The 501491-nt window shown below is 40.0% G+C and overlaps 6 protein-coding genes across 10 annotated transcripts; 4 read left to right on the top strand and 2 right to left on the bottom strand.

Annotated features, from left to right (window-relative positions):
• Nucleotides 1–17430: 17430 nt before the first annotated feature.
• Nucleotides 17431–40731, bottom strand: SOCS7 (suppressor of cytokine signaling 7). Of its 2 annotated transcripts, XM_032236741.1 has the most exons (10): nucleotides 39502–40731; nucleotides 35099–35163; nucleotides 32122–32226; nucleotides 29692–29796; nucleotides 29399–29529; nucleotides 28607–28775; nucleotides 28244–28372; nucleotides 25202–25337; nucleotides 23964–24120; nucleotides 17431–23054 (listed from the first exon to the last, which is right to left on the bottom strand). In XM_032236741.1, exons 1-9 carry the CDS (start codon nucleotides 40593–40595, stop codon nucleotides 24000–24002), a joined length of 2055 nt encoding a protein of 684 aa, XP_032092632.1. In that variant the 5' UTR covers nucleotides 40596–40731; the 3' UTR covers nucleotides 17431–23054; nucleotides 23964–23999. The 2 variants fall into 2 exon arrangements, with proteins under 2 accessions (XP_032092632.1, XP_032092631.1); XM_032236740.1 differs by having other exon boundaries at nucleotides 17431–24120.
• A 9530-nt stretch (nucleotides 40732–50261) lies between these two features.
• Nucleotides 50262–98424, top strand: GPR179 (G protein-coupled receptor 179). The gene is made up of 11 exons (XM_032235935.1): nucleotides 50262–51139; nucleotides 59271–59379; nucleotides 66154–66277; nucleotides 73500–73711; nucleotides 73878–73946; nucleotides 75372–75481; nucleotides 76150–76388; nucleotides 77288–77426; nucleotides 81901–82006; nucleotides 85505–85651; nucleotides 93973–98424. The coding sequence occupies exons 1-11, from the start codon at nucleotides 50262–50264 to the stop codon at nucleotides 98422–98424; spliced, it is 6585 nt and encodes a 2194-aa protein (XP_032091826.1).
• A 10808-nt stretch (nucleotides 98425–109232) lies between these two features.
• MRPL45 (mitochondrial ribosomal protein L45) lies at nucleotides 109233–124411 on the bottom strand. The gene is given in 9 exon segments (XM_032238031.1): nucleotides 109233–109959; nucleotides 113086–113259; nucleotides 113356–113505; nucleotides 114841–114889; nucleotides 115910–116007; nucleotides 120086–120207; nucleotides 122555–122608; nucleotides 122611–122746; nucleotides 124333–124411. Coding segments are annotated over 9 exon segments (861 nt in total). The 5' UTR covers nucleotides 124366–124411; the 3' UTR covers nucleotides 109233–109914.
• A 13738-nt stretch (nucleotides 124412–138149) lies between these two features.
• Nucleotides 138150–256190, top strand: NPEPPS (aminopeptidase puromycin sensitive). Of its 2 annotated transcripts, XM_032236744.1 has the most exons (25): nucleotides 138150–138357; nucleotides 139631–139637; nucleotides 162424–162500; nucleotides 171150–171218; nucleotides 177872–177881; nucleotides 180690–180811; nucleotides 181072–181179; nucleotides 183926–184126; nucleotides 187028–187124; nucleotides 187228–187261; nucleotides 196484–196598; nucleotides 204582–204746; nucleotides 204961–205065; nucleotides 212761–212821; nucleotides 214362–214471; nucleotides 219978–220041; nucleotides 223408–223547; nucleotides 225905–226039; nucleotides 227717–227936; nucleotides 235648–235790; nucleotides 236199–236255; nucleotides 237680–237787; nucleotides 240824–240979; nucleotides 241064–241111; nucleotides 249685–256190. In XM_032236744.1, the coding sequence occupies exons 1-25, from the start codon at nucleotides 138235–138237 to the stop codon at nucleotides 249835–249837; spliced, it is 2628 nt and encodes an 875-aa protein (XP_032092635.1). In that variant the 5' UTR covers nucleotides 138150–138234; the 3' UTR covers nucleotides 249838–256190. The 2 variants fall into 2 exon arrangements, with proteins under 2 accessions (XP_032092635.1, XP_032092634.1); XM_032236743.1 differs by lacking the exons at nucleotides 138150–138357; nucleotides 139631–139637; nucleotides 162424–162500; nucleotides 171150–171218; nucleotides 177872–177881 and having other exon boundaries at nucleotides 179801–180811; nucleotides 227717–227930.
• A 2846-nt stretch (nucleotides 256191–259036) lies between these two features.
• On the top strand, nucleotides 259037–301824 carry KPNB1 (karyopherin subunit beta 1). The gene is made up of 22 exons (XM_032234980.1): nucleotides 259037–259549; nucleotides 261026–261084; nucleotides 265399–265581; nucleotides 265875–266075; nucleotides 266826–266978; nucleotides 271124–271183; nucleotides 272192–272281; nucleotides 272645–272755; nucleotides 275086–275187; nucleotides 276272–276496; nucleotides 280570–280761; nucleotides 281435–281565; nucleotides 288609–288756; nucleotides 289252–289323; nucleotides 289924–290068; nucleotides 291984–292066; nucleotides 293730–293837; nucleotides 294473–294616; nucleotides 295073–295178; nucleotides 296367–296481; nucleotides 298174–298335; nucleotides 298714–301824. Coding segments are annotated over exons 1-22 (2631 nt in total). The 5' UTR covers nucleotides 259037–259509; the 3' UTR covers nucleotides 298715–301824.
• Nucleotides 301825–312456: 10632 nt separating this feature from the next.
• TBKBP1 (TBK1 binding protein 1) lies at nucleotides 312457–387403 on the top strand. 3 transcript variants are annotated; one of them, XM_032237532.1, is made up of 10 exons: nucleotides 312457–312922; nucleotides 327237–327517; nucleotides 330378–330500; nucleotides 340824–340928; nucleotides 349424–349565; nucleotides 352028–352224; nucleotides 355447–355508; nucleotides 380921–381036; nucleotides 381863–382584; nucleotides 384804–387403. In XM_032237532.1, the coding sequence occupies exons 2-10, from the start codon at nucleotides 327296–327298 to the stop codon at nucleotides 384930–384932; spliced, it is 1818 nt and encodes a 605-aa protein (XP_032093423.1). In that variant the 5' UTR covers nucleotides 312457–312922; nucleotides 327237–327295; the 3' UTR covers nucleotides 384933–387403. The 3 variants fall into 3 exon arrangements, with proteins under 3 accessions (XP_032093423.1, XP_032093422.1, XP_032093425.1); XM_032237531.1 differs by having other exon boundaries at nucleotides 327241–327517; XM_032237534.1 differs by having other exon boundaries at nucleotides 327241–327517; nucleotides 381863–382278.
• The last annotated feature ends 114088 nt before the right edge of the window (nucleotides 387404–501491 follow it).

The following is a 501491-nucleotide window of genomic DNA, read 5'->3' on the forward strand; positions in this document are numbered from 1 at the left end:
CAGCAGCAACACGGCTGGGACTCAGCTTGGACTGGCAAGCCTGCAAGTTGGAGGCTGGTGTGGTTGCTACCTTAGACCCACAATAGCACACACAGAGAACCCCACTGGCCCATGCCAGGGCTGGCAAGATAGGTGTGCCCGCACCCCCCCACCTGCCACCTGACTGGGGAGGGGGGAGGTTTTGTTGCACGGTGCCTGCAAGCCCAAAGCCCCACGTGCCTTCTCCGCCAGGGTGGGCATTGGGCAGCGGGTGTCCCTCTCTCTCTCTGAAGTGGGGAGGGCTGGGTTGGCACCAGCGGAGCTAGAGACAGCTCCTCCACCCCCACCTTCCCTTGCCCAGCGTCCCTCCCCCAATCGGTGCTTGGCTGCTCCGCGTCACCGCTTTGACAGGCGGGCACTGAGACGGGCGCAGGGTGGCAATGGGTGCAGCAACCTGGGCACCTCCTCTTGCTCGCCTTCCTCCGCGCCTCCCGCACGCCCAGGCAGGGGAGGGGGCTGGATCCGATCTCTCCCCGCCCCGCCGCTCCGATGGTAAGTGGGGAGACCCCCTGAAGGGGAAGAGGGTGGGGCTCCCTCCCCTCCTCCGACGTTGGCGCTGCCTCGGCTGTGGGTCTCAAGCGCAGGTGAGGGAGACGCATTTGCAACCAGGCACCCGCGCTCCACTGCTGGGACAGGGGAAATGGAGGACCGCTCGCCCCAAACCTTTCCCCTTGCCAGGCAAGGAGGCTGCAGGAAGGTCGCCTAGTGGCCGGACTGGACACGCAGCCGGAGAAGGGCCAGAGCAGCCGCCAGTGCCAGCGGGGCGACGCGGGTGGTGGGAAGGCGGCTGTCCAGCCTGCTCTTCCCGGCGGCGGCTGCTCCTGTTCCTCCCTCCCTTCACGCGGCCTCCTGCCTCTCTCCTGACCAGAGCAGCGCCGCGCCCTGCCAAGAGCCACCGCCGGGCAGCTTCATGTGTGTAAGTAACTCCGGCGGTGGGAATCGGGAGGCTTCAGGTGGGTGGCGGCGCTTCTTGGGCGGCCTTCGCAAGGGAAGCGCCGCCGCCCATTGAAGCCTCCCAATTCCCACCGCCGGACTTACTCATGTGAAGCTGCCCAGCGGTGGCTCTTGGCAGGGTGTGGCGCTGCTCTGGCCAGGAGAGAGGCAGGAGGCTGCATGAAGGGAGGGAGCAGCAGGAGCAGCCGCCGCCGGGAAGAGCAGGCTGGATGGCCGCCTTCCCACCATGCGCATCGCCCCACTGGCACCGGCGGCTGCGCTGCCCACCCAGAGCCTCCCACAGGAGACCGTGGCGGCGGCAGCTGTTTCACCTTGCACAGAGAACTTCCACTTGGTCCTGGAGCTTCTGCCGCCTGTGGCAGCGCCTATGCTGCGGTGATTCGTGGCGTGGTCGCTTCCCATTGCAGCACGGGGGCCGCCACAGGCGGCAGAAGCTCCGGGACTGAGTGGAAGTTCTCTGCGCGAGGTGAAACAGTGGTGGCGGCGGCTGCTTCACCTCGCGCAGAGAACTTCCACTCGGTCCTGGAGCTTCTGCCGCCCGTGGCGGCCCCTGTGCTGCAGTGGGAAGCGACCACGCCTCGTGGACTCACGGCGTGGTCACTTCCCATCGCAGCACAGGGGCCGCCATGGGCAGCAGAAGCTCCGGGACCGAGTGGAAGTTCTCTGCGCGAGGTGAAACAGCGGCGGCGGCTGCTTCACCTTGCGCAGAGAACTTCCACTCAGTCCTGGAGCTTCTGCCGCCCATGGCATCCCCTGTGCTGCGGTGGGAAGCGACCACGCCTCATGGACTCGCGGCGTGGTCGCTTCCCATCGCAGCACAGGGGACGCCATGGGCGGCAGAAGCTCCGGGACCGAGTGGAAGTTCTCTGCGCAAGGTGAAACTCCGCAAAGGGGGAGAAGGAGGAGAGGACGGCTGTCTCCTCCCCCCAGCGCCTCCCAATTCCCACCGGTACTCACCAGTTAAGCTAAGCAGCAAACAAAAGACGAAATGAAATGGAGACTCGCGCCGGCATGCTAAGCTAAGCGGACTTCAGCCAATCAGCGAGCTGGCTGGGATGGAAAATTTTAAGCATGCCGCGTGCTTAAAATTTTCCATCCCAGCCAGCTCACTGATTGGCTGGAGTCCAGGCCAATCAGTGAGTGGTAGGCTGGGCTGGCTTAGATTTTTAGTGTAGATAGAACGGAACGAGCCAGCGAGCTAGCAGCTGATGGGCGGGGGAGCGAGCGAGCTGTGAGCGCCAAAATAAAGCGGGGGGTTTTAAGAACGGCCCGGGACATGGGACGGCCTGGGACGTGGGAAAAATTATGGGAAGGCGTGCCTGTCCCACCAAATGTGGGACGTCCGGTCACCCTAGCTAATCCTATCATGTGCTGAGGGCCATGTCTTAATCCCATCACCTTGGAGCTGAAGGTGGGGGCAGGGAGCTGCAGAGATCTGCTTTGTCTTTAAAACGTGTTTCTCCTTTTCTCATCCAGGGAAACATAATATTTTGCATTTTTAATATTTCCTAGAATATTTCATTTTTCTAGGAGAGAGGTGGATGCTAACTTCCTACAGTCTTAGCCCAAGAAATAATAAGAGTTGCAAAAGGCAAAATACACTTGATTGGATTTGTCTGCATCACACACTGCCTGTTAGAAATGTTTTAAATGAAGCACTCATAAATATCTTTTCCCCCATTAGTAGCTGATGATAATCTCCAGAATTCTTAAGAAATCTCTGGGAGCAGCAAAGTTGCTATTTACCTGTCTTGCAGCCTGCATAATATGATGTCATCTGCAGGATCTCTACCATCTATCCACAGAATGATGCCAGCTATCTGTGCTTTCCTTATTTTTGTATACAATGCACATTAAGGGTAGAAATCGGTGGATTTTCCCAGCTTTGTTTCCTTCCCTTTGAACCCAGTGCCACCAGCCAGCAGGGGTAAAAAAAAAAAAACCCACACCCACTCTCTTTAAAGTGAGCTAGGAGGAATGGACAAGAGGTAAGTTTTGACAGATGGCCAGGCCAGGCTGTTAAAATTTGCTCCTTGTAGCAAAGTTTTGCGTAGTGAATTCAAAGTGAGTCTATTTGCTGACAGGAGAGTCTTTTTTTATCCATGCATTCATTGCTATTCCAGCAGAGTGAGAATTAGCTCAGAGAGCAATAAAAAGAGAAAGTCTGATAAGAAAGATTCAGGCTCTTCCATTGCCCAGTGAAATGTCCCTCTACGTTAGTGCCCAGGGACAGGGGGGAATGGACTATGTTTAAAATAGTCTAAGAGTAGAGATCACAGGACTATGACACTAACCAAATGTTTTTGAGGAAGCACCTTACACCAAGGCAATTGGGATTTCCCCTCTCCCCTTCCTAGGGGAAATCTATACTTTAACATCAAAACAACTAACAGTATGTTTGTAGAAGAAGAGACAGAGCCTGGGCACGGAGTAAAGAAAGAAATTAGTCTGGAGCCCAGTGGTGAGATTCAAATTTTTTTACTACAAGTTCTGTGGCCATGTCTTGGTGGATGTGGCTTGGTTTGGTAGGAGTGGCTTGGTTTGGTGGGCATGCTTGGTGGGTGTGCCAGGGGAAGGATACTGCAAAATCCCCATTCCCTCCTCACTCCACTAACCTGCTTTCCAGTTCTGTTCTTCTGATCAGGGCAACAAAAGAAGATCAGCTGAGAGGCAGCGGAGGCAGGCCAGCCTATTTGCTGGTTCTCCGAACTACTCAAAATTTCCACTACTGGTTCTCCAGAACCTGTCAGAACTGGCTGAATACCACCTCTGCTAGAGTCCTTATGTTCCCACAAGCCATCCAGAGTCCCTTGAATTCCACTAGCTATTATCTAAAACCAGTTTAGTGCTGACCATCAGACTAGATTCTTGTGCATAGCCATTAGCAATAAATCAGTTTAACTGGAACAAAAGTGTATCTTAGGGACAGACTGAGGAAGAAGAAAGGCAACATCATGAGAATGGCACAAAAGGAGAGGTTGCTGGGACATTTTCATTCCACGACTACAGTACTTGCAAATGGGGAAAGGCTCAATGATCCATACTTTCATTTCATTAATTCAAATATGCATGGCAGACGATAATAAAAAATAATGCATTCTCATTAATTCAACCAACCATAGTTTAATACAATGTTCAAACCCAGCCAGAGAGAGGATTAGCTATCATCACTGAGTGTTTTCATTTTGCAAATGCAACAACAATCAGAACAAAATAACACTATATTTTGGAATAGGACGGGACTATTTCCTTTGCAAGGAGAAAGGCTAAGAAGTGCTTTAAATCATTCCCTATTTATTCTTTCCTATTGGTGCAGAGGTTCTCTGTATTGTTGAGTAACTAGCAGCTGGTTCCACAGGTCAAACACTGAGTAAATAGAGATCAATTCTGTTAGCTTTAATCTGTCTTTCTTTTAGTTTTTAACCTGCCAATCTTTTTAAAGGTTAAAATTCAGTTCAGAGACAAATGGGGCAGTTTTACTCTTATTGCTGCTACCTGGATAATTTGGTTTGCTCGAAGACAATGCAAACAAGAGCACTAAACTCTTTCAGATGAAAAAAAAATTAAAGGAAAGTTTTCCTAATCCTCTTTATAGTTTCTTTTATCAGTTACATACCATTTAGATTTTCAAAACAGAGCTATCCAATATAAAAAGGGAATCCTTTATTTGGTTCAGTTCAATTATCAACCAGCCAAAATACAGTACTTGCCAAGAATGTGAAAAAAATACAAATTAGGGAGGAACTTGGTTGCGAACATGCATGAAGAAAAGGCTGCAGCAATTATTAATTTGTGGCTTATTTTGTGATTCTATGGGCACTTTGGATTTCCTCTAAAAAGAAAGCTAATAAAGTATCGGGATTTTTTGTGCTGAATCAATCTTGACTCCTGGTTGAGTACCTGGACAAATCCCTGCAATTTTCTTGGCTAAATTTCAGGTTTGCCATTGCCTACTTTTTAGTATTTCTAGGGTTGACAGAGAGAGACTGGCCTAAGATCACCGAGCTGGCCTCATGTCTAAAGTGGGATTAGATCTTATAGCAGTGATGGGATACAACCGGTACATCCTGGTACAAACGTACCGATGCCTGCTGGGAGCACCAGATACCATTCCGGTACGGTGCTCCGGAGGGCCCACCTACCCTCCTTACCTGTATTTGAGCTGATCGGGGCTTACGCACACGGAACATACAGCACCTGCGCAATGCTCTGCCAAGCAGCTGGAGTGTTGCGAGCGGTAAGTATGCATGTGCACGCTGTGCACATGCTGCACACATGCATGTGGTAGACACCAGCCCCGTTGCACCAGGATCTGGAACTCACCACTGCCTCATAGTCTGGTTTCTAGTCTTTTATATAATATTTTTTTATTTGACATTTTCCAAACATTTAAATCACAATTACACTTTTACAGCTTTCTGTTATCGGTATTTCTTTTTTCTGATTTTGGGTTTTCCATTTTCCATTCTATTATTTTATACTTATTCTTCTTTGTTTACTTTCTCATTTTTACAATATATACATCAATATACAATATTTCCATCTCTATTGCTTTCTAAGTATATGCCATCTCTTTTCATTGTGTTTGCTATGTGTTCCTTATGCATTGATTTTACATCTCTTTTCAAGCCAGTTATACCACCTGTTCCATATTTTGTAGTACTCTTTTTCCTCTCTATCTCTTCGTTCCATCCAGTGGTAGGTTTCAAAATTTTTTAGAACTTCTTCTATAGATGTGCCCTGCTTTGTGGGAGTGGTTTGCTGGCCATGTGACCGGGTGGGAGTGGCTTGACAGCCATGTGACTGGGTGGGCGTGGCCAACTTGTAAAATGTGGTGAAACTCACTTAACAACGCTCTTGCTTAGCAACCAAAATGTTGGCTCAGAAACTGGCATTTGAAGCACGCAAGTCTTAAAGCTGTCAATTTACAAGACCCTTGTACCCCTAACCCTTTAGAAAAAAAACGCCAGGGGTATTCAAACTTGACAGCTTTAAGATTTGTGGACTTCAACTCCCAGAATTCCTCCTGTCACTCTTCATCTTGATGATGTGCAGATAGGCAGGGGGAGGGAGCTGGAACCGGTTCTAAACGGCACTGTAGATTTGTGGAACCTCTTCTATGGAAGAGGTTAGAACTGGCAGGAACCCACCCCTGGTTTGTCCATTTCTGAGCATTCTAACACCTTTTTCATGATTTCTGCATTTGATGAAATGGTTTTTAGTTTCCAACCATAGGCATATGAAATTCTGGCAGCAATGATTATATGCAGCATAAAATATTGGATATCCTTACTAATATTTTTTTATTATTCCTAGGAGAAACAGCTCAGGGTTCATGTCAATATTTTGTTCTATTATTTCTTCTAATCATTTTTGAATTTTGGTCCAGAATTATTTGGCTTTTGGATATGTCCACTACATATGATAGGAAGTCCCCTGTTGGTGGTTACATTTCCAACAGTTTGGAGATCTATTTGAGAGCATTTTGGCCAATCTCACAGGGGTAAATGCCACCTATAAAACATTTTATAAATGTTTTCCTTATAGGATGCTAACATTGTCAATTTATAATTCCCACCCCCCCATACTTTTTCCAAGTGCTCCAATTCAATATTATACCCAAAATTTCTAGCCCAAATTATCATTTTTCCTTCACGGTTTCCTCCTCCATTTTGAATTTTAAGAGACAATTGTATGTTTTTGTAATCATTTTTTTCTTCTGTTCCTGTTATTATTTTGTTCCCATTCTTGTTGTTCGTTTTGAAATCGGTACTGTTCCAAGTCCTTTTTGTATCTTGTTTGAATTTGTAAGTACAGCTACTAGTTTAATTCAATTCCCTGTAATTTAACTCCTGATTTGTTTTAAGTTTTCTAGTCTTAATCACTACATCAAATTCTTACTACATCACACTTCGATTTAATAAAGTTCCTTTCAATGAAATACTTACAGGATACAGTTTGAAGAAATGAGGCTGTATGTATGATGAGTCTAAACTGGACATTACAGGAATATTGATTAACTCACTGTTAAAAAAATATGCCAGTCCACTAGAAGAAACTAGAAGATGTCACAAGCAGAGAAAAGGTATGTTGTAGAGGAAATAGCTGTAGAAGAAAATAGGTATAATTGATTCAAAAAGCAATGCAATGCACAGAGTATTATAATAAAATTAGTCCCCCATATGATGTGGGAAGAAAGAAATAGACATTTTAGACATTTTTTTTTTTTAGACATTTTATTAAGACTTATAGGCCACCCTTCTCCCTGAGGGGACTCAGGGCGGCTTACAATCACAAGGGAAGGGTGTGCAGTAACAAGAGACAAACAATAAGTGACCAAAATAAAATGGTAAACCACAACATGCATTCAACAGTCAACACTCGGGCGGGTAAGTTGGAAACCTATCCCCAGGCCTGCTGGGAGAGCCAGGTCTTGAGGGCTGTGCGGAAGGTCTGGATGGTGGTGAGGGTACGAATCTCAACGGGGAGATCGTTCCACAGGGTCGGAGCTGCAACAGAAAAGGCTCTCCTCCGTGTAGTCGCCAGTCGACATTGACTGGCGGATGGAATCCGGAGGAGGCCCAGCCTGTGCGATCTAATCGGTCGGAGGGAGGTAATCGGCAGAAGGCGGTCTCTCAAGTATCCAGATCCACTACCATGGAGTGCTTTAAAGGTGGTCATCAGTACCCTGAAGCGCACCCGGAGACCGACAGGTAGCCAGCGCAGCTCGCGGAGGATGGGTGTAATGTGGGCGAACCGCGGTGCGCCCACTATCACTCGCGCGGCTGCATTCTGGACTAACTGCAGTCGCCGGATGCTCTTCAAGGGCAACCCCATGTAGAGCCCATTGCAGTATTCCAGCCTAGAGATCACAAGGGCTCGAGTGACTGTTGCGAGAGCCTCCCGGTTCAGGTAGGGCCGTAACTGACGGACCAGGCGAACCTGGGCAAATGTCCCCCTGGTCACAGCCGACAGCTGATGGTCGAGAGTCAGCTGTGAATCCAGGAGGACTCCTAAGTTACGGACCCTGTCTGAGGGGTATAAAATTTGACCCCCCCAGCCTGAGTGTTGGAATCATTGGGAGGGAAGCACAACAGCCACTTGGTCTTGTCCGGGTTGAGTACCAGTTTGTTAGCGCTCATCCAGCTCTTAACGGCCTCAAGGCCCTGGTTCATCACGTCCACCGCTTCATTGAGTTGGCACGGGGCGGACAAATACAATTGTGTATCGTCCGCGTATTGGTGGTATTTTATCCCGTGCCTCCGAATGATCTCGCCCAGCGGTTTCATGTATATGTTAAATAGTAGGGGGGATAAGACCGAACCCTGCGGCACCCCATATGTTAGGGGCCTCAGGGACGATCTCTGCCCCCCGACCAACACCGACTGCGACCTGTCCGAGAGGTAAGAGGAGAACCACTGCAAAACAGTGCCTCCCACCCCCACCTCCCGCAGTCGTCGCAGAAGGATACCATGGTCGATGGTATCAAAAGCCGCTGAGAGGTCAAGGAGAACCAGGATGGACCCATGGCCTCCATCTCTGGCCCTCCAGAGATCATCGGTCAATGCGACCAAAGCGGTTTCTGTGCTGTAACCAGGTCTGAAGCCGGACTGGAAGGGGTCAAGCTTCCTCCAAGGCCCGTTGAAGCTGGAAGGCCACCACCTTCTCAACAACCTTCCCGATAAAGGGGAGGTTGGAGACAGGACGATAGTTGTTTAAAATGGCTGGATCCAAGGATGGTTTCTTCAGGAGGGGTCTCACCACCGCCGTTTTAAGTGCGGCGGGGAAGTGCCCCTCCCGAAGGGAGGCGGTCACGACCGCCTGGATCCAGCCATGTGTCACCTCCCTGCTGTTGGCAACCAGCCAGGAGGGACACGGGTCCAGAATACAGGTGGAGGCACTTACAGCTCGAATGGCCTTGTCCACATCCCCGGAGGCAACATCCTGGAACTCAACCCAGAGATGGTTTGCCAAGTAATTCCCCTGTGTCTCGGCTGGATCTACTGCGGTGGAGTCCAAGTCCGACCGAAACCGAGCAACTTTGTCCGCCAAGAACTGGGCATAGTCCTCAGCCCTACCCTGCAAGGGATCTCCCACATCCCTCTTATTAAGGAGGGAGCGGGTGATCCTAAACAGGGCGGCTGGGCGTGACTCGGTGGACGCAACCAAGGCGGAGATATGCGTTCTTTTGGCAGCTCTTAGTGCCCGGATGTAATCCTTGGTGCAGGTGGTCAGAAGTGCTCGGTTCGCCTCGGACTTATCGGACCTCCACAGGTGCTCTAGGCGTCTCCTCCGGCGCTTCTTCTCCCGGAGTTCCTCGGTGAACCATGGAGGTCTCCGGGATCCACTGGCCCGGAGGGGCCGTAGTGGCGCAATCCGGTCAAGAGACTCCGATGCCGCCGAATGCCAGGCGGCAACCAGAGCCTCCGCCGAACTGTGGGCGAGAGTGTCAGGAATTACCCCAAGCTCCGTCTGGAACCTCAAAGGGTCCATAAGTCGCCTGGGGCGGAACCACCTGGTCGGTTCCTCCTCCCTACGGTGGGGGTTTGGCCTCCGGAAGTCAAGCCTCAGTAGGCAGTGGTCTGACCACGACAGGGGTATGATCTCATTACCCCTCAGACCAAGATCACACATCCACTGCTCCGAGAGGAATACGAAGTCGAGCATGTGACCCGCTGTATGGGTTGGGCCCCGAATTACCTGGGTCAAGCCCATGGCTGTCATGGAAGCCATGAACTCCTGCGCCCCGTCAGAGCGTTCACCGAGCGATGGCAAGTTAAAGTCCCCCAGAACTATAAGCCTGGGGAGCTCAACTGCCAGCTCGGCTACTGACTCGAGGAGCGAGGGGAGGGAAGCTGCAACGCAGTTGGGAGGCAGGTACGTTAGCAGCAAACCCACTTGACCCTTGAGGTCCAACTTTATCAGCAGGGACTCACACCCGACAAGCTCCGGAGCAGGGACCCTACGAGGTAACAGAGACTCCCGGATAACAATAGCCACACCGCCACCCCTTCCCTGGGCTCTCGGCTGATGAAGCACCTGAAATCCCTCTGGGCACATCTCTACAAGGGGGACTCCTCCTTCTGTGCCCAGCCAGGTTTCAGTAATACATGCCAGGTCTGCCCTCTCGTCAATAATTAAGTCCCGGACGAGAGGAGCCTTGTGAATAACAGACCTGGCATTTAGCAACAGCAGCCTGAGACCAGGGTCCTGGCTACTCGCGCCATCTGGTCTTGGAGTGGGACTCATAGGGCCGGAAGGAGGGATCTCTGTAATGTAGCGAACCCTCCTTCCCCGGTAATGGCTAGCCCTAAAGTCCCCGCCATATCTGCCCCTCCCTGTCATGACCGCAATGCTCCGACCCACTCCCGTAGCCATGGTCCCCCCAACCACCCCGGTACCCCCCGCCTTCCCCAGCAGGTCCTCCGAATCAAGCATACTGAAACACTCACACAACCAGTCCCCACATAATTATTAAAATACACAAATACAGCAGTAATAACAATAAAAGTGGGTCACACACACACTCGCATACAATCCCATATACTCAGCATACCTATTTAAAATTAAGATTTAGAGGTAGAGAAAGGAAGAAGGGAAAGGGAAGAGAAGGGGATTTGTTAAGAAAGGAGGAAGAAAGGAAAAAGTTATAAAATGCGCGAAAGTTCTATTAAAATTGCGAGTTCCGGGGGAGGTCAAATAGTTCTCCACAGATGGCTTCACAGTCAGCAATAATGATGTTAAAACCGAGACAGTAGTGATGTTAAGAACGAAGGCTAAGCCACGGGGAAAGGCAGGGAGGAGGGGAGGGCGTCTGTAAGAGTTGTGATGATGGCAGTCATAGTCAGTCCCATAGATTGGGCAATCTCTACAGGCACCCAATCCCAATCCACGTCCTCTAAAGTAATGTCGGTTTGTTTGTCGGTTTGAGGAGGAAACCGGAAGTTCAGCCAGCTGGGCACTGTTAGTTAAAAAATGCTGCGGGGATTCAATGAGGACGCCCAGTGCCGCCATCATCTGTCCACCCGCAGTCTCAACGATAGCCCAGCCCAAGGGTCTTCTTTCTGGGGGTAAAACCACCCCAGGGAGTTCCCAAAATCTCACCGTCAGAGGCAGGCAAAGCAAAAAGATGAAACAGGCACTAAAATGGCCAGGGAACGCTGCTACTGTTCTCAGAATAAAACCTGCCTCCTCGGTATCAAACGGCCAGAGTAGTACCAAAATCACCGGAGCCTCCGAAACTACTGGAATCACCACGGTCTGCACAGCACAGGGGCGGTCTCCCCAAGACCTCGTCTTTGCCGTCCTCGCCGCTAGTAGATAGGGCAGGGAGATGGGATAGGCGACAAAGCCTCCGAGGAGCGCCGTCGCTGTTATCCGGCTGGAATTCTTTCCCTCGTTGTCAAACAGCCGGAACAGCCGGAAAAGCTGGAAAAACACGGAAACTGCCAGAGTCGCTGGAGTCGGCGTCGTCCAGGGTCGTCCCAAAGTGGCAACCCCTACCGCTGGCTGGTCTTCCTGGGCTGGCTGGTCTTCCTGGGTCCCCAGAGTCTTAAGCATCCCGGGCAAACCTTCTTTCTCCAGTTTAAAATTGCTGCCGGAGATTTTTTTAGGCATTTTCGTCGGAGAAGCTCACGACGAGAAAAGCCTCGCAGCCATCTTGGTTCTCGCAATAAATAAATTTAGTATTCCCACAGATAAAAAATAATAGTATTTAGATAACTGATCATATGCAAAGCAACCACAGTCAGAAACATGTATGAATCGACACATACACACCTATACATACAGTATATTCAACCCTATTTTGAAAAAAACAGATTTTCAGTCACATGACCAACCTAATAATCCATGTTTTATACTCCTAATATGTAAATCAAGCACTCAGAAAATTGTACAATGGATAGTAGCAACATTTAGAGTGGGACCAATGTAGCAATAAATGAAAATAATAAATCTGGGGTTTTGTGTGTGTAACTAACAAAGCCTTAGTTAGGAAAGAAAGCAAGTTTCCTCACCTTCTCTTCCATTTCTGCTAGAAGCCAATAGCAAAAATATTGATTACTAGATTATCATTGGTGTCTAAAACGTAGCCTTGTTGTTCCATTAGTGATACAATCACACTGAGGCAACAGCAAGAATCACAAAAAATAAATGTTTCTCTACATGCAACTCAGTTCCTTAATCTCCTCTCCAATGCTCCAGGCTGCCTATCAACTTTCTAACTAGGCCTAAATTTCAGACCTAAAAGCTAACTCTAATCTTAGAACCTACATATTTTTCTGAGCTTCTCACCCCGGCCTCCCAAAACCTAAAGACAGATTTATTACCTACCCAATTGAAATGTTTCTCAATATTCCACAACTATTGTACCCTTTAAGGAATTCAAGGGATTGTTCCAACATAAGTATAATAGAATATTGACAACTAACATGCATTTTAAAATTCAGATTGGGGAAATGCTAGAGGTGGATATTCTCATCCACCTAGCTGACCTTCCTTGGTAATAAAGAAATTCATATGGAAATATTTGATTTTCTTTAAAAACATGCCATTAACATTTATTATACTAATAGTGTAATAGGGCGCTGGCAAGTCAACTGAAACCTCTGCAGTATTAAAACATGGACACAAGATGGCATAATAATACAATAGTAATGTGTTCAGTTCAGCCTTAGGTTTCTTAACTGTTGTAGAAAGCATCACTTCACTGATTCCTTTACACAGATTTTCTGTAATTTGAAGAAAAATTCTTCCATGTTTACAGAGTGACTGAATATCTCCCACATTTTGTCCAGCTTATTTACACTCAGGATTTTTAAAAATTGAAGTCCAAAGTTAATGGAATTAGTTGAAGCTATTCAATAAGAAAACCAAATCTGCATAGGCTGTCACGTAACTGAATAATGTGTTCATTTTATATAAAAACATTGTAGAAATTCTGTTTTGTGTTCCTTTGCTTCCCCATACCAGATTTGCCAAATGGAGGAATAACTTTGTCCCATTTTTTCAAAAAAGCTTAAAAATGCAGAAGTTCAACTAGTTTTTTTTTTCAAATGATAAGAGAGAGATTTAATTTGAAGACAAAGAATGATGACAGATATAAAGCAAATATACTGTGTTACCTGGTTCCTGTGTTAACACAACAAACACTGGTTTAGCCAGTTTGTTTGTTAAACTTCAATGTTGCCCACCTTTGCCAACAAGCTTACAATCGTTCTGTAAAATACTATATAAAACATGAAACATAAAGCATGCAAAATGAAGACCATAAATTTAAAATTCAATAAAATTCTAATTGACCAAGATGGAGAGGAAGGGAGCAAAGGTCTGTCTAATCCATTAATCACTTTCAAGATGCCACCCCCACCTCATTCGGGGTGCCAGGCCAGTTGGCAGGTATTCAATCCATTCCAGAGGGCCAAAAGAGTAGATTTTGATCCCTCTTCAAGGAGCACAATGTTCCAGACTAGAGGATGTAGACCATGGTAGAAAAGGCTCTTTTCCTGGAGTTGCCAGCAGGAATTCCTTGACTAACAAGGTCCACAGCAAACCCTGCATGTGCTCCATGCGCGTGCGCATTTGCACTTTAAAAGGTCTGTGCATGCGCACACCATTAAAAAGATTAAAGAAGATTGTTCTGCGCATGTGCAGAAGAGGAAAATAAAGATGGCAGCACTCAGGATAGAACCGGCATGGTCATCTGTCCAGCTGAGTTAATACCTGTTCTGCCGAACCGGTCCAAATTGATAGGAACCCACCTCTGCATGGAAGGCTTTAAACATGACAGTCAACACCTTAAATTCACCCAGTAACAAACTGGCAACCAGGGCAGCTCACAGAACAGTGGTGTAACACGGATCACCTTAGGGGCCCCAAGAACTGCCCACATAATTGCATTCTGTACCAGTGGAAGCTGCCCGAATGCCCCATGTAAAATGTGTTACAATGGTCCAAACATGAGATCATCAGGGCTTGAGTGAGTTGATGCAGGGGCTCCCAGTCTAGGAAAGGCCACAAGTGGCACCAAATATGTTGTTGCTCAGAGACTCTCCTAGCCACCACCTGCCTCATGCTCATCGAGCAGGAGTCACAAGGCCAGTAAAACCTCACGTTGGGCACTGGGTCTGTCTGATGTAGTGCAACCCCATCTAGAATTAAAGATGATACAGTCTCAGAACAAGGAGCACCATGCACTTGAAGCCACTAGGTCTTACCAGGATTCAGTCTGTTGTCTCCCATCCAGACCCCCACAGGCTCCACGCTCCACAAAGGGGCAATCAAGGCATAACTCAATAATCCAGAACTTAAATGTAAATTGAAGTATGATCAGGGTATTGATGGCACCTCATCCCATGGTGGCAGATGATCTCACCCAGGGCTTCATATAAATGTTAAAAAGGAGTGGAGAAATTACTGAGCCCTACAAAATGCCAGAAAAGAGCAGCTGTGGACTGGATGAAACAGATTCAGCTGTGCACTGAATGAAACAGATCTTGGAGAAAAGCAGCAAACCAACTCAAAAAGTGTGATACCCAGTTGCAAGATGAAGAAATGTAACACAAATAAGGGATTGATTATAGATAGGTTGTTTAAATCATACAATGCTATCCTGGCAAGAAAACTAGGCTTGTTATTAGAACACTAGAAGAATAAGTAATTCAGCAAGATTCACTTTTTGAAGTTGCTTCCTTTATTGTTAGTCTTTGGCTTTCCAAAAAATTATCTTATAGTAATTTTGTTTTTGGATGGGCAAAAAGAAAACCAATAAAAACCACTTGCCAAAATTGTATATATGTATCTCAGTATTAGGTTTTGTATTGTATATAGCATATACAAGTTTTATACAAGTTTTGTTTTGTTCTACAGCAATATAATTGTATATTATTTTCCAGAGGGAAAACAGAGAAAAGTTATTCACAATAGATTTATCTCCCTCAATGAAAGAGGTGTTATTCTATTGCTTTTCTGCTAGTACAGCCACTCTCTACAATTTATGACGGGTCATTGTTCTTCCTTAGAAATGCTAAAATCAGCTTTTATTGATTGAACTTCTGGCTAAGTACTGCTGAGATGGTAAGCACTGATTTTCTGGACTCCAGGAAGCTTTTCTAGTCCATCCAGAGATTGAAGGTGGTACCTTTGTCTTTCAAAGTAGACTGGAATCCTAGCAATTCCTTCTTATGTAAAGTTGACTTGCTGGAAGTAGAATCCAAAAGAAGTCAAGACTATGGATGAAAAAAATACATGGAGAAACAGTGTGGAGGGGAAACGGTGATGAGTCTAAGCCTGGGGAAGGGTTCAACCTTGACAAGTTTTAAGACTTGTGAACCAACTCCCAGAATTCCCCAGCCATCAGAGAGAGAATTTAAGTTCAAAAGTCTTAAAAGTTGTTCAAGGCTAGACACCCATGGTCTAAATGATTATTCCTCATGTTCAGCTTATTTTACTACTTGGAAGCTCCAAAAATGTATGTTTTAAACCTTTAAAAATGTTTTCATGATGCATCTTTGGTATTATGTTTTTATATTTTTTGAACCATTTTTAGAACTAACCAAAACTTTGTTTTTCAAATGAATTGGTTTATGAAATTTTGAATTTCTAGATGGAGGATGGGAATTGGAAGATGCTTGAGAGGGAAATCCAGGCTTCTTTTTTATAGTACCAAAAAGTTAATTTAAAAGAGAGAATATTGCATAATAGAAATAACTATACTTAAAAGAAAAATAAATGCTCATTGGTGATTGGAGAATGTAATTCATTGCACTCACCTATTTAGCATATACAGATATGCTGTTTATTGAATTTGCTTGAGTTTTTAACAATTTCATAGATTCTAGATGTATAGATTATTTGTATATTTTGTCCATTAAAAAAAAAAAATCTCTGATTCCCTCATGTTTGATGTTAATGTCAACATTTGGTTTTAGCACTTTAAGGGATATGCTAATAGTAGATGTGGTAGTTCAGTGGCTAAGACGCTGAGATTGTCAATCAGAAAGGTTGGCAGTTTGGCGGTTCGAATCCCTACTGCTGTGTAACAGAGTGAGCTCCTGTTACTTGTCCCAGCTTCTGCCAACCTAGCAATTCAAAAGCACATAAAAATGCAAGTAGAAAAATAGGAACCACCTTTAGTAGAAGGTAACAGTGTTCCGTGTGCCTTTGGTCTTTACTCATGCCGGTCACATGATCACAGAGACGTTTTCGGACAGCACTGGATCTTCGGCTTTGAAACGGAGATGAGCATTGCGCACTAGAGTCAGAAACATATGTGCAAGAGGAACCTTTACCCTTATGTTTAGATAGGGTTAGAGCTACTAGTCTTAATTGGGGGGGGTCACTAAGAGATAGTTTCTAAATGAAACATGTGATCACAGCACTTATGAGAGCATTTCCCATTTGGTTGTTAAGCAAGTCGCCACTGGTCATTAAGGAAGTCATTACATGACAGAAACTTGTGGTTTTACTACTGCCTTCTCTGTTGACTTTGCTCATCGGAAGCTTGCTGTGAAGTACACAAATGGCAATCATGACATGGGCAACTATAACCATCATAAACACCTGCCAGTCGCAAAGTACTAAATGTTGATCACATGACTATAGAGATGGTGAACCATTGTAAACATGAGGATTGTCCAATTACATTCTCAGTACCATTATAACTTTGAACTGTTGCTAAACAGGGCAGGCATTAAGCAAGGTTTATCTGAAAATTCCAGAGGTGTAAGTCTCTGGAAAAAACTGGGATCCATGAATGTTCTCAGTGCCTGGAATCTAAGAGAATTTCTTAGCTGGCTGTCACAGCAAGCTGGTAGAAATTTTTCCAGATGCCCAAAAACTTCAGACGTCTTTGAGAAAATATGGCACACAACCATTACCTGCTCACATTACTACTGTCACAATATGAAGAGATGAAAGCACATGAGAGTTGGGTAAATTTCTACTCCATGTGCTTTACCTGAAGTTTTTTTTTCGTGTAAATGTGTTTTTATTTTCCATTTTCATTTTCGTACAGTCACATATATACTGTGCAGAACCGGGGCCATATAACATTAAAAAATAAACACAGCCATTCCTCTTGTCAATAATACCCCCAAAAAATAGAAACCCAATGTACCTCTTCGACCCTCCATACACCCATATGGAGGGTGTATGCTTTACCTGAAGTTTGACAGGCACAGCAATTACAGTATATCAGAATTGCTTTCAAAGTAGGAAGTAGGACACCTGGCCCCTCTCTCTGTGTTAGGTGAAGCTCTCACTGGTAGGAAAGCCATAGATAATGAAAGAGAATGCTGGGAATTGTAGCCCAGCAATGTCCAGATAGCCAAGAGGTTCTCTATTGCACCCAACGTATCAGGCTGCCATGTATTGTAATCAAATATCAATTGAGCTGCCAGAAATCTCTACTGCAAAAACAAGACAGAGCACATATGGAATAATTTAAGTGTTTTATTTCAAAATCCACTTCCCACCAACCTTGTGAAACAGACACCCATAGGCCAAAAGGAACAGGGAGGAAAAAATCAACCCACAATAGAATGAGATACAAACAGGGCAAAATTCTATCCCATGGTTGACAAAATTTACCCCAAAAGGAGGGGGGAAATTGAGGCAAAGTAGTTCAATACATCCATTTTCCAGACAGGACTCTGCAGCAGTTACAATGCTTCCAAATAAGGAACAAAAATGTGCCTATTGATACAATATATACAGACAAGATCAATCGGAACCCAGTCCACAAAACAGCCTCCCCCTTTCTTAAACATGTCTTAGAACACAGCAAAGTGCATTTGTTTTTATAAAGCATCTTTTTTTTTCTTTTCCCCAGACCCAAGTTTTTAAAATTGTCTTGCAAGTCTGGATTCCATTTATGTTATGCAATTCTGAAAATAAATTACAGCAATATTTTAATAAATTAAACACATGCATACAAAAAAGCAAATTGGATCAAAACAGAATCAGGAAACATCTTACAATGCAGTGAAATTGTACTTTGTGAAACAAACTTTGTTGGGAGTTATAAGCAAGATTTAGAGTCATACTAAACTTCAGAATGCATATACCACCAGCTTTTTGTATGTTGCTGCTGAGGCATACGCATTAAGTTTTGTGTTTTAAATCAGTTCACTGATTTGTGTTGGCAGTTTTATGAGCATTTTTATTTTAGGTCATAGGAAAGCTATAAGGATTGGTCCCTGTAATTGACATTATTGCATGACATGCTTTTGTATGAGTGTCATACAACCTTATTAACTATAATGTACCCTAATATCCATAGAGCCCAGAGACTATTTGTTTATTGTCTTCAAATAGAACAAATGACATAGAACTTTATTAGTGAATCTGCAACATTTCTACTCCATTTATTTATTAGATCAGCCCTCTCTAATCTGGTGCCTCTTAGAAGATTACTATCATCCCCAAATAGAATAATTTGAAATGGAATGAACTCCTCAAGCTGATCTAATCAGGGAAGGCTGATTTAGGTCCTGAATCACTTCCAAATGGAATTAGTAATCAATAGTTACCAGTTAAGAGGACTGATAAACCTGCGTCTTTGTATATTCCAATCATTTAATAAACTGTAACACCTGTTTCTATAAACAGGTGAATAACAATGGAGTACATTCATTGCAAATATGAAGCTAAATAAAGCAGTTTCAGTTTGAAGTCTGCAAAAAAAACAAAAACACTTGTAATCTAATTTCCACAAGTAGGCCCTTACTTCATTTCAATAAGGAAAGAAAATCATTTCATTGGCCAGAAACATAATATGGGGGGGGCAGTTGGGAGCTGGACTATCATTTATGGTTGAAACCATCACAGATTTATAAACAGGGATCACCCCTAATACTAACACCCCCATAATGTGGATTCTTTCCATTTCAGCTTAGCATCTTGGGGGGGGGGGGGAGCCAATAATATTTGTCAACCCTGGTTTATGGCTTGATATAATGCATGAATGGAGCCAGTTATGGCTTGCTCATCGAAGTATATAGTTAAAGGAAACATGGCTTAGTGCAATGTATGAACCAATGTACTGTTCAGCAGGCCGTTCATCATTCTTTCACCTTCCCATCCAGGAAACAAAACAGAAAGAGATCTGACAAGGCTATTTTAAAGGGACAAAAATCAAGAAGCACTTTTGAAGAACAGAAATATTTCAAGCTGGGTATTTAACTACATCTGCATTGTGCATTCTTATTCATACAAAAGACTACACCTCTCACCCAGGGCAAACAGTGTCACAATTTATTTTCACTCTGCATGATGCAGAGATCCATGAACCCCTTTTTAAGAACTCCTTTGGTAATGTAAAATTTAAAGAATGAAGGCAACTTGAATTAATTTATTTTTATCACTTTTCAGGGAAGGAATATTATTTGTGCCATGATTTGAAAAAGAAGAAAAAAAGTAAAGGACAGGAAAGGAAATAATCTGTTGAGAAAACCTTAAGTCCCACTTGAAAATAATATATTTGAGAAAAAAATATTCATAAAACTAGGTATGATTTCAAATGTCACCAATTCATTCTTGGTTAGTAGTCCCTCCACCTTTTGTATGACCATTGTACTGTTGTAGTATCATGTGTAACATCAGAAAATGCCCAAGCAAATATTCAAAGGCAGATAACCCAAAAGACTACAGTGCAGGATTTAATTCTCTTGGTGTTAACATTCATCCAGTCATTCACACCTTTCAAACAGAATGAAATTTAAATAGCTTCCATAGGGGAGGTATTTAAAAAAAAGAGACAAAGAAGGTTTTTTTTCCACAGAAAAACATTACACCAGACTTAACATGGATGTAACAATGGCCAAAGAAGGCCAAAATGGCCTTCTAGGAGTTATTTATACATGGTTGGCCTTTGCTACTCAGTAGTCATAACATAATCTCAGAGAAGTTCAGTTCAACAAAATGGCAGATAGTCAGCAACAGAAAGTGAGCGCCCATCATGGGTATGTGGTTTGTGCGTGTCTGCCAGATTTTAAGAAACATTTCCCCACCATCAAAGCAAATGCAGACTTTAGGACTTTGGGACTTTTGATCCAGCTCTTACCTGAACCAAACAGGAAGAAAAATAAATCTCCAAGTTCATCCACCACACATCAATATCTATGTCATTTTAAGCAAGAGGGAAACTTCGTTTACAATTAAGCTGTCACTATGGGAATAGCTCATCTGTTATCTGAAGAATCAGAAAGTTTTACGCGGGTAGCAGCAATATCTTAACTCTCTTTTGCTTATTTTCCCACAACTAAAATCCAGCTCCTTTAAACACTCCCTTGCAGTCATATATTCTAAGGCATGAGAATTCACAGAAATTTTCAGTATATTGTTACATTTGCAGTGTATCATTTCATTTGAAACTGTTCACCCAGGAAGAGGCTTTTGGGAAAATGAGAGGCCATCTTCCCGGTTTAAGACTCCATACTACCTGGAATTTTTTAACTTCAAGTAAAAAGTCTTTTCAAGTATGCTTTTCTTTGATGCTAATTTGATACAGTCCCAAAATCACTACAGGTAGTCCTTGACTTACGATCACAATGGAGGCCAAAATTTATTTTGATGAGACATTTGTTAAATGAGTTTTGCCTCATTTAATGACCTTTTTTGCCACTGTTTTTAAGTGAACCATCGCGGTTGGTAAGTTAGTTAACACGGATATTAAGTTAATCTGGCTTCCCCATTGATTTTGCTTGGCAAAAGGTTGCTAAAAGTAAATCACATGGCCTTGGGACACGGCAACCGTCGTAAGTATGAGTCAATTGCCAAGCATATGAATTTTGAACACACGGTCCTGAGGATGCTACAAAGGTCATAAAGGTGAAAAATGGTCAAGTGTTATAAATCAAGGACTACCTGTATAGCCATGTGTTCCAAAATGGAGGTGGAAGGAACAAGATGAATACATTTTCTTCCAGTGTACCAGAAGGATCTTCAAGAATGCAGCTTGTTCTATTACTTTAAGACATATCCAAAAGCTTCATAGGTTCACCTGTAGCAGAAGTATCATGGCTGCTGTGGGGCCCTATTGTGAGGCAATGAATATTCTGGAAAGCACTCCAATGGATCACGGCCTCTTCGATCGACCTATTTCATAATCTTAAAAATTGGGCAATAAGTAACAAAGCTTCTTTGGGTATAGGATGCAACTCAGTGGATGTAAGTCAGTAAACTTAGCAACAATTAAGAAAAGGTTCAGAACAAAATCAGGAAAAGAACAACTGAAGGGATAAAGAAGTGCAGCACAAATAATTATCAGAAACAAATTCTGGAATCTGTCTTGAAGCACAAATGTTCCGATGGGAGGAAGAGAGCTGTAACTTCCCCTAAAATCTGATTAATAGATACAATCATGCTCTTATTTTTCCAAGACTTAGTTCTAAATAACAACTTACTAGCTGTCGACTTTGAACTTTCTGCATATAAAGATTCTAAAGATTTGATGGCTACAAAACTCTATCATCTGCCCTAAGCAAGATGCAAAAACTTCAAATTTCAGGGAATAGAGGCTGAATCCAAGACAAATGAGTTCAAAATATGAAACAAGCTTTTCAACCTAACAACAATAAATAAATTATAATAAATTATTAAGTTACCACAGGTTTCAAAAATGTCAGCAAGAAATTTACACCAAATACCTTAAACTACCATATGCAAGAGACTTATCACATATAAAGAGGGCAATGTATTTTGTGGATGTTGCAAATATTTCTCAATAATGGAGAGATGGTTTGAATTTTGCTGGGGCAATTCTTTCTTCCAAAAAGTGATTTTTCTGGGCTTAGAGAAAAAGTGAGGATCATGAATTTCTACTCCTGACTTTTCATCTCAACCTCAAAGTAAGATATAGGATTAAGGTGCTTCAAAATTTACTGCCTCACATTAAGAAGATTTCAGAGGCCTTCCTTTTTTATTTGATTAAAAACCTTCCTTTTTTATTTGATAACTTATTTTCTGGCTCATCTAAGCCTCTTGCTATCTTGCCATCTTGGCTTTCCATTCTTGAGAAGGGCAAGAGGTTGACGCCCCATGTAACACCGGGACTGACTTCAGCTAATCATTTCTGCCTAAAGGGGATATACCAATGTTTTCACAACAGCTACAACAGTGTTGATGAATTCCAGTGTTAATATAGTGGAAAGAAAGGCAAAATAAAATAAGTGGGAGAGTTCTGTCCATTTTCAAAGGCTGATGGCCTCTGTAGTGGAAACCATCCACATTGCTACCCGTGTCCCATTTGCATTCAAACAGAAGGCAAAAGCAATTTTCCCCAATCTGGCTAATTTTCCATTGCTTAATCAAACTTATATTCTGGTACCTTCCCATCCCCCTTCCCCTCAACCCAAAATGCTATCCAACTTTTTTCAAAGTTGAGCAAGAAGTTGTATTTCGACTTACTCTTCTTTGCCTCCCTGTCCAAAACCACCCGAATTCTGGCCTCCCAGAATTCCAAAAGTGGAATGGAACAGGGAGTATATGCGAAATCCAACTTAGTGCAGGACCCACAATGCAATCCCATGACAGACAGGCATCCAGCTTCAGCTGACATACCTCCAGTAAAGAAAAGCTCCACCCTCCCAAAGCAACTATTTTATGCAGCTTGAACTCAATGCATCTTGAGTTCAGGCCCTTCTTACAAAAGCAGCATTCTTAAAGACACTGGAACCGGGAGCAGGTTTTGCTCATAAAATCTTGGAGATGGTGGCAATCTGACCCTCCACATCCCCGAATGCCAAAAGGTAAACAAAACGTTAAACTGGCTCACAATTTCCCATGTTGGAAAACATGGAAATAAAATTAAACACCCCAAAAATAGAAATTTGACAAGAAAAATAACATTCTTCATCCTTTCAGGAGCCTACAGTCCAGCTTCAGTGGATTCCAACTTCTTTTTGGAACCAGTTGGGGTCATGGTGCCCATTTCTGTGCACAGTTGTGCTTCTGTTCAAGCCTGGGACTCTTTTCCGGAGGCCCAAGACAGCCAGAAAGGAAACACCAGGAGTCTTTTCCAGTGCAACTTCCCCAGCTACAGGATACTGGTGACCCATTTCCTAATTTGGAGATGGGAAATAGAAAGATGGGTGGAAGGTAAAACCTCCCCCCCTCCATAAATTTAGACATAGTTAAGGACAAAAATGTATCATTTCTTTCTTTTTGCATATCCAAGATTGAATTACAATGTTAGATGTGGTCTGTACTTATAACAGGTACTTGCGGACTGGTTTTGAATTCTAATATTCACTTTGCTTTAAAATTCAAAATGCACATTCTAGCTCTTATTATTGTAAGCCTTTCAACATATCCAAAGTTACCAAGGGAAGCTTGCATTATACTGATTCAAGAAAAACTTTTGATAAGCAGATGAGTAGACTTCTGTTATGGAAAATGAGCAAATATAGGTTGTCCTCAAACAACAACCATTCGTTTAATGTCTGTTCGAAATTACAGTAGCATTCAAAAAAGTAATTTGCCACCAGTCCTCACACTTATAACAGTTGCTGCATCCCCACAGTCACGTGATCAAAATTTAAGTCCTTGGCAATTACCGTATATTTACTACGAGGACTAAAGCATCTGAGGTCGTATGATCGCTATTTGCGAACTTCCCAGCTGGCTTCCAACAAACAAAGTCAGTGGGAAGCTGAATTCACAGTGAATTCACTGCAGTGATTTGCTTAAGAAAGGTTGTAAAATCAGCATGACTCTCTTAACATCTCCCTTGTTTAGCAAGGGAAATTCTGGTCTCAATTATTAAGTCAGTTGTTAAGTCCAGGACTACCTAGGAATACAACTGTGTTTAACTACACATCTGAAACTATATATTGTTTTAATGTAGAGTATATGCAAAGCTTCCAGTACAGGATATGAAAGGACAATCAAACTAAAACTCTTTAAGATTCAGAGAGAGAGAGAGAAAAAGAGAGAAAACAGGAATCTTCTAATTTACAACACTATATTACCATCAGTGACAGCAGCATGATAGATAAGGACTCTCCCTACGTAGAGGAATCTGCTTCTTGTTTCTGTTTGGAAAACAGCTGGGCCTCCTTCAGTGAGAGGTACACTTCCTCTTGAGGGTCATAGTAGTAGAACTTGCGAATGTATGCGATCAGAGGCCTGGTCAGGGAAGCGGGAAGGAGATTCCAGTAAATTTTGGAGGTCCAAGAAAACAGAACGGACATTCCAAATAAATAGGCAGATGAATCTCTTTTTCTCTCTTTTAATTAGGGGGGGTCCGGAAAAATTGAGTTTGTAACATTCCCCAACGTCTACAGATTTGTGCAGAGATGTTTGAGTGTATGAAAATGGCCAAGAACAACTGCATTCTACATTTTAACATGAGAGTTTGCAAAAGTATAAGGAGATTTTAAAGGAAAGGGTTTTAAATCCTGAACGTTTTGGAGCTTGCAACATATACAGATGCCAGACCTCTTTAATTCCTGGTTCCCTTTCCTTGAGAAACTTATCATTTTTCTTTCTCCTGTTTCATTGGTGGTCATAACCTTTCTGAAGGTGTTTCAACCCTGGTGTGAAATTTCTAACAATGTTTCAGAGTGAAACAGCTTTCAAACAGCAAGGTCAAAACAGCCTGTTCCAACAGGAATTTTGAACAGGATTTTTGAAGACTTCTGTTTTATGTCAGTGGTGGGATTCAGCCAGTTAGGCCTATTCGGGAGAACGGGTTGGTAACTTTCTAAGTAGTTCAGAGAACTGATTGTTGGAATAAATCTCCTTTTGTTTTTTCCACTTTACAGGGATAATCCTGTAAGTAAGGCAGGAAGGAAACATTCTACTGTTTTTTCTAGCCTAGTCTTTATTGCTCTGCTTACAGAAACTGCCTCTCCAGTTAACCCTTATTACATTGTAACAGCTAAGGCGAAGCGCCCATCGACCTGAGTGACCTTGAGTTGGCCATGCCCACCCAGTCACATGACTACCGAGCCCCACCTACCCAGATAGTCATTAGGGCAGAGAACCGGTTGTTAAATTATTTGAATCCCACCACTGTTTTATGTATACGCCACCCCAGAACCTCTCCATTAAAACAAAGAAGCAACTATTGTATTTTTTTAATGTGGTGGCAAACTGACTGGCACTACTAATTTTACCGTGTGTTGGATAAAGCAGCTAATCCGATTGTTTACCCAATGAGATCTGAAAGGAGCACAAAACAAAAAAAAAAGGGGGGGGAACCTACTTGGGAAGTGGGAGTTCTGCAATGTGATCGATGCGGACCAGTTGCCTTATCCGGAACCGGCAGAGGTGCTGTAGCGACTTGACATTGCTGAACCTAGAGACTGGATAGAGAAGTTGGACAGGAGTTGGAGGGAGACCTGCAAATTAGAAAGAAAGAAAAAAAGCAGGACATAGAGGTTAGAAGAAAACAGCAACAACTGAGAAATAGTTTTTTCAGGATAAGGGAAAACAGCTGTTCTCTAAATTAATCACTGTACTGCCCAATGATGGAGACCTGACTCCATACAGCCTTATGTTGGGCCATTACTTATTGAGGGCTAGAATAAACAAGGCCAGAACTAAAAGGCTTAAGACCAGTAAATTCCATAACTATAGCAAGGCAAAGGTGCTTCTCCCACTGAGAAAAAGTCCATTATGCTATTTGGATGGGAGAGAGAAGTAAGATTTAAATATGAGTTACTATAATTAGGGCTTGAGTTTATTCAATTTGTATGCCTCCCATCTTAACAAGTGACTCTTAGCATTGAGAGCAGCAGCAGCAGCTTCTTCTTCTTCTTCTTCTTCTTCACCATCATCATCATCATCGATTTAATATTCAATTCGATTCACAGTCTGAGACTGGTAAAAACTTAACAGTTCAAGTTCTAACCAAGGACATAAGAGCTATTAAGATAACATATAAGTATATAGGCCGAGTAAAGTAGGGTGTTGGTTTTTTTGGTTTTTGCAAAGGCAGAATATTCAGGTGTAATAAGTTCAAAATTTCCATGTATCTAGGCAACCCCTTTGGATATTGCTCCAACTGCTCCTATTACTATTGGTATTATTTCTTCTTCCACAATCGCTCAACTTCAATTTACAGATTGTGGTATTTTGTTATTTTTTTCTAGCTGTTTCTCTTCAATTTGTGCATCACCTGGTATTGCAATATCAATGAATCAGACTTTTTTTCTTTTCCACAATAGTGATGTCAGGTGTATTGTGGGCCAGATGTCTGTCTGTTTGGATTTGAAAGTCCCACAAGATCTTGACCTGTTCATTTTCAAAAACTTTGTCAATTTGATGTTCCCAGTCATTTTTACTGTATTCGAATGCAAACTTCTGGAATAGCTTCCAATGTATGGTGGTTTTGACAACTTGGTTCATGACATTGTAGATAATCAATTTGTGGGATTTTGCTGCAGCCACTGATAAATAAGGCAACCCACTGTTCCATCTTTCTCATTACATAAGTGGCATTTGCTGTTGCTACTGACATGTTGTTGTTATTATTAGCATTAGCATTATGGTTTTCAAGTATAGACAGACCTTGACTTACAACCACAATGGAGAACAGATTGTATGTTGCTAAGTGAGAAATTTGTTAAGTGAGTTTTGTCCTATTTTTACAATCTTTCTTGCCACATTTATTAAGTGAATCACTCCAGTTGTCAAATTAGTAACTAGGTCCGTGATGGCAAATGTATGGTACGCGTGCCTGAAGTGGCACACGGAGCCATGTCACCTGGCATGTGCAGCGTCGCCTGTTCTTCTTCTGGATTTCTGGTGCGCATGTGTGCACAATGATCAGCTGGTCTTTGTGGGTACAGCAGTGCCAGAAACTGGAAGAGCTGGTCTTCCGTTTTCCAGCATGAGCATGCATGCCGGCCAGCTGATCGTCGCATGCACATGCGCGCCAGTAACAGGAAGACTAGCTGGCCAGCGTGCATATCGCACTGGAAACTGGAAGTTTCATTTTCTGGGGCGTGCATACGCCCTGGGAGCTACTCTTCTGGATGCCAAAAAGGTTTGCCTTCACTGAAGTAGGTTGTTTAATGCATTTGTCTTTCCGATTGATTTTGCTGGTCAGAAGGTTGCAAAAGATGGTCACATGACCTCAGGACACTGCAACCATCATAATAAATATGAACCAGTTCTCAAGCATCTGAATATAAATCACGTGGTCATGGGGATACTGCAACAGTCATAAGTGTGAAAAAGTCACCTTTTTCAGTGCCATTGTGACTTCCAATGTCACTAAATGAACTGTTTTGAGTCAAGGACTTAAGTGTAAAAAAATATTGTGACTCAGTGAATTTGACTTTTGCTCATTTCCCCTTGTACATTCAAGTTCTTTACAGATGTGAAACTTGCTTACTTGGTGCATCATTCTCTAACTGAATAATCTGAGCTGTGTATGATGCCAATTTTTATAGATGAATTAGAAGAACAACTTTTGGGTCAATGAATCATTCATAACTTCTGTGTCAAAAGTTGTAGATTAATTCACTGCTGCTTGGGGGAGGGACTTCCACTCAAGTGCAATGTAGCCAAATGCCAAGGAGAATGAAAGCTGTAAGCCAACAATTGAAGGGACAAAAGTGCTTCAACCTTGGCTTATATTTCAGCCTTTGAAGCAAGTGAAGAAGAATTACTGTACAATTCCATATTCCCAAATTATTTTAACCAGCAGACCAGCTGAAAATGTCCAATGGGAATGTATGGGAATGATAGATATCAAGCACTCTGAAGCACTTTTACTTTACAATTCGATTCCATCTACTTAATTGTTGCCTGGAATAATTTCTCCTGGAAACCAGTGCACTCTGACCAATTCCTGATGGATATTTCAGAATAACTTTTACTGTTTGGGACAGGGTGGGTTCCTACCGGTTCAGTCCGATTCAGCCGAACCGGTAGTGCGACCCAGGCCTGCCACACCTCCAAACTGGTTCTCTGGTCGGGCGTCATGTGTTTTTTCCCCTTTTTAAGGGGAATGTGCAGATCTATTTTTGGGCAACTGTGCATGCGCACAGAATGTGTGAGCAAAATTGCGCACGCACCGAACCAGCAGCAATGCTGGCAGTAACCCACCCCTGGTTGGGGGGGGGGGTATGTTCTTTTCCAACAAAGCTAAAAATAATTGCTGGCCATTCTATATCTTGATTAATAAATGCCACAAAAGATTATCTAAGAGTCAGCTCCAATACATACAAAGACAGACAGACAGACAGACAGACAGACAGACACACAGACACACAGACACACACACACACAAACTTGCCTGGCACTCTCGATCGCAGGAAATAAAGGAATTTTCCATTTTTGGAATGCATGATAGCACGTTTAATGAACTCCACCACAGACTGGCAACGGTCCTCGAACTTCGGATGGCACCAAAGACTAAAGGTTCCTGAGCCAAGAAGAAAGGTGCATTATGGTATGAGGTAGTATATGGGTTTGTAGAGACTGGCTTTGCACAAAGTTACTTAAATAAAAGATAACCACCAGACACAATACCAGCATTGAAAGATCCAGGTTTGGAAAATCACATTCCGCAACAATTCATTAAATGAATCTAGGCAAAACCTTCCCTTTCAAAATAAGTAGGAAGTCACCTTAATTTGGTGCCCAGTGCTCCACTCACCTCGGTAATGCTCCATTCTAGTATGATGGGTAATACCCTGTGATCGAAAGCTGAGGCTCAGAATGTAGCGAGGATCAGAGCTGTCGCGAACCAGGAACGATCCATCCGGCTTCCCTTTTAACTTCATCTCGGCATCTTCCCAGTTCATGGGGCCCCAGTACCATCCACACTGATTTAACAAAATATGATTCAGTAATTTATCTGATAATCTTATTCCAACACTTTAAAAAAAGATTCAAACATGGGAGCATATTTTTTAAAAGAATCAATTTTAGATGCTCAGAATGCTAAAATATAGCCTAATTATTCAATCTAAAACCTGTTGTTGACCTGCCAGAATTTCAAGCAAACAAGGCAACTGGCAATCCCTGACTTTAGAAGATTAACATTGTCCATTTCCTTCCAGATGACAAAAAAAAACCTAATAATCATCTTTGACATGTTGAAACACAGCTCATTCCTTTTTTCAGAGGAGATCTTTCTAATAAAGCAAGATTTATTGATCCAACATTGCCTGGGGTGCTCTCCTGTTCATCTACATTGAATATGCAAACTGACACTGTACTAAACAAAAACAAAAAAATAAACAGCAAAACCACAAGGCTATGTGTAGTTTATCCATTCGAACCAGTTTTCATCTTGCATACCAGTAGGGCATATACTGCAAATCCATTCAGTTGTCAATCCTTTTGGCTTTACCTCTTTGTGTTCAAAGAGATCAAGCATCATCGGGGGTGGGGGGAGGGAAGCAGCTTAAGCACTTTTAACTGAATAAATAAATAAAAGCTTTACTTTTTCCAACTCTCGTAAGCTAGCTGCAAAACTGCTTGAATCAGGCCGATAAAGGGGGCATTGAAGGTGCTGTGCAGATTGACTGTGTACCGCTTCGGATGCTCTGATTGGCAGTATCCGAGGAAATGCCTCTGGAAAAGGGAAAGAAAATGCATTTATTTTGACATTTCATGGAATTATTTTGTGTATTCTGTTCCGTGGATGCTGTCTTGAATCCCCAAATTCAGCAATTCAGTTTAAAAGCCCAGCAACTCAGAAATTCAGGAAGAATTGAAGAGCAAAGCTAAACTGACCAGTGGCATGTGGTGGAGGCGGTGGAGGCAGAGGAAAAGACTGGAGCGATGAAGATCCCATTGGATTCACTAAGACAGATGTAGGCAGTGTCCCACTGATATCGTCTAGGAAAAACAAAAAACAAAGCGGTTAAGCGGTCCAGGAGATATGAAAAGCAACAAAACAAAAGGCAAGTTTATAATAGGCTCTCTTTCTCTGAGCATCTGAACATTCATCTTTGCTGGCTTCAATATCAATAAAATTGTATGCATAGACAGAATTATGTAATAATTCCTAGTTGCCAGGGGTGGTTTTCACTTACCTTTCCTAACGGTTCACAAAATGTGCTCACATGCGCCCCGTCCGTGCATGCACTCTGCTCAAAAAACATCACTAAATAAAACTACATAGAGCCAGGGCCCACCTCTGATTTCTGCTACCGATTCAGGCGAACCGGTAGCGGAACTGGCTGAATACTACCTCTGCGATTAAATGCCGCCATTCAAAAAGATGTATTGTCAGTGCTGCTTCTACTTACATCTATCAACATATGCAGGATAAAAAATTATTCTGGATATTAGATTAGATTATGCATTGTATTTGTATTAATATAATATAACATAAGATAACATAACATAGCCTACCAGCTTAATATTTTTTAAAAAATGAATAATTCCAGTCCTACTGCTTCCACAACTCTGGGCAAACAAAATTTTATTGATGCTTCTAGTTATAAAATATTTTCTATTCCAATATAAGTAAATAATGTTCCCTGGGTGGCTTCAAATGCTCAGAGATGAAGGTTGTTAAAGACAGAAGCACAAGATTACAAATAATTCACTTTACATAACTTTACTGCAGCACTAACCACTATAAGACATAAATGAGTAGATCTTCTTACTGTCCACATTGGATTAACAAAAAAGACAGAGCAAATGTTAGAGGGAATCTGAGAAACCAAAGGGAGTACTGAGCCAAACATTCAGAAAAAGAAACAAAAAGAGTCCTTCGTGCCACATTTCCCATGGATAGCAGAAACAGAATTACGGAAAATATGCAAATTCACATGATTTATGGAGCTGAGGAATTTAGTTCTGAATATGGATTTGAGACTAGGAAAAAAGAAAACAGAATAGTTACACAGCTGAGAATATATAGAAGTTACTGTTTTGAAATAATTCCTTTTTAAAAAAAAAAAGGAGATGGCATAAAGAATTCCAAGGAAATCCTCTTAAGGGTAGTCCTTGTTTAGTGACTGCCTCATATAGCCCCATATGAAGTTATGACAGTAATGAAAAAGTAACTTTACAACTTCCATTTACAACTTTTTCAAGTTTGTAAAGCAAAAGAAAGATCATAAGCATGGTTGCAGTTTACATGTCGTATTTTACGCACCAGAGTATAAGACACACCAAGGTTTTGAAGAGGCAAATAAAAAAAATAGGTAAGTAGGTAGAGGGAGAGAGAGAGAAATACAATAGGTAGGTAGGGAAAGAGAGAGTAGGTAGGTAGGAAGGTAGATAGAGGGAGAGAGGGAGGAAGAGAGAGAGAGAGAGAGAGAGAGAGAAAGAAAGAAAGAAAGAAAGAAAGAAAGAAAGAAAGAAAGAAAGAAAGAAAGAAAGAAAGAAAGAAAGAAAGAAATACAGTAGATAGGTAGGGAGAGAGAGAGCATAGGTAGGTAGGTAGATGTTTCCAGGTGTATTTATCCATGTGCTGGAGAAGGAAATCGCTGACAACTGCAGCACCTAAGACTTGTTTCTGCTGGGACAGCACTTGATCAATGTAATTCTCATCAATCACTCTAACTAAAGAGCTTTCCAAAGGAAAACAAAAAATTTTTGTACTCTGCAAACCTCCCCAAAACGGCCCGTTTTTCGCAAAAACAGGCCTGGGTTTTTTTTCAAATAAAAGACATGAATAGCCTTGAGGGGGCCTTGCAGAGTGCTGGGGGGGGGGGGGGGAATGAGCAAAAGACAGTCTGTTTTTTGCAAAAATGGGCCCATTTTTTGTCAAAAAAAAATTGCATGCATATCCTTATGGAGCTTATAGAGTGCTGCTGGGGGCTGGGGGGGGCAAAAAACGGTCCATTGTTTGCTCATTTCTGCCCTCCCCAGTCCCCAGGAGCTCTCTGAAAGCCTTCATAAGGTTATGCATGGCCATTTTTGTGAAGGGGGGGGGCTTCAGGAGGCAAAAAATGCTGTATTCGATGTATAAGATGCACCCAGATTTTCAACCTCTTTTTGAGGAAAAAAAAGGTGCATTATAAGATGAAAAATATGGTAGTAACCGTAACTGAACCATCATTCCCAACTGTAGTCACTAAACAAAGGCTACCTGTATTCAAAAGTATTATTTCAAGGCTGAAGAAGATGGCCGTCGTCTTCTTTGGCTGAAAGATGCTAGTGGAAATACAGTTTGGAAAGAAAACAGATAAAGAAACAAGTAGTTACCCAGAAGGCTGAGGCTTCGCCGTGGAGGAGGAGGAGGTGTTGGAGGATGTGGGGACGTCAGGCCACGCTGAGAGATATCAACATCTACTAGCGATACTGTCTCACCTAGAGAGAGAGGTGGGGGGGAGAGAAAGAAAGAAAGAAAATGTGGTATTCAGCCAGTTCTCTCCGGTTCAGGTGAACTGGTAACAGCGGCTTCAGGAGACTCCACCCATCCGTAATGCACAAGCACTGTGCATACATAGAAGGTGGTGTGCATGTGCAGACAAGACGTGTGCGCTCACATTTGCGAACCAAATGTGTAGGGAAGGTAAGTGAATCCCACCTCTTTTAGAGCCTAACGCAAATGTAACTTCACCTAGCACATTTGAGGACTATTGCTCATGTCAGAAGCATACGTCTAATATCAGAGCAATCTCTGACTCCAGGCATGTCATGGTTGATTCCTAATTAAATTTGCTACAATGCAGACACATGGGCTACTCTTGAAAAGTGTTCCAAAACTATCACCAGTTAAACGAGTGGTGAACAGATGGCTTTCTGGACTATGTATTTCAGATGATATAAGAAGTGGATCATCTTTTCACAAACCTTTCCATATCAAACAAAATTATTGCTTAGAAGGAATATAAAACAGAGCCTTTCTCTGGTAAGAGAAATTCCCTATGAAATTCCCTTCCAAAGGAAAATAAGCTACTTTGATTTTGGACAGTCACATGTGTCATTTCATTTTTAAGGAATTTAACTGAAAACAAAAGATTTTAACTCAGCTGAACTCTTAAAAGATCGTTATCTTTTCGTATTCTTTGTCTCATGAAGCTATCTTGTGGGCCATTTTTAGAGCCAAAAGACATTATATAAGTAGGGTCACTTTCCTTGCTTATGAATAATTAAACTTAAGGATTTCGCTGACTTTCAGACTTGCTGAAACAATTTTTGCTAAATAGGTAGGTTGGTCGGTAGAGGGATAGAGAGAAAGAGAGAGAGAGAAATACAGTAGATAGGTAGGGAGAGAGAAAGAGAGAGAGTAGGTAGCTTGGTAGGTAGAGGGATAGAAAGAAAGAGCGAGAGAGACAAATAAGTAGATAGGTAGGGAGAGAGAGAGTAGGTAGGTAGGAAGGTAGAGGGGGAGAGAAATACAGTAGGGAGGGAGGGAGCGAGAGAGAGTAGGTGGGTAGGTAGATGTATCCAGGTGTATTTATCCATGTGCTGGAGAAGGAAATTGCTGACTATCTGCAGCACCTAAGACTTTGTTTCTGCTGGCACAGCACTTGATCAATGTAATTCTCATCAATCACTCTAACTAAAAAGCTTTCCGAAACGGAAAAGAAAAGTTTTTGCACTCTGCAAACCTCCCCAAAACGGTCCGTTTTTCACAAAAAAGGGCCTGTTCTTTTTCAAATAAAAGGCATGAATAGTCTTGGGAGGGCTAGTAGAGTGCTCCTGGGTGGGGTCAAAAGCGAGCAAAAAGCGGCCCATTTTTCGCAAAAACAGGGCCGTTTTTTGTCAAAAAAATGTATGCATAACCTTATGGAGGCTTATAGAGTGCTGCTGTGGGTTGGGGGGGGGAAACGACCCATTTTTGCTCATTTCTTCCCTCCCTAGCCCCTATGAGCTTTCTGAAAGCCTCCATAAGGGTATGCATGGCCATTTTGGTAAAAGCCAAAAAATTCCTGATGTAGATGAGGCACATCGTTCTCCTGCCTCCTCCTGTAGAGGGCGTTTTTTAGAGGCTTTTTAAACAGTTAAGCAGAGTCATCCATGGCGACTCTGGTAGCAACTAGCCCAGCCTGACTTCAGCTCTTGCCTTTTTCCTTTTACATTTTTTTTCTTTTCATGATGGCAGACAAGAGCAGAGTTGAAATTCTCTCTGAAACAGCTGGAAAAGGTACGTGTGGGTCAGAGGGAGGAGGAGGAATTCAAACTTAATCCTCCTGGTGCAACTTTGTCTGTGTGTATGTGTGTGTGTTTGTTTGTTTGTTTGAGAGTTTGAGTGAAGAGAGGGAAGGGGGTAGGAGAGGCAGGGAGGGCAGCCCGCCTTACCCAGCCGGAGGGGCATCACCTCCGGCTTCAGTCCAGCCTGCGGCGCTTGCTTTCTTTCGACCGCCTGTGTCCGTGGCAGCCTGCCAGCTCAGATGGGCGAAAGTCACTTTCTTTCACCTGCCTGCGTCTGCGGCAGCCCGCCAGCTCAGACGGGCTGCCGTGAGCACAGGCGGGCGATAGAAAGTGCTTTAGTCAGAGGGGAGAGGATTGCCTCACCAGCCATAAACCTCACCACACATCACTGCCTCAGACATATGCAAAACCTGAAGGAAAGAAAGACTCAAGAACAGCCATAGCTAAATGTGTAACAGACAGAAGGCAGATAGCTTCAAAATCTCAAAGCCAGGTCTTAATATTGTCCAGGTATATCAACATCTTATGACCTTTCAGCTAAATGCATCGAATTCTTGAGATATTTCAGAATGAAAACAACAAAATCCAGTGAGATTTGATCCATTTTTTAAAAACTGTTTTCTTGGGAAGATTAATGTGTGCTGTTTATGCAAAACTGTGTGACCAAGTAATGTCCTAGGATCTGGAATTATAGTATGCTCTCTGTATTCCAACTATGTCATCTATCAAGAAGGAAAAGACGCTTTTAAAATCTAGCGCGCATGCATGCCGGCACGATAATGCAAATGCGCCCCCATAAATGAACTTCGGGTTAGCCCGTTGGGGCTATTTTTTGCCTTCCTCAGACTCCAGAGACTTTCCTGAAGCCTGGGGAGGGCAAAAACGGCCTACCCGCTCCCCTGATAGCCCAAAAATCAGCTGGCCGGTGTGCGCATGTGTGCTGGAGCTAACAGCTCGCGTGCCAGCAGATACGGCTCCATGTGTCAGCTGTGGCACATGTGCCATAGGTTCGTGATCATGGCTATAGGGCTTCCTTCAATAACAGTGGAAGAGAAAGAGAAACACCAGGTTCAACACTTACCTGTGAAGAGGGGACCAAAAGCAACTGGAGAAAAGGCACTTTGTGTTCGCATCAGTCTTTGTTTTCTACAAAAATAGAGATAAGAGTCTATAAATAAAGATATGACTGCATTTACCTCTCTTTTTACCTGCATCCACAATAAGATCAATTACACCATAAATTCTTCACTTTATTTCCCCATACCTATAAAAAGAGTGAAGGAAATTAGTTCCAAAGGAGCAATTATTTGGACATCAGGCTGCCCATTTATTATTTCAATTTATATTCCATTTTTCTATTATCATGAAAGAGGGGAAAAACAATTAAAAAGTGAAAAACCTATACAGCAACTTTAAAAAACTCTCTATAATGCAGAGAGGGGACTGAGCATATGTACTGAGAAGTGGCTTTACTTTTTCTTTCTCTCTATATTTTTAAGTTCCCTCAAATGTCAAAAAAGCCAAGGCTAAATCACAAATGAATAACATCACACTGCTGAATTTCAACTCACATCTATGAAGGAGGATGGCAGCTATGCTTAAACAACATCATATCTATTAAACTTTTTAAGATAATTAAACCTAAGGCCAAATAATATTGCCCATTCTTCACGTCATCTGAGATATAGTACCACAACTAGAAAGAAAAAATAAATGCATTTTCCTAATATATACATCCAGTCCATTTCCATAGAAAACAAAGATTTTGGCAAGGAGGAGGGAGGGGACACATCTTTTGCCTTAGTAATTTTAATTATTAAGGGATGCTTCTTCACACAGTAGCTACCAATACAGTATTTCAGATAACACATTTTAAGAATTAATTCATTTTTTTGGCTTGCAAGTCCAAAATATACTAAGGTACGAACTAACCCCCACTAAATAATTACAGGGGGGGGGAAACAAGATAAACTTAAAATTTAGTACAAACACTAAATATTTTTGCTAGACTTTTATACGACTTGAGTGAATATGTGCACACACAGCCAAAAAGTGTCATGGGTGAACATAAATCATTCCATGACTTTCAGTTTAGCTAATCTGGAAGTCCAATTTCAGATAGAAGCATGGCTTTATTAATAGATGATTTCATAATAAATTAATTCTTTATTTAGCCAGTGCTTAAACTTCTATTAACACTAAGTCTTCTGAGTCAAAACTGTTAGCCCAAGATATTTTGCTATCTAAGAAAAAAGAGGAAATGGCATCTATGTCAAAAAGACACAACACCCAAAGTCAGTTTGCCTCTGCTCATCATATTACACACACACACACACACACACACACACACACACACACACACGGTGGGAGGGAGAAAGGGAGGAGGGAGAGAGAAAGAGAGAGAAATCAGAAAAAGGAAATAGAAGAAAAAGACACGAGGCTATAGCAGATTACTTTAATAGCTGCTTTATTTCCTTCCTCTATGTCCAGAAAGGAGAAGGGAGGCCTAATTACCGATCCAGATAACACCCCAGAATGAAATGAGCTAGGAAATAAATTATCTTAGTTTGAACCACAACCTAGGCAAAGTTCTAGATGTAGTAATCAGATAGTTTAGCATGTTCATAAATATGGTCATTGTATGAGGGCACTGAAACACGAGTGAGTACAATTCAGTGGTGCAATTCAGCCAGTTCTATCCGGTTTGGGCGAACCGGTAGCGGAGGCAGCGGGAGCTTCCACCCACCCCGCCTGGACATCATCACGTCCTGTTGTTGACGCTCTGCACATGCACGGAAGATCCTACGCATGTGCAGAGGTGGCACGTGTGAGCAAAGCGAATACATTTGCGAACCAGTAGCCAAATTAGTTGATTTCACCCTTCGTACAATTAAGAAAATAGCTTTTTTTGCAGTTTTTTTTAAAATTTACCAGGATTTTTTTTTAACCTATCCATGTTATTTATATGTCCTAGATTATACCAGGGTCAGCCCCTGTTACAATTCTTCAAACCAAGAATTGAAAGAGATCTCAGGTCACAGGAATGGACATATGGTCCCTTCAAAGTGAACTCAGGAACTCAGCAGCTCCACTTAGTCATTTCCCTCAATACAGAGAAGGGATTCTTTTAAGAGGTTCTGGCTTATAATTGTTGTCACCTCCAAACACTGGCAGTGCTGACTGGAGCAGAAGGGAGCTACCCAAATCCTCTGTTCCCCAATCTCTTCTGCCATAACTGGAAATAATTCTTCAAGAAGGACACCACTGTAGGTTTCTTGTGAGGTGCCTGATCATATATATTTAACACTGAATTATAAGGGACCGGCCTGAATGTGCATTAACCAGTCACTATAACCAAATTCTTGCACCTGAACATTTGTTTATGACAAATGTTGGGTCAAAGTATTTAGCATTAACGTGGGAGATGCAGGTTGAACCCTATTTCGAATCAGCGTAATTACAAATCAGATCAAATCAGGGCTAAACAAAGCAAAAACATTTTATTTAAGCATATTGCAGTCTCTGCTAACCTGGGTCCCTCCAAAAATGCAAAACTGTAAGTGCCAAAACACAAGAGAATGAAGAAAATGGCAGTCCAACGTATGTAGGAGCATAAAAATCAAAATGGAAAACTTTGTTGAAAAAAATCCAACTAATCCAAGTGAATACTGTCACTCTATGTATGTATCTTAATTTAGAGACAGGAAATTTAGTCAGCACCTTTCAAAATTCAATATCTTTTCCTATTGAACCACAAACTATCCCATCACCTTTCCCCCAAGCATGCTGAGCAATTCAGTTTGTGGCTAGTTTATAGTTTAAAGTGGTATGTGAACCTGTAAAGTGGACAGATTAAACTAACCAATACTATGTCACTAGGCAAAGTCAACCTATGAAAAAAAAATCCATATGAAATCCTGTAGAAATAGTAATAGGTTGTCTTAATCTATTGACATTTCAGAGCTGTGGAAGGCACCAGACATAGACTTAATGAGCACTTTTTCTGAATGAATGCTTTTTTTTTAAAGCAAGCCCAGAATCACAAATACTTTCAAAAATTACTAGAAATTGTCCCAGCCAACTTCATTCACTTCAGAGACATCTGCAGGAGGTAACAAATGACAAAAAATGCATGTTATAAACCACCTGACTTATGTATATCCCCCTCCCAGTGTAAAGGCTGATTTGCACTGTGACATTATGACATATGTTTCATTATCTTTTTACCACCCTGATTTGTAATGTACACATACTGCAATTTGCAAGAAAAAAAGTCCTCTAATCAGTCAGTCCCCAGTACTACAATTTTACTGCACTCACAATCCCACAGGCAGAGGTGGTAAAACAACCTTGGTTCGTATTCTTTTTTTAATATTAGGTTCTTCAAGGACAACATCTGTAAATAGTTGGGAAAGGTGGATCTACAATCCCACAGGCAGAGGTGGTAAAACAACCTTGGTTCCTATTCTTTTTTTAATATTAGGTTCTTCAAGGACAACATCTGTAAACAGTTGGGAAAGGTGGTTCTGACCATTTTCTAAGGATTAAGAACATGTAATCAAAGAACCAATTTGGTGTAAAGGTTAAGGCATCAGGCTAGAAACAGGGAGAGTTCTAGTCCTGCCTTAGGCACAGAGTGGATGACTTTGGGCCAACCACTTTATCTCAGCTCTACCAAGGAGGCAATGGCAAATCACTTGGCAAGAAAACTGTAAGGACTTGGTCCAGGCAAGTCTTCCAAGAACTGAACAGGATTGAACATTCTTCACCAGGAATGAAATTGGCATTCAGATGCAAAGTCATAACTATCCATTTTTCTATTTTATTTTATTTTATGTAAGGAAGTCAGATTTATAATGTTTTACTACTTTTCTTTACAACTGGGCAACAAAATTGTAAAAGCCATTTATGCTGATTAATAGCAATACTCCAAGATCCCAAGTAAATCCTCTATGGGCAATCTGAATCTTTTTTAACTTGAGATACCAAAGACTGAATATGGGACAAGGCAAAGCAGTGAGAAGTGATGGTAGAATATGGTCAGTGAATTCCTTCCAACAGCTTGACAATACATCACTAATACAATTGGATCTTTTCTATTTCAAACTCTGGACAAAAAACAGTCAATGGTGTAAAAAAATATAGAACCCTTGAGATACTTTCCCTTCAATATCTGCACTACTGAGGACTTGCCATGCTAGCTGGGACTACAGACCAAAAGATCTGGAAGCCTCAAAGTTCAAAGATTGAATTGGTTTTTGTTTTTTTTAAAGCATCAAACACTTCTCCAAGTATTTGACAATTCCACAACTGAAGCCAAAGGGAAGAGTGCTGGAGAATGCTTGCAAGGCAACAGTTTCCATACCCACTATGCCCACCCTAATGCCCCCTTTCATTCTGTCCCCTATCATATTGATGCAGCAGAACATCAGGGTGTTCAACTCCTTCCTTTAGCCATATTCTAGCGGTCCAGCGCTTCCTCACCTGCTCGAGTCCTGCTCCCGGTAGCCAGGTTGAGACACATCAGGGAGGCTTCCTGCTGTGCCCGAGGGGGCTGGGGCAGCAGCGGCTTGTAGAAGTTCCCTATCTCCGCTCCGACGAGCTCCAGCGGCTGCCCCGGCGTTGCAGGATGGCCCACTGCAGCTCTTGGTGCGGAAAAGGCGGCTGAGGCGAACCTTCAAGGAACCTTTCCTGGAGGGGGCCGAAGAGCTGGGACGGGGGGTAGCAACGGCAGGTGCCGGGCCTGCCGAAGGAGGAGCAGCAGCAGCAGCAGCTAGCACCGGGACGGCTGCAGCGGGCAACTGAACGCGGCTGCTCTCCGTGCTGGAGGGCTCGGCCTGCCCTGCAGCCGTCTCTTCCTCATCCTCCTCGTCAGGGCCCAGAGCTTCCAGCACCAGCAGGGCGTCGCTGGTCTCCTCCCCCGGGGGCAACAAGGACAGAGTGGGCGGCGGGGCCATCGCCGGCTGAGGCAAGAGGCTCATGCAGGAGCAATCGCCCGGAGGCTTGCCCAGCCCTCCCAGCACCGTCGGAGGTGCTTGGTGAAGTCCCAGAGCCGCCAGCTGTAACTCCAGGCCGGCTCCCGGAGGGAAAATGAAACCATCCGGCGTTCCGCTCCAGCATCGTCCCCCTCCCGGCTCGCCCTTCGGAGCATCTAGGAGAGCACAGCGATGCCTAGCGCACAGGAGCTCCGGCTGGGGTGGCTGAGGCAGTGGCGGCGGCGCCGGAGGCAGACAGCCGGCTGGGGACCCCGCCGAGGGCTCCCCAGTTTCTCCCGGGCGGAAGACCAGAAGCTGCGAGCCCCGCAACCCGCCCGCCCTGCCGCGATCTCGAGTTGCAATAGCGGCAGTCTCTCCAACACCTCTGCCCAGCCCCAAGCCAGCTGCAGCTGACTCTGGTCCGCCGTACCCCAGCAAGCGACTCAGCACCCGATAAGAGGCCGCTGCTGCTGCAACCGCCTCGCCGCCGTTGTCACCTCCTCTCCCACTGCCTCCTCCAGGCTCGGCGGCGGCTGCTGCTGCTGCTGCGGCCGCTCCTCCTCCGGCCCGTTGCATCGCGCTAAGGGAGGCGGTGCATTGCATGGAGCAAAAGACTAGGCGTCTTCAGCCAGCAACCTGGACTGGGAGGCCGACTGGTCCAGATCGGCTATCCAGCGCTCAAAGCTTTCCCTTCCACCTTGCTTGCTTAGGGGCCCGCCCGAGCAGGGGGTGTGCACGCCCTCCGACTTCCCTTTCCGCTGATGCGCAGATGATGCGAGCTCCAAGGCGGCCAACCCTCTCTGCACTGCGCGCACTCCTCCCACAGCCTTTCCCCCTAAAAGCCCGTCTCCTTCCCAGCTGTTCTTTTTCAGCGAAAGGGGCTCAGCCACGCCCCCTATCGCTTTCAGGTAGCATCTGCCTGAATCTTCCCGCTCTGCTCGCACCTGGGAAGAACCTTCCTGCCGTTCCTTTTTAACAAATCCGTTCCAAACTTTGGATGCTTACACATGGTTGGCCTTTCAGAAGGCAATGTGTTATCAGGGTTTCAGTTTTTTCCCTGCTTAAAAGTTGCTTTTAGAAACTGGAGGGGTACGAATGAAAAGCAAGCCTAACTATTCCATTTATGAAGAAGAATGAGCGGGAATATTACATTTGGCTGGAATACCCTTTTTGGAAGGTACACTAAAGCAAGGACTTAATAGCTCTCCAATAGCTATCCCACAGTTGAGGAGCTGTGCTGTCTTGGCTGGTTTTAATGTATGGTGTTAACATGTTCTTGAAATAAAGGACACGTTTAGAACATCTTTTACAGGGCCAGAGGCTGATATTCTGATCAATGTAATAAAGATTGAAATAAATATTGGCTCACCTGATAGGATGGTTGTTGTGGGAAAATAGAAGCAGTAAGAAGTATTGTATTAGATACATTCATCCTCTTGAATTATTGATTTTAAAAAATTAATAAAAGTGGATTATAAATAAGTAAAAATATATCTTCTGATTATATATTATTGTTCCTGTCCCAATGCAATTAAGAGACAGAAAATATCAAGTGGTCGTGTAATTATTTTTAGGAGTTCCCTTTCCTGCCTAATGCATAGATGTGGCTTAAAAATATACATTAAGACACAATGAGAAGAGTATGATCTGCAACCTTCCAGGGCAGAATTGGACAACTTGCCATGGGCAACTTGCCAGGGTCAACTAGCCATGGCCAACTCAACAATTTAATTCTATACAATAATTAAAACATTATTTTAATTTTTGTCATTCACATTTCATTTTGTCCCTCCTTTGGCATCCGTTAATGATTCTATTCCACCATTTCTTTGATATTAGTATAATTCTTGTCCTGCGGCAAGTTCGCCATGGTGAGCTGGCAGCAAGAAGTTGGCTGTGGCGAGTTGTTGTAGACCCTTCCTTAGATCTTGGATCACCCAGGACAGTTCTCAGAGTCATATGGAGTTGTGCAATCTATTATTTTAATAACATAGTGATAACTTCACATATCATCCATTCCGACCAAGAAATTATGCATCTAAATTCATAGCACACAAAAAGCCTTTTTAAATTCAGACCTAAACCTCAGAAAGTCACCGTGTATAGGAAGTACCTGAACTTCAGAGAAAAATAGTCTTTAGCACATTCATTTAGCTCCTACTATATATTTTAAAACCCAACAACATATGGTACAGTAAAATTCAGTAACTTCAAACATTTTCTTATGGACTATAAATGAAGATTGTTTCTAATTCTAATTTAAATCTAATTCAGCTAAACACACTTTTAACAGTAACAAATAGCAGGTATATATTTTCACTTAGAATAATGGCCATGATAGATAGAGAGAAAAGTTTAATGATTTCCTTCTGCCCTACTGTTCCTAAGGAAAATCCATTGACCACTAAGAACTGGAAGGAACATGTCCACCAGCAAATACAATTTTTCTCATCCAACCCACACAAGTCTCACCTGAATGACAATATATAATCCTTTAATATGTACATCAGTAGAAAAGTAGAAACAGAAATATCTAGTCTATATGGCATTCTCTTAAAGAATAGGCCATGGCTTAAAGATATTTTGCATTTCTAGCTTGCTCCTATTTTTTTAAGAGGCAAATGTATCTAGGAGGGTTCATCTAGTACAGGGCTGTCAAACTCCTGGCCCACGGGCTGGATGCGTCACATGCTGGTCACACCCATACCTGGTTTAGCGAAGAGTGGGTAAGTCCCAATATGTCATGTGATAATGTGAGTTTGACACCCCTGATCTAGTATATACTGCCAACATCCCCATCTGTATTAATTAGATAAGGCATTAAACCTACCTAATTGATTAGATTTCCAACATGCTATGCATGACCCTATATTTTTTTAAAAAGTTTGGAAGGTTCAGTTTGTAGAAGCACAATGCCATATCCAGTTTCCAGTTTGTAGAAGCACAATGCCATATCCAGTTTCTGGAATTTGTTTTTGAGAGTATATTACTCTGAACCTGATTTATCTATACTGCTTTAATACCATTATTCCAAGTTCAAATCAATTCTGAGTTTTACAAATAAAGATCATGATTTGGTTTATGTATTGTACTAAACCATGATAAACCACAGTTCACCACAACAGTCTAAGCTAAAACCAAATAAATCATTGTATGGCTTAGCATAAAGCATAAACCAACCTAAAAGTAATGAGGTCAAAATACTTGGAGGATCACGTATACTCATAATTTCCAACAACTGCAATATAGTGAGAAGTTCCAGAGGATGGGAAAAAATAGCTTGGAGGAAAGAAAACAGTCTATGTCAAAATAAACTTAATGATGTTTTATTGCATTAAGTCTAATTTTGTGGATTCACATGATACATTGCACCATAGGATCTGTTCAGATAATACAGTAGACAAAAATACATAGTTGGCCAGCTTGTGATTAAATGCTTTAAAATGACTTAAAATTAAAATAAGATGTAACACTTGAAAATTATTTTGTGTTAATCCAGAAGATAGGAACTGAACCAATGGGATAAAATGAAAATAAAAAGAATTTCAACTAAATATTAGCAGGAAGTCCCAGAAGATATTTTCATAATGGAACAGATTGTTGGGAAGGTTGTGGACTCCTTCAAGGTTTTTAAATGGGCTGAATGGCCATCTGCTGGAGATTCTGTCATTATTTCACTATCCTTTCCATATTTTCCGAAAATAATTCAAGATGTAACTGTTGCTCCTTTACTAGTGATCGTTGACCTCAAAACCTACATTTTGACATGCATTTTAGGAACCAAGTTTCATGAAATAAATGCTAAAGTCAAATGATCAGTGGCCATTTTGCAAAATAGTTTGACAGATTAATCCTGGCATCCTGAGAAAAATAATCCCTTTCCCCTATTAGAATAAAGCTTAGTCTTTTATATGGTTGAAGTAGAAATAGACAAGAGTAATGACTTTTATACAAGTGTTTTTGCAAGGGCTAATTGGAATTGGAATGTTTCCCAAATAGATAATTCATTTATAGGGATGGGATAGAAAATAGGACCCAGCTGATAGCTGTATGAGGGTGTACCAGTAACTATTAGTTTTTTTTTATGATGTAACAGTGCCTCTGAAACCCCCTGGTGAATTAATCCTATGATGAGATAGAATTAATTTTTTTGTTTTCCAAAAAGTCTCCTCCACATACAGCTGGTTCTCGTTTAAGGATTACTCATTCAGTTATCTTTTGAACTTGCAACAATGCTGAGCCAGTGGTATCTATGATTGATCTTTGGGGTTCCAGCCACCACAGCATCCTGCAGTCACATAATTGTCCAATTCAAAATTAATGAGGAAGTTATCAGGAATTCGGAAACCATGGCCTTGGAAGCTATGAGGTCTTTGCTGAACAATTCTTGCAATCCTCACTTAATGACAACAACTAAGGCTGCAGGAACAGCAATTACAAATGGTCATGGGAGATTGTGACCCTGTTGCTTAGCGACAGCAATTTCAGTCCCAATTGCTGTTGTTAACCAAGGATTAGCAGTAATCCTTTTTATATAACAGTGCAACAACATTATATAAATAACTATAGGGGCAGCACTTTTCAACTAAATCTCTTTAGGAAGAAATTCAATATTATGTAATTATAAGATTTACTAACTGGACATATAATGTCATAGCTGGAACATTTTGTCTGACTAGACCAAGTAACTGACATTGTTTTCTGAGAGAGGCTGGCTTTCACTTATCATTCACCGAAAACCAGAAGATGGTTAAGTGAGTTTTGTCCTATTTTAGGATATTTCTTGTCACAGTTGTTAAGTGAATCATTGCAGCTGTTGAGTTAGTAACATGATTGTTAAATAAATCTGGCTTCTCCATTGACTTTGCCAATCAGAAGGTTGCAAAAGGTGATCACATGACTCTTGAACACTTCGATCATCATAAGTCCATGCCAGTTGACAAGCAAAGTCAATGGGGAAGCCACTTAACCATGTTACTAACTTAATAATTGCAATGGTTCACTTAACAACTGCGAGAAGAAGAAAAAATCATTAAATGGGTCAAAACCTCACTTAACAACCGTCTTGCTTATCAACTGAAATTTTGGGCTCAGCTGTCGTCGTACATCAAGGACTACTTCAATGTATTCGTTTATAGAGAAGAGATGGGATGTGGGAAGAGACCATTTGTTGCATTTTAAGAGAAGGTGGTAAGTTATTAAAATTGATTATACATGTGATGAAATTGGGAAGCCACTTTTAGTTTGTATTGTTCATAATTGCCCAGTTGCAATTATAACCTTTAATAAAATTTCTATAAAGTTTTATCAGAACGGAACTTTACATATTAATAAATATATATTTTATAGCAAGACAGACTAAAGCCAATGTATCACTTGGAAAAATGTCAGAATCATTTGCAACCTATCATTTAAAATGCTCAGGAAGATCTGACTCTGATTGGCTTCAATCCCATCTTTAAAAGTATGCAACCTGGAAAATCAACCCAACCAAAAATAATCCGCAGAAAAAAATACAATTTTGTACTCTGTCAAGCTGTTATAAGGATTACTCCAGTAATGCATAATAGATTGTGTGAACTTACTAATGTATTTGTTATTATACATTTTTCTTTCTAACACATTCATTCAAACACAAACCTAAGCATTTTAATATTTCTATCATAACACTTCCCTTTTGACTGGAATTCGACACTTAACAAGAAGCAATGGAATTTGCTAATGTAATTCTCATCCAAAGCACATATCAAGTGATAAGTGGTAGGTTGTGACAGTTCTTATGTGCACTGAAAACAGGAGTAATATGATGAGATGTGTGTACAAGTTTTTGTTTTGCAAATGGAAGCCAGAAGCCAGTAGCTTTTGGTAAACAGTGTAATACCTAGCATAATTATGATTAATCTTTCTATAATACCGTAGAAATGTAACTGCAGATGAGAAGGCAATAATCCTAGCCCACTAGTTCTGCAGCTGTCTCAGGTTAATGGGATGGATTTCACTAAATGCAATTCATTTTCCTAGATCAGAATGTTTGGATAAATCTGGAGATAAGCTTTAGGAGAAATATTGACGGTTAAACAGAAAAAGCGAAACTTTCAATTGCCTTAGAGATGATGCCTCTTGCCCTTACCTCTTTTTTCTATTAACCATTTTTACTACAAGTTAGAACTATAGCTGAACTACAGCGAAGCTGAAAGTTCAATATTTATTTAGTTATCAGAATTATATGGCTGCTCATATAACAGAAAGCAGCCTGAGCAGCCTACAACAATCCAATAAAGATAGAAATATAGAAATATATTTAAAAAATCATTATCTAAAGCCATTATACTGTAATTGTTAAACAGTATTAAAGACATTAAAAAAAAAACTAAGAAAAAAAAAACTGATAGGCAGATGAATATTAACAGTAAGGGAGACTCCTTACTAATTAATGTACTCCTTGGAGTTCCCAGGCCTGCTGGCATAACGAACTCTTGAGAGACCTTTGAAAGCTCAGGAGTGATCATCAGGTCCACCCACTTCATCCCTGAAGAGAGAAGATTTCATAGTGCAAGCAATCTGAACGAAAAGACCTGCCACCTAGGATGCTCCAAATGAAATTCCCTAAAGCCCATTCTATTGGATCTGGTGGGGAGGGCAGATGAAATTGGGAAGAGGCAGTTCCTCAAATAACTCAATTGCATGCCATGTGAACTTTAAAAGTCAACACCAGTACCTTGAATTGTACCCAGAAACTAATATGCAGTTCGCATAGGAAAAATGTAATGTGTATTCCATCTGAGACACACATAACTGAAGTTTTCACATACCCCTCACGGATAGCCCCATGTAAAGCACATTGTAATAGTCTAAGCAGGAGGCGACCAGGGCATGAGTCGCCTTGAATAGGGCCCTGGATCCTGGAAGAGGTGCACCAGTTGCAAAGTTTAAAATTGTGCAAAGATCCTCCTAGCCATGATTATCACCTACTCCTTGGGCAGAAAGCAAGATTCTAAAGGGCCCCCAAACTTAAAGCCACTAAGTTTCTTCAGAGTCTTGTTGAAGCTTGTTGATTCACATTCTCCATTCAAACTCTCACAGCCTCCAAGCACTGGGAAAGGACTTCCACAGCATTTACCGGGGAAGAGTAGTACAATTGGATATTATCAGCATACTGATGATACTTAACCCCATCTGACCAATGAGCTCACTCACAATTTCAGATGTTAAATAAAAGAGAGAAGAGCACCAAACTTTGAGGCATAAGATGGATTGAGGATGGAATCTCTCCTTCCCAATCACCACTGACTGGAATTAATCTCAGGAAAGGGAAGTGAGCCAGCATAACACTGTGCTATCCAACTGCAATCCTTTGAGTTGATCTAGAAGAATAACATACTTAAATTAACAGGTATATGTCTATTTTGGAAGTCTGGAAGCATTTGCCTCTGAGGTCTGTTATATAATACGATGTCTAATTTGTAGTTCTCCAAAATAGTATTCATTTAGGTGTACACAACACAGTAACAGCAGATCTTATTTAAAGAGCTATGCATGATGGGAAGTAACCTGGTGACATTTGTAGTCATTAACAGAGCTTTACAATTCACCATGTTATGTAATCACAGCCTATAAAATAAATAAACCTAGCAGCAATGTGGGGAATTCGAAAGAGCATTCTGGATCAAGACACATGCCCTTGTCATGCTCAATGAGATTTAAAATTTATTCTCTTTGTTACAGCCTTTTATTCATTCATTCATCCATTCATTGATTATGTGCCATCAAGTTAGTGTGGATTTTAGTGATCACACAGATAGATTTTTTTCCATTACAATCTGTCCCCGATCTGGCCCTTCAGATCTTCCAGTGGTTTACTCATTGCTGATATAACTGAGTCGATCCACCCTGCTGGTGGTCATTTTCTTCTAGTCTTTCCTTCCACCTTTCCCAGCGCTTCTTCAGAGAGCTAGATCTTTGCATAATCTGTCCAAAGTAGGCTAATTTCAGCCTGCTCGTTTGTGTTTCAAATTAAAAACATGGGGAGATTTGTTCAGTAATCCATTGTTAGTTTTCATGGCTGTCCAGGGTGTCCTTTGGAGTCGAGACCTATCAACATTCTTTCTATCCTGTTTTTTCAAAGTCCACTTTTCACTTCCATAGAGTATAACATGGAATTCCATTGGTTGCACTATTTTTTGTATGTTTAGACATATCACAGCTTCTGAATTATCTTTTCCAAGGCCTTCACAGCTGCTCTACTAATTGCTAGTCTCTGGGGTATTTCTTGACTGTTCCATATCTGAGCCATTTGCTTTGTGTTTCTCTGTTGCCACTCAGCGCTGCCAAATTCTTTGCCCTTAATCCTACTCTTATGATGTAGGCAGTGTTTGCTCATTTGTTTATTTGATTTACAACCTATCTTTCCATTTAAGCAAGGCCTCAAGGCAATCATTATTAATTAAAATGAAGAGTAGAAAAAATACCAAATTTGTAAAAATAAGTAAATAAGTGGATTAACTTTAAAAGCCTAGTGAAAGGAATGTAGTCTTTACAATTCTTCAAAATGCTGAGAGAATAAGATCACCGGTGCCTTGAGAAGTACATCACACCGAATGAAGAATGAGAAGGTCTCCCTTACCTGCCAGAAGTGACTTTCTGATACAGAGCAGCATCTTCAAAAGGACTTCTCAGGCAGATCTCAGTTGCTGCATAATTCATAACGGAAGAAGCAGTCCCTCAGATAGGCAGGATCTAAGCCATTTAGAACAACTTAGATTTTTTTTAAAGTTCAAAACTGCAGACTGCTATTGGTCTGATAAAAGTTGTCTTCTCTCATTGGTACCCAACTACTTATATATGACAACAGCCCCCAAAGTAGAGCCAGCAATGGTATTTGTGTTTTGATAGAGGTTAATTTACCAAAACAAGATGCTTGAATTGTAATCCAACAGCTATGTTGTGAATTACTATTATTTTATTTTTTTCAATTATTACATAAATTATTGAATAAAATAAAATAAATAACTCATCAATTATAGCAATTGCAACATGCCAATAAATATAGCTCTCAATTACATTCTTATATTCATATGAAAAACAGTAAAACAAAACAGTAATTCAAGATTGAACAAAAGTACAGTATAATTATATACTATGGAAAATTAACTATGTATATATACAGCGGTGGTCATTTTTATCGCTCTCTATATCTATATTTCTATTATCTGTCTGTCTATTGCTTTTGATGAGTCCCAAAGTGAATTGATCCAAAACTAAGCTGTGGTACTGGGAAGTCTCTGTAGGACTGAATTCTGATATAGACTGGTCTTAAACTGTTTGTATCACACTCCTTGGAATTGCTCTTTTCACTCTTCATTTTCTGTCTACATTCTTGAATTATTTCAGTATGTAGTTAACAATAGTCCTTGTTCCCCTTCTCTTCCTCCTGTTCTTTTCCACATTCCTTGTCCGTAAACAGTTAATTAAATTTAGCAGCATTATAGGAACATCAGTAGGCAGTAGGTGACCTTATAAATGAATATTGTGGTGTTAGTCAAGCTGATGAATGGAAGGGAAGAAAAATAAAGGAGGGGAAGGAGAGAAAGGGAAGAGAAGAGTGAGGTGGGAAGACAAATTTCCTGTTGCCATGGTACTCCATGCAGGATTTGGTTGCTTGTATTACTGTCAGATCCAGATTCCCTAATGGAAGTAAAGTGAGATAGAGATAGACTGAGAGACAGATTCTATTATCTTCCCATCTTTCTCTCCCTCCCTCCCTTTCCCTCTTTCTGGCCTGAAACAGGATGTTTCCATTTCAAGCATTAGCAAATAAGGCTGTTGACTGAGCTCTTAGCATGTTTGTGTATGTGGATGTGGATGTGGATCTGCAGAGATTTAAAATCCTATGCATATAATAGTAGTCAGGGAGGGAAAGGAGAGGGGGGAAGTGCCAGCAGCTGCTCATATTGTGGTGACGTCTGCTCCATCACCAGTCAGGGAGGGAAGATATAAGGGACAGCAAAAAAAAGAGGGTGGGAGACAATGAGAAACTCCTGCAAATTATAAAAGGAGGCAGGATATTCAGCAAATGTGACACTGTTCTCTGGGGACATTCATTTTACAGATTGACTGGCTCCTTCTTCGCTTCTCATGGCTTTATTCCTCTACTTTCTGATCATCTCGACATTTCCATCAAACACATCAGGAGTTCTCAAGAGGGCTTTTCCATGGTTGAAATGATTTCAACTGGATGACACAGGTATTTTCTCCACCTTTTGCTAAACCATGGAGACTTGTCGTCTTGGACTTCTTCTTTGGTGCTTCTATCTCAAACTCTTACAGGCAGCTGAAATCTTCCAACAACAACAGCAATCAGCTCCACTCAAAGCCAGGACACCAAAAACGAAGGAGTGGATGCCTTCATCTTCATCTTTTTTGGTCTCATCTTTCACTTGGGTGCCTACCCTTAATTTGAATAAGGCTGAACCTGAGGGATCGGAGCCAGCAATGGCCTTCCTGTACTCTGGAGATGCCCTGAGCCTCTCACAAGCCAACTGTACCCAGAGATTTGAAATGAGGGCTTTAGTGAAGGACTCTCGCCCTCCACCAGCCTTACATTCCTATCTACGCAGTGCTACTGACACCTTGACCCATGCAACCAATTTCCTCAATATGGTCTTTCAGACTAATGACATTCGGGAATCCAGTGTGAAAGAGGATGTAGAATGGTACCATGCCTTGGTGAGAAGTGTTATAGAAGGGGATTCTCAAGTTTACCGAGCCATATTGACTTTTGATGCTCATCCTTTGTCTTCCAAGCCCCAGTTGATACTTCAAGCCACGAAGGGGAATAATGAGATCTTACTTCAAGATCTTTCTGCCTTTTCAGAGAATCTAAGGAATCTAACTTGGGAAAATGAGTGGTACAATTTCTTTAGGTTACAACGGACTCCACCGCTTTATAAGAGAATTCTCAGCAATGACCTTAAGACGCTAGACACCCCCAAATGGAGCCAAGGGGATAGTTATGTGATGGATCAGGGCTATATCAAATGGTCTCCACCTTTCCTGGAATGTGAAGATGGAAAATTCTTGCCCACCTGGATGGTTACACTCTCCTCTTCGTTCTATGGCCTCAAACCCGACCTCAATCCAGAATTCAAGTGAGTGGAAGAGGATAGTGATAAGGGGTGAGATTTTGATCCAAACCACATAGGATACAGGAGATCCACCACTGGTTCTTCTCAAATTAGAATAATATAAACAGTTGTTAGGGAACTGGGGAGAGAAGAAGCTAGATGGAGAATGAGGAGATAAAAAGTTATCCAATACCTTTCTCAGTAGGACTGAAATTTGCTATTATCATCATGCATAGAAACTAAATACATTCATCACTATTTATTGCTAAAACGCATGTTCTATTGAGAAGCTCATCAGGATTTGCAAACAGCTGCTTACAAATATATTGCAAAGTTTAAAAAAATTAAACTCTATCTCAGAACCTACTATTAAAAGTAAGAATAGCAATAATAACATTAACATATATTTATCTAAGCATGTCTAAAGTACTTTGTTTACATGGTTAAATAACGATTGCTTGCCCTTTGGCTGGAATAGTTTAGGATAATCTCTAAAATAGAAAGGTTATTTTCAATTTTTCTAAGGGAGAAGTTGAGCTATGATGCCTTAATACCCAGTTGCAGTAACGAGTTGTACTTAAATATAATAAGAAAACATTGAGTGTACATTCAAAGGCAACTTTTAATTTATCAATATTCTGAGATAAATTCCTAACAAATGCTATCTTAATGTCTGGAATCTCAATCTATCCATCACACACTGATTACGAGGCTGGCCTGGAAGGAAGAGAAAATATCTATTCAGTTTTAGCATGTATTCTTTATTTTAAAGAATATCAAAAATTATACTGATATTAAATTTTGATATTAAATAAGTATGCTATTAAGTACTTTACAAGCTGGGGTCTTAATAACACCGTAGAACATAGCTGAAAAAAACAGAAGTCCTATCTAGAAGAAGACTGAATGGAAGAGAAATGGAATGGGTTGTAGTATACATCAGAAAAGATTTCAGAGGCTACTTATATCATTTCCTACCCACACACAAGGTACTATTATACATACATTTCTATTTACTTATATTCTATTGATAATTTGCAATTAACAAAGGGGAAAACATTTTCAGTATTTATATCACTTTCTTTACTGCTTACCTAGAAGAGATTTTAGGAGTAATAAGAAAAATTCTTTTTCACAAGTCTACTTTGTTATTACTTTATTATTCTTTACAAACCTGATCTCCTTAAATTCATAAATCTATAGATAAATCTATTTGCACACGGTTAATTTAATCCCATAGTTTACCAAACAACTACTTGACTGGATTTGAACTAAGGTAAGTTCACACAATAAACTTAAGTGATGTCTAGCATAGCTTGATTCACCAAAAGCAATTCTTTTTGATTATATATGGGGGAGGTCAAACTTAAAATGTCCCAAGTCCACAATCTCAATAGTAAATATCTTAAAAACCACCAATTCAGTTTGGGATTATAAGGGGCTGTCAAGGGATAGTAAAGATGATGTGCTGAGGAAACACACCCTATTGTCTACAGCATGTGCTACCTTTTAAGAAGAGTTTTTGTACAGATTAAGAAATTGATTCAGAATTAAAGGGGATATTCCAAAGCTACTTTAGGTTAAAAAATATGTGTTATATCTTTCACATAAATAAGAACTAAATTTCTTCTGATTCTGCCAATCTGCTGGAAACAGTCCAGAAAGGTTATTTAGAAGTCTAAGCAGATCTTATTTTGAAGGGTTGATTTTCATTACAGAATGCTACCATGGCCCATCTGATATAATCTCACAGCCTGTAGAACAGCATGAATGTCCCTACTTTGCAACTGATCCACTCAAGTCTACAATCACAATCTTAAGGGTTAGATATAGTTTAATTCTGGCACCAATCTTGCACTAACAACTAACAAACAGCTGCCAGTAGTTCAGCAAAGATAACTGCTAATGTCTTCTGTAAATATCTATTAAAAATAGTTTTCAGCTGGACACTTTAAATAATTGCAAATGGCTTGAATTACATCCATTTATTAATTTCTCCTAATATCCCAAAGTAGCTGCTTTTCAGATACTGTGGGGAAAACAGGTGTTGATTCCACTGAAGTGGCCTATGGTTGTTCTGAAGGAGAAACTACATTTGGATGAAAAATATTCTACGGTAGTGGCCAAAATTGTGGAAACCTTTTGGGAAAAGTATGCAGTATTTTTATGGTTCGATGGCTAATAACACTACTTTTTTTAAATCAGTACCATAAAATTATATATCAATGGAAAGATGTTTTAATTGAGAATGTAATGCAACAAAGTTTGTTCAATTATTCTATGAAAATTTATAGCCAGATAGAACAGCAATAAAACCCAGTTAATAGAAGCAATCATTCAATCTTGGTTTCACATTCTAACAGCTGCAGAACTAAAAGACTTGGTTCACTCTATGGGAAGACATTGTAAGGCCCTAATTCATGCTAAAGGTTACCCAACTAAATATTAACTGACAGAGTGATAATTTTTGTATATAACATTTTTGTATGGTGATAATTTTTGTATATTTTGTTTTTTCTATGTGTTTCACTTTCCTTCTTTATTACTGCTATTCTAATATCAAACCCTTCATAAACATTATTGCTTTACATTCTTGATTAAATTATCTTGCCATTGATGTGTAATTTTATGGTACTACTACAAAAGAAAGTGGTGTTATTAGCCATCAAACCTCAAAAATACTGTACACATTTCCTAAAAGGTTTCCACAATTTTGGCCACTACTATACATTCAGATCACATTGTCATGGTGAACTGCAGTTTATTCAATTAACTTTATTTTGTAGATCCAGAAAACATTCTGAATCATAGTGGCTGGATTAGGACAATGTAATCGTATCTGTACAATTCTACAAGATTTGGGCTGTAAAATCCATATGATCAATAGACAACACCAGAGACATTCAACATGTATGATACTTTGCTGTTTTCTAACATTCATGTGAATTTTTGCAACCCCCCAAGATATTAAAAAGCTGTATATGCTCCTTCTTATCAAATAATTCAAAACAGATAAGCTTATTAAAAGTACCATAGAATTTTTTTGGGAAAAGCTTGTTGTTCGTATGTGTATACTTCATTCTACCTATCATCATCTAGCTGTCTGTCTGTCTGTCTGTCTGTCTGTCTGTCTGTCTGTCTGTCTGTCTGTCTGTCTGTCTATCTATCTATCTATCTATCTATCGATCTATCGATCTATCATCTATCTCTGAAATACTGACTACTTAAATGTGACATATTAATTCATGTTGTAGGTTGCCTTATCATGTTTTTCAGATCCATGAGTCCCATAATCGTGATTTGTAGCTGTGACTCCTTTAGACTAGTTAATCTAATCATACTACGGCATGCCACATTCAAGGATAATAGATGGTTAAGCAGATATTATTCTTCCAGGAAAACAGAGAAGCTGAGCTATTATTTTCAATGAAATGTATGTAATCAGGTCTTGTTTTGAGAAACAGGGTCAGGAGAAAGTGTATTAACTCTCTGCCATCCTGCTCATGCTGAGCCTTTACAGACCGTGTTGTTTGTTCAATAAATAAATTGGGAAGTGCATAACTGCAATGACAGGAAATAAGGTGCTAGTGGGATGATTAATTTGGTCATCTATGGCAGTGGTCTCCAACCTTGGCAACTTTAAGACCTGTGGACTTCAACTCCCAGAGTTCTCTGGGAGTTGAAGTCCACAGGTCTTAAAGTTGCCAAGGTTGGAGACCACTGATCTATGGGATGATCAGCAGGTTAATCCTAGATTTAAAACAAGCATGAGTTAATATGTTAGACCTACTGCATTCTGGTGGTCATGTATGTAATTTACAAATTAGGAAAGGGTTGAAAAAATATCTACAAATGATACCAGCCCTGACCATCCCATGCCAAAAATAGGCAAATGCTAAAAAACTATTTCTTCTCTCACTTATCCCATGAATTTAAGAGTCCAGTAAAGCAGCAGATGGTGGGGAGACTATTTGGGAAATGATATTTTTTTTAAGATTCTTTATTCAGGATTGATCTTATAGTAACAAAATGAGGAGAGAGAATAAGGAAGGCAAACATCTCAGGAAATGGTATTCTGGATTTTATTTCTATCATTTCTCCTATGAGAAGGATTCCTGCTTTTCAAAAAAATGTTACTTTATTTTAAAATGTATTTTTAGTTTAAGATTATTGATGCAATCCTAATCAGTTTTGATAGGATTTGTATTTGGAAAGACAGGATGTAACAAAGCAACAATAATGCTACTAATAATGGAGTCATTATGAATTGTCTTCAGAAAAACATATTGGCTGCATTTTTATACATTTACCTATTGATAACAACTACGATTTATACAGTTACTCTAATGCAATTACATAGGTTTACATAACACAGCAAACCAGAGACATATGTCATGGACTGATCTATACAACATGCTGTGGGCTAAAATCTGTTTGCTCATTTTATGATTCAAAGGGGAGAATTTGTATTTCATATTGAATTACAAATTAAATGCAGGTAGGTCTTGGTGTACCATAATAATTCAATCTGAAATTGTTGTCACTAAGTGACACAGTCATAAAGGATGAAGTCACATGACTGCTTTTCTTAGTAAGGACTTTTTACATGACTCTGACTTTTGAATTCCTGCCAGCTTCCCCACTGACTTTGCTTGTGGGAAGCCAGCAGGGGGAAGTTGACAATTGCAATCATTTAACTGTGGCTTGCTGTGACATCATGTTTGTGAACTGCATGCTAAGCATCTTGATCACAATCACTTGACCGTGGGGATGCCACAATGGCCAGAACTTATTCAATGCTGTTGTAAATTTAAATAGTTGCTGAATGAGTGATCATAATCCAAGGACCCTCTGCAATGCATGTTAGCATAATTTGAATAAATTGAGTCTCTATAGTTAGATTGAAATTCATTACAACATATGATTTCCCCCCTCCCATATTGAATGAACTATAATTTTGGTAGCACAAATAAACATATCTTTATAGCCAGGGTGCTATGTAGGGTCAATGTGGTTTGCTAAGTTTTAACTTACATGTTTATTAAATTATGGCTATTATATCTTCAGGAATGAGACAGAGGCTCGTGTCGGGTAACTCTGTAACCAATTTATTTTAACACAACTTGTAACAGTAACAGGTAACAACCAGGCAGGGTGCTGGTTTAACAATGTAGCAACAGAAGGATGATCTGTGTAGAGAGAGAGGCAGAGAAGCAGCTCCAGCTGGACTGGAGTGTTCGTCTGCTCTGGTGCTGAACAACTGACAGTTTGAACGAGTCTGCCTTTTATAGTTCCTCAGACTCGCCCGGCAACTGACAGGCGCGTCTGATTGGCTAAGACACTATACAACAATGGCCATCTTTGTTGATGACTTTGGGAGGGTAACAGTTAAAAAAATAATGTAAACAATTAAATAAAACTACAAATAAAATAAAGTAGCCTAACAAACATCCGGATGCAGGTTATAAGAACTAAGAAACAGACATACCCATAGCATCAGGATCCAGGCTTGATGAAAAAACCAGATCTTCAAAAATGGGTGAAAAGCCAGCAGGAACAGGGCAAATCTGACCTTTTGGAATCATGTCTCATAGTTGTATGACAGAAAAGGCTCTTTCCTGAGTCCCACCAGAGATGGGATTCAGAGCACGTCTCTTCTGCTAAATCTAATAGGAAAGGTAAATCCAACTGGGGAGCGTGTCAGACCTGGAAGCCATCTTTTACCTTTGGGACCTCAGGCCTGCCACGTTTTCTACATTTCTGGGACTTCAGGCCTGCCACATTTTCTACTTATACAGAGTGTGGGTGATATATAGTCAAAATAACATTCCTTCTCAGAAAGTCAAGACCATCTTGCCCTGCAGCTGCGATGAGGTGACTGGGAGGTATCTCCAATTTCTGATGGTGCTGGATTGGATCATGTGATGGACTTATGCGTGCTGGGCAGGGACTTAAACTTTCTTTTGGGCAGGGAAAACCTGGAAACTTTCAGATTCAGGTTTTCCCAGAGGTGCCAAAATGACATCTCTAATAAAATGGAACTTTGAGGAAACTCAAGCCTGGGAGTCTTCTTTCATTGGAGTATTACTTGGAACCCTGACAGAGAGAGGTTTCCAGAAATAAGTTAATTTCAGATCATGAACAGCTTTAAAGTAATTACCAGCACCCTGTGTTGTACCCGGAAGCTTTCTAATAACCAGTGCAGTTCATGGAAAAAAATATCTCTTGTGCTGAGTAACAGATGCTTATGATTGCCCACACCACCACATTTTACTCCAGCTAAAACTTCCAAATCCTCTTCAAGGGCAGCCCTTCTGTAGAGCATGTAGCAGTAATTCAAACAAGAGGTGAGTAGGGCATGAGTGACTTTGAGCAGTGCCATCCAGTGCAGGAAAGGCACAATTGATACGCTGTCACCTGCCCTTCAACCAATATTTGTGATCCCAGAAGAACCCCAAATTGTGTACATGGTCTGTTGGGAGCAGTGCAATCCCATCCAAAACAACAGATGGAAAGTCCCCAGAATCAGGAGGTCTTAAAAGCCAAAACCACTTGATCATACTAGGATTGAACTGAAGTCTCTTGTTCCCCTTCCAGACTTCCGTGAGCATCTAGACACCAAGCCAGGATTCTACAGCATCACTCAGACACCACCTGTTAGAGATACATAAATAGGTTGAAGAGATACATAAATAGGTATCATCAACCTACTGATGAAATCTCACTTCATACTAACAGATGACTTCACCCAGCAGTTATATGTACATGTTAAAAAGGAGAGGAGGGAGCCTGGTCTCTGTAGCACCACAAATAATAGGGATAATGGTGTGGACATCTCCTCTGCTATCCACTACAGTGTGTCAACCTTAATGTAGGGCTCCGTATATTGTATTGAAGCAATCATTGTAGTTTTTAAGTAATAATTCATGGCTTAATGTAGTATATGGTGGCACAGTGGCTAGAATACAGTATTGAAGGCAAACTTCCCACAGCTTGGAGTTTGATCCTGATAGGGCTCAAGGTTGACTTAGCCTTCCATCCTTCTGAGGTTAGTAAAATGAGGGCCCAGATTGTTGGGAGCACTATGCTGACACTGTAAACTTCCCAGAGTGAAGAAATCACTGTGGGTAGTATATAAATATATACATTATTACTATTGTTATATGAACCCAGCCAATTATGATTTATGAACAATCCATAGTTAAATCATTGCTTGATATGAAATGTGATCCCAATCATAGACTTACCATAGATCATTTAATATACAAATTGGCCTTTGATGAGTTGCTGCTTTTTGAGATCATACAAGTTCATACAAATAACAGAACCAATTTGATTGAATATAAAATAATTGTCAAGACTCACAACAGCTTATTAAATCATCATTCAGGGTATACAAATTGCAGGGTTAATCTGTTAGAAAAACACATTATAACTTCACAACATACGAACCCATTAAACATCTTTGCATGATGCAAAAGGCCAGTGTGAAAGAATGCACTTACTATATTGTAGTGCCATTCTACTTTCTGTGGCTAGTTGCTCTTTAACTAAGAGTATCTTGTACTTTTGTGCTTTTACGTTCTGCTTTGCAGAAGATCTTATTCTTGTGTATCACTAAAGCTGCTGTACCCTGATATGATGCAAAGAAAGAATCTAAAGATAGGGAGAGAGCAAGGAAGGAAGCCAAGTTGCTAATATTGTCAACTTTTTCTGTGTCATAGTGGTTTTTTTCTCTAAAGAGTTGGAGCATGCTTACTTGGTGATCATGGGAATAACTGATGCAAATCCCAAATTACATAATCCAAGGGCTAGTGAAGCACCATTCCAAATTCTGTGTGTTAACTTCACTTTTCTAATTTAAAGCAGCAGGGTATTAAAGATGTACTGAATATATTTAGGGTCAATTCCATACTTCCCCATTCAGTAAATGTTTCAATCCCTTCTCTTTGTCTTCTCATATTTCTGCTACCTCCTCAGATAGGATATTATTTTGCTCATACACATGGATTGTTCATCAGAGCAATTCTTAATACATTTCAGCCAATGGCAATGTCATCTGCAGTGATTATATGGTTCCATATAATCAAGTATTAGAATTGTTGAATTTCTTCTTTCCCGATACATGCTAAAACCATCACCTTATCTGTTCCAGAGGGGTCATGAGGCTGGATGTTAAAATCCAAAATGTTGATATAAACCAGTGTGCCACTAACGGAGGATGGTTTGCAAACACACATCAGTGTGATCTCAACAGCACCCAGGTAAGGAGAGCTTTGGGGCTCTGCTCCCAGCTATACTATCATGTCAGACTGTGAACTGGAGGGTCTTCCCTATTATTGTGCCAATCCTCTGGAACCATTTTTCCATATATATATATATATATATATATATATATATATATATATATATATATATATATATACATATGGTGATGGAAAAAGTGTGTCTTCCAGATGTTACTGAACTACCCATTCCAGTTGCCCCAGGCAATGGCCATAAGATTGAGGGATGCCCAGTTTCATTTTAGCAGCATCTGTAGGACAGATGTTCCCCATCCCGTCTAATGTTCTTATTTAGAATTGTGTTGTAATAGAGATATGTATACTTTGAAAATAATTAAGAAAAAGGACTTTGAATTCCACATGTACACAAGACCATCACTTAACTGCTGGGCTTATATAGTGTATTGTTGCTGTTGCTGTTGCTGTTGTGGTTGTTGTTTTACAGGTAGTTATGGACATATGATGGTAATTGAGCCTAGCAATTACAGTCATAAGTCGTGATGATCATAAAGCAGGTCATCATGTGACTGTGGGATGTTGCAAACTTCCATAAATGCGGGGTGGTTGTTGAGCAATCAAAATACATTCCTATGATTGATGGGGTTTTACACTGTAATACAAGGTTGTAAGTAGCTTTTAGGCTAAATGGAGGGTCCAATTTAATGTTGAAGCATCTTAACTTGAGGAATATTTATATCTTTTTGTCTCTATCTATTCATGTGTACTATATATATACAACAAAGAAAACGGTGCAAGAAACAAAAAAACAGAATGAAAAATGTAAAGAAAAGTTATGATTTGCAATCTTTTTTTGCAATCTTTTTTTCAACAGATAGTTATAAATTTATAATCCTTCCTCCCTCTTAGATACTACACAAATCCTTTCAGCCTCTTACTTAATCTACATCTTCCTAAATCTTCAAGCCACAAATCACCATGTCATTTCTTTCTTCTTTCAACAAAAAATCTATACTACATAAGGTTTCCAGTCTTTCACAAAAAAATTTGTTGTGTTTTTTTCCCTCTGACTATACAGGTCAACTTTGCCATTTGTAAGAACTATGACATTTTCATAATCCATTCCTCCACTGTGGAGATTTCATTATTTTTCCATGGGCTTATGTGGTGCTTTCAAGAAGGAAGAATGATTTTTGGGCTTTCCTTCAACTCACTAAAAACAAACCCATCTTACAGAGACCATGACTGTTCCTACCCTCTTAGTTTACATCCTATAATATTTGAAACACTACACAGCTGGCTGCTATTTATTAAGTAGCCATGCCACTTCTCAAGTTTCGAAGGGAGTTTGAAAAAAATTGTAGTTGCTTTAAGAAATTCACTCATTAAGGTTAATCTGACTCTTAATAATTTAAACTATATGAATGTAATGATCAAATATGTAGAGTAGCCATCAAGAAGGTGCTTTCTTCAGAGTAGACAGGAGAGAATTAACTGAATTCATTAAAAAAAAGCAGAACAGTGTCTTAGTCCAGTCCATCTTAGTAACTTTAACGTGAGTCTTATGAAATCCACTTATGCTGGGTGGGGAATTCTGGGAGTCAGAAGTCCACACATCTTAAAAATTGCTGAAGTTGCACAACACTGCCTTACCTAAGGAATGTTTCTTGTCAAATTAACCCTAATTTTACATCTATAAAAGTGTTATATTTAGAGAAGTATAACTCCTTGCTGGTTCAGTAAATGCTGCCATCAAGAGAATTTGGGATTTCTGCACCATGGTTTACTTTACCTACAAGAAGGGCTTCTGCACCTCCCAAACACTGGAAAGAATGTATTTGTATTTATTAGTTTGTCAAACATGCACAAGATAGCAGATATAAATATAAACATAGACATGAACGAAAGAAATGAATACAAATAAATCGGGACATTAGGACAGGAATGGTAGGCACGCTGGTGCGTTTATGTACGCCCCATTTACAGACCTCTTAGGAATAGGGTTAAGATCCATGGTAGACAGTTTAAGGTTGAAGCTGTGGGGGTTTGAGGATGTTACAATGGAGTCAGGTAGAGCATTCCAGGCATTGACCACTTTGTTGCCAAAGTCATATTTTCTGCAATCGAGTTTGGAGTAGTTTACCTTGAGTTTGTATCAATTGTTTGCCCTTGTATTACTGAGGTTGAAGCTGAAGAAGTCATTTACAGGTAAGACGTTGTAGCTGACAATTTTGTGTACTATACTTATGTCAGACTGTAGGCAGTATAGTTCCAGATTGTCCAAGCCCAAAATTTCAAGTCTGGTGGCATAGGGAATTCTATTATGAATATTTGGAAAACAGCTGGCTCAGTTCAGCCATAGTTCTTTAATCTAAAACTGGAGGGGGAATGAGACCAATTTTTAGGACCAAATCCAAAACATGAATCCCAAACAACAAATCAGAAAATGAGGAAGGAGGTAGTGAGAAGGAAGAGACACCAAGGCATATAATAGGAGATTCAGGAATCAAACACAGGTTTGGTCATTAAGGGCTTCAGATGCTTATAAACTACTGCTCAATATGTGAGGGGGAACAAACAGGGAGAACATGAGATCCTAGTACGTGAATACAAGTATGATATTGTAGCTACTACTGAAATGTGGTGGGTTGGAATCCATGATTAGAACATACTGCTAAAAGGATATAAATTGTTCAAATTTATAAAAATGTATAAAATGAAACAATAAAAGAGGGAGAGGAGTTGTCTTTATGTAAAGAAGTAATAGATCTCTATAGAGAGAAATGGGTGGAAGTTTGTCCAAGGGAGATTCAACATAGAATCTCAACACAGCGCTCTATCACTGAAAAGATTTTTAAGAAAAGATTGGACAGTATAAGGACTTCTGCCTTGGGGGTTGGACTAGAAGACCTCCAAGGTTGTTTCTAGCCCTGTGAATCTATTATTCTGTGATTATTTACTTCGTCCAATTTGTCTGCTGAAGAAGAGAAAAATAGTAGAATTCTGATTACATTAAACTATCAGTATGCATTGCATATAATTTTCTTCCTGTAAAATCATTGGAAAAAAGAAAACTCTTGACCCAATATGGACTGTGGCTTAATATGTTTTCTGGTCCTTTAAGTATTCAGTATGTATTTAGTAGTAATGTTAGCTTTCCTTTTGGCTGTAGTTGCTTCTCAAGGGATTAGTATACTCAGCAGCATTAGTGATCCATTTAGGTTTTAGGAAAAGGGGATTTGGTCATCCAACATTTGGTTAGCGTAATGCTTAAATATTCAGCCATGGATGTCCAGAGAAGGAGGAGGGAATCGTGTTGAGCCAGCTGGAGAAATGAAGTAAATGAAGAGTGCTTTACACAAAACTCAAGGCACTTGCTCCTAATTTAATCCAATAAAATGAGATCAAATAAAGTACAGGGGAAGGGATAGAATCTCCATCTTGATCTTTTAAACATGCCACAGAGAAAAGACATAAGAAGGCATTTCAGAAGTCACGAGGGTTACCTTACTGTTTTGATTCTAACAGTCTCAGAATTTATTTTTATTGTGCAGAGCAAAATACCTCAATTCTAGGCACAAAATCATCAACTAATTCTAGATTCCTCTCAAAACTCATGTGTGTTATAAAGGTAGGCTGGTGTGATGAATATATATATATATTGAGGATACTATGGGAATGTGTGTGTGTGTGTGTGTGTGTATTCTATTTTAAATTGAGAATCTCTTGATTAAACTCTGTTTCCACTCCCACTGAAATATTGATGTACAAAATGGCTACTTACTATCACTAAAATGAAAAACAAAACAAAAACTGTCACCCCAAAAAAGAGAAAGAAGTATACTATTTTTCATGAACTAGCACATAAAAAGTGTACAGTTTGTGCCGGTAAGTCTGTGCGTGCACATCTCAGTAGTACAATATACTTTCCCACAGCATCGAATGCAAACAAATCATTAATCATTAATGCATTGTAATATCCGCTGACCAAATGCTAACAAGTTGGCAGTCAGGATCAAGATTCTTTACTACTCTCCTCACTGATATTTCTTTGCCACTATATTGGATTTAAATTGAAGAATCCTTCTAACTGAGGCCAACTCTTTGACACGCTCTGATAGTTTTTGAAAAAGGAGAGTATCTTCACAGGATGAAGTTCTATTTTTGCTAAGAATATTTGCAATATAGACAAGAAGACAACTTGGTACCAAGAGTGATGCAGTCTTTGGCCACAAGAGCATAACACACTTTCCTGTATCAATGATGAATTTGTTATGCAAACAGTGGGGTCACTGGGGTGACAACCAGAAAATCTGATTGTTACCAGTGGACATGCTGGTTAGGGTTTGTTACAATGGGCATGCTTGTTGTTGGTGTGAGGTTTGTCGGAACATCTATGTAGAATGTTGAAAGAAATCTAGAGGTTGAAATGTGCTCCAGGCAGGAGTTGGTGTTGAACACAAGGATAGAGTGGACACCATGAAGAAGTGCCAAGAAGGAGAATGCAGTCTACTCATTGTGTGGGGATGAACCTTTAAGCTGAATGATGTTTTGGGGTGGACATTGTCATCTTGGTCTGGCAGCAAAGAAGATACAATTTTTAAATTCTCAGTGGACTAGTAGAAGCTATTGGGGCTGATAATTGGAATGTGCTCTGGCAAGAAAGTAGTTGGTTGATTGTGTATCTCTCTGGCTGACTGGTTGGCAGGTTAGATTCTGGGCTAGGGGCAGCAGTGGGTGACAGGGGAGAGAAAAGGGAATGGCACCTAGTTTCTGATGGGCAGGGAAAGATTTGGTGGGAAACATGAGTTGGTTCACATCACAGAAGATAAACTTGATGCCTGAAACCAATTTTACCTTAAGTCACCAGTATTCACTTACAATGCCATGTTGTCAGATCCTCTGTGCCCCAGTCTCTGGATGCTGTTACTTAATGCCAGGTTGGTCTGTAACAAAGCAATCCTTATATATAATCTAATTCTGGATAAAATGGACAGCCTAGTGGTATAATTGAGAATTGATGCCAAAGGAGGGTATTTCATTCTCAGGGGTGTGCCCACCTGAGTTTTAAATGTAGCATCAATAATGAGCCTACAAAAAGTGGGGGCAGGTGGGATAGCCATTGTTATCTGAGAAGACTTAAAAGCCTTCAGAGGCCATGTGCTGCAATTAAGTGGATGTGGTATCCTCTGGCTGAAGTTGAGCTTTAGGGATCATTTAGATTTATGTTCCAATATTGGCTTCCCTGTTACAGAGCAACATTCTTGCCTTAATTACTAGAAGGTGGCTTTGGGATCTCCAAGGCCAATAGCGCATGGAGATTTGTGGCATTAAGTCTGGAGCAGTTCAGGAATTCAAAGTCACGTACTTCCCCAATTCATTGGCTGTAAAATTCAACCATTTTTGCAATAAGAAAGGTGATGTAGCCATAGCACATATATACCACTCCATAGTGCTTTACAGTACTCTCTAGACAGTTTACAAATGTCAGCACATTGTCCCCAACAATCTGGGTTCTCATTTTACTGATCTCGAAGGGTGGAAGGCTGAGTCAACCTTGAATCACTCAGGATCAAACTCCTGCCTATGGGCAGAGTTAGCCTGCAAATCCGCATTCTAATCACTGCGCCACCACAGTTAATGAAGTCTTGCTAACACTCTTCTGGTGCATGTGCTCCAGTCATTAAAGCTTCCTAAAGAAAGTATTGGAAATTCTGTAGTCCCAGATTGATGACTCTTGACACAGTTAATGTGATAATGTGGTGCTGGAACCCATAAGGAAATTTGACTGGATTATTGACTGACTAGCTTGAACATGTTGTGGAAATAAGACATATGAGAATGATTTCCTTCTACATTGGTTATTATCAGGGCCGAAATCTTACTCAAAGTCAAACAGGACATTCCTCAGTCACTTTCCTTGAAAAGAATAATTTTGGTTCAGTATCTGATTCTTCACCTCTTGCTGATACTCTTCACCATAATGACTCAATGCGCCAATGTACATTATTTCACCAAGGCTCTCTGTCAGAGCTACCTCTTCACATTCTTTTAAGCTCGTGCTTAAAGTTATCACTGATAATATTTAGACACTTTGTCCTCTGCCAATCTTTTTTGTTATTGTGAGTCTTTTCCAATGACTTTTGACTTCACATTACTTGTTTAAAATATTTAAGTTGTGGGTTTTTTAATAAGGTTTTCAGAGAGCAGCCAGGTCCTTGAGAAAGCTGTAAATATATTTCCTTGGAGTCTCTCCATTCAAAGGCAGACTTTGCTATGTGCAATACTATTACTGAATCATAATTTGTATAACTTCTCACAGCATATTATGACAAAAGTTTTCAAACTTTTGGTAAATAGGCTACTAAAACTATCAATTAAAAATTCTATGAATACCTTGATTGCAGTAGAGTTAAAGTTTTTTAAGCAGTGGCTAAAGAAGGAAGGAGGGAGGAGGGAGGGAGGGAGGGAGGAAGGAAGGAAGGAAGGAAGGAAGGAAGGAAGGACACATTTATCCCTAATCTCTCATGAAATCCAATCAAATTTTCCAGAAACCAAAGATTATGCAGAACACAGCTTCAAAAACTTCCCCTTATGATGCCAGAAAATTTTTTTTGGCAGCGGGAGGGATTCTGAGATTATAAATGAACAAGGAACAAGATTGGAAGAATATCAGCCAGGAGAACATAACCATTCAAACTATGAGCATTTTATAGAGCTTGTCTCTAATAAATTTACTTTCAGAGAGTCTGAAGGGGAGAAAGTGATTTTACAAGTGTGCATTTCTCTTTTCAGTGTATCCCACAGGAAAACCATGGATTTATCCTTGGAAAATATAGTTGTCTTTGCAAACCAGGTTACTATGGAGGACAGAGAACTGCCGCTTCCCATCTTTCTTCAATCAGTAAAGGCTGGACTGGTAAATAGAGACAAGTACAGCTTTTTGTAGTAATATAACAATTTGAGATACTGTTATAAGTTGTATAGGCCTAAATATATAGCATTTTGGAAAAATAAAATATTAATGTCTACCTAAGGTGACCACAATGTGAACAATTCTGTAGAAATGGCAGAATATAGAGAGGAAATGCGGTCCTAGTAAATAAAAATAAATATGTAGTTATACCAATTACATATACTTAGGAATTTTCCTGGAAAAAATGAATTTGGAAAGAACTTTAAGGGGAAAGGGATTGGTTTATTGTTTATGAGAGATATTTTGGAAAATATCTTGAGGTAAACAAAAATAATGAAAAAAACAGATATAGTAGTTTCCCAAATCCCAAATGTCATGAAAATGGGTATTTATTCTGAAATCCCTGTTTGATTAGAACTTAAAAATACAAGTTAGCTGCTCCAAAATCACTATTGTCCTTAGCAGCTAAGCTAATGACTTTCTAATATCTCTAAATGTTGAGATTTTAATATATAGATTACTCTGAGATTATATACCATATTGTAATTAGCAATTCTATGGGCCTTTTTTCACTGTTTCTCAGTCAATTTCCTATAATTACCTTATAGCAGTAGACTTATAGCAGTAGACTTATATACCGCTTCATAGGGCTTTCAGCCCTCTCTAAGCGGTTTACAGAGAGTCAGCATATTGCCCCCAACAATCCGGGTCCTCATTTTACCCACCTCAGAAGAATGGAAGGCTGAGTCAACCTTGAGCCGGTGAGATTTGAACCGCTGAACTGCTGATCTAGCAGTAGCCTGCAGTGCTGCATTTAACCACTGCGCCACCTCGGCTCTTATTTTCAGAGGTGGGATTCACCTGGTTTACAGTAGTTCAGAAGAACAAGGTGTTACCTTTTTGCGCAGTTCAGTGAACTGGTTGATCCCACCACTGGCTCGACCTACCCCACCCTGCCCTGCTCCTCCCAGGCGCTCCTTATCTCATCTCGCCCGTCTTGGCCAGTGCCTAGAGCCACGAGCACATCATACCTGCTGCTGCTCTCTGGCTCCCTTGCTCGCTTGTTTGCCTCAACCATGAAGCCCTGCAGGCCCACCCGCTTGCCTGCCATCGCTGTGGCCTACCATGTAGAGCCCGCAGTCCAGCTCTCTGCTTTCTATTGCTCCTCCTCATTCGCCTAGACTAGACTCGCCCAGCTGCCTTGGCCTGCTCCTTCCTGCTGTAGCAGCAGAAGCCTTGAGGCAGAAGTAAGTGTGGTGGGCGCCTCCTTGGGGAAGTGGGGCTGAGAACGGTGCTCATTTCCAAAGCCTCCCATTTCTCTCGGCCTCCCCCTCTACCGCTTCTATCAGCTTGCACCTCCTACTGCTTCTCTTGGCTTCCATTTCCTACCTCCGCCTTCTATTGCCTTTGTTGGTGCTTCGGTCGCTTAGGGAGACACTGGTCTGCCATGACTGCTGCTGCCACAGCTACTGCTCCTGTGGCTGCTGCCTCATGACCTGCCTTCTCACCCAACCTGGCATCTGCCCAAGCAACTGAGGTGCATGCAGCACCAACAAGGGCCAGAAGAAGTACCTGCAAGACCCAGCAAGGGATGAGGCGCCATAGTGCTTCCAAGATGTGTGACCTGCTCTTCAGGCTCAGAGCAGTAAGCTGTTTCTTTCTGCCGCAGTGCCTCCTGAATGCAGCTTACAGCTCCAAGTCCTAAGAGCAGATTGTACATCTCCTTGAGCGAGGCACCAACAAAGGATGGAAGTAGCTGCCTGCCATTTCCTGCTGCAGTCTTCTGGCAGCAAGAGACCCCGCAAGAGATGAGGCAGCCCAGAATTAAATTGAAACTCTTACAGGATTGCAATGAAAGAGGAGGATTCGGACTGCCCAACTGGGAAAGATACTATTAAATGGCAGCATTAACATGAGTAAAAAATTGGACAGGACTTAAAAATAGAAGCGTTGGAAGGACATGGTATGCAAATGGGGTGACATGCTTTCCTATGGGATGAAAAACATAAAGCTCACCAGTACTTCCAGAGGCTCCATTTAAGATGAGCTCTACTCGATGTGTGGTTAAGGCTTAAACAACAAAACTACATGAAAACCCCAAATTGGTTATCGACGTTGAAGATGTTCATGCATCCAAATTTTATTAATTTAGGGAAAGTAATGACTTATACGGAGATACTAAACAAAAAAGGTGAACTAAAATCTAGAAGAGAATTATATGAGGAAGGAATAGAACTGGAATGGTGGGCTTACTTACAAGTCCAATCTCGATACGTAAAAGACAAAAAAGAATGGGGTATTAAGAAAGAACCCATAGAATTAGACAAAATTTTACTAGGTGAAGGGGAGAAAATGATTAAAAAACTATCAATATCTATTGGATTATACAATGGTAGATCAGGTAAAGGACACCATGTTAGCATGGAGTAGGAACTTTGGTTACAACATAAATTTGGACAATTGGCAAGACTTATGGAAAAGAAACAGAAAGTTAACTTTAGCCACCTCCTATAAGGAAAACTTATACAAGATGTTCTACAGGTAGCACATCCCACCCACAAGATTAGCTAAAATTAACAAAAAACTATCGTCATGATGTTGGAAATGTAATGCCGCACTAGGGACCTTCTACCATACATGATGGAAGTGCACGAAAGCCAGGGTTTTTTGGCACCAGATAAAAAAGTATTTGGAAGAGATGCTAAATCAAAGGATGGAATTGAGGCCAAAATTATTTCTACTAGGAACCACAAAAGAAAAATATGGCAAAGGTGGACTATATTTAATGCTACATATTTTAATGGTGGCAAGACTACTTTTTGCACAAAAATGGAAAAATAAAGAGAGTCTCTCTGAACAAGAAATAATAAATAAGATACTGACATGCACAGAAATGGACAGACTGACTCTAGAGAGCAAAGACAAAGGTGAGACAGAATATCACGAAATCTGGGACAAATGGTACTGATGGTTAGAAATGAGAGGAAAAGGCAGGGCAGAAAAACACAGACAAGTTAAGAATTGGAAAATATGGTATCAAGAATGTGTGATAGGTAGAAATTGGATATGTATTTGTATGATTAGTAATTATATAAAAGAAAGGATCAACAGACAGGTAATCTGACTGACTGCATGCGTAATGGATATAAAATGAAATTGTTGTAAGATCTAATCACTATATGGAAACATTTATGCCAGAAATGTCACACTATGTCAGGGGGGCAAGGGGAGGGGTCAGTCAGCGCTTCGCTTGCCCACTAAGGCTCCGGCGACTGTCGCTTTGGTCCACCTGTACTGCCCCAACTTGCCATGAGTGATGTCAAGTTGGCTACACCCACTCAGTCACATGACACTCCCACCCAGCAACGCCTACCCAACTGAAGAACCAGTTGTTAAATTACTTGAATCCCACCATTGCTTAATTTCCTATTCTATCTTCAATGGTCATTGGAAGATACACTATATTGCCAAAAGTATTCGCTCACCCATCCAAATAATCAGAATCAGGTGTTCCAATCACTTCCATGGCCACAGGTGTATAAAATCAAGTACCTAGGCATGCAGACTGTTTTGACAAACATTTGTGAAAGAATGGGTCGCTCTCAGGAGCTCAGTGAATTCCAGCGTGGAACTGTGATAGGATGCCACCTGTGCAACAAATCCAGTCATGAAATTTCCTCGCTCCTAAATATTTGACAGTCAACTATCAGCTGTATTAAAAGAATGTGGAAGTGTTTGGGAACGACAGCAACTCAGCCACGAAGTGGTAGGCCATGTAAACTGATGGAGCAGGGTCAGCGGATGCTGAGACGCATAGTGTGAAGAGGCCGCCAACCTTCTGCAGAGTCAATTGCTACAGACCTCCAAACTTCATGTGGCCTTCAGATTAACTCAAGAACAGTGCGCGGAGAACTTCATGGAATGGGTTTCCATGGCCGAGCAACTGCATCCAAGCCATACATCACCAAGTGCAATGCAAAGTGTCGGATACAGTGGTGTAAAGCACGCTGCCACTGGACTCTAGAGCAGTGGAGACACGTTCTCTGGAGTGATGAATCGCGCTTCTCCATCTGGCAATCTGATGGACGGGTCTGAGTTTGGCGGTTGCCAGGAGAACGGTACTTGTCTGATTGCATTGTGCCAAGTGTAAAGTTTGGTGGAGGGGGGATTAGCTGGGCTTGGCCCCTTAGTTGCAGTGAAAGGAACTCTGAATGCTTCAGCATACCAAGACATTTTGGACAATTCCACGCTCCCAACTTTGTGGGAACAGTTTGGAGATGGCCCCTTCGTCTTCCAACATGATTGTGCACCAGTGCACAAAGCAAGGTCCATAAAGACATGGATGACAGAGTCTGGTGTGGATGAATTTGACTGGCCTGCACAGAGTCCTGACCTCAACCCAATAGACCACCTTTGGGATGAATTAGAGTGGAGACTAAGAGCCAAGCCTTCTCATCCAACATCAGTGTGTGACCTCACAAATGCGCTTCTGGAAGAATTGTCAACAATTCCCATAAACACACTCTTAAACCTTGTGGACAGCCTTCCCAGAAGAGTTGAAGCTGTTACAGCTGCAAAGGGTGGACCGACATCATATTGAACCCTATGGATTAGGAATGGGATGTCACTTACAGTAAATTCATATGCGAGTAAAGGCAGGTGAGCGAATACTTTTGGCAATATAGTGTACGTCCAATCTGTTATTAAATATATGTTCAGCAATCTTTCAAAAGACCAGTACATCTGACAACCAGTGATGTGCGGTGAGTTTTATGGCTGGTGAGGCAGTCCTCTCCCCCGACACCCCACTGACTAAAGCACTTTCTTTTGCCTGCCTGTGCTCATGACAGCCCGTTTGAGCTCTGCTGCGAGCACAGGCGGGCAAAAGAAAGTCTCTTTCGCCCACCTGAGCTGGCGGGCTGCCATGGACACAGGAGGGCGAAAGAAAGTCTCTTTTGCCTGCCTGAGCTGGCGGGCTGCCTCGGACACAGGCAGGCGAAAGAACGTGATTTTTGCCCACCTGAGCTGGCGGGCTGCTGTGGACACAGGCGGGTGAAAGAAAGTCTCTTTTGCTCACCTGTGCTGGCGGGCTGCCGCGGGCACAGACAGGCAAAAGAAAGAAAGCGCCGCAGGCTGGACTGAAGCTGGAGGCGATGCCCCTCCGGCCAGGTAAGGCGGGCTGCCCTCCCTGCCTCTCCTACCCCCTTTCCTCTCTTCACTCAAACAAACTCTCAAACAAACACACACACACACACACAGAGAGACAAAGTTGCACCAGGAGGATTAAGTTTGAATTCCTTCCCCTCCCTCCGACCCACACGTACTTTTTCCAGCTGTTTCAGAGAGATTTCAACTCTGCTCTTGCCTGCCATCATGAAAAGAAAAAAAATATAAAAGGAAAAAGGCAAGAGCTGAGGTCAGGCTGGGCTAGTTGCTGCCAGAGTCGCTTAACTGTTTAAAAAAGCCTCTAAAAAACGCCCTCTACAGGAGGAGGCAGGAGACCGACGTGCCTCATCTACGTCAGGAATTTTTCGGCTTTTAACTCTTGCTTAACTCTGCTCAAGTGATCATACAGTCAGAGTAGATGAGACATGTCATTCTCCTGCCTCCTCCTGTAGAGGGCACTTTTTAGAGGCTTTTTTAAACAGTTAAGCACTAAGCAGAGTCATCCACTGTGACTCTGGCAGCAACTAGCTCAGCCTTTTTCCTTTTACATTTTTTTTCTTTTCATGATGACAATGGTGAGGCTCTGCCTCCCCTGCCTCCCCTGACTGCACGTCCCTGCTGACAATATAGAAAAGGCTGCCAGTTAATTTAAAGTGGGAAAAATGTGTCTCTGGTTCAGTCCCAAATGAGCACACTACAGATTTTCTGCTTCTTCTGCTAATACATTCATTTGGGATAAAACCAGAGTAATATTTCTTTCAAAATTTTAATGGAAATAGCAATTTTATCTCTCAAGTTCAATGTGGCATACAGATTCTCAACTTACAACCATTGTTTAATGATCATTCAAAGTTACAACACCACTGAGAAATTGGCTTATGACCAATTTTGGCTTATGACATTTTCCACAGTCATGTAATCAAAATTCAGACTCTTGGCAATTGGCATATATTTATGACAGTTACAGCATCTCAGGGTTATGTGACACTTTTTGTGACCTTCCGACATGCAAAGGGAGTAGGGAAAGCAGATTCATTTTACAACTGTGTTACTAACTTAATAACTGCAATGATCCACTTAACAACTCTGCCAGAAAGGTTGCAAATGGGACAAAACTCACTTGACAACCATCTCACGCAGCAACAGAACCTTTGGGCCCAATTGTGTTCATAAACTGAGGATTACCTGTCGTCCAACAGAGGAGGTGTTGCCAACTATAATTATTTTCCAATTTGGGATATTTAAGAATTGGGTGAATGAAAACTTGCACATTTGGCCAGATTCTAGGTGCTGAATTAGAACTGTCATGCAGTTTTCTTTGTTCAGTTTATTTCTAACATATTCCTGACTTGAACATTGATCATGTTTGAGGGATCAAGGTCTACAAAAAATTATCCAGTGTTGCTGAATGTCACTACAAAGAGTATAAACTGAGTATTTGGTCCATTTTTTTGCACTTTCAAGGACAGGTTTTGGGATGAGCGTGGGAAATCCTTAAAAGACAAAACTTCAGGCCCAAAATATATGAATGGGATTTGGCCACTTTGCCATTGGATTTGGGCAATGTCGGAATTACTGGGGGACAATATGAATAGTATAGATTGCCTCTACTTGCTTTAAAAACTAAACAGTGTATGATATGGTTCTCTCCAGATAGGAATAGGAATATACAATAGGAATATACAATAGGAATATGGTAGTATACTCCATATCCTGCATATGGATGGTAGAGATTAATGAGAGTTTATCTTAATTTGTTTTGCTAAAAGATTTCCAAAATTCCATACATTTCTCTAAAACCAGGACAAGGAAGTATGTTTTTTCTTTTAAACTTAGAATGTAAAAAAATAAAAATAATATTTAAGGATGCATTAAGTTTTTGTATACGTATGTTTTGAACTGGACACCATTATATCTAAATGTAGATGTCTGCTCAAAACTTTTCAAATGTTATTCCTTCTCCTTAAATATGAATATAGAGGACCATTCAGGATGGTGATCAGTAATAGTTATCAACTATTATAACACATTGTTTTTCTACTCTTTTTCCCACTCTAAGGACAAAGTGCTTCCCAGTATGGAGCAGTGAATTCTGGGAATTTGCTGCAATGCCATCCCTGTCAGGAAGGATGCACCCCCTGTATTGATGGCAAACCATGTCTGATCCAGGAAGACTGGTCTCTACGGGCTATTGTTCTTGCTTTCCAAGCCTTCTGTATGCTGACAGTTTTCTTCAACATGTTAATTTCTTACCATTATAGGAAGAGCAAGGTACGGGCCACGGTGAGCAGTAGAACACAAACTGGGTTTATAAAATGGTTGCCCTGCTCTCTTACTTGCCATTACTTTTTGCAATAGTTGAAAATTTGCACTACTTTACAACCACCAACCTTGCTTTCAAAGCACCATCATTTCACATTCATTTCTCTTTTCCCAGAGGATTCGGGCTTCAGGAGTTATTCTTCTGGAGACAATACTCTTTGGCTCACTCCTGCTCTATTTTCCTGTGAGTATCTGAATTGGACCCAAAGGGGTTTAGTTATCAGGTACATGGATAGTAATGGGCCATCAAGAAAAAAGAATATGGCTTAGTTTACCATCTCAGTGTGAGTTACTCAGGGGTGGGCTTCAAAATTTTTAGCAAGGGGTTCTCTGCCCGGTTGCTGGGTGGATGTGCCCATGGTGGGTGTGTCCTAATCGGTCTTCTGAACCATGGGGGGGGGGTTGCCCGACCCAGGCTCCAGAGGCTTTCCTTGAGTCTCTGGGAGGGTGAAAACGGCCTCCCCAGGCTCCAAAGATCCTCTGGACACCAGAAACATTTCCGGCTTTCCCAAACTGTATGCCCGTTTTCGCCCTCCGCAAGCCTCTGCGGGTACCCTGCACCTACCTGCATCCAAAACAAGCTGCGTGGGGGCAGGGCGGCAGCCAGGATTTGGGGGTTCTCTGAACTGCACAGAATCTTAGTTAGAAGATTGCAAACCCCTAGCAACCCAGTCGTGGTTTACTATTGGGAAAGAAAACTAGTTTTCAGTGCCTTGGCTCACGGGAAGGAGAATGGAAAAGGTTGCACTGTCAACATACTGCTGTCCAAAGGAAGATATGAATTGTATGTTGGGCCAGCTGAGGCAAAAATGCGTGCTTGAAATGGCAGCCTCTGAGAGTAGAGGAAGAGTTTGATGAGAGACAAAGGGAAGCCCCATAACATTAGGCAGCATTTTGGAGCAGTCTGAAAAAAGATTGGGGAAACTACTTCACTTCTCAAACTATCTTTTTAGCATAGAGATGCAGGGTTGAGTGCCAGTTGGGTGTAATTGCTAAGGCAGTGAACTTGAAATTGGGAGATCATGAGTTCTAGTTCTGCCTTAGACATAAAGCCTACTGAGTGAACTTGTACCAACAAACAGTCTTAGCCCTAGGATGCAAATAATGGCAACCCCTTCGGAAAAATCTTGCAAGGAAAAGTGAAGGGACTAGTCCAGGAGGAAACAATGACTTGAATCACACACACACACACCCAAAAAAGTGGTGTAGGACCATGAAATATGCAAATATAGGCTGATGACTATAAACTATTAAAAATACAAATATTCATAAATGTTACATTTAGGGGGGAAAAGAGGCTAATTAGAATAATCTGCTTTGTGTGATAACCCTGAGACATCTGATTAATCAACAGCTCAAGGACAGAAAGCTAATTTGTGAGGCTTGATTCATATTTTGCTTTAGTTTATAGTTCAGTGCAAACACAAAGAACTGAATTTATTTAATCAATCATGGTCAATTAACCTAGCATATTGTAGCAAACCTAGCAGTTTGATTCAGACCCAAGACTACATTTAAGTTTTCCTTCCCTTTCTTTCCCCAATTCAACGCCCTTCTGAGAAAAGAAAGGTCCTACCCATCACTATGTTTGCCTTTCCTTCTCCTACAGGTCTTTATCTTGTACTTCAAGCCAAGTATCTTCCGCTGCATTGTCCTGCGATGGGTGCGCATGCTGGGTTTTGCCATTGTTTATGGAACAATCACTCTTAAACTGTATAGGTGAGACTTTTGCATGAAGTTGGGTGAAATAAAGGGATTGAACCTTGGACTTATTTTCTTAAGTCTGTGATTGGAATGAATACTGGCAGCTGAATCCCTCTTTTGTTCAATCCCTCTAAATCCAGTGATCCATTTAATCCAGTACACTGGCTCCACATTGGTTAGAGAAGTGCCAGAAAAACTTCTCAGATAAATTATATTATGCGCTTACCCTGATTTGATACCATTTGACTCTTTTTTTAACCATCTTTTCCAGGGCCTCCTGGGAACTGTAATTTCCTCTGAAGAGGAAATGATTAATTTAACTACAAATGTATATAAATCCCAACCAGGATCCATTTTTTTCTTGCAAACCTTCTGAATGAAGTCCAACATGATTAAATGTTAGTTTAATACAGCCTTTAAGCTTTTAATGTCAATCTATTATTTATTGGTGAAACAAGGAAAATAAAAATACTTTATTAACTGCTAACAATTAAAGCAAGCTTTTAGTAACTAAACTAGCAACTAGTAGCAATTAATTGCAGAAACTATTTAGAGATGTTTAATTGCATGGGTCCCCCAATTCCTTCATGTACTTGAACACTATACATAATTCTCATTTTGCAACGAAACAATGAGGATGGTTTTTCTTTAGATTAGGTCACTTTTATTTTTTTGTCCCACAGGGTATTAAAGATCTTTCTGTCTCACGCGGCTCAGCGTGTCCCTTATATGACCAGTGGGCGAGTGCTAAAGAAACTGGCATTGATTCTCCTGTTGGTCCTTTGGTTTTTGGCTGCATGGACAGTTGGGATGCTGGAGAATATTGAGAAAAATATACCACTGGTAGTCCGTTCACAGACTCCTAGGGGCCTCCAGTTTTACATCTGTGATCAAGATCGATGGGATTACATGATGGCTGTGGGTGAGGATCTCATACTTTGCCATGTGACAGGAAAGGAGAAAGATAAAGTTTTGATTACATGGTTGCAGCTGCCATCTGTTTATTCTATATAAATAATAATTAATCCTGGTTTTTGCTTTGTACAGCCTCTATTGCATATTTTTATTTTCTTCATGTTAGCGTTGGCCTTTTACTTTCCTAAAGTCATCACCCATTGATTTGGTATTTACTTCTGTTTCTCAGCATAAACACAGTGCCAAAAGTTATCATTAACATTGATGTCATTATTCTTTCCTAAATATCCTCTCAACCTTGAATAATTATTTTCTTCCATCTTTCCACATTTCTCCTATTTATTTATTTCCTCTCTTTTCCTTCCATCCTCCATAATGCCTGTTTTGTTTTCAATGTTTTGCTTCTATTATTTACTGCAGCAATAAATAGCAATATATATCTTCAGCTTTGAGTTGCCACTGAGATGATTATGAATAGTTATGCGACTGCAGGCACTAGCAGAAGAATAATTTGTTCATGCTTCAGTGACATAGCACTTCAATTCTAGTATATGAAATACCATATGATGAGTTAAATGGGAGTATTGTACCTCTGGATATGCAATCGAGTGTTCCTTCTTAGAATTTTGTCAACCTCCAACCATTTCAGGTCAGAAATGAGTCAATCAATGGAATGATGGGAAATGTTTTCCTACCAGATTTTGAATATGATCATCCATCCATCCATCCATCCATTATCTTCCTTTCTTCTTTCTTCTTTCTTTCTCTCTTTATTCATCTATGCATGCATCCATGCATCAATCCATCCACCTAATACATCATCTAGAGGCATGGGATAAGAATACAGAAAACTATGGGAAGAATAATGCCACATCTCTGCTTATCTTTGTATCTCTTGCTGTCTAGCTGAAATGCTATTCTTGTTTTGGGGAAGTTTTCTCTGCTATACTTCTCGAACAATCCCTTCTGCTTTCCATGAACCTCGCTACATGTGCATTGCTGTTCACAATGAGCTGATAACTTCTACCGCTTTTCATGTTATGAGGTAAGAGAAAAAGAGCTTTTTCAAAGGCTTTTTCAAAGGACCGGCTTAAGGCAATATTTTGAGATGCTGGCGTTACCTGACTCCCAGGAGCTATAAGAGTAAACACTGCCCACAAAAGTCCTTGATAAGTTGTGTCTACCAAAGTATAAACAGATGTCTCTAGCCGAGAACTACTGCAAGCTCCATCAGTAAACAGAGTGATAAAAGTATCTGTTTACATTGTAAGGCGTTGCATTTTTTATTATTGCAAATGAAGGCACTCTAAAGATATGTAAACAGCACGTTTAATAATATAATATGAGATAAATGTTAATACAAGTAGAAAGAAATATAGATAGCCCTTTGAAAAATATATTATAAACAAAGCAGAAGTTGCTGTGGAAAACCACATGAAAAACTTCTTTGATACCCAAAAAAAGTGACAATAACATCTGCTGTTGGATAAGAACATAGCATGTTTATCTGAGCACTTACCACAATAGTTTACTGTTACAAAGCTCACATGGAAATGCATAAAGGAAAGAACAAAATGGAGCAATAAAATACAACCAAAAGGATGCTAGAAATATTTAAGATTAAACTACTGAATTATTAAACTAGATTTGCAAAGAGGTAAAAACTTAATTAAAAATGAGGTATAAAATAAAATGTGTATGCATAAGTTATACTTTATTTTATGTGTTTTACATCTTTGCAAAGTGAGTTAATAATTCAGTAGCTCTGCAGTATACACATAGACACACACATTTTGTATACACATTTTGTTCGTTTCTAGTTATAGTGAAAATAATTATCTACTTTTACTATTGCTGCCCTAATGATACAAGGTCTGAAACAGAATTTGGTAGCATTAAAAGCAACTTGTTTTAATGCTTTGCAAGAAGAAATGAAAAGTAGAATTTGCCTTGAATGCCAGGATTCTTACTCAGAACTTTAGCTAAATATAGGTTACAAATATTGATTAGGGATGATTAGGAGATTGGAGACTAAAACATATTGAAGCAGTGATGGATTTATAATTTTTTTCCTACCTGTTTGCGTGCGCATAACACTTCTGTGCATGCGCAGAAGCTTCTGCAAATGTGCAGAAGCGTCTGAGCAGTTGGGTGGAGCCTCCCACTGCTGCTACTACCGGTTAGCCTGATCCAGGCCAAACTGGGAGCAACCCACCTCTGATATGAAGGAATTGGGTATTTCTCGTTTAGTGAAAAGAAGGACTAGGTGAGACATGGTCACACTATTGCATATCTAAGGGGCTGCCACAAAGAAGAGGGTGTCAGCCTATTTTCCAAAGCACCTGAAGGCAGAACAAGAAGGAATGAATGGAAACTAATCAAGGAGAGAGCCAACTATCAATCACAATAGTTAGAACAATTAATCACTGGGATGATTTGCCTCCAGAAGTTGTAGATGCTTCAACACTGGAGATTTTAAAGAAGAGATTGGACAACTCTCTAAAATGGTATATAGGATTTCCTGCCTGACCAGGGGTAGTGGTGGACTATAATATCTCCAAGGTCCTTTCCAACAATGTTATTCTGTTATTCTTTTTCTGTTATTGTCAATTATTCAAAAGCGGAGTAGCACATAGCCCACACTCACAAGAGCCACACAGGATGTCACCACCAAACATCCACGAAGAAAGCAGACAAAAACCCACACTGATGATGAGGCACGACCAAGGACCAGAAGCCAAACCGCAAGTGCAACATTAGCCACTTTAAACCCCTCCTATCCTTACATGAAACACAAACCGCCAACCAATCAGAACACAGCCAAGGTCCCACCCAATCAGCTCAAACCTCCACTGGCAGTTAAAAGGAAAAAACAGGCGAGATCTCACATTGCTCCTGGAAGCACAAAGCTGAGCAAACAAGTCTGAAGATGACGAATGAGACTTTGTCGAAACGTCGCCAAGACACTTCCAATTTTACGCGGGAGAAAACCCGAATAACCAAAGACCTACATACATATGTGCCTCATCATCAGTGTGGGGTTTTGTCTGCTTTCTTCGTGGATGTTTGGTGGTGACATTCTGTGTGGCTCTTGTGAGTGTGGGTCTGGTGTCAGTCCTCATGTTAGGGACTCGTTTGTCAATAAGGGCAGGCTGATGAGGCACAACCAAGAACCAGAAGCCAGACTGCAACTGCAACATTAGCCACTTTAAACCCCTCCTATCCTTACATGAAACACAAACTCCCAACCAATCAGAAACGTCGCCAAGACACTTCCAATTTTACGCGGGAGAAAACCTGAATAACCAAAGACCTACAACATATATATATGTTGTATTTGTGCTGATAAATAAATAAAGGGAGACTAGTATAGATCTATTTCAAACTATTTAGCTCTCATCAGCTAGCCATACCCTTACTGGGATTTGACCCTGGGCTATATTACATATTAGGCATGTCTTAGCTATTAGGCCACAGGCTCTGATCCATTATCAGCCAAGCCAGGGTGAAAGGTATCTATTTGATTTTACAACCCCCGGTATGCCCAAATATGGGAGGAAGATCACTACTTCCATTCTCTGTCCTTCGGCTCGTCACAAGAGACCATCCAGGCAGAAACCCAATATTTTTACTGTTGCCTTTTTGTTACATTTGTTGTATTTGTGCTGATAAATATATAAATATATATATTTATATATATATCTATAGTTCGATTCCCAGTAAGGGTATGGCTAGCTGATGAGAGCTAAATAGCTTGAAATAGATCTATACTAGTCTCCCTTTATTTATTTATCAGCACAAATACAACAAATACACACACACACACACACACACACACATACACACACACACATATATATATATATATATATATATATATATATATATATATATATATATATATATATATATATATATATATATATATGTTTTTTTTTTACAACCCCTGGTAAGCCCCAATTATGGGAGGAAGCTAACTGCTTCCATCAACTGTCAATCGGCTCGTCACAAGAGTCCATCACGACAGAAACCCAATATTTTTACTGTTGCCTTTGTTATATTTGTGTTTTTTTATTTGTGCTGTGTCTCCCTTTATTTATTTATCAGCACAAATAAAACACACACACACACACACACACACATGTATATATATATATATATATATACTTACTTACTTACTTACATACATACATACATACATACACACACACACACACACACACACACACACACACAGAAATTTTTAGAAACTCTTCTGTAGGTGTGGCCTGCAGAGTGGTTTGTTGGCCATGTGACTGGGTGGGCATGACCAACTTGTAAAATGTGGTGAAACTCACTTAACAACGCTCTTGCTTAGCAATCAAAATGTTGGCTCAGAAACTCTGGCATTTGAAGCACACAAGTCTTAAAGCTGTTAAGTTACAAAACCCTTGCACCCCTAACCCTTTAGAAGAAAAACCCCAGGGGTGTTCAAACTTGACAGCTTTAAGACTTATGGACTTCAACTTCAGAATTCCTCCTCTCGCTCTTCATCTTGATGATGTGTGGACGGGCGGGGGGAGGGAGCTGGAACCGGTTCTAAATGGCACTGTAGATTTGTGGAACCTCTTCTATAGAAGAGGTTAGAACTGGCAGGAACCCACCCCTGATAGATAGATAGATAGATAGATAGATAGATAGATAGATAGATAGATAGATAGATAGATAGATAGATAGATAGATATAAGAGAGAGAGAGAGGGAGGGGGAGGGAGGGAGGGAGGGAGGGAGGGAGAGAGAGAGAGAGAGAGAGAGAGAGAGAGAGAGAGAGAGAGAGAGAGAGAGAGAGAGAGAGAATATCAATTATTTGGAAAATAACAGGCCAGAGACATTTCCCAGTTTCCTAATTTATAACATGACCTTTCTATAGTTATAGTTTTCTATAAAACTTTCTTTTCAGTAGGCACACTATTAACCTCTTACCCTCCCCCAACTTTTCCAGTTCTTTCAGTTTTTAATTTGGCCAAGCTGATTTTTGAAAAAGGACAAAAAATAGATAAACTTTTTTTAAAAAATGCCGGTTGCCAAATTGGGTAAGCTTTTAGCGCATCTACCAAGGGAGGGGGAGGCATTGTAAAGATTGCAACAATCCTGCATGTGAAGCGCTTATCTAATGTGGTACAATTAAAACTTGAAAGAAAGGAGGCCCCAGTGGAAATCGAGAGATATGCCAGTCTGGACTTTATAGGTGGGAGGAAGCCTATGAAGTCAAACACTTAGGTCTATATCAGAGTTTCCCAGGGGAAAGCAGGCAAAATTTGGCTAGATTCCTATATTCAGTGGAGGAACATAAAGGAACATCTTGACCTAAGTCCCAGAGCTGCTTTTTGTTGTTCGTGCCTTACCTCTGAAGACTAAACATTAAATTGTTTCAAAACAAGCCCAAGAATTAAGCCTGATTTTACTTTTTTCCTAATTCTTCTAACCATTTTCTATCTCCAATGCATTTTACCATGCCATCTTCTTTATTTCTCTCTTCAGATTTTTAATGGTTCCTTCCCTGCATCCTGACTGGACGCTACTACTGTTTTTCATCCATACTCATGTCACTACCACAATGACACTTGCACTTATTTTCATACCAAAGGTAGGGTGAATCTTTACAAAAAGTAAGCAAAGAGGTTCTATTCTTTCTTCCCCAAAAATTGAATCAGAAATCATGTTTAAGATGTCATAACACTGTTCTGTTCATTTTCTGTTTTCTATTTCTCCTTGTATTAGAGAATGTAGTTTTCAGGAACAAAAATCTAAAAATTTTAAAAATGTATGGTATATTTGCTGCCCAAAGTTTTACATGTATGTGACAGGAGAATGGGCATTATTTATTTAGACGATTTCTTTGACCTCCCAATCTAGTGTGAACCAATCTCCCTCCAATAATATCAACAAAAACAAAGCAAAATTCAACATACCTATAGCATACAGTCAAGGGATCACTGATGCATGCTCTACCTCCTTAAGATGAGCTCAAATAATATTTATGGAATTGATCTTGGGAAAATGGGGCAAAACTCACTTAACAATGTCTTGCTTAGCAACAGAAATATTGAGCTCAAATGTGTCGTAAGTCAAGAATTACCTGTATTTTAGACTTTCAAAATTCTAATACTATAACTTTACAATAAAAGCAGTGTTAAGCCATGTAAGCTTGCAGAGTGTTAGTCTGCAAGGTCAATGCTTCTTGTCTGAATTACTTCCAAGAACTGTCATCTCATCTATCATCCTGGCAATTCTGGGAGAAAGCCAAGGTTTTAAAGACTACAGACCAATAAGATTGGGACTAATTGGATTTCTGGGGGAAATCATTCCCAAGTACAGAGATTCGGACAGGCTTGGACTCTGACTGGGTAGATTCGGGTGAGTCGACAGGGATGAATCTTGTGGAGACTATCTGGGATGAGTTTGACCCTGTGACCCCCCGAGAGCATGGACAGGATTATAGGGAGACTCAGTGCTGCAACTTGTGTGCTGGACCCGTGTCCCTCTTGGTTAGTTCCAGGCGATTATCAATGCTTCATTGAGAGAGGGGTTCTTTGAAGGAGGCAGTGGTGAGGCCCCTCCTTAAGAAGCCTTCCCTGGACCCAGCCTCTTTAGCCAACTATTGTCCAGTCTCCAACCTTCGCTTTGTAGCGAAGGTTGTCGAGAGTGTGGTAGTACGTCAACTTTCCCAGTACCTGGATGAAGCTGCCTACCTGGATCCGTTTCAGTCGGGTTTCAGGCCTAGGTACAGCACAGAGATGGCATTGGTCGCATTGGTTTATGATCTCTGGTGGGCCCGGGACAGGGGCTGCTCCTCTGTCCTGGTCCTATTAGACCTTTCGGTGGCTTTTGATACCATCGACCATGGTATCCAACTGCGACGACTAAGGGGGCTGGGAGGGAGTGGGCACCATTTTGCGGTGGTTCTCCTATCTGTTGGATCGGTTGCAGTTTGTGTTGACTGGAGGACAGAGATCGACCCCGAGGTGCCCCAGGAGTCAGTTCTCTCACCCCTCTTGTTCAACATATATATGAAACCGCTGGGCAAGATCATCCATGGTTTTGGGGTACGGTATCATCAATGTGCTGATGATACCCAACTTATCATCTCTACCCCAAACCACCCAAACAATGCCCTTGACATAATGTCCCGATGCCTGGAGGTTGTGCAGATCTGGATGGGGAGGAACAGGCTCAAGCTCAATCCCTCCAAGACTGAGTGGCTGTGGTTTCTGTCACCCCAATTTGTGCATCTTGTTCCATCTTTGATGAAAAGGGGAGAAACTTTATCCCACTCAGAGAGGACTCGCAATCTGGGAGTCCTCCTGGATACGCGGCTTAGTTTAGAAGAATACCTGACAGCCGTGACCAGGGGGGCCTTTTATCAGGTTCGCCTGATACGTCAGTTGCGCCCCTTTCTGGATCGGGATGCTCTGTGCACAGTCACTCATACCCTCATCCTTTCTCGCCTGGACTACTGCAATGCTCTCTACATGGGGCTGCCCTTGAAGAGCACCCAGAGGCTTCAGCTGGTCCAGAATGCAGCCGCGCGGGTTATCATGGGGATACCTAGGTGCTCCCATGTTGCACCCCTTTTAGGCGGCCTGCACTGATTGCCAGTGTGATTCAAGGTACTAATTATGACCTTTAAAGCGCTCCATGGCTTAGGCCCAGGGTACCTGCGAGACCACCTACTGCCACCAGTAGCCTCCCACCATCCAGTGCGATCCCACAGAGTTGGCCTCCTCAGGGTGCCATCAGCCAGACAGTGTCAGCTAGTGACCCCCAGGGGAGAGCTTTCTCTGTGGGAGCGCCTTCCCTCTGGAATCAGCTGCCCCCGGAGCTTCGCATAATCCCCAACCTCCAGTCCTTCCGACGTACCCTAAAAAGTTGGCTTTTCCAGGAAGCTGGCCTGGCCTGAATAGAATAAAATATAGGATTAATTTGGTTGTTAATTTTAATTTTTTTAAATTTTATTGTAAATATCAATTGGTTTTTTTGGGATACTTTATTTAATGTCCCTTTTAATTTTTGTAATATGTGTAATATTCTTTTATGTTGTACACTGCCCTGAGTCCTTGGGAGAAGGGCGACGTATAAATCCAATAAACCTAACCTAAACCTAGAGAAGGCATATGTCTCCCAAGTCACATCTGATAACATTGCTTCTAGAAAGAAACCTGGAACATATCCATCCTGTTAAGAGCATATAACTTGGCCAGAAATAATTCGAGATAGGCTTTTGTTATTACTAGTCCTTGACTTACAACAGTTCATTTAGTAACCATTCAAATTTTCAATGGCACTGAAAAAAGTGAGTTATGACTCACTTATAACCAATGCAGCACCCCCATGGTCCTGTGATCAAAATTTAGAAGTCTGGCTACTGACTCATATTTATGACTGTTGCAGCATCCTGGGGTTACATGATCAACTTTTGTGAACTTCTGACAAGCAAAGTCAATGGGGAAGCCAGAATCATTTAATAACCTGTTACTAATTTAACACCTGCAGTCATTCACTTGTGTCAAGAAAGGTCAAAAAATGGGGCAAAGTTCACTTAACGACTGTCCCGCTTAACAACAGAAATGGGCTCAATTGTGGCCATAGCTCAAGGGCTATTTGTATTCAGTAAGTCATTCAGCATAAAACTACCATTTAAATCTGGAAATGCAATATATAGACATAACAAATTATGTATTTCCAGCCAAAATGAGTACCAAAGATTTTAAAAAGATAAGAAACTGAACAAACGCATACCTCAAATTACCTCAACCTGCTGGAATTCAACAATTTTATTCCCAACCAACAGGGACAAAAAGCCCAGTGCTTGAAGAGTTTCAGACTCTTATAGACAGGATTCACACAAATATGCTGATCCATAATATAGTTTCTTGAGCTTGGTGTATGAAACCAGCCATTGTGACTTGTAGATCATGTTTTGTGACTTTTCATTACAGAGTTGCATCAAACATGAAGTAACAGAAATTGGCTTCAACTTTAAATCACTGTGCATTATAGACAGATCAGAGATCTCAAATTAACATTTTGCGTTATCTTTCCCTGAAGAAACTCAACATTTGCTGTTTCCTATTCTTCCAAACAGTTCCTGTATGCAGGCTCACCCTTGAGAGAAGAAATTGCTGCTGAGATGTATGAGGATGAATTGGATATTAGGCATTCAGGATCCTTCTTGAACAGCAGCATCACCTCGGCATGGAGTGAGCACAGCCTTGACCCCGATGACATTCGGGTGGGTGGAACACTCAGGACCTTCTTTTGACGCTAGCTATGCCAGAAACAGTGCAGAGTAAGAGTTCCCTTTTGTAGTCTTTCTCCTGAAGAAAATCAACATCCCCCCCCAAAAAAGGAGGGCATCCTTCACTGCCCCAAATAAATGCTAGTTGCAAAAGGGTGGGAAGGTCCAATAAGATTGAGCTTCTTGTTTCTCCTAGAAGGTTTGGTTATAGGCGGGAATAGAGGTGATGAGGAATGGGAAGGGGGAAAGTTGAATTCTTGCTAAACTGATGTAAACCATTTCCTTTCCTGGGACAGACAGTGAGCATTTAACCCTTTCTTTCAGGGCTAATTCCTGCTCTGAATCACATACAGTTTGAATGCTGTTGCTGATGTGAGCTACAAACTGCCAGAACTCAACTTCTCCATTGTCACATCCCCAAATCGGCTAAGCATCTTCTCAGTTTTGCATTTTGTAATTCTGCAAATTGTCATCCATATATTGATCAAACAATCAATGTATCATCCCAATTTAAGCAAATGCGGGTGGCTAACATGCCTAAAACAAGAACATACATATGAGAACAAGAGAAAAAACATATTCTTCCAAAAGGTCAGTGTAGTGGAGAGTTTGTCCCACAAGGCAAGCACCACAACAAAGAAGGAATAAGATACACACTGACCCTGTGGGATCTGGTGAAATGGATAGAAACGTGGAAACAGGCATTCCCCAAATATCCTGGCCTTTTCTATGTAGGGTTTATGGTTGATAGCCACCATTTACGTTGCACCTAGATTGTACTACTAGAAACTAGCGCATCCCACAAAATAGTGGTGAAATCTAAAAAATTTTCCTACCGGTTCTGTGGGCGTGGCTCGGTGAGGGTCATTTGAGTGGATGGGTGTGGCTATGTAGTCATGTGACTGGAGGGTTCAAAAGACAGAAACTTACTTTAACAATGTCCTGCTGGAGCAGGGGTTGGACTAGATGACTTCCAGGTGCCTTCCAGCTCTGGATTGGTGTGCTTTCAAGGTATCCTCTGAAACTACGTCTGGTGCCAGGTTTGTGGTTCTTCCTCCCTCTCCTTTTTCCCTCCCTCCCCCCCTTTTCTTTCTTTTTTCTTCTTTCCTTCCTTCCTTCCTTCCTTCTTTCTTTCTTTCTTTCTTTCTTTCTTTCTTTCTTTCTTTCTTTCTTTCTTTCTTTGTTTCTTTCCTTCTTCCCTCCTTCCTTTCTTTTTTTTGCAGCACCCCACACATCCCGTTTTTGGCCTAGCAGGCCTCAGGAAAGCCTTCTGGGACCAAAAACGAACCCCAAATACTAAAAAAAAAGTTTAAAAAAAAGATCTTACCATGGCACAGCACAGCTGCTGGTCAGAACTTTTAAAAACTTTGTTAAGCATTTTTTACGACCGGTTTGGGCGAACCAGCAGCATTTCACCCCTGCTGTAAAGGGATAGTATGTGGTCATACCAGCTATAGTTTCAAAATGCCTTTCAATGTAGCCACATGTACAATCCATTATAATAACCCAAAAGGGAAATGATTAAGGCATGAGAGAATCTCCCAGATTAGGAATGACAATTCCCATTGGAAGTTGGCTTTGTGCAAAGGCCTTCTTGCCAAAAGTGCCACGTACCTTTTGAGCAGAAGCCGAGTGTACCAACTCGGTCTAGGGGCATCCAAAGTGAACAAATGAAAACTGAACAGATTTGGGGGAAAGAAACTAAAATTCACAATCACTTAATCTTACTAGGTTTGAATTGGCCAGACTCTCATGGAACCCAGGCACCCAGAAGGAATCTCAGTATAGCATGACTTGAGCAGTCCAAGGCAGGCATACATAATTGAGTATTATTCTCATTCTGGACACTTAATCCCCTGCCAACTTTTGATCTACTTTGCAACTTCATGTAGAAGATATATTGATATAGGGACCGAGATGAAGCTGCATGTCTCACCTCATAGACATACACCAATTAAAGGAAGGAGAACCATCAAAGAAAAGCATCTCCACTTCCAACCCTTTAAGTCAGACCAGAAAGATATCCAAAGACACAAGGGAGATCAAGGAGGACCAATGTAGAAGGGCGACTGCCATCCCTGGTCGAGTAGAAATTATGCACAATTATATCAGATACTTGAACAAAGTTGCTCCATTACAGAAGACATCTGTTCCACTAATCTTTTTTTTCCTCAACCATGACTCTCCAGCTAGAAAAAGGTCATGTAGAAGCAGCAGTATAGAACAACCGTTGACTTACCTGAATGGTCCTTCTATGTGCGCTGCAAGGGGAATCCAAGCATGGGTTAACTTTGTCCATTAGCCTTGAGACTGAGATGCAAATTGCTGGCCACATCTCCTCTGCCTGGCCTGGTTCAGTTTTGCACGAAGGATCAGCCAGCTCGAGAGAAGCAAAATAATTCTAGAAGTCAAGGTAAGTCAGAATGTTATAGGAAAAAAGGAAGTCCAGGCCCAGAACAGCCAAAGCCGAGGGCGGGTTTGGATTCCCCTTGTAGCGCACATAGAAGGACCATTCAGGTAAGTCAACGGTCGTTCTCCTGTGCGCTGCTTGAGGAATCCAAGCATGGGACATACCAAGGCAATAGACTTCAGGGGCAGGAGCGAGGCTGGTCTGGTGTCGTAGCCGAAGAAGCTACCCTTTGCAGCACGCACCATCCAAAGGATGCGTCAGTCGAGGCATAAACGTCCACCTTGTAGTGATGGATAAAGGGTGATGGCAATGACCAGGTCGCTGCCCTGCAGATGTCTTCCATTGAGGCTTGCATTGCCCAGGCCGCCGTCATGGCCGCACTCCTGGTAGAATGGGGAGTGATGCGACTGGGAACAGGTCGGGACTGACAGTCATAGGCGAGGGCAATACATGTCTTCAACCAGCGGCCGATGGTATGCGATGATGCCTTTTGGCCCATGATGGCAGGTTGGAAAAACATGAACAGGGCCTCTGTCCTTCTGAACGATGCCGTGCATTGCACATAGCAGCAAAGTGAACAACGAATGTCGAGATGATGCCAACGCCGTTCTCGGGGGGTGAGATGGCTGTGGACAGAAATCAAGGAGAGTGATCTCTTGTGATCTGTGAAATCACAAGTTGACTTTTGGAAGAAAGGTTGGGTCCAAACTAGTACGACCCTGCTCAGATGGAAAATGCAGAGGTCATCCTGGACAGAGAGCGCCGCCAACTCAGACACACACCTGGCTGATATGATGGCTACTGAAAAGATAGTCTTAAGAGTCAGTAACCTGAGGGAAATGGTCCGAATAGGGTTGAATGGAGCCGCCGCAAGGGCAGAGTACTAGGGAGAGGTCCCAGGTGGGGTAGCAATGAACAATAGGCGGACCAAAGTTCGCCGCTCCCTTTAGGAAGGCCTGCACCCCCGGGTGTTGAGATAGGGGGTGGCCCTGTCCACCGCTGATCACGGTAGACAGAGCTGCAATTTGACGGTGGAGGATGTTAGATGTTAGCCCTTTGTACATGCCCATCTATAGGAAGACCAATACCTGCAGTATGGTTGCCCCGGTAGAGTCCGCACCTTTTGGTCGACACCATCTGCAGAAGGTGCACCAGGTAGCCTTGTAGATGCGGGTTGTTGACAGGTGGCGAGCTGCCTGGATCGTGGAGATGACCTTATCAGAGAAATGCTGCTGACTCATGTCGCCCGCTCACGTGCCACACGGCTAACTGTAATAGCTGTGGATTTGGGTGGACGAGGGCTCCTTGTGAGAGGGATATCCGGTTGTCCGGAATTCTCCATGGGCGTGAGATGAACAAATGGACGAGGTCTGCATACCAGGGGCGTCGTGGCCACATCGGTGTGACCAGCATCACCTCTGCCTGTTCCACCAGAATCTTCTGGATAACCAGCGGTACAATTGGCAGATGTGGAAAGACATAAAGGAGGTCCTCCAGCCAAGGGCTGCGGAGGGCATTGATGCCTTCTGCCCCTGGTGTAAAATCACGGCAGGTATGTATTGTCGGGTTGAGTGAATAGGTCCATCTGCGGCAGGACAGTTCTCAGAACAGTGCTGGGTGCAAGCACCACTCTGCCTGATCCACCATGGCCCTGCTAAACCAGTCTGCTTGGACATTCGCAGTGCCCGATATGTGTTCCACTCGGACTGACAACAGATGGTTTTCCACCCAGTGGTGCAGACATTCTGCTTCCATCATCAGGGATTTGGACCTCATGCCCCCTTAGTGGTTGACATGCGCCTTGGAGGCCACGTTGTCAGTGAGTATCAGTACATGGTTGGATGTAACCAGGTCTTGAAATTCTTGGCGGGCTAGGCGGATGGCCCATCACTCCAGCTAATTGATGCTGTTGCTCAGCTCCTGGACACTCTAACAACCTTGCGCCACTCAATCCAGGACATGGGCCCCCAACCCGAATTGCCTCACATCCATTGTAACTACAATCTGCTCTGGTTCCTTGAAGAGGCATCCCTTGAGGATGTGGGATGACATCCACCAACGGAGCAACAAGGACACCTTGGTTGGTAAGCGAACCCTGGCCTGAGAGTGACTGGTGTGAGTCATTTGGAATGGGAAGAGATACCACTGCAGTCGTCGTACACGGAACCTTGCCCAAGGAACAACATCTATGCAAAATATCTTCCCTAGAAGTTGGGACAATACCACGAGGGAAGGTGACCTCTGATTGAGGACTTGACTCACCAGGACCGCAGGCTCTGCTGTCTCTCCCTTGAGAGAGACACCACACAAGTCTCCGAATTGATGACAGTCCCGAGATGCAGAAGAGATGTGGTTGGATGCAGGTGGCTCTTTGGAAAGTTCAGTAAAAATCTGTGATCCTGCAGGGTGTCGATCATCAGCTGTAGGTCGCGGCAAGCCTGGGCCCGGGAAGACGATAAGACTAAGATGTCATCTAGATAACAATTGACTCTTATGGGAACTGACCTCAGCAAGGCTGCTAGCAGTTTGGTGAATGTCCGCGGGGCCAATGATAGGCTGAATGGTAAGGCGCAGTACTGGAAATGACGCCCCGCGAAGTGGAAGTGCAGAAACCTTCAATGGGCTGGATGTATTGGCACGTGTAAGTATGCCTCCTTGATGTCGATGGAGGTGAGGAGATTGCCTTGGTGAATGCTTGCCAGAATACTCTTGAGTGACTGCATTTTGAATTTTTGGTACTTTAGGTAGAAATTGAGCCGTTTCAAGTCTAGGATGGCCCAGGATGGTCTAGGATCCTCCCGAGGTCTTGGGAACTAGGAAGAATATGGAATAGAAGCCTAGACCCTCCTGTCCCCTTGGCACCTGTTCTATTGCTCTGATGAAAATGAGATGCTGGATTTCCGTGTCCATCAGGCACCGCTTTACCTGGCATCTGGGCACCAGGTATTTGATGAAACTGTCTCAGGGGAATGGCTAGGAACTCCAGAGTAGTTAGGCCTAACCTCACGGTCTGAAAAGCCCAGGTGTCTGAGGTTGTGGTTTCCCATTGGCGGACGAAGGTGGTTAAGCACCTGCCAATAGTGCCACCCTCTAGCGAGTCATTGGTACCTATGAAAAGATCGGTTGTTGGCGCCATGAAAGGGCCGCCGGGCCTGGGCCTGCTGTTGGTGCTGGTTTCTACCTCTGTCCCTAGTATTGGCTCTGTCCTGAAATCTGTCCTGGGACTGAGAAAAGGATCTATTCGATAGAGGGGTGTACGGGAGGGAGGAGTACCCTGACTCCCCAATACAAAAAGGCTGCCTTCAAGGATACGGTTGTTGCCTCCGATCCGTGCGCCTAGCAGTTGAAGGAAGTACCTTTCGCTTGTCCCTCGTTTCAATCAGTATAGGATCCAGCGCTGCTCCAAATAGGGAACCGCCCTTGAAGGGGGTGGAGCCAAGGAGCCATTTGGATCGTACATCTGCCTGCCAATGACGTAGCCATAACAGGCAACGAGACACTATGTTGGATGCCACAGCTCGGGACGCAGACTTGGCTGCCTTGAGCGTGGCATCCGAAGAGAAGTCTAAGGCCGCCACCAGTTTGACCACATCCTGATGAAGGTGCAAGTCCTCTCCTGTAGTTGTCTTAGCCAAACTAAGGAAGTTCTATTGAAGAACAAGGCCGCCGTAGCGGCACACAATATCCAGGCAGCCGCCTGGTGCGTTTTGCGAATAACGAGCTCCGCCTTGCGGTCCTCAGCCTTCAATCCCTCTGAAATCTTGGATGGAATGTGGGCCGGGGAAGCCAAGGCCGCTATCAGTGGATCTACAGTGGGAAACTGCAAAATGGTGTCCAATTCTGGAGTGGAAGCATAAAGCTTTCTACCACCATTGCTAGGGGGTGAGACTGTGGTGGGCTGGGACCATTGTTTTTTGATTATGTCCAGAAACAATTTGGGTGATGGAATAGCTTCTTGTTCTTGTACTTGTTCAACAAACAAGTGCTTCATGGGATCAAGGCCCACTTCAGTACTGGTCTGGGTGGCTGCTCCCCCCAAATTGGAGGTGGCCTTGGCTTCACAAAGTAGGAATTTAAATAGGGCTGGTCTGAAGAGGTCCCAAAAAGGAACTTTATCCTGAATCAGACCTTCATTATCTGATAACTCTAAATCCAAAATCTTACCTTCCTCCCCTAAAACATACCCCTCACTATAGATGGAAGGCAAGGGAGAAGGGGGATTAGCCTGAGAGGTGGCTAAATCTCTGGCAGAAATCAAATTCCTAGAGCGTTGATTCCTACGCTGTAATTCTGCATCCACTCCCCTAGATATGGCAGTGGCAATCACGTCCCTGAGCCCAGGGGAGAGGTCAAATTCTGAAGTATCCTCAGGTCTGCTGCCAGCAGCCATGGGAGTAAATCTGGCTAAGGCCCCTGAACGGGAGAGGGCCGTGCCTGGGCTGAGCTCAGAAGGATCAGACGAGCCCCGAAGGCTTGAGTCAGGTCCTACAGTTGTGAGATCTTGAGGGAGAGGGAGGTCTGGGGACCAACCTTGAATTCCAGTTAGACCGGAGGTAGAAGGCCCTTCAGGCAGCAGGATGGGAGGTGGCCTGGGGGTTGAGGGATCCCTAGACCCATTCTTGGTCTTACTGGTGCGCTTAGTGGCCCTGGCCGCAGAGGTGGTGCGATGGCAGCCCTGGTGGTGGTCCTACCCACTCTAGATGCCCCAGTGGCATCGGAGGACAACTGAGGAGAGGTGGAAGCCCCAGCGCTGCCCCCGGTAATAGAACGATCTGCCATGTAAGCTAGGTTGAAAGGGCTCAAGCTCACGTTCACTGAAATACCAAATGCCGATCACAATTGAAGCAGGAGGCCATGCGAGATCAAACTCGTGCTCCTGAAAAATGGTGGCAAACCGACCTCCGTGGAGCAATGAATCTGGTTATTTTACATCACTGCAGGCGGGAAAATGAAGCCACGCCCAGCCACACTGTTTGTCAGCTCGAAAAGGGCTCCAAAATGGCCCCCACGACCAACTACAGGGGTGGGAGATTCAAATCAGTGAGGTACAAAGGCTGCTGCCAGAATGGAAAACACCTGCCTCGTATCTTGCCAGCGACCGCAGCCGTGGCTTCCAGAGGCTCTCGAGGTCGAGGTAATACAGGGAGCCCAGCCATAGGGCGATGGGGGCATCCGGGCTCTGCGCATCACCAGGCAACCTCGGGGGAAGGAGGGGGGCAACAGACAGTGGCTAGAGTGGGCAGCATTGGTGGCGAACCAATCCCCAGCTGCGACAAGACAAAACGAAGGCGGCAAACCGACCTTCCCACAATGAACAATGGCACGCCCTCGCCTCCAATAAAGAGGTTTCCTGGCCCCGAAGGCTCCGGGAATGCTAAAATCCAATTGCCACTTTAAACGAAGAGAAAACAAACCTATTTGTAGAGATATTTACTGCTCCGTGAAAGGAGCTCAAGCTGGTGAAGGGAATTCAAGCTGAATAATAATAATGATGAATTTGTCTAGTAACCCAGAGAGAATAATTTTGTGTCTCTTTAGGTTGGACTGAGTTAAAAAAACTGAACCAGTCCAGTCAGAAGAGGCGTGGCCAGCAATTTGCATAACTCAGTCTCAAGGCTAATGGACAAAGTTAACCCATGCTTAGATTCCCCAAGCAGCACACAGGAGAAAGATGGATTCATGGCAGGAGTATTTCGCTTAATCCTGGAATAAAGAGCCATCCTAAGAGTACAGATAAAGCCATTAAAAAAGAAAATACTTTAGTAAACCCAATCAGGTTGCCATTTCATCCAGTGGACATAATTCATTATTATTATGCTTTTGACTGAAAAGCTGTTTATTTTTCTTCTATCTTGCTCCCTTGCCCTTTACTGTATTTTCTCCTCCCCTTCCACATAATATGTAGGATGAATTGAAAAAGCTTTATACCCAGCTACAATTTCACAAGACCAAGAAGATGACGGCCAACAACCCTCACCTTCAGAAGAAGAGAAGTTCAAAGAGGGGCTTAGGCCACACTTTGATGAGACGTATCACCGAGTTACCTGAATCTATGTCCCGCCAGTGTAGCAAAAAGGAAAAAATTGGGTCTGTCAGTGGAAGAAGACAAAGTCATTCTGGTTCCTATAAGCAAAGATGCTCGGATTCCAGAAACCTGAGCATGAAATTGAAGGAGGGCTTATCTCCCAAGCACAAAGTGGTCTTCCAAGCACAAGGTGGGATTTCACTGAAGAAATCTCATAGTACCTATGACCAACCGAGGGATGTTAAGGCAAACAGTGAACTAACTAGAGATGATAGTTGCAAAGAAACTCCTTTGTTGGATTCACGTATGAGGAAAAAGCTATCCAAGAAAGCCTCAGAGAAATCTGACAATGAGTCTGTTTTTTCAGCCACTCTGGTATACAAATCAGCTAGCGCTCATGATTTGTTGGCAGATAAGAAATCTCTGTATCCCAAGTATTACACTCTGCAGAAATCCCTTAGTGTTGCCAGCAGTGAAAAAGAAAACACCTCACTGTTAACTAGAACAGCCAATTTAGAAAATACCGATAAACCTGCTCAAGAGAAAGACATAAGTGCAGTAATGGAAGACACCATGCCAGAAAGTGAAAAGTCCAGGCACACTGAATTCAGTAATGTAGTCTCAGAAATTGAGGTGAAACAGCTGCAGAGAGAGGATACAGCAAAAGGAATTGAGAGACATTTTCCGGAAGGCAAAAGCATTATATGTCCATGGGAAGCTGAGACGGACCCATCACGACCACTAGAAAGCAGAGATAGGAAGGATGTAATACCCGCTCCTATCAGGAGCATCAGTATCAACATTCCTGATTTGCCTGAGAGAAGACCCCACACCATTAAGAAGGTACCACCTGAACCACCCATCAGGCAACAAAGTTTGATTCACAACATTGAAAGATGTGTAGCTCGGTGGGATGCTTACAATCAGAAGGAACATCCTTCTCAGTCTCCTGAAAAAGGACCCCCAAATATTCCAGTGTTAGTAAACACATATCTAACAGAAACAGAAGAGGGTTCTTCATTAAAACCTGACATGGAAAAGACTACGCAAGGAGAAGATAAGGTGCCATCTTCTTCTCGAGTGGAATTAACCAGGCTAGCCTCCTTTGCTGCCGACGTTTGCCCTTGGGAGGTTATGGAAATGCCCATTCCAAGCAAGAAAGACCTAGAGGTGAGCGATTCAGGTAATCAAAACAGCTCTCCTGAGAAACAATCACAAACTATCATTCCCAAAAGCTCCATAAAAAGCTTAGGTATAGCCATTAAAGCATTCAACCATTCAAAGTTAAAGGGAAGCATAAGTTCCAGAAAGAACAGTGAGAGCAGCGAAGCCAAAAATGAGAAAGACATCAGTGGAAAGCCCAAGTTGGCAGAAACAGCTTTAATCCCTGCTGAAAGATCATCAAGACAAGAAGTACCCTCTAGGAGTCCTGAATATAGCAGGGCAAAGCAAATCAGCAAACAAGCAACTATCTGCCCTTGGGATGAGGAAGAAGAAGCTTCTCCTAGCTCACATAAAAATAATTTAAATAGAAACCTTGAGTTATGCCCTTGGGAGATGAAGGAAGATATTGAGGATAGAGTGTGTAATCTACCAGCAACAGTTTCCAAAGGTGCTAAGGAGATCTCCCCTGACAGATTGGAAAAGACCAAGAACCAATGGGGATCTATGTGTCTCAGAGAGGGACTAGAGGATGAAAACAGAGAGAATAAAACTTCCGACCTCTTGTCATTGGTTTCAAAAACAGACAGGAAGGCTGAAATTTGTCCCTGGGAAATCAGTGAACCAAAACTAAAAATTGAAGTAAGTCCCCGGGAAAACAATGATCCCTCAACATCAGAAAGCAGGCTTAAAGGGAATGTAACTGAGGTTTCCAGAGATGAGAAAAAAGGAACTGGAGAAGAAGCATTTGTGAAAGAGAACAATCAGAATAGGGAATCTATTTGTCCATGGGAGAACATAGTCGGGGAAGATGTATTGATCAAGTCTACATCCAGGACCCTCAGTCTTTCCAAACTCACCTCAGGGAGTTCAGAAAGCCTGGAAAACCGAAAGACAACAGTTTGCCCCTGGGAAGCTGAAGGCACTGAAACTGCTAATAAAGCAGAAATCTGTCCCTGGGAAATGTTGGCGCCTTCCAATCAGGATACAGAAAGAGCAACCAAGAAGGCTGTAGCCATTGGATCTAAGTCTCCAGAAAAGGCACATAGCTCACAAGAGACAAGTAATCTTTGTGAAATCTTGAATGCTGGTCAATTGTCATCTGAGTCAAATGTTAAAGGCCTAAGCTCCCCCAGATCTGGCAGTGCAGAAAACATATTGGCAGAAGTATGTCCTTGGGAAAGTGTGGATAGTCCTAAGATTATTTTACAGAAAGAAACAAGTCCTTATAAAATGTTAGAAAAGGTAAGCAGTCTCCAGGAAGCTGTCTGCCCATGGGAGAGTGTTGATCCCAGTATACCTTCCAAAATCCCTTCAAATAACTTTGATAGCACAGAAAACTTAAAGGCAGAAGTCTGTCCTTGGGAAATGACCAAAGAAAATGTTTCCAAAGCAGATGAGGGCTGCAAAAGTACTTCTCCAGTGAGTTTCTCCAAAACAACTGCAAATCTGAGCAATTTACAGGAAGATGTCTGTCCATGGGATAGCAGAGAGCTTCAGCAACTTTCACCAAGATCTGGTGACCAAAGTCTGCCTCCGTACGATAGTGGCTTAAAGAAATCTGATAGTATTAAAAGTGTAAAGGTAGATGTTTGCCCATGGGAAACCTCAGAAGAGGTGAAGATATCTCCATGGACTGAAGCCATGCGCTCATTAAAAACAAAAAAGCAAGTCTCAGCTGTGCTTTGCAAAGAGAAGGAAGGCAATGCACTTAAAAGTCCAAGCTCCAATAAAGCTTGGAGAGAAGCAGCATTTAAAAAAATTAAGCTATCAAGAAGTAATCAAGGATCTATTTTTCCCTCAGGAAGTATGATCACTGAAGAACCAACTACAAAAAGCAGTCAAAATCCACATCTATTGCAAGTTAGTTCTAAAAATACTGGAAGTGTTGAGGGTGTGAAGGCAGAGATTTGTCCGTGGGATTTCCAGGAGCATCAGACAGATGCTAAGATTGAAGGACCACCAGATGAAAGTACCTTTAGAAAGGAGTCAGACCAGATTTTCAATTATAAAACAGATACAAAACCTTTAATAAGGCAGATAAAGAGACAAGAGGAAGTAAGCAGCCCACAAGAATCTATTTGTCCTTGGGAGAGCATGGCACAAAGAAGCAGCCAAAGCCCAACATTGGCCAAAGATGGTTCAATGAAATCAGAGAATGCTGAAAGAGCAGAGATATGTCCTTGGGAAGTTGAGGATGAGGAATCCAGTGGCAAGACTGATCTCATGGAAACAGAGCCTACATCTAGCAGTAATACAATAGTAACACAGGATATCAGTGGAGTTTCAAAATGCAATATGCTGACAAGCCCAAGCTTAAAGAAAGTCTGGATAGATATGTCAGCTAAAGTATTCAAGTCACATAGTCAGCAAGCTACAATTTCTTCCCAGAAAAATATTGACACACTCTCATTAACACCCAACAGTAAAAGCTTAGACCTGTCCATCAAACCTGACAATACTAAAAGCCTAAAAACAGAATTTGGGGAAATGCAGGCGGCTGGAGCTACTATGAAAGCTGAAGTATGTCCCTGGGAAGTTACTGAAGCTCCACTGGAGAAGGAGACCTCAAGGGAAGCTTCCAAAGAGAATGTGAAAACAGATTCAAGAAGCTCTGTTGAAACACAGGAAACTCTGGAGGAAAGTAGCAATTCTCTACAGTCTGATTTAAATGCTGCAGGCATCGAGGTAGCCAGCACTTCTTCAAAGACGTTTGTTGGTTCAGAAAATATGGAGACCTCCCTTCAAGAAGCCAAACAGTCAGAGACATTCAGTAAGAGAGAGATTTGTCCATGGGAAGCAGAAACAGAGGTACCAGCAAACACTGGGGAAATAACCCAAAGCGCGCACATGGCTGGGCACATGTCTTTGAGCCACAGTCTTCCAAGGGCACAGTCTGAAGGTACAAACAAGATCCTTTCATCAGGAAGCAGAGAGGACATTTTCATAGACAACACTTTCTCTTCGGAAGCAGAGAAAGATTCTACACTGACCAAAACTTACTCTGCAAAAAATGAAAAAGGCTCGGAAGCCTGCTTAGGAGAGACAGAAGAAGTCAGTTCTGTGCCTGCTGTGGTAGCCCAAAGCAAAACAGAGGAGAAACCAGAGGCTCAGGAAGCAGAAGATCCTAGCAAAATCACATCAAGTATCTGTCCTTGGGATTTCAATTGAACGGGCAAAAGTAAGATCGATGCTTTGAAAAAAGCTTTTTCTTGGATGCAAAATGGTTTAAAATAAACCCACCTTTTAGATTTTTAAAAAAGACATCTACTAGTTGCGGTAATAATGCTCACTATATATTGTTAAGGGGAATAATACTGCATACTTTGGATGATGAAGCTGTGGTAAGACAGGACTGTTTTTACCCCAAAAAGTTGTCTAATTCCACCTTTAGTTGCAGAATAGTGAAAGTTATCTGTGAAAACTTGCATTTTGTTTTGGAATACAAACATGTAATACACAGATCCCTTTGTGTATTCTTTCAGCCACTGCAAACCACCCACATCAAATATTTGTAAACCATACCACCTGAGTAACAATTCTATTCACAGTAAAAAGCATCCCCTGAGAATAGGCTTTAAACAAGGTTGAACTGGGGATCATTTGGCAAGGAGGTTTGCATATAGCAGTAGTTATGACATACATCACTGGATAATGGCAATAATCATAATTAAGGAGAATTATTATTTTGTTGTTACAAAATATTACCTATTGGTTTATTATTAACTTAAAAGACTTTTCACTAACCTTCTAAGATATGCTGGCTTTACAGGGTAGTTTACAAGTTTAATAAAATATAGAAATACAATTACAAAGAGGGAGTTTTTAAAAAGAATGATGATGTCATATCTGGAAACTGCATAGGAAGGAAGTTCCAAAGGCATGGGTCAGGGGTGGGCTTCCAAATTTTTACCAAGGGGTTCTCTGCCCGGTTGCTAGGTAGGTGTGGCCATGGTAGGCGTGGCCCAGTGGCCTCCTGCACCAAGCTGGGGGGGGGGGTTGCCCCACCCGGACTCTGGAGGCTTTCTTTGAGCCTTCCAGAGGGCAGAAACAGTCTCCCAGGCTCTGGAGGCCAGAAATGGGCCCGTTTCTGGCCTTCCTGAACTTCCGGTAGGACCATTTTTCGCCCTCCCTGAGCCTCTGCGCACATCCTGCACTTACCTACGTCCAAAACAGGCCATGTGGGGACTCCTTGGAGAGGCAGTGTGGGAAGTGGGCGGGGCCAGCCAGGAGAAGGATTTAGGGGTACTCTGAACTGTACAGAATCTTAGTTAGAGGTTCTCCTGAACCCCTGCGAACTCCAAGCAGCCCACCTCCGGCAAGGAACTATCACTGAAAAAAAGTGATAGCGATTAGGAAACGCTTAACCTTGTTCACTATTATGACAGAGAACAGAGCTTCCATTGCAGATCTCTCAGCCCCATTCAGTCTATTCCTCTAAGATGTTAAAGCTGTAAAAGATAAAACCAGCACCTTAAATCAGTCAAGAAACCTACAGCAAAGTTAACCAATTTAGAATAAATTGTAACATGACCCATGTACCACAGGTTTTCCACTTTAAGTAAAATCAACATTATTGAGGCAGTAGATACACTGGAATATTGACATGATATCTACGCATTCGCAAAAAAACTTCCAGGGGATGGCTGCCTGTTCCTAAAGTATCTGTTATTGCAGGAAGTTACAGTAACGAAATGGGAAAAAAGGGCTGAAGAGGGGGAGGGAGGGGAACTGGTGATACAAACTATCATTGCTCTCCAGTTTATTTGCCATTGCTAAATGAGTATGCCTACTGCATTGCAACTAACCAAATTATTTTTCAAAAGTATGGATGTTATGTGGGACTGAAAGACATTCTTTTTAACAAAATTTAAAATTTCGCTTTCTTGTAAACTTTCTTTTTAAAAAAAAGGAAGAGGCTGATACTTTGAAGCATGTAAGCTTCCAGTTTATTTATATAAGAAATTAAAGAAAACTCAAGCAGCCTGGAGTTTTTGTTGTTGGCTAAAATCTCCATTTCAAGCATGCTACGGTCCTTACCTGATGGGCCAAGCAGAGTTTCATTTGTATAGTATTTGCATGGGAGGCCAGGAAGAAGCCCCGGGGCTAGACATTGAAAATGGGGGAAAAAACCACAAAAACCTTTATTCTGAGAAACTATTTTCGTAATGTTTCCAAAAATCTTGCATGGTGGACAGTAGATGTCAAGCTCAAATAGAGGCTATTATTATTTTTACTTCTGGAGAAAATGCTTTCCAGGTTGGCATGCCTGCTATGAAATTCTGAGGACTGAATAAATATCCAGGAGCATATTTTATCATGTTAATTCAGTTCATGCTGAATATTGCTTAGAAAGCTACCCTATTCTGAAATCAGGTCATTGATCCAAGTATATGTATATGACTACACAACTGCTTCACAGTACCAGCAATTTAAAAGGTGGTGTCAGCCCTGCATGGTAGTCCAGACCAGGAAGCTAAAATCTTTTATAACTATATTTCTGGTTTAGACTCATTTTTTTATCAGATCGTTATCTAGACTCCAGCTCTTCTTCCTGTGTCTCAAGGTTATTCTCATAACTATTACAGTAGATTTCAAGTTGCTGAGGTTGAGAAACATTGATCTGTATAGCAATGCTTTTCAACCTTGGAAACTTTAAGATGTGCTGGTTGTGGAATTCTGGTAGTTGAAGTTCATACATTTTAAAGTTGCTAACGTTGAAAAAAAACTGGTCTACCGGTTAAACAAACCACAACTTTCAGGAACTCAAATACGTAACTTTCAAATTAAGAAGTCAAAGACTGAAAACAGTATAATTGCTATGTCACCAACTACAGGGAGGCTGCTATGCCTTAATTGATGCTATCTACATGAACTCAGAATATACTCGGTGCTTCACTACAGCTGTGTATTACAAATAATAAATAAATAATAATTGTTGCATTTTTATAAGGATTTTATCATGAGCTATTTTTTTCTGTGGCATTTGCATAGGAAAATGTCATTTGTTTCCTGCAAATCCAGCCATTTTGATTTGAAGAGCTTAGCTGCTGGCTTAATATGATCAGCAAACTCAATTTATTGCTGTTTATGTAATAGTTTGTGGTTAAACAAATTACAACTCTGTATATATTCCTTAATATTTAACAGAACCCCTGAGTGACAGGCCTAGTCCCTCTGCATAACACCATCCTGACTTTTGGCTAACCTTTGTTTCTTAATGAAACCTTATAGACTTTAATAAGAGCCATGTAACACATTAAATTGTTTCATGGCTAGGGAATTCATGAACCATCTTTAACCATCAGTTTTTCCAGCTATAACATGGGAGAAATGTGTTTTATAGAATTATTATAAAAATCATATAACTTCTATACAACTAGAAAGGCTTTTTGAACTATTGGAAGTATTATACAGCTTTTAATAATCTATTATTGGTATGATTAATATTTGAGAAATGATTTAATATAATTTATTGAATGAGTTTCAAACATCCCTACCATTGCTAATCCCACTAACCTCTTTTCTGCAATAAACCATCCCTAGATTATCTCATTCTTATTTGGTTTCCCAATTTGTCTATCAAAGCCCTTTCTCAACTATATTCATATATAAATATCTTATTGAAAAAGCCAGAAACTAAAAATCTAAGGAATGAGGTATAGTAAAGGAGATATTGGTTTGTTTTAATTTCTTTTTTAAAAGCTATCCTTGCCTTATGTCTCTGTGGATTTTATTAGAGACTTGGATGGGATGAAACCAATTAGGAATACACCGTAAGATATATTTATACTGGCACTCCTCAACTTATCACCACTGCAGTGGTGCAGTGATTAGAATGCAGTACTGCAGGCTACTTCTGCTGACTGCCAGCTGCTGGCAATTTGGCAGTTCAAATCTTATCAGGCTCAAGGTTGACTCAGCCTTCCATCCTACTGGAGTGGGTAAAATGAGGACCCAAATTGTTGGGGGCAATCGGTTGACTCTGTAAATCGCTTAGAGAAGGCTGTAAAAGCACTGTGAAGCGGTATATAAGTTTAAGTGCTATTGTTACCATATGTTGAGCAACCATTCAAAATTGCAACATGGATAAAAGTGACTTATGACTGGTCCATGCACTTGCCATTGCTTCGGCATCCTCATGGTCAGGTGATTGTTATTTGGGCACTTTGCAAATGTTGCACATTTACAACAGACAAGTCACAGTGTCCCATAGTCATCTGGTTGCCATTTGTGATCTTTCTAACTGACTTCTGACAAGCAAAGTCAATAGGGAAGTTGGCTGGGAAAGTCAGAAGTCACAGTCATGTGATGCTTGACAATACAGCAAAAAAGGTTGGAAAATTGGGTTTGGTCATGTGGTACCTTTCTTAATCATACTGCTTAATGACAAATTTTCCAGTACCTTTTGGGGTCATAAATTAAGGCCTCCCTGTAATAGGCAAATCAGAAATTGTTTCAAATTGTGGTTTCCTATCCTAAAATAAACTATGATTTATTCATTAAATCCAGGGTGTAAATTACAGTAGCCTTAAATGTATTATAAATCTTGTGTATAAATCCTATGCATACTGTATTATCCCAGATCTCATGTGAGCAATTTGCTTAAAGACACTGATATTTCTACCTTCTGAAAATTTTGTTTAAGTTGATATCTCCTGCCTAAACATTATTTTTTATAAAGCTTTTTAATGATGTCATCCAATCAATGACTTGGTCACCTGTGCTTTTCAACCACAAGATGGCATACTCTTGAGAATGTTTATTTGGCATTGTTGCAAACAATATTGGAAATTGGTATTTTTGAAAAACAAAAGCAATTTCCCCCTCCCCTCATGCTAAGGGCAGAAAATATACATTACACAATATTTTCTTTGACATTGTTGCAAGCAGCATTCAGAAATCTGATATTTTTGGAAGGCACAAACTAAAGCAACAATAGTAACAGAAACTTGTTAAAGGCAGGAAATATACATTATAAAATATTTTAAAACATAGTTCTTCATTATAATCTAAAGAAATAGACTAATAACTGTTCCCCGAAGGAGGGGAAAAGTATAAATAGTAGTAAATTGAAACAATAATTAAGTAGAGTTCAGCTAACACTAAAATAAATAAGGCTAGGAAAAGCCATGTTTTTCAAAAATGTCCTGTATACCTTTTGATACATGCAATGTCATATTGTGCAGTCCAACAATAAGATTATATAGATGTTCTTAAAGCTAAGCTATGAAGCAATTCAAAGATATCGCCCTTATTTCTATTATATTTATGTGATAAATATTGGCCCAGAGAGGACTATCTTTCAACAGTAGAGCACAAGGAGGGATGCCAAAGGTTGCAGATTCATGAAAGAGTTAACAGTGTACTTCAATTGATATGTTTTATTTTCTGAATTAACTTCTTAAGTTCCTCTTGATTAGAAGATGTGAACCCAAAGAAACAATGGATACTATTCATAAAGGAAAGATTAGGAAGCTATGAAGACCAGCCTTATCAACGTTACAGACCCAGATCCACGATTAAGAACCCTCACTGAGTTAAAGGATTGGAAGAAACTGCTTTTGAGATGTTGTTTCATTGCTCAGAGACTTCCTCCACAAACAGGCAACACACATGGCATTGGCTGCTTTATAATAAATCTGAGATTCCAAATTTCCCTTTTGAACCCTCGCTTCCTCTGAGTTGTCTGATGTACTTTTAGGAAGTGCTACTAATCTAGTATGTCAAATGTGAGGACTATATTGTCCCTGTACTATATTAAATATCAAAGAAAGTTATCTCCCTCTGTAGCAATGTAAATACAGTAATGATATATATTAAGAGAAAGTATATCTCATTTTTTATGTATATTTTTTTATTTTTTATTTTTAAAACAGACACAACACAAAGAATCCTCCTTCTTTACATACTGTAGAAAGTCTATCAGTTGGTTACCAAAGACTTTCGTGCATCTCTTCCACAGTCATCAACCATAATTCATATTAACATCCTAAACATCCATAATATTTAGTAACAAAAATTTCTAATCCTTCTTTCCAAATCACTGTTTAGTTTACATCCAATTTCCTTATGTTGTACCCATGCATTTATATATGCTTATCATTATCCCTCCTTTGTTTGACTGTATCTTTTATCATAACATTTTCCCCCTAATAATCAAAACTTAACTAAGTTTAACTTAGTTCTTTTTTTATTAACTTTTATATATAACAAAAAAAATCCTAATCTTCCTTTCATAGGTACCATTCAATATTCATATCCAAATATTACTTATCATAGCAATACATATGTATACAGTATCATTATCAATTATTTATTTAACTATATCTATTGTCACTAAATTTCACTGTTTAACTAGTTTTAGATTATACACTTTCATCTATCAACCTGTATTTTTCCAGTAGCAAAACAATCTCATGTCTTCTGCCATTTGTGGTATCCGTCCTCTAATCAGCTCCTTAATCAAATTTGTATGGACTCCTATTTGCAACTCATTGCTTAAGTCTCTCATGTAATTTCGATGCCCTTCTTCTGTTTCCTTGATCAGCTTATCTTTAATTGTCAGTGGTGTTTTCAATGAAGTTGCTAATAAAATTTCTCTTTTTAAATCTATAAATTCTTTTATTTTTTCCTCTTCTGTATCTTGCCATCTAGGATAGAATTCCCCTCCATTTAATTCCTCTTTCTGTATTCCACTCTTTCCATTTCCAGACATAAATCAATCACCATAGATATCAGCGGATTTAATTTCTTTGTGGTTATTTTTCTCTTTGATTTTTAGGACTCTAACCTCTACTTTTTCCACTTGATAAACATCTCCAACTTCATCATATTTTACTGTTAGATGCTCTAGATTTTCCAACTTCTTCTCTGTCCTCTCAAATGTGTTTGATAGTTTCTGAATTTCTAACAATATCTTTTGCAAACTTAAAGTTTCTTTCTGCTGTTGAGATTGTGTCATTATCTCCAGTTGACACACACTGCTGCTCTGGCTTGGAAGGTTTTTACAAGATTAAACATAAATTCACAATCAGGTCTTACTTCAAAGGAACATCTGTATGCTTTTCTTCTTATCACTCGCTATAGACAAAACAGTGAGCACCTTGAAGTGCCAAGCCAGAATAATCAGTAAAGAAAGTAAAAGTGTTTTGTTTCCAATACACAAACCTCCAGCCTCCGAGTAGCAGTGTTGTCTTTCCCTCTGTTGTTACAATTTTCTTTGTTGCCTTTTGTATCTTTTTTATTCCAAGTTTAAAAAAAGTAAAATTCTTGAATGAAATAGAGAAGAAAAAGGGAAAAACACACACAGTAATGAAGGAGAATTTTAGTCCATAGGTTGCAAATAATAATAATAATAAAATGGATAGAAGAAAACTTAATCCATTCATTTTAAAATCTTGCATAAATTCCATCCATGAAAGTAGCATTTAAAAAGTAAGATAACCCACTGTCCAAAACCATTCAAAGCTTAATTCTGCCGCTTATTTCTTCTGTTCTCAAATTTAAATTAACTAAGTTTTTTATAGGCAGTCTCTTTTAAAACGGTAAAAATTCCTCACCAGCTGAAAACACTTTCTCTTTCTGTATCCTTCCGTTTCGGAGCCACCCCAACTTCATCAGCCATGGGGCTGTGCTTTTGTCGCCAGCTAGAATAACTTCTCCTGAATCGATCAGGGACTTTGCGATGTTCCTGAGATCAGAAGGACATATTCTTCCCATTCTCTGCGGGACAGTTTAGGTCCATTTGGACCACCCAGCGGCAAAAGTACTGGCGGTGATCTCAGAGCATTAAGATTGCACGTCGTCTCTTCGGGACATTGGATCCTCCTCTTGTATATCTCGGTTTTTTACTTCCATTTTTTTCTGGGAAAACAACTGTAGCTCTCAGATTATGTTTTGAACATATCTGATATACTTCTTTGGGAAGCATGTTGTTGGCATGATCATGAAATGGGGCCTATGGGCTTAAATAATCACAAATCATCCTCTCAGAACATTCTTTCCTCTTTTGTTTGTATCTGAATAGTTTGCACTATATGCTGCCTACTGTGATTTCAATCAAGTTTATATATATATATATTATATTCATACAAATAACACCACACACACCACCACATACATACATACTACATATACACACACACACACATACATACATACATATAGTTACACTCAAAATTAAAGTGGAAGAAACCCGGGCCAACTGCAGCAGCATATGGTCTCACAAGGGGTCTGAGGATCTCATCTCGGTACCTAATGGCATCAGGCCACATGGAGGGCTGTGCAACCCCCTAAAGAAATGCCACCCCACACCATTACTGACCCACTGCCAAACCGATCATGCTGGAGGATGTTGCAAGCAGCAGAACGTTCTCCACGGCGTCTCCAGACCCTGTCACGTCTGCCACATGCTCAGTGTGAATCTGCTTTCATCTGTGAAGAGCACAGGGCACCAGTGGCAAATTTGACAATCTTGGTGTTCTCTGGCAAATGCCAAACATCCTGCACAGTGTTGGGCTGTAAGCACAAACCCCACCTGTGGACGTCAGGTCCTCATACCACTCTCATAGAGTCTGTTTCTGACCGTTTGAGTAGCCACATTCACATTTGTGGCCCGCTGGAGGTCATATTGCAGGGCTCTGGCAGTGCTTCTCCTGTCCCTCCTTGCACAAAGGCGGAGGTAACGGTCCTGATACTGGGCTATTGCCCTCCTATGGCTTCCTCGTCTCCTGATGTACTGGCCTGTCTCCTGGTAGCGCCTCCATGCTCTGGACACTATGCTGACAGACACAGCAAACCTTCTTGTCACAGCTCGCATTGATGTGCCATCCTGGATGAGCTGCACTACCTGAGCCACGTGTGTGGGTTATAGACTCTGTCTCATGCTACCACTAGAGTGAAAGCACCGCCACCATTCAAAAGTGAACAAACCATCAGCCAGAAGCAAAGGAACTGAGAAGTGATCTGTGGTCAGCACCTGCAGATCCACTCCTTTATTGGGGATGTCTTGCTAACTGCCTATGCTTTCCACCTGTTGTCTATTCTATGTTCACAACAGCATGTGAAATTGATTAGTGTTGCTACCTAAGTGGATAGTGTGATTGACTTGGAGTTACACACACACACACTGAAAACAGTATTTTTTGCCTCCTGAAACCCTGCCCCCTTCACCAAAATGGCCGTGCTTGCCTTTAAGAGGCTTTTACAGTACTCCTGGGGGCTGGGGAGGGCAGAAATGAGTGAAAAACGGGCTGTTTTTTGCTCAGTTCCCCCCCCCCTCCAGCCCCTAGGAGCACTCTATAAACCTCCTAAAAGCTATACTTGCCCTTTTTTTTTGACAAAAAGTGGCTGTTTTTTGGTCGTTTGGGGGGCACCCTCCAGGAACACTCTACAAACTTCATAAAGGCTATTCATGCCCTTTTTGGGAGGGGGGGGAATGGGTCTGTTTTTGCGAAAAATGGGCCGGTTTGGGTGGTCTACAGAGTACAAAAACCTTTTCTTAATTTGCCTCTTCAAAATCTTGGTGCATCTTATACTCCGATACGTCTTATACTCCGAAAAATACTGCACTCCATTGTTAAGTGAAGTGGAAATCACTTACTAAAATCTGGATGCTGGGCAGCCAGCATGTATTTATGATAGTCGCAGGATACTAGAATCTTGTGAGCATCATTTGTGACCTTCTCAGTTGACTTCTGGCAAGCAAAAAGGGAGAAGCCAAATTCACTTAACAGCTGCAGTGATTCACTTAACAACCATTGCAAAAACATGACTCTGAAGACTCTAACTTCAGCTTTCCTTTGCTTTACAAATGTGCAAAGGTTATAAATGCGAAATTTAGTCACAAAGTTACTTTTTCATCAACATTATAACTGCAAGTGATTATTGTACGAGGCAGTTATTAAACAAAGACTATGTGTAGTTCCTTCCTTTCATTACTGTTCCCAAGTTTCAAGTACAACTGGGAAGAAAATAACAAGTTCACTCTGCTCTGCGGATTCCCATAAGATTCTAGTAAAAAGCACCATATTTTCCCCCTTATTCTTGAATAAGAATGTTAATTTCCAATAAGGAATTACACTATTATTTTTTTAATTCTGTAACTGTAATTGGAGATGGTGGGTTCTTCTATTAGTAATAGTGTCTGTTATGCCAATCTTTGGTTTCACACTAAAGGCAAGACACTGCCAAAGCATTCTCTTGAGATTACCATATTTTTCAGAGTCTAAGATGCCCCGAAGTATAAGACGCACCTAGATTTTGGAGAGGAAAAGGGGGAGGGGGGGGTGAGGAAAATCTGCCTCTGCCTCCCAGCAATTTGCCTACTTGCAGCAAAGAGCACAGACAATATACCCTGTTTATGATGTTACATTTCAGACTATACTTGTACAGATGCTGTTAAAATTGATGTGACTTTCTGGAAATATATGTTATTCTCTGATATTTAAAAACAGATACAATAGCACTGGGGCTCTTCAAAACAAGCATTTATTTTTTTAAAGCTTCTTCATTTTGTTAAGTTATCTAGAACAATAATGAGGCAGTCTTTAAAAAATAAGTCTAATAATTTGAACATTATACAGACATTTATTCATTGACTTACCTCCTTGCAGCAAATAGCAAACAGCAAGTTTCAGTTTAGCCTGATTAGAAGGGGGGAAAATCTGCCTCTGCATCCCAGCAATTTCCCTCCTTGCAGCAAACAGCCTGTTTCACTTTCAATTTCAGCTGTTTCAGGATGCAGGGATTGCCTTTTGCCGCCTCAGCAATTTTTCTCTGTTTGCTGCAAGGAGGTAAATTGCTGGGAGACAGAAGCCAAAAGGTGAGGGTCGGTGGGTGGGCGGGCAGGGCTATATTCAATGTATAAGACGCACCCACATTTTCAACCTCTTTTTTTTTGGGGGGGGTGCATCTTATTTCCGAAAAATATGGTAAATTACTGCACATTCTTCTTATAAAAAGAAGCAACTATTAGATTGAGCTTTATTTCTTTTTTATTTTCACTTTTAAGAATTGAATTCTGTATGTCTCCCATCAAGCTGCTGAGTGATACAGAATTTTGGTACCTGCTAAACACAAATTTAATAAATGTTATTTGCAAAAAAGACTTTTTAGTACTTTGCCTACCACAGTTTATATAGGACTGAGTATGCAATCTTCAAACCTATTTAAAACTTTTAAAAACTTTATTCCAAACCATAATTTCTAAATCATCTACAAAGGATATAGATGATTTAAAAATGTAGAATATGAGATTACTAGCTACATAAGTACCATATTTTTTTTAATTCAAGAAACTGTCACTACCCTTACATCTATGAAATCAGAGAAAGCTCCTGACCCTGTGGATTTCAGTGGATTGTAAAATAAAAGTTGATTAGGTTTTTGTATCTTAAAATCTATTACTTTATTAATCAAAAAGTAACAATATACAACCAATATCGCAAAGTACACATCAATTATTCTAGCAAGGAAGACTGAAAAATGGAATAATATAGGGATTATACAGCTTGATATATACCTCATAATTTAACCAGAGGCATAACACATAAGAAGCTCGCCCAACATATCCAATTCTATCTTCCTGTTTTTTTTTTTTTTGGTCTTCTTATTTGTTGCATTAAATATGTGGATGTGGCACCTCTTGATGATTCTTCCTTAAGCTTCCGAAGGTGTCACGGTTGGTCCTGGGATCATAACAGTCTGGAAAATGTAAGGTTGGGGAAAAAGAAAACACAAATCAATGCCCCAATTGTCAAAAGGGTTCCACCACAAAACCGCGATGCCCTTATCCGCGCCGACATAAGTGCGGAGGCAAATCCGCGGCGTCCGAAGCGCTAAGAAAAAAACGACCCTACCGCCGCGACAACAGCGCGGTGACAGAAGGGCGTTCTACATGCTTCGTTCTTTGCCTCCAAAGGTAGCCCTCCTCCTCCAGCTGACAGCGGCAGCGGGCACTGGGCAAAGCGGGCTGCCCAGCAGCAGCAGCCCATGGGAAGGGTCCAACTCAGCCGTGGGGGGCAGCAGGAAGCAGAGGAGGGACGCGGCAGCGGCGGCGGCTGAGGCTCTCCCGGGCCGGCGAAGCGGGCTTGCCCGGCGGAGGCAGGCTGCCCTCTTCTTCCTCAACAACATCTCCTTGGACGGGCGGCCTCCGCCGCCAGCGCCTCCCCCGGAGGAAGAGGCAGGGCGGGCGGCTGAGGCTCTCCCGGGGCCGGCGAAGCGGGCTTGCCCGGTGGCGGCGGCCGCCCATCCAAGGAGATGTTGTTGAGGAAGAAGAGGGCGGCCTGCCTCTGCCGGGCAAGCCCGCTTCGCCGGCCCCAGGAGAGGCTCAGCCGTCGCCGCTGCTGCGTCCTCCGCCGCCGCCAGCGTCGGCAGCCCCACTCAGCCCCCCCCCGCAGGCTTCCTGCTGCCCCCGCGGCTGTGCTGGACCCTTCCCGTGGGCTGCTGCTGCTGGGCAGCCCACTTTGCCCCGTGCCCGCTACCGCTGTCAGCTGGAGGAGGAGGGCTACCTTTGGAGGGAAAGAACGAAGTATGTAGAACGCCCTTCTGTCGCCGCGCTGTTGTCCCCGCGGTGATGACGCGCGGTGATGACGGCGCGACTTTAGCGACGCGATTTAATCTCCGCTATTTTGCGTAGCGCGGTTTTGTCGTGCCACGGTCAAAAGTTCATTAACTATGAAATATAAAGTAAATTCACTGACTTCCCATTGCATAAGCTGTTTATTTTAAAAAACTGACTTAAGAAAACATAGAAGGATTAGACCTCAAAACTCTGGAAAAAAGTGGGAATGTTGGAACACATTGGTTGGATTGATACCATGTTTCTCTGAAAATACAACCTAACTCGAAAACAAGCCCTAACCTGATTTTCACACCTGGACCAAATATAAGCCCTACTCCTAATGTAAGCCCTACTTAGGAGCTTGTGCAGCCGGCCAGCCATTCTGTCTGGTTGCTGCCAACACGAGGCGAGAGGGTTGCCACAGCCACTAAGCAAGATGGTAGAGCATGATGAAATGAGGTGGTGTGGGTGGGTGGAGGAGGAAGCTTCTTTTCCTTGCTCGCTGCTGCAACAGAGCAGGAGGCTGAGAGATACACTAGTGCTATGACCACTAAGCAAGGTGGTGGGGAGATGGAGGACAAAGTGAAGCGGTGGGGAGATAGAGGATGATGCCCCAATAGTATCCTTGGCTGCCCAGCCTGAAGAACTCTGATACTGACAACGTTTGTGGGACAAAAAAAACCAAAAAGATCAATCAGACCTTCCAACTTCTTGAGGGGAAAAAAAAAAAGATTTCACAAAGTTGGAAGGTCTGATTGATCTTTTTTTCCACTGGTAGTCCCAGTCTTCTTTTGTTGCCTTGCCACACGGTGGAGAACGGAAGTCGAAAGGAGGTTAGTGAAAGGATGCTTTGGTGAAATGAGGAGAGCTGGGCAGGAGTTGATTTAGATTTAGATTTAGATTTATTTGTATGCCGCCCTTCTCCGGGAGGGACTCAGGGCGGCGAAGTTGGAAAACAGTTGACAAAGTAATCCCCCATGCAATTGGTAATGGAACGGGAGACACCCTGCTAGCCGCCGGCGGGTGAGATGCTCTAGTTGCCGCCACACTCTGCCAGCATCATGGCTCTGTGAGCCAGGCAGCCAAGAATACTATTGGGACTTCTTGTTTCAAAATGCCTCATTTTGTTCATCACTACCCTTACCGCCTCACTTAGTGGCTGTGGCACCAGTGAACCACTTTGTCCTCCACCCCCACCATCTCGCCTCACACCACCATCTCACCTCCTGCTCCGTTGCAGTCACAAAATAAACAAGATCTCCATGAAAATAAACCCTGGTGCTTAATTTGGCAACCAAATATATATATAAGACCAGGTCTTATTTTCGGGGGAAACACGCTATAATGCAATTTGTTTGGTTTTGAATTTGAATGATGATGTGCAATCCAAGCTGATCCTATCATTTATAAAATAGTTCATTCCCAATGACTGTGCTTCTTCAGCCAAGATTGTATGAATTACTTTTGACATTATTTAAACAGGAAACTAAGGTTTTAAGATTATGACTTATGTAAGGATTATATGAGCACAGGACAGGGCTACAGTGTGAACTCAAGCACACACCTCTGACTCTATAATAGTTTCCTCCAAACTACCACTCCTCATGCTCCTGCCAATGTCCACTGGTTATGCTAGATGAGAATGTGAGGATCTATAATCCTATGTCCCAAGAAAGCATGAAATTGACAGAAGTCCTGTAATGGGCTTATAATAATGCATGTACGTATTGAGAAAAATGCTAGCATATTACCATCAGTTTAGAACATACTTGTTTTTAAATTGAGCCACTTGCTGATTATTCAATAAACCATGGATAATTAATTGACAATAGCTCATTTCATACGATAAAACCAAACAAATCACATTATGATTTAGTAGGATATATGAATCAAAAAGCGAAAGTTAGAATATTTTGGACATGTGATGCGACACCCGGAAAAATACATCATATTTCACTTAATCCTCCAGGGACAGACTGAAGGCAAATGAGGTCCATACAGAACATAATGGCTTCAAAATCCAAGGAACAGGTTTGGACAAACCTCAGCAGCACTTTTTTCTGTAGCTGTTAATAAAAATAGAGTCACTAACATGATCGTCAATGTCAGATGATGGATATGGCACAAGAAGAAGAATATGAATCAAGATACTTTATTCTTTATTAGATAAAGATAGATGCCAAAACCATAACATTGCTCTGGTTTATGCATCAAAAAAATTAAGATACCTTTAGAAATAAATGCCATATCATAACCTAAACACATACCTTGATTAGAGGATCTTTTGGAGGCGCCCAGGATGGAACAATCTTGTCATGTAATCTCCACTGGCCAGTTTTGTGTAGCAAATGTTTTTCAAACACAGCATATTCCAGAATATCCTTTGGTATCTGTTCACTTCCATACATAAGCCTCCCAAACTGATCATAGATAGCTAAAATCTGTCAAAAAAGAATAAACCAACCCTGTGACATTAAGCAGTGATATGCAAAACACATTCTGATACCTCCAGAGCAGCAGTGATTGGAATTACATACCTGTCGAAGGTGAATTCGAACTGTCACTTGCCCATACAAAAGATCCTCGTTCAGCAGAGTTGGGCATCGCACCTGGACCACTCTAGGGGGCTCCAATGATTCCAGAAATCTCCATCGAATGGTCTTATGTTCATTTCCTTGTACCATTTCCTAGCAAATACAACATGTCTAAAATTTCAGCATGTTCAAATTAAGCAGATTAAGCATACTAATGCACGAGGATTAAAAATACTTATGAGCAGCTACAAGAATTTTGTTAAGGAAAATATTAAGAGAATAAAAATGGAAGTGACCAAAACAAAAAGAACACCCAAATCCCTATCTTTTAATAACTCAGAAATTTTCAACTGCAAAATATTGGGGTCAAGATTTAATGATTTGGTATAAAATATTTTTCCACTCCTGAAAGAAAGTAAAAAAGGCACAAAAACAATTGAAGAAAAAAATGGGGCAAATAAGCGAGACCATGTGAGAAAAAAGAAATGGGTGTAAAATACAAAGTCATGCTGTGAGCAACTGAAACTCATAGTACTATTTAGAACAGGGGTTCCCAACCCCCGGCCCCAGCCCATTACTGGTCCGTGGCCTATTTACAACTGGGCCCACATGAGCAGCAGGTCAGGGTGCACATGCACTTAGCTCAACTCTCATGCGCAGCCCAACTCACTAATTGAGCTATGTGTGCATATGCACTGGGCCACTGCTCACACTGTCCGGTTCTGCTCTCCCCCTCCCCAGTCAAGCTGGCAAGCTGCAAAGGTTGGGGACCGCTGGTTTAGACAAAATAGACTAGTTTAGTAATGGTTAACTTTTCAGCATCAAGTGCTAAAACTGGAATGTGTGCATGTGCACGCCGGAGCACCGGAACCCAGAAGAGCAGCTAACGACGGCAAACATACCCACAGAGAGGACTCTGCAGGCCACCTCTGGCACGCGTGCCATTGGTTCGCCATCACGGGGCTAATTTATTCACATTCAGAACTTTTTACATACAGCATTATCCGTGAAACCAATAGTTTGATATAATGTTTCCAAAGATGAAGTCTAAACTATACCTATAGACATTAGAAACAGAACAAAAAAAAGATTTAAAGGCAACCTTCTGGGGTCAGGCTGTTATAAGCCAAGCTGAGCCCTTAGGCAGTTTTCCCCAAACCTTGTAATGAGTTTTAGAGCCCATGTAGGTGCTAACAAACACTGTGCATTACTTCCTATTCCCTTTTAGATTTTTTTAAAATATAAAAATATGTTTTCTCCATACTTTAATTTTAAGTGCATACAAGGATGTCAAACTAGCAAAGCACATCAGGGGCTTGAAATGAAGGAGTCCACCAATGATGGTTAACTTTGCCTAGTGTGGCAGACTAACAACGCAGGAATATCACAGGGCAGTAGAGCAAGTATCTACTACAGAAAAAGCGTCATGACAGATCTTCTTAAAAGTCTTTTAAGCAATCACTTGCTGATATCATCACAGATTCTTACCGGGTAACAGTGTTCAGTCACTAGAGTGTGGAGTTTCTCCTCATTAAAACTGTAGGAATTTAGAAAAATAATACACGATCATGTTGCTTGTAAGTATCAACTCAATTAAGATACTATTCAGTTTGAAACACATCAGCATCATGCACATACAATGCTTGACAACTTCTAATATGTAGAGAGAATAATCCTATTATTATTCAGAAATAATCCTGAAGGAAGACCACTGTTAACAAAATTCAAGTTATGCTGTACTATGCAAGGCTGGAAAGAATAAAAACCACTCTGTGAATCAAGACAAAAGTACTGTATAGGAAAAGGAAGATACAATAGACAATTTCAAAACAGCTGATAAAAGAGTGTCAGAATGCACAAATATACTTCAAAAGAGGCTGAAAAACTGGGTGCGTCTTATACACTGAATACAGCATTTTTGGTCTCCCAAAACCCCACCCCCTTCACCAAAATGGCTGTGTTTAGCCTTTAGGAGGCTTCCAGAGTGCTCCTGGGGGCTGGGGAGGGCAAAAATGAGTGAAAAAGTGGCCTTTTTTACTCAATTTGCCTCCCCAGGAGAACTCTACAAGCCTCCTAAAGGATATGCATGCCCTTTTTTGACAAAAAAAGACTGTTTTTTGCTCATTTTGGGGGACTCCCACCCCCCAGAAGCACTCTACAAGCCTCCTAAAGGCTATTCATGCTCATTTTTGAAGAAAAAAAACAGGGCCAATTTTGCAAAAAAAAGGGCCATTTTTGTGAGGTCTGCAGAGTACAAAAACTTTTTTTTTTAATTTGCCTCTTCAAAATCATGGTACATCTTATACTCCGGTGCGTTTTATACTCCAAAACATATGATAATTCCAGGCATTTGAACCAGTTTCTATCAATCTATCCATCACAAAGCAACAAGCCAATTCTTTTACATTAAAAAAAAATCCCAGAGATAATTTTTGAAGTTCCTCTAAGTAAGGTAAATGAACTAATAGATGTTAACTATTATCAAACTAATGCACAATTTGTGGGAAGAGAGAGTAAACTGGTGCCTACAACTCAAACACATCCCTAGAAGTCTTACTTGGCCAGATTATTGTGTGCCTCAATATAGATTCCTTGGGCTTTCTCTGCAAAGGTTTTGATGCGGAAGTCAGGATCACTCGCCCTTATTTTCGGATTCTGTCAAGAAAAAAGTGGAAGGAGAAAGTAAACAACCAGTTTAAGAAAAAAAGTATCCATAAGATGAAGCTCATCAGACACAGGACCTACATGATCAGCAAAACAGGAGAACACTGTTCCTGCAATCATATTCATATTGATCATAATTTTTACACTGATCAATCTATGGAAGAATAATGGCCAATGAAATCATACCTCGTCAACATCTTGATGGGGAATTATGAGAAAAAAACCCAAACACTAATTTCTGAAGTTATCAATCAAACCTACTATTAATAAGACAACAGTATCTCTTTTATTATAGGACCACATACTTATCTAGGCTAAAATGCTGTTGGCTATTCATATATTTTTATAGTTCAGTATGCTGGACTCATCCTGGCTGTAGATTAATGCAGCAAACTAAAGGCCAGTTAATCCCAAGTATTTGGGCATTGGAGGATACAGCTGAAGTGAAACAATTCCATTCTAAATTTCCAAAGTTACCTAAGTCATATCTTTATTTGGAAACAAGTTACTGTATTTTCGGAGTATAAAATGCACCAAGGTTTTGAAAAGGCAATTTAAAAAAAAAAGTAGGTAGAGGGATAGAGAGGGAAATACAGTAGATATGTAGGGAGAGAGAGAGAGAGTAGGTAGGTAGGTAGGTAGGTAGATAGACAGAGAGAGATAAATACAGTAGGTAGGTAGGTAGGTGGGTGGGTAGGTAGGTAGGTAGGTAGAGAGGAGAGTAGATAGGTAGGTCATGAGAGAGAGAATATAGTAGGAAGGTAGGGAGAGAGAGAGAATTGGTAGGTAGGTAGGTGAGAGAGAGAGAAATACAGTAGATAGTAGGGAGAGAGAGAGTAGGTAGGTAGATAGAGGGATAGAGAGAGAGAGAGAGAAATTCAGTAGGAAGGTAGGGAGAGGGAAAGAGTAGGTAGGTAGGTAGGTAGGTAGGTAGGTAGGTAGGTAGGTAGGTAGGTAGGTAGATGGAGGGAGAGAGAGATAAATATAGTAGGTAGGTAGGGGGAGAGAGAGGGTAGGTAGGTAGAGAGAAATACAGTAGGTAGGTAGGGAGAGAGAGAGAGAGAAATGCAGTAGGTAGGTAGGGAGAAAGAGAGTAGGTAGGTAGGTAAGTAGGTAGATAAAGGGATAGAGAGAAATACAGTAGCTAAGTAGGTAGAGAGAGAGAGTAGGTAGGTAGGTAGGTAGGTAGGTAGGTAGGTCGTGAGAGAAATACTTTAGAAAGGTAGGGAGAGAGAGAATTGGTAGGTAGGTAGATAGAGGGGTAGAGAGAGAGAGAGAAATACAGTAGGTAGGTAGATAGAGGGATAGAGAGAGAAATACAATAGGTAGAGAAGGAGGGAGAGAGAGTAGGTAGGTAGGTAGATAGGTAGGTAGAGGGATAGAGAGAGAGAAATACAGTAGGTAGGTAGGTAGGGAGAGAGAGAGAGAGAGAGAAGGTAGGTAGGTAAGTAGGTAGGTAGGGGGATGGATAGAGAGAAATACAGTAGGTAGGTAGGGAGAGAGGGAGAGAGAGAGAGAGAGGGTAGGTAGGTAGGTAGGTAGGTAGAGGGATAGAGAGAGAGAAATACAGTAGGTAGATAGGGAGAGAGAGAGTAGGTAGGTAGGTAGAGAGATAGAGAGAAATACAGTAGGTAGGTAGGGAGAGAGAGAGTAGGTAGATAGAGGGATAGAGAGAGAAATACAGTAGGTAGGTAGGGAGAGAGAGAATAGGTAGGTAGGTAGGGAAGTAGGGAGGGAGGTAGATAGATAGAGGGAGAGAGAGAGAGTAGGTAGGTAGAGAGAAAGAGAGTAGGTAGGTAGGTAAGTAGGTAGAGGGATAGAGAGAGAGAAATACAGTAGGTAGGTAGGGAGAGAGAGAGAGAGTAGGTAGGTAGGTGGATGTTTCCAGGTGTATTTATCCATGTGCTGGATAAGGAAATCGCTGACAACCTGCAGTACCTAGGATTTGTTTCTGCTGGCACAGTACTTGATCGATGTAATTCTCATTAATTGCTGTAACTAAAAGGTTTCGGAAAGAAAAAAAGTTTTTGCACTCTGCAAACCTTCCCAAAATGGCACATTTTTTGCGAAAACAGGGCCGTTTTCTTTCAAATAAAAGGCATGAATAGCCTTTGGAGGGCTTGTAGAGTGCTTCTGGGGTTGGGGGGGGGAAAGAGCAAAAACGGCCCATTTTCCGCAAAAACGGCCCATTTTTCATCAAAAAAATTGCATGCATAGCCTTATGGAGGCTTATAGAGTGCTGCTGGAGGGGGGGGGGTAAACATTGGCCCATTGTTTGCTCATTGCTGCTCTCCCCAGCCCCTAGGAGCTGTCTAAGAGCCTCCATTAGGGTATGCACAGTCATTTTGGTGAAGAGGCGGGGCTTCGGGAGGCAAAAAAATGCTGCATAAGATGTATAAGACGCACCCAGATTTTCAGCCTTTTTTGAGGAAAAAGGGTGTGTCTTATACTCCAAAAATACGGTAATTAGCAAATAAAAATTGCATAATTCTTAGGAAAACACTATTAAATACAAAACCGTTTTGTTTAAATCAAAGCCTGAAAAAAGAAACCATGAATTCATGAAAGAACTTTCAGGAATATACTCACAGGAAAAAGTGTAAAACTGTCATCAGCTTCAAAAATTTGCAGAGTGATTAAGTCACTTCATGGAGAACTAACCAATCTTGATGTTTGAACCCAATAATGTCATACTGTGTTTCCCCGAAAATAGACCCAGTCTTATTTGGGGGGGGGGGGCTTGGAAATAAGCACTAGGGATTATTTTTTGTGATTTTATTTTTGTACAGGTGGTAGTGAATGTGAGGGCCAATGCGAGTTGGAGTGCAGCTACCACTGACCCCCGTCCTCTCCTTTCCACTTTCTGTTTGCCTGTGGCTGCAACAGGCCAAGCTCTTGGCATGCCCCGGTCTCTACCCTCCCTGCCTGCTGGCCCAGCTGGTGCCAGGACCCTTCTTGACTGCAGGGGGTGCCTTGCTGGCCACCAAACGGCTGCCCTTGCTGCTGCTGGCCTCGCAGGAGTTCTTCACTAGAACGATTTGCTCTATTCTCAAGCACCCCATAGGCGACCAAATACTTTCCATCCGGATGGAGAAATGATGGAGACTCAAAGCTTCGTCTGCTTGCAAAGGAGGTAATGTGAGCTCCGTTTCAAAGCATCCTCTTTGCAAGCAGATGAAGCTTTGTCTCTCTCTGGGTGAAAAGTGCGCAGCAGAGCTAGGTGGAGCAGAGGCGATCCCAACATGCTGCCCACTCCATCCCACTGTCTCTTGGGTTGCCTGCAGCTGCAACAAACAGCACTCGTGCAGGGGCATCAGGATCACCCGCCTCCCCTATCCCCTATACCTCTGTCTCTACCTGCTGCCGATGCCACCATGCAAGCCTCCTGCAAGCCTCCCTTGAATCAGGCAACTGTCGAGCACATCTGGATCGCTTGTCTTCGTCCTCCCGCCTCTGCCTCTATGCTTGGCCTTATCAGTATTTGTGCTGTGCCAAGGGACCATAGGGCTGCACCGACTGCTGGACACTGTCGGCCCCCACGCACTTGCCACCTCTCATGCTGGCCATGCCCATCCCCCAGGCTTATTTTCAGGGTAGGACTCATATTAGGCCAACCCCCCCAAAAAATCAGGCTAGGGCTTGTTGGGCCTTAGGATGGGCCTTATTTTGGGGGACAACACGGCATTAAAAATATACCAGGCTGGGAAAATATTTTACCAGATGCTGGGAAAACAGCAGAAATAAAACTACAAAGACAGAAGCATTTAAACTCATTTTCTGTAAATAAGATTTATACATAGGATAATATTCAGTCTTCAATTGCTTTTTCAGATGACCATATTCCAAAAGAATTACAGTGTAATAATGTACTCTTGTAAGTTAATATTTACTGCCTGGGTTTTTAGGAAATACAACAGAAAGTAAATCATTCTATAAGATCCACCGAAATGGTTGGAAGATAAGACGATCAAGACCATGGTGCAAACTGCAGTTGCTAAAAGGAAATTGTACACTAGCATTAAATGAAAAGATGCAATAGCTAGACTGGATGCCATAGATAGAATGATACATACGATGTGTAAGATTTTGCAGTATTCCTCAATTTCTCTGTCCTTTGCAACAGACCTTCCTTAGATAACATCGACATACGGGCATCTCCTTCTGGAGGAACGTAAGGTTCAAAGATCCCCCCTGGGTTGCCAAATAAGAAAAAAATATAATGAACAATTGTTTTTAAAACATGCTCCGCAATCAAATGTAAAACATTAATGTTAAAAAAATTGAGGTAAAATATTATTGCTTGGACTTTCCACCTCCCATCCCCATGTTAGTGAATTTAAAATTTCTTCCATAGAATTTGATCTTGTTAACATCCTACTGCTATAAAAAATGTGTATTGCTGAATGGCCTTGACTTACAGCTTCAATTACCTACCCTGTTTTCCTGAAAATAAGATCTCCCCGGATAATAAGCCCAATCGGCCTTTTAAGGGCATGCACTAAATAAGCCCTCCCCCAAAAATATTGCAACACAGCAGCAGCCATGCTCGTTACCTCCTGCACCTCAAAAATAAGCCCTCCCTGAAAATAATGCCAAGTGCTTATTTCGGGGATCAAAAGAAAATAAGACCTGTCTTATTTTGGAGAAACACGGTATTACTATTGTGGAAAAACTTTCTACTGACAATGTGGACAGTGGTTACAATACAAAAGTACTGCACTCTAACCACTGCACCACCGCAACTCATGAATAAATGTATTTGTGCAGAATGACAGAAAGAAGAAAGATGGTGCCAAAAAGTAAGACTATCTATTATTTTGTTTAATTTTTCCACCGGCCACTAAAGTCTCTTGGTAGTTTCCAATAAAAACAAATTTTCAAAGAAGATTTTAAAAGCAGTAAGAATAACATGTACAAAATGCAACCAGTAATAATAAGAATTTGAATCAATAATTAAAAGCTCAAGGACCCTTCTGGGTGTTAAGTTCATTAATTCTGCAGGGACCCATATTCATAACTAATTGGTTGGTCAGAGATAGTGGCCAGTCTACAGTTAATGAGAACTCTAGAGGAAATAGATTATGAAGACTCACTTCAGTCAGGTTTGGGGCCAAGATTTAGTACTGCAAGAGCCTTTATCGTGCTTGCAGATGATCTGTCATGGAGTAATGCATCTATTCTTGCACTCCTTGACCTCTCAGTGGCTTTGATATTGGTGACCATGGTATCCTTGTAAGCTAGAGATGGGGGCCTGGTTTCAGTCAGTGTTTGTTAGGGAGCAAAGATCACTCCATAGGTTCCTTCATAGAAAACATGTAAAGTGCTACATGTTTCCACCCTCTCTTCTAATTAATATGTATAGGTAGTCCTTTGGTTATGACAGCATTTGAGACTGGGACTACTGTCACTAAATGATGCAATCTTAGTAAAATGTCATGTGACTACATCATTTAGCAATGACAATCCCAACAGTGCTGATTGCCATCATAACCCCAAGATGCATAGATAGTGGGAAGCAGCAGGGATCCCAGGTAAGGAATATAGGGATGCTAGCCTCAACAGCTCTCAGAGAGTACTAACAACCAAATGGCTGAAAAGAAATACAGTCCTTCCATCCCTCCCCACCATCCTCGTGGCACGACATAACCGCGAACGTCAAAAGCACGCTGACAACACCGCGGCGCTAAAACTGCGATGTCAAAAGCGCGCCGACAACAGCGCGCCGACAAACAGCGCAACGACAGAAGCGCAATTTAACTTAAGGTAAGGTTTAGGGTTAGGTTTAGGGTAGGTTTAGGGTTAGGTTTTAGGGCTAGGTTAGGGTTATGTTACAGCGCGCTTCTGTCGGCACGCTGTTGTCGGCGCGCTGTTGTCGCGCGGTTTTGATGGTGCGGTTTTGTCACTGCGCTGTTAGTCACACGTGCTTTAGTCTACCGCGGTTTTGTGGTGGAACCCCCCATCCTATCAGCACCTATCCTTCCATCCTCCTGCTATCAAACTGATGAAGCTTGTTGAATGAGAAGTGAACCATTTTCTTCTTCCTCAATGAAAAATTTGTCCAGTTGCCTTTTGAAGAAAAAAACTCTTTTGAGACAACTATGACCTGGATGACTGAGAATCTCTCAAGACAGCATACTCCCCCCCCCACTTATGATTTATTACCTCAGTTTTGATAAGAAATGTTATTCTGTATTTTTATAGCTATCTTTATTTCTTCTGATCAGGATTTTTTTAATAGATAGAACAATCCATTCTGAATAGCTACAGCTCATTTCCAATCACATGCTATTACAGGGAGAATGACAATGGCTCAGAACTTGCTACATATCATCACTTGTTGCTGTAGTTAAATAACAGCTATGTGATTCGTTACAAAACCAATACCTACAATACATTTTTATATACAATGAGAAAGGATTAAGATATCCAGGACTGGAAAAAATGAGAAGCAACCAACTGATATCTATTTCGCTTTGGGATTCATAGAGATTAATCCTACTCCAATTCTTTCTACCAATAAATTATCAAAACTACTTACTTGTGCAGGTAATAGTGATATACTGTGATAGCTTATCTTCAGGCATCGCCATTTCTTAGCTTTTAAGTGTTTTTGCTGTTGGTCCAAAGAATCATAGATCCTAGAGGGAAGTTTAAGTCGTTTCTTGGTCCTTACTGGGATCACAAGAGAAGATGGAGCACAACGGGCAACATTCAGCAAACATGATACCCCCTTTCAATTAAAAAAAAGGCAGATATATTATACAAATAATTTTAATTACCGCCATTTATCTACTTCTCATCTTCCCAATCCAAATAACTACTGTAGCAATATGAGCACATTTGGAGGCATGTTAAACATACATATAAATTCAAATCTACAGAGGAAAAACATGTTCTTCTTACCTGTATTTCAAATAAAAAAAATATGTTTTGTTTGAATTGGAAACAGAAATACCTTCTGCAAATGATATTTCTTTTCAAAACAATCAAATGCATACATACTGTCTTTTCAAACGAAAAAGGCAATCTAGACATACAAAATCCCTTCAAACCAAAATATAAAGTATATAAGAACAGAAGATTGCCATATAATGGCCTTCAGAGATTGTTAAGAAAATATGACTAGTACTAAAAAACTGGTTGGCTCTACAGGTATCCTTTGCTAAAACAAATCATACCTGTGTCTAAAAGTTTGGATAGTCTGTACCAAAATGTTGAATAAACCCAAGTAATGACTGATTATTTGCTATCAAGTTGATGTCAACTCTTAGTGACAACATAGATTTTCTCCATGACTCACTATTGAAATTAGCTTAGAGTTCACTACACTGACCAAAACAGCCACAATTCTGGATATGGGTTTAAATTTAGGAGATTTTCCATTCAAATTACATGTTCTATCACTTTTCCTCTTGCACATACACATATGCAATGCTCACCCAGTATAAATTTTGCAAGCATGTTAAGTTCTGGCTGGCTGTCAGGATAACTGAGCCCACATTACCAGTATATGATGTCTACAGCAGCAACTTTATGTTTTAGCTAGTTTTGAAACTAATTTTTAGATTGTGCTTATGTTATAACCTTTGTCAACTATTTTTTATGAGAGTAGTATTTGTGAGATGGCAGCCATATAAATATTTTATCATATTTTCCCTTCCTTTCCTCAGAATTAATTCAACGGCTTATTTCAATGATTGAAGTAAAACTACTTAACATTTTGTAGTGCTCTGGATATGCAGACTATTGTTTTTCAAACTTCAAATTCATTCAATTCAACCTTTATTGCCAGAGTACAACATGTGTACAATGAGATTGGCTGAACCTCCCTTCGTGTAACCCCCCCCAACACAATAACAGTTAAATTCCCTGTACAATTAGTCCCCAACTCTTCAAATTAGAAAAAAAAATGTAATGTAACCACACCTATATTATGATTCAATTTCCCCTATTTTCGTAAATGACAAATGGATCGTTTTATCCATTTACAAGAAGAGGAGCTATTGGTGAAAAGCTTTACTTCTTACATATTAGCTTCTATCTACATAATTAAAAGTAGACAATCAGAAAATGATAAAACATAAAGCGGCTACTGTTGACCTCAGAAATCAACCAATTTCGTCGTATTATTTTGTACATACTATACTATACTAGAAAGCGCTCACAGTAAAATGAAAAAGACAAATACAGACATAAAAAGAGGCGCTCTAATAATTATGAAAAAGATACATTTCCATTTGTCCGAAAAAGACCCGCTACTAAAATTCACTACTAGCGAAATTCCCCTCCCAATTCAAAGTAAGGACATAAGTGCACCTTAACTATATTTAGTCGCATGGAAGCCGCCATATTGCGAGCGCCGCTTTGCACGACGGGATGGAGGAGGAATCTCGAATGGGACGAAATACAAAAGGGGCGGAGTCTGTCGTGGAACATTCCAGTTAGGATAATCTGATGGTCTGCAGCGCTCTGGCGTTTTAACTGATGCTCCGTCATTGAACAAGAATGATTTGGCGCAGTTAACGTTGCAAAGGCGAGGGCATAAGTTGTCTCCTAACCTCAGACCTGCACGAGCAAGCAAAACACCGCCTAAATATAAATATAATACATATATAAATATGACATGGATAATAGATTTGTTTTAAGCACTTTGTAACTTTTCCTAAATAAACAACTCTGTCATTCTGCTTGAATGCTTTTGCACAAAGGTGTATAAAACGAGTTAGTGTTGTATAAAATGTTATTGTTGCTTATGTGGAGATTGTATTTAGCATTTGCGGTGCCTAATAGTACTTGATTACCGAATCAATATACTCAGTCCTTTGAAAAGCAATATTTGTAAACTAAATAAATAATATTAATCGATGTATCTATGAATGTCATTTTTTGCAAGCTAAATTAGTTTTGCAGAAAGTGAAGGTAAGTGCATACAAACTAGGGTAGACCACTGAAAAAATCAGTTCACCATTGATGTAAGTCACTAAGTCTACAGAAAAACCTGAATTTAGTTAATTTATTAATAAGTGCTGTGTAGCATCCAAAGCTTAACAGATATTCTTTATGCTTTCTCCCTAGATGGATTAATCGTTCCAGCTAAAAATGGCAGTGGGTAAAATATTCCTGTTCACTGTAGAAAAACGACATAATTGTCTACATGCGCTGCAAACAGTTGTTGTCAAGAAATAGAAGGTGTTTGTTTCCCTATGTATTGCAAGCTAAAAATGACCACTGTTTTTAGATCTAGGTGCATAAATAGTAGACGCTTATTGGACTGAAGATGTTTATAAATATTTAAATAAACAGCTTCAAATAAGACCTCAAACATGGTTAAAGAATAACCCATGATTTGAGGGAAACAGATGATGGATATGTCAGCAGTATATTACAGAAGATTAATATTTCATTTGAACACCACACCTGTCAGAACAAAACAAATCACAAAATTGAGCACAGCATAAAGCTTCCATAGCATCATAAGCCTGAGCAAAATTTCCTGGAACTTGAAACATTTCATAAGCATTTATAATCACATGGGAACAATTTGGATTAGAGAGTAATACTGAAAAGAATGGACCCTGCCATTATTCTTGAATTTCTGAGCTCTGTGCTCTGTACCCAGTGAGCTACCAGTTTTTTATGGGCCAGATCATCAGACATGCAAGTAGCAAGTAGCAAGTAATATTGTTCTACCTCTACCCTATGAGCTCACTAACATTGTTAAATCCTATGTGGTTATTTTCTTGTGCTGCAAGATAGAAGAAATCTGAAGTAAAGTTGAAATCTTATTTTAAAAGTTGTCTGCTTTTAAGGAGCTTGTAATTATAATTTCTTGCTAAGCATATCATGCACTTAGCTTGATTGTATTGTGACAGACAAGTTATGAACTTGCTAAAGATCTACATTAATTTGAAGGATTAGAAGAGACATTCTGCACTGATCAATAGTACTTCCTATTGGAAAACAAGCAGTATTACTGGTAGTCTTTGACTTATAACCATTCATTTAGCGACTGTTCACATTTACAACGCACTGAAAAAAGTGACATGATATTTTTATGACCATCAGAAAAGGTAATCATATGACTTTGAATAAATATATTATTCTGTATCAGTTGATTAATTTTATTTAACTTCATTTTTATTTAATTTAAGATTATTTACACTTAAGTAAATTAATTTCCTTCTGGGCTGTACCTTGTTTCAAATATATTGAAGCCAAATATGATCTCAGTGTGGAAAACATTACACACCTTTGGCATAAGAAAAAAATGATCTTGGTCTCCCCTTTGCTCCTATTTGCTACGGACAAAATTTATATTAGAGTTATAAATCTGTGTCTAAATTGTACTATTTAAGACTAGATTAGGTTTCTACACAAACTCAAAAGAAAAATATAATCTGAGTATATATCCTGCCAGAATTTGGCTCTATTTTAATGAGTGTAGTCATCACCTCAGGCAGATAATTTAAACCGTGCTTAATTTTAATTAGCATAGTTTCCAATGCATCATCGTGCTGCCAGGGAAGAAGATTTTTTGGACATTTATATAACTTTTTCCTTCAGATACACTTGGTTTGCTTTGATTACTTGGATCATGTTATGTTCCAAGTAACATGTCCTGAGTGAAAGCAACTTCTTGCCTACCTCAAGTAGTAATATTCTTAAACCAATGTTCACGGGTTCCTTTTAATATGTACCTATATGGAAAGCCCTATGGCTATAGTTTATCTTTACGAATCATCAACCTGATGGCACATAACCAATATTATTATTTACACCAAGTTCTCTTGATTGGACATGGAGCAGGCCAAGTTATAGGAGAAGCTGCTATTACTACAGATGTTGGTGGAACAGAACAGGTGTATGACTTTCTACTAACACAGTCATGGATGAGAATGTTAATGCTGGTTCCCATGGAATGTCATTTTCTGAATTATGCCAGTATATTATGCAAAGAGCTATTATCAAATTAACTTTATCCCAACACGCACACCTAGAGCTGCAAATGTCAAAGTGAAACTCCTAACGAGATGTTGGCACACAAGAGTGAAACCACTATTGTACAATAGTCCTAATTCTGATGTACGGTAGTCCCTATTCTACTGATGACTGTTTCCCACAGTATCATAAATCAGTGATATAAATAAAACTAATAACTTCTCCATTTCTATTTTTCCCATTTTATTGTTTTAGAGATATTTGTTAGGATTTTAATGTTTTAATGCTGTAATCAGCATCATATTGTACAAGTTAGGCAACAAATAAACAAACTTTTGTCTTAACATGCATATTCTCTTTTGTATACATGAAAAGCAGATTTTTATAGGAAAATATGTGATTTCCCATCTCAGTTTGAAGTGGTATAATCCCATTACAGACTTGCCACGTCAGTCAGATAGGGTTTATAAATACTATTCTTTAACCTACTTTTTCTTAACCTTGCCAACATTAAGATGTGTGGACTTCAACTCCCAGAATTCCCTAGCCACTCTGGCCAAGATTGATAAGATTGTGAAACATTCTTTGACTTCCTGGTATTCTGTTCTATTGTATATCAAACTAGTTATAGACTTGTGAGAGCTGAATCTGATATAGGAACATATTACAAATGGGAACATTGCCTTACGGGCATCTGCAACATTTCTATGAAGTAGCATCATCATTATTCCACAAATTTAGAGATACAGAGTAAACAGGAAGAACATTACATCTGGTTTGGACAGGTGGATTGCACAATGATCCCATTTGACTAGGAATGATACAACACATTTTCCAAGTCTTGCTATTGTAATGGATTTGTGAAGTTGTCTCCTGGCATTGGTTGTACCCTGAGCAATAACGAAGGACAAGCCTGTTTATTTATTGTATAAATAAATAAACCTACTTATTTTGCTTTATTTATGAGGCAAAAATCTCAACAGTGATGTTTACTATGTCTGCATTTGGCAGCCGAAAGGTGCCAGTTCTATAATGTGTGAATAGTTAATGACGATGGAATTCAAGGTTATAGATTAGGGTAAGAAAAAGAATACAAAAAACATAGTCAACTACTTCTGAATTGCTGCCCAAAGCAAAACAAATCTCATATACAGTTGATCTGTCCATGAAGTCATCTGTGGTTAAACTGGACTCAGATATTTTTACTTTTTCCACAAATCACTGTAAGCCATAATATGTATTTTTGACTTTCCATTAATGTAAGGTAGTCCTCAACATACAACCACAACTTTCCCCAAAATTTATGTTTTTAAATGAGAAATTTGTTGTGAGTTTTGCCCCATTTTACAACTTTTCTTGCTATATTTGTTAAGTGAATCACTATAGTTGTTAAATTAGTTACATGGTTGTTAAGTAAATCTGGTTTCCCTATTGACCTTGCTTGTAAGAAGCTTGCGAAATGTGATTACATGACTTTGGGACACAGCAACAGTCATAATATGAACTAGTTGCTACCCATCTGAATTTTGATCACATTATTATGGGGATGTTGCAAAGGTTGTAACTGTGGACAGTCACTAAACCAACTATAGTAAGTCGAGGACTACCTGTATGTGCATTTATGTGATTTGTAACCACTGTTTATGGCTAAAGCCCATTCAAATACTGGCTAATCTAATAATGACTCATAGTTTAAGCTTTAGTGTAATGTGTGATTTTGGCGATCTTCTTTTTTCTTTGTATTTACTGCCTGGGGAGATATATACAAACCTTATTTGAGTACAATTATTTTGCAATCTGAATTGTTCTGCATTTATTCAATAAGTTTTTAAAATGTTTTGCTTTAAAATTTACTATCAATTAAATGTCCCAGACAATTTAAAAATGTTCTTTAACCCTGTGTGCAAATTTGCCTAGCTGTATACATTTTTAAAATTTCAAAATGTATGCAGTTCAGAAGGAACTATACATGCAGCTGCTCATAATGTTAGTTAGACACTTCAGAATGAAATATGTTAATATGTCTATCAAACCAGCTCTGTTTCTAATCCAGGAACAACTGTTAGTTCCTTGCATTAGTGCCTGAGTTTTGGCTTGGAGAGAACGCTTTAAAAATAGTAGAAATACTAATAGCTGCATTGATGTGTCAGATAAAGAATTTAGGGCAAGAATCAAAGCTGCTTTTAAGCAGGATGAGCAAGAAAGGACTTATGAACAGCAGGTTTAGTTTATTGGATATTGATGTATGGTAATGCATTTGCTATGATCACAAAAGAATAAACTCACAGCCTAGTTAAATAAAGAATGCTTCACTATATATAGATGTGTGCCCTTTATTGCAGCTTTTAAATTAGGTTTAGCATGTTATTTGGATTTAGAGTGTTGCCATTTGGATTTCTGCAAAGGAATTTGAGAACTAGGTTTATCAAAGTACTTATACTAATGCTATCATTTATTTATCAGTTTATGATAATATAGCACCTTAAGCTTGGTGGATTTGTTATAGTCTGCCATAGGATCAATTATTTATAATGATATTACATGGAATGATAGATATCAAATTATCTTTCTCATCAGTTTTCTTAACTTTCTACTCCCACTTACATGGAGGTGTCCATTTAACCCTTTGATTGTATGACACTAAAATAATAATCTACTATTTAATCACATAGTCATCATGAGTTATTTTTTCAAAATAAGTATTTCTTCTTGCCTGTTATATTTTCCTCTTCTGACTTCCTCTTTTTTCTAATTAAACTCAAGCTCCCTCAGCTATTGACCCATCTGATCTGCAAAAGTGGAAAAAGCTACAGGTGTTGACCAAGTTTTTCCAGAAACAATACAACTGAATCTAAACTGGTAGCACTGACATTAAACTTCCTTATTTATATCTACTGACCAAACCAGACCCTATATAAATGGACTGGAGTGTGTGAGACAATAATTATACTGGAAAATAAGAATAGAAATAAGATTTAATTATTTATAGACCATTTAGTCTAGGCATTGTGATCATTAAACTATATGCTTAGCATAAAAATATTGAACTTTAAATTGGATCCACACCATGAACATGATTAAAGAGTTAGCTTTAGGAAAGAGATCATGATTGTTCTGTACAATCTTATTCAGGAATATGTACAAAAATAAAATCTTCTTTTCTGACATTTCTGATTGTCAAGTTTGCTTTTGGTTCCATCTCCCAAAGAATTCTGTAGGGAAAACTTTGCAACACATCAATTGATAAGTGGCCCCTTTTTTCTGCTCCAGAAGTTGTTCACAAGCAATTTTCTACAAGTGAAGCATTTCTCAGTAGAGCTTTTCTTGGAAATCAGCTATACAGAGAGGATAATCAAGGATGCATCTTGGCTCAGTCGATACATCACCTTGACAACATCAACCCTTAACCAGATGTTCACAAACAGGCAGACCTCAGGATTCTTATCTTTTATATGATGTTGCTGTCCTTTGATCCGTAATTCCAACTGGGCTCAGAAACACAGTGAAATCTATCATCTTCTTCAGAAAGTACGATAGGTTCATACTATAAATTATGGCCTTTGAGAAAAGAAGCAAACAGAAAATCTGGATTATGGAGGGCAATAAAACAGCACATTTTCAAATTCCTAGGATTTTTTTTTTTTACAAACTGTAATAAGAGAATGGAAATGCATGTAATGATTATGCCTATGAGATCATTATGATCCTCTGCCATTTGAAAGCCAAAACATAACCCAGAATCTATACAGAGTGCAGGAATCTATTGCCTCATCCTAGCATTTTGATTTCTCAATAGCAGTCACCATTTTTTTCCACTGTCTCATGTGAAACTACCAGTGAACTGTGGTATGACTGCATATTTTAGCATCCTAAACTGCAAGCTCTCTCCCTTCCCCTCCCCATGTTCTCCCAATTTATCATTTTTCTGTGGCTTCTTCTGCAGCTATTTGTTTTTCTCCATTCTCCATTCTATTCCCATCTGTTTCTACAGTTCCTTCTGTTATTAGATTTGCTTTCCCAAGTGCCCTATCTACAATCATTGGTTTCTTAATGGTTGTTTTTCAGCAGCTTCACTACCACTGGCTCTCCCCTCCCTGCAATTGGCTCCTCTTTTTGCCTTTGCTTCTGGGTGAGCATTAGAATATGATTATCTCCAGGCCAGTTTCTAGAACATATTTGTGTTGTCTTCTGACAAGGACACAAGCATGAACATTAAACCCCATGGCATCCCTTCCTATTGTTATAGCTACTTCAAATAGTTCTCCCTTTTTCCACTCCACTGGTTCACTTGTCACTAAAGGAGTTTTGCTTCTGAACCCTTCTGCTATTATGTATTCTGTCCACCAATTCAGAACTTATAGAATCTTTGTCTAATATTATCCATTTGGGGGTGACTTACGTTTATAGGTTCTTTTTCACTCAGCTCATCATAAGATCCACATTAATGCCTCAGTTTATGCTTCTAAGTTTCTGTCAACATCCTACAACAAAACCTTCACATTTTCCCCCAAAAGGCTATTATTTATTCTTCATTTTCCTCTGGAAAATTTTGTGGAGTTTCTGGCATTTTAGAACATGCCCCCCCCCCTTTATATACAGCTATTTCAACCTGAATTGAATAAGCACTGGAGCTCTTTTATTTGCCTCAGATCTGCCAAATCAAAAGGAACTCTTCTTTTTACCAGTAACAATATATCAGTAACAATATATAGTAACTGTTCTAGTTACTTTGTCTTGCTTTTTTTTATTTCTATCTTATATTATCCCATCTAGCTCATTGTGAATTGAAAAGTAGATCCAATTGTACTAATTCTATAATTTTCTTTAAATTGTCTATTTGGCCTCATTTTTTAAAACAGTTGTACTAGTTGTGTACCTAGTTTGCTGCAGGAAAGATTTCTCAACTTTGGGGTACAAAGATCTAAATCTTTACTTTAAAAAAGCAGGTCTAGTGTGTAATTTTTGTAGCAAAAATGCATATGAAATAGCTTGTCCTTCAGAAAATTCTTTGTAGTTTTCCATTAATCTAGAGAAGTAAAAGAGAAGTTAAGTTGAATCTTAAATTTCAATATTTCCTTTTTTCCCCAGGTCAATATTGATATCTTCCCTTCCCTCAGTCTGTTTGGTCTCTTAAAATCTGTAAATATTCTATGTTTGGCTAGAATTTCATTTTTTTGTTCCTTTTTAAAACACTTTTTAAAGTTATATTTTCTGTAATGGTTTCTCATGCTGAATATTCTGTTCTTTTAAGGCAGTATTTGTCAAAAATATGGCTTTCTCTTCTGAATTCAGTATTTTAATTTATTTTTTCATGTATGAGTACAAATATTTCTTAACTTACCCATTCATTTAGCGACTGTTTGAAGTTACAATGGCATTGGGAAAAAAAGTGACTGTCCTCATCCTTACAATCCTTGCAGTATCCCCCCCCATCCTGGATCAAAATTTGAGTGAGTGTGATTAACATGTATTACAATGGTTGCCGCATCCTAGGGTCATATGATTTCCATTTGCGACCTTCCCAGATAGCTTCCATCAAGCAAAGTGAATGTGGGAAGCCAGATTTATTCAACAGCCACATGATTCATTTAACAAGTTTAGTGATTTGTTTAACAACAATGGCAAAAATATTGTAAAATTGGTTATGGCTCACTTAAGAAACAACATCTTGTTTAGCAATGGAAATTCTAGTCTCAATTGTGGTTGTAAGTTGAGGATGACCTGTTATCTTCTACCTCACTCCCTTATTTCACTGGTCTTTTAAAAAGCATTTTCTTAACTCAAACAATCTCCTTAGTTCCTCAAATACTTCCTCATGCCTTTTACTTTAGATGTTTCAATCATATCTGACTGTTACTACCCTATGTGATGAAACCAGGTTTTTTGGTCAATGTTTTCCAAGTTTATTTTGGGAATAAATATACCCCAAAACAGCAGTTCATAATATAGATGCTTTCTTCTCTCTTCTTTTTCTGGTAGCACAATATCTTAGACCTTAGGAAAGGGTTATTATGTTCTGCCTCTCATTTACTTAAAGCAGTGTTTTTCAATTTCAGCAGCTTTAAGATGTGTGGACTTCAATCCCCAAAATTCCTGTAATCAGCATGCTGGCTGGGGAATTAGGGAGTTGAAGTTCATGTATCTTAAAACTGAGAAATATTGACTTAAAGAATCAGTTATATACCACAAATTGAAAGTTTGTTCAACAATTACATTTTACAGGTAGTCCTTATTTAGTGACCACAATTGGGATTAGTAACTGGCTCATTAACCAAAACAGTTGCTAAGTGAAACTATGATTATGCTTACATACTACAGCTTTCCTTTGTTTTACACAGCTGTGAAAGTCATAAATGTGAGAATCACTTGCAAAGTTACTTTTTCATCGTCATAATTGCAAATATTCGTTAAAGGAGGACTATCTGTATGGAAGTGTAATAGGGAAAGTGGATTCTGTTTTAATGTACAGAATTCTTTACTTATCTACAATACTTTTTGACCAGTATATTAATGTACCTCATTATTTATTTAATACAACTCCCCCCCCTTTTTTACTTTGTCAACTGCTTCTCTCAGTACCCCCACTTCTCTTTGCTTTTTGCATGTCTTGCTTATAAGGAATTGTCCATTAAAGCCTTTACTTTCTTTTGTAGGATAACATTTCATCAGAGACTGAGGTGAAGACAAATGGGCACTCCTTAATTAACAGAGTAACTGAAGGCTGATCCTGCCCATTGTACAAAACCTGGTGATCTTTTTGGCCTTAGCTTTGAAAGAGAGAAGTTGCACTGGCACCATTAGAGTAACAGAAAGGAAGAAAACTGAAAAGGCATAAAGTATAGGGTAGATATAGCAGATGAGAGAAAAGATTAGGGGAATGGAAGAGAGGTAGGAAAAGGGGAACAATGAATAACAGCCTCACCACGCATTAGTGAATTTCAAAGTAACAAAGACTAATGTTGCAAAAGACTGGTAAATCTTTCTACATAAGCCTAACATTTTGGATACTGATTTTTCTTACATAGAAGACACACTAGAATTCAACCTTTGTGTTTGCTAACTCCAGCAGATTTTTGCTTCTTTGGCAGCCTTCTAGAATACCCAGCAGTTTCACTGTTTGAATTAACAGTTGAATCCCAAACTGGAGACATTCCAACATTTTTGTAGCTGTTAAAACAGAACTGCTTTTCTGCTGCTGCGGGTAGGGTCAAATTTGCTTTCTGGACTTTAAATCCCTGTTGGGTTTATGACACTCACAAGGTTTTTGACATGTTTCACAGCTGATCAACAGTGACAAATGGAAAGTACAAGGAAACAGCTTGTAGCATGAATCGGCATGCCATATGACTGACCTCAGAGGCAGGCAGCTGAACAGATATGTAGCAACACAGGTTAATGGGACATTTGAGAAATTCATTCTTTGTGAATTCCAGTGTGAACGACTTGACTGGTACCTCCCGGTTTAAAGGGGAGATTGGATTACACTTCTCTTCACATTGCATTTCCAAACTCAGAATAAATATCTGAATACAAATACATTTTAAAATGTATATTTGTGAGAAAATAGGTTCAAAGTACATTTCTAAATATTAATTTTGTGGATTTTCAAAACCAGCTGATTATATAGAAAGAAGATTGGATGGGTTGAATGACACATTCCACAAATTAAGTAGGCTCAATTTCTAAATAAAGGCAAAGACAAACTTGTTTATATTTCGAGCAATTATTTTAATTGCTTAAAGTACCTCTCTGAACATGTTATCAGCACTCACAGCCATCCACATGGAACATGCACCAGTAATGTCACTGCTGTTATCTGACTTTAAAGCATTTTATTTAATTGTACTAAGGATTACACTTGATTTTTCAGTTCTGAGATTGGTGGCACAGTGGTTATAATACAGCATTGCAAGCTAATTCTGCTGACTGCCAGCAGTTTTAGTATCACCAACTCAAGATTGACCTAGCCTTCCACCCATCCAAGCTGGGAAAATGAGGACCTAGATTGGTGGGGGCAATATGCTGATTATGTAAACCACTTAGAGAGGCCTGTAAAGCACTGTGAAGCAGTATATAAGTCTACGTGCTATTACTATTTCCAGGCAGTTTTTGGATTTGTAATTGCAGACAATGGTGGTGGTGATGGTATTAGGCTGGAGAATGCTGGATTAGGCCACCATTAATCTATTTTAATGTAAACAATATTGCATTCTTTGTTTCTTGTTGGAGGCTAAGTACTGAAAACATTGAGTTTCATACTTCTAAATATTTAATTTTGCTCTATAAAGGAGCTACTAGATTATGACTTTGATTTAGCTTTCAGTGTGTTCTACCACCTTTCTATTCTAATGGGACTTCAGACTTCCCACTCAGTGAATATTTTTATAGGCCAGCTTTTTGTTTCCTTACAGAGATAACATAACTTAATCCTTTTCCCAAATGAGAACTGAAGTATACCTGACAATTTACAATAAACTCATAAAAGCAACAAACAAATATTTTACAAGGGTACAAATACATTTATTGAAACACAAGAATTAACACTTAATTTTCAATTAAAACACTGGAACAGCAGCAATGAAAGCAAAACATTGTATAATAGTTATTAGTACAGCTTTTTGCTAAAAGAAGTATTTTACAGTATATTGTATTGTTTTTGATAATGCATATACTTGCAGTCTTATGCATATAAAAGTTCAGAACAAAATTAAGGGGTTGTAATACAAGTTATTATCTTAGGATGAAGAGTTCTATACTAAATAATGAAAATGCTTACATCTAAAAATGACTAGGAAGCATGCATAAGATTTCTAAAATAATTAAATTTAAAATGTGGCCAGATTTTGCACTATATACAAATTTAATGTGTTCTATCTTCCTATTCCATTTAGAAAACTTTATTTCACCTTTTTACTTACATTTTTACAGGAATATATCTATTTCAAATTTGCTTGATTCCTTTGCCAAACCAAATGTATTCCATCCACACAGAAAACTTCTGTGACAGTTCTAACTACTGTCACGCTGCGGCCAGAATATACAATAAAACAGTGGTGAGATATGACTGGTATGTCCTGGTATGGGCATACCAGTGCCTGCTGGGAGTACCAGGTACCGTTTCAGTATGGTGCTCCGGAGGGCCCACTCACCCGCTCATGCTCCTTACCTATATTTGAGCTGTTTGGGGCTTCTGCGCATGCACAAGGAGCATATGGTGCCTCCATATGCTCTCGCATATGCTCCACCAAGCAGCTGGAGAGTTCTGGAGGCATCCCGGAGTGTTGCATGGGTGCGCCACGTTCATGTGGTGGACCTCGGCCCTGTTGCACCATACCGGTTGCAACATGATCCGGAACCCACCACTGCAATAAAACTACATTTGCGTGGGAAGAGAAAGCATATACTGCCAAGCAAACTTGATTTCCACCAAATTGCAACATGTATCTTTCTTGAGATGTTGACAGTTCCCATTTTTTTGCAAATGCCAGACTTTTTTACTTTTATAATAGAAAGTACAAATTATAACAGAGTATCAATACAGTAATGCTAATTTATTTAAATTCACAAAATACATTCACCATAAATCCCATCTTGTGACGTATCCACAATCCATATACAATTGATTCCAGAAGGCACTACGAGTACCAAACAGCAAGAAGGTATGTCGCTTGGTGGAATAAGCCACTCCTGACCCTAACATTTTAATCTCAAATGTTGATGCCAAATGTAGAACTTGAAAAAGAATTTAGAATATTTCAAAACAATACAAAGCAAAAAGGAAAAAAATGCAACTAAAATTTCAAGGTGATAGCAACTCTAGTATGCCCTGCAAACTGAGCCCATGGGCTGTTCATGGGTAAGTTATGTAAACTCAGAAAAATTGAATTGAATAATGATTAACTATGAAAACAACCACCATTATCTTTCCACTTCTTTCCTCATTGTCACTAACCTGGCAGAATTGTGAATAAGTTCTTAAAGGTGTTCAATACAGTACTGTCATACTTTTGGGTTCAATTGTTTATATTGCTTCTAATCTTGGGAGGATTGTTATTCTTAAAGGCAGGCTATATATCCTTTAAATAAAAAAAGATATCCGTGTTTCAGTGGTAGGTAAGAAATCCTGATCTTAGCTGCACAGCTAAATAACAGAGACAAGGGAATCTCTCTTGGAGGCCATTTATTATTAATGTGGATTTAGTTAGGTTGGTTAGATCTAGAGATAAGCCACCTTTAGATATGGGCCACCTGTATTCCGCCCAATTCCCAAAATGCAAAACTAAATTCCGTACTAATGTCTTCGCAGGCTAATTGAAAAAAAAACAACGGAAAATACGTTTTGTGTTCCAGGTAGAGTGAACCACATACTAGCCAATCACATTTTAGCCTAGCATATATGCTGCGTAAACCCAGCTCGACGTATCCTGTGCACGCAGATAATTCTCTTTGCGTTCACGTGCCCGAAGTTCAGAACAGGAAGAGGCGCGAGAGCAACCTCTGACCTGCGCGTGTCACATTTCTTATTTTCATCCCGCCCGCCAAAGATGCAGCTGAGTAAACTCAAGCTGTCGCTGGGCTCCCCACCACACCGGGCAGCCTTTTCTTTTTTTCTTTTTAAAACCAGTGCGCATGCGCGAGCGAACAAACTCTCCTCCCTCCTCTTGTTTCACTTTGCTGTTGGTATCTTCCGAGTTCCTCCGCGTCGGCACCCGATAACGTTCAGCTCAAGCCTCCGCACAGATACACGCAAAACTCAAATGGCCCGGGGAGGTCTACTTCTTGCCCACCTGATCAGAGAGAGTGTCTCGGCCTCGCCGTGTCCTACTGCGCAGGCGCTAAAGCGCGTGCGTCACCCCGAGTAGTCCCTTCTTTTCGGATTTCCCCCCAGCAGGCTCGGGAGATCAAGGGGACGAAAGAGGTGGCGTGCGCACGCGCGTCGGGCGCTCTCCCTTTGGTGGCCATCTGGGGTAAGAGGGTGGCAGCGACAGCAGGACAGGCAGCGGGCTAGCGCGCGCTCACAGCCGCCCACTCGGCTTCTCACTCTCGGTTGGGCCAGGCGAGGCGCGCGCAGCCGCCGTCCTCTCTTCGCCTCCCTTTTCCCGTCTCTTCCTTCTGTCAGCGGGAGGTCGTCGCCTCCCCCTCGCTCCGTGCGCTCACTGGGCCTCCCCGTTCGCCTCAATCACCGCTGCCGCCTCCGCTGTTGCTGCTGCTGCTTCTTCCCCCTTTTCTTCTGATTTCTCCACCGTCTCGTCTTCCCGTGGCGCTGCTGCTGCTGCTGCGATGCCGGAAAAGCGGCCCTTCGAGCGGCTCCCGACCGAAGTGCGCCCCATCAATTATGGGCTGTGTCTCAAGCCCGACCTTATCGACTTCACCTTCGAGGGAAAACTCGAGGCCGCCGTGGAGGTAACGAGGGCTGAAGGAGGGAGAGGGGAAGAGTGGGGGGGGCAGAATGGGCGTGCCTGCGCATGTAAAGGCTATAGGTGACTGGAAGGGTGAGGGAAGCTTACCTTCTACCGTGTAGGGGAGAAGGGAGCAGGCCGGGAAGTGTGTGCTTGTGTGTGTGTGTGTATTGGGCAAAGGAGGGGACAGGGAAGATAGGAACGGGGGGGGCCATGTACAAAGAAAGTGTCTTTTAGGGCCTTGGGCTAGAAGGTAAGTTTGAACGTTGAAAATCCGGGGCCCTTTAGGCAGAAATGTGAGTGAAGAACGCTGTATGGGAGAGAGGTGGTGATGATTAATTCTTGACTGGGGGTTGGTGGTGGTGGTGGTATGTGACTGTGATGAGTACGAAAGGAGAAGTTTTGGGGTGAGCGAATAATGTATCCGTGAGGATCGGTGGTGTAAGTTATTGGTGGTACAGGGAAAGGGGGCACCACTTTCAAAAACGGGCAATGATCGAGGAGGAGGAGGGGGGTGGTGGCTGCAGTTCTGGGATCTTGCAATGTGTGTGCCTGTGCACGTATGGGGGTGGACCTTTCTGAAGGAGGAAGAATCCTGCCTGAAAGAAAAGGAACTTTTTAGGATCGTGTTTTGTATTTTGAAAACATTGCTCATGTTTGTAGGCTTGAATGGAGATGAATTAGATGTAAGATATTTTTGTAAAATGGGGACGGGAAAGTTTATATCAAGTTTGTGGTTGTGAATACTTGTCTTCAGCTAGTTGTCTGCTTATTGTAGATAGGAGACATTCTATTAAAAAGGCCTTGGGGATATGGGGGTTAAATGAACCAAAGGTAGATCACGTTTATTTTTTTTAAATAGTGTTTTAAAGATATCTGTGATATGCGTTTTATGGTGTATGATATTTGTGTACTCAATCAAATTTATACTACCGAGGTTATAAAGTTAAGTGTTCGGTGCCATCTCTGTATGCATGCATACAGAGCGTGCATCTATTCTCAATTATACCTCTTTTACTTAAGCACATGCATCCATATTTAGACTATGCAGTCTCACATTTCCCACCCCTGTCCTCTTGGCCTGACTATTGATTTCCCATTGCTCTTAGAAGTACAAGCAGCGCATCTAAATAAAATTGTTTGGCTTGAGGATGACTAGAGTCCTGGAAATCTGCATTCAATAGAAAATCAATGGCTGCAAAGTAGGGTAAATGAAAAGTATAGTTTCTTTCTGTTTAAGCAATTCTGCTCAATTAGTTGTTTTTCTGCTGATACAGATTCAGTGTTCTTGAATCAAGAAAAAACAGTAAGACTTTTTCTATTCTCTCAATAAACCACTGCAGATCGTTGGTGTCCTGCTTCCATTATTACCTGGTAATCCAACCATCTGATTAGCTGGCATGCTTGATAAAGAAAGAGTTTTGAACATCTAGTGCAGGGTGTCAAACTCGCGGCCCGGATATGTCACACACTGACCACGCCCAGTTTAGTGAAGGGGAAAAAGTCATGATATACGTCAGGTGACGACAACATGAATGCTGCTGGTTTGCACACCTGATCTAGTGGGAAATGAGCAATCAGTCAGCTGGCTGTTAGGAAAATGGGAGAGACTGCCATAATTTTCAGAGGTAAGGTTATTAGAAGAATGATATGATATAAAAGAATATGGTTTTCATCACAAATTTAATTTGTTCTTTTAAAAGTCCTATGCTTGGGATGAACTCTTTTCTATTGCCTTAGATTTGTAAATAAAATCCTTTGATTTAACATAATATAGAATGAGAGTTATTGGTTCCTACCAGGTTGTGACTGATTTATTACATAGGAAACAATTAGAATACCAAAACTCTTAAAAGATGACTTTCAGAAATTTCTCAAGAAATTGGAGGAATATTTTTCTTATTTTCACACGTTTTTGGATAACACCTAAAATATAATTAGGATAAGTGTGTAATTTGTGATAGCTTTCTGAATGCCTATTAAGCATGAGGGACAATGACTCTCCCTATTAAAAAAAAACCTTGATAAGATGAGAGTCAGTACTTTTCCTTTGAATTCATGCATTAATTTCCCATGTATCCCATAAATGGTATCAAATGGTTTTGGATATAAGTATTTGTTAAAATCCATTTTTACTTAAGGCAAGGATTAACAGACTATGAGTTTGGATTCTTCTGTGGAGTTGCAAACATTTTGGGCACCCATTGCATGTTTTAAAAGAAGACACATAAGGGAGAACACTATTAAATTTACTGTGGAATTGGTTCACTTTGTGAGTCTGAGTGTGGAAAAGATTGTTGTGTTAGAAAGTTTGAGAAATGCTGGAATTTAAAGATTACGATTTAAACTGATATGTGCATTTCTTATGGCCTTAACCTCCATAAAACCATTAGTTCTGTTTTTGTTAAGAAATTGTGCTAATTTATTTCAATATTTTAGAAATATGGTTTCATAAAATTTAAAAATACCTACCCTAAGATAGCTTTCATCTTATATAACATTTAACATTAATAGGATTCTTTAAAATATTTTGAGATTAAATTTATGCATCATACTATGCCATATTTCATGACAAAAAAGGAAGATAATCTTAAAGGAAAAGCAGAAAAAGAATATAAAAACTTGCATCCCTATGGATATCTTTAATGAAGCACAAAATCAGATCAAAGATAAAATAGAGAACAAACCAAATTATGTGTTACACACATATTGATCCATAATTACAACTGATATCTTAACAAGATGCCAGGATTTCAAACTGGGTTATTACCTTAAAACCATAATTAATTCAGAGGTCCTATTTGCACATTGTGCTGAATACAAACCAAACAAACTACATATAGTTTAATGCACAACAGACTAATCATGGTTTCCTGAATTAATCCAAATGCTGAATTAATCCAATTGCAATCCTTTATAATGCACTAGGCTATAAATTAACTTCATGGGCAGGAATATAGTCATACTATTCTACTCCAGACTACATATCATAACTATTTCATTCTACATGTCATAACTATTCAAAATGCTTCAATACTAGGAAATCTCTGATGACCGGGCAGTAAGAATTAGATGACTAAACGATAGCAGTATTCCAATATTTGAGGGGCTGCCACAAAGAAGAGGGGGTCAACTTATTTTCCAGAGCACCAGAAGGCAGGACAAGAAACAATGGATAGAAACTAATCCAGGAGAAAAGCAACCTGAAATTAAGAAGAAACTTCCTAACAGTAGTTATGGGTGCTTTATCACTGGAGGTTTTAAAAAGAGACTGGACAGTCACTTGTCTGAAATGGTATGATCTCCTGCTTGAGCAGGGGATTGACTAGATCACTAGAAGATCTCTTAGGTCCCTTCCAGCTGTATTCTGATTGATTGATTGGCTACAATGTCCTATTTGTTATCTGACACCTTTAAAACTTCTGATAGTTTCCCATTATTCACTATTGCTAAAAAATACAATAAAATATATTAAATTTGGCAAAAATTATCCAATGTACTGTGATACAGAATTAGTAATAGTTATTGCAGTTTTAAATATAATGCAATTTAATATGTGCAGAATTTCGTTTGGAGAAAATATGTTTTAAAGACATGTGAGTTAAACTTATTTGGAAAAGGGAAATCCATCTCGCAATAACATCCTGACATTTTTCATACATTAGGGAGGAAAAGGAAATATTTTGGCTATATTTTATTTTATGCCTTCAATTTTGAAGAGTTTGAAGAGAATTTTGGCATGTAAAGATTAATGCATGCTGTGAGATGACCAGTTCTATAAATACTATGAAATACTATTGTCGTTAATTTGGAAGCATGCATGGCATTCTTAGTTTATTGTGCACTCTTCCTTATAAATTAAGAGAAAAGAGTATATGCTTCAACTAAGAATGCCATGCATGCTTCCAAGTTAATTACAATTTGTATGTTAAAGACAGGGAGATAGGGAAAAATAGGTTTTCAAACTCAGTATCATAGTAAGGGAGCTCTTTTGTAAATGACAGTTAAATTGGGTTAGAGGTAAGATTAGAGTTTCCTATGCCTTGCTTTATATGTGTAACTTATCTTTAATACAGACATTCCTCGACTTACAACTGTTTATTTAGTGCATGTTCAAAGTTACAACAGAACTGAAAAAAGTCGCATGACTGTTTTGATGATTACAGCCATTGCAGCAACCCTATGGTCATATCACAATTGAGATGATGCTTGGCATCTGACTCATAAATGACGATTGCAGTGACATGGGGACATGCAATCTCCCCTTTTGAGACCTTCTAACGAGTCAATGGAGGAACCAGATTAACTTAAACATGTTACTAACTTAAGAACTGTAATGATCCACTTAGCAACTTGACAAGAAAGGTTGTAAAATGGGGTAAAACTTAACATTGGCAACAGAAATAACATGAAATCACTTGCTCGGCTTTGGGGAAAGCACTTTGCACATAAGCAGAAACACCATGAAAGTGCCGTGCACATGAGCAGAAACAAAATGAAAGCAGTCACCGGCTTTGGGGGAAAGTGAGTGCCAGGTGGCTGATTTCATGGTGTGTCTGCTCATGTGCAGTGTGCTTTCTCCCAAAGCTGGGTAGTGATTTCATGTTGTTTCTGCTCATGCTCAGAGTGCTTTCATGGTGTTTCTGGTCATCTGCTTGATGGGCAAGGATTTGAATGCAACTCAAGACAAGCCATTTTGGTTTTTTGAAAAGCTGTCATTCTATCCCATTTCTTCCAAAAGCTGTCCTTATTTTCCGGGCAAGACACTCTCAAAGATTAAGCAGTGTGATTAAGAAAACAACAACAAAATTGCAAATTGGCAGTGGTCCCTCCCTCCCCCTCATCCCCCATTACTTCTCACTCCATACTCCACTCCACTTCACAAAATGGGAAGCCCCCCAACCCCCTGACATACTGCCACAATCGAATTGGCCATTTGGCATTTGGGCTGGAGTCAAGTCACATAGGCAACGGTGGCGGAGGCAGCAAGCAAGAGATGTCAAAATGGGAAGGCCTACCAGGTGCTGCCGCTGGTCTGCCCTTTAATACGTTGTTCGCTTGTCCACCTGGCTCTCCATATGTTGCCTGCAGCAAGTTGTCCCCACAGCAAATTTCCAGTGTTGAGATATCCTGCAATGAGATGGTGGCAATGAGTTGTCAGAGGGGATTTGGCGATGTCAAGAAGGCCACCCCCAGTTGGCTGTGCCAAGTTAGCGCCATCGAATCATCCTAGACCCGCACGTTGGATATGTTCACTACCTTGAGTTTATTTATAAAAATATTAAAGATGGGATACAAATAACTAAAAAAAATCCTTAAAAATTTAACACTTATGAACAATATAAAACCTTACTAAACTGTAAGTTAAAAAGTCTTTATGCTTTTCAGGCTCATTCATAGGAGATAATAATAGTAGATTCCAGACAGTACCATAATAAGACTGCAAATAATTTGGCTGCGTTAAATATTAAAAGGAACTTAATTATATATCTGTACACTTCTGTGCGTTATGACGCTGTTCTTGCAGTGGTTTTGCATAATCCTAGTATATTAGGATAGTATTGTTTCATAATGATTGTAATTTTGCCTAGCTAGGAGCTTGTATCTAAAAAAACCCATCATCTATGTTTGCCACAGGATCTTACTTTGTATGTGTTAGATTTCAGGTTCTATAATTGTTTAATAGTACTTAAAATCAAACATATTTGGAGGGAGCTTGAGAACTGTTTCAAATCTGCATTAATCTCAGAATAAATCTTCAGGAGGAAAATGGAATTACAGGCAACCTTCCAAAAATTGTGGAAACTATTACCAAAGAATATTAGCAAATTCAAGATCTGAAATAATTAATCTAATTATTTTTTAAATAAAACTAAAATGAATGTGAAAATAGTTATTTCATATATAATATATGGTTTACAAGTTAAACCTTGATTTACAAACAGTATTGAATCTTTGAAGCAATAATGATTGGATGCTTCAGTCTTAATGAACCTGAAATGGATGTTTCAAACTTAGAAAACCTGAAATCAGGAATAATAAGAATAATTGCAGTTTTTCATACTGAAGCTGATATAAAATATTTTTCCACTTGCTAGTTAATGGAAGCCAATCATATAATGGACTTTGCTTGGGGAGATTGGACTATAAATATTTGCTGAACTGTGAAACACAGTTTGGTAAAATATTTTAACATGGCCCCTTACATGCAAGTTGTCTAAAGCTTCTTATAGGAACTGTGGAATATAAAGAATACTAAAGGCTGCCATTTGAGTTAAGCATGATTTATCAAAGTTGAAGAAGCAATTTCAGTTTTACTTTTAAAAATATTTTTTAAACTATTCACACTAATTTTAAATATCTTTAGCTATTTTTGTAGATATCAAACAACTATAGAACAATGTAAATCATTATTTTGAAAGCCAGCTGCTTTATATATCAGATGAAAAAAAGTAAAACTACATATTGGTGTAAAAGAGTTACTGGCACAGAATTATTTCTGGTAAAATTGTACTTGCTAGGATCAGGATATAGTAGTCCTTGAGCACCTCAATTGGGGGACCAGAATTTCAGTTGATAAGCAGTGTAATTAAGTATTCATGTGTCCTGACCCAATTTCACAACTATTTTTATCCTGTTGTTAAGTAATTACACGATTGTTAAGAAGTGAATCCAGCTTTCTGCCTTGTCTTTGATTACTGGAAGCTGGCAGGGAAGATCCCAAATCAAGATCATGTGACTGCAGGACACTGCAACCATTGTAAAATGCAAGCTGTTTGCCAAACACCTAAATCACAATCGTGACCATACGAGGTGGTGCAATGGTCATAATTTTGAGGACTAATTATAAATCACCTTTTTTTTCAGCACTGTAGTAATTTCAAACCATTAAAACAAGATAGTACTTGTAGTATAGGTAGTACTCGACTAACAACCAGGATTGAATGCAAGATTTCCATTGCTAAGCAAAACATTGTTAAATGAGTTTTGCCTCATTTTGACTTTTCTTGCTACAATTGTTAAGTGATTCATTGTGGTTGTTAAGTTAGGAACATGGTTGTAAAATGAATCTGGCTTCCTCATTGACTTTGCTGATCAGAAAGTCGTAAAAGGTGATCACGTGACTCTGCACACTGCAACCATCATAAATACAGGTCAGTTGACAAGCATCCAAATTTTGATCATATGACCATGGAGGTGCTGCAATGGTTGTAACTGAAAAATAGTCATAATCACTTTTTTCAGTGCTATTGTAATTTTTGAATGGTGACTAAATGAATAGCTGTTAATTGAGGACTGAGGACTGCCTGTACTATAGTCATGAGTCAACGAGTTGGAATAGCAATTGGAATGTATTTTAAGACCAAATGTATGAATTTTTGAGTTGCTTTTCTTGCTTCTATTAATGGCAATTTAGTGTTCATAACAATTCACAAGACGAACCTTTTTGTGCTGAGCAAATGATTTTAATTGAAAATGTACCAAGTTTATATACTTTCACTTTAATATTTCTTTTAATTGTCTTCATTTGTTTCATGTATGGATATTTATGTATGTATCATCAATGTAATTTATTCTTAGTAATGAATATGTCCAATTGTGCCTGCTAGCTACTTTCTTCTGCAGCTCTTTAATATCTTGTCAGTAGTTAGTTGACATTAGTTTTAGAATATTTTAAAGTTCTTTGCCAATGATCAATGTTTCCCATTAAGGAAAAAGGTATCTTTAAAAAATTGGTTCTTTTAGTTTGTTTTTGGTTGATGTGAATGAAATTTATTGATTAATGACTAATGCCTTAAACAAACTAGTGTTCATTAGCAAGAAACATAGGTTACAGGGAGGAATCAATAGGCATAATAAATGATAACTGTAAATGTACTTTCTACACTTTTGGATAGCTGTTAGATTAAAATCATTTCCTAATTAAGTGATACTATATACTTTAGCAGCATACTACATTGTTTAGTGATTTTTCCACCTTCGTAAATCAGTTTTAAGAATATTTTATACATCAGTAACAACAAATTAAGTGGAAAGCCAGAATGCTAAGTTTCTCATGTACGTATTTTTTATTTCTAAAAATAAATAAAGATTATACAATAACATTTTATTATGCAATAATAAATCTTGCATAATTTAATCTACAAGGCAATCAGCATCAGCGTCAGAGTTGGAAGGTCTTTGGAGGTCTTCTAATACAATCCCCTGCTCAAGCAGGAGCTCCTTTATTTTTCAGGCAAATGAATGTCCAGTGTCTTCTTAAAAGCCTCCAGTACTGGAGCACCCACAACTTCTGAAGACAAGCTTTCACTAGTTGATTGTTTTCACTGTGAGAAAATTTCTCCTTAATTCTGAGTTGCTTCTCTCCTTGGTTAGTTTCCATATATTGCTTCTTGTCTTGCTTTCTGATGCTTTGGAAAATGAGTTGATTCCTCAAATATTGGAAACTGATGTCATGTCATCCCTAGTCCTTCTTTCCACTAGATTAGACATAACCAATTTCTGCAACTATTCTTTGTATGTTTAACCCTGCACCCCACAATCTTCTTAATTGCTCTTCTCTGCATTTTTTCCAGAGTCTCTACATCTTTTGTATTGTGGTGACCAAAATTGGGTGTGGTATTCCAATGTGGTCTTATCAAGGATTTATAAGGCCTAATAAGGTTATTCTGAGAGAAATGGAATGAAATACTACAGAATTTGCCTTTAGCTTCATGGGAAAACTTTTGTTCCATATCAGTGTAGAAGAAAAATCATTCTTTAAATGAGAAAAGACTGCATTTTTCTATATTGAGATTATAGGTACAAGACACAACAATGATATACTTTTTTGTTTTTGAAGCAGACTGAGCTAATCTACAGTTGTAAAGTGTTATCCTTCAGAGGATCAGTTATTCAAAGAAAGTAAGTCAGACTTTTATTAAAAACACTGATAATTGAGCAGTTCTGGCTTTTGAAATTTCAGCTGTATCTATTTTGGTTTCAGCTGTTTGGGGCAGGACACCATGGTATTTTAGTTATTAATGCACAACCTGTCTAACTAAGTTACTATAGATTGCCTCTTAGATATCTGAATTTCAGGGATCAACAATGTTAACAATTAGCCAAACACAACTAAACAGTTCTTCAAATTTAAAAACAAGTTGTGTAGAAGAGATTCTGACAGACTATTAATTTTTTATGCACATGCTGAGTCATATTATTTTCCTGCAAAGAATTAACAGTTGTCCTGAGACAGGAAGGGTGTTGCTATATTATATTAACAGATTTATTACTTTTATAGTATAATCCATACTGATCAGTGAAAAAAATGTGGTTGCTTAGATAAGGCCTAAAGTATTGTAGCGGCTGTCATTCACTCTCAAAAGTAATTTGACAAAACTGTTTTTGATTTTATGTTCTTGAGTCAGAATGCAGATATATTTTATCTTTGTGTGAATAAATACAATTACATCATAGCAGTTTATATCTTTGACTGACTTTGACAGTTAAGTTCTACTGGGCAATGCATGGGATAAAATACTCATCTAATTGACTTTTTCCCTTTGGGGAATTTGTCTTTTTTACTAGGTTTCTGTCCACAAGAATCAGAAATATTGTGAAGAATGCTTTATGAATGAAGTTGTATGTGGAAAGAGCTTCAGTGATCATAACCAGTACTTTGAATTTGGTCTGGAAAAAATGGTTTAGGAAGGACGTTTTCAAACGAGTTATCTGGAACTATAGAGTTGCTTTAGGACTTAAATTGAGTTTTGTGGGTTAGGGTTAGGCAAAAAACAAAACAAACCCCTTGATGGTCTGCAAAGGTCTAGGGGGAATAAATCTTTCTCCTAGTAGGTGGAAACATCATCCAGGCATGGGTATGATTCTGTCAGGATCCAATCCAACTGGGTCTACAAGCATTAAAGACATGCCCACGAGAATCCTCCCACCCAGCTTAGACTCAGTCGATCCTTCGATTAGCTGTGTCTGTGTGTTTCTCCTTACTAAATAATTCAATTTTAAACTACATTTTAGCTAACACCTTCCAATTTTTTTCTAATTGGCTTTCTTTCAAAATTAACTCAATTGGCTCTGGTTTTCTTTCATTTGAAGCCTTCATAGCTTTCTGAGGGTTCTTGCCTCGTTCTTGCTTGGCTCCAGTCATCTTGAAGAACGCTTGCGGCTAGCCTACGAGGTTTTACCTCAGACTCTGCTAATTAGCTGATTGCTGCTGCTGCGCCGCCCAAAAAGCCACTCGTGGCAGCCGCACCACCAGGAGAATTTGTGATCCTCTTGATCTCACCACCTGAAGACTCTTCACAACATGGCAGCCAGCTCAAAGTCACTTGAGCACAGGGCACATTGCACGCTGCTGCTCTTCCTTGCCGCCCCAGCGTTTCTCCTTTCAGCCTCAAAATGCTTTTTCGGCTTAGATGTTTATTCTCTGAATCCAGAGCATCTGCCAGGCGGCAAATTCTATTTAGCGTTTAGCTGCCTTGTCAGTTCGCTACCTCAGCCCCCTCAGGGCCCTAACTACTCAGGTGGCCATTTTGTTTGAGCGGGAAGCCTGCAGTGGTCATTTTAGGCGCTCTCCTCAACTATGAGTAATGTCAACCAACGAGACCACACAGGGAGATAATCCACCTTCTCCGGTCATTATTTCTCCTCCAATCCCCTCTGAGCCCAGGAGCAAAAAGAGAACCACTGATACTCAGCCATATACAGCCAAGCCTGCTAAGATATTTCCACCTCAGGAGGCCCCAAGTGTAGCTACCCCTGTTCCGCCCATGACAAGGCCTCAGATTTTGATCTACGAAAGGCCTCTTCTAAGACCAAGCATTGCACTGCTCCTGTCTCTGCCCCACAGGTTCTCCTCAAACAATGATCAATCCTACTGAAGATCTCTCTACTGATACTGATGGGGATATTTCCACTCCTGCTTCTCCCTTAAACCCTGAGGATGGGATTGGGTTTCAAGGGGAGTATGATTCCGAAGGGGATGGTAGTGTCACCCTGGACATAGATGTGGGTTCTCCTTCCAGAACCATTGCTGTCAATCCTAATGACATGGCTGACAACATAGCAGCTGCCATTGAACGAGGCATTGCTGCAGACCTTCAACATCAGGGTTCTGCTACTGCCACCCCTCAGTGTTCTACTTCTAATAAATCAAACAAGGGCTGCTCTTCCTGTTCTCAAGGGGAGGCTTCTGGAAGTACTTCTCAGCCTTCTGCTGCTGTCCCCAGGAACAAGTAACCTGGGACTCTGATCTTTCGGATGATGAGAACTTGACTCTGGCTCCTTCGGTTTTAATGGGCCTATTCAACCTGCCTTGTTTCGCTCCCTCTTGTTCAAGGCCAAAAAGGTTTCTGGTATTCCGGCCTCGAAACCATCCTCATCTGCTGAGATTGACAAGTCTGACACCATAGAACCACTATTTTCAAGGTCTCCTGTTGAAAAGGATGTGGTTCCTTCCCCAAGCTGTTCTTGGAAGTAATTCAAAATCAGTGGGCATCTCGGGGGGCGGGACCTCTCCCTCCTACACTAACAAACAATTGTACAATGTCAGCCCTGAGCTCTCTTAAGCTGTTGGAAGTCCCTTCCAACGACCTGCCTGTGGTTTCTCTTTCATCGCCTAATGCAGCTTCTAGTGCTCCAGAGGACGCTCTCCATCCTGAGGACAGATGCTTTGAACAGTCATTAGTTAAGGGTCATCAGTCCGCTGCATGTGCAGTCTGGGTCACCTCTTCTTCTTTTTCAAAAGGGCAGCCCTCCGTTGGATGAAGCAGATGCAGGACAGAATTCCTCCTGCTGATTCCCGTTCTCATCAGGACATCAACAAGCTCAAAGCGGCAATGGAATACGCTGCGGATAACTCTCTGGATGCAGCTCATTTCTCATCCAAGTAGGGTTAGGATTAGGGTTAGGCTTCATCAGTCACAACAAGACGTCTTTTATGGTTGAAGCAATGGCAAGTGGAGGCCAGAGCAAAGTGGTGTTTGTCTTCTTCTCCTTTTTCTCCTGGTCTGCTCTTTGGTCCGCCTTTGGAACCTCTCAGTAGAGTCCAAGGACAAGCAAAAGTACTTCTTTCCCCCAGCCGCAAAACAGATTCTAAACCCTTTTCTTTTTTCCATAGGTTGTCCTTTCAAGAGACAGATGGGAGATTTGCCTACCCCTGTCCTCAACGTCAGGGTCCCCCGAGACAGGCCCTCCCTCTCAGGACAGATCCAACAGAAATTCCCAGCGTTTTCTCCTACAGGAAGCCCTTCAGGAGCGGCTCCAACTGTTCCTTCCCAAAGCAGAAGTAATTCTATCAGGGATCTCCCATTGGGGGCCATCTTTCAGCTTCACTGATCGTTGGGACAACATCACCAACGAGGCCTGGATCAGGTGTACCATCCAATTTGGCCTTGCTCTGGAGTTTCTCTCCAATCCTCCGCAGACTTTCGTACTATGTCCTGTTCTAGGGACATTACCAAAAGACATCTGGTTGAACTCACAATTGGCCATCTCCTCCAGACTCAGCCATTGAGGAGGTGCCCCCTGCCCTGCATGACCAGGGTTTTATTACCGTCTCTTTATAGTGCCTATGTTTTTGGGGGGTTGGAGGGCAATCCTCAATCTCAAATTTCTAAACAAATTTATAGTTTACAGGAAGTTTAAAATGCACTCTCTTCTATCCATCTTGGAGAGCATTTGGCATAATGACCTCCTCTCCTCGGTGGATCTCACAGAGGCACACCTCCATATTCCTATTCTCCCAGATCACAGGAAATTCCTCCGTTTCTCCTATGCGGGGAATCATTTTCAATACCGTGCCCTTCCATTTGTCTTGTCCTCTGCCCCAAAGGTCTTCACCAAAATCTTTGCTGCACTGGCTGCCCATTTTAGAACTATGCCGGTCAGAATTCTCTGTTACCTTGATGATATTTGTTGCTGTCCAGGTCCCCGCACAAAGCACTCAGAGATGTCCAGATCACTCTTCAGACCCTGGAAGAACATGGATTCCTGGTCAACTTGGAAAAGCCTACGACTTGCCTCACATATTTAGGGCAGTGATAGACATCTCCCTGGAGCAAGTCGTCTTATCACCAGAACGGAAGGTGAGCATTTGCGATCTAGTTTCATCCATCAGAGGCCGTCTGAAGATTCCTCTCATCCACCTGTCACAACTTTTGGGAAAAATGGTGTCCACCTTCAACATTGTTCTGTGGGCCAGTTCCACAGTTGCCACCTCCTGTGGTTTCTGCTACCATATCAGAAGGCAGACTGCAGTTGTTCGATGCACACAGTTCGTCTCACCTCAGAGGTAACGGTCCCTCCGCTGGTGGCTCTCCCCTGCCTTGGAACAGGGTTCTCTATTTCGTGATCCCCCATGCATCACTCTAACTACGGATACGAGTCTTCGCACACAGCAGAAGGTCTTTGGTCACGCTCTAACCAAAGGAACAGTATCAACTGGTTGGAGCTAAAAGCTGTTTTTCTGGGTCTTCAATTCGAACGTCTTGTGGCCAATGCGCACGTGCTTGTCCTTACAGACAATATCACCAACAAAGCGCACATAAACCGCAGAGGGGACAAGATCCCGACATCTTATACTTTGTCTTTCCAACTGGGGTCCTGGGCGAGAACCACTTATTGTCTATCCTGGCTGAACACATCTCAGGGGTCCAGAATTCTCAGGCAGACTATCTCAGCCGCATGCACATTGACCCGGCAGAGTGGACCTACATCGGCAAATCTTTCGACAATTGATGGTCAGGTACGGCCTTCCGTTCTCTACCTCTTCCCAGAGCAAAAATCAACTACCAAAGTATTTTGCGCGCTATGCGACACCAGGGCTGGAGGGCGTTGATGCTCTGAGTGCAGGTGGCCTCCAGGCCTTCTGTATGCCTTTACCCCGATACCCCTCATACAACGTGATACGGAAACTACTGATGGAGGAGGTGGAACTGATCCTGATCGCTCCTCACTGGCCCCGCAGATCCTGGTTTGCTGACCTCCTGAATCTGTCGGTAGCTCCTCCATGACAACTTCCCCAGTTTCCTCTCTGCTCCTTCATGGGTCGCTTCAACATCTCGACCTTCCCTGGTTACAACTAACCACCTGGAGATTGAGCGGAGCTCTAAGGACTGCCAATCTCTCCACTGAAGTTATTCACACAATTCAGCCTCCAGGCACTCCTCCACTAACCGCATTTATGATGCCACTTGGACACAGTTCTCTGTTTGGTGTCATGGAAAGGACATTGTTTCCTTACAGGCTTCTATCCCTAATATTCTCCAGTTTGTACACGAGGGCTAGATCTAGGACTCTCTCCAAACACCCTCTGTCGCCAGGTTGCGGCCCTGTCCTCTGTCCTGTCACTGGGTTCCATTCAGTCCATCTCTCATGACCCGCTTATCCGTCACTTTTTGAGAGGTGCTACAAACATCAAACCACCCACAATACATAGGTTCCCGACTTGGGATGTCTCTAAAGTCCTGGACGCTCTAACTCAGACTCCATTTGAGCCTTTACATTCTTCATCCTTATATGACTTAACTTTAAAAGTGGTTTTTCTTGTAGCCGTAACCTCGGCGAGGCATATTTCCAAGTTGGCGGCATTGTCCATCAGACAAGTTTTATGCATCTTTCATCCAGATAAGGTCATTCTTTGCCTTGATCCAGCCTTTGTACCTGAGGTAAATTCTGTATTCCACAGAGCCCAGGAACTGTGCTTCCCAACTTTGCCTCAACTATCTCACCGATTGGAATGTAAGTGGCATTACCTTGATGTGTGACGCACTCTGCGTGCTATTATAAAGAACTGCTGTTTTCAGACACTCTGAGGCTCTGTTCGTGAAATTTCAGCCAGGAGGTAAGAAAGGTTCCAAGGCCTCCTCTTCTGACATTGGTGGTTGGGGTACAAGCTACTATTTCTAGAGCCTACTCAACTCTCTGCCTGCTCCGTCCAATATCACGGCGACTCCACCCATAGCACAGCCACTTCTGCTGCTTGGTCATCTCAAACTTCATTAGAGGAAATCTGCTGGGCGGCCATATGGACTACTATATCTCTGTTCATCCGCCACTACAGGCTCGAAAGTATGCCTCAGTTGACGCTTCATTCGGCCGGCGCATGTTGCAGCAAGTGGTCTCTACTTAAGCTTCTTAAACTCTATTTAACTCCCTCCCAATGGGACAGATTGGTATGTCCCATGCCTGGATGATGTCTCCACCGTCCCAAGAAAGGGCGTATCAGGTAAGTAACCAATGCCCATTCCACAAAGGATTAAGGGAAAAAAAACCCTCTCTTCCACAAAGAAGTAAGACTTAGTCCCATGATGCCAAACCTATGGCATGCGTGCCAGAGGTGGCCCATAGAGCCCTCTCTGGGGGCACGTGCACCATCACCAGCTGCTCTTTGAGTTTCATCATGTGCATGCGTACCAGCCAGCTGCTCTCTTCTGGTTTCCGGCGCTCTGGCACGTGCCGCATATGGTGCGCATGCTCCAGTTTTGGCACTTTGTGTTGAAAAGGTTAGCTGTCACTGTCTTAGTTTGTTCCCTTGCTGTCTTCTGAAGAATTTTTTATTGTTTCCCTTAGTTCCTAAGTTGGCATTCAGAAACCCCCCTTTTGATCAGGTATTCCTATATATTTTTTGGGAAAAAACAGGTTCAAAGAATTTTTTTTAAAGAACAGGTTTGGTGGCCCAAACATTTGAAATTCTATTATTTTCCAGGGCGCTGCTCAGGAGAGTCCAAGCAAAGGTTAAATACAGCCAAACTGCCCAGAACTGAATTGAAACTTTAAGCCATGCCTCTGGTGCTGATTATCTTCAGTTTTTTTCAATTCAGCTAGCCCAGTGGACGCGCTTAGAGTTTCTCTTCATTTCTGTTACTTGCTTGGACTCTCTCTTCTCAGTAAGTGGATTTAATTTGTTGGTTTAGAGCAGGCTTGGAGAGCAAAAGTTTTCCTTAAATAAATCGGCCTTCTCTCCCTTCCAGTCCTCCCGGTGTCCTGGATCCCTTAGGCACCGCAGGGGAACACAGGCAGCTGTTGGGGGGGCGCATGGGTCGGAGTGCCGACACCAGCGCTGCCCCAGCAACCCTGCTGCAGTGGGATCCCCCGTGGAAAGCTCCGGAGGCCGTCGTCCGTGCTTTTTGAAGCCGGCGTTCGGCGCGGTTTCTCTGAGCGTTAACTTATTCAGCCGGCTAGTTAAAGCGCAGGCGCGGTGGGCAAAGGATCCGCCCGCCATTTTCTCCTGTTCTGCCGGTTTCGCTTTCGACTCCTCGCACATGCTGCAGCTGCCTGAAGCCTGACTCATTGTGGAGCTGCTCAGAGCTATTGTTGTCCGGCCTGGCTGGCAATTTATCTCCAAAGCCTTTCATTAGCAGCGGCGGAGCTTTGAGGCCCCCTGGGTCACAAATTGTTATTCCTGCGGGCATTGGGAGCTGAAATTGCTCGTGCTTAATCCTCAAATTGCCTTTGATCCTTCGCCTTTGTGTCTCTACAGTGAGCACTCTGGTCGACGGTGGCTGTTGTGAAGTGGTGAGTGGAATTGCCCCTTATTGAGTTCAGTGCCATGGCAGATCAGATTCCAGAGGAGCCTGGCCAATCAAGGGTCTCCTCCAAGCCTTTTCTAGGCAGGCAGTCGTGGCTGCCAGGGAGGCCATCAGGGTTCCAAGCCCTATTCCAGGCCTGGACCTAAACAGGGTTCGGGGTCTGATAAGGATGCCTTGCGCTGCCAGAAGGCCCTTGAAAAACACTTCTCCAAGGCCCAACAGCAGACCCAAACCTCTCAACTGGTGTCTCATGAGGAGCCCTCCTTGGGAGTTCCCCCTGCTCAAACCCATCCTATTCCAATAGTGATGTGGAAGACCAGGAATTTTCCCGCGCGGCTTCCTTGACCATGGGAGTTTCCCCAGTGTGTCTATGATAGACCAGGCTGACCTGTTTCATGCCCGTCGAACCTGGAGGAGGGGTCAGTTTTAGGGCCCGTGGCACCTCAGGATCTGCACCCCAGACCAGACCCCAGGGTACACCCTGTTGAAGATCGGGGGCCCGATCTCTCAGCGGAAATGCAGGAAGTCATTAACAGGGCCATTTCTCAAGGTATGAGGCAGGCATGCAGCAGAGGGGTAAACGCACTCGCAAGACCCGACATCTGCAGCCCTTTATGGTTCCCAGGGTGGCTTCAGTCTCACAAGAGCCTCAGTCTCCCCATTCTTCCATGGCTTCTGATGATTCAGAATGGGAGGAGGGGGGAATCTCTTACCCAGACAGGAGGCTGAGTTCTCCGGGGACGAGGGTGGTACCTCTGAGAAGCCTTCTCTTTCTGGCCTCTTTAAACTGGCCAATTTCAAAACCATTTTGGATAAGGCTAAGATAGCGACCCCTATGGGGTCCAAGCCCCCAGTTCAGGCACCCAGTGAACTGGATGATCTTTCCGGGGACCTCTTTGAGGAGCCTGTTTTGGCCCAGGTGATAGTACCTATCCCCAAGCTATTTCTTAATATGGTTCAGACATGGGTACAGCCTGCCACCATGGCTACCCTCAGTAGCAATGATAAGAAGTTGTATACAGTGGATGCCAGTCTGGAGGACTTGCTTAAGCTTCCTCCTATCGATCCTCCTGTGGTGGCCCTTACCTCGACTTCCATCCTCCCGCCTGATTTATTGAAAGGTCTCAAGGCAGAGGATAAGAAATCCGAGACCGCCTGTCATAAAGCACATCAGGTGACCGCTTGGGCAATTAAGACTTCAGCTTCCTTTCTCTCCAGGGCTTGCCCTCCTCTGGTTGAGGCAATTGTTAACTATGATTCTGGCCAGGGATACTAAGTTTTGGCAGGATATTAATAAGATCATGGCGGCCACAGAGTATACTGCCAATGCCACCCTGAGCGCGGCCAAGTTTTGCTTCGCGGGCTCTGGCATCCAATGTTGTTACCAGTGCCTCTTGTGGGCTTTGGCACTGGAACGTGGACATGCACTCCAAATTGAATCTTGGTCTCTGCCACCTTTAAATGGACAAGCTTTTCGGGGAGGTTCTAGACCTGGTCCTAGTAGAGAACAAGGGCAAGAATAAGTTGATGCCATCTGTCACTAAGAGGTCTGACAGGAAGGGCCCCTACTCCTACTGGAGGCAGCCCTTTCAGAATGCGGAACCGTCTACTAGCTCTGCTCCACCCCATCATCCATACTCCCAGCAGGTGGACCGGTCCCAGGACCGCCAATCCTTCGTGACAGGGGTCGGCAGCAGCACTACTCCAAACGTTCCTTTCGGGGGGGTCTGGTTCCCGTCCCTTCAGGAGATACAAATGACTATCACAGCTCAGCTCCCATAGGGGGTACGCTTTCAATTGTACAGCGCCCAGTGGGAGCAGACCACGTCGTATCAGTGGTTCCTGCAAACAATCAGACTAGGACTCACCCTGGAATTCCTCTCCCTTCCCCCCCCCCCGCCCACTTTATCAGGTGCCCAGTTTCGTCGTGGCCAGTAAAATGGAACAGGAGATCAGGCATTTCAGGGAAATCAGGGCCATAGAGCCAGTTCCACAGGCCAGGAGGGAACAGGGTTCTACTCAATCCTGTTCCTGGTTCCCAGAATTCAGGAGGGTGGAGGGGGAATCTTGGATCTAAAAAAGGCTAAATGATCACATCACTTACCGGAGGTTCAAGGTGCAGTCCCTGCAGTCCATTCTGGGATGCATCAGGCCGGGAGACATCTTCACCTCCATAGATCTCAAAGAGGCCTACCTCCACGTTCTATTTGCAAAGCCCACCGTCAATACCTCAGGTTTGCTTACAACCGACTGCCATTACCAGTATCGAGCCCTGCTGTTCGGGCCTGTCCTTGGCGCCCAGGACGTTTACAAAGATACGGCTATGGCGGCCTTCCTCAGATCCTGTCCAGTAAGACTACACTGCTACCTGGACAATGTCCTCATTCAATCATCATCGGCCCAACAGGCGCTTCTGGTTCTAAGACACCCATCCAGGTGGCTTCAAGCTCACGGATTTTCCATAAACACAGAAAAGAGTCATCAGCAGCTGATGACCAGGCTACATCTAGGTGCAGTCAATCGACACCATCGCCTGCCAAGTCTTCCTGTTGCCGGAGCGTGTGGCGAGCCTCAGGAGAAAGGGCGCACAAGTGCAGCAGCTTCCGCAGGCCAGGTTTTTCAGTTTTCGCAGCTCCTTGGCAAGATGATTCGTGCCTGTCCATCGTTCCTTGGGGGAGACTCCATTCCCGGCCTCTTCAGTGGCTCCTGCTCCCTTACCAGAGGGCCAACGAGAGCAGTTCGACGAGGCGTGTTCCAGTCTCTGCAGAGGTATATCGGTCCAATCAAGTGGTGGATGTCTCCGGCTCTGTCGAAGGGATCCTCGTTCAGGAGCCGCCACATCTCACCATCACGACGGATGCCAACCTGTTCTGTTGGGAGGGCCAATTTCCAGAACTAGCTGGCTCAGGGCAGGTGGTCCCCAACCGAGGGCCGCTCACGAGCATCAATTGGCTTGAGGCTGAGGGCAGTCAGGCTGGCCCTGCTTCACTTCCAGAGGAAGTGAAGCAAGGCCATCCGGGGACTTCACGTGAGAGTCTTGACAGATGCAGTGACAATCCGGGGACATCACGTGAGAGTCTTGACAGACAATGTCCGTGACGAAGGCGCATATAAAACGCCAGGGAGGCACAACGCTCCAGATCGTTGATGTTGGAGACCGACTTACTGGGTTGGTGGGGCGGAGAAGCATCTCCTCTCCGTTCAAGCGGAACACATTTCCGGCATGACCACCCCAGGCGGACTGGTTGAGCAGGGCCACCGTCGACCACGTTGGAGTGGCGCCTGCATCCTCATCTGGTCCAGCGATTGTCCCAGAGGTTCGGGGTGCCCGCAGGTAGACCTGTTCGCCACTGCGGCCAATTCGCATCTCCCCAGGTTCTTCACGAGGTTCCACGACCCGCATGCGGAAGGCGTCAATGCTCTACACTCCCCTTGGCCGAGGGCCTGCTCTACACATCCCTGCCGTTACCACCTTCTTCCCCAGGGTTATCAGGAGATCCTGTCGGAGGCAGCAGAGGTCCTGCTGGTGGCGACGTTTTGGCCCAGGAGAACCTGGTTCACAGGACCTGGTGAGTCTCTCCGTCGAGCCCCCTTGGTGGATTCCTCCACAGGAGATCTCTCAGCCAGGGAGCCTTCAATATCTGGAACCCTAGTGGCTTCAACTACAACGTCTGGCACTTGAAAGGGATCTCCTGAGCAGGGGCAAGCCTTTCAACCAAGGTGATCTGTACCATCAAAGAATTCTCGGCGTTCCTCCACGACCCGGATATACAGATGCTACCTGGAGGGCCTATCGTCGGCTGGTGTTCTGCCTGCAGCCTGTCAGCCTCATCGGCCTCGGTCCCTGTCATCCTGGGCTTCCTACAAGATGGCCTTGACAAAGGACTGTCGCCCAACACTCTTCGACATCAGGTAGCGGCTCTTTCCACCATTCTGGCTCCTGATGGGCTGGCCTCTCTCGGTCATCATCCTACATCCACAGTTTCCTCCAGGGGAGCTACCAACTTGAGCTCTCCGATGGTTCACAGATATCCAACTTGGGACCTTGCCATGGTCGTGCATGCTCTCACTGAACCTCCGTTTGAGCCTATCCGGACTATCAGCATGAAACTTTTATGTTTAAGACTACCTTTCTGATTGCTATCACTTCTGCTAGGCGGTCTGTGAGGACTTGTGTTTGTTTCAACAGGACAGGGTGATTCTTCGCCTAGACCCGTCGTTCATCCCTAAGATCAACTCTTAGTTTCACCAGGCTCAAGAGATAATTCTCCCTGATTTCTGCCGGCATCCCAGACATCCCAGGGGAAAATGAGGCACGAGCTGGATGTCCCCAGGGCACTTCGCAGGTACATCAAGCGATACGGCTAGTTTTCCGTTGTTCTGAATCACTCTTCATCTCCTTCCACCGTCTTCCCAGGGAAGGAGGTATGTTCTAACAATGGTGGGTGGCTTAGAGCCTGCATTGCCCTCGCTCATGCCTGCAGTCCAACTGGGGTGCCTATCGTATCACGCACATTCTACAAGGAGCACTGCCACCAGGACGGCCTGGGCGACCAGGATCCGATTGAGGAAATTTGCAGTGGTAGCCACTGGACTTGGTTATCTCCGTTTGTACAAAATACAAGTTGGCAGTTTGCTTTAGCGAAGGGGCCTTTGGGAGATGTGGCTTAAAGTTTCAATTCAGTTTCTGGGCAGTTTGCTGTATTAACCCTTGCTTGGACCTCCTTTGCAGTGCCCTGAAAACGACCCTTCAGGTAAGTCAATGGTCCATCAATACAAGTTTTAATTATGTGGAAATGTTGTGAGCTTTGTGTGCTATTTTTTAAAGATTTTAATTTCAAGTTGTTATGTTCATTTTATAGGGTTGAATAATCTGAGCCCCCAAGCTACATGCGAATTTCAGGCCTTTAGCTTCCTCTCTGAAACCGTTGCTGAAAACTATAATATCCAGCTGATTATATACCAAATCTATGTTTTATAAGTACTTCATTTTTTTTATTAATCATATTTATGTAATCACCCATCTAACCATTGTGACTTGGCTGATTTATAACAAAATTAAAAATAAAATATAGAAATAAATATTAACATTAGAAACTAAAAAATTACAAAAAGCATTAAAAAACAATAAAAGGTTGGGGAAAAGGGAAATATTGATTACTCAGGAGGCATATCAATATTTTGTATTAATGATCATTCAAAAATATGGTAATTAAAAAATTATTTCCATCGAGGAAGATGTGGCAGTCTTAGCTAGGAGTTGTGGCCTTTCCTAGATCAGGATTCCCTGTGCTCAGTTGTTCAGGTCCCTAGTCCTCTCATGGCTGGACTTTTGTAATATGCTCTACAATGGGCTACCCTTAAAGAGCATTCAGAAGCTACCGCTGGTACAGAGTGTGGCAGTACGGGCAGTTTTGGGCCTCCCAAGAATGATTCTTGTAACACTACTGTTCATGAGCTACATTGGTTACCAATCTGTTTCTGGGTGCAATTCAAGGTGTTGGTGATCACCTTTAAAGCACTTCATGGAATGTGTGTAGGTTACTCGAGAGACTATCTCTTCCCACTGGGATTGGCTCATACCACTTGTGCCAGCAGAGGAAGTATGTTGCAGGAGCCGAGGTGGCGCAGTGGTTAGGGTGCAGTACTGCAGGCCACTTCAGCTGACTGTTATCTGCAGTTCAGTGGTTCTAGCTTACTGGATCAAGGTTGACTCAGCCTTCCATCCTTCCAAGGTGGGTGAAATGAAGACCCAAACTGCGGGGGGCGATATGCTGACTCTGTAAACCGCTTAGAGAGAGCTGAAAGCCCTATGAAGCGGTATATAAGTCTAACTGCTATTGCTATTGCTATTCCAACTGGCGGGGTCCAGGAGAAGGACCTTCCCTGCTTTTGCTTCTGCCCTCTGGAACATCTTGCCCCTGATGTGAAATTGGCCACAATCCGACTGCCTTTTTGTAAGGGCCCTAAAGGCACTGCCAATTGGCTTAGAGCCCCAGTGGGGGAACATATATTAGAAGATATTATATAGAACATTTTTGTTCAACTTTTTTGCTTGCTTGGACCAAAATGCATTGAATGATGAGGAATTGTCTTACGCCACATATAAAACATATAGTATTGTTAATGTATATAAAAATTACATAATAATATTACACGTTACAATCTTGTGGGGCAGCCTTATTAGCTATACAGAACTTCATGTGACCTGTGGACATACCTGCTGTAGAATATCGTGAGAGATTACTCTAGCAAATTACTGAGCCCTGATAGTATCTGTCAAAAAGTTCTTAAAAGGCACCCAAATAGAAATTGCTTGATCTAACAAAAAAAATATGAAATTTGTGAAAAATTCAGTGAAAGATAATCACAGTTAGTAATGTGTTTTTCTGTTTTTGTGCATTTGCTTAAATATTTCACAATTAAGCAAAGTAGCATGAAAGCATGTACTGGATATTATTGAATGTTAGCTTTCCAGGCATAATATCCCTGGGCAGTTAAAGTATCTGAGTTTCCTATTTATTTCTGTTGTTGGATCAAATACTCACACATGTGACCCCAGGATTATAATGTGCATGTGTGAATAGATTTGTCCTTTGAAATTCAACCCATTTCCATGAATTTTCATCTGTTAATTGTAATGGTAGCTGATGACACTTTCTGTTTTTCTGACTGTCATAGATATGCCCCCTGTATTGTATGTGTACTTTATTTGTATTAAATAAAATTTAGTAAATATGTGCAGGATTGTTGGCATGGATAGAAAAAGAGGCACATATGGACAAGAAAGGGGGTAGATTAATTTGCTTTGATATATTAATAATATGCAAGAAATGCAATAAAGGAAATGACTGAAATTTTGCTTCAATTATTGTTCCCTATTTAAATTACACGGAATATTCCTCAAAATTCTTTCTTCTTCTTCTTCTGTGGTGCAGCTTTGTTGATGCCCAAGAAGTACTTGAATTTATACCATTGACATTTGGTGGCAAATTGCTGATTTTCAGTAAGAGTTTAAGAAGTGAAATAAGCCTCCAGACACTTGTATTAAACAACTTGAGGGAATTAATATGTTTGTTTTGAGTTAATATAGTCTCTCAACTTTCCCAAAACAAAAGAGTGAAACATGTTTCATTTGCTTTTGTAATGTTATTGCAGTTCCCAGGGTAGCCCTTGTGAGTCTAAAAGAAAAGAATGTAGACCCAGTCAAACAAAATTGGCCATTTTTCCCTGCTTGTATCTGCTGTAAGATACATGAGAGTACATTTGCTGTGTTAGATGTGTTAAGTAAGATAGTTACAGGGCCAACTGCTTATTCTGATATTGCAGCATTTGCAGTCCTCAGTTGTATGCTTCTAGTAGGATATATGTAATTATTACTGTATTATAAACGAGAAATACAGTAATATTAATTTTGAGCTTTCCCAGTGTATTAAAGGCACTAAGAAGGGTCAGCTGTTTTCCAAATTATTGTTGACCTTTTGTTTGCAGTATATATACATTAAAAGTAATAGAGATAAATTTTTCTCTTGTAGGTGAAGCAGGCCCCAATCAGATAGTGATGAATTGTGCTGACATTGATATTATTACAGCTTCATATGCACCAGAAGGAGATGAAGGTAGGATGGGATATAAATGCAGTTTTCTGCATTTTTAATCATCAGACATAATATTACTCTGATAAGAGTTTTAATTTGTAGAAAGTGTTTTCAGCTACATTTTGAATGCCAACTACATTTTGCTGCATTGTAGATATTAAAAATAAGACTATATAAACCTTTTAAATATATGATGATGTAATAAGATAAAAATCTATTAATAAAAAGAAAATACAATTTCTTCCATTTTAGGGAAAAAAAGGAATTTACCATTTTTATCCTGTAATTTGTCAGTCCTTCAATCACTCAGCTTTATTATACCTTGAGCTGTTTGGAACCAGGTCAAGGAAGTGGTAGGTGAGCACTTGTGCACATGCATCCCCACTTGCATGAGCAGTGGGCATATGAGCCTGTTGCACGCACAAATGGAACTGCATATGTGCACTTGCCCGCCACTTGTGCAGAACCCTCCCCTCTACCCTCTGCCGGCCCGCAAGCCAAAAAGGGAAACTATTATAAGTCATAGACCCACATTATATAAAAAGAAAATGCATTATATATTACAAAGTACAAGGTGTCATTATGTTAAATAAAGGGTATGTGATAGTTCTTTATCTATTTCCTATCAGCAACATATAAATTCTACAGGCTACCAACATACATTTTGCAACAGCAAAGTTATCTTGCGATCTTTATCCATTAAAAAAAAAACCTGCACATAGAATCTTTGTCCAACCTGGAAATAGCTAGTATTGGTAACTCATTGTGAGTAACCCAGTGAATATGACATTAATGCAGGATGTGATTTAGCACTCCTATCCTTACAAGGGCAAAATATGGGATTTTCAGCATATGGGATTTTGCAGTACTTACCCTCAACCAGTGGTGGGTTTCAAATTTTTTGGAACCGACTCGGTGGGTCTGGCCTGCTTTGTGGGAGTGGCTTGCCGCCATGTGACCAGGTGGGAGTGACTTGCCGGCCATGTGACCAGGTGGGAGTGGCCAATATGATGTCAGCTTTCCCAGTCAAGATAGAGGTATAAATTACACAGAAAAGAAGAGGCATCCATACACCAGAATTTAACTTCAAAGCAGTGGCAACACTTAAATTCATTAATAATGTTTGTCAGGGCTATACACTGTTTTTGAATATATAAGAATGTAAAGCCCACAACATCTACTTGTATTTTTTAAAGCAGCGGCACCTTTTTCCTGGATTCATGAAATATCTACTTTAAAAAGTTGTGGGTGGGGTACTATATTTACAGTCTGGTATTCTCTTCAGTACTTGTTTGGAACAGAATCCAAAGTACCATGCAGTCCTAGCATGTGTACTAAAGCTAGGCAAGTTATGTTACAGGGCTCTGAGCACTCCTCCAGAGATGTGATCAATGAAGCAGATGTTCCAAAGTACTCCCACAACTTTCCAATGCTTTGAAATCCCACCAAATGATTTATACAAGCCTATTTCATACTTTCTTCTATATGGCGATCAGGGTGGTTTTGCATATGGCTCACAGATGGTCTATTTTCCAAGTACTTAGAGGCCAAGAACTGCCTTTCCTAGATTGCAGCTTTAGCTTCCTTGAATGTTAACACACCTTCAGGCATTCAAATATAGACTAGCTCTGATCCTGGAACCATATTACATGCTTTATATATTAATATCATATTCAGTGTAATCATTATTGCTAAAAAACAGGCAGCAGTTAGAGTAGTTTGTAACAAAACAAGAAACAAGAAGTTGATTCTCCCACCCCCTATTTTAGCTTATTCTGTCTTATCTAATATTTTCCTGCAATTCTTCCATAATCCAGACTACTAAAAGAGTTCTACATAATGATACTTTTAAAATAAGTTTGATGTCCAACAGATTTCCTACTTATTAATATGAACAGGTTCTGGCCTGTTGCTTAAAAAATAATTCATAAATACTGTATATACTCGAGTATAAGCCTAGTTTTTCAGCCCACTTTTTGGCTGAAAAAAGCCGCCTCGGCTTATACTCGAGTCAGTGAAAAATTTGCCCGAAATGGAGAGAAAAAAGGGGCGGGGCCATGCCGCTGGGTGACACTCTGTGAATGGCCCAGTGCCCCTGTGAGTTTCCCCTCCCTCTGTGTCAGTTTGCCGCGCAGCGCGCACCGCACCATCCCCCTCCTCACGTTCTAATGTAATGCAGGGCTGTCTTACGATTCCCCTTCCCCCCCTCCTGCCGCCTCTGCAACGATGTCCCACCTCCTCCTTGTTATGGCAAGCAGCCACATAGCGATGTCCCACCTCCTCTGGTACAGTGATCCAATGATAGGAATCACTGTGCCGTGTGTCATAGGAGGCGGGACATCGCTCCCTGCGGCTGCACGGGACATCATCATCACAGCGGGACATCAGCATCATGAGGTGAGTGAAGTATTTCATTGAATACACCGCTAGTTTACTGTTTTTCTTTGAAATAAATATTCAAAAACATATTGGTATCTATTTTATTTTGAAATTTACCGGTAGCTGCTGCATTTCCCACCCTAGGCTTATACTCGAGTCAATAACTTTTCCAGTTTTTTGTGGTAAAATTAGGTGCCTCGGCTTATATCGGGTCGGCCTATACTCGAGTATATACGGTAATATCCCCAATAAAAAAAGAATAGTATGGTGAAGTACTGAAAAACTCCGCCAAATGGGAAAATCCAAAGAAAAAAATAGTGGACTTCCTGCTAAGACGTAACAATTTATATATAGTATGCACAATTATTTAGTTAAATTATTGCTGAACAATTTAGAATAGTTGCATCAAAGTTATTCTAAGATATTGCCACTACTACCCTACTTCTAGATGTTCACTATTCTCTCCCCCCCACACACCAAGATTTAAGGGCATGTGAACATTTTTGATGAAGTTGCATGATATGAAACCTCTCTCCTTTGAAATATGTTTGGTTTTAATTCTCCAATGAATCAAAAGAATGTTTCATGCTTGTTACACAGCATTTGTTTTAGCTTTCCATAGCTCTCCCCAAAACTAACCAAGGAAGATAAAACCACAGAAATCTAATAACTGTTGTGCACAGCTTTGCACTAAAGTTATCTCTATAGTAAGCCAAAAAATAATTTAAGATTATAATTAGCCCACCTGTTCCCCCATTAACATGCAAATGCATTTTCTTGTTCAGAGACTGCATGAGAGTTTTCCCAGTCCTTGCAAAATATCACACATCCACATAAAGGGACCAGCAACTCCTCTGTGAAGGAGGGCAGAGTTTGGCTTCTCTCTGCTATTAAAGGCTGCAGCAGGGAGAATCCCAACTTTTTTCCTCTCCCTCCATTCACAGAGGAACTGTGATTCCCTTATGCTCCCCTGGCCTACTCCCTCCCGGGGGACCCACCTGAAAGGGAAAGGCAGGCTGCTACAGCTTCACTGAGAAGGACATTTCTGAGAAGAGAAACTTCTCCGGTCCAGCTGCACCTGAGCTGGTGAGCGCCCGTGCGATTGGAGCAACCGCGTGGCTCACCTGCACTGGCTGTCTCCCTGGTGACGGATGGGCGGTTGCAGGCGCTCCACCAGCTTGGGTGCAGTGACTGGAGAAGTTGCGCGGCACGGGCAGGCAGTTCTAGGACACCTGCCCGCCAGTAAGGGACCTCCCCGGACAGCGTTTTTCTGAGCACGGGGAGACAGATGGCACAAACTCCTGCCTGTCTCCCCGTGCTCAGAAAAGCGATTCTGTTTAAGTCCTTTGCTGGCAGGCAGGTTCTAGGACACCTATCCACCAGTAAGGGACTTCCACGCACAGCGCTTTTCGGAGCACGGGGAGACGGATGGAGCAGGCATTCCAGAACTTCTGGGTCCACCAATGGAACCTCCTCTCACTGGATCGGTAAATTTCACCATCCGGTTCTCCCGATCCGGTGCGAACCGGCAGAAGGCCCACCACTGCCCTCAACCATTACTGATGGTAAAATAAGTAATAGTGCAAAGACTTTAAAATGTATTGTTATTAAATTGGATATAATGCTTGCTTAAAATAAAATTTGCTGTGCTCTCAGTTGAGGCGTATGTGAATTTTGCTATATTCACTTATTAATTTATATCAGAATTGTGATATAAGAGCTATCATTACCTGATGCTGATCATAACATATTAATAACAATTTTAAACCATTTAAGGATCAGGTTAAGAATTGAATAACCAAATTAACCAAAGTTTTTGTGCATTAGTTGAGCAGCAGTAGACATTTATTAATAAACAAGTACTATACTTCACAGAGATTACTTTGTTGATTGATTGGGGTTTTCTGAAGTTTGGAGGTCCTTTATTATCTAGTTAAATTTTAAGTTTAAGGTATTAAACGAATTGGAACTGGGATTTCATAAATCCAAAATTTTAATAGTTTATAATACTTATAAACTATAAATTATTTACTTATAATAGTTCATCTTATGAACTAGTGCATATATTAGCACTTTCTTTCTTCAGGAAAGCCTGTATCTAACAAATATTTTTAAAATTTCTAGGTTTTTTGTATTTTTTGTAGTTTTGTAAAATACGTGTTCAAGAATTAACTGGCTTACTAACTAACCAATGATAGTTTTCCCTCCATAGTCAGAATTCTTGTTCATGCAGGGAAAAAAGATGAAGATGATTGTTTATTACTAAGCAGTCTGAAATTGTTATTTTTGATGCTAGCAGCTTAAATCTTGAAGATGTCTGGGGACTTACAAGTATTGTAGGACATGTTCTTATCACTGGATAAGAACTAACTTCTTTTATTTGTTAACTGAATTATGATTTATTACAGGACTGTCAAATGAGAAAATTACTCTTCCAGCTATGGGAGGGATTTTTGAGATTTTAATAATAGTGCTGAAATGCTCATAATACTTAATGGAGGCCATTTAAAAAATGTAATATCATCTTTTAAACCTAGGAAGAATTTATTATAGACTAATTTATTAATTATGGACGTATTAGATTCTAGGGTAATACTTTTAAAATGCAGCTTAAAAATAGAATTCTGCAAAAGACATATCCTTCCTCCCCTTTCTCTTTCTTCATCCAATTTGTTGCCGGTTCTTATCTTATGTGTAAATTAGCACTCGCCTGTACTACTGTGTAGAAAGGTTCCTTGCAAGATGGTAATGCTGGTTATAAGACGGAAGTGTTGTTATTACTGCCATAGGTCAGTAATGTCAGAAGCATTACTATATGAAATACTATATGTATGCATCAGTATAAGAAGTACTATATGACATAAAATTTAAAGTATAAAATACAAGGTTAAATATGTGCAAATTAACGGATTCTTGGCCAGAAATTAGCAACATTATTGTGTTCTGTTGTGTTGCCATGAGGTCCTAAAGTGTACACTGATCAGGGCACAAAAGACAGATTTACATATGTGTTGTTGTCTGCATGTCACCACAACGCAAAGAGATAACTCCACTTCTTCAGAGTGGCTCTTGTTGCATCTGTACACAGTCTATTCATTGATTTTCATACTTCTCAACTTTTGTCAGACCCAGGTGCCACTCTTCTGTTGGTTCCATCCAGTGTTGTTTCCTTATAGTTTTCCATAGAAACACTCTGCTTTCAAATTTTTCAAAGTCTTCTGTCAACCCCTGCCCTCTCTCTCTCTACACCACACACACACACACACATACACACACACCACACACACACACACACCTCTGCTTCTCTATGAACAGCATGTGGAGCAATGCCAGCTAGGTGGTAGAACTTATCTAGCAGGGTAGGTTTAAGACGTATGGCATAATTCTGCTAGCTTCATTCAGAACAACTACTTTCCCAGTATTTGTTGATTTATACTATACTGGGCAGGTGTATTGGCCTGCCAGTAGCAAAGAGCTAGAGCTGTTGTCACCTAATGACTCTAGGTTGCCTCCCCCAGGTGGAATTTCCTGAGATGCTATTTTGTCCATGACTTTCAGTTTAGTGTTGCTACAGTGGTTCTTATATGTTCGGGCCCTGTCTAGAGTGACCCCTAAATATTTGTCTTTCTTTCTTCACCACTCACTGCATTGGGAGATTTGAAATTTCAGCCTTAGTTCCAAAGCAGTCAATTGCTGCTTGCTTGCTGGTCCTTGCCTCCAACTGATTGGGTGCAGAGACCAGAAGGAGGCAGAAAAGTAGGTAGAGATCTGCACTCCTCCTACCCCCACCCTTCATCACACAGTTGATAAGAGTTCTGGGAACAATAGTTGGAAATCATGGCCACAACTTTGTGGATACAATAGAACTAATGGTCCAATATTTGGACAAATTATTTAAGTTAGCCAATTTAAGATATTTGATTAAAATTGTTGCCCTGTAATGCACCAGTGTGCCCATCTGAAGGTGACAAACAGGAGAGTTTTAGTAGTATTAGATATATGTTACGAGCTCTTTAGAAAGAATAGAAAGGGAATTAATTGACTTGGAAATATCATTTTGATTGATTAATCATGTGCCATCAATTCATTTTTTTTACTTTTAGTGACTGTGGATAGATTTCTCCATGGAAATGTTATTTAAGCATTAAACATGGAAAGCAAACTTATCAAGTCAAAGAATGTATTCATTTTGTTAAAAGCTATATTGTCTGTTTGCATGGCATCACCCTTCCAGAACCTCCTTCTATAATTGAAGTTGTAGTTGTTCTTCAGGATTTCACTGTCCTGTTTTGTTGGTTATAATGGTTTTTATTTTACATTGCTTGTTGTTGATATTGGTAGTCACTTTGAGACTTGTTGAATTGAGTGGCATATAAATGGTAGAGAATAATCAAGAGACTGTGAGGGTTGATGGGGAACAATAGGCTTCAATTAAGCCCTGACAAGATTGAGAGGCTTTGGGTTTTGTAGTCCTCTGGTTCTAATCTAGGACTATATCCTGTTTGGTGCTGACGGAGTTGCACTGCCCCAGACACAATCTGGAGATTTTCCTTGACCCACAATTCTTGCTTGAGGAGCAATGACATTTGTGGCTAGGAGAACCTTTGGCCAACTTTGTATTGTATGCCAGTTGCACCCATTACTTCTTACTTTTGGTTGGATTATTGCAGTATCCTATACACAAGGCTGGCCTTGAAGAGTATCTGGAAACTTCAGCTGGTGCAAAATGAAATGAGCAAGCAGTTGTGTGTATTTCTGGTAGAACACACATTACACCTCTGCTAAATGGTACTGAATTATTTGAAGGACTGCCCATCCCATGCAATCTCACATTTGGCAAGAGGGCTTTTCTGCTGATGCCCATTTTATGGTATCTTCTCCCTAGAGGTGAATATTTCAGGCTCGAGGATCCTAGGAGACAGTGAACTCATGAAATAGCCCATTGCTTATCATTCTTCCCTCTATTAGTTTCTTTTCTGTTATAGCTCTGTTTTTAATCATTTTAATTGATTTAATAATTGTTATACAATAGTGATTGTTATTTATTTATTGTTATTTATTAAATTTAATGCTACCCATCTCACTATTGAGAATACATCTGAGCAGATTTATTTAGCTTTTACTGGATTGTTTTATGCTTCCCAGAGTCTCTTTTCATTAGATGGATGGCCATATACATTTGACAGACAGAGATATAGAACATCCAGTCATGGAAACCAAAACAATGTGTACCAACATTACTTTTATTTAAGCTTACAGTAGCAGAATCGTGCAAATCTGAAAACTCTCCTTGTTCTCTGTCTTCCCAGAGGTTTTCTTTACCCCCTTTTGTGGGATCAGGTCCTGTCTGATCATTCCCTGGCTATGGTCTTTTTCTCAGAGCCTATTACACCCTGGAAATTTTGACAGCAGTACAAAATAAATGGATGTTTCTGCAGTTTAATTTTCCTCTTTAAAGCTAAGCTTTTTATTTAGATGTTAGATTTTCATTGTCTGTAGAGTTATGACCACATTAATATTTATTCTGAAGAATTTTGGTTTATTATTGAATGCATTTTTGTATAATGTCTATTACTTTTATTTGTTCTTCCTGCATTATGGCAGCTAAAGTAACTGAGGTGAAAAGCCAAATGACTTGTTGCTATTTAATAAGACAGAAATTGAAAACTGCTTATAATTTGTGGCTTCAACTAGATCTGCTAACTAGACTTTGTAACTTAGATCTGCTAATTCAGATTATCCTATTAAGACTTTGCTTCCTCATTAGATCTTGGTTATGTCATCATTTCAGTTGGGAAAGGGATGACTCGAGCATCATAAAGTACCACAGGATTCTCTGAAATTTGACTTAATGTTACAAGCAACTATGACCAATGAAACTGTTTTCATATACTATGATACTAAGTAAACTTTGCTTAATTGTGTTTGTGTTGCAAACAAGTGTATACCCAAATCAGATAAATTAGCTTGAAACAGTGAGCTGTATAAATCAGATTATGTTTACTTTATTATATGCTTTGAAAATAAAATATTGTAGCTTATCTAGAAAAACAAGGTATAAACAAAATTAACTGATCCAGTCCAGTAGCCATGTTTTAGTCCCGGAAGATCCTATTGGAAGTAAGTCAATTAACATTAATTTCAATTAAAGTGAATTATAAATTATTCTTATGTTTCTACTATTGCATAATACTTTACTCTAGACCTGATGTGTATCAGTCGCCATATCAAGGAAGTGCTTATGACTGTTTAGATCTTATGCTTATGACTATTTAAATCTTTTTTTTTTCAGAATCCATGCCACAGGGTTCAACTATCAGAATGAAGATGAGAAAGTGACTCTTTCTTTCCCAGCATGCGTCAGAAGGTAAAATTGTGTAAAAGTTAAATGGGGCCCTTCTGAGGTGAAAGCATATACATTTGGTGCCAGAGCATAGTCCCCCCCCCCCTTTTTCCTTCATTACTTAGGGTGTGTTTTCAGGAGTTCATTCCATCTCTACAGTTCCAGATTATTTATATTTGAAAAAAAATTAAACTTTTTTGTTCAAATTCCTAAATATTCTGTCCTCACACAATTGTAATTCTTGTTTGTTGAAATCCAGTTACCAGGGTTCACCTAACACATTAAACTCTAAACTAAACATACAGTTGGCTTTGGATAAAACAGCAAGTTACAAGCTATCAAGCAGTTCCACTTTGTTACTGGAACCATCCTAAACTGAGCATAGAATATCCCACATTTAAATCTTATTTGGTAGTCATAATTATTAGCTAGCAAGTGTAAAATGCAGTATTGTACTAATAATGTATTATTAGTAAAACGGCATTAATTTAGGTCATTATTCCTAATGCTGACATTTGTTTGTCACATCTAGAGCAGACACTTTAGACTTTTTGAACTCAGAAGCACTCATGAGAATACCTAGCCCAAATATTATGACACATCACCATGTGTATGTATTTTTAACCACGCTATGTTGTAACATTTTTTAAAAAAATCTATGTTATCTTAGAATAATGTCCGCATATGCTAAAAGTATTTTATTATTTTCATAGCTAAATTTCTGTTTACACTGAATTTTTTACTGTTTCTCTGAAAATAAGACAGGGTCTTATTTTCTTTTGATCTCTGAATAAGCCTTGGCCTTATTTCAGGGAGGTCTTATTATTTTTGAGGTGCAGGAGGTGGCAAGCGTGGTCACCTGTTGGCTGCTGTTGTGTTGCAATATTTTCAGGGAGGGCTGATTTTAGCACATGCGCTCAAAAGTTCATTTGGGCTTATCCAGGGAGGTCTTATTTTCAGGGAAACATGTAGTAGTAACAATTGAAATTCAGTGTATCTATATAAAATGTTATAGAATTTTTGACATCTCTATATTTCAATACAGAATTTTCAAAGGATTAGTATTATTACTAATAGGTATTTATTTAATAAAGGCTAGAATGTTTTAGGTCATTCATTACCATTTGGGGAATGCAGTCTAAGAAGAAACTTATAACAGATAATAAGATAGCTTATACAAACTGCTTCATAATTTAGTATGGAGTCTATTTCTTAGAAATCTCTAAAATTATAAGCAAAGGTAAATGAGAAAATGAGGTGAAACCTTAATGGGAAGAAACAAAAAGATAATTAAAAATAATCAGGCCTGTCAGATCACTTGTTTGCACACATGAATCTATAATTGAGGATGAAAAAGAGAGAGAGTGAAGACAGTATGTTCCTCTCTAGGAATTATTACCCAGAGTTGAATTAAGTTGAGACTTCATTCCAGCATCAATCAAGATAAACAGCTAGAGCAGAGAAGAACAATTTATAGTTCTTTGGCAGCATAGCTTTTCCTCCTGAAAATACTAGTAAATTCAACAGTATTTATAAAAGAAGTGTAGTTTTCCATCATCTTGTTGAAAAAGCATGAAAGCTATAGCAATAATAATAATAGTTAATAGTTAATTGTTATAAACAGAAAAACAATAAAAACAAGGTATGTACAACCACATTCCATGTACCCCCCCAAAAATAGAACTTTATAAGTTCCTTAATCAAGGTCTGTGTGAGCAACCAATTTTTAAGAATCCTGAATATCACTGAAGTGGGAATTACATGGATATCTGAAGGGATATCATTCCAGAAGGCAGTTATCATGACAGAGAAGGCATGCTGCTTGGATTCTGATAAGTAGCATTGCTTGATTAAAGGGACATGAATTACATCAATTCTCCCGTGCGCTGCTTGGAGAATCTAAGCATGGGTTAAATTTAGTCTATCTGCCCTAGGACTGAGTAGATTTTTCTTTAACCATGCCTCTTGTGCCTCACTGAGGTCAGTTTAAAAACTCAGCCATCCCAGTCAGGACTAATTTTGAGGAACTCCTTAGTTCTGTGCAGATAGATTGGGACTCTCCAAACAGATCACAGTAGATTACCTTTTTATTTTGTATAGATTGTTTAATATAGGTTAGAATAGAGAGGAAAGAATAAAAAGTTTCTGTTTGTCTTTTAAATTGCTGAGATGGCTGTCGGGGCTCCGAACAGTGGCTGGTCACACGCAGCGGTAAGGAGTGGTGGAGGTGCTTGTCCGGCGGCTGCTGGCGAGTACGGGGGAGCTAAGAGGCTTCCTGACCATTCCCCAGCTGTCCAATCCCTCCTTGAGGCTCCGGGGGCTCGTTTGAAGCTCTGGTTGATCATGGCGGCTCTCCCTTTCTCCCGATGAGCGTGGTGGCCATTTTGGAGGTGCTTTTTTGCACGCTTTTTGCCGGCTAGAAACTGAGGTCCTGACTGACTTCGGAGAGCATCAGAAGGTGGTGGTGGCCATTTTATAATTCATTTCGTGCCTTATCGTCATCAGAAAGCCTCGGGGGCTGCTTCACTTCCAGATCGGAAACCCCTTTGGGGTGGTTCCAACAACCGCCAATTTAGACGCAGCAAATGACCATCAACGCGTCCCTCCCATAGGCGGCTGGCTACAACATTATTCCAACCAATGGGAGGAAATCACCATGGACACATGGGTCCTCAATATGATCAGGAGGGGTCTGGTCCTGGAATTTCTGTCATTTCCTCCGCAGACATTCAGCTGCTGCCCACTCCCCAGAAACCCCCTGAAACGGTCACTCATGCAGGCAGAGATTCATCACTTTCGCTAATAAGGGCCATGGAACCCGAACCAACGGACCAGGAAAATAAGGGATTCTATTCCATTCTTTCCTGGTCTCCAAGAGCTCAGAGGGATGGAGCGCCATTTTGGACCTGAAGCAGCTAAATCGGCATCAGGCCTACAAGTGCTTCAAGATGCAGTCACTCCAGTCCATCCTGGACTGCATAAGGCAGGGGGACCTGCTCACTTCCATAGACTTAAAAGAAGCTTACCCATCCACGTGCCCATCCATATGTTGCACATATTCTTGAGGTTCCATTACGACGGGTGGTATTACCACTAGAGGGTGCTTCCCTTTGGCCTCTCGTCCGCATCCAGGACCTTTGCAAAGCTTCTGGCAGGCGTGGCAGCTCACCTGCATCTGTCCAATATGTCTGGAATGTTACCTGGACGACATTATCATCCAGTTGCTGAGCTTCAACCAGGCCCTGCGAGATGTGCAAGTCATCATACGCACTCTGCAACAACACAAATTTCTCCGTATACCAGAAGAAAAAGTCATCTCGTGCCAACCACCTCAGAGTCCTGCACCTCGGCACCATCATAGACACAGTACCTTGCCAGGTGTTTCTCTCTCAAGACCATCTGCGCAACCTCAGGAGCAGAATCCGTCAGTGCCGGAGTGCCAAGTCAGTTCCGATTGTCAACTCTTGCAGCTTCTCGGCATCATGATTTCTTGCCTGAAGATAGTTCTCTGGGTGCGCCTTCATGCTGGGGAACTCCAGTGGTTTCTTCTACCTCTGCAGAGATCGAGAAACAGCAATTCTCCCAGACGAGTTCAGCTTCCCCAAAAGGTGTTCTGCTCGCTCAGGTGGTGGCAGTCCAGGGTGGTCGAGAGAGGGTGCCTGTTCAAGGAGACCGAGAGGATCATTATCACCTCAGACGCCAGCCTCTACAGCTGGGGGACGCATTGCCAAGCTCAACTGACACAGGGCAGATGGTCGCAGAGGGAGGCACCTCACAACATCAATTGGCTGGAGCTGACAGCAACCAGACTCGCCCTACGACGCTTTCAAGCACAGATAGTGGGTTGACATGTTCTGTTGCTGACAGACAGCATAGCAATAAAGGCCCATATAAACCGGCAGGGCGGCACCCACTCCACAGCGCTCATGACAGAGGCATAGTCTATAGGAAGGTGGGCAGAACGCCATCTAGCATCCATCAAAGTGGATTACATATCCAGGACAAGCAACATGAGAACAGACTGGCTGAGCCGAAAGACAATCAACAACTCCGAGTGGCACTTACACCCGGCTCTGTTCCAGCAGATAACTCAGAGGTTAGGTCAACCGCAGGTTGATCTATTTGCCACTCAAGTTAACACGTACCTATCACGGTTCTATTCACGTTACCACTTGTCCCAGGCGGAGGGGACAGACGCGCTGGGGTGCTAGTGGCCCTCAGGACTACTTTACACATTCCCACCCCTCCCGCTCATTCCGCAGGTAGTCGCCAAACTTCTAGTAGAAGAGGCGGAAATTCTACTGGTTGCCCCACATTGCCCGGGAGATCCTGATATGCGGACCTTGTCAGCCTCTCCATCCAGAAACCATGGAGAATCCCTCAAGATCAGATCTCCCTCAGCCAGGGGGCCATCAACCACCCAGATCCCCAGTTGCTCCAATTGGCCGTCTGGCCCTTGAGGGGTATCTCCTGAGGAAGCACAATATCTCTGACAAGGTCATCAAGACCATTCAAGTGTCCAGAAGACCATCTATGACTTGTATATAATGATGCAACTTGAGTTGCCTTCTCTGCCTGATGCAAAGAGCATGGTATTGAGGACATATCAGCCTCCATCCCTCAAATCCTGGATTTTCTTCAGGAGGGGGTTGGACAAAGGGTTGATGCCCAACACCCTCCGCCGCCAGGTTGCAGCCTTGTCCACCATCCTGGCTAGGGGCACTTCTCAATTCCTGAGTCAACACCCTCAGGTCAAGAGTTTTCTGAGTGCGCATCCAATATCCTCCCCAGATTGTACACAGATATCCTTCCTGGAATTTGCCATACATTCTGCGAGTCCTGACGAATACTCCTTTCTAACCCATTCGAACTGCCAGTCTTCGTCACTTGACTCTGAAACTCCCTTCCTAGTAGCAATTACTTCCGCTAGGAGGGTGTCAGAACTCGCAGCTCTTTCAGTCAGAGAGGACCTATGTATAATTCACAGTGATTGGGTAATTCTGCGGATCACTCGATCCCACCTTTATTCCAAAATCAACACTCACTCTCTTAGGGCACAGGAGGTGATATTACCCAACTTTTGCCTTCGCCTCAACATCCCAAGAAACAATCTTGGCACAAATTGGATGTTCGGCAAACTGTACGCAGATACATAAAAAGGACAAAGGAATTTCGGCGGTCCGAATCCTTCTTTGTCTCCTTTCAACCTCGATCGTTGGGCCGTAAGGTCTCTTCTTCTACTATTGGATGTTGGCTAAGGGCGTGTATCAAGATGGCCTATGAACATCAGGGCAGGTCCGTACCAGCCTACGTGATGGCATAGGAGCAATGCCATTACGCAGCTTGGTGACACAAGCTTCCATCCTTAATATATTCAGAGCGGCTATATGGGCATCCCCCACACCGTTCACCAGAAATTACAAAATTGACTCTTTTGCTTCAGCCTCAGCCTCCTTTGGAAGAGATGTATTGCAGAGAGTAGCCTCAACTACATACAATCTGGACAATAACTCTTTCCTCCTTGGGACAAAAATAGCTTGGGTATGTCCCATGCTTGGACTCTTTATGCAGCGTACAGGAGAATGACCTGTTGGCTTACCTGAATGGTTATTCTCTGGGCGCTGCGGGAGAGTCCAACTCCGCCCAGGGTTTATCAGAGTGTCCAGGCTACATCATGTTCGAGAGTATCAGGAATACGTCCTGCATTGGATAATACCTTCAGTTTTAACTGACCTCAATGAGGCACAGTAGGCATGGTTAAAGAAAAACCTACTCAGTCCTAGGGCAGATAGACTGAATTTAACCCATGCTTGGACTCTCCTGCAGCACCCAGAGAACGACCATTCAGGTAAGCCAACAGACATTTCCCTGAACTAATTAGGTAGTCAGAAACCATGGGAAGTAGGCCGTCCCTCAATCTGATACTATGGCATAAAAAACTTTACAACTGATAACCAGTACCTTACATTATACCTGGAACTTCACCAGTAATCAGAGCAGCTTGAGGAACAATGGCATCTCATTGATAATGCCCACACTTAACAGCATTACATTCTGGACCTGCTTGAGCGTCTTAAGTGGTCTTCAAGGCAAACCTGATATAGAATGCTTTGCAATAATCCAAACATAAGATGATTAGAGCATGAGTGACTGTCTAAGGGGTCTCCCAACCCAGGAATGAATGAAGCTGGTGCACCAGATGAAGCTGTGGAAAGACTTTATTTGCCACAGCTGCCACCTGTCCTTTAAGCAACACTGTGAGTCCAAGGCAATTACCAGATTACACACTCTAGAATGGGAGAGCATAATCTCATCCAAGATGGAAATTTTTCAGATCTGGGGCACACAAAATTTCCGATCCCCTTGATCTTGACAAGATTGAGTCTGAGCCTTTTCCATCCAGACCCACACAGCCTCCAGATAGGACATATTCCATTCAACTCTCCCAAAGAAAATTTATGTAGATGTTAAACAGGGTCCTCCCTCAGGCATCCCATAAAACAAGGGGCTTTATTCTCGACCTTAGAAAAGATGCAGCCAGATCAGTATAAGGAACATATTTATAATATTTACTTTATGGGAAACTGAATTTGAAGGATTAGGGGAAAAGAATAAGCAATATCATGAAAGCAATGACAAGAAATATTTCCAAGATTTTCCCAAATAAAGCTTCAAGTGGGTTTCAGAAATAAAAATTGTGATAGCTTGGGAAAAATTAAAAAATGTCTTAGGCAACAAGAAGGTTGTATGACAACTGAAGGCAAACTTTCAAATAAGACAAGGAGAAAGAACAAGGAAAAATACATCAGTTAAATCAACAATTGGGGTGTGAAAGAAAAGGAAATGAAACAAGAAAAATTTACAAAATAAGAATATTCAAAAATAATTGTGGTAATCTGGTAAATAACAAAAATAAAAGGATGTAGTGAAACAAGTTGCAAATGTTTCAATCCTTCTGTAACCCCTTTTAAAGAGAAAATATTCAAGAACCAACCTGTTAGAATCTGAAGTGTGACAAGCAATAGATCAGTTGTGAAATAGGAAATATTGTGTATACTAAAAGTTTGTTGAAATAGTTGCAGAAGAGGCAAGTGTCAACAATTATGGAACAAGACTGGTCTAAAGATTGGCGAATGTGTTCTTGTATGAGAAAAAAAGGCAGAATTTAAAAGGATATATAATTTAATAAAGTTACATTAATTCATGTAAGCAAAGTTTGATTAAGATCTTTAAAAAAAACAGAGTTATACATGAAGAGTCAAGTTAAATTAACCAGTAGGACATAAGAATAGATAAGTAATGTAAAATGGATAATGGAGAACACAAGAAAATACAAGGTTTACCTTTGCTTCATAAACAATAGCAGCATGTGAGAAAATCATTGTTTAGATAAATGATATAAAGTACATCAAGCTGATTTATAGAGATATAAGCCATTTGGCTTTTTAAGTACAGTACAGTGTGTTATCTTAGTAAAACAATTCCTATAGATTTGTCCTCAAGTATCAGCAGAATATGTTTTCTTTTTGGCATCAAGCATTTCCAATTTTTCTGTTATTGATTTATGGGAGATGCTTTCCTCTTGATTTATTGTTTTATTTCTTTTCCTTTTGGTTTATTGCTTAATACTTTTTGTTTTCTTGAAGATATAGATACTGTAGTCCCCAACTTACAACGAGGCAACCATTCAAATTATAGTAGCCATATCTTGGGTCTTTGGATGCCTGGTAACATGGCATTGTCCTGTAATCCCAGAACCACATTTAATGGCACTTTTGTTAAAAACTGATTTTAACAATCAGTTAAAATAAACATTGGCAATAAACAAACTGATTGGCAATCAGTTAAAATAAGCATTGGCAATAAACAAGCCCATAACTAGAAACAGAAAATGGACTTTTAGAAACTTTCTACAAGAGCTTCTTGCATGGCCAAATGGAAATCTTTGAGGAACCAGGCCCAAACATTAAATTAATCACATGTAGTATTCGTGGAATAGCATTTTAATGTTTTCTAAACACTTGAAGTGGCTTATATCTTCACTACCGTGTTTTCCCAAAAATACAACCTGTCCTGAAACTAAGACCTTGCCATATTTTCTGCGTGGGCAAAAATATAAGCCCCCTGAAAATAAGTCCCCTGGACAACCCCCCCTCCAGTCAGGCAGAGCACCGCTCACTGACCTAGCGGTATCTTGAAGGCACCAGGGGGAGAAAGGCGCTCACAGTTGCTTGCTGCCTTCGGGATACCGCTAGGTTGGGGAGTAGTGTTCTGCCTGGCCAGAGGGGGAAGTTGCCGGGCGGCTGCTCCCTTGCAAGCAGGCTCCTGAAGAGCCGGGCACAGCCTCAGGGGTGAAGCAGCCATGAGGTGACCACGCTCACGAGCAGCTGCCCGGCAAACTCCCTCTCCAGCCGGGCAGAGCGCCATTCACTGACCTAGGGGGTATCCCTAAGGCACCAAGCCACGTGGCGCTTTGCCTGCCCCCCAGCTCCCGCAGCCTGGCACATTTGGGATATCCCTTAGGTCAGTGCATGGAGCTCTGCCCTGCTGAAGAGGGTGGTTGCGTGAGCGCCTGTTCCACCCCCAGCTGGCATGCCTCCCAGCCTCACCATGCCCTGGCCCAGCTCTCCCTGCAGCACCAGGGCAGCACCGCCGCTTTCACCGCGGCGGCGGCACTCTGAGCATAACTTCTCCGGCTTCCAACTCTGGAACTCAGCTTCCGATTCTTCCAGCAGTGGCCGTTCTAGGAGTGCGCTCTATGGTTGTGGGCCCTATGGCAGTCTGTTTTTGATCTGATTCATTCCCATATTGGAGTTATGCTGGGTAATTACATAAGGTCAACCCTGTACCTTCATTCAACATTAGAGGCTAGACTTTTTGTTCCAGAAAGATGGAAGTCTTGAGTCACCTTATGATGACCAGATCCTTTCTCAGGTAAGAAGCTTTAACAAACTTCACTCGTCGGTATGAATTATCAAGAGCACAAGAAAACGGACTGCTTATTATCTGTGAATTTATATAACCCATCTTTCTTCTCTGCATGGTCTCATTTTTCTTTTAGGTATGTAATGTTGATCTTAAGAACTAATTACTGAGAGCTGTGTCTAGTCATATGGTAACCTGGTGAGCAGAATTCCCTCTAAGCTATATTGTGAGCTATAAATGACTCCAATTAGCAGTCTGTACAAGCATGTAACTTATGTGTGTGAATTGAATAGTTAAGTGCTCCAGGAATTATGTTTAAAATAACTAGCTTCTTTTCGTGGATCTCCCAAGACTCCTATCATTTACTCATATATTGTTCCTTTATTATCATTTTGTTTCTCTTTTGTGCACCTTTTATCAGTCTTCTATTATTCTTCAGAGACTCAGAATCTACATACTTTTGGAATCTGTTGTGTTCTTGTGCTAAAATATACTGGGTTTAGCATCTTTCTTTTCGGTAAGGATAATAATATCTCTGTATGCTTTTTTAAAAATAACACAGGGATGGGAACATTAAAGATAGATTTTGTTGGAGAATTGAATGACAAAATGAAAGGATTCTATCGAAGTAAATATATCACCCCTTCTGGAGATACTCGGTTTGCTGCTGTTACCCAATTTGAGGTAAGAATTCCTTTGATTTATAGTTTACTTATCCTATTAATATTAACTGGTTATATCAAATTGGTATTTTTAAAATTCTTTTCAGTTTCTTCATTTCTGCTTGTGACTCTTTTTTACCAATCATTTCCCAAAAATACGTTCATTCCCCCTTTTGATTGTGTGTGTATGTGCATTCTTTTGAATACTGAATAAGACAGTTCTTGAATCTGTCAGAATGCCTCAAATATTTTGACTTAATGCTGCTTTTTTCTTTCCTTCAGGCCACTGATGCTCGCAGGGCCTTCCCTTGCTGGGATGAGCCAGCTATCAAGGCAACTTTTGATATTTCATTGGTGGTTCCCAAAGACAGAGTAGCTCTGTCAAATATGGTAAGTAATTTAATAACCTTAAGTTATATTACAAAGTGGTTTGATAAACAGAAAAAGTTACTACAAGACATGGCCTAAATTTGGATTGCGTGGCTTTCTGCGGTGTGATAAAATTAAAATTAGTGTAGCTTTTTTTTAAAAAATCACTATTTTAGAAGTGCCATATTGAGAATATGGAATAAATATTAATTCAGATTGTGCTCCAAATGCCTTTATGTATTTCAATAGGCAAAGACAAAATGGTTAACCTATAGATATATGTTTCAATAAGAGCATGAAGAATATAAGATGAAATAAAGAGATCAATTGGATACGGAGCGATATAGTTTTCAATGGTTTTCATATGAAAAATTTGAGGTAGATAATAGCACAAGACATGATTTGAAATTGAACGGTGTACAAATGATGAACAGGTAATTGCTAAAATTTATAAACTTTTGATGAAATTTAAAATAGATATAATATACATTTAAAATAATGGGAAATTATGTGGCTGAAAGCATTAAATTTTACATTATGCCACAATTTAAAAGGGAACTTTTATAAAATTACTCACTGTTGCTATATAACTGCAGTTATTTAGAATATATAAGGATACTTCAAGTTCGTGTTGGAAATGTAGAAAATAATAAAGAATCATTTTATTAAGCTGGTGAATTAGAAAAAAAATTGGATTCAAATATATATAGTGATACAAACTATTTTAAAGATTAATATTTAGTTGAAATCAGAACTATTCTTGTTGGTACTCATGGATAGACAATTTTTAAAAAGTTATGGAAGACTGGTAACTGAAAAGAGACTGAAATACCCACAATGTAAGAATAGCTGATGACAGAATGAGCAGAGATGGCAAAATTGACTTGTTTGATTATAGAAAGTACAATAACTACATTTATTAGTGACTGGAAACCCCTTATGAACTTTTTGCTGAAAAAATAAACTTGTGATTTATGGGTTTGGGATCACAGTTGGGACAAGTTGTTGAGTGAAGCTGTCATTAAGTGACATGCGCATATAATTTTCAGGATGTTAAGCAGACAGAACAAAAGAGCTGCCTGCTTAAGCTCTCCTCTGTACATGGAAAGAAACTGTTCCAGTGCACAGTAGGAATGGAGCTAGTATCTTTGGGATCTGGACTTCATTAATCTACACAACCTTCTGTACATGGAAGAGAACTTCTCTACAGGCAGAGTGCAGATGAACTCTGACAGGGTGAGAAGCAGAGATCTTGAAGATCCCAACTCTGTTCCTGAAACCCAAAGGAATTCCCCCTCCCCACTAAGCACAGAGGGGAACTTCTTCAAAGGGCTACTGAAACAGAGTTCAGATATTCAGGATCTGAGGTTTGTTTCTGCAGCCTTCTAGAATAGTTTTCCTTCCCATAAAATGACAAGCAGTCATTTTACTCTTGAAGCATGTGGAGCTGAGATTCCTCCTGGCTGGCAGCCCTGCTTTCACCTTCAAAATTGCCTGCAGAAAGCTCTGCTTTTTGTCAGCAGTCACTTGCAACTTTCCCTGTATTTACCAGTAATTTTCTGGGAAAGCCAGCAGAGAAGTTTGAAAATGATGGTAACATGATTGTAGGGGCATTTAGCAACTGGTCATAAGCAACAGGTTGCCACACATACAGAACACAATCATTGACTGTGACCATGCAGGGGGAGGTAGGCAGTGTTTTACAATAGCAATATAACTTAGACAGTTCTTTACAGCCCTCTCTAAGCAGTTTATATAGTCAGGATATTGTCTCCAACAATCTGGGTCCTCATTTTACCGATCTCGGAAGAATGGAAGGCTGAGTCAACAATAGGAGAAACGCCCCGCAATCATGTGATCACCATTTTAAAAGTACCATTTTTGAGGCCATCATAGCTTTGATCAGTTGTTGAATGTATATTACAGGTGGCCCTCATCTTACAACCATTTGTTTAGTGACCATTCAAAGGTTACAGTGGCAGTGAAAAAAGTGATTTTCAACTCGTCCTTGTACTTATAATTAGAACATAATCCTCCACAGTTGTATGAACAAAATTTGGGTACTTGGCAACAAGCATGCATTTACAACATTTGCTATTATCATTTGCAACCTTCCTAGCCAGTATCTGGCAAGCAAAGTCATTGGGGAAACTGGATTTGCTTAATGACATGTGATTCACTTAAAAATTGAGTCCCCTCAGGGAAAAGGGCGGCCTACAAATGTTAATAATAAACATCTAAAAATTGTGGGAAGCTTTTAAAATTGGGCGGGACTCACTTAACTACCTCACTTAACAACAGAAAATCTAGTCTCAGTTATGGTCATAAATTGAGGATCACCTATATGAAAAGAAAGAGAATATGTTAGAGAAGATAGGTATGTTGCTTAGATAAATGATTCTGTAACTTCTGTTATAGATTGAAAACCATTCCTTTATAATTTTTTCTTTGCACATTATTCATTTACTGATTATGCTTCTTTCCTTATTTTTTATTTCAGGATTTGTACTTTTAGTCTTTAAAAAATCTTTAATAACACATATCCACTAATAAAAAAAATATTGTAAGTTTAAAAAGCCCAGAGGGACTGTATCCTAGAAGGAAATTGGAATTGAAGTGTGTAGTAGATGAATGCAAATGAGAGAGTTGAAATCATGTTATTGTAATTTGGCACTGAGAAATAGGCCAGAATGTATCACTTTCATTTTATAAAATTTAGTAATGCTTCACATTCAATATATTCAGCCTTTCATAATTTGTTGTACAGAACATTACTGACCGAATGCCCTATCCTGATGATGACAATTTGGTAGAAGTGAAATTTGCCCGTACTCCTGTGATGTCAACATATCTTGTTGCATTTGTGGTCGGAGAATATGACTTTGTTGAGACCAGGACCACTGATGGTATATTAATCCGTGTTTATACTCCTGTTGGCAAAGCAGAACAAGGAAAGTTTGCATTAGAGGTAAGAAAGACTTAAAGATCTGTATAATATCTAGCTCTATGGCAGTTCCTGGAAAACAGAACCAAAGTGTTAAAATTTTCATTTAATTTCATTTAATTTGCAAGTTCAAATGCATGTTTATATGTAAAATATAGGGAATTTTAACCATCTCAGACATTATTGTATACTAGAATATATACAGGTGAAACTCAAAAAATTAGAATATCGTGCAAAAGTTCATTTATTTCAGTAATGCAACTTAAAGGGTGAAACTAATATATGAGATAGACTCATTACATGCAAAGCAAGATAGTTCAAGTCGTGATTTGTCATAATTGTGATGATTATGACTTACAGCTCATGAAAACCCCAAATCCACCATCTCAGAAAATTAGAATATTACATGCAATCAATAAAACAAGGATTGTACATAGAACAATATCGGATCTCTGAAAAGTATAAGCATGCATATGTACTCAGTACTTGGTTTGGGCCCCTTTTGCAGCAATTACTGCCTCAATGCGATGGAAGCTATCAGTCTGTGGCACAGTTGAGGTATTATGGAAGACCAGGATGCTTCAATAGTGACCTTCAGCTCTTCTGCATTGTTCGGTCTCATGTCTCTCATTTTTGTCTTGGCAATGCCCCATAGATTCTCTATGGGGTTCAAGTCAGGTGAGTTTTCTGGCCAATCAAGCACAGTAATCCCACGATCACTGAACCAGGTTTTGGCACTTTTGGCAGTGTGGGCAGGTGCCAAGTCCTGCTGGAAAATGAAGTCAGCATCCCCATAAAGTTCGTCTGCAGAAGGAAGCATGAAGTGCTCCAAAATCTCCTGGTAGACGGCTGCGTTGACCCTAGACTTAATGAAGTACAGTGGACCAATACCAGCAGATGAGATGGCTCCTCAAATCAACACAGACTGTGGAAACTTCACACTGGACTTCAAGCATCTTGCAGTGTGTGCCTCTCCATTCTTCCTCCATACTCTGGGTCTTTGGTTTCCAAATGAGATGCGAAAGTTGCTCTCATCAGAAAAGAGGACTTTGGACCACTGAACAACAGACCAGGTCTGTTTTTCTTTAGCCCAGGTAAGACGCTTCTGACGTTTGTTGTTCAGGAGCGGCTTGACAAGAGGAATACGAAATTTGAAGCCCATGTTCAGGATCCGTCTATGTGTGGTGGCTCTTGAAGCACTGACTCCAGCCTCAGTCCACTCCTCGTGAAAGTCCCCAACACTTTTTAATGGCCTTTTCCTGACAGTCCTCTCCTGGTCATCCCTGCTGCTTGTGCACCTTTTTCTTCCACACTTTTCCCTTCCACGTAACTTTCTATTAATGTCCTTTGATACAGCACTTTGGGACATCCAACTTTTTTTGCAATTACCTTTTGTGGCTTTCCCTCATTGAGGGTGTCAATGATGGTTTTCTGCACAACTGTCAGGTCAGCAGTCTTTCCCATGATTGTGATTCCTACTGAAACAGACTGAGAGACCATTTAAAGGCTCAGGAAGCCTTTGCAGGTGATATGGCTTAATTAGCTGATTAGAGTGGGACACTTTAAGCCTAGAATATTGCATCTTTTCACAATATTTTAATTTTCCGAGATTGTGGATTTGAGGTTTTCCTGAACTGTGAGCCATAATCATCACAACTAAGACAAATCACGGCTTGAACTATCTTGCTTTGCATGTAATGAGTCTATCTCATATATTAGTTTCACCTTTTAAGTTGCATTACAGAAATAAATGAACTTTTGCACGATATTCTAATTTTTTGAGTTTTACCTGTAGATAGAATATATAGATAACATATAGTACTTTGAGCCATGAAGAATTGCTACCTTTGGTCTTTGATAGGGTGGCACTGCTCCAAGCAGACCCAGTATAAACTCTGGTTGTTCTCTTGGACTCAAGACTCGTACGAGAGGAGGAGGTGGCAGTCGTAGCCATGAGGGCATTTACACAACTATGAGTTGTGAGACACTTAATGCCCTTTCCTGGACCAACAGTCCCCACTCACAATCATTCATCCTCTAGTCACCTCCCGTCTTGACTATTTCAAAGCGCACTACTTAGGATTGCCCTCAAAAACCATCTGGAATCTCCAGTTGTTCAAAATGCAGCAGCCTGCATGATATTGTGCAGACCTCAGTGTACACGTATACATTTTCCAGGTGCAATTCAAGGTGCTGGTTGTCATCTTTAAAGCCTTTCATGGCTTGGCCCGGGTTATCTGAGGGACCATCTCTTGCTGGTCACATCCACTCAACCATTTGAGTGGATAGGCAAGGAAAGTTCTATCTCCAAGGAGGTACATCTTGCAATTCCCAGACTTTCGTCAGATCCTGAAGACTTGCTTTTGCCAGTGGGCCTGGTTTTGCCAGTATGAGTTGGAACCCATCAAATGTCTCATTTGACTGTGTATTATTGATGGGTAGGTGGGAAGTTATTGTTTTTAAAACAGACCAGATAAATAGGAAAATTCCATTATGTTTAATAGTGGGATAAGTTACAATTAATCAGAATGTAAGGTATATTTTGCCACAGAAATTAATCTCATAGAGGTCAGTTGTCATAATAAAATGATTCTTAGAACTCTTAAATTAAGGACTTCAGAGTTACAGATTTCATGGGCTTAAAAAGAAGTGGGATTTGGAAAACAATCTTCCAATGACATACAATATTAGGTAGTGAACTTCCTCTTATATTTTAAGTAAGAAACACCATAAAAATACATTTTGTGATGCCTTCTAATTTTGTAAATCTTGCATTTATGCTATCTTTATTAGTAGGAAATTTTAAAATGCATCAAGCTTTCTAGAAGTAAAGATTTGTATAGAATACCATTGTCTGTTCTAACAGATGGGCAATATACAGTCAAACATGCTTTGTTATAATTTTTAATCTTTTTATTTCTATAGGTTGCTGCTAAAACGTTGCCTTTTTATAAGGACTACTTCAATGTTCCTTATCCTCTCCCTAAAATTGATCTTATAGCTATTGCAGACTTTGCAGCAGGTAACATATATTTTTAAAGCCTGATCTTTCTTTACATTATAAAGTATTTCTGCAGACTGTTGTGTGTATCAATATCAATAAAACTTTGTATTTATTTTAAAAGGTGCCATGGAGAACTGGGGCCTTGTTACTTATAGGTATGATATTAAAATATTGTTTTCATATTCTTATGTTCATGTTTCCATTTTATTAATTATCCCAGATTTATCAAATAGATTGTAAAGGAATTAATTAGGTTTCATACTGATTAGCATGAAGTAACTTCTTTGAACTTGAACTGTGTTCTATCTTGGATAGTATGAACTTTCTATAAAAATATCTTCTTCAAAGAATAATTGCAGAAATAAAGAATCATAACTAACTTGCATTCATATTTTTTGCTACACCATAGTGCTACAACTATAAACATTAGAGTCAAGCACTTTCTTTGGTTTTTCCAGTAAGGTCATGAAAAGAAGCTAAGTGTTCGATTCCATTTTATTTAGTTTTCCTCCCTCCTTATTCTTGACCCCAGCTTATTCAATCTGTATATTATTCTACAATGAGTTCTTATGAGTTCTTATTTTTATACTTCATGACATTTGTTCAGGACTGTTGAAAATTCAGTACTAAACAAAGGTACTGGTGACCTGTGACTGAAGGTTCAGCCATTGCCGCTCTCCTGCAGTTATATGATTGCGATCTGGTGCTTAGCAACCCATTTGTATTTATAACCTGTTGGCAAATCTCCCATGATCAAGTGATCACCATTTGGAAACCCTGCTAATTTCCCCAGAAAGTTGGTGGAATTGAGGCACGTTTTTTTCTCCGTGCCAAAATTCAAGTAGGATTTTCAGATCCAGACAATAGAGTTTTTTTTTTTTTAGAGTTTTATTGGGATTTATATGCCGCCCTTTTCCCTGAGGGGACTCAGGGCGGCTTACAACCACAAGGGAGGGGGGTGCAGTGTCAAAAACAGAACAGTATGTGAACAAAGAAAAAATAGTAAAAACACAACTTTCATTCAGCAATCAAACACTCGGGCGGGTAAATTGGGAACCTATCCCCAGGCCTGCTGGGAGAGCCAGATCTTGAGGGCTGCACGGAAGGTCTGGATAGTGGTGAGGGTACGGATCTCAACGGGGAGGTCGTTCCACAGGGTCGGAGCTGCAACAGAAAAGGCTCTCCTCCGTGTGGTTGCCAGTCGGCATTGACTGGCAGATGGAATTCGGAGGAGGCCCAGTCTGTGCGATCTAATTGGTCGATTTAGGGAGGTAATCGGCAGAAGGCGGTCTCTCAAGTACCCAGATCCACTACCATGGAGTGCTTTAAAGATGGTCATCAGTACCCTGAAGCGCACCCGGAGACCAACAGGTAGCCAGTGCAGCTCACGGAGGACGGGTGTGACGTGGGCGAACCGCGGTGCGCCCACTATCACTCGCGCGGCTGCATTCTGGACTAGCTGTAGCCGCCGGATGCACTTCAAGGGCAACCCCATGTAGAGCCCATTGCAGTATTCCAGCCTAGAGATCACAAGGGCTCGAGTGACTGTTGTGAGAGCCTCCCGGTCTAGGTAGGGCCGCAACTGGCGGACCAGGCGAACCTGGGCAAATGCCCCCCTGGTCACAGCTGACAGCTGGTGGTCAAAAGTCAGCTGTGGGTCCAGGAGGACTCCTAAGTTGCGGACCCTATCTGAGGGGTATAAAATTTGACCCCCCAGCCTAAGCGTTGGTGTATTAGCCAAATTATTGGGAGGGAAGCACAACAGCCACTCGGTCTTGTCCGGGTTGAGTACCAGTTTGTTAGCACTCATCCAGTTCCTAACGGCCTCCAGACCCTGGTTCATCACGTCCACCGCTTCATTGAGTTGGCACGGGGCGGACAGATACAGTTGCGTATCGTCCGCATATTGGTGGTATTTTATCCCGTGCCTCCGAATGATCTCACCCAGCGGTTTCATGTATATGTTAAATAGTAGGGGGGATAAGACCGAACCCTGCGGCACCCCACATGTTAGGGGCCTCAGGGACGATCTCTGCCCCCCGACCAACACCGACTGCGACCTGTCCGAGAGGTAGGAGGAGAACCACCGTAAAACAGTGCCTCCCACTCCCACCTCCCGCAGACATCGCAGAAGGATACCATGGTCGATGGTATCGAAAGCCGCTGAGAGGTCAAGGAGAACCAGGATGGACGCATAGCCTCCATCTCTGGCCCTCCAGAGATCATCGGTCAATGCGACCAAAGCGGTTTCTGTGCTGTAACCAGGTCTGAAGCCGGACTGGAAGGGGTCAAGATAACTAGCTTCCTCCAAGGCCCGTTGAAGCTGGAAGGCCACCACCTTCTCAACAACCTTCCCGATAAAGGGGAGGTTGGAGACAGGACGAAAGTTGTTTAGAATGGCTGGATCTAAAGATGGTTTCTTCATGAGGGGTCTCACCACCGCCGTTTTAAGTACGGCGGGGAAGTGCCCCTCCCGAAGGGAGGCGGTCACAACCGCCTGGATCCAGCCATGTGTCACCTCCCTGCTGTTGGCAACCAGCCAGGAGGGACACGGGTCCAGAATACAAGTGGAGGCACTTACAGCTCGAATGGCCTTGTCCACATCCCCAGAGGCAACATCCTGGAACTCAACCCAGAGATGGTGTGGCAAGTGGTCCTCCTGTGTCTCGGCTGGATCTACTGCGGTGGAGTCCAAGTCCGATCGAAGCCGAGCTACTTTGTCCGCCAAGAATTGAGCATAGTCCTCAGCTCTACCCTGCAAGGGGTCTCCCGCATCCCTCCTATTGAGGAGGGAGCGGGTTATCCTAAACAGGGCGGCTGGGCGTGACTCGGCGGACGCAACCAAGGCAGAGATGTATGATCTTTTTGCAGTTCTTAGTGCTCGGACATAGTCCTTGGTGCAGGTAGTTAAAAGTGCTCGGTTCGACTCGGACTTATCGGACCTCCACAGGTGCTCTAGGCATCTCCTCCGGCGTTTCTTCTCCCGGAGCTCCTCGGTAAACCAAGGAGGCCTCCGGGATCCACTGACCCGGAGGGGCCGTAGTGGCGCAATCCGGTCAAGAGACTCCGACGCCGCCGAATACCAGGCGGCGGCCAGAGTCTCCGCCGAACTGTGGGCGAGAGTATCAGGAATAACCCCAAGCTCCGTCTGGAACCTCAACGGGTCCATAAGTCGCCTGGGGCGGAACCACCTGGTCGGTTCCTCCTCCCTACGGTGGGGGTTTGGCCTCCGGAAGTCAAGCCTCAGTAGGCAGTGGTCTGACCACGACAGGGGTATGATCTCATTACCCCTCAGACCAAGATCACACATCCACTGCTCCGAGAGGAATACGAGGTCGAGCATGTGACCCGCTGCATGGGTTGGGCCCCGAATTACTTGGGTCAAGCCCATGGCTGTCATGGAAGCCATGAACTCCTGCGCCCCATCAGAGCGTTCACCGAGCGATGGCAAATTGAAATCCCCCAGAACTATAAGCCTGGGGAACTCAACTGCCAGCTCGGCTACTGACTCGAGGAGCGAGGGGAGGGATGCTGCAACGCAGTTGGGAGGCAGGTACGTTAGCAGCAAACCCACTTGACCCTTGAGGTCCAACTTTATCAGCAGGGACTCACACCCGACAAGCTCCGGAGCAGGGACCCTACGAGGTAACAGAGACTCCCGGATTACAATAGCCACACCGCCACCCCTTCCCTGGGCTCTCGGCTGATGAAGGACCTGAAATCCCTCTGAGCACAGCTCTACAAGGGGGACTCCTCCTTCTGTGCCCAGCCAGGTTTCAGTAATACATGCCAGGTCTGCCCTCTCGTCGACAATTAAGTCCCGGACGAGGGGAGCTTTCTGAACAACAGACCTGGCATTTAGCGACAACAGCCTGAGACCAGGGTCCTGACTGCTCGCGCCATCTGGTCTTGGAGTGGGACTCAAAGGGCCGGAAGGAGGGATCTCTGTGATGTAGCGAACCCTCCTTCCCCGGTAATGGCCAGCCCTAAAGTCCCCGCCGTATCTGCCTCTCCCTGTCATGACCGCTATGCTCCGACCCACTCCCGTGGCCGTAGTCCCCCCAACCACCCCAGTACCCCCCGCCTTCCCTAGCAGGTCCTCCGAGCCAAGCATACTCAGACACTCACACAACCAGTCCCCACGTAATTATTAAAATACACAAATGCAACAATAATAACAATAAAAGTGGGTCACTCACACACTTACATACAATCCCATATACTCAACATACTAAAGATAGAAGGAAAAGGGAGAAAAAAAAGGAGGAAATAAGAAGAATAAAAGTAGCGCAAAATTGTTAAAGTGCGAGTTCAGGGAGAGCCAAATAGTTCTCAGCAGATGGCTCTGCAACAGACAGATTCTGGGAAAATCCAGAAAGTCCAGAGTAGTTGAAGGAAGCAGGGGGCTTTCTTGCATACTGCAAGTACCCCCGCTCATCTAATGGTGGCGCTCTCTGAGGCCAGAAGTCCAGGGTGGTATCAGGTAGCAGTGGCCGTGCCAGATGGAAATGCAGTCCAGAAGCCGCGCTCAAAAAAGAGTCAGATGTCGAACAGCAGAAGGCCCTGTAGAAGGCCCTGCAGCAGCAGCAACCAGGTGGGGGGGAGAGTTCGCCGAAAGGAGGGGCCAAGCCGAAGGGAGCGGGAGGAGGGGGTGCCCAGCCGAGCTGGAATGGCAGTAGATGTGAACAGCCTCCCATTCTCTCCCAGTACTGTTCCTGGCTGACCACCTTCTCCATGGGGCGATGGCTAGCCCGGCGTGAATCTCAATCCCTCACAAGGAGCAGCTGAAATGCCAAAGCCGAAAAAGAAAGAAACGTCACCCAGCAGCAGGGGGGGGGGAGGGCGAGGCTCTCTTAGCCAGCAATTAGAGAGGGCCAAAGCTCCCTCAGGCCAAGATTGTAGGTTGGCCTCGTTAAGAAACTTGCCTCTCCTTTCTGGGTTTGAAAATCCTCTTTGCCAAAATCCAAATAGGGTTTTCAGTTCCAAAGTGAATGAAGACTCACCTCTTCACTCTGGGTTTGCAGATTCTCTCCTTTCACTTTGAGTTGGAAAATCCTGCCTGGATTCATCATGGAGGATTTCCAGAGCAGCGAGGCAGGTTTCCATTTGCTTTTTTGATCTATGATAACACTTAAAACAAACTTAACACAACTGGGAATGCCAAGATTGCTGTCGCCTCACTTAACAACTACTTTGCTCAGCAACTGAGGTTTCAGTCCCCATTATGACCCCAGTGGTCATAAATTGAAGATTACAACTAGTCTAGAAATGTAAGTTAAGATTAGATCAGCATGCTCATGTATACATCATTTCTGAGTAATCTGTGGCTTGAGAATGAAGATTAATGTAACACATGAACATAATAACAGCATCTATTTACTAGCACCAAAGTCTGCTCCATGGTTTATTTTCAGTTAATGATTTTGTTTTCTTGCCTTTTCTGGGCAGATAGAACCTGGGACATGATATTCTCATATTAGCCTGAAACAAACCAAATCATAGCTGGCTTGAATGTATTTTGCTGTGTTTGCTGCTGAATCAGCCTTTACCATGGCATAGCAAACCAGCCTGCTATCTTTAGAGTTAATGATGATTTATTAACAGCCAGGCTATGGTTAGGTTCTAAGCTATGGTTAGAAATTCTGATTTCTTTTAATGAAACACAGTTTCTGTTGAGAATTTAGCAATTGTTACATATCAATCTTGCAAATCCGGTCAAAGCCCTTATTAATAATGGGCAGTCACATAAATGGTGTCCAAATTCAGAATTTGGCAAATACAGACCATTTCCACACATTTGTTCAGGTGCTTGATATTTCTTGAGTCCTTAAACTAGGGGAATACAGAAGAGCTTTTATTACATTGCAAGCCTCTTCCCAATTGTTCTGCTGGAGCATCAGTAATTGTGGGTTGGCTGCTACACAATGTCTTGGAATATATTCTTGTGTTGCCAGGCTTTGACAGAGATTTTCATTATGGAGAGTCTTGTTTTCAGTCTCCCTTTCTTTTTAGCTCTTACTCTTGGAAAATGTTAAATAAGTAAAACGAGTCAATTGACTGGATTTAGGTATTCCTGTAACACATTTACTATAAGTTATATTTAAGAAGAAGCCATCTCCTTCACTGTTGGACTCTGGGCAGTGTCCAATTAAACATAACTGATTAGTGATCTTAATGGAACCTAGTGAATGATATAGCCTGTTCTGAATTAATTTAATATTTTTGACTAGTTGATTAGGTCAATTAATTCCATTTTAATTTTTCTCCATTATATAATTCCTCTCATTGCTCTAGTTAAGTGTACAGATAATCCTTGATTTACAACCTCATTTGGGACCAGAATTTACAACAATGAGTGATGTGTTGTTAAGTGAGAGGTGCCTGATTTCATAACCTTTTTATTGCATAACCTTAATGATGTGATTTATTAAGTGAATCACATCATTAAGCAAATTTGAATTTCCTCATTGATTTTTCTTGTTGGAAGCCCTCTAGGACTATTGCAAATAGTGAACACATGACCCCAGGACACTGCAAATGTCATAAATACATGCCAGTTGCAAAGGGCCTAAATTTTGATTGCATGACCATTTGGCGTTGCAGCAATTATAAGTACATGGGCTGGACATAAGTTACTTTCTTCACTGCCACCATAAATTTAAATGGCTATTAAATGAATGGACATAAATTGGGGACTACCTGTATTGATGGAACAGAGACATTGTGTTTAGCTGGAGTAGGCAATCTTTTGTGAGAGGCCAAATCGATACAAATTGCTGAGGAGAAAAGGACGATCTTTGTTTTTCTGGGAAAGGGGGAAGTTTGAGGATTTTTTAAAACACTATTTGAACTTTATTTCAAAGCTTGCATCACAGTAAATACATGAAAACTACTACTAATTTATGGCAGTTTTGGTTAAAGTTTTAGGAGCTACATACAGTGAAATTGTGGTATTATAAGCTGATTTGTTGAATAAATCATAGTTGAGTAGATTATGCCAGTTTATTTACTGGATTACAAATTCTGGTAACAGAGCATAGGGTTTTGTTTGGGGTGTTTTGTTTTCTAACATTGGAGAAACTAAAAGGTCCATTTTAAGTGAAGCTTTCAGTCTTTTCATAGCAAGATCAAAGATGTAGGGGAGCACACGAGCATAAATTCAGTAAAATGTATTTATTGAATTGCATTATTAACAATAGTTAATGTATATATATATAGGATGCGAAGAAACATTTTCTTCCATAAGTTTTTTTAGAAATGAATTCATTTTTTCTTAATGAAAGTATGTACAGCTTTAAGTATACTCAGAGTTCTAGTTTCAAATCCTGATTAAATATAATTGTAATTAGTTTTAGGATGAATTCTGTCAAGATAAAATAGGAAAAAGAACACATTTAATCTTCCTTTATGCTGACTTTCTAGATAAGTCATTTTTAACTACAAGCAAATAATCTCAATTACTGTACTTTTGGGAATATAAAGTGCACTTTCCTGTCCTAAAAGTGGGTGAAAATTGTGGTGCATCTTATACATTGAATGTTGCTGAAGCCCCGCCCACCTGCTGCCCCCCCACCCTTCGGCTGTTTTCAGCCTCCACACGTTGTATTTTCAGCTTTCACACGCCCCATTTTAGACCTATTTCAGGCTGCAGGGATCGCCACAGCACATTGCTGCCGATCACTGCCTCCGTGTTTCACTTTTGGCCTCTGTGCGTCAAATTTTCAGCTGGTTCCAGGCGGCGGGGATCAGCGGCAGCAATCCCTACCGCCTGGAACTAGCAAAAAATGCAAAGTACGGAGGCCAAAAACAGGGTGTTGCGGAGGCCAAAAACTTGATGTGTGGAGACTGAAAACGCAACACGCAGAAGCTGAAAATGCAACATGTGGAGGTGGTGATGTGCAGCAATGTGTTGTGGCGATCACGGCAGCCTGGAGTGGGTCTAAAATGGAGCATGCGGGGCCACAAATGCGATGCGGCTATGTGCTGTGGCGATCCCCACAGCCTGGAACAGCTGATTGGTGGTATTCCGGGAGGCTGATCCAACTGCCAATCAGCTGCTCATGCTGAATCAGGCTGTGATAAGGTGCTGAATGTGACCAGACTGTTTGCTGCAAGGATGCTAGCCAGATGAATACCGATGGATATTGGTAGGCAGAGGCAGATTTTTTTCTTGTTTTCCTCCCCCAAAACTAATGTGCGTTTTCTACTCCAGAGCGTTTTCTACTCCCAAACGTTTATATTTTATATTTGTATATTTGTTATTTCTATTTTTTTTAAAAATGAATCTTTACAACACTAGAATATGCCATAATTATGTGGATTGTGCCTTTTCTCTGCAAGTAGTTACATTTTATAAAAGTGCATGAATTACACATAGAATTGTGTTTGGCTGCCTGCCCAGCACACTGCTTATTCACTTTTAAGACTGTTGGTAAGCCACATTTGTAGGAAATATTATGATATTTTACTACATCACCTTTACAAAAGAGTATGGTCTGCACTTTTCTGTATTGGTACATTGTGGTAATAATATCATGTTATTTTATTTATTAGTTCTAAAACAACAAAAACTTAAATCAAAAGCAAAATTCTTCTAATCTTAACTACAAAAATAACAACGTCAACATGCATATATATTTAATATTTAGCAGGTCAAATAATAAGGATCATGAGGATCACATTGTTAGGTTGGGATAAGAAAATTACATCAAGAAACTTAACATTTCAACTGAAAATGGATTAAAAAAATTGCAGCATTAATAGTATGGAATTTTCATGGAAATATATAACACTCCCTTTTATTCTTGATTTATGGCATTTTATAATGTGCTAAAATAAATGGCATTGTGGAGTTTTAATAGAAATAATTTGAAGTGAATTCTTAACATATTTGAAGAAATATTAGTTGCTTTATTATAATTAAAACTGGACTGGCCATGGACTATAATAAAGATCCTTGTGTTATAATTCAAATAATCATAGTAACCTATTATTTGCATAGAGGATATATTTACTCAATAAGAAGTTTTCTACCTGGTAATGTAATAGGCTAATTACTTTAGAGATATGTGTAGCTTCTTTTCAGTGTTCTGAAAAATGTATCTCCTTATTGCATCTTAGTAGATACGGAAGAACAATTTTATTGATTCTACAGGAGTTTTGTTAGCTTTTTCAAGAGGCATTTGGACTTTCTGGTTTTTCTTTTGAAGACTTTTCGCTTCTCGTCCAAGAAACTACTTCAACTGAAGAAAGGTCTTCAAAAGAATGACTGAGAATCTCCGTAGACATTTGGTTAGATGAGTTCTCTAACTTGATTAAGTTTTTAAATTTCATTTTTTTGATGTCACATTGTTACATTTCTGTTTTTTCCCATGCAGGGAAACTGCACTGCTGATTGATCCCAAAAACTCTTGTTCTTCCTCTCGCCAGTGGGTAGCCCTTGTTGTGGGCCATGAACTTGCTCACCAGTGGTTTGGAAACCTTGTGACTATGGTATTTAAGAAGTATATTTAAGTCACTTCAATTATAGCTAAATCCACGCCTATAGTCCTGAGTATCAGTATTGTTGGTGGCATCCTATATTTACTACTGACAACAAGCATATCGGCATTTGCATAATATTATATCATGTTATGTCAGCTGAGAAAAAGTGTGAAGATATGAAAACATTAGAGTAGATTAAATGGTGAATGTCATTCAGAGTGTCCCCAGTAAAATCAGGTTGAAATCTGAAGTCAGTATTAACTTGTCTGGCTATATCAACTTTAACGTGTATTTATTTTATATTCATGCTGGCTGCTATAGTAAGAGAGGGTGGAGGTTATACACCCCAGCTAAATCCAAGTATCCACGCAGGGTAATTTTCCATTTGTGACAGCTAATGCATCAGTAGAATAATCAATTGGAAAATTAATGCATCTGCTTTCTTTTAATAGATATACCTCTGTTTTTGCCCAAATTTACTACAGGTTTTGGATAAACTTTTACTTATTTTATACTTGGAGAGAGACTTTTTTTTTAAAAAAATGGGGGAAACTAGTATGGTGTACCTCAACCCATTTTTTCCCATTGTTCCATCAAGATAAAATTTTTCAAATAAATTTGCAGATTAATACAAATCAGTTTTTAATCCCATTTGTATATATGTTTCATAATTGAATTTTGGTTACTTGGAAGAGGGGAGCACGATGGCTCAGCAGTTAAAGATGCTGAGCTTATCAGCTGGAAAACAGCAGGCCAGGTTTGAGATCCAAGTGCTGTGCTACAGGTTGAGCTCTTGTTCCTGTTCACTTGGCAGTTTGAAAGCATGCAAATGCAAGTAGATTAAGAATGTTTAAATGTTTGAATGTTTAAATGTTTATTAACATTTGTAGGCCGCCCTTTTCCCTGAGGGGACTCAGGGCGGCTCACATAAAATCAGGAAGGGGGAATACAAACAATGACGTAGACACATATAATAAAAGTAATAAGCAACATTCATTCATCATTTGGGAGGGGCGGCTATCCTTGTCCCCAGGCCTGACGGGCTAGCCAGTTCTTAAGGGCTGTGCGGAAGGCCTGGACGGTGGTGAGGGTACGAATCTCCACGGGGAGCTCGTTCCAAAGGGTCGGGGCTACTACTGAGAAGGCCCTCCTCCTTGTAGTTGCCAGCCGGCACTGGCTGGCCGATGGAATACGGAGGAGGCCCAATCTATGAGATCTAATTGGTCGCAGGGAGGTAATTGGCAGAAGGCGGTCTCTCAAGTACCCAGATCCACTACCATGCAGGGCTTTATGGGTGACTAATAGCACCTTGAAGCGCATCCGGAGATCGACAGGTAGCCAGCGCAGCTCGCGGAGGATAGGTGTTATGTGGGTGAACCGAGGTGCACCCACAATCACTCGCGCGGCCGCGTTCTGCACTAGCTGAAGTCGCCGGATGCTCTTCAAGGGCAGCCCCATGTAGAGCACATTGCAGTATTCCAGCCTAGAGGTCACAAGGGCCCGAGTGACTGTTGTGAGAGCCTCCCGATTCAGGTAGGGTCGCAACTGGCGCACCAGGCGAACCTGGGCGAATGCCCCCCTGGTCACAGCCGTCAGGTGGTGGTCAAACGATAGCTGTGGATCCAGGAGGACTCCCAAGTTGCGAACCCTCTCTGAGGGGTATAAAATTTGACCCCCCAGCCTGAGTGATGGAATATTGGTCGAATCTTTGGGAGGGAAGCACAACAGCCACTCGGTCTTTTCTGGGTTGAGTACAAGCTTGTTAACCCTCATCCAGTCCATAACGGCCTCAAGGCCTCGGTTCATCACGTCTGCCGCTTCATTGAGTTGGCACGGGGCGGACAGATACAACTGGGTATCGTCCGCATATTGATGGTATCTGATCCCGTGCCTGCGGATGATCTCTCCCAGCGGGTTCATGTAGATGTTGAATAGTAGGGGGGATAAGACCGAGCCCTGAGGCACCCCATATGTTAGGGGCCTAGGGGACGATCTCTGCCCCCCCACTAACACCGACTGCGACCTGTCCGAGAGGTAGGAGGAGAACCACCGCAACACGGTGCCTCCCACTCCCACCTCCCGCAGTCGTCGCAGAAGGATACCATGGTCGATGGTATCGAAAGCCGCTGAGAGGTCAAGGAGGACCAGGATGGAGGAATGTCCTCCATCTCTGGCTCTCCAGAGATCATCGGTCAATGCGACCAAAGCGGTTTCTGTGCTGTAACCGGGTCTGAAGCCTGACTGGAAGGGGTCAAGATAGTTTGCTTCCTCCAAGGACCGTTGGAGCTGGAAGGCCACCACCTTCTCAACAACCTTCCCAAGGAAGGGAAGGTTGGAGACTGGGCGATAGTTATTAAGAACAGCTGGATCCAGAGATGGCTTCTTTAGGAGGGGTCTCACCACCGCCGCTTTCAGTGCGGCGGGGAAGTTCCCCTCCCGAAGAGAGGCGGTAACAACCGCCTGGATCCAGCCTCGTGTCACCTCACTGCTGTTAGTAACCAGCCATGAGGGACACGGGTCCAGTACGCAGGTGGAGGCACTTACAGCCCTCATGGCCTTGTCCACATCCCCGGGGGTAACATCTTGAAACTCAACCCAGAGATGGTCTACTTGATCCTCTTGTGCCTCGGCTGGAACTGCGGGGATGGAGTCCAAGTCCGACCGAAACCGAGCAATTTTGTCCGCTAAGAATTGGGCATAATCCTCAGCTCTGCCCTGCAAGGGTTCCCCCACTTCCCTTTTATTTAGTAGGGAGCGGGTTATCTTAAACAGGGCGGCTGGGTGAGACTCAGCGGACGCAACCAAGGTGGCTATGTGAGATCTTTTCGCTGCCCTAAGTGCCCTGGTGTATTCCTTGGTGCTGGTGGTTACCATTGCTCGGTTCGATTCGGACTTATCGGACCTCCATCGGTGCTCTAGGCATCTCCTCCGGCGCTTCATCTCCCGGAGTTCCTCGGTGAACCAAGGAGGTCTCCGGGATCCGCCGCCTCGGAGGGGCCGTAGTGGCGCAATCCGGTCGAGGGCCTCCGATGCTGCCGAGTGCCAAGCAGCAACCAGAGTCTCTACCGGACTGTGGGCGAAAGTATCAGGAATGACCCCAAGCTCCGTCTGGAACCTTAACGGTTCCATAAGTCGCCTGGGGCGGAACCACCTGGTCGGTTCCTCCTCCCTACAGTGGGGGTTTGGTCTCCGGAAGTCGAGCCTCAGTAGGCAGTGGTCTGACCACGACAGGGGTATGATGTCGTTACCCCTCAGACCAAGATCACAAATCCACTGCTCCGAGAGGAATACGAGGTCGAGCATGTGACCCGCCGAATGGGTTGGGCCCCGAATTACTTGGGTCAAGCCCATGGCTGTCATGGAAGCCATGAACTCCTGCGCCCCATCAGAGTTTTCACCGAGCGACGGCAAATTAAAGTCCCCCAGGACCATCAACCTAGGGAACTCAATTGCCAGCTCCGCTACCAACTCGAGGAGTGAGGGGAGGGCTGCTGCAACGCTGTTGGGAGGCAGGTACGTTAACAGCAGACCCACTTGACCCTTGAGGTCCAACTTTATCAGCAGAGACTCACACCCGACAAGCTCCGGAGCAGGGACCCTACGAGGAACTAACGACTCCCGGATAACAATGGCCACACCCCCACCCCTTCCCTGGGCTCTCGGCTGGTGTAGCACCTGAAATCCTTCTGGGCACAGCTCTACAAGGGGGACTCCTCCCTCTGGGCCCAGCCAGGTTTCAGTAATACATGCCAGGTCTGCCCTCTCGTCTAAAATTAAGTCCCGGACGAGAGGAGCTTTATGTACCACAGACCTGGCATTTAGCGACAGCAGCCTGAGTCCAGGGTCCTGATTACTTGCGCCATCTGGTCTCAGAGTGGGACTCATAGGGCCGGAAGGAGGGATCTCTGTAATGTAGCGAACCCTCCTTCCCCGGTAATGGCCTGCCCTAAAGTCCCCGCCGTATCTGCCCCTCCCTGTTACGACCGTAATACCCCGACCCTCTCCCGTGTCTCTGGTCCCCTCAACCACCCCCATGGCCCCCGCATCTCCCGGCAGGTCCTCCGAATCATACATACCCATGCACTCCCCCAAACAGTCCCCACGTAAGAGTTAAAACTCAAAAATTTACAACAATATAATAATAAAAAGTGGGACATTCATTCATCTCATACGTATCTCATGCATATCCCATACAAAGAAAGAAGAGAAAGATGAAAGAAAAGAAAGAAACTAAAGTAGTTGCGCAGTTGATTAAAATTTAAGGTGCGAGTTCAGATGGCAAAATTGGCTCTTAATGTTCAGAGTTAAAGTGGCTAGGGACCAATTATAATTCAGATGGAATATATGGGGGAGTGTCTTATAGCCCCTCTCTTCTTCTGCAAATTTGTTGGTCAAAAGGTCCTGCGGGGGTTCAGTGCGAACACACAATGCTGCCATCGTCTGTCCACCCGCAGCCCAGGTCCAAAGTTTTCCTTCTGGGGGTAAAACCACTCCAAGGAGTTCCCAAAGGCACACCACTAAAAATAAGTAGGGTAAAAAGATGGAACAGGCGTTGTAATTGCCAGGGGACACCGTCGCTGTTCTCCAGATGGAACTTGCTTCCTCAGTGTTAAATGGCCGAGGCAGACCGAGAACCACCGGAATCCCTAGAGCCAATGGGATCATCCAGGTCTGTAAAGTCCAAGGGTGGTCTCCCCCGTTCCTCGTCCCCACTGCAGGCAGACAGAGTAGGGAAGTGGGGCAGGCGATGAGGCCGCTAAAGAACGACGCCGCTGCCACCGAAGAGGTATCCCTTTGGTGGGAAAGTAACAACATTCTGTGTGCCTTACTATAATAACCATGCTGGCCATATTACCAGAGAAAATGCTTTTTGAGAACACTGGCTCCCTCGGCCATGAAACTGAGATAAGCACCACGCCCTAGAATTGGACACAACTAGACAGAGAAACCTTTACTTTTACCTTATCTGGAAAAGAGGGGTTAAGCAGAAAACTGATGCTTTATCCAACTTCTGTAGTGATCCACTCCTCATTGCTCATATAGGCTTTATTTCTATATTTATAAGGAGAAGTTTTATGGGAGGAAACTTAAGTTTATATCATTTATGATATTAAGATGAAGTAACTGATACAGGAGTGATTATAAACAACCAGCAAATTCTGGTAACTTATGAAGTCGATACTCATTGATGAATTTCAGGATGCTTTAGGATATTTATTTTGTACTTTTTAAGAGATTGAATGTTTTGTTTGAATTTCTCCCACAATCCCTTTGACACATACATGATTGGAAGTAGTAGATGTGACCTCTTTCCATGGCATCTGTTTCCATGGATTTTGCCTGCTGTGTGTTACTGATAAGGCCAACTTCCTTCTGCTATCACAGACCTTTCACTTAATAGCACTGTGGTCATTGTTGAAATGGAAAAATATTAACCCCAAACCATTTATTTTTAGCATTTGATTAGTATTAGGATATTGAAGAAACAGCTTTATGTGACTGTAAGATAATGCAATGTTTTGGAGTTAAAAGCAAAAAATAACTTGTAGTACATGGAAGGGCCCATATACAACCTATCTGCAATTCCTTAAATCAAATTTGTTGTTTCTTCGGATTTTGTTAGAGCAGTAGAATGCAGATACTTGTTCCTGGGGAACATACCATTCCAATATGCATGACCTCATACACTCCAGAATACTTTTTGTCAACTCACCACCACTACCCACCCTTACCAAATAAATTTTCTAACGTGAAAGGGGCCCTGGATAAAAATAATTTTTATAGTCCTGATTGTATCAAAGTGTTTATTTCTCAGAATGACTTCTCTTTTCCTATATATTTTGCTTGGTAACTGTTAGCACATAGATACCTGAGCAGGAAGAGCTGGTGTTATGTGCTAATATGAGATATTTACAGGCAGCACAGTCATGAGTTTATCAGTTACAGTTTCACTGTAGAGGAGATAATAGAAATGCTGGCAAAATAATTAAATCTATTCTGAATTCCAAACAAAACTCCATGATATTTCTTGATACGAGACACAGTGGCACAGGGATTAGAGTGCAGTACTGCAGGCTACTTTTGCTGACTGCCAGCTGCCTGCAATTTGGCAGTTTAAATTTCACCAGGCTAAAGGTTGACTCAGCCTTCTATCCTTCCGAGGTGAGTAAAATGAGGACCCAAATTGTTGGGGCTCTAAGCACTTAGAGAAGGCTGTAAAGTACTGTTAAGTGGTATATAAGTATAAGTGCTATTGCTATTGCTATTCCTACTATTTTTATGGAGTAATTTCTTGATGATAGTTTTAAGACAGTTGCTGCAACACTGAATTTCACATACTGTATTTTATATTATAATTTCCATAGATAATTCATGCAGTAGACAATTCATTTTTCATGGAAATGCTATGGGCACTCTCTCATATGGATCAGGGGCAAGATAAAACAAAGTCAGTGTGCTAACTTAGAAGGTGTGGGACTAACACTGATAATACCAAGTTCTAGCCTGCCTTCAGTCATGGAAGTACATGGGTGACTTTAGGCCATTTACTCTTTCTTAGCCAATCTCTGTTACCATAGAGAAAAGTCGAACAAATCCTGATTTGAGCTGTGAAATGAAAATTAGAATAAATTTAATGAATAAATGAAGGAAATGTCAGATTGTCAAGATACGACATAGTTAGCTGCAAGTGGGGAAGGGCCAATAATACTTCAAATATACTGAATGATACATATAACAAGGCAGCAAATTAGTACTAATTTTGGAGTATCTAAACTTGCGAGAAAAATATCAGTATTTTCCCTTTTCGCAATGTTTCTTAGTTGCATAATGACTGAAAGTAACTTTTTGAAGAATCGGAACTATCACGATTGCTTACATCCTAAAGGTCAAATTTGTTCAATATCTTTTAGGTATTAAAACATAACACATTTTACTCTTATTTATTGAATTTTATAGGAGACTGGATAATGTATTGCCCCCTTTAGAATTATTATATACTTTCCACAATTTTCCCATCTTTTTCTTAATCACTATGACCAGCTTCTCTATAAATCACTATGACAGCTTGCCCCTTTGACACAAGTTTTTATTTATCTTCCATTGTTGTGTAAGACTACTAACAGAAACTTTGGGAGTTTGATTTATCATACAGGTATGCATTTGCTTACCTTCTAATATAGCCTAAGTTTCTAAAATAATACACTGTATAAAAATAACTTTTTCTCTGTGATCAAGTTATAAAATATGATGACATTACTAGATTTCTAGAATTTTGTTAATGCTAGTGATGCTTTTTTCCATTAAACCCCGGAGTTTGGGATTCTCTGATAAAATCCAAACTACAATGAAAATTGTTGTTTATTTCTTATTGTGATTATTAGCCAGAAATATTTTTTATCCAATGGCAGTTTAGTAGTACTAACTTGTTTTATTTGTTGCAAATAAATGAATATGTAAGCTTTTTTTTATTAAGTTGCTTCTGAGCTGCTTCACCAGCTATTTTGGCTGGGGAATTCTGGCAGTTGTAAGTCTGTAATGCTTAAAGCTGCCAAGATTGGATACCTCTTGCCTAGAGTTATTACATTTCCAGAAAAGGTCCAAGTCCAATTCCTCTTGAATTCTGTTGACCCATGGTCAGTATTTAGTATTGTGGTGGTCGACCAGATTCTTATATATAGGCTTGAGCTTCTTGAACTTCTGAAGTAGAACTTAATGTGTGATCTTAATCCTTCATGCCTGACAGAAGATTGAGATAAAGCTTAGAAAGTTGCCATTTAAGAAAGATAATATTTATGCTTAGTATGTATTTTTCACTTTTGCAGATAGTGGAGATTTTTTCATACAGACTTCATTTCTGCTTAAAAAAATCTAGTTATTAGCCATTTATAAGATGTTATATCTTAGAGTCTGATAGCTAAACATTATATTGTGCTTTAAAATGCAGCCTAAAACTAAATTGTTACTAGGAATAATTTTCTTTCTTCTGTTCAGGAATGGTGGACTCACCTGTGGCTCAATGAGGGCTTTGCATCCTGGATTGAGTACCTTTGTGTAGACCATTGCTTTCCAGAATATGATATTTGGACTCAGTTTGTATCTGCTGATTACACAAGAGCTCAGGAGCTTGATGCGTTAGACAACAGCCATCCTATTGAAGTGAGTGCCACCTAAATTAGTGAAAGGTGGTGGTTTTTTTCTTGCATTTCTTCAAACAGAAATCTTCTGATAATTGAGGGGACAAAGCACAACAAATTAGCAAATTATTTGATATCTTAAACTAAGGGATTATATTGTAAACTCATTTGCTTAATATTTATTCAGTTGCGAGCCTTATATTTGTTGTATAACTTACTCCTTTTCTCGTATCTAGGTCAATGTAGGCCATCCATCTGAAGTGGATGAAATATTTGATGCAATTTCTTACAGCAAGGGAGCATCAGTAATTCGAATGCTACATGATTATATAGGGGATGAGGTAAATATATACACAAACACACACACAAACATAATAAAATTTAACTATGGATGTTTGTCTTGTGTGTAGTGAAGCTTCTTCAAACAGCAATTCAGGTTCTGGAAGTTACAAAGCAAAGTGTCAAGCTAAGGCCCCTTTTATTGATCTTTTTAGTAAGGTATAGGAAGCATTGATAAGTTGGTAGTTGTGTCCATCCCACACTCCTCCTTAATAGGGATGTAAAACTAGTCAGGTTTTGGCACATCTTCGTGAGTATGCCACATGTGCAACCAAAGTCCTGTTTTACTATAAGTATACTCATGCTATATACTGCAAGCTAGGATTTTTCATGAAGAGATTGCTTTCTAAAGCAATAAACTCTTTTGTCCATGTCTCTCAAATTAGAAGATGTATATTGTTTACTTATACCACAAAATAATTTCGACTTATGACAAGAATGGAGCCCAAAATTTATGTTGCTAAGTGAGACATTTGTTACATAATTTGCCCTATTTTATTTCCACAGTTGTTAAGTGAATCGCTGCAGTTAAGTTACTAATAGGGTTGTTAAGTGAATCTGATTTTCCCATTGATTGTCAGAAAGTTGCAAAAGGTGATCATATGATCATGAAACACCGCAACTGTCCTAAATATGAACCAATTTCCAAATGTCTGAATTTTGATCATCTGACCATGGAGATGCTGCAATAGTCATAAGTGTGAAAAACAGTCATAAGTCACTTTTTTCATTGCTTTTGTAACTTTGAACAGTCACTAAATGAACTTGTAAGTCAAGGACTGTCTGTAATATCTGTTATTTAGTTGCTATTTCTATGGATAAAGTATAATAATTTACAATTTAAATAGTATTCCATTCTATGTTATGAATATGGAGTTGAAATTCTATTCCACAGAAAAAATAAATGATATATTTACAATTATTGATATAGAAATGAAAACTAGAAACAAATACTAGATAATAGCCAAGAAGATGGCAACTACTAGTAGAAGAATAAAACCTATTCTTCAAAATAGGAAAAGTGTTTCTAATTGGAATTTAGATATGGCCTACTATATCAATTGACTGAGTTTTCATCAATATAGCTCAAACATTCTGAGAATTGTTTAACTACAACTTTAAAAAAATTGAACAATTAGGGTGTGCCATTTAATGGGATGAAAATTAATTTTTGCATTTTTTTCAGTGAGGTTAAAAAATGTTTTAACACCAAGAATTCAAATCTGTTGTTACTTTTAAAATTGCACTTTTAGCTTGGTATGGTAAAGCTACATCTGATCATATACTCCTCAAAAGTCATTAAGCTTATCTTCTCAAAATTATACTTGTACCACAAAAATTAAAGTTTTTTTCTGCATGAATCTTATCTAGCTTAGCAAAAATAATCCATGCAATCATAAAGCAACATCAGAAAATAATTATCTGAATTACAAAAATGTTTAAGCGAATTGCATGAAGTCTTGTTTTAATTTGTTCTTTGACATCAGCCACCGACTTGCTGCTTGGCTTCTGATATAACCCTCATGTTTACACTCTGCTTGTTGCTTCGGTGACCTGTTTCTCACAGCTCTCTATTGATTGGGCATGACAGGGCCACTGTAGTATTTGCATTGATTCATCAATTAACTTCCTTATTTTCTCTGTAGTCAGTTTACATGTCAAATGTGGCTCATATACACCTTCAGAACAGTCAATCAGCTCCATTTTCTTGAATGTACAAAAAAATCTCCCAGCGCGTCATTCTTTGCACTCCTCAAGTCAATGATCTTTTGTATACCAGTTCTCCTCTTTTGAATGTTATCTGAACACAAGAATGTCTGTATTATCATTTCACTGAAAGCGTACCATGCTGAGTGCTGAATGATCGGCAAAACAGCATCTACTACAGCATTCTTTTGCCAATGTGACTTGCTGCAGCTGGATCAATGCATAATGCGGGCCTTCAATCCAAGAATATTTTATTTTGATGTTGAACCAGCAATGGTAGTACACACCAATTATGTATTCCACTATCATTCTTAAGTTTTGGAGAGTTTTGTCTTTAAAGCCATGTTTTAGAACTCATATTCGACAAAGCATATTTGCAATTTGTCAACCAATGTGAATGGCTTATGGGCCCAATTTCCAGAAGAACAGATATGTGGGAAGTTCTCCTTATTGCCTATGAGAGCCAATATTTATATGCTTGATCAGTAGAGAGATCCTTTATAACACACTTGCTCAGTGAAATGGGAGCCTAAACAATTGAACTCTTGGTGAATGAAGGATCAGTGTTAAATTCTATTGAAGTGCCTAACATGTTGCAAATTTTACTTGCCCATTTGTTGTTAGAAAAAGTCTTGCCATCTAAATTTGTGATTAAGTGCCGTAAAGGTGACTCAATTCATGTGTAGTGCACACATCAATCAGATCAACCTCCGATCAAGCTTGAACTATACCCAGTGCATGGCACCACCTTCACAGCCAGCATTTGTAGAATCTCCTTCAATGACCTTCAAGCTTTTGTCAATATCTTTTCTTCATAAAATGCACCAGATTGTCTACTATCACTTGACAAGGTTTTCCTGTTTTTGAGCCTTTCTCTGGAGTGAAATGACAAAGATACCTTTGTCATTTCCAGATACCACCCAGCTCACTGGACACAGAATAATGTTCTAATTTGATGGTACTACAGAATTGCTGGTCTGAATTGTTTGCTTTCAGCATAACTTTAGTTACATCTATGTGGCCATCGAAGAAGATGCATTCTATTTTGCCTTTCTTACAGAGTTCATCAAATTCTTGAGCTAGGGACTTCATAATTTTTTTTCTGGGCTCTCTTGACTTTATTGTGGTCAACTATACTATATATATCTTGTCTTCTTTGGTGACCAAGCCAGCATCTATGAAGGCAGCTGTAATAATGGCAGCAGTGGCATGTAGACAAACACCTTATCTTCTGCTTTCCATAGCGACATTTGTTATTTCTAATCTATTGTATTCTGTTTTTTCTTTTGAAATAGAGGCATGTATGTTTGGTGTAAGGCCTCTTCATAACTTCCATCACATTCCTCTTCATCATCAGTCGTCTTTCCTTCATTTTTATCATAAGAGATAATTCATCAATATCAAAATGTCTGGAACACTTCTCTACTTATATTTAGCAAGCCTTTGTCTCTCATTGTGTTGCTGCTTTTGCCTTTTGCCTACTTGTTTCTGCTCAAGCACATCCGGCAAACCAGTCTAGTGCAAGAACCAATCTTGCCTCTCTGCTTTAATGAAAGCAAGTCCCTTCAATGTTATCTTTGTCTCCTTAGGGCAGGTAAGTTAGTGTGAGCTTCTTTTTTGCAGCCAGCAGGGTAGTTGAACAGAACAATTTAACATTTGTAGTTGAGGTTGTCAGTTTGTCAAGTTTCATAATGAAAGTCTCTTTGACACCTAGCTTTCCTACAAGAAATACGTTTATGGTTTAACCCCAGCTCTCCTGGGTCTTGTTCAAAATTGTCAGTCATGAATTTACAACAGGGATCAAAAAAGAACTGATTGCTTGTTTCCACTTTTCCAGTACTTTTCGTTCTATGTCTCTTGTAAGACTGGCTGCTGTGTGGTTTCTAGCATCATCACTACTTTGTTCTCTTAACAGTAGGCATATCTGAGAATGTCTCACAGTGTTGGGGAGTTCAGACAGCAACAAATCTCTGCCAGCCCCAATTAGGTTGCTCATGTGAGTGAAGGTTCCCAGTCTTCTTCTCTTTTAAAAAGCCATTACAGATCAGTTATCACACTCACAGGAAATGTTATTAACTGTTTCCTGTGGTATCCTGTGGACCAGCGGTATTAACATTCTCAGACAAAATAACGTTTCACAAAAAGAGAAAGACAGTTTAACCTGTGAAATGAAACAAACAAAATGGTAAAAAATGATATTGGTGTAGTTATTTAACAAACACATCTACATTATGTTAAAGTAACTAAAATACCTTTACAGTTCCTCATGGCATGTCACAACTTTTGAGCACCCCTAATGTTTGGAAATTGAAATTGACATGCCTTAGAAATTAAACAAAAAATGTTAAAAAGTTATGATATTTATGTAGTTATTTACCAAACAAATCTAAATTATGTTAAAGTAAGCAAAATATCTTTACAATCCTCAAGGCATGTCACAACATTGAGCACCTCTGTTTGTAAATTGTAAATTAAAATTTGACACCCCAATGCACCCCAGCTCTGCTCTTGACACCCTTTTTCATCATTGTCTTGTATAAGGCTAACTTATGAAGTAGGGACTCTTTTTTTGTCTGTGCAAGATTTGTATAAGACTGCATAAGGAACAGTATTGTATTGCTATTTATACATAATTTCTATGTCATAAAGCCTGTAACTCCATTCACAAGAAGAATTCTAGTCAGGAACATCATCTGAGATTATTCTTGAATTTTGAGACCTGGCTAAGAGAGTATTCCTTTGTTGAGACTAATTTATATAACCCTGGTGACCTGGTGGGCCATTGTAAATTTGTAAATTAGAAAATTGTAAATTTCTAAATTCTGAATATATGCATAACTAGGTTGCACTGAATAAAATAGAATAGCATAGAATAGAATAGAAGAGTGGGATGGGACATTGGAGGTCTTCTAATCCAATCCCCTGCTCAGGCAGGAAACCCTAATGGGGCCCAAGGTGGTATGCCATGGGTGACACGCAGAGCCCTCTTTGGGGGCACGCCAGCTATCACCCCAGCCCAGCTCCACTGTGCATGTGTGTAGGCTGCTGGTCAGCTGGTCTTCAGGTCTCTGCTGTGCACGCATACGCGGGGGGTGCTCGCATTGCATTTTGGGGCCTCACGCAGCGTCCCCAAGTTCCGTTTTGGCTTTCAGGTTGGTGCAGGAAGGCTTCCAGGCCCAAAACAGGGTGCAGGTGGCATGCCATCCTGTGCCCCATTTTGGGCCTGGAAGGCCACCTGCACCAGCCTGAAAGCCAAAAATGGCAGGGAGGGGGGGAAAGTGCATGTGTGGGGAGAGCAGGGGAGCGCAGGGGTGTAGCTTGCGTAAGTGTGGGGGTTGCACGCAGTGGGGTCGCATGTGTGATGATGGGGCAAACACGTGGGGGTCATGGGTGCCCCCCCACGCATTGCATTATTGCTTTCTGCACGTGATGATAAAAAATGTAGCCATCACTGCCCTATACCATTTCAGACAAATGGTTGTCTAGTCTCTTCTTAAAAACTTCCAGTGTTGGAAATTCGCAACTTCTGGAGGCAAGTTGTTCCACTGCTTAATTTTTCTAACTGTCAGGAATTTTTTTCTTAGTTCTAGGTTGCTTCTCTCCTTGATTAGTTTCCATCCATTGGTTCTTGTCCTGCCCGCAGGTGCTTTGAAGAATAGCTTGACTCCCTCTTCTTTGTGGCAACCCTTGAGATATTGGAATACTGCTATCATGTCTCCCCTAGTCCTTCTTTTCATTAAACTAGACATACCCAGTTCCTGCAAGTGTTCTTCATATGTTTTAGCCTCCAATCCCCTAATCATTTTTGTTGTTTTTCTCTGCACTCTTTCTAGAGTCTCCACATCTTTTTTACATTGTGGTGACCAAAACTGAATGCAATATTCCAAGTGTGGCCTTACCAAGGCATTATAAAGTGGTATTAACACTTCATGTGATCTTGATTTTAATTACATGTAAAAGAAATAAAATTAGTTTTTGCCATAGCCCTAATCCCTCTGCTCCCTATACTTCATAATTTACGTAAAACCTCATGCTGAAAAATACCTGCTAAATATTAAAAGTACATAACAAAAGGATAAATCTTGTCTGGTCTAAAATAAAACACTTGAAGAATACTCTAGTGATTCATCTGCAGTTCCTGCTTGCTCTGGTACAAAGACACCCATATTGTTTTAACCTATCCCCGGCTCATTGGAAGGGCAAATTTTGCCATTATATCTTGTTCCATTATAAACATAAAACTTTTTCTACTTCTGGTGAAACATTCTAAGCAGTCAATTTGCAATTAATTATTCCAGGGTACATTTAGAGGTTTGGTCTGCTACTGGGAGGATATCCTCTCTATTCCTGGTAACAGTTTTGGGGCTTTTGGCTTTTAGCATTAGAAAATCATGGTCAAAAAAAGTAAGTTTTCTTACTAGGTGAAAAAGTCATGGTATCTTTGTCTTTTGACAATCCATACATGGCAGAAATGGGGAGACAAGGACTCTGAATTTATCTTGAACAATACACCATGCTGACTCTCTCTTGCCTGTATAATGATGCAGTATAAGATTTTTCAAACTATTTGATGGTGAGGAGAGCTAAGAGAGAATTCTTTTGAATATAACTATTTTTTAATCATTTTAATTCTTGATCAGGAGTTGCAAGTTTTTGTTTCTTTTAGAATTAATAGGCTCCAATGCCTGAAGCTGCATATATATTATTTCATTCTTATACTATTTAAACACCCTTTTAAAATCTTGGAATATGTAATTCCATTCACAAGCAGAATTCTAGTTATGAAACTCATCTGAGATTGTTCCTGAACTTTAAAAAGTTTTTAAAAAGGATTGCATTTATGCAATTTTTATATTTATAAAATTAGAAAATTTCTAAAATTTCTAATTTTATAACAATACATGTTGAGATAGTTTATTTCTGCATAATGAAAAAAGATAAATATGAGCCCATTTCTTTTAATGTTTAAGTTTTACCCTTAAATAGATTATAAGCATCAGACTCAGTTGAACTAATCCTAAGGCTTCCCAAAAGTGATAGAATTTAAAAATTATAGTTAAAAACTATTATTTGCTTTAAAATAAAGACATATTAATCCATGTGGACAAAAATATAAAATCCATTCTTAGGCATATCTAAAGCCAAAGAATATGACACATATTTTTCACTTTTTCCATTAATAAAAATAAATAATGTTTTCTTTTTTGGTATTTCAATTAATCATAATATATACAGTATGCAGTGGGGTACCCCAAGGCTCTGTTTTAAGCCCAGTACTATTCAACATCTTCATCAGTGATTTGGATGAAGAGATAGATAGGGAGCTCATTAAATTTGCAGATGGCACCAAGCTATCAGGAATAGCCAACACTCCAGAAGATAGGTTTAAGATTCAGAAGAATCTTGACAGAACTTGAACATTGGGCACTATCTAACAAAATGAAATTCAGTGGTGAAAAAGTAACATTCTACATTTAGGCAAGAAAAACCAAATGCACAGGTACAATATAGGTGAAACCTCGCTCAATAGTAGTAACTCTGAGGGGACTCTTGGAGTCCTAATGGACAATCATTTAAATATGAGCCAGCAGTATGCTACAGCTGCCAAAAATAGTTCTATCACAGTTCTAGGCTGCATTAACAGAGGGATAGAATTGAGTATAGTTAATATGATTATTTCCCAATCATTTTTCTGCTCTGCCAGATTCTAAGTTACAATCTAATAAAATTTTTGGTGATTTTTTGGAGTTGTATCCAAGGCTTTTGAACATTGTTTTGGCTCAACATTTCACATTGTGAACTAAACATTGTTTTATTAATAAGGTCCATATGTACCACAAGTATTGTGACAGTTAAATGGACAGTATTATACATATAATAATAATTTTTTATTAATCAGAAAACTCTGTTCTTAAAAAAATGATTTTGTGGAAAAGCAGAAATGAATTAATTCTGATAATTTTGTTTGTTTTGAAATTCTTGTTTTATAGGATTTCCGGAAAGGAATGCACCTGTATCTTACCAAGTTTCAGCATAAGAATGCTTCTACAGGTAATTGTAACGCTTGTGGTTTTTGGTTTTTTTCTCCAGAGCGTTTCATTTATGAAAGAGGGTAACATTTATATAAGTTATCCCATACTGAATTTCTCTAACCAGAAAGACAAGAAATGTAGTTTTCTAGCAATTATAAATTGTAGTTTATGAAATCTTAACCTTTCCTGCAATCCTTTCTTTGGTGTATTACTTTGGTGCAATAGTAATCTACTACCAGACTCCCATAGTGAATTCTGAGCTTTTTCCATTTGTTTCTCCAATCCTGCTCAAAATAATCCAGTCTAGTATTATGCTAAGTCCTTGATCAATTTCTTTTTCTAAAAGATAAGTGGTAGATAATATTGTATGAAAACACTGTTGCTTTTAATATTGTATATAAGAACATCCACATATTAATTTTGTATAGGACATTTATATACAGTGACACATGCCAAAATCTTGTAATCTATGTACAGGTCATCCTCATTTAGTAACCATAATTGGGATTAACAATTTTGTTGCTAAGTGACTTGGTAGGATGTGAGAGATTGCAAGAATTGTGGCTGCTTTTAAAATGACACCTGATTCCAGGATGGCACGAGTAGCTTCTGTATAGGAAGATGATGCAAAGCAGTGGCTTGGAACTCTTAGAAAGACAATTCCCAAAAGATTGCATTTTCAAAAGAGCACCCAGGCAATGCAGGACATACTTTCCAATTGTGCCCTTCTAAAGGATTGCACAAATGGCTTGCTTCAGAATGGTGTTAGGCAGCTTCTGCAGAAGGCCATGCATTGCATCAGCTTGGCACTCTTTCGGAAAGGTGATCTTCAAAGAGGTTAGTGGAGCAAGGGATCCTGGGTCGGCAGTAGGTCAAGGCATGTGGGATCCAGCTGGGCAGGAAGTCCCAAGGGGACAGAAGATATGCAGATGGGGCAGCTGTAGCATCTTGTGGTTGATCATAATGGTGTGTGAATTGCCAATTGCCCACATTGTGATCATGTGACTGTGGGCATGTGGCGTAAGCACAGTTCTTATGTTCTTTGTTTAGCATTGTCATAATTTTGAATGGTTGCTGAACAAATGGTGTAGTCAAGGACTGCCTCTTAATTAAGGTCACAGGACTGAGCTTGTTGATTTGCTGTGGAAGCACTGCGCTGCGGAAAAAAAGCAGCTCAGGAAAAGATCCCTTGTTTAGACAATCTCCATTCTGTGAGGAGAAAAAAAAACATGAAATCAGTCAGTATTAACTGACTGTAAGGGCAACATGTCACTATGTGAAAAGCTGCATAGGCGGTAAACATAAGTGTTTGTTGCAAAATAATTTTTAATCATACATTTGAATAGTTGGTACTTGAGGCAGTCTCTAAATGAGGTCTATCTGTAACTATGACTCCAGTGATTCCTCTTATTTGTGATTATGATTTTTGTATTAGGAACTGCTCAGTGTCACATTGTTAAAAGGAGTGGCTGTATAAATTCACTAAATAAGCAGGTATGAAATATTTTCTTTAGCATTAGAATGCAGGTTATTTAGATTGAGGTTTTTCTCTCTTGCAGAAGATCTTTGGGAAAGCCTGGAAGATGCTAGCGGTAAACCTATTGCAGCTGTGATGAATACATGGACCAAGCAAATGGGTTTTCCACTGGTTTACATAGAAGGGGAGCAGGTAGGTATATGATTTCTGACATTGAACTCAGTTCAGGTAGAATGCAAACCAATGATTTAATCTTCCAAGTTTGCAAGCATATTATGCTATAGAGCTCCTATCTTTGCATTCATTTTCTTTTTACTCAGTATTTCAGTTTCCATATTTTTTTTAAAAAGCCTTTGGACCAAAGTTATTTAAAACTTTCCAGTCATCAACAAACTGCATTTTGCAGCTACTGTATTTTTAAGACGCACCGGAGTATAAGATGCACCAAGATTTTGAAGAGGCAAATTCTTTTTTAAAAGTAAGTAGGTAGGGAGAGGGAGAGAGAAATACAATAGGTAGGTAGGGAGAGTGAGTGAGTAGGTAGGTAGGAAGTGGATATATATATATATATATATATATATATATATATATATATATATATATACATACATACATACATACATACATACATACATACATACATACACACACACACACACACACACACACACACACACACACACATATACATACATACATACACACAATAGGTAGGTAGGGGGAGAGAGAGAATAGGTAGGTAGGTAGGTAGATGGATAGAGAAAGAAATACGGTAGGTAGATAGGTAGGTAGGTAGATAGGGAGAGAGAGAGAGTAGGTAGGTAGGTAGATAGAGGGATAGAGAGAAATACAGTAGGTAGTTAGGGAGACAGAGTAGGTAGGTAGGTAGAGGGATAGAGAGAAAAATACAGTAGGTAGGGAGAGAGAGAGTAGGGAGGGAGGGAGGGGGGGGAGAGAAATATAGTAGGTAGGTAGATGTTTCCAGGTGTATTTATCCATGTGCTGGAGAAGGAAATTGCTGACAATCTGCAGCACCTAAGACTTGTTTCTGCTGGCACAGCACTTGATCAATGTAATTCTCATCAATCACTAACTAAAGAGCTTTTCGAAAGGGGGAAAAAAAAGTTTTTGCACCCTGCAAACCTCCCCACAACAGCCCGTTTTTTGCGAAAACGGGCCCTTTTTTTTTCAAATAAAAAGCATGAATAGCTTGGGGGGGGGCTTGCAGAGTGCCCCTGTGGGGTGGGGGGGTGCGGCAAAAATGAGCTAAAAACAGCCCTTTTTTGCGAAAACGGTCCCGTTATTTTTCAAAGAAATTGCATGCATAGCCTTATGGAGGCTTATATAGTGCTGCTGGGGGCTGGAGGGAGCAAAAAAGGCCAATTTTTTGCTCATTTCTGCCCTCCCCAGCCCCAGGAGGGTAGAAAAGCTCTGAAAGCCTTCATAAGACTATATGGATATCATTAAGTTTGTGAAAGTTTATATGTGACAATGAATACAGGTGAAACTCGAAAAATGAGAATATTGTGCAAAAGTTCATTTATTTCAGTAATGCAATTTAAAAGGTGAAACTAATATATGAGATAGACCCATTACATGCAAAGCAAGATAGTTCAAGCCATGATTTGTCATAATTGTGATGATTACAGCTCATGAAAACCCCAAATCCACCATCTCAGAAAATTAGAATATTACATGCAATCAATAAAACAAGGATTTTACATAGAACAATATCGGACCTCTGAAAAGTATAAGCATGCATATGTACTCAGTATTTGGTTTGGGCCCCTTTTGCAGCAATTACTGCCTCAATGTGGCATGGCATGGAAGCTATCAGCCTGTGGCACAGTTGAGGTATTATGGAAGACCAGGATGCTCAAATAGCGACCTTCAGCTCTTCTGCATTGTTCAGTCTCATGTCTCTCATCTTACTCTTGGCAATGCCTTATAGATTCTCTATGGGGTTCAAGTTAAGTGAGTTTGCTGGCCAATCAAGCACAGTAATCCCACAGTCATTGAACCAGGTTTTGGCGCTTTTGACAGTGTGGGCAGCTGGAAAATGGAGGCAGCATCCCCATAAATCTCGTCTGCAGAAGGAAGCATGAAATGCTCCAAAATCTCCTGGTAGACTGCTGCATTGACCCTGATCTTAATGAAGAGACTGCTGGTAGACTGCTGCATTGACCCTGATCTTTTCTGATTAGAGCAACTTTTGCATCTCATTTGGAAACCAAGGACCCAGAGTATGGAAGCAGAATGGAGAGGCCAATCAAGCACAGTAATCCCACAGTCATTGAACCAGTTTTGGTTGCTTTTGGCAAAAGTTGCTCTCAATAATTGCTGCAAAAGAGGCCCAAACCAAGTACTGAGTACATATGCATGCATATACTTTTCAGTGGTCTGATATTGTTTTATGTACAATCCTTGTTTTATTGATTGCATGTAATATTCTAATTTTCTGAGATGGTGGATTTGGCGTTTTCATGAGCTGTACGCCATAATCATCACAATTATGACAAACCACGGCTTGAACTATCTTGCTTTGCATGTAATGAGTCTTATCTCATATATTAGTTTCACCCTTTAAGTTGCATTACTGAAATAAATGAACTTTTGCACAATATTCTAATTTTTCGAGTTTCACCTGTATATTAAGTTTTCTCTTTTTCATTAACCATTACCCTCATACATTTTCAGCGTTAACTTCATAGCCTGAAGTCTAGTTATATTGCAAATACAAACTGAAAACCTTAAAAATCAGTGTGTATCTCAGTGCTAAAGTCTGCTGCTGCACTTATTTACATGGATTCATGATTCTCAAAAAGCTTTGGCCCCACTAGGGCCCCTTATTAGTTAGAAAGTTGCATATAACTTGAAATATTCTAATATCATTTCCAGTATTTCTAATATAGGAAAAATGTATCATAAACACATATTATGATGTTATTATATTGTATTATATTATATTGTATTGTATTGTATTATATTATATTGTATTGTATTGTATTGTATTATATTATATTATATTATATTATATTTATTATATTTATTATATTTATTATATTTTTTATTATTATATTATATTACCGTATTTTTCAGAGTATAAGACGGACCTTTTTTCCTCAAAAAAGGGGCTGATAATCTGGGTGCATCTTATACATTGAACACAGCATTTTTTGCCTCCAGAAGCCTTATGGAGGATTTCAGAGAGCTCCTGGGGACTGGGGAGGGCAGAAATGAGCAAAAAACGGGCCGTTTTTTGTCCCCAGCAGCACTCTGTAAACCTCCACAGCTAGGCATGCAATTTTTCTTTGACAAAAATGGGGCCATTTTCATGAAAAATGGGCCGTTTTTTGCTCGTCTCCCCCCCCAGGAGCACTCTGCAACCCCCTCCCCCCAAGGCTATTCACACCTTTAAAAAACGGGCCTGTGTTTGGGAGGTTTGCAGAGTGCAAAACTTTTTTTTTTCCTTTTGGAAAGCTCTTTAACTGATTGATGAGAATTACATTGATCAAGTGCTGTGCCAGCAGAAACAAAGTCTTAGGTGCTGCAGATTGTCAGCAATTTCCTTCTCCAGCACATGGATAAATACACCTAGAAACAGCTACCTACCTACCTACTCTCTCTCTCTCTCCCTACCTACCTACTGTATTTCTCTCTCTCTATCCCTTTACCTACCTATCTACCCTCCCTCCCTACCTGCTGTATTTCTCTCTCTCTCTACCTACCTACCTACCTACTCTCCCTCCCTCCCTCCCTCCCTCCTGTATTTCTCTCTCTCTCTCTCTCTCTCTCTCTCTACCTACCTACCTACCTACCTACCTACCTACCTACACAAACTCTCTCTCTTCCTACCGACCTACTCTATTTCTCTCTCTCTACCTAACTACTCTCTCTCTCCCTACCTACCTATTTCTCCCCCTCTCTATCCCTCTATCTACCTACTTACTTTTTTTTAAATTTGCTTCTTCAAAACCTTGATGCGTCTTATACTCCGGTGCGTCTTATACTCTGAAAAATACAGTATATTATATTATATTACAATATTATATTATAGTTATATTATATTATATTATACTATGCTATGCTATGTTATGCTATACTATTGTTATGCCATGTTATGCTTTGCTATACTATAATTGTAAATATTACAAAAATATTTGTTTCCTCCCTTTAAGTCCTTAGAAAACAGTAATGGAATAAGATAAAATAAGACAAAATATAAAAGTGAAATTAATGCCATGTACTGCAGAATTAGAGCATAAATATTTTTGTAGAATCCCTAATTTCATTTTTAATTAATATTGCAGCTATTTGCTTGTATATTTAAACTGACACATTTACTTCTCATTGACTTTGTTTAGTCAACAAATATATAATCTCAATGTCTAAATATAAAAAAATATTTTCCTCTGATATTTCTAGAAACTTGATGTGTGACTGGATTTATATTAGGTGTTTTCTAGTCATGGTTCATGTTCTTAAGCGTTATGACAAATAGGACCTGGAGGCTTGAACGATTCTCCAATTTAGGAGTGCTGGCTATTGGGACCTTAGAAGAACGCCTTCTTTGTTATGGCACCTGCCTTCTGGGATGAGGTTCTCCTTAAGGCTTGGGTAGCATTCTGGAAGGCCTTAAAAATCCTGGCTGGTCTCTCGGATTTTGGGCTAGAGTAGTTAGAGCCCCTTTCTAGTTACATGATATGCTAATTGTTGCTGAGTTCCTCATCTTGTTTACTGTTTTATGTTCTACTTTTGATTGTATATTTGTTATCTTGTTTTTATGTTATGGGCCTGAGTGAATTGGAGTTGGGTGATGTCTAAGTAAAAACAAACAAAAATGCATAAACACACAAACATTTTGTACATCTTTTTTTACTGTTTTACTGTTTTCTTTTTAAAACAGTTTAAATGACTTTGTTATATCAAATTTGTGTAATTCAAAAATAAGACATTACAGAGAATCTCATTTTGCTTAATAATCCTGCTTTTTCACTGGAACATACCCTTTTGTAATTGTAGATGAAAACTAGCTTTAGTTTTTAGTAGTATGTAGTCTAATACATCTTCATTTAACTTATTTCCAAGCTTTGGAATTCACTTCTGAAATAACCTATAAAACACATTAATGAGTTTATTTCTGTATTTATAAATATCCATAAATATTTTCTGAAAGGATATTCATTTTTTTTTTAGCTGGAGATCACAATTCAGATATTTTTCACGCATGCCATCTTAAATTCATGATCCGTGGAGAGATTCTTAAACTAGATTAGGGAACAGAGATCCTATTATCAGATTAAGCTAATACCACAGTTTATTGAAATAGACTAAACCAAAATAATAGGATATTTAATTTCAGCAAATTTGGACTTCCTTTGACTATGTAATGGTAGCCACTGATAACCCAGTCCAAGCCCTCATATTTCAATCACAATACTATGATATAATACTGTATCGTAAGAACATAGTATCTGTGACAGCGGCCATTCTGTTGAGAGTAACAGATAAAGGTTCAGGGCAGTTGGGAAAAGGGAGAGTGGGCAAAAACATATGGTTTGGCAAAAAAATAAAAAGACTTTGACAAACTTAACTATGGGCTGTGAGGACAAGGAATTAAGTCCTCAGGACATACCATCTTAAATAGAGATATTCTCAAGCCTGTCACTACTATTTTTACTTTCGTTCTTTACTCCAGCAAGAAGATAACAAAGTGCTGAAGCTAGTCCAGAAGAAATTCTGTGCCAGCGGACCATATAGTGGTAAGACGATAGCAGGAGCAAGCAGCGCACCATATTGTACGTGACACCAACTATTCCACGAAACAGCCCTTGCACTGTCAGTTTGTGCAGGCAGGTGTCCTTTTTAGGATTCAGATGTTTGAAATAATTTAACAACAATTAAATCTGAAATTTTAATTTTTCATTGTGTTTTGGAGGGTATGCATTTTGCACATTTTAGAAAAGTAGCACACTCTTTAAAATGATTTTTACATAGTATTAATATTTCTTTGTGATATCTGGGTGAAAGGTAGTAAAAATACAGTTCTATGAAAAAGTATTTGTTCCTTTTGGGATTTCTCTATTTTTGTATATCTTTACCAGTTAAAATATAGCTTCATGTGGGTCCTACTGATTTTTAAAGAGAGTAACATCAAACTTTGGGGTTCTTTTTATTTATTTTTAACTGAAACCTTCCAAAATACAATATGGCTGTGTGAAAAAGTAATGGTTTCCTTGTTATGTCAATATTTTTTTAAAAAAACCTTCCTAGTGTTTTCCTGCAAATACAATTTTTGCTTTTCTGATCAACTGAGTGTTGATCCACTGGTTAGAGTAGGAATTGACTGACTGGCTTGTCACCTGAACCTTATGTCATGGTCTGAAAGAGAATGACTGGGCCAGCATTCACATTGCCAGCTTTCATGCCTAAAATGGGGCCAGAATTTGCAATTTCCTGGTTTCTAGCTTGGTGCCTTAATTATCAGACCAAACTGTCTCTCATTCAGTACAGTTAAATCACAGGATGGGTTTGTGAATACTTCATTAAATAGGCTACTGATTGGATCATCACTGCTCTCTGGAAGTAACAATAATTAATATGTTATTGTTGCCAAAGACTAAATTACAAAAGATAAAGCAAATGCAATCTGGAAATACAAGAAAATAATCATTAATTAGATAAATTACCCAGTTTTGTTGTCAGTTCAGAACATAGCCTTAGTATTTAACAATTGCTTAAGTGATTTCAGGATACATTCTTTTTTTAAAAGGAAAATTTCAAAATATCATTTGACAGTTCCCAGGCAATCTAATTAGTAGGGGTTGGATTCGTTGGAAGGTAATTTCTCATAAATTTTCAGAAAGATATGTTCTGAGATTTCAGTTTCATCAGAGGCATAGAGGTGTCATTTCTGCAAAATATGTCTGATTGTTCAGTATTTAACATCCATGACTGCAAAGGGAAGGGCATTAAACTGTGTTCTAGAGGATGTGTTGCAATATGGGGAATTTGGTTTTTGGATATGCTTTTAAATCAGTGTTGACTCCTGGCAACTGCCCAGGCTAGTCTTTGAAGTTTTCTTGGCAAGATTTCAGAAGTTGTTTGCAGTTTGCTATTGCTTGCTTATTAGGGTTGAGATAGAGTGATTGGTCCAAGGTCATCCAAGTGGCTTTGTGCCTAAGACAATATTAGAAGTCACAGTTTGTACAGTTTATAATTATATTATTAATTTTGTGGTTTGCAGTTCCCTTGATTCATTATAAAGTTGATATAGGCATCACTAACTTTTTAACAGAAATTTACAAGAATTTCTTTTTGACACAGCATGATTTAGAATCCATGTGATGAAAAACTGAATGTGATTTAAGAGCTAAATTTCATAATATTTGTAGAGAGCTTCATATTTAACATTTTAATTTTAAATAATTGTTTAAAAAACTATGAATTATATGCTCATCCACCTTCCCCTCCCCACTTTGCCATTGCTGCCACTTTGCAGAGCCAGAAAGGTTGGGGATCCTATCCGTAAGCAGAAACACATGTAGCTTATGTAGCAAGGCAACAATCTCAAACATATAAGCAAGTATGATTATTTTTAAAAACCCATATGTCAATGTTTTTAAACACTAAACCCCATAGAAATATTATGACAGGAACAGAGTAAGCAATTCATGTTTGAATACAGTTAAATGTTACTAATTTGAAGCAGTTTGCTCTGGAAGAATAAACCTGAAAAAGAGATGTAAGACCCTAATCACCAATTACAGAACGTAGTCATAGCACCTATAGGCTTTCCGGTCAAAGATGTTACTTAATTTAAGAGGATGATTACTTTTTCACACTGGTGCATTGCATGCTAGATTGCTTTGTTTATGTAATAAATCAATAAATTAAACAAGAATCAAAACTGGGTGTGTTCTTGTTTACTCAGATTCCCTTAACCTATCAGTAGGATTCATATAAAACTCCTGTTACATTCATTGTCAAGTTATGCAAAAAGTAAAAAAATCTAAAAGGTATGACCACTTCTTCATTGAATAAACAGATGTACATTATTAAGTAGATGTATCTCATCTCACAATCAGGAGGCTGTGAGTTCGATCCTAGGTAGATATTTCTCTCTCGGGGTTGCAATGAATAACTTCTGCTGCGAACTCCATGTAGGCGTCCGGAAGGATATCTGGCCAATAAACACTTGAGCATCATTCAGTTGCTCTGACTCCACCCCGATGCAAAGGATTATAAGGTCATTTTAAAAAATCATAGTCATAGAATATTGTACCTGCAGTTGAGAAAAAGGTATTGAAAGCAAATTACTTAGATGACTTATATAAATAAGTTGAACCATGTACAAAGTATTAAAGCACAAAATGAAGAAGCAAACTAGTAATTTGCTAATTTAGAATAGAACTGGGTTTTAATTACTATTGATAAAAAATAGTAGCTTTTGATTAGAGTTTGACTTTGAAGGCAATTCATTCAGTTGGTTTTTTTTAAAGGACGTTTATAACCGATTTCATTGTATTTAAGTACAATAACAATAAAGATTATACTTACTAATTTGAAAAGGAAGATCAACATATGCAATGTTTTGTTAGTAATTCTGATAGCACCTGTTGTGTTATATGGAGGTACTTCTTCTTTGGCCCAGTTGTGAATACAACTGAAATAGGAGATATTCCTAAATTATTAAATTTTCATGGTTAATTTACAACTGGTTTTTATTTTGCTTTTATTTATCTTTTCTCATTTGTTATAGAGAATAAGAATAATAATTCATATGAATATGTAAATATGTATGTTCATTTAAATAAAGTTTTATTCACATGTGACTGCCCGAGTCACCCTAATATATAGTTCCATGAGGCCCAGAAAGCAAATTTAGTGTTTCCATTCTTTGCATAAAATTTAAGTCGTTAAGAGTATGAGTTGTTTCAGGGACACACAGATCTTGAATAAATTTGCTTTTGCAGAATGATTGGATTTTCACTCTACAAATGTGCTGGATGACAGCAGATGTGATTTTACTTCTTATTCTATAAATCCTCAAAATATGTTTCTGGGGATTGGACAGTGGACCACACCATGCCTTGTTCTGTCAGGTGTCCTTCTCTTCTTTTTTGTAGGGGAAGATTGCCCTTTTTGGATGATTCCCATTACCATTTGTACAAGTGATGACCCAACCCATGCCAAAATGCAAGTATTAATGGACAAACCTGAGTTAAGTTTAATTTTGAAAGATGTGAAGCCAGAACAGTGGATTAAGGTGAGTAATAATAAAAAGGAGATATTCCTCTCTAAGTATATTTCTGATTCTCCAACCTATTGCCTTATTTTATTCTTCCTAGTTAGTATCTTGATTAGTTGGAAGAAAAGAGAACAGTTGCATTTTTTCCCCAGAGTTACCCTGTTCTCTTAATGTAATGCCGCCAATAACCCATATAGAAGGATACTGTAATTGTTTCTTTCATGTTCAGTCTATGCTTTTAGTGTAAGCTCCCCATAAGAGTTTATTTTGTTTGTTATTAAATGCTCAATAGTAAAAAAAACAGTAAAAAAAAACCTACTGTAACATTGTAGCTGTCATTGGTATTGGGAAAGATATAATGACCATTCATGATAGAGATAGTTTTTGACTTGTTGATCCAGTTAAAATTCATTGTTTAACAGCATCTCAATAGAAATGACTTTTCATTACAAATAATTAACTGTGTGCATTCCCTACAGTTTTTGTCATCTCTAAGTACTTAGATTTCTTGCTTTATTGCTGAGCTTCTTTTATTACTATAAAGTTCTCTTCTAACAATCTGATATTGAGTCATAATTATCTTGACATAATTTTGCCAGAGATTATCATATTATTGATAATCTAAACAATTATAACTTCCATCTCTTCCAATATTAATTTTATAGGAGTAGATTTTTCAGAGGCTGTTGTTTTGTCCATATTGATCTAGAGTTTTATAAAAATTACTTTATTTTACTATGTACTGTAATATATATATGTCAAAACAATAACAGTAGTTTTGTATTTAGTACTATTATTTTCAATATGCTACATTAAGCAATCCAGTATCCTTCACTTGACTAAAATGATACAGGTCTAGAAGATCTCTGTTAGTGTTCACAACACTTTAATTGCATAAGAGATGTTATCACCTTGTTTACCAAAGTTAGAAAATTATTGATACATTTAAGTAATAAATAAGACAAGATGTTGATCATAGCATTGCTGAAGGAAATGTCAATTGATATCAAAATTGGAAGACTCTAGTTGTGCATCTTACCATTACTGCTCCTTTCTTTTACCAGATGAGTAATTCTGGCTATAAAGAGGACATATATCAGTATTGTCCAGTGACTTCATGTCATTGTTTACCAGGTTTAGATTCAAGGCTCAGTTTTTCCCAGATCATTTAAATTTAAATGCAGATAAATTAAATCAGACAAATCATAGTTTAATTCTCTTAAAGTCTTATTCACTGTAAGTTTAGTTTTTCCAGGTGATAAATCTAAAACATTAACAGTTGTAAAATAAAAGTATATATCCCTACATACATGTACCGGTAGTTAAGATGTATCAAACCAAGTATTTTAAAATAAAGGTAAATATATCTTTGACCAATTTATTCTTGCTTTCATGTAGCAACATAAAATTTAGTTATTGCTCACCTCAAAGGAGAAGATTCTTGTACATTTTATCTAGTTTCTATGTCTCTAACAACAATGAGCCGACTGGAGAATTATCAACTTCATAATTAAATAACTTTTATTTTACTTTTGTCCTTGCTGAAACAACTCCTCCTTTTGCGAAGCTGGTGATAACAGAATATTTTACAAAATAAAAAACTTTATAAAAAAAGAATATTTTACAAATAGTCCTTGATTTTTGTGAAGTTGTTTAATTATTGTTCAGAGTTACAACAGCCTCAAAAAACTCATGGGACATAAAGCACTTCTGGGCATCATAAAATGTAATACTACCACCATGCATATACAACTGGTTGGCAAGGCCCCCCCGTGGTCATGTGATTTCCATTTGCAGTATTCTCTGTCTGCTTTCCCAGAAAGTCAATTGGAAAGCTGGCAGGAAAGCTTGCAACCAGAGAGGAGAGAGGGAAGCCAAAATACTTTGGCAGGCTGTAGGAACAGAGTAGAAATCTTTAAGATTTCTCCTCTATATAAATCTTTGTGATTTTGCTTTTGTGTTGTCTTTCCCTTGTATATGGAAGTGAGAGGAAATCCTTTGGCAGGCAGAGATGTTAAAGAGCAAAACAACTATCTGCTGGGAGGATTTCAATTCTGCATGAAGCTGAAATCCTTCAGCAGTCAGCTCTTTTTCATTCTATCCTTAGGACTTAGGACATCACTTAACAACCACAATCAGGAGTGGTGGAATTGCTGCTGTAGAGCAAATCAGTCAGTGCGCATTTCAATTATCACGTCACTCAGTGAACAAGATTTCAGTCTCAATTATGATCATATGTTAAGGGCTACCTGTATATTATTATTAGATGTTATTAAATGCCATGTTATTCTGTTCTCTATATTTGGTTTAATGTGGTGGATGCCTTTGTGTGTTTTCTCCAACTGCTAACTGAATCTCACTCCCAACGTTTTCAGCTAAATCTGGGAACAGTGGGATTTTATCGGACACAGTACAGTCCTGACATGCTGGAGGGTTTACTACCAGCTATCCGTGATCTCTCCTTACTCCCTGTGGACAGGCTAGGGCTGCAGAATGATCTCTTTTCCTTGGTAAGTAGATATCTCTTTCCTTTTATTAACCTTTTTTCCCTTTTCCTTTTTACCTTGTCTCCTTTTTCTTTCTCCTTTAAGAATCACACTACATTTGGAAGCACAATATATTTTGAATTAATGAACTTCATATATATTTTGGTAATAAAAAATCTCTGCAGTCCTAGTCTTAAACTTTTAACTAAAGTGCTCTTTTCTAATAAATTGATTCTGACTTCATGTCAATAGCTTTAAATATGAAATACACTGAAGCATGAATAAATGACATATATGAAGTACCAGATGGAAATCCAAACACCCCTGAAAAGTATTCTGCAAGCTGAGTAAAAAAAATTATTTAAAGTACTCTGAAAGCTTGAATCCTGCTATTTCTATTATTTTTCATTATTAGATTCTCGGAAGCAATCTTCTGATATTTCATTTAAGAAATATCTGGGATTTTGTAACTATCAGTTATTGTGCTAGCAACTTTTTATTTTTAAGAACAAGTATGGAATTCCCCATCAAGTGCTAAACTCTGCCCTTGTTGAGTGTGGCATATACAGGATCTTGTCAGTATTATTCCTCACTACCTTGTGAGGAAACTATATTCCACACAACTTATGCTGTGTTGTTTTTAGAGATGTTTTCAGAATCAGGATATTAAATTGAATGACCTCCACAATTTTCTGTTTTGTTTCATGCCACCTCAATAAACCAGAATAGATTGATTTCAGGGTTGTTAATTTCAACTCAAAAATTAATTTGGCTCTTTCCTTAAAGATGCTACTTATTCTTCAAATGTTAATGCTTTAAGATTTATAATAATAAAATATAATGTAACGCTGAAACCATAGTGGCTTGTGAAGGATTTGGAACACACATTCATTTAATGGAGAATACCAATCAATCAGTTTGAACTTTTCAATCACCAAAGTGACTTGAATTGCTTTCAAGTTCATGAAGAAACTATTATCAATTGCCGACATCCACAAATACACTAGAGGTAATCCTTGACTTACAACCAGCTGTTTAGTGGCCATTTGAAATTATGGCAGACTTTTAAAAAGCTATTTACAACAATTATGCCTCCCCCTCTGGTCCTGTAATTGCATTTTGGGCACTTGGCAACCAACTCACATTATTAGAGGCACTTTTGCAATCACAAGAATGTGATTTGTGATTTATTTTTTTTTGCCAATTTTCAGCTAAAACAACCCTGGATATGCTATTATATTATGACCATGTGGTTCTCTTAATCATCATGTGATTCACTTAACAAATGTGGAGACTCACTTGTAAAAATAGTGGTAAAATTGAGTCCAGCCATGTGGTGAGTTGACTTATGACTACAACACTTAGAGCTGAAATTCCAGGGTCCATTGTGGTCATAAGTTGAGAACTACCCATAGTTGCAAATGATTGGCAGCTAGAATTTTCAGAATTGTAAATTATTTCTCCTAGCTCACTTGCCCTGTTTTTTTGAAATCATAGAAATAGCAATATTCTTCTGTTGTTATTTACTACTTTCATGACTCGGATTGATAGAAGTTTCTAGCTCTGTATTGACACTCTACCTCTTGTTAGATATATTCTAAATGACTCTGTATAATTTATAGCAAGGACCCAAGTGCTCTTTTGTAAGATTGAATATTTCTTTTGGTTTGGAGTATAACTTACTTGTTTTTCTTCTCTCAGGCCAGAGCTGGAATTATTAGCACTGTAGAGGTTCTAAAAGTCATGGAAGCTTTTGTGAATGAGCCCAACTATACTGTGTGGAGCGACCTAAGCTGTAACCTGGGGATTCTCTCAACTCTCTTGTCCCACACAGACTTCTATGAAGAGATTCAGGCATTCATCCGTGATATCTTTTCACCAATAGGAGAAAAACTGGGCTGGGACCCCAGGCCTGGTGAGGGTATGAAGATTTATGAATACTTTGATCTTTCAGTAATTTAGTTTTTTCTTGCGGCTTTTTGTTGTCAGCGACTGAAACTTTCAAACTATTTAGGAATAGGTGGCCAACTTTGATGGTTTCCCCTGGAAACTATAGTGCTAAGGTTTGCTATGGCTTTTTCTTCGGTTTTAGATGGTTAAACTGCTGAGGGTCTGGTTTATGTTTGGAATAAGACAGAAGACCCAGAGTGAATAGAATTAATCAGAAGAAAGATTCCATTAGTAATCTTAACCTACAATATGCCAGCTATTCCTTTCACCTTCATTTCATATATTCCAGGTATTATGTATAATGTACAGATAGATTGGATATATTAAAAATATTTAGAATATGATCCATGTATTTCTTCTAGATTTCTCACCAGCATTGGTGCCATTAATTATGATGAATAGTTAGATTAATTATATAAATAAACGATAGCATAAGAAGTGATGATTCTTTTTCTCTTCTATCTGAAGTTGCTTGATCTGTTCAGGGGATGTCAGTGAAGACAAAAATCTTACAGAACTAAGTCAGAAGTTTTTTGTAATGAGAAGAAGGCACCAAGCTTTGTTCAAAGTTCAAAACAGCAGAGGCAAAATCAGAAATTTGAAAGGGTAGCCTTAGAAGTAATCAAGAGGGAAGTTCTTCTTGGTGCCACTTTCAAAATTTCTTTTTCCTCTTCAAGTGGATGAGAATTCATTCAAGAGAACGATGATATTGTTGGAGATAGTCATCTGGGGCCATGAGTTGAAATGTTATTAGTAAGTGTATGATATCTAGCTATACTTCTGAGTTACATTTGTGTACTGTAGAGAATCTATACAGAGTTCTAAAACTGAGTAAATGGGAACAGATTGACATTTAATTCAGGAAACACTGAAGTACTGTGACTTGCAAACTAAATCCTCTGGCTGGGTATTCACAAGTAGTCTTTGATATGCTTTCTTTGAAAGACGCATGCATTTTACAGTACTTGGATAAGCTGAATTAGTTGTAGGAGCCAGGAATATGCTGTATCAGTTTAAGCTGTATGCAATATATGGGTCCATCTGGAGAAAGTTAATTTTGCTTTATGTTTTCTAAATGATATACTGATACACTTTATACCAAGCTTTCTTTAAAGATAATACAGAAACTTCACTTGATTCAGAATGAAGAGATCTATGTCAGGGGTGTCAAACTCATGTCTTCATGGTGTCACATGATGTATCGGGACTCCCCCCCTGCTAAACTGGGTGTGGGCGTGACCAGCACGTTACTCATCCGGCCTATGGGCTGGGAGTTTGTCAGCCCTGATCTAAGTGATGGTATATGACAAAGTAGATGGACCTAGAGATTCCTGTATATTATCCTATGATAGTTTACTATACATTTCCAAATCTAAGATGAAACCATTTTTTAAACTCTGTACTGTTTATGACTAAATTGGTCTTAAACCGTGACCCTATTTTAAAATCAGGAATAGAGGATTGTCTTTTATTCACCTATTGTAAAAAAACCTTTTTCATAATAGTTTCATACCGCTATTAAGTTAGTTTGCTATCACAAATCCATTTGATTAGGCATTTATAAAAGGCCTAATACCCATGTACTATCTTGGAGATTTTTGTGATTGTTTCATTTTATTGCATTATTATTTCTAGCTATAGTTGAGTTAAATTTTAGGCTAGATATATTTATCTGAAGTTGTTGATTTTTATTGTTGCAGTTTTATTATTGTATGGAATTTTTAAAGATTTTGTTATTAAAAGTGGGGTTTAAATATTTAAATAAATAAAATAAGTCTTCAAAACATTTACATATATGTCTGTCCCTTTGAGTACTCACTATTCAAAAACAGTTTTATACTGGGCTCAAATCCCCGATGAACTATCACCAAAGCCGCATTTATCAGGATATTAGATTATCATGTGCTTAAATATGATCAAGGAACTAATCTCACAATTCATTCAATTATTCCTGATTCCTCTATTACCTCTACATTTTGGATTTTTCTTTCAATCAAAAAAAATGCAGTGAGGGTGTGCAAAGACCTGATAAGGATGAGCAATAACTTGCAGAGTGGCAGAGGACAACTGGATCTACAGATGACTCCTTTGTGATCCTGATTAACCTTTAAATCTACCCATTAGAATCTCCCCCCACCCCCCCAAAAAACCCCCCAATGATGGAGCAACAGAAATGATGTTTCTTGAGTAACTCTACTTTATTGCAGTACTAAGAACTCTTCTTTAATCCTGGTAAAAAGTGCTGGCTATTAAAAACAAGCAAATTCTAGGCAGATTGCGTTAGCCAAAATCAAATAGGATTATGTCTGTCATTCAAGTCATTGTTGTCCCAAAGCTGCTTTTTCAAGAGGCAAACAGACTTTATTTTTCCTTGAAGACGTTTTGCTTCTCATCCAGAACTGAAGCACCTTCTTGGGACAAACAGGATTATATAGATTGAAGCCTATATATGATTTGATGCATAAAAATCACAATATATCTTAGCATATCATTGGAACCTAATCAGAATATCAGACAAGCATTTACAGTGAAATATACTGTAGGTTGCAGTTCAACTGATAGTACCTCTCTAAAGCATGTTGCTTCTGTTATATGTCAGCGTGGTTTTCTTTGACGATTCAATCCAGATAAACCCTTTATTCAAAACATTGGTGTTGAGTTCACTTTTTCTCATTAATACTATTCATACTCACATATTTCATATCAATGTTGTTAGATACCAGAATCAGTTACAATGGTTTCCACCGAGGTCCTCTGCTCCAGCGGGAACAAAGATTCAACCTGATTGGTCGAATGGTCTGACAGCTCCCTATAAAATGGCTGCTGTCAGACTGAACCTTCGCTGCATTGTACATAGTTGTTACTGACTTAATAAAGAGCTGTTGTTGCCTAAGCCTGAGTGTGCCTTTCGTTTACCCGATCCAACACTGGCGACGTGGATGGGATCAGAAGGCAACTAGGCAAACAAAAAGAGCACAACAATTCAGCAAGTGAACCCAGCCCGGAGCTCAGTGCAGCATCAAGCAGCTGTCTTTTGAGCGGCTAATTCAGATGCCCTCAGAGACACAAGATGGCCATGCACACCCCACCGACTCTGTACAACCCAGTCACCGAGCACTGGAAATCCTACATGCTGAGGTTCGACTGTTTCCTCAAAGCCAACAACCTCATGGGCCTTTCTGAAGGCCGAAAAAAGAACATGTTCCTGAGCTATTGCAGACGAGAAATGTTCGAGACTGCAAACGACTTTTCCAAGCCAACGCCACTCCAATCGGTGGCTTGGTCGGTGTTACAACAGACGCTGAGGATACACTACGCTCCCAGACTGTCTAAACATGTCAAAAGGCACAAATTTAACATTCGCAAGCAGAAAGAGGGTGAATCCATCAATGAATGCCTTGTGGCGCTTAGAAAGGCCGCAGTGTACTGCGAGTTTAGAGATCTCGATGAACTGCCACTTGACCACATCATATGCGGTGTTAGGGACATTGGCCTGCAGAGGAGGCTACTAGCGAAATCTAACCTGATGCTTCAAATCGCTCTAGATGAAGCCAGAGCCACTGAGTCCGCCGTTAAATCGATGGAAACCCTGCAGCGCCAAAACAGTCCTAAAAGTGCGCGGAAGAGCACAGGTGTGCATCGCGAGGCTATAGAGCCTAAAAGCTCAGAGTGTGAAGATGACAGCGACTGCACCAAGCTGGCGTGAAAATTCAAACCGTGTTTGCCGCCTTGCGCCGGCTGCGGAGATCATCTCAGATCACATTGCCGTTTCCCACGACGCAATCTGCCAACGCTGCAATTGAAAGGGGCACAGCGCCAAGGTTTGCAGGAACGATCACCCCGCTACAACCTGGAAGCCCAGAAACCGACCTAACCGCCAGCAGAGGCCCAACCAAGGGGCATGGCAGCCACCACCATGGCAAACAGAAGGCGACACCAGAGTCACTACCACACCTCCATAGGCCAAGTCCGCACGAAGCAGCCAAAAAAGCTGAAGGTCACAGTCCTCATCGAGGACTCTCCATGTGAAATGGAGATTGACGTTGGGTCATCCCTGACCATAATGCCTTGGGCAGTACTCAAGTAGGCTATCCCTAGCCTCAAGAAGCAGCATCTACGGATTCCTGACATTCGCCTTCGCGACTAACAGGGGAACCGAGCCCCCATCATGGGCCAGGGCACCTTCCGGGTGCAATTCTTTCTGCGGCCAGCTACCAGTGACGGTAGTCAACTAAAAGTGCGCGGAAAAGTGCAGGCATACATCGCGAGGCTATAGAGCCTGAAGGCTCAGAGTGTGAAGATGACAGCTACTGCATGCGCAGTGACCGTTTGAACCTGCAGATTCTCCTGGGGCTTGACTGGTTCGAAGCCCTGGGCCTAGAAGTGACCAGAATCAATGCCATTCAAGACGAAAGCACTGGGGAACTCCTTAAGGAATTGAGGACGTCTTCGGCCCCGGTCTAGGTATGTGGGGACCCCAATATCCTTTAATTTGGACCCCAATGTATCCCCCATCAGGCTAAAACCCAGGAGAGTATCTTTTGCTCTTCGCCCTAAAATTGATTTGGAACTGGACAAATTAATAGGCCAGGGAATCCTAGAGCCAGTAGATCACACACACTGGGAAACACCTGTTGTGACACCTGTCAAATCTGATGGGTCAGTCCGCATCTGCGCAGACTACAAATGCATGATAAACAAAGCTTTGCAACAAAGCGCTTATCCTGTATCCAATGTACAGCATTTACTACATTCATTAGGCCCTGGAAAAATTTTCGCAAAATTAGGCATGGCGCAGACATACCTGCAGTTGCCTGTAGATGGCACCACAGCGGAGGCCCAAACCATTGTGATGCACAGGGGTGCATTCAAATGTAACTGCCTGCAATTTGGAGTTAGTATCGCCCCTGGACTGTTCCAAAGCGTTATGGAACAGCTTTTGCAGGGGATTCCAGGACTCGTCGACATCTTGGTATCGACTGCAAATAAGGCACAATTATTTAAATGATTGAGATCTGTTCTGGCCAGAATCAGAGAAGAAGGCCTCTGCCTCAAAAAGGAAAAATGCCAAATTAACGTGCCAAGGGTTGAATTCCTGGGGTACCTCATCAATGGCTCTGGGATTCACCCGACCGACAAAAAAATTAAGGCAATCCAGGATGCCCCTACACCTCGCAATCAGACAGAGCTGCAGGCGTTCCTCGGGCTCCTTAACAAACAGAAAACCATAGTTGTTGAACCGTTACATTGATGACTTGCAAAGAACGCAAAGTGGTCCTGGGGCAAAGCCGAAGCAGCCGCATTTGCCATGGTGGAGAGACTGCTGGCAGCAGACACATTTTTGATCCAATACAGCCAGACCCTGCCACTTGTTCTTACGTACAATGCTTCCCTCTTCAGTGTCGGAGCCATCGCATGCCAAATGGAACTGAGGCGCCTATCGCCTATTACTCGCAAACCTTGTTTGCTGCCAAGTGGAACTACAGCCAACTGGACCGTGAGGCTCTGGCTGCAGTTGCCGGCGTTAAAAGTACCTCTACGGCCGTGATTTTGAACTCATCACGGACCACAAACCACTTCTAGGCTTGCTGGCTGGGGACCGGCCTACTCCTGCTTCTTTGTCACCGCGAATGACCAGATGGACAATCTTCCTCGCGGCCTACAGTTATCGCCTTGTCCATCAACCTGGCTCTACATTGGGCATGCCGATGCCTTGAGTCGATGCCCACTACCTGAACTGCTTGCAGACCCTATCCCCGAGATGCCAATCCTCATTGACTGCCTAGAGACTGGTCCTGTCTCGTCTAGTGACGTTGCGTGCCACTCTGCTAGAGACGCTACACTCAAACAAGTTTTGAACTGGGCGTGAAGGGGATGGCCCAGGGGGCCTGTTGGGTCCGAATTTAAAATGTTTTACTGCAAATGGGATGAATTGTCTGTAATAAACTATTGTCTACTGTGGGGGGACCAGGTTGTTGTTCCACCCAAACTGCGCATTGCAGTATTAGAGGCTTTGTACGTAGGGCATCCTGAAATTGTCAGGATGAAGTCTTTGGCCAGGAATTATGTGTGGTGGCCTAACATGGACACAGAGAGAGAAGAATGGGTGGCTACCTGCACACTATGCCAGGAGTCCAGACCAACTCCCTCAGAGGCACCCGCTAAGGAGCGGGAACGACCTCAAGCACCATGGTCTAGGGTGGCCCAGTTCATGGCCAGACTTTCCCTACTCGAAATGGCTAGAAGTAGTCTTTATTATCTCTACCACAGCGGAGGCAGTCATCAAGGCACTACAGAGACTTTTCTCCACTCACGGCCTGCCCAATGTCTTGGTCTTTGACAATGGGCCCAAATTTATGGCCATGCAGATCGACAACTTACTTAGCAGCACGGGGAATCAGACATGCCCTGGTTGCTCCATTCCATCCAGCCTCCAATGGTCAGGCAGAGAGAATGGTGAGATCTGCAAAAGAGTCCCTTTCCAGGATGGACCCTGGAGATTGGCAAACACAGGTTGATCGATTTCTTCTTATACAGTACATCACGCCAAGTGCTACCACTGGGACAAGCCCTTCCAAGCTTCAAATGGGTTGCCGGCTAAGGTCCCACTTAGACCGGCTACACCCAAACTACTCTGCCGTATCACCCCCTGATTCAACAAGCAAAATAAGGAACTTTAGCGTAGGGGATTCAGTTTATTCCCACAACTACGCCGGGGGAACTCTGTGGATTCCTGTCACAGTGCTTGGCATCACCGGACTTCACTCTTACCTAGTAGAGCTCGAGGACAGTCGGAATTGGAGACGGCACATTGACCAACTCCGTGGCCACCTCTCCAACTCCTATCTTAGACAACCAGAAGTAACTCCTGCACGAATTAGCCAAAGCCCTAGCCAAAAGGAGCATGAAGTCACTCCTTCCACAGACAACTCAAGCCCGAAGGTGCTGGGGGACTTATCTGCTAGTGTTGCAGGCCTACAGCGAGCTCCAAGCGAACTGGCTCTAGAAGCTCCAGCCGCGGCCTGGGAAAAGTTCCAGGAACTTCCACCAGGCGAAGCTGCAGAGTCAACAGGTCAGTCCAACCTGACTGGAGAACACCCAACAACTGAACTGCCCAGGTCTGGGCGAGCTACCAGAAAGCCTGCCTACCTGCGTGACTATGTCACAAGTCAGTTGATACCATCTAAGAGGGGAGGGGTGTTAGATACCAGAATCAGTTACAATGGTTTCCACCAAGGTCTTCTGTTCTAGTGGGAACAGAGATTCAGTCTGATTGGTCGAAGGGTCTGACATCTCCCTATAAAAGAGCTGCTGTCAGACTGAACCTTCGCCGGATTGTACATAGTTGCTACTGACTTAATAAAGAGCTGTTGTTGCCTTTAGCGTGAATGTGCCTTTCCTTTACCCGATTCAACAAATGTCATGGAAAATACTTAAGTTTTTTGCAGGTCTAGGACATAAACTTTTGATGTTGGCATTCATGATAGTTGCTGAAAGAACATTGTTGAGATTATAGGAAATTAAGAACTGAATATTTTATAGAACATTTCATAGATTTCATGCTCAAGATTTTGGGAGTCCTTTTCAGTTCAGAGTCTGTGATCAGATCAGATTCATACTATATATGTATGATAAGGTTTTTAAAAAATATAACGTTCTTATTTCTTTTTATTTTCCATTAGGTCATCTAGATGCACTTCTGAGAGGTTTAGTTTTGGGCAAGCTTGGAAAAGCTGGACATAAGGCAACATTGGAAGAAGCTCGACGACGGTTCAAAGATCATGTGGAAGGGAAGCACGTCCTGTCTGCTGATCTAAGGAGTTCTGTAAGTTGCTTTCAAACATTTTGTTTAGTAATAGTTATCTAAGTTTTTCACAAAATCATCTTGATTCAAATTCTGCCTTTCATACAGAGCTGAGTTAACATGTAATTTACTCTGCTTCTGGTACTTTCCTAGTGATGTAACAGTAATGTCTTTTTAAGCAGTTTTCCATCAGCTCTCCCCAGTCTACGGTTTCTTTTCCATAAAATGTTAGATACAACCACAATCTACATAGGATAAATGTTAGTATAATAGTTGCATATTTTTGTTTTAATTCCTTAGATGAGCTTTGAACAGAGACAGATTAAACTTTTGGAGGCTGAAATGTAAAAAGGGAAGAATGTTCTAAGTTGACTGATAGGAATACGCCGACAGGACGCTTTCTTTACCTTAAAATTATTTTTTTCCCAGGTATATGTAACTGTTTTGAAATATGGTGACAGTATAACCTTAGATACTATGCTAAAGGTAAGTATGCTTTGTATTTCTGGGCATGTAAAAATTTATGGATAATATACTGTATTAGCGTGCAAGATGCTCATAGGGGCTTTGCAGTTTTAATTATTGTAAACTTTGCTCTGTCCCATGATAATAACAGTAGATAGCCTTAGACATAGTCAATTTTAAATATTATTAGTTACAGTGGAAGAGATTTAAAATTATGCTTAGATCCCCCTCATTGCAATGGAATAATTTAAAATATTAGTTAATATTTTTCAGTTTCTCTCCTCAATCCCTCTCTCTCTTTCTCTCATATTTAGCCATATTATTCATTCCTGAGAATGGAGGAGAAATGAATTATATAAATTAAATAAGGCTTGGTTAATGATAATCCTCCCCAAAAGCTATAGCGTGTAATTAACTAACGTACATTATAAAAAAATTTTTTACACAAAATTGGCAATTACAACAAAGGAATCTGTGGCCTTTTAGATGTTGCTGGATTTTCAGCTTCGTTTTGCCTAGTGAGAATTTTAGCACATCAACATGATCTCCATCTTTCATCCAGTTTTTTCTCTCAGTAATTTAAAATTGATAATTTTTAAAACAATGTTGCCATTGGAAATTATAGGTGACATAAATGACTTCCATCTCATCAAGAAATTGCTTTCGACTGCTGTGGCTGTTGATTTGGCATTTTCATTTTCAAAATATTTTCTTTTAAATATGTCTTCCACTCCCTAATATGCACTTCATTTTCCTCCCAAAGTATTGCTCCTGGTTATGATTTTCATTGTCATAGGTGATGAGCTGACTTGCTCATCTAAATTTCTTGCTTTCTTCCTTCTGAGGAAAAGGACCGAATCTCTGTTTGAAAGCTATATATCAGGAGCCCTTTTACAAATCTTAGGCTGCAAATTGTCCCTTTATATCACAACTTTAACCATTTTTGCCTATCATATTGCATTCTAAAACATATTTCCTTTCAATTTAGCAAGCTAGTTGGTCTCCACATCTGTTCATGGGACAAAGATGTGTTCCTACTACAGAGTAACTTTTCTTGACCCCTGGTTGTACTAAGTTCTGCAGAAGAGTTTCAACCTAAGTGACATATTTAAATAGCATAGTTCAAAACAAATGTCATAAGTAAAATAAATGGAAACAGTTTGGAAAATGCTCCTTTAGCCATTGTGTAGAAATAATATATCATCTATTGGTTCAGCTGTAAACCTTGCAACTGCAGTACTGGGAAATGTAGCCAAATTTTGATGACATTCCCACCCACAACTAACTGGCAAATATTCCTTTGTGTTTTACTCATTGGCCATAATGTCGAGAAGCTGAGAGGTATCTAATTTAGCTTCTCTCGTCCTAGTTTAGAGTAGAATATGACAAGGAGGAAGAAGTCTAATATCACTTGCCATTTGCTATTGTTATTTTGTTTTTTGCAGCTCCACAAGCAAGCTGATATGCAGGAAGAGAAGAACAGAATAGAACGTGTACTTGGTGCAATATCTCAGCCAGAATTAATACAGAAAGTTCTTACTTTTGCACTTTCAGTGAGTAAGATGCCACTTCACTAAGTTTATATCCTATGCATTGGAAGCAACAGAAGAATGGAATTGAAAATTTAGTACCATTTTCAGCATCCTGAGGATTCTGCTTTCCATCTCCTTTTTCCCTTAAATATATAGAACTAATATATAAGCAAAGCTTGAAATCCAAGAAAAGGAGATAGACTGAACAGCTGTTGGTGTTGCAGTTGTCGTTGTAGTTCCTTGGTCCTTCCAGAAACTTAGCACGACCCAAATAAATTATGCAGAGTAAGCGTGATATATGAGGTGGATGAGACAAAATAACAGAAAAGGGGTTGTAAAAATGAAATAACTGTCCTGTTTCTTTCACATTTCACATTAATTGCATTTTTGTATCTTCATCTAAAGTTGCCCCCAAAGTAAGCTTGGCCAGCTAGAGCATCTGACATCATTCCCCTTTCTTAAACACAACTAAGGAACAATAGCTTCTATAGGCATTGGAGCAGAGGAAACAGGCCAGCATCGAAACCTCTAGGGTGTGGCTGAATCTTTTTTTGGACTAAGCACAGGCAGCATCAGATGCATCAACCCTTTCCAGCCTCATTCCTTTTTGAAAAGCCAAATTTCAGCAGTCTCCTGACTGTTAAACCAGGACTAGGCGGCGGCGGCAGCCCTTCAATACTTAGATTGCCATAGTGGCCAAGAAAGGTGGTTCAACAGTATTCACACTGTTGAATCTAAAGTGAGTACATAAGTTGGATCTTCCTATTTTCCATAGTTAGAATCAAGATGGGAAAATCAAGACCTACCAAATTTGGTGATATGGCAGGTGACTGTGGGTTGATACCTAATAGAAAAGCAGAGATGTAAAATCAAACAAACTTAACAAGACTCAGCATATTGGTTCAATGCTATGAAAAGAGACTTTTGTTCACTATACTTACATAAACTTGTGAATTCCAGATCTTTTAAACCTGACCTTCCAAAGTGAGGCAGCTTCAAAACTGATGTTCTATACTAAACCAACTGGTTAGGACTCAAAACTGTTCCAGAGCAAGAAAGAAAAGAGGAAAACCACTTATCTTATTCCAAGAGCTCATGCAAATCATATCTTTCTTCAGTGTCAACCTACTTTTGAGGCTCTTCATAAAGATACAAGAAGGAAAAAAAGAAAAGTTTTCTGTAGATGAGATGGGTGCCACATGAAAGAGAAAGAGGAAGGAAGGAAGGAGAGAGAGAAAGGAAAAAAGAAAGAAAGAAAGAAAAAGAAGAAAAGACTACCTATGGGAATAAGAAAAATAAAGATGTGGAAAATAGGGGTCCTGGCTAGGCAGCATAAGAAAAAAGAGAAGGGCCAAAAAAGGATCCTGTGCTTTGAATCCTTGATTTCCTCGATCCTGTGAGGAATCGAATGAGACAGATCATAAGAGTGCCAAGAAAGGTAGCCCAGTCTTTGCATTGGGACTGATGAAGAATTAGGTGATTAAAAGCATTAGGCTGATGAAATAAGGAGCCCATTTCCAAAACAGTTCAGTGCAAGAATTGTGGTCCAATCATTAATTGTTAAAGAACTCCTAGGTGTCACTCCACTACAGCTGAGGCCTATATACCCAGTTCTGATAGCATATTTTTACTTAGTGAGTGAATGTTCAGGGTGGAAACAGATCAAGGACCTTCAGAAAGAGGTCATGTAAGTAATGACTTGGGCAGAGAAACACGTACACTCAGTATCAGAATACATAAATGAATAACTGAATTACTTTGTGAGATTTCAAAAAGATAGTAAACCTCATCACACAATGGACCACAGACAACTGAGATGCTTTTTTTGTCAACATTTCAAGTCAACAGAGCAGAGGGGGTTGATGTTCTGATAGTACCATGGCTAGATGATTGCTCTGTACTTTCCACCAACTCTAATACTATCCAGAGTGGTGTGCAAGGAAAGATTCTCAAAGCATCAATGCTTTTAATTGCTCTATTCTGATCTGGAAGATTGTGGCTCTTTACTCTATTGGAAACGAGCAGAGAGGTCATGTGACATTTGAGAAACCTGGACATTTTGCCTCAAGGCCTACTTCTACATCCAGATTCCTGCTCGTTACATCTTTGCTCTTAGAAATTAAATGGGAAAATTTCTTGAATTTCAGGCTTTCATCATGACAGTAGAAACCATGTAGGTTTCTAGATGCCTAGCCACCACCACTGTCTATCAACTGATTTGAAGAGTGGTATAAAAGACAGACATTCGTGGCACCATCAGATGTCCCTGAAATATTGGAATTTCTATAAGCAAATAGAAAGAGAACAGCAAAATTACTATACAGTGAAGCAACTACCTTGGGCTCTGACCCCTGACTAGGTGAGGGGCATGCCTTTCTGGCCACTCTCGTATGTCTGCCTTCCTCAGAGGCACATGTCTTTGTACTCCTGGTCATCCTCTATTTCTCTTTATGGAATTTGCCATTGGTTTTTAGGACTCTTGGAACAGATATTCTTTCTGTAAGAAGAGACCTCTTTGCATTCCAACAAGACAAGATAGTAATAAAGTCAAATACCTATTTTATGCCCAAGTTCTAAATTTTACTGAGCACCAGAATTGATGGTCTCCCCATTTCTGCTAGACCATACCCATTCTGGAGAACAAACCTGGTACAAATTATATATGTGTGGTATGCTAAGAATATAATTCAAATCTTCTGGATTTTTCTGCTTGTAAGAGATAAAAATGAAGCTTTGATTTTGGATTTTGATGATTAAATAGATAGTTGTTATAGAAATATCTAGTACTTACTTTTTGTATATAAGTAAAAAGTTGATATTATAATTTTATCACGTAACTTACTGCACTGAACGAAGTTGAAAGTCAGTGTTTTGGGATTTTTCCTTTTTCCTCACTCTATTCCCTCTTCCTTTTCCCTTTACCCTTTTTTTCTCATTGTCTTAATTTTCATTTATATTTTATATGTCAGAAAGAGAGGGAGAAGGGGGGGAGGAAGAGGGGAGGATTATTTATTTTATAGATTCAAATCAACTTGGTTTACTACATTTCATTTATAGGAAGAGGTACGTCCTCAAGACACAGTATCGGTCATTGGTGGAGTTGCAGGAGGCAGCAAGCAGGGCAGAAAGGCTGCCTGGAAGTTCGTCAGAGACAATTGGGAGGAACTTTACAATCGCTACCAGGGAGGGTTCTTAATATCCAGGCTAATAAAGGTATGCACAAAAAGTCCTGGCTATGGCAATAAAGCTTTTTTAAAAAATTCACGGCAAATTTTATGTTCATGCTTCTTTTTTCAGCTATCAGTGGATGGATTTGCAATTGACAAAATGGCTTCAGAAGTTAAGGTAAGACTACTTAATCAATATCTTTGTGCTGCCCTTCTGATTACATGCCAATGATTGAAATGATTCTTTTCCTCTATTGCACCATCCTCACTGAAAGAGGGAATGGGGTAAGAGAGTTCTAGCCCTTGACTCTCTCAGCACTGTGTTCTCTGACTTAGCATTTATAGATTTAGGTATTTATACTACAATTTCAGGCTATCCAGGATGTGCGGAAGTTGTAGTCTAAATATCATGGTTACCAGGTAATTTAATCAGCTAGAACACTGGAATTTCCCATAAAGTTTGGAATAATAAATCATTGACTAATTACTGGCTTATGTAGATTACATTCTGCCACAATCATTGTGGGATTTAGGAAAATGAACATATAAAAACTTAGTTTTAATTAAAATCAGAAAAAAGATGGGCAGAATATTCAGCGGCTTCGTAAATTTCATCTTTGGAAAATCATTGAGAGTCAAGCATCATGTAAGTTTAAATTATTAGTATTGCATTCATACTAATGAATTCTCCTAAGTTGGTGGAGACAGTGGCCATGCATGGGTTAACTCAGCCAGTAACCAATAGAACTGAGTCTACCAAAGTGATGTTATTGCCTCTGAGGAGTGTCATCCCGCTTTTTTAGACTCAGTTTGATCGGAACTGGCTATGCTAATTGCTCTCTCCTCAACTTTTCTCTCAAGTATTTTTAATTGACTAATCTAAATTGATTTAATTGGCTTATTCTACAAAAAGATTGACTTCTAAATTCCTAGGGAAGGACAGATCGTTGTCCATAGGTCCTCTTGGAGCCTGGGCTCTCAATTAACCCCAGAGCTTCTTAAAAGGTACTGCCAGGGTTTATTTGAAGGCTTAGGGTCTCCTGACTTCCATGAGGCTTTGCAAGGCTTTCCTGAATACAGCGTTGCCTAGAACTGGCCATTGGAGGCCCCGCTTAGTGCTACAGCCACTGCTGGCTCTCCCTTGCCGCCGAACGCCACCAATGCTGCCGAATGCTGCCACCACCACCGGGAACGCACCGCCACTACACACCACCGCTGCTGGCAAGTGCTCCCGCCGCCGCTAGATCACCACTGCTGTCCCCAGCACCTCCACAGGTTCTCCGCAGGGCCCTCACCGCCCTCTATCCTTCTGCGGCCTCGGCTACCTTGTGGTGCCTGGCCCATAGGCTCTGTAGCCTCAGTGGCCATTTTGTTTTAGCATGAAGAAGCTCTGGTGGCCATTTTGAATCCCTCCTTCGGAACTTCACAGTCGTGAGTACAGACCATGGCCTCCTCTCCTGCCCAGGACCCACAAGTGCCACCAACCATCTTGGCTCCTGCTCCCATCACCAAGCCTCCTTCATCTGGGACCCATAGGCACAGACCTGCCCCGGAGGCTTCTCCCACTGCGCCCCCTTCCAAGACTTCCAGGCCTAATCACAGGAACGCAGCCAATCCACCTTTTCAGGAAGATGGCAATGCCACTCAGGTAACTCCTAGAAAGGCCAGAGGCAAGTCCAAACACACAGAATCCCATCTGTTTCAGCCCCGGAGGCCTGTCCGGCCTAGCCCTCCTCCTGACCTATCTTCTGATTTGGAGGATGATCTCTCTCCTGCAGTTTCCATTATTCAGCCTGAGGAACCCAGGGGCGCAGATGATCTGGGCTATAATGGGGAGGAATCCGAAGGTGACAGGAGTGTCACTCCAGATGGGGAGCCCTTGTACCAGGAGGACATCTCCCCCCCTCCTGCCACCGCCGTTCTTACTCACCTGGCACGGGTGATATCATCTCTGAGGCCATTGAGCAGGGCATAGCAGCAGATCTTAAGTACAGGACTTCTAACCATTCTACTCCATGCAGGTCTGCGTCTTCTTCTAGTTCCAGGCGCAGGAATGGTGATCTTTCGGCCTCTTCATCACAGGAGTTACTAGGCACGTCCAGCCAGCCATCTGTTTTCAGAGAGGAGGAACGCCCTGCACGGGATTCAGATCTTTCATAAGACGAGGGCCTTTCCCCAATCCACTTACCTTTGTCAGTCTCTTTAAGCCTGCTGTCCTTCGTTCTCTTCTCTTTAAGGCCAAAAAGATCGCCGGCATCCCTTCACCCTAGGGGCCTCAGGGAAGGGATGCAGACAAAGCAGACACCACTGACCCACTCTTCATCCAGCCTAAGGTGGAATTGGAGGTGATTCCATCGTCCAGCCTCTTCATAGACGTGGTCCAGAACCAATGGGCATCACCAGGTACAGCTCCTCTCCCCAGTACCTTGGACAAGCGCCTGTATAATGTGGGACCAGAGCTCACCAAGACTTTAGAGGTACCTTCTATTGACTTACCGGTAATTAGCTTGTCCTCTCCTAACACAGCCTCGGCAGCTCCTGAGGAGATCCTTCGCCCTGAAAACAAGAGAGTAGAACAAACTGGTCAAGGGTCACCAGGCCTCGGCTTGGGCCGTCAAGGCAGCTACATCTGCCTCTTCTTTAGTCGCTCTGCCCTCTTATGGCTACAGCAACTTCAGGGGAGACTTCTGGCCTGGGATTCTATGGCTCGCAGGGACATTAACAAATTGAAGGCAGCCCTGGAATACACCCCGGATGCCTCCTTAGACGCAGCCCGGTTTGCGTCCAAAGCCATAGCATCCTCTATCACTACCTCTATCACTATGACTACTGATTAGAACAATTAATCAGTGGAACAGCTTTCCTCCAGAAGTTGTGAATGCCCCAACACTGGAAGTCTTTAAGAAGATGTTGGATAGCCATTTGTCTGAAACGGTATAGGGTTTCCTGCCTAGGCAGGGGCTTGGACTAGAAGACCTCCAAGGTGCCTTCCAACTCTGCTATTGTATTATTGTACCTGCCGGCTCCTTTGGCTTAAGCAGTGGCAGGTGGTCCTTCAACCGGCCATCAAGAAGCAGGAGGGTTGAAGACAGTCCTTTTATTGTAGGCAGCCCTTTCATGGGCAGGACGGGGGTTTCTCCAACTCCCGTCCGCAACATCAGGCCCCTCCCAAACAGCGCCCTTCCTTCTCCAACAGATCAAGCAAAAACAACCAGAGATTCCAGCCCAGAAAGTTATTCAGGGACAATACCAACCGCCCCTATAAGAGGCAGAAGTGACTGCTTGGAGGATCTCCCGATTGGGAGACATCTGTCAGCCTTCGCGGACCGTTGGGACGACATCACCAACAATGTGTGGATCAGGTCCACCATCAGATTCGGCCTTCTTTTGGACTTGCGCTCCAGCCCTCCGAACCACTTCGTCACGTGCCCAATCTCCAGAGATCCCCACAAGAGGCTCCTTGTAGAGCAGGCCATCCATCATCTGCTCCACATTTGGGCCATTCAACCTGTGCCTCCGGGCCAGGTGGGACGGGGTTTTTACTCTTGTCTCTTTATCCTGCCGAAGTCTTCAGGGGGTTGGAGAGCAATCCTCAATCTCAAATTTCTAAATGGATTTATCAGGTACAGGCGATTCAAGATGCACTCTCCTGTCAATCCTGGAGAGTGTGCTCAAACACGATCTCCTCACATCAGGGGACTTCACGGAGGCTTACCTCCACGTGCCCATTCACAAGCAACACAGATGATTCCTGCGCTTTGCCTATGCGGGCCGTCACTTTCAGTATCGGGCCCTCCCCTTCGGGCTGTTATCGGCCCCGAGGGTGTTCACCAAGCTCCTGTCAGTCATAGCCGCCCACTTACGAGCCAGACCCATTCAGATCTTTTGTTACCTGGACGATATTCTCCTATTGTCCAGGTCACGCAACCAGACTCTTCAGTATGTCCAGGGAAAGGTCTTCCTGTTCCGGGAACGCCAGATCATCCTCAGAGACTTGGCCAACGAGTCCCTCTTCTCCAGCTGTCTCAACTGCTGGGGAAGATGGTCTCATGCTTCTCCATTGACCCTTGGGCATGGCTTCACAGCCACTGCCTTCAGTGGTTTCTTCTCCCGTTCCAGAAACCCAACAGCAGCTGTTCCCTAGTGAAAGTCAGGTTGACTCCAGAGGTAATCCAATCTCTGGATTGGTGGATCTCCCCAGCCATTTCTCGGGGGTCCCTTTTCAGGGATCCTCCATGTCTTGTAGTCACGATGGACGCGAATTTAATGGGGTGGAGCACTCACCTTTGAGATCAAGTTGCTCAGGGTCTCTGGTCCGACTCCGACCTTTCCCACAGTATGAATTGGCTAGAGTTGAGAGCCATCCATCTGGCCCTCCTTCAATTCCAGTCCTCTCTTCGCAACACACACGTACTGATTCGGACAGACAACGCAACAGCCAAGGCTCATGTCAACTGCCAAGGCAGGATGAGGGCGATCTCTCTTATGGAGTCTACATTTCACTGTTTCCACGCCGAACACATCTCAGGCACCGACAACTCCCAGGCAGACTGGTTGAGCCGCACAACAATTGATTCTGCGGAATGGAGCCTGAACGGTCGCATCTTCAGACAGCTGTGATCCAGGTACGGGACTCCACTACTAGACCTATTCGCAATGGCATCCAACAAGCAGCTGCCCAGGTACCTGACACATTACACGACACCAGGCACAGAAGGGACGGACGCCCTAAGGTGCAGGTGGCCTCACGGTCTCCTATACACCTTCCCTCCCTTCCCCCTGATACAGAAGGTGATCTGGAAAATGATAGAGGAAGAGGCCAAACTCATCCTAATTGCCCTCATTGGTCGCCCCGACCCTGGTATGCGGACCTGGTCAATCTCTCAGTAGGTCCAGCGTGGCGTCTCCCAATGATACCGTCCCTTCTCTATCAGGGCTCCATTCACCATCCCGACCTGCCCTAGCTCCGCCTGACCACATGGAGGCTGAGTGGGCGGTCTTAGGGCGGCGAACCTCTCTGAGACTGTAATTTGGACTATTCAGGCTTCTCGCCGCCCAGCCACTAACAGAATCTATGAATCAACGTGGCAGACTTTCATTACTTGGTGCCTTTCTTGGGATTCCAACCCCCTGGACGCTGCAGTCCCCCAGGTTTTGGAATTTTTACAACAGGGACTTGATAAGGGACTCTCACCAAACACTCTGTGGCGACAGGTGTCAGCTCTCTGTTTGGTTCTCTCACTTCACCGGGATGAGCCTCTTGCACCTTCATGTCCGCTGATTCATTAAGGGTGGGTGCATCTAATCTCTGCCCACCTGTCATACAGCGGTTCCCCTCATGGGATCTTGCCAAAGTTCTTGACTTTCTCACGGAACTGCCCTTCGAACCTCTCAGGTCTGCCTCTTTGCATCACCTTACACTGAAGACAACCTTTCTGGTGGCCATCATGTCTGCATGGTGGATCTCGGAATTGGCGGCTCTTTCCGATCTGACCTGTGTGTATTTCACCCGGACCGTGTGGTCCTTCACCTTGATCCCATCTTTGTCCCAAAGGTAAATTCGGCCTTTCATCGATCTCTAGATCCCACTCTTCTAAATTACTGCCCTAATCCTTCTCACAGACTTGAACACAAATGGCACAAGTTAGATGTGAGATGGGCTCTTAAGATCTATATCGCCAAGACGGCTGTCTTCAGGTGCACCAAAGCACTCTTCATATCTTTCCATCCCACAAACAAGGGGTTGAAGGCTTCTCCCTCTATGGTTGGACGCTGGATCCAATCTGTCATTTCAAGAGCCTATCTGGCACATCACCTCACTCCTCCATCCAACATCATGGCACATTCCACACGCAGTGCGGCCACGTCAAAGGTGTGGGCAAGACAGACCTCGGTGGAGGAGATCTGCAAGGTGGCCACCTGGACTACTACTACTCCCTTTATCCACCATTATAAGGTGGATAGATACGCTTCGGTGGATGTGGCATTTGGAAGGCATGTCCTGCAACACGTTCTTCCCTCTTCAAGCTCCTCTTCAAGTCTCACTCCCTCCCTGGGACAGGCCTAGCTTTGGTACGTCCCATGATTGCTGTCTCCACTAACTTAGGAGAATGGGGCGTTGGTTCTTATCTGATATGCCCCTTCTCTGGGCAGGCGGAGACAGCAGTCATCCCCACCCTTCAGACTCTGATTTAGTGCACAGAGGGACATCCGGAAGGTAGGCTGTAGCATCAGGGGATTGAGAGCAATTGAATAGAGCACAGTACTCTACTTATCTCCTTCGTCAAGAAAAGTAGGAACACACTCCTCAGAGGCAATGACATCACTTTGGTAGACTCAGTTCTACTGGTTACTGGCTGAGTTAACCCATGCATGACCGCTGTCTCCACCTGCCCAGAGAAGGAGCATATCAGGTAAGAACCAACGCCCTACTTTATATACTGGAATGATATAGAAGTTTCAATGAATATTTTTTATGATGATATATATTGATTTTGCTAAATAACTGTTTATTTGGGTAATAAATATAAGTGAACTGTTCCCACCCCTATTCTAAAATCATTAGAAAACAGAACTACAGCTACTAGTATTCATGCACTGTGATGAATGAGCACTGAAGCGGTATATAAGTCTATGTGCTATAGCTATCCTGCAAATTATTTAGCAATAATTGGGGAACAAACAGTATCCAAAGTATACTGCTTCAAAATGCAGCTGAATTATTCTTTCATATCCTATGGAGAAGTAGAAATAAAGTTTAGTTTTTAAAAAAAAAATAGAATAATGGATAGCTTTCCTGGAATTCTAGAAGAACAATTTCAATTCAACCTCATTTTACTTGAACATTGATATAGACACTTAACTCATTTGCATAATGATGTCATTATACAATTATCCATGATAAATTACCCATTCATTCAAATGATAATTTGAATGGTAATTTGAATGAATTATGTCATGCATATGGTAGCAAATGACATAAGTTACGTAATATTGTTTATTTATACTTTCTTATAAATACATTTTTATTTCTAGTGATAAGCCACCCAGAGTTGTTTGGAAGTTAGGTAATTAATCAGTAAAATAAATTAAATTATTTCTGTGATTACATCATCACACAAATGACTTAAATCTCCATAGTGCCTTATTTCTCAGTCAGTGGATATTTCTCAATAATAGACACTTTGTCTTTCCAGTTACTCTTTTAAAACACAGTTTTGTGGAACTGAAAAGGAAGAATGCAGTGTAATACAAAATAAGCTAGTGATTCAGGAAAGAAATGCTTTGGCGAGCTCTGTCCCCCCCCCCCCCTTCTAGACTGTGTTGTTCTGGGCATGGTTTAGCCTATTCCAGAAATATATTCTCCAAACTTGTTTAAGATGTCTGCTTCTCTTTCAGATAATTCTTCTAAAAAATGGCATAGTCTAGAAGGGTTGAAAGTTTGTGAGTAATCTAGAAATGTCTTGGGACATTTTAAAGAACACTTTGTTCCCAAGTTGCTACATTTTGCATATCCTTGCAGTGTATAGTCATGTGAAAAAATACATTCCAGCAAAATTTTAGACTTTTTCAACATATTTCAATGTACGGATATTTGGTCATTTCAACAATATTGATAGATACAGATAAAGGATATAAAATATAATAAATATTTCACTATTTACGTTTTGTAGTCCATTTAAAAAGACTGTTAAATAATTTCAAATTAGTCATTACACAGGAACATTTCAAACAACTGCCAAATTACCTAGACCAAGCCATCCTAGCAAGTTCAGCAGAAGAACAAAATGCAAGATGCCTCAAAAACTAAAAAACTCAGAATTTCATCACATGAGTGACATGACATGTCAATGAACATATTACAAAGAAGTTGCCCAAATTATATCTACATGAGAGAGGTGCCAGGAGGAAACATTTGTTGTCCAGAAAGATAATCAGGGCAGATGAGGCAAAGAGTTACAGTATTTGGCCCCACTACCAGAAGATCTGTTTAGAAAAAAATGTAAAGACAGTATTTCACCTGAAGAACCTGATACCAATTGTTAATGCATGGTGGTCAAAATGATATTTTTGGGGATGCTTTGCTGCATCAGGGTTGGTTCATCATCAAAGAATCCACAATGAATTGTTAATTGTACTAGAGGGACTTGGGGTGAATGTGAGATTTTCTTTCAGAGGACTGAAGAGCAAGTGAAAATGGACCATGCAATATGATGGCTTTAAACATCATAAAAAATCTCCCAAGAAATGACTGAAAAATGAATGGATAAAAATCCACCCCATCAATGTCAGAAACTGGTAGACAATTATAATAAAGTTGAGGTTGTTCCTTCCAAAGGGTGTTCCAAGTATTAGAGCCAAAAATACATTTATTTTTTTCTCAGAAGGAAATGGTGTAACTATTCATTTTTTTATGGAATGAATGATTGCAGAATCAGTTTTTCATAGTTCTTCAGTTACATCATTTTATATTCCTTGAATGAAGGTAAAACATATTAAAGCACTTGGCATGGGCGTCCTTATTTTTTCCACATAATTGCAAGTATATAATTGCAGAAAATATTCTTCTTAATGAAATGATTCTGTCCTGCTGTCTTTGAAACCATATAGCAACCTCTGCTTTTGTAGTTAGAATCTGCTCATCCAAATTACTATATGTTGTGGAATTAAGTCTCTATATTTTAAATGATTTAATACATATGAAAATATTAGATGTGATATTCCCAGAAAATGTTATTTCATTTCATGTAGGCTTTTTTTGAGAGTCATCCAGCTCCATCAGCTGAGCGTACCATACAGCAGTGCTGTGAAAACATCCTGTTGAACGCTGCATGGCTGAAGCGTGATGCTGAAAATGTTCATCAGTACCTCCTGCAACGCAAAGCCTCACCAACTGCTGTGTGAGCCCACTCTCATCCACCTCGGACATCCCAGCTGCTGCGGCCCAACTGCCTCAGCGTGAGGAGAAAAAGCTGCTATTCAACAGTTGAATAATGCGCCAAGGAAATTGGAGTTTTTTCTCACACCAGTGGGGACTGGACATTGAATGTAGTTTAACGGTTCCTGCTCAACTCCAGAACTAAATTCTAATAAAAAGATTTTATCAAAAATTTAGCAACAAACAAACAAACAACCACCCTGTAAATATTATAGTAATAAAATAGAGCATAACAAAACTGTGAAACGTCCTTAAGGCTTGTCAGTGGTCAAAATATTTAATACACTCTCCCCTTTTACTTTCTGATGATTTTTTAACCATTCCTTTCCTTTTTTTCCTAAAAACAAACAAGAAAAAAGAAACCAGAGGTTTCTTGGCAAGTTGAATGTTATAGCAAGTCAAGGGCAGGAATGGGTTTCACCTCCGAGTGCCCCTGAAAGGCAGCAAAAGCACTTACAAGTTGTGTGGAATGGTCCAATTATGAAAAACAGCTTGATATAACTTTTAAGTGTAGTCCTTAGCTGAAGCTTCTAGGAAACAACATATGATCTTGGTTCAAATTTTGAAAGCTTGTAAGGCTCCCTTGTTTCATTTTTTGAGAAGGGGAAAATAAAATATCCTGTGTCTGTCTTTTCTCCCTTCCTCCTTTTTTGTTTCATTTGCTAATCTCAAAAATTGCAAGCTTGTATAGAAACATGTTTCTCAGCCACATTAAAATGAAATTATCCCCCCCATCCCCTTCTGTCTTTCTTTATACTTTATTCCTGCATGCAAAATAAGATTTAATATTGTAATTGGATCTTTCTGGGCCACTGTAAAGTCTCACTTCACTTAATACATAACCCAGTAGTTTGGAAAAGGTGTTCTGTTTCAAAAACAAAACATTGCCTTAACCCCTTGTGATTGAAGCCTTCCATTCCACTTTATTTGGTAATGTTTGGTAATTTGATTCAGAACCTTAAACTTACACTAGTTGGCATGATGATAAAAATCTAAGCTTTCTGCCATCGGTTGCTTAAGAGAGTAGCATGTTCCTGCTTACTAATTTCATATCCAACATCACTCCTCCCTCAAATGTTTACAGTTCCCTTTTTTAATATACCTTTTTTAAAATTCATACTTGGCGTGGCTTTAATTGTTAATTGGAGAAGGTCATCAGACACTAGATGTCAAATTGCTTCCCTGGAAACACATTTTTGTGCTATTGTTTTAAATGAAAAACAAAGAAAAACATTACAAGTTGGCGTTAATAAAAAGGAAAGTCAATGTGAAATTAAAGAGTCTTGGTTTTGGTGTGTGTATATTGGCAAAATAAGATTTTTACATGCCTTGTATGCATGACCATGGCTGTGAAACAGTTGAAATGGACTTTGGTACAGGAGTTTCCCTCTTTATTTTTAATTTCAACTGCGTTTTGATATGCTTTTCTTCAAATTTGGGAATAGACCTGGGCTTAGTTCAGGACAATGTACTCAGCATTAACACATTTGACTTGCTGGGTCATTTCCTACACAGGCCCATTACAATTGTAGTGCTTTTGTACAGCTTATATCCATTGCAGTGGAACTTGATACTATAAAAATCCAAAATTTATTATTCCCTACCCCATTTCTAATTATGGGGGAGGGGAAGATCCTTGTGAATTTATTTTATGCAATTCATGTTCAATACAGGGGAGCTTATATACGAGAGATATTTAGGTTGGATTCAGACCTAAACTTTAATTATATTTAGATCTTACTGAAATAAATGTTAATAAGTTAAACTGTGGCTGTCACGTGCCATTGATTTTTTGGGGACATGTCAACTGAGCATGACAATAGTCCTTTAACCCCCCCCTTTTTTTAAAAAAATGTAACTAATACAAAAATGTGGCTGAAAAAACATCAGATTTAAGTTTTGACCAGCTATCTTTCAGGTCAGTGTTCTGTATCTGTATTCTGGCTCACCATCACAGTAGTTGCTGAGAGTTTTGCAGTCATTCTACGGGAAATGAATCTCAGTTTCTGTTGCTGTTCAGTGGTGTATACAATTATACTGTATACTTTATGAAACAAGTAGTATTATGAAACCCCCAACTTTTCTACGATAGAGCATGTACACATTTTTGGTTAGTACAACCTCTACAGATTGATGTTTTTACTTTTGCTGTATTGAAGATGATATCCTTAATATCTCTTGTTCAACACATACATAATCAAGCAAAGCATGATTTAAAAAGTTACTGTTTAGCTACTTAGTTTTGCCAAGGCTTAAGGGATTGAGAAAAAGGTTACGTTTATGTTGAAGTATAGGGATTTCTTGAGAAGACATAATTTCTATGATTTCTCAGTGATAGGACATTGTTACTTCGTAATATGGTACAGCTTGGTGTAAATATGGCAGAAAACTCTTAAATTCTTTCCTATTCAGCTGCTGTTTTTCACATAGTTCTGAAATATGTACATTCTAAGTTAACTACTTTCTTAATGCTGCTGCTCTAAACTGTACCATACTGAAGTATAACATGATAAATAAGACAGGCACTATTGTGCTTGGATCCTAAGAACTAAAAAAGTGAAAGTAAATGATGTATAAATTTCATGTAAAATAATTAACAGGCCTAGAAAAATAAGGGTGGAAGAGAAAACTTCAACCCTGATAAAATGTGACAGAAATATAGGCTATATTTGCTGATGTCTTTATTTACGTATCTACTATTACCCTTCACCTCTCTTCAAAAAAATCCAGATGTATATTTTTAGTCACCAGATGTTTGGGTGCCCTTGACAATTAGCTGAGCCTCACTCTTGTGTGGGGGGAGGGATTGGTTGATCAGGAGACTTAGCTGCAAACATTTGTTCTCATGTGTTTATTGGTTAGCTTTCCTAGTTCTATTTAATAGATAAATGCTTAGATACGTAAGCCCTAAAATACTGCTATACTACTTTCCTACTTTAATCTATGGTTTCCAGTACTTTATTGTTTTCATGGTCGCCAGAAATCATATGAAGGTCTTTTCTTCTCTGCTTCTCTTCCTGGGTTTTTCTTCTTTCCCGCTAATCTCTTCTAGGAATGCCAAATGGAAGATTATATGGTAGTTTTTTTCTTTTGCAAACTATGCTAGACGTATTTTTAACTTGATCTGTTAAGTTCAAGTTAAACTTAGATATCACATTATTTAGGTATTGGTTTTTGTTTTCAAAATATGTAGGTCAACAACCCTGTTCATTAAAGAACTATTTTAGGAAATAGCTAAAAGGTGTGATGTGGACATAAAGCATAATGATTGCCTAGGCTTTGGATTTTTGGGATTGCTGTATTTCTAATTTTAAGGAGAATGCAAAATTCTGAAATGTATCTTGTGCACATATATTTTCTCTAATTTATCATTCAAATTTCTATTTTATTTTGTATAGAATGTTCATCTTACATCATCTTTCTATAAATTTACTCTTCCATCCTTGTCCAGCCTCATACTGATGGTACAGAGCTCATGTTGTCCAGAAATGAGAATGAATATAACATGCAGACACATACTTTTTATGAAAGGAAGATATGGTTTCCAAGGGGTTGCTTTAGACCACCTGGTCCTATTTTCCCAAGGGGATAGTCTGGCTTCCTGGAGACAATTCCTGAGCATAAATTGTACCATTTGGCAGAAGGCAAAGTAGTTGGGACCCCAATTCTAATCCTTATATTATTAAGTTTTATTACTCATGCTAATTCAATGCACCACTCAAAAGAATAACCAAGGAACTTTGCTGTACTAATTTTCCTAATATCTGTAGCTGAGAAAAAAGCTAGGATACATTGGGATATGATTGTTTTACAGGGCACCATTTTGATTACCCTGGTCAAAATTATATATAATTGTACTTTGTATACAAATTGTACAAAAGTAACTGTACTTTGAACAAAAATAGCAAACACACATCCATGATCTGGAAGTAATGAAAAACTCTGCAGCCTGCTTATCTTTCAGTGGATAATGTCTGTAGAACAGTGTTATAAATCTCAGCCTATTGTAAGTATAACAAGTAGTTTTTTTCCTCCTAGTGTTTTTCCATAAACGCAGGGACTGTTTTTTCTGATCAACCAAGTCTTGATCCATTGGTTGTGACAAGAATTGACCGACTGGCTTGTTATCTGAGTCTGATATTGTGGCTGAGAGAGTATCTTGTCAAAGTCATCAGCTAGCTTTCATGTTTAAGAGGGAACAAGAGCTCACAATCTCTTAGTTTCTAGCCTTAAGCTCTAATGTCTTAACCACTAGATCAAACTGGCTCTTCATTCTGAGCATGACAAGTGAATTATTTAAAAACCATCTGTTCAAAACAAATCTGGATGAGATCTATAGATAATAAAAGCAAACAAACTTTGGAATAGGTGTGTGTATAGATGATTACATATATGATTTGAGAAAGAAATATTTTAAATATATGGGCAGTACTCAAGATAAGATTGTAATGGAGTCTGGCCATTGCAGTCACATGCTGCAACCACTATTAAGCAAAACAGCCTCCTTAATCTTACCTTCTGTTCTCCCTGATGCAGCCATTAAACAAATTCAAGAGTTATTAAACAGCATAGGGTTCCCCAGGATGGGGGAGGCCTATGCAGGGCCAGAGTCACCTGCCCCATACCTCCCAAGCCTACTCTTACCGCTTTCTTGCCTCTCACGGTGCCCTTAGTTCTTCAACTTCTTTCACACCCAGTGAGTAAGGAGATCAGGCTGGTCAGAGTTTGCAATGATTGGTGAGCAATGACAGATCAGGCTGGCTGGGGTTTGCAATCTAGCCTTAAGGCGAAGGTGTTATTCTTGTATAGGGGGCTGCCTTTTTATGGAAGTTCCATAAACTTCAGAAAAAAATGGCTTCTCCTTAAGAATTGACCCTCATTAAAAAAAATCCTACAATGTTGTAAGAATAGAACCTGTTGAAAAACGTTTGCTATAAGACTGACTCTGTAAGAAAGCTGATTATGTGTTAAGTGGATGCCACTTTCAGAACCTGCAAAACAGAAAGGTAAGTTGGAGATTCCTGGGCCAGGGAGCAGGTTCCAGTCCTTAGGTGGGGAAACAGCTGGTGGCTTGCAAGTCTACCCAGCTTGATCTCTCCTTGCTCACTTGTGCTTGAAAACTCTTGCCAGCCTGATCTCCCCTTGCTTGCTGGGTGGGAAGAAAGCTAGAGGCTGCAAATTCCAATTGCTTTGCACCCACTACAGCCAGCCTGATCTCCTTTGAGTGAATGAGTGGGAGAAGCACTGCTGCAGCCACTATAACTTTGAAACCAGGTTTTAAGTACCTTTTGGGAACTCTATTATAAGTTAAGAACTTCTTGTGTTAAGTATTTCAACTCAACATTTGTGTATACCCAGATAATTAATTAGAAACGTTTCTGGTAACATAACTAAGAAATGCTGATCAATGTTGAATGCATCTAATAATGAAAGATTTTTCAAAATTTATAGCTGTTAATCAAATCAAGTAAGTAGACTTTTACATAATGTAAAAAAAGGATTCTATGTTTTGCAATACAAACCATAATTCATAGATGGGACAGGAATTGGATCAATTTCTTATGTTGTATGTAACTTAGAACCAGAAAAGGTCCAATATTTTTCCTTATCTACAAAAGCATAACAAGATACTGTTTTCTTCCAATTCATATTCTCGTACCTCCGTAAAATAACTAACATACATGAGTATTTATTGAATGTATGATGACTGAAGGAAGGGCCAAAAAGAAAACTAAATGGTTCTCCCCTATCTCTTAAGGACTCTTAATAGGATTATCCCAACTCTGTCTTATAAAAACATGACTATTTGAATAATAACTGGAGATACTTCTAAGAACAATGAGATACATGTGTGTACAATATTAAGCACCAAAACATAATGCAAAAATTATATAGCAGCCCCCCCCAATAAAGTGTGTTACCGAGGCAGATAGCCATTTCCCATTTTTTATTAATCTATATCATTTATTAATTATGCTTTGTTTAAAATTCTTAAAGACCTTTCCACTAAAAAATATCCTAGCATGTGTCTTTATAGAAAAGAGAAAAGTTATGTGGGATGCTGTATCTGTTGATAAAGTCTTTGGCAAATTATCTCATCAAAGATTCATGATCAAATATGAATTATTATATGATTATTACTTAAAGAAAAAAGAATAGGGTTAGAGATAATTGAACATTTCTTGAAACCGTATGAAAACAATAGTTATGAATAATCAGTGAAATAGCCAAGTTTGCTAATGATTATCTATAGTGGTAAGAATAAAAAAACCAAAACGTAAGATTTTTTTTTTAAGATTGGGAGAATGGGCATTATAATGACAAATTAAAATATAACTCTAACCCTTCTGTTCCAACAAATGGTTGCATTGAGACAATTTCTACTCCTTTTGTGGTATGTGTACAAAATGGTGCAATTGATTTGGAATAAATTTTGGCCCAATGAAATAAAAATATTGACCAGTATGTAATTTCCTGTGAAAAAAGCAATTATATTTTGGAAATAATTAGAAAATGAATTGAAACTAAATTTTTAAATATCACAAGGCTATTAAACAAATTAATGATGAAACCATATATGGAATGTTGTCTAATTTTGTAATAATTTTGTAATTACGGTATTACAAAAAAGATGAGTCCAAAAATGAAGAGACCATAGAAACTGCCATATATACAAACTATTGCATTTGAAACTTTTTTACAAAAGGATATGAATACAATTTTATAAAATTTGCCATGGTACTGGGGGGAAAAGAATTCTTCTTAAATACTTGCTTTTTTTTTTTTTTAAGCAAATATTTACAGGAAACTGTTCAGAAACTACAATTGTCCCTGGCATAAAGGCTTGAAATAATTGCATGTTACAAAGTTTATTCAGTGGGAAGATGCAGTTATAACACAGGCACTAATAAGCTAATGTGATGGAATCGGGGCTTCAAGGATTGCATTGAAAGAACCCAGGCTGCTTTTCTTAGAAAACTTCTGGGTCTTCCCCCTTGTGTTGGTTTTACCCCGATGTACCTGGAACTGGGCATTCGATCGGTGGAATGTATGGCCTGGGTTAACACCTTTAAATGGTGGTTTCAGGTGCTTTTTCTAGCAATTCCTGGCAGCTATCTCTCCCTGGTGTTTGCGGACTCCCATATTCTCGCTGGGAGAAAGAGCTGCTGAAGAAACTTCATCTGCTAGGTTTTACGGAGGATGCCTTAGGAAATTATGGCCTTAAGGACGCCCAATCTAGGGTAGTCCAACCGCTTGTGGACATTGATTTACAATATCTACGAGCCAGAGCCAACAAAACTTGCTCCCTCCGACTCTCAACCAACTTAATAATTATGGATTGAGGATGGCTTCCTATTTTTATACTTTAACCATTCCCAAGTATAGAAGTGCTTTTTCCCTAGCTCGCTTTAATGTCTTGCCCTCAGCACTTTTGGATGGTCGTTTCAAGAGATTCCCGATTAACAAGCGGCTATGCCCTTGTGACAGAGCCGAGGTTGAAACTGTGGAGCACGTCCTTCTATTTTGCCCCATGTATAACGCAGACAGATCTAAGTTACTGTCGCTTCTTGAAATTGTCCCTTCTAGACCTAATGGCGGTAATTTGTTTGTATACTGCCTTGGAGATGGCTCCTCATACATCACCTCTCAGGTTTCCAAATTTTTCTTAAGAGCTGTAACCATTCGAGGAGAACGCTGTAACTTCCCTTAGTTAAGCTTTGGTGACTGATTGCTATGATGCTATGATCAATTCTCTTATGTCTCTTTTGTAGTACTCGGTTTTGGTCTGTGACCGTAAATAATACACACACACACACACACACACACACACGCACGCATACATAAAATAAACTGTGACAGACCATAATTTAACTTGGCCTTCATGAGGCAAGGATAAGAACCCATTTCAAACTAGTGAACATCTTTTGAATTTTGTTAGCTTATTGTCGGCATTCTTACATTGCTTCTATGGAAGTGAGGTACTGTCTCTTTGGACATCAAGAACCAAGAAGATAGCCCTTCACAAAACACATATTTTCCAGAAGACAAACTAATGAGTTTTCTTTTTGCCATTCGATTTAATATTTCCATAATGATTTCTACTACTTCAAAATTATATGTATTCCTTTGTGAAAAGCATATATCCAAATAAAAGAATGGGCTATAACCATAGATTTTAAAAAAATCTATGTAAGAGGTACTTTCTTCAAAATAATGTTGATAACTGGCAATGCTTTGCCTTAAAAAATATCAAAAGAGGGAAGAAAAAAAAATGGAACCAGAGGACTGTTGTGTCTGGGGGCTTTTGATGCTCTCTGAGCTTGGTTGTTTGCTGCTTTGTTATCAGACTTCATAACATCTTCATTGCTACAGTAGAAGGAAGTAGAGAGTGGAACAACCAAGCTCACTGTACAGAAGACAGTTTATCCTGTAACTGATGCGCTTCCTATTCAACACAGCTTGTGCACCTGCATTGAATGTAGGCATTTTGGTTTAGGTTATATTCTGTAGAAATCAGAATATAATCACATTTGCAGAAATCAAATCAGTCCTTTGCTTCTGGAAGGCAATACGCTAAAACTCAAACTATCACACACTTTATAGAGTAAATACCCTGTTTTCCCGAAAATAAGCCCTCTCCGAAAATACTGCAACACAGCAGCAGCCATGAGGTGACCACATTGGCTCCCCCCCCCCATGTCAAAAATAATAAGGCCAAGTGCTTATTTCAGAGGTCAAACACTGCATGAATACCAGGCAATGTAAAGTAGGAGTAGTAGTATTACATGTTTGCAAAATGGGTAAAGGCTTTCATTCACACTGAATCAGGAAAAAGCTGGAAATGCTTCACTATGTATGTGTACTCAAACATAAATTCCTAATACTTCGATTGATCTCTTCCCTAGTATAAGGGCATAGACCTGCTGCTTTAATTAAACCTGCCCTGCTTATCTAAATACAAAGTTTTTGAAACCGTGCGTTCTTTTCAACCTGTCAGCCTCGTGACGTACGATTTTGGCAATGGCCAATCAACATGGGAAGGCGGGCGTTGGCCGGTTGAACAGGAGCAGGGGAGGTGTTCCTGCGCCTTGGCAAGAATTGGATTGCGTGAGCACGCTGCATACGCACGAACGTTACGTGCCTGAAGGCAGACTTGAGGCCTGGCAGGCCTGTCCAGTTAATTGGCCAGAAAACAGGGCAATGAATTAGCGTCCCTGTCAGGGAGGTCGTGGGGAGGCCAGTTATTTTGTATTTTTATTTCCTCTCTCCCCCTCCCCCCTTGTCTGAGTCGCACTCGCCGGATAGCTTCGTTTTAGCGCGCGCGCGCGTTTTCTCCTCCCCTCTTCCTTTTTTCTCTCCTTCCGCCGCCAGAAGGAGTTGTGTGTGAAGAGGGGGAGGGGAAGTTGTAGGGGAGACTCCAGTCTCTTCCGCCGGGGGTGGGGCCGCCCCGCAGCTGAGGTAGAAGTAAAGAGCGCGCGAAGGGAGACCGTCGGCCGACTGAGCGGGCAGGCGGAGGGCGAGGCGGCGGTGATCACCGACTCCTATCCTCTCTTTCCTTTTCCCTTTCCCTTTCCCCTTCCTCCTTTCCTTCCTAGCTTCACCTCAACGCCGCCGCCGCCACCACCACCACCACCACCATGGAGCTCATTACGATTTTGGAGAAGACGGTTTCCCCAGGTAAAGGAGAAAGAAACCCCTACAGCCCTTTCCCCCCTCTTTCTTTCTAGATGTGCTGCAGAGGGAGGAACGAGCAGGGCTGAAAGCATCTCCTCTCTCCAAGATCGGGAGGAGATTGGGAGGTAGGGAAGGGCATCTAAGGCATAGCGTATATGTGGCTCTGGGGAAGGCGTTAGCCGTTGTTTGAAGGGAGGAAATGATTTAAGGGAGAAGGTGTGGGAAGGGGTAAAAGGCCATCCTCCCTTTGACGATTCGGAGCCGTTGGAAGAGACGGGCTCCGTCTCTGGCCTTGGGGATAAAGGAACCACTAAAGGGCTTGGTTTGGGCCCCGTGGTTGGAGGGAAAAGGAGGGGCAAGGCTGAATTTTATCGTTTGTGGGATGGAGGAGATTACGAATCCCCTAGTTTGGCTGGCTCGGAAGTAGCCAGGCGTAAAACGCCCCTTTTACATATATATAAAAATACATTTATAAATATAAATACATACATATATATATATACATACATAAAGATATAAATACATATGTACATACATACATACATGTAGGTGAGATGATGAAGGTAATGGTGCACGTGCATGTAAGAAGGTAGCTTTGGGCACAAGTTAATGGATTCGCTGAATGATCTGGGAAGAAGAAAGGGTCTTCTTGAGGGTGGGAGGGAGGCAAGGACAGTGCTGTGCGTGGCATATGGGTTAAGGGTGGGGTGGAGATTCCTTAGCATATGACTGTGGGCCAAGTCTTCTCGTCCGAGAGCTGCTTCCTAGATGTGCTGAGGGAGCATGGGGAGACGGAAGAATAGGCGATGGCCTCACGTCGGGTCAGCCGTAAGACCAATGCCTCCATGAGGTTAAAGGTAGGGTGGCAATGAAAGGAGCGTCCCCTATGAAGTTGAGGCCCGATATTTGTCTATTCGGGTCCGGTGTAGGCCAAAATCAGTGGGCCGAGATCGGCTGTGATAAGATAATAGGGAGAGTGGTGACAATGAGGCTAGAGCCGTACTGGTATTTTAACAAATGTCTAATGCGCCTCTCCCCGAAATCTTTGGATGGGTTTTTATTTAGCGTACGGCATCTACAGAAGTCGTGCAGTCATTGATACACAACTCGAATAAAATACATCGCACATACAAACAAAAATATTAGTTGTGGTTGAGTGAGGTTACAGTTATAATGTATTTGTAACGTTCCCCGAAAGACGTTTCTCTTTGAACCCCACTGTGCGGTACCGATTGATGGAAAATGAAGTTTTGAGTAGAAAGAAGCATGATACGCCGGGGACTCTTTGGTGGGGGCTCCGGGAGGCCTTGAAAACATTCATATTCAGAATGGAATGAGTTTAAGCAGAAAGAAGAACGATTATTGGGAAAAGGCGGGAGGATTTGGGGTTTTAACTGTTGGACTGATATTGAGCTTTAGGGTCGCCACTGACACTCCTAGATGCATTTTTTCTCTCCCACTCCCATCCATCTTCTACAGACTGCACCGAGCTTGAAGCGGCTCAGAAGTTCCTGGAGCAAGCAGCCATCGAGAACCTGGTAAGGGAAAACGCAAGAGTTGAGCTGAGTTTGGGTGGGGTTTGCGAAAATGGAATATTTTCCCTGTGTAAAAAGATCAGAGCAGGCCGAGCCGCCATAGAGGGGCGCAGCCTAACCGTAGGCTTTTTCTTCCCTCTCTCTAGCGGAGCGGCGTGGGGGGGGGGGGGCGAGCATGAAGCAGCCAATGGCAAAGCTCTCTGGAGTCGCGCTATCCAATCATGAGGGCGATCCTGACCCGCGGGAGGGAAAAGGAAGGGGAGGGCAAGTTGGATCTACCGCGCTGCATGCATGGAGGGAAAGTGGGGGTGGTGGTTAGATTGGGCCTGCGGGACCGGCCATGTGGGGAAGCCGGCGTGTATAGTCAGCTAAAGGGAGTGGGCAGGAGGTTGTCTCGAACGGGCCGTTGAGCTCGTAATCAGTACTACTAGGTTTCGTTTCTTCTGCCTTCTGCCCTAGTCCAAACATTCTCTTGTTTTGCCTTTGGATCGTCTCCCATTTTCTATACTTCTCCTGCTCTTCCATTTTTGTCCATTTCCTCTTGTTTTAGTACTTTTTTTCATAGATTTGAATATTTTTAGCCAGCGTTGCCTATGCATATATTTCGCTTACATTTTCACACAATTATTTGTTCTTTGGTTTGAAAACAAACTTGACTTCCTTCAGTCTCTCAAATACAGAATATTTGTGAAATACCTCATTCATCTCTACTTTGGAAAGGATTGATTCAGAGCAATATTAGCAACCAAATGAAGCATTAATTGATATAAGTATCAGAATAAAATAGTGTTATAAGTCTAGTGCTGAACAGTGAATTAACTAATCCACAATTTATAAGGAATACCCTGTATGTAACTATTACATTTCCTGAATCCCAATTAACTTATATTCATTGCAAGGCCTTAAAGGAGAATAGGAATAAAACTTGAGTGTAATTAGTTATGATAGTGAGCCTTTGCTGTTGATAATTTTTTTAAAAGCAGGAATAGAATGTAATAAAATAGTGTGTCATATCAAAGCAATTATTGGGGATGAATTTTTTGTATGGCATTCATCCAAAGAGAATTTGGTGGTTGATTTTAACTGATCACATTAAAGAGATAAGTTTTTAGACTATAGGCTTGTTTGAGGCTTGTTTATTAAATTTATTTCATTGGCAATGTTGGCAGAGCACATACATTATCAGCAATTGATGGCTTAGTGTCTTAGATTTTATGCAAATACTTAGAACATTTTCTTTTTCTTAATACTTGCCTTGTAGGCTAACTATATTTTTAAAGGATATGATACACTTTTTCAGCACTGCAATAAATAAATATAAATAAAAAATACAATGGTACACTTATTGTTGAACAGCTTACAACTTGCTTTGCTAATGCAATAATTAACATTAGCACTTCTATACCATATGATTGTTCTTTCCCTAAAAAGCTACACAAAAGTTCTGGAATATTTTCATAGGATATTTATTTATTTGTATCCCACCTTCATTATTTTTAAAAATAACTTCAAGGCAGCAATCATATACTGCATGCCTTCTTTCTCTTACTTTCTCCACAACAGTGAATTGGGCTGAGAGTGTGACTGGCTCAAGCTCACACAGCAGGCTTTTATGTCTAAGACGGTGCTAGAACTCACAATCTCCTACTTTCTATCCTGGTGGTCTAACCACCCGAGACCAAGCTATCTCAGTATTCATACTGTTTGCTGGTGGATAGACAGAGTTCTTTTTACAGTTAATTGTTCTATTTCAGAGAATCTGTTTCAAATCATTAAATTTTATTGCTGATAATATGTTACTAGCCAAATGTGAAATCAAATTTTACTATGTGAAATATATCCCTCTTTTTCAAATGTCACATTTTTAATGGTAGTACAATTTGAATTATCACTGAAGACACATTTCTCAAACTCTCCCAATTATTCAGAAAAATGCAAAGCATCTATAGACTCCTAAGGGACTAGCATCAAATTTTGAAAAAGAGATCACATTTGTATTCAGTCCACCTTTTAAAACAAAATGCATCCCAGGGTAGTAACTCTTCAAAATAGATTGGGATCAATTGATGGGCCTAGGCCAGATAGGGAGCTTCATGGCTAAACTGAGATTTGAATTTTAATTTCCATAATTCAGCTCTAACAGCAAAGATGGTTTTTTCTTCAAACCTTTGCCCTCTAGAAATCCTAGACAACAGTTCCTATTTCTAGCCAGTAGGTCAATACATTCTGCGAGGCCTACAAAAATAAACATATTTGAATATGTTTCAAATGATTTCTTCAATGAAGAATCAACCTTAATCAGAAAATAGAAAAACTATATTAATTGATATTATGGTATGTCTTGAATTAGAGATTATTTGATAATATTTATGATTTTAAGGTAATGATTTTTGCATAACAATATTTTGCAAACACTGAAATATTGATTATTTTATCTAAGTGTTCCAATATTATTCTTATCCTATTTTTTCATTATATTATATCATCAGATGAATAACCATGTATGAGGTTTGTAGAAAAGAATAGGGAACAGATAAACATTTATTTCACCCATTTCTTTAGCAGATATTAATTTCAGAATGTGCTTTGACATATTAAGGCGTAATTCTCACTTTTGTTCCTTGGTAGCAGAACAGTTTTGAAATAAAACTGAAAAAGTGCTATAACACTTAATTACTCTCTGCATAACAGACTGCTAAATTAAGGTTTGGGATCTTGACAAGTTGCTTACCCTTCATTGTTTGTCACTTATCTTCATAAAAAAGAGATAATTTTCACAATTGCATTCCTTGTCTCTTAATCCAGAGAGATATATTTACAAAGTACATTATGATTGGATAGGAAAAAGATGCAGGAATTAGATAATGAAATCTGCTCCCCCTGTGTTTTGGAATGAATGAATGAATGAGGGACTGGTTTTATTTAATTTGTGTGTGGGGGGAGAATTAAATCTGAGGAAACATCCAAATATTGTTTATGATACAGTAACATAATTCCTGCTTTACAACTTTTATTCTGGAAAACCTCTTGTTTCTTAAATATATCAATCTTTCAGAAAATACTGCTTCAAATTTAATAAAACTTTTATATCTTGCTGTACTCTCTGTTTCAATCAAAAGTTAATGGATATAGTTTAAGCATTATTTAACCTTGTTATTCTTTTCCATACTTATATTTTCCATACTTTATACTTTATACTTCCTAACTACTTTTAATAAGATAATAAAATAATCCAAATTTAGTAACACTCTGTTTTCTGTTTACATCATCAAGCTTTCTACAATTAAATATTGATATAATATTTACTTGATGACCATCATAGCTTGGAAAAGAGGGGTTTTAAATTTTTTTTGTGCTTTTATATTGTAGCAAATTGCTTCTGTGCACATGTTGATATATTTGGTTAGATATTTTGAAGAGTAGTTCTGTAATTAATTTATTTTAGTATTGAAATATCATTTGAGGATCATACTGATTTTCTTTATTGAGAAGTCATTATTGAACACACAGCACTTCTCTCACATAGTTTGCTGAAAAAAAATAGTATTAGTAATTTGTAGCCCTATGATTTTCAATCTTTTTTAGCAGAGCAAAAATTTAAGTACCTTATTCCTCCTGCCCAGCAATCAGATCAGTGTTACACATTTCATTGTCCTAGTTTGGTGCTAACCATGAACATATATTCAGGTCTAGCCAGCATGTAGACTACCCATCAAATATTCAAAAATTCTTTGAATAAAAATTCTATATGCTGCTATAGTCTAAGTTAATATGCAAAATCGGACTTCAGTACCTTTGAGAACTGGTTGTTATACGTAAGTTAAAAACTCAGTTATTTCTATATACTATAGTTGTGTATTACTTTAAATCTTTAAAAATAAGGACAGAATATTTTCAATTTAAAATGAAATTTAATTCTATGCAAATGAACTCTATAAAAAAAGAAATGTAGAGCAATGGCCCCAATCTTTTGGGTACCAGGGACCGGTTCCATGAAGGGCGTTTTTTTCTGTGGACTGGGTGGTTTCATGTGCTTCCTAGATCCCACATGTGTGTGGGTGGGGTTTTGCTTACTTGTGTGGCCTTGGGGTTGAGGACCCCTGATGTAGAGAACAGAGAGTATTGTAATAGAGAACTCTAAGTAGTATATAAACATAAGAAATTTAGTATTGCCTGGTGGTTACATGTGGTTGAGGTGTGCTGCTTGGATGAGAACTGAAAAATGTTTTGATCTAGATTATCATAGTTGTATATTTTTGCATTGATCAGAAAGAGATATAACACGTTTTGGTTATTGAAGTTTTTTTTCATTACCAGCCTACTTTCCTTGTGGAACTGTCCAGAGTGCTGGCAAATCCAGGAAACAGCCAAGTTGCAAGAGTTGCGGCTGGTTTACAGATCAAGAACTCTCTGACATCTAAAGATCCGGATGTAAAGACTCAACATCAACAAAGATGGCTTGCAATCGATGCCAGTGCTCGCAGAGAAGTCAAAAATTATGTATGTTAAACCTTACTGCTTTTTTTTTAGCTGTATGGAAGATTTTCAGTAATAAAAGCATCTACAGTATATCTTTAGATTAATACTGTTTCTTCAATTTACTATTCCCTTGTTTATTCCCAAGTTGAGAAAAATATGTCTTACAACTTCTAATAAAAAGGTTGGGAGGCATGCTTTATTTTTACTCAACTTCAAAAATAGTACAGAAAAACAGCAGTCCATTCCTTAGTGCTAAAAGTATTGCAGCTTTGTGATCTTGCCTACTGATGATGATCCTCTTTTTATATTCGCAGGTTTTGCAAACCTTGGGTACAGAAACCTACAGGCCAAGCTCAGCATCACAGTGCGTTGCTGGCATCGCCTGTGCAGAGATCCCTATGAATCAGTGGCCTGAACTTATTCCTCAGCTAGTAGCCAATGTTACAAATCAACATAGCACAGAGCATATGAAAGAATCAACATTGGAAGCCATTGGCTATATTTGTCAGGATATTGTAAGTTTTGCCTTTAACATTCTATTCAAATTATGGTATTTCTTCATCTTGTGCTTATTATTAATCTCCTACGCTCTGTGGCTTAATTTTAATCAAAAGCTCATTCCCATGTTTTGTTAACTGAGTAAAGGAGTAGTGCACAATAATACTGTCTCTGAATATGTTCTAAATTTCTCTTACATGATTGTAGCTGATTCCAAATTGTGCATTAGAGGCTTCACATTTCAAGCAACTGAAAATCCTAATATTTGTTCTCTTGGAGTATAACTGCGTGTAATTACTACCTACTATTGTTTGCGGGAGCAAAGAAGATTATTAAGTCTTGCAACTTTATGGACAAAACATGCAAAACAAGATAAATAAGGCACCAACAGTTTTGTTGTCCAATTTTTCTATAATTTCTTTGTATTCTGTTTGTGACATGCAAATTAATTTCACTAATTGTGCAGCTACCTATGGGACAGGTTTAAATATTCTCTCTCTAGAACTTTGATAGGCTGCCTCTTTGCTGGAGGCTGGGTCAGAGGACTCAATTCAAGTTAGCCCTAGAATTCATCTTTCTGTGCCCAAATAAGATGCAGAAACTAAAGTACTCAGTGACTAATACAAAGTGTAGTGATTAACACCCTCCATTCTAACTTGGAAATACCTGGGCTTCTCAATTTAAACAACATACTATTTTATCATTTTAGCTGATTGGGCATTTCATAGGAATATAGGCATAGTTTACAGTATTCTTTCTTTTTTCAGGACCCAGAACAGCTTCAGGATAAATCAAATGAAATTTTGACTGCCATTATCCAGGGCATGAGGAAAGAAGAGCCAAGTAATAATGTGAAATTAGCGGCTACAAATGCACTCTTGAACTCTTTGGAATTCACCAAAGCAAACTTTGACAAAGAGGTAAGTGACCATATTGGAGTCTGATGAAAAAAAGAATTGAAAAGGATGTCAATGAAATCCATGGTCTGTGATGAACAACCATGCACCACACTGAGTTCTGATGCATTCCTCTTTTGACTGAGACTTGGATTTGTATATGTTTAGAACTTGTTTTGAAAAACTTATGTTTATTCAAGTAGCAATGAATCAAAGTGACATACACATAAAAATGCCTTAATTTTATTGGTCAACTGTGGCTACATAAAGGATTATGATAGCATATCCTTTTCTTGTATGCTCTTGTTTGGAAATCAAATTAATATGTAGGCTATTAAACAAATTTTAAGGTTTATGGAGTCAGTAGTTGGCTTCCTGGGTAATATTATTTCTTATACCAAGTATATATCAATATTTGCACAACTGTCCAATGAACGGTTTATGATAGTGAATCGGTATGCGGCAGACATCATAAAATCAGTATATGCATTAAGAGAATAATTTTATGACAGTTCAGCTTCATTGTTTTCTCTGAAATCCTGATACCTCACTTGGTCTTTTTCTCTAATTGCAAACAATATTGATAGGTTAATTTCTAATTACTTACCAAAGGATGAAAATATTCAAATGTAAAATGAATACAACTAATTTTTTACAAATTATTTGGTAGTGGTAAACTTTTAAGATTTGCTTTTAAAGCAAGACCCAAATATTTTTCATGCAAAAATACAATTTTCCATGTCAAATTATCTAAAATTAAAATAGTAATGCTATATCAGACAGTGGGTTAGTTGTAAAACTTCTGAGATGTAAATAGTGCAGTCAGATTCTAATTTATAAATGAGAAGATACCAAAATGTAAGTTACTATAAGTCTCATACTGATTGTGCTGAAGCCTCTTTTTCCAGGTAAAAGGGTGCATCTTATACTCCGAAAAATACATTAATTTCAGAACACATGGATAGATGTATCCACATTTGATAGGAAAGTGAGCATACTAGATCAAGCCAAGTCCAAAAGCGCTAGAGAATTTCTGGATACCTGAAACTAAGACAAATTGATCATCAGCAGGCACTTAAAAATAAACCTGTGCCAACAATATCAAAAACAAGGAATCACCAACAAGCAAGCTTATACTAAACAACAGTCCAATAAAGCAACCATCAAGACCCAAGATATTACACTGAGGGCAAGCCACTAGTATATAAATCACTGATGATGTTATCTGGTTTGGTAATGAAATATCTGCAATAAAACAATCAAACTCAGTCTGCTAAGGATCCCACATTTAGATACCATTTCCTTATTTGGGAGATGCATCTTCAACACCATCAGTTCTTTATATCTTTTGTCCTATTGATGACTAAGTAGTATTAGAAATAGAGACAACAAACTCAACGTCTCCTCTTTGTTTGTTTTTTCTGCTTGTCCCTGATTTTTTCTTCCATCAAAATAATAAAGATATAGGTATTCTAAGTATATTGCCTCAGTAAAAAAAGTCATTGAATCTGTGGAGAGTATTATAATATAATTTCTGAAACGGGTTTATTCTTGCCTTCAGAAGCCTTCAGATCGAAATTAAGAATACTTGGGACAATAATGAATCTTCCCCAAAGTAGCCATTTAGTCAGAATTTCCATGAGCAGCAAGTCACAAAGAAGCTCAAAACAAAATTTTGGGATCTTCAGATCACTTCTTTTGAATAAAAGCAGGTTTTGATGACTACCAATGTAGAATAAAAATAGAATTCGTGGAAATCAAGTAAGATGGAAGATATTGTTTACTAAAGAGATTATTGATGCCTATATCAAATTTGCTAGCAAGCACTTGGAGAAATGTTCTATAAATACATAAGCCACAAATTGAACTCTATATTTGGAGGACGATTAAAAATATGAATTCTACAGAATATCAAAATATCTATCAGCTAAAATTCAAGAATACATAGATGATGCAGCAAAATAACATATAAGCTAATCTATAAGAGAATGAACATATAATATATATAATCTATAAGGTAATGGATGAAGGAAAATAAATAATATGTTAGAAAACAGGTAGTCCTCGACTTAGGAGTTGTCATTTAATGACAGCAGTCATTAATCGAAATAATGACACCCCCCAAAAAGGTACTTATGACCCAGAATTGAAGTTCTGACTGCCAGACCCCTCATCTACCCTACAGACGTGATAGCATTTTGGATTCTTAGCAACTGACCTGTATTTACAACTGCAGTGTCCTACGGTCATGTAACTGACTTATGTCTTTTGTTGGAAATCAGCATTTTTGATTTACTTAATAACCATGATGATTCTCTTTACAACCATCACAAAAAGTCATAAAATGACCCAGTCATGTGATGACCCTCTTACTTATTGAACTTATGACCATAATTGCTTTGTTCACAAACCGAGGTAACACCAGACGCCAAGTTGCAGTTGAACCATTTATTAACAAGCTAGGTTCACCAACAAATGCACACTCGACAAAAGGGCACTGACAAAACCATGGCGAGAAAACCGCAAGTTTGAAAGCGCACCGACGAATGAGTGCAGAAGCGCACCGACAGAAGCGCGCTCTAAACCTAACACTTACCCTAACCCTTACCTTAACCCTAATTGTGTTTCTGTTGGCGCGCCTTTATGGGCGCGCTGTCAATGTCGCGGTTTTATCGCCGTGGTTTTGTCGGCACGCTGTTGGGCGTGCATTTGTCAGGTAACGAACAAGCTAACATAGAACTATAACAGACAAACAAGAGAGGCGTTTGATGGCTATTTTTAAGACCGCTATCAGGCAGCCAGCCAATCCACGGCTATGTTTAGCGCGCCTGTCCCCCGGCATGCTGGAACCAATCAGTGAAACTCGGCTTCTCCCAGGTCGGAAGTCTGAGGACTTAACAATAATTCCAGTCATAAGTCAAGGACTACCTGTAGCTATGTCAGGATCATCCTAGAAATGTCACAGAGCATAAAACAAGCTTGTGCTAGAAAACTAAGTGTTAATAAATTGAAGCAATTTGCCATGGGAGAATGCTTTACAGTTCCTATGCAGTAATATGACCACTATTAATTGGAAGCGTTTGGTGCCAAGTATTTGGCTTTACTTTTTTATTCTGATACATTATATATTGGATGAATTTGTTGATGAAATAAATGAAATGGGCTCCAAAACTTGGTATTATTTTATTCACTCAAACTCCTTGTAAAAACCACATGATAATATAGTTACATAGTTCATTGATAAAGATATGCAAAACACCAGAAAAACTAAAAAAAGGCATGACTACTTTTTCACACACTATATTGTTCCAGCTAGAGACAGAACATTTTATGAGACACTTACAAGCTTTTCTCTAGATTTGCTTCTAGTAAGACATTTTTAAAAATGCTATGAATGCCAAATTAACAAGAACCAGTATAAAAATGATTCTGATGTTACAGTGAGATGCATGGTGTGCTTGTTTCTGAAAGTTTATGAAGATATATTTACCAGAGTATAATTTACAAATTTAGAAAGAAATAGTCATACGATAAGTACATTGTTTTGAGTTGCAGGGAATTTCAGTTAGGGTCTTCCTTTTGGATTTGGATTTTGTTTTACCATTAGGGACCTAAAATACGAATGAAAACAAATGTTCAAGTCAATGAAAGATGAAATAAAATATATTGACTGTCTAATGAGTAACTTACACTTTGCACTTACTTTATCCAAACAATTTTATATTTAAACTGTACAGTTGTGTGATATCTGTAGTAAACGATAACTTTAAAATAATTTTATTTCAAACTGGAACTTTAAAACTTTCTAGTAGACTCAAGAATTTTACTCTTTCAGAAAAGGTATGTGGTTGAAATGGCTTTTAAGTATTATATGGAAAACATTGCCATATTGCAATCATGTATTCTCAATCAAATATTTGAAAAGGTGTTTTTTTACCATTGCATTGGTTTGATAAAATAAAATTGTGTGTTGAATTTGAATCATTGAGAAGTTCTATAAGATTATTAGGAGTTGAAAACTACTTGATAGCACATATCAAGTCAAATCATTGAGTGCCAGAGGATTCTAGTATATACCATTGTATATTTTGTTTACCTTATTTTAATTTGAAGTATGCTTGGTAACTTCAAACTAATTCTGCATTTTTCTTTCTATTCAAAAATTCCAGTCTGAAAGGCACTTTATCATGCAAGTAGTCTGTGAAGCGACACAGTGTCCTGATACAAGGGTAAGCCTGAAACACTTTTTCCAAGGTTTTAATGTACGAACAGTATAAGGCTGTTTTAAAAAAAAGGATGGCAAAGGCTTTAAACTGATTGTTCACCAAATATTTTATACAATGTTATCAATACATTCAATGGTTCCTGGAGTTATATAAAAACAAAACCAATGATAGATATCTATCCCAAAAGAAATTAACCTCAGACAAAGGTGGTTGGGAATGACATTGTGAAAGTAAAGAAATTTAGTTTGGTTATAATCAAATTAACTGACAAATGAGTAATTATGTGCATTACAACATTACGTAGATGGCTAGGGTTTTGAGGTGGTCTTTATTAAATAAAGGGATGTCATGATAAGGGATGAGCAAAGCTAGTTCAGTAAAAGAAAAAAAATATTAAGAAAGAAACACTTGCTTTTTATAGGTAATAGTAGATAAGTCTGTTGCTATAATGTCAGAAATAGTATAGGACAGTGTTGAAGAACCTTTTCGGCACCGAGTGACGAAATGGGAGTGCGCACGGGAGCACCAGAAACCGGAAGAGCAATTTACCTTCCGGTTTCTAGCGTGTGCATGTGCACCGGTCACCTGGTCTTTGGTTTCTGGCACGTGTGCATGTGCAATGACCAGCTGATGCACATGCACACATGAAGACCAGCATTAAGTCTGTTCTTCCAGTTTCAGAAACTTCTGCACGCGTGAAAACCAGCTGGCCAGGGCATAGATGGGTGCTGGAACACAGAAGAACAGTGGGTGATGGCTAGCGTGCCCGGAGAGATGGTTCTGTGTGCCACTTGCTGCACTCATGCCATAGGTTTGCCATCATGGGTATAGGAAAATTATTGTTCTGAGTTCAGTGCTTTGTAGTTCTTTTCCCATTTTTCATTATCTGTTTAATTTTAAAGTTAGAAATAAACTAAAATATTTGGTTAAAGTAATTTGAATACTAGTTTTATTTCATTCATGTGGAAGATGAGTCATTGGTATTTTCTTCTTACTGTTATTCGTTTTTAGGTGCGAGTAGCTGCCTTGCAGAACTTGGTGAAGATTATGTCCCTTTATTATCAATACATGGAAACATATATGGGCCCTGCACTTTTTGCTGTGAGTATTCACAAGTGGGATTTGAGATAAAATATTATGTTCGAGACCCAAGTATCACATAATGGAGTGAACATCTACTTAACAGCAGCTCCTGTCAACCTAGCAGTTGAAAAGCATGTAATGCAAGTAGATAAATAGGTCTCACTTCGGTGAAAAATAAGCGTTCCGTTTACCTTTGGCATATAGTATGCCATCCTCAACCACCGAAACTGTGTCCCTGGCTGTGTCAGAGATGAGCATTGCCTCCTAGAGTCAGACACAACAGGCAGAGAAAAGCATTATTAATTTATGTGCTTTAAATTACTGTAAGTTCCCTGGTGGCGCAGAAAATACTGGTTTAACACTGCTTTTGTTTTTCTAAAGATCACAATTGAAGCCATGAAAAGTGATATTGATGAAGTGGCTCTGCAAGGTATAGAATTCTGGTCAAATGTCTGTGATGAAGAAATGGACCTGGCTATAGAAGCTTCAGAAGTAAGTTAAAGAATTGTAAATACTAAATTTTGTGACACAACTAATTATGACAATTCTGTTTTACAACAATCTTTGGTCTATGATGAAACATCATGCACCACGCTGACTAAAGTGATGCATACATCTATAAATGTTGAGACCCAAGGTTGCTAACACTTGAGAGTTGGTTTTTTTTGCATTGCAATGTATGTTTGAAAGATTATAGACAGATTTTCACACATATAAGTATTATAATAGCATTATAATAGCATCCTGTTTCAGCTGAATTCAACGTTCGTTACTCATGATTGGTTCACATCTTAGAGGTACGCACCAGTTGCTACATTCATGTTTTTGACAAGCATTTCTTGCAACACAGCACATACTATCTGGAGCTTTGTATCAGCATTTGCAAATCTTAAAAATTTTCAATCAATTTCCCATTTTCAGTAAATGTTCTATCAATTCAAAATTATTTTAAGTTTTACCTACTTGCTGCACTTTACTTGATTTTTAAAAAAACCAAACATAGTCATGATATTTGATAGATTACTTTTCAAACCTGTACTTAATATAGAGTTTAGTAAAAAAATAATTTAGGTTTTAAACAAGCAGAATAGCATTGCCTGCTCACAAACTTACACGCTCATATTTCTATCTCCAACTACATACATTTTTTAATATTGGTGCCAGTATTTCGTTTATATGAATATATTGAACAACTAAGAAGACAACATACATTGTTGTCTTATTCTCTTATTCAGTTTGAACCATTGCTAAGCATTCCATTTGTCATTAAGTATGCTTTATTTCCATCATGTACCTGGCTTGTTGCATTTAACAACTGACTTTGAACTTCATTTTCATGAAAAAAATCATAATTCAAGCCTATTGATCATATATAAATCCACTATTTGGTTATCATTCCCAAATGTAATATTGAGTCTGTGGGTCCTTGAGTGGGTTGCAGTGGGTTCCAATTCAATCCAAGCAAGATGGAGTGGCTTTGGTATTTTAGTCTGCCTGGGAACAAGTTTCTTCCATCTTTGGTATGGGTAGGGAAGCTTTACTATAGAGATTCAGTGCATTATTTGGGTTCGCCTTGGACTTGGGTGTGAAGAGCAGATTGCCGCTATGTATAGGAGGATCTTTCTTATCTCAGAGATTTGCACCAGTTGCACCCATTCTTGTATGGGGCTTTGCTAATAGTCACTCATGTCCTCTTTACCTCTCATTCAGTTACTGCAATGCACTTTATATGAGACTATTTATGAAGAACATTCAGAAGTTTCTTTAAAAAGTCCAGTCCATCATGCATTGATTCTGCTGTCTTAGAGTGCTTAGAATTTGTGTGCCTTTAAGCTTTCTCAAACAAACCTGTTGTTTTCAAACAAGATTCCTCCTTCAAATCTATTTTTCTAACAAATTAGATAAATCTATAAATCTATAAATCTAACAAATTAGATTCCAATCATCTGATTGCAAGTGTGGTTTAGCTGCTGTTACTTGTATCAGAATATCATTTTTGGTTATTATTTTATCAAACATTAAATCTTAAGTTTTCAATTTGAGCTTTTAAGTTAAAAATCATTTTTTTCAAAGGCTACTGAAGGGCTTTTACAATAAATTTGTCTATCATTTGCATTTTTAATGCAATATATTAGGAATAATTATGGAAAAGCTCTCATTACTGAGCTTTCACAAAAAGAAACATTTTCTGCCAAGGACGGGAAATAGATGTAGCATAACAGAAAAAAAATGATATAATATATCTCACAATGAAAACTGAATGGAAAACAAATTCTAATCAGAAGTTAAAAGAAATAAGACCAGATCTTTTAAAAAGTAATAGAATATAAAATACTTGTAGTGAAAATTCAATGTAAATCAAATCCACTTTCACATCCTAGAAAATCACTATTAATTTCCATACAGTGAAAGCAATCTTGAACTCAAAATAAAGCAATATAAAGATGCAAAAAATGCACATTAAAATCAAGCAAAGGATTAGAATACACCAGCATTCAACAGTATAGAGTAACAGTTACAGATAAAAGGAAAAAGGAAACTTCAAAATGTGTAGTTAAAACTGAGACACACTTAAAAAAACAAAAGAAAAAGATGGAGACTTCACCTTCCGGATGTTCCTACCGAAAATTGTAATTGTTGAGATTTTTCTTCCCAGGTAGGTCCATGGTCGTTTGCATAAATATATGTTAGCAAACAATCTTGCAGTATAATGTTATTCTCAAGAGATTTTCAAAGGAAAAAGTACACATCTCAGTTCAGATAGGGAAGGGGCACAAATACATGTTTAATTAAAATTAAGACATTTGTATTATCTTTTGCAGGCAGCAGAACAAGGACGGCCTCCAGAGCATACTAGTAAATTCTATGCCAAGGGTGCTCTCCAGTATCTAGTCCCAATTCTGACACAAACATTGACAAAACAGGTAAATAATATATATGTTGGCACCATTCTCCATTGTTCAGGTCATCATTGGGATGAGCAACAACAGATGTACAGCCTCACTTCTGCCGTGGTTCTTAAGACATCGTGTTATTGCTTCTTCATTGACTGCCTGTTGGAAGCTGGTTGTGGAGCCTGAATATGACTGCGAAATACTGCAAGATTGTAAATACTTGCCATCTATGAAGCACCTGAATTTCAATCACGTGATTCCAGGAAAACTGCAACAGTTGTAGGAGATTGACTTGGTTATAAAGTTACTTTTCAGTGTTGTTGTAACTTTGGTCAATAAAAAGTCATTAACCAAAGTACTATCTCTAGTTTTAGGCCTATAGTTTTCATCACTTTAGTATTCTGCAAGCTATATTCAAATTTATCTCCTAGTATATTTTATTGTTTGATCTGGTTTTACAGATAGGTAGTTAAAATCTTGGCAGACATCAGGTTAGGAAGGACTGGCATAATAATTATTGTGAAAAAAATAAGAACAAGCCTAAAATATCCTGTGGATATTTGCAATCTGCGGAAAGAAACCTGTGTGTTCTAATTTCAGATAGTTTTTGGTTTAATCTATATTTTTATAGACAAAGATTATGAAATATTTCTGGTAATCCTGTAGAGATTGCATTCATTCATAAACTGGTGGTGCATCATAATAAGAATTATGCACTCTGGTTTATGAATGAATGCAATCTCTTACTCATAGCCATATAGTATTCCAAAATTATTGAATACTGTCCGTTGTCCAGTTGGAGATTGGTGCTTGAAGAAATACTCTGACCTGAACAGAGCTAAAAGGTATTTCCTATTTCCCTTTCTGCTTCTCTTTTAAATTATTTTGTTTATCAGTCTCTACAATTTGAAAATCATTATTTTGATAAGCTATGCCAAAATCAGACAATTTTTTTCCTAATTTGGGACCCCAAAGTCTTCAATTTTTATGAGGTTGTCAAATATTTTGGGAAATCATTGTCATACCTGAAATCTAATCAGATTTATTATAAAATTATTTGGGGTATTTAAAATATAATCCTGAATACTGTTTCTTCCCATTTTTCTCCATTTAGGATGAGAATGATGATGATGATGACTGGAACCCCTGTAAAGCAGCTGGGGTCTGTTTAATGCTTCTGGCAACCTGTTGTGAGGATGACATTGTGCCTCACGTTTTGCCCTTCATTAAAGAACACATAAAAAATATTGACTGGCGATATCGAGATGCTGCTGTCATGGCATTTGGATGCATTTTAGAAGGCCCAGAACCAAACCAGCTAAAACCTCTTGTCATTCAGGTGAGAGAGAGGCTTATGCTAAAAATATGGGTCCATTTCTTTTGAAATGAAGGCTTGCAAACTGGATAACTGGTTTGTAAAAATATTAATTATGTCTCTCTTTTACTAAAAAATACTTCATAATATTCTGAGAATAGCAGGTTCATGAAGAAAATAGCAAGGACCAGGTATGTACTTGACATGTTGAATTGACTCTAAGGCCAAAATGAATTGATTTTAAATGTACTACGCATTTGATTTGTTGTCATTATTTTGATCAAATGAGTGTGTTCCACAATAACAATACTGTTGGTGCAACCATTGTTTGGTACAAAAGGTCTGAAAGGTTTGCAGCATAATATATTGCTCTGGTACTATAAAGTGATAGGAGCCTCTCAGAAAGTCTCCATTCCATTTTTCTCCCAGAAAAGGATACCATGACAAGAAAAGGCAACTATTATCACATTCTGCTTTAATTGTTTGTGATTGGAGAAGTGATTGGGCTCCTCTGCCTTCTGCAGTGATTTTGAGGAGTAAGTGATGAGGAACAAACCACAATATTTGAAGAACATATTTTTATTAGCTGAAATATTGGCAAATCATATCAGATTGTGATATTACTCTCTAAAAATAAATACAGAAGAACTTACTTATATAATTCTTAAATGTATTCTGTGTTAGTATTGCATTGGTCTTGTTTCATTCTGAGAACTGCCAATGGAGGGACATCTTTCTAGCGACAAAGCAAAAGATTCAGAACTAGTGCAAAGCAATATTAGTGCAGTCATAAATGAACTATATTTTTCCTGCCCTTTGTGATATATATTACAGCAATTCAAAACAGCCTATAGCATTACCTTTCCCCTAGATCCAGTAATTTTAACTGAAAGAGATTGGCATATCAGACTTACTTTAGAGTTGCTTTCAGTTAATTTTGTGCCTAATTCAAGGGATTAGTGATTGCCTTTAAAATACTACATTGAGTGCATTGAATCAAAGATAGGAAAAGAGCCGTTTCCAGTTGTGATCCAATTTGCATCCTGAGATTTGTGAAAAGGATTTCTTTTTTAATTATATTTAAATCAGGTGAGAAAATTTAAAAAATGATGCAAAGACTTGATATCTGTAAGTGGACAAAGAAATTACAAAAGATATACAATTAGCAGTCAGTACTTTGGCAGTGACAAATTATCCATAAAAAAGAAAATACTTGAAGTTTTTAACAATAAGCAAAAAGGTTTTTAGAGATCTTTTTGAAGAGTGCCAAAGTTTCCACCATTTTGTTTTTTTAAGTTTCCACTTTAAAAAAAGAACTACTAAAACCTTATAGATAAATATTTAATTTCTAACTTCTTTATTGTAGTCTGATATACATTTGTATTTCTGATTTCAGCTCCACTCTTTTTCCCTTTAAAAATGTACTCTAGAAACTTTAAAACTATACTGTAAATGCTTATTGTCTAATTGCATTGCCTCATTTAGATCCGTTCATAGTAATGAAAAGGCAAAAGAAAGCTGAAGACTTTCAATTTTTCTTAATAACTGCTTCGCTTAACAACCAAGTTCCCAGTCCTAACTGCAGTTGCTAAATAAAAAGTACTACTATGTAATATATATGGAAGCCATTCTTGTTTAAATTGTCAAATTTCTGTTACAAATATATGCTGTCAATTTTGCAATTACTGTATGTTCTGCACATTTAAGTCTGAAATTAGTAACATATCAGATAGTAACATATCAGACAATAAAGATTTTCTGATACTATGTTGAGTTTGCCATTGCAGTATTGAACTTAAAAAATTTCATCTATGTATACATACACTGCACAATTATTAGGCAAGTTGTCTAATTTTAGAGGATTAATTTAATTATTGAACAACTACAGCGTTCTCAGTCAGACAAAATATTAATAAATCTCAAAGCTGAATATTTAAGTAAAAAGCAAAAGTGAGATTTTGGTTTTCTTAGGAGAATATCTATGTGTACACTATTATTGAACAACTATATAACATAACTATTGTGCAGAAATATTATGTTACTAAATGAAAATGAACATTTTTCCATTTCATTTATTTGCATCTGTTAAAGTGAGAATAATAAAAAACAACTCAAAATATACAAATAAACACTACTCACATTCCCCAAAAAATATCAGTGACCAATATAACCACCCTACTTTTCAATAATAGTCATTAGCCTTCCATTCATGGAGTCTATTAGTTCCTTGATCTGTTGATGATCATTTTTTTATGCAGCAGCAACCATAGCCTCCCAGACACTGTTCAGAGAGGTGTATTGTTTTCCTTCACCATAAATCACCCATTTAAGAAGGGCTCACAAGTTCTCAATAGGGTTTAGGTGAGGTGAGGAAGAGGGCCATGTCATTATTCTTTCATCTTTAGCACCTTTACCAGCTAGCCACCTAGTGGAGTACTTCGATACATGCAGTGGAGCATTGTCCTGCATAAAAATCATGAAAGATGCAGACTTTTTCCTGTACTATTGCTTGAAGAAAGTGTCTTCTAAAAACTGGCACTAATTTTGGGAGTTGATTTTTAGTCCATCTTCAACCCGAAAAGGTCCAATTAGCTCATCTTTAATAATATCAGCCCATACCAGTACCCCACCTCACTTGGCTGGTGTCTGAGTTGAAGTGGAGCTCTGCTCAAATTATTGATCCAGCCATGGGCCCATCCATCTGGCCTTTCAAGAGTTACTCATCATTCCATAAAAGCTTTGAAAAATCTGCCTTCAGATATTTCTTGGCCCAGTCTTGCCGTTTCAACTTATGTGTCTTGTTCAGAGTGGTTGGGTTTCAGCCTTCCTTACTTTGGCCATGTCTCAACATCTGTACTTCTGGGCACTCCAGGTAGGTTTTGGAATATGACAGCACAGGGAGATAATGGGTTCCTGGTAATTCACGTTTGATTCCTCTCAAATCTTTAGCAGTTAATGTGCATCTTTTTATCATGTTTTTTGTCATCCTGTTGACTATGCAACAAAACATTTGATGGTTCTGTGATCAAGCCCCAATACTTAGCAATTTCAAGAGTGCTGCATTCCTCTGAAAGTCTTTACAATTTTTGACTTTTTAGAGTCGGTTAAATCTCTTTTTTGGCTCATTTTGCCTGAGGGAAAAAAGCTGCCTAATAATTATCATACCTTGATATAGGGTGTTGATCTCCTTAAGCTACACCCTCATTACATAAATACACATCATCTGATATGCTTATATCCACTAAGCATTCAAATTTATTCAACTTGTATAAGCTGTATTTATACAGCTTGTGGAAAATATGCATAAAAACGATGATATGGTCAAAATACTTGCCTAATAATTGCACACAGTGTATACATATGTATGTATATAAATAATAACTTCAGGTTGGCTGGCACCTTCGTAGTCTTCCCTCTGCCATTTAACTTCAACTTACTTTATCCTTGTTTTTACTATCTCCTTTTATTAAGGTATCATTTTATATGGTTTTTAGGATATTATGTTTTTAACTGTATGCTGCCCAGAGTGTCTCTGTGAGTACACTGGACAGTACCCAAATTAGACAAATAAATGCCCATAACATATAGTAAAAAAAAATCTCCTATAAGCTTTCATGTTTAATATGTCCAGTATTTTCCTTCCCTACTTGTATTGTGCCCCAGACATGGTTTCATTTTGCTTGGTTATTAATAACTAATCCCAGTATCTGGACATTAGATGCTAATATTGTCTGTGTTTTATTGTTTTAAGTTTCATTAAATATTCTGCTAGTTTTTATTGTGCATAAGTTTTGCTAAATTGGCTCAAGTTTGCTTGTTCAATATTTGAATACTGAATATTTCATTACAAATCATTGAACCTGAAATCTCTATATGATATATTTTAGTTATAATGTTACGTTATTCAATATTTTGGAGTAATTAGCATAGCCTATGCTTCCATATGGGTCTAATTGGTAAGAATATACCTTACAACATGCCTGGCCTGAGATCTAACTGAAAAGCTGAAGGAGACAGTTGGAAAGATAAGGATTTTGAAGACTACTTTAGACATGAAAAGTCTAACACAGATTGACAGTGGACCATTTTTCTCCTAGGCTATGCCTACTCTTATAGAGTTAATGAAGGATCCCAGTGTTGTAGTCAGAGATACAACCGCCTGGACCGTGGGTCGGATCTGTGAGCTGTTACCTGAGGCAGCCATAAATGATATTTATCTTGCTCCGTTGCTGCAGTGTCTAATTGAAGGCTTGAGTGCAGAGCCAAGAGTGGCCTCCAATGTATGCTGGGTAAGTGAGAATTCTTATTCTGAATAAACATTTGAGTGCTGGATAAATTAGAAAAAGGAGGCTTGTTTTGAATCTACACTTGCCTCTGTACCTCTGTACAGGTAGTAATCTTGATTTATGACCACAATTGGGACCAGAATTTCTATCACTAAGCAATGTAATTAAGTATTTATGATTTTTTTTGCCATGGTTGTTAACTAAATCATTGTAGTAATTAAGCAAATTTGGCTTTCCCATTTATTTTGCTTGTCAGAAGCCCCCTGGGAAGGTTGTATATGATCAAGTGACCTCAGAATAATGCAACTATCATAAATATATTCTGGTTGCCAAGCGTGCAAATTTTGATCATCTGACTGAGGCATATTATAATAGTCATAAGTTACTTTTTTCAGCATCATCATAACTTCGATAGGTTGTTATTTGAATGGTCATAAGTTGAGAATAATATATATAAACTTACTGATAAAACTGGTGCTAGGGCAAAAAATATGATTGGGCCTATTGTTTGATTTGTTAATTATCAAATAATGGAGCAGGAAGATGTTAAAGAAAGATGCAAGGTTGGAGTCAACATTAGGAAATTAATTTATTAGGCTGAAAACCGTAACTTACCAAAATAGGAAACTTCCTTAAATTGTCAACTTCTAAATTACTGACACCTAATATCTTTCAGGCTTTCTCTAGTTTGGCAGAAGCTGCTTATGAAGCTGCTGATGTGCCTGATGATCAAGAAGAGCCTGCAACATACTGCTTATCCTCATCCTTTGAATTAATTGTTCAAAAACTTTTAGAGACCACAGACAGGTAACTTAATAATTCTTTATCCATTTGACCATGTCTGCTGTCCAATGAACTTCAGGAAATAACTCAAGAGTTTCATTTTATAAAATCTCCACAACTTCTGATGGGTAAGGTGTAATATAGTGATATATTGGTTTGGTGATAGGTTGATTTTATAATTATTTGGAATCCTTTACATGAACTATAATTCTACAAAATTGCAGAAAAGGTACAGACATGCAGCTTTTGGCACAGCCATATTATTGCAAAGTTCAAATTCAATGTATGTGTAATGTCCATTAAAACAATACAGTAGAGGTAAAGAATTCTGGAATTTACTTGGAAGTTCTAAGCTATTAACGAGAAGCAGCACAAATTATATATAAGAGAAAATATGAAAAAAATCATGCAAGTTTATTTAACACAGGTAATTTACTTAGGTTGCAGGTTTATGATCCTGTTTCGATAGAATATAGAACTTGGACAGATTTTTTTTTCAGGATCAAGCATATGGAACAATAAAATATAAGCACTTTGAAAAATCTGCATTTAATCTCTGATTTTAAACACTGGGGACCATGGCCACGGGAGTGGGTCGGAGCATTGCGGTCATGACAGGGAGGGACAGATATGGCGGGGACTTTAGGGCTGGCCATTACCGGGGAAGGAGGGTTCGCTACATCACAGAGATCCCTCCTTCCGGCCCTATGAGTCCCACTCCAAGACCAGATGGCGCGAGCAGTCAGGACCCTGGTCTCAGGCTGTTGTCGCTAAATGCCAGGTCTGTTGTTCAGAAAGCTCCCCTCGTCCGGGACTTAATTGTCGACGAGAGGGCAGACCTGGCATGTATTACTGAAACCTGGCTGGGCACAGAAGGAGGAGTCCCCCTTGTAGAGCTGTGTCCAGAGGGATTTCAGGTGCTTCATCAGCCGAGAGCCCAGGGAAGGGGTGGCGGTATGGCTATTGTAATCCGGGAGTCTCTGTTACCTCGTAGGGTCCCTGCTCTGGAGCTTGTCGGGTGTGAGTCCCTGCTGATAAAGTTGGACCTCAAGGGTCAAGTGGGTTTGCTGCTAACGTACCTGCCTCCCAACTGCGTTGCAGCATCCCTCCCCTCGCTCCTCGAGTCAGTAGCCGAGCTGGCAGTTGAGTTCCCCAGGCTTATAGTTCTGGGGGATTTCAATTTGCCATCGCTCGGTGAACGCTCTGATGGGGCGCAGGAGTTCATGGCTTCCATGACAGCCATGGGCTTGACCCAAGTAATTCGGGGCCCAACCCATGCAGCGGGTCACATGCTCAACCTCGTATTCCTCTCGGAGCAGTGGATGTGTGATCTTGGTCTGAGGGGTAATGAGATCATACCCCTGTCGTGGTCAGACCACTGCCTACTGAGGCTTGACTTCCGGAGGCCAAACCCCCACCGTAGGGAGGAGGAACCGACCAGGTGGTTCCGCCCCAGGCGACTTATGGACCCGTTGAGGTTCCAGACGGAGCTTGGGGTTATTCCTGATACTCTCGCCCACAGTTCGGCGGAGACTCTGGCTGCCGCCTGGTATTCGCCGGCGTCGGAGTCTCTTGACCGGATTGCGCCACTACGGCCCCTCCGGGTCAGTGGATCCCGGAGGCCTCCTTGGTTTACCGAGGAGCTCCGGGAGAAGAAACGCCGGAGGAGATGCCTAGAGCACCTGTGGAGGTCCGATAAGTCCGAGTCGAACCGAGCACTTTTAACTACCTGCACCAAGGACTATGTCCGAGCACTAAGAACTGCAAAAAGATCATACATCTCTGCCTTGGTTGCGTCCGCCGAGTCACGCCCAGCCGCCCTGTTTAGGATAACCCGCTCCCTCCTCAATAGGAGGGATGCGGGAGACCCCTTGCAGGGTAGAGCTGAGGACTATACTCAATTCTTGGCGGACAAAGTAGCTCGGTTTCGATCGGACTTGGACTCCACCTCAGTAGATCCAGCCGAGACACAGGAGGACCACTTGCCACACCATCTCTGGGTTGAGTTCCAGGATGTTGCCTCTGGGGATGTGGACAAGGCCATTCGAGCTGTAAGTGCCTCCACTTGTATTCTGGACCCGTGTCCCTCCTGGCTGGTTGCCAACAGCAGGGAGGTGACACATGGCTGGATCCAGGCGGTTGTGACCGCCTCCCTTCGGGAGGGGCACTTCCCCGCCGTACTTAAAACGGCGGTGGTGAGACCCCTCCTGAAGAAACCATCCTTAGATCCAGCCATTCTAAACAACTTTCGTCCTGTCTCCAACCTCCCCTTTATCGGGAAGGTTGTTGAGAAGGTGGTGGCCTTCCAGCTTCAACGGGCCTTGGAGGAAGCTAGTTATCTTGACCCCTTCCAGTCCGGCTTCAGACCTGGTTACAGCACAGAAACCGCTTTGGTCGCATTGACCGATGATCTCTGGAGGGCCAGAGATGGAGGCTATGCGTCCATCCTGGTTCTCCTTGACCTCTCAGCGGCTTTCGATACCATCGACCATGGTATCCTTCTGCGACGTCTGCGGGAGGTGGGAGTGGGAGGCACTGTTTTACGGTGGTTCTCCTCCTACCTCTCGGACAGGTCGCAGTCGGTGTTGGTCGGGGGGCAGAGATCGTCCCTGAGGCCCCTAACATGTGGGGTGCCGCAGGGTTCGGTCTTATCCCCCCTACTATTTAACATATACATGAAACCGCTGGGCGAGATCATTCGGAGGCACGGGATAAAATACCACCAATATGCGGACGATACGCAACTGTATCTGTCCGCCCCGTGCCAACTCAATGAAGCGGTGGACGTGATGAACCAGGGTCTGGAGGCCGTTAGGAACTGGATGAGTGCTAACAAACTGGTACTCAACCCGGACAAGACCGAGTGGCTGTTGTGCTTCCCTCCCAATAATTTGGCTAATACACCAACGCTTAGGCTGGGGGGTCAAATTTTATACCCCTCAGATAGGGTCCGCAACTTAGGAGTCCTCCTGGACCCACAGCTGACTTTTGACCACCAGCTGTCAGCTGTGACCAGGGGGGCATTTGCCCAGGTTCGCCTGGTCCGCCAGTTGCGGCCCTACCTAGACCGGGAGGCTCTCACAACAGTCACTCGAGCCCTTGTGATCTCTAGGCTGGAATACTGCAATGGGCTCTACATGGGGTTGCCCTTGAAGTGCATCCGGCGGCTACAGCTAGTCCAGAATGCAGCCGCGCGAGTGATAGTGGGCGCACCGCGGTTCGCCCACGTTACACCCGTCCTCCGCGAGCTGCACTGGCTACCTGTTGGTCTCCGGGTGCGCTTCAGGGTACTGATGACCATCTTTAAAGCACTCCATGGTAGTGGATCTGGGTACTTGAGAGACCGCCTTCTGCCGATTACCTCCCTAAATCGACCAATTAGATCGCACAGACTGGGCCTCCTCCGAATTCCATCTGCCAGTCAATGCCGACTGGCAACCACACGGAGGAGAGCCTTTTCTGTTGCAGCTCCGACCCTGTGGAACGACCTCCCCGTTGAGATCCGTACCCTCACCACTATCCAGACCTTCCGCGCAGCCCTCAAGATCTGGCTCTCCCAGCAGGCCTGGGGATAGGTTCCCAATTTACCCGCCCGAGTGTTTGATTGCTGAATGAAAGTTGTGTTTTTTACTATTTTTTCTTTGTTCACATACTGTTCTGTTTTTGACACTGCACCCCCCTCCCTTGTGGTTGTAAGCCGCCCTGAGTCCCCTCAGGGAAAAGGGCGGCATATAAATCCCAATAAAACTCAAAAAAAAAAAAACTCAAACTCAAAAACTCAAAAAAAAACAACACTTGATTTTGCAACAAATTTAGCTTATTTTTCACTAACTTTTGCAATGTTTTGGAACATTACATTTGGACATAGTATTAAAGCAATTCAGTACATTTTAAGCAAGCTTTGCACCTTCCTTTATCTTTTTATATTTCAGTTTAAAATATTGTCTGTATCTAAAAATGATCTATAAAATAGTTTGTCCTCTTTTATTATGAGCTCCAATGTCTTTGACAGGTTAGAACTGGGAGAGCAGTTTAGAATAAAATTAGTAGCAGGGTTTTTATTTTGCCTAGATTTCATGATTTTCTTTCCAAAATAAAAAATAAAGTCTAAGTCTTCATTGGTTTTCCCCCACCCTCCCTACCCGTCAGTAATATGCATTGAAGCAGTTAAAGTTCCTGGTTTCATGGGAAAAAAAGATGTCTATACTGTTGAATCTAGGGTATAACCTGTAGTGGTAGGTTTTAGATCTCATTTACAAAATACCAGGACAATTTTTAAAAAACTACCATATTCATTAGAAAATTTCAGAGAAACATACTTCAACAATGTAGAATTATTTAAATCACTATTAAATATATATTTTATGTAAGTTACTTGATCCAATTAAACTATTTATTTGCTTGACATATTTCCTGACTTACTACATTCATGGTCTGGTCAAGAGAATTTTGTTTTATTACTACTTAATGCTTACAGAAGGTAAATTTATACATATCTGGTTATTGCAACAAGAACTAACTTTTTTTCAATAATATATTGCCTCCAAACTGAATCAATATAATTCAGATTCTGTTATATGTTTATCTGATTCTACAAGCTAACAGCTCTTGGAGAATACTCTTGTTTCATCACTATTAGACATTTTGCAAGCAATTCTGCAATGCTTATGAATAATCCATTTTGCATAATTTAATGTGATTTTATTCTAATTCAGTACCAGCTTTCAATTTTTTTTTAAATTCAATTACCAAATTTTTGTTCAGCAATCAAACTTACGATAGTGGTGAAAAAATAACTTTTACAGCTATTTATGACCTTTACAATGTCCTTCAATCACTTGATCATTATTAAAGTAAGCATGTGTATCCTGTGCCGGATTCATGATCACAAATAAACCAATTTCGTTGTATTTAAGTACAATGAAAATAAAGATTATACTTATACATAAGGTACTCTGCAATCTGTGCAATCCACACTTAACAATGGCAACTGAGACTGCCAGGACTGCTCTACTAAGCAACACATTGCACTTTGTGATTATTTCACTTAATGATCGCAATTTCTGTCAAAATCCAAGGACTACCTGTACTGTTACTTGTTTTGCTGTAAAAGATCGTATTCTAGATCTAGACTTAACACCCAGCGTCTTATAATGTATTGAACTACTACGTTGGTGTGTGATTAGACTTCCATGTAGCAATTAGTTTGGGTACATTGGGATGCTGTAACAGAAAATACATTACTCTGAAACAATAGACGTACATTTCTTGTCTCAGCCGAACAAAAAATTTAGACTTTCTGTAAATGTCTATGGAGATTCTTAGTCAACCAGATCATGGTTGTCCCAAATATGCTTTTTCAAGAGGCAACTGGACTTTTTTGTTTTTCTTTGAAGACATTTTTCTTCTCATCCAAATAACTTCTTCAGCCCTGACTGGATGGTGGGGAATGGAAGGATTTATATTAGGGACAGCTGGTCATTTGCATTCTTTTAGAGAGTCGTTGAGATCACTTGGAGGTTTGTCTGTCCTCTGGATCAATGCAAATGGGTGTGGACTGCTGAAAGGATTGTCTTGTGGAACTATGCTTTCTGTAGGATGTTTTCTGTAGGATGCCCCTTCACTGTTGAACACAGGTGTGGGCTGCTGGGGGTGAGTCTGTGTTGTCTGCATTTCAAACTGAAACGCAAATGGTTCCTGTAGTCTGCAGTTTTTATGGAAATCTCTTCATATTCCTGTACCATTTGAAGGGTGTTCATCCCAAAGTGCATAACTAAATATCTATAGATATTATCTGTCATCAAGGTTAATTGTTGTCCTAAAGGTGACCCTGTTCAGTGACCCTGAGAATACAGACAAATTCCCTGTGGCCTCAACAACTTTCTAAAAGAATGCAAATGACCAGCTGTCCGCAAGTAACATAAATCCTTCCATTTGCCGCCATCCAGTTAGAGCTGAAGAAGTTATTGAATAAAAACAAGAAAGTACAGTTGCCTCTTTAAAAGCACCTTTGGGACTTTTTCTAAAGTTTTATTGAATAGTGACACCTCCACCCCCGATCTGATTTAAAATTAGTTCAATGTATTTTATTCCATAATCTTTGAATAAATATTAAGAGATGTGGTAAGTGCAATGCTTCAATGAGACTTCCTGATTTGGATGGATGACTTTTTTTCTAATAGCATAGTAATAGAATAGAAATGATACTGAACAAACAAAAAACCATTTTGTTCTGAGCGTGAAGTTAAATAGCCTACCCAGTACATTGTGGTAGAACATTTTGTGTTACTTGTGTTCCAATGGAACCTAACCAAAATATTTGGACTGTTTTGTCATTTACTTATAATACAATAAACCATTAGCACATCACCACCACCACCCTAGTTTTCATCCTGGAATCCCAAAACTAGTGGAGCAGCAACCAGTGCTATCTCTGTTTGATCTATAGAAAATTGACATATAAAAATAGTAAATATCAGTTGAGACTTACTTTTTATATCTGCCTGTTCAAGTCATATACACTTGAGCTAACAAAAGAGCAAAATGCTGAGTTCTGTGTATTTCACAGGCAACACAATTATTATACAATAATTGTAAATATGATGTACATGTGCAGTATACATTTTATATCCATTAATCTTCCTGGAAAAAAAAACCTATTCATGGAATATATTGCATTATGATCCATTGATCCAATTTTGTCATACCAAACAATTTACAAGTAGTGTTACATGTCACGGAAAGCAGTATTTATCTTTTTTTGTGGTTGGCCATCTTGAATTATGTATAATGTGCTATCGTGATTTCAAAACTAACACTAGGATACTAGGATTGATGTTGGGCCACTGCTAGAGGCTTATTCATTTCCAATGGCAGGTTAAAAAAACTTTTTTTTTCTATCGTTGCTCCAGCCTTAATCCCTTCTCCAAAAACCAAATGGAATATTTTATCCTGCCTTCCATTGATGTGCCACTTCAATGGATAGCCTTTTGGATAGTTCATTGGCATTTAATTGTGTCTGTAATAATGTACTCTTGCAATTCCTGGTTGTTGTTTTTTTGTTTTAGGCCTGATGGACATCAGAACAACTTAAGGAGTGCTGCATATGAAGCTCTGATGGAAATTGTGAAAAATAGCGCCAAAGACTGTTATCCTGCTGTTCAGAAGACAACTTTAGTTATCATGGAGCGGCTGCAACAAGTGCTCCAAATGGAGGTTAGCTTGGATGTCTGAAAAATGTGATAGTATCCGCCCAAATGGGTGATCTCTAGAACAGGAAAGCTTAACTTGGGGAGTTGTATATTTTATGTTTTATTTCATGGATGTTTTGCATGCTTTCTATGATTCTTGTAAAAAAAATTGACTGAGTCAAGATTGAAATTAAAATATTGATTGTCAAAGAGATTTGTGGGCTAAGGATTGGATGAGGGACACTATTACCTGTACTGGGGTTTTTCATTGCATCCACATGCCTATGATCCAGTGATCACTGTTAGATTCTAATTAAACATAGCACAAGTTTTTAAACCTCTCAGTTTGAAAAGCTGGCCAATGAATATCCTCGTTCAAATGCACACTTAAGATCAGAATTTGTTCTGGCTGTAGGTCTTATTATTCCCAAGCAACTTAATTTTAAATATATGTCAGATCTTCAATAGAGAGAAAAGTTTTAAAGAACATTTCAAATGCTGAACTTTATTTTCTCTCCAGTCTCATATCCAGAGTACAAGTGACAGAATCCAGTTTAATGATCTTCAGTCTTTACTTTGTGCTACATTGCAGGTAAGAATGTAACTTTATTACCTGATTGTAAAGGTGTTTACAGCTGTATACTCTAAAGCATTCAGTATAAGAACTATAAGTAATATTTAGAAGAAAACATCTGTATTGAACTTTTTACAGATTAAATGCCCTCTTGGTTCAAATTTGATTTTTTTTCTTTGCAATTTGTCAAAGTCAATGGTATATAGAAAAAGAAAGTAATACATTGGTGCATTGTTGAAGGCAAGAATTATCTTGGATATGTACCTCTTACCAACTGGTCTCAGAACTAGTATGACAAAGAAAGAGGTGGAACTTCTCACTATTTTAGCAAGAAAAGTTATGAACTATTGCGCAGGTAAATTTAGTCTGTCCTAGCAGATGCGCAGCTAAAGTTAACTATCGTTGTTCAATTGTATTTTGCTAGATAAAATATTAGTAATATGTGTAGACTAAATTAGCATATAAGGGAGAATATCCAGGTAGGAGATATTTATTACTAAATACTTGCTTATAGATTTTTCCAGTTCATACCTATTCACAAGATAAGAAAAAATGTAGTAGTAGAGGGAGTAGAAAAAAACTTCCAGATAAATTTTCATCTTAACTTTCATCAAACAGAATGTCCTTCGCAAGGTCCAGCACCAGGACGCTTTGCAGATTTCAGATGTGGTGATGGCATCTCTTTTGAGGATGTTCCAAAGTACAGCAGGATCAGGAGGTGTCCAAGAGGATGCTCTCATGGCTGTTAGTACTCTGGTAGAAGGTAAATGGTTTGCTCTGCTAGTCAAAAGGATATTTTTAAACATTGAAGGCTCTCTGAATACATAAGTGTTCGGGTTGTCCATGTTTTAATCTTATGTTACAATTGGGATTATTCTGCACATTTAGGACTTATATATTGGTCCTGACATAACAAATTTGTGGGCTGAGGACTAGATGAGGGCCACCAGATAATATCCAAAAATTATAAGAACATTTTAATGATTGGATTCCAATACAGGTAGTAAAAAATATAGTGAGGTGGTATATTTTGAGGTGAGGTGGTAGAACAGATTCAAAGTTTTATTTTGATAAAATTTTGAACAGATAATACTGTGTTTCCCCCAAAATACGATCTATCCAGAAAGTAAGCCCTAGCCTGGTATTTTTGGGTGGGCCTACCCCAAATATAAGCCCTAATGAAGGGGTGGGTGTGACAACACAGGAGGCAGCCCTTCCTCGGTCACCTTGTGGCTGCTTGGATCAGCTGAGCCAGTGTGGGCCGGGAGCTGCCTCTTGTTCTGTCTCTCCAGGCGTCTGGAGATGTTTTCCGCACACTCTTTCCAGCCCCAGCCCTGCCCTGTGCAAGCTCCGTGGCATCTCTGCAGCAGCACGGAGGAGGGTGGCGAAGATGCAAAGCCCCAGAATCCCATATTCCCTGGCCTTCCCTCAGCCGGTACCCCTCTTGCTGGAGCAGGAGGCCCAAACTCAGTGTTACCCACTGAGACCTCCCAGTGCAAGTGCTGCTGCTTTTGCGCCTGATTGCAGCCACAAAAGCAGCAGGCCAAGCAATGCGCCTGGCATGCCTCATATCTTCCTTACCTAATGGTGACAGTCGCAGCAGGCAGTTCCAACCACAGGAAAGTTGCCTCACGGGTGCTGCTCCGACCACCACCTTCAGCAAGCTTGGGCGCTTTTGCCGCTGATTGTGGCCGCAAAAGCAGCAGAAACACAAGGAGCACACCCTATGCGCTTTGCTCTCTCCTTACTTAATGGTGATGGTTGCAGCAGGCAATTCCATCCAAGGAAAAGCTGCCTCGTGGTGCCACTCAAGCCTCCTCCTCCAGCAAATGAAATGTTACTGTAGTTGCAGAGGTCTTGTACAATGCTCTGCCGCAGTTTTGGAGCAAACCTCTGCCTTCCCTGCACAGGATTGCAAGACTGGAGGCTCTGAAACAAAAGTGTTTCATCATCTATAGGGATTTGGGAACGAAGCACTTTGCTCCCTTCCCAAGCACTGCACCCCATAATGTCCAATCACTTTTCACCCGGACAGAGAAATGTCGGAGGCTCAAAACTTTTGCAAAGGGAACAGTTTGAAACACAGCAATTAGCTCATTTCAAAGCATCCCCTTTGCAACCACCCAAAGCTTCGTCTTCCTCTGGGTGAAAAGTGCACAGTAGAGCCAGGCAGAGGCATTGCCCACTCCATCCCACCATTTCTCAGCTTCCCTGTGGCCATGTCAAAGAGGCACCCACCTGGGGCATCAGGAGCATCTGCCTCCTCCATCTTTTATGCTGCTGCCAGTGCTGCTACAAAAGCTTCCCATAGTCAGTAGGCATGCAGCACATTTGGATCGCCTGTCTTTCCTCTGCCTCCACGCTCAGACTTATTGGTCTTTGTACTGCGCCAGGGCCAGTGGGTGTGGGTGCTGCCAGACACTGTTGGCCCCTGAACACTGGCTGCCTCTCGTACTGGCCACGCCATCCCCCAGGCTTATTTTTGGGATAGAGCTTATAATAGGCCCACCACAGAAAATTAGGCTAAGGCTTGTTTTTGGGGTGGGTTTTATTTTTGGGGAAATATATGGATGAATTAACATCCCTAGAGTTTTGAGAGCCACAAATTCATCTAAGCTATGGATATTAACGTCTTAATTTTAGATATCTCACATTTTTTAATTTTTAATTTTGCTCAGTGTTAGGAGGGGAGTTTCTCAAGTACATGGAGGCCTTCAAACCTTTTCTGAATATTGGTTTAAAAAATTATGCTGAATATCAGGTAAGGCCCTTTTCCTTGTCTTAAAAAGCAATTGGATGAGATTAAGTAGTGTTTTCAATACCTAGCAGTAATTTTATTTCAGAATCTGTCAGGATTTATTTCATAGATAGCTGTCAATATAACAAAGTTAAGTTTAATCTAAATTCTCTGAATCTTGAGGCTGTTAGCAGCTGAAACATTTTTTTCTTTCTCCCTCCATCCCCCTCTCCTTTTTTTTGCATTCTCTAATTAGGTATTCTCATTTATTGTAATTGCTTTAGAATTATCCTGTCCATGATATGCTGTTTGGCAACTTTCTGGAGATTGGATTATGATAACATAATCCAAGTGATAACACTTTTTTAAAAAGTAATGGTTTGAAAGTCTGGTTTGAAAGATCATTGTTTTTGGTGGTGGGAGAAGGAAGACAAAAGTTAATTACAGTTCTGATATCAGTAAAAGCTAAACAGCTTCCCTGTAATAGAAGATTGCAGTATAAATTATCTATGTTTTTTTTCATTTTTAAGTATATTTATTTAAGTAGAATAAAATAAACATTTTAATAAAAATATATTAGAGCAATTCTTTATATCCAGCAGAAAAGAAATGTTAATAATAATTTACACATAAGCATTAAATTGCTTACAGTTTCAGCAGTAACACCAAGCATAAGATTTCCCATACTAAGCCTGATATCTGCTCAGGTTAACTGGCAAACACTCCCTACAATCACTTGTTATCCCAAAACATCCCATTTGGTGTAGAATATCAGGCATGAAAGAGCAGTTTCACATCTGAAGATCTAATGCTTATGTCCAGAAATCTTCTCAGCTAATGGTGAGCACCTGCTTGGAATTCAATAAGAGTCAAGGCAATTTAAGAGGGATTGGATTTACAGTAGTTCACTTGTGACTAAATACACATTCTAGTCTGAGCCCTCTGTTAACTCCAACCCCATGTTCTACCACTCCTTCCCCTACTTCAAAGAAAGTAATGTCTAGGCCTGGATTACAAATTAAAATGACAAATTATTCTCCAATTAAAGGGCTTTTATTTTTGGGCCCCATGATCCCAGTTAAGATAAGGATTCAAAAAGGAGAAGCAGGCTTGCATTTTACCATTTTAAATTACATTCTGTAAACTCTCTCATGGATAACAAAATGTGTAAAATCTCAGATTAGGAGAATATTAACAAAGAAGGAGCCAAATTAGCAAATGGATTATGGTATAAACAAAAGAAGAAAAGAATTTGAAATAACATAAAACAACATTAGTTAAAAATATTGAATCTTCTAAAAGAAAGATTGTGACTTCACTATACACCTAATTCAAACACCTTCCTTCCAGGGGCAACCACAGCAAGTAGGTTTTCGAGTTAGTAATTACAGTACAAATATGGGAAAAGATATGGGAAAATTCAATAAAATTTACTGCAACTTAAGGGAAATTGGAAACGAAAAGCTTTGTGCCAATAATACAAGGTTGAAAAACCAAAATTGGAGAATATAGTCAGCAAAGGCAAGCTGACTATATATATGTAATAGATATATTGAAGCATTTTTGAAGCATACTGCCCAATTGAGGAATTGCCTTGCAGGCTCAATTTAATATTGTAATAGGGAAATAATGATTGATGCCTGAGGTGAGGCAAAAAGTGACTCATTGGTTATATTTGTTTTTGCAGGTCTGTTTAGCTGCAGTGGGCCTAGTGGGTGACCTATGCCGGGCTTTGCAATCCAACATTCTGCCCTTTTGTGATGAGGTTATGCAGCTTCTTTTAGAAAATTTGGGGGTGAGTAAATTGATGATCTAAAAACAAAAGAAAAATAAAATTTCACATCTATTAGTGAAAGATATGTTTAAAAAATTCTTAATAATGTAAACATTGATTTGATCTTATGGCTTGCTTCTGACAAAGGAAGAAGAAAGCAAGCAATGTAAATAAAACTGAAATAGTTTTATGAAATATGAAATAAAAATGAAAATAATTTCTATTACTATTAATTAGAATAATTGGAATAATTACTATTCCAATGAGTATTATTTTCTCACTTAAATTATAAATACGGAAATCTGCAGTGCCATTTAATGCCTATATGTGGCGCCTATTTTAAAAAAATGTATATTCATCTGTGGCTCACCAAATTGATTATGTTGGGTAATCTTTAATGAGTAGCAAACCTGGTGATGAGTTAATACTTGGTTGCTAAGACTGTACAGTCTTAGCGTGTACAGTCCCATCTGTATATGACAACTGAGACCCTTTGAATTAGTAAGAAATATGTTGAGAACTGAAATACTTTTCACTTTTAGTATTACAAAATGGGAAAAGCCCTCAGCACCTTGGGGGCAATATCTGATAGAATATGTATCGAACCTAATATAATTTCTAAAAGCTAAACTGTTGGCTATGAATTATTTTTACAGAATGAAAATGTACATCGATCTGTTAAACCGCAAATTCTCTCAGTGTTTGGTGATATTGCTCTTGCAATTGGAGGAGAATTTAAAAAATACTTAGACGTTGTACTGAATACTCTACAGCAAGCTTCTCAAGCCCATGTTGATAAGGTAAACAATCTTTTGGATTAAATGTCTATGGAAATTCTCAATCATCCGGGTCATGGTTGTCCCAAAGATGCTCCCCATCCCTTGTTTTTATTCAAAAGGCAGGTGGACTTTATTGAGTTTTTTTCTTTGAAGATGTTTCACTTTTCATACAAGAAGCTTATTCAGTTCTACTTAACTGAATGGGGAATGGACGGATTTATATTCTTTGCAGTCATACGGTCATACACTCAAGAGAGTTATTGAGGCCATTTGGGGGTTTATCCACAGAGTCATCTAAATCAGAGTATAAATGGGTATGGAACCTTCTTGGGACTACTGAAAGGACTGTTGTAAGCAGGAGAAGGGGAAAAAGTGGCTTTGGGATAAGATTTGGGTCCTATATATTTGAGATAGATGATGGACAGTTAGTGATAGGACAATAATTCCAAGATAACTCTATTTTATGTTTGTTCTTAGTCTGATTATGACATGGTAGAGTACTTGAATGAATTGCGAGAAACCTGTCTGGAAGCATACACAGGCATTGTTCAAGGTCTAAAAGGAGATCAAGAAAATGTACATCGTAAGTCCTTTTCTTTTTAATTTCCTTGAGTACCACAGATACAGACCTCTGCGTGAGGCTCAGTTTCTGCCAATGTTTACTCCTCTTAATAAAGGGAAATTGTCAGTGCAAGGCTTCTTATTTTGCCTCGTTTTAAGATAGGGCTATTACATTAGAAAACATGGTTGCATCCTTCATTACTCTTTGTATGATGTTTCAGGGTATTTTGGTGGCATTTAACTCAAATGGCATATTTTTACAGCCCTGGCCAAGTTACCAAACGATCTTTGTTTGCATCTGTATTTTTATTATTAAAAAACTATTTTACAATAGTTTTTTAAATGAACAACACAAATGAAACAGGTACATACACAGCTACATAAACCTTTTCGTTTAGGTTTCATTTAGAACCTCTGCCTGAGTTCATCCTGTAATGTTTCCTGTTTAAGATTAGATTTTAGGAATAATTTGATGTGTACCCAGTACGTTCTAAGAAATCAAGTTTTCAGAATAATAAATGAAATATTATGGAGTGAACAAGAATTTTCAGACTTGGAGAGGTTAACTTCTTTGTGTTTTTTCCGTTTTCCTTCAATTTGCTTTAAAATGGCATACAATACACAATTTTAGGTGGTTAGTTTTGGAAGACTAGGATATATGTTGGGTTTTTAAAATTAAAAATTTCTTTTCCTCAATTGTTAACTTGCGTTAAATTTCACAATTGCCATAGGATAAGGAGTTGTGACTGTGAAATAAATAATGTTAGAGGTAAAAGGACTGTGTTTTCTACGCAAACCCCAGTGCTTTATTCCTATACCCCACAAATTTATGAATCTCATCTTTTCTAGTGCACTAACCAATAAAAGTTAGTAAAACCATTCTATGTGATTAGAAACCTTTGAGGTTTCAGTCACAAAGCTGTATCTCCCTTGTCTCTCAATTACTTCTTGTGTAAGATGTGTATCAACTTTTATATGAGCACTAAAACAGTTTTAAGATAGCAAGTAGAAGAAAGGTATAAAAGCAATGTCAGGAAAAAGAATATAACCTTTGTAGGATGCCTCTAATACAAATTAGGTATATAGTTGAACAGTTTTAAGGTAAACCTTCCAGAATTGTTGATATTGAAATTTCATGATATTTCAGGAAGAAATAAAGAAATAAGCCCTTAATGTAAGCCTATAAAGCTAAATTACGCTTTCTTTTCAGCGGATGTGATGCTGGTGCAGCCTAGAGTAGAATTCATCTTGTCTTTCATTGACCACATTGCTACCGACGAAGATCATAGTGATGGAGTTGTAGCCTGTGCAGCAGGACTGATAGGGTAAATGCTGAAGCTTTATGATCTACTGTCTCACAGTGAATCTGTCTCTCCTCTTAGGAAGACAAGATGATAATGCTTTACTAAGAGCTTTTTTTTTAACCTTATAAAATTTCTAAAACTGTTTAATCTTGGCCCACTATTAAATATTTACTTGTTAAATAGCCACAACACTATGCTGTTAAAATTCTTTTTGTCCTTGCTTAATAATAAATGGGACTGGAATTTTTAACTAAGTGATCTGGTTGTAAAGTGAGACGTGTGACTGCTGCTTAGCAACATTCCAGCATTCCCTCAAAGTTAAACAAATCACTAGTCATTAAGTGAACCACCATGGGTTATTAAGTAAGAACTTAATGTTACCATGACTTCCAGCTTCCTTATTGACTTTGCTTCTGGGAAACCAACAGGAAAAGTAGTAAATCATATTGACATTACTACAGGATGCTGTGTTGTTTGGAAATCCAAGCCATTGTTGAGCAATCATATCACAATATCATGGGGCACTGATAGCCAGAAGTTTGAGGACTTTATCACTCATTCAGCGCTATTCTAAATTTGAATGGTAGCTGAACGAATGGTTTTCAATCAAGACCCACCTGTACTTATTTATTCAATTAATTTATATGGCTGTACATATCACAGATATAAAATTCTGGTGGCTCACAACATATGAAACCAATAAAAACAATACCATTGTTATGAGATCCATACACTATAGATTCTACAGTGTATGGTCAAAATAAATGCAATAAACTACAGTGGCAGTGCCCCAGTAACCTTGGCTTCCCAGGAACACATCCAACTTTTCAGTGCTTTGCAAAAGACCAGCAGAAACAACAGAAAAGACTTGAATCCTAGGTCCTATTAGATTGCATTATTTAATTGAGGGGACTTGGAGTGAGTTCTTCCTATCAAGTCTACTGGGATGAGAAGTCCCTCAAATACTCAGTCTCATGCCATGAGGAGATAATCGGCACTTTGAATTCCACCCAGAAGCCAATATGGCTGGCTAGTGGCCTTCCAGGATAAACCAGGTAGGGAAACAAGCAGATGAGCTACTTCATTGGAAAACTACATTGACAGAATTTGAAAGTACATTCCCTACCACCACCCTAATCTTTACAACCTAAGAAACTAGGAAAGAGTCCTACTCCTGAGTCTCAACTATCCCGCTGCAGGCTATGCCCTTTTTCCCCTCTGTGCCCAGTCTTCCAAGATCATTTCCTCATTGGCAGAGTACATGGGGTAACTGGACATACATTCTGGACCAGTTGCAACTTCTAGAGGGTCTTCAAGGGCAGCCCCAAATAAACTACATTGCAGTAATTCACTTTGTGGCTGGAAATAATCTTTGATTTCTGATCTCAATGGATTCAGAACTTGAGGCACCATTGACCAGATATGGTCATAAAAACAAGTCTCTGCAATTTTTAAGCAAACCATATGGTCATTAAAAAAATCCAGCATACTCAATAGGCACATTCTGTTGGGAAATGGCAAAAAAAGCAGCAGCAAATTGTGATCTGCAGGTTGCTACAACTACTTGTAAATTTGAGCTGGTTGCCAACATCTGAAATGTGACATGTGACAGCAGGGGGGAATGGAAAGTGTGGCATTCATAATTCGAAAGAGCCAAGAAACTTTGAACTATCCACAACACATACTATGCGTTTCTATATTTGTTTTTCACAGGGATCTGTGCACAGCATTTGGGAAAGATGTCCTCAAGATGGTAGAAGCTAGGCCCATGATACATGAATTACTAACTGAAGGAAGGAGATCAAAGACGAACAAAACAAAAACCCTTTCTACCTGGGCCACTAAAGAGTTGAGAAAACTGAAGAATCAAGCTTGGTGAGAAGACTCCAACTTTCTTGTTCTTTAAAACAAACTGAGCTATTCCTGTACAGAAGTTGTATTAGAAGTTCAGAGAACTAGTGTAATTCCTAGTGAATAAACTTCTAAATGCAGAAAGTAGCATTTGGATTGTCATCTCCATGGTTTTTGTCTTCAATGTCCTTCCCCCCCCCCCCCCCAAAAAAAAATTCCTTATTTTTGAAGACCTTTAAAAATTGCAAGAAATATAATGTAGCATAATATGACAAATTGAAGAAGAAACGTTTTCTAATAGGGACAAAAGTACTTGTAGTAATCGAGCAATCTTATTGTTACTGAAGAAAATGCAAGTGTCTTTTTATATTACATTATCTCCTTATTTGTCTTCACTTACAGATCTGTTACCATTGGGATGACACCTGAGACCCCCACTGGAATTCTCCAATCTATTGAGGAAAAAAACCCAACCCGAAGTGAGGAGTGTGCACGGATGCTGAGTGTTTGGGAATGAGAGGATGAGTGAGTGAGAGGCTTAAACACACCACGGTGAAAATCCAGCCACGGCAAATGGCAGAACCGCTGTTAATGGAGCTAATCACTGACTTGCGTAGCAACAAAACCTTGTCATCGCTTGCCTCCAGGAAGTAGAAAATGATTGAGTTCTATACTTCAGTACAGTCTCTTCTGACGAGAGACAAGGACTAATTCTGTGTCTTTTGGCCAGTGAAGAGGAAGATTACTTAGTCTGGGAGAGAGAAAAGCTAGCTTCAGGTTCAATTTGAGTACTCATATAATAAGGTCTGGCTTTCGTTGCTAGAGAGGAGAAGGTGGGGTCCCCAGCTCATGACCTTTTAACCATTTTTGGGAGGGAAAAGCCGCACAACGCTGTCAGTGCACGAGATAAATAGGAAGGGTGAAGGATTTTCTTCCAAGAGTGAGTGTGTGTGAATGAGGCAGTATCTACATTCTCAATTGCAGTTAATCTTTCCCAAAAGAAACACTGAAGAGATTAGCAGTTGCATTTCATAAACTAACAAGTTCAGTCTACTTGAAGTGGCAGAAAAGTAAGAGATTTGAAAGGGGAGGGGGGGAAGAGAAGTTGCCCCGTGTAGGGCTTCTTTAGGTAATTTTAGCTGGGATGTTCAAAGCTCCCATCGTGACACTTTTTCACAATCTTGTTTAATTAAAAAGCGCCTTTCCTTCCTGAATTTTGTTCAACTGTGAATGTAGAAACCCAGGGTTGGGTGGGGTGGGAGGAGGGTAGAGTATCCAGAAGACTCTCAAATGTTAGTGGAGAGATTAGGATCAGTTTTTCCAAATGAGATATGAAGCTTCTAAACAAAACATAATTTTGCTTTGAATTGGTAATAATAAAAACAACCAAAAGGAACAAAACCCCTTTCGTTGTGAACAAAATAGCCCGAACCACACATAATTGTGCCAAAGAATTTTTAAAAAGCCTAAACAAACAAGAAATATTTCAGGAAATATTTTGGATTGCAAAAATGAGATTGACATTCAATGTTCAAACAAAGCAACAACAACAAAAAAAGATAAAAGTACAATTTGGAAACCGCTTGGCCTATTTGTTCTCTTTATTTGGTTCTGATATGGGGTTAGTCTTGCTGCACTTCAAAAAAGGAAAAATTTATATAAATATATATAAATATATATATACTGACTTGAGCTTACACAGGATGGCACTTGTAAAAGGTTATATTTTTCCACTGCAGTTGAAGATTAATAAAATGGTGTCAAACATTCCCCCAGTACTATTTTTTCTATTACTCTTTCCAGTAGCAGGAAATCCTCTCCCCCCCTCCAAAAAAGCAATTGGGCAGCTGTATACTATTATCTATACTATCTGTTAAAAACCTATAGTTTCAAATATTTTAAAAAACATTTACGTTGCATTATAACAAATGGACAGAGACAACTGTCCAGATATTAAGAATCCCTAAAAGCAGAGGGAATGAGACACACCAGCTTCTAACTATGCAGCAATTGATGCTTAGGGGCTTTTAAAAGATGGGTGCTTTTCATGCTTGCCTTGTAAAATAGGTAATCTCATCCTTTCAACAAGCATTAAACTTTTTTTTTTAAAAAAACAACAACAACCCTCACTTCCCTTTGCTGTCTCTGTACGTTCTCAGGCTCATCTTGGGATTCTCTTTGGTTGCCCATCCTCATTGGAAAGCAAACAAGCCAGTTTCTTATACAGGGTATCTGATGTTGTGCCTTTCAGTGCCAGGTTCAGAATTGTAGCCCCAAATGCTAATTTCTTGAACCAGTGTACAAAACAAAAACAAAATATAAGACCAAGTGGTTCAGCAGAAAGTTCCAGCATGAGTCTGAAAGAGGGGCTTTTATGGACTTGGGTCCACCTTTTTCTTAATGCCTTTTTTTCTTTGGGATAGTTTTATTTGAAAGATGCCCAAAACGAAAGCCATTCCTAAACTGGGGAAGGAGTGCGTGAAGGGAAATTCTCATCATTCCTCAGTGCTACTGAACTCTGTCCAGTGTTGGCTATCTAGCTGTAGGCTGCAGGCAAATAAAGTACACTGAGTTAGTAGTGGAAACCAAAAACGTGTGTCTTACTTTTTTTTTCCTCTTGGCATTCAGTGCTTATTTCTGAAAATGGTGAAAATCTATGCTGAAGCAAACTTCTATTTTTAATTTTTACCTGAGCTTATGCATCCTGTGTGTATTCACTGTGTGCTTGGGGAAGGGGGAGACTACCCTGTACCTGTGCTTCAAGGAGGACTCGCATTAATGAGTATTTTATGAATTATGTTACCACATCAAATGTGTACACTTATACATGAACAAATTGTTCCTACATTTGGAGGAAGGTACATGGCATCTCTGAGAAGCTTTAGAATTAATAGAATGTATTTTGGAGCATACCATTGTGGCCGTTACTGTGTGACTTACTTTAGCTTGGATAGAAAGTTTTAAGTTCTCGGAATTGGGGAGATACTGCTATAGTCTGTCCACAATTTGCTATCAAATTGAAATTGTTGAGAGGAAGGAAAAAACGGTAAATATACAGAGAAATGTTACTTGTATATAATTTCAAATGTTGCATGTTTTGCCCTCACTTTGAAGTGTGGCCTTTAGCCAGAATTGTTCCTAGTGAATAGGTATGTATTCCAGGTTCTCTTGGATGGGATTTTGTATATCCTCTAAAATTCTCCTTATTCTGACGCCAATTATCTGTGAATTATGGTCTGTCAGATACTTTAAAATTATATGTTGAACTCCTTATGAATGCATATGACTCATAAGTCACATGTTGAATCTGACTCAACATCTGTGAGGTAATATAACCATATGCCTCTTTCAAATTCTATATTGTCAGAGACTTTCAAAGATGTGAATTTCCAGATGTGTTGCTATTTAATAAAGAGTGTTGGAAGGAGAAAAGAAAAAACTACTTGGGAGATATTTAAATTTAGCTGTTCTATGTTCTGCAATTTGTGGCCACCTGGAACATAAATTATTTTCTCAACAAGTTTCCAAAGTGGCATTCAATTTAAAAATATATTCAAATTACCAGAGATACCAAACTATATATTAAAATCACCTTGTAGTCACAAAACTTCATTACCTGGCAGAGAAGATTTGAAAGCTAACACACAAATTAAATTGACTGAAACCTATATCTTGATGATCTTGACACAAACCACTGTGTCAACACTAGCTCTCAGTAGGGTACTCCAGCATGCCTAATTGTAAATTCAACTTTTTTTTTGCAGCTACTCAGATTATAAATAGAATTATTTTATGGAATTAACTTGTTATTAATTTGTTCCTTATTTATTAAATTTATATGCTGCCCATATCACTATTCAAAACGACTCTTGGCAACTTACAATAAAAGCACAAATATAGTGAAGCAATTGGTATTCAACTGCTTTAAAATTCATCAAATTCAGTACTTGATGCATTTTGAAGCAAACATGTTCTGGTACTTGATGCACAAGGTAGAACCTGCTGGCATTGGCTGCCTCATGACTCACTTCTTCCAGCTGAAATAAAGGTCATGGGGTAAGTCATGTGATTTGCTCAGTATTCATTTTTACTACTCATACCTCTAGGAACTGGACAAATACTGAAGTACTACTGTATAAAAACATTAACAAGAATTAAATTAGGAACCAAATATAGTTATGTTAAAATCCTGTACACTTTCAAACTAATTTAGGAAAGTTTTCTTGTTCATAATTGTGATACATCCTTGAAATGTAAGATAACATTAAGGGGGGGAAATCCACCCTGTTTGTCAAATTATAGAATCTGTTGTAACCCCCCAACACTTAATTATATAATAATGCATTAAAATATCTGACATTTGTGTTCAACAATTTGCTTCCAAACTGGTTAAAGCGGTATACTGAATAACCCAAGCATGAGAACATCATAAAAGATGATTCAATTCAACTTTATTTTTAATAAGTAATATTTCCTTTCACAGATAACTTATACCTTATTTAAAAAAATAAATCACTTTGTCATTGGGCCTGTTATGTCTTCTCTGGCAGCCTGCAGTCATTTTGTGATGTTAATGTTTTCACCTTCATGAATTTTTATTCCTATGCATTCTACTTGTAAAATTTCAAATTCATTCCTCCATTCTCATGGTGCATTTTAAAGATTATATGACTGCATAGAGATACAATAAGATTGCCAATTTGCTTTGATTACAGGTTATTGGGCACAGATACCAAAAGTACCAAAAATGATGCAAACCAAATAAGCCATTTGGTTTGCAACACTTTTTCTGGCTTTCAGTACCACCTGAAGAAACTTCTTGAAACTGTTGGAGAAGGTCTCAGCAGTGAGCAAATCAAAATGTGGTCACTTCTGTTTTAGAAGTAGGAGGGAGGCATCTTTGAAAGTTGTTTAACTTTTTTTAAAAAACAACCCTTTGGAAATTTGCACAGACCTGGCAGCAATACCATTGCAGGAATTAGTATGAAGCAAGTAGTTAGTGTGATTTTAAATATTATATGAACAATAAGCATGACCAGACTGGGAAGGTCAGCTTTAGCCTGGTAGAGAGAGAGAAGGCAATGAGGCAAGATTTTACAATACCAGTTTGTTTGAAAGGGTAGTGATTGAAATTACAAAAAGTATTTATTGAGGCTTATCCCATGAATATATATATATATATTTTAAAAACATCCATTGTTCCTTTCACGTAAAATGACTCATTGAGCATCCATACTTAACATTCTTGTGAATAAACCATTGAAAGCAATATTTTCAGGAACTGAGTTGTAACTACATCTGGACCAACTTTGAAATTTAATACTTTGATCTTGAACTCTAGTGTGAATTATCCAACATTATTTCAAACTAGAGTTATGCCAATTTCCAACCAGAAGTGCAACATGAATCATCACCATATGGCTGACATCACAGGATGCTAAACCATGAGTTGTACCAGAAGAAAAATACCAGGTTTATATGTGAAAATCCAATTAAACTAATGCCTGTGCACATTAATGAATGATTACGTGCTTGAAGTTAGATAAGGGTAAATGGAATTCAAGGGAGGTTAGATTTAGTTTGTGGCTATGTAGGTATTCTAGGCTGATCCTTTTTTAGCTCAGCCCCCAGTTCTGCCACTTCTATATGTAGTTTTGTTGAAGTTGTAGGCTGAATAATTTGTGACATTAAACCATAAATTATTACTCTGATGGCTGGTGCACATGACAAACTCGGCCAAAACTCGGCCAAAACAGTTTAGAATGATAACTAAATATGTATCCATGTTCGATGATTATGTTTAGTTCAGTCCACAGGACATCCAAGTAATTATTTTTTGAAAATCTAAAGTGACTGATAAGTCAATAAAGTAGTGCTCAATTTCTTTAAAAAGCTTCATGAGTCTGACTTCTACTTCTAATTTGAAACCTGATAAAAATAAAATTGGCTCTCTATGTGTTTGTATTAGAATGTTTCACTTTTAATTAATAGAGGACACTGTCCATAAAAATGGGCAGATAACCTATGTATTTTTACAGAGTGAAGGAGTATTGGGTCCAAAGCCAATCAAGTTGAGATTCTACAAGCTTCTCTATCAAGTTTCTTAGTATTGTCCACTGATTTCAAACTCGGCTTTCTCAAACCAGGATCCTCTTCAGATCTGAAACTCAGAATTTCTTCATCAACATGGCCATTGTTTATAATTCTGATAGTCCATGCATCTAGATCATGTCCAGTTAATAGTAATAACATGATTGTATGCAAAAATTTTAAAGGAGCCTACAGAAGAAAAGTATGGATATGAATGGATAGGGGCAGCATTCCTCCTACCTCTTGTGACTGTCAGAACCTCCAAATCATAACTAGCAAAATGCAGAAGTAGAGTGGCCAATTTTCAATTATGCTTTTTGTAATTTAAAAAAAAATAGACCTGCCATCCACACAAGCTGGGAAACCATTATTGTAAAGCTAGCTTTTCCAATAACCAGATTTTGGAGTATTGGGATCTGTTGGTATACATTCATAGAATAGTAGCTGAGAACTGTTAACATACTAGAAAAAGGAAAACAAGTGGCAGAAAAGGAAAGAGGCCAGGGCTTCAGGAGAGGAGAAGCTAACTTGAATATGCCAAAAGGTAACAGGCTATCCAACATCAAGAGGTTGTTTGAACCAAAATCAAACAAAATTCAGATTTTACTCTGCTAAATGTGGGTTGTGCTAGTTTAATCACAAAAACATCAGACTAAGGCCAATCTAGTTTCACTCAGGCTGAAGTTGCAATGGCAATTGTATGGGGGGGCATTCTCACTGGTTAAATTAACACTCTTATAGTCTGCAGTGCAAACATACCCATTTTCCTTTTCAAATTTTGCATCACTCCTTTATAATGTTATCACCATGTCTTCAAAATACTAACTAACTGGGATGGAGAGCAAAAAGCAAAGCAAAATCCAGTTCATCTTATGTCACAAGAACAAGGCATATGAGACTGGATTCCTATATTATAACAAGCATTAATAGGATATGCCCCCTGCTTAAAGCATTTTATGAACTGATCTCAGATTTGGTTAAGGCTCTAGGCTATTTTCTACTTTAACCCTAATATCCTTAACTGAATTTTAAAACCCAGGAAAAATGGACATGTTCTTAGTGTCTGTCCAAGGTTATTTTCTTCTGAAGGATAATGGAAACGGTGTGGAGCTAAATTTATTCATAACACCTTAAAACATGGCCCAAAGTTTACCTTAATACTTGAAAAAAATAGTAAAATTAACAGCATATATTTGTAACAAAGATTTAAAACAAGAATGGCATCCACGTATACTAAATATTACATAGCAAGGTAAGTAAGCATTTAGAGTACGGCTTTTGAAGGGGGGGGAAATTGCAATGAGAGACAAACAAAATTAAGTCACAGTACAAGTAGTTAAGGCACTAGGCGAGAAACAGGAAGACTGAATTCAGGTCTAGCCTTATCAATAAAAAGCAGCCGGGTGACTTCAAGCCAGTTACATTCAGCTCAACCTACCATACAATAGCAATAGCAATAGCAGTAGACTTATATACCGCTTCATAGGCCTTTCAGGCCTCTCTAAGCGGTTTACAGAGAGTCAGCATATTGCCCCCAACAATCTGGGTCCTCATTTTACCCACCTCGGAAGGATGGAAGGCTGAGTCAACCCTGAGCCGGTGAGATTTGAACCGCTGACCTGCTGATCTAGCAGTAGCCTGCAGTGCTGCATTTAACCACTGCGCCACCTTGGCTCTTACAGGGTGCATATTGGAAAAATAGAAGAAAGGTGTGTTGGATATGTTTGCTCTCCTGCCTTGAGTTATTTGGAAAAATAATACAGCCAGAAGATGACAGACAGAAAGACAATATTTTAATATATGTTTAGTTATTTTTATTTTGTAATCTTTATTAACAATGATATAATTTTGGCATTTATCTCAGATCCACATCTTTTCTGAAGTTAAAATAATTAATTGTACTTTGTTTTTTATGATTAATTACTTAATTCTTATTCAGTATATAATTTCGGTAATTCTTTTGTCTGGTTACTGATATTATATTTTCGAATCAACTTTTTTCTTTCCCCTTTTTTTCTTTTAAAAATTATCAATAGATCAAAAAGAAGGGGGGGGAATTACCCATAACAGCTGGAAATCTACATGCTCGAGTAGAATGTCATATAAAATATTTCTGCTACATAGAAAGAGGCTAAAGCAGAATAGATAGGTTACACTTCTCTATTATCTCAGTTGAAAAAAGAAACATCTATAAACATGTCCATTTCTATTTTGTTGTTAAGTGGCTGTTCATCTTTCTAACTTCAGTTCTGTTTTTCTTCAGAGTCATTTGTAAATTAGGCTGGCTGGAGAAAAGTGGAAAGGGATTGAATGTATGTATTTAATTCGTGATCCAGCAATCCATCCATCCTACTTCTAGCCATTAATTTTAGCACCAGAGCTGATGGAATGTCTCAGTCTGAACTTCAAATATTCTATAGTAAACAAGGAAAGAAAAGATCCTTGTGAAAATAATGCCTGCTTTTTTGTCTTCTTGCTCCTTCCAACCTCTTAGGACTCCCCCTCTCTGTAAAGAGAGTTTAGTTCTACAGTATGAATTTTAACTTCTCTGTTATTTAGCAAGAAAAAAAGTATTTTTTAAAAATGCAATAAAAACTAGAGTAGGTCCTGTGATTATTTAGAGAAAAGCAGTCCTGTGGAAATCAGCCATTGTCCAAAGAAAGACTCCATGTTTGGTAGAAACAGATTCTAAAGATTCTTGGACATCAGGCTATGCAACCATCCCAGAGGTTACCAGAATCCCTACAGCCTTTCCCTCCTACTATGTTGACATTCACATTTTGAATTTGTATTTCATCTAACTGAGTACACTACTTACTACCATGGAACCAATACAGAAAATCTGTAGGTTTAAATTACAGGATCAATTTATATATCCATTTACAAATCAATAAATACAAAACAAAGGACATACAATTTATGCATCAAACTAGTTACCTCTGATCTGTAGGCCATGAAAGGATGCTTGCTTCCCTTTGACCAGTGATAAAAAGATCTAGATTTTCTGCAAATCTAGACTTCTTCATAGGTAGTTGCCAGGTTTCATATTGCTACGTCCACCTTTTAATCTTTATTTTGTATTTGCTCAAGTAATGTGGGAATATATAGGCACAGCCTAGAGACCTACAGTATGAATAATAAGCATACAGTAGTGCGGTTGGTTTGATTTTGACACGTTGTGTGAACTAAGACAGTTTGGCTTCTAAGTCATGCTTCCTGGTTAGCTTTATGGGTGATCTTGATTGTTAATGTTTATCAAAATATTGTTTACATGATGTTTGTGTTGTTATTGTTCATTCTTGGATTCCAATTGATTATTTTGCAAATTATATTTCTTTTTTTGCAAAGGATTCTTAACTGGTTGTTCTTGTATCACAAAGCTTGGATTGCTTGCATAAACACCTCTAATGGTTTCTTATATACAGTCTTTCTATATAAATCAGCACTTCCCAAACTTTTTTCTTCATTACCCAAAGGCACTTATCAGAAATCCTCTTTATCCAATGTAAATAAAATACTTCAAGTCAAGTTAAACTTCCATATTGTGATTGGATAATGGGTTTTTGTATTGTTACCCAAAGAAAAACCACTTTTATCCCATTTTGGGTATTTTACTCAGGTTTGGGAAGCACTGATATAAGTAATCTCTACTGCATTCCAACTGCAGATAATTGGTGCTAGGGTGCTGGTATAATTCATACTGTCTTTTGGCTCAAGAGTAAATAAATTGGTCCTCAGAATCTGATGTTTCTGTGTTCCAGAGCTCTTAATCTACACTATGGGTGTCAAACTCACAGCGTCATGTTGCCATCACGTGACATTTTGCAATTTTTTTTATCCTCGTGGAGCTGGGGTGGGTGTTACCTGCATGTGACGCATCCACACCGGGAGCTGCCAGTTTGACCCCCCCTGCTCTACACCAGCAAAAGGTGTAGAAGAGTAGTTATGAATACGAGCTACATGTTGACCTGAGCTTAGTCATCTGAGTAAGGAATTCATTGGTTAGTTTTAGAGAAGTTCTCTCCCAGTTGCATTTTGTTTTCTGCAGTATGAAAATACTAGAACTTTTTTTTATAGGCTTGTTATAAATATTTCTAAGTGTTCATGAATCACATACATTTTAATACACTGTTAACTCTATATACCTATGCAACATCATTTTTGTGCCCATGTGTTATAAACACATATTTTGCAATGATTCTAAGGACTATGAGAAACTTGTGTAAAATGTTTTGCTGCAATTCTTCAACATTTTTCATATTTTCTCTTTTATCATATTGCCTCTTTAATCCTATCCTGACCAATGCACCTTCTTTGTAAAAAGATTATCTGATGTCCTAACTTCTGCCTTAAAGGCACTTTATGGTCAGTAAGCCTGACATAAAAAGAAACTTGCAGCATGGGCATTAGAAGCCATTTAGGTAACAGAGACAGGGGCACATACTATGGGAACTGTAACGTTTTTGGGTCTTGAAATCTCAGCTACACTGAAATTGTGGGAGGAAAGAAGGTGCTTTGTGCGTGTAGTGTGTGTGTTCATAGATCCAGCTAGGTATATATATGCATGTATGCTCTCCTAAACTATCTAGCATTGCAAGCAGATTCCAGGACTTCCTCCAATCATGAAATTATATAAAACTACCACTTCAGAATGTCTACAAAAGGGGGTAGACATTTTTTTCCAGCTAAACTGATGGAATGGTTGCTAAAGAAGATAAAGGTGTCATCCTGATGAATCTAGCATCTTCCATGAGCTGATGGAATCAGCTTTATGTGCTGTTGGCCTGCTTCTCTGTCTTTGCTGCAATCCCGTAGGATTTCTTTTGAGGCTGGATCAAATTTCAATTCTGTCTTCTGATACAAAGAGCTGTACTTGCATAGCCATTCCTGATATTTTTCTGAATTTGCGCAACATGCTAAAATAACTTTACTGTAGTTGACTTGTTTGTGCTTGAATTACTTGAAGGTTTAATATGCAATGTGATATTGGACAATTACATAAATTCAATTCACTATGGTACGGAGGAGAGAAGGGAATTCTGCTTCATGGCATACCAATTCTGAAATTATCAAGTCCTTTGAAAATTATTTGGTTTTCAGCAAAAAAAAATGGATTAACAATTGTGTATCTTTTAATGCTTTCTTGTATCTTTTATATTATAGTTCTGTCAAGCTTATTTTTAAGATATACATTACAATTCCATTAAAATATATATATATCTAAAATGTTCCCAAGAGTGGCATTGTGTCATACTGTATTTCTAAAAGGTCTTGGATGTATTTCAATTATTTTGAAAATTAATATTCCAATAATTAACCCACTGGATATTTGAGGTGTGAATTGTTTTTATATTTAACATAAAACTTTAATAATGACATTCCATTTTCTTTTCTTTTAATCCATGCTGAGGGTTAGATTTTTATGTGGCCCTGCTAGGTAAAAGGAACCACACTGTTTGGCCAATATCAGCAATTCTGACAAACTAAAAATAAAGATGGCACTGAAAAACTCCAGTTGCTAAAATTTTTTGAAGAAGAATGATGATTGTGCAAGATTTTGGTACCTGGACAAATAATAACCCTGGGGTCTTGGTGGGAGGCACTCATATCTGATAAGGATTCCATAAAGACTACATTGGATATTAGAAGAAGACCTGTAACTTCTTGACTTGTTAGGAGAAGATATCAGTGTGAAACATATCTATGTGACTTGTCTTCTTTGGTAAGGAAACAATGCAAGGATGCCTCTCATGCTCTACTACAGAAGAATTGGATCTGTGGATGGGCATATTCTTAATGTTTTTCTTTGATAATTTTGAGGATAATACTCAGTTCAGGATTTCAGTTTCAGGCCTGTACTGCAGCATTACTGACACTGCAATCTCTTCTAATTCTCTGGCTACATTATCTTTGGATTCTGGAATTTGAATCCATATCCAGCATCAAGTTAGGAAAAGAAAGAAATCTTGGTGTCCCTTGTAGAAATATTATTGAAATGTAATTTATAAATTTTACAAAGAGTGGCCTAGCTTGGCAGACCCTTCTGTGATGTTCTAGGACATTTTGGGGGAATTATAATGATAGACATTTAAGAGAACACAGCTGTGTAAAAGATGGGGATTCAAGCTTAATGTCCAGCATATGAGCACTGCTTAAAGATTGGACAGATGGACTAAACTACAGTAACTGTGAGTTAGATAAATTAAATACAAAACTATTTTTTCTTTCCTAGACTGATTTTTTGAAACTGTCTTATACTTTATAGCTACATAACAGCAGCCCTCTAAGAAATCATTGAGATTATCCCAGCCTGACTAAATGAGGACTGAGTTTAATACCCTAAGGGTTTTTCTTTTACCTTGTGGGAAACCAGATGGTTTTGAACTATTCAATGTACTATATTCGTAAAAATCTTATGTGGTTATGTGAACCCAAACTTTTTTTCATGTGTTTTGTTATGCTTTACCAAATAGTCAAAGTTCTTCTCACTATCACATGTTATATCTAAATTGACTACTTTAAGATGGGTGAACTTCAATTCCTAGAAATAGCTGAAAATATCATTGGCTAAGGAATTTGGGGAATTGAAGTCCACCCATATTAAGACTTAGTAGATGAAGACTTTGGAAATCTGGTTTGTTTGAATAATGCACGGTTTTCTCTTGGCTTTATTCCTGGTTTGTGAGGAACAGTATTAAGTTAAGGATCCAATGTGGCAATAATATGGTATTTTCCAGATTTTGTCTGATTGTTTCTCAGAACCATCTGTACTTTGGCTTAATTCACCTTCCCAATTTAATAATATGTGAGGTAGATTAGAAAGAAAGATTATGAGTTAGGAACAGAGGTGGGTTGCTGCCAGCATTACTGCTGGTTCAGTGTGCACAAATTTTTTGGGGGAAAAACGACATTGCACCATTCCTAGATGATGATTTTCCAGAGTTTGATGTGAATGTTTCATAAACCAATCTTTTTGCTGTTTGAGAAATATAGTAGAATATAAATTTAAGTTAAGCGAATCTGCTTCCCCGTTAATTTTGCTTATCAGAAAGTCTAAAGCTGCAACCATCATAAATATCAACTAGTTGCCAAATGTTTGATTTTCATTTTTAAAAGCCTTATCTGAGTTATAAGTCTCCAGGATTTATTTTGCATCTGAAATCTTATTGATGAATTCAAATCATCTTAACCAACTCATTGCTTCTATATCCCACCCTTCCAATACACACACATATACACACACAATATTTTTACACACACAGCTGTATTTTATATATAAAAATACATACATATATACATATACATATACAACACAAAAATGTAACAAAGGCAACAGTAAAATATTGGGCTTTCTGTCTGGATGGTCTCTTGTGACGAGCCAATGGACAGAGAATGGAAGCAGTTCGCTTCCTTCCATAATTGGGGCATACCAGGGGTTGTGACACTAAATTATCTCTCTCTCTCTCTGTCTCTCTGTCTCGCTCTGTCTCTCTGTCTCTCTCTCTCTCTCTCATCTATCTATCTATCTATCTATCTATCTATCTATCTATCTATCTATCTATCTATCTATCTATCTATCTATCTATCTATATATATATATATATATATATATATATATATAGTGTCACAACCCCCTATCCTCTAGGTATGGAGGCATCAGAAAGTGGACTATGATCCACCAAATCCTTGAGATAACCTGAGTACTAGTAGATCCTACCAAAGTAATCATTTGCTTGAAAAAAAAGAATTGAATAACTCCGGAAGCTAGATCAGCATGCTTATGTGTGTGGCTTCTAAGAACTATCTGAAGAAAAGAAAACGTATTTGGATTTTTACCCTAACCAAAACTCTAGGGCCAACCTTTTTGGGAAAATTCCTTAATGTTATGTGGTTTATATTACGATATGTTATATTTTAAGGGCGGGGGAAAGGAAAAGTACTGTTTTTGAAGGTTCTCTTTAAAAAAAATGTAGATACTACTTGCTCTGTGACTGTTTCCTGCGTTTGTGTGTGCGCGTGTTTCTGTGTACGCGCGCGCGTGTGTATGTTATCAGGAGCAGGAAACAGGAGCTGGAAGAGCGAGCGAGTACAGAGGCTATTCCAGGCTACCGAAGGAAGGCGGAGGCGGAAGGGGACCATTTTAAATCATTTTCTCCCCTCTGGCAATAGTGAGATTGCCCTTTCCCCTTTATTTTTGGCCACGGGGAGGTGTGGCAAAGCTGCCTTAGGCCACAAAAGGTGAAGCCACCACGTGGGATGCGTTATGGTGTTGCCAGTCTGACGGCTGCACATTTTGTGGTGTGAGACTGGGGGAGGGGAATAGGAGAGGGCCGCTGGAAATCGAGGAGGGATAAGAGCCCGAGGAAGCAACAGCAAAAGAGGAAGAAAAGCACCGGAGAAGCTTCTCCCCCCCCCCCCTCCCGCGTACCCATCTCCTGCAAGCACCTCCCCAAAACAGCCACTTCCATGGTCTACAGCTGCTAACGATGGATTTTCTTTGTCAAGCAAACTGGGAAGTGATGTAAGTCCAACCCCCATCTCCTAATTGGGATCAGCCGGGCGAACGGGGAGGGGGTTTCGTAACGGAGCAGGGGAGCTTTTGAGGGGTAAGAGTGGTGCTGCCTCCCCGAGAATGCGCTCGCTTGGGCTGCTGCCGAGGATGATGCCGTTGCTCTCCCGGGAAAGAGACAGTCCATCCACATGACATGACTTCCCCCGGGAGGTTGGGGGGGACATCGCCGAGTAGCAAACCGTGTGCCCCGTAGCCTCGGCCCAGCGCCTCGAGTCTCCGGGGAAAGGGGGGGGGGATGATGCGCGATTGTTCAGGAGAGCAGCAAGCGCTTCCTCATAGTTATTTGTACCATTCCTCCTCCCTACCCCATCTGTAATATTGAACCCCATTATTCTCTTACCTTCTTTTAGTACAGCTCCCCTCCCCCCTGCCGTTTCTCCCTCCCCAAAAACTAGAAGGTTGAAGCCCTCCACATCTAGTATTTATGCTGACTATCCCTTGCGATGGTCCCCCTAGTCAAATCAGTTCTCACCCCTTCCTCTATTTCATGTTACCCTTTCAACTTTGCTTTCCATTTTATATCAGGTTGTTGCTCCTGCCTTCCACCCCCCTTTTCCCCAGAAGGGCCTGTGATAATTCAGCCCTTCCCCCACTTTGATCTTGTTGCTGCCTAATCGAAATTAATATTGTATTTTTCTCGCTCTCTTCCCAATTGCATATCTTCTCCCCATTAGACTCTGGGCTGTTCCCTGTTAATTGCTTTCCTGATCCATAACCTCCCTTTTCCTTTCTATTTACCTTTCTAATCCTAGGACCTGTGTACCTCTCTCCTAATCCAATTTTCTGTATTAAATTATGTCCTATTCTAAAAAAGCTCAATAATTTTACAGCATCTAGGATTGGAAAGATTTTAAAATAAAGTAGGAAGAGGGTAATCGGTATGGGATGGAGCAACCAACAAAGGGGCCAATGTCATTAAAGATATAGTTGTTTTTTAATGGAAAACATAACTAAAACATCAGTGAGCTGTATATTCTATTTTCTGGCCACTTTGCCTATTACTTGCCATACTGATGGTAGGAACTGTGCTTCTACATTCCCTACAGTATTTACTGCCCTTTCCATCTGCTGTTCCTGTACTTTCCCTGTATGCCATCTGGGCTTAGTGTTTTCTCCCCACCCCCCTCACTTTTCATTGCCTCCTTCCCCTTTTCCTAGTATGCCTGGCTTTTGTGAGCCTCCCTATATTTCTTAATGCAGACTGCACCTTCCTTCGATCTCATACACAATTTTGGTCTGTATCTTGACACTTAATCTTGGATTTGTTCCCTGCCTACCCTTCTAATTACTCAAAGTCAGGATGTGAAACTAAGTGAGAACTCCAGATGAGTTGCATTGAGTTCCATAATGGAAAAAAGCAGAGCAGGAACATACTAAATAAGGAGTAAATCGACCTATATTGATCTTTTTGTTGACAGCTGCGCTGCAATCCCACTGAATTCTAGGGGTGCTCTTCCCCCTATTCCACATCATGCAGCTACAGGATGGATTGTTTATTTGATTCCTCCCATTGCTGTCATAATACTTCCAGCAAGTTCCTTCTGTTTTTCCATTTGTTACATAACTTTTAAACCTATTCCCCATTCTACCTAATCAAATTCTACCTTATTAGGGTTCAGCCTTCAGACTCTGATTCTAAAAAGATGCTGAGAATTTGCTGAGAGTTCTTGCTTGTCCTGAGGTATAAATGTGTGGCTTTCTTTCTATTTCATAACCCCAGAAGCATCTGATGCCACTTATTTCATGGGTGGGAACTTATAAGGAGAGACCAAGTTGATGATGAGTATTTGTTTTGAGTTCTTGCTCATCTTTTTCTCTGAGCCTGATTCTGTCCACATGGTTGACTTTCCTATGAGGCAATGGTGAAATAGTTGCTTCTCGAGGCCAACTTTAGATTTTGTGAATAGCAGAAGGCAAGCAGCAAATCTAATCTCTAGGGTATAATTTGGTGGGCAGCCCTTTCCGTTGATATGAATGGGGCACCTATTTAAGGGCACCTATTCTCCTTGTTCTCAGTTTTGATTATTGCACGCAATATTGGGAGACATTTTTGCAATTTTGAATGCCCCAGTAGGCACCATGGTTAGAGAAGTGATAAACTGTTCCATGTACCTGAAATTATGGAGCATTATGAATGGATTTCCTCATTAAACTTGTTCTGGATTTATCTTCCTTTATCTATTAACATTTCTGGGCAATATACATAGCATTCAATTCTTCTATTTTTCTTGACAACAGCTGTGTGAAGAAGGTTGGCCTGAGAGGCAGTAATTGGTCTAAAGGCACCTGTCTACTTCCATGCTTGAAGATGGACTTATAGTTGTGTCTCATCTATTCTAATCCATCACTTTAACCACTATATAATCAGTAACATTTTCTGAGTTTTCCACATGACTTCTGAGGCCACCAAGAATAACTGGAACATATTAGGCAGCACGAACAAGAAAATAATAAACAAGAACACAAGATTCTTCTATTACATATAATTCATTTCTTAGTTACAATATTTTTTTATTGAAAATCAGCTTCCACGTAGGAGGAATGGCACATGCAATTTAATATGGAACTCTTCAACGTAGTGCTTGGAGATGGAATGTGCAACAAAGTGCTGTGGGATATTTCATCTTAGAAGAGTGCTCCTGTTAAGATTACTTGGATATGTCTTTCTCCAGTATACCATCAATAGGAAGAACTTATGCAGGGTAGTTCTTTCTCTCACATTCTCCCTTTGTTTTAGTTTTTCCTTTCAGTAATCCTTGGTTTTCTGTAGATATGTATGGTCACTAAATCTCTTTTATTGTAAGTTTTTAAAATAGTAAAGTTGTTAAACATTATAATTAAAAAGATAAAAACTAATACAAGCAAAGAAAAAAATAACACTATAAACAAGAAGAAAAATGATATAAACAAATGCTTTTCCTTTATCACAACAAATATAAACAATTTTAGTAACTTATCAACTTTTAAAATACAACAAATAATCTCTTCTTCCCAAATCTCTTCTGTTAGCTATAAAAATATTCTTAAAACCTTGTTCAGTCCTATTAGCAAAAGTCTATTAAAGGAGATAAGAGAAATAACATCTATTTTAACATTGATCAAATAAACCAACTTTATATTCCTTCCTTTTACTTTTAGCAATCTTTAATCCCTTCAAATAATGTCTCAGAACTGATTTCTTTTCATTTTTTTCTTTGATCCTTCTCACAAAACCTTTCAAGAATTTAACAAGCCCCTTTTGTATATCCACTATAGAAAATTATCCAGGTTGCTCTTTTGGTTTGTTATTTACATATCCTTTTTAATTATTAAAACATCAGCCAGTTTCATTTGTATATCCAGTTTAGCATCTTTTTCTATATCATTCTTGTAGCCTTTCATTTTTAAATCAAATTTTGGATCTGTCTCAATCTCGTTCAGGAAAATTTGTTCCTCTTCCATAACATTTTTTTAAACACAGTCTATATATAAAGACAGACACTATTAACATTAACTCCTGGGTCAATTCTTCACAAATATCCTTATGCTTCCCTCTGGTATCATTTTTTAAACAATTGCTTTCCAATGGGAAGGATCTTTCTAATTAAATCAAAGTCTTATTTCAAATCCATCTGGACCCCTAATTGTTTGTAATTTTCAAAAATCAATATTCTCACAATTTCTTTTCCTGTTTATTCCAAAAAAGAATGAATGTTTTTTTAAAATTAAACTTTTATTTATTTTTGCAAAGTGTTGAAGGAAAATTACACAGTGGTGTAAAACATGTCATTTTCAAGGTTACTAATAGCTAAAAAGTAATTAATAAACAATTTCCAAAAGTTATTAGAAAAGGGAAGTGTGTTAACCCTGGGCCAATTATGGTTTGAGTGAAGATGGCATTCCCTCATCTCCCAGAATTCTAAAACTTCCAGATACGAGTGTTTTGTGATCTCCTTGGGCGGGGGGGGGGGGGCAAAACTCTGGAGCACTTCTGGGAGATCTTAAATCTTCTCTCTTTCTGGAGAATAATCCTGATGAGCTGATCCATTCACAAATTTGTGATTCCACTGGGGTTGTTGGCTCCAATCTCCTCAGTGGAGCTGTTTTCACTTCAGCGGTTCTTCTCCAGAAGTGATCTTTATTGTAGCTCTCATTGACTTCAGGAGCAAAGTTTCCCTTCTGGTTTCATTTTATGTGTACTTTTCCAATATTTGATATTTCTACCTTTATTTTGATAGTCTTTTGATTTTCATTACTGTTGGTGTAGGAGATTAGGAGGAAGAAAAAAAGCAGAGTCATGGTTCTAAGATATTGAAGTTTAAAGAGGGCTGATAGAAGTTCATGAAAGGAACCAGCTATGATTTAGGCTTTTAGGTCACATCCTCTCAAATGTTAACCTTTCGATTGTGTCACTTATGTGCTGATATGGAGAAAAGGAATCATTTACAGCTTCCCTTTTGCAGTTGGGCAATGGGTTATTTCAGAACATATGTTGGCGGCTATGTGGATTTAATAGGGAGATCTGACCAGTCTAGGCTTCCTAATCTATATGACTGCTGTGTGGATTTAGTGGGGAGTGGGGGGACCTAAGCAGTGTAGACTTCCCAATGGTTTGGATTGTCAAATGTGCACTTTTTAATGCCTATTTTCCATATTTAATATATAAATGGAAGGAATGGTATTTGAACACAATCTTTGGAAGCGTTCCTGGATTTTATCTGGAGTTTTCCGTCACATGTGGATTTTTATGTTGGCTGCAAATCTTGGCTTTCCTTTCCTTTCATTCACTTAGGCAAAATTTCTTGTACTTAGAATATCAAAAATAAACTTGAATGTACCATGTAGTAAATTATTTGAAGTATACAAAGGAGACAGGTGGTTTATTACTGGAGATTTATAGTACTTTGAGAAAGTGCTTCTTTATAAGAAAATCCCCTCTTGGTGAATAGTGCTCTCTGTATATATGATATATACATTATATTATAGATGCGTCTAGCAAGGCATTTATGTATTCTAACAGATTATATTCTCCCATCATTTGCCTGTCTGCAGACTCCTACATTCTACCCAAGAGTGTAACCTGGTGTTGTCATGTCTTAAACACCAGCTGTTTCCCTTTCCTCTTCATTTTTTTTCATCTTGTCTGGTGAAGCGTTTTTAGCTTGCATGTTATTTTAGAAACTTGAGTTGGCCTAATAAGAATGTTACCTTAAGATGGAGTAGGTGTTTTTATTTTTACTTCATTACTTTTATTTTGCTTCGCTTTATGTATTTATAAATGCAGCTTTCCTAAGGATACATTTTTATATGCGGCTGCCATTTTTTCTGTTTCAATGTAGAAATCTAAGGAGTAAGGTTTACAGTGATCCAAAGATTAATGAGTTCAAAGCTATTCATATTGAAAGATGCAACATACACATGAATATCCATGTATTATAGGGATATAAATAAATAATTTATTTCTTCTAGGTTTAAAATAAACTATTGTTTTGCTTTGATTTGTATTTTTTTCTAATTTTTTTTTAATCCTCCAGACATTGGTGGAAAGATTCCTCCACCCTCCCATATCTCCGATTCTCAATTACGTGTTACTTGCAGGTATGGGTAGGCTTTGCTTTAATTGAATGTATTTAAATACAGATCCCTATAGTAACTGCAACACTCCTTTACAAAGCACAATAAATGATTGAATGGAAAAGGAAAATGACATTTACCTGCAGCAAAAAATGTCCATGTGCATGCATTTATGCCAATACTAGAAAATATAAGTTTTAGCTGGTATTTTGTGTATAGAAGCTACAGTTTTTCTTCTCACCTGGAATGACCTTGAACTGTAGCATATTGAATTAGCTGGTTGGGTGTGCAAATCTAGATAGCTGTTGACTGCCAGTTGATTTAATTTGAACAGCTTCAGTTTTTAGAATTACCGTAACTCTTTCCCCTTCCATTACTACCTCACCTCTATTGCCATCTGCAAATGCAACCAAAATAACTCTGTGCAATGTAGCTTTAGATAAGTTACCTGAGCTGAAACATGGAGGGTTAATATTCAAAACACACACACACACACACACACACACTTGGGCAAGTTGCTTGGTTTCAGTTCGTGCCCAGCCAATAGAATCAAGAACAACACTTGGAGTTCTGAGAACTGGTAGTTCCTTTATTGTTTCTCTCCTACCAACAGAATCTTGCCAGACTAAAGCAATTATCTGCCATAATTACAAAGTATATTCTGTGACTTATAAGGGAGGGCTCAATCTTGCTGTCTTCCTGCCTGCCAGACATTCCAAGCTCTGCTGTCTCTTTGCCCTCTGGGAATGGGCCCACCCTTCCTAATGATTTCTGATTACATTTCACTACATCTTCTTTTTTTTTTTAAAAAAATGTTGTGATAATAAATCTCAATAAATAGACATGGACTGTTCAACCATCTGATCTTTAATTAATAAGAATGTATTGTTAAGAATGGTTAGAAAAAGAAAAGCTGTTGGTAAATTTACATGGAGTGAAGGAAAAAAACTCGAGTCAAATTCCAAATTTTGTAAGAATCATAAGATAGAAGTAAATCTTGTTCTTCCAAAACTATATTACAGGATAAACTATTTGTGATTGCTAACAGAAATAAAATCCTCAAATAGTAAAACATCAACATTACGAGAAGTTGGTGTAGCTAATTTTATAGATACTTATGGTACAGGGACAATAAAGAGAACAAAAATGTTTTAAAAAATATAATGCAAAGTTTGATCAAAAGTGTGAAATCTTATGAGAAAAAAAAATAATTCAAACAATCTTACTGGTAGCCTCTCCTTTAAATTTGCTTTAATTTTGAAGACAACTATAGTAAGAAAAATGCAACTACAGTATTCATTTAGACTCCATGAACAGATCAAAAACATACCAAGAACTACTTGGTGAAGCTAGAACATACCATTGTTGATGTATCTACAGATTGCTAGAAAAATAAAAACTGATCTCAAAAATAGGGGACAGCTTCTAAGAAAATGTTATGAAATTGGAATGCTCATATACAATCAACAGCATGTATTAGAGCATATACAGGTTAGTCCTCAACTTATGACCACAATTAGAACCAGAATTTCCATTGCTGAGTAAGATGTTTTAAGATTTTACAATCTTTTCTGCCTCCGTTAAGCAAATTACTAAAGTTAAGAGCATCATGTGGTCATTAACCAAATCCAACTTCCCCTATTGACTATGCTTGTCAGAAACTAGCTGGAAAGGTGACAAATATGATCATATGTCTTTGGGATGCTGCAACACTTTTAAATACACTCCGGTTGCTAAGTGCTCAAAGTTTGATCATATATCCATTGGGATGCTGCAACAGTTGTAAATGCAAGGATCTGATTTAAGTCTTTATTTTCACTGCTGTTGCTTCACAAATGGCTTTAAGCTGATGACTACCTGTATAAAAACTGTTACTCAGATATGGCATGGAGACAGAGCAAAATTTAAAAACCCTACATAATAAATTAGTTGCAAAACTTTAAAGAAACAGTCACAAAACAACAATGGGAAAAATTATGAAATGTATAAAATTTGTTCCAAGTTATAACTTATGAAAAAATTGTATAAAATATAGGTGGTATACAACTGTCAGTAATTACCAACATAGATAAATTGTACAGTAATTAAAGTTGAAAATGCTATAAAATAGGGGGAACATACTTGTGTCGCAGACATGTAACCCATATGCCCACCCCGAAAAGTATGACAGAAATATAAAGCACTATTCAGAGAAATTAAATATAAAATGAAACTGCAATTCTCACTAGGCATAATTCCAAAACATAAAACAAAATATAATTTACTAAGATACATGTTTAAAGTGGAAGGAAACATTTAGCACATTAGAAAGAGATACGTTACCAAGATATCAGACTGGGACATTAAACTAGGAGAATATGCACTAAGGGCAAAATTAACAGCATATATTCACAATAGAAGTTTAATTAAATTTAAGCAAGAATGGCTTCTATTCATACTATATATTACATAACAAGGCAAATGTAAGTATCGATAAATGTGCTTTTCAATTTGAATAGGAACTGTCTAAAGATTTGAAATGAGACACACACAAAAATTTAAATGTCTATAAATATTGTACATTATTTATTTATTTAGCAAACAAATAATGCCAGGTATTGAAAGGAGGACTACTTTGAACTAATTGTTTAACATTCTTCTTTAATTGTATTCTTATAATAGGACCGGTTACACGGACCAGACTGGACTTTTATTTTAGCATAAACTGAAAAATCATTAAAAGGAACCTTTCTTGTTCTTTTTTCCCTGCAAATGACACCCCTGCCGCTGCTGTCCTTCGTCTAAAGCTGTTATTAGCGATAAACCAAATGTGTGCCGTTAGTTCACAGCCATTGTAAGGGTGAGACTAAAATAACATGCATTTACCTTTAACTGCAGGGCTATGAAAAACAGCCACATATTCTTTCTCTGGCCTCTTTTGTCTTCTTCCCATGTAGCAATGAGCAAACAGTTGCTTTAGAGGACAGGTATTGGAAGATGTCCACAAGATATTGAAACAAAAGGCCTTCAGTGCCCTTCAGCTGGGCAGCCATCTGCAAGTGTAATGGGAATGCCACCTTACCAATAGGCTTGAAAGGAAATTCAGTCACTTCTCCAGTTAGCTTTTATCAAGGGCAAAAAAGGGAAGTGGCTCCATCTTGTTATCCTGTTCCGGCAACAAACATTCTTAGGCCAGCTACAGGAATTGGAGTGCACATCTGCATTTGCTTTCTAAAATTTACACTGTAAACCAAATGATTAGGAAAGGAACATAACCAGAGAAAATACAATCACTCCCATACCATTATGTGCATGTAAACATACACATAGACTTTCTACATTATAATCTGAAGCAGTAATTTAAGTCCTATTGTGGTTAAAATGCTCAATATTTTGTGTCAGCTCTGATAGCATATGCATAATTTCTCAGGACAAAAGAAGTAGTTTTGGTTTAAAGGCTGTCTCAGAATAGCCGTTTTTACATCATTTTCAAATAACCATATTGTCTGGTCCTTTCTTGTAATTGTGACCACCGAAATTGGAAAAGCTAGATCAAAGACCACATCTGTCAACACAGTGCTTTCCACTTTCAAGGTCAAGAAATGAATGACAAGAAATTTGTTATCACATAAATGCAAGAGAAAGAGAAAGGTAGTACTTAAAACCAATGTGATATTTAAAAATAAATAAAAGATATTTGGTGATGTGGATTTAGAGATGTTAATTATTTAAGAGTTTTTCTCATTCTATTTGCAACGTATATTCCTGTCCAAGCTTGCATAAACAATGTATTACAAACTCTAGCTGACCAGATTATGTAGGCTGAAGATAAATACCCAGATTCGCTCCACATTGTGCTAGGAGATTTCAACAGTGCTAACTTAAGCCAAGAGCTACCAAGATACTTTCAGCATGGTCAACTATCTTATTAGAGGCAAGAATACTTTAGACCACTGCTACACAACATTAAAAGATGCTTATCGGTCTTTACCATGAGCATTTGTGGGACACTCTGATGATTGTTATGATTCACCTTGTACCTGTTTATAGACAAAGGCTTAAAACCATAAACCAACAATTAAATCAATGAAGCCTTGAACTGAGGAGGCAAAGTTAAAGCTACACGCTTGCCTTGATTGCACAGATTGCAATGTTTTCGAACATACCTCTACAGACTTGGATGAACTTACAGATACTGAAAATCATGTGTTAGTTTTTATGAAGACCTTTGTGTGCCAACCAGAAACCTGCAAATATATAGAACCAACAGACCTTAGTTCACAGCTAAACTCAAGCAGATACATTGTGCCATAGAATGCTGTACAATCAGGCCAGAAATGTATTAACAAGGGAGATCAGAGCAGCAAAAATCAGTTACTCTGAAAATCAGAGGAATCAGTTGTTAACAAATTAACCAACAAATGTATGGAAAATGCTTAAAAATATCACTGTTTACAGCAACCTTTCCATGCTGAAGGGAATCAACAACTGACAGATGATCTGGTTATGTTTTACTGTAGATTTGAGAGGAAACCACTGTCACATATAACCTCCATCTCAGATAGACCAACAACAGCCAAGCCTCCTACAACTGACCCCATACCTTTGGGCCCCCTACCTCTGGTGATTAGCGAAAATGATATGCAAGGTCAAGATATGCAGACAAACACTTGAAAAAGCACCCGTCCCAGACAAAGTAACTGCTTTTTGCTTGAAAGCTTCTGCTGACCAACTGGCCCTCATCTTCACCTGTATCTAGAGATATGTTATGTTCCTTCTTGCTTCAAATGCTCCACTGTCATTTCAGTGCTGAAGAAACCCTCCATTAAGGATCTAAATAACTACAGACCTGTTGCTCTGTCACCCATAGTTATAAAAATCTTTGAAAGGTTAGTGCTGGCCCACCTGAAAACCTTCACGCATCCGCTGTTAGACTCCTTGCAATTTGCCTATTGAACCAATAGATCAGCGGATGATGCTGTTAGTATGGCTCTGAACTACATCCCACAACACCTTGAACCTCCAAGGACCTATGCAAGGATTCTTTTTGTAGACTTCAGCTCAGCATTAATGCCATCATTCCAGATATTCGTCTAACTGAACTGATTCAGCTTGTATGTGGATCATAAACTTTCTAACAGACAGGAAACAGGTAAAGCTAGGCAAAATCATATCAGATACCACAGGGGCCTCCCAGGGCTGTATTCTCTCTCCACTTCTCTATATCAACTTTAACAAAGGATCTCTTTGTTAAAGTACTGAAGTTTGCAGATGATACAACAGTGATTGGTCTCATTTGAGACAATGACAAATCTGCATACAGATGGGAAGTTGAACAACTAACCTTGTGGTGTAGCTGGAACAGTTTTGTATTGAACATACTCAAAACTGTAAAAATGATTATAGATTTAAGGAGAAGTCCTCCTATTCTACCACCTCTTACAATACTAGACAACATAGTATCAACAGTAGGGACCTTCAAAGTTTCTAGGTTCTATAGTATCTCAAGAGTAAAGATGTTGATGTTAGGACACCTAACTTCAAAAATGTCATCAGAAAAGCACAACAAAAAATGTTCCCCCTGTGCCAACTCAGAAAGCTCAGACTGCCTAAAGAGCTGCTGATACTGTTCTACAAAGGAATTGTTGAGTCTGTAATTTGCATTCTAAAATGGTCTGGTTTGGCACTGCAACCGAACAAGACAGATACAGACTTCAATGTATAGTTAGAATTGCAGAAAAAAATAATTGCTACCAGCCTGCCTTACATTGAGGACCTGTATATTGCACGAGCCAGAAAGAGAGCTGTGATAATATCTACAGATCCCTCACATCCTGGATCTAAACTGTTTCAACTTCTTCCATCAAGACAACACCATAGGGCATTACAAGCCAAAACAATTGGGCACAAGGGCAATTTTCTTCCCTCCCCCATGCCAAACAACTAATTCCCACAATACTTTCAAACTACCTAGTAGGGCTGTATTGCTATTTTTATTCTCATTTTTCCTATTATCTGTTTCCTTATCTTCTTATGATTATAACTTTCTTGCTTGTTTTTTATGTTAATTTTATATTAATTGTCTTATTCAGTATCCTAGTATGATTTATGTTGATTAGTTATTTAGTATCCTTTGACGGTCACAAAATATATCATGATTTATAATGTAATGTATTTTTATGATGATTATGATCATGATGTATCACTTGTTGCTTGTATATACACTGAGAGCTTATGTATTGGAGACAAATTCTTTGTGTGTCCAATCACACTTGGCCAATAAAGAATTCTACTCTATTCTATAAATGTAGATTGATTTCTAGAGCCCGTATATAATAGCTGATTTCCCCCCATTATTAAAGCTGCTTCAATATCTGTAAAAAGAGTAAATTATTATCTTTTGACTCTTTGCCGCTAGGCTGAGGTGAGTTCCTAGAAAGAGAAATATTGATTTTCATGCCTTGGGTGAAGACCTCATATAGATACATGAAGAAAACACAAGGCAAGAGTGAACAGTTCTAGGTGAAACCGTAGAGTTTTAGGAAACTGGTAGAGGAAGCATTCTCCCTTAGGCCAGCCTATACGATACGATAGGATTGTTTTATACAAAATAGGAGAACTCCAGTGGTGGGATTCAACTGGTTCACACCACTTCGGCCGAACCAGTTGTTAAATTGCTGGCTGGCCCCTCCTCTTTCAGGAGTCCACATGCACCCCATGGCTCGCAGGTAAATGCAGGGAGGCCTACAAGGCCCAAAACTGTGTGTGTGTGGGTGCAGTGTGACACCTCCCCTCCGCAGCCTGTTTTTGTTCCTAGGAGGCTGCAGAGAGGCCTACTAGGCCCAAAATAGGGTACAGCCTGTTTTTGCTCCCAGGGAGCTACAGGAGGTCAAGCACTGCCTGTCACATCCCCTGACCAAATTGATATTTAAATTATTTGAATCCCACTACTGGAGAAATCTATATGTATATTTCCAGAGTTCTGGAAATAGGTGGGGAGCAGTAATAATAATGCTTGTATTTATTTTAATTATAACCTATATAATCAGTAAATTAATTTAGATGCAGAAAAATACCTCTCTTGACCAGGGAAATAGTCTACCTTAATTTTTCTCTGTATTTTCTTTCAGTTACTTTATAGGATAATATTAACATTATAGGAAGTAGGATAAATGGGTTTTTTTATCGTTGCTATTGTTTGGTAACTGAGAATCAGATGAGTTTTGGGCATTGCAGATCATCTAGAGATCTGTAGTGAACTATTGATCTCTATTCAGACGAGATAGAAGGTGATCCATCACGTTCTATCTCGTCTGAATGCAGAAAATTGAAGTGGATAGGTCAGTGGTTTGAGTCTATACAAGTAGTTTCCTGTGCTTTTTATTTCCTAAAGAGCCAATAGTTACCTTTTATCTATTTTTGTTCCTTTATATGGGAGAATAAGAGCATTCGGAACTGTAAAAAAATTATTCTGCTTTTTAAAAATAATGAATGATTTTTGTAGTCTCATTTCTTTCTCAACACGCCCACATTAGCTATTAGAAAAAGCCTGCTATGATGTGCAAGTTGCTGCAGCAGTTTTGACACCCACTTTTCCTCAGTACCTGATTTTATCTTGCTATTGTTCTTCTTCCCATTCACCTTCCCCATTTCTTTTCCTTTTCTGTGGGGTTGTCACGTTCTGTGCCCATGTCCAAAGTTGTTCAGTTCTTTCAACAGACCATCTCTGTGTTGGGCTTGACTAACGCACTTTCTTCTTTCCAATACTTATACTGAGAAATTCAATGCAGCATTTGAGTTGCAGATTTTTCTTTCACTTTTGAGGGGTGACTTAGAAGAATCTGCTAATGGGTATAAAGTGGCCTGGTAGAGAGTTAGACCCAGGTGTCATTCAGGACAGTATATAATGGCACAAGTTAGATCTGGATCCTTGGTGAATAAAGGTCCAGGCATTCTCTGACATAAGACTTGTGGGGGATGGGAATGAGAGTTATAGTAAGATTGTTTCTGACAAACTTCGTGCTCCCTGAAAACAGGTGGGAAGGACATAAGATGATGCCAAGCAAGTCCTGTCTGGTCAATTTGTGCTTAGCTTCCTTCCAAGCACACATCAATAAGCATAATAGGCACTTCTAAACTGCTGCAATATGTGATGGGTGAGACAGCATAATTGGTAGATGCAGCTGGGGGAGAGCAATCCACCACAATTCTTGAGCATACTTAGAAATGAAGGGTTAGAAACACAAATATGTACTGGAGTATGACACTAGTATAGCATAAATTTTTAAAACAAAAATGATATGCTATCAATAGGAAGCACATAGTCTATAATCAGAAGATGTAAACAAAGTCTGAATAAAAATGTTGATATAATTTCTAAAGAGTAGCCTTTAATATTCATTAAAATATATTATCTTGTGGGAGATAAAAATTAACATATAGTTTAAAATGCCACTAAACTATGAAGACATTATGAAGCATCCTCTGGTATTGCATTATCATTATTAAGCTGCGTATTTGCACCATTTCTTTATTAGACTTTATCCTGGATTCCAAACACATATTGTCCCACAGAATAGCTTTCAACAATTAAAATTCATTTACAAATATACAGATCTTTTGCTCAGCTTATAACAAAAACGATAAGAAGATGCTTAAAAGAAGTGGAATGGTAGAAAAAAAGTATTTTGCTATTTCCCTTATTGTTCTTCTTTCTTGTCACCTCCTACAGCTAGATTTGGCCATGCATTGATATTTCCTGCTAAATGCTCACTCCTTCCAGACTGTGTCATGGACTCCATGTTTGAGGATGACATCAGCATCCTTACCCAAGATGCCTTGGTGCAGGATGATGAATGGTTGGACAGTCCGAACACTGACCTCTCCAGTGAGATGTGTTCTGCCTCTCACTTTGCTTTCATCACAGCATATGATGACATCAAGAATCGCTTGACAGGGCTAGAGCGGGAGAACACTAACCTCAAACGGAAGCTAAAGATGTATGAGATCAAGGTGAGTGGTTGCTGTCTAAAGTAAGACCAGTCAGAAAAATAGCATATATCAATTCGGGGGGGGGGGGGATGTTGCTCCTAACATGGGCAGGAATGTATGTAATTACCTGTTGCTACAGAACGTTGACCTCACACAATAGGAGCTGAGCGCGTCCCTCCTACTTTTTAATGTGTTGGTTCCTGTTATGCTAGGACAATTTTCTCCAACTGCCTGTATTGAGACTGCAGTTTCAGAAATTTCAGCCAGATTAGTTTTGGGAAGTTATATTCTAATACCTCTGTAGGATGTAAAGATAAAGAAGGCTAGAGTAGCCTTTAATTCATTTATTCTTTTTTAAACACCTCTGTGGACCATTTGATCATGCCAAGGGTGGGTAGTTGCTAGATGGACCAATGTGCTAACTAGGCATTAGCCAGTCTATTTTATTTTTTTACCTAGGAAAAATGCCATATTGCTGCCAATGCTGACTTGTTATAAATCTGTTCAGATGTTTTGCAACACTTCCTTCCTTTTGTCTGGTTTTTTTATTTTAAATAAAATAAAAGTAACTACCTAAATAGAGAACCTCCTTCTTAAACCAATAGCTCTCATATTGTGGCCCACAGATTACTATCAACTTCAATTAGAAATTTCATGGAAAGACAATTGAAGCATTGAATATATTTATATTTTACCCAGTGTTTGATTTTTTAAAAATCTACTTAGTCCAGGCCGGATAACTCTTTTTTCTGTATCATTTTTCTGTCTTTATTTTAGCAGCTAGCATTGTAACTCTTAAGGTTTAAGGTTTAAGGTTTATTGGGATTTATATGCCGCCCTTTTCCCTGAGGGGACTCAGGGCGGCTTACAACCACAGGGGAGGGGGGTGCAAGGTCAGAAACAAACAATATGTGCACAAAGAAAAAATAATAAAACACAACTTTCATTCAGCAATCAAACACTCGGGCGGGTAATTGGAACCTATCCCCAGGCCTGCTGGGAGAGCCAGATCTTGAGGGCTGCGCGGAAGGTCTGGATAGTGGTGAGGGTACGGATCTCCATGGGGAGCTCGTTCCACAGGGTCGGGGCAGCAACAGAAAAGGCTCTCCTCCGTGTGGTCGCCAGTCGACATTGACTGGCAGATGGGATTCGGAGGAGGCCCAATCTGTGCGATCTAATTGGTCGATTTAGGGAGGTAATCGGCAGAAGGCGGTCTCTCAAGTACCCAGATCCACTACCATGGAGTGCTTTAAAGATGGTCATCAGTATCCTGAAGCGCACCCGGAGACCAACAGGTAGCCAGTGCAGCTCGCGGAGGACAGGTGTAACGTGGGCGAACCGCGGTGCGCCCACTATCACTCGCGCGGCTGCATTTTGGACTAGCTGTAGTCGCCGGATGCACCTCAGGGGCAACCCCATGTAGAGCCCATTGCAGTATTCCAGTCTAGAGATCACAAGGGCTCGAGTGACTGTTGTGAGAGCCCCCCGGTCTAGGTAGGGCCGCAACTGGCGGACCAGGCGAACCTGGGCAAATGCCCCCCTGGTCACAGCCGACAGCTGGTGATCAAAAGTCAGCTGTGGATCCAGGAGGACTCCTAAGTTGCGGACCCTATCTGAGGGGTATAAAATTTGACCCCCCAGCCTAAGCGTTGGTGTATTAGCCAAATTATTGGGGGGGAAGCACAACAGCCACTCGGTCTTATCCGGGTTGAGTACCAGTTTGTTAGCACTCATCCAGTTCTTAACGGCCTCCAAACCCTGGTTCATCACGTCCACCGCTTCATTGAGTTGGCACGGGGCGGACAGATACAATTGCGTATCGTCCGCATATTGATGGTATTTTATCCCGTGCCTCCGAATGATCTCGCCCAGCGGTTTCATGTATATGTTAAATAGTAGGGGGGATAGGACCGAACCCTGAGGTACCCCACATGTTAGGGGCCTCAGGGACGATCTCTGCCCCCCGACCAACACCGACTGCGACCTGTCCGAGAGGTAGGAGGAGAACCACCGCAGAACAGTGCCTCCCACTCCCACCTCCCGCAGTCGTCGCAGAAGGATACCATGGTCGATGGTATCGAAAGCCGCTGAGAGGTCAAGGAGAACCAGGATGGACGCATAGCCTCCATCTCTGGCCCTCCAGAGATCATCGGTCAATGCGACCAAAGCGGTTTCTGTGCTGTAACCAGGTCTGAAGCCGGACTGGAAGGGGTCAAGATAGCTAGTTTCCTCCAAGGCCCGTTGAAGCTGAAAGGCCACCACTTTCTCGACAACCTTCCCGATAAAGGGAAGGTTGGAGACAGGACGAAAGTTGTTTAAGATGGCTGGATCTAACGATGGTTTCTTCAGGAGGGGTCTCACCACCGCCGTTTTAAGTACGGCGGGGAAGTGCCCCTCCCGAAGAGAGGCGGTGACAACCGCCTGGATCCAGCCATGCGTCACCTCCCTGCTGTTAGCCACCAGCCAGGAGGGACACGGGTCCAAAATACAAGTGGAGGCACTTACAGCTTGAATGGCCTTGTCCACATCCCCAGAGGCAACTTCCTGGAACTCAACCCAGAGCTGATGTAACAAATGATCCTCCTGTGACTCAGCTGGACCTACTGCGGTGGAGTCCAAGTCCGATCGAAACCGAGCTACTTTGTCCGCCAAGAATTGAGCATAATCCTCAGCCCTACCCTGCAAGGGGTCTCCCGCATCCCTCCTATTGAGGATATCTTGGATATTCAGATCTTACATGCAGATTTACATGTTATTACTTCCCATTTTGTGCAAATATAGTGAAATGTGTGTGTGTTTGTGTACATATAGATACATAAACTCACAATATTATCATATATATACACATATAGACATGCATTTTTTTATATCTGGTTTGCAGTTTCCATTGATCAGTGACTTTGGAGAAGAACGTCTGTTCCCAGCTTATGAATCCAAGGAGACTTCTCTTCTGAAGAGCGAGAAAGCCAACCTCCAGCAGCAGTTGAATCAGTTCCAGCGTGAGGTGAGGGGACTGTTCAGCAACCTTTGAAAAAAATGTATGCACTTAACTTACTGATCTTTTCATAAATTTTTTCTGTCATATAGTGGCTTTTACCACTGCCTCATGAATTGAAATGTGGTTGAAGGCTGAGGGTTTGTTTTGTTTGGTTCATTTGAGTAGCATGTGACTATGATAGAATCAGTGGTATGGTATTCAGCTGATTGTTACCGGTTTGGGTGAACCGTCAGTGGTGGAGGCTGGAGGCTCCGCCCCCCCGCCACCACCCCGACGTAATATGCAACCTTCTGCACATGCAGTGCAAGTGCGCTAACATTTGCAAAGTGGTAGCAAAGATAAGTGATTCCACCAGTATACAAAATTAATAAGAAAATGATAGCTGCAGTTGCTTTAAGAAGGACAGTCCATTTTCATTAAGGATAATTTAATGGGGTGTGTTCATTTTGATGTGCAACTTTCTGTTGTGTTCTGGAATTTTAATCTTCTCACATTTGGAAGAAGGGTCCTGTACAGTTTCAATTTCAGAAAGCACAGTGAGTAAGTACTGTAACTTAGCAAAGACATAGAAAGAGTTTCACATGTCTCAAATCACACCTTCAGCTAGGTGAGACCAGTGGTACATCTGGATCTCATATTTCAGGGTTCTGTTTGCACAGGAAGCTCTCAAATGACAACAATCCAAAATTGTGCACATAGAGACAAACACAAGTGTGCACAAATACACACACACACACAGGGAGAGGACTGTGAATGAAGTTGCTTTTGTTGTGTCTTTTCCTAGAAATAGATAACTTAGTAACTGAAATACTAATACCTGTGTTCTGAGTAGAGAGTAGGGAGGCCATAGGTTGCAGTGGATAACGTGTCAGGTTTAAATTAGTTTAAATTAATTATATTTTCTGTAATTACTTTTTCTCCATAGTGAGGGGGGAGAAGTATCCAGAATGGGTTGATCTTGTCCTCTCATGATTGGATGAGTCAGATAAGCTCTTTGGGCAACACCCCCTGGCCAGCCGATATTCCCCATTTTTGACTCATCCACTCACTGGAAAGCTTGCATCACTCTGGACCTCTAGTAATTTATAAAGGATTAAGGAAAATTGGACCTGGCGAATCCTGCCTCCCTACATCATGCACAGCCTCCTCCTGCAAGGACTGGACTGCCACAAGCCCCCTGTGGCGGCACGCTGTCCTGGCCACTGAGTGAGACGGAGTCATTCAGTGAGGACCTTTGCCGAGCAAGCAGGAGGACAGGGCACAGGCTTCTCAGAGGCAAGCAGAGGCTTCTCAGGAGCAGGAGCGCTCCTCCGCTCCCCTCAGGGGTTGAGCCACGAACCGCGGGTTGTTAAAACGCCCTGGAAAGCCTGCGCTGGCAGCTATCACCAGTGAACAAGGTGAGAGCCGGAGAGGCTCAGAAAGAGCTGTGGGAGGCAGGGGGAGGCGAGAGAGACAGCCTCTAGCGGCAGCGGCAGCCACATGGCAGCCTGCAAAGGCACAAGCCATTTCCATGTGCTCCAGCAAAGAGGAGCCTTTTGAATTTGGAGCCAGGGGCCATCTTGAAACCACGTGGTCCAAGATGGCGGCCCCCTGCAGCTCAGAGGAGGCCAGCAGGAGCCCAGCTCTCAGCCCTCCAGCAACACCACCACCGGAGGCTCTGAGGAGCCCTTAAAAAGGTGAGAAACCATCGCAGAGGCATTAGCCAAGGGCGGGGGAGGCAGCAAAGGGCCAAAAGGAGGCTTATCAAGGAGGTTAAAGAGGCAGGTGGTGGATCAATCCCCCCCCCCCAAGCCTACCTCCTAGATGAATCACAGAGGCAGCTGCGACAAGGCTTGCAGGAAGACCCCCCCCCCAACCTGAGAACTCCTCCCCCCCAGGGGAGGATCCCCTTCGGCTTGTCCTCTGGTGTTACAGCAACCTTGCCTAATGATGTATGCAAGCCCGTTTCTGCCCCTTTTCTGATTGCCAAGCAACAGGAGAATTCCAGAGGCTTCCCCCTTAAGAATTCTCCTTTAAGTAGGAGAAAGAGGGGGGGGGGGGCGAGAAGGCTCTCAGAAGGAGGCCGGCCAGCAGCTCTTAGTAGCACAAGCTGTGTTTTTTGTGGCTAATTCTTGAGGGCGGGGCTATGGTATTTGCTCCGCAGAGCCATTTGGGAAGAAGGGGGAGGAGAGGCCCCACATGGCCCAAGACGGCAGCCCCCTGCAGCCTGGAAAAACACAAGCAGAAGGGGGAGGAGTAATCAGCCTGGCTGCTAAAGGCTGCAGCTCTCAATGGAGGGACAGAAGAGCCTCCAATCAGGTTAGAGATTACCCCTGAAGGCCTTCCAAGGGTGGGGGCGAGTAGGCAAAGAGCAAAATACAATGCAATACAATACTATGCAATACAATAGCAGAGTGGGAAGGGACCTTGCAGGTCTTCTAGCCCAACCCCCTGCCTAGGCAGGAAACCCTATACCATTTCAGATAAATGGCTATCCAACATCTTCTTAAAAACTTCCACTGTTGGGGCATTCACAACATCTGGAGGCAGGTTGTTCCACTGATTATTTTTTCTGTCAGGAAATTTCTTCTCAGTTCTAAGTTGCTTCTCTCCTTGATTAGTTTCCACCATTGCTTCTTTTCTGCACTCAAGTGCCTTGAAGGATAGTTGGGCTGCCTCTTCTCTGTGGCAATCCCAGAGATATTGGAACACTGCTATCACGTCTCCCCTAGTCCTTTCTTTCAGTAAACTAGACCTACCCAGTTCCTGCAACCGTTCTTCATAGGCTTTAGCCTCCAGTCCCCTGATCCCCTCTGTTGCTTTTCTCTAGAGTCTCCACATCCTTTCTACATCATGGTGACCAAACTGAATGCAGAATTCCAAGTGTGGCCTTACCAAGGCCTTATAAAGTGGGATTAACACTTCACGGGAGCTTGATTCTATTCCTCTGTTTATGCAGCCAAAAACTGTGTTGGTCTTTCTGGCAGCTGTTGCACACTGCTGGCTCATATTTAAAGAGTTGTCCACGAGGACTCCAAGATCCCCTTCACAGTTACTACTGTGGAGCAAGGTATTCTGTACCTGTGCACTTCATTTTCGTTGCCTAAAGGTAGAATCTTACTTCATTGAATCTCATTTTCTTAGACAGTGCCCAATGTTCAAGTGTATCAAAATCCTTCTGTATCTTTAGCCTGTATTCTGGAGTGTTGGCTGTTCCTGCCAGGTTGGGGTCATCTGCAAATCTGATGAGTCCCCCCACCGATCAGCATTTAACAAACAGAGAACTAACAGTCATTCTGACTCCTTCTTATGACCGCTTGAGATAACAGCAGTACTTAAAGAAACAGTACTACTATCATGGCATATATATTGCTAACCCAACTGTTAGCTTACACACCTAACACCCTCATTCAAATCACTGATGAAGATGTTGAAGAGTACTGGGCCCAACACAGAGCCTTGGGGTACTCCACTGCATTCTTACCTCCATGAAGAGGCAGTTCCATCGAGGAGTACAGGTGTGTGTGGTTGCTCAACCAGTTACAAAGCCATCTGGTGTGACAATGTCTAACCCACATTCTTCTACGTTATCTAATAGTAGGTTATGGTCTACCTTATCAGGACTTGCTGAAGTCCAAGTTAACTATATCGATGGCATTCCTATGGTCCACTAGTGTTGTCACTGTATCTAAGAAGGCAATATGGCTAGTCTGGCATGATCTGTTTTTGTCAAACCCCTGTTGGCTTTGGGCTCTTGATCTGTTTTTCTCCCTTTCTGAAAAGAGGAACCACATCAGCAATCCTATAGTAGTTCTCCGGTACTCCAGGATCTCTGATAGATATAGTTCAGTTGTTTGGAGATTTCGTCTGCCAGTTCCTTCAGATCCCTGGGGTGTAACCCATCCGGTCCTGGGAATTGGACTTTGGCTAGGGTAGACAGGTGCTCACTTACCATTTCTTCCCTATCTCATCTTGGGTTCCTAATCTGATTTTTGGGGTGCTGTTCTTGATAGGTTGGACTGTTTTATCCCTTTGGGTAAAGACAGATGCCAAACATGAGTTAAATAGTTCTGCCTTACCCCTGCTGTATGTCACCTTCTGGCCACTTTCTCCCAGCAAGGGACCAATTGTTTCTTTAATCTTTCTTGTTTTTAACATGTGGGAAGATGCCCCCTTTTGTATTTTATTTTATTATTGTTATTGTTGTTATTGTTGTTATTGTTGTTATTGTTGTTATTGTTATTGTTGTTGTTGTTGTTATTGTTGTTATTGTTGTTATTGTTGTTATTGTTGTTATTGTTGTTATTGTTGTTATTGTTGTTATTGTTGTTATTGTTGTTATTGTTGTTATTGTTGTTATTGTTGTTATTGTTGTTATTGTTGTTATTATCATTATTATTATTATTTTACCTTTGCAGCAGGCCTTTCTTTATTGTGAGCCTTAGCTTCCCTCACTTCATCTTTACACGCAATCTAGTGGCTGACAATTGAACTCTGTCTGTGTTTACATTCAGGATATCTCTGCGCTAATCCTAGCCATAGAATCATAGCACTCTTATGGCTGGGGAAAAAGGCTCAGACAGGCCGGTCCCCATGCCAGAACCCACCACAAACTTAAAATGGGATGTCTGACTATGAGAAATCGCAGAAGCACCTCAGATAGCCTATGATCTTAGACAGCATTCGCTGAGGGCAGAACATATAGCAGGGGTGGAGAACATCAGAGTCGACTGGCTCAGCCGGACCGAGGTGGACAATTTGGAGCGGAAGCTGCAGCCAGCAATTTTCGAGGAGCTGGCAGAGTGCTTCGGATGCCCGGAGGTCGACTTATTTTCCACGCCCCTCAACGTTCAGCTCCCAAGGTTCTTCTCCAGGTACCAGACATCGGGGGCAGAAGGGATGGACGCTCTGCGAAGCCCCTGGCCCAGGGGTCATTGGTATGCCTTTCTGTCCTTACCCCTGATCCCCAGGGTCATATGGAAAATCCTTCGGGAGGGAGCAGAAGGGGTTCTGTTGGCGCCTCACTGGTCCTGGAGGCCGTGGTTTGCAGATCTCCAGTCGCTTTCAGTGGAGAGGCCCTGGGGAATCCCCCAGGAGAGGATATCCCTCAACCAGGGGTCGCTGGAGCACCTAGACCTTCAATGGCTCCAGCTGACCGCTTGGCTCTTGAGCGGAGCATCCTGGAGAAAGACCTCTTCCCCCCCAGGATGATGCAGACTATCCAGACTGCCCGCACACCCTCCACAGAGCGTATCTATGGCTCCATGTGGTGGGCCTTTGCCTCATGGTGTAACTCCCTGGGGTACAATCCTATCCAGGCCTCAGTGCCTCAGATTCTGGACTTTCTCCAGGCAGGCCGGGACAGAGGGTTAGCTCCTAACACGATTAGGAGACAGGTTTCAGCCATCTCGTCATTTTCCTGTGTAGCAGGAGCCAGAGCTTGACTCACCATCCTATGGTCAGGCCATTCCTCAAGGGGGCTTCCAACCCCAAACCGCACACGGTGTTCAGGTACCCTTCCTGGGACTTACATAGGGTAGGGGACGCTACAACAGGCGCTCCATTTGAACCTTTATGAACAGTTTCCCTTAAGTTCCTGACTCTTACGGGGGCCTTTCTGGTGACCATCACCTCCACCAGGCGGATATACGAACTGCAAGCCCTGTCCACATGGATGATCTTGGTATCTTCCACCAAGACAGGATGGGGTTATGACGGATCCTTCCTTCATCCCCAGGGTGGGCCCCTGCTTCCATCGAGCCCAGGAACTGATTTGCCCAACTTCTGTCCAGACCCTTCTCACCCGTTGGAGAAGTGGCACACTCTGGGCGTAAGGTGGGCTCTGAGGATTTACCGCAGGAGAACCAGGCCAAACAGGAAATTCGAAGCTTTGTTTGTCTCCTTCCAACCAGGTCCTGGGTAACGAGGCGACTTCCACCACAATAGGCAGGTGGTTGCAAACCTGCATTGTCACTGCATACCAATCGCAGGGCTTACAGACACCAATCATATCACAGCTCACTCCACGCGGAGCGCAGCCACATCCACGGCCTGGGCCACGCAGACATCCCTGGCCGAAATCTGCAGGGCAGCCACGTGGGCTTTCCCCTCTCCCTTTGCTAGGAACTATAAAGTGGACTCTTTTGCCTCCGCAGAAGCCTCTTTGGACACAGGGTATTGCAGGCGGTTAACAGGGCGGGGCCCACACCTCAACTGGCATGAAGGGGAGACATGGGGCCTCAGGGGTCTCCCTCCCTAGGGACGTGCAGGCTTTGGTACGTCCCATTCTGGATACTCCTCCCCCCTCACTATGGAGAAAGGGTGTTGGTACTTACCTAATACGCCTCTTCTCATAGTTGGGGGAGGAGTATCCAGTCCCTCCCTGACTATGTTTGTACGACTAAGTGTTATGTTTATTGTTTTATGAAGTTATATAAATATTGATGTCGAAGACGATATAGCTAAGAACTGAATTAAGAGTCTGGAGTGAATGGTGCAATGAGTCAGATAGAGCGTCAAATATGGGGAATATTGGCTGGCCAGGGAGCGTTGCCCAAAGACCTTATCTGACTCATCCAATCATGAGAGGAAAAGGTCAACCCATTCTGGATACTCCTCCCCCCATTATGAGAAGAGGCGTATCAGGTAAGTACCAGTGCCCTTTTTGTCTTGAACAGACATGTATCTAGCAGAAATTTATGAATTTTAGCATATTTTCTTTATATTAACGTGAAACTATTTAGTATTCTATAGGAGTTTTGTTACTTTAACTCATCATAACCAAAGTAATACAATGAGATAAGAGGACTTAAAATTTCAATTCAATCTTGAGCCTACAAGATTCATGAGATGATTTGGGGTCAATTGTTGTTTCTCTTAGCATTGCATACTTCATAAGGCTGTATAGCCCACCCCCTCCCTCCCTCCCTCCCTCCCTCCCTCCCTCCTTCCTTCCTTTTTCTTTCTTTATTGTATAAATATTTTATTTAAACTTTAAATATACAAGGTTTTATGCAGTGAATAATCAAGTGATTATATGAGAAATAAGAAATCCAATCAACCACCAATGATCACAACAAAGGGATTCTTTGGGACAAAGAATCTTTATAAGGAGCCCTTTTTAGTTCTATATTATTATTATTATTTTATTGTAATGTTATAAATCTTGATACATTGCATTAGTTCAATAAATATTTAAGTGTGGCGATATGTATATAATGCACATAAAGTATGAACATTCGATTATTTAGGAAGTTTAAAGTATTGAAAATAAGGATTTTTTAAAATTTGGTTGCAATAAGTTTATTTCATCTGCTTATAAACAAGTGTTTAATCAAAATTCTGTAGTTATTAGCAGAATTTTAGAATGTCAATATTGTAAATATTGTAAAATATTTTAACTTTTCATCCAAACTCACGTACAAAATAAAAAAGGATCTATGTTATAACATAAAAAAGTAATTATTATTACTAGTAATAGTAATAGAAACAATATTTTTATCTGAAGCTAACGATCATATTTAATATTAAGATCACCTTGAGATTATTATTTGGTGTGTAGATAGAGAGAGACAGAGACAGAGAAACACAGACAGAGAATAAGACAGACAGAATACATACATACATGCATACATACATACATACACACACACACACACACATACATACATATTGACTGGACACACTAAGAAAGATGTTTTATAAATATATTTAAATTTTACATTAATATGAACTCATCACACAAGTACAGAATTTGATTTTCAGATTAAGGTCTAAATTCTGTAAAAAATACTGTATCTGCTATTTTCAGTTCTAACAGGTTTTCAGCCACTTATGGTTGTGATGAAGAACACAATGTCTAGCTCTAAACAGACTCAGTAATTTGGCTAGGTGGCATCAGCTCCCCTGCTTGACAATTTGAAATCAACCATGTTGTAAATCTTGTTCCTTGTAAAAGAAAGAAGGATTATCACAGCTAGAGAAACAAGAATTGCATTTCGTATCTTACTTGGTTTGTATGCAGACTTTTCCCACCAAGGGAAAAGTTCCATGAAAAGACTGGGAGTATTGTACTAAAGATTAAATGTTGTTGGGGTGGGGAGGAGAAAAAGATAGGGAAGAATTGAGGTGGGAGTCAAGGTACCATCCCCTTCTGTTGTTCTTCAATAATTTGGAATGGCATATTTTTGATAGATCGGTAGTTGAAATCTTATTCCAGTGTTATTCTTAATTTAGTAACGGACCATCTGCATTCCTTCTCTTAAAACATTTTCAGTTCTCTTGTCACTAGAAGAGAAGGATGAAGCAAAGATTCTAGTGCTTAATTTTCAGTGTTCTGTGTCAAACTTCACACCCAGGGTAGGTAATAAACCCAGACACTTCGCCCTAAATTCAGTTTTTGGCCAGACTTGCCAGGAGACTTCCAGGCATTCCTTGGCTCACAATTTTTATTGCAGACAAAAAGAAGGCCTCAGATGCAATGATTCATTTGCTCATGACAGTGCAGTAAGTAAGTAAGTAAGTAAGTAAGTAAGTAAGTAAGTAAGTAAGTAAGTAAGAAGTAAGTAAGTAAGTAAGTAAGTAAGTAAGTAAGTAAGTAAGTAAGTAAGTGGAGGGAGGGAGGGGCATGTTTTGTGGTCCATTATTTAAATTCTGGCTTTTTCCTTTCACCCTTCTGAATAAACAGATATTTAGCTTCTTTTTTGTGTATGTGTGGCTTTAAAAGGCAGTTAAGATATTTTTACTTGATGGTCCTTTCTAGTCTTCTACTTCATAAGTTTCAGCTCTCACACTGTGGATTGCTTACAGGGACTTCTTAACTTTGATAGAAATTGAAAAGAAAATTACATCTGAAAAGCAAAATGTATGCAGACAATATTTAATTAATGTCTTATTCAGGATGCAGAATTTACTTGTTTTTGACAAAGTGATTTGCTAATTGTATTGGTATGTATGGCTTTTTATAAAAAAATCCTGGTATATGGCTTAGGAATTAATATTGCTAGAAGATCTCTATCAAACAAATTTTGTTGAATATTCTACATTCTTGGTATTGTGAATTTTTTTTATAGAATTACTACTGAAATAGAACCCTCTTACAGGGATTACACTTGTCACATAATGGCTTAAAATAGTGAAATCCCATCCTTCTCATGTTAAGTTGGGAAGTCTGAGGGAGAGTTTCTGCTCAGGTCATTTGAATAAAGTTAAAAACTTCAGGGCAGTCAGAAAGAATGCTTACTTGGAGGAGACAAAATCAAAATAATTAGTGACAGCAATGATGCTGCAACTATTTCCCTTTCTATCTCAATTAAATATCCAGTATGAGTTGCTGGAGCAGTGAGTTGAATTAATAAATGCACAGTAATCTAATCCAAAATTCAGCTGCATTGACTTTTTTCCATGAAATTAATATTTCTACTATGACATTGGGACAATCTTGGAGTAGAGGATGCTAACTTCTTCATTTTGGGGCATTTTAAAATATTTCGGTGGGGGATAAGTAGAATAGATATTTTGGATGAGATACTTAAAATATCCATTGCATCAATTAACACCTCTCCCTATAGAGGCGAACTAGAAGAAAACTAACCAAAGTTTTGGGGACTAGTAGGTTAAATGCATTTGAACTTCTGCAAAGATCTAAAACACCTACTCTTGCCTCATAATACCTCCCAAAAAGAAAAGATTGCTGATTCCAAATGTATCCAAAAAGAATGCTAAGTGAACAGTATGTGCCCATGAAAAAATATTAGTTGAAAATAGATTACCGGTACATGAATTCTTTTTTTGGAGCAATGGAGATAATGAACTATTAATTACTGTGGAGTAATTAATATTCACCTCATTTTCATCCCTAGTAAATAGATTTTGCAGGTACATACAGTTGTATAAATGGAAACTTTCTCAGGATATCTTCAGCACTTTTCAGTGTGAAAATAGCTGCAGCTTGAGCATTCTTTAACTGTAAAATGAGTTCTTCCGCATTTCTTTTCTGAAATGATATCTGTACCTGGCTCCAAATTCAGTATGAATTGCTGCCATTTTTGCTGAATGATCTTCCTAATTCAGGAGGACCATCCAGGTTTGCTTTGTTTTACTACAGCAACCCACACAATTATCTGCTGATTAGCAAGCTGATTGAACACATCTGACTCAGGAGACAAACAGAAAAAACAGATTTCCCTGAGTTTAATATGGGGCAGAAGATGGTGCAACGGTCTAAAATGCAGGGAATATGCAATTGCCTGTCTCCAGCTTTTGAAACTGGCAGTCACAGATTTAGATAATTAGTGGCTGCTGAATGTGATTTTTGCTCATTTGTTTCCTATCTTTTTCTCTCTAAACCAGCTGCAAAAAAGCAAGGAAAGGGAAGAACAGATGGAGGAGATGATCCAAGCCTATGAGAAGCTGTGTATGGAAAAAACGGACCTTGAGTCAGAGCTGGGCCAAATGGTGGGTGTCAACTACTTTCTTGGTCATGCATTTTCTCCTGCTCCCATTCTTGATGATGTGATTTATTAGACTGAGAAAATAGCCATGTTTGCACCTGTTTGACTGAAATACTATTTCACTGGGTAACAACATGTATCTCTGCCAGCCAAGGACCTCTGCAAGAGATGACATTGTATCAGATGGTAGCCACTAATACAGGAGTGTCAAACTCAAGGCTGGATCCGGCCTCTAGGGTGCTTAGATCTGGCCCAAGAGGCTGCCCTGGAAACAGTGAAGGACTGGCCCATGCTGCCTCTGCCAGCAAAAATGGGTTTCCAAGCTCTGCCTCTTGCAATCCTCTGCCAGTGAGGGCCCGCTGCTCCATTTTCATTGGCAGAGGGTTGCAGGAAGCCGTTGCAGCCAAAAACAGAGTTCGAGAACCCGTTTTTGCTGGCAAAGCACTCAGGCCACCACATGCGCCAACATAAGTGAGGTTGAGGTGACCATGCCCACCCTGGACCCCCGAGGTCAAGCACAACCCTGATGCAGCCCTCAATGAAATTGAATTTGATACACCCATACTTATTGCACACCTACACTAAGTCTTCATATGATTGAAGACTTTCCCTTTTTATGAATATGAATATTACACTTGTAAAACAGGGGGAAGGGGTTCAGTTGCACAGTGATGACTATCCCCTTGACCTTTTCTACTCCCTCACTCTACCCCAGTCACCAATATACCCGTCGTCAGCACATTTTGTTATGGGGATACAGCAAAAATTATAATCAAGAATATGGTGGCAGAGGAATATAAAATGAAATTTCATTTAACTTATTTGTAGATTTGGTTCACCGACAAATGCGCGCCCGACAAATGCGTGCCGACGAAACCGCGCCACGACGAAACAAACAAAATAGTGGGACGCGAAAACAACCCTAACCCCCAATGTTGTTTTCGCGTCCCACTATGTTGTTTGTTTTGTCGCGGCATGGTTTTGTCGGAGCGCATTTGTTGGGTCACAGTAGATTTAGTTAAAGCTCCTTGAAAATAATTTAATAACATGATTAATTTTATTTTTTATTTTATTTATTTATATCCTGTCTTTGTATTAGTTTACAAATAACTCAGGGCAGCGAACCTATCCACACACAAGGTGGGACTAGAACTCACAGAAAACTGTTTTCTAGCTTACTGCTTAACTACTCTAAACTGGCATCATAATATCTTTAATAGAATCACTAACATTTTTGTATGTATTGGTTTAGTTTTCAAATTTCTACCCTGCTGAAATCCAGAGATTTGGTGATTTACAGAGATTATTATAGAACCAAACTCTTCCAACTGTTTTATGAGCCATGATGGCGCAGTGGTTAGAGTGCAGTACTGCAGGCTACTTCTGCTGACTGCTGACTGCTGACTGCCTTCAATTTGGCAGTTCCAAATCTCGCCAGGCTCAAGATTGACTCAGCCTTCCATCCTTCTGAGGTGGATGAAATGAGGACCCAGATTGTTGGGAGCAATATGTTGACTCTGTAAACCACTTAGAGAGGACTGTAGAGCGCTGTAAAGTGATATGTAAGTCTAAGAGCTAATGCTATTGCTATAGCACAATTGTTCCTCCTCCAAGATCTGTCCCTAGATATTTCTATCACATTTTATATCCTTCAGGTAGGAAACTATTTACTCTGGTCAGAATTGGGTGCTAAATGTTAGGGCAACAACCAGTAGATTTATAGGCCGCCTCTATGAAATCCAAATTTGTTTCTTTAAGACAAATTAAGACTTGGTTGGAATCCATTTCACATGTGCTATTAGCAATAGCAATAGCAATAGCAGTAGACTTATATACCGCTTCATAGGCCTTTCAGGCCTCTCTAAGCGGTTTACAGAGAGTCAGCATATTGCCCCCAACAATCTGGGTCCTCATTTTACCCACCTCGGAAGGATGGAAGGCTGAGTCAACCCTGAGCCGGTGAGATTTGAACCGCTGACCTGCTGATCTAGCAGTAGCCTGCAGTGCTGCATTTAACCACTGCGCCACCTTGGCTCTATGAAATGTCCATTGTACACTCGGGGACAATGAAGTTTAATACTTCCAATTGTTAATAACACTAATTGCTATTGTGGCCAGGAAGTTATTACCCTTCTCCTTGGTGACCATTCTTCTAAGAAGGATGTAAAATTCTTATTTATAGCTTTAGCTGTTAGAAGCCATCTGGTTCCTCCCTCAGGCTATTAATTGTTAGCTGCTAATTGTGTTAGGATTTTCTCACATTTTTTTGCAGTTATTGATTACTAGTCTTTTATTGTGTTTGGTCTTGAACCTTAAATAAATTTTGATTCATTCATTACAGATTATAAAAGCCATGTCAAACAACATCAACAAAAACAGTAAAACAATATAAACCAAACATGGAACTGGTGACAGTTTTATTGTTTTAACTTCTATCACATTAAAAAATTACACAGCTAGCCCTTGTTTAATCACTACTCAATCAGGGATTCTGAAATTACAATGGTGCTGAGTGGTATTTATGACTGGCCCTAAAAGTTCCAGCCATTCAAGCACCCCAGCACAAGTCACATGATACCAGTTTTGGCAACTAGCTTGATTTATGATGGTTGCAGCATCATATGGTTATGTGATTGCCATTTGCAACTGCTCTGCTGGCTTCCCAAAACAAAGTCAACAGCTAAGCCAACAAGGAAGGTCACAAGTTGCTTTGGATAGGTCTTGGCCTCACCGTGATAGTGCTTTATCTCATCAGTCGCTCCTACCCAGTAGCAGCTACCCCCAGGTCCAACCATGCTTATGATGCATCTTGTTCCATTGGGCACAAGATACTTATTTGCCTCGTGGCCTTCTTGCAAGCCATCTGACACTTGTTTAATCATTTTGCAATCCTCATGAAACAGCAGCAACAGGGAGTGCTGAGACCGCTGTTGCTAATTGTTAGGTGATCTTAGTAATCAAAGTCTACCAGTAATTTTCTGGCAACCTTAGGAAGTCTCTGGATTTGCCACTAAAGATTTCAGAAGTCCCATGAGGTTTTGCTGCCATAAACTGCAACTCTGCCTCAGATGGCATGGACATTTCTAAGATTTTTTGCTTCATCTTCCAAAATAGCTTGGATAGCCATAATCATCATGAATCTTAGTTTAGGTGAATAGGGAATGCCATTTGCTTCCCTGACTTTTGCCAAAAGCCTTTCTGAATCATGCAGAGGCAATTTGTCTTATTCAGTGGGGTTGGTTTTGAATGGCAGAATTAGAACTTCTCATGAATTCAGTGACTAATGGATTTAATGGTATATCTTTTCTTTTATTCCCCACCTACGATAATCTGCTATACTAATTATAAAGAGCTATAGGATTATTATTTAGCCAGTCAGAACTGTGTTGGCAGGCCTTGATCCCTTTTGCCACTCCCGCCCTCCCTTGAAGTGTGCATTAGGACACAACTTAATATAAAACTTGCAATTCTTGTTATTCAGTCTTATAAGCATCATAATAAATGGCCTTAAGTGTGCTTTGAAGAAAAACGTAATTTTGCTTGGTAAGTCAAACTAAGGAGCCCTGTAATTCAACATTTCTTACTCAACAGCAAAAGTAATTTTGAGGCAGAAATCCAGGGTGTTATATAGCAGAACAAATTCAGTAGGGCCATATAACTCTTTTAGAGGGTGCAATACAAGTCCAAAGCAAGGTCACCCAAAGACTGTTTGGAGGAAAGGATATACAATGCTAGCTCCCCATGATCACATGATTTACTGTATGTTCAGATGCTTGGACACTGACTTACATTTATAACCATTGCACTGTCCCAGGGTGACCTTTTGACAAGCAAAGTCAACAGGGAAGCCAGATTCACTTAATAACCGAGTTACTAACAGTGGTTCACTTCACAAATGCGGCAAGAAAGGTCGTAAAATGGAACAGAACTTACTTAACACATTTCTCATTTAACGACATAAATATTGGGCTCCATTGTGGTCATAAGTCGAGGACTACCTCCAAAAGAAAACAAAGAACTAGTCAAACCTCTTTCAAACATAGGAAGAAAGTTAACAATTAAAAAAAAAGTATGGGAAAGAGAAAAAAGTCAAAGAGAAAAACAAGAGAAAGATTTGAAGCAATGATGGACTTTTCAGCTAAATGGCCAGGGTCTAGTACTGATGTTTTTCCAGGAGCTATAGCTGGCATCTTCAAAGGGAGAGTGAGCTGCTTTGTGGTGTACCTCTCTTGACAATTCACAGGCAGCTGAAATGAGTTGACTGGACTCTTATAGTTGAACTTGGCAAGCTGATCCATGGTCCATATCATGGGAGGCCAAGAAAGCTGGTTTCCAATTAACTTCTTTTTTGAGCACCAGTCATGTTTTTCTTTTAGCATGTTAATGGACCTTGATGGCTTTTCTATTTTAGCCAGAGAATGAGGCTCAATACTGCTTCATTGATGCCAGCTGTGAAAACCCGGATTGTTGTTGGGGGCAATATGCTGACTCTGTAAACCGCTTAGAGAGGGCTGAAAGCCCTATGAAGCGGTATATAAGTCTAACTGCTACTATTGCTATATTAGATGTATGTGTATGCGCACGCGCACACACACATGCTCTCAAACACACACACAATTTAAAGAAAAATAAACATAAGTAAACACTCATATTCATTATTTCTAAAACATATTTTACAGATGGATGTAATGACTTAGGAATTACTTTGTTTATACAACTAAATAAAATGACACTCAATGTGAATATTTAATTAAAAGGTTCTTCAAGATTATTGGTTGCTATATAAATGTACATCCTTTGCTAATTCCCATATTTTAAACTCCATTGATGTAGTTAAGCTTTGCAGTGTTTTCTTACAGTAAACTTGGCAGCTCATAACAACATTGAATTAATTTCTTGTGTTATACCATTTTATTTATACTTCCTAGGGAAGATGAAAAATTAATCAAATCAAATGAATTATTAAATATATTATATAATTTTTCCATTTTATTTGAAAATCTTCCAACACAAACAAATGTATCTGTGTGGGCATTGTGACCAGAAATGGTTGTACATAATGATTTGATTACACTCCGTCAGCATGATGACAATAAGTAGTACAATACAGTTTTATGGGAGAATAGTACTATAAAGAATAGTACTTTTAATATCAGGTAGAAATGATATTGCTTTACAGGCTGAATATCTAGCACTAGCTCAGTAAACCTCCTTTGAGCCAAGGTGGTTAAATGCACCACTGCAGGCTGACTGCTAGATCAGCAGTTCAGCGGTTCAAATCTCACCGGCTCAGGGTTGACTCAGCCTTCCATCCTTCCGAGGTGGGTAAAATGAGGACCCGGATTGTTGTTGGGGGCAATATGCTAACTCTGTAAACCTCTTAGAGAGGGCTGAAAGCCCTATGAAGCGGTATATAAGTCTACTGTTATTGCTATTGCTATTGCTATTTGAGATCTGAATAATATGAGTTACTCATCTTAAATTGAAGTAACAATAAAATTAGTATGATTTTTATTATTATGTTTAAAGTTTAGTGTGGTGGTAAAGGTGCTGACTAGAAAAAGGACACCGAGTGCTAGCCCACCCTCAGGCATGAAAGTTAGCTGTATTATTTTGGCCCCATCATTCTCTCAGCCCAATTCACCTCACAGAGTTTTTGTTGGGGGGGGAAATAGAAGGCAGGTGTATTAGGTTTGTTCACTTCCTTGAGTTACATATAAAAAAGGTGTAAGATAATAATAATTCTAATATTTCAGGTTTCTCTACCTAAATCTCTTTTCTATGCTTTGTGTAAGCCTCCGAAAACTATTTTATATGCATAAATGTTTCCCTGCCATGTACACATCAATTAATTAACATGAATTGGAAACATTGAAAGAGGAATACAAATTAAGGAAGAATAGCAATTCTAATAGCAGTTTTTCTATTCAGCAGTGACAAAGAAAAATGTTGCCCTGACTTAAGTCAGGAATAGGAGTTTGTTGCTTTTCTTAGAATGATAAAAGGAGCAGTGTGACACAAGCTCTAACTCTTTTAAATGTGCATTCAATGTCACAGTACTTGTGCAAAATAGGATCCGTTTGTATCATTCCTTTCATTATTCTATCCCCCTATTTGACCCTGCAGATGCCACTGATCAAGAATACAAAGTGTTCAGCCAAAATGTTCAGTGCTCCATGTGACTGTAGAGGAAAGAAGGAATGATGTAATGCTTTATAACTGCATTGCTTAGCAATGGCAATCCCAGTCCCAACTGCCATTGTAGCCTGCAGATAATCTCTATTTTATTTCCAATAACGTTTGTAGAAATATTGTATGCATTTGACTTCATCAGATGTGGGAAGATATCCAGGCAGAGCAAAGCATATAGCAATAGCAGACTTATATACCCCTTCACAGTGCTTTGCAGCCCTCTCCAAGTAGTGTACAGAGTCAGCATATTGCCCCCAATAATCTGGGTCCTCATTTTACCAACCTCGGAACAATGGAAGGCTAAATTAACCTTGAGCCTGGTGAGATTAGAACTACTAAACTGCTGGCAGCCAGTAGACAGCAGAATTAGCTTGCAATGCTGCATTCTAACCACTGTGCCACTATAGCTCTTGGAAATAAAATGGGATTTTATTATGTTTCGCATAACACATTAACAACATATAACACACCTATAATTTAATTGTCTATGTTTCTTTTAGGAATAAATCAAGATTGATTAGGAAACAATTATTTATAAACATTTTAGTTTATAGATTAACAACGTGGTGAACCTTTTTTTTTCCATCTTGATTTAACAATGTAAATAGGCTTTTTTGTTGGCCTTCTGTGGAGATCCTTATTTAGTTAAAGAATAACACTATTACTTTAGTTTGACAAGGTAAAAACTATATATAACCTTTTATATAAATAATATTTATTTGGTATTTTTTAAATATTTAAACAGTTCAAAGCAGTTTAACAGTTTAGAAATATACTATTTCAGCTTCTCTTAATTGGCTAAATAAATCTTCATGATCATCAATAAATTTAGTGAGTTTAGAGTTAATCTACAATCTCTAAACTTAATATTTTCAGAATTATTACACGTATAAATAGAACAAAATGCTATAATTCTGTATGTCCTTTTGTTTACTTAATGGAACTTGGTTTTCCTTCCTATCTACCAGCTACTTACCACTATGAATAGAATAGAACAGAACAGAACAGTTGGAAGGGACCTCAGACGTTTTCTAGTCCAACCTCCTGGTCAACCAAGAAGACCTATAATATATCAGAGAAATGGTCGTCCAATCTCTTCTTAAAAACTTCCAGTGTTGGAGCATTTACAACTTCTGGAGTCAAGTTGTTCCACTGATTAATTATTCTGTCAGGAAATTTCTCCTTAGTTCTAGATTGTTTCTCTCCTTGATTATTTCCTTCCATTGCTTTTTGTCTTGCCTTCAGATGCTTTGGAGAATAAGTTGACCCCCTCTTCTTTGTGACAGTCCCTTAGGTATTGAAACACTGCTATCATGTCACCTCTAATCCTTCTTTTCATTCGGCTAGACACACCCAATTCCTGCAACCTTTCTTCGCATGTTCTTTATTCAATTGTATTATATCCTTGGAGGAATTTTACAGTCCTTTAGCAATGCTGTCTTTGAGCCAAACATTATGTAACAATTAGATATTTAATCTCCATTTAAAAGGAAGCAAAATTGAGATCATGGATTGAAAAGACCTAATATAATTGGAGCATTATCAGAAATTGTTATTGTTTTAGCTATACTCTTGCTTAATATATGAGCCCTGAATGAAATTAAGATGCTATTATTGAGCAGATTTGTTTTTTTGGCTGAGTGCAACATAAAATCTTTAGCTGAAGTGTTATTAATTACTCAATGCCCAAGAATGGAAGGATACTTTGAACAAATGGCTGCAAAGTTGATGGTGTTAGCAGAGATGGCTAAATTGACTGATTAAAGAAAACAAATGTTTCTACTTGGAAACCACTTTTAGACTTTTTGCTGGATTTGGAAAAAAAATGCTGGAGATGGGGAAAAAATGAAATGAAATTTTGATTTGGGGTTTTACTGACTAGATAGGTTTGTTGTTATAGAAATGATATTACTATGTATAAGTAAAAAGTTGGGGTTATATTTTTAAGAATACCTTATTCTACTAGTCAGAAGTCAATATTTTACTCTTTCTTTTCCCCTTTTCCCTTCGCCTTTTCCTCTTTCCCTTCCTTTCCCCTATTTTCTATTATTTTTATTTTTTTACTTTGTATTCCTGTATTTTAGATTCTGATGAATTAATAAATAATTGAAACAAAAAAGAAAACTAAAATGAAGTAAAAGTTGATCAGGATCAGAATGAACTCAGAATGAAACTCTTCAGAAGAGAGGGGATTGGTCTTAGATTGGAGGCGAGGCGAAGTTGAGGGCAGCTTCTTTGGATTTGAAGGCTTCTCTGCTTACTATCTTTTCTATCACAACATCTATTTCTATCTTGGTCTTTCTGCAGAGAGCACTTGTTGATACACACCTGAATCGCATTCGGAGCCTGGAGCAGCAGTTAAGGCAGAGAGATGGCAACACTTTCCAGAATCTCAACTCTCAACTTCAAAATCAAGAAGTTCAGTTCCGATCACTTCATGGCACTCATGGTGATTTTTTAAAAAATTTCTAGTCCAGAAAACAAGGTATTAACTGTTAGGTTTGAAACCAGTTATACTCAATTGATCCAAAGTCTGAAACCACAAATCCCAGAATTATATATCCTGGGTAAAAATATTGGGAATTGTAGCTGCAGCACATCTGAAGGTACCCAATTGGAGAATACTGCATTAACCAAAATGTGGCACTACAATTTGGGAAAATCAGTTTTGGAACCAACAGTATGAGTTAACAGTAACAGAGTTAGAAGGACCTTGGAGGTCATCTAGTCCAACCCCCTGCTCACACAGGAGACCTGTACTTGGGATTCGAACAGCCTACAGGGTTAAAAGGACTGCAGATGGTTGAGATCAAATGTAGGCAGTAATCATAGTTTATGAAAAATAGCTGAATCTCTAAAGGGTCAGTGAAAGATGTGATCAGAAATAGGTCAGTGATCAGATTTCAGAGAGGCAGTAGATGAAGGGATTTATGTGATCAAATATACCTTTTGAAGTCAGATACTCATTTTCAGACTCTGAGGTCAGCTACTCAGACGCTGGATCTAGAGACTTGAGGCAAAATCTTGCCTTCCAGTAGTACATTGACTCATCAACATTTATTTGTTCATTTATAGAATAGAAATAAAATATATAATAAATTATATTATATATAATTTATTAAATTATAATATTAGTATCTTTCATTTTTATTGTGCAACAATCTTGGCATTTAAAATAAATAATTAAAATACTGAATTAAAAACTAATAGTTAAAAGGAAGTATTATCTAGTAAAAATTTGTAATATAATATACAGACATACAACACAGGCAAATAACATATAACATAAATTCTTTGAAATTTGCCACTGTAATATAGAATTAATATCCAGTTGAAAATGTACAGCAATGCCAGCAAGAGATCCACAGGCAATTTTTTAAAGGATTGGAAAAATGTAGAAAGTACATTGATAATTCAGAACTTTATATGTCAGGCTGGCATAGCCCAATCTATCTGTTTCCTATGTGTAAATGGAGATTATTCACATTATGGCACTAACATTTGTCAGCCAGTAGGTGGTGCTACGATTCCTTGAATCTTGGGTGCATGCAGACTAGTCCATTTCCAAAATATTGCTTTCTCTTTGATCTTTACTTGCTTTGAATTCCTAGGAAAAACATAAGAAATACAGGAAAAGGATAAAATGATTGATTGGTGAATCTTTTCCCAGAGTCCAGTTTTCTGGATAGTTTTACCTATTACCTATTCATTTTTGGAGCAGTGTTCCTGCATTTTAATAGAGGGCAGCTGTCCATCTCTGAGAAGATCTGAAATGCTTGTTGATCATGACAATATATGGCTATGTTATTTGAGGCAAATCAGAGCGGAAGCTTAGCTTCTCAATTTTTAGGTGTTGGATTACAAAAGGAATTTAGCAATTGAATAGTCAATCCCTATAATAGAGTTAGCTGGTCTTTTTCAGACCCAGGACCATAACTGGTTTTTTAGATGTGTGCTCCAGGCATGCCCAACACCATATGTAGGGCCAGACTAAAAATTAAACATTAAATTCAAATAAAAATAAACTATCCCATGAATTTACAGTTTAGAATGGGATCTGGAAGCTCTATATAAAGCTTTGAGGCCTGAGATCGGTTTTAGTGAGAATACAATCATAAGTATAACTGAAGCACCTTTTAAAGACATGGGAAAACAAACTTGAAAGATCATTTGGGTATAATAGTCCCACTTTAGGATTTGCTCCCCCCCCCTCTTTCTTTATTTCACCTAGCAGTGCCACATATGTTTCTTTTTCTTTTTAATTTCCCACGATTGTTCTGTTTTGACCCTGTCTAAGACACTGCAGAAATTAACTGGATGGTTAGGTGCACTATCCTTTTGATATTTTGAAGGCTCCCAGCACAGCCAGATGGACTAACTGATGGAGAAAAGGCTCTAACAAAGGAAAAGCAAGTACATTTGCTGGCACATCTCAATTCAGGAGCCAGTACTGTCCAGAACTCTCAAAACTTATTGCAACAGATCATAGCCTCCATATCAATAATTATTTATTCTCTGCTTTTTCTTCCTAATTTCATCATTATGAATATTTAAAATCAATAACTGAAGTCAATAAGCTGAGTGTTCTGTTATTAATTATGGCCTAAGACTTAGAAATTAACCTGCTTTCATATTTTGAAGTCTGGTCAGGAGATATTCCTTCTGCTAGTTTTATATGATTACCAAAGATCATTGTTACATAGGGGTTATTTTCGGAAGCAATTGCCCAGTATTGTTATTATAAATTATTTGTCCTTAAAAAAAAGTTCAAAGAGTCTTATTTCTTTGCAATTCCAGTTCTTAGGAACTGAATATAATGGTCCTTTATCACATTTAGCCCTGCCAGTCTATCTTCCATCCTGACCTCTTTGATAATGATTTCCTCTATATCTCTCCTCCCACCATCCCTAGTACTGGACCGCTCAATGAACTGGCCGAGCTCACGGAGCCTGGAACAGGCAGAAGCTTTGGAGGTCCAAAGGTTGGAAGTAGAGCTTGAGAAGTCAAGGCAGGAAATCCAGAATTGTCAGCACCGGGAAGAGCAGTTGAAGAATGAATGTGAAAGGCTGCAGGCAGAGGTGAAGCAGCTGCAGGAGACCAGGGCTCAGGTATTTCTAACAGGATTTCCCCGTACTGTTAGTTAATGCCTTGGAGATCTTGTTTGAGACATTTAATCACTTTATAAAAAGATCAAGGCAGTTTGAAATGTTATTTGTAATAAAAGCTGCTTAGTTGAGGTCTCAAAACATGAAACTGGTGGAAATGATGAAATAGCAAATACAAGTAGTCCTCAGCTTACAACCATTTGTTTAGTGACCAGCCAAAGTTACAATGACACTGAAAACAGTGACTTACAGCCGGCTGTCCCATGACCATCTCAGTATCTCCACAGTCATGTGATTAAAATTTGGGCGCTTGGCAACCAGCATGTATTTAAAATGGTTGCAGTATCCCGGGATCATGTGATCACCATCTGCAAACTTTCAGCTGGCTTCCAACAAGCAAAGTCAATGGGGGAAGCTGGATTTGCTTAGTGACTATGTGATTCACTTCACAACTGCAATGATTTGTTGAAAAGTTGTAAAATTTGGTGGGACTTACTTAATAACCACCTTGCTTAGCAATGAAATTCTGATCTCAATTGTGGTTATAAGTTAAGGACTATCTGTAATTTAGAAAGAATTATCTGGCTGCAGTTTTTAACATTTTGGAGGATGTCCATAGTGCATACTATTGGGTATTGAAAGTTACTTAAAATCCCCTTGGAAAATCCTGAGGGTAGCATTTTTCTGGGTTTCTGTGACTTCTGGGTATGAAAATATCTGAATCCAGGTACCATACCTCCCACCTTCAAAATTAGCTGATAATTGCAGCTAGATATGTTATATGCAAAGATGCTTGCTATATGAGATTATGTCATTCTCATCCTGCTAATTAAAAAACAAATGTAACTGAGATAGGAGTTTCCTATCATCTGCTATAATCCAAGAAGTTTCAGTGAAGAATATTCATCCCTGGATGTTTGTATTCAAGCCGATGAAACTAGACACATTATATAACCACCGAAAACTCTTGTCTTATTCTATGGGCACATCCTGCACCAGTCTTTCTCAATCTTGGTAACTTTAAGATATGTGGCCTTCCCAGAATTCCCCAGTCAGTTTTGCCTATTGACTTTTGTATCCAAACTCTTGAACCTAATGTACCTATTCCCTGATTTTCTGAAAAATCTGCCTGAAGTTCTTCAGATATTTTTCACCTATTCATTTAATCTGCTATTGCTTATATAAAATAAAGGTGCGTTCTTTCTAAATAAAATAAATAAAAGCAGAGCTCCCAGGTACAAATTAAGAAATATAACCTTCCTGTTCTTTATTTGTAACATCTTACTTGACAGCTTTAATTTTTCTAGTGTCCTGATTGGAATGAATGTTGTACAGCTAAAGCAGAAAGAAGTAGAGAAGATGCTGTAGCCTTTTCAAGCAGTGACATCAGACAGGGCAAGAAGAATCAGTCTAATACCAGCAATACCACAACACAACCCCCATCACTTGTCTACTTTCCCCCAGAAGAGTGCAACTTGTGATGTAACATTATTTTGTCATTCCATGGAAAACTATATGCCCCTGTGGATGTTGTTCACTTTTTCTTATATTGTTAAATTTACAACCACCGGCAGTCTTCAATTCTGACCATGCTTAGTTGGGAAACATAGTAGAGACAATTCAGAGAACTATAGGCAAAAGTTTCAGACATGAAAGATTATGAAAGACTAATTAAACTAATTTATTGCCAATCATGTCTATATCTCCAAATCTTCTCAACTAACAGTTAAAGGGTTAGATAAGGTCAACAGAATTCAAAGACGGTTGAACTTCATTCATTTGTGGCAATGTAGGGATTATATGCTGACCTCTATTTTGTATCCCCTCCCTATAGGTTGTAAGCCGCCCTGAGTCCCCTCAGGGAAAAGGGCGGCCTATAAATAAAAGCAGTCTAATCTAATCTAATCTAATCTAATCTAATCTAATCTATTTTAACTCCACCCCAGGTTCTGCCATTGCTTCTCCTACAATAGCAGAACATTTATTTTAGTCAAAAAAGATAAGTCTTATTTTCAGATTGTTGCACTCAATTACTGAGTTACTAATTAAAACATCTGAAAATCACTTGTATTTATTGTATTTCTTAAATAAGTTTCCATTTTCTAATACATAGGTCTTTCTTATTTTATAGTAAGATCATTGGGATTTAATTCATATTACCATAAATAGTTATATAACTTTCTTAATAATATACCATATTTATCAATATATCAAATAATATTTGAGGGACAACCACAAAGATGAGGGGGTCAACTTATTTTCAAAGCGTCAAAAGGCAAGACAAGAAACAATGGATGAAAACTAATCAAGGAAAGAAGCAACCTAGAACTAAGAAGAATTTTCTAACGGTGAGAACAATTAACCCATGGAATCCCTTGCCTTCAGAAGTTGTGGTGCTCCATCACTGGAGGCTTTTAAGAAGAGATTGGACAGCCACTTGTCTGAAATGGTACAGGGTCTCCTCAAGCAGGGGGTCAGACTGGAAGACCCAGGTCCCTTCCAACACTGTTATTCTGTGTTCTATATACTATGATTCCCCAGGCTAGAAATAGATACTGTCAGTTCTATTCCTCCCTTAGACATAGACCCAAGTGGGTGACTTTGAGTTAATCAATCTCAGTTCTAAATTTAGGTGAAACATTTTTTAAAATTTTGCTCAGAAAACTGCATGGGGATGCCCAGGTGATAGCAGTTTGATTCATAAACTGTTATATTGAACAATATATAATATGGGTTATTTTTCAATGGAAATTTAAAATTTTGCTCAGAAAACTGCATGGGGATGCCCAGGTGATAGCAGTTTGATTCATAAACTGTTATATTGAACAATATATAATATGGGTTATTTTTCAATGGGAACTTTGATAATTTTCCCCCCTAAAAGGCATAATAGGTCTTTTCCTGTAATGAATATTAAATAGTTCCTGAAAAAATAGTTGTCATTCTGAATTTCATTATTTTCTTTTAACTTTTGTTGCTTATATTAGTTTTAGTTATGAGGACATGCTTTTTGTATTTATTTCAGACTCAAATTAGAACTTTAATTAAAAAGATTAATGGAATCCATCTGGATAAAAATCAAGTTGAAATAGTGCAAATAAGACCTTATTTGTTCCATTTACAAAATAGAGCTTTCCTTTAGCTGTATTCCCCTGGCTTGTTGTACTAGGGATTGTATAACCATGAGTATGTATTTATAACAAAGTTTGATCTTATTTTTCTTAGGATCTCGCAGCTAGTCAGTCGCAAAGGGATATGGCATGGGTGAAGAAGGTTGGAGATGACCAGTAAGTGCCATTCTTATTAGTAGATAATCATGTTTACTGGGATGGAATTTCCTGGATGTTCAAGTGCCAAACTTTCAATTTGTGAAATCAGATATATTGACATTTGATTGATCAAGATAATCTTGTCCATTGTGATAAAGCTCTGATTCTAAGAGGTTAATAGCGGTTGGTGTTATTAAAGGAGCTGGAAGTGTCAGAGAGATTCCAAGAAGTTAGTTATGTGAAATATAAGTGGTGGATGCACATAATTATTCAGGCCATTTACCTTTATATCTTGCCTTTCTACTGATAATATCTCTCCAGTATTGATCATAATAAGAACAAATGAATTCCTTGTGTGAATCCACATTTGGCAATACAATATTCTGTTCTGTTCCATTCCATTCCATTCCCTAGACATTTATGAAGGCTTCAAGTATGACAAGTCTATAAAATGCCAATTCCTCAAATACTGCTCTTCAAAGTATGTTCTAGTTATCTAGCAAAGCAAACCAGCCTTTAGCTGCTTTGATCCTTAAGGGTGTAACTCATCTCAATATCTAGATAATTGAGATACTGCAGTCAGAAAAAATAAAAGGATTTTTAAAAATCTTTTAAAGAATAAACATCTTATTACAGGGACCCAGAGGTGCTTTTTCACCTGGACTTTCTGGTTTTTTCTTTGAAGGCGTTTTCCTTCTCATCCAAGAAACTTCTTCAGCTGTGACTGGATGGTGGGGAATGGAAGGATTTGTACTCCTTGCAGACAGCTGGACATTTGATTCTGTTAGAATTGTTAAGGCCACATGGAGGTTAATCTGTGTCTTCAGAGTCACCTGAGTGTTGCAATTGGGTATGGCACCTTCTTGGAACTGTTGAAAACGTTTTGTAAACTGGAGTTAGATGATGTCGCATGCCTCCCCCTTGGTTGAGAGAAGGCTATTCATTTTTGACATAGATGGACTCTTTGACCCTCATTCAAACCACTCAGATGACCCCGAGGACACATAAACCTCCAGTGGCCTTAACAACTCACTACAAGAATGCAAATTACCAGCTGTCTGCACGGAGTATAAATGCTTCCATTCCCTACAATCCAGTCAGAGCTGAAGAAGCTTCTTGGATGAGAAACATCTTCAAAGAAAAAAACAGAAAGTCCAGTTGCCTCTTGAAAAAGCATCTTTGGGACAACCATGATGTGGATGACAGAGAATCTCCATAGACATATTATGGGGAACTCCAGAAATTCTTATCATACTGCATGGGATAACCAATTCAACCAAATATGCTATAACTGTTTTGTAAACAAAGAGCTGAAATATTGATTTCTCTATAAATATAATTGACAAGATTCTTTCATAATTGCTTCTTTATCTTTTCTGTAACAAATTAACTTATTTGAACTTTCATGTCCTTAGAAATCTATTATTTCAGTGTCTTACCATCTAGCTGAGAGCAATCTAATTGTTGTACTGTGTACTACATAAATTTTATAATCCCTAAGCAGAACAATGATGGATTCAAATCTGACTTTAAAAAAACTGTATCTGAAAACCAGCAAGAAACATTTTTCTTTTATTGTGTGTTGTTGACAATTAATCAAGCAATCAATTAATCAATCTTGAGCTAAGGAATTCAAAGGCCAATTTCAAAGCAAAATAACATTTGAAATTTTAGGCATTTTAAGATTTAGATAGATTTAATGGATACCAAGTCTCATCATGCTCCATATGTTATTAATCAACACATGAGCGAGAATATCAGTGTCATAATCAGCAACTGTTTTGTAAAAAGACACAAGACAGTAATTATTTCCTGTCATTTTAACAATTCCCCTCCCCATTTATTCTATTCCTTTTATTTATGTGTCTTTTTGGTTTATAAAATAGACTCATTTCACACAAATGATTCTGGACTGTTTGTTTACTTAATTTATTTGTTTGTTAATTTGTTAAGATTAAAACAAATCTTCCCACCAAATAAGCCTCTGCCATCCAAGGATAAATTGTTAAATCATCACACTGTCAATAGTAGCTGAATTTGCCTAACCACTGACCCAATACCTAGAAAATAGCCAAAGTGCCAGTGTCTTTTGTGGAAGGTTAACAGGATTGGGATAATATACCAAAGAATTCATGAAATTGCAGTCTGTGAAAAATGTCATAGTAACTGTGTTACCTTTTAAATGGCCGTAAAGGCCTGTGGTTTTTATTGTAGTAACAGCACAGTAAGTTTCTTGACTTTGGAGATTCATAGAATTGAAGCAGCATCATATATTTCTCAAAACTAGATATCCCTATGCCATTAATATAAGCGATTATCGCAAAAGTTTTTGTGGGGTAAATGTTTTCTGGAAAAGTAAATTCTATTCCACTAAAACTTAGTCTTTAAGGGGCAAGAGGATGAATGCTTTTGCCATTGCAAACCAACAACAAACCATTTAAAGGTTTGGAGATATTCTGGGAGTGATTTCAGTTAGTTACACCATGTTTTTCATTTGATACTATGATCTTTCAGTAGTAATTTTCATGTAACATGGAAAAAGAGATGTACGTTTAATCAGTGAAAGACCAGCATTTCGTATTGTATTTTTTTTTAATTTGGCACACATTTCTTAAGAATGGTATTTGAATGTACAAAAGAAAGGATAAAGCACAACTACAAAAATGTAAAACAAGAAATAATCTCCCCCTCAAAAAATAGAAAAAGTAAAAATAAAAAAGTACATAGTAAAATACATACTGAACAGGGGTGAAATGTTATCAGTTCAAATTGGTTTGCCTGAACCAGTAAAAAAAGCTACCAGTAAAAATTGCTACTGATTCACCCGAACAAGTAGTAAAAAATGCTACCGGTTTGGACAAACCAGTTTTTCCGACAATCAGCTATGGCACACGATTTATATTAGTATTAATATAAATAATCTAAATTGGGTGGCACAGTGGATTTTCCCCCCCTCGCTGTTCTACTTACCTTTGCAGGCGTGCTTGGTAGCAAGCTCTGCCCACCCATCTGGACATCACGATGTCCATTTTTTATGCTCTGTGCATGTGTGGAAGTCCTGCGTATGCGCTCACATTTGCAAACAGGTAGCGAAGGTAAGTAGATTTCACCCCCATACCAAATATTCATGGATGAAGGCAAATATATGTATCCCAGGATAATGTTGCAGGGTACAATCTGGGTAGGTCACCAGGACTAGAGATTTTGACTTCTGACTCGTGCTGAAGCCCATCTTTAGGGAGATTCTCCTGCAAATGAAATATTGTTGCTTAATTTTTTCAATATAGTAATAATAGGTCTATTAATAGATGAGTAGTGAACACATAACTACAATGCAGGATTTTAAATCTGGTGTAGCAGATACTTTACATCTAAGTAAAATGATATTTTTGCCTATGCTTCATTCATGATTAATCCAGATTTTCATGGATTAATCAAATTTTTGGTATAAAGTATAGTAAAGCGCTTGATCTTCAGTCATTTTTTCTCTTACTATATTAAGCCAAAATGGGAAAACTAAGGAACAAATTCAATACTTGTGTGTCAGTGTCCCCTCTGCCATATTGCATTTCTGAAGGTACTAAAGTTGATAGCCAGGTCTTTGTAAACATCTTCTGGAGTGGGCAGAAATATCAAAAGAGAATTTTGCTGAATTGAATCTTAATACCACACAATTTCATAGTCTTTAAATAGTCCATTAATTTGTTTAAAAAAAAGATTATTCAAAGCATTATTTCAAGTTTCTTGCAATTTACTTAAATCTGTATACTATATGTTATATTGTATGTGTATGTGAAAGTGATACTCATCAATTGTTTGTAAAAAAATAAATTATGAATCTGGAATTACCCAATATTCTGTATCATGATAAAAAAAATCTATGAATTTTTATTTTTTCTAATACTCCTGATATACTCCGTGTGGGGTGCCGCAGGGTTCGGTCCTGTCCCCCTTACTTTTCAACATCTACATGAAACCGCTGGGTGAGATCATTCGACGGCACGGGATAAAATACCACCAATATGCGGACGATACCCAATTGTATCTGTCCGCCCCGTGCCAACTCAACGAAGCGATGGATGTGATGAGCCAGGGTCTGGAGGCTGTTAAAGACTGGATGGGGGTCAACAAGCTTGTGCTCAATCCAGAAAAGACCGAGTGGCTGCTGTGTTTCCCTCCCGCAAATTGGCCAAGTGTTCCATCTCTCAGGCTGAGGGGTCAAATTATACGCCCCTCAGACAGGGTTCGCAACTTGGGAGTCCTCCTGGACCCACAGCTGACCTTCGAACATCATTTGTCAGCTGTGACCAGGGGGGCATTTGCCCAGGTTCGCCTGGTACACCAGTTGCGTCCCTACCTGAACCAGGAGGCCCTCACAACAGTCACTCGTGCCCTTGTGACCTCTAGGCTGGAATACTGCAATGTGCTCTACATGGGGCTGCCCTTGAAGAGCATTCGGCAACTTCAGCTAGTCCAGAATGCGTCCGCGCGAGTGATTGTGGGTGCACCTCACTTCACCCACGTTACACCTATCCTCCGCGAGCTACACTGGCTGCCTGTCGATCTCCGGGTGCGCTTCAAGGTGCTACTTATCACCTATAAAGCCCTTCATGGTAGTGGGCCTGGGTATTTGAGAGACCGCCTACTGCCAATTACCTCCACTAGACCGATACGATCGCATCGATTAGGCCTCCTCCGAATTCCATCTACTAGCCAGTGCAAACTGGCAACTACCCGGAGGAGATCCTTCTCGGTGGCTGCTCCGACCCTCTGGAACGAACTCCCTGTGGAGATTCGGACCCTCACCACCCTCCAATCCTTCCGCGCCGCTTTGAAGATCTGGCTGTCCCGGCTGGCCTGGGGTTAATATTCCAACCCCACCCGAATTGTGTGACTGTTGTGCTCTCTTTTAATATGTTGTATTGTTTCCATATTGGAATACTGTTTGTCTTTCCCCCCCTCCCTTTTTGAATTGTGAGCCACCCTGAGTCCCCCCAGGGAAAAGGGCGGCATACAAATAAAGGAAATGAAAATGAATGAATATACGATAAAAGTGGTCAAGACCAGTGATGATGAACATTTTCGGCACCAAGTGCCTAAACTGGAATGTTTGTGCATGTGCATGTGCCTGTGCATGGATGTGCATGCGTGTTGGAGCGCAGATACTCGAAGACCAGCTGACCGGTGCACATGTACATGCTGGAAACCCTAAGACCAGATGGCTGGCACCCTCATGCGCACCAGCCAGCTGGTGTTTAGGTTTCTGGGACTCTGGTGTGCACGAAGACCAGCTAACCCGTGTGAATGCACGTACTGGAAACCCGAAGATCAGGTGGTGATGGCACACATGTCCACAAAGAGGGCTCTGTGTGCGACCTCTGGCACACGTGCCATAGGTTTGCCATCACGGGTCTAGGCAATAAATATTTTAATTGAATGTATTACTATTCAGCAATTTGGATTGCAACATAGTGAATTTATACCATTTTGTTTGCACATGAACTCCAAAAGAATTTTTTTCCTGCTATTTACAGAGTTGTAGTCTATAGCAATTTGCTACACAAAAAGCAATCAAAACTAAATTACCTTCCCAATCTCATACTATTATATTTTGCAACCATTAATTCTGAAAAAGTAGCTGTTAATCAAACCAGGAATCCGGCCAGGAAACAGGAGTTCACACAATATTTAACTGGAAAACAGATCAAAATACTAGCCAGTTGACAATTGAGAATCAAGAAAAATCACACAAAGCTGTCTCAGTATCTTAACGATGTGTTTAAACAATGTGACAAATATTAAAATAGGATTCTTCCTAAGGATTTATGTTAATTTGAATTAATATTCATTAGAAAACCCTGCAAGTCTATGTGGAATTATGGCTTCTCACACAACCAGTTAGATGTTCAGACTGGATTTGGGATTTTTTTTGTCCACCCATCAAGTCCTTCCCAAGAACCTAGGATAGGCAGATATGATTTATTATAGAATTATTATTAACATTAATAATTATTACTCTGCCATGTAGACACATAAGATGTTTAGCTATCTATTGTTCTTAATATTATCTTGAGATTTGCTTTACCTATTAGTATGTTGAACCTGGTAGAAGCTTTGGGAGAAGTGAGCTTTTGACTTTTGCTTTTAAAAAAGAAAAGAAAATCTAGCATCTTGATTTGCATGTTCTTTTTAATTAATCAAGGTCTGACGAGGGAAAGATTACAGAAAAGGGGTGTGAAGTGTGAATTTAAAATGTGTCAAAGAGAGCTGCTGTAACACCTACCTTGCTCTTTATTTGTGCTGAGTGAGAAGAAAGGCCTCTGAGCCATAGATTTCTAAACTCTGCATGGAAGCATGAAGGGAGAACAGAGGTCCATGGTTTTGAATGAACTGTAAGTACATTGGGCTCTGTTCTTCCACAGCTCTGTAAAATAGAACAGCTTAGTCATCTGGCTGACTCAGCTGAAATCTAGTTCAGAAAATAACTTAGGATTTAAAAATATTCATGTTATACTTTACTCTTCCTTACTTTTTTTCCTTCTGTTGGATCTGGGCTTAGTTCAATTCATATGGTTTACTTGCCACATCCATATAGATAACCTCTGGCTTATTAAAAAGTGTGTTAATGCATAATTTTAATGGAGGTACTTTTGTACAGTGTCACAAGCTTGCTGTTTCAGTTTGATATTCAAAGTCAATTTACCAATTAAAGCCCAACCCATTGCTGATAACTTTTGCCCACCAATTAGAGATAGCAAAATCTATGCACTCTAACACCCCCCTGAGCATTTGTTCTGGTTCCTGCTATGACTTGCTTCCTCCCCTCAAAACCAAACAACAACTGGAATGGCTGTTTTCTTTAAGGTGGTACATGTGGCCTTGAAAGTGAATGGAAAGGTGCACCTTAATGATGAGAATGGGTGTGGGTGCAGAAGAATGTGTGCATATGTATAAGAAAAACAGGAAGAAAACAAAGCTTCATGGGACAACCATGAAGAAAGCCAAAGGATAGGGACGTGTGAAAGAAAATGAGGTAAAATGATGAGCAGAGCAAACTGGTACCTTATGCTCCTATTCATTCATAATATTCAATATGATAATATTCATATTAGTGGAGAAGATTTGAATTGGGGACTTCCAACTCAAAACACACATACTTAATTATTTATGTTTGGGCCGTACATAAAACATATTCTTATGTTACTGGCCATCTGTTCTCTTCTCTCAAATCTTTTTTTTAAAAATAATATTAGGTGGAATTTTCTTTCACAAGGTGGAAAAAGTATCAGTTATTTAGCAGTTTGTTATAACAATTTTCATTCCCATATTTAGCAAAAAAAGGGTAACATTTTAGCTACTTGATAAATAGGTTACAGAGGTCTGATGCCGTGGCAGACTAATTTTAAGCGGCTGTAGCAAATTCTTCAGCAAACTTGCGTTTATAGAAATCTAATCTGTAATCTAAAGCAATGTAAATTCAGGAAGGGCACACTTTGTTGTGTTTTAAGTGGCTGGTCTGTTTGTTCTTTTCACTTCTTACTGCTATTGCTTTATAAAATATTTTGCAAGGAGCTTTATTAAAAGTGCAATTTCCTCCATTTGGTAGTATTCATTGGTAAAGGGGGAAAGGAGGCCTTGCCAAAAAGCAAACAGATACTACTCTGTATTTTCCTATGTCACTGGGATCAATGACAAGGTGCTACTTTTTAACCTGATGGTTTGTCTGAAAAAATATCTCTGTGACCTGGTAAATACATTCACCATTTCAGAGGTGGGTTGCTCCTGGTTTGGCCCAGTTCAGCCAAACTGGTAGTGGTAATCTGGCCTGGGTCATGGAAGTAGCAGCAACCCAGGCTGGCCATGCCCCTGAACAGGTTTTCTGGTCTCTTTTGCCGTTGCTGGCATCTTGTTTATTAGCTTTTAATGGTCTTCATGCATGCGCACAACCATTAACAGCAAAATGCACATGCGCAAGCAAAATGCACAAGCAAAATGCACAAGCAAAATGCACAAGCAATATGCACAAGCAAAATGTGCAAGCAAAATGCGCAAGCAAGCGGGTACCGGTTCGTGTAGGAACTCACCCCTGCATCATTTACTTAATGTTTTGTATAGTTGCACTGGGGAGAAAATCATTTTAGAAACACTAGAAAAAAGGGATCAGTGTAGAAGCCACTAGACTGAGTTCTGGTCCCACAAGAAAGCCAGCTGGACAACTTTGCCCCACCCTCTCCCTGCCCCTCCCCCAATTATTGTTGTGGAGAATATTGGAAGAGGGTGAAATATTAGTCATGTTTGCACCCATGAGTTACATAATACAAATTATGTAAAATAATAAAGGTGTTATGTAAGTAGGTAAGTAAGCAAGCAAGGAAGGAAGGAAGGAAGGAAGGAAAGAAAGAAAGAAAGAAAGAAAGAAATAGCTAGCAAACATGTAAAACACTAAAATTGATTTTTTTTACAAAAAAGGGACGAGATTTTTTAAAAGATGAAAAGATCTGCAATAATAAAAAGGCTGATATAAGATATAAAAAAGATTACACTAGAGTATGTTTTGTATTTAGATGTAGAAGAACCTGGAAATAATCTTGAATAGTGAAAAGACAGGTAGGTGATTGAAACACCAGGCTAGAAAACAGGATATTGTGCGTTCTTGTCCCATCATAGACATGAAAGCCGGCTGGGTGACTTTGGGCTATTCTCTGTCAGTCCAAATCACCTCACACAGTTGTTGTGGAGAAAATAGTGGGAGGAAGAAAGAAATATTAGGTTCACTGCCTTGAGTTATTCATAAGAAAAATAAAGGGAAGATAAAAATAAATAAATTCTGTGGACTATTTGACAATTACTGAAAGAACTGTTGCTTGATCTTGAAACAGATAATTGCCAGTTTGATACAGTCTTTGTTTAGCAGTTTCACTTCTAGTTAATAGAAACTGGTTAAATTGAATTATGTTAAGAATTAGGAATATAGAATTAGGAATTGTATGTATGTATGTATGTATGTATGTATGTATGTATATATATATGTATGTATAGATATAGATATATATCTTTTCCAGTTCTTCTCACTGAACTAGTTTAAAGTCAAACTAAACTGCATTTCATACTACTGTGCCTGGGATCTCTACTATTTTGTTTTCTAATGCCAATATGTAAAGTATACCTTTTCCACATCACATAAAATGTGAAGGGGCATCCCTTGACATTATGTTCAAATGTATCAACTGTGTACCAAAACAAAAATCAAGGAGATAAAGTGTGGATTGATCATGACATTTTTGAGAGCAGTTAATGAAGAAGGGTTTGCTTGCAGATGGCTGAAAGGATTTTTGTTTTCCAAATAGCGACTCAGTGATGTAATGTAAGATTATATGTATGATCTGTATGATCTTATATGTTCAGATTGATATAGATTTAATAAGTTCAACGGAAATGGCCCATTTTCCTAATGTTCATATAATTGCAAGATTGCTTTTCCCATAGTGCATTCAAACTACCTACAATCCTAGTCAATTTCCCCATTACCTATAAGCCTAGACAGTTTTCCCTGCTGGCTGTGGATAATGGTTATTATAGCCTAGCACAAAAAATACAAAAGGTTGAGGATTGTGGGGATTAAATCTATCACTTGTAAAAGCCTTCCAGAACTGAATTTTATATTTCAGCAGCTCTCAGCCAAATGAATCCAGTGTAATGGTTATTTTTGAGATACAGCTGAAAGAGAATGTAGCTCTTTACTTTGGATGTCAGACTGACCTAGGCATGTAGAAGTTCATAATACAATACATGTTGTATGGAGTGGAAATCAAAACAGACTCATTCTATAGAGATTCGACTCATTATTCTAAACCATGATTGCTAGCCATAATTTATTCAATAAACACTAAAAGATTATTTGGTTTTGCTCCAAACCAAGAATAAAAGGGACTTCTTCTGATGTTAAGAAAGAAAATAAGTAACCAGGGGAACAATTTTAAATATTGGTTGCCTGCAATTTACACATATTTAATTTCACTTTATTGTATATTAGTATGATGAGTCAGACAAAGCAATGACAAAATAAAAATTACAGAACCAGTTCAGAATTCTAGAGGTCTATTTAGCCTACCATTCTGGCTGCAATTGCATTGTGACAAGTGGCTTATGAAAATAGGTCAATAGAGAAATACTATCAGATCATAATTGATGGTTATGTCCCTCATTTCTTAGTGATACGTCAGATATAGAGAAGGATTTCTTGAGAAATGAAGGGTTTTATTTACTCTGATGGACATTTTGTCCACGAATATAATTGTCTCAGTTTTCCAATATCTATCTGTTCTATCTCCAGAGACACATACATAGAGTACCTGTTTGCAATTCTTTAGTCATTCTGCAGTCATTGACCTCCCACCAAAAGCTGTAGACAAAAGAGATGAAGAAGATTGTTGTCAGATCTGAAATAGATATACCATCCCCTTTTTCTGCCTTTCTGAATTTCTCTCTTAAATTTGCTGAGATCATGGTAGTACAGGGTGCTATGAAAATTGTATCTGTAAAAGCATTATGATAGCTCATTCAAACATGGAAGTGAAAAGTTGATAGTGTTGTCCAGAGATATTAGCATGTTCTGAATGAATTTGTTGACCTAATATAAATGTACAAATAGACCTTGATGAAACAAATGGGTTTAATTAAGAACAAATTTTCTGAACTCAAGAGGGTGAAGAAAAGTGGGAAAGAACAAAAACACACACTCTAAAATCATGCCAGTCCTTGAGAAGAAGAAACAGCCCTTTTGACTTTCTTGTAATCGGTGTTCTTGTAACTGCAGTTCCGTTTCTTGTCAATTATGCTTTTTCATCGCTTGGCAGTAGAATGTATTATTATTTTTTTAGGTGCAAATTTCTTTCATGTTGGTCTTTTGAACTTCTTGAACTAGTCACTTCGTTCCCAAACCTTACCACAAAGAGGCGGAGAGAATTATTAGTTTTAATCATGTTCTCCTCATTCATTGTCTTTTTCTTCCTTTCATTTCTCTTTTTGGAAAATAAAAATGCAAAGTTTGGAGGGAAGGAGGGGCTCTTACTGAGCATAATGTAGATGAACTGGTGATTCTGCAATTGCCAGCTTGAAACAAACACATCCGTTCTGGTTCTTTACATGTGAGTGGAAATAGTAAATTTCCATTTAGTTTTATTTAGGCTATTTTTAATAAGATTACTATTCTAAAACTGCATAGAATGTCAAATTATCATTAAATCGCACAAATAAACAATGTGACACTGTAAGTAAAAGTAAATTCTATTGATCACACTCAACTTATTTTCAAATAAGTGAGCATAAGAATGCTTTTAAAATATTTTTAATCAGAGAAGGTTGTACTTGAAAGGAAAAAAGAGGAACGAAGTCAGTGAATGAAAACGTCATCAGTGATTTGAAATACTTTTCAAAACCTAAGTTCTTTTTGACAGCAGCATCTGTGCAAGAGGAAACTGGAGAGACCCCAAATATATTGCACCCCATTATTTGGGTGGTAGCACATGGAAAGATATTCCTTTGTCATATGTAAAGGAGATCTATGTAGTAGCACTGAATTTTTTACTGTTAGAAATCCAGATAAAGCTCCCATTTTTGCTAATTGAAGCACAAGAAGTAATAATTTATATATTGGATCTTGTACTGCATGTTTTCTTTGTAACTTGATGAAATCGTTTTTATAAAGGGAAGATAAGCCTTATGGCATAGTCAAGTTGTTAGCTTTTAAATGTAATTTAAATTTAAATATAATTTTTCTCAGATTTTTCAGAAATAACTATTCAAAAGGTTACTGCAGATCATTATTATTCCCATTTGATATATCAAGACTGAGTGGTGGCAAAAGTAGTCAAGACTTTTCAACAAAATTGAGAAAAAAGGGATTACAACATTGAATTAGTTTTAAATCTGCATTTGCCAAAGTCTATAGCAAAAAACCCAAAATGTTTAACAGATTCCATAAATTAAACATGTAAAATGGTGCAGAATGGAAGAGAAGGTCAAAGCTGTGGTAAAACTTTGGCTGATCTAGAAAAAAGTCTGAGCAACTTCAGAACGGGTTAATATTTGGAACGGCAGCGTCAGAAAAAAAATCAGACATTCAGGCTGAATTAGAAAATTGAAAATCCATCTTACAAGAAGGCAGCAGCAAATAAATTTTATGGTCTTGCTATAAAAATTAGATGTGCACAATAGATGTATCCATGGTCATTAAGAACCAAGCTTAACTTCAAGTAGTCTTTACAGTGAAAAGGCTGCAATTCTAGAAATCTTGGATCGGTGATAACTTAAAAGACCTTAATCTATACCTGTTCTTAATATGGTTCTTGGCACAATTTGGCATGTATTGGTGCCTGTGGCAGCAGGTTTCATCTTCAACAGCTGAGTGTGGCATAAGAATCTACATATTTAATTTATGTTGGATATTGGACATTATACTGAAATGGCAATAATTTAAGAAAAGCAATCATAGAAATACAAGTAAAATAGCTCATATGTAGCTTTTGAAACCCTTTTTAAATTGTAGAAAATGGCAAATTCCAAAGTATAAAGCTTAATAACTAAAAGCATAAGAAATACGTTGGTGGAATACCAGAAATGTAAGACAGAATTTGATATTCATTAGAACTGAAGCTATAATTTAATTGAAGACTTCCAATGCCAATCTAACTAAAAATTCACTGTAATGCTTGGCAACACTGCTGTAAGAAATTGATATGGTAAAGCAGTAGGACTATCTTTATGAATAAAACCCAATCATGCATGTAAAAGCTCTCTTTTAGAACTGTAGCAATGTTAAACTGCTATAGAAATTGGATTTTATATCTATATTTATTTATTATATAATCTTAGGATAAATAGGAAACATTAAAACAAACTCTTACAATTAAAAAAAAATGAAACCTAGTTTTCCTCTGTTGTTTAATTGAATAGTCTTGCATATTTAAAAACAAAAGTATTGTAAGATCATCTCTTGAAAGGTCCATTAATTTGGATGATATACGAAACAGTTTAGCCCATTATCAAGCAATGCAGAAATTACATTTTTCCTCTTTTGGGAATGGAGGGTGCAGGCATGGTATAAGTTTGATAAATATTTTATTTTAATTTATGTTTAATATATTTTAAGTCATTCCGTAAAGGTGGCTGCACTAAAACATCGAGTAGAAATAAAAGTAATCACATTTTCAGGATGCAATTGCACATAACCAAACTTCTGGAAATTACACTCAGGCATTCTATAAATGGTTGCAGATATCCAGGTGACCACTAAATAACTACTCTTTAGTGGTCATCTGAATATTTGCAGCCCAAATACTGAATGCCTATGCAGCCCAATACATTCGAAGAACACCAGATTTGGAAGGTTGGTTTGATACCTGAAAGCCCAAATGACATTTTTTTCCACCACCTCCTCTTCCTCCTCCCTCCATTCACTATAGGACATGATAGTCATGGAAAATATCTGCAAAATTTTCTTTTCAATAAATGGAGCCTGTACAAAAACATTGTTCATTTTTATGGGGGTTTTGTCAAAAATTTTCCTGGGGGTTTGTAATTCGCAGAAGTGCAATAAAAAAAGACTTGACTCATAAATACTTCCTCTTTCATTTTCTCTTGGGCTTTGGGCTCTTAAGTCCAAGGAAAGTAAGAATCCATTGGTTCTTATCATCTGGGGGAGTTTTCATTTTGCACTCAGTTGCAATTCTGTCTTGATGCAGAGATGGCAAATTCAAGGAACTATAAGAAAAAAAATCTTTTAATGTATCATTAACTAGCATAATTAACAACTTCTGAAAAACTGCAGATTGCTCACATAAGTTCTAAAAGATATGTCAAATCCTGAATTCAGTTTCCGCAGTGTGCAAGGAGAATTTTGCAAGGTACTTGCAAATCAAATAAAATTCCAAGATAACTTCCTATTTTGAGGAAAACTGGTTTTTTAGAGGTGGCACAGGAGATAGGATTTACAGTGTTTCTAGCATTTGCCCTTTGAATTGTGCTCTGTAAATTATAGCATATCTGCAGAAATATTTTTTCTACCTTTCTTCAATCATGGTAGAGATTGGTGAACTCAAGTTATTACTTCGCTGAACAAAAGTAATAAAAATAATTTTAAAGATTAGTAAAATATTTTCTAAATGCATAAAGTGTTTTTCATCATGAAATGTTGCTGCTTGGCATATAATATCATAGATACAGCAAAGTAATAATGGTAAACTGCTTCCAATAGAGTATATATGTCATAAAAAAATTGTGCTCCAATGTATCAAGCTTATGGTGCCATGAAACATGTCTATTGATTGTAATGGTATATGTGTGTTGCTTGTAACACACGATTGTATCTCCCTGGGATTTTTTTTTTTCACCAAAACCTGTTTTCATTTTGCAATTCTCTTTTTCTGTTATGAGTTCATCAACATAAGCGTACTCCTTTGAAAAGAAAACTGCAGTAGCAATATTACTTGGATGGGTATTTCTTTCTGCCCTGTTTTCTATGCCATTTCAATATAAAGTTTTGGTTTCATTCCAAAAGTACAGTGACTTACTACTCTGCTTGGATTTTAAAAACAAATTTTTGGGTTCATAGTACCGAACTATGTCCAAGGATAGCATCAAGAAAGCAGCTTGACTCAGTCAAGGAAAACCGAGCCCATAACATAAGCAGAGAATTTGTAGTAATCTTTCTAAAGCAACATCTGACATCCGGGATTATACAGAGAATCTTTATTCTGATCACATTTTATATCGACTTTGCTGTTTTTGTTACATAAAACCAATATGAGCACTTAAGAACTTTTTCCCCATAAGTTTTCCAATATATTTGTCCAATAAAAGGTGTAGGGTTACTATAAATATTTACATTGTGAGATACTGTTTATTTGAAATACATACTTTTAGTTGAATATTGAAACATTTAAATTGTAGTCTAAATTTAAATGTAAGAATTTTGGGGCACTTTTTAAAAAATTGCCAATTGATATAGAAATAAGATGAACCAAATTTAAGGTTGAAAACAACTGAATGTCACACATGAGTATTTCCTTGATTGTGTAATTTAGAGCACTATCGATTTAGAAGATGACAAGATATCCAAGGCTGCAAGTAAATTATGAGACAGCAGTACTTGCTCACAACACATTTTTTCTTTTTAGGGCCTGCTTTTTAAAGTGATTTGGACATCTGTTCCTGGGGTTAAGTTAAGATATTCCAGTTGGTAATCTAAGCCTTCAAATCACAGAAATTTAGATCCAGTTTTGAAGCTGATACTCTAAATTTTCTTGTACTGCTGTTCATGGTTTTTCAGGAGCACACAACACAGTTCTTAGTAGTCCACATTTCTAAAATAAGATCATATATAAGGTAATCTCAGTGGTCATTGTCCCACTGACAACCTTAGCTGGTAAATATATCACATGTGTGAAACCTTAAAAATAGCACTCAAACTATATGTGACAAATAAAGGTTTTGTGGCTCCATTCATTCTCAGCCCTTTTTAAAAGGGTGGTACTTCTGTTCTGCCTTGCTGTTTCCTCTCCCACAATACTCTGCCCATTCATCCGCCCTGAGTTGGCAGATAACATTGTGGTTTTTTGCTCTCTTGTTTGGTTGTGTATAGGTTGGTCTTGTTTATGAGGTATACTTTTTTTCCTTCCACAGTGGCTGAGAGTTTTTCTAGCCACCTAGAAGCCACAAAGAGACCCCTGTGTTCCACTGCACAACTGGGGAGAATAGAAGAGATTTAGGAAAGAGAGATATAAAATTGGGGGGACAGGGTATCATAGATTGCTCAGTCTTTCCTCAGCCCCATAGGGACTCCAGTTGCATGCTTAGAAAATAAAAATGACAATAGGTTCATGTCCAGAAAAAAGCAAACACCAGTTTGGGCTGGAAAAAACATGTCTGTATTTCGGTGCACATATATTTATGTATACGTGTGAGTGGCATAGACTAACCTTGTATTAAAGATGTTATTTACCCTGCCATACATAGTCTCTATGACAACCATTTGAGAAGCAGCAATAATGCCAAAGATGCCTATTGGACAGAAAATGGAGCCTGTTCCATTTCTAATGCAAAGAACGTCTGATTACTCCTATTCCCAAGCTGGTTATTTCTGACCTTTTTCTCACTTCTGGACAAAATATATTGAACTTCCTGAAGTTCTAACATATTCTGTGGGTGTGATTTTTCTCTGATTGATCTCAATTATGGTTCTTAGAACCCAGGGGAAAAAAGGGGGGGAGGTGATATTCAATGGCATTTTCCTTTGCATTTTATTGCTACTATTAATGCTTGCCTATTTATGTATTGCTGGTAATATTGCTGGTTATATTATAAAAATGTGTTGGCCAAGGATGACTTCTCTTTGAAGGCTGTCGTATTCAAGGTCAAGAGGCAGTGAAAGTTTTGAAATGGACAGTTAAATTAGAACCACAAAGGACCACAGGTCAGCTAATCTTCAGGGAGGGAGCAAGATAGGCCAATGAGAAATACCATGGCACAATGCTACACTGTAAACTCTTATGTGCATCTGTGTGCTGTGTTGTAATATACACACAGGTATAAAAGGAAGAGAGCTTGCATTTGTAACAATATGCTTCTTTCATTGTTTTGATGAAAATGTTGGCTTTTGTGGATGACTTAGCATAATATTTTTATTTAAATTATTTGCAATAGTGCTGTCATTAAAGTATAAATGGAATCTGTCATAAGTAAATTTTATGTGGATTGGACCCTGGTTTGTTCCAATTTATTTATTTATTTCAGGAACTCTTTCTTAAGCAAAGGGAAAATGATCTCACGAGTCTCCTGAAAATTGGGTATAAACAAATGGGGCAGCAATGGAAGACAGGTTAAATTAGTTTTAATTCTTGTCTTGCAGTTACTCGTTTAAGTATTTTATGTTTTACTTTATATTGCTTTATCATATTTATTTTCCGCTATAGACCACAGAGTAAGACAATATGTATATTTTGATAAGGAGTACATTTTCTACTTCATATACATCATACACATTGAACATTTTCCATGTTTACTAAATATAAATCCATGTAAAATATTTATCCATTCATTCTATATTGCATAAACCAGTGATGGTGAACCTTTTTTGGTTTCTGTGCCAAAAGCAGGGGGAGCACAGGGGGGTTGTGTGCTGGCGTGCCGCACCCACCCATAATGCTATGCACACACACACACCCTCTTTTGCTGTGGTTTTTTCACTGTCCCCAGGCTCCAGAGGCTTTCTAAGATCCTGGGGAGGGTGAAGAACAGACCTATGGGGAACCCGGAAGTTTGGGAATGGTGACTTCCGGTTTGTCCTTAGGGCCGATTTTTGACCTCCGGAGCCTTCAAGGAAGCCTCCGGAGGGCAAAAAACAGCTTCAAAAGAAGGCCAAAGTCAGCTGGCCAGTGCACACTTGCGTGCTGGCCAGCTGAAAGGGCAATGCCTCACGTGCCCTGAAAATTGGCTCCATGTGCCACCTGTAGCACACGTGCCATAGCTTCGCCATCACGGACATAAACTATACCAATCCTTAGTCTACAGTGAGTATATATAGTGAGAACCAAAAACCAGCAAAGTCCTTTTTTATGAACAAAACCTCTCATGTATATTTTCGAGAACCATGAGGAATAGAAACTTAGAAAATAATGAAATGTACATTTTTTCTGATTACATTTTGAAGTTTCATTTGTATACAAATAGAGATGCTGTCCATTGCTTGCTTGAATTTTGATCTTTATGCATATTTCCTCTTGAGATTGTTAATTCTTGAAATTAGGGTAATGAAAATAATGATGATAATGTCAATCTTTGTAGGAAATGTTCAGAGTAAATAGATGAACTAAGCACCGACAAACCATTGATCAAACATTGTTTAAAAAATAAAAAGGGCTATTTAATTAATTACTTTAACTATAGAAAGGTTCCTCCAGGGACAAGGAAGATCAGAGATGATTCCCACATAGTGGTTTTCATTTTATTTCATTCTGATACAATTAATTCTGAATAAGCCCATTTTCTGGGTTTGCTGAATAATCTCATTTTCTGGGTTTGCATATTATATTTAACCATAACCTAAGTAAACAACTGGATTCACACAATATATATAAATATATTTTGTATAAACTACAAAATGCTAAGTATAGGTAACATCAAGAAAACTTAGTGTACTGTGCAAGTGTAACTGTTGGCTCTTTAAACATTTTGTGTGAACAAAGACTTTTTTTTATTATGGAGTGAAATATATTAATCATTGGACTTTCCTCTGTAAAGTTTTGATACGATTTAAAATTTCCAATATTTGATATGGATCCTTATTGTTCTCTAGTGAGGTTTTTTTTTAAGAATTTAGAGAATATACTATAACATTTTTTAAAAAATGAACGAGTGTATTTTGAGATATATCAGTAGCTGTGGTTTGATGATAAAGAACTAAAAGAAAAGAACTGCCTTTTGAGCTATTTTGGATTAAAATTTCAAAGAGGGTGATTTTTTTCTTAACAGGGCAATATGGTGAAGCATTACAAAAGGAAGTTAACGTGATGATCTAAAATATGTCTTTACATACAGGACAATGACATTGGTTAGCAAACAGTTCCATTAAACGAAGTTTATTTTGACATAAGCTCTCTTCACAAGAATCCAGTCCATCTACTCTCTTAACTCTATGTATTTAACATAAATCAAGGAATATTAATAAAGACCATAAGCTAAGTTTTAAAGACATTAATTGTCACATTTTTTTACTTGTGTTATGGCAAGTTTTTTAACTGTAGAAATGTATAAGTTTTTCTGATTTATGCTGTTTGTTTGCTTGTTTGCTTATTTATTTATTTATTGAATTTATAGTCCCCTGTTCCTATTTGCATTAACAATCAGCATGGCTTATGATAATACAAAATATAAAATTTAGCAATAACATCACTACAAGTGAAATAAAATAATTATAAATACAGAATAAATAAAAGTTAAAACCAAATGAAAGGCAACATTTTGTTTTTGAATGGAATATGGGAGATCATACTGTAAATATTACATTAGATTATTTAAAGCAGTAATCCTCAAATCCCAGTCTGTGGATCAGTATTGGTCCGTGGCATGCCAGAAACTAATCCACGCAAACAAGCAAAGCCCCATCTTCAGGATGTAGGCAGCACATGAAACCACGCCCCTTTGGGCCACAGAAAAACCTTTCTCCATGGAATCGGTCCCTGCTGCCCAAAAGGTTGGAGGCCACTGATTAAAAGGATTAGTTTAGGTAAGCATAAAAATAGCAGTTATTAAAATGAATATATTATCCAAAATAAATTATTAATTTCAAATGGCAATCAGAATGTCAGAAAGAATGGCAATAAACTGTCAGTAAATTTATGTGAAGTGGGGCAAAATCCAGAGGTAATCAAAATATTTTATAATATTTTTAAAAGAACAAAATTAAAATTAAATTATTATAACATTATACATTTCATATTATGAAATTTAAATAAATTAAATGCAACTATTTGACCTTTCTGCGTATGTTAAATGATTGTCCCTTTCTGTCCCAATAAAATTAACAGTTATAGACCAATTTTTGTTGCAACTCTTAGAGCCTCACACAATTCTTTTAGAAACCATGTAAAGCCCCCTTCCCAGTTTTTTCATTTATCATATTTGTTTGTTCTGGATTTTCCAGAATATTGATTTATGATCAAGCTACAAAACAGATATAACAAAGAGTTGAGATAGCCCCTTACATCTTCCTTAAAAAACAACAAAGTAATCTTTGCTGAGTGGAGATTGGCAGATACTGATTGGCTCAAAAAATCCGGTAAATGATATTCAAATGATATTTGATATTCAAATGTCCAAACATTTACCAGATGTTTTCCACATACCATTTTTGGAGATATTAGCTAAATATCTTGCATTTATAATTATGTTAGTACATTTCTGCATAGTTTGCTTTTTAAAATATCTTCAGAAATTATACTGAATACTTCTTAGCATCTTCTTAGCTCATCTCAAAGGCACTAGACTGAAGATAGCTACCAAAGAGAGAATGCCACAGAATGAAAATGACTGCAGATAAATTAATTAATTAATTGGTAGAGATGGCATGACAATATGTTCACCTGAGCACAGACTGTATAAGGAAAGACGCAGCTACAATATTTAATTAAATTTGATTCTTCTCCATAATAGCATGAGGAAAAAGTGCTATTCCTTCTCGCTCCTGAAGGAATAAGCACTCTGATCAGGCCATAAATTAGTCATTTTGAAATGGTTTTTCTCCAGATGTTTAGGCTACATCTACCAGTAGGGATGCTAATTCTGGTCCATCATATTTAAGACAATCAGCTGTAGAACTGAAACCCTATAAAGTTCAGATACTTGAAATCATAAACTTTGTGTTTGCTCATTTTCTAAAAAAGAAAAGGCTAAAGTTTTCTTAAGTGATGGGACTCATACCTGTCTGGCATACAATATCATATATATGTATCAGTAGTGGCAGTCCTTTACCTACGACCACAATTAAGCCCAACATTTCTGTTGCCAGGCAAGGCAGTTGTTAAGTGAGTTTTGCTCACTTATGGAAATAAGTTCATTCACATTTAAGCCTATCCTAACAAACAAATGTTCAGCCAGTTTGGTGTAGTGTTTAAGCATCAGGCTAGAAAACAGGACATTGTGAATTCAAGTCCTGCTTTAAGCATGAAACCAGGTGGGTGACTTAATTGGTTAGTAATTTTCTCTTAGCTCTAGGAAGGAGGCAATAGCAAACCACTTCTGAAAAATCTTGCCAAAAAAACTACAGAAACTTGTCCAAACAGTCTCTGAGAATTGGACACAACCGAACAGAAAAATCTCCTTAGACTTTGAATAATAAAAATTCAAACAATCCAGCTTGCCTTGAAAGAACAATTCTGTAGATAGATGCGACAACAGAATGATTCAAATATGCACAATCACAAAATGCATACATATTTTTCTCTAATTTTTCTATTCCATTGATATGTGAATAATTTGTGAAAATGTATTACAGTAAGAGCTAGGGTACTTCAAATCACATTCCACACTTTTATAGCTTTTTCCAAACTGGGTGACCTCCATATATATAACTTACAACTGTGCAGAATTCTTTGTAATTGCATGCTGGTTGTGGAATTCTAGGAACATAAAATTGTATTTTTGGCAGATACCAAGGTTGTGGAAAACTGCTATGGGAGAATTGTTTCTTCAAAAATTTTCTTCCATATGTGTAGTGTGGGAAGAATAATACTGGTCCAGTTTAAAGGGCTGTTGATAAGGACTATTAAGAGATTTGGTATAACATATACATGGTCTTATTTTATATCAATGATTTTCTGGATTGGGCCTTGAAATGCAAACTTAGTGGTTTCATTTGTTTCTAGGTAAAATTTAACTTAACCAAGCATGTAACTAAACCACATAGTTGTGCTAGTGGTTGCAGTTGAGGACACAAAACCACAATTGTTGCAGTTCCACTATCTTCATTTGGCATAAGTACTTAAGGTTTATTTTTCCTGTTCTAATCATGAGAATCAGGAACTTATTTTCTTCTTATTTGTGTACTTTAAAAATTTCATCTTTAAAAATATTAAGTGGATACAGCAGATAAATGAGCAAGAATAAAAGAGGAAGGAGAAAAAGGATCCATATTTCAGCACTTGCATTATATATATATTGCAAGTGCTGAAATATGGATATATATATATATTCCATTATTGTTATTGTGCTGCCACCTTTTCTCTTAACTAGGTTTCCTGGTTCTGAAGTGTCTACACAGCACAATCAACTACAATGTCTTGGTGAAGAAAGTTGTAACCACCTGGGTTTCGTCCTGTCATTCACTTTATTAAACTATCAGTTGTTAATTAGTAGCACAAAAATTATCAGTGTTGAATCTTCTTACTTCTCTGAACCTTCTGACTTCAACAAGGAAATATAGATGCACAAAATAAACAGAATAAATTGCCATTATTAAATAAATTAAAACTCAAGCTGAAGTTAACTAGGTATTGTGCAACAGTTAACAGCCAAAACAGTTAGACTGTTAACTTCAACAGTCAAAACTGAAACAAAAAGAAATCAATAAGCATATAAAGTAGGCAAAAGGTTTGCCAGGGAATAAGAGCAAAATCACCTTCTAGCCTCAGCATCTCTTATTGCCTAAATATGGGGTGTACCATGAGCTGATTTTCCTGCAAAAATCAGGTAGGTTGAGTAACTTTGTTGGTGAAAAGCTGTGCAAAGTGTTCAGAGCAGCCAGAATTAGGATTAGGGACTCTCAACAAGGCTGTTGGATGACAGCCTGCCAATCAATAGATAGGGAAACATCATTGCCCTTGCCTGGCCTGATCTTGGATGAACAGGCCAGATCTGTCTGGCCGTTACCAAGTCATGGGTGGAGAAAGTTTTGTCATACAAGACTCAGAATTGACCAGAAGTACCTTGAAGCCACTCTAGATGCCTGGATCCCAGGATAACTTTTCAAATTAGAGATCCCTCACCTCCCCTAGAACTTACCTAGTACCATATATTCTGCTGAGTTAGTGAGACCCTAGTAATTACTGAGGTTGCAATAAATAGGAGAAGGGAGGTTAACAATTTTGTCCCTTGGGTGGACCTGATTAAAAAAAAAACATTCTCCAAAACTATTGTTTCTTAGCCTTCCAAAGCTGGGACGAAAGAATGGAAATTGTCCTCCTTTTTGCAGGGTCCAAAAGGAGCGAGTCTCTTTTTCATCCTGCTAAATCTCTGGTTTTCATCATACTGATATTCTCCCTCATACCAAACAAAATGATCTGGGTGTATTGGGGGGAAGTCCCCAGTTTATTATAAGTTTGGAAAGAATGAGGGCTTTCCAGTTTCTGTGCCCTCACACAAATAAATTAAAGAAAGCCCCTTTTCAGTGGTGAGTACATTGGTAGGCCCCTGATATTTTATTTGCTTAACACACATGGTGTTGTGTTAAGTGGTACTAAATTTCTAAATGGTGGTTAAGTTTAGGGTTTATAAAAGAAGAGGGGTATCAGATTTAAAATCACACTCTAATAAAAGCTATTAGAAGGGCAAAGTTGGGACGTGGTGCTATCTTAGAAATGGAAGTGCTATTTTTGGCAGTAAGATCATTGTCAAGCCCAACTGGGAACTTTTTTTTGCTTTTTTTATCTGACACTGCTTATCATTCTATAATAGTGATTAAATTATTAATGAAATATTTGCAGCTGTTTAATTTCACCATTGGTATTAAACTTTCAATAAAGCTGCTGAATATTAACCTGTGTTTTATCCAAAACATTATTAGAATTTCTTACCACTAATGGCAAACCATCTAAGAATAGTGTGACAATATGCAGTACCCTTTTAGATCCTTTAGGATTAAAAAAAACTAGATAGAAAAATGTCCCACTTCAAACTTGAACTCACTTTGATAATCAATAAGAATGTATGATCATCAAGAGCTATCCTTGTCTTTAACTCAATGCTAGGCACGTCATTTGGTCTGATAAATACTATTGTAATTGACAAGAATAGATATTGGATACACAATATTCAATTCAATCCAGTTTATTATAGTCATAGACCAGTCAGAAGCAGATACACAATAGATTTCTTGGGAGAAGCTTGCCCATTTTTCAAAATGCTTTCCATGTACAAATTAGGTAGGACAAGGACATGAGGAATTATGAAACTTTTGCTTTAATTATCCTTGCTAAAGTTATACCTCTGAAGTGAAATTTCAGCCTTTCCCTCTCTAGCATTAAGTACATAGGCCAGGTATGAGAATTATCCCTACTGCTGAGATTCATTTTAAAAGTCCTAAAATAATATTAAGACCCCAGAACCAACTTCACAATAGCCTTTCCCAAGTTGATTCCTTCAATTGTATTTTTAGATTTACTACTCCCCCTAGTGACCCACAATTCTGGAAGTTGCACTTCTGTTTTATCTGGATTTGGATTATCCCTGGCATCATTCTCAACAGTTGCATACACCTGCAAAATAAAATCCAAGACATATTTTTATATTCTTTATTTGAGGACTATAAATGACAAACTTGGGCTACTGTTCTATTTCATTGAGATTCCTTAGGACTCCGAAGAAAGGAGAGATGTAAGGTGACATTTAAGCCAATTAAATCCACTGCTCCATGCTAACTCCCCCTTCACCTACGTGTCCTCCTTTATTTGATGTTGGAGACACAATTGGGAGTAATCACTGCAGTCACTCTCTACTGTGAAGCATTCCTGACAAGTTACAAAGGGAATTCACAAACTCATATCAGGTTTTCCTGATAGGTCATTTTATTTCATCTCTTATCTCTTTCCTAAGAGATATTGTCAGGGAAGGGGTTTTTCCTTACAGAGGGCATATGAAATTAGGCAGAGTGCCACAATACAACCATAAACTTGCCAATTGCTTAATTTTTCATTACTGAAATGTTACTAAGCTGGTTTCTATATTAGCACATTAGAGCAATTGATTTTGTGATGCAAGGGTGTTCTTGTAAGGCATCCTTGGAAAATCCCATCTATTGACATCAGAGGTGGGTTTCATATAATTTTACCACCAGTTTGCCGCACACTGAAACTGAGAGAGCATGTGCACACACTTCGTGAGCGCGTGCATCTTCTGTTCCAGTGTGCGGCTTGCATGCATAGAGCCGGGGCAGGGGCGGCCACCTGCAGGTCGTCATTACCGGTTCAGCCGAACCCACTGAATACCACCAATGATTGACATTCCCCAGGACTCTCTAATTTATTTATTTATAATGATCTGATAATGCCGTTGACGTATGTCACATATAAGCGCTGAAATCATCATCCATTGCTGCTCAGAGCATTGCTGGTGCTGCTATTGCTACATACTACCACTAGATATAAACCCCTGAAATTCAAGGACCTTTGAACTTAAAACTTAAACTTATTATCTGCATTTTATCTAGGGTATGCCAAAAATCTAACTAATTATGTATCCACAACTGTTTTGGCGCAGAAATATTTTAGAGATCCACTTGCACAGAATCCCTTGTGAAGGAATGAAGAAATTTCCACTGCCTAAAGTATGAAGTATCCCAAGATCAGATGCTATCTGAATGGTTGATCAACTTTTTTTCCTTAGCTGTACAATGGAAGGATGAGATAGTGCCAAGAGTATTTGTCTGTGGCTCAGGGTTTAGTTTACTAACCTACTGAAAAAAAGATAGTTTGCTCATGACATGTGAGACTGGAGTCTTCAGAAATCAGCTTCAAAGGAAGATGTTACAGCTTTTTCTACCAACAGTGGCCCAGAAAAGTTGCAGTAAAAGGAAAAGAACAGCTGGGAGAAATTGCTTTCAGTGTTCAAAATATCCTTCATTTACATATTTTCTGGCTTTGCCTATTTTTGTCTTTTGTTAGAGTAAACTTAGCCCTGGCCTACACAGAACTCACCGAAGAGCTATGCCGCCTAAGAAACCTAACTTCTCTTCAAAGTCAGATTCTCCGGACTCTTATGCAGGAACAGGTCATGAATGGTGAGTGGAATTGGGGCATAAAGGAATGACTGTATAGTTGGCCTGCAGCAAGCAAGGCTTAAATTATAGTCATGGAAGGTTGATGTCAAGTGTTTGCTGTTTTTTTTCTTCATCTTCTTCTTCTTCCTCCTCCTCTTCTTGCAGCAATCAAAAGTTACATATCAGACAGACCAATGGGAAAAAATTGATCAACAATCAATAAATAACACACATTTATTAAAAAGGGAAAGCAACAATGATTAGACTTGAATCAGCTGTTAATTTGTTTTCATTACAGAGTCACTGAATTTAGCTGCTATATTGTATCAGTAATAGAAAGTTTCATATTTAAGAGAAATAAATTCACTTAAATTGTTCTTAGTTATTGATAATACATGGTGAAGATATAAGCATTCTGACTATCTTTATAACAACACATGATGAAGTATTTCTACATACCCACAAAACATGGGTACGTAGCTAGTGGGATTTTAGAAGACCTACCTTGTGAAAGTGCAAAGAAAAAGGCATTAAATGTTGCAGAGACAGGTGGTACTTCACCCTTCCCACTTGCTTTGATAAATATGATGATTCTAATTTCAATCACGATCAAGAAAGTTTGCAATTCTTTTAGCCTTTGCTATAAACTTTTTAAATAAAACATATTTTCTATTAAGAATCAGATAGAACCAACTAGTATGTAATGAGTGAATAGCACCAAAGCTTTGACTCGTACTGATCATGTGAGCTTTCAAAATTGTCTAGGGATCTTTTGGAAGTTGGTCAGTCATTGCTGTGGATATCTTACCTATCCTCAAAGCATCTATTCTTCTGTCCCTTGTTCCAGGTGAGCGGCATTCTCCCCATTCCCAGCGCCATTCTCCTGCCCAGCAACGTGGTTCTCCAGCTCCTCAATGTACGTCTCCAGCTCAACAAGGGAGGCCTTCTGCTCCTCCTAGCCAATCTCCAGCCCTACAAAGGCGTTCCCCAGGCCCACCTGGTCAATCCCCTGCACATCAACGTCGTTCCCCAGCCCCCCCTCCTTGCCAGTCTCCTGTTAGCCAGCGGCGTTCACCAGCTCCACCTCCCAACCAGTCTCCTGCCCAGCAGCGCTGCTCACCAGTCCAAAATTGTTCATCACCTGCCATGACTTCACAACATAGATCTCCAGGGGCTGACAGAAACATTATGGATCTGGGATATTCTAAGCCCTCCAGTCACCATATCAAAGCAAGCTTCCAAGGTCGTCGAAGCTACTCGGAGGTGAGCGACGCTGCTCTGTATCAACAGAACCGTTCTCTCTGGCTGCAGCCAGAAATATCCACCTTACCAAAGCATCGTCCCTACTGCGAGGTTTATGCCAGAGACAACTTCGAAGAGCACTTGCGCTTTGAGAAGCAGTCCTCGGATGAAGACGACTGGGCCCTCCCAAGCCCCCCCAGCCCTGAAGTAGGGGGTATCCGCTGCGCCTCCTTCTGTGCAGGGTTCCCCATTCCCGACACCTCCATGCACCGGATTGATGCATCGTACTCCAGGGCTGAGCATGCTCAGTCCTGGCCCTCAATCAATGTAAGCAACATGCAATGCCATGTGTATTCTATACCTTTTCCCCACCCCAGTTTGAACTCAGTTCAGAATCAGTTAACTAAACGATCTTTCATTGCTCAATTTATTTTACTTATAAAGATTTTCTAAGGATGCAAAGTGTTTATGGTATATATTTTAATATTACAGACCAAACACTTAATCTTTTGGGTGGGGAACAAAATTTGTGAGACCCAATCTTCCCAAGATAGGGTAACCATCTTTTAATTACACATTGACAAGGTCTTGGTGACGCAATCATCCTAATACATCAGGCTCCCCCTCTTATGAGTATAGCTTCAAGGACCCCTAAATATAGTATATAGGTAGGAATTCACATTGATGCCTGAATTCAAGTTGATGCCCATTTTGGAAAATATGCAATGATCAATAATATGAATCAAATAGATTATTTAACTTCAGAATTTTAAAATCTGTTCAAATCACACCTAATCTTAGCAATTAACATCCAACCCAAGTAGTTCCTCATAATGTTCTAGAAGATGCTTGACCTTTCACAAATTTGCAACATTTCCCCCACATCTGATCAGAGTTTGCACTCTAAAGTTGTCCAATTATTTCCAACAAGGATGGAAATGATATTTTGGTATCATGTTTGTAGGCATGCTCATGGTAGTTTAATTATTTTCCCATGTTCAATATTTATCTTGATTAACATTATTTCATTTTACTGCTTATTTTGAATTGCATTCTCATGCTGGCTTGTACAATAAAGACCATACAAAAACATATTTATAGTCCTATATAATATAGAATTAACTAGAACAACGGCAGTAGAAGATAATTTAACTGTGCCCCCAAAATGCTAATGACCACTTAAAACTATAAAATGTATCTCAGTTAAAAGAAAGCTTTCAGGTAAGGAGCCTCATGTACCTTGTACAGAATAGCAGTAGACTTATATACCGCTTCATAGGCCTTTCAGGCCTCTCTAAGCGGTTTACAGAGAGTCAGCATATTGCCCCCAACAATCTGGGTCCTCATTTTACCCACCTCGGAAGGATGGAAGGCTGAGTCAACCCTGAGCCGGTGAGATTTGAACCGCTGACCTGCTGATCTAGCAGTAGCCTGCAGTGCTGCATTTAACCACTGCGCCACCTTGGCTTTTTCTAAGAATGCGGATCATTTTAACAAGTTTAAAGATAAATTAAAAGAGGTTACGTATCAAGGCTGTTAAGGGAGGGAGCCTGAAGTATCTTCTACAGCAGCACCCCCCAACTTTTCTGGTTCTGCGGGCGGCAGGGGTGCTGGTGGGGGCAGGGGATGGTTTGTGGGGCCTGATACCCAACAGGCAGTGGCCCAATATCAGGACTGGGGAAGTTGGGGATCGTATTATGCAGAATGCCTTTGATAAGAAAAGGGAATCAAGATTTTTTACAATTAGCAATTGTCTGAGAAAAATAGGACTCTTTGGCTTTGATCCCTATCCTGAAGACTTCCACTTCTTTTGGGAGTACAGCACTTGGATCAGCCCCCAGGGTGGTTTGGATTCAGGAAATTGTACCCATCTGGATGGCATCAGTTGCAGAAGACTGGTTTAGCTACTTTGGAGCATTGTTCTTAAATACATATGATAGTTTGCATGTATATCTTTCAAGATTTACGCCCCCTGCCCAAAAATAAAGAGAGGCAAGCTAAGTAATCTTACAGATAAATTGTAATTTGTATAGATAAATATTTCATGAAGTTAAGAATAATATTACATTGATGAATGAAATGCAAATAACTTTAGTGACACCAGTACTGTCAGATTTCAGCAGAACACTACATGCTATAAAGTGACAGGGAAGATCTAAAACTTCAAATAATTGTTACATTTGGTCGTATATAAAAATCACTTAAATTATTTGTTTTATTCTAACAGTTGATATCAAATACAGGATGATGCTATTTAATTATATTGTTTCATGGGGACTGCTGCTGTAGAAGACACAACAAATCTGCATAAGGATCTTAAAAAGTATAGTTCACAGAATGTGTATACCCTCTGGAGTTTTCCACATCTAGCTATATGCTTTCCCTATGACTGGTCACTTTTTCATAACAGGAACCTCTCATTTTAACCACAAATTTATTTAAATATGATTATGTTTTACCTTTTAACTTCAATTGTTACCAGCTAAATATAAGTTCACTTTTATGATACCTTTCTCTACTTTGCATTCTTTCCCTGTGTCCCTTAGTTGCTGATGGAAACAGTAGACTCTGACATCCGAAGCTGCCCTCTCTGCCAGGTGGCCTTTCCCATCGGTTATCCAGATGATGCTTTGATAAAACACATTGATTCACACCTGGAGAACAGTAAGATCTGAGGTCTGTTCCACCGTCTTTCCTCTTCTGGCTTCCTTAAAGAGATTGCCCACCTCATACCCACCCCACCTTTCCTGGATGCTGCATGAAAAGTGGAGGCACCACAAGGGGCTCTTTTCTCTCTAAAATACCTCCAAGTTTCCATTAGACTGAAGCGTGAATATTTTTGCCTCTCCCTTGTCTTCTTCTTTGCCTTGGTTTTTAAAGTGGGTTGCCTCTCCTTACTGCTCTTTATGGGCAGGACCTGCAATATTTCTCCAGTGCTTCAACCAGCCACAAAGGTGGGGAAAGGAATGATAAATATGCTGGAGTTAGGCTTAGCAGGGCACAGTTACCTTCACCGCCTGATTGCTCAGTACTGAGGTTGCTTCTGGTGATGGTGAGACTCTTATTTACATGGTTCAGTTTTGATGTCTCTGAAAGATCTCAGGGTTGGATGGGTAAGAAAATAACCCAGGTTTGCGTGTTTTGGGGTGGGATAGGAGAACAGGTTAATGAACTCCAACCCACTGAGGGCACAACAAATCACAAAGTTTTTGTTTGTGCCTGTTTTACACAGGGATATCCAAGTGGGTCAGATTTCTCTGCCTCTTATGCTACTACAAAGGGTATTTGGGGGTTGGTTGTTTAACAGATGTAAAAAGCCTTGGCCTCCAATTGCTGGTACAAGTGTCTTTGTGTTGGTCTTTTACATTAAAAGTCCACTTTTAGCAATGCTGCTGAGAAATAGAGCCAGCTTCCAAAAGTGTAGCATGGACGTTCTTATGTTATTGCACTGAATAATAAGCTTTTTTTCCCACAAAAGAAGCTCCTCTTTTTGTCTGTGTTGGCTTCTTGTGAGTCGTTCTGGAGGACTTGTAAACTGCACACTTAGGTAGAAGCCGAGAAAGCATTCCCATACTTTGGCGACTGTTTTACACACTTTTCACCACTTCACATCTTGCTTTAGATAGCTCTTATATAATAACTGTAGCTGCACATTTGGCCTCATTATTCTCTTGCAATGGCAGCATGCTGACATTATTGGGGTAACAGTGTAAATGTAAACATATTTCCATATTTGACACCACTGTATTTCTTTCATTCTCTCTCTCTCTCTCTCTCCCTCCCTCTCTCCCTCTCCCTCTCTCTCTCTCTCTCTCTCTCTCTCTCTCTCTCTCTCTCTTTCTCTCTTCTTACTGAAACTATATTTTATTATACTGCTCTAAGATAAGGGTCATGTACAGATGTATGGTACCTTTGTGTTCTAGGGATGGTCTCCTTGGAACAACCTATCTGTACATCAGGATTTATTTTTCACAAAACAAGTGGAGAGGGGGAGAAGGGTTGCATGGATTTTCTTCTTCTTGAGGCAACTGTCTTCCTATCTCCAGGTTCTATTAACAAATGTATGTGTTAAGATCTACAGCCTGCCTTATCCCAAGGTCTCGGACTGCCAATGGGCAATAGGCATGAGTCCTTGGGGCTTATAATCTATTTTTTTTCCTGCAAACTAAGAAGAAATTTGAATTTTAGAGGTAAATAACAGAATAGAAACTTCTTTCAAATGTCATTTCTCTAGCTCCATCTTTTTGGCCACATAAAGCCAGGTGGAATCAGTGTTTCTAAGACTTAAAGCAACTTCTCCCAGGCAGATAGCTCCATCTCTGCTGAATTTCATTCTGATGATCCTAATGCCCATGATGCTGAGAAATAACTAATCCAGTGCATCTGGGGGAGGCACTGGGTTAAGGGAGACTAACAATAATCTCAATGTTTTTTCTTTGTCTGGTTAAGATCACAAATCACCACATCCCCCCCCCCCCGGCCGCCCCTTGTCTTTAATCAGATTTTAACTCTGTTCTATATGTGTCAATATTATTCCCATCCTTTATTTAAATTCTCCCCCTGCAGAGGGAGAAACTAAACAGCAGGAGAATCAGGTCTTCAAACCTTCCCTGCTGTTAACCCACTGTCATACAAGAGGATGTCAGGGATTACATTAAAAAAAAATAGCCTGCAGCAGAAAAGGTGCTGAACTCCTTTGAACTTCAGTTACCCTGCTTGCTTGGGTATTTTTAATCTAACCTGTTTTTTCAATTTCAGAGGCGATAGAAATACAACTGTGGGGTGGAACAAACCTTTCTAGCAATGGAAATAGGTGACATATTATACAAACAATTAAGTGGATTCAGCATTTATATATACATGGAGAGAAGCATCCAATACTTACATAACATTCAAATTCATTTGGTTCAAGTTCCAAATTTTAGAGAAGTAATTTGGGAAGGACTTTGCATATATAAAAAGAAACCTCTTTACATTGCTATGAGCCTTTTCACATTGCCATATTGGTCCCCACAGTACTTGGAGCAGTGGTAAAATTCAAATTTTCTATGTTTTCTAAATTTTCAAGCTCTACGGGTGTGGCTTGGTGGGTGGGCGGGTCCTGTGACTGAGTGGACGTGGCCAACTTGGTGTCACTCATGGCCACTCAGTCACATGAAATCCCTCCCCAACCAAACCACGCCCACAGAACCCGCAAGATTTTTTTTTTGAGTTTCTATTCTACCTATTTTCTGCCCAGGCCTGGTCTACTCTGTCAAACACCTGCCACTCTCTCTTCGCCATGTGACACATGCTTACCTTCCTCCCGTGGCTGGCTGCCAGGGAAGACAAGCCAGGGTTGAGCCATCACTGCTGGGCTCCCTGCCAGCCCACATTTCGCCTCCTTTGTCGCAAGATGCTTGCAGCCGTAGCCTTTTTTTCCCCAGTGCACCTGGAAGCACTTCTTGCGCCAAAAGATGCAGTGTTGCAGGCTACTTGCAGTGAAAATTACAGGAGCTGCTCCACTTCTGAACCCAATGTGCTGCTGCCGCCCTGTTTCATTTGCCGACTACGCAAGCGCACACTGTTGCCTGCTGCCACTGTGCCAGAGGGACTTGCCCTGGGAAAGTCCAAGTGGAGCGGCACAGCAGGCAACAGTGTGTGCATCCGTGGCTGGTGCATGGAATAGAGCGGTAGTGGCAGCATGTTCAAGAAGCAGAGCAGCTCCGGTAATTTTCGCTGCAAGAAGCCTGCAGCTGCTGCATCTTTCTCCACAAGAAGCACCTCCAGGCACACCAAAAAAAGATGCTGGGGCTGCAAGCATCTTGTGACAAGGGGGGCAATATGTGGGCTGATGGGGAGCCAAGCCTTCCTTGGCACCCATCTGCTCGAGGAAGGTAAGAACGCATCAAATGGTGAAAGGAGAGCAGGCAGTGGGTGAGCAGCAGCTCCAGGGCAAGGCCAGAGCCAGGGAATGGCACATTCCCCAACCCGGTCAAGGCGGGCAGCAGATCCGGGACAAGGCTTGAGCCAGGGAATGGTGCATTCCCTGACCCGATCAAAGCAGGCAGTGACTCCGGGGCCTCGGGGCATGGCCCCTGACCCAAAGCGAAAGGCAAGCGGGCAGCATGCATTGCTTACCTTTGGTGAGCTGAGCGGATGAGGTGACTTGTGAGGCAATTAGTTGGGATGTGTGGCGAAGGCAGCATATATAGGGTGGGGGTGGGGGGCAGTAGCCAGAAGGGGTGAGCAGTGAACGGCTGGAAGAGGCAAGTGAGCAGCTGAAAGGGGTAAGCAGCAACCAGGCGGGCATGGGCAGGGCCAACCGGTGTGATTTTTACCAGTTGGACGAACTGATTCATATCATCCCTATTGGTCTGAACTAGTTGAATTTCATCCCTGACTTTGAGTGATTTTATCTAATTTGGCAAAGCTGCTCACCAAGTGAAAGTTCTAGTCCAACGTTAGTCCAGTTGGGTGACTTAGGACCAATTCACAGGGTTGATGTGTAAAATGGTAGGAGGGAAGAATGTTAGGTATGTTTGATGCCTTAGGTTAGGGGTGTCAAACTGGCGGGATGTGTCACATGCAGGCCATGCCCACTCCAGCTCCATGAAAGGAAAAAACATTGTGATAAGTCACATGAGAGCAACGTGATGCAGCGAGTTTGGCACCCATAACTTAGAAAAATAATAAAGGTAGGATAAGAGTGGTGTAGTGGCCTAGTGGTGAAGCCACTTGCCTCCCTCTCTACTCGGAAGGTACAGAGTTTATTCCTAGATAGTGGAAGATGTTTGCCTCCTAGGGTGCTAAGAAAAAATATTTGCTGTGAACTTCACATAGGCATCACAAGAGGCATCCAGCCAGTCAATGTTCAGCTACAGGGTTGTAAAAAGAAAAACATAAAATAGAGGTGGTAAAAGAATTCTAAAATTAAAAGAGAACCAAATGAAATCCCCTGAAAATGTGTTATAGACAAGTATTTAAGCACAGGCATGCTTCTGTCCATATGACTAGAACAAACTGCAGGGAGGATCTCAAAATGCTGAATCCACATTGCCTTTTAATGCATGATAGAAGATAGATTAAGTGATAACAGTTTTTCATCAGCTGAGATTTGGAGAGAGAATACTGAAAACATCCAAAAATTCTAGCTGCTGTACAACTATGGGAAATGAGGGTTTTGTTTTTCTTTGCTTTTTCCTCCTCTTATTTTTGTGCCTGTGATCAGGAGAAATGCACAAGGAAGCATGTCTTCTGATCTTTGTTTTGGAATTGGGGAAGTTGGGTCTCACTATGCTTTCTGCCTCCCAATGAAACCTGGAATCTTTTTACAAACTGCCTTTTATAGAGTTGGAAGAGACCCTAGAATACATCCAATGTGACCTCCTTCTCAGTTCCACTGGAATATATCTGACAAATGATATCCAGGACATGTTTGATGAAATCAATACTCCATTTGCTGGTCCACTCCAGTGGCTAGCAATTTATATGATCAGAAATTCTTCTGGATGCATAGCCCAAACCTATTTATTCGTAGTTTTAACATTCTGGTACTAACTCTGGAACAACAAAAAATAATAATGCCACTCCTTTTAAGAGCAACTCTTCAGTTATCCGAAACTGCTAAATCTCTTCCACAGGATAAGTTGACAAACATATCCAATCTTTTAATGATTGCTCATGAAGTTTCCTGAGATGCCAAGGAGAAAATTCATCCTCCATTGAAAAACACTTTTAAAGCCAGTATTGCATGGTGTGGTAGAACTCATAAATGGAAGTTATAGATCTATTTTCCTGCAGGCTTCCATAGGAGAATGTCCAGTTGTGCCCACATTGTCTCTGACCCCGCCGGCCAGCCTTTAATGGGGACCCATATCAGCCTTGAAGCTTTAATTATCCTTCCCGATAGACCTGTTTCTGCTGAAGCCGACTTGTTCTCATACATTTTATAACCAATGGTTGCTACGCCTGTCATAGCTGCCATACACTTCAAATTTTTCTTGGTGTGCTGTAGCTCAGTACAAGGGCTGAACAGATTTCCAAAATCTCTGCAAATGTTAGAAAAAAATGAAAGAAGCCCTCCTGAGGAAGGCAATCAGGGCCTGCACCCATGTTCACATCATCAAATGAAGCAATTCAAAGAGACCTTGCATTGGCAGTGATATTCTCTATCACATAACTCCTGAAATTATCAAAAGAAAATGTTCATCTTTCATAAGTCACATGATTTCTACAACTATTTGGTTTTCTTTAAATAGGAAGAGAGCCACGTAAGTGGTACACATTTGGAAATGTATCTTGAAACTTTTTCACCTCTCTTCCATTTTGTTACATGAAATCTACCTCAATGTTTATGAGAAACAGGAATGATTACAAGCAAAAAAAAAATCAACCAACCAACCAAGAATGGGGAGGGTGGGCTTTGAATTAAGGGAATGTTTTTATAATTTCATTTTTTAAAGAAGTCTATAAACTACTAAGGCAGTGTTTCCCAACCTTGTCAGCTTGAAGATGTCTGGACTCCAAGCTGACAAGGTTGGGAAACACTGTACTAAGGGCTCAAATAGCACTCAGATTGTTCCCTTTGCTCTGAAGCTTCATAATCTTTTTTAAAGATCTCAAGGAGCAGTCAGCAATGTCAGGGACGAGTGAGAGCCCGAAATGGAGATGTAAACATGGGTCCCATCAAGGGTTCTTCACACTTGCTTCTGCTGGTATAAAATGGTGGTTATGCAATCGACCTGTATTGCACAAGGTTCCCAGTGTAAATTTTGTATTTGTCATAAAGACAATATACTGTTCAGACAAGCTCAATGAATAACTATTGTCATGGTGACATTTTTCCTAAATCCTTTGGGGGAAAAGTCTCACTTCTATAATCATGAGATTGAGAGAATATTCCTCCTATGTTAGGCACAATTAATACTTTTTCAGTGTTTACATCCAACATCTATGGAATTTACAATAAGTTAGATTCTACTTAGTTAGTCAGGAAGTAGTTTCCGCATATCCATAGTTGTACATTCTGGAGTATTTTACTCTGATATATTAAATAAATTACCAATTATGTTCTGACGTCAGCTGGAAGTTAAAACTATCTGTATGATAATTGTTAGGTTGATTGATGGCTGTTAGCTGTAAATGGTCTTAAAAGCAGGATGCTACTAAATGCCAATTTTTGGTACAGGAAGCTATTGTGATGTCTTGCTAATTTCCCCCCAAAACCTCAGATGATCCACTCAGTTAAGAGAATGCTGGATACATATAATTTTTATTCGGAAGAAGCAGGCCAGCCTTCACATTGCTAAACTAATGTCATGAAATACTGACAAATTAATATAATGCTAAGTTTACATCTCATACTAAACTATAGTGTGGTTTGCTTTTGGGTAAGGGCAATGTGAACCTGCCAATTGTGGCTTAGTACTATGTGTCAGCTAGGCTATATCTTATTCAACAAGTTGTCATAAAAATATCTTGGTTTGACATAATAGGCAAATTCAGCCATGATGTTAATCCTTAACTTTCTTATTGTCAGTCAGCATGGTAAGTATCAGATAACTTATTTCACTTTCTCAAAGTGCATGTTTAAAATATTTTTCTTTACATTCCCTACTATTGTCTTTTTTTTAAATTAACTATCAGAGGATTTCCACAAACATTAATGTAGACTAGAGTCTCCATTCCAATGTATTTTCAAAAGTTCAGAATATCCACCATTTGCCATTTTTACTGCTGCTTATGCAACAAATAAAGATGGAAAGATATATTAAGAATTCGTGTTAAGTGCTTTGTAAGCAATTATAATTTTTCATTAGAACTTGTCTTATGTCTAGTATTTTTTCTTAGGTATTTAATATTGACTTCAATGATTTGTGAGCCAAATTTCCTTACTTTTGGGGAAAATGGTCTTAAAGATAATACTCATGCTGATGAATTTAAAGAGTTGTCAAATTTAATATATAGAATACATCCATTGGGAGCAGCTGCGATGTTTAAATTAGTGCAAAAGAAAACCCACTACTGTTGGTCATGTAATTAAAAGATTAAAATCTTCTGAAAATTCTTTAAATTCACTCAATTTCATGAATGTCTCTTTGCAGTTTTGCAGAGTTTGCCAAAATGCAGGGGAAGATATTCAGGACACTTTGAAAATATAAAGTTTTTTTTTAATTACTCATTTCTCAGAAACTCAACTAACCCTCTTCTCTCTAGCTTGCTTAGCCCAAATATATAAAAAAACAGGGGGGGGGACCTTTTCTTAGCACTTTGAGTAAAGTATTTGGGAGAGAGATGCTCTGTCTGTGTTGTCCTTTCTTTCTGTACTCTGTGAAACAGAAAAACTCAAATAAAGGTTGCCAACTAATAGATTTTATCAATCATGGCTTGGGATTCTTTTTTTGGCCAGTGTCATCTGTTCTTCTTGATAATGCTTGGAAAAAATCACACTTCACTAAGAAACACTTGTTTCATGTAGGAAAGCTATCTACAGGGCTTAAATAGCTGTTTTTGGCATTTATGTTTATCTGGATCCTGATCTTCATAAATATTAAAAGTAAATGCTCACAATAGCCCAGTTCAGAAGTTTTCACCACTGGATTGTAATCTCAGATGTCCACAAGCAAATTTGAAGGGGAATACAAGGGGAGGGTTTTTATACCTTAGAATTTGCTGCCACTGTGGCTGTCAGATTATCCAAATAAAATGAAAAAGAAAGCTGGAACATGATATGATAGTCAGTGCATCAAAACAGAGTATTACCAGGTTCTCAGAGGATTCGTGATTTCAGTATATTCCTCTTGTTCAGAGCCCTAGAACAGTGAAGTTAACGGGAAGATTTAAGCTTCATAAAAATATGGCAGAATCTGAAATAAATAGTTCTTGCTGGAAAACTAAGCTGAATGTTAAAGTACCAAAATTCATGAATTAATTCTGAATTAATTAACAATAAATTGTGATTTGTTTCTTACACAAATTCTGGCAGATTCTACTTTGCAGGAAATGTTCGGTTGCAGTTATTATAGCCAAAAATTGGATCCAACCAATTGCTGAATCTGAGCAAGCAATTGTTTTTTTTTTCATACTGGATGGCATCTTGAATGTTCATAAAATAAATAAAACCAGCACTAAACATGGATGTTGTTTATATGAGTCTTGCTGATACATAATGTGAATGTATCAGCAAGACCCATACAAAAACCTGATACAATCCAGAGCAGTAATTCTCCAAATGTGGTCCAGGGGTGTCTTCAAAATCAAAATTATTTGCCAGCTATATTGTAAATGATTACAATGTTAAAATCCCATGAAACAACCATGAGAAGTGATAGTGTCGGCAGTAGTGTCAAAGGAACAGACAAACAGCTTTACATGGACCTATGGAAGTGGCGAGTGGGGTGGATTAGCAAGCTGGCTGCAGACAGTGGCATCTCAGCATCAGGAGCATGGGATAGTGTGGACTAATGTAGCGGGATGCTGGTAATGCTTGCTAGGCTGTGGATGAGCTGTTTCTGGTACAGCAATGTTAAGGCAGCCCCTGAAGGTGCAGCAGTAAGACAAGGCAGAAGCTGAGTGAATTGCAGCATAATTTCTATTCTCCATTCTGCAGTTCAGTCTAGACATAGAATTATAGCTCTCTGTGGTAAGGTATCTGTAGCTAGGGCCCTGGGAGGAGACGTCCTGGTTGCCTGGAGGACTCAGTACTGAAGTAGATAATGGGAGTAGGCGAACTTAATGGTTGCCAATAGGTCATCTGCATGGCCCAGCTCCAATTGATGACTTCTTCCATCTATGTGTGGTTTAGGATTGGATGGACTGTTTTGATTGATCATGGTGGCTGACAGCCTGAAGGGAAAGAAGACCTGGATTGATAAGGATATTTGGGGTTTTGGACTGTTTTGTTGAAATGCGTCAACATTTCAAATAACTATAGAACTCAGTGAACCAATATTATCCAGCTGATAATACAAAATCATGTACGGGTAAAAGATGCATTTAAAATTCATGGTAGACCACTAGATTTTAGTATAGCTGAACATGAAAAGTTAACTGATACGAGATCTCACACAGCACCTTTGAGAATCTATTTGTCAAATTCTTCAGTAGGATCGAAGATAAATAAACAATTATATAACTGCCAAAATATGTTTTTTTTTTCATTTTCAATACATATCTCCACAAAGCTGGATTTTCTTCACATAATTCATCTAAAACAACATAACACAATAGATTAAATACAGAATCAGCCATGATAGTCCATCTGTCTTCTATTAAGCCAGATATTGAGACTACTTACAAAAGTTTAAAACAATTTCACTCTTTTTTTATTTCATAAAAATACTGTTGAAAAATTGTGCGTTTTTATTTTTATGTGACTCAGCAAATACACTATAAATGCATACATTTTAATTTTTAATACAGTAAACTTTGATCATGGAAACGAAAGCCCTGGGGACCTTTAAAAATACACTGGTGTAGAAGCAAAAATTCAAAAAAATCCCAAAGGGGGAAAGTTTACTTTTTCACAGATATATCAAAGAAGCAATTATTAGAAGGGACTTCATGCTCTGGTTACCGTATGCCTAACTTCAGATAGCAGAACCAGCAGGTGGAGGGTCATTGTATGAAGAAAAAATGAGTCATTTAGAAAAATGTGACATTTAAAGGACCGTTTTCCTATGCAGTGGTAACTGATCAACAAGAGGAGACCTTCATGTCTAAATGAATATTTGTCAAAGTAAGTAATGCAAAAGGTGTCTTTCCACTAAACAGTTCCTTGCAAGCATTCCTCCGCACACTTTACACTAAGGAGGCTAATGGGTTAATGTATGTGGTCCTTTTTGTTTGTCTTAGCTGGCACTTTTCAGATATATCGGAACAGCAAGTTGTAAAATTTTTAACCAGCTTGGGTTTTGGCAGCAAGTTGAGGAAGGTGGACTGGGTCTACAATGAATTTGATTCATTTGTAGCCAACTCTGCTGTGCTGAATATCCCAGTAAAATCACTTCTTAAAATATCTAACTCAATCTAAGATGTAGTGGTATTTGAAGCAATAGTATCAATACTGTCAGGAAACACGATTGACTTTTGATTTCTGAGGTAATAGTGTTTAAAAACTAAAATAGAGAATTATCAAAAACAGGTCTTCTGAGGTTTAGCAAATTAATAAGTATACCCACAAACTTCCTTGTTAGTTTCAAACTCTGTAAAATAAATAAATAAATAAATAAATAAATAAATAAATAAATAAATAAATAAATAAAAGTTGATGGAAATGAGATGAATGAGGTACAGATTGGAAAGTTAGAATCCTCCACAAGAATATATAACCATCACGGAAGCTGCCTGCTTCAGGTTCAAGACCAACTTAAAAAGAATTCACATAGTGAGAATTAACTTAAAATTTCATAAAATTATAGCCCTTGCAAAAAGATTCTTTTTCTTGTTGATATGTAAACATGGAAAGATGATGCAAAGAAAGTTCAAGTCAGGAATGACAGCTATTTATATGTCAGGGAACATGGATTATTAATTTAAAGAGTTGTTTTTAAAAATAGTTTTTTAAAAACAATAATTCTTTACAATCCTAACCTCATTATTCAGAAGCTGAGTTTAAAAGGATATAAGGATTGTAGTTTTAGAAACATTGAAAGCAAAGAGCTGTACTAAGAACCAAGGGATACGACCTTATTGAAGCCTCCATGATTAGGCATAGTGAATCTTAATAGTAGAACCTGGGAGCAGGGGGGAAACTGCTTTACACTTTACTTGACACTGTGGGTTCCAGATCCCGTTCCAACCAGTACAGTTGGAATGGACCTGGCATCACCTACATGATGCGCACAGCGCGCCTGCACATGTGCATGGCATATGCATGTGTTGTACCTGCCTGCAACGCCTCTGCAAGCCTCTGCGATGCTCCAGCTGCTTAGCGGAGCGTAGCACAGGTGCCATACATGCCATGCACGATGCGGAAGTACCAAAGGCTCAAAGGACAGGTAAGGAGCTCAGGCGGGCGGATATCCAGTGCTCCAGGCAGGCTCCGGTACACCCCTACTGGGGCGTACCACCTGCAACCCACGACTGACTGGACAGCACCTGGAGATATCTGAGAATATATTGGAACAAAATCCCAGATATGAGCAAGATTTATCATCAACAAAATTCTTTTCATTCTTTGAAAAGAAAAACGTGCCCTTCATGGTATTGGACCTGGGTACTTGAGAGACCGCCTGCTGCCAATTACCTCCACCAGACCGATTAGATCCCACAGATTAGGCCTCCTCCGAATTCCATCCACCGGCCAGTGTCGACTGGCGACTACCCGGAGGAGAGCCTTCTCTGTGGCTGCTCCGACCCTCTGGAACGAACTCCCCATGGAGATTCGAACCCTCACCACCCTCCAGGCCTTCCGCATAGCCCTTAAAACCTGGCTGTTCCGACAGGCCTGGGGCTAAAGAATCGTTGCCCCTATCTCGAATGGTATGATTGTTGCGCTTTTAAATTATGTATTGTTTTGTGTTGTTGTCAAATTGTCTGTATCCCCCTTCCCTTGTTTGAGTTGTGAGCCGCCCTGAGTCCCTTTGGGGAAAAGGGCGGCATACAAATGAAATAAAACAAACAAACAAACAAACAGTGAAATGGAGGCACCACTGAATATCCAATATTCCATAGTTGCTTCTTAACTCTAAAATATAACAAGGGCTATATTTTATTCAAGGTATATTGGACACAATCATGTGATATTTCATATTTTCTGCTTCTGTGTACCCTTTTCCCATTTAATATGTAATATTGTCTTGTGTTTGTGTGTGTGTGTGTGTGAGAGAGAGAGAGTACATTTCAGTCAGAGGTGGAGGAGAGATGCTGTTGCTTGGAAATTAACTGTGTTTCAAAATGGATCATGCTAATCCAGTATCAATGAGGTATTATCCTGGGTACTCAAGTTCTGTAATTGTTAGTGGACATATATAACTAGCTAGAGCAGCATTTCTCAACCTTGGAAACTTTCAGATGTGTAGACTTCAACTCCCAGAGTCCCCAGCACAGAAACACTGGGCTAGAAAAAGCAAGATCTTTCTTTTCTTTCCTACCTACTGAATTTCCGAGGCTCTTCTGCAAGTTTTGCTTCCTCTTTTTTGCTGTCCTGTATTTTTATCCTCATTTCCTTCCCCACACAACATCTGAACTAAAAGTTCTAAGATTAATTTTCACATGAAAATTAGTTTAGTAAATCTGAAACAATGCTAAACTTGAGCTGATTCTGGCAGTACAGCTACCAGCTTACAAGGATTCCTCAGTTTTGAACTCATGGTCTGACCAAAACCCTAAATAGTATAGCATCCTGTTTCTCACATGGTTAACCAGATGTGCCAACAGAACTTCAGTGCACATACATTGAAGAAAATGCTCAAGCATTCTTCCATGAGTGTACATAATTTCACTTACGTGCTCAAAAATTATTTAAACTATCCTGTTTTCCCAAAAATAAGACCTTCCTGGATAATAAGCCCAACTGGGCTTTTGAGTGCATATGCTAAAATACCCCCCCCAAATATTGCAACACAGCCGCAGATATGAGGTGACCACGCACGCCACCTCCTGCACCTCAAAATTAAGACCTCTCCGAAAATAAGGCCAAGCACTAATTTTGGGGGTCAAAAGAAAATAAGACCCTGTCTTATGTTTGAGGAAACACAGTACTGTCATCTTCGTATTTTAGGGCATAAACTCCAGATAATTATGCACTGTAATTAATTATGCATTGTATAAAGACCTATTTCCTTTTGCCATTGGCAAAATGTCTCACAATGCATAATAAATGAATGATCCTGAATTCTAGTGTTTTAAAAGAAAAAGTCTTGTACTTTTTTTACACTTTGCACAATTGTATACATATAAAACCTATGTATCCTGAACAACTATGCTTGTCAGTCTTGGAGAAGGCAAGGGTTGTCTGTAGAAGTGGTACCCAACACATTACTCAAAGAAAACAGCAATAATGCTACTAAAACATTTCTTTCGCAGTTTCAAGAGTTCAATTGGAATATAATTTCTCTTGACATCAACTTTCCTAAACCCCTTCCCTGTATTTGTCAGGGGCGGAGGATATACATCGTTCTCGACTTAGCAACCATTAATTTAGTGATGATTTCAAAATACAACAACACTGAAAAAGGTTATGACCAATCCATGCACTTATGGCCATTGCAGCATCTCCATGATCAAAATTGGGGGGGCTTGACAACCAACATATATTTACAATGCAAAATCCTAGGGTCACTGTTCACCATTGGAGGCTTTTCCAAGCAGCTTCCAACAAGCAAAGTCAGTGGGGAAAGCTAGGTTTATTTAGTCATCACACGATTCACCTAACAACTGCAATGATTCACTTAATAACGATGGCAAAAAAAGATTGTATAATTGTGCATGACTCACTTAAAAATTGCCTTGCTCAGCAATAGACATTCAGATATCAGTTGTTGTCATAAGAACTACGCATATCTGCTTTTGGGAAAGAGTAGGGGGAATACTACTAGTGGTGCGGCTAACTAGGCTGCTACATGGTTTGGAAGAAGCCTGGGGAGAGTCTGGAACCTGCAATGAAAGTATCCAACAATGATGCACGCTATGAAGCTCTGGCTTTCAATATCAATCTTAACTCCTTGTAATAGCCCTAGAATATTGGACTATTGACATAATTTATATTGTTTCAACATTATAGTACGAACTATCCAAAGCTATAGTTTATAAACTTGCTCTTTGGGGTATTTCAAATGATTCCAGAATGAATCAAAATGATAATAAACAATAAGCTTGTTCCATTTTTTTAAATAAATAGGCAAAAAAAACCAAGCTTTTTAAATGCAACCATTAAAGGTGCTATCTAAGAAAAATGTTTTCCTGAAGAAGACCCATTTATGCAGACAGAAATCAACAGAAGTAACTTAATTCATGCAAGAAGAGACTTACTTTTATGCTTTTGCCTGCTAAGCATACAGCTGCTAAGAAGGTATATATTTTTTCCAGTGTGGTTTTGTAAAATTTGTGTTCTATTTTTACAATTACTGGTGGAGGAACATTTAAGAACAGATCGGTATATTTTGCAAATATGTCAGAGGATATGTAAAATTATACCCTAAAACAAATAGATGTAGCAATAGGAATGTTACCACTTCAAAGACTTAAATAGGTATTAAAAATACTATATTCAAATTATATAATTATGGTTTCTACACAATTTAAAAATATCAAATACTTTATGCAAATTACCCAAATATAGCCTTTTTATAATGTATACTATAAACTCCATTTTCTTTTATATTCCATTCAGAAATATGCTAGGTAATAAACTAATGCTGTAATCGTACACATTCTTCAAAACGAGATAGTTTCATCTCAGATAAAATTGAGGACTGCAACCTAATTGTCTAAGCCTATGTATGCTCCACCATGACTTTTTCCTGATAAATGTCATTCAATAATAAAGTAGTGTATTATTGTTAGTCATGTGCCACTGAGTCTTTTTTGTCCTCCAGTGATTACAAATGTAGATTTTCTCCATAAAATGACGTACATGAAATACAAAGTGAACCAATATACAAGTATGGTTAGATGGAAATATATATTCAGTTCCTCTTTTAAGATACTGTACATCAACAGTATTTAAAACAAAGATACATTTTCAAAAAATATATTATCTATAATGATCAGAAATACTGAGAATGTCCAATCAATCATTCAGAATGAAGCTGGAAAGGATGTTGGAGGCAGGGGTGGTGTTCACTTACCTTCCCTAGTGGTTCACAAATGTGAGTGCACGCGCATGTGCTCAGCCTTCTGTGCAAGCGCTTTGGCTTGAAAATGTGCCTAAATGGGACAGCAGAGAGCTGGGCAGGTGGGCAGGTCCACCCGTGATTTCCACTACCGGTTCGGGGGAACCAGTTCAAACCGGCAGAATACCACCTCTGGTTGGCGGTCTTCCAGTCCAACACCCTGCTTAAGCAGAAGACCCTATACCATTTCAGACAAGCGGCTGTCCAGTCTTTTTTAAAAAAATCTCCAGAGATGAAGCACCTATAATTTCTAAATGCAAGTTGTTTCACTGAAACTGTTGACCCCCTCTTCTTTATGGCAACCCCTCAAATACTATTTACAACTCAATATGTCATTACTAAAGGTTCGAAGGCAAAGTATATTATTTTATTATATAAAATGGAGCATAATTTTTTGGGTTTAATTCCAAAGCAGCATGAACATTCTTGTTTAAGGTAAAGGTAAAGGTTCCCCTCACACATGTGTGCTAGTCGTTCCCTACTCTAGGGCGTGGTGCTCATCTCCGTTTCAAAGCCAAAGAGCCAGCGCTGTCCAAAGACGTCTCTGTGGTCATGTGGCTGGCATGACTAAATGCCAAAGACGCACGGAACACTGTTACCTTTACCACCAAAAGTGATCCTATTTTCTGCTTCCTTTTTTACATGCTTTCGAAGTGCTAGGTTGGCAGAAGCTGGGACAAGTAACGGGAGCTCACTCTGTTATGTGGCGCTAGGGATTTGAACTGCTGAACTGCTGACCTTTCTGATTGACAAGCTCAGTGTCTTAGCCACTGAGCCACTGCATCCCTTTTCTTGTTTCGAAATGCTAAAAAGAGGTCCTCTATGGTTCTTAAGACATATTTCCTGATAAATACACAAAGAAATAATAGTTTTTAAAAATATGTTTTATAAATGCTGATACTTTACGCAGATTTACACAGATATAAATGCTGATACCTGCATAAACCTATGATCTTACGATCATAGGTCATAAGAGCATTAGCATTCATTTGACAATTTTCAAATTTGAAATGCTCCATTTTTATACATGAATCAGTTGTTTTATTTTCAAACAGCAGTTTTGTATTTAAAACAGGCTCTTTTGATAACGTTTTAAAGTATGTACTGCCCAGTGGTGGGTTGCAGGCGGTACGCCCCAGTACGATCTTGCCTGGAGCACCGGATACCATTCCAGTGTGGTGCTCCAGAGGGCCCGCCCGCCTGCCTGCGTACGGCACCTGCATGAGGCGTCCGCCGGAGCTGGAGTGTTACAGAGGCTTGCGAAAATGTCATCCATCCATACCGGTTGGAACGGAATCTGGAACCCACCACTGGTACTGCCTAAAATACGTCTAAAGCAGCAAAAGTAACTGTTTCAAATGCAAAATAATAATTTCAAATTGAGAAGAGACATTTCAAATTCAAAACAGTTCACATTGGAGCTTTTTCCAGACCTACCTCCACTAGCATCTTTAAACCAGTGGTTCTTAACCTTTTTGAAAGACTCGCCCTCTTGAGCCATTGAGGAAGTTATCATCGCCCCCCTCTCCCAACATAACCTCTCAATCACAACACATAGAAATAATTCTTGAATTTATGTAAACACATTTTTTGTTTTCTTTAAAATTGTCATCAGGACATCGATGCAAATCATTTATTTCAAGTCTTTTTCCCATATTTCAACTGTGTGAAAAATTCTGATGCCACCCTTTACTTTACTCCCAAACTTCGTGATACATGTATTTCATTATTATCTTATTTATTCAAGACACTTAAAGGCAATGACCATTGAAAACAAAATTCAATTGCAAGAAAATGAAATGCCCCCCCAAATAGTAACATTTAATGATTTAATTACAAGTGAATTTTAAGACACAAAAAGAAATATAAAAAGGCATAAGAACAAAACGCAATACAGGAACTTAGAATTTCAAGATGAAAACTCTGAAACTAAAGTAAAATTAAAGGAAAATATATATTCATAGACACTGTAAAAAGAGTTAAAAAGACCCAAAGAAAATTTTTACAGAAGGAAAGCAACAAAAACCAGAGCAACAAATTTAATGCCTTAAACTGAAGAAATATATATATATATATATATATATATATATATATATATATATATATATATATATATATATATATATATACACACACACATACATACATACATACATACATACACACACACACACACACACACACACACACACACACACACACACAAGTTTACATGAAGAGCACAACAAAAATTGAAACCATAAAATTGAGAAAATATAATATCGAACTGGAGTGCACGCTAAAAATTACAATACAAAGAGACACACAAAATGTTTTACAGATCACAAGAATTCGAAAATGAAGCTGAAAAATCAAACTGGAACATGAAATCCAATGCAAGCAAATACAACAATAAGAGCTGAGACAATTATTGAATCCCAATTTTAGGTATTCCATCGAATATTGGCGACACTTCCTCTTCTCAGCCATGTTGAGAGGTCTTCAAAATGAAAGGCACTAACTGCAAATTAAATTTTCAATTGCACTGGAACACTATAAAACACATGTGGATGTCGATAAACCTAGTTTCAACAGTTACGTTGACATTACAGCTAACATCACAGGGGGACAGCCGCTCAGCATGCAATGTTTCGAAACAAATGCTCACCCCTCCATCACTGCCCATTCTGGCCAATGACACGCCACTGTATGGGTAGAGTGATAGAGGCTGCTGCGCTACGCGCATGAAGATCAGCACATATGTACGGCATTTTGTACTGAAGCTAGCTGGAGGAACATTTTAAAACACGCGAGCAATCTGATGTTTTTGTATGACAGATATACAGTGGTTCACTGTACGAAAAAAGTCTCAAAAGTGTCCCCAAAACTTCTTGTTCCATCGCTGCCATATCGCTCCCCTTTCGTTCCTTTGCCCCCGCACTGCTCTTTTTCATTCCATCACCCCCCCCCCCTGAAAAACAAAATAGCCTCCTGGGGGGTGATATCGCCCAGGTTAAGAACCACTACTTTAAACCACTAAATTTATGTCTTCAGAAAAATGTAATTAAAAGAATTGAAAAGTTTAAAGTCACCATGCTTCAATGTAGAGCACTAGCTTCTGGTATGTGTTTAATTTAATATACTCCAATGCATTTCTTAGAAAATATAAATAGTAAATGGTTGTACTTTATGGGAGATGTTCCTACCTGCTCATAAAGAGAACAAAAATAATTCAGAACAACATGGAACACCAGGCTATTGGTTTAATCCAAGGGTGTCAAACTCAAGGTCCACAGAGCACCCTGGAAACAGCGAAGGACCATCCCACGGTGCTTCTTCGAGAGAAAACAGGCTCCCAACTCCATTCTTGGCTGCAACCCTCCATTGAAAGCAGAGCCACAGGAGGGCCGCATGTGGCAGAGGGTTACAGGAGACCACGGCAGCCGAAAATGGAGCTCGGGAGTCTGTTATCACTGGCCACCAAAAGCCCCCAACAGGACTGAAGTCAAGCTGCCCCCCCGCCCCCGAGGTTAAACACAACCTGATGTGGCCCACAATGAAATTGAATTTGACACCCATGGTTAATCACTCTGGATAGATCTTTACTAACTTTCCAAATAGTTTCTTAATAGGGTTCTACAGTAGAGCTTTTACAGAATTTCATCTACTTTCTCAGGCTTGACTCAAGTAACTCTTTCTATTGTCACTTTAGACCATGGGGGAATTTTTGCTTTTTTGCATTAGGCCCTTTTACTAAGCAATATGTAAGCAGCATAACTAAACATTTATGCTGCTTACATACTGTATATTCTAGCTAGTCAATACCCAATATTTGAAAATACAACATTCCAGATTACAGATTTACAAGCATAATTGGAACCAGAATATATGTTGTTAAATTGTTAAAAAGATTTGCACCCAATTTTACAATCTTTTCTGCCACGGCTGATAAGTGAATCACTGCAGTTGTTGAGGGAGTCATGTGGTTGTTAAGCAAATTTGGCTTTCCCCATTGACTTTGCTTGTCAGAAGCTGGCTGGGAAATCAAAATAGTACTCACATGACTTCAGGACATGACAATCATGGTAAATACAGTATGTGCTGGTTGACAAATTCAAATTCAGATTTTGATTATGTGACCATGGGGATACTGCGATGGTTATAAGTGTAAATAACTTTTTTCAGTGCTACTCTAGCTTCAAATGTCATGGTCATAAGTCAAAGACCACCTGTAAGTCATTTTAATCTACCCATCTGCTAGAACAATTTAAAAGCCTTCCTCCTTTCTTACAAACATCTGCAATAAACCACCCCATTAAATTACCCATTTAGTGGAGGGGGGGCACTTGGCAGGTTAGATGTCCATCTGCGACAGTTAGCAGGATGACTTCCCCTAACTTCCTCTAGCTTCCAAAAACAGATGTGGAGTAGTGCTAATGAAGTCTGCTTTAAGGCTAAGGCATCATACACTTGCTTGTGAATCAGACGTGTTAATGGAAATCAACTCGCCTCAGATAATTAGATCTTAATTGGAGGCTGATGCTTCATGTGCATTGTGGGGGAGAAACATACCACTCTAACCCACACAATACACAGGCCTGTTTCATTATTAGGAATGTGGGGAAGGTGTTAATAAGCTCTTCCTTCTTTGAGGTAGAGAAGGTAACACCTCTTCTCTGCTTTCCCTTCACGAAAGCTCTGCTGTTCAACTTTGCTTATTACTGCTAAGAGTAACTGACCCAATTTGAGTTAAACAAGAGTGCTTCTCAAGGTGATTTAAGCACAGTATTCATTTGTTATTTAAGAACTGATTTTACACATGCAATGGATTTACAAAATAGCAGAGCAGGATTGCCATTAGAGATGGAATTTGCCCCCTAAAGTTATTTTTAAAGCTGGGGAATATGTAGATCAGCATTCCTATGATGTCTCCTTGGGGCTCCAAGCTCATTATCTTATGATTACTTGCATGGCTTCCACTGGACTATCCTGAGAAGTGTAGTTTGTTGAGGCACTGAGAATTCCAATTGTTGCCTCACAGACCTTTACTTCCCAAGGAAGGATTCCCCACTCAGAGGGATTTGCCACTCAACATCCCACCTTTCTACTCTGTTTCCCCAAAAATAAGACATGGCATGATTTTTCAGGATGCACATAATATAAGCCCTACCCCCCAAAATAAGCCCCAATTAAAATCATTGGCCAGACACATTTAATACCATATTTCCCCCAAAATAAGACCTAATGCATCTTTTGTAGCAAAAAATAATATAAGACCCAGTTCTATTTTGAGGAAAATTACGGGTATGTAGAAAAGAGAAGAGAAATGAGACATCCCTGTATGTTGCTTTCTTCTACAGTGTTGCATGTTTCTTTCTTTTTTTAAGTCATTTATTTGACATTTATAGGCTGCCCTTTTCCCTGAGGGGACTCAGGGCGGCTTACAATTAATGGGAAGGGAGTGCAAGACAAAACACAAGAAAAAAAATGTGAATAAGAAAAATAAACCAATAAAACACAACATTCATTCAACATTCGGGTGGGGCGAGGTTAGGGTCTTATCCCCAGGCCTGATGGGATAGCCAGATCTTGAGGGCTGTGCGGAAGGTCTGGACGGTGGTGAGGGTGCGAATCTCCACGGGGAGATCGTTCCAAAGCGTCGGAGCTGCAACTGAGAAGGCTCTCCTCCGCGTAGTCGCCAGTTGGCACTGACTGGTGGATGGAATTCGGAGGAGGCCTACTCTATGCGATCTGATGGGACGAAGGGAGGTAATTGACAGAAGGCGGTCTCTCAAATAGTCAGATCCACTACCATGGAGGGCTTTATGAATGGTGAGTAGCACCTTGAAGCGCATCCGGAGATCAACAGGTAGCCAGCGCAGCTCACGGAGGATCGGTGTTATGTGGGCGAACCGTGGTGCGCCCATGATCACTCGCGCGGCCGCATTCTGGACTAGCTGAAGTCGTCGGATGCTCTTCAAGGGCAGCCCCATGTAGAGCACTTTGCAGTATTCCAGCCTGGAGATCACAAGGGCTCGAGTGACTGTTGTGAGGGCCTCCCGATTCAGGTAGGGCTGCAACTGGCGTACCAGGCGAACCTGGGCAAATGCCCCCCTGGTCACAGCTGACAAATGATGGTCAAAAGTCAGCTGTGGGTCCAGGAGGACTCCCAAGTTGTGGACCCTGTCTGAGGGGTATAAATTTTGACCCCCCAGCCTGAGTGATGGAACGTTGGCCAAATTGTTGGGAGGGAAACACAACAGCCACTCGGTCTTGTCCGGGTTTTTCATTTCTATTTTTCCTTAGTAAACAATGAATTGGATGTAAACGATGAATCTATTAATATATTTCTTTCACAAAATGAAACCTGCATACATCTCCATTTATTTTGCAATGTTTTACTATGCATTTGTATCTCCTCCTGCTGAAAAAAAAATAGAGAGACCCATTTGTTGAGCCAATTTGAATAAAGTGAATCCTGTTTTATTCCCAGACAGAGTGACAATTGAGACAGAACAAGAATTTGTATTTATTTAAATATCATTCATGCTTGGATTCCATCATACTCTACAAGGATTTACAATGGTCAACAACAAATTACACATCATTAAAACATTCTCTGGAAGAAAAAACAACAAAAATTTCATGGTATATAGGAAATAATAATAATGACACCAGCAATTTTAAACAACAAAGTTTAATATCTAGCATCAAGTTCTAGGTGCATCTACTTGATCAACAAATGTTACTCAAAAGATCTTTGCCTTCTGAATAAAGACCACAGGGATAATCTTAATTTTAGCCAGAATGTGGTTCCACATAGCATGTGCTGCCATTAAAAAGAAGTACCTTCAAATCTTAGGCCTTCTAGCTTTGTGAATATGAAGTCCTTGTTTGGTTTCAACTTGCTTTGCACCATTCAGTTCCTTGCAACTTCCAAATATCAGAGCATGTTATCAGGGCTACATTGAGAAAATCTAGGTATGGCAATATGAAGTTTTGAGCATTGGGTACCACATCTCAGTCTGAAGAATGACTTCCATGTAAATATTAAATAGTACGAGGCAGCAGCCCTGACGAACCTCACAGGAGAGTAGCCACTGACATGACTTCTCTTCCCTTAAACCCTGAAGAAAAGAAGGACAGTTAATGCTAGTAATCCCGAATCCAAAGATTCGAGTTGGAAAATTACTAATTACAGGCATTAAAAGCCATGGTGCTACAAACTTTTTACAGTGTTCTTTGACTAGCAAAATGAAGCTGGCTTTGACTAAAAAAAAACATGGGTATTTTCATAAGGAGTTGTATTATAACTCAGAGGAGCTGAGTCTGTAATGAAACATAATTTGCTAAGGTACTGCAACCTGTTGGGAACCGGACCATACAAGTGGCAGATGAGCACACAAGTCTTCATTTGCTCATGTGAGGTTGCATACGCAAAACCATTCCCTTTCCCCGCCCCCACCGCTACCACTGCCGTTGCCGCTAGTATTTATTAAAAGTTTATTAGCTGCACCTAAATGTAATATGTAGTTTGTCTCCCTATGTGTCTTCTATAGTAGCATTTCCCAAATCAGTTGAGAGTTTGGTAAAGACTCATAAACTCATAAAGAACATAGTGAACACTAAACAACTTTTAATTTTTCTGGTTTATGTGCAATGTTGGGATTCAGCCAGTTCACACCACTTCAGAAGAACCGGTTGTTAAATTTCTGAGCAGTTTGGTGAACTGGCTGTTGGAAGAAATCATTAGGGCAGAGAACCGATTATTATTATAAATTATTTGAATCCTACCACTCTTTATATGACATTTCAACCTAAAAACTTTCCAATAGCTTATTTATTTATTTAAAAGCTTATTTTGTCCTAAAGCAGTTCCTTTGCAAAACCTGATTCTGAAGAACCTTTGTGGTATGTTAGAGCAAAAACAAAACAAAACAATCCTTCCACAAAGTTTTGGCCAGATGGTGTGAAAGAGATAACCCAGCTTTTGAAGAGGTTGTGGCAAAGAGGCCTTGACAGAAACTGATTCTAAATTTTGAAGAGAATAGAACCCACAGCAAAACTTGTTTATGAATCAGTCACATTTATGATAAAATTTCTAAATTGAAATGCATGTGAAATTACAATTAGCATGAAAGAAAAGTTCTGCTCTTTAATAGTGTGATGTGTTAGGTTGCTTATCCATATCCATATGCACAATTACACATATACATGTCTTCTCATATGTTCGCCCTGTAGGTGAGTATTCACAGCTAAGTTTAACTCAACAGTATTTTCTATTTCTCTGAACATGTTTGTAGATTCATATGTTCACTATGAATGCAATTAGATCTCATGTAGGTTAAAGGGGACACAGTGGCTCAGTAGCTAAGATGCTGAGCTTGTTGATCAGAGGTCAGCATTTAAGTGGTTCAAATCCCAAGTGCCATGTAACGGAGTAAGTTCCCGTTACTTGTCTCAGCTTCTGCCAAAACTAGCAGTTCGAAAGCACGTAAAAATGCAAGCAGAAAAATAGGAACTACTTTGGTAGGAAGGTAACAGCACTCTATGTGCCTTTGGCATTTAGTCATGCCGGCCACATGACCATGGAGACGTCGTCGGAAAGTGCTGCCTCTTCAGCTTATAAATGGAGATGAACACTGCCCCTAGAACTGGAAACGACTAGCAGGCAAGTGCAGGGGAACCTTTACCTTTAAAGTTTAACTAGCGTGTTTCCTGTATTTATATATTTATTTTCAATTATTCAAACTCTACTTTTATCAAAGCAAAATAATTTAAAATGACAAAGAAAACTAAGGTTACAATCTCACACATGCTGAAAATAAAAGGAGTTCCTGCTAGTCGTTGCCAATGACAATAGGTGATGCTCATCTCCCTTTCAAAACTTCACAGTCATATAGCTGGCCAGCAAGATGTCATTAGCACTGTTACCATTCCACTGAAGTGGTACCTATTTATCTACTTACACTTGCATGTTTTCAAATTGCTAGGTTGGTAGGACCTGGGGCTAGGATGGAAGCTCAACCTGTCAGGTGGCGCTCAGGTTTCAAACCTGGGCTACCAGCTTTCCAACTGACAAGTACAATGTTTTAACCACCGAGCCACTGCACTGCCATGCTGGAAATAAACAGGACTGAATTCAACAAAATTTATTTCTGGACATAATTGTTTTCAGAAAATATATAAGCCAATTAAAATAATGTCCAATAAAATTGTTTGATAAAAGGCAGGACTGTGTGTAGGACATGGGATAATGAATATAACAAGTACAAATTGTTGGAAGAAAGACTCTGGTGAAATGTTAGAGACATTCTCTGATAGGAAGAGCAGTAGAGAATAGCACCCAAGAGATGTAGGTTACTCTTCATTGAAAGGGGCATGGCTTAAAAGTCTATTCCCATTCTAATAAGTAGGGAATAATATAACTCAGAATTGAGATGTTGAATTATTTGAGCTTGGTTGTTGTCCTATATAGGTTTCATTACACTTTAGGTAACATCATCAGTGCATGGGAGAGTAGAGTTTGTTGGAAGTGTATATGGAGCGGTTTATTCAACATTCCAAATCTATGATTTTTTATTTTATCCATCAGAGCAGTCCTTCCCCAATGTTTGGCTTATTTGGTTACAGGGATGAGTCATGATAGCAGATTGCTATGTTGCTGTGGGCTCTGAAAAATGCAGAGGAGCATGGCTTCAGCTGTTGCCCTAGACTCTTCCATAATGCCTTGGAAGTCCAGAGACCCTGGTTTAATGATGATGAAGGCCATCCAAAGGAAGAATCAAGGTAATGAAGGTAGTGGCTACTTCTGTGCAATGATATCTGATGCCCTATGTCTGTTGCAAATGTGATACATGTAAAAAAAATGTGGTCACCATTTAGACTTTTTTCATCCCACCTCTGGGAACAACAGTCATCTTAGTCAATACATCCCTTTCTCTCTATTTAGCAGCAGGTTATTAAGAAACAAACATCAGTATTAAGGGTATGTGAAAGTCTGTATTCTGTTCCAAAGCAACTACCTTTGGTTGAATATGTTCTGTATTTCCCTGTACAAAGAAAGAATGAAAATAAAATGGTGGTGGGAGATAAATTACAGTTCTGATTCCATGTAATAGTTGCTGTTCTTTTCTTTGATGTTTTTGATGGCTAGAATTCTTGGTTGGAATCTGCATAACAATTTTGACACTCTACACATTGTGGTATGCTTCTCCACCAATGGAGATATTTTTTAGAGAAATTTTTGCAAATTTTCACTGCCAGTTATAAATTGGCATGCGGCTGCCTCAGAAGTCTTCACAGTTGGCAATGATTTCCGTAATGCATGCCATGTGATAATTGTGCCACCCGTTTAAAAAGTGACAATACATACAGTATATCAGTGCACGTTTATCACAAAAGTGCTAGAGAACTTGAAATGATGTAAGATCAGAGGCTTGGGGAGAATTAAATTTGACAGGGGTATTAAGGGAAATCAAAGCAACAAAGCACTGCTGCTATGTCACCCCCCCCCCCCAAGCTCCTTAGAGGTTCATCAGAAGAGGCAGAAGTATATCAGAACTCTTTCCCTCATGTCCTCCCCTCAAAGAAAACCCAACTTTCAAATATGGAATTAACCAAGATGTGGAAGCCAGTGCAGTTTCATTTGACCAATCTGGTCCTCAAGAACATAACCCAACTCAGCAAAGAGGATACATTTTTCTAAATCATGTGACAACAAATCAAACACCACCACAATTGTTGCAAGATGACTTACAATTACTCACTCCTCACTTTCCAGGGCAAGCTTTCCAATGAGGGCAAAATGCATGAGTCAAGAATGTTCATCAAGAGGAGGAGGAGGAGGAGGAGAAACAGAGAGATGGAAAAAAAAAAACCAGTAACCTACCATCTCAGCTCAGAACATTGGAAATCTTTTTTAAAAGAGTCTTTGTAGGCATTAATGCAAAATGTAAATTGTTGCTTTCCTTTTGCCTCCCCCACCCCCACCCCCCCCGCCTGTGCTTATTAGGTCTTTCACCACTTCTATTTTGCCTTGTTGGTCTCTTTTCCAAGGCACTTCTGTTTGGTGTTGTCCTGTTTCTGTCGGTGATAAGAAAAACGGGTTGTTGTTTCCTTCAGCTTTGGGGTCCTCTTTCTGGCATATTACCAGCTGAGGCAAATTACTGCCCAATTCTAGAGCAAAAATGGAGAAAATTTCTGTTTCAGTCTTGCACAGCACTATATCTGTACCATTATAAGAGAAATCAATTTCTTCATTTAGTTCAATAGAGAATGCAAAACAGCATGCGTTTCTAACACTCTGAAAAGGACTTTGGCTTGGTAGAATGACTATACAGCCCATTTGTTGCTAGAATTTCTAATCATGGTGAAAAAAAATTTTTTTTTACTCTAGCTGTATGAACTTTGCTATGCAGATTCTTCCCCCTCGACAGCTCTTTTGCTGATGGTTCTAATTTGATATACTCTAGAACCGACTAAGAAGAAAATTTGATATGTTCTCCATAACATTCCCATCCAGCATTCTAGGTATTCCTTTTATTTTTGGTCGGTGTCTTTGTATGTCTTCATAACAAAGATTTTTGTGGGAACTTCTTAATACCTATCTGAACACTCTGCTACAAATTGTTAATTTCCAGTCCATTGGCAGCTATGGGTTTCACTCTGGGTACCTCCTCCAATTGATCATTTTGTATCAATTTTTTGAATTCCAAAATGATTTAGAAACAACTGTTCATGAGTTGTTAACTAAGGTCCATAAAACATTCCTGAGAATGTAACCCTTTTTGTATATAATTTTTTATTGCAACTTTTAAAAAAGAAGATAAAAACTAATACACATTAATGTAAAGGATGAAAAAAAAATTAAAAAATCCAGGGAAGAGCAAAAAGTGCAAAAAAAGGAAAATGTTGAAAAAATAGAAAGAAAAAAGGTACAAAGAAGTGGTTTCTGATATTCTTCGTAGAAGTTATAAGTACAATTATATTTTAACCTCTTTCTCTAAAATTATACCATATTTTCTTTTCTGTAAATTTTCCTGATTAATAATCAAAGCCACAAATCACAAATTCATTTCAGTGTATTCATTAGTCCGAAAAGGAAAAATTCTGACTTTGTTAGTTGAATACTAGCCTTAAAATCTTCTGTATCAAAGTTTGAACCTGAATCCATTTTTTAGTTTTTTAATATGTCCACTAAGCATATTAAAATATGCTCTTCATCTTGGTCTTATTTCCAACGTACATTTGAAGTGTCTTTATACATTCTAGATCATTTCTCTGCTGCCATATATCAGTGATACATTATTTTATTTAAAAAACCACTTTACGATCATATATTTCATTTTTTTTATTACTTCTTACTCTGTCTCAAATTTCAACAAAATACTGTATAATTTAACAATTATAAATTCATCATAACTACACTGGTGCATTTCAAAATCTGTCTTATTTTTCTTCAGGTCATAAATATTTTTGTCCTTTTTGAATGTTTCTGATATCTGTAAATGGGAAAAACATTTCTGCTATTAACTGGTCTCTTAAATTCTCATGATATTCTTCTGTGATAAGTTTCTTGAGCTGAAATCCATAAGGGTGTCTTTGGGCACCGTTTATTTTCAGGATGTCTAATAAAATAATTAATCCATATTAATTTAACTTTACTGTAACATAAATATCCATGGCACCCAAACCTTTAGAGTTCTTCTACCTCTAAAAGTTTCTTGTTTCTCAGCAATATCCATTCTTTTATTCAGACCAAGCAACAAGCAGCAAAATACAATTTCAAATCCACTATACTCTATCTTCTCCTTTCCTTTGTACCTTTATATTTAACTCGTGATTATTTCCCTTGTCATATAAACTTAAATATAACTTTTTGCCATTGTTTAAAATGTACATCGTTTTTCATAATAGGTATTGTCTGAAACAAGATATTAATCTTGGCAGCACATTCATTATTATCATAGTTTCCCTAACAATGACAATAATTACAATGTCAATAATATGATCTCTTAAATTTTATTCCATGCCTTAACTTAATTATTTTTAAATTGTATACTTCATATTTAACTTTTTTCTCAATCATCAAACCATTTTTTCCCAACAATTCTGCTTGATCTTCTAACATCATATTTTTCTTAACATCTTTTTCTTTTGATTATTAATCTAAAACCTGTTAATATACCAAAGTCCTTTAATTTTACCATTAGTTTTTTGTATTTGCTCTAATGGATCTTCAGAATTAACACCAAATCACCAAATGATTTTAACTTGTGAGTTTCTTTTTTAATCTCTTCTCCCATAATTCTCTCATCCTCTCTCTGCTCATTACCTCAAGCACGAAAGAAAGAAAGAAAGAAAGAAAGAAAGAAAGAAAGAAAGAAAGAAAGAAAGAAAGAAAGAAAAGTAAAAACAGTGGAAATTTCACCATCCGGTTCTCCCGATTCGGTGTGAACCGGCAGAAACCCACCACTGGGGCAAATGCTCCTTAGAAAAGAAAATACATTTCATTATTTGAATAATTTAAAACAAAATGATTTCTTTACAAGAAACACATATTAGGAAAATGTAAAATATGTAGTCACAAAAATCTAGAAGAATTTATTTTATCAAGATTGAAAAAAAAGAGCTGCTTTGCATATAAATTCCTATATACATCCAAAAATTATATTGACTGATGATTATGGGAGGTATTCAGGGTGAAAATTAATCTACAGGGAGCTAGGAATTTGATATTGGGAATGGATGCCCCAAATGAAGATAAAACATTTTTTTTAATAAAAGGGTTATGAATATATTATTTATATATGAAAATGGGGGTCTCCTTGAAGATTGGAATGGAGTGGTTTCCTTTCTAAAAATAGAAAATTTGAGAAAAATAATTAAAAATATTTGGGTAAATTAACCAATGGTGGTGTTTTTATTATTTAAAGGATATTTTGTAGTTGTTGATGCATAGATATATAAAATGATTCAAAAATATACTTATTTTTCTAAAATACATGGATCATTTTCAAGAATAATTATATTTGAATTTCTAAGACTGGCTAAAATGTTATACAGTGAGATTTTTTCAAAATTTTTCAGATCTCAATCCAATGACTTTAACTTTTTTTTAAAAAAAATCATTGACGTGAAGATTGAATGGGATATTGTCACAAAAAGAAATTATATGAAGGATTGTAAATAAAAAGTTAAAGGATTTTTTTTTTGAATAATCTTAATAAAGATACGGAAATAAGGATGAATTGGTATACAAGTAAAGCTTTTTTGAGGGAGTAGTTTGTACCTGAGAGTGAATTTAAAAGAAAATGCAAGAGAAAATGTAAATGATTTTGGATGAGATTAAAAAAAGGAAGAAGAATTTTAAAAATCCCCAAGGATGACAAATATTACTCACCAAATTAAGTTTTTACAGAGGCAACTACTATCTATATTAACAGTGAGAGAGTTGAACTATATAAAACAAAGAAACTTTGAATTTGCAAATTGGAAAAAAGAAAAAGAAAGTGATATTGAAGTTACCAGAAGGAAATATGTATTGCAATAATAGATAATGCAAATATGTGAAAAGTGTTTCATTCTGTTACACTACTCATACAAAGGTCAAGAAGTTTCCTCAAAAAAAGTGGATGAATATTTGCAGGAAAAATTTACTGTAGTTCACAAAGAATCAGAGACCAATTTTGAATGGACCTGTAACACTAAGGGAGCTGTGTGAAGATACGAAAAAGACTAAAACAAAAAGGGTACTTGGGTTGCCAACCTCTTACTAAAAATGTTTTGAGGCTTAGGGTGAGGATAAGCTGTTACAACTTTTACAACAAATATGAATATTATCCTATAGAATAGAAAGAATAGAATAGAAAGAATCTTTCCTGATAGTTGGAAAGAGGCTAATATAATGTAAATACCTAAAGAGGAACAAGATTTGATTTAATAAGAAACTATTGACAGGGGAGTCTCTGAGATTTGGACACAACTTAGTAGTAGAATAAAAAAGATACCAATATCATTTATTAAATAATATTTATTATGCAAACTGTTTACCATGAATTTGGCAGATAGGTTGAAGATAAGGATTTTATTCATGAAGATCAATACTTTTTTATCTTTAAAAACTACTACAAGATAATAGAAATGTTTTGATTATTTTGAAATAACTATAACAACATAATGAAAAACGAGGAGCATTGATATTCTTAGATGAAGAGAATGTCTGACAATTTGAATTTTACTTCCCCCCCTCTCATTTTGGAACATATGAGCCTTAACTTTATCAAATGGCTGGTTTCTGATCATCAAAGTGCTATATGAAGTGTAATTTCACACTATTTTGTCTGTTAGGGGACACCATTTACACCATAAGGCTATATGGGTCCCCCTGCCTCATCAAATGGTTGTCCATGTATGCAACTTGGGCTCCCAGATATTTATATTATTTTTATACATGCATTTCTGCATATAATTTTAAACAAAAATATCTAAAACAAAATCCTAGCTTTTTTGCAAAAATACAAAGAATAAAAGGGAAAGAAAGGCAAAAGATGGACATTAAAAAGTGAATATATCGCTTTGCATGAATAGAGGCGAGAAGTAATCCCCATGCTTTAAATCAGTCTGTAACCCATCTCATGCTAGCTGTGATTGGCATATTGCTCAATTGTAAATGGCTACTTTCTGGTGTTTCCTCTCCATTGGGTTTACACTAGGCTATCTTCCGCATAAATATTTCCTATATTTGCTTTCAAATATAAGACTATCCTCTGTACAGTAGAATGAATGACTTCTGTAACAGAGATAGAAAGGTGAAAAAAAGATAGATAAGGCTATCATTATTCAAATACAGATACAGATAATGACTTCCCTGTTTAGCAATTGTTCATATTTATGATAATGCTAAAGAAGTAGCTTTATGATCAGTTCTTGAATGTACAGCCATTACAGGCTCCACACCATTTGCCATGTGATCACCATTTTCAAACCGCACAGCCAGTTTTCAACAACCACGCCATTTAATTGCAGCCATTAAGTGAGTCTTAATTGCAGTTATTTAGTGAGAACTATCTGAATCCACCAATCCATGTGAGAATATGCCACAGCTTCCTGGGGATAAAATTTGTATTTGTATTTATTATTTTGTCAAACATGTACAAGATAGCAGGTATAAATATAAACATGGATATAAATGAAAGAAATTAATACAAATAGATGGGGCAGTAGGACAGGGACGTTAGGCACACTGACTTGCTTAAGCATGCACTCTTTATGGACCTCTTAGGAATGGGGTAAGGTCCATGGTAGACAGTTTAAGGTTAAAGCTGTGAAGGTTAGAGTGTGTAACAACAGAGTCAGGTAGAGCATTCCAGGTATTGACCACTCTGTTGCTGAAGTCATACTTTCTGCAGTCTAGTTTGGAGCAGTTTACCTTGAATTTTTATCAATTGTTTGCCTGTGTATTATTGAGGCTGAAGCTGAAGAAGTCGTTGACAGGTAGGATGTTGTAGCACACAATTTTGTGTACTGTGCTTCGATCCATACTGCAGGCAGCGCAGTTCCAGATTGTCCAGGCCCAAAATTTCAAGTCTGGTGGCATAAGGTATTCTATTGTGAGTAGAGGAGTGGAATACTTTCACGTAAAGTAACCTCTTTTATAGTGTAGTACAAAAATTGTTTGTACTGTACTGTTTCCTGGCTCCAATTGTTATAAAACATAAATTACAAAATATTCTCCATATTGAAGAGTGGGAATGGAAGAGGCAAAAGCAGAAGCTGACTGGAGTAGAATAAATGAATCCTGAGATCTCTTCCATTGTGGTATCATCTGAGCATTCAGAAGTCACCTCTACCTGATTTCTCACCAGGTACTGTATGTTTGCAACTTTCCCCTTTCTTAAAATTATATTTTAACTATAATTTTTAAGGAGATCCTGGAGGACTGTTTTCAAGCCTTTGGGAGCTACAGGGACAAGGGCAATCCATGCCAGCTGCAGATAACACCTTTGTCTCCCCTGGATTTTTTCATTGCTAAGGCAAAGAGATTGGTTTCATATTGGTTGCTAATTTGTTTAGAAACTTCAAGATGAAGTAACTATTGCTCCACACTTGCAAGGGGATCTGGTTTTATGTAGTTTTTGAATTCTTCACTTCCAGCATCCCTTGGACAAATTAGAAAAGCTCAGTCTGAGTCATACATGTAACATTGTTGTAAGGGAGAATCTGGAAAAAAAACAATAACTAGATTGCCTCAGAAGACTTTATAGGTTCATGACTGCAATAAAACTATGGCTTAGCATAAATGCATATGAGGGGGGAAAAATTGAGTAAATCCCATGGAGCCCTTGGTGCTCTCTGAGGTTGTTTGTTTGTCTCATTATATTACCTAGTTCAGTAATGAAATACCTGTAAGCAAACACCAAGCTCAGAGAGCACCAAGGACTCCACAGGTCATCTTGAGCTTCAGATATTCCCTTCTGTTGAGTAAATCCTGGCTAGTTTAGTACAATGGTAAACACAGCTATGTTACTATCTTCCTCCTTCTATATGAAAGGTGAGTATTAGAATATAATAACCAGAATTCATATTCTTTTAGTACAGGGGTGGGTTTCAAAAATTGTTCGAACCTACTCTGTGGGCGTGGCCTTCTTTGTGGGAGTGGCTTGCTGCCCATGTGACCGGATGGGAGTGGCTTGCCACCCATGTGACCGGATGGGAGTGGCCTGCCACCCATGTGACCTGGTGGGAGTGGCCAAGACGATGTTATTACTAGATATTACTAATTACTAGATATTATTAATATTACTAGATCATTATTAATGCATAGATAACTGTGGGACATTACACACCCACCCACACCCACAAACTATGACAGTGCTAGGAAAACACCAAAAAAATAAAATCCCCCCCCCCCAAAAAAAACTGCCAATGAAACCAGTTTTTTTTTCCCTAAGCCTAAGAACAGGAAAGACAAAGTCACTGGAATAAAAACCATCAAGGCAATGTGGAAAATTATAAAGGACAGGCACTCACAGAACCATCAACCACCTCAGAATTACCTAAACGAGGGTGAAACACACTGCCTTGCAACAAACCTGGCCTGCCCATAGAAAAGCAGCCACTTTGAGACACATAAACCTGGTCTAAACACTTAAAAGCAACATATTGCATCACAAATAAAACATTTGCAAAAAGGAATAACATTTCTTGTAATAAACATTCTATAAACAATAAATAAATAAAAATTCCCTAAACTAATTAAAAAACAACCACGTTCAGAGAAAAGGACCCCACAGTCCCCTCCCTCCTTATCTCTTTCTTTTTTGTCCTAACTTTCTCCTCCTCCCCCCCCAACCCCACTCCCTTCTAGCACTGATGATGTTACCAAAGAGGAGCTCTCACAGGGGTAAATGACTGCAAGCAGCAGCTTCAGTCACCTGCTCGCAGCTGACAGTTGCGTTTGGGAGCGGAGGTGGTGGCAGCAGAAGTGGGCACAGACGGGATGTCCCCGCTTGCTGAGTAGAACGAGGCGGCGGGGATGCGTTGTTTCAGGGTGCCCCAAGCGCCGGCTCCTCTGAGTGTAGCCCATTCCCCCTCCCAAGAAGACCATTTTCTTTTTAAAAACTCCTCTGCAGACGATCTTGAAAACCTGCGAGGGATTCCCCCACCCCATTCCTGATTGCCTGTAGCCTTGGAAGCTTCCGAAACTTCTCTCGCTTGTGAAATTTTCTTTATTGTGCAAACGCTTGCTTTAAGGCTGCAGGCACCCAGGGAGGGGGGCAGGGGGAATCTGCCTATCTGTCCCCTTCCAAAGCAACCTTGCAGAATTTCAAGATCATCCGGAGAGGCGTTTTTTAAAAAGAAAAACCCCGCAGGCACCCAGCGACAGGGGCTAGGAGCTAGGAACCCGGAAGTTAATTACTTCCGGGTTCACTGACGAACAGGTTCGCAAGAACCGGTGCGAACCGGGAGGAACCCACCCCTGTTTTAGTAGCTTTACAAGAGAGGGGAAACTAGTGGGCAAAATGTTGAATGAACTGTGATGACCACATCACCCTAAGACATAAATCAGTGTTACAAATGACAGTGGCTGGGTTTGTATAGTCTGAACTGTAGAAAAACATATTTCATCTATGAGTGCACCATGGGGAGCTCTGTTATGAATGAAAATAACAACCAGAGCCCACAGATTAAATAGAATGAGTCTTGTTACTCTGTTATGACTTTGACACCACTTAAAATGTTTAAATTTATAGCGGTTGGTTATGGTTATTCCCAAAGACTTTTTCATGGGATTACTATAGCAAGAACTAAAACCAATGGGTCAGTTTTGTATTTTAACACACTTGATAAGGGAAGGAAGGAATATGATGGAAGAGAGGGACACACAGTGCTTGGATCAGCCTTGCTCAAGTTGCCTTCTCCAGTTTGAAAAGCCATACATAAATCGGCAGATTATTAAGGAAATAGTATATTTTATTTTGAAGAAGAGTAGAGTGAGATTGCTTTGTTGCCAAAGCCCAAAACCTCCTGGAGAATCTCCCTGCCTACCCCCACCCCACATTCTGCAATAGGGAACACCTGAGCAACCTCATGTTGTTCTTGATTTTCTCTCCATACATCACTTCCTTGGCCTTCTGGGAGAATCTGTGGCTTGTGGCATGGGATTCCCAGGCTCACACATGCACAGCCTTTGTTTCAGAGAAGCATCCTTTCTTATAAGAAACCAGATCTGAAGCTCTGCAAAGAAATTGCACTTTCTGTCTCTTTCTAGCCCGTTCACCTATCAAAACAGTAAGAAAAAAAATGCTTTCTCTACTCCCACAGTTTCCTGTCCGCATGAAGGAAGGCATGAGTCAAACCTGAAATGTGCGATGTTTAACCACAGCTTTAACCTGCTGTGTCATGTGAACCAGCGGAAATAATTTTTAAGTTACTTTTATTAAAGAAAATACACCATATTAAGAATGCAATTGTCGTAGATTATTTTTAAAAAACCCGATCAACTAATGGTATAATTACTTAAATCATATACCAGAAGTCCTTGTAGGAGATGACCAAGTTGAACCTGAGAGTGGGGTCAAGCATGTCATCAGTCCCTTTGTTTCCGCAAGAGATCTAAGCAGGGGTGAAATCAACTTGTCTTCGCTACCGGTTCACAAATGTGAGCGCGTGCAGATAGTCAAAAACGGGACGTGATGACTTCTGGGCAGGTGAGCAGAGCCTCCCTCCGCCACCACTACCAGTTTGACCAAACCGGATAGAACCGGCTGAATTTCACCACTGGATCTAAGTCCATCCCACTTAGAATTCCTATGACTCTTTATCTACTGCCCATTTGCATTGACTTGTAGTAGTTTTGGATTCTTGTAAAGAGCTTAAACTTGCAATAAAAATATTTATATTCATTTGAACTGCCTGGATCTCCTGATTTCCCTGATGTTTGACATTAATCTGAACCACTCTCTTCATCAGTTTTTTTCATGGATTCTGGAATACCCAAGCCATGGCTTCAGATCCCAGAGCTTCAGCAATAGTGGATGAGCCAGGCGTTTGCTCTATCAGCAAACACCAAATTAGCATTGAAGATGAAATCAGGAATCTTGCAAGCAATATTCAACAAATGATGCCGAAAATGCAGATCCTGACTTAACAATGGATTCCTTTGCAACTACCTGCTCCAATTGCCCAGGCACAACTGCCAGTTCTTGCCATGCTCATCTCCAAGACTCCCAGCTGCCTATCACTAGGGAGATTCATTAGAGAGGCTGATAGTATGAGAACATTCCTAGCCCAGTGCAAAGTGTTTATTGGTACCTGACCTGGGGAGTTTCCAACAGACAGATCAAGAGTCTCATTATCCTCAGTCTTTTAATCAACTCCACTGCCAAATGGATATGTTCACTCATTGAAATCTGGATAGTTCTGGATAGTTTCCCAAACTTCCTCACTAGATTTAGATAACACCAGATATTCCAGCTCCCATGAACAATAATTCCATAAGAAAAAAAAGTTGAGGATTTCAACCTAATTACAGAAGATCTGGAATGGAATGAGCCAACCCTAAATTCCAACTTAGGAATGGGCTCCACAAGGCCATAATCACAACAAGGTATTCCTCATGGTCTACACCCAGCCATTATAGCAGTTGAGTCTCGCAGAACATAGAATATTTTTCGGCAGCCTCAGCTATCTACTTCCAAAGCTGCCTCCTCTTGTCACTATCCCTATCCTCCCAGGCCCCCTTGAACTTGGACGCTGAAAAGCCAATGCAGAAGCCAGTCAAGCCACAGAAGGAGAATGGCAGTGGCATAGAGGCCTCACCCTTTATTTCTATGGTGACCACAATAGTCAAGAATTGTCCTACTAAACCCCCAGGAGAGGCAATGACTCCATTACTCACAGCTTGGAAGACAAGCCCCAAAGTCAGGGGAATGAGAAATCTCCCCATGAGTTCACAGGAGGAGGGGCACCCAAGCACTAAGTGGGGCTCAATTCTCTCCGTGCTCAGATACATTAATAAAATTTGATTCTATAAGGGGACTCCTCAATGGTCAGGAAACTCCATCTCTGTTCTGCTAGGTTCTTGGGCAACTTCCAACTTCATAAGCCTAGCCATAGTCCAGAAACTTAAGATCCCCACAGTCTTCCTTGCTAATGATAAACTATTGATGATGGTTGAATTTTAAAAGCAGGCCCCCCGTTACTCATGCCACAATGCCTTTGAAATTAACAGTAAATTACCATCCTGAAGCGTTAACTCCTTTTGTAGATGACCACATTGATCTTCCACTAGTGTTGGGAACTGATTGGTTACCCCAAAATTACAGAATTGTCCCTATGATTATGTAATTGAAATTTGGGTGCCTAGCAGCTCATCAAACCTCCAACCCCAGGAATGTTTCAACTACCCCACCCGCTTAATTTATCCCTTCTATGCCCTTTTGGCCTCCTGCCACTCATATTTATAGTAAACAATTAATCTGATTGAAATGCTCAGTTATCTTTTGCAAACTTCCTTATCCATTTCTGGTAATCACATTTATCTATGTCATATTTTCTATATATTCCTCCCACAGTCTCCTGAAATGATTCTTAACTTCACCAACATAAATACTTAGTCATATTTCATGAGTAGATTTTTAAAGAAGTGCTGCAAAGCATGTGATGATATGTTGTGTATCTATAGAAATGGCCTCTTGTCTTCTAAGATCTTGTAATGTCTTTTAAGATCTGACAATCACTATTCTTGCTGCAGAAAGTGTGTTGTGATAACTCAATGACTTAATGGAGAAAAGGAATAATTTATAAAATATTACTTGTAGATTTTCACTTTTTTTACTTGATAATCATACCTCAACTGCCTGGTCCTAGGATATTATCCTAGCATTTGGACATCTAAAGTGATGCTAATTTTAGAATTAATTAATCATTTGTAGGTTGACTTCTTATCATTGCACTGAAATTGATTTAAGTGATTTGACAATCCATAATTTTGTTCAGGCAATTCTGAACCACACTCTACAGCCCATATAGCAGAATGAATAATCTTTATTTAGAGCTTTATTTAATAAAATGTTATATATTTAAAAATAATACATTTTAATGACTTAGACCTAATATTAATTTTCCACATTCAATTAATTCATTATTGGCCAAACAAATATTTTCTTTATTTGTTAAGAAATATGATAGCTAATGCCAAAACAACCATGATATTTAAGCTAATTACATTTTTACATTTTTTTGTAATAGAATTCAGTATAACCTGTTTTTAAATAGATCTCTTAATTGGAATAGGCACTTGGTATTATTGATTACTATATTACTTCTAACTCTACCATTAGGAATTATTAGCTGGAGATTATTAATACATCCAAATTAATATGTTTCATAATATAGCCAAAGGTTGGCTCCGCCCCATTCTCCAGTTCTATCCTGCTAATAAGAAGGAAGGTTTTAGAAGAAATATCATTTTGAAAATATATGAACCCAGAAGTTTATGCCAATTTTTAAATTGAGATGTTGAGGTCTAGTATGACAAAGAACAAAAAATATGCAAATTCTGGTAATACTATTTCTTTTCACTCCTGCTTTTTATGCTTGTTCGTGTAAGATAGTGAAATTTATCAAGTGACTAAACCTGTGTCATGATCCACAATTTATGAGTTCTTGTACTGGGCATCAGAATACAAATAGATAAGGCAGATTTGTGTTGTGATATTAGTGTACAAACCATTATTAATTCTGAATTCCAAGTCAAGGCAGGGAAAATCCAAAGGAACCAAGTTACTTGGGTATGGATACTCTGTGTGTCCCTTCATGACTACAAATAAATCAAATAAAGCTTTTAAAGAAATAATAGTTTCTGTCCATGATACTTGATATCAGCTGTACAAGACAGCTGCTTCTGTAAAGGCAGTGCTGATCTTCACAAGACAAACAAGATGCTGGAACCCTTCCAAGGTTCCATTCTTCTATCCTTCCAAGATTGGTAAAATGAGGACCCAGACTGTTGTGGGCAATATGCTGACTCTGTAAACTGCTTAGAGAGGACTGTAAAGCTCTGTGAAGTGGTATATAAGTCTAAATGCTATTGCTATTGCTATTAACTGAGTTATGGAATATCGGGGTCATAACGGGGAGGGGCAGATATGGTGGGAACTTCAGGGCAAGCCATTACCGGGGAAGGAGGGTTCCCTATATCAGAGGGATCCCCCCTTCCGGCCCTGTGAGTTCCACTCCAAGGCCAGATGGCGTGAGTAGTCAGGACCCTGGTCTCAGGTTGCTGTTGCTAAATGCCAGGTCTATGGTTCACAAGGCTCCCCTAGTCCAGGACCTAATTGTAGACGAGGGGGCAGACCTGGCATGTATTACTGAAACCTGGCTGAGCCCGGAGGGAGGAGTCCCCCTCACTGAAATGTGCCCAGAGGGTTTTCAGGTGCTTCATCAACCACGACCCTAGAGAAGGGGAGGGGGAGTGGCCATTGTTATCCGACAGTCCTTAGCTCCTCATAGGATCCCTGCTCCGGAGCTTGTCGGGTGTGAGTCCTTGCTGGTGAAGACGGACCTTGCGGGTCAAGTGGGCTTGTTGTTAAAGTACCTGCCTCCCAACAGCGTGACAACAGCCCTCCCCTTGCTCCTCGAGTCAATAGCCGAGCTGGCAGTTGAGTTCCCCAGACTTATGATACTGGGGGACTTCAATTTGCCTTCGCTTGGCGAACGCTCTGATGGAGCACAGGAGTTCATGGCTTCCATGACAGCCATGGGCTTGACCCAAGTAATCCAGGGTCCGACTCACTCAGCGGGTCGCACACTCAACCTCGTATTTCTCTCGGAGCAGTGAAGTTGTGATCTTGGTTTGAGGGGTAGTGAGATCTTGCCCCTGTCATGGTCGGACCACTTCCTACTGAGGCTCGACTTTCGGAGACCAATCCCCCATTGTAAGGAGGAGGAACCGATTAGGTGGTTCCACCCCAGGCGTCTTATGGATCCCCAGGGTTTCCAGACGGCGCTTGGCGTTATGCCTGATACTCTCGCCCGCAGTCCGGTGAAGACCTTAGTTGCTACTTGGAACTCGGTAGCATCTGAGGCTCTCCACCGGATTGTGCCTTTATGGCCCATCCGCGGCAGTGGATCCAGGAGGGCTCCTTGGTTTACCGAGGGCCTCTAGGAGATGAAGCGCCAAAAGAGCGCTGCTGGAGGGCCAGTAAATCCGAGTCAGACCGAGCACTATTAAAAGCTTGCATTGGAGCATACCTCTCGGCAATACGGACAGCCAAGAACAACTATATTGCTGCTCTGATAGCGTCCGCTGAGTCACGCCCTGCCGCCTTGTTTAGGGTGACCTGCTCCCTCCTAAATGTGAGGGTTGCGGATAACCCCTTACAAGGTAGAGCAGAGGAATATGTCCAGTTCCTTGCGGACAAAGTTGCTCGGCTTCGGATGGACCTGGACTCCAATTACGCAGGGCCAGCCGGGGTACTGGGGGAAGGTCTTGAACGACATCTCTGGACTGACTTTCAACCTGTTGCTCCTGATGAAGTGGACAAGGCCATGGGAGCGGTGAGTGCTGCCACGTGTGTACTGGACCCGTGCCCCTCCTGGCTGGTCGCGAAGAGCAAGGAGGTGATGCAGAGCTGGATCCAGGCGATGGTGAATGCTTCTCTTCGGGAGGGCTTCTTCCCACCGGCATTGAAGGTAGCGGTGGTGAGACCCCTCCTGAAGAAGCCAGCACTGGAACCAGGCCGGTTTGAATAACTACCATCCAGTCTCCAACCTCCCCTTTATTGGGAAGGTTGTTGAGAAAGTGGTAGCCTCTCAACTCCGACGGTCCTTGGATGAAGCTGATTATCTGGACTCCTTTCAGTCTGGATTCAGGCCTGGCTACAGCACGGAAACCGCTTTGGTCGCACTGACCGATGATCTCTGGAGAGTCAGGGATGGAGGTCATCCCTCCATCCTAGTGCTTCTCGACCTCTCAGCGGCCTTTGATACCATCGATCATGGTATCCTTCTGCGACGGTTACGGGAGGTGGGGGTGGGAGGCACCGTTTTCGGTGGCTGTCCTCCTACCTCTCAGACAGGTCGCAGTCGGTGTTGGTTGGGGGGGTGTCGACCACTAGGCCCCTGAAATATGGGGTTCCTCATGGTTTGGTCCTATCCCCCCTCCTGTTTAACATCTACATGAAGCCACTGGGTGAGATCATTCGATGGCACAGGATAAAATACCATCAATACGCAGACGATACTCAGTTGTATCTGTCCGCCCCGTGCCAACTCAGTGAAGCGGTTGACGTGATGTGCCAGTGCCTAGAGACTGTCAGGGTCTGGATGGGGGTTAACAAGCTTGTGCTCAATCCAGACAAGACCGAGTGGCTGTTGTGTTTCCCTCCCAAGAATTTGGTTAGTATTCCATCACTCAGGCTGGGGGGTGAAATTTTACGCCCCTCAGACAGGGCTCGCAACTTGGGAGTCCTCCTAGACCCACAGCTGACCTTAGAACATCATTTGTCGGCTGTGACCAGGGGGGCATTTGCCCAGGTTCGCCTGGTGCACCAGTTGCGTCCCTACCTGAACCGGGAGGCACTCGCAACAGTCACTCACGCCCTCGTGACCTCAAGACTGGACTACTGCAATGCGCTTTACATGGGGCAGCCCTTGAAGAGCATTCGGAGACTTCAACTCGTCCAGAATGCACCCGCGCGAGCGATTGTGGCTGCACCTCGGTACACCCACGTTACACCTATCCTCCGCGAGCTGCACTGGTTACCAATAGGTCTACGGATACACTTCAAGGTGCTAGTCGTAACTTATAAAGCCCTTCATGGTATTGGACCTGGGTACTTGAGAGACCGCCTGCTGCCAATTACTTCCCAAAGACCCATTAGATCGCACAGGGTTGGCCTCCTCCGGGTTCCGTCTACCAGCCAATGCCATCTGGCTACTACCTGGGGGAGGGCCTTCTCTGTGGCAGCTCCGGCCCTTTGGAACGAACTCCCCGCAGAGATTCGGACCCTCACCTCTCTCCAGGCCTTCCGGAAAGCCGTTAAAACCTGGCTGTGCTGGCAGGCCTGGGGTTGATGAGTTCCCTTCCTCTCTCGACCTGTGTGGCTGTGTGATTCTTGGCTATTTTAACTACTTGTATTGTACTTTGTGTTCCCTTTCCTCCTTGAGTTGTTCGCCGCCCTGAGTCCCCTTGGGAATAGGGCGGCATATAAATGAAACAAATCTCAATCTCTCAATCTATGGAACTCAGTTTTTAAACATTAAAGTCCCTGACCATAAGAAATGGTCCTTTATGTTTGCAAGGCTTTACAGCTAATCTGAAGTGATAGTATGAACTATGCTTCCTATATTTCAGAAATAAACTACATCTATTTCTTTAACCCACTTCTTTAATGAGGGCCAATCTCAGAACTGCACTGTTTCCAAAAACCTCATGGGGTATAACTTCAGAAAGTTGGGGCATCAGGGCATTTTGAGGTCTCATCTCTCTGAAAAAGTATCAACATCCCACAGTCTCAGAAAGGTTAACAATCTAAAAAATGAAAAAGGCACTATCAAAAATATGAATGCAACAATAAATATTGTTGAGTGTCTATGTATCTAACATCTATCTGCTGCCTATCCATCCATTATCTATCTTTCTTTCTTTCTTTCTTTCTATCTATCTATCTATCTATCTATCTATCTATCTATCTATCTATCTTTCTATCTTTCTATCTTTCTATCTTTCTATCTATCTATCATCTATCTATCTATCCATCCATCCATCTATCTATCTTTCTATCTATCTTTCTCCTCTATCTATCTATCATCTAATCTATCAAATATCTGTCTATTTCAAATTTCAAGCCATAAGGATTCATGCAAAACAATGCATTCCTCAGGCCGGTGACTTGTTTGGCTCTGCTCTTTTGTAAGATCTTTGGGGGGAAATTTCTCCCCTTTGGGTGGGGTTTATTTATTTAACATTTATTATTGTTCAGGGTCTTCAAAGGCAAGCATCTATCATGACAGTTTATTTGGATGCCTCTTAGGATGATTAACCCTGGAGCACAAAAAATGGGAAAAGGATCTATATGAATCTCCATTTTTCTTCCTTTCTCTTATTCAGAATCACAGCTTCCATCCATCACCCTTCCCATTCTTAATGTGAGAAAACAGAACGTGTTTCTCCTATTATCACCTTCTAGGTGATGATGAGCCTCTAGGGACAGCAGGAAAGTAGAAGAAGAGAACAGAGTAGGAGGCACAGCCCAGATCCACTGCAGGAGATAGCACACCCTCCTTGTCACAATGCATCTTATACTTGATACTCAACTAGAGTGCTAAGCCTCCTTTAAGCACCAGAAGGCCAGAGGGATATTAGAGGATAGGTCTTGGTTTGTCTAGCAAAAGAAAACATTAAATTGTTCAGTTTGCATCTGAGAGGGGGAAGAAAGCAATATAGGCTAATGAGATGAAATGAAGAGGAAAAAAAATCATTCCCTGAGATGAAATGGAACGCAACCAAGCTAATCAGGAGGTGCTGGAAAAAAAACAAAAAGTATTTAGTATTAGTGCATTAAAATTTTTAATGCAGAAAATTTTTGAGGCAACTCTTGCAGAATCCTCACTGAGTTATGCAAGACTATATTTCCACTGGGAGCAATAGCACTTAGACTTATATACTGCTTCACAGAGCTTTTACAGCCCTCTCTAAGAGGTTTACAGAGTCAGCATATTGCCCCCCAACAATCTGGGTCCTCATTTTACCCACCTCGGAAGGATGGATGGCAGAATCAACCTTGAGCCTGGTGAGATTCAATCTGCAAAACTGCTGGCAGCCAGCAGTCAGCAGAAGTAGCCTGCAGTACTGCTTTCTAACCACTGTGCCACAGCAGCTCACTGCAGGAGCATTAAGTATTAGTATGTTTGGATTGACTATCCTCAGTTTTGTGTTGTATATGCTGGGATTTCACAATTACCACTGAGGAATGCTTAATTTCACTGAGACAAGTTTGCTGATCAATACCGAAGTTGTTCTGTTAATGGATTCCCGTGCAGAGCTAAGGGACCAAGTGCCAAGTGACCCCTTGACTTTGGGAGCAAGTTGTAGTTCTCAAACTTCTGAGCAAAAGAATTCTGGTGGAGTATTCTGAGTGTTGTAATCCCAACACATTTGAAAAATGTTTGGCTAGGAAAATGATCCCTTTTCTCTCTGCCTGCTTCTGTTTCAGGTTCAGCCATTACTCTAACATTTTGAATTCAGGCTAACCAAGATGATAAGGAATCTGGAGGGAAAATCCAGATTTTACAAGGAATGATTGGCAATTTGAAATATGTTCAGCCTGCAGAAAAGACAACAGAGATACATGTCATCAAGTATCAGAAGGAATGGATGTAGGACACTAGGCAGAACTTTTCAAAAGTTCACAAGTTAGGATAAGGCACAATTTAAACGATAAAGAACCAGATTTCAGCAGGATATCAAGAAACATTTCCTAATGCCAAGAGCTGTTCAACAATGGGACAGATGGCCTCGGAAGGTGGTGGCCTGTCCTTTGCTGCAAATATTTGCCCAGAAGCTGAAAAAACATCCACTTTAGTAGTGGACTGATGCATTGGGACATGGGTTGGATTACATGATCTTCAATCTTTACATTCTAATGTAAGGTATTTCCTTGCCTCTTTCTGCTTATGGAAGATGTTTGCTGGCCTTTTAACTATACAAGCACCGTGTGACTTAGATGTTGATGTATTTTTGAAGCAGGATACCACCTTAGTTGTGACAAAGTGTGCCAGGGGTTTATAACAGTCTTTTTGAGTTCTCTGTCTCCAGGAGCTAACCCAGATCACCAAAATTTGTCAGCCTTAATTCTCGACTCCAGTAGCTAATGCCTTGTTGCATATCCTGACAAAACATCAACCTGTGCCAAAGATCAAAGGCTGGTGACCCCAAATGAAATGTGTAGGCAGGCTGGAGTCTGACATCAATATCAGTCGCTCCCAGATCAGTGGCAACAGTCATGACAAGACAAAGCTTTGGGGCAATGGCACATTTGGACTTTCTTTAGTTTAGTGTGTGTGCGTGTGTGTGTGTGTGTAAATACTCAAGACATGAAGCGTGTGGAAGGGCTGCGGGGCAAGTGGTCTCTCCGTCAGGAGCTGACAGAAGTGAACTTCCTATGACATTACTATTTATGACTCTTCTCCCCCCTTGGATCTCCCATCCTCCTTTTTCTTCTCTGCTGCAGACCGTGCCTTAGCAAACCCAGCCAAGGGGGCACAACTCAGCTGCCAGAATTTATCAACATTGGGGGTAATATTTTCCAAAGCAGTAAGTGGGGTTAAATTTGGGGTCATAAATATCACACATCAAAGGATGTTTGCTTCTCAGTCCAGCCTCTTTCCCTCAACCGCACTCCTTCTGCAAATTTCTACTCTCCATTACAGCTGCTGGCATCCTCTTCCTTACGGTTCTCCATCCTTGAATTGATCTGAGGCTTCTGCACCCTCAAACTTCACTCAGACTAGTTTGTACATGTCTCATTTTCAGGTTGAAGGCCAGTGGCTCTGGGAATGGAGCCGGGCACCCTTGGAGGAAATCAGCAAAGCCTTTAGTAATCACCAGTGGGATATAAAATTGCCATACTGCCACCAGCTTCCATTCTAGCAACTGGCTGCTGATTTTAATATCACTAGATCATTGGTGATGCACAGCTACCTTTTATTACAAGCTATCAGAAAACTAGAAAGATCAGGGAAAATCATTTCCCAAGAGGAAATGAAGCTCATTTCTCTCTTATGAAATGGAAATGGAATTTATCTACCCCATAACATTTATTTCTTTAGTAAGATATATTAATCTACTTGTTCTTCGGTGCAACTTGATTGTCTCCCCAAAGTTTTATGTTTGAGAAATAATTTGGTTTTTAGAGCAAAGAATCTAGATTAGCACTGAGGAATTCCATTTCATTCTGTTGATTCTGTATTTTTAAATTTTGATTACCAAAAAAATTCCAGAAGGAAATTAAGGCAGAACCATGTTTGTAAGAAGAAAAACAATTTTGTACTGTTACAAAATAGAGTGTAATACTGAAAATAATAATAATTGGTTAATAAGAGCATTGTAATTGTTATAGTAACAGTAATTATTGTAATAATATACAAATAATAGGAATAGATTATAATATAGGATAGAGGCAATGGAAAACGGTCACATAAAGACTGGTAAATTTCATATTTCACTTTGGCACGTTGATTAAAAAAATAAATAAACATCCCCTCCTTTTAGGGAGATATAAAAATTACCACATGTTCAGAGTCCAGTGCTTGTATGGCTCTTTAGAGTCTAGATCAATCTAATTAAAGTTAAGGTAAAGGTTCCCCTCGCACATATGTGCTAGTTGTTCCAGACTCTAGGGGGCGGTGCTCATCTCAGTTTCTAAGCCGAAGAGCCAGTGCTGTCTGAAGACGTCTCCACGGTCATGTGGCTGGTATGACTAAATGCTGAAGGTGCATGGAACACTGTTACCTTCCCACCAAAGGTGGTCCCTATTTTTCTGCTTGCATTTTTTTCGTGCTTTCGAACTGCTAGGTTGGCAGAAGCTGGGACAAGTAACAGGAGCTCACCCGGTTACGCGGCACTGGGGATTTGAACCGCTGAACTGCAAACCTTTCTGATCGACAAGCTCAGTGTCTTAGCCACTGAGCCACCGCGTCAATCTAATTAGGTACAGTTAAAACAACATGGCAAGTATCTATTGCATATAGCTGAAGTTCTTGAACATATTTTTCCCAAAAAGCTCCCACTGGTGGTCAGTTTCATTAAATATGGAGACAGATTGTACAATCTCCCTGATATGTATGAAAACCTATGACTTTCCTTTTTAAGATTTGTAATAAGAGTGAATGTGAGCCAACATTGTGCACATTAAACAGTCTATTTCAATTAAGTATAGTTGTGGTTCTTCTCATTTCCCTGATTTGGCTCCAAGAAAAGGAAATTTCTAAAGGGCTATTTTCCTTTTGGGAAGGTATTGAATCTTCAACTGAGTTTACACTTCAATTCATGAAGCTTCTACATTTTATGTCCGCTCTACTAGATTAGAATAACTTTTCTCTGACCAAAGTCATATTGATGCATTCACCTGGCTCATAGTCTTGTTAATCAGATGAGATGGACCAAATTCTTCCCTGCTCTATGTGTTGACGATCAGGCAGTTTCTGTTGGTTGTTTTTACAGTATGATCTTGAATTCTTTATTAATGAAAGACCAAGGATTTATGAGAGCACATAGTTTGTTGTGAGGAAGGGAATGTGTTCCTCAAGGAAGCCTGTACCCGAACTGAATGGCTTTGATTATTCAATAGATGGAAACCAATTTTGCACATGTTAAAATGCACCATTTCTTCACCATTTCTTCAGAAGGGAGCCACTAGAACCATCTCTGCTCTCTCTGACACTAACTTCCTCAGAACCCCGGGAATGAGGTGAAGAGGAGGGAAGTCCTAGAGGAGACTGAGCGGCCATATGCAACGGAGGGCATCTGTATCCATGGCGCCCCTTCAAGATAATTTCATGGATAAGTAAGATACAGATTAAAAAAATGAATAAAATATTGGCAACAGTAAAACAATTCAATGAGAAAAAAACAATACCTTCCTAATTTGAAATAGATACTGAATTCAAAACTTTTGGCTAAGAGAGCTGGACAAAAGTAAATGTTTCTGAGGAGGGGTCAAAACTGAAATTTTGTGAAGCTGAATTAGAGTGCTGTGCATTTATTGTCTTTGCTTAGCTCAGTTGCCTTTGACAGTAAATGTCAGTTGGTCTTACCTGAACTGCATGTCTTGAAGTTGGCGTGGGAGTAGTCACACATGGGTATTAACACAGCCCTTTTGCCCTGGAGACTGAGGTAAATCTTGAGGCCACACCTCCATTTCTCCTCTGACCTCCCAGATTAACTGATGGTTCGTAGCAGAGCACCTGGAAGGAAGGGACAGAGAAAAAACACACACACATCCTTCCTGCCTGGCCCTGCCTGACCACTGAACTAACTCAGGCCCCTGGCGTGGGGCGCCCTAAAAAAAGGGGAGGGAGTGACTACTCCCACGCCATCTTCGAGACATGCAGTTCAGGTAAGACCAACTGACAGTCTCCGAAGTGAGGCATGGGAGGAGTCACACATGGGACATACCAAAGCTAAATGTCCTTGGGAGGGAATCATTGGGCCTGAGCCCCCCGAGAGTCTAGGACTCCCTGAAGCACCCTCCTCCCAAAGGCCGCCTCCACGGAGGCCTATGCGTTTAGCCAGTAATGCCTGATGAAAGGCAATGGAGAAGAGCAGGCGGCAACCCTGCAGATCTCTTCTATGGGAGCCTGAGTGGCCCAGGCCGCTGAGGTGGCCGCACTTCTGGTGGAGTGCGCAGTGATGCCCTCTGGGACCTGGAGTCCTCGTGCTTCGTAGGCCTTGGAAATGACCGCTCTGATCCACCTGCTAATGGTTGCCAGGGAAATCTTGGCTCCCTGGGTAGACGTCTGAAAGGAGACGAAGAGGGCCTCTAATTGCCTAAAGGGCGCTGTGCGCGTCAGATACATGCGCAGGGCTCTTCTAATGTCCATCCAGTGCCATAATCTTTCTCTCTCCCTGGAGGGCTGTGGACAGAAGTTCAGCAGAACTATCTCTAATGCCCTGTGGAAGGGGGAGTTGATCGTTGGCATGAATGCGGGTGGATGAGGATGACCCGGTTCTCCAGGAAGGTGCAGAGGTTCTCTCTGCTGGACAGAGCGTTAAGCTTAGATACTCTCCTGGCTGATGTGATGGCAAGCAGGAAGACAACCGTAAGGGTCAGGAATTGGAGGGAAACCTCCCTCAAGGGTTCAAAAGGTGTCTCTGTCAGTGACTGGAGGACCATGGACAGGTCCCAGGTAGGGAATCAATGGACCACAGGGGGTTTCAGATTTGCCACTCCCTTAAGGAAGTGCCTTAGGACTGGATGCTGTGACAAAGGCAGGGAGTCCACCCCCCCAGGACCATGGAAAGGGTAGAGACTTGTCTCCTAAGGGTGCTGGGGGCCAGACCTTTTTCCAGACCTTCCTGTAGAAAATCCAGAACCTGGGGCACAGAAGCCAAATCTGGGTCAATGTCCCTTGCTTGGCACCAGTCCGCGAAGGTGACCCAGGAGGCGTTGTAGATGCAAGTGGTGGACTGCCTCCTGGACGCCTCAATGGTCTTAATGATCTTCACAGAGAAATGGGCCCCTCTTAATTGTTCCTGCTCAATTGCCAGATGGTCAGATGGAGCCACTCCGGGTCTGGATGCTCCAGTGACCCCTGGTGAGGGGACACCTCCCCTAGGGGAATCTTCCAGTGGGTATCTGAGGACAGCTCCACCAGGTCTGCTAGCCAGGGACGACGTGGCCAGAAGGGAGCCAACGTCTGCTCTCTCTGACACTAACTTCCACAGAACCCCAGCAATGAGGGGAAGGGGAGGGAAGGCATAGAGGAGACCAAGCGGCCATATGCAATGAAGGGCACCTGTGTCCTGGACGGGAACCTCGATACGAAGCTTGGCAGCTGGGCGTTCACTGGGGTTGCAAAGAGATCCACTGCTGGGTGTCCGAAGTTCTCGCAGATCTGTAGGAAGACGTTGGGATGGAGTTGCCACTCTCTGTTGTCGACCATCTCCCTGATGAGCTAATCTGCCTGCTGGTTCTCGATCCCAGAGATGTGTTCCGCTCTGATGGATCAAAGGTTCCTCTCTGCCCAATTCCCCAACCGGAGGGTCTCGTCGTGCAGGGCTTTGGAATGTGTGCCCCCTTGCCTGTTCACGTGGGCCTTGGTGGCCACGTTGTCCATCAAGACCAGGACATGGTGGTCGGTCACCGAAGTCTTGAAGTGACGTAGAGCCAGATGGATGGCCCTGAGCTCCAACCAGTTGTGCAGGTCTGTTGGAGTCCAGTGGCCCTGGGCTATCTGGGCTTCCAGGTGTGCTCCCCAGCCGAACAGGCTTGCATCTGTTGTGAGCACCTTCCTCACTGGTTCTTTGAAGAGTGACCCCTTGTCTAGTGCTGGGGTCAACCACCAATGGAGCGAGAGGAGCACCTGGGGTGGCACTCGAACATTGAAGCTGGCATCGCTCGTCCCGACTCTCTGGTGTGGAAGCAGGAACCACTGAATCTCCCTGGCGTGGAGACGAGCCCAAGGCACGATCCCTATGCAAGAAATGAATTTCCCAAGGAGCCTGGAAAGAAGAACTACAGGGACAGAGCGTAACTTGCGTATCTCATGCACCAGCTGAACAATGCTATCCCTTCGTTCCTGAGAGAGGAACACCTCTCCAGACACTGAATCTATAATGGACCCTAGGTGTTGGAGCCTGGTGGATGGAACTAGATGGCTCTTCTTGAGGTTGATCAAGAACCCCATGGACCTTAGTGTGTCGATGGTGAGACCCAGGTCCTGCCTGGCAATGGTTGGAGACCTGGCTAGGACAAGGATGTCATCCAGGTAAAATGGAGTCGGACTGGGAAGGAACGAAGGTGACCCGCGGCCACGGCCAACACTTTGGTAAAGATCCTGGGAGCTGAAGACAGCCCAAAGGGGAGGGCTCTGTACTGGAAGTGGGTGCCCTCGTGGGAAAACCTGAGGAATCTACGATGTTCAGGAGCGATTCTGATGTATAGGTAGGCCTCCGTGAGGTCGATGGAGGCCAGGAAATCGCCCTGATGGATGCTTTCTAAGCTGGATTTCAGGGAGGCCATCTTGAACCTGCGGTAGACCACCCTGGAATTAAGCAGTTTAAGGTCCAAAATGGCTCTCCACCCCCTGAACCCTTGGGAACCAGCAACAGGTTCGAATAGAATCCAGAACCCCTCTCCTCCTCTGGTACCAAATCAATGGCCCTGATGTCTAGAAGGTGTTTAATGGCCTTAGCCTTAAGGGCCCGTTTGGCCGGATCTCTGGAGGAGGTGAAGGTGCAGAATCTATTTGGGGGCTGTGAGCAGAACTCCAGCTGTAGCCCGAGCGTAACCATCTGGAGTACTCACTCGTCCAATGTGACGCGATCCCAGGCGTCTGCAAATAGGGAGAGGCGACCGCCGATCCGCGATTGGGTCACTTGAATCTGCGGAAAGGATGGCCGCCCCCTCCTCGAAAGGGCCGCTTGCTCTGCTGCTGGCCTCTAAATCTGTCCCTTGGGAACTGCCTATCCCCCTGTCTATGAAACCTAGGAACTGGGTACCTCTGATTCTGGGAGTCTGTGTCAGGTGGGTGGTAAGATGCTCTCCTGGGGTAAGGAACCTGACGGTGATCTGACCGTCTGGTCGTAGCTGGGAAGACCTTTCACTTATTCTTGTCCTCCACCAGAATAGGATCCAGCGAAGAACCAAAAAGCTTGTCCCCAGTGTAGTCAGATCCTGCCAGGTGCCACTTTGCATGATACTCCACCTGCCAGTGATGCAGCCACAGTAGGCGCCTGGATGCTACAGAGGATGACAAAGCTCGCGAGGCATACTTAACTGCATCCAGTGTGGCGTCTGCCAAAAACTGAGTGGCTGCCAGCATCTTGGAAATGTCCTGCAGCAGTCATACCTCCTTGGTCGGGGTCCTGTCTCTTAGTTGTTCCAGCCATAGTACTGTTGACATGTTAAAAAAGGATGTGGAAGTGGCCATCCTAATAGCCCAGGTTATTCCCTGGAAAGATTTACGCATAATCATCTCCGTCTTCTTGTCTTCTGCCTTGAGACAGTTGGCTATGTCTCCAATCACCACCACAGAAGCTGAAGCCAGGCTGGCGACCGGAGTGTCCACTGAAGGTACCTGCAGTGCTTGGGCGAAGGTAGAGTTGAGATTATAAAATCTACGCTCATTGCCCCCCGAATTGGGAAAGGACCCTGGATTAACCCACTGGGATTTGAGCACTTCTAGGAAGATCTCTGGAGTGGGAATCTCCTCCTTCTCCACCTGGGGCCTGTGGAAGGGCCCTTCCTGTTACCCCCACTAGTGCTGGGGGTAGCAGTCACAGGACTGGGCTCTGGGGGGGTGTCCAGGTCTGCTGTGGCCCTGGCCTTATGAAGTAATGAGCTAAACAAGGAGGGGGGAACAGCCCGGTGATGTTGGGAGCCTCAGGGACCTGGGCGTCCTCATCTCAGAAAACCCCACCTCCTTCAACTCCCCTTCCTCTAAATCTGAAACCTCACTGGCAGTGGAGGGGGAGGGTGACCTGGGTTCTCTGGTAGGACGTGGGGCGATCCTGGTGACCCTTGCACTGGTCCCGAGAAGACCTACTCCTGGAACCCTGGGACTGGTGTTTCATCCCAGAAGCAATCCCTTGGGCTATGGCTCTGGCTAACACTTCCTGGAAGCTTTCAAGAAGCTCTGGAAGGGAGGGGTGCAGCTCTTGGGGTTGCAGAAATTCCCTAGGTTCAAGGGATTGCGGTGCCAGCCGGTGTCTGGCAGGGCTGGGTGCCCTGTGCCCTAGCCTCAGATGAGTGGGCAGGCAAAAGTGGGGGCAATAGGGAGCTGCGCCCTCTGCCTGAGCCCCTTGGGGAACCCAGGGATGCCACCTTAGTCTCTTCCAGAACAGGAAGCCTGTGGGGGGAGAGGGATCTGGAAGGAGAGGGGCTGATGGTGGCCCTGAACCTTCTTGCAGAGGCCCTGGTAATCCGAACCTCCTTCCCAGAGGTTCCCTTCCTATGGGGTCTGGGGGTGCCTTTCTTGGCGGGGAATTTCCCTCTGGTGACTGGGGGAACCCCCCTGGAGGTCCCCTCATCTGGATCTGAGTCCCCTGGAGACCTAGGCTCAGCACCCCCATTCCTCGCTGCCTCCGCCATAATTCCCATGGTTATGATGCACCACCTCATCTCTCCCTGCCAGCCTCTTCTCTTTGTGTGCCTTGATCCTCAAGGCACCATGCTCTTCCGAAGTTTGCCGCTGATCCGCGGCTCGAATGCCGGCTCATCGCTGGTTCTGGGCCCTCCCTGGATTGCCGACAGAGTTGACTCTTGTAGCCTCTTCTGGCTACAGCAGTGTCTTCTGAGCGCTCTCGGCATCCATAGAAGGAATGCCGCTCACACGCTCACTCACATATTCCTAAGATGGCGGAGGAGTAAGATGGCGGCCGCCGATTCCCTGAAGTGTGGGAACATTGGGGAACGATTCTGCTGAACGATTCTCCATGCGATGGCCTCCTGGGCGCGAAGAGCCCTCCGAAGCGCACCATGCGGTGTGGGGCTTTCTACCTGATTACGCGACCGTCCGGTTGCCTTGGTTCGCGCTAGCCAGCGGCATGGCTTGGCTAGTGGTGCTGAGCACAGCAAGGAGGGGTGAATTGATTCAAAAGGTAAAAATCCTGCAAAAAATCCTATAAAGAAATCCTGTAAAAAATTCTTAAGTCTTCGAAGTGAGGAAGAGTCAGGTAAAACACACCTTCTGGCTGGAGACTGAGGTTAATCTGGGAGGTCAAAGGAGGAATGGCGATGTGGCCTCAAGATCTACCTCAGTCTCCAGGGCAAAAGGGCTGTGTTAATACCCATGTGTGACTCCTCCTATGCCTCACTTCGGAGACTATTGGGTTTCACCAGGAGCACATAAATCTTCAACCATGGCACTCGTGATCAGTGAGTGACCTGAACTGTTGAGAAACTTATCATTTGCTGAGATAGAGGATGAAGTCTGGTGGGATTGCCAGAAAGATATTGAGGCCTAAGACTCAGTGCCCAAGCAAGAAATTCACAACTTCTGTCAGTTTGAGAAATTAGTACTTCATTTATTTGTTCCTTTTTAATGAAATGTTTTTTAGTGAAATGTTGGTTAAAACATGGATAACCTTTTTTTCTTCTTCTGCATGCCACAGTTTATTTTATTAAGAAATTTTCAGGCTCCTTTCATTTTTGATAATCAGAATTTACTTAAGTTTTCCTTTAAGGAAACATATAGATAGATATACCAGGGGTTGTGACCAGGGGTGGGTTTCTTGCCCCGTTCCAACCGGTTCGGTTGGAACGAGGCCGGCGGTGTCCTCGCGCACGTGCGCGCACGTGGCGCACGCACGCGTACTAGCGTCTGTGCGATGCTCCAGCTGCTCCTGGAGGATCGTGCAGGCACTGTATGTGTCCTGCGCATGCGTGGAAGCGCAGAATTCATCAAAACCGGGTAAGGAGTGGGCGCGGGCGCGCGGGTGCACGCGGGCGCGGGGGTGCATGCGGGCGCGGGGGGGGCCTTCGCTGTTCCCGGAAGTTACTTACTTCCGGGTTCGGCGACCAACCGGATCGCAGGGACCGCCGCGAACCGGTTGAAACCCACCCCTGGTTGTGACACAATACATACCTATTTCCCTGGCTTAGCTGATAAAGGAGGAAAGCCTGTGGCTTAGTGGCTAATACAACTGCCTAATATGTAATACAGCCCAGTTTCGATTCCCAGTAAGGTAAGGTGACCAGATTTTCAGATTGGTAAAGAGGGACACCTTTGACCGGGGGGGGGGGGGAGGGCTTCATTAAAAATTTTATACGGAGCAACAAAAATTTTCATATAACGCAAAAATAGTATTGTAATACTTTTTTTATTTCAACATAACTACAATTTACAAATATAAATTGTAACTGTTGCCAAACATCAAAATTTTGATCACGTGACCATGAGGATGCTGCAATGGTCGCTAAGTGTGAAAATGGTCGCTAAGTGTGAAAAATGGTAATCAGTCACTTTTTTCAATGCCATTGTAACTTTGGTCACTATACCACCTTTCTTGCCACAGTTCTTAAGTGAATCTTAAGTGAAGATGTTATATCTTAAGTGAATCTTAAGTCTTAAGTGAAGATGTTATACAGTAGAACCTCTGGTCATGAACGCTTCTGACCAAAATATTCACATCCCCCCCCCGCTGCTGATTTCCCCTTCTGCACCATTTTTTTTGTAAGCGCCAAATTTCCAAAATTAGGTTTGATTCATGACCAAATCAGTTTGCGACCAAAGTTATGGAACCAATTATGGTTGTGACCAGAGGTAAATCATTGTAAAAGGAAATTCTACAGTTCCTAAAAGCAAAGTTCCTAAATCAGATTTTGAAATTCCCTGGTCTTTTAAGGAAAAGTTCTAAGGTTTATAATAATTTCATAGGAATAATATCCCCACAGGAGTCTCTGTCTCTTCCCCCGAAGAGCATACCGCATCGTGCAAAGCTTTAAGAAATTCCCCGGGGATCCCCATCCGACTTTTAGCCAGAAAAAGTTTTTTTCCTTCTCTCAAGTCACGCAACAGTTCTCAGCAAAGCGCCTCGAAGTTACAGGTTGCTTTAAATTGCCTTTCAGCCGCTTGTCCGTGGACAGGACTGGCAGCCTATTTCTGCGGAGCCTCAATTTCGCTCTTACATATCCCGCGTTTACAAGATTTTCTCCGGAGCTGATCACACTGATCCAACCTGATAGCAAGCTCCGCCGAGCTCAAGGAGGGATAGCCCGGTGCCTAATACTTGCAGGACAAACCGGACACGACTTTCCACTGCAAAAAAGCCATTCCCCAAAGCCAGAGCACCGGGAAACCTTTCACAACAGGCAGCAAACAACTAAATACTTTCACTCTTCAGAGCATTCACAACTTCACTCCTTCCAATTTCTCGGCCTGGGAGGCTCGCCGGGCTCCGCCTACCCCGGGCCCCCATTGGTCCAGCGGGCCGAAGAACGCACACACACACACACAAACAAACAGGCAGATGTCACACAAGGGCCCTTCAAAGACTAAACTTTTTTTTTACAGGAATAAAAGGGAATTAAAACTCCCCTTTTCCTCAATGGGAAATCATATTCAGACAAAGAAAATTATTAAAAATATCCTTTCCTTTCTGAAGCCTGGCTCTTTCTCTGCACCTATATTGGGAGGGGGGGAGTAAGGGAAATGCAAGCAGCGAGGTCAGCCTGCCCCCTTCTTGTCTCCCATCCACCCCCTTCCCAACGGGACAAGAAGGTGGAGGGCTGGTCTGGCAAACGGGGATCAGCGCACTCGCCACCTCCCCCTCCCCCGCAGTGGGACAGATGAATGGAGGGGGAGATTGCCCCTTCCTCCTCCGAGCCCCCAAACCCCGTCTTCCCTGGCCTGCACCCCTGCGCCCAGGCTCCTTTGGGTTTCGGGGTAATCCGAATGGGTGGAGCGGGGGATCCCCGGGGCGGAGGCCTCCCAGTGCAATGGTCTTCCCCAGCTCCGGAGTGAATCTTCGCCTTCCCCGCCCAGGATTGCAAGGCTGGAGGCCTCGGCAGCAGCCACCCCCACCCCCAGCCAGCCAACCCTCGCCTGTACCATGAGCGGTGGGACCCGCGCAGTTCCTCTCCTCCCCGGCGCTGTCCTGTGGGCATGCGAGCACTGGGTGCGAGCGCTGAATGGCCGGCCGGCCTGGAAGGCTGCTGGCAGGGGTCGGCTGCCATTCAACAACACATGTTTCGCTGAATGGCAGCTGAGTTCTAAACTGCCGGCATGACTTTGAAGTGCTGGCTTGCCTTCTGCACGGGCCGACGTGGAAGGCAAGCCAACACTTCAACGTCATGCCGGCACTTTAGCATGCCCCCTCGGCCACCATTCAGCGAAACATGTTTCACTGAATGGCGGCCGAGTTCTAAACTGCCGGCATGACTTTGAAGTGCCGGCTTGCCTTCCGCGCGGGCCGACGTGGAAGGCAAGCCAGCACTTCAAAGTCATGCCGGCACTTTAGCGTGCTGGCAGGCAGGGCTGGAGCGAGTGAGTGAGCGTGCTCCGTCCCGGTGGGTGCATGAGCGGAGCACTTTTTCAGCGCTCCTGTGCCTGCATATGAGCCCGGGATCTGCCGCTTGCGCTCCCTTGCTCCGTCCCGCCACCCGCCTTCCCTATCTAGGGGCTCCTCCAGCAGAAGTAGCAGAGTCGCGTCGAGTGCCACTCTGCCTTCCTCTGCGCTCTTCCTGCCCAGATGCCCAAAGCCTCCCAGCCCGCTCGGCCCGGGATGAGTCAGCTGCAGTGCAGCGGGAGGAGATCCCACCACCATTCGCCCGCTCACTTGCCCCGCCCATCACTTACTCTGAGTTTGGAGAAGAAGTAGCGGCCCGAGGTGGCTCTTTTCGCAGAGGCTTTCCCACGGCTTGTCCGAAAGTGGGCCTGGAAAGGCGAGCTCGCTCCCTCGCCCATCCGCTTGCTCACTCACTACACTACCCCGCCCATGTGAGCGGCAGCGGATGGGCGGGAGAGCAAGTCGAAGAAGGTGCCAAAATTAAGTGGGATCTTTTGGGAATGGCCCGGGATGCAGGAAAAATTATGAGAAGACGTGCCTGTCCCGCCAAATGCGGGACATCTGGTCACCTTACAGTAAGGGTATGGCTACCTGATGAGAGCTAAGTAGCTTGAAATAGATACTAGTCTCCCTTTATTTATTTATCAGCACAAATGTAACAAGGATACATTAAAAATGACGAGAGAGAGAGAGAGGAAGAGAGAAAGAGAATTTGGTGGTTTACCATTGAGGTTTAGTACTATAATATAGGTGGGCTAAGGGTTACCTGTAGGCCATGAAATATGTATTAACCACTTCTGGACTAGTTAATATCATGACTTTAATTTAAAAGGGCACAATCCTCCAAACTACAAGACATCAAGAACTATACTATCTCACTCTCTAATTTTACTACAACTATTTTTATCAGGCTTGTTTGTTTACTATATTGGAATGCTGCCAAATCCAACAGACTCACAGCTTATAGAAAATCTAAAATTGAGATCAATAGTAGTAACACCCACAATATTCCATCATTCTTATGTATTTCACATGCATGAAGCAACTTACAGCATAAAACACAAATAAAATAAAATAAACTATAAATATATTATGAATAAAATCATAACCTTAAAACAGTATCTGAATAATAGTCACTGGTGATATTGCACCCATTATTTTGCAAGATTATTCTCTAGAATTCTATTAATTTAATTTGAAATAATACTGCAGTTCAATCATTTCAGATTTGTCTTATTTTTCATTTTATGTAGGAGCATTGGTGAATATTGTAAAACCCTAGCCTTTTCCAGTATTTAAATAAATGTATTTTGGTGTAGGTTTATATGATTTAGAATGCTTTCCCTTTTCTTCAAGAAATTTTAACAGCTCACTTGTGGGAATTTTATGTCAAATATATTTGCATCTGTTTTCGATTTGGTCTTTTCTGACCTGGAAGAAACTAAACAAACCTGTATGGAGAAAATTTGCAGCAGCAAAAAATTTAAAAACTTCTTTCAGGATTGGCTGTTTGGAGCAGAATAGCAATATGTAAGAGATGCAACCTGAAAAACCAAATTACACTATAACCCTTAAATAAGAGCACCCACTCAGATAGGTTGGAATTATTATAGCTGCTGGATTTGTCTATTTCTGGCCACAGAATCATATTTTGACATAGCAGCTGTTTTTGATGTTGTGAGCCCAGCCTGCATTAATGAACTTCACCCTCATTATAGCTGTCTTTAAAACTGTCTGTCATGAGAAGCCCTGATGTTGAATGCTGAAACTGCCCCAAATTGGGAAAACTTACATTAAAGAGCACTGAAGAGATACCTGGGACAATAATCTTGGTCTGGTCTGATCCTCAAATATGCTTGATAATGATTTTGAGTCAAGGTTGGCTGCAGGGACAGCCTTTAATGGGACAGAATGGGACTCAGGTGGGAAGAGTGACCCCATAGGAACTTTAATTGTGCCCCTTAAAGAAGATTGCCATGTCTTTCAAGTGTGTTGAAGGACACCATCCTATCAGAAACATGGAAGCAAAGTGCAACTGTTTCTGTTCATGGAATGCAAATGAAGCCATCTTTCCCCCCCCCCTCTTTGGGTAGCAAAACCTTTTGCAAACTAGAAGATTTCAGAGTTTCTGATCTACCAGATTGTCACAATAATCACATGACACTGAACTGCAACTACTCAACCATATTTTAGTGGTTAATTTATTGTCCTTTTTGCTGTGTAAATCAAAAAATATGTGATTATGTCAACTGACTTTCCGCTAGCAACCCAATCATTTTTTGGGGGGGACTTCCATAACATAGGGGATAATAAATTAATAACTACACAGACTAAAATGTGATTGAGTAGTTGTGATTCAGTGTTTCATTTGATCATTGTCACTCTACAATAATTGTTAACTGAAGCACAGCTAGATGTGGGGTCTGAGGCAGAGGTGGTATTCAGCAGGTTCTGACCAGTTCTGGAGAACCGGTAGCAGAAATTTTGAGTAGTTGAGACAACCGGTAAATACCACCTGCGACTGGCCCCGCCCCCATCTATTCTCTGCCTCCCGAGTCCCAGCTGATCGGGAGGGAATGCCACGCCCACCAAGCCATGCTATGCTAAGCCACCAAGCCACACCCACAAAACCGGTAGTAAAAAAATTTCAATCCCACCACTGATCTGATGAGAAACTCCTCAAGGATTTATTTGGAAGAATACTTAATACACTAGGAACCTAGAAATTTGGCAAGGGTCACTATCTAAAGCTGTTCGATTGGATTAGTTTTAAAGACAAAGCACTACTCCTTAAATCTCCTTTTAGCTTTTTGCAACCATGAAACTGACTCAGCGATATCAGGTTAATGTTTGACTTTGGTAAATTAATGCATACCTGAAAAAGCACATTCTTAAATTCAAGAGCTTCTACTCTAGGGAGAGCAACACATGACAGTAGGACTACTTGCAGCCATATAGTGTAATTTTAACAGGATTCTATATTCAATTAATTCAGATCTCTGCAAAGAAATTTGTCCCTTCTTCCTTGTGGGAAGAAGCTGTCAGAAAAAAAGAGAAAGAAAGTAGCAGCAAATAAAGAAAAAAAATGAGATATTTAAAAGACCAAATGATTTTGCCCAAATCACTTTAGCTCTGATCGTGCCTAAAGTTGTCACACACTGTTCGTCCAAAAGATTACAGAAACAAAATACAAGCATTAATATTTTTTAAAGGCTGTTAAACCTCTGTAATAGAAATTAATAGCTTTTATTGACCCACCCCCAACTTTCTAACAGGGTAAAATCAAAGTCTTAATGTTTTATTGTATTGATTAAAATGTACACTGTCCAGAACCCTACTGTGAGAAGACTGAGAAGATTATTAACATTTTCATAACATGAAATATTAGTAAGGAAACAGTTGCCTTACTCGGCCTGGTGGTACAACTGGTCCTGAGCAAGTTGAATGGATGGTAACAGTGGTCCATTGGGTGGATGAATCTGGGACAAAATCATCTCTTGTTTATTTCTCCATTTCAAGTACCAGTAAACAACTATCTGGAAAAGGCTAGCAAGTAGATAGATTTGCCAAGGATGGACTAAGACAGGCAGAAGACTAGGTGAGCTAGTAGCAAAAAGAGATTGGTAGGTATATGAATGAATGAATGAATGAATGAATGAATGAATGAATGAATGAATGAAGAGACTAATCTTAAATTTCTTGTCTTCTATAGTGCAAATGAAATTGTTAAGAAAACACTGCCCAAATTACAATCTTGAAGAACAATGCTGGCTAGATCTTCTATTAAAATGGTAATATTATCATTTTGAACAAATATTAATCTGTCTTACAGAAAACTAATAAACTTTTGTTGCTGTTCCTATCACTTAGGGTTGAATGAGAAATTGGCAGAATTTTGATAGTTTGATCCCAGTTCCAAAATATCCAAAGTTATGAAATACTGTAAAGAAATGCTGGCATTGACTCGACCAAGTATTGTGGAAGTGAATGGTTTCAAATGTCAAAAAGTTGCATGAATGCAAGTGTTTTCACTTCCCTCTGTATACAAGCTTTATTAGAGAGTCTCTATTTCAATATTAAATATCAACCTTGGAAACAAGGTTTTGGACAGGAGAGGTAGGGATGTTGATCAGGACTCTTGCCAAAATGCTTTACATTCTGCATTAATAAAGAGTCTAGAGTTAAATTGTTTATCCTAATTGTACTTGGACAAATAGATATCTTTCCTAGACTGAACATTCTTCAATGTCTTGACCTCATCTTCCAGGACTCCAACCCAGCATGACCGTTGATTAGAAATCTAGGTTTTGATTCCATGCAGTTCAAGAGTACTCAAAGAGAGGAATGCCACAATAAGCATGATTTCTAGACTCTGGTTTGGGAGAAGGAGCCGAGAGTCCTTGGGTTATATCTTTATTCAGCCCAAAACATTTTTAAGTCAAACATCCTTTCTGAGCCTAGCCAAACTCACAGGGTTTTTGTGAAAATAAAATTGGGACACACAATGCAAGTCATCTTCAGCTCCAGGAAAGTATAGTACATAAATAAACTTCGATTAATTATATAATAGATGTAGAACAGTGCTTCAGTCTACACTATTTAAATATAATCATCTGCTAATGCTTATTATGCTGAAGTTCCTTTAACACAATCATCGGCTCTTTCGGTGGTTTTGAAAAAAAGCAGAATGCAGAGTTTTAAATAAATAGCACTGCCAATCTGTCTCTTTCTCTTTTTCTCCTGCTGCCCCGTAAATATAGCCCATGCCTGGTAGGTTGTGGGAGCCAGATCCCTCAATATGAAGTGCTGCTGTTTCTATTGGTTTGAACTTATGGCCCTTCTGAGGTTGTCAGGGTGATTGACAATTGAATGAGTTCCATGCAATCAAGAGGGTTAGATCTTTGAACTTAATAAATGAATTTAAATGCATACGCTCTATTTCCAGATGCAGCAGTACATTTGATCATCAGATTTATTCCCGGGCTAAGGCTGCGTATGGTACCTATATTCTGTGTATTTATCTGGAAGTTACTCTTACGGCAGGTAAGATACCTTTTTGAAAGCATGTCTGTAGAATTGCAATATGGCGTATGTTGGCATGTGATATTGGAATGTAAATCTAATTCTTTTGTTTTACTAATAAGCATATCATGCAGAGGAGACATTCTGCTCTTGAGTCCAATTGAGAGGAACATTTGTTCTGACCACGTTTTTAATTCTGGGGACTACCACTATCAACACCACCCCTGTGATCTTCCAAACAGGCTAGGAAAATGAAAAACATTATGGAAATTTAAGTTCAGGCTTGACATCATTGAGCTGCAGTGGCACAGTACTGCAGGCTACTTCAGCTGCCTGCAATTTGGCAGTTCGAATCTCACTAGGTTCAAGGTTGACTCAGGCTTCCATCCTTCCAAAGTGGGTAAAATTGTTGGGGGCCATATGCTGATTCTGTAAATCACTTATAGGTGCCTGTAAAAGCACTGTGAAGCGGTATATAAGTCTAAGTGCTATTGCCTATTTAGATAGTGTGGTCTGCACTGCTTTCTTTCCCCTGTTCTTGTGGGTAATAGAAAAAAAAGTGCAAAAACAGAATAACCAGTGAAACCAGAATATAAAAGCAACATGACCAGGAAGCATGAGTTGATTGCAATTCCTAAGAGTGGTGATTGTGGGTGATCATCCTGTACATGTAGGGGGCACCAGGTTACATGCATACTGTTTACATAACCACAGCTACACTTCTTCACATAAGATTCTGCAAATGCTCTGAGTAGACACATAATGGCATTGCGCTAAAATGTAGTATTCTCTGTAAACAAACAGAGAAAGCAAACAACTTCTGCTGAGGTTGTACCACCCTTGCTTGTTTATTCTTTCTATTTCAATTTTATTTCCACAAATATGCATAGGTTCAAACCATCCTTCATTGATCCTCAGCATTTGAAGCCGCTAGAGAAGCTGCAGCAGCTCACCATCCCCCTGGGGGAGCATAGATTATGACAGTGTCACTTCCTTCCTACTATCCTCTTGATGCTTTGCCATTCTCTATTAAATTTCCCAATCCAATTTTATCAAAGAACCCATTCTAGTCAATTTCATAATCCCTTAGTCCAATTTCCTACTCCAGGCTAGACTGTCCCTGTTTCTACACCAAGAGTGCACCCTCCCTAGTAGTATCTCATAAATAAAACTGATAGCTCTGCAATTTTGAAATAAATGGTTCTTGGCAGTGCACAGAGGATGTGATCACATGACAGTTGCATCTTAAAAGCAATGCTTAAAAAACCCCAGTAAATAGTATAATGGTTGGAGCATGTATCATGTGTTCTGTGAGAAAAACCAAAAGCAGACTGATGAATTGAAGTGGGGTGCTGCACTCCATCTTCCTAAGCCTTTAAATGGCCTCTGGCTATATAGGCAGCATTCTCTAAATTGGAGCACAACTTATCCCAAGGTTATGTCTGGCTCACCTGGTATCTCTCTACCTTTTCTTCTCTGGGAATCTCACGAGTCTTACAATATGCCCCAAGTGTCAGAATTTCATAGCACATTTAGATCAGCCTACTTTACCTCTTGCCAGAAAACTTAGTCAATATTTTTAATCAGGTGATGCTATCTAGGCTCACATATGGGGCTTTGTAAGTAGCAGAGATGAGAAATGTAAAGGTTTCAGGTTTTACTGAACCGCTTTTACTTCCTTCCTTCTGACCTATTTCCCGACTTGAACATTAGTCATCCTTTCTTCTCCCCTTCCCCTCTTATCTTCCCCCCAACTTACAATGTCAGCCGAGTGTCACATCAATTAAAGCACAGAACCCATCATTTGTCACTTTGAATTTTGAGAAGCCCTTTCCCTGACATGAAATAAAATGCCTCTCCATTTCAATTTTAAATAGAGATTAAAATCTGAATGAATTGGTCACTAGTAAATGTGGCACATCTCAGATTCTTCTTAGCATTGGAGGACAGAGAAGCAGTCACTACGTCCTGAATGCTATGTTCTGATGGAGCAATGGGTAGTGGTTAGCAAGGCTTTAAAGAAACTTTTCTGCTGGAATAAGTGAGGTGGGTTAGTCCAAACAACACCTTGAATTGGACTCATAAGCAAACTGGCAATCATTGTAGGTCATGTAACAGTTGTGTCACATATGCCATCCAAGGAGCCTCCAGAACTGTCCGTGTCACTGCATTCTGTACCAGTGGTAGCTTCTAAATACTCCTTCAAGGGTAGCCCTATGAACAGTGCATTGCAATAATTCAACTGGGAGATGACATGGGTATGACTGTGTGCAGGGCTTCATAATGCAGAAAAGGGTGCAATTAGTGTACAAATGAACACCACAAAGAGTCTGCTAGCCATAACTGTTTCTGTTTGTTTAGGCTAAATATATTAGCCTTTGTCATACAACTTACCTCTAGACCTCTGATTTTTGAGCTCCTATTTGGGCAGGAGTCGTGAGTCCAGGTTACCCCCCAGACTACACATTGGATCTGTCTGGGATAATTCAACCCCATTTGGAACTAAGAATAATAAACCCCAAGATCTCGAGGCCCCATGAACCCAAAGTCACACTGACCTTACCAAGATTTACTGGTAAAACACATTATTGGAATCTCCATTTATAGAATATACGCTCTTCAGTATGTGATGCAGTAAAAGGAAAAGACAATTTGTACCTTCTACCACTTATGCTTTGATTGGATTTTAGTACAGCACATTTTCTTCATAATGATGGAAAATCATTACCCAAACAAGACTGAATTGTTTTCTATCCATGCAACTGTTCCATTAACATAAGCAAAAGGAGATGAATTGACATTGGCTAGATTTTCCTTTCCTTTCCTTGCAGAGAATTAACTAGACTGTGCAAAGTGCCAGTACAAAACAAAAATTGTACCTTGTTTATCAAATGTCTAGGTCAAGATCCTAATTAATAATCAAGGTCAGTTCTGCACCCAGTGCTTATTAGCATCTTCATAAATGACCTGATGAGGGGATTGAAAGGTGCTCAGCGAATTTGCAGATGACATAAAGCTGGGGGAAGCATATAGGCAGGAAAAAAACAGATGCACAGGTGCAGGATAAGTAGTACCTGACTTAACAGTAGTTCCTGTGAGAGGGATTTAGGCGTCCTGGTAGACCACTGCTTAAATATGAGTCAGCAGTATGCAGTTGCTAAAAAAAAGCAAACACAGACCTAGGCTGTATCAATAGAGGAATAGCATTACAATCACAGGAAGTGATAGTACTGCTTTATACCATCCTAGTGAGGCCATACTTGGAGTAATGCATTTAGTTCTGGTAACCACAATACATAAAAGATGCTGAGGCCCTAGAAAGAATACAGAGAAGACCCCTAAAGTGATTAGGGGTCTGGAGTTAATTCGTATGATGAAAGGTGAAGGAGACAGGATATCTGTCTTCCAGTACTTGAAGGGCTGTCATGGGGAAGAGGCAGTCACTTTCTTCTCCAGAGTACCTGAAGGTAGGACAAGAAGCAATTGGTGGAAACTCATCAGAGGCAGATTCAATCTGGAACTGAAGAGGAATTTCCTGACAGCGAGAATAAGTGAGAACCTGATAATGTTCCTTACAGTGAGAACATGAGAATGATTACCGGTAATGAATGGGACAGCTTGCCTTCCAGAGTTGTAGGTGCTTCATCACTGAATGTTTTCAAGAAAAATTGGGCAACCATTTGTCCAAGATGGTAAGTGTAGGGCCATGATGGTGAACCTATGGGACGTGTGCCAGAGGTGGCACACAGCACCTCCTCTGATGGCACACAAGCCATCACCCCAATTCACTTCTACCAGGCAGACACACTCACCTCGCACTACCCAGCTGGTCTTAGGGTCTCTCCCACACATGCATAGAGGTGGGGGCATGCGGGGGGGACATGCACGCATGTGCATGTGCAGGGCAGATGCATGGAGACCACACATGCATTGCATTTTGAGGGTTCTGGAACACAAACGTGCGCTTTGGGCACTTGGTCCGAATAAAGTTAGCCACCACTAGAGAAGGGCATTAGACTGGAAGACCTCCAAGGTCCCTTCTAACCTTATGATTCTCATCCTCTCACATTCCTGTCTCACCTGTCCAGTATCACTGGCTATTTTGGTGATTTAAAAAAAAAACTGGGCTTTTTTATTCCAAAATTTCTTGTCTTTAAACTGATCTGTTTCTCTCACCACCAAAATGCAGAACAGTTCCCAACCCAAAACCAACAGTTTATCCCAAGAGCCAGCATAGCTGCATCTTTGTTGCTAAAAATCTCATTCCTAAATCACACTGAGTGGTATTTTTTTCTTTCTGGCAAGATTTGGGAGAGCCCTTGGTGCAACAGAAGTATTTAAGAAGGCCAATTTCAAGCTGGTACAAACACAGCTTGAGGATCAGTCTCATTCACAGTCCACATTTTTTTCTAGGCTTTGAACTATCTTGCTTGAAGGCTACAAAATTTATTGTAAATGGCTGAGAGATTTAAATAGTCAGCCATTAAACAAATAAATAAATGGGAAACGTAAGTTTCTGAATGTTCAGTTTCATAATTAATAAAAGAAATGTTCTACCTTGATGAAAAATTGTTTTTATTTGCCTTCTGAAGAATAAATATAGCTTTTTCCAGGCAAGCTGCTAGTAATGCCAGATGCTTCAGATTTAAATGCATCAATTTACTCAGAGGTTGAGGTTGATGTGTAGTTACTCATTTCTCATTTCCCAGCTGCAATGAGGTCTCTTCATTGATGGGACACAACTGCAGAAAATCTAAAACATGCCACCAGGAGCAGCTTCTAATAGGCATTCTGCACAAAAAGTTCTACTCAAGAAGAATTTAACAGGTCAAAATGAAATTGAAAGTTCAGCAATTAAACAGGTGACTATTAATTCATTTAGTTAGAAAGAAGGAATGGAGAGTTGGGTATCAATCATAGTTATGAAATATTATAATACTATAGATAAGAGAATCTCCCTTCAGATTACATTCATTTAAACCAAATCACCTGGCTCCAACTATTTGGTTTAACTAATATAAAATGGATAGATTTAATTGAAATTAGAAATGGAATAAGTACTAAGTGCACAGAGAACAATTTCTGAAGTGAAAATGTGGCCGTGACCAATTTTGATGGACTAAAGCCAAAAATATGTTTACCATACTTGACCATTTTCTTTCTGCTCATTTCTTTTCCTGATGATCTGATAGTACTGCATCTAGTCATGTGGAAAATACAGGTTGTTTTTTTCAAATGTAATTCCACAACTATTTATTTATTACCTTTATATGACAACTTTCTCACTATCCCAAGTGACTCTGGGCAACTTATACAGGGTGGATCTACCACTTTTGGAATTGACAGAATAACTCACTTCCACTAAATTTCATTTAGATTTAAAGACTAAATCTGTTCTATCAGGTCAGCTGGACATTTCTTAATGGGACATCAAGTGTCACATCACACTGTTTAATATGGTAACACTGGTGGAAGTAAAGAGGTGAGAATTAGAAATCACTAACTTCCTCTTATTTTCCTAGGTTCAATTCTTTCCTCTTATTCCATTCGGGGATCATATTAGGGAAAACCAGACAGTCTGGTAAGCTAATTCTACTTCATTGTAAGGCTATATTAACAGAGTCTCACAAATCTGAAAGTACTAATCGCCCACCATCTCTATTTTTAGCCTGAGAATCTGGGGAGAATCTCTTCTGAGCCTCTTTCTTCATTCATTATACAGCTACTCTGACTGTTCCCTAAGTGGATTTCTTCCCCTCGGGGCAATGAAAGATATAGTCTATCCAGTCTGGAAAACAGCAGGATTACACATCCTTAAATTAAATCATGCTTCCCCCCACCTCCCCGTGTTTCTCTCTTATTTTTTTCTATTTGTGAATGAAAATAATTCCCTGAAACTCTTTTTTCAGAAGAGATTTGTACAGCCCATGGTTTCTGAGTCAGTTTGGCTTATTTGAGCCCATTTTAGACTACCTCCTGTTTTCTCATCCATTCTTTCTGCGTCATTTTTCTGTTGTTGCATCAGGGTTGTCTTGCTGCAAATAAATAAAGCAGAACCAATGATAACAAGCCATCAATCCCAATACGGAAGGCTGAAGGACTTGTGTTTCTTGGCAGTTTGCCCAAAGCTCTCCATGGCTACTTTGCAGCTTGAGAGGAGCTCTCCATGGTACTGATTCATTGAAAAAAAAAGCAAAAACTTAATTAGTTTGCTTCCCAAGACTCTCTGATGATTAAAGTAACATTCCAGTTATGTGGTACTACAATTTTTCTCATCCCTAGACAGCATGGGGTCTGTTTACAAGATGTCAGGTAGAAAGGTGCTTTGTTTATTTGAACAAAAGCCCTCCGTTTAAAAGATAAGCAAAGCAAAGTTTAAAACCTCACACGGTTTAGTCTTTTTCTTCTGTTACTATCATTTAGGAATCTCAGGATTTTTCTAATCAAAAACATATTATGAGTTTTCCAGAGGTATTAGATGAGATGAACAGACAAATCATTAAGTAAACATTTAAGTTGTAACAATGATGACGTATTTTAAATGTCAAATGAAAAACTGCATTTCTTCAACATTTTTAGAACTACCTTTTAGTTCTCTCTGTCCCACCCCCACACACGTGAAAACAAGAATATAGAAATAGCTGAGTTTAGTAACAAATTTCATAGTGTTTGATTTACAAAGAAGTAACACACAGGATCACGTAAAGGATCTGAACCCACAAGAACATTTATGGTCCAAAGCCTTCAGGTACCCCTCTGTTTTTTTTCTACCAATCCTTGCAGGTCTCCATATCTCCCAGATTTGCAGGTTCAACGAGGTTCTGAATGCTCTGTCTCATTTCTGAGACATTTTTCTCTTGCACTTGAAGTTGGGTACATATATGTATGTATTTGGGAAGAGAAAGACTAAACACAATGAGAGACTACAAGTGATACAAAGTGTAAACACTGTCTACTTTGGTCTGTGCCTGACAGGACTTTCAGGCAACTATGAATCCACTTCCCTTTGAGTTAAGGCTCTCTCTATTCGTGCTCTGGATTTCTAGAGAAGAAAAACTTGAGGCCTGAGACTTTAGCAAAAGACAGACTTCTCCATATTTCCTTCCCTTCTTAAGAGGGAGAGCAGAAGGATAGTTCCACTCCTTTATTCACATCTTATCCAGCTAACCTCAACAACAACATTCTTGACTCCCATAATGAGAAAAGAGGGGCCAGTTCTGGCATTGGGGGAGATACATAACAAAAAAAGGAAAGACAGGCTCTTACACACATTTTCAAAGGCAAAAGAAAATCACAACAACCAATATACAATCAGAAGAAGATTGGATGAGTCTGCATGGATTTGTAACCAACGTGCATATTGAAATGCATATATGGAAAGAGTAGGTCTAATGAAATCTGGGTATGGAAAGAAATGAAGAATACAGTGATTCTTTGCTGGAAAACTCATTGAAGTTCTTGGGATAGCTGTGGACAATTCCAACTCATGAACAGAGATTCTCTGGCAGGCTGCAGGCTGCAAAGTTTTATCTTCTGGCAATTCAGCTCTCCCTGTCTGAACCATTTCTCCACAGTTATAACTGGAGAAAAACAAGCCTTCTACTAGCACTAGTGTATTTCTTTCCCCAGAATGTAAACTGTCGTTTAGAAGGAATTGAAGGGAGCATTGAGGGACATAAAAGCCCAGCATTCCCCATCTCCCGCACACACTGTGATAGTTACACCTCCAGTGTAATGAGGCTGTGGAAAATGCTTCCATTGAAGCAAATTTGAACCATTGAAGTAGTTTTAGAACTACTTGCACTTGTGAAAAATGGAGGAACTTTAAATCAGCATAAGGCATATGCAGAAGTGTGTGTTGTATACAATGGTATGAGAGAGAAAATGAGGGAGCTCTTGTCCATGTTTCTGTTGATATATCTGGCATAAGATGGGAAAAGATGAAAACGGGACTGTAATTTCCAGATTCTAGAAAGAGCTTTTGATTTCTGCCAGTATTGTTTGGTATCTCCTGAAAAAAATATACTTTTTTGGCCTTCTCCTTAATATAGCACCAAAATTCCTCATATAGGCTTAGCAGCAGTGGTGGGTGCCAGGCGGTACACCCCGGTACGGGCATACTGGTGGCTGCTGGGAGCAACAGTCACCGTACCGGAATGGTGCTTTGGAGGGCCCACCCACCAGCCCTCGTTCCTTACCTGTATTTAAGCCAATCCGGCAATTTGTGCACACACGCGCAGCACATGGCGCCTGTGCGACGCTCTGCTGAGTACCTGGAGCCCCATTGCAGCATACTGGTTGCGACGGGATCTGGAACTCACCACTGCATAGCAGCCTCAGCCTATGCTTTCACTAACTCTTTCACTAAGTGCCGTAGTTGTTAAGTGAAACAACATATGATCATATTCAATTTTTGATGTCAGTTCTGCTGTAGTCATCAGTGTGATGTTATATTACTGTGACTTTCAACTTATTGCCAATTCTCCCATAGATTCTGCTTGTTGGAAACCAGCTGTGAAGATTGCAAATGGTGATCATATGACCATGGGACATTGCAATGGCCATACATTTGAGGACCATTCATAAAACTACTTTTCCAGTGGTGTTCTTGTTATATGAGGTGGGTCATTAACTGAGGACTATCTGTATAGTATAAGAAAAATCCTGCAGTGGCTTTCTCTATAGAGCTCAAGATGACTTACTTGATTTTATCTCCTCCTATCCCCACAAGCGATAGGTAACTGGTCAAGTAAACTGGTCAACAAATAGAAAACTTCCATTCCACCAATAGAGACTTGTGAAAGATTTCATGGATGAGTGAGGATCTGAAGGTGGCCGATCTAGTCCAAATCCTATCAATAATCATGTTAATCTGTCTTTCCCTTTTTTCAAAATTTAAGCAATGCAAGAACTTGAGCAGGCAAAATTGCAACACATTTTGCAGTGATCAAATGTTCTGCTTTCCCCAACAGGATTCAACTCCCCCAATTCCCATAATTATCTAATAGCACATTGCACATTGCACATTTGGAGCATAACAGATTGAACAAAGATAACTTCACAAGTCATAATAATTGCTCGGTTAAGAACAGGGGAATTGGGACGGGTGGGTGTTAGTCTAAAGTCAAGATCGTACCTGTAACTACACATCATATACCCCACCCCTTTCCATGTGGCTCATCTGTCCATTTCACTTATAAAAGAAAGGTTTAGTTGCAGCTGCTGCCTTGATATTTATGACTCCACTCTCAACTGACCAGGTAAGAATAAGTACTTCCTAGTCACTATCTTTAGCAAGTTCAATGCTGAAGCTTGACAAAAGGAAAACGGCTGATGGAGGAAAATAAGAATGTAATCCATGAGAGCAATGCCTGAAATGGTCTTCCAGGGTGAAAAGGTAACTGCAGTCTTGACAGATTAGCTGGACTGGAGCCTAATTTGAAAATTGTCAAAATGGCATTCATTGTTTCTTAGGCTAAAAAACAGAGTAGGTTTCTGGGACCCTCCTAGCTTAGGTCCTTTGGTAATAAGTGCAGTTACCTAACCAGCCATTGCCACTAGAGGGGGTTATATATCTATATGGGGGGGTTGGGGGTTAGTTTAAATAAACAAGAGCAATATTTGTACTTCCAGAGTCTCAAACCAACAATGCTCCTTATTCCAAACTGCCAGCATTATTTCCCTGCCTTCTCTAATTATTTTTAAAATAACAGATTCATAGATCTGGAATTGTCCAATATCCTGCTCAGTTCAGGAATCCAGTTTAAAGGACTCCTAACATATATACGTACCTGTCCACCTCTGTTTATGCAATGAAGGGAGCATACAACCTATCTAGATAACTAGATCCAGTGTTTGACTTTTCTTATTATTAGAATTTTTCCCCTAACCACCAACCAGAATTTATTTTCTATAACTTTAGACAATTATTTTCTGTCTTACCTTAAGGCAGGGGTGTCAAACTCACGTCATCACAGAGGCGTCACATGACGTATCGGGACTTTTCCCCCTTTCATTAAACCAGGCATGAGCGTGGCCAGTGCATGGTGCATCCCGCGCATGGTGGGCCAGGAGTTTGACATTCCTGCCTTAAGGATATTTTCAGATGGTTTTATTTTTAGGTATTTGAAAACAACTTTTTCTTATCAAGGTTAATGATAAGAACCTTCCGGTTCTGTTCATAGTCGTTAATCTCACATCCATTGATCATCATCTTTGACCTGTTCCAGTTTCTCTGAATCCTCCTTAAAATCCGGAGTCTAAACACAATATTTCAGGTGGGCTTTAATCAATGCAAAATAAAAGCAGATGATAACTACCTGTGATTTAAGAACTATGTTCTTGTAACATTTGTAAATGAATTTGTGATCTACTAACCAGTCTGACCAGGTTAGAATTTAGTCATGAAATTTCAGGAAATATCAAATCTGTGGGCTAAATGAAGAAGTTAAAAAAAATATCCTAGAAGAAGGCAGGAATATTTTCTATTGTTGTTTTTAAGCAATGTGAATTTGTTCATGCAGTTGCCAGTTGAACTTGACTTGGATTTGATTTTCAGTTTTTAAAATGTCTTTCACGAGTATTGCAAACCAGAATCCCTCTGCATCACCGTTGTCTTACTGTTCTTCCATTACTTTAAATTTGTTTCTACAAAATTGCATTACTCTTCTATTTTCACACCTATCTAATGATTTTAAATTGTAATTCTGTATTTCAATCTATTAGCTACTTCACCCAGTGACATATCACCTGCAAATTTGTTTAGTATTTCTTCTCCACCTTCAATCAAAAAGGAAGCAGTTCATATTTTGTTTCATTTTGATAAACTATTCAGTAGGGGTTAATTCCCTATTTATAACCCTCCCCCTTTCCCCCCTTCCTATGATTATGTATAGGCCAACATGAGGTCAGTTGAGTAGCAATCCCTGAGTCTTACAGCTGCTACCCTTGGATTGTAGGTTTCCGCTCAGCTGGACTTCATTATTATTTTTAAACGTCAATGTTATTTAGAATATTTAGGCACCCTTCTCCCTCCCAACTGAACTCTTATAGATCATATAAGCACAGGGACGCCTCTCAATATTGAAAAAAGTCACATGTCCTCAAAAACCAAATAGACTACCAAGGAAAAATGATTATTTATATGAATGTGTTTGCATATATAGAGTAATTGGTACATGTGAACATTATGTCTGCAGCTTCAGTTAAGATTATGGTGTTGCAATGTATTTTTGGTATTTTGGTATTTATTAGACATTTATAGGCCGCCCTTTTCCCTGAGGGGACTCAGGGCGGCTTACAATCAAAAAGGAAGGGGAGTGTAGGACAATACAAAAAGAAATGTGCACAAAAGTAAATTAAACAGTAAAACTCAACATTCACTCATCATTCGGGAGGGGCAAAAGTAAACTTATCCCCAGGCCTGACGGGCTAGCCAGTTCTTGAGGGCTGTGCGGAAGGCCTGGACGGTGGTGAGGGTACGAATCTCCACGGGGAGATTGTTCCATAGTGTCAGAGCCGCAACAGAGAAGGCTCTCCTCCGAGTAGTCGCCAGTCGGCACTGACTGGCGGATGGAATACGGAGGAGGCCAACTCTATGCGATCTGATGGGACGCAGGGAGGTAATTGGCAGAAGGCGGTCTCTCAAATAGCCATGTTTTATGTAGAATGTAACAGATATCAATTAAGGTCTTAGGTACTCTACTGAGGCTTGCTTATTCTAACCCTGCATTTTCAGCAGAGGATAGTCAATCCCTCTGGAAAGTTAATGTTGATTAGGCAGCACTAATTCCAACTGTAGGCCTTCAAATTGCAATTTAAAAAAAAAACATGGAGGTTTATTTAACTGTCATAATTGATGGGCTAGATTTCCCTGGGTCAGGCTGTGGTAATCATGAGTTCTTTCATCAAGGGTTCAACTGGTGAGGGGAATAATGGAATTCATGCACGAGCTCGCATATGGTCTAAGGTAGATTGGGCCCTACTGATTCCAGGAAGGGGGAGGGGGGAAATCTATGAACCTCCACCCACAATTCCAGGGAAAAGCTGACTTGTAATGCTGTCACTACCACTTTTCTGCAAGGACTCCTCTTCTATACTGATTTACTTGGGGAAAGGCAAATGGAGATCTCCAGGAGTTTGAGCTGATTGAAGGATTTGTGCCAAAGGCTGGTTCCTGTCCTCAGCATGTGTGTCACTAATGCATTAAGCATTTACTTTCTTATGCATAGCAAGGTCAAAGACCTAGAAGGAAGTTGAAAGGCACAAAGGGGGTAGGTGGGTGGGAGAAATGACAATGACTTCTGAAGAGCTTAATTTCAGTTAGCTACTTCCTCAGCCCAGGATGCCCTTCAAACACACAGAGCGCTCAGAACACTGTCCATAAAGTGAAAAGGGATTCTATCCAATATCTAGCTTGCATTAGTTCCTAGATCTCCAACTCATAGATTTCTATGGATCTTCTTTTCTTAACTGTTATCTTGCCCTTGTAGAGCGCTCTGATGGGGAAGAATAACCAATGAAATTGATGAATAATAAAAAAGAATAATTGATGAATCTTCCCACTTTGATTTTGATAGGTTCTTCAGAGTTGGATTTTCATGAACTTCAAATGTCTTTGTCTATTTACTTGGATTATCAGGTTAAATTTTCCTTTAATCCTTTCAGTGTCTGAAGATCTTGGAATGGGTTTCCTCTTATTTATTATAGGGGCTGTCCCAATTTGTGAAACTCGTTCCCATGACTCAAGATGGTTATTGTGCAAGCAAAAACATAATGAAACTATTAGGTCTATTTTGAATACAACAATAAACAGGTGACTATTAGGAGCTCACTTATCCATAATATCTTCTTCCCACTTGAGAGATATGGGAGGAGAAAGTCTGTTATGCACCAATATATATAGCTGATTCTTATGTCCCAAGGTGCTTTTTAAACAAGCAACTGTACTTTCTGGTTTTTCTTTGAAGTCTTCAGAGTTTCTTGAATAAGAAGCAAAATGTCTTCAAAGCCAAACTCTCTCTTGAAAAAGTACCTTTGGGATACCCATCACTGAGAATCTCCATAGATATTTAACTGATTCTTATATAAGATTAAATATGGCTTAATGGGAGGAGGGATGATCATGTCTCTGTGCTTGTACAGAATAAAATAGAATCCCTTTCTCTCTTTCTTCTATTTAATATAGTTCAGATTTAAATAGCACTTAGCAATAGCAATTAGACTTATATACCAAATTACAATGCTGTTAAAGCCCTCTCTAAGTGGTTTACAGAGTCAGCTTATTACCCCCAACAATCTGGGTCTTCATTTTACCCACTTTGAAAGGATAGAAGGCTGAGTCAACCTTGAGCCTGGTGGGGTTTGAACTGCCAATTTGTAGGCAGCCAACAATCAGCAGAAGTAGCCTGCAGTACTGTACTCTAACTGTTGTGCCACCGTAGCTCATTACGTATGTGTTTGATCTTTCTGCAATATATAAAACCCGACTTTTAGTTTTTCAGTGTTTCCATATGTTTGCATATATGTTTATATGTGCATTCATCCTTGGAATAATCTGTATCCCAACAAGTAATAGTAATGGTTGTTGTTTTTAGCGTCTTTGAGTCAATGTTGCCTCCTGGTGATTGCCTGGAAAATCCCTGCAGTTTTTCTGGCAATATTTTGGAAGGGGTCGCCCTTGTCTCTTTCCTGGGACTGAGAAAGAGTGTCTGGCCCAAGGCTTGTTTCATGCTTAAGGCAGAGCTGTAACTCATGGACACCTGCTTTCTAGCCTTGTGTCTACACTATAGGCAAGCATTCTTGGTGAAATTTGACTTTCTGTCTCAAATGTCCTACAGATGTGGCTTGTTTATACAGATCCAGTATAAACAAGCATACTGGATCACAAGTTCACTTGCAGGAACTAGGCATGGCTAGTCTAGTGAAGAGAAGGGCCAGGGGAGACATGATAGCAGTGTTCCAATATTTGAGGGGCTGTCACAGAGAGGGAGGGGTCAAGCTATTCTCCAAAGCACCTGAAGGCCAGACAAGGAATAATGGATGGAAACTGAACAAGGAAAGATTCAACCTGGAAATAAGGATAAATTTTCATACAGTGAGAACAATCAACCAATGGAACAACTTGCCTTCAGAAGTTGTGGGAACGTCATCTTTTGCAGCTTTCAAGAATACACTGGATTGCCATCTGTCAGAATGGTGTAGGGTCTACTTCAGTGACGTGCGGTGAGGTTTATGGCTGGTGAGGCACTGACACAGGGGTTTCAAATTTTTTTAGACTTGTGGACTTCAACTCCCAGAATTCCACTGCCAGGCATGCTCAGTTCCAATTTAAAGCGACAGCATTTGTTTTTCTCCTTTCCAAAATAAGTTTTACTTCATTCTTTTTCTTCTCCCTCCCCTTCCTCCCTCCCTCCCCGCTCTCTCAAACAGACACATGCACACAGAGAAGTTGGATCCCTCTCTCACTCACTCTCTCTCAAACAAACACAAACACAGAAGTTGGATTGGATATATTTTCCAATGGCTTGAAAGCAGCTCCTCTGCCATACCTCCCCCCCATTCCCCTGCTGCCTTCCGATCTGAGCCTTTGATTGCAGGTGGAGCCACATTGCCTTTTCAAACTTGTAATCAGTGAAGCTGAGCTTATATACTTTTATCCAGGTGTGTGTGTGTGTGTATGTTTGTGTGTGTGTTTGAAAAGGCAATGTGGCTCTGCATGCAATCAAACCTTTTGAATTCCTACCTCCTCCCCACACACTTACTTTTTCCAGCTGTTTCAGAGAGGATTACAACTCTGCTCTTGCCTGCCGTCATGAAAAGAAAAAAAAATGTAAAAGGAAAAAGGCATGAGCTCTGAGGTCAGACTGAGCTAGTTGATTCCAGAGCCTCTAAAAAGCCTCTTAAAAATGCCTTCTACAGGAGACAGGAGGACCACATGCCTCATCTACATAAGAACTTTTTCGGCTTTTAACCCTTTCTTAGCTCTGCTTGAGTGATCATATAGTCAGACTAAATGAGGCACCTCATTCTCCTGCCGCCTCCTGTAGAGGGCACTTTTTTAGAGGCTTTTTTACACAGTTAAGCACTAAGCAGAGTCATCCACCTCCGACCGATAAGATCGCACAGACTGGGCCTCCTCCGAATCCCATCCGCCAGCCAATGTCGACTGGCGACTACACGGAGGAGAGCCTTTTCTGTTGCAGCTCCGACCCTGTGGAATGACCTCTCCGTCGAGATACGCACCCTCACCACCGTCCAGGCCTTCCGCACAGCCCTCAAGACCTGGCTATCCCAACAGGCCTGGGGATAAGCTTCTAATTTGCCCCACCCGAGTGTTGAGTGTTGAATGCAAGTTGTGTTTTTACTATTTTACTTTGTTCACATATTGTTTATTTTTGAATTGCACCCCCTCCCTAATGATTGTAAGCTGCCCTGAGTCCCCTTAGGGAAAAGGGCGGCCTATAAATCCTAATAAATACAAATACAAATACAAATACACTGTGACTCTGGCAGCAACTAACTCAGCCTTTTTCCTTTTACATTATTTTTTCTTTTCATGATGACAGGGGTGGAGCTCTGCCTCCCCTGACTGCACGTTCTGCTTGGGTGGGGGTTGGATTAGATGACCTACAAGGTCCCTTACAACTCTGTTAATCTGTATCTATCTGTACTTCACAACCAGTGTAAGATCCTAAAATTATCTATTAGAAATAAGCCTTATTTTTTTTAATCAGGCATACTTAGAAACCAATAAGTATGCATAAGATTATAGCTCCAATTGCAAATGTTATTCACAGCAGAAAACTATGCAAATGATCAGGGATGGTCAATAATATTGTGCAGATAAGATTATCAACCTTGCTGTCAAGCAAAAACAAGCATTTAATGGCAAGATAGAGGACAAGAAAGTTGGGGCAGTCAGGCACAATATAGGTTATGTAGATAGTAAACACAGGGTCAATCAAAATGGATTCAAATGTCTATACACCAATGCACAGAGTATGAGGAATAAACAGGGTGAATTAGAAATTTAGGTAAATGAGGTCAAACATGATATTGTTGCCATTATGGAAACTTGGTGGGATGAAACTCACAAATGGAACATACAGCTAGAGAGGTTTAAATTATTTAAAAGAAATAGACCAAATAAAAGAGGAGGTGGAGTTATAAGAAATAACTATACCTCTACAGAAATAAAGCAGAGCAATGATGAAAACTCTCTTGAATGCATTTAGGTCAATATTAAAGGGGAGGTGGGATGACATTGCCATAGGTTTATCCAATTGGCCACCTAACCAAAAAGAGGAAATAGACAAACGTTTTGCTAGTCAGTTAACCAAGGTATGTAGGAAGCACATCACAACAATGGAAGATTTTAACTACTCTGACATCAACTGGAGACAAACTCTGCACCAAGAGGAAGATCCAACAGGTTCTTAACAAACCTAGCAGACAACATTGTTTCCCAAAAAGTAGAGAAGAGAACAAGGGGATCAGCCATACTGATCTTAATTCTCATTAACAGAGATGAAATGAAGAAGGTGTTGAAGCTACAGGAACCTCGGGGGCAAGTGATCATGCAATATTGGAATTCAACATTAAGCAAGCACAAGCAATAGAATAAAGTCAAACTGGACTTTAAGAGAGCTAATTTCAATAAAATTAGAGAGAGCTTGGGAAAGATTCCGTGGATGAAATACTCAAGGGGAAAACAATTCAAGACTCTTGGGAAATTTTGAAACATAAGATTATAAAAGCCCAGTCTAGTACAATACCAATGAAGAAAAAAAATAACAGCTCTCAAAGAAAGCAGCATGGCTGTATAAAGAACTCTCTGACAAACTGAGACAAAAAGGACAAGTATAAAAAGTGCAAAGTGGGGCACATAACTAAGGCAGAATATCAGCAAATAGCCAGGACCTGTAAAGATGAAGCAAGGAAAGCTAAGGCTCACACTGAACAAAGACTTGAGACAAAAGTAAAAAAAAATAACAAAAAAGCTTCTTCCAACATGTTAACAAGAAAAAAGTCAAGGAAACAATTGGTCCATTGCTGAGAGAAAGTGACAAGAAAGTGACAAGCAGTAGGGAGAAAGCAGAACTATTTAACTGATTTTTTGCATCTGCCTTTACAAAAAGGGAAAAAACAGTCCAACCTATCAAAAATAGTACCACAAAAAACAGATTAGGAACACAAGTTAAAATAGGGAAGAAAATTGGAAGTGAGCACCTTTCTACCCTAGATGAGTTCAAATCACCAGTATCTGATGGATTACACGGTTCTCAAGAAACTGGCAGACGAGATCTGAACTATATCTTTTGGATCCTGGAGCATAGGATGAAGTAGACCATAACCTACTACTAGATAAAGTAGAAAATGTGGGTTAGACAGCATCACCACCAGATGGATTCATAACTGGCTGACCAACCGCACTCAACATGTAGTCCTCAATGGAACTGCATGTACATGGAGGGAGGTATGCAGTGGAATACCCCAAAGCTCTGTTTTAGGCCCAGTACTCTTCAACATCTCCATCAAATTTACAGATAATACCAAGCTGGCAGGAATAACCAACACTCCAGAAGATAGGCTTAAGATACAGAAGGAGCTTGACAGACTTGAACATTGGGCGCTATCTTAGAAAATGAAATTCAACGGTGAAAAAAGTAAGGTTCTACATTTAGGCAAGAAAAACAAAATGACAGGTATAGTATATGTGGTACCCTGCTCAATAGTAGTAACTGTGGAGTCCTAGTGGACAACCATTTAAATATGAGTCAGCAGTGTGCAGCAGTTGCCAAAAAAGCCAACACAGTTCTAGGCTACATAAACAGAGGGATAGAATCAAGATCACGTGAAGTGTTAATACCACTTTATAAGGCCTTGGCAAGGCCACACTTGGCATACTGCATTCTGTTTTGGTCGCCACAATGTAGAAAAAAATGTGGAGACTCTAGAAAGAGTGCAGAGAAGAGCAACAAAGATGATTAGGGGACTGGAGGCTAAAACATATGAAGAACGATTGCAGAACTGGGTATGTCTAGTTTAATGAAAAAAAGGACTAGGGGAGACATGATAGCAGTGTTCCAATATCTCAGGGGCTACCACAAAGAAGAGGGAGCCAAGATATTCTCCAAAGCACCCGAGGGTAGGACAAAAAGCAATGGGTGCAAACTAATCAAGGAGAGAGGCAACTTAGAACTAAGGAGAAATTTCCTGACAGTAAGAACAATTAATTAATGGAACAACTTGCCTCCAGAATTTGTGAATGCGCCAACACTGGAAGTTTTAAAGAAGAAGTTGGATAGCCATTTGTCTGAAGTGGTTTAGGGTTTCCTGCCTAAGCAGGGGGTTGGACTAGAAGACCTCCAAGGTCCCTTCCAACTCTGTTATTCTATTCTATTCTAATATAAGAGTATCCTTAGAGATTTGAAAATTTATACAGTATCTGCCATGTTAACTAATATGGATTTCACTGTAGAAATTCTTGCTGTGCATCCCCATTTCTTTTCTTTCTCCCTCTTTTCTATCCATTTCAATGTAACTCATCCCTTGCAGTATATACATACTAGCTTGAAAAGTGATGTGCTATCATGATTCTTACTGCTGTCCTTAAGGGCTAACAGGATGTACTGTCTTCATCAGCATGTGTGTGTGTGTGTGTGTGTGTGTGTGTGTGTGTGTCAGAGACGTGCAGTCAGGGGAGGCAGGGGAGGCAGGGGAGGCAGGGCCTCAGCAGTGCCATGAGGAAAAGAAAAGAATAATTAAAAGGAAAAAGACTAAGGTAGTTGCTGCCAGACTCCAGAGTCACAGTGGATGACTCTGAGTCTGTTTAGTGCTAACTGCAGGGGGGGGGGGCGAGAGAACTACGGGCCTCCTTTGCATAAGGAATTTTTCGTCTTTTAACCCTTGCTCAGAGTTAAGCAAGGGTTAAAAGGTGAAAAATTCCTTATGCAAAGGAGGCACGTGGTTCTCTGATCTGGAAGCAGCAAATCTTGCCTAAGTTGCCTTTTTATTTTTACATTTTTTACATTTTCATCATGGCGGGCGGACAAGAGGAGAGTTGAAATCCACAGCTGGAAAAAGTATGTGGATCGGATGGAGGGAGGGGGGGATTCAAAATTATTGTAATTTAATTTGTAATTTTTTATTGTGAGTAATGTGTGTGTGTGCATGTCCGTGTTTGCGTGTGTTTCTTTCTTCACTTCACTCAAACAAACTCTCTCTCAATTTGAGAGAGAGTTTGTTTGAGAAGAGAGGGGTAGCCCTCTCCCCCCTGCTGGGAGCCCCGTCCTGCTCCCCTCTCCCTTTCCTCCTCCTCTTTTTCTCCCCTTTCTTTGCCGGCTGTCACCTTGCCACCCTGCCTCCTCTGTCCTCGCCCCTGTGTCCGACAGGCCAGGCGTCTCACGTTTAGGTCTGCCATAAACGTGAGATGCCTGGCCTGTCGGACATAGCGGTGGGGTCGGAGGAGGTGGAGGGACGAGGCAGCGGAGCGCGGCAGTGGTAGGGACCTCCCCACCGCTGTGTCCGACAGGCTAGGTGTCTCACGTTTATGTCCATCATAAGTGCAAGACGCCTGGCCTGTCGGACACAGCAGTGGGGTCGGAGGAAGCAGGGGCGAGGCAGCAGAGTGCAGCAGTGGCAGGGATGTCCCCGCCACAGTGTCCGACAGGCCAGGCGTCTCACGTTTATGTCCGCCATAAATGCGAGATGCCTGGACTTTCGGACACAGCAGTGGGGTCGGAGGAGGCAGAGGGGCGAGGCGGCGGAGCGTGGCAGTGGCAGGGATGTCCCCGCCACTGTGTCTGACAGGCCAGGCATCTCGCGTTTATGTCCACCATAAACGTGAGACGCCTGGCCTGTCAGACACAGTGGTGGGATCAGAGAAGGCGGGGGGCGAGGCGGTGGAGCGCGGCAGCGGCAGGGACGTTCCCGCCGCTGTGTCCGACAGGCCAGGCATCTTGCGTTTATGTCTACCATAAATGCGAGACGCCTGACCTGTCGGACACAGCAGTGGGGTCAGAGGAGGTGGGGGGGCGTGGCGGCGGAGTGTGGTGGCGGAGTGCGGCAGCAGCAGGGACGTCCCTGCCGCTGTGTCCAACAGGCTAGGCATCTTGCGTTTATGTCTGCCATAAATGCGAGATGCCTGGCCTGTTGGACACAGCAGTGGGGTCGGAGGAGGCAGGGGGCGAGGCGGCGGAGCACGGCAGCAGCAGGGACGTTCTCGCCGCTGTGTCTGACAGGCATCTCATGTTTATGTCCACCATAAACATGAGACGCCTGGCCTGTCGGACACAGTGGCGGAGACGTTGCTGCGCTCTTGCCTCACCAACCATAATCTCACCGCACGTCACTGGTGTGTGTGTGTGTGTGTGTGTGTGTGTGTGTGTGTGTGTAGGGGATATTCCAATGACTGATTAAAACTAGGATGTGTGTGAGAGAGAGAAATGGGGGAAGAGAGAATTGACAAAATATGATTCTGGGCAGCTGGAACAACTTGTTTAATAGTATACAAAGATTGGCATAAGACTATTTCAATAATGCACTAGAATGAGTTAATGCTAATTGCATGTGCTGGTGGGATAACATTGGAAATCCAGACTATCTACTTCCAAAATAATCTGCAAGTGAAGAAAAGCTCTCAGTTTTGCAAAATTTGACTAAAATATTGTACACGAGATAACCATTTTGCTTTATTTTATTGTAGGGATTCCTCTTCATTCAAAATGAAATATAAAAATGCCCAGTGGGAGTTGAAGCAAGGAAGAAGGGTGTGTGAATTGGTTGGGATGGCTCTATCCCACAGTTTCCCTTGCATCTCTCCCTAGGACTTCTTGTGTGGATTCTGTATGCCAGGATTAGTTTCAGAGGAATTCAGATTGTGTCTGAAATTCAGCATCCTCTCTTTTTATAGCTGCCAGGGTTCCTCCAAGCCCTGTCGCTCCCATTTAGCATTACTCTGAAAAGCAAAATCTGTAGATGGCTAGAGGGACTGTTGCTTTCATCAGAAGGATTAAAAGGCAGGAAGTGATGGGTACTGACCGCTAAGAACAAGTGAATATTGCCACATGTGTTACAACCTCTGACCAAATATTAAAAAAAAAAAACAGCCCTGTTGGTCTATTTCTTAGGGAACCTAGGCAGGTGGGAAGTTAGATTCAAATAGTAAGACATAGAAATGATAGGAATAAAAGTGGGCAAGGAAAAAAAAACACAGAGAAAATGGGATTATAAAATGGGAAAGATTTATTTGAAGAATATCTGATAGTAAGATTTTGGAACTTAGTGTATGATTACATACTAAGTGTTGGTCTGCTTAACTTTGATTTCTTGAATATATATTTTGCTGGGTTTGCTCAACCATCAGGGAGTGCAACCACTGAATTTCAATTGAGTAAAAATATTATGGCGTGGTGTTAAGTATGGGCAAACAATCCATGGTATTCTTTGAAAATACAGATTTAGTATCATTCATGCAAAAATTGAGTTTGAAGTATGTACAGAATTCAAAATACTAACTTTAGAGAATCTTAGTCACAAGCATACAGTTTTCTAATCCTCATGGTGCGGTTTCAAAATAAGAGTGAAACTAAGGAGGAGGTGAAATCTTAGAAGCTGGAGGTGATGCTAGCACATTTCAGGGAAATAGTCACTGCGATTCTATGTTTCTCTTTATGAACAGTTAAGATAGAACTGCAAAAGCAGAGCATAGATGACAATCTGAATGATGCATAATCCTGGTAGCAGAAGGTAGCACTGTGCAATGCAAACTTTTTTTTTAAAACAAGCAGCATATAGAGCTTTTATTATTATCTCCAATTTAGCATGGTTTAATTTAAACCTATTTGGAACTTGTTTTGATTGCCCAAGATGCTCTGAAGTATGTAGATGTTAAAAGAACAACAGCGCCTCTGTGTCTGGTAAAGCTCACTTTGCCTTCACCAGGCAGTAAGTTCAGATAAGCCAGACAGACTTTCAAATTTTCTTAATCATACAATTTTTTACAGAGCTGATTCATGATAACAGCATCCAAAGGAAAGTTCAATATTTTTTCCATTATATCAGAGAAAATCTACCACGAAAGGACAGAACATATAATAATGCAGTCTCATCACTACTGCCTTTACCATGATAATACTGTTTAACTAGTTCTGGAAGGCCATGAATGTTCCTTTCTTTCTTTATTTTTACTTTACTGTGTGGTAGTTCAAGAGCACTTATTAATTGCATAATAAGGAATCAGAGCAAGGGTGGCACTGCTTCCAGAAAAAAAATCAGAGGTATATAATGATGAGATTATTTGGACCAAAGTCTGCTCTGTCCTACCTGTAGCATAGTAGTTGGCATCTTCTGAGAGGTTAGATATTCCAACTTCTATTCAACTTCTTGATCTTCTGGAGGACTATATGGGTCAACTGAGTGCTATGTTGATATTACCAGAAATGAATGGGTCAATGTACCTTCGCTTGTTTTTGGTACAACTACAGAAATCATGACAATTACAGATGACAGTATGTCTTCTGTTATCATAAGAAAAGAAAAAACACCCAAAACCACTATTTTGCATTTGTGGAATGGAGAATCAGAAGGTGAATGAGAGGTTCAGGGAGGCAAGTCACCATGTATTCAAAGAAGCAAGTCACTATATAAGGCAAATGAGAGATTCAGAGAGGTAAGTAGGCTACATAGATCTACAAATAGGTCAGAACAAGAAACAGACACTGTGTAGATCTAAAATTACTTTTAATAGAGTGTCTCTATTAACAGAATCATGCAAGTCGGAATGTGCTTCCCCTCTTCTCTCCTTTACCTTCATGTGAATTAGTGGGGCATCTCTCGTAGATATTTTCATAAATCTCTTCATAAAGACTTACATCACATTAATTTATTTTTTGCTTTAGTAATGGATCTTCTCTTTCTCCATCAAGGCTTTCCTTTATGCCAGGGGAGTCAAACTAGAGGCCCGCGGGCCAAATGCATCACGTGCTGGCCGTGCCCACCCCAGCTCCACAAATGGGAAAAACATCACAAAATGTCACGTGACGACAACGTGATGTGGCGAGTTTGACATCCATTCTTTATGCTATCTACATCACCATTCTCACTCCTAAATTCCCTTCACCTTTTAATTTTAAAAAGGATCTGGAATTGTGGCATTAATATTTGGCTTTCCACTCCCAAAATTTGGTGGCATAATTCCAGATTTCATAATGGGATCTAAGGACCTCACATAGCTTGAAACTTACCCACCATGCTGCAGAGAATGGAACCGACTAGATGGTTCCGCCCCAGGCGCCTGATGGACCCTGAAAAGTTCCTGATGGAGCTTGGGACTTTTCCTGAATCCCTTGCTCACAACTCAACTGAAGCCCTATTGGAAGCCTGGGATAGGTCGGCCACTGGGGCCTTGGATCGTGTTGTGCCTTTGTGGCCTCTGACCCGGTGTCGATCCCAGGTAGCTCCTGGTATACTGAGGAGCTCCGGGAGACAAAATGCCGGAAAAGATGCCTAGAGAGTGGTTGGAGGGCCAGCCGGTCCGAATCTGATCAAACACTAGTAAGAATTCATATTAAATCCTACTTAGTGACGATAAAAGCAGCAAAACGGCAACATTTTTCCGCTCTTATCGCATCCGCAGATAACTGCCCAGCCGCCCTGTTTAGGGTGACCTGCTCCTAACGAGCCGAGGTGGTGCAGTGGTTAAATGCAGCATTGCAGGCTACTTCAGCTGACTGCAGTTCTGCAGTTCAGCTGTTCAAATCTCACCGGCTCAGGGTTGACTCAGCCTTCCATCCTTCTGAGGTGGGTAAAATGAGGACCCGGATTCTTGTTGGGGGCAATATGCTGACTCTGTAAACTGCTTAGAGAGGGCTGAAAGCCCTATGAAGCGGTATATAAGTCTAACTACTATTGCTACTTAACCAAGGAGCTGGGAAAGACCCCTTGCAGGGTAGGGCTGAATAATTTGTTCAGTATCTGCAGGATAAAATCGCTCAGATCCGGACAGGCTTGGACTCTGACTGGGTAGATTCAGGCGAGTCGATGGGTGAATCTTGTGGAGACTATCTGGGATGAGTTTGACCCTGTGACCCACCAAGGGCATGGACAGGATTATGGGGAGACTCAGTGCTGCCACTTGTGTGCTGGACCCGTGTCCCTTTTGGTTAGTCTCGGCTTTTTGGGAGGTGACATGAGGCTGGCTCCAGGCGATTACCAATGCTTCGTTGAGAGAGGGGTTCTTTCCCACTGCCTTGAAGGAGGCGGTGGAGAGGCCCCTCCTTAAGAAGCTTTCCCTGGACCCAGTTTCTTTAACCAACTATCATCCGGTCTCCAACCTTCACTTTGTAGCGAAGGTTGTCGAGGGTATGGTAGCATGTCAACTTCCCCAGTACCTGGATGAAGCTGTCTACCTGGACCCGTTTCAGTTGAGTTTCAGGCCCGGATACAGCACAGAGACGGCATTGGTCGCATTGGTCGATGATCTATGGCAGGCCTGGGACAGGGGCTGCTCCTCTGTCCTGGTCCTATTAGGCCTCTTGGTGGCTTTCGATACCATCAACCATGGTATCCTACTGTGACGACTCAAGGGGTTGGGAGTGGGGGGCACCGTTTTACAGTGATTCTCATTCTACCTGTCGGATCGGTCACAGTTTGTATTGACTGGAGGGCAGGGATCGACCCTGAGGCGTGTCACTTGTGGGGTGCCCCAGGGGTCAGTTATCTCACCCCTCCTGTTCAACATATATATGAAACCACTGGGTGAGATCATCTGTGGTTTTGGGGTATGGTATCATCAATATGCTGATGATACCCAACTTTTCATCTCTACCCAAACCACCCAAATGATGCCCTCGACATGATGTCCTGAAGCCTGGAGGCTGTGCGGATCCCGATTTGTGCATCTTGTTCCATCTTTGATGATAGGGGGAGAAATTTTAGCCCCCTCAGAGAGGGCCCGCAATCTGGGAGTCCTCCTGGATATGCGGCTTAGTTTAGAAGAACACCTGACGGCCGTGATCAGGGGGGCCTTTTACCAGGTTCACCTGGTACGTCAGTTGTGCCCCTTCCTGGATCAGGATGTTCTGTGCACAGTCACTCATGCCCTCGTCCTTTCTCGCCTGGACTACTGTAATGCTCTCTACATGGGGCTTCCCTTGAAGAGCACCCAGAGGCTTCAACTGGCCCAGAATGCGGCTGCATGGGTTATCATGGTGGTACCAAGGTGCTCCCATGTTACGCCCCTTTTAGGCAGCCTGCACTGGTTGCCGGTTGTCTTCCGGGTGCAATTTAATTATGACCTTTAAAGCGCTCCATGGCTTTGGCCCAGGATACCTGTGAGGCCACCTACTGCCACCGGTAGCCTCCCACCGTCCAGTGCGATCCCACAGAGTTGGTCTCCTCAGGGTGCCGTCGGCCAGACAGTGTCGGGAGAGCCTTCTCTGTAGGAGCACCTTCCCTCTGGAATGAGCTGCCCCCGGAGCTTTGTATAATCCCCAACCTTCGGTCCTTCCGATGCGCCCTAAAAAGTTGGCTTTTCCAGCAAGCTGGCCTGGCCTGAACAAAATAAAATAAATGATTGATTATTGTTAATTTTAATCTAATTTTTTAAATGTTATTGTTAATCTAAATTGGGTTTGTTTTTGGATACTCTAATTTTTTTCAACTTTTGTAATATGTGTTTTTTTTAATATTGTATGCCGCCCTGAGTCTTTTGGGAGAAGGGCGGCATATAAATCCAATAAACAAAGAACAAACAACAACCAAAAAAACCCTATTCCTGGTGAGCCTAAAAGATCAAAATAGCTTTGTTCTGGAGATATAAAAGGTGTTTCTTTAGCTACCAGCCCAAAATCATAGTTTTCTTTCTGTATGCAGAAAAGAAAAATAAGAAGGAAGAAATTATGTATATTTAGTTCTGTTTATTTCAGACTAACCAACAGATATGTAATCTAGGCAAAATAAAATTAATCCAGTACTAATTTTATACTTCAAAATGTACCAAAATTAACACCTTCACTAAGATATCATGGTCCATGGCTCTAAGACTAATCCCTGAGATATCAAATAAAAATAAAATATTAATTATTATCTTTAAAAAAAAATAGTGATAGCATTATATTCTAAGATCAAAATATAGAGTAAATGTATAATATTCCAGTTCAGTGAAAATCCATTAGATTCCTATTGCATTTTATGTGCTGCTGCACAAATTTTGGCTACATTACAAGTAATAGAAAAGTCATTGTCCAAAATTATTAAATAACAATAAAACTGATTTGCACAATCTCATATTCTTATGAGTAATGGAAGAACGAGCAAATTGCAAATATTTCTAGAGTATATAAGATGTAGAAGACATGCCCCAAAGTTTCTACTTGATTATTCCTACACAGCCACAAACAGTCCATGCAAAAAAGTCTCCTATATTTTTTTCTAGCCCAGCTAAGGGAGGAAAAGTGAAATGTACCAAGATCTCCTGTAACTAGGCCATTTCCACTTTATTATGGGGTTTTTGCTTTTGTTGTCTTGACTGCTGGTGACTATAAAGATGAAGTCCTTCTTGCCAAGGGAAAAGTCATTCTTCTTAGGGTTGAGGGAGTGATGGGCCCTTTTTGTCTGTTCCTTAGCAGTTTTACTTATCTTTGTACCTCATATAGCCTCATAACAAAATGAAACAAGGGTAGCATTTATTCCAGTATTTAAATGCAGGCTAAAATTCTAGGGAGCTTTCAATGGAATAGTAAAGGAGATCATCTGAACATCTGTTGTGTCTTCCCCTAGAATCATCTGGTCATCTGAAATTAAACAAAAAAAAATACATATGATTGATTCATATTTATTTTTTTGCTATTCAACACAGAAACAATCCTTTGAAGTCATATTATAATAATGATCTGTTCACTAAGCCATAGCAACTAAATTCAGAGATGATGTCAAAGCAAAGATCTTGATTTACAAAATATAATAGCTAGGTTCATCTAATCAAAGCAATCAAAGTAAACTACATTATTTGTGGACCCAATCTTTATCTCTAATTCTGCTATGTGTTTAACTGAAAATGCTAATTTCTGAAGTCACATTAGACTAAGTTAACACTTAAAGAGAAAACCAGAAGGATGTCCCACCCACAACTTAGCTTAGAGTAAAAACAATCCCAAGAGGAAGACAACCATTTCCATATTATTGCCATGAAAACAACATGAATTTGTCCTTGTAACCACCAAGTTCTATTCAAGGGAAGCCTTGTTTTTAAAAATGAATATCTGTCTCTACCTGTCTGCCTGTCTGTCTGTCTGTCTGTCTGTCCATCCATCCATCATTTATTATCTATTCAAAACAATATTGTTAAAGATTGCCCATCATTTGTATGCTTCTCCAAGCAAAGACACTGGGAAGTCTGATTAGTTCCCCATGAATTCCCAATGGCAATATATTAACTAGAGCTACTCACAGACCCAAGAACTGCATTTATACCACATACTAAAAAAATACAAAGCTTAACTTAACAGAAGCCAAACTTAAATTAATTTAAATTTATGGTCCAGTTTTCTGGTTTTATTTTTATACCCATTATGGAAACATAATATGATTGCCATATAATTTCTGAAAATCAGAAGGAATCTGGTACAGAAGCTCATTTTCACACTAACAAGGAATATCATAGTTGGAATTGTAGGTGGATATAGTTTTAATACACATTATTGGAGTTTCACCATAGAAGTAAGAAATAATCCAAATTGCTAATTTGAGATAGGCAAACAACAAACAAAGCCCCCCTTCAAAAACACATAAACAAAGTGTGTAGTTCACAGTTGCAAAACATGCCAATGTCACTATCTTAGAAGTCTTTCACAGGGGATTAAGCAAAGTTATAAAAGTTAGGCTTGCCTCCACCTAACAGCCAGGAAAATTAAATAGAACCTTTACATTCAAAAGCAGCTACCTCCAAGTACCTGCTATTGGAGACAAAAGGAAGAAGAAAGTCTGTATACATTTAAAGTTGAGGTAGGAACTGATCTGTCTGTCATGTTTCAAGTCTAACACTAGAGAAGGATCTGGCTGGAATGGGATTAACCCTTTGGTATTTTCCTTCTTCCAGCCAGGCTTCAAGCTGTTTTTGGATGGCATTAGCTGAACTATGCTAATAGCTTTCCTTCCTGTTCCTCTCTGTTTACACTGACAAGTATCGGATTGTGCTGTTGAAATCAGAGCTCACTTCCTTCCAGAAGATTAAGGAACCCTCACTTGTAGCCTTCTATCCTAGGTTGTTGACAGGAGCTAAAACTAATGATTTATTATCCCAGAACAGGTTTTCAGAATGCTGTCTTTTTCAGTAGAAGCAAGTGATTCTTCTGTTACTCTGGAATGGTGTCATGAAACCTTCCCCTTTTGGCTAAATGAAGTGTGAGGAGCAGTAGGGAGCTGATAAATTTTTTGGCCTGTCTGTCTGGGATCCCTTAATTTCATACTATTGTTCATTACTTTGAAATGTCTGAAGAAATGTTTGGTCCAGTTTCTTAGTGATTTCATTCAAAATTCTGATTTAAAGGGAAGAACTCATTCAGAGGTCTCTAAATAATGAGGCATAAAGTCTCTCCCAAGCTCTTTGGTGATTTCATGTCCACGTTGCTTTCTTGGTGGCAAAAAATAAAAAGGTTTGTCAATGAATTTTTCTCAGATGTGTTTGGAGTTTCTATCTGGCAACAAAGATAATTTTCTACATTTTATTTAATTGAAGCTTACATTAATAGACTTAAGGTATCTGTTCTACTTTTGAATAACCTCACTCACGCTCTCAAAGTTTCAAAAGAATTGAAAACACTATAAAAAGGAAGAAAAACTGCCAGGGGTTCTTTACTGATAAACAAATGCAATAAATAAAGGGAGAAAGTTATACTCCAGCCAGAACAAAGCTGTCAATTTAGCCATTTAACTGTATAAATGAGCATATTAATGAGAGTTAGTTCGATGTAGTGCTTAATACACCAAGCTAGAAACTATGAGATTGTTAATTCTAGTCCATCCTTGGAAACAAAGCCAGTTGGGGTACCTTGGGCCACTTTGCCCTAAGAAGCAAGCAATGGCAAACCACTTCTACAAATCTTACCAAGGAAACTGTAGGGAGTAGTCCAGGCAGTTCCCTGTGGGCAACATTGTCTCAAAAAGCACCAAATTTATCTCCCTCTCCCTCTCCCTTCTCTCTCTCTCTCTCTCTCTCTCTCTCTCTCTCTCTCTCACACACACACACACACACACACACACACACACACACACCAAAGTCACAAAGGATGCTGTTTTCCAACTTGTCCATGTCTATGTTACACCTCCTATCTTTGAGTCCACTTTCACTCATTAGATCCTCCAGGCTCTTCCCTGACCTAATTAAGGTCTCCCTTCTTGTCTCAGCCTGTGTCTTACATGAAGGATGCATACATTTTTCCAACTCAAGAGCTGCCCTTGACCTTTGAATGGCTTGTCTGGGATTGCATTCCTAAAATACTGCATGGAATCAGAGCAAAATAAAATGTGGATTTCATTTCATTTCTTAGATAATGAATATGATCAAGCACATGCATGGTGATTTAATCCCATCTTTAATGTTAAAAAAATGCACTTTAGAAACATATTTTGGAGGATTATTGGCTACCTTCAGGCTTTTGACCAGCTGCAGGAGGTTTAGGGCTGAGAACCTCAGCAGAGTGAATGATAGCATCATCACCTCTGCAACTCTAGATCGGGGTGTCAAACTCATGGCATCATGTTGTCATGTGACTTTTGTGACTTTTCCCCCTTCGCTAAAATGGGGGTGGGCATGGCCAGCCCATGATGCATCTGGGCTGCAGGCCGACAGTTTAACACCTCTGCTCTAGATCCTCCCTTGGAAATGAGAGAAGAGAGAATGGGAGGCTGGGGCAAAGAAGGGAATTATCCTAGTATGAAAGCAAGGGTTTTTTCACCCTGATCTTCCATACTTTTCCCAGTCTAATGTCTTGCCTTAAGTCAATGTTTTTCAACCTCAGTAGCTTTAAGATATGTGGACTCCAACTCGCAGAATTCTCCAGCCAGCGTAGGATTTTGGGAGTTGGTCCATCCATCTTACAGCGGTTGAGGTTGAGAAACACTGACTTAAGTAATGAGGTTGAAAATGCCTTCAACTTCTGTCCTCTTTCCAATTATCCTCTTGCAGTCCTCATTCCTCTGTAAATGCCTAAATGCTATGGTCCTGTTACCAACCTCTCTCCCTTTAACTTCAAAGTTCTCTGCAAACCAGCAGCTAAGCTCTCTAGTATCCTGTAGAACAGAAAATAAAACTGAGAGGGGGGGAGGGGGGAGAGAGAGAGAGTTGCAAAGGTAGAGAAAGGAAGGAGGTGAATCACTTTCCCTCTTTGTGTCCGCCCTGCCTCATGTTGGCTTTGACTCCTCGCAAGTTTCTTCCACCAGCTACAGATGCTTCATCTTTCCTTCAAGGGAATCTTTATGTCAAGCATAACTGAACAACCCATGGCTTGTCACCCACCTCAGCCTTCAGGTATTCAACCAAGCATAGCATTGACAAAAGTCACACTCTTTCCTACAGTTTGTGGAAAACAGAGCTAGTTTCCAAGCATCTAATAGTGGCAGGACCAAACTTCATTGACCTTGTTCATCTGCCTGGTGGAAAATGAGCTTCACAATTGTACAGCTTGAGATGACTAGTTTCCTCCCCTGGGTCAAATCCTGAAGCTGCTGAAGATGGTCTTGAATGGATGATTATATGATGACCCAGGTTCCATACCTGCAGCAACAACTACACAACAAGGAGACGAGTTGTGGAAGAAAAAGCAGGCCTACCTCTTGTGATTTTTCTTACATGCCTTGCCTGTTCCATGCTTAAGCAATCAAGGTGAAAAGGACTGGGAGGAATAAATGAATTAGGATTATTTATTGTTTCCAAAGCAACAGAAAAATGGGGCAGGGAGATTATTTGACAACTCTGAAAGATGGTTAACAAGCCAGGTTGGCTTTTGCTTGTTTGTGGTTGTGCTGGCATATTAGTCTCAGGCTTCCAACTGTGGTAACTGGGGAGAAGGGAAACATGACATGTGTCTTACAATGTGGGAGCAATGCTCCTTGCAAACATCTGTGACTGAACTAAGCCTCATTTGTCTTCCCCTTGCTCAGACTTCATCCTGAAGGAAAGGAGCATCTCTCATATCCTCTGATTCTCTGGATAAGGAGGACAGCCTGGTAGGTGTGTCACGCGATATAGGCATGTTTCTGCCCCCTCCCAAAAATCACACTCATAAAGTTTATGGTAAGTTGCTACATACTGGTGCTGGTGATTTCCTGGAGCTCCCCAGAAGAAGAAATAAAAGCAGGTACTCTTCTTCTACCCCGGTTCGTCAAATGCAATTTGGAGAAAATGCATAATCAACTCCAAAAATTTGGAAATGTTCTTCCTTCTTTTATGAACAAGGATCACAATTATCTGTCATAGCTGCCCTCACTTCCAGTCCACACAAAAGTGAAATGAAATAAATTGCTTGCATTGTTGCAGTTCCCCCCACATCCCCACCCTTATTTTATGCTGTATTTGAATGCTTGTATAAAAAATATCTCTGTGCTTCTTATGAGGAGTATTGAAGAAGCATCAGACACTCTTTTCTTTTGAAAGCCCCTGAATCTTCACAGCCACGAGATACAGCGAGACAGGAATTCTTGCAAATGAGGAAATGGACTGACCACAAATTCCACAGAATCACAACTTTAAAAAAAAAAATGCTACTTGCACTGTGGTTTTAAACATTTGAACTGCTTAGCCAGAAATTAATGGGTTCAGCTGTCAAAGACAAGTGAGATAATTTGGTCATAGACCATTGGAACTGTTTTTGAACTTTCTCACCCAAAGAAATAAAATCTATTAAACTTTGTCAGGATAAATTGGAAATAATTGTATGTGTGCATGAATTTTATGCTATTAAAAATTGGTATATGTTTTCACATTCATTTATAGTTATCCATAGCCTTTGCTGAGGGACACGGGTGGCTCAGTGGTTAAGATGCTGAGACTGTTGATCAGAAAGATTGGCAGTTCAGCGGTTTGAATTCCTAGCACCGTATAATGGAGTGAGCTCCCGTTATTGTCCCAGCTTCTGCCAATTTAGCAGTTTGAAAGCATTAAAAATGCAAGTAGAAAAAATAGGGACTAATTTGCATTCCGTGCACCTTGGGCATTTAGTCATGCCGGCCACATGACCTTGAAGATGTCTTCGGACAGCACTAGCTCTTCAGCTTTGAAATGGAGATGAGCACCACCCCCTAGAGTTGGGATCAACCAGCACATATGTGCTGGTGGAACCTTTACCTTTTCATCTCGCTCTGGTTTTGAATAAATACTGACAGATATGTGAGTCAAACCAAAATAGCTTTCTCATATTTACCTACAACATGGAGGGGGTGGGTATTAAAGACTACACTGGAAGTACTGATGCACAACCCTGCTCTGCAGTGTGCATCCATGATGTAATGGATTAGTAGTCTGTTTCCTGCTTCTGATGCACGTGTAATTTGGATTGTGTGGTTTGAGGGTGAGTAATCAGTGAGTAGTACATTCTTGGCAAGAGTGCAAGTCAAGTGCTGATAGCCCCTTTGACGATTCCCACTTCCTCTTTTAATGATCTGGATGAAATTTTACTTGGCAAGAGTTCCTGATTGGCAAGCAACCTCCTGTATCTCTCCGAGTGGCCCTTTCTGATGAGATGTGACAACTGTATCAAAGGCAGGAAAAGAGCCAATATTTTGGGGCAAGTGTCTTGCAGGAAATGATATTCATACACAGACAAACAAACAGGCACTCCACCAAGACTGAATCAAGACATCAGGCCTGGAAAGAAACAGTTTGTCATTCTCTTAACCTTCTAATTAATGGGTGCTGTGTGTGTGTATTGCATGTATGCAGATAAGACAGAGGGAGGCATGTGCAGAAAGGGGGCTATGTTGAGTTTGCTTGCAGGAGAACAGCTGCCTCGCTTAGGGATATATTGCACTGCATGTACAATGACTCTTCGCAGGCAGAAATGCAAGTCCATGGGGGGATTGCAGGAAAGAAAGTAACTTGAACATGATGCTACAACAGATGGGAATGGATTGTGGAGGAGAGAAAGTAACACTTCCTGTAGATCTATTCACATGCTACCTCGTGTAACATGCAACACACAAACCAACTGGAAAGCTATCTGTAGATGTATGGAGATTAAAAATATTTCCATAACTTCCATGCTGATAATATGGTGACCCAAAAGAGAAATTTTTATCCCTCATATCCAACGGTGAGCTAGTACAGACACTGAGATATTCATAAAGCATTGGACAACAACCTTTTTGTACTGAGCAAGCTACAAGCTTGGTTAGAATTTAGAATAGAATAGAGCTGGAAGGGACCTTGGAGATCTTCTAGTCCAGTGTTTTTCAACCACTGTGCTGCGCCACACTAGTGTTCCGTGACATAGTGTAAGGTGTGCCGTGGGAAAATTACTTTATATATAGTCAATATAGGCACAGAGTTAAATTTTTTTAACATTTTCTAATGGTGGTGTGCCTCATGATTTTTTTCATGAAAAAAGTGTGCCTTTGCACAAAAAATGGTTGAAAAACACTGTTCTAGTCCAGCCCCTTGCTCAAGCAGGAGAACCTATACAATCTCAGATGAATGACTGAACAATCTCTTCTTAAAAACCTCCAGTGATGGAGCTACAGTCAGAAAGTTCTCTTTGGGACTGCAACTGTTTTCAAAAAAATATGAGTGTGTCTAATAGTTTGTTCTTTGAACTCTAATTAAGGTCTATATGTTTTTAATGCTATCTTTTGAGTCATCTGTATATATACTGGCCTCTTGTATATACACAAGACCTCTTGCTAAAAGCAAGTAAATTTTATTATCCAACAACTCAACTTTTTCATTCATTCCAGATTTAATGACTCACCGGGAGATACTTCATTTTTCTGCTTTTTGTGACAGTGTTTCTGGATAGTGCTGCTTCATAAATGATTCCAGTACAATCAAGACTGTCAGCAAAACTATAGCCTGCACCACAGAATAAAGAAATCAAGACTGTACACATGGTTGTTCTGAACAACAACACAGAAGAAATTCCTGATGGACAAAATCTATGAAAATCTATGCCTCTTTCTGCCGAGGTGGCGCAGTGGTTAAATGCAGCACTGCAGGCTACTTTAGCTGACTGCAGTTCTGCAGTTCGGCTGTTCAAATCTCACTGGCTCAGGGTTGACTCAGCCTTCCATCCTTCTGAGGTGGGTAAAATGAGGACCCGGATTGTTGTTGGGAGCAATATGCTGACTCTGTAAACCGCTTAGAGAGGGCTGAAAGCCCTATGAAGCGGTATATAAGTCTAACTGCTATTGCTATTGCTATTCTTGCAAGCTTTTTGAGGCAGGCATCCTGTAATTGGGCTGTTTCACCCTATTTCAAAAAGCATAAGCTGGAAGGGGCCTTGGAGGTCTTCTAGTCCTACCCCCCTGCTCAAGTAGGAGATCCTGTACCATTTCAGACAAGTGGCTGCCTAGTCTCTTCTTAAAAAGCTCTAGTGATGGAGCAACCACAACTTCTGAAGGCAAGCTGTTCCCCTAGTTAATTGTTCTCATTGCTGGGCAGTTTCTCCTTAATTCCAGGTTGCTTCTCTCCTTGATTCGTTTCCATCCATTGTTTCTTGTTCTGCCCTCTGGTGATTTCGAAAATAAATTGGTCCACTCCTCTTGTGGCAGCTCCTCAAATACTGGAATAGTGCTATCATGTCATCCCTAGTCCTTCTTTTCTCTAGACTAGCCATATCCAGTTCCTGCAACCATTCTTCATATAGTTTAATCCCCAAGCCATGAATCATCCTAGTTGATCTTCTCTGTACTTTTCCCAAAGTCTCAACATTTTTTTTTGCAATATGGTGACCAAAACTGGAAGCCCAAGTGGGGGTCTTACTAAGATTTTAGTAAGAAAACCTTACCAAATAAATACTTACTTACTTGTTTACCCAGCAGTCATATTTCTAATCTACCTATTAAGCATTTAATTCCCATAAGGGCTTTGAGGTTTGCATTCCTAGGTTCCCCAGACCTTTCTAGTTTAAAAATTAATATTAGCACTTTGAATGGTGTAATAATACAAATTTGTAGTGGTTGGGAATCATTAGGACAATATTACTTAAGAGCCGAGGTGGCGCACTGGTTAGGGTGCAGTACTGCAGGCCATTTCAGCTGACTGCTATCTGCAGTTCAGCGGTTCTAATCTCACCGGCTCAAGGTTGACTCAGCCTTCCATCCTTCCGAGGTGGGTGAAATGAGGACCTTCCGAGGTGGGTGAAATGTGGGGGCGATATGCTGACTCTGTAAACCGCTTCGAGAGGGCTGAAAGCCCTATGAAGCGGTATATAAGTATATAAGTCTAACTGCTATTGCTATTGCTATTACTAAAGCTGGTATCCTTCAAGAACATCAATTTGAGGAAGACTGATATAGAAAATAAATTAATGTCTGAATAAACATCTTACCCAACAGTAAATTAGTTGCATGTTCCAAGTATCAGATGAAGTAGTATGGAGGAAGTCAAAAAAATTATATAAAAATATGGATACATAACCAAATAGCGACAAAGCTCTTTAACAGTATTTCAAAACAGTCCTCCACAATCTGATACCCTTCAGATGTGTTGGAGTTCATTTTCCATATTTCCCTATTTATTTATCCAATACCTATTCATTCTGAAGATTATAAGACTGAAGATGCTGGATGAGAGATAATAAAATAGACAAAAATCCAACAGTTATCTATCTATATCATTATTTGCACACAGTTGCCTTCTGTTTGTCAATATTCATAGTTGAATTTTTTGCACTTTCCACTTTCATTTGCCTTATGAGATAACTAGTCCAAATTTATATATGTTGGGCCAAGGATACTTGAAAATTCCCAGCCCTACCACCTGGTCTCTGAAAAATCAAAGGTTGGTAATTCGCTTAAAACTATGGTTTCCAAATATGTTTGGAAGACGAAACAGCATATGGGGGGAGGTTTAAAAACAATACAATATAATAAAATAGCAGAGTTGGAAGGGACCTTGGAGGTCTTCTAGTCCAACCCCCTGCCTAGGCAGGAAACCCTATACCATTTCAGACAAATGGCTATCCAACATCTTCTTAAAAACTTCCACTGTTGGGGCATTCACAACATCTGGAGGCAAGCTCTTCCACCGATTAATTGTTCTAACTGTCAGGAAATTTCTCCTCAGTTCCAAGTTGCTTCTCTCTTTGATTAGTTTCCACCCATTGCTTCTTCTTCTACCCTCAGGTGCCTTGGAGAATAGTTTGACTCCCTCTTCTTTGTGGTAACTCCTGAGATATTGGAACACTGCTATCATGTCTCCCCTAGTTCTTCTTTTCATTAAGCTAGACATATCCAGTTCCAGCCACCGTTCTTCATATGTTTTAGCCTCCAGTCCCTTAATCATCTTTGTTGCTCTTCTCCGCACTCTTTCTAGAGTCTCCACATCTTTTCTACATCGTGACAACCAAAACTGAATGCAATATTCCAAATGTGGCCTTACCAAGGCATTATAAAGTGATATTAATACTTCACGTGATCTTGATTCTATCCCTTTGTTTATGTAGCCTAGAACTATATTGGCTTTTTTGACAGCTGCTGCACACTGCTGGCTCATATTTAAATGGTTGTCCACAAGTACTCCAAGATCCCTCTCACAGTTACTACTATTGAGCAAGGTACCACCTATACTGTACCTGTGCATTTCATTTTTGTTGCCTAAATGTAGAACCTTACTCTTTTCACCATTGAATTTCATTTTATTAGATAGTGCCCAATATTCAAGTTTGTCAAGATCCTTCTGTATCTTAAGCCTATCTTCTGCAGTGTTGGCTATTCCTGCCAGCTTGGTGTCATCTGCAAATTTTATGAGTTCCCCATAGGAACAATGATCCACATGGTGCTTAAAAAACAATCTGCACCTGGACATCAGCAAGACCAAGGAGATGGTGTTGGACTTCCAGAGGAAGATAGAGGAACCTGCCCCACTTTACATTGAGAGGGGCTGTGTAGAGAGAGTCTCCTCCTTTAAATTCTTGGGAGTCCATCTCAATGAAGACCCCACCTAGAAAACAATGCAATCTAGGTGGCCAGTGGGGTCTTGCGTAAAAACAGGGTGGAACAACAACTGATAACCTCCTTTTACTGGTCCACAATAGAAAGCATCCTCAGTTATTGCATCAAGGTATGGCATGCTGGTTTGACAGCCGCGGATAGAAAAACATTACAGAGGATGGTGAACACAGCACAAAACAATGTGGGCTGTCCCCTGACATCACTAGATGAGATCCCATGGGCTCGCTGCCTTAGAAGAGTGAGGAAAATCCTCAGGGACGACTCACAACCTGGATGGCGCTTCTTTACCCTCCTACCATCAGGAAGGAGATATGGAAGCATAGCCAGCTGCACAAACAAGCTGAAAAACAGTTTTTATCCATGGGCTGTCAGACTCCTGAATGTGAACCAACATCATAACTAAGTAGTACAACCAATTTGCAGGGCTGGCACAACATGTAACCTATTCACATTGGTGTGACTGGGTGTTTATTAATATGATGTATTGGGTTAGGGGTTTTCTTCTTCTTCACTGAGTTATACGATGTTGGTGGGGGGATGCACTGAGGGCGGTCAACCAATCTCATTGTACACATGTTGTTCAATGACAATAAATAATTATTATTCTAGAAATATAAGCTGCTGGACTCTTGTAAAGCAGGCTAATGTCAAGCTAGTGGTGGTGGATACAAATGCTGCTGCACACCTGGGCAATGATTCAGAACCTCTTTGAGATGGCCAATGAGTTGGTTATTTCCAAGGGGGTTGCCAGCTTTTTCAGATAGAAGGTTTTATCAGTGAACACTGTCTGGTTTCACTCCCCTCTACTTAAAAATGAGAAAAGTTAGGTAAAACTTGATGAAACTATTCCAATGTGGGTTGATTCTTTCCCCTTTTGATTTCAATACTCAGCTTAGTCATAGATTGTTTGGCATTTTTAATAATGAAAAAAAAAGAATTTAATTAAGAACTTCTTCTAAAAAGAAAAAAAAAGAAACACCCTACAGCTTCCTTTACTTTTCCTTCACTTTAGCTTACATTCCAATCTTCATGCTGATATTAAAATATGATTGAAAGAACTTCTCAAGGCTGTCTCTTTACTTGTTTATTTCAACTAATTCCTCGGAGCTGCTTAGATAATTGTAGCTCTGCATTTTTAAGGTATCCCAGAACAGAAGTAAACTATAAGGTAAAGGTAAAGGTAAGGGGTGGGTTGCTGCCAGCATTACTGCTGGTTCGGCATGCAAAAAAAGTCTGGTTTCATCTTAGCCACTGAGCCACCACGTCCCTCTAAGTAAACTATGCTGTATGAATAACCTCTTCCGCATCTCCAAATTGCCTCCCTTCATTATTTCCTACAGGAAAAAAATAGGACAACTATTTTTCCTCCAAGATAATAAAATAATTATTAAAATATACATGAATTACTATATTTTGATTAAAAACTTATTTTTTAAAATGACAAAAATATTTCCTTTAAAATCACCCATAGTATCTTCCAGATGTAACACTTCTGTAGCAGTAAAATCAATATAGCTGATACTAGGTAGGTGGATGATCAATTAAATAGGCAAGACTAGAGAAAATTACATCTAGTACCAGGAATGAGCACAGGTGCCACTCCGGGCTGAGTGCTTTCTCCATTTCTCTTCTTACCCTATACTATACTAATGACTGCATCTATAAGGATCCTTCTGTTAAAGTTCCGAAGTTTGCAGAAAATACAATTGTCATAAGCCTTTTGCAACTCAGGTCCAGTAGCCTATAATGAGGGAATAACATTTGTTTGTCAATTTACTGTCTGTGTCAGATCTTGTATGTTTTAGCTGCAGGATTCTTCTGCTCTAGCCTACATTGGCTTTATGTTAGCTTGCAGCTAACAAGCTTGTAGCTTGCTGCTAACAGTGATGGCACTTACCACAATCTAACGTTCTGCGACGCTCCAGTTGCTCGGCAGAGAGTCGCACAGGCACCATGCATAAGGAGCGCAGGCGGGTGGGTGGGCCCTCTGGAGCATCGTACCGTAATGGTACCTGGTAATTCCAGCAGGCATCGGTATGCCTGTACTGGGGCATACCGGTCGTATCCCACCACTGCTTCAATCCCTAATATCCAAAGGCTCTGTGGGACTAAGGTTGGTGTGGTTCTGATTACTACAAAATGAGGCAGATTAATACAAGTAGTGGCTGGTATTCTCAAATTGGCTTAGAGAACAGGGGAATAGTCCAGGGAATAGTCTCCAAAACTTAAGTTGTGGCTCTTAGAGCTGCCCCCCCCCAACAGCTGTCAAATTGAAAATCTTAATACAGAAGGAATAAAAAATAATGGGATGTTTGTTGACTTGTACTATATATATATTGAATACCATTTAATTAAGTCCAAATATACCTACATTTAGTTTTCTCCTAACCTTTTTTTCTTCGGTTCCCACCCATTTTTAGAGTGGTCTGGCATGCCATTCAAAAATTAAAGGCGCACTTTGGCCTGAATAAAGTTGAATACATGTCTTTGCTTTAAAATCTGGATGGTTACCAATATAAAAAAAATAGTAATATATGAAAAATATATGAATTTGTGAAGGAGGCTACTGACTTTTAAAAGGTTCTATAAAATTGTGATGGTATGAACAGGTTTTTTTTCTTTTAGGCATAAAGTCAGCTGGGAGACCTTGGGCCAATCGCTCTTGCTCAGCCGGGACGCAGACAGTCTCAAACCACTTCTAAAAAAAAAACCTTTGGCAAGAAAGCTGTAGGGAATAATCCAGACAGTCCCTGAGGTCATCACTGATTTAAAGGCACCACATCTCTGACTCTCCCCTCCTCCTCTCTATCAATTTACCAGCCAATGAGATAACCCCTTTCCTCCCTGAAGTAAGGAGTACTAGAGCCCTAGTTGATTAATCTAATTGTTTAAATCATTTGCTCAGAATCACAATCAAATCACAATCACAATACAAATTTCCTTAACAAAGGGCTATTTGGGCAGGAGTTACAAAAAAATGAATCTTGCCTTTACAATATGGTTGAAACAAAATCTTGTGAATGATTGAAATAATGTAGTTTAAATGTATACAGTAATGAATTACTTTCATGAATCCCAATCCACTATTTGATGAAGTAGTCTGCAACTACACAAGAATCCATGCAACTGTAAATTTTATTTTTATGGGAATTTTAGATAGCCTTGCTACAAAAAAAGCTAACATGGAATTGAAGCTGGAGACAGGAGAAAGTAAGTTGTGTGCTTAGCAGTCCTCAAAATCAATTGAGAAGAAAAGATATTGGCGTAAACTATCCAAACTTTTCAATGTCCACAGGGGCACCTATGCGCAGAATCTGAGTAATAAATAAAATGAGCTCAAATTTCAAATACAGGCAGATATATACACATATATACATAGACATACATATACACATACATACATACATACATACATATATACATTTATATATATACACACACACATACACATATATATACATATACACACATACATACATAACTTGATAGAGACTCTATGGTGGCATGGATTTTGGGAATGGGATAAAGCTGTTGAAAAAGATGACTTGTTCAGAATAAAGGATGCAATAAAACAGCTACAGAGAAATCTGGGACAGTGAACATGGTTTCAAAATAAATGGAGAGACAGAAAAACTTTTGTGGTTGAAGATGACTACAGATTCTTAAACTAAGAAGAGGATGTGGACAATGCTTTCCTCAAACTAATTAGACATTTCAGAGAAGCAAGGATTAATAATCTTTCCCTCTCCCTCCCTTCCCCCCTTCTCTCTCTCACACACACACCAGAAAAATCCTAATGTGCCTAACTGACAATTTTCTATTTCAGAAAGGAAAGAAGAAAATAGTTACCCTTCTTTTGATTAATGAGATAAAAGGAAATTTCAGGGGAAAACCATTGTCAATGAGCTTATGAACATCTATAATGCTGGCATAGTTATTATTTGGATTTGGATTTTCCAGGAACTCAATATCAAAAGGAAATCCATGGCTAGAAGTAAATTCCAATGTCAATGTTCCTCCCTTCTCTCCCGCTCCCATATAATTTGTTATCCATTTGATTACAAAAAAATCCACTGCAAATACCACTGGGCAGCACACTGTATAAGGCTGTAACTGGACCTTCAAACATTCTCTCTTTGCTGCAGGCTCTGTTCCCTTTTCACCTCTGCTCTCCATTCCTCTGAACAGGGCTGTAACTGAGAACACCCCCTGCTCTTTTCTGTATCCAGCGCCGATCCTTTTAAAAACCAAATCAGAATTCTGAAATTGTCCAATTATTTCAAATTCATCCCTCTATCATAATACCGGTATCATATTTCTATATTTTATACTTATGAACGAAGTTACACCCAACTCTCTAATAGTAAATCTGATGAGAATATCAAACTTAGCTTAATGTGGTATGGAATTTTTGAGAATAGCAAATGATAATTTCATGGAGAAAATCTATGTGATTGCTAGGAATTGAAAAGAAGGTGATGGTGGCATAATCAATCAAATGACAATTTGGATAGTATCTGTAACAACACTGAATGCGCAAGGAAAGAAGGAAGTGAAGAATCAAGATAATTTTAAAGTGGCAAAAATTGTAATACTTTGGAAGTCGATATTTCCAGTGGTTTAACATAAGACATGCGTACGTTTGGAAAACATATGTGCCCATGTTTACAACAACTGTGCTGTTCAAGGGATGTTACAGAATATCAAGATGTTACAAAATATCTTGTTCATCTGCTAAGATGTAACAAAAGAAAAAAATATGATGGAAAGTGACAGAAAATTTAAAGTCTGCCTTTTTTGAACTGTGAAATGTTTTCCCCAGCTTGCCTTGCCTAGCTCACAGATCTGGGAATTTGAAAAGCTTGCACACTTTTTCTTTCAGTTAGTTGACAGTACTATATAGTGACTTCCCGTTACTTGTGCCAGCTTCTGCCAACCCAGCAGTTCAAAAGCATGTAAAAGTGCAAGTAGAAAAATAGGGACCACCCTGGGTGGGAAGGTAACAGCGTTCTGTACACCTTCGACATTTAGTTATGCCGCCTACATGACCATGGAGATGTCTTCAGACAGCGCTGGCTCTTCAGCTTTGAAACAGAGATGAGCATCACCCCTTAGAGCTGGAAACAACTGGCACATATGTGTGAGGGGAACCTTTACCTTTACCTTACTGTATAGTATTACCTTAAATTGGGATTTTAGAATTTTTCTTATGACCGATATGTTCTCCTCCTCTTCCTCCTCCTCCTCAGTTCTTCAGATGGAATACGATTAGGAGAAATAAACTTTGAAGCAGAGGATAAAGGACACTTAGCATTGGCTGGATCTAGGTAAAATAAATACAACGTGACCCGTCAAAACCGCGGTCCACAAAAGCGCGCTCGACGAAAGCGCGCATTTGACGTCATCACAGCGTGATGAAAAAAATAAAAAATTGAAATAAAAATAAAATTAAAGCAAGCTGATTCACATAAAGGTAAGGGTTAGGTTTAGGGTTAGGGTTAGGGTTAGGTTAAGGGTTAGGGTTAGGTTTAGAGCGTTAGGGTTACGTTTAGCGTTAGGTTAAGGGTTAGCGTTAGGTTTAGCGTTAGGTTAAGGGTTAGGTTTAGGGTTAGATTTAGGGTTAGGTTAAGGGTTAGGTTTAGGGTTAGGTTTAGGGTTAGGTTTGGGGGGGTTAGGGTAAGGTTTTCGCTTTATTTTTACATTTATTGATCACAGCGCGATGTTTTCGTCGCGCTGTGATGACGTCATGTACGTGCTTTCGTCGAGCGCGATTTTGTCGTCCGCGGTTTTGTGGTGGAACCAAATACAAATGGCCCTTGCTTAGTGACTAATTATTCAGTGACCATTCAAAGATACAATGACATGGAACAAGTGGTACATACAACTGGTGCCCAAAGTCTGGCCACTGCACTATCCTTGTGAACATGTGACTTCAGTCTGGGCACTTGGCAAACTGGCTCATGTTTATGCCCTTTACAACCTTCCCTGCCAGCTTCTCACAAGCAAAGTCAACAAAGACAGAGAATGTTGTAAGTCACTCCAGTAAACCTCCACAGACCCAAAACTGCTTGCTGCTGCTTCTGCAGCTGTGCATTCACCCAGGTCACCCAGTAGCAGCCAGGGCAAAAATCACTAGTGTGTGCCACCTATCTGCCTGTAGGCCTGCTTATAAGTTGGCTGGGACTTGCAACGTCTTTTCAGTTTCCTCATTGATTTCAGTTGTTGGAAGGCAGCAGGATGTTGGGATGAGGTTCTCACCCATAATTCTCACTTAACAATGGCAACAGGGATTACTGGAATTGCCATCATTAAGTGACATCACACTTTAGACTTAGGGATGGAAATTCTAGTTCCAATTACCATTGTTATGAAAGGGCTACCTGTAACCAATACATGCAGTTACACCAACTCACTCTCTCTTTTCCATAGGAAAGCTTGCCCTTGCCTGCTGTCATACTCTTCTTTCTGTAGACAGTAAAACTATAGCATTGACTGAAAAGCGCCACCCTTTTGAGTTTGAAGAGGCAAAATCCATGGAAAGTGTACTTCACTGCTCCTTTTATAGAGACATTCAAACAGATTTATCCTGCCTTCATTCAGTAGTTCTCTGGATCACTGATATTTGGCTCATATCCAGATGCTATTCACAGATGAATTGCCATTTGTTACATGCGCACTGCTAGATTTTACCCTGCAACATTTAAGATCCACTGGCAATTGGATCTCTCACTATATATGAGATTTTAGATAAAGGTAATCCACAGTTAACAATGGTCAGTGAGATTGGGAATTCCTCTGCTAAGTAATGCAGTTGTAAAGTGTGATGTTGTAAAGCATGATGTCATGTGACTGCAACACACAACTTACAATGAGGTTTCTGCAATTGCCATTAGTAGGCAAATACCATAAGGTCATTAGATGTGATGTCACATGACAGCAGTGTTCCAATATCTCAGGGGCTGCCGCAAAGAAGAGGGAGTCAAGCACCTGAGGGCAGGACAAGAAGCAATGGGTGGAAACTAATCAAGGAGAGAAGCAACTTAGAACTAAGGAGAAATTTCCTGACAGTTACAACAATTAATCCATGGGACAACTTGCCTCCAGAAGTTGTGGATGCCCCAACACTTGGAGGTTTTAAAGAAGAGATTGGATAACCATTTGTCTGAAGTGGTGTAGGGTTTCCTGCATAAGCAGGGGGTTGGATTAGGAAACCTTTAAGGTCCCTTCCAATTCTGTTATTCTATTCTATTCTATGATTGCCAATTGCAACCTCCTAGGTTTGCTTGTTGGAAGCCAGCAGTGAAAATTGCAAATGGCAGTCACATGACCATAGGATGCTGCAGTGACATAATCGCAAACCAATTGCCAAATGCCTGAATCATGGTCATGTGACTAGAGGGACACAATGACAGCCAAAACTATGAGAACTTGTTCTAAGTCTCTCCTTATTCAACCTATTCACTGATTCTTTGAAGATTCACTGAACAAGCGGTGTATTTTCATATTTTATGTAATCTTAGATATAATCATGTTTACAGCCTGGACTGAGATTACCTTTGTTTGACTTCACTTATGAGTCTTCAGGCTACTTTATAAATGTTTTTCAACTTTGGGAATGAAGTTTTATCTACTAGTTTCTTAGGTCATTACAGGTGAATATCAACCACTTACGAACATATTTCTTGTATTGTTTCTGAGATCACAATAATGACTAACTGACTAACATGGTTACCTCTTCTGTGTATGAGGGTCTATTTTTGAAATGGAAATGTTTTATTCTGTAGCTGGAGCAGGGGTGAAATGCTACCAGTTTGGAGCGATTTGCCTGAACCGGTAGTAAAAATGCTAGTGGTTTGCCGGAACCAATAATAATAAAATGCTACAGCGAACCGGTATTTCCGATAATCAGCTGTGACGCATAATTTATATTAGCTAGAATCATCTGCTTTCCTGCTTTCTAGCTAATCTAAATCGCGTGGCACAACTGATCATCGGAAATATAATGAATCCCCCCCCCCACTGTTCTACTTACCTTTGCAGGCATGCTCGATAGCAGGCACTGTCCACCCACCCGGATGGTATCACGTCATTTTTGACGCTCTGTGCATGCATGGAAGGTCCTGCTCATGCATGGAGGTGGCGAACTGGTAGTGAAGGTAAGTTGATTTCACCCCTGAATGGAGGATTGACCAGGGGCTATAAGAATCTATGGGAAATGCACCAGAAGATTCTGGGATGGAGATGGAGATAAATCCATGTCTTTTTAAAGAGATGTGCAAACAGTAGTAAAGCAATTATTCTTTGTTAGTACCTATAGAATTACGAGTGCTGTTTTGCTTTGCTTACATGAACATGTCCAGACCAGATTACCTTAAACCAGCTGGAGCAGAGAGAGGAGAATTTTAACTCTGAGATTCTTGTGGTTTACTTTCTTCCCTTCCTGGCTGGAAGGCTTGATTACACAAGGTATTAATTACATTTATTTTTATTTTCTTTTGCTGAGGAGAAAGTAAGACTAGAATGAATTAACACATTCTTACATGAAGGAACTTTGTGCTATCGCACTTTCCCCCTCTTCTTAATGAGTTCTCACGAACAAATTCTTCCCAAATAGGGCAGGAAATTTATGGATCGTACATTATCTCCTAACACTAAACAGAATGTAAGAGGGAGAGGGGGGGAGAGGGAGAAAGAGGGAGGGGGAGAGAGAGCGCTTTTATTAGGCCCCTATGTCTTTAGAATATTGCAAGCAAACATCCAAGCTACACCAGATTCTTTCTATAGAGTTTGAGACTTTTTTGAAAGAGCCAGTGTGATATCAAGAACAGAGTTCAAGATGACTCAATATTCTTCTCTCAGCCACAAAGTCTGCAGAGAACAGTAACTGTACCCACTACTTAATCTACTTGATAAGAATATTATGACGGATTATAAAGCCAGAAGAGACATGAAGCATTCTGCATTCTCCCAGCAAGGACACAAGGCAACAAAACACAAAATATAAAAATACATGATATTTTCTATATCTTGGGACCATCAGTTATAACTCTAATCTTCCTCAGAAAGTGAACTGAATTGCTATACATGATATCAACAATATCATGAATTCAAAGTCAGGAAAAGCTAAATGACCATTTTATTGTAGACTAACAAGGAACAAGAGTCCTACTATTCTTAAAGCTAATTCATTCAACATGTATGAAAACTCATTTTGAGATGCAACAGGCATTTCCTACCTAGGCAACTGATCCTTTCTTTCTTTCTTTTCTTTTTTTTTTTTGGGTGGTGGTATGTGCCAGTGTGTAGGATGAAATAGCTTAATAGAAAAATGCATCGGAAAGCCTCATTTTATGAACTCCCAATACTCTCTTAGAATGTTGCAGGAAATTCTTTGTGTCTTCTTTATTCTTGCAATATGCAGCTTGAGTTTACTATGCAAAGGTGACTCATTCTCTGAAATTTGTCATTTTCTCCTTCAGAATTGATTATGGGCCTAGGCAACCATAAAGTGTGTGTGTGTAATTCCAAATATATCAGATTTTCCAGAAATCCTTTAAAAGAAGAAAAAAAGTTGATGTTGATTTCAACTGAGCAACATCACCTTCTTTTGCCTGTAGCTCTCCCAGAGAGAAGGCCATTGCAGTTTCATCTCAAGACAGAAAAATACCCACTGGTTTTCAGTGCAGATTAGAGACTGGGGATTTTTAGAATTATGCCTTTATTCTGCCAGAGACAAGCAGCCTGCAGGGAATAGCAGGTTGGGAGAATTTGGTTTTCATCTTACACTAGAGGAGCACATTGATGTGACAGTGTGGGAATGCATAAGGTCAAGAAGAATATAGTAAAACAATATTGCTATTTGGATCACCTTTATTGTCCAGAAAATAGCATAGCAGCACAGCTACACCTCCAGCTACAATTTGTTAGAAAATAGCATTCTAAACTGTTTGTGTGAAGTGAAGTGACATGAGGAAGTAGGAGGAGCCACCTTCCTTCTAGTTAAGGATGTCCCAGCAGTCACTGACCAACAAGAGTTCACAAAATCTGTAAACAAAGCAACACTCATAGTGATGAAAAGACTGCAGGATCTAATAGAAGCCTAATGATTAAGACATTTGTTATCAAAAACTTTTAGAATCCACTTTTAGAATCAATAAAGTTTAGGTAGCAAGTTTACGTGGATCAGAGGTGGGGAGGTAATGTAAGTTATGGAATAATCTAACAAAGAGAGGCAAAAGATAGAATCTGCAACAATTTGATTAAAGCAGAAAGAAAAAAGGAGGTGAGAACTGTGAAAAGACTTGTGTTTTCTGAAAGTGAAATGCAGCTTTCTCAACCTCAGAACCCAGTGAAATGAGTGGAAAGATGTATAGGGGATTATATCCATGTTTATAAGATTGGGGCATCTGAATTTGTATAGTAGTAGTAGTAGTAGTAGTAGTAGTAATAATAATAATTATAATAATAATAATAATAATAATAATAATAATAATAATAATAATAATAATAATAATAGACATCGCAATACCAGGTGATAGCAGGGTCGCCGAGAAGGAACATGAAAAAATCGCAAAATACCAGGACTTAAAAATTGAAATTCAATGACTATGGCACAAACCAGCAGTGGTAATTCCAGTGGTAATTGGCACACTAGGTGCTATTCCAAAAGCACTGGAATTACATTTAAAACAATTAAAAATTGACAAAATCACCATCAGTCAAATGCAAAAAGCCGCACTGCTTGGATCTGCACGTATATTACGAAAATACATTACGACATCCTAGGCCCCTGGGTGGGGCCCGACTAGTAACCAATGCCAAATCCGGTGAAACAACTGGCCACTGTGATACAATTGTAGTATAATAATAATAATAATAATAATAATAATAATAATAATGGCTCAAATATCTGACCAGTTAACATGCAGTATTGGCCAGGCAACTGAATGAAATTTTGCAAAAGGGCTAAATTGATGAATGGTTGACAACTGGAAAATCATACTTGATTCAGAAAGATGCAACTAAAGGAACAACACCTGAAAACTACAGACCAATAACATGCTTGCCAACAACCTTCAAATTACTCACAGGCATTATTGCAGATAACATGATGGATTATTTGGAAACAAACAACATCTTGCCAGTAGAGCAAAAAGGCAACAAAAGAAGGAGCAGGGGCACAAAAGATCAGCTCCTAATTGATAAAATGATATTAGAAAATTGTAAGAACAGAAAAACGAACTTGAATATGGTCTGGATTGATTACAAAAAGGCATTTGACTCACTGCCACATAGTTGGATCATAAAATGCTTAGAAACAACTGGCATTAGCAAAAATATTACATCCTTTACTGAAAAGGCGATGAAACAATGGAGAACTGAGTTGGCAGTAGGGAATGAGATCTACGGAATGGTTAATATCAAGTGAGGAATTTTCCAGGGTGATTCACTTTCACCTCTTCATCATCGCAATGATCCCACTATCAGTAATCTTAAAAAAAATTAAATTAGGCTACCAAACAGCCAAAGAAGCTGAAAAAAAATCGCATTTACTATATATGGATGATTTGGAACTCTATGGAAAGTCAGAAATAGAAATCAAATCATTGACAAACACAGTCTGAGTATTCAGCACCGATATTTCAATGCAGTTTGGCATGGAAAAATGTGCCATTGTATCCATAAAAAGAGGCAAAATAACTGCATGTGAGGGAATTGAAATGCCCAATGGCCAACTAATTAAATGCAACGAAAATGAAGCCTACAAGTACTTAGGCATTCTGCAGTTGGATAACATCAAGCATGGAAAAGTAAAAACTATTATCAGGCGAGAGTACACCAACAGAGTTAGGAAAATTTTGAAATCTAAATTGAATGGTGGAAATACAATCAAGGCCATAAATACCTGGGCAATACCAGTTATAAGATACACAGCTGGTATAGTTAACTAGACACAAGCTGATTTGGACATTTTGGACCGAAAAACCAGGAAACTAATGACAATGCACTACAGTTTACATCCACGTGGTGATACTGATAGATTGTACCTGCCCCGAAAATCAGGTGGCAGAGGATTATTACAAGTGAAGCAAACAGTTGAAGAAGAAAAACATGCACTGGCTGATTATTTAAAAGAAAGTTCAAGAACATCTATTAATTGAAGTAAAGAACAAAAATCTACTGAAGGCCCAACAGACAAAACAAGAATACACAAAAGATGTGATAAAATCAAGAATGGAGAGTTGGCAGAACAAAGCACTGCATGGCCAATTTCTGGAAAAAATAAAAGATAAAGTGGACAGTGAACAAACTTGGTTATGGTTAACAACAGGTACATTAAAGAAAGAAACAGAGTCACTAATCCTGGCTGCGCAAGAAAAAGCTATCTGCACAAATGCCATTAAGGCCAAAATCGAAAAATCCTCTGATGATGCCAAATGCAGACTTTGCAAAGAAGCTGATGAAACTGTTGATCACATACTCAGCTGCTGTAAAAAAATCAAGCAAATTGATTATAAATTGTGGCACAATTCAGTAGCACAAATGATCCATTGGAATTTGTGCAAAAATTATAATATTAAAACAGCAACAAACTGGTGGGAACATCAGCCTGAAAAAGTCACCGAAAATCAGATGGTCAAGATCTTGTGGGATTTCCGTATACAAATGGACAAAATACTGGCGCATAATACACCAGACATCACACTGGTTGAGAAAAATAAGGTCACAATCATAGACATCACAATACCAGGTGATAGCAGGGTCGCTGAGAAGGAACATGAAAAAAAATCACAAAATATCAGGACTTAAAAATCGAAATTCATAGCACAAACCAGCAGTGGTAATTCCAGTGGTAATTGGCACACTGGGTGCTATTCCAAAAGCACTGGAATTACATTTAAAACAGTTAAAAATTGACAAAATCACCATCAGTCAAATGCAAAAAGCCACACTGCTTGAATCTGCACGCATATTACGAAAATACGTTATGACGTCCTAGGCCCCTGGGTGGGGCCCGACTAGTAACCAATGCCAAATCCGGTGAAACAACTGGCTGCTGTTATACAATTGTATAATAATCATAATCAGAAGAAGAAGAAGAAGAAGAAGAAGAAGAAGAAGAAGAAGAAGAAGAAGAAGAAGAAGAAGAAGAAGAAGAAGAAGAAGAAGAAGAAGAAGAAGAAAGTCAGTTTGGTGTAATGTTTAAAGGCAATTGGCTACCAATTAGAAAGCTGTGAAATCTAGCCTCCCTTCCTCCCCCCTCTCTCCACCCCACTCCAAGGCAAATTGCCCCTGTAATCATCAGAAGTCAAGACTCAAAATCATCATCATCATCATCATCATCATCATCATCATCATCATCATTTAAACTGGATATTATGTCAGATTAAAATTAGAGAAACTCTTATTATTCCCAGATAAGGATGTAAAATGCACTTGGTCCACAAACATCTATCCCTTAATATATATATTTTCATTAAATTCTAGCCTAATTTGGTGATCTACCATGATATGGGACTTTGGCAGCCTTAATCTGCAGCAAGGGTAATCAAAGGCCCTTTATTTTGCGTTTCTTGTTGTGACAGACTAAAACAACATCCCTTCTGAAAAGAGAATAGAGTAAGTATCTAGTGAGATGGGAAAAGTCTTTTTGCGTCTTCCCCCCTCCCCCGCCAAGGAATAAAAAGCAACAATTTCTCTCTGGTTGGGGAAAAAGTTATGTCTATCTTAAATGATAGCCTTGTGTTAACCACTGTAAGCGCCTTTTTGCATGGGTTTTGAAGCACGTGCCAAAATCATGAAAATGTATGGTTCCACTGATGCCAATACTAATTACCTTGGACTTGGGAGTACCAAACCCTGTGTTTTAAAAGGACATGGAGAAGCCTGAGCAGGTGTAAAGCATAACTACAAGGGAGATAAAGAGTGTGGAAATTAAGTCCTAGTAAAGAACAGTTAAACAAGCTAACAGTTAAACAAAAGAGAAGACTGACACAAGATTGATCTATATAAAACAATGCCACAAAGAAGAAAACGTATGGGCCCACTCGATGGTAAAGCTGAAGATAGGACAGGAAGCAAAGGATGGCAAGAAGGAGAGCCAAGAGTTACTCTGGGGAGGAATCTCCTGAAGGTAAGAACTGGCAATAGACAAGTTTGCCTAGATCTGGGGATCAGCTCACCATTGTTGGGAACCAACTGAAAGACTTTGGGGATGGCCAAGCAGATTCCTCTACTGAGCAGGTAATGGACTAGATGATCTTTAAGCCCAATTCACACATTTTTTTTAATGTGTATAGGCAATTACCGTAATTGCTTCTGGCTGATCATAAACATGAATGACATTTTTCAATATAAAAAAGTAAAATGCACACGCAAGATCAAGCAAGCAACTATAAATTTAATTTACTATTTTAAAATGCTTTTGTGAACAATTTTAAGTCCTTTACCTTGCACCTGGGTGCAAAGTGAACTTTTTCTGCTTCATGTCGTTCAAAGTAGATTCCTAGAATTGGACAACAACACTGTATTCAACTATTCACCGTTTTTATTGCCTGACATTAATTATGTTTGGGGGGGGGGGGAGAACCAATAATTTGTGACTGAACTCAGATTGTAGTTTTTTTAAAAAAAATCCTTTTATTTAGGAACATGATCAGTAATTCGAAATGCAATTTCCAAAATAATTGCTTATGGACTTATATAATAAAATAATATGCATTCATTATCTATCCAATAAAGCACAATTGTATTACATTCTAAACTCTGGGATTCTGCTACATTATAAATAAAACCCACTTCTTCATGGAGGTAATTGGCTACATTCTTTCCTCAACCATTTATAAGGGTAATGTGTGGGTGTGCACACATGTGTATGTATGTGCATATGTGTCTATACGCATGCATGCATGCACATACACACATTCATCTTATTATATTTAAATAGGTTTGGATTTCATTTTACAATACTGCAGCCTTTGTTTTGATAGAAAATGCCAGCCAGATAAAATAAAATATGGTGTCTTTGAGAGGCATTGGATTATAGTACCTTTTATCTCTAGCCACAAAAAAATTTCTATGGAGTGATGAGAGTTGTAATCCAATGCATATGGAAGGCGTCAGGTTAGAAGAACCAGTATCTGTAGCTTCGAGATATACTTCTGGCACCCTGAAATATCACCTATTTCCACATTTAATGGTTCAAATTTCATTTCTGCTTTGAAGTTGGGTTGGAGGGAGGGGTTTGTTTTGTTTTGTGCTTTGTACTTGACTTCTCCTTAAGGTTGGGGAATAAAGCAGTTGTTTTATTGTTTCCTATATTAGTTTGGCTTACTTTTCCAGATGCAAGATTCTTATGGAGCACAGCAGAAGTTGCAGGATACCGGAAAGGAAGATTTTGCATTCAGGAGCTAAAGGGAGAAGAAACGACTCCAAACAATTGAAGCTGTGAATGGTCTGAGATGGCTGCTAAACTCTGTCTGATGAGACAATACACAGCTTCCCTGGGGGGACAACCTGGCCCATCAAGTCCGCTCTATTTGCAGTTTCACAGGGGGGGCATCACTCTGTTTACATAGGTCCAGACAGACCTTCCTGCTGGTGATTGTGGGATGTCTGCAAGGATTTCCTGACCTAACCTTCAGAACAAATTGGTGATGAAAACAAAAAGGTGATTGCGAAATCTGCTGCAGTCAAAACTGCAGGAATATCTTGACTGCTGGGGCAGACTCCCAGGTTCTCCTTATGTGACCGGCAGTAGGTGCAGCTTTGTTAATTGTGGTACTTAATAACCCTTGAGATAATCCATTTCTGCAATAAAAGGGAATATTTCACTTGAATAATTTGTTTGATATGTAGGTCTCTGTGTGTATGTGTGCACATGTGCGCACATTTATGTGCATATGTAGATGCTCCCCCAGTGTGCTTTGATCTCAGAGAGAAACTGGGCACATGAAATTCCAAGAAACATTATTAACTTTTTAAACAGGAAAAAAGATGGGGGGAGGCATTCTTTATAACAGGTGAGTAGAAAGGCATATTGTTAAACCTAACTGAGAAATTATTATTCAAAATGTTTAAAAACAAGGATAATCTCTTTCCTGGTTTACCAATGTGATCTATAAAAATATGTCTTTTTAATGAACAAGATATTACATTTCCCCCCTAAAATTATTACTAGTTTATCAGATTCTCACATACACAACAGCAATGACATTTTCTTCCTTTCCTTTTCGGTCAAGCCCACTCAATCCCTTTGATTGGATGTCCTCCCCCTCAAAATTGAAAAGGAAATGAAATGTAATTTTTATTCTGGCTATATCTATAATATATCAGAGTATAGATCCAGCATGCTCTTTAAAGGGCAAGGTCATTCTAGAACAAACAAACAAACATAAAACTCAGCTCTGTATTCTTTGGAAATGAGGATTTTTTCAGAATTAATGCAGGAGTGAAAGGAGAAAAGTTATATATTTCTTTCAGGTTGCAAAAAGTCAGATTGTAAGCATTCCTCTCCTCTGAGTGTGCACACCGATGCACACACGCGCACACAAACAGACACACACAGATACTTTGGTTTCCTGGAGATCAGTAAGAAAAGTTAGTAAAGAGTTGTTTAGGTAATCTCATTTATTTCTGATGAAATTGAATGCTATTAATACAGACTTCAATCCCATACTTCTTTTTTTTAATAATACTGAAATTATTACTGAGAATTATTGAACGGAAGAAAAAATATCATTTTACTGAATTGAATTTAGCTTGGCAATCAGTTTTGCAATGTCATAGACCAATCTAGAATTTACAGAGTAGTTTTATGGTATTACTGAGTAATTCAAGTCATCTGATTTAGACTTGTTTTGTGAGAATTTGAGTGCAAGGCTTCTCACCTATATTCCAAACTTAAAGAAAGAGTATTTTGAAATTCTTTACAGTTATGTAAGTTGACTTGATCTGAAATAAGTTTTGCAATTTGGTACCAAGGCATGTCTAACCAAATCTTTGGCAATATACCGGTATAATGTACCCATAATAAGTTGTTTTGCATCTCTCTTTCCTCCAAACACCTGAATCCACCTTCTGTAATTGTGAATGTTGAAAAAAAATTAAAATGTAATAGACACTGACAATGTTAATTTTAAAAGTACTTATCACCAGTTATTGCTTCAACTACTTCTAGATTGACTATTTTAAAAACTGTGCAAAAGTAAGATCCTCAAAAGGAGATGATTTTTTTTTTTTTTAAAAAGATCTTCACATTAAGACTGATTTTTTTTTTTAAATGGGGCTGATCAAAGCATTATCAAATTAGTCTTTTTAGTTGCCTTTGATCTGATTTTCTTCATAAGTGATGGAAAATATCAAGTGGATTTCCTGATCAATTTTAACCCTTTCCCCCTTCTTTTAAATTGAAAGATAATTGGTAGCAATCTACTTGATTATTACTTGATTTTAGGCAAGGAAAAATGACTGAACAGGTCTATGGGCTGAAAGCTGGTCTGCAGCTTGTTATACCTTATATTGGATTTTATGCAGACAGGCAATAGCCACTACATGTCAGAATAGGTTGATTGATTGCCACATCCCCAACCTTGTGCCCAGGGCATTCTACCACTAGTAAGCATGTATGTGATTATATGCCACAAGTATGCAACAGTTATAGGATAAGGATCCATTTGGCCTTTAATAATCTTATTCTGAAGGTTGTATTTTAACAATTGGGGAGGATAAAATGTCAGCGTAAGTAAAATTAAAATGTACTTATTAAACACACGTTTTAATCCTTTTTCCTCCCATCCCACTAAGGGTACTGTTCAGAAACAGTGTTTGGATAGGTTCTGTGAAAGAGAGGGACATACAGCTGAGAGCCTCCCATAGAATCTCATTTATGAAAATTGCATTGATATTAAAATCACTCCTTTATCTATACAATCTTGTCTCTTTCTATCCACCTGAGAGTTTTCATTTTAGAACAATTGAGACTGAATGACAAAGCAGCTTGGAAAGTTTGTGGA

The sequence above is a fragment of the Thamnophis elegans genome, chromosome Z (genome assembly GCF_009769535.1).
Source record: "Thamnophis elegans isolate rThaEle1 chromosome Z, rThaEle1.pri, whole genome shotgun sequence".
NCBI lineage: Eukaryota > Metazoa > Chordata > Lepidosauria > Squamata > Colubridae > Thamnophis > Thamnophis elegans.

Excerpts from the sequence above, each read along its gene's own strand:
- SOCS7 (XM_032236741.1), bottom strand. The coding sequence starts at position 40,595 with ATGCAATGCACCGCCTCCCTTAGCGCGATGCAACGGGCCGGAGGAGGA. Across the intron at positions 35,164-39,501 it reads CGGGAGCAGGACTCGAGCAG|AAAACAAAGACTGATGCGAA; the intron begins GTGAGGAAGCGC and ends CTATTTTTGTAG. Across the intron at positions 32,227-35,098 it reads TTTTGGTCCCCTCTTCACAG|GTGAGACAGTATCGCTAGTA; the intron begins GTAAGTGTTGAA and ends CTCTCTCTCTAG.
- GPR179 (XM_032235935.1), top strand. The coding sequence starts at position 50,262 with ATGGAGACTTGTCGTCTTGGACTTCTTCTTTGGTGCTTCTATCTCAAA. Across the intron at positions 73,712-73,877 it reads ACCATTATAGGAAGAGCAAG|AGGATTCGGGCTTCAGGAGT; the intron begins GTACGGGCCACG and ends CTCTTTTCCCAG. Across the intron at positions 76,389-77,287 it reads GGATTACATGATGGCTGTGG|CTGAAATGCTATTCTTGTTT; the intron begins GTGAGGATCTCA and ends CTTGCTGTCTAG.
- NPEPPS (XM_032236744.1), top strand. The coding sequence starts at position 138,235 with ATGCCGGAAAAGCGGCCCTTCGAGCGGCTCCCGACCGAAGTGCGCCCC. Across the intron at positions 196,599-204,581 it reads TTGGAAACCTTGTGACTATG|GAATGGTGGACTCACCTGTG; the intron begins GTATTTAAGAAG and ends TCTTCTGTTCAG. Across the intron at positions 226,040-227,716 it reads AGAATGATCTCTTTTCCTTG|GCCAGAGCTGGAATTATTAG; the intron begins GTAAGTAGATAT and ends TTCTTCTCTCAG.
- KPNB1 (XM_032234980.1), top strand. The coding sequence starts at position 259,510 with ATGGAGCTCATTACGATTTTGGAGAAGACGGTTTCCCCAG. Across the intron at positions 271,184-272,191 it reads CACAGTGTCCTGATACAAGG|GTGCGAGTAGCTGCCTTGCA; the intron begins GTAAGCCTGAAA and ends ATTCGTTTTTAG. Across the intron at positions 288,757-289,251 it reads AACAAGTGCTCCAAATGGAG|TCTCATATCCAGAGTACAAG; the intron begins GTTAGCTTGGAT and ends TTTTCTCTCCAG.
- TBKBP1 (XM_032237531.1), top strand. The coding sequence starts at position 312,888 with ATGGATTTTCTTTGTCAAGCAAACTGGGAAGTGAT. Across the intron at positions 312,923-327,240 it reads CAAGCAAACTGGGAAGTGAT|ATTTGGCCATGCATTGATAT; the intron begins GTAAGTCCAACC and ends TCCTACAGCTAG. Across the intron at positions 352,225-355,446 it reads TGCAGGAGACCAGGGCTCAG|GATCTCGCAGCTAGTCAGTC; the intron begins GTATTTCTAACA and ends TATTTTTCTTAG.